Source organism: Budorcas taxicolor, chromosome 22 (assembly GCF_023091745.1).
Source record: "Budorcas taxicolor isolate Tak-1 chromosome 22, Takin1.1, whole genome shotgun sequence".
Classification (NCBI taxonomy): Eukaryota; Metazoa; Chordata; class Mammalia; order Artiodactyla; family Bovidae; genus Budorcas; species Budorcas taxicolor.
The window spans coordinates 56,457,685-57,034,400 of NC_068931.1; the positions used below are offsets into that span (position 1 = coordinate 56,457,685).

The 576,716-nt window shown below is 43.3% G+C and overlaps 1 protein-coding gene across 4 annotated transcripts; it reads left to right on the forward strand.

Moving 5' to 3' along the window:
* The first annotated feature begins 16,469 nt into the window (after positions 1-16,469).
* WDR7 (WD repeat domain 7) lies at positions 16,470-369,134 on the forward strand. 4 transcript variants are annotated; one of them, XM_052660291.1, is made up of 28 exons: positions 16,470-16,565; positions 38,934-39,105; positions 42,986-43,092; positions 44,838-44,916; positions 49,068-49,242; positions 51,900-51,976; positions 52,811-52,930; positions 57,168-57,313; positions 57,935-58,037; positions 61,259-61,391; positions 61,655-61,903; positions 62,817-63,037; positions 83,862-84,057; positions 89,594-89,808; positions 114,984-115,753; positions 117,324-117,412; positions 131,023-131,121; positions 133,411-133,529; positions 135,642-135,765; positions 166,996-167,109; positions 214,019-214,240; positions 257,001-257,187; positions 268,134-268,251; positions 270,252-270,401; positions 271,170-271,252; positions 298,465-298,564; positions 356,840-356,944; positions 366,005-369,134. In XM_052660291.1, exons 2-28 carry the CDS (start codon positions 38,947-38,949, stop codon positions 366,206-366,208), a joined length of 4,464 nt encoding a protein of 1,487 aa, XP_052516251.1. In that variant the 5' UTR covers positions 16,470-16,565; positions 38,934-38,946; the 3' UTR covers positions 366,209-369,134. The 4 variants fall into 4 exon arrangements, with proteins under 4 accessions (XP_052516251.1, XP_052516253.1, XP_052516252.1 ...); XM_052660293.1 differs by lacking the exon at positions 366,005-369,134 and adding an exon at positions 359,086-360,188; XM_052660292.1 differs by lacking the exon at positions 131,023-131,121.
* The last annotated feature ends 207,582 nt before the right edge of the window (positions 369,135-576,716 follow it).

A 576,716-nucleotide genomic window follows, 5' to 3' on the forward strand; every position in this document is an offset into this window, starting at 1 on the left:
CCAACTCTCACATCCATACGTGATCACTGGAAAAACCATAGCCTTGACTAGACGGACCTTAGTTGGCAAAGTAATGTCTCTGCTTTTAAATGTGCTGTCTAGGTTAGCTTATCAAAATCACACCTCAATATTTGCCTAATAGTTCATCGTCAGGTTGTACCAGTAGAGAACTTAAAAAAACAAAGCTTATTGACTGGGTAACTTTTTAAAAAAATAATTTCAGGTGAGAAACTTTGCTTTATTTTTAAAATTTTGAGGACAAATTATGTAATTTATCTAGTATAATGATTAACTGGAAAGGAAATCCTGCTTCATAATTTCTAAACCCTTTCTGGTTGGAAGCCATTGAATTTGAAAACAAAACATTTCCCGCAGTTGTCCCTAGGTGGTGCAATATCTTTTCAGTCTAAGGGGTGTGATCTCCCCTTAGACAGCAGATCCTTCTACTGACCAGATAGACAGCTTGTCCCACTGAATTCTTTAGTGTTGGAAATCAGGCGTTGTCTTGGAGGAGAGAGTTTCCCAGGATGTCGTTCAGTGATGTGTCACCGTCATAAATCTCCTCCTCTGTGAACATACTGGAGAAACTTGATGACAATTCTGAGTCAGTTTTGGGTGTTTCCCAGAAATGCAAAGTAGTTTTTTCTTGTGGAAGTTATATCTGAGGTTCAGAAGTCATTAAGCTATCTAGAGTTGCTATTAAGAAAGCCAGATATTTGGACAAATATTTTCATCACCTCAGCCTCTGAAATAAAAAATCCACATTTTAATGTTTAGGAAGAGTATGCTGGGGGTTGGTAACTCGTTGGAACTGAAAAATTAAACAGAAGTACACATAACTATGTTTTGACTTAGTTACTTATAAAGAGAGTTATTTTTCCTGTGGTAGTATAGTAGGTATTGTCCGGCTAGAATATACAAATAAAGAAGAAACTAAGGTTTTCACTGTATTCAAAGCCTTTTCTTTGGCATGTCCACAAACACACAAACATATGCATCCTCATCAGTTAGTCCGTTCTTGAGCAGCAATACCTGCATACTGTGAGTACATCTGAGAACCAAGCACTGAAGACATTCAATAAAAACAAAACGTTTGTTAGCGGCTTTCATACAATATGGAAGTGGTTATTTAAGGTTAAAAACAACACTTCTCACCAAAATTCAGAATATTAGAATCAGAAGGAAGGAGGATCAATGCTAGGCATCGTATAGTTTCACCTGTAAATATTTCGTCCTGCACATTTAGAAGACAAGGCTTCCTTTAAAACTTGTAACCAGAGCACCATTGTCACACCTAAAGTGCTAACAGTTCTTCCTTACTGTCATCAGATATCCACCCAGGGGTAAAATGTCCCATTTTTCTCCTAGTTTAGAACTTATCTGAATTACTATCAAAATCAGATATATACACTGCATTGCTCGGTGTGTCTGTTTCTTATCTCCTATTGCAACTTTAGGGATTTCAGTGGTTACAACTTTGTGCTTCCAACCCCAGAGGGTTTGATCTCTGGTCAGGGAACTAAGATCCCACATGTCCTGTGGTGCAGCCAAGGAAATAAAACAGCACAAAACTTTATTGAATCTTTACTTCTTTTTTCCAACTTTTTTTATCAGAAAATACTCAAGTGAAGAGAAAAGTTATAGAAGCAGGAGGAGGAGGAAGAGGGAAGGGAAGATGGTACAGTGAGAAGAGGGGTACCCCTTCTTGCTAGTCATTGATCGGAGGACTCCCCAAGAAGAGTGTGCTCTTGACTAACTTCAGCTTGCTCAAGCATTCACCAGGAGCTGCCCCAGGGATAGGTGAGCTCGGGTGGAAAGCTGAAGAGACCCTGGAGAAGCTAATAGCACAAGCAGTGAGCAAACCATTCTCCATGGGGCTGGGAAGTGGATTTTTCTGGAAAACGAATCTGGCACTATTTGTAGCACACAGATCCTCTTAATCACACAGGTTTGAGGAGCAACCCTTCCTGGGCTCTGATGGGCCCCTAATACTGAAGGGAAACAGAAGTGGGAGGCTGGCAGGACGAGCCTCAGCCCCTGTTGCTGCAGCTGGTGACAGAGCTCCACGTGGCATTAACTGCTTTCCCCCTCAGATCCTGGTTTCCCCCTGGAGCTCAATGAGGGGCCCTGAAATCCTCACTTGAAAGGAGCCTGAGCACCCCCAAATGTCATCACCTTCCCTCCTTCCAATTCAGAAGGCATGAGTCGGGGGCACATAGAGAGGTTTCTGGAAAAAGACAGCCAGTTACTTGGAAAGAAGTGGCTAGATTCAGTGGAAGTCATGAGATGGGTGGGGGGGAAAAAGAGAAGTCTCCCCAGTTGACTTTGGTGTCATGTGAGAAAGTGCAAAGGGAAACTCTTGAAGGGTTTTACAATCACACAAAACCACGCAAAGAACACTTAACCCACTAAGATGCGACAGAATGATGAGTGAGTTCTGTAAGTGCCCACGTAAAGACCCAAACATGATGTGACTTTCAGGGCAATGCGTCCATTAAGGAAAGGACAGAATTGGCAAAGTGCTAGGCACTGTGGGGAACACCAAACCACAGATTTACAACTGGATGAGGAAGAAGAGAACAGCATGCGTGAAACAGTTCAAAAATGATAGTAGGAATGGGGACAATGCTAGACCACTGGGCAGCACTTGACCATCTCTCTCTCTCTCCTGAAAATCATTAATTTGGAGGAACAAATCTTTTTGCTTTTTGGAGAACCTGGAACTTAGGAAGTCCAGGAAGTATTGGTGTGCTGTAGGGGAATAGCTACTAAATTCTAAAGACAGAATGATACGGGAGTTTTTTGTTTTGATATCTATAAGCAGTAAAATGTAGCATGTTGAAGTTCCTGACCCTTACCCCGTGGATTCCATGTGTAATTCCAGTGACAACTGTGTATTTTTGGTTAAAACATCAACAACAATGACAACTTCCCTGTTTGATTGTCTTTCTTTCCCATCCAGGTCACATGATGTGTTGCTGCTACATTAATGTGTGTGGCTGAAACACCCTACAGTGACTGCCTCATGACTCACGCTCTGTAGAATCCTCTCTCTTCGGGCGCAGATGAGACCTGTGGCTTGCTTCTAAACGAACAGAATATGGCAAAGGTGATGGGCTGCCACTCCCCTGGTATAGATAGGCTAGGCATCGGTTGCTGTCTATATCGTCTGTATCTACAGGTATGTGGCCCCACCCTTCTTGTGCTCAGTAGAGAGATGCTCTTTACTGACTTTGAAGAGGTAGGTTGCCATGCTGGGAGACAGTCTAGGCAGCAGGGAACTGTCTGTAGGACCTGAGGAACAGGATTCTTAGCCATATGAGTGCTGAGCTCAGTCGCTCAGTTGTGTCTGACTTTGCAATCCCATGGACTACAACCTGCCAGGCTCTTCTGTCCATGGAGTTCTCCAGGCAAGAATACTGGAGTGGGTTTCCATTTCCTCCTCCAGGGGAGCTTCTCGACCCAGGGCTCAAATCCACATCTCCTGAGTCTCCTGCATTGGCAGGTGGATTCTTTACCGCTGTGCCACCTGGGCGGCTCTAGCTGCACGGAAATGAATGAGCCTGAGTGGGCTTGGAATCAGATTCTTTCCTAGTCAAGCCTTCAGATGAGAATGCAGTCTGCCTGACACCTTAATAGCAGTCCTGTGAGATCATGAGCAGAGGACCCAGCTCATCTGTGCCTAAACACCATTCCCATGGAAACTGTGAGGCAATAAATGCATGTCATTTTAAGCCACTGAATCTACGGTAATTTTTAATACAAAAATACAAATACCATAGTGTATTGGTCAAAAAGTTTCCATGATGGACTTCCCTGGTGGTCTAGCAGGTAAGACTCCATACTCCCAATGCAGAGGGCATGGGTTCAATCCCTGGTCAGGGAACTGGATCCCACATGCCACAGCTAAAAGATCCTGCATACTGCAAGGGAGATTAAGCATCTCCTGTGCCACAGCGAAGGTCCAGTGCAGTTAAGTACATAAAAATATTTTAAAATTCAGTGGCTTTTTCTTGCCTTTAGAATAAAGTCCAGGGAATTCCTTGGTGGTCCAATGGTTCAGACTCCAGTCTTCCATTGCAGGAAGTCTGGGGTTGATCCCTGGTCAAGGAACTAAAATCCCACAAGCTCTGCAGTGTGGTGAAAAAACAATAGAATAAAGTCCAAAAAGCTTCTTAGGACAGTCAAGGCTTCCTGTTACCTGAATTTACTTGACTTTTCCCCGAGTTATTTTTCTATTACTGGGTCTAGGCCCATTCTCATAAAGACTACATCAAGCTAAGAGAGAGCTCTTTCAACAAAGAGAGAGTCTTTCAACAGAGACTGAAGGAGTCCCTCGTGGGGCAGAAGTAACTGAGTCCTTGTATCATAGTTTCTCGTTACATATGTCTACTTGATGGCCTCTGAATTAAGCCTCCTCTTTATTATATATATAGTCATGTCTTACATTTCAGTACCAGCGACAAAGTTGTTTTCCTTTCCAAGTTTTTCTTAGTCTAAATCCTGCCCATTTTTGTAGATCTCCATAAAATCAAATGTAATTATCCAGCATCGCGCCAACCCAGAAGTAATTCATCTCTTTCTCCATTATTTGCTATGGTGTTTATTTCTCACATTCCACTATATCACAGCCATATATCTTGATGGACGTGTGTCATTCAATTTAGTTGCCCATCATCCAAACACTTTTTAGGGAATTCTCTATTTTGTGAGTCTTGGTGGAAAGCAGAGACTGCCTTCTATAGAAATTAAATCTGCCAAATTCTTGCTTCCTCACTTTGCTTTTCAGTTAAGTTTCAATAACTATATATTGCAGCAAAAATTTATTATTTAAGTCTTTCAAGATTTTTATGGAGAAAGCAATGGCAACCCACTCCAGTACTCTTGCCTGGAAAATCCCATGGACGGAGGAGCCTGGTAGGCTGCAGTCCATGGGGTCATGAAGAGTCGGACACGACTGAGCGGCTTCACTTTCACTTTTCACTTTCATGCATTGAAGAAGGAAATGGTAACCCGCTCCAGTGTTCTTGCCTGGAGAATCCCAGGGATAGGGGAGACTGGTGGGCTGCTGTCTGTGGGGTCACACAGAGTCAGACACAACTGAAGTGATTTAGCAGTAGCAACAAGATTTTTATATAATTCCTCCAGGGTTATGGTTAGGATTCAGTTCAGTTCAGTTGCTCCATTGTGCCCCACTCTTTGCAACCCCACGGATTGCAGCACAGCAGGTCTCCCTGTCCATCATCAACTCCCAGAGTTTACCAAAACTCATGTCCATTGAGTCAGTGATGCCATCCAAACATCTCATCCTCTGTTGTTCCCTTCTCCTCCCACCTTCAGTCTTTCCCAGCATCAGGGTCTTTTCCAGTGAGTCAGCTCTTCACATCAGATGGCTAAAATATTGGAGTTTCAGCTTCAACATCAGTTCTTCCAATGAACACTCAGGACTGATCTCCTTTAGGATGGACTGGTTGGATCTCCTTGCAGTCTAAAGGACTCTCAACACCGTTCAAAAGCATCAATTCTTCGGCACTCAGCTTTCTTCACAGTCCAACTCTCATATCCATACATGCCCGCTGGAAAAACCATAGCCTTCACTAGGTGGACCTTTGTTGGCAAAGTAATGTCTCTGCTTTTTAATATGCTGTCTAGGTTGGTCATAGCTTTTCTTTCAAGGAGCAAGCGTCTTTTAATTTCACGGCTGCAATCACCATTGGCGTGGTTTTGGAGCCCCAAAATATAAAGTCTGCCACTGTTTCCACTGTTTCCCCATCTATTTGCCATGAAGTAATGGGTCCAGATGGCATGATCTTAGTTTTCTGAATGTTGAGTAAGCCAACTTTTTCACTCCTCTTTCACTTTCATCAAGAGGCTTTTAGTTCCTCTTCACTTTCTGCCATAAGGGTGGTATCACCTGCATATCTGAGGTTATTGATATTTCTCCCGGCAATCTTGATTCCAGCTTGTGTTTCTTCCAGCCCAGTGTTTCTCAGGATGTACTCTGCATATAAGTTAAATAAGCAGGGTGACAATATACAGCCTTGACGTACTTCTTTTCCTATTTGGAACCAGTCTGTTCCATGTCCAGTTCTAACTGTTGCTTCCTGACCTGCATATAGATTTCTCAAGAGGCAGGTCAGATGGTCTGATATTCCCATCTCTTGAAGAATATTCCACAGTTTGTTGTGGTCCACACAGTCAGAGGCTTTGGCATAGTCAATAAAGCAGAAATAGATGTTTTTCCTGAACTGTCTTGCTTTTTGATGATCCAGTGGATGTCGGCAGTTTGATCTCTGGTTCCTCTGCCTTTTCTAAAACCAGGTTGAACATCTGGAAGTTCATGGTTCACATATTGTTGAAGCCTGGCTTGGAGAATTTTGAGCATTGCGTTACTAGCGTGTGAGACGAGTGCAGTTGTGCATTAGTTTGAGCATTCTTTGGCATTGCCTTTCTTTGAGATTGGAATGAAAACTGACCTTTTCCAGTCCTGTGGAAAATGGTTAGCATTAGGGTATAATATTGGGGGTTTCTCAGTTGGCTCAGTGGTTAAGAATTCATCTGCCAAAGCAAGAGACTCAGGTTTGATCCCTGGGTTGGGAAGATCCGCTGCAGGAGGAGATGGAAACCCACTCCAGTATTCTTGCCTGGAAAATTCCATGAACGAAGGACCCTGGTGGGTTACAGTCCATGGGATCACAAAGAGTTAGACAAGGCTGAGGTCAGCACATATACTTATATAATATTGAAAGTATTAGAATGCTGAAGGCAAAAATCTTAATTTACAGCAAGATTATATGTGTAATATATATATGTGTGTGTATAAAAGTATGAATTTTTCTGAACTCAATATCTGAACATTTATTTTAGTCCTGTGGTTTAGGAGATTACACACATATACAGATATTGGCAATAAATTTTGTAAACTGGTTGGAGAGGGGCCAGAAAGTTAAAAGTTGGAAAGTTTCTCATTAATGTTCCAATTAACCTTTGTATTAATATTTCAAGTAATGTTAATATTACTTGAAACACAGTAAGTGTACAATTAATGTTTGTTGAATAAAAGGGTCAACTTTGTCTGGGAAAGATAACTTAACAGATTTTCTTTACAAAGCAAAGAAGCTTTCACGCAGCCTAACATTATCCTTTGGTAACACTCTGTCCTTCCTTTATTTCCAAAAAGTCCTTACAGAGTGTAAAGGGGATTATGGACTTAAAGGCTTAAATGTATTCATCATCACAACAGAGAGTAAGTGTATTTAACCCAGCTGGCCAAGGAATTAATTTCTTCTGTTTAACATCATTTTTCTGTTCTTCCTTCTTCTCCGATGTGATTGCCAGGCCATTAGTCAAAAGTAGAAAAAAATCATAGAAGTCCAGTTTGCAGTATAAGACAATTTCAGAATTATTGATTTCCAAGTGTTCTATTGACTCTCTAGGTCAGCATTATGATTTAGTTTTTCATTTAAGGTAGAAACAGACCTGGTCTCTACAAATCAACAGAAGCAGCATCTCAGAAACCACACCTGAGACCCAAAGGACGCTAAATGGCTTAGTGAAGGAAACCGGGGTATGCCATTTAGGACGCTGATGGATCTGTAATGTGTCTGTGGGAAGAGACTGTCCAAGATGGGAGGAGGAGAGTGAGAAGTTTGCCACAGCAGCTGTAAGCAAAAAGAACAAAGAGTCTCCCTCATTACTCAGTTCCAAAAAGCGTTAAGTTGCAACTCACTGCAGCTGCCCACAGTGTGCACTGAGGGGAATTCAGGATGAAGAATAGGATGAAGTATTCTTGTTTTGAATATATGGCCCCAAAGCAGTTAAATGCATATTTAAGAAAGAAATTCAGTGATGCCAGATTCTTGCATAGAAAAGCACTAAAATAATTTTTGAGATTCTCTGTTTGTGTTTGTCATTAGCAGTAATCTTTTTACCAAGATATATGTTTAACTGCAAGTATTTCTGAGGCAAAAAATTCATGTAGGCTCCTTCCCGGCATCCCTACTTCTTTGCAGCAGTCCCCTCAGAGTTACTTGCATGCTGTTTCCTGGGCTATAGTTCCCAGTAAGGTCCATGGATAAAGCTCAACTCACAACTTCTACATTGTTTTCCTTCCGGTCAACAGTTTTGGTGACCACGGAGTGTCCCACAGCTGACTGCTCTCCTTTGCCTAAACTCGGCAAGGATCCAAACACTTGCTACCAGCCAGGCCCCTTGTCCCTCTCCATCTCCTAAATGAGCCCAGATGATACGGTAAGTTTCTCCTAGTCTGGAGAAGTCTACGGTAAGTCTACGGTAAGTCTTCCTAGTCTGGAAATTTCTGTCTTGGATGATTGATCCTGATTTTTATTATGTGGTGTATAGACTCCACACTAGTAGAGTTTTCCTGAACTTAAGGTAATTCAGGAAGGAAGTACCTTGAATTCTAAGTTGAAAGATGCTGGGAAGACTTTGCTCAGTTGAAAGACACTGGAGAGGTTTGGACTGGGTGATTAGGTAGGAGACGGTCCTGTTCTTTTCCTTGAATGGGTTGCTCTCATAGAGTTTGTTGGAATAAAAGTGAACATACCATAGGTGAGCTTTCAGTTCTGAAGATAGGGGCAGAATTCCTCCTGGCCGGTTTACAGCTCTCTCAGGCAACCAGAAGCTTGCGGGAGTGGTGGAGGCGAGTCTGCCCATAGTACAGCAGGCCCTTGTGACACTCAGTTATTAAAGAAACTTGCTGGTCTGGGACTTCCCTAGTGGTTCAGTGGTTAAGGACCTGCCTGCCAGTGCAGGGGACGTGGGTTCAATCCCTGATCCAGGAAGATTCCACATGCTAAGCCCGAGCACCACAACCCTGGGGCCTGGAGTCCATGCTCTGAGACAAGAGGAGCTGCTGCAGTGAGTAGCCCCCGCTTGCCGCAACTAGAGAAAAGCCAGTGTAGCACAGCCAAGAAGGAATTTTAAAATTTTAAAAAAGAATATTTTTAAAGGGGAGGGAGAAGAGACCTTTTAAAATTCAAACTTGCTAGAAAGGCTCCCTCACCTACAGTCTGATTCACAGCCTCCTTCACATTCTGTCAAAGATGAATTGTTCAGTCACTGTCTTGTCTGACTCCTGTGAATACAAATCTCAAAAGTCTTTTCTGCAAATAGTAAAAATCCTTAGCCATTTGAGTGGATAAACTTAACTTATTCCACTTTTTTTTAATAAACTAGTAGGTTTTATATTGTAATACGTGTTTCTTGACTGAGTTTTAAAATGAAGCTGTGAGATCTCTGGTTGTATCTGTCTGTGTGTACATTATAGATATATGTCTCTACCTCCAGATGGTATTATCAAAATCAATTTGTTAAAGAGCTCTATTTAATTCACTTAAAAGTAAGTCTTCATAAATTAAATATTTATAAATGTTACAGTAACTAGCCCAAATGAATTTCAAGTTTACATGATCTGGGAGATGTTCAATATTAAATTAATATACAGTATTAAAGTTTAAGTTTATTGGTTTAATTAATACAGACATGTCTTTTATTGAACCTAGGTTTACTAAAAAGTTATCAAACATTATCTCTGTTATGAAATTTATTAGCAAGAAGAATAGCTTGGGATGATGGCTAACTTGGTCTAATGTTTCATGAAGGATTTCATGCATAATCTAAACATAATTGTTGGGAACAAGTAAATAAATGAGGTAAGAGCTTTTAGGGGAACTCTTCCTGTTTTATGGTGGTGTGCACAGGGAATGTTGCCTGCCGTTCTAGTAAGTTATGTTGCCTGCCATTGCAGTTAACAAGGGTCAAATCAGCCCCTGTAACCCCTCATATCCCCCACCCCAAATGGTGCACCTTGAGGGGAACTCAGGATAGAGGAAAACAAGAAGCATTATTTGCTTTGGATACTGGCCCTCAGTAGTTAAGATGCATATCTGGGGGATAATTTCAGTGAGTCCAGTTTCCCGCAACTTCCTATAGATAGACAAGACTAGAACCATGAACTCCAGGTGCCTGTCTGTGTGATTAGCAGTCATTTTGGGATGTTTGACTACCGTTCTTTTTCCCCGCCAAGCAAAATCTCTTATATATCCTGGCGCCTCCCTTACTTCTTTGGAGCAGTTTCTCAGCTATTGGAGAGGTTTTCCCCTGGGTTATAGTCTTCAATAAGATCCCCAAATAAAATTTAACTGAAAACTTTTAGATTGCTTTTTTCTTCAGTCAACTGTATGTCTGCTTAAAAATGGTAACTGAGCAACTTGAAACTTTAAAGTTTTGCTAAGTTAAGTTAAATGATAGAAATTTATTGAATATATAGATGATTGTCAAGTAAAAAAGATACTGAAATATTAATTACTGAACATAGGCTTCCTTTTACAGAGAAACTAAAGATATTCAGGACTATTATGGGGATGCATTCATAAATTTTCTATAAAACATTTTTAGAAATCACAAATAGTAAGTTTGCCGATTTATAGAGTGCTAATTGACTTTTCATGCATTAGCAAGGAAATGGCAACCCACTGGAGAAGGAAATGGCAACCCACTCCAGTATTCTTGCCTAGAGAATCCCAGGGATGGGGGAGCCTGGTGGGCTGCCGTCTGTGGGGTCGCACAGAGTCTGACATGACTGAAGCGACTTAGCAGCAGCAGCAGCAGCAATGTGAAAAGAATTCATAACTGCTTACTTCTTAATTTTCACTACAAAGGAAGGTTTTTAAAGCTTAAGAACTCTATTATGTGTAATCAATTTAATTAAATAAGGAAAACATCTTCAGAGGAAAGGAAAAATATAAAGACTGGAAATGCATTTCATTAAAGGAAAAGAAAGTGATTTTTGTCTTAAATCTGATTATTTCTAAATGGGGAGGAAAGGGACAGACAAATAAGGATATAAAAGATTTGTGAGAAAAAAAGGAATCTTTATAAAGGAATTCTATGTGGGGTCAGGATTATCCAAGAGTAGAATAAATTTAATTATGAAAATAAATTTTAATATTAAAGATAAGGTGGTGCAAAACTAGAAATTTATTTTCTTTCTTTGCTAAGAGGAAATTTTTTTGACATATTGATCTGCTTTTTGATAACAGAAAAAATTTTCTTTCCTTTTAAGTGGTCTGTTAACTTTCTGTAAGGGCTTCCCTGGTGGCTCAGTGATAAAGAATCCGCCTGCCAATGCAGGAGACATGGGTTCAATCCCTGGGTTGGGACAATACCCTGGAAAAGGAAATGGCAACCCACTCCAGTATTCTTGCGTGGGGAGTCCCATGGACAGAGGAGCCTGGTGGGCTACAGTTCACTGGGTCGCAAGAGTCAGGCACAACTGAGCGTGGGCACACATACATGTAACTTTCTGTATTTTGCCTTTAAAATCTTCTATTGTCACTCTGGTTAACTGAGTAAGTATTGTTTCACAGTGACCTATGATTCCACCTGACCAAGTGTTTTAAAACCTTTTTGATATCTTTGACAAGCTTCCCCAATCAAGTTCTAAATGTAATTTTTAAAAAATACACACTTTCATCCATCTATTTACTGGGCTGTGCCAGGTCCCAGTTGCACGAGAAATGGAATATTTCCTGCCACATCTGTAAACAAGGATGTCACCGTCATCAGCGACTGCAGCCCTCCACTGTGAGCTGGTGAGCCCTTAGAGAACTCAGCAAGGAGAAGAACACCTGTGATCTAGCAGCCATCAACTACAGCCACTCCCTATGGTGAGCCTTGAGGAAAGGAAGCCCAGAATGGGAAAAACGCAGGATCCTGGCCCCAGAGACCCGAGGTGCAATCAAAGAAATGATTTCAGTAAGCCTAGACTTTTGCATCTTTCCATACACAAAAAAGTGCTGAATTGCTTGATTTGAGATAGATGGTTTTCTTTAATTAACAATCATCTTTCAAAAAAAATTTATTTACTTATTTATTTTTGGTTGTGCTGGGTCTTTGTTGCTTGGGGCATGCTTTGTCTAGCTGTGGTGAGCACGGGCTTCTCACTACAGAGCTGGGCTCTAGGGTGTGTGGGCTTCAGAGGCTGCAGCACGCAGGCTCAACAGAGCAAGAACTTCTCGATGTTCAGACTCCCTGCCCTTTGTTGCAAAGCCTCTGTGTAACCCGGTCCTCTCTTCACCTCCTCGGAGCAGTGCTCTCAGGGCTACTTGAGATTCTGCCTCCCAGACTTTAGTTCTAAAAATTTCCACAGAATAAAACTGACCTCTCAACTTTCAGGTTGCGTGTACATTTTCAGTCGGCACTCAGAATCTTGAGTTGTGGCATGAGAACTCCTAGTTGCGGCGTATGGAATCCAGTTCCCCGACCAGGGATTGAACTCGGGCCTCCAGCCACTGGACCACCAGGGAAGTGCCCTAAATGAATTTCTTTTGATCTCTAGCAAACTTTGGGATGCTTCAGAGGGCTTCTGAAACATCTCAAAGAGAGATACTAAACTAATGAGGCTTATGTAGTATGTTAAACTACATGGGAAACATTGTCACTGATGATAAAGCTTCTTAGGTTTTATCATGTGGGTATATGTTACTAATACAAAATTACTAAAATTTGGATATATCCTAGTATATTATCAATCATAAATCTAATTCTTGTCTTAATATACTATGTGTCACAGACATAACCAAATTCCCTTGTCAGTTGTAATTAGGTCTTTAACCATCCCGTTTTCAGTCTTTTGTCGTTTATATAGACAGTTACTAGTTTGCTCTGATGCTTTTACAAAACTGAGGATCTTCAGAAAGATTCATAGAAAGGACTTTTTGACAATATAGGCTTCTGGTAACTTTCTTTTTTTTTTTTGGCTGTGCTGAGCCCTCATTGCTGCTCGGGCTTTCCTCTGGCTGCGGCAAGTGGGGGCTGCTCTTCATGGGGACACGGGCTTCGCACTGCGGCGGCTTCTCTTCTTGGGAAGAACAGGCTGTAGTGCATGTGGGCTTCAGTAGTCGCAGCTCCCAGGCACCAGAGCACAGACTCAGTATTGTGGTGCATGGGCTTAATTGCTCCGTGGCGTGGACCAGATCTGGGATCACACCCATGTCTCCTGTGTTGGCAGATGGATTCTTCACCACTGAGCCAGCCACCAGGGAAGCCTGGTTTCTGGTAACTTTGAGATCATACTACTGAACTGAGTAAGAAATACCAAAACTCAAGTGGAAAACCCCATGGCTTTGTAAAACTACTAACAAAACAATCTAAATCAACAAGAATTAATTGCATGGGGCTGGATGACCTGATAAATAAAATTTATAATTTTATGACTTTTTCTCTTAAATATTCATGGCTTTGACTATTTGTTTTCCAAAGAAGAGTAAACCTTTCCTTTAACGGTAACTACAACAAGCAGCAAGTTGTTAAAGTGTACCTTTGGAGATGAAGATAAGACATTTACTTTTTTCCCCTCTACTGAATCTCTCCAGAGTTTGCCTTCTACAGCAGGCTCCCCTCTGGACTCGTTGGCTTATCATGATCCTGGTTACAACTAGTTACACTAACAGCATTGTGAATTTTTCTCTTTGTTGTTTTCAGACTGTTCATGTTTTATGTCTCTTGATGCTATACTGTGCCTTTATTAATGCTATTAGCTATATTACTTATGGGCTTCCCAGATGCCGCTAGTGGTGAAGAGTCTGCCCCCTGATGTAAGAGAGGCAGGTGTGATCTCTGGATTGGGAAGACCCCCTGGAAGAGAGCATAGTAGCCCACTTCAGTATTGTTGCCTGGAGAATCCCATGGACAGAGGAGCCTGGTGGGCTACAGTGCATAGCATCGCAAAGAGCTGGACACGAGTGAAGTGACTTAGCACAGCATATCCATGCTAAATATGCCTTTTATAAGAATATTGTTCTTTATATTACTTGATGTATAACAAAACTAATGATGGATAATTGTCTTGAGGCAATTGATCACATATATAGCTCTATACAAAATTACTTATAATAGTACAATTCTAGATATAGGAAAAAGCAACAGGAGAGAAGCAATTCCTGGATCATAATAGACAAGTAAACACATAATCCAGAGAAGTTTAGGTTATTAACAGGACCTAATTCAGATATAGGGCTTCCCAGATGGATCGGTGGTAAAGGAACCCCCTGCAATGCAGGAGACCTGGGTTCAATTCTGGGGTTGGGAAGATCCCTTGGAGAAGGAAATGGAAACCCACTCTTTAATTCTTGCCTGGGAAATCCCATGGACAGAGGGGCTGGGTGGACTGTAGTCCATGGGGTCGCTAGCAATTAAACAACAAACCAGATACAGCATTTGAATGGCCTTTCAACAAAATCCTTGCCTGACCCAGGAATGAGCATTCCTAGCACTGTGGGACAAACTGATCATAAAATGCCTCCCAAAATGGTCAAATTTATGACCCAAAGGAGAGAAGATGTAAACAGAAAGAAGAGACTTGCTCATCCTCCAGTTATACTAAGGGTTAGGTTGCAACCCACTGCCCTGACGGGAATTTAGGGTGGAGAAAAATAGGAGGGGGAATTATGTGTTTTGGCTCCTAAATAATAAATCTACATAGCCAAGGAAGAATTTCAGTGCCAGATAATTTTTACATCTTCCCACACAGAGAAAGGGCTTTCCTGGTGGCTCAGGTGGTAAAGAATCTGCTTGCAATGCGGGAGACCTGAGTTCGATCTCTGGGTTGGAAAATCCCCTGGAGGAGGGCATGGCAACCCACTCCAGCATTCTTGCCTGGAGAAAAGCATTAATATCATTAGCTTGAGGGGTGTGTGTGTGTGTGTGTGTGTGTGTGTGTGTGTGTGTGTGTGTGTGTGTGTGTGATTAGCAGTAATCTTTAACCAAGATGTATGTTTGGCCTATGTATTTCTCAGTCAAGTTTCTTTTGCCACTAGCTGTGCTGCACGGCTGTGGGATCTTTAGACTTGTGGGAACTTGGTTCCCTGATGAGGGGTTGAACCTGGACCCCAACAATGAAGGTGCCAAGTCCTAATCACTGGACTGCCAGGGAATGCCCCCAATTTAGTTTTTATATACTAGCTCCTCACCAGCTTCCTAGAGGCTCTTCCTGCAGAGTGGCTAAGAGGCTATTTCCTGGGCTCTCGTTTCATTCGGTCCTCAGTAACCTCCCTGGATGAAACTTCTCTCACAACTTTAACACTCTGAGTCCAGGAATAGTGAATTGTTGACAGGAAGCCTTTTGACCAAACCAACACTTAGCTCTTTTCGGGCGCGGCGGGGGGGCGGGGAGAATTCACACAGAAACGATCCAGTCTGAAGCTGTTGTTTCTCTGCTCTGATTCCCTCACTGGCCACTTCAGGGTCCATCCAGTAGTGCTCTGCTAATCCAGGTGTGATCCGAAGACCAGCAGGAATGGGCATTACCTGGGAGCTTGTTAGAAGGGGAGAATCTCCAGACCTACTGAATCAGAAACTTCATTTTAACAATCTCCCCAGGTCAGCTGTAGAGGCTGCAACAGAATTCTTCCTTGTCCTTATAAACCCGTTAGTGAGATTACAAAGGAAAAACAAAGCTAGCGAATATACTGTGTATTTTTTTTAACACAACTGACTGTTGGCCACAAGCATGGCACCGGTTTTTTTCCTTGGCTACCCATTCATTCATTCAACAAATATTTGGGAGGAAAATAAGGGAGCATGGTAAGTAATGAACATCTACTGAACTCGTTTAACCTCCCAGACATCCCTGAGGCCGTTATGTCTACTTTCTATGTGGGGACGTTGAGGAGAATAAAGAGGAAAAAGCAAGACGCCCCAGGTTGACACCGACAGTGCGCAGAGGAGCTAGGATCCGAATCCACTGCCTTCCGAAAGCAGCTCTTGCGTCCCACACTGCCGCCCACACGGGTGTTCGTGCCTTCCCTCTCCTGGGCAGGAATGTCGTTGCACAAGGTCAGACTTCCGCTAGTCAAGCAGCCGGGTTCCTCCTCTGGCCCTCTGTGTCAAGGGCCCAGCAGCCTAGATCGGGGTCAGAGGTAAACAGTACCCAAGTTCCAGAGCTAACACCTTCCAGGAGTCTGGACCGAGTCTCGGGGCGGGGAGGGGGGTCGGTGGGCAGAAGAGTAAACGTGCAGCATCTCGGTCACAGAGCGCAAGCACCTAGACCTGCCATCTTCTCCATCCTTCCATCTTTGTCCTTCCAGGCGGGCGGTGTAAAGCGGGAATCCGAGGCGAGAAGAGCGCCTAGAGAGGCTTTCCCTTAGCCAAAATGCGGGCCGCGCACTCCCTGCCCTCAGCCGACATGGCGGCCTCCGGACGGTCTCCATGGTAACGCAGCCAGCCTCTCCGGTGCCGGCTTAGGCCGAGCGTGTGTGGAGACGAGCCTTTCCCGCCCCCTCGTTTTTTTGCGACAGTTGCAGGGGACGTCACGGCAGTTGGCGGGTGTCAGCTGATTTGCTGCAGCGGCGGCGGCAGCGGCGGTGGAGGCGGCAACGGGTGCCTCGCAGCCGCGCTAGCGAGGCGGAGGCTGGGCTGGGGTTCCAGTCCGAAGTTTCCGCGCCCGGGTTTGCCCACCCGGCGTCCCGCCCGGACACGTCCCCGCCTGGTCCTCTTGGCCGGAGGGACGGGAAATAGCCAGGCACATGATGAGGCTGTGACAGGTGAGGGAGCTCTCGGGCTTTCCCGGGGGGGTGTCCCAGCGCGGCTGCGCCCCCGCCGTGGGGCTCAGGGGCCGGGGCTCGGGGGGGTCCCCGCCCCGCTCCCTCTGGCGGCGGTGGCCGCCGTCCGATCGCCGCCGCTGGAAGCTCTGATCCGTGCCGGCGCCCGCAGGTTCGGGCCCGCAGCTCGGCGCCAGTGCCCGGAGCGTGGGTCCTGCCGGAGGTCGTCGGGGCCCCCCGGCCTAGTGAGTGACAGCGCTCCTGCCGACGCTGGCTCTCCTCTTGGGGTGGGACCACCTTGCCCCTCCACCCCCAATGGCAATCTAAACCGAGCGAGATGCTTGACGTTGACGGGTGGGTGGTTCTTGACAGGGCTTTTGGGAAATGTGTTTGCTTTGGGGGTCCACACAGCCCTTCCCGATGCTCTTTGGTTTGCCCTTGCCTAGGGTGCTGAGACATCTGTTAGTACACCTGCCCGCTCTCGTCTCCCTACCCTAGGACTTGATCTAAGCGGATACCTGCCCCCTGCACCCACTTACTTGGTTGGTCCCAGCGTTCTGAAGCTCTGTGCTTGGAGTTAGCCATACCTTGGATTCAAAAGCTGCCGTTTTGTGCTTTGATTCACTTGCTATGTCAGTTTCTCATGTCCTAGAATTTGTAATTATGACAGCTGCATCACAGGAAGCGTTGGAGTTGATGCATCTGATTTTAGGGTTCAGTGAGAGCTACAGTTTGCTTTCACAGTAGCATTTGACATGAGCCAAAAAAAGCAAGCTGTGACTCTTTGATATGTTTATCATTTAGGGCTTTACAGGCAGGATGTCAAGATCGCCTGTTATATGAGAGAAATTGAGTTTTGAAATATACACACTGTTTCTTTATAAGCAATTTGTGACAGTATGGAGGTGGAGGACCACTTAAAAGTGAAAATAGTGTTGAAATGCCTTTGGTATTACGAAGAATCAAAGCTTACCTTGATTTCATCCAAAATAACATCTTAGTTATTTCAAATTGGGCAAACAGAACAGTATAAACACGTATTAAATGCCTGGTTAATTTTCCTTTTTTTTTAAAAGTATTTTATTGAAACATAGTTGATTTACAATGTTGTGTTAGTTCCTGGTGTAGGTGTACGGCACGGTGATTCAGTGATACAAATATATACTAGTCTGCATTTGCTAACCTCAAACTCCCAATCCTTGCCCCCTGCACCCACCCTTCCCCTTGGCAGTCACAAGCCTGTTCTCTGTGTCTGTGAGTCTGTTGCAAGGATAAGTTCATTTGTGTCATATGTTAGATTCCACACATGCATTTTTTCTTTAATTTTGTTTGTATAACTTGGTTTTGGTTGTGCTGGGTCTTGCTTACGGTGCAAACTTTCTCTAGTTGCAGCGCACGGGGCTTATTCTCTAGTTGCAGCGCACGGGGCTTATTCTCTAGTTGCAGTGCGCGGGCTTCTCACCGCAGGAGCTTCTCCTGCTGTGGAGCAAAGGCTCTAGGGCACGAGGGCTTCAGAAGTTGTCCCTCGCGGGATGAGTTGTGGTGGCACATAGGTCTAGTTGCTCGGAGGCATATGGAGTCTTCCCGAACCTGGGATGGAACCCGTGTCCTCTGCATTGCAAAGTGGATTCTTAACCACTGCACCACTAGGAAAGCCCCCCTCCCCACCCCACCCTTTTCTTTTCTTTTTTAATAGAAGGGAATACCAACCTTTATTTATACTTGGATTCTACCTCAGAGCCATTTTAGACAGTATAGCAAAGTGGGAAAAGGCACAGATCCTGGGACCAAGACTCATATTCCGGCACGAGAATATTAACTGCCCGACAGCTCTCTAACGTTCCCGCAGTCTCTTCAGTCAAGTGGGGAGAGGACCACCCCTTCTAGTGGCTGTCACGGCTGCCTCTGCCCTAGTGGCCAGCCTGGGTACTCACCCCGCAGGCAGCTCAGCTGAGACTGAATTCTGTAGGTCTCAGATCACTGATTAGGGTGGTTCTCAGTGAGTTATTGAACATCTGAGGTAGCCCCTACCTCCAGACATTCTGAAGCAAGAAGTAGGAACATGGCCTGGCTCAAGGACAGCGTGTGATCTTACGATTTCCTTTAACAGATAGAAGCTCTGTTTTGAAACAGAGGAAGTGAGGTGGCTGGTTTATCTGCAGCAGACGAGCACGGCAGACTCTGCAGGTAGCGAGCGGGGTGTTGCGCCCTTGTCACCAGAAGGTGGGCTGACATTTAGCCTTGGTGGTGTCCTCTATGCGAGGTCGGTCCTAGGGTTTGTTTTGGATCTCAAATGCAGAGAGTTGGGTTAATTGTTTTCAATTCAGCGATCATCACTGGGATGTTCTACATATCTCCTGGTTTGTTTTTTCCCCCCATTCTTTGTCATTTACTTCCAGTTTCCACCCCCTTCCGTTGCCCACCAGCCCACAGGCAGCCGTTGCAGAATGTATGATATGCATCCTTCTGTTGGTATGTGTTCTTCAGTGTATGTTGTTTTGAGCACCCACATTTTAAGTTTATAGAGATGATATTGTGCATGATCTCATTAAATTTTTTTCTGTTCCTGCTCTCTACTATTTTTAATATTATTTATTCGTTTATTTTTGGCTGTGCTAAGTCTTGGTTTCCGCAGGTGGGCTTTTCTTTTTTCAAAAAAAATATTTATTTTTATTTCTTTATTTGGCTGTGCTGGAGTCTTAGTTGCGGCTAGTGGGATCTTCCTTGCCGGGAGCAAGATCTTTTAGTTTCAGTATGTGGGATCTAGTTCCCTGACCAGGAACGGAACCCAGGCCCCCTGCATTGGAAGCACGGAGTTTTAACCGCTGGACCACCAGGGAAGTCCCAGGCTTCTCCTTAGTTGTGGGGGGGCAGGGTAGGGGGAAGTGCTACTCTAGTTTCAGTGCTCGGGCCTCTGCGGTGGCTTCTGTAGTTGCAGAGCGTGGGTCCAGGGCTTGTGGGTCTCAGTAGTTGGAGCGTGTGGGATCCAGAGCACAAGCTTAGTAGTTGTGTTGCAGGGATTTAGTTGCTCTGCAGCATATGGGATCTTCCTGAATCAGGGATGGAACCAATGTCTCCTGCATTGGCAGGCAGATTCTTTTACCATTGAGCCACCAGGAAGCCCCACTATCTACTAAATAAGGATCTATTTATGTTGCCATCTATTGCTTCTAGTTGCTGCAGACTATTTCAGAATTTGCATCTCCTACAGTTAATACTAGGGCTTCCCTGGTGGCTCAGAGGTTAAAGCATCTGACTGCAATGCAGGTGACCTGGGTTCAATCCCTGGGTCGGGAAGATCCCCTGGAGAAGGAAATGGCAGCCCACTCCAGTTTATTGTTGGGAGAAATATCAATAACCTCAGATATGCAGATGAAACCACCCTTATGGCAGAAAGTGAAGAGGAACTAAAAAGCCTCTTGAGGAAAGTGAAAGAGGAGAGTGAAAAAGTTGGCTTAAAGCTCAACATTCAGAAAACGAAGATCATGGCATCTGGTCCTATCACTTCATGGGAAACAGATGGGGAAACAGTGGAAACAGTGTCAGACTTTATTTTTTTGGGCTCCAGAATTACTGCAGATGGTGACTGCAGCCATGAAATCAAAAGATGCTTACTCCTTGGAAGAAAAGTTATGACCACCTAGATAGCATATTGAAAAGCAGAGACATTACTTTGCCAACAAACGTCCGTCTAGTCAAGGCTATGATTTTTCCAGTGGTCATGTATGGATGTGAGAGTTGGACTGTGAAGAAGGCTGAGCACCGAAGAATTGATGCTTTTGAACTGCAGTGTTGGAGAAGACTCTTGAGAGTCCCTTGGACTGCAAGGAGATCCAGCCAGTCCATTCTGAAGGAGATCAGCCCTGGGATTTCTTGGAAGGAATGAGGCTAAAGCTGAAACTCCAGTACTTTGGCCACCTCATGCGAAGAGTTGACTCATTGGAAAAGACTCTGATGCTGGGAGGGATTGGGGGCAGGAAGAGAAGGGGACGACAGAGGATGAGATGGCTGGATGGCATCACAGACTCGATGGATGTGAGTTTGAGTGAACTCCGGGAGCTGGTGATGGACAGGGAGGCCTGGCGTGCTGCGATTCATGGGGTCGCAAAGAGTCAGACACGACTGAGTGACTGAACTGAACTGATAGTTAATACGTGGACTCCTCTCTTTGTGGACGCCCATCTAGGTTTCATTTTCCTGCCACTTCAGGCAATACTGTGATAAACGTACCTTTTAGACCTCTGTGATGCTTTCTTTGAGATATCTGTCTAGCAGTACGACTTCTGGATCATAGGGTGTTTGTGTATTTTATTGAAGGTTTGCCAGATTGTGTCCCCAGAGCTAGCTGCAGTGGCCTATCTTCCTGCAGGCAGTTCAGGAGAGTTTCTGTATCCTTGTATCCCTACTGATGCTCAGTGTTATCCGGCAGACCTCTGGGTACAAAGTGAATCTCATTTTGAATTGCTTTTCACTATTACTCATGAGTTTGAGTCTCTGTTTATGAGCATTTTATCTTTTGGGGTTTTTCCTTTTGTAAAATTATTCATTCCTTTACCGGTTTTTAAAAAAATTATTTATTCTTTAATTGAAGAATAATTGCTTTACGGAATTTTGTTGGTTTCTGCCATTCAACAGCATGAGTCAGCCTGAGGTATACCTATGTCCCGCCTTTCCTGAGCCTCCCTCCCATCTCCCTTCGCATCCTATGCCTCTAGGTTGTTCCAGGGTCCCTGTTTGGGTTCCCTGAGCCACACAGCAGACTCCCACTGCCTATGTATTTGGCATATGCTTTACCCATTTTCATTCTGAGGTTTCACACTTTTCCTTGTTGATCTTCAGAAGCTCCTTGTGTTTCCTAGATTGTTGTTTGTTGTTTCAGTTGCTAAATTGTGTCCTGCTCTTTTGCGATGTGCCCAGCAGACCTCTCTGGGCGTGGGATTTCCCAGACGAGAATCTTGGAGTGGGTTGCCATTTCCTTCTCCAGGGCGTCTTCCCGGACCAGGGATCAAACCTGTGTTTCCCTGCGTTGGCAGGTGAATTCTTTACCACTGAGCCACCTGGGGAGCCCACTTCCTCGATTCTAGTCCTTTAAATATTTTTTCTGTTCCTATTCTGTCATTTGTCTCCAACTTTATTTTATAATGTCCTTCATTGAACAGAAATTTTCAGTTTGACATAATAAAATAAAATTTTTTTTTGCCTATGCTTTGTGCTTTTTATTAAAGAAATCTTTCCACAACTCTGTGTCACAAAGTTATTCTCCTGTTTTATGTACTACTAACTATAGTTTTCCTTTAAATTTTTAGGTCTCGCATCCATCCGGATGTCACAAGATAGAGATCCAGTTTATTTTCCATATAGTGTGTCAGACTTCCTAGTGTCAGTCTCTCCTTTCCCCATAGAGAAGTCCTGCTACACTCGCTGTGTATTAAGCTCTTATACAAGCTCTCAACACTGTGTTCTGTTCCTTTTTCTCATTTCTTTGCTTTTGTTCTAATATCACACTGTTTCAGTACTGTGGCTTTGTGTGATGATTTTTTTCCTACATAAGTAAGTCTTTCCATTTATTTTGTTTTAGCTTTATGTTGAAATAATTATAGATTAAGGAAGTTGCAGAAGTGCTACAGAGAGGTCTGATTTCCCCCACTGGTTGCATTTCATGTAAATCCACCCAGTTTCCTTCCATGATTATATTTTATACAACTCTAGTAAAATAATAAAACCAAGAAATTGACATTGGTACAATGCCTTATGTAGTGCTTTGCCATTTTATCACCTGTGTAGATAGATACCTGTAACCACCACCGCGGTCAAGATACAGAACTGGAGACGTCCCTGGTGGACCAGTAGCTAAGACTCCACACTCCTAATGCAGGGAGCCCAGGTTTGATCCCTGATCAGGGAACATGCTGCAGCTAAGACCTGGCAGAGGCAAGTAAACAGATAATAATAAAAGCTACAGAACTATTCTGTCACCACCAAGACCTCTTTCAAACTGCTTCCATACGTTCCCACCAGCAATGTAGGAGAGACAGAGTTTCTTTGCATCCTAGCCGGCATTTGGTATTATCAGTATAGTTCATTGTGATCTTAATTTATATTTCCCAAATGGCTAGTGATGTTAAATTTCTGATAAGGCAAGTTTTCCATTCTTTTTTGATTTTCAAAGTTGGCTTGACTATTTATGCATTTTTATTCTTTTCTATGTATTTTGAAGCTGCTGCTGCTAAGTTGCTTCAGTCGTGTCCGACTCTGTGTGACCCCATAGACGGCAGCCTACCGGGCTCCCCCATCCCTGGGATTCTCTAGGCAAAAATACTGGAGTGGGTTGCCATCGAGTTTCTAAAAAACAATACACCTAGAATTTTGATTTACTGTGCATTGAATGTATGTCTATTATGGGGAAAATTGATGTCTATAACGTTAGATCACCTTATCCAAGAGCATGGCATAGTCTTCCATTTATGAACGAGCAGAAAGAAAAGTTTTGTAGTTTTAAAAAAAATTGTGAATATATACTAATTTAAAGTAGATTATTGCTGATAGAAGAAAACGCTACTGAATTTCATATATTGATATTTTACCTTTGTGTGTGTGTTCTACTTGACAGAGATCAAAATTCGTAGTACAAATCTTGAAATAATTTTGGTACTTGTAGAGTTAGGCCTGGAACTAGGTAGCATTTTTTTTTTCTTTTAATTTTTGGCTGTGCTGGGTCTTCCTTGCTTTGCATTGCAGAGTGCAGGCGCTGGGGCCTGAGGGCCTCCGTAGTTGCGGCATGTGGTTCATTCGTTGTGTCTCCGGGCCCTGAAGCAGAGGCTCAGTAGTTGCAGTGAAGGGGCTTAGTTGCTCCACAGTATGTGAAATCTCCCCAGACCAGTGATCATATCTGTACCCTGGGCATTGGCAGGAGGATTCTCATCCCCTGTACCACCAGGGAAGTCCTCGGTAGCATTTTTATTATCGGTTTATCTGTTACATTTTTCTGTGAAACTATTTTGTTTGTTGGAACAGATAAGCTCAATGATTAGAGTGTGGGGTCAGTGAGGTTTATAGATTCTCGTCCCATTTTGTCCATTTCATTGCTGCACTTTACACAGTGTCCTCAGCCTTACATGTATGGATGCCTGTGATCGTGGGCAGAGCCCTCTGAGAGCTTTTGTATGGATCTGTGTGCGCTCAGTTGTGTCTGACTCTTTTGCGACCCCATGGACTGCAGCCCACCAGGCTCCTCTGTCATTGAAATTTTCCAGGCACGAATACTGGAGTGGTTTGCCATTTCCTACTCCAGGGGATCTTCCCGACCCAGGGATCGAACCTGAATCTCTCTCATCTCTTGCATTGGCAAGCGGATTCTTTACCACTGTGCCACCTGGGAATCCTGGATCTGTATCTGATACTTGAAACTGCTTTGCTGATAAGAGCACAAAAGATAATGTTGGAAGAAGTCTTACACTATGACTGTATTCAGCAAGTTCTGTCCAAGTGAAATGTTTATTTCTTTTGTATTAAGTAACATAGACACTAAATTCATAAAATAGTAATTAATTTAAGTAAAATTAGCCATCTTTTCCAAAATGTGTTGGTGATGTTTAATGAAATTGTAGGTTCTTTGGCCTGATAGTTGCTTGCGTTAGTAGTCATCAAAAAATGTTGGAGCAATGAAATGTTAGAGCACTGGTCAGTTCAGGATGGAGAAACTTTCTGAAGTATTGCAAGTTATTCTGTAGGCTCTTGTAGAATGGAAAACTGCTGGAAAGACATGGTTGTTTAACCACTATCTCCCATCCAGTTAGCAGTTGTAACTTGTGACCCTTCAAGCTCCCTGAAGACATTTTACTAGTGTTTGGCACATACATATTTCTTTATGAATGTTGGTAGGTAGTATAGGTCAGTAATAACAGATTGATAGAATGTGCCAGTTACCTTCTGTTCTCACATTCAGGTTTTTCATTTGGCTGTCTTCCTTAAGGGCTCTTTTTTCTAAACATTTCAAATATGAACAAACAATAAACATCACCATTCATGAGGAAAACCTTACACTAATGAAGCACCAGTTTACTAAGTTTAAGAAACTTTACTTAAAGTTACTAAGTTTAATACCTTAGTGAGTGTGGTAAACCATGTTAGTTAATTTGCTGCATAGGTCCTACGACGTGTCTTATTGTGTATGTGTCCCAGATAAAATGAAAGAGGCTAGAATATAGGTGCAACCTGTAGCTGCCACTACAATTAGTATGCTAATGGGGATTTGATTAAGGGGATTCGTATTAATTGTTGACATTGTACAAAAATTCATTGATTAAAAAACTGAAATCCAAAGCATGTAAGATCAAGATGTATTTTAATTTGTTGATGGGTTCAACTTTTTTAAAGCCAGGCACACGTTTCATTCATTCAGTTCAGTTCAGTCACTCAGTCATGTCCGACTCTTTGCGGCCCCATAGACTGCAGCACGCCAGGCTTCCCTGTCCATCACCAGCTCCTGGAGCTTACTCAAACTCATGTCCTTTGAGTCGGTGATGCCATCCAACCATCTCATCCTCTGTCGTCCCCTTCTCCTCCTGCCTTCAGTCATTCTCAGTATCAGGGTCTTTTCTAATGAGTCAGTTCTTTGCATCAGGTGGCCAAAGTATTGGAGTTTCAGCTTCAGCATCAGTCCTTCCAGTGATTATTCAGGACTGATTTCCTTTAGGATGGACTGGTTGGATCTCCTTGCCCTACAAGGGACTCTCAAGAGTCTTCATTCGTTACTTTGTTCATTTATTCAGTAAATATTTGGGTACCTCCTATGTAGCTGAAATTCTAGGCACTGGGAATACAGTACAGAACAAAAGAAACATAAATAATCACCTTCATGGAATTTATGCTACAGCAGCAGATTCAGACAAGAAATAAGTAAGTGAAGCATTTGGTATGTTAAATGATTGTAAGGGCTCTGGAGCAGTATAGTAAAATACTGTTGGGGTGGTGGGTTTTTCAATTTATACTGGTTAGGAAAGGCCTCACTAAGCAGAGAACATTTTAGCAGAGATCTGAAGTGGGTGAAGGAGCTCCAAAGAATGACTTGCTGTCCGCTAAGCTGGGGAAGACTGTGGGAGGGGCAGGTTTGGAGAAGAAGACCAAAGACTCACTTTTGAACCCGTCAGAGTTGAGAAGCTTACTAGCCATCCAGATGGAAGTGCTGAATGGGAAGCTGTGTTTGTGAGTGTACAGTCAGAGGAGAGCCCCTCGCTGGGAATTGTCAATGCATAGCTGGTATTTGAAGTCTCGAGGCTGGGGCTTCCCAGGTGGCTCAAGGGTAACGAATCCACCTGCCAATGCAGGAGACACGGGTTCGAGCCCTGGTCTGGGAAGACCCTACATGCCGTGGACCAACTGAGCCCCTGAGCCACAACTCCTGAGCCTGTGCTCCGCAGCTCCCGAAGCCTGAGCACCCTGGGGCCCACACTGTAGCAAGAGAAGGCGCCGCAGTGAGAAGCCCTCCCCGCAACTGGAGAGCAGCCCCTGCTCACCACAGCTAGAGAAGGAAGTCTGTGCAGCCACGAAGACCCAGCACAGCCAAAAGTACATACGTACATCAATAAAGTTACATTAAAAATAAAACTGTGAGGCTTGGGGAGATCACTGAGGGAAGCGGGGAGGGCGTGTTGCCAGAGGAGAGAAGTCCAAGGACTCCGCTCTGAGTATTCCCACGTTTAAATGTCAGAAAATGAGGGAAAGTGGAGACTAGCGCCTCGGAGACTAACGGTAGCAGCAGCGTGTGAAGACGTGGACGCCAGGCGGAGAAGACTTTCGAGGGAGAAGTGTGAAGTGTTCGAGTGCTGCTGGTAGGGCAGGAAAGAGGATCAGGACTTGACTTGGGCTTAGCAAGGGGGCGGTTTGGGTGACCTTTCTAAGAACCTTTGTGTGGCAGGTGGAACGCTGTGCGGTTGTTGTCTGTGTATATGCACGAGGGTGATGTTACAAATGAGGACATTCCGATGTTTCCTCAGGGTTTGCAGTTAGTAAGAGGAGAAGGAAATGGCTACCCACTCCAGTATTCTTGCCCGGAGGATTTCACGGACAGAGGAGCCTGCTGGGCTGCGGTCCGTGGGGTCGCAGAGAGGCGGACGCGACTGAGCGACGGAGCATGCGCAGTTAGTCCGCGGGGGAGCTGGGGTCCGCCCTAGTCCGTGTGGCTCGCAAGTCTTCACGTGTACTCAGCAGACCTGACTGATGCCCAGGATACTGTGGCAGTTCATCTTCTGGTTGGGGAAGCACGTTTGTTTCTTCTTCTGGGTTATTTTACTTTATACACCATGAGAAGCTTCAGTGCTCAGGGTTTTGATGGCAGTTTCCTTTCTGAGGGGAACAAGTAGGAATGACTGGGGACGGTGGTGAGAGTCGAGTAGGTGAGGGAGCTGAGGTCAGTTTTACCAGATGAGCTCTGTTTTCCCCAAGATGTAGGGGCTTGGTGGGTGTTGCTTGCTTTTGCCTAATCGGTAACTCTTGAAACAGGCAGTTTGGCGATGGGTAGAGCATAAGTAGCTGCAGAAATTTAAAACGTGAATCATAGGCCTCGAAGTCTATGAATCATTTTTAAAATTGGGACGTATTTTTGACCAGATAGTCTACAGTTCTTCAAAGCCCAGCGCTCACATGCTCAGGGCCGTCTTTGCAATGAGAAACAAGTGGAGTCTTCTGTTACCATCTGCTCATTCCACATGTTCTTTTGAAACAGGATCCTGGAACTTCCTTTAGCAAAGCCTTCCTGAAGTGTCAAGTTCCCTGGAAGCAGATTTCTTTCCACTCAAATAAGAAAGTATAATCTTGGCAACTTAGCGACCAGCTTAGTGTTGAGAAGGTGAAGTCCCTCACTGACTCTAATTCTGAGGAGGCAGCTCAGTGATTCCTTCAGTGCATTTTACAACCTAGCTGTCTCATTGCATTATAATAAACAGTCTTCATCATCTGATTCAGGTTTTCCTAAGCCTTCAGTGAATTGACCACAAAAGCACAAAACAAGCACAAAGAAAATTCATAATCATAATGCCTACTACCTTCATCACACCGTGGATTTGAGTTGAACACATTTTTTTGACAAATGATGTAGGGATGTTCTGTGAATTTGAACAAACCTTTAAGGAATCTTTTCTTCAGTCATTGCCTTGGTGGCGAGTACGGTCAGTTACTTAGCCTGTAGTCTCTGCTTTTCATTATCCCTGTTGATAGGTGGCGGCCTGCCTGCTCTTGTTCATGTGTGTGTGCCCATTCTCAAGAGAGAGAATTTGAGTTTGTTTTTGTCTGCAGGCCTCAGAGGGCCTGCCTGGGGCACAGGAAGCAAACAGACTGAGGCAGCGTTAACTCTCCTATGAAGACGCCTGTGTTCCTGGGCTGGACGTGTGTCTCGCTCTAGCATTTGAGTATTAGCGAAGCAGTGTAGAGAGACGAACACTGCCCTGATACCAGAGTTTTCTATATAATCTTGACTCTAGTAGCTTTTAGAAGTCATCTGGAATACTAGTATCCCATGAGATTTTGCATAACAGGATGGTCTTACCAGAGTGTCACTCCCTAGGTTATTCATAGTTTTAAAGGGAGAAAAGAGTTATGGTGGAGCTAGCGGGGAGTCACTGCCTTAGTGAAGTGGTCACGGTGGCATCACCGACAATGGGACAGCGTGATGTCACGTGCCTCCCGTTGGTGACGCAGTGTGAAGGACACTTGCCCGAACGCTTCCCTTGAGCCTGCTGATGCCTTTAGATCCGACTTCCAGTTTATAGGAAAAGCAGGAGACAGATGAATGCATGATAAGTGACATCATAAGTACAGTTAGATCCGAAATGTGGAACATTCTTCAAGCAGTTGGTTTTGTTTTTTAAAGTTAGAATGAAGCATGAAAGTCAGTATGAAAAATGAAGTGACACTTGTTCTAGAATTAAAGAGCAAGGAGGCATCACAATCAAGTGCAGTGTGTCAAACTTGAGTAGCTTATTTGCTAATATTAGTAAATATTTATTTAGTGATCTTTATACTATTTTTGAACTTTCTGTATATTTAACATTTTTTTAATAAAAAATTGGGGAGAATCACAAGGGGGAAAGTAGATTACATGTTAAGCCTTTTATTAAAAGAACAGTCAAATTTGAAAATATTCCTTTGGGAGTTCCCTGGTGGCTTCGTCATTAGGATTCTAGGCTTTCATTGCCATGGCCTGGGTTCAATCCCTGATGAGGAACTGAGATCCTACAAACCGTTGAGTGAAAGGAAAAGAAAAAAAACAAACCCTCCAAATCTAGTGAAAAAGAGGGATGAAAGATTTTTCCCCTTTGTCTTGAGTTTTTCTTGGGGTTTGTTAGGCCTTTACAGAGCTAAGCAGGAGAAAGCTGAAGAAATAGGAAGAAGATAACTGGAGAATACACTGTACTGGAAACCCAAGAGAGGAGAGTCAAGGATTAGCAAGTGATCAGCTGTGTCAAGCGAGTAGCTATAGCAGACCAAATATCATGTAAGGGCTGAGTAAGACGGTTAGGAAAGTAGGAATCCACAGTCTAAGGATGTCCAAGCATCCAGTTTCCAAACTTCTCTCCTGGGACCTTGCTTCTCTCTGCAGTTCTGGAGAGTTATTCCCTGGAGGAAGAACATATCAAAACTGTTGACCTCTGTGTAGCGGGAGATCTTAAGTGTCCTTAGATTAAGTCTATTTGAAGATACAATCTATACTACATGAGGCAGTGGGTAGTAAGGAAATGGAAACTTGTGTTAAAGGCCAGGGGGTTTCAAAGTGTTGTCATTACAATGAGAGAAAGAGAAAATAGGAGAAAGAATGAATGTGAGAGGGAGGGAGAGAGAGATTACCAGATTTACATGCAGGGGCTGGTAACAAGTGAAGGTATTTTGGACAGAAGTGAGATAGAACATGTTTGAAGGACAAAGGCTAATTTAATTGAAAGACAGATAAAATGGTAGTCAGTGAGAGGGCAATTAAGGGAGTGAAGTGGAGTGAAGTTGCTCAGTCGTGTCCAACTCTTGGTGACCCCATGGTCCGTAAGCTACCAGGCTCCTCCGTCCATGGGGTTTTTCCAGGCAAGAATACTGGAGCGGGTTGCCATTTCCTTCTCCAAATTAAGAGAGTAAGATCCTTCAAAGAGTCCGGGAAGAATTTAAATCTAATTTAAATTTTCTTCTAATTTAATTTTTTGCTGATTTAGATTTAAATTTCTTCTAAATCTAAAAAGACGAGATATTTCTTCCTCAGAAATAGCTTGCTTGGCACACAGTGAAAGCTTAATAATAAATGCTAGTTATTGTGATTATCCGTTTGTTCCTTCAATAAATATGTATTCATTCAACAAGTAAATATATATCATTCAACAAATACATACTCCTCTGCCCATGGAACTGTCCAGGCAAGATGGAGTGGGGAGCCATTCCCTTCTCCAGGGCATCTTCCTGACCCAGGGATCGAACCTGGGTCTCCCACTGCAGGCAGATACTTTACTATCTGAGCCACCAGGGAAGCCCCAGTTGGGCAGTAGTGCTGGTGGTTTAGTCGCTAAATCCTGTCTGACTCTTGTGATCTGATGGACCGTTGTCTGCCAGACTCCTCTGTCCATGGAGTTTTCCAGGCAAAAATACTAGAGTGGTTTGCCATTTCCTTCTGTAGGGGTTGTCCTGAACCTGGGTCTCCTACACTGCTGGCAGATTCTTTACCAACTGAGCCACCAGGGAGTCACTAGTAAAAGTCTGTAACTATTCTGGGTGCTGGTAAACCACCTCATATCCTAGTGGAACGCAATTTGCTTGATAGTGATTGAATAACAAAGATGGTGGACTTAAGTGAATGATCTGGTTTTACTCTAGAAGGGCGCAGCTTTTAGTGGAATGGGTGCCTTTATAAACAAATAATTACACACAGTGGTGAGTGGTCTGCACCAGTGTATAGGAAATATTGTGAAAACATGATTGCAGGAGTCGTGAGCCATGGGTTTTGGGATAGGTCCCTCACAACAGAGAAGAACTAGTCCTGGAATGGGTTATAGGCTAAAGTCAAATGTTTATTATAGTTAAATGTTTTTGAAAACTCACGTTTGTGTGTGTATGTGCATCTTAAAGAACTTGGTGAATCAAGGCCGTATGTTTTATTTTATTTATTTATTCTTTTGGCTCTACCACATGGCTTGTGGTGGAGAAGGAAATGGCAACCCACTCCAGTATTTTTGCCTGAAAAATTCCATGGACAGAGGAGCCTGGCAGGCTACAGTCTGTGGGGTCGCAAGAGTCGGACACGACCGAGTGACTGAGCACACACACGGCACACAGCTTGTGGGACCCTGGTTCCCGGACCAGGGCTCGAGCCTGTGTCCCAACCACTGGACTACCAGGGAAGTCTGTGGGCCGTTTATTCATTTATTAACCTGTCTTTTGGAATACAGTGAAATACCCAAAGGTAGGGTTTATCTTGAGAATTAGGATTCCCACTCAGTCCAGCCTCTTATTTCTCTTCCTTTTTAGAGGTATAGTTATCATTACTATTTTTTTTTTAAATTGGTACCATTACAGAATTTTTGTAAATATTTGTGTATATGTATATATGTATAGATGTGTGTGTGTATATACATATATATAGCTCCCCTTTTAGAACCCAAAACAGGAGTGTCTTTTATATACTGTACTGCACCTTTTCCTCTTACTATATATTTTGGAGATTATTTCTTTTATCATGCAGCAGTGTTCCATTGTAAGACTCTAATAATTTGTTTAATCCCTGACTGATGGACACTAAAGTTCTTTCTATGAACCCATTAACAATTAGAGGAATTTTCAAATATGTAAAAATATTAATAGTAAGAACAATATGGTGAGAACTCTTGTACTAAAAATAGCTTCAACACTTATTTTTATGGTTGAAGTTTCCTAGTGAGCCGATTCTGGGGAAAGGAAGCAGGTTTGGTCAGAGGGAGGAGTTGAGCTGTAATGAGTCCCAGCAGAATATCAGGTGACCCTGGAAGGTAAAAAGAAGATGGAATGACCCCTCCAAACTATCCTGATGTGAGGGGGACTGGCCTTTACAGTTTATCTCCAAATTGAGCTTCCCTGACAGTTCAGCTGGTAAAGAATCTGGCTGCAATGCAGGAGACCCCGGGTCCATTCTTGGTTGGGAAGATCTGCTGGAGAAGGGATAGGCTACCCACTCCAGTATTCCTGGGTTTCCCTGGTGGCTTAGTCAGTAAAGAATCTGCTTGCGGTGGGGGAGACCTGGGTTCGATCCCTGGGTTGGGAAGATCCCTTGGAGAAGGGAAAAGCTACCCACTCCAGTATTCTGGCCTGGAGAATTCCATGGACTGCAAAGAGTTGGACATGACTGACTGACTTTCACTTTCACTGTCCACATTGATCCGTCATTGGATGTGGGTTGCAGGCAAGGTGTCTCCCTTTGGCTGGGGGCAGCCATTAGCCAACTGACTAATGCCAAGACAACCTCGTGGTCTTAGCAGCTGGGATAAGAAGTCCTTTGGTCCTCGAGGTAGATCTGGATGCATTTCACCCACCACACTGATGATCATATTTCATCTCCATCCTTTCCAATACCTCTTACCCTCTCTTCCTCTCCGCATGTCAGAGCCCAGACATCAGAACATTTTATCCATAAATACTACAGTTCTGCTTACCTTTAAGTAATGTGTTTTTGTAAAGTCTAGATTCACCAGATTGACTGGAGAATGAAGTTTTCTGATAAATGAAATTTCATGATAAATGAAGACACTGTAGAATACAGGAGGGCATTTATTTCCTTAGGAATCAGGTCTGTGTGCGCCTCTGAGCTCTGAGATCAGTTTGTCGTGTGATTTTGAGAGAGTTAGTGATGGACCTAAATGAGTCTAGCACCAGGCGTTACATTTAGACAAAACCTTGTAGTCTTCTTTCCCTTTTATGGCAGATTTTAATAAAAATGCAAAACAGTTTAATTTTCTTTCCTATCAACTTTGAATTTGGAAAATGTAAGCACCTCAGCTATTCTGTACCTATTTATTTATGTTTAAATTAAAAAAACTAATAATTTTTACTTATTTATGGCATTCAGGGTCTTAGTTCCCTGACCAGGGATTGAACCTGTGCCCCCCTTGCTGTGGAAGCCTGGAGTCTACCAGGGAAGTCGCTGCCTATTAAGGGAAGAGAGGTCCACCAAGGGGATTGCAGCTTGCAGAACCTGAGAATAAAACCTCTTCAAGTGAAATTTCAAGGTGTGGTCTGTGTCCCCTGGCAACTGTTTGAAAGGAGGATATTATTGTCCATCTTTTACAGATGGGGACGCTGAGACCAGCCTAGAGTGGTAACTTCTTCAAGACTACGTAGAAGAGTCAGGATTTGAATATAGTTTTTCTGAGCGTAAGTTCATTGTTGTTTCAACTGTTATTTTGTTGCTGTTGTTGACTGCAGTACAGTTTTATTTCTATTTAGAACTGAGAAATAGGTGCAATCAGGTGAAACAGAAAAATATATGAAATTTAGGTAGGCAGAAGCGATGACTTGGTTTTTATCTCTCAGACCCCTGCTCTTTATGATTTGATTTTTTTTTTTTGACTTAAAGATGATTCAAAATTCATTGTATAAATACTCTTGATGGGAAAGCTAATCCTCAGAAGTGAGATGCTGTGATCAAAGACTGCATGGTTAGTGGCAAGATGAGGGATAGAATCTAGGACTCTCATTATTTCACTCTAAAGCCTTTTCAGTAAAAAGATTATGTTTAATAGCCAGTGTCTAAATATGATTTTAAGTTAGATTTGATACAACTTTTCCTGGTGTCTCAGTTTGATACTCAGTCCCCTTCAGGCAGCAGATGAAGTTGCCAACGAAGAGAGCAGTGGAATGATGATGGCTGGAAAACCATCATCCAGCTTTGCATTGACATTGCCGTTTAATCAAAAAATTCAGACTTAGATTCCTGTGTCTTGCCAAACTGAATAGTTAGCTCCTGCCTTGTTTGTCTGCTTTTTCTTCTGATCAGTCCCTCGGGACTAGGTTTACTTGGTACGGATTCCGTGGTTGTCTCAGCCAGTCCTTCTCAGAGGTGTTTGCCTGTTCTGTCCTCATAAGCCACACTGACCTTCAGTTCACATTATTTCGTTAAGTACTTGTGGTGGCTATTCTACTTTCACTTTTATTTTATTGGATTTTTAAGATGCTGGGAAAAAAATGTTTTGAGAGATTTACATTTTTTCTGGACTGAGATATATATTTCTTTGTATTAAGAATGTTCACATCATTTGGTCATATAATGAACTAAACATTTCTCATCCTGTTCTTTCTTCCTTTTGATGTATCTAAGTCATATACTCACCTGACATATAGAGCCAAATAGATCCAGAAAACTTTGTTATACAAAAAGAAAATTGAAGAGAGGAAAAAAAATGTGTTGAAAGCCCACATGTCTGTGGCGTAATGACTGAGGATTATGTTGAATTTTAGGTAATTCACTGAACATCAATTGGTTTGGTTACAGCTGACAAGTACCATGGAAGACACAAGCTGTTTATCTTAGTTTTGAGTAAATGAATTAGTCTCTAAAAACAGGTCCAGGTTATTAAATAAATACCAGTGATTGAATTATAGAACATATTTACTTATAATGATTTTTTTTCTTAGTAGATGTTCAAGAAATTTCTGCTGCCTAATTATTACACTGTAACCAGATTTATAGTTTTTGAAGTATTCTTTCATATGCTAATTCTAAATGCATTGAAATACATTTAGGTCAAAACAAGTTCTGAAAGTAATGTATCTTTTCTCTGATTCAAAAATTCATGTTAGAATCTTGTAGTCTTCAGTTGTCATGAATGAATGTGTTTGTTGTATTTGCTAAAGGAAATTATATAAACTTTTAAGGAAAATTAATTTTATCTCTGATCTGAGAATAATTTGTTTCAATGGAGAACATGTTAATATACCTAGTAAAGTCAGAATACATGTAGTTTTACAAGAATAAAAATGTGTTCATACATTATTAGGTACGTGTCCAGTTTTGTATTTATGGCATCTAATTGTATGTACCTCACATTATTTCTTCCTTCTTGCTGGTGAGTAGATACGTTTGCATTTTTAAGGAGAGAATAAGTTTATGTTTTCCAGCAGAAAAGTGTTATTCTCTTAGAAAAGTCATAGAATGAATTAAGAATCTTGCAGGAAAGAGCCACAAAATTATTTGATTTCCTCTTTTTTAAGAAGATTAATTTTGTTTGGGAATGTGGGGTCTTAATTCCTCGACCAGGGATTGAACCTGTGCTCCCTGCATTGGAGGCACGGAGTCTTAACCACTGGACCCCCAGGGAAGTCCCTTGTACCAGTCATATTTAATCAACATTAGCAGAGTCGGTGCTCCCCAAATTGATATATGAATTTGATGCAGCACCAGTCATAATCTCAGCAAGCTTTTCTGCAGAAATTTACAATCTAATTTTGAAATATGTAGAGAAATTAAGAGGACCTAGGCTATCTAAAGGAATCTTGACTATAAGAGCTAACACATTTTAGAGCTGGAAGGAAGTATCACTGTGTTTTGTGGGGGTATAAATTTCTTGAATTCTCTTAGAAGTTAGGCAGGACTAACTTTTATAGATTGGGCTTGTATAAAAATTAAATATATAGACATTTTGCCGTGTCGCACCCCAAGCCAGCTAAGGCACATTCATCCTTCACATGTTGGCTGACTAGTGATGAATTTTCATTACCTTCTGCCAGTGTGTGGAGGGGCCTGGCCCCCAGTCTCAGGGTGACGGTGGTTATTTGTCTCCCTATTCTCTCTCACCCCTAACAAAGTCCCCCTCCCCTTGCTTGTAGAGACCTTAAGCTTTTTCCTCACAGTAATTTCTTGTCATTCTTCTTGCCTCTTCCTTTATGCCATGGGTTTTATTCTCACACACTCTGAAGATGCAGTGTATTTGAGTGTGCAGTGAGAGAGATCATATGTTTATGTGTAACTCAGAAAACCATGGCCTTATACGAGTAGGAAGTTTGTTTTTCCTAGCTAACTGAAAGTCTAGTCTAGAGTTAAAGGAGTTTTTGTAGAGGATGAGCTCCCCTATTTAAAAAATATCCTTGAGCTCTCCTGACACATAGCATCTTAGCAAGGCTGTCTCCTTGTCTGAGGAGAGACGGCAGAGCCAATACCCAAATGTAACTTGACGGTTTTCTCTGCCTCCAACTTTTGAATGTTCTCAAAACGCATTTCCCTACAGTCTGCCTCCAGCTCTGATTTAATACCTTCTTTATCTAGGAGGCTTTTCTATCAAGTCTGTTCTGAGACTCAGGAACACAAATCTATTTCTCCACTTGAGGCCTATAAATAAGACTTTCTGTCCCCCCACCCCCCCTCTAGACAAGATCTGGACTCTTATTCTCCTGTTTCTTTTAATACCATCTTCGAGTCTGACACCAGGGTCCTCTGATTGATTATTATTTGTGTGGAAATTATTTCTGTTTCTTCTGTATGTTGCTGGGACCACCCTAATCCCAGCAGTAAGACAGATTAGTATCAGTTAGTGATTGTGACCTCTCACTACAGCTTTATTTCAGGTATTCTTTTATGACTTTTCAACTTTTAAATATTTCACCCAGTAGACACTTGCTGTTTAGATCCAGGATTGTGTATAATTTAAGGTCCTTTGGCAGGGTATATATATCTGGGGGTCAGGACAGGTTAGTTTCTTCAGTCTCACTCATGTCCTTGGAAATACAACAGTGAATTTTGAATTCCAGTTCCCCCTCTCCCCCAGGTTGATTGGACAGGTCTTGCCTGATTCCTTGGATGAACAGTTATTGTAGCAGATAAGATGATGTACTAGGATTTTCTGGAAAGGATACAGTGATACCTTTGCCATGTTACGAGCAGTTGTTTTCTCTTATTTTAAGGGCTGTGAAATGCACTCTTCTTCCAGGTTTCTTTGAGCTCCTCGTCACTTGAACACCAGAACGTTCCTTCCTGTTGCACCAGAACAGATACAGCTCCCTGTCACACACATATTCCTTAGTCCTGAATCTGTGTATTTGCTTTCTCTTCAAGCTAGGTAGATGCATTGAATAGGAGTCCTCACCTATCGAGAGAAGTCGTGTTCTTTCTTTCTTTTTCACTTTTTGGCCACATCACATGGCATGTGGGATCTTTGTTCCCCAGCTGCGGACTGAACCTCTGTCCCCTGGAGTGTAAGTGTGAAGTCCTGACGATGGGCTGCCAAGCAAGTCCCCGGTGTTCTTTCTTGATCTTACCATGTTGTGTTACTTGCTGTGAGCTTATTTATTTGAGAGAAATCTTTGGTGATACATCTTAAAAATGAATGTTGTCACCATGGAGAAGTGAACTCCTTCCAGATTCTCTTTTTGAGAAAGTCACTAGTGGATATGTTATTCAGCCAGTAGCGTGCTGTACCCAATTTTTTAAAACTGGCTCAGTTCCTTGTTTCATTTACTAATGCTAAATAGGAATATGGAAATAATTGTTAATGTCATGGTAGTCTATGAACTGCTGGTACATAAAGGATTTTATAAATAAGAAAGGAAGTTGGGATTTTTCCCTCAAATGCGTACCTTTTACTTGTAGCAAACAGATGAAGTTTGGCGAGAAACAAATTGATGAAAGCCATTTTGTTGTTGAGTCGCTAAGTTGTGTCCGACTCTTTGTGACTTCATGGACTGCAGCACGTCAGGCTTCCTTGTCCTTAACGGTCTCCCAGAGTTTGCTCAAACTCATGTTCACTGAGTTGGTGATGCCATCCAACCATCTCATCCTTTGCCGTCCCCTTCTCTTCCTGCCTTCAATCTTTCCCAGCATCAGGGTCTTTTCTAATGAGTTGGCTCTTCACATCAGGGGGCCAAAGTATTGGAGTTTCAGCTTCAGCATCAGTCCTTCTAATGGATATTCAGGATTGATTTCCGTTAGGATTGAGTGGTTTGATTTCCTTGTAGTCCAAGGGCCTCTCGAGAGTCTTCTCCGGCACTATAGCATAAAACCCATTAATCAGAACAAGAAATAAAAGATGCAGTGTATATAGATTGCATTTGGTAAATGTCATTCATAATTTTTTACTTGCCTCATTTTCTTTCCAGGGAGTGGATTTTTGTTTTAGTTTTTATTAGTTTAAAGAGTGTAAGTAGTGGATTAAAGAAAAGACTTTTGCTAAAAGCAACCAGCAATGAGACCATAGATATTAAACTAGTTTCTTTCATAGAAAATGGCTATTCCTTGAAGTGTTTCTGAAAAGTTCCTAGGACAGTCTTAGATTCTACAGTGTCTAGATTATACACATATCTTTTGTTGCCACTTAAAAATCAAGTCAATCATGGGATTCCTCGATGGTCCAGTGGTTGTCAGTTCCCCACGCAGGCTTGATCCCTGGTCTGGGAAGGTTCCATATGCAGCGGGTCAGCTAAGCCTGTGTGACACAGCTGATCAACCTGTGCTGTGGAGCCCCCCAGCTGCACATAGAGAAAGTGAAAGGCGCTCAGTCGTGTCCAACCCTTTGTGACCCCATGGACTATACAGTCCATGGAATTCTCCAGGCCAGAATACTGGAGTGGACAGCCTTTCCCTTCTCCAGGGGATCTTCCCACCTCAGGGATTGAACCCGGGTCTCCTGCATTGCAGGCAGATTCTTTACCAGCTGAGCTAAAGAAGCTCCAACGAGAGAAAACTCGCACGCAATGAAAGACCCAGTGCCTCCAAAAACAATGAATAAATAAATGGAAAAGAACCAAACCAATCATCGCCTGGTTCTTGGGGACATTAGGTCAGCCCAGCTGGCAGGGCTCTCCTGAGGGTCTGTGAGGCACTGTTATCCCCACCGGAAAAGCAGTGAGGAAGGCAGTCAGATGGCTGATGACGGAGGCCCAGGCTCCCTGGCTGGCCAGCAGAGCAGCCCCTGGACCCCGGTTCTGTCAGCCCAGACCAACTGTGAGCTCCGACAGGCCAATCTGAGAGGAGGAATCTGAGAGCTACTGGTTTACAGGAAGCACCGTGACAAGGCAACCTGTGCGAGTGGATTAGAATACATTTCAACTAATAGCATGAAGCTTCCCTGGTGGCTCGACAGTGAAGAATCTGCCTGTAAGAGACCGGGGTTTGATCTCTGGGTCAGGAAGATCCCCTGGAGAAGGGAATGGCAACCCACTCCAGTACTCTTGCCTGGAGAATCCCATGGACAGAGCAGCTGGGCAGGCTACAGTCCGTGGGGTCACAAAGAGTCGGATACGACTGAAGTGACTTAGCATGCATGCATGATGTTTAGGGGAATTTTTGGCACTAAGGAAGTTCAAGTGGGCTTCAAAGTAAACGTGTGTGATGTGTTCTAGAGGGAAATACTGTTGCGTTTAACGTTGCTCTCGCCACATCCCCAGGTTTGCCGGCAGGATGGCAGGAAACAGCCTCGTGCTGCCCATCGTCCTGTGGGGCCGCAGAGCCCCGACACACTGCATCTCAGCCGTGCTGCTGACGGATGACGGGGCCACGGTCGCGACCGGCTGCCACGATGGGCAGATATGCCTCTGGGACCTCTCCGTGGACTTGGACGTGAGTGTTTGAAATGCCGATCGCACTTCTTGCATGCAAAAAGCTACTTAACAAAAAATAACACAGTTTCCAAATAATTTTACCTCTGTATTTTCTATGAGATACATTTTGTGTTCAGAATGATTATCAGCATTACTCATCAGAGCTGACTTCTGCTGGTTTTAGGCTTGATTTCCAATTATAATAGCTATCCTACCTGGCTTACTATGATATTTAAGATATTTTCAGAAAATTTCTAACCATATTGAAGGAGGTTTCCAAAAAGATACTAAAAAACAATTTTGAGCCTTCTGAGATCAGCGTCTTGAAGAGAGAAAAACTTTGTAAAAATGTATAAAATGTACAAGTTTTTGCCTTTATTTTAAAAATCAGTGTGTGTTTTTTTTTTGCCATTCTTTACTGCTGTGTGCTCTGCTCCTGGGCACTGTCTGTGGACAGATGCTCTTTTTCCATGTTGTAACCTCTAATCTCTGACAACTTCCCCAGGAATTTTTCTGTAAGGAGGAACAGAGAAGATGGAGTGATAGTTGTCATGGAATGTAGAGGCAAAAAAGTTGCTTTTTTAAGTAAAAAACTTTTTAACAGCTTTATTGAGATAAAGTTTGCATCATCCCTTCAGAGTGATGATGCACCCTTCAGAGTGTACAATTTAATGATTTTTTACTCTGTTCACAGAGTTGTGCAGCTCTTACCACAGTCAGTTTTAGAACATGTTCATCATCTCAACCGGCTAGGTAGTTCAGTGGTTAAGAATCTGTGCTTCCACTGCAGGGGGCTCGGAGTCAATCCCCGGTCACGGAACTGAGATACCACATACTATGTGGTGTGGCAAAAAATAAAAAATAAAATGTCAGAGAGAGATTGCAGAAGTAGTATTTCATGTGTACGTAGAGAGATGGAGATAAGAGTAAAGGAGGGAACCTGTTAATGAAGGTATTGTCTCCTGTATACAAAGTGTTATTGCTTCCACTACCTGTAGAGCTATAATTTTGGAGAATAAAACTATAAATGCAGGGAATTTTATAATACATGGCAATAATGAAAGAAGTGAAACATTATGGTAAAGGCTCAGCGTTGCAGGCAAACGAAGTTGGCTTGAATCTTGGCTACTCTAGTGTCTAGCTGTGTGACTTCGGGCAATTTACTTACCTGTCTCAGGCCTTCGTCTCATCATGTTTAAAATAGGGTCAACCACACAAGGTTTCGGTAAGGATTCTGTGAGGGAAGTTATATTAAGCGGTTATCACAGTGCTTGTACATGGTAAGGATTTATTTAATGAATAATTATAGCATCTCAGGTAATAGAAAGGAAAAAACAAAAAACTTAACTAAAAGAAAAAAGAAAGGTGTGTGGAATGATGTCTGACTATAGAACTAGTGGCCTCAAGGTCCCAGACTGGGGCCTTAGTGTTGGTGTTTAGTCTTAAGAACTGTCTCATCACGTCTTCTAATTCTAAACATCACTCCTTGTCGCTGATAACTTGATAACTGTCACTTTTGAACTGTGGTCTTTGAGGATGGATTGTTTTTTGATCAGTTGAACAGATTATCTTATATATCTCTGTACTAGTTGTATGTGAAATGTTTCTTAGTTAATAAATGTGACAAATTTTTATGGAATATGGTGAGATAAAAATAGAAATGCCACATTTTTACTTTTCCTCTAATTACCTTGGTGCTCATTGTGTGAAGCCTCCAAGTTTGCTTCTTCTCAAAACTGCTTTGGCCATTTGGTGTCTTCTATGGTTCTACACAAATTTCATCAAGGTTTTTTCTATTTCTGTGAAAAATACCATTGGAATTTTGATAGGATTGCATTGACTCTGCAGATTGCTTTGAGTAGTATGGACCTTTTAACAACATTAATTCTTCCAACCCAAGAATGTGGGGTATCTTTCCACTTATTTATTTTTCCATTTCTTTCATTAGTGTCTTATATAATTTTTGGAATTCAGGTGTTTCACCTCCTTGGTTAAATTTCTTTCTTTTTTTTTAAAATTTATTTCTAAGTAACTTATTCTTTTTGATGCCATGGTAAGTAGGATTGCATAATTTCTCTGTCTGATAACTTGCTGTTATAGAAACAACAGAGTTTTGGATGTTTATTTTGTATCCTTCAACTTTACTTAATTTCTTCATTAGTTTTAACAGTCTTCTGGTTGAGGCTTTAGGATTTTCTACATATAATATCATGTCATCTGCAGAGAAAACATTACTTCTTCCTTTTTACTTGGTTGCTTTATTTATTATTTGTTGCCCAGTTGCTCTGGCTGCTGCTGCTGCTAAGTCGCTTCAGTCGTGTCTGACTCTGTGCGACCCCATAGACGGCAGCCCACCAGGCTCCCCTGTCCCTGGGATTCTCCAGGCAAGAACACTGGAGTGGGCTGCCATTTCCTTCTCCAATGCATGAAAGTGAAAAGTGAAAGTGAAGTCGCTCAGTCGTGTCCGACTCATCGCGACCCCATGGACTGCAGCCCGCCAGGCTCCTCAATCCATGGGATTTTCCAGGCAAGAGTACTGGAGTGGGGTGCCATTGCCTTCTCCGAACTACTCTGGCCAAGACCTCCTATATTATGTTGAATTGAAATGCCAAGAGTAATCATCCTTGTCTTGTTCTTGATCTTAGGGAAAGGCTTTTAGTGTTTTCTACATGGGCTTGTTCCATACGGCCTTTATTATGTTGGGGTACATTCCTTCTACACCCAATTTGTTGAGAGTTTTTAATCAGGAAAGGAAATTGAATTTTGTCAAATGCTCTTATTGCCGCATGAGATGATTATGTGCTTTTTCTCATTCGGTTATTTTTGTTCATCTTTCTAGGTTTTGGTGAGAGTACAGTCAGTTCTAGTTACTCTATTATGACTGAAAATGGAATTTTCTAGCAAGGCCATGTACATTGAAAATGAAACTACCCGTTGGTAAATTCGATTTTCTAGGGAAAAATTAAAGAATTGACCAAAAGCATTTTTTTTTCCAGTGGAGGAATATGGAATGTCTCTTTGGAAATGGGGTTGGTTATATGAGAAAACATTCTAGGCGTGTTCTAACCATAGACAACGATGGTATTTTTCTTTCAATTATAATTATGCAAAATACGACTAAGGTGATTTTGATTCCAAAACTGATAGCATGAAAGGTATTAATCATTCTGTTTTCCTAAGCTGGGTATTGACTATGTGGTTAGATGTTTTTTCTATCTGGTACATATGTTATAAATATTGTATATGTATAAAATGTTAAGAAATATATCCTGAAATTACTTAAAGCCCTGACATCACCTAAAATAATAGCATGCTGTTTGGTACAAAGTAGATGAATTTGGAGGCTGATTGCCAGACTATTTTAGAATAGTGGGTATTAAGCCATCCTTTCAAAGGCTCTATGGCAGTAAATCATTAGTCTGTGCAGGTCGTTATTAGCTCCTGATAGTTACCGTTGATACCAGCTTTTGGTAGGGTACCTGTTCTCTATTTTTTGTGTTTGGGATGTCAGTCTAGAGGCTCTAAATGTTCTTTCAGATCATGGAAAGTATTATTTTTAAAAATAAGTGAGGGGAAATTATTTTATATGCTAATTCAGTCTTAACCTGATTTCTCTGTGCAGTAGAGCTCTGTGCTAAACACTGCCCGCTTTAAACCTTGGCAGTAAACCTCTCTGTATACTGGGCAAGTAATGTCACCTCTTGGTGTTCCACCTTCGACTTCAGAACCATTGGTTGGGGTGATGGTGAGCACTGAATTGATGGGAGTCACTGTTTTGCTGCTGTTGGATTTTGGTGTCCTGAGCAGTTCTTCTCAAATCGGTATCTGTACATTTATACTGAATATTTAACAAGATTCCTAAGAACGACTACTTTAGAAAACATATTGTGTATTTCTAGGTCAATCCTCGAGCACTGTTGTTTGGTCACACAGCATCAATCACCTGTTTGTCTAAAGCTTGTGCGTCTAGTGACAAACAGTATATTGTGAGCGCATCTGAGAGTGGGTAAGTATTTTCTTATTCGCTTTTCTCCTCTTAAGTCTTTAATGCAAATAATACCAGTGTATTAATAAGTAGGGAATTTTATTTTATTTTTTGGGTATCTTTTAAATAAATGTCTCAGTTGTCTCAACATAAAGCTATTTGAAATACGGTTTTCAAAATGAATTTTATCTTTATTAATGATTTTTATAGTACTTTTATTATAATTTATGGTTATGTCTCTGCCCTGCTTTTGAGAAACTCAGAATACCGTAAAAGTTAAAGTATGGTCGTTAATCCCCATGGCATTTTTACTGAGTTGGCAGACAACTTTGAGAGTTTTAAGAAACCTCAGTGATGCTAGGTTAGCATAAATTTGGAAGATGAAGCCATACAAAAGTTTGATCAGTTATATCGATGTATGCCAATACACTAACGTAGCTATATCCATTCCTAAGTCTCAGAGCTTGCTTTTGGAAAGGTATGTCATTGGACAGCAGGTGAAGGGCCTAGAATGGGGGGAATAAAAACTTTGGGGATGTTTAGAAAATTGTGTGTTTATGAAATACGTTACTGAAGAGAGTTGTGGAACGGGAAGAGAGTTTTTTAAGAAATTGTCCCTTCAACTCTCTATAATTTATGAATTTGAAAAGAACCTTGTGTAACGGAGAAGCAGTATCAGGTAAATTCATATTAGAATGCATATTCTAAACAGATAAGTGAGTTTCCTTTGAAAAATTTATACCACATGGGATATAGGAAAGTGAAAGTTGCTCAGTTGTGTCCGACTCTTTGCAACCCCATGGACTGTCCATGGAATTCTCCAGGCCAGAATACTGGAGTATTCTTCACCTTTTCCAGGGGATCTTCCCAACCCAGGGATCGAACCTAGGTCTCCTGCATTGCAGGTGGATTCTTTACCAACTGAGCTGTCAGGGAAGCCCTACGGCATCTTAAGGAATACCCTAATAATAAGCATCAGGATCACTGCATTTTATTAATGTTCGCCTCTGAGAAATAAATCTTCAGTTTATTTCTTTGAAGGACAAGGCATATTGACATTTCTAATTTTGAATGCTGTCTCTTTAGTTTGAGATAAAGCTTTTTTCTTTTGGTCAGTCAGTTCAGTTGCTCAGTCGTGTCTGACTCTTTGGGACCCCATGAACTACAGTAAAACTTCTGCAGCAAATGTGGAATCAAAACTGGAATATTGTTTTTAATTTGCAAAGATTTGGAAATCAGTTGACCTTAAGTTTTGTGTTTTGCAGTGCTAAATTTTCTAGCTATGTTGATAATCAATGGAAAATTGGAATGGTTTAAATTAAACATTTAGTTCTAGTTTTTGTCACCTGCCCTTTTATCTATCACTTAGGCCTGTGCTCTGCTGCATTATTATCCTCACTCTGAGCTTGAGGGTGAGAGAGCAGCCACTCTGGCACAGAGGTAGAGGAGGGGAGTTTGGGAGGGCCTCCTACCAGTTCTGGCCAGAACCGCTCCTAAGACTCCACCAACTGACAGGGAACCAGGAAGTGTAGTCCTCCCTTGCGTCCAGAAAGAACGTGGATCAGGGCAAGGGTGGATAGGCTGGAGGGGAATTTAAGGCGGTGGCTGGGAGGGTCAGAAGTTTTGGTGAACAGCGATAATGACTATATGCTGCTTTTTCTGAAATACGTACGTTTTAATGGAAGCTTAATTTTAAACTACCGTGACAAAGTTGAACCGTGCTTTTAAAACTCAGATTTAAAGTCAGCGATTATTTTGTTTTATAGGGAGATGTGCCTCTGGGACGTGAATGATGGCAGATGTATTGAATTTACAAAATTAGCTTGCACACATACTGGCATACAGGTTGGTATTGATTTCTGCAACCGGCCAACTCAGCACCCATGGTCAGTTTAAAACGTGTTTTTTTTTAAACACTGAGTCTCTATTTTTATGTGAAAAATGGGTGGGAATGGGTAATGGGACAGGAAGACTAGAATTGCAGCAGTTGAAATCTTCAGAAGACAGTGTAGTGGGGGAGGAAGACCAAGGAGCGGAGACGAGTGTTGAAAGGTGTCAGCCAGCCATCGTCACTGCTGTGTCTGCTCTTGCTAGGTGTCTTGGTTACCCAACTGGGAGCCCCTTTATTGGTTGGGTAAGCATTCTACATCCTAAATAATGGAATTCACTCTTGCTAAAGCCTTTATGATTCCATTCATGACTGACACAATCCATTAAAAAAATGTTTTCTTTTTCCTTTTTTTGGCTGCTCTGGGTCTTTTCTTGTCGTGGTGCACGGGCTCAGTGGTTGAGGCCTACAGGCTTAGTTGCTCCGAGACATGGGGGATCTTAGTTCCCTGGCCAGGGATTGAACCTCTGATCCCTGCTTTGGAAGGCAGATTCTTAGCCACTGGAGCATCAGAGAAGTCTGACACAATCCACTTTTTGGATGATACCCTTTTCCTTGCTTGTGCAGTTGGCCTTGGGTCTGTAAAAGACATGACCTTTTCACATACCTAACTTAACTCAGGAATTTACAGGAATTTATAGCCTCTCGCCTACATTCCTGGTGAAATTGAAGTCACTCAGTTGTGTCTGACTCTTTGTGACCCCATGGACTGTAGCTTACCACGCTCCTCTGTCCATGGGATTTTCTAGACAAGAGTACTGGAGTGGGGTGTCATTTCCTTCTCCAGAGGATCTTCCCAACCCAGGGATTGAACCTGGGTCTCCCACATTGTAGGCAGACGCTTTACTGTCTGAGCCACCAAGGAAGTAACATATTCCTGATATTTCCCCCTATTCTTCCATAATTGTCAAATTCTTTGTGCTTCAGATTACTCATCATTTACTGCATTGAGTGTTGGGAAAATTGCATTGTATATAGAAAATGTGATTTATAGTCTTAATGGGGAAGGAGAGGGAGAGGAGGGAACTCAGGTTTATAGCAGATATCTAGGCCTTTCTTGTGTGGTGTCTCATTTAGCCCCACCCATATTCTTACGCATCAGATAGGAGTATATCCTTTTACATGCAAGGAGGCTGATAGTCAGAGTGATTAAATAACTTGCCCCAGTCTCACAGTGAGTCATTCCCATCACTAGGATCTCAGAACAGCTTTACGTGACTCTGGGGACTCTGTTCTTTCAGTTACATCATACTGCTTCCCTTAAAACAAACAAAATAATTTGTTGAGAAAGAAAACCTTCTGTACTAGCACAAATTAGAAAAGCAATGGAAAATGTTTAGAGATGGTTAGTGTGATATAGGTCTTTAGTGACTGTTTCTTGCCCTGGCAGAGCCTTTTAAAAATTGCTTTTTCAATGCTATTAGGGCATATGCTATTTTTTTTTCTTTTTAAAAATTTTTTATTAAGACTGATTGATTTACATTGTTGTGTTAGTTTCAGGTGTCCAGCTTTTTTTCTTTTAATTGCTTGTTATCGTTATTGTTTTTCTGTTCATGTTTAGCTCTGTGATCCATTTTGGATTTTTTCTTTTTTGGCCCCACTTTATGGCTTGTGCCATCCCATGGACAGAGAAGCCGGGTGGGCTACAGTCCATGGGGTCGCGAAGAGTCAGACACGACTGGGCGGCTTCACTTTCACTTTCATGGCTTGTGGAATCTTAGTTCCCTGACCAGGGATTGAACCTGGGCCCTTGGCAGTGAGAGCATGCGGTCCTAACCACTGGACCGCCAGGGAATTCCTAGGACATACGCTTTTTATTTAAAGGGCCTATATTCTTTTTTTTCTTTAACCATATGAAGAGTCATTAAGTTTATAAAGAGAAAAAGGATAGTATATCATTTAGATGCGTTGACTTTATAGATAATTTAATTGAAAAATTACACATCAATGTCATTCAGACTCATTGGATATAAATATATTGACTGCTATAAAATTTTATGATTGAAAAACTTTTGGCTTACAGTTTAAGAAAAATTAATCAGTGTATCTTCAGTGCCTCCTCTTCACCAGATCTGGTATTTAGGCCTTCTGTATTCCGACTGGCAGTCATCCCTAAGGAGAAGATGCTTTTTGGCAGATTTACTAGTGTGTGGCCATTGTTTCCTTTGTGATACTCACCTTCTCAGGTCCAGAAGCAGGTTGTTCTTTTACATATGTAGAAATGGTGAACCTTGATCACACTGGCACTTACTGAAATCACAAGGAAGTGCCAAGTTATTAAAAAGCTTTTGGGGGCATCCATCTTTAATAATTGGAGAACCTTTTTCTCCATTAAAGTAACCTTTTTTTTTTGCCCATCTCAAAGTGTCTTGGAGTTAAATTAGTGTTTGGAAGATGGTTCAGTTCAGTTCAGTTCAGTCGCTCAAGTCGTGTCCTACGCTTTGAGACCCCATGAATTGCAGCACACCAGGCCTCCCTGTCCATCACCAACACCCGGAGTTCACCCAAACTCATGTCCATCTAGTCGTTGATGCTATCCAGCCATCTCATCCTCTGTCGTCCCCTTCTCCTCCTGCCCCTAATCCCTCCCAGCATTAGAGTCTTTTCCAATGAGTCAACTCTTCGCATGAGGTGGCCAAAGTATTGGAGTTTCAGCTTCAGCATCAGTCCTTCCAAAGAATACCCAGGACTGATCTCCTTTAGGATGGACTGGTGGGATCTCCTTGTAGTCCAAGGGACTCTCAAGAGTCTTCTCCAACACCACAGTTCAAAAGCATCTATTCTTGGCGCTCAGCTTTCTTCACAGTCCAACTTTCACATCCATACATGACTAGAAAAACCATAGCCTTGACTAGATGGACCTTTGTTGGCAAAGTAATATCTCTGCTTTTCAATATGCTACCTAGGTTGGTCATAACTTTCCTTCCAAGGAGTAAGCATCTTTTAATTTCATGGCTGCAATCACCATCTGCAGTGATGTTGGGGTCCAAAAAAATAAAGTCTGGCACTGTTTCCACTGTTTCCCCATCTATTTGGCTTGAAGTGATGGGACCAGATGCCATGATCTTCATTTTCTGAATGTTGAGCTTTAAGCCAACTTTTTCACTGTCCTCTTTCACTTTCATCAAGAGGCTGTTTAGTTCCTCTTCACTTTCTGCCATAAGGGTGGTGTCATCTGCATATGTGAGGTTATTGATATTTCTCCCAGCAATCTTGATTACAGCTTGTGCTTCTTCCAGCCCAGTGTTTCTCATGATGTACTCTGCATAGAAGTTAAATAAGCAGGGTGACAATATACAGCCTTGACGTACTCCTTTTCCTGTTTGGAACCAGTCTGTTGATCCATGTCCTGTTGCTTCCTGACCTGCATACAGGTTTCTCAAGAGGCAGGTCAGGTGGTCTGGTATTCCCATCCCTTGAAGAATTTTCCACAGTGTATTGGGATCCACAATAAAGCAGAAATAGGTGTTTTTCTGGAACTTTCTTCCTTTTTCCATGATCCAGCAGATATTGGCAATTTGATCTCTGGTTCCTCTGCCTTTTCTAAATCCAGCTTGAACATCCGCAAGTTCATGGTTCACATATTGCTGAAGCCTGGCTTGGAGAATTTTAAGCATTGCTTTACTAGCGTGTGAGATGAGTACAATTGTGCGGTAGTTTGAGCATTCTTTGGCATTGCCTGTCTTTGGGATCGGAATGAACACTGACCTTTTCCAGTCCTGTGGCCACTGCTGAGTTTTCCAAATTTGCTGGCATATTGAGTGCAGCACTTTCACACCATCATCTTTCAGGATTTGAAAGAGCTCAACTGGAATTCCATCACCTCCACTAGCTTTGTTTGTAGTGATGCTTTCTAAGGCCCACTTGACTTCACATTCCAGGATATCTGGCTCTAGCTGAGTGATCACACCATTGTGATTATCTTGGTCGTGAAGTATCCATAGACACATGTAATATGTACCATATAGTATGCATGTGGTATATGTATCGTAGTATGTACTATATATCTGGAGATATTGCTGGAGAAATTGAGCATCCTACTAAGCTTGGTGAATGTATGTGAATCAAGTATCTTAAGTAAACATTTAAAAAATTTTTTTCCTTCCAGTTCTATCAGTTCTCTGTTGGAAGTCAGAGAGAAGGAAGGCTTCTGTGCCACGGTCATTATCCTGAAATCCTTGTGGTGGATGCCACCAGCCTTGAAGTGTTGTACTCCTTAGTCTCAAAGATCTCTCCAGACTGGATCAGCTCCATGAGTATTATTCGATCCCACCGAACACAAGGTCAGTGTGCCCTTTAGGAATTTCTGCACTATGATGAGCTTACTAAAGGATTCTATAGTGTATCAAATATTAATATACTTGCTTATATTGTATTCTTCAATTTAAGAAATAGCGACTCTCATGATTTGTGGTCTGTCTCTACTTTCATAAAGGAGTCTTTGATTGACCTAAGATTTAACGTGTTAGATTGTCTCCATTCCAAGGAATAAATCACTAGTTTTTGGCAGTCTTAGAGCATGTCAGAAGGAACCATAGTTTGTGTATCTCTTGGGCCTGGTTTGGTTACTTGCTATGAAGAGGCGTAGGAAGTATTTCCATTTTATGTGAAGGGAACAAAAAGGGAGGGGATTATACACAATTCAATTGAATGACTGTTCCTGGTCTTAAGTGCCGGATGTGTAGTTAACATTCAACATATATGAGTGTGTTTTCTCCATTTCTGTTGAAACTGGCAAAAGTAATTGTTGGGGAAGAGGATAGTAATACTGAACATTGAATGTGTATTCGTATGTGCCTTTGGTGTACTCCTGTAAGCCCTCCTGATGACTGCGTGGTCACGTGCTCTGCTGTAAAGGCTGGTCTGTAACTACTGTCACCATCGACGTGAGACTTCATGTACAGAGTGCTCCCAGCATTGGCACATGCTTAGCATTTCCATACAGTAACCGCTTCTCACGGTGCTTGGTGTCACAGCTACTGCCGTCATAGGATGTGTGGATGAGGAGGCGGGTGAAGTTTAGCGTGATGGAGTCTCCGCTTACGGTCACAGAACAAGCCTGTGGCTTCCTGGCGCCCAGACGGACCCCGGAGCGGTTGCTTTTACCACTGGGTTACGTTGTGTCCATTGGTGAACTGCCTTCCCTGGGAGTTTTCCGTAGCTTTTTATTCAACAGCCATGCCACAAATATTTATTGAGTGCCTACTCTTTTCTAGGTGCAGAGGATTGAACTACTGGCAGGACTGGAATTCTAGGAAGGGAGGATGATATATAAACAATGGCAGTTCGGTGTAACATGTGAAAAGACAGAAAAATAGTACAGAGGCTAGAATTAGCAAAGGCAGTGAAGGGGCTTTGAGGGCAGCTAGGAAGGCTGCCCAGATTCAATGAAGTCTCATCTAAGCTTTCAGAGGTGAAGAGGAGTTTGTCAGACATGGGGTTGTGATGTTTCTGGCAGAAGTAGTTTGTACACAGGTACATAAAGCCTTGAGGGCTTCCCAGGTGGCGCTAGCGGTAAACACCCCTCTGCCAGTGCAGGAGACATAAGAGTTGTGGGTCTGATCCCTGGGTCGGGAAGATCCCCAGGAGGAGGAAACGGCAGCCCACCCTGGTATTCTTGCCTGGAGAATCCCATAGACAGCGGAGCCTAGTGGGCTATAGTCCACAGGGTCGCATGGAGTTGGACATGAATGAAGCAACTTAGCACGTGCACACATAAAGCCTTATGTAGGAATGCGTGGGAAATAGCCATCTGTGAAATATACATGCTTGTATTATGGTCTGAACAGGGTAGAATGCAACTTTAATGGAAAATGTTGTGCTGTACATACAATTCTAAATGTTGTCCATTTATAACGTCGCTACCATACATATTTTCAGTCTACTTTGCCATATTCTAGTGTGTGGAGATTTGAGGATTTTGAATTTATTGGTATATTGCACTTTTGCTGTAATTGACATTTATGAGCAGTTCTAGCTTCTTTATACAGTGATCATAGAATTGTAATCAATGCATTTCAGCACTTAAACTTGCCTAGGGAACCAGGCAGTACAAATAAAGTTTTTATTGAAAGATAGTAAGCAATTCTTTTCAATAACAGTGATGACTAATCTGTACTGATGGGCTGAGGGCTATACCTGTGGTGTCTTAATTCTCATTAACACCTTATTAAAGTAAGTGCTATCATTATGTTATTCATTTATATTTGCTTACAGATAAGCAAATTGAATTTAAGGTAGGTTAGTTCAGTTATCCACAGTTCAGTGGTTAATCAGTGAAGAAAATGTGATTTTTAACACATCCCTCCATTGCTCTGGAGCCTGCCTTAGACTGCTTTCTAAGGCCCCGCCTCTCAGAGTTCATGAATATCACTGTGGTGCTGTGACTTTTCCGTCACCCGAAGCTGATGGATTTAGATTTTACATCATGTCTTTCTCTTGATCATGGTCTATGGAGAGTGCAGTGTGCAATAACTTGTCTAGAAGGCAGGTGAGGTGGGTGGGAAGGAGGAAAGGTGTGCCCTGAAGACACAATATGAATGTGCTTCCCCAGGATAAATAAAAGTGAACGTTGAGGAATAAAAGTTGTTTTTTAATTTTTAAAATTTGTTCTTAAAAAGTTTTTTAAGGTTAATTGTTGACATGGTAATCAAGAATATTTGAAATTATTAAAGCCTACAAGTTAGAAATAAGAAATCACGCAGCTTAAAACAGGTTTTCTTTGAATTCCGTGTTTGATCATCTTATTAACCTGTGTCTCAAAATCTGGTTTCTGTTATTTCCTAAAACCTAGAATTAGGTTTTCATGCTGATTGTAAAACATGCTGTTATTTAGTTTCATTAAAGCAAACCATGGTCCACGTCACCGTTGTGGCCATGTCCCCATGTAGAAAGCAATTGTACTACGCTTGTAACCGGCTGCTTCTTCCTTCTCGGTTAGAGGACACCGTGGTGGCACTCTCAGTGACGGGCATCTTGAAGGTGTGGATTGTCACCTCGGAAATAAGTGACCTGCAGGTGAGACAAAGGAGGCCGGAAGTGAGTTCTCTGTTCTTGTTCTTGAGGAGTTTTACATGGTAATCATGATAGGCTGGAGGAAAGAAAAAGCTTTCCTTTTCCATACTTATTGACATAGTGCAGAAGATTCCCCTAGAATGCTATCTCTGTACATGAATTATTGTTTTCCCTTTTGATGGTAGACATCTGCTTTATCAAGGATACAAAACAGAGAAACATATCGTACAGAATATGGAGTAGAGAAGCATAGAAGAGGATTTTCCTCAGCTGCTTCTGTTTAAATTGAAAAGGTAGCTTGCTTGAGGCGGGCAGAAAAAAGCAAACCACTGCTAAAAGGGTATAAAGCCAGTTTTAGTCCTCTGAGTTCCTTAGACTTGAATTCCTTCTTACTTTTTATCAGTAAGAAAGGCAGATCAAGTATCTGGCAAGAGATACTAATCTCGTCTGTTAGGGAATTTTCAGACATTGAATCTGGGAGAAACTGGAGGAAATGATGTTTTCTTTTTTTTTTTTTTTAACCTACAAGCTTATGTCAAAAACTGACAGAAATTAAGATTAACTAACATTTTTAGCATCTGTCATTGCCAGTGATGACATTCTGACTCTCATTAGTCTGTTAATCTTGAGTAGCTTTGTAGCAAATACGCTGTGCCCACGTGACGTTAGAGTACATTTTGGCTGCCTTTTACTACCTTAGTCCTCAACATGAGGGGCTAAATTGATGAGCACATCAAGTGATGTCTTTATTTTGTTTTGTTTTCTTTATCATTGTGTGATAATTTAAATTGACAATCCTGCCAACCCTAAAGTTTTTACAAATGTTTCTCTTTTCAGGATACTGAGCCAATATTTGAGGAAGAATCCAAACCGATTTACTGTCAGAATTGCCAAAGCATCTCTTTCTGTGCGTTCACACAAAGGTCACTTTTGGTGGTGTGCTCCAAGTATTGGAGGGTAAGATAACTGTATATAAGTAACAAACTGCATTTTTGCCCTTCAAGATTTTGGTTTATCAGCCTTCTAAAGACAGTTGTAAGGAGAAACTTGGTTTAGAGTGCTTTAAATATTTGGTCTGTTTCTGATATACTCTGAGGTATGGGATCTGGCTGCATCGTTGCCTTTTTTGGGTTTGGTCCATAGAGTGGCTCGGTCAGTGTCAATAAGTTCTTAGTCTTCGTGTCTTGCTGCCATGCTCTTCGTTGTCTTGTCAGTGCGGCATGGGCAATGGCAGTGAGTTTTCTGAAAGTTGGGACGTATCTTTGTAGGTTTTCATCCCCAAGTGCCATCCTTTTCCGACGTCTTGGAGTCAGGAAGGTCTTCTTCTGTCACTTTAGAGCTAATGGTGAAAGGTGCATATTGCTTTTCACATCGCTAGACTTTAATGTTTCCATGATAGAAGAAGAGCCAGCAAGTTTTGATCACCTACCATAGTGCCTACCATATTTTCCAAAGCTTTCCATGTGTTATTTGGAAATAACAATCTGAGGGGTGATATATTGGTTACCTAAGGTCTGTCTAGTCAAGGCTATGGTTTTTCCAGTGGTCATGTATGGATGTCAGAGTTGGACTGTGAAGAAGGCTGAGTGCCGAAGAACTGATGCTTTTGAACTGTGGTGTTGGAGAAGACTCTTGAGAGTCCCTTGGACTGCAAGGAGATCCAACCAGTCCATTCTGAAGGAGATCAGCCCTGGGATTTCTCTGGAAGGAATGATGCTAAAGCTGAAACTCCAGTACTTTGGCCACCTCATGCAAAGAGTTGACTCATTGGAAAAGACTCTGATGCTGGGAGGGATTGGGGGCAGGAGGAGAAGGGGACGACAGAGGATGAGATGGCTGGATGGCATCACTGACTCGATGGACGTGAGTCTGAGTGAACTCCAGGAGTTGGTGATAGACAGGGAGGCCTGGCGTGCTGCAATTCATGGGGTCGCAAAGAGTCGGACACGACTGAGCGACTGAACTGAACTGAATCCTGCATAAAACATTACTTCAAAAGTTAGTCATTTAAAACAACAAATGTGAATCATCACCCAGTTCCTGTGATCGGGAATCCAGGCATGGTTTAGCTGGGCACCTCTGGCCCAGGATCTCTCACAGACTGTGATGAAGGGGTTTTGACTGGGACGACCACCCCGTCCCAGGGCTCACCTTGGCGGGGGCTCAGCTTCCAGATTTACTCATCTGCTGGTTGGCAGTCGTCAGGTCCTGCTGACTGTGGGCTGGAGACCTTAGTTCTCTGCCATGTGGGCCTCTCCATTAGGACAGCTCACAACACAGCAGCTGTCTTTCCTCCGAGTCGGTGAGCAAGAGGTGTGGCCGAGACCCCCCCAACCCTGGAGCTGAGATTGCATCCCCTCTGCCGTGTTCAGTTCTCTAGAAACGTCACAGGATGCAGCCTGCACTCAGGAGAGAGGCTTCCACAAGGATGGAAAACCAGGAGTTGGCCCTCGGTGGGGCCACTTTAGAGGCTGCTTTTCACTCTAGGAATGGTGGCTTTGCCCATTTTATAGATGAGGCAACGGAGGGATGAGGAGGGTGGCTGCTTTGGCTAAGGTTATAGAAGTGATGGTGGTTGTAAGTGACGGAGGTTACATGGCTCAGGCAGCCTGGCTGCGGCCGCCGCTCTCATCACTGCCATGTGGTCCTGCGTCACAGGGGAGCCTCACCACAGAAGGGCTGCATGGCTGCTGTTGGGAAAAAGCTTAGAGAAGAAGGCTAGCAACTGCTCAGCTGTGTTCACTATCTGGGATCCTTCCTCTGTCTTAAAGTTTAAAGCACATCCAAATAAAAGTGAAAACAGACTGCAGGAGGATACAGTGAAAAATAGGCACTCCTTCCCCCCCAGATATGTCCCTTCCCCTCCCCAGAGGCAATAGCTAACACCAGTTTCTCGTGTGCCCGTTGTAAGCCTTTTATATCCACGTGAGGGCAGCTTTCTCTTAAATGCACACACGAGAGTGAAAGGACAACCCACAGAATGAGAAGAGAGCCATGGTATGCAGCATGATGAGAGACTCTTCTGCTATCAACAAAAAAACACCTCCTACAGATCAAGAAGGAAAACGCAGGCAACCCAGTGTGAGACAGTTACGAGAGCAAAGCCGCGCCGACAGTAAATGTGCAGATGGGCGCTGAGTCTCACGAACCATCGGGGGCATGCATACACACACAGCGTGCGGACGTGCCGCCGCCCACCAGCGTGACTTGCTGAGATTTGTTGTTGCTTAGTCACTAAGTTGTGCCCCCATGGACTTTGCGATGCCAGTCTTCCCTGTCCTTCACTGTCTCCCAGAGTTTGCTCAGATTCATGTACGTTGAGTCGGTGATGCTCATCTGACCATCTCATCTTCTGCCAGCCTCTTCTTCTTTTGCCTTCAGTCTTTCCCATCTTGAAGTTTTTTTCCAATGAATCAACTCTTCACATCAGGTGGCGAAAGTATTGGAGCTTCAGCTTCAGCATTAGTCCTTCCATCAGTCCTTCCATCAGTCCTTCCAGGATTCAGGGTTGATTTCCTTTAGGATGGACTGGTTTGATCTCCTTGCTCTCCAAGGGACTCAAGACTATCTGACTTTCTCAGTTAGTTATTACCAGAAAGCAGTTTTCAATTTTTGTATGGTTAAATTGTCATATTTTATTGTATGGTTTTAAAAATGGTTGATGATATGTTCTCAGCAAAGCTGAGACTTTAAAAAATTTTTTCTTCCTAATCTTTGTATGGTTTTATTTTATATACCTTGGAATCTTTAATCTGAAATTTATTTTGTGTGAATTGTGAGCCATAGATCCAATTTTATCTTTATTCCAATGGATATCAGAATGTATCCTGCAGTTCCTAACGCCATTTGTTGAATAATTCAAATTTTACAATAATTCTTGTACCTTTATAATACACTGTATTCCTACATTTTTTCTAGGACCTGTTTATGGACTTGTTGATTTGTCAGGACTAATTCATGAACTGATATTGTTATTACTTTATTTTTGATGGTTTCGTAATTTGTTTTAATAGATCATAAGGCTGGAGGGCTGGTGTCCATAATTCTGTCTTGGACTTTTCTTGGCTATTCGTGTAGTACTAGTGTTGTGTTTCTGATACATATTATAGCAAATTATGGTGAATTCGGCTAGCGTTTGTTCTTGTCTCAAGAGTGTCTGCACAGCAACTTCATTGTTATTTCTTTAAAGAAAAATAAGATAAAAACTCAGCCATTTAATTACTCATTCCTCCTGGGGAAATTTTTTAGCAACACAGTAGGTACTTTTCTCAAACACTGAGTGTGATGGGAAATTCTGCTAGCTGTTATCAGATGAGGGTTTAGTCCTAGCTCTGTCGGCTTACTGGACGTGGGACCTTGAGCAGGTGCCGTAGCCCTCATCTGTGTCAGGGTTTGTTTTGTCTCCTGCCTGCACCTCACGGCTCTGGGCTCTTCGTTCCCTGCCCAGGGACTGAGAACTTACACCCCTAGCGGTGGAAGTGCGGCATCATCAGCCGCTAGACTGCCAGGGAGCTCCCTGGGTCCGCGTTTTGTCTCTAGCAATACCAGCCTGCCTACCTCCTGCAGCGACTCTAAGAGCAATGAGGAAATGATGGTAAAGGCATTTTGCAGACTTGGACGTGTCCTGTAAATGTAAGGTCACAGAAGGTCCGGAGTTTGTGTTGCTGATGAAATTATAGGATGTGGCTATTGTATGTGAGAGTTATTAATAATAAAACTGAGTCTGCTAATGTCCTGTTTACACTATTGTAAGATGTTAATGAAATAAGGTACAGTGAATTCCCTTCTAACACTCTGGTGTTAGAGGTTTTTGTTAGAAACATTGTTACTGGGTATAGGAAAAAACTGGGAGCCGTCAGCATGCATTCTGGAGGTTGGGTACTGGTCATGTGATGGAGCACCCTTCCCTTTAGATGAGAAGGGCTAAGGATTCCTGTCCCTGTGGAGCGAGCACCCCTGACCCCTGCTGGCACAGTCTCCTGCCTGCCCACTGGGGCCATGTCATAGTTGCCCTGTTGAAGGGAGCTGTGCCCCAGGGTTCACTGACAAAATGTCTTTAACTGAGGTAGTCAACTGTAAAGGCCTGAGGTTATTAAATGTGATTCTAGAAGTTTTCATTTCAGTTAAAATGTTGCTGTGTTTTCCTTAAATGACACCACCATGGACTTGAACGTGAATCTCTTACTCCTCGTAGGTGTTCGATGCTGGAGACTACTCCCTGTTGTGCTCGGGTCCGAGTGAAAACGGGCAGGCGTGGACGGGAGGCGACTTTGTCTCAGCTGATGAAGTCATCATCTGGACTGAAAACGGGCAGAGCTATATTTACAAGCTACCTGCCAGGTATTCAATGAATAATGAGTTAGGACTTTAATCAAAAGCAAGAGGCTGCATGATTTCAGTGAGCCCAGGCTCTTGCATGCAAAGAAGAGCGCTAAATTCCTTAACTTGAGATAACTGGTTTTCCTTAATTAACAGTAATTTTTGATGTTTAGACTACCTGCCCCTTGTTGCAAACTCTTTTATAACTTGGCTTCTCCCCCTCTGCCTCTTTGGAACAGTTCTTTCAAGGTTACTTAAGATGCTGTCTCCCGGGTTTGAAGTCCTAAAAACTCCCACCAAATAAAATATAACTCTTAAAAAAAAAAAAAAAAAAAGCAAGCGATTCCAAATTTGTGATGTAATCTGAAAGTATGGAAATATAGAAAGTATAAATATTTAATTTAGGTAAAAAAAAAAAACTTGAGAACTTAAGTTTGTAATTATAGTTTCATGTCTGAGCATAACAATTAGGTGGATTTTTATTTGAGTAAGATATTTTAATAACATTTAATTTAATATATATTAAATTAACTATAAAAAAATCTATATATTGTTCATTGTGAAAAAAACTCATCATATGGTATGATAAAATATTTAATGTCAGTATTTTTTTACTGAATGTTGCATTTTCCTCATTTTCAGTTGCCTTCCAGCTAGTGATTCATTCCGCAGTGATGTGGGGAAAGCAGTTGAAAATTTAATTCCTCCAGTACAACATAGCCTATTGGATCGGACAGATAAAGAGGTAAAATTCTTCAGGTATCATTTATAGTTGGTGGCTGTGCTGAAAATTTTCTGCAACTATAATTATTAGTGTCTTTCGGTAGCTAAGCATTTCAAAGATCGATTGCCATTCAAGGCACTCTATGAGATGTTGTAAAACATTTTGACATGGTCAGTTATTATAAGCATAATTTGTGCATTTGCTTATAATATGCGTATATGAAAGAGGAAATGGCAACCCACTCCAGTATTCTTGCCTGGAAAATTCCATGGACGGAGGAGCCTGGTCCGCTGCAGTCCATGGGGTCACAAAGAGTCAGACATGACTGAGCATGCATGCATGCATAATATGCCTATAATATAGGCATTCACTTTTCTCCAGGAGTAAAAGTGATCCTATACTGATTACAGAGTGGCAGTGACTTTTTGGTAAACTTCACATTGATGTTATAAATTGATTTTACACTGATGCAGTCCTAAATATAGTGACAGATGTACTTTTAGAATGACAGAGATAATTATGTAATAATGCTGACTGGTTATTGTTTGAAAAAGATATTGCGGTATTTCTCCCAAACCATGTAGTGATTTAAATCATTAGGCATTAGAAATAAAGAAGAAAAGAATTTTTTCTCTATGAAAAACAAACTTTACCATGACTTCTAGTGTTAGTTGCTCCGCCGTCTCTGGCTCTGTGATCCCACGGGCTGTAGTCTTTCAGGCTCCTCTGTCCTTAGGGTCTCGCAGGCAAGAATGCTGGAGTGCGCTGCCATGCTTCTCTCCAAGGAATCTTTCCAACCCAGGGATCGAACCCAGGCCTCCTGCATTGCTTCTAAAAACCTACTTAATATCAATTTAAAGTTGAAATGCTCTTAGTAATGGGTTTTCAACTCTGTGTTCTTTGAGCATGAAGAAAGAAGCTGTGGTTTTGGAAATAAAGTTTCCTTTACTTATGATCTGGGTTTCCATAGCTTTTTCATTCTGAGCATTTTGTTCTATCTTTATGTGGAGGGATGGGAAGGGGAATCCCTTGCCATTTTCCGTGAATATTTTGAATATATAGAATTTATCCATCCATGTATAATTAAGAGCCTTCATGACCTGTCTTTTATTCTCTTAACTTAAACTGCTACTTATTGCTAGACAAGTAAAGATAGCAAACTAGACAGTTACTTCGGCTTAAACTAAGGGATAATGACTCACAAAGAAAATATACATGATGGAGATTCTCTGTCTGTCCAGTGGTTAGGACTTGGTGTTTACTGCTGGGCCCAGGTTCAGCCCCTGGCCGGGGAAGTAAGATCCCACAAGCTACACTGTGCAGTAAAAAAAAAACAAACAAAACATGAAACAAAACGAATGCATATTATATTTCTTTAAGTATCAGCTCACCAATTCATTTTAAATTAAAATGTATGTATTATGTGGTGCGAGATACACATTGTAATATAGAATGCTGGTTATAACAACAAAAAGTTGTTATACTAGCAACTTTCCCTGGTTAATCTTGTTGTTTATCAGTCAAACTTTTAGTAATTTTCAGACTTTTTAAGTTAAATCAAATAATTGACTGTGCTTAATGCATATAATTTCTATAGGGTAATGCTTTTTAGCACTGATACTGAATGTAGATTATTTGTTAACTATAACTATGCACTGAAGCCTTTTGTTTTTTAACTGCTTTTCAAGATAAGCTTACATACTTTCATACTTAAGTTTTAGTGTATTAATCATCTAAAATTTAAATTTAGGAGTCCACCACTATTTAGTATTTTCAAACAAGTGGTCTCACTGAAGATAACAGGATCTTAAACGGAAAATAATGTGCTTTAAAAATGAAAGTATATGCAAGATCCTAATGAATTTTTTTTGTTCCCAGTAGTTTATAGCTAGCATATCAGGCTAGGTTCAAGTGGGTTATGAAAATGTGATCAAATGGAAAAAGTGAAAAGTATTAGTTGCTTATTCATGCCCGACACTTTGCAACCCCATGGGGTGTAGCCCACCACCCTCCTCTGTCCATGGAATTCTCCAGGCAAGAATAGTGAAGTGGGTAGCCATTCCCTTCTCCAGGGGATCTTCCTGACCCAGGGATTGAACCCAGGTCTCCTGCATTGCAGGCAAATTTTTTAGCACTGAACCACCAGGGATGTTTCGTGCTATTAGTTGAAATCATCTATCATGTATACTATCATGTAAGAATTGAATCGCTAGTCTATGTCTGACGCAGGATACAGCATGCTTGGGGCTGGTGCATGGGGATGACCCACAGAGATGTTATGGGGAGGGAGGTGGGAGGGGGGTTCATGTTTGGGAACATATGTAAGAATTAAAGATTTTAAAATTAAAAAAAATAATAAAAAAAATAAAATATATTGCAGTATAAAAAATAAATAAATAAACTACCCCCACCATGAAAAAAGAAAAAAAAAAAGAAAAATAATCTAATTAAAAAAAACAGAAGAGTCCTCTAGTGGTACAAGCATGGTAGTTTAGTTTTATAGCCATTCTTGGTGAGATCAGCCCTGGGATTTCTTTGGAAGGAATGATGCTGGAGCTGAAACTCCAGTACTTTGGCCACCTCATGCGAAGAGTTGACTCATTGGAAAAGACTCTGATGCTGGGAGGGATTGGGGGCAGGAGAAGGGGACGACAGAGGCTGAGATGTCTGGATGGCATCACCAACTCGATGGACATGAGTCTGAGTGAACTCCGGGAGTTGGTGATGGACAGGGAGGCCTGACGTGCTGCAGTTCATGGGGTCGCAATGAGTCGAACACGACTGAGCGACTGAACTGAACTGAACTGAACTGAATAAGGACTGGGAGAAGGTTTAGATTACCAGTTCTCTCCTTTTGAATTTTTAAGTGGAGAATTTTCTTTTTGGTATAGAGGGGTATATCTTTGGATTCATTGCTTAATAATAGACAAATAATTGCATTGTGGTTTTTATAAAGCAGAGAAAAAGAATAAAAATATTCTAGAGAAAGACTATATAAATATAGTTTTCGTTTCTTTGAATGTTTGTGTTATATGTACTGGATTTGAGTATTAGTTGACATATTTCTATCAATGCTACAAAATTAAGATATTATTGAATACTCATTCTATAGATACACTTTTTTTTTTTTTACTCTGGTACTGAGATGATTATATCCTAATCTGAAGAAACTTTTGTCTGTGAAATAGTTTGTTTTAAAAGATAGAGAAGGGAATTTGAACAATTTTTTTTTTTTTTTACAGTTGCTAATTTGTCCTCCTGTGACTCGATTCTTCTATGGATGCAAAGAATACTTCCACAAACTATTAATTCAGGGTGATTCTTCTGGAAGATTGAATATTTGGAACATATCAGACACACCTGATAAACCGGAAGGTAATGGAGGTTCTAGAAAATCATGTGCAGTTATTTCTGAATCTTTCTAATTGAATAACCTGAACAGTAACCACTGTATAGGAAGTTCATAACGTACATATGAACGTCCTTGTCTTCTTAGAATGATAGTTGATGACCATTATTCTTTGGTATTTCACTGAATCAACTATAAGCATGTTTATTTTTACATGTTGAATTTTTTTCTTTTTCTTTTTCTAACATGCTCAAATATGTTTCTTTTCTACCACACAAAACCTCCACAGGGCTGGAAATGACCACGTCTATTAGTTTGCAAGAAGCATTTGATAAACTGAGTCCATGTCCTGCTGGAATTATAGATCAGCTGAGCGTGATCCCCAATAGTAACGAACCTCTTAAGGTGACGGCAAGTGTGTACATACCAGCCCACGGACGACTCGTCTGTGGCCGTGAAGACGGAAGCATCGTTATCGTCCCCGCCACGCAGACGGCCATAGTGCAGCTGCTGCAAGGCGAGCACATGCTCCGCAGAGGTACCTGCAGACCTGCTCGCGTGCAGTGTTAGGAGAGCTCTGTGACTGTGAACTTGACGGTGTCTGCACTCTGCGCTTTTAGCAAACGCAGTGCATCAGGGTGGTTGTCAGTGTGCCCTGTAGCTGGTCGTGTAACGTGCAGTTAATAAAATACACCCTGGTTGACCCTTGAAAAACTCAGAGGGTCCGGGGTGCTGATCCTCTGCACAGTTGAAAGTCTGTGTATTACTTTACAGCCAGCCCTCTTTACCTATGGTTGTGCATTCTTGGATTCCATCAACTGCCCCTGTGTAGTGCTATAATATGTATTTATTGAAAAAAATCTGCATATACGTAGACCTGCACAGCACAGTTTAAACCCATGTTGCTCAAGGATCAACTGAAGTCAGTGTCTGTTTCTGGAATAAACACCACTTAATGACTGTAAATACAGGGCTTCCCAGGTGGCGCTAGTGGTAAAGAACCTGCCTGCCGGTGCAGGAGATGCAAGAGACATGGGTTCGATCCCTGGGTTGGGAAGATCCCCTGAAGAAGGAAAGGGCAACCTACTCCAGTATTCTTGTCTGGAGAATCCCATGGACAGAGGAGCCTGGTGGGCTGCAGTCCATGGGGTCTCTAAGAGTCGCATACAACTTAAGTGACTTAGCACAATGACTGTAAATAGAAAGATCCAGTTTTTCTCTTTGATATATGTTAATAGTTGCCATTTATTATTAGGTATTTCTGGTGTACTTAGTATCATATTTTCAGTAATACTGGTAATCTTTTAGAACAGTACTGTCCAATAGAAATATATGTGAAAGGGGCTTTTTAATGATAAAATGTAGAGCTAGTCTGAAGATTCTTGTCTACTTCTGTTGAAACTTTGGAAGACTCGAATTTTCCCACTTTAAACCCCAAACCTCGTTTGCAGGCTGGCCGCCTCACAGGACACTCCGTGGCCATCGGAACAAAGTCACGTGTTTGCTGTATGCTCATCAGGTCTCAGCCCGTTATGATCAAAGATATCTCATATCTGGAGGCGTGGATTTCTCAGTCATCATTTGGGACATATTTTCTGGAGAAATGAAACATATCTTCTGTGTCCATGGTGGCGAGATCACTCAGCTTCTAGTTCCACCTGAAAACTGTAGTGTAAGTTGAACCTGAAAGATTATTTCACTATGGTAGAGTCGAACTGTGTTGCTGCCAGACTTAATACAAATGAAATCCAGAGTAATCTAAAGTGTGACGGAAGAATTAATAAAAAAAATCCTTTTAATTATAAAACTAAATAGTGGTAACATATGATGTTTAGGCAAAGTTGTGATTATTACTATTGGGCATATAGAAATAGAAGATGGACACAGTGTTTTTTCCTGTTACTCCTGCCTAAATGGCATGGCTTATCCCTGAAACATAGTAGCAATTTAGAATATGTTTGTTGAAGTTTCAATTTTTTGCTCTGAAGTAGTTTTAAGTATCCCTAAAGTCATGCTCATCAAAGTAGTCTCATCATTCTCAACTCCATCTGAGCAAAAAGATATTGAACCTGTGCTTTTATAGCTGGAATGAAAATACTTCTCAATACTTAGAATACATTTAAATAAACAGTTATTGTGACAAGGGAAAGAATAATGGGCACTGATAATGGTTTTGGAAAATTTTTTTCATACTTTTATGAGAGCAGATTGCTTTTTCATGATGTGTGTGTAAGTTAGCTGATGATGTCAAATATAAAAAGTTTCATAATTTTAGAAATAGGAAATTTTAGGAGGACTTAGGACAGATAAATAACAGACCTGTAATTTCTTTTACTGTGTGTTTAGTTTGAACTTCCTCATTTGATTAGCTGCCTTTGTATGGAGAGTCACTATTCCCCAGCACACACACGTGTGTATGGACCCACGTACATAAACACGCAAGTACATTGTCGTTATCACACGTTTCATGCTTATCAAAACCCCTTCACCAGTTACTGTCTTACTGAAATGAAAAGCATTTTACTCGTGTATCTGATTCATTGTTCAGAAGTCTCATATCAAAGACCCAGGAAATTTTCCTTGGCCCTTTCTGCTTGCTCATGTGACCTTCACGATAGTGTATATTATCTGCCATGTTCTGCCAGTGCTAGATTTCATTTGATTTGACACATGTGGTGGTGTAGGAAGTTCTATGCCAGTGTGTGTGTGTCTTTCTTTTTCCCCTGCCAGATGTGAAAATTTAGGTACTTAATCTCTTCCTTCTTTGTACAAATTTTTGTCTTTTTCTTTCTTTCCAGTTTGTTGTTCATTTAAAAAAAATCTTCATCACTGTAAAAAATTGTTGTATATTTATTTAAATAGCCAGTTTAGTTCAGTTGCTCAAATATGTCCGACTTTTTGTGACCCAATGGACCACGGCTCGCCAGGCTTCCCTGTCCATCACCAACTCCCCAAGCTTGCTCAAACTCATGTGCATTGAGTCGGTGATGCCATCCAACCATCTCATCCTCTGTCATCCCTTTCTCCTCCCACCTTCAGTCTTTCCCAGCATCAGGCTTTTTTTCACATGAGTTAGTTCTTCGCATCAGGTGACCAAAGTATTGTCAGCTTCAGCATCAGTCCTTCCGATGAATATTCAGGACTGATTTCCTTTAGGATGGACTGGTTGGATCTCCTCGCCGTCCAAGGGACTCTCAAGAGTCTTCTCCAACACCACAGTTCAAAAGCATCAATTCTTTGGTGCTCAGCTTTCTTTATAGTCCAACTCTCACATCCATACATGACTACTGGAAAAACCATAGCCTTGACTAGACGGACCTTAGTCAGCAAAGTAATGTCTCTGCTTTTGAATATGCTGTCTCGGTTGGTCATAGCTTTTCTTCCAAGGAGTAAGCGTCTTCTAATTTAATGGCTACACTCACCATTTGCAGTGATTTTTGGAGCCCAAAAAAGTAAAGTCTCTCACTGTTTCCACTGTTTCCCATCTATTTGCCATGAAATGATGGGACCAGATGCCATGATCTTCGTTTTCTGAATGTTGAGTTTTAAGCCAACTTTTTCACGCTCCTCTTTCACTTTCATGAAGAGGCTCTTCAGTCCCTCTTTGCTTTCTGCCATAAGAATGGTGTCATCTGTGTATCTGAGGTTATTGATATTTCTCCTGGCAATCTTGATTCCAGCTTGTGCTTCATCCAGCCCAGCATTTCACATGATGTACTCTGCATATAAGTTAAATAAGCAAGGTGACAATATACAGCATTGACGTACTCCTTTTCCTATTTGGAACCAGTCTGTTGTTCCATGTCCAGTTCTAACTGTTGCTTCTTGACCTGCATACAGGTTTCTCAGAAGGCATGTCAGGTGGTCTGGTATTCCCATCTCTTTAAGAATTTTTCACAGTTTGTTGTGATCTACACAGTCAAAGGCTTTGGTGTAATCAGTGAAGCAGAAATAGATGTTTTTCTGGAATTCTCTTGCTTTTTTGATAATCCAACAGATGTTGGTCATTTGATCTCTGGTTCCTCTGCCTTTTCTAAGTCCATTAAATCCATTTTATTTAAATCTATTTAATAACCAATTTTATGTTTATTTTAGTGAAATAGATATCATTGTAATTCTACTAAGTTTAAGCAGTGTTAGAACGCTTGTCCTGAACCTCATTTTACAGTCCTTATGCCCCATAGTAAAATGTAGGTTTTTTTCACATCTGACTGTAAATTTGGTGAAAAATCTAATTTTATAATGCTGAAGTTGATAATGTAGATTATTTTATTCCTAAGTTTAAAGCAACCATTTTGATTTGGCTGGTTTTTGTTTTTATAAGAATACACTGAAAATACTAGAGTGTGTATGTACATATGCATATATATATATTACAAGTATTAAAAGGAAAGTGTTTTTTGAATAAATTACATAGGGTCATGTTTCCTTTTGAACTGCATTAATATATGCATATTTTTAGCCTATGTATATGAGCACATTTTCTGGTTTCTTTTTTAAAAATTTCAAGTATGTATTTAATAAAATGTTTTTGATCAATTGCATTTAGAAATATTTCATAGTGAGTAAAAGCTAAGATATGGACATACATGCAACTGAACAGAAAGGGGTCTTCTTACTAGACAAGGCGCCAGCCAGAGGAGTTGGTTGCTTGGACAGTGTGAGGAAGAGAGGCACCAACAAGGAAGTCTGGTTCTTGGGAAGTAATTTGCTTATAGGTTTAACAGTAGTTTCTTGTTTTTAATTAGCTTTCAAAAGTACTGGTTAAGATACATTTGCTTTGGTCTTTGTGATAATATAAGATGTAAGTAATAACTGCCTAGTTAATAATGACTAGGCATTAATAACTGCCTAGTTAATAACCTGTTCATTTAGCTGGACATTTTAGGCCTAGCAGCTAATGTGTTTGAAAATCAGAGAGCCCTAACTGGTTAATAAAAAGCTAAGGATTTGCTATTTGCTAAATGTTTAGCAAATGACTGTTCTGCTGAGATTATAGAGTTAGTGACATCAAATGCTATCTCTAATGCTTAAATTGTCCTTCTCATAAATTGATCCAATGTTACTCTCTTTTAGCAAAATATATTTTTTCTTTTTAAGTGATCTGGTACTTGGAAGATTGTAACTATTTACTACAGTACTAAAAAGTTTGTCATCTGCTTTTTGGATTGTAGTAGGAGTTTTGGTTTTTATCTTAGGTAGATTGAGAAAGAAGTTGAGTTTTGATTTCTAGTAAGTTTTTTTTTTTTTTTTTTTCCGAGAAAAGATGTTCTAAAACAGAAATGTTGGTTGTATTTTAGAAATGACTTAAATTATCATTAAGAATGTACAATTATGAGTTTTTCATTCTTAATGTCTAGTCATTTCTTGTTTACTAAAATGTAGAAAGTCGTTAAGAAAAAGTACTGAGCAGAATCATTTTTTCCTAGCCTCTGTAGAGAGTGAACAAAAAGTGAAATCCTGCGTGCTGGGTAGAAAAGACGCTGTGGCTGGAGATGAGCTCTGAGGACGGACTGTGTGCCCTTCCGCAGCCCCACAGATGCGCATCTTATTGGTCCGCATTCTAGGTGTTTGTCATCCTTTCTTTCCCCACTCCTTCATCTTTATATTGTTTTAGCATCTTTTTCCCCAAGATCTTTCCAGATTCTTGCTATACATTAGCATTAATTTAGTGCCAAACTCAGTGACCCTATATATTTATTTTTAATGAACTATTTATAGGAATTTTAATTATTTAAAAATTTCAACATTTTCCTAGACAGTAAACACTGCCTATAGCATTATGTAGAGTACCTACTTTGAATAGATTTTATGTTTATTGTTCATTAAAGGTTTTTAGTTTTTCAATTTTTAGAGCAATTTTGTATATATATATTTTTTTTCCAAAACTGTAAAACTCCTTTTAGGCAAAGTGCTTTGAAATTGAATTTGATTCACTGAATAAACTGGTTAGCTGAGATTTAACTTTTATATGATTCAGATTATTTTAAATAATTAAAGTACAGATCAATAACCTCAGATATGCAGATGACACCACCCTTATGGCAGAAAGTGAAGAAGAACTAAAAAGCCTCTTGATGAAAGTGAAAGAGGACAGTGAAAAAGTTGGCTTAAAGCTCAACATTCAGAAGACGAAGATCATGGCATCTGGTCCCATTACTTCATGGGCAATAGACGGGGAAACAATGGAAACAGTGTCAGACTTTATTTTTTGGGGCTCCAGAATCACTGCAGATGGTGACTGCAGCCATGAGATTAAAAGACGATTACTTCTTGGAAGAAAAGTTATGACCAACCTAGATAGCATATTCAAAAGCAGACACATAACTTTGCCAACAAAGGTCCGTCTAGTCAAGGCTATGGTTTTTTCTGTGGTCATGTATGAATGTGAGAGATGGACTGTGAAGAAAGCTGAGCGCTGAAGGATTGATGTGTTTGAACTGTGGTGTCGGAGAAGACTCTTGAGAGTCCCTTGGACTGCAAGGAGATCCAACTAGTCCATTCTGAAGGAGATCAGCCCTGGGATTTCTTTGGAAGGAATGATGCTAAAGCTGAAAGTCCAGTACTTCGGCCACCTCATGCGAAGAGTTGACTCATTGGAAAAGACTCTGATGCTGGGAGGGATTGGGGGCAGGAGGAGAAGGGGACGACTGAGGATGAGATGGCTGGATGGCATCACTGACTCGATGGAAGTGAGTCTGAGTGAACTGCGGGAGTTGGGGATGGACAGGGAGGCCTGGCGTGCCGCGATTCATGGGGTCGCAAAGAGTCGGATGTGACAACGACTGAACTGAACTGAACTGAAAGAAAATCTAGGATGAGATGGCTGGATGGCATCACCGACTCAATGGACATGAGTTTGGGTGAACTCCAGGAGTTGGTGATGGACAGGGAGGCCTGGCGTGCTGCAATTCATGGGGTTGCAAAGAGTTGGACATGATTGAGTGACTGAACTGAACTTAACTGAAAGGAAATCTAAAACTTTCCTGAAGATATGCTTTGAGACACAAAATATTGAAGTATTTCAAGATTGTGGCGTGCCAAAGGGTTATTGGAAAAAAATCAGAATGTTTTTGGGTAGAATTAGTGTCTGTTAAGTAATGCATTTCAGTGTTCCAAGAAATGTAAACATATTTTAGGAGCAGGATCAGGGGAATATTTAAGGAAGTCTGTTACAGTGTCAACTATAAATGACAAAGGAGAGATCCTAACGAAATGCTCTGGCGGGTGAGGGCAGGGGTGTCTCGTGGGTGCTCAGAGAAACCAGGGGCTTTGTTAAACTCTCAGAAAACCCATGAGATTTAACTAACTGTGTGTTGACTTTATGGAGGGTGCTGGAACTGGTTTTGAGATTGCTAATGTTAGGTTATTTAGGTTATTTAGGTTATCTTAAGATTATGGACTGTAGAGGAAAAAATTCAGTTTGAGGTGGTTTTTTAATTTTTTTGTGTGTGGTTTGGTTTCTTAAAAAAGCAAAATATACTGTCCATAATGTGAAAGGAATATGTACATGTATATATGTATGAGAGGTGGGTATACTATATATGCATGTGAAAATATACATGTATATTGGAGAAGGCAATGGCATCCCACTCCAGTGCTCTTGCCTGGAAAATCCCATGGACGGAAGAGCCTAGTGGGCTGCAGTCCATGGGGTTGCTAAGAGTCGTACATGACTGAGCGACTTCACTTTCACTTTTCACTTTCATGCATTGGAGAAGGAAATGGCAACCCACTCCAGTGTTCTTGCCTGGAGAATCCCAGGGACGGGGGAGCCTGGTGGGCTGCTGTCCTTGGGGTCGCACAGAGTCGGACATGACTGAAGCGACTTAGCAGCAGCAGCGTACACATATATGCGAAGAAACAGAAGTAAAACTATCTACTAAAATACTGTTTGAATTACATAACATAATATAAAATGAAGTTCTGTGCCATTTTTGTCATTTCAAGTTGTGTTTATTATTTTTAAGCGAGTGACTTTTGACCTTATATATTGCTATTCAGATATATAAGATTTTACAGGCAGTTTTAATAGGATTCAGATTTAAAGTGAAACCTTCATATTATTGTTAAATATTATTGCCACTTCAAATACTCATATAGGAGACTTTTTAGAAAAATCTTTTAAAAAGCAGGCTTGTTAACATTTTAGGTGCCTTACTGGTTTCAGTTGTCATCTGCACTTCGGATATTATTGACTGTAGTGTCTTTAAATATTTTATAAATAGGAATACTAAATGCAAAAAGCATTAAAGGATATTAATACATATCCTTTTGTTCTCCAGCTATGTCATTCCCTTCCTCCTGAAAGCAGTATTTCATAATTCTAGAGAGCCTTCTATACTGTTGTTTAATTGTTTATTTTTATACAGTTTTTAAAGGTTACCCTGCATTCACACTTACTGCACAGTACTGGCTCTCTTCCCTGTGTTGCAAGGTGCGTGCTCACGCCTGTCCCACACCCAGTGGTTCAAATCTTCCTCTCCCCTACCCCTCCCCACCCCTCCCCTCCTCCCCTAACCCACTGGTGACCACTGGTCTGGTCTCTGTGTCTTACACTATGTTTTGTACTTTATAAAGGTAGCATTTTTGTTTACTATTCTTCTAATAACTGAGACATTTAAGCAACACAGAGTGGTTAGAGGTAGAATGCTTTCCTGATTTGAACAGCTGTTGGGAGTAGGCTTGAGTGAATTTCCACAGTCTGAGCTCTAGGCTAGTGTAGACCAAGACTGCATCTGGTGCCGGGGAGCCTGAGGAGGGGGCAGCGCCGGAGAGGGCAGGCATTTTAAGACTTCTTTTGGTAAATTATGAAAACGGAATGGGAGGATACGCACCAAATTCAGATTGTTTGCTTTTGGGAGTGGGGGGAAGAAGGATCAAAGGGAACAAAAACTGACTTTTTAAACTGTCATGTTTTATTTACTTTTAGTAAATATATTTTATTCCCTTTCTCATTGGCATGGATGATTGGATTATCAGAGCTTTTTGCCAATGCTACAACTTTATTTAGAACATAAATTTTGAAAAATGTTTCAAAATACATTTTGAACCATATATATGTGTTTCCTAGTATGAACATGTAGGCTCAGGTCTTCAAAAGATTAGTTAAAAATGATTTTTTAACTGATGATTATCACTAACCTTTTTCTAAAATTAGTTCAAAAGGTTAGCAGAACTAACCTTTTTCTAAAGATTAGTTAAAAATGATTTTTTAACTTCCCTTGGCCTAGAAGTCCAAGAATACTGGAGCAGATAGCCTATCCCTTCTCCAGTGGATCTTCCCGGCCCAGGAATCAAACTGGGGCCTCCTGCATTGCAGGTGGATTCTTTACCAGCTGAGCTGTCAGGGAAGCACCTTAAAAAACTTGATTCAGTTCAGTTCAGTTCAGTTCATTTCAGTCGCTCAGTTGTGTCCGACTCTTTGCGACCCCATGAATCACAGCACGCCAGGCCTCCCTGTCCATCACTGACTCCCAGAGTTCACCCAAACTCCTGTCCATCGAGTCAGTGATGCCATCCAGCCATCTCATCCTCTGTCGTCCCCTTCTCCTCCTGCCCCCAATCCCTCCCAGCATCAGTCTTTTCCAATGAGTCAACTCTTTGCATGAGGTGGCCAAAGTACTGGAGTTTCAGCTTTAGCATCATTCCTTCCAAAGAACACCCAGCACTGATCTCCTTTAGAATGGACTGGTTGGATCTCCTTGCAGTCCAAGGGATTACTTCTCATTAAAATCTTATTAAACTTTTATTGTCACGTACCTCCAAAATTATCCAGAAGGGGGCAGCATGGATTTGTGAAGATGTGAATGTCAGGCATTTAACCTGTTTCTACTTTTATTGACAATGTTAAATCCCTAGCTCTTGGCAACAGATATGGTAAGTATGTTTGGTATATGTGACGATATGTTTGCTAGTGCGTGATATTCACTGCCGGCAAGAACAGTTGACAAATTAGGTTTTCTTTTTAATATGTTGTCCTTTCTTTCTGAACATGCTCCTAAAGCTTCTGCCTCAGTTAGCCTTTATCTTTACCTTTTTGAATTTGGATTCTTGTTATTGATTCAGTTTGGATGTTACATTTAAAAAGCAGTGTCTGTAATTTTAGCCTGGTCCCTGAAGCCAAGTAGAGTAAGCTTTGGTGATGCAAAGGAACCAAAAGCAGGCAGCAGAACCAGCCTTTTTCTAAAATAGGTCGCAAGGCACATAGTCTGTTGCCGTATTCTTTTCCATAACACTTCATCCTCTTAGGTTTTGAGACTGTTTTCCTGTGTTTTTATGGATTCAGCGTCATCTTTTTGAAATTAATTTTTATTTTTAAAATTACATAACATATCGTTATAGACAATATATTTTCTAAAGATGGTCTGGCCACTTTTGTGCCACTGAGTGTATTCCAGCATCATTTTTGATTATAGTCTATAATTTGTGTAATTTTATCAGAAATTTCAGAATGATGTTTTCCAACATTTTTTTCTGTTATCAGCAGTGGGGCTGAAAATTGGGATAACTAAATATTTTTGCACATCTTGAATGACTTCTGAGGATAAATTCTTAAATGTGGAATTGCTTTCTAAAAGGACATATTCATTTTTAACGTCTTTTGAATAGTTATTGCCAAATTGTCCATCAAAAGCTTAGGAATAGGTTTGTATCCCTATTTGCCCTCATAATTCTTCATTCTGTTTATAATCTTTTAAACCTTGTTAATTTTCTAGGCCTCTAAGTAGCTGTTTGTAGAGTATGTATGAATGGAGAGCACTCATTTTCATTTTGAAAGCACCAATGCTTTAATATATCAATACTGTACTGTGTTGGTTATCCATTCTGATTCCCGCATGTTTTTCAAATCTTCACTACTATCATTCCATTTTGTTCACTATAAAAGGTAAATTTTTCCTGTTATGGATAGTATCCATATACTCAAGTAGCATAGTACACCCTGTCTCTTTTGTAGGAAGCTGGGAGGATCAGTAATATATGAAGAGACTGTCAGGGAGGGACTCCTTCAACAGTAATGAGACAGATTATACTCCCAGTCCAGCTATGCGAATATTGTGTCAAGCATCATACAAATTAATTAATTCATCATTAACATACATGACAGTGTTGTATTATTTTCAGGTATATAACAAAGTAATTCCGTTTTATTTATATATATATAATATTGCTTTTCACATTCTTTTCCATTGTAGGTTATTACAAGAAACTCACAGTTCCCTGTGCTAGACAGTGGGTCATTGTTGTTGATTTTGTGTCTGCTGCCGCTGCTGCTGCTAAGTTGCTTCAGTCGTGTCCGACTCTGTGCGACCCCATAGACAGCAGTCCACCAGGCTCCCCCGTCCCTGGGATTCTCCAGGCAAGAACACTGGAGTGGGTTGCCATTTCCTTCTCCAATGATTTTGCGTATAGTAGTGTGCATATGTTAATCCGATTTATACCACCCCCCACCTCCTAATCTAGCAACTTAGATATTCTTCTTTTTGGAGAGGTTTCTTTACATCTTTAGTCATATTCTTAGTAGCAGAGAAGGTTACATTGGGCATGACGTTTATTTTTTTTTAATAGTCAGAAATGATTTGGTGCTAAACATTGTGATGAAGTGGTTGATTAAACTGACTCTTTTGGGTTGAAGAGAATTAGTATGTCACAGAGCAAAGACAATTTTTCTTGAATAGCTTAATCGTAAAGCAATTTTAAAATGAATTCATATTTATGTTAAGATGGCAGGAATTGTTAGAAAAATATGAGTTACTTTTTAACGTAACTCTTCAGTTAGGTAGGCTTCCCAGGTGGTGGAGTGGTAAAGAACTCACCTACCAATACTGGAGTTGCAAGAAACATGGGTTCAGTCCCTGAGTCTGGAAGATCCCCTGGAGAATGAAATGGCAACCCACTCCAGTATTCTTTCCTGGAAAATTCCATGGACGGAGAAGCTGGGAGGGCTACAGACCATGGGGTCACAAAGAGTCGGACACGGCTGAGTTACTGAGCGTGCCTTTCCAGGTGCTCTCAAGGGCCAGGTGTGTAACAGTGGGGGTTAGGTTTCTCTGTGTTCTTTGACACAGACTTAAAAAGCAAGCCAGGATCCTTTGTAAAACAAGAGGTATTTTTAGCATCCGTGTTCTAGTAATTTACCTCCAGGAATAAATAGGTTGAAGCCAAGCAGGCAGATTGAGAGCTACCAGGTCAGATGGATGGGGCCCTTCCAGTTCAAGGTAGGTTGCAGAAAGGAGGAGGACGAGCGGCCCCACACCTGTAACTCAGTGCAGTCTGAGAAGTGAGGTGCTTCGTGGTGGAGGAGGTTAGGGCTGCTCTGTGTCCTCCAGGTTTGGGTCCAGGTTGGACAGTAACTGGGGACAGCTGACTGCTGTAGGGCAGGGGAAGGGAGAAAACACTTTTGAGTTCCTTAAAAGAACCTTCGACTGTCTTCAGAGTCTTCAGATTTGACTGTCTCATCCTCTGAAACCCATAAATATAGAATTGAACTTAAACTATTTTTATGTTTTAAAGGGATGAAGTCAAAAATTACCAAGTAAATTCATTGGAAAAAAATGTGTGATGAGGAAATATACAGGAACAATGGAAGGTGGTCATTGAGCTGTTGTATGGAAAGCTTTTGTTGACTCAAAGTGTTAAACGTGCTGAAAACTTCATTAATGTTAAGATAATATGTGAGTGATGGTAATGATGATGTCAGTGGAACTATTCACACTAAATTAAAACAGAGCTATTAATATGAGAAGAAAATATAGAAAAGGGGAAACTCATGTAATAGAAAAATTATAGCTGTCTTCACATTTCCTGTTGAATATCTAAACATTGGCAATAGCCTCAGAAAGTAGATACAACTGCATTTTAAAAAGCAGAATTTGTGGTATATACTGATATAACACTAATAATGGTAAAGATAACATTAAGTACTGTCATCTTTTGCATGCATTATGTGTTAGTCTCTATGCTGATTTCTTTGTGTATATTTCATTTAATTCACAGTGATTCTGTGTGGTGTGGTTTTTGCTGTTAACCTCATTGTACGGAGAAGTGAGGCTCAGAGAGGTTCAATAACTTGCTCATGGTCACATGGCAAGTGGCAGAGCTGGTATTTGATCCTAACTAGTCCAACCTGGGCTTCCCTTGTGGTTCAGCTGGTAAAGAATCTGCCTGCAATGCGGGAGACCTGGGTTTGATCCCTGGGTTGGGAAGATTCCCTGGAGAAGGGAAAGGCTACCCACTCCAACGTTCTGGCCTGGAGAATTCCATGGACCGTATAGTCCATGGGGTCGCAAAGAGCCAGGCATGACTGAGTGACTTTCACCTTCTTTCAGTCCAACCTGAGGGCCTGAACTTGACCTTCATACATTCCACCCCCTACATCTAGTAGATGTAATTGTGTATTGAAAAATAGTTGCGTTTCTCCAACTTTGACTATATTTTTAATTACTGATTTACATAAGTGTGATTTTGATGCATGCTTAATTTTAAATGACTGATTTATTGAGTATCTTTCACTTTGTAGACCAAAACAGCCATTCTTTTCAATTCCCATGTTTGAGATTTTTCTTCAGAGAACTGTGCATGGCTCAGTTCTTTGTTAATTTGTTTTAGTTTTTCACTTGATCTTAGCCAAAAGGCCGAGAAGCGATTGTTTTAGTTTTTCATCTTTGATTACTTAGGTTTGGAGTTTCAGCCCCCTTTTACCTTCTTTTCCTTGTCACACATTACTTGCTTCTAAGAATATGATGTAAGCTTTAACTGCAATTTTATAAATTTCACATATACACAGTTAAAAGTTTTGAAAACAGGTAACTAAGAAGGTAAAGGTGTCCTGTTATCCTTCCAAATAAAGGAGAACCAACCACAGTTAACATTCTGGTATCTTTTCCTCTAGCCTTTTAGTTTTGTTTTTGGCCACTCTGTGGGGCATGCCGGATCTTAGTTCCCTGACCCAAGGATCCAGCCCACTCCCCCTGCAGTGGAAGCATAGAGTCCTAACCGCTAGCCAGCCAGGGAAGTCCTTCTGGCTGTTTAAAATCCATTTACTGTGCGCTTGTGATTATATTGTAGATATATAGGAGAAGGCAATGGCACCCCACTCCAGTATTCTTGCCTGGAAAATCCCACGGACGGAGGAGCCTGGTAGGCTGCAGTCCATGGGGTTGCGAAGAGTCGGACACGACTGAGCGACTTCACTTTCCCTTTTCACTTTCATGCATTGGAGAAGGAAATGGCAACGCACTCCAGTGTTCTTGCCTGGAGAATCCCAGGGATGGGGGAGCGTGGTGGGCTGCCGTCTATGGGGTCGCACAGAGTCGGACACGACTGGAGCGACTTAGCAGCAGCAGCAGCAGCAGCAGAGTTATCTGTGCACGTAGCGTCTTCATTTACTATTTTAACAAATACTTTCTCAAGTTACACTTGTTCATGAAAGTAATTTTTAATGATTGTATATCATTACATTATATGAGCATACAGCATTTACTTAGCAGTTTTCTTGCTTTGGATATGTAGGTTGTACCCAATTTGAACTATTGTAAATAATATTGAACATCTTTGTAAAACTTGTTCTCATTTATGATTATTTCCTTGGATTAATTCCAGGAATATTTTTTGGATTAGAACCTCAGAATTTTTGTGTAATACAGTATTGACATTTTTAAGAATACTGAGGTTAATTACCAAGTTGTTTCCTGCCCTCAATGCCCATTTCGTGGTTCCTTGCCGACACAAGATGTTTATATTTACTTCCATGCCTCAGTTTCCTTATCTGTAAGATGGAAATAATAATAGGATCTACTTCAAAGGGTTGTCGTGAGACCATGATGAGTTACTTGAGCATTTATAGTAGTAATACCTAGCACAAAGTGAGACCCCAGTAAATCTTGGTTGTTTATTATTATAATTTCTACAGTCTTTGGCTAAATTGATAGGTATAAAGAGTATTTTATTGTTGAAATTTGCATTTCTTTGATTACTAGAGATAATGAAATTTTTCTATAAGGATTTTAATGAATTTTTGTTTCTTTTTGAGACATAGTTTGTCCTTTGCTCATTTGTTTCTCTTGAGGATATTAGTGCTTAATATATTAAGCACTAATTAGTGCTTAGTTAATTAGTGATTAACTTAATTGAAATATTAAGCTTATGTGCTTTTTGTTATTGTTGTTGAAATTTTCCTCTGACTTATTACTTTTGATTTTTTTTTTAACCTGGGGATAATTTCCATTCCTATGTAATCTATTTTATCCTTATTTCTATTTAGTTTCTTTCATATTTTTAAATCCTAGAATCTTACCCCATTTAGAAATTTGATGACATTTTATTAAAAAGCAATGTCTGGATTAAAACAAGCATCAAGTACTTTAATCTCTCTGAAGTTTATTTATGTCTGTAGGGTGAGGAAAGGGTAAAAATCATCTGTCCTTCCCTAAAATAACAGGTTATCTCAATGTCATTTACTTAATACATTTTTCTGTGATAGGGGATATCTTTGTAATCATCCGTTGAATTCTTCGTATATTTGCTTCGTATTTATTAATCAGGAAGCAGTTGAAGAGAGATGGAATCTGGCTAGTCCTCTGTTTCTTCATTACTTTTTGTATGCAGTGAATGAAAAAAGATGTTAAAACTCTTCCCTAAGTCTTATTTTCATGTAGAACATAAGTATCCTGTTAGATTGTTGGTCAGTGCTTTAGTTGGACCACACGGTCTTACTTTCTAAAATACCTATGAAAGAACCAGCTTTCCACCCCCTACCCCCATGTTTTAAGAAGGATGAGCTCTGGATTTCTGAAAAAATTTATCTGGTTTTGTGAAAGTGTGGAAATGCGATTAACATTGGTAGGCTCTTTTTTTACCCTTCAGGTAGAATATTTAAAAGTGATAAGTAATGCATCTTAGCTGTGCATTTATGTTCCAGAGAAAGAGTTCTGGGAAGTCAAGAAATAATGAGGAAGAGAATAGTGGGATTGATTTATGAGTGAAAGAAGCTGGTCATTTATAGTTCGTTGAATGATGGGCATATTTAAAAGGAGAGACAATAGTTAGTGTTCATATATTTAGAGAATATTCAGAAAAATTTGTTTTGGGCAGCTAAGAGATTACTCCTGGAATGATAAGAAGAAAAGAACAGTTTAGTTTAGAAAACAAATTAGCAAAAGCAGAAAGAAATTTATATATATATATAATTTACATTAGGAATTGTTGGAAAGCAGAATAATCTCCCCAGAGAGCTGGTGGGTGGAATAAACTAGCTGTCTCTAGTTTCTGTAATTCATGGCAGATGCTTAGGAACGGGTTACATAAGAGGTTTCTGGGAACGGTTTAAAATGAAGTCTTGTCAAATGCGTGAGGTCAGGCTGGATGACCTAGGTGGTACTTTCTGACTCTCAGATCCAGTGATGGCTTGTGGCATTCTGCTGCTCAGCACTAATGTACCATGAGGGTTATTTACTGGCAAATTCACATAGTGCTTATTGGTTGAGGAACAGAATTATTTGAAAAATAATAATTGACCTTGGAATATATTTGTTTCAGTTCAGTATCATCCTCCTTTTCCTTGCTCCAATTATCTTAATTTTTTTCATTAAATCAAAGTAAGAGTTTTTACCTGTTGCTTTTCATTAGCCCCTGCTTTTAATTAACTTTTGATGTTGTTGGTGTCTTTTCCTTCTCGGAAAGAACTAATACATGGGTTGGAACATGATTTTGAATAATATTTACCTGTAGTAAATATTGACCAAGTTGATCAGATGCTCAGTCCATGCTGTACAAGTTCTGTTCCATAATAAAAAAAAATTTTTTTTTTAAATGATATGTGTTACACCCTATAAGTCAGTTGATAGTGGCAGGTGCTAAAGTGGAATCTGTGAGATAGTTGATGGGGGCAAGGGAATAAAATATTAAACCTCTTCTTTTTTTTTCCAACCTTAACAAATTGATCTTATGAACATTTACTGGATGAAAGGACATCGATGCCTCCCTTGGTTCATGCGTTAGACGGGCACGTGTCACGTGGGCTCTGCATGGGCCTGCTGCCTCCAGGAGGGGCCGCAGTGCTCTCATCAGCTGTGCTCCCGCTGACAGTGTGTTTGCCTAGGAGAGCTGGCGGATCGTGCTGTACAGGTCTTAACCCTGCCGTCGCAAAATGAGCAGGGCAAATAATGCTGGGAGATATTTCCAGTGACAATGAAATGCCCTTTTATTAGCCCCATTATCAGGTTGAAACAATGATCACTTGATCAGTCTGGCAGGAGGACAGCCATAAAATTCTTGATTACAGGTGGCGCTAGTGGTAAGGAATCTCCCTTCCAAGGCAGGAGATGCAAGAGACTCGGGTTTGATGCCTGGGTCGAAAAGATACGCTGGAGTAGAAAGATACGCCCTCCAGTATTCTTGCCTAGAAAATTCCATAGATGGAGAAGCCTGGCAGACTGCAGTCCATGGGACTGCAAAGAGTCAGACACACCTGAGCCACTCAGCATATAAAATATGTATTTACCTTCACTATCAGTAACAGTGAAACCTTCCTAAAGATAAATATTATGCTTTGAGGTATTGGCTACTGCTAACATAAAGTTCTTGCAAGACATTTAAGAAAATATTTCATCTTAAATTTATTTAAACTGAATCATCCTTTTAAACTGTATATTTTGAGCATGTTTTACAATATACATGATGTATTCTCACAAGTACACATTCAATTTATAAATATACATATAGTGAGGATGCATTGCAGAGTTCTAATGAAGGGGTGTTTGATCAAATAAGTTTGGAACATAAATGTTTTTCAAATAATTTAAAGATAAGAGGTTCATATTTTTTTAGTCCTTTGTAATATTACTTTACATGCACAATTTAACTGTCTTTTCCTTGTTAAAATATCCTTGGGGTTAAATCAGGTTTAGGTGACTTTTCCAGGTTGAAATGGAAGAAAGTAAAGTAGAATGTAATTAATCAAATTATAGAATGAGTCATTATAGGTGAAGTAAATATTGAATAACTGAGATCTCTAGAATTTAATAATTTAATAATAAAAATTGTACTAATTCAACTTATTTGTGAGGAAGCTAGGCCTAAATCAGAGTGATAGGAACTGTGAAATATTCTTTAAGAAGTGCTTCTTCAATAATTTTGAAAATAGATAAGAAACCAGGTTAATTGTGTTTTAGCAAATCTTTTAAATGCTTTCATTTAACAGGTAGTTGAGAATTATTTATCATTACTCTGTTCATTGTTTGAATTAAAATTAATAACAAACTGGTACTTGAGAATGGCCTTTTTTTTCCTTTTATGTTTAAATAGGCTAGACATTTGCTTTGTTTAGGCCATTAATTTGTTTTTACACAGCCTGTGAAGGTAACCATCGACTCAGAATTAATTAGTGGGATCAAAATTAATGGGATTTTAACTGTATCTGGGTCATTTCTACTCTAGGCGAGTTTTCTTCACACAAATTGGACTAGCATTTTCTTGAAAGAAGAAAAATTAAATTTATTTAAATCCATGTTTTAAAAGCAAAGAACTTCTTTTGTTGTGAGTTAAGTACCTCTAATAACTGTGCTTTCTTGGCCTAGTAATACTGATTGTGTTGTTGCTGCTTTCAGTCTTGATTATTTTGCTATTTCAAGGCTGTTGCTCATCACAATGAAACTAGAGCTAACTCTTCAGATGCTTATTTTCATTGGCATGGATGGTATAGCAAGGAGAGATGAGAAAGCCTTCATCAGCAATCAATGCAGAGAAATAGAGGAGAACAACAGAATGGGCAAGACTAGAGATCTCTTCAAGAAAATTAGAGATACCAAGGGAACATGTCGCGCAAAGATGGGCTCGATAAAGGACAGAAATGGTATGGACCTAACAGAAGCAGAAGATATTAAGAAGAGGTGGCAAGAATACACGGAAGAACTGTACAAAAAAGATCTTCACGACCCAGATGATCACAATGGAGTGATCACTCACCTAGAGCCAGACATCCTGGAATGTGAAGTCAAGTGGGCCTTAGAAAGCATCACTACAAACAAAGCTAGTGGAGGTGATGGAATTCCAGTTGAGCTGTTTCAAATCCTGAAAGATGATGCTGTGAAAGTGCTACACTCAATATGCCAGCAAATTTGGAAAACTCAGCAGTGGCCACAGGACTGGAAAAGGTCAGTTTTCATTCCCATCCCAGAGAAAGGCAATGCCAAAGAATGCTCAAACTACTGCACAGTTGCACTCATCTCACATGCTAGTAAAGTCATGCTCAAAATTCTCTAAGCCAGGCTTCAGCAATACATGAACTGTGAACTTCCAGATGTTCAAGCTGGTTTTAGAAAAGGCAGAGGAACCAGAGATCAAATTGCCATCATCCCTGGATCATGGAAAAAGCAAGAGAGTTCCAGAAAAACATCTATTTCTGCTTTCTTGACTGTGCCAAAGCCTTTGACTGTGTGGATCACAAGAAACTGTGGAAAATTCTGAAAGAGATGGGAACACCAGACCACCTGACCTGCCTCTTGAGAAACCTATATGCAGGTCAAGAAGCAACAGTTAGAACTGGACATGGAACAACAGACTGGTTCCAAACAGGAAAAGGAGTACGTGAAGGCTGTATATTGTCACCCTGCTTATTTAACTTATATGCAGAGTACATCATGAGAAACACTGGGCTGGAGGGAGCACAAGCTGGAGTCAAGATTGCCAGGAGAAATATCAACAACTTCAGATATGCAGATGATACCACCCTTAAATGGCAGAAAGTGAAGAACAACTAAAAAGCCTCTTGATGAAAGTGAAAGAGGAGAGTGAAAAAGTTGGCTTAAAGCTCAACATTCAGAAAACGAAGATCATGGCATCTGGTCCCATCACTTCATGGGAAATAGATGGGGAAACAGTGGAAACAGTGAAAGACTTTATTTTTGGGGATTCTCCAGGCAAGAATACTGGAGTGGGTTGCCATGCCCTCCTCCAGGGGGTCTTCCAAACCCAGGGATGGAACCCAAGTCTCTTACGTCTCCTGAATTGGCAGGTGGGTTCTTTACCACTAGCGCCACCTGGGAAGCCCCAAATGCAAAATAGCTAACCATTCATGCGGCAGTCATCTTTTTGTAAATTGAATGATGGATATATTTGATAAATGCAAAGTCAGTATTAATGATTATTTGTAGAAACGCAAACACTCCATTGTACTAAGCTCTTATTTTTTATTCCCCCTAAACTACTGTCTTCTGGTATCAGTATGCTGCTGCTGCTGCTAAGTCGCTTCAGTCGTGTCCAACTCTGTACAACCCCATCGACGGCAGCCCACCAGGCTCCGCCATCCCTGGGATTTATGTCTGGTGAAAGTCAGAACTACCTTATGTAGTGTGAAGTAATTGAAAATAAAGACATTATGTTATATTTCTGCCATGTTATATTCTAACATTGCCTGTATTTAAATGATATTTTTGTAGTTTGCCACTGTAGTTTGACTTACTATTTAATTACAAGGTGAAGTTTTACATGGCATAGTCAGCTACCCTTCAGTCCTTAATGTCTTTTTTAAAGAAAGAAATGTTTTATGCTTACGAGGAAGCATGAAATAAATAAGCTTAAAATATGTGTAAGAAAATTCTATGTGATGTTTTAATAACGGTTTATAACATGATCTTTCTGAACTTAGTTTTCTTAACTTTGAAAACTAGTAAATAGCTACTACGCTGGTTATAGTTTTTGTATCATTATAAAACAACAAAGCACAAATAAAGCTAACACAGTACCAAAGGCTGAAGCACCTGAATTAAAGAACAAAGTGACGAGTTAAATCTTTCTCTCTTTTTTTAATGTTCTGCTTCATTCAAAAAAATTGATTTTGGGTTGTTTACAAGAAATAAACAGTATTTAGTTAGATAAAAATAAAGCAAAATCACAGTGAAGAGAAAATGAGAGAGAAACTAGATGAGACCACCAGGAGTCCACATTCAGAAATGTATGCCCACACCCCGCTCTGTTATAGGTAGAAAATTCAGTCCTATGTTTCTTAGTAGCCAAAACATCGAAGGAATCAGTTGCAGCAGCCTTCCCCAAAGTGTGCTCCTTAAAAACTGCGTCTTATGGATTATGATGGTCAAATGAATGTGGATATTTGTAGGCCCTCTGTAGGTATAATTATCCTCATGTTACAGGTTAGAGGTTCTTAGAAGGTCTGTAGATAAAAACAACTGTAACTTGTGTTTCCCATGCACGTCTGGTCACCCATGCCCCTGCCTCTTGCTTTTTCTCATCTGATAACATGTCAACATTTCCTGATGAGGAAGATACTGTTCTTTAGCCAAAAAAGTCTGCTCAGGCAAAGCGCAGCAGAGTGAGCTTTGAGAAATTTCTCCTCTGGATCGCATAGAAGGGATGAAGTTGAAAGTGAAAGTCGCTCAGTCTTGTCCGACTCTTTGTGACCCCATGGACTATAGGGTTCGTGGAATTCTTCAGGCCAGAATACTGGAGTAGGTAGCCTTTCCCTTCTCCAGGGGATCTTCCCAACCCAGGGTTCGAACCCAGGTCTCACCTGCATTGCAGGCGGATTCTTTACCAGCTGAGCCACAAGGGAAGCCTATAGAAGGGATCACATGTCTTAATATATAGTGCCTTAGATCTCCTCCTCAATAAATAGCCACAATAATGAGTTTCAGATGGCTATTTTCATATGGGTTCACCTTGATGTGAACCGGAAGCATAATCTAATAATTCACTGCAAAGTTTTAAGTTGCTTATACATGGTCTTTCAGACATATAAAGACTCTAAGTTTTAATTTTATCCATTGTGGATTCAGTTCTCGGTAGCTATTGAAAATCTTTACCGTCTTTGATTGTTTATGTTATATTCCATCTTGTTCTTAAAAGGGATGGAAGGGAACAAAACCGGGATGAGCAGAAAATACAGAGCAGGCTGTCTACCGAGCTTTTGTGTGTTAGTTGAGGCCGTGTGCCTGCCGAGGTTCGAGGCGGAAGCTGTGAAGCACGCCTGCAGATAATACAAATGATCGGCGGTTCTTCAGAGGTGATTGTGGCAGAGGGACCGTGAGGATATTGTTTTTGAGCAAAGGAGCAGGGAAGAGCATGGGTCTGAAAGACAGAGTCACAGACAGAAGCACTGCAGACCACAGCTTCAGCTGCTCGCAAAGGGAAATTCAGACGGGGAAAGAGAACACGTCATAACAGGTCAATTTCTTTCCAGGTCTGTCTGTTCGTATATAGCAATCATTTTAGTAAGGTCATATTCACATTTGAACAGCAGCTTTCTCTAGCTATCTTTTCCTTTTTAAAACTAGTTTTAATGTAGTCTTTTTCAAAGTGTTGTGATGATTGAACTGGGCATTTTAGGTGTAATATAAAAGAAGAAAATTTTCGACATATCCTGGTGGTGTGGTTCGTGTTTTCGACAGCAGTGAATGTGTAACTAATTTTGATTTCACTGAGGACCAGATCCATGTTATTCCGAATTTAATCTAGATGTGATTGAGATTTATTTTTCCTTTCAGGCAAGAGTGCAGCACTGCATCTGTTCTGTAGCCAGTGACCACTCAGTCGGACTTCTAAGTTTGCGAGAGAAAAAATGCATTATGCTGGCGTCTCGTCATCTTTTCCCCATTCAAGTAATCAAGTGGAGGCCTTCTGACGATTACCTAGTAGTGGGATGTTCAGACGGCTCCGTGTATGTCTGGCAAATGGATACTGGTAAGAACAGATGAGACTAGAAAATTAAATGAGTATATTCAGCTTCCTAGAAGTGAAAAAGCTTTTGTATGAGGAAAAACCCCTGAAATGTCAAAAGGTTGCTACTTGTGTTTCTCATCACTGCTTTTTCTAAGGGTTCTTATAATTATCAACAAAGAAATATTTAGATGTCCTCTAAAATATTTGTTGTACTCTCTCAGATACTTGTAGAGTAGTTCATTGATCTTTAGAGAAACGTGAACAATATTCAACTTAGGACAGACATCAGACACCAGACAGCTAAGTGATTTCTATATAATTCTTGAGGCAAATTGTAAGATTAAAGAATCCTTTTTGCCCTTAGTTCAAAAACAGTGGAACAGCAGAAAAATAATACAGGGCCTTTAATTGGAGGAGATAATGGAAAGTTTTAAGTTCTCGAGAGAACATGTAAAATTTCAGGGTTCAGATATTTTATGTACGTGGCATAACATGCTGCAGATAATGTTTAGCTTAAAAATATAGGCCATGACATATAAAGTTTACATACAGAAACTTAAGGTTTCTCCTTGGAAATTTGTAAGTATGTAACTACATGTTTATTAGTTTGGGCTTTTAAAAACACACTCTATTCTACTTTTACTACCCTAAGTCATCTATCAGTGAGTTAAACCTTTCTTTATGTTCCTAAAGAACGTACGTGCTATGTAATATTTCTACTATTTTTTTCTTTTTCTCTCTGAAACTTTTTCTTGTTTTCTTAAATATTCCTGTTTGAAATTGGACTATGTGTATATTTCTGGCTTGGACGGTGGTATAAGAGGGAGAGCTCACAGGTCTTTTGGAGCAAGTAGCCATAATCTTCACCTATCCTTCATTTGCGGTCCTGGTTCTCTCTGATAGTACACAAGCAATTTTGACAAGAGGAAGCGTTCTTGAAGAGTGTCAGACTTCTTTACTTTGGCATTTAACTTTTTTTGAGGGGGCCTGATTGTAAAACAGGTTCTTAGTTTTTGTCAAATTTTGAGAGCGCAAAGTGAAAGTCGCTCAGTCATGTCCAACTCTTTGCCAGAATACTGGAGTGGGTAGCCTTTCCCTTCTCCAGGGGATCTGCCTGACCCAGGGGTCAGACCCAGGAATCAAACCCAGGTCTCCCGCATTGCAGGCGGGTTCTTTACCAGCTGAGCCACAAGGGAAGCTCAAGAGAGTACAAAGGCATTAGAGAAGAAAGATGAACTCAGATTCACCGCTGTTCAGAGGTGAATGTGGGCACGTTTCTCTCTAGTCTCATTTCTACGTTTTAAACAACAGGCCTGCTATCATATCACGTATGTAATTTTGTATCCTATCTTACGTTCCTTTCTGTTGCACCCTGTCTGCTGAGCAGCACTGCTTCATGTTCGCTGATTTGGTCCACGCTACAAACCAGATGCAGTTGACCCTTGAACAGCATGGGGGTTGAGGACCCCACCTTCTTCATAGTTGAAAATCTGCGTATAACTTAAAGTTGGCCCTCCGTTCCCGTGTCCTCTTCATATCCGTGGTTCTCCATTCTTGGATTCGAATGACCAAGGATTAGGTGGTGCTGTAGTATTTACTGCCGAGGAAAGAAACCCATGTGCATGTGGATCCACAAAGTGCAAACCTGTGTTGCTTAAGGTTAACTATATGCAGAGTTTGTCTTGGGCTCTGGGAATCCCTGGTGGCTGAGACAGTAAAGAATCTGCCTGCAATGCAGGAGACCCAGGTTCAACCCCTGGGTTGGGAGAATTCCCTGGAGTACAAAATAACTACCCACTCCAGTATTCTTGCCTGGAGAATCCCATGGACTGAGAAGCCTGGCAAGCTATAGTCCATGGGGTCCCAAAGAGTCAGGCATGGCTGAGCAACTAACACTTTCACTTTTTCGCTGGAGTCAGACTCCTTGGTGTGAATTTAAGATCAACCATTTGGCAGCACTGTGACCCATGGCAAGTCTCTCAATTTACTCATCTGTAAAATGAAGATAATAATAGTTCGTGTTTTATAGTATTCCTGAGAGAATAAAATGACATAATATTTACCTGGTAAGCAGTAGAAGTAAGTGCGTATCCATTATGTTTGTGTATTTTGTGTGTGTACTTGCATATGTGTATATTTCCTATTATTGTTATTTAACAAACATGCTTAACTTGTTGCTTTGTTGGCCTTGGGGATATGATCTTACTTTTATTTAGAATTTTTTTTTGAGAATTAATATTAAAGAAAGTTATAGTACTGATAATTATAAAACATTATTTTCAAATACTGCACATATAAACAATTGATATATTGTTAATACAAGAGTATGTTAAACTTGTCTAGAACTTTAAACATCAATATGATAAAGAATATAATTTTCCTGAATTTCTTAGATGCGGAAATATATAATACTTGAATACTTCAGATACTTGAAGGATATTTACAAAGAATATGAAAGTCTTTACAAATGAGGCCTTACTGGAAGATAGAATTACTTTTCCAGTAGTTTCCCTAGTAGGAAATGACAAATAGCTCCTGACTGTATGTGTACTGAGGATGTTATTTTTATAACCGGTTTACTATAATTAAGCCCAGTACATAATATTGCAGTTGACCAATTATCTTCTGACCTTCAGGAGGATTTTGATAAACAATCAGTCAATATGGCGTTCTTAAATCAAGATAAAGCTAGGGAAGCAGAATAAATTTTGGACTTCAACCATAATAGGGGGTGTACGCTCTTTTTCCCTCTTTGCTGTTCAGGTTTTAGCTAGTGATATAAAGGTCCCTGGGGAGCCAGGAAGGCACATCCTGAAGGTATTGACATTATTTATTAATTAAATAAATAAAAAATGAAGCAAAAATAAATCAGATTCGGCCCAGGCTTGATGTATGAAATGTGTTTAAACTCTGAGGAGATACTTTTTGCCTCTACTTCATGTTTTGGGAATGTATTTTTACAGATGAAATCATATTACATGAAAACTACTCAGGCATTTTGTGCAATTTTCTGTTTGCCGTTTTGAATTACACTGATGCTTCTAGCTTAACAGCACTTAAAAATGTCTTAACTTTATAATTTCAGGAGCATTTTGGTTATTTTTCTCTTCAAATGGGTAGTTTTTATTTTCAGTGTTCATTTCCTTATGAAATGAAGTTAAAGCTAGTAATACAAAACTTACAGAGATAGAGGTCCAGAATCTTTTGTTCTTTTATTTATCCTCTTAATTATATGCTGCTGCTGCTGCTAAGTCGCTTCAGTCGTGTCTGACTCTGTGCGACCCCATAGACGGCAGCCCATCAGCCTCCCCCATCCCTGGGATTCTCCAGGCAAGAACACTGGAGTGGGTTGCCATTTCCTTCTCCAATGCGTGAAGGTGAAAAGTAAAAGTGAAATCGCTCAGTCGTGTCCAACCCTTAGCGACCCCATGGACTGCAGCCTACGAGGCTCCTGCGTCCATGGGATTCTTCAGGCAAGAGTACTGGAGTGGGTTGCCATTGCCTTCTCCAGGTATTTTCTTCACATATTTGATCTTTTGCCTGCAGGATATAATACAATAGAGATTTGATTTTATGTTTCTGTTTCACAGGATATAACATAGTAGCATCATTGACTTTTCTGTATCTTCTATATTTTTGTTTTCATTCTATTACAAAAATAAGATAAGGACTTCCCTGATGGCCCGGTAGTTAAGAATTCAAACTCCCAATGTAGGGGGCATGGGTTTGATCCCTGGTCGAAGAACGGAACTATTATAAGATCCCACATCCTGCATGGCATGGCCAAAAATTAAAAACAAACAAATAAACAACCACTGTAAAATAGGAAAGGCAGAGACACAAAGGATGAAAGGGTTAAGAAAAAAGTAGTACTTTTCTAGTCAAGTGAAGTTTCTTATTTCCCTTTTGGAGTCACTCTGAAATTTTGAAGGAAGAGGTTATTCGAGTGAAAATATGACTCTCTTTTCAGCCTTCCTCCCTGTGAGTCCTCTGTGTAATTAATTACTAAGTCCTTCCCCTTAGGTAGCCATCACCTCCCTTTTTTCTTTACAGTGTACTATTTTTATATCAGGCTATATTTTTTAACACCATGCTATCTTTGGCTTCCCCGATAGTTCAGTTGGTAAAGAATCTGCCTGCAATGTAGGAGACCCCAGTTCGATTCCTGACCCAGGAAGGATAGGCTACCCGCTTCAGTATTCTTGTGCTTCCCTTGTGGCTCAGCTGGTGAAGAATCCACCTGCAGTGCCGGAGACCTGGGTTCGATTCTGGCCTGGGGAGTTCCATGGGGTCATAGTCCATGGGGTCACAGAGTCAGACACGCGTGAGCAGCTTTCGCTTTCACTTTAATGCTATCTTTATTGGTTTCTCTGTTTTCTGTTTCCACCTTCTAGTCCACCCTGTACTCTCCTGGCGAATTAATTATAGGAAATAAAACAATAACAACCACACGTGATTCATGCCACTGTCCTAAAGACAAAAACATAAACAGTTTTAGTTCACGTATCCTTTAAGACAAGACCCTCCACGGCGTGGTACGCGTCTACCTTTGTCTTATCTCCTACTGCTCTTTCATAGAGACTGGTTGCTCTGTGTGAGGAATAGTTCTAGCCAAGAATAACTGGGCCACTATGCACTACTTCTTGTCTTTTATATCATGCATATTGTTGCTCATGATTTTCATTCATTTGGAACATTATTTCTTTCTGTCTGCTTATTCATTTAGGCAGTATAAGGAATGGTGAAAGTGAAAGTTGCTCAGTTGTGTCCAGCCGTTTCCTTTTGCCTAATATTTTTCTTGCAGTGCCAGTCTATGAGTGATGCTTTCATCTTCTGTATATCTGAAAACCTTTTTATTTCACCATCATTTTGAAGATACTTCTTTCTGGATATAGAACTCTGTGTTGACAGTTTTTTGTTTATTCCTTTCAGAATTCCACTATCTTGCTTGTATTATTTCCAGTGAAAAATCTGCTATAACCCTTATCTTTGCTCCTCTATGTATATGCTATATCTATTTTTTTGTGACTTCTTAGATAATTTTCTCTTTATTATTGATTTTGAGCTGTTTAGTTGTAGTTTTCTATGTATTTCTTGTGCTGAGGGTTTGTTGTACTTGAATCTGTGGGTATATAGTTCTCAGCAAATTTGGTAGGTTTTGGCCATTATTTATTCAAATATGTTTTTGACCTTCCCCTCTCTTTTCTGTATTTGGAGACTCTGATATGTGCCTATTAGGATACTTGAAATTGCCCAGAGCTTGAAGATTGTCTTTTCATTTTTGCTATTATTTTTCCTGTGTTTAATTTTATAATTTCTATTCTGCATTTTCAAGTTTTCTGAGCTTTTCTTCTGTAGGGGTTTAAGGGAGAGGAGAGGAGGCAGGTAATGCTACATGGGAGATCATTAGAGGAAGGAAGGACAAGAAAATGTTTCTGGCAGGCACTGATAAAACATATCCCTCCATTAAAAGATGTCCATGCCTTTTTCCTTTCTGAAAGAATGGGCTTTAGCCGTCCAGAGTCGTGTAGTGACTGTGCGTGTGTGTGTCTCCCAGGAGCGCTGGACCGGTGTGTGATGGGGATCATGGCTGTGGAGATCCTGAACGCCTGCGATGAAGCAGCCCCTGCTGCTGTCGACTCGCTGAGCCACCCGGCGATCAACCTCAAGCAGGCCATGACACGCCGCAGCCTTGCTGCTCTGAAGAACATGGCCCATCACAAGCTGCAGACTCTCGCCACTAACCTCTTGGCTTCTGAGGCATCTGACAAAGTAAGTTTTATACGTGGGCTCACGTGTCCCCATTCAGCTTCATTTAATGACACAGCTTTGACTCATCTTAGGGAAGCGTTTTGGGGCGATGACACTGGTGAATACTAAGCTTCTGTTTCTAAGCAGGTTTATCCAACACAGTTTTGGAGTGTTTCAAGTATTTGGCATTTTGAAAAAGTAACTTGTTCTTACCATTCAAACTATTTTAAAATGATTCCTACAGACTTGAGTGACTTCAGTTTCTGAAATTAGAATGAACAGTTTGTGTATAATCCGTCTTCTTAACTTTCTGAGAGTCTTCCTGTTGGAAGGTTTAGCACTAGTGATATCTTCAGGAGAAAAAAGTAACAACTTAGGACCAATTGTGGCTTATCATTTGCTTTAAAAATAGGCTCCGATTTTACTAATGTTAGGCCATTTGCAAGATTTAAGAAAATATGTGAGAATCGGTATGGTGAGATTGCACAAGTGCTGGCAGTTTTCTGTGAGACCCAAACTCAGCCACACTTTCCTTCCTGATAGTTAAAAGCAACCCACCAGTTACTTCTCTAGTTACCAGAAAATGGTCTTACTGAAAGAAGAGGAGTCAGCCCGAGCTCATTAACTGGCTCCTCAGCATTAGTTTTCTAGACACCAGCCGCTCTCTCCTTTGTGGTCTTTGGTTCTGGGTTTTATTAAAACAGTTTGTCTCTGGTAGATGGATAAATGAAGCCTAGAGACCATCCCAGTGCTTCATCTGAATCACACTCAAAATTCCTAGTTCCATCTAAGAATTCATTAGAATTACGAATGAGTCACCAAATACTTTTATTTTCATTTTTTTTTATTCCTGATTCCTACTTTTTAAATGATTAGATGTGTGCATAAAAAGCAAAGGGGTTGAAAGGATTGTGTACGAATTTGAAAATTTGCCCATGAATTAGTGAGTGCTAATGACACAGGAAATATTTACTACAGGCAGCTCCACTGACCCATATCCTCTAATTGGCAGAAATAGTTGATCATTCTGTCTTTCCTCAAGATATTAATGTTTTATTGGCTTTGTTATATTGTATGTTTCATAGATTAGAAACATACAAAATTTCAAAAGGATTGTGAAATCCTTCTGTGATTTTTTTTTTTCATGCTTTCTGTCCCATGCTCTGTAGAATAGAAAACAGGCTGAAATGCACTTGCCATGCCTATAATTTATTTCAGGAGAGCATGTGGATATTCCCTAGGAATTCATTGTTCACGGCACATTGTCTGATGTTCTGTATAATTCTGATATTAAGCCAACTTATAAAACAACACATTCAATGGCAAGTATGTAAGTTTGGTAATTCCCAAATATATTCTTTTTCTTGTTGATAGCCCCTAGAAGTAAAACTTTGGAAAAATAATGATATGACTAGCAAATTGAAGGGAAATAAGTGGTACAGTAACATTTATGAATGGCTTTTGTAAGTGGTCATGGTCCATTATGTGATTTTTTACAGTCTTGTTTGTCCCTGTTTTAATAGCGCATTTTATAGGGCAATTAGTGATAAAAGCACCAGATATCAGAGACACTACACTTACGTATTGTAAAATATATTGCTCGTGAACCTCCTCAGCCTTGTAGCAGTGGTAATTGTTGCCTGGCCTACAAGGGAAACAATTATAGAAAGGGGGAAAGGCTTAGGGAGCCAAGGCTGCGGGAGGATAATCACTGTATGAAAAATGCATGTTGGCCAGACCATTAGGGATTTCTCTAGCTATCTTCTCATGTTGACTTAGAGGCTTCTCCTGAGGGGAATATTTAAAGAGCCATTTGCTGGATGGCTTTCAAACCTCTGGAGAAATAGAGCCCACCCAAAGTGAAGAAAGAAAAAATAACCGAAACGTAACTAAGAGCCGCTCAGTGCTGCATGACTTACTCTAGGAAACTGGATCTTTTTTTTTTATCATGGGTCTCAATGGAAAGTAAAACCTCAATGGGAATACTGTATAGAAAGTATCCAGTTTTCTCCTGGTTAGTGCTGGCAATTGGGCTATTTGAAAGTAACAAATATTTTATATTGTTAATTAGGTTAATTTTGCCTGACATATACAGCTTTACAAGCAAAGATAATTTACTGTCCTGTGATTTTTTTTTTTCCTTCTTTCACTGGAAGAGCAATAAGGTGATAAGTAGAATTATCCTTTATTACTGTATTGAATGCAGTATTTGGATACAATCTCAACAATGACAGAATGATCTCTGTTCATTTCCAAGGCAAACTATTCAATATGACAGTAATCCAAGTCTATTCCCCGACCAGTAATGCTGAAGAAGCTGAAGTTGAACTGTTCTATGAAGACCTACAAGACCTTCTAGAACTAACACCCCAAAAAGATGTCCTTTTCATTATAGGGGGCTGGAATGCAAAAGTAGGAAGTCAAGAAACACCTGGAGTAACAGGCAAATTTGGCCTTGGAGTACAAAATGAAGCAGGGCAAAGGCTAATAGAGTTTTCCAAGAGAACACACTGGTCATAGCAAACACCCTCTTCCAACAACACAAGAGATGACTCTACACATGACATCACCAAATGGTCAATACTGAAATCAGATTGATTATATTCTTTGCAGCCAAAGATGGAGAAGCTCTATACAGTCAGCAAAAGCAAGCCTGGGAGCTGACTGTAGCTTAGATCATGATCTCCTTATTGCCAAATTCAGACTTAAATTGCAGAAAGTAGGGAAAACCAACAGACCATTCAGATGTGACCTAAATCAAATCCCTTAGGAGTGGGATTTGATTATATAGCGGAAGTAACAAATAGATTCAAGGGATTATATCTGATAGACAGAGTGCCTGATGAAATATGGATGGAGGTTCGTGACATTGTACAGGAGACAGGGATCAAGACCATCCTCATGGAAAAGAAATGCAAAAAAGGCAGAATGGCTGTCTGAGGAGGCCTTACAAATAGCTAAGAAAAGAAGGGAAGCCAAAAGCAAAGGAGAAAAGGAAGGATATACCCATCTGAATGCAGAGTTCCAAAGAATAGCAAGGAGAGATAAGAAAGCCTTCCTCAGCAATCAATGCAAAGAAATAGAGAAAAACAACAGAATGGGAAAGACTAGAGATCTGTTCAAGAAAATTAGAGATACCAAGGGAACATTTCAGGCAAAGATGGGCACAGTAAAGGACAGAAATGGTATGGAACTACCAGAAGCAGCAGATATTAAGAAGAGGTGGCAAGAATACACAGAAGAACTGTACAAAAAAGATCTTCATGACCCAGATAATCACGATGGTGTGATCACTCAGCAAGAGCCAGACATCCTGGAATGCGAAGTCAAGTGGGCCTTAGGAAACATCACTACGAAGAAAGCCAGTGGAGGTGATGGAATTCCAGTTGGGCTCTTTCAACTCCTAAAAGATGGTGCTGTGAAAGTACTGCACTCAATATGCCAGCAAATTTGGAAAACGCAGCAGTGACCACAGGACTGGAAAAGGTGAGTTTTCATTCCAATTCCTAAGAAAGGCAATGCCAAAGAATGCTCAAATTATCGCATGATTGTACTTATTTCACACACTAGCAAAGTAATGCTCAAAATTCTCCAAGCCAGGCTTCAACAGTACGTGAACTGTGAACTTCCAGATGTTCAAGCTGGTTTTAGAAAAGGCAGAGGAACCAGAGATAAAATTGCCAACATCCATCTGCTGGATCATCGAAAAAGCAAGAGAGTTCCAGAAAAACATCTATTTCTGCTTTATTGACTATGCCAAAGCCTATGACTGTGTGGATCACAATCAACTGTGGAAAATTCTGAAAGAGATGGGAATACCAGACCACCTGACCTGTCTCTTGAGAAATCTGTATGCTGGTCAGGAAGCAACAGTTAAAACTGGACATGGAACAACAGACTGGTTCCAAAAAGGAAAAGGAATGTGTCAAGGCTGTATATTGTCACCTTGCTTGTTTAGCTTATATGCAGAGTACATCATGAGAAACGCTGGGCTGGATGAAGCAAAAGCTGGAATCAAGATTTCTGGGAGAAATATCAGTAACCTTAGATATGCAGATGACACCACCTTTATGGCAGAAAATGAAGAAGTACTAAAGAGTCTCTTGATGAAAGTGAAAGAGGAGAGTGAAAAAGTTGTCTTAAAACTCAACATTCAGAGAAGTAAGATCATGGCGTCTGGTCCCATCACTTCATGGCAAATAGATGGGGAAACAATGGAAATAGTGAGAGACTTTATTTTGGGGGGTTCCAAAATCACTGCAGATGGTGAAGGCAGCCTTGAAATTAACAGACACTTGCTCCTTGGAAGAAAAGCTATGATCAACATAGACAGCATATTAAAAAGCAGAGATATTACTTTACCAACAAAGGTCTGTCTAGTCAAAGCTATAGTTTTTCCAGTAGTCATGTTTGGAAGTGAGAGTTGGACTCTAAAGAAAGCTGAGCACCGAAGAACTGATGCTTTTGAACTGTGGTGTTGGAGAAGACTCTTGAGAGTCCCTTGGACTGCAAGGCGATCCAACCAGTCCATCCTAAAGGAAATCAGTCCTGAATATTCATTGGAAGGACTGATGCTGAAGCTGAAACTCCAATACTTTGGCCACCTGATGTGAAGAACTGAGCCCTTAGAAAAGAGCCTGATGCTTTCGTTATTATCCTCAGATTTTCAAATGATGAACCTAAAGTACATTTGGATAGAACATAGATTGGCAAATTTTTCTCTGCAAAGGGTTATATAGTGAAAAAAAAATTAGGCTTTGTGGTTCATATCACTTGTGTCACGGTGATTCAACTCTGCCATAATAGTGGTGTTAAAGAGCTATGCCTGTGTGCCTGCTTAGTCGCTCAGTTGTGTTGGACTCTTTGAAACCCTGTGAACTGTAGCCCACCAGGCTCCTCTGTCCATGGGATTCTCCAGACAAGAATACTGGAGTGGGTGACCATTCCTATCTCCCGGGGGTCTTCTTGACTCAGAAATCGAACCTGAGTCCCCTGCACTGCAGGCAGATCTTTTACCATCTTAGCCACCAGGGAAACCCCAAGAGGTATAGACCGTATGTAAATGGATGAATGTGACTGGCTCCCAATAAAATTTTATTAACAAAAATTGACAGTGGGCTGAATTTGGCCCTGGGTCCTAGTTTGCTGACCCTTGCATCTGAAGATGGCATTATTGTATCAAGGTTGTGGATATAGTTCCCCCGTTGAATGACCTTTGCTTCATTTTTGAAAAGCAGAACAGAGGAGCGGTTTAGAGGCCAAGTTCTGATGACAGATGTATCTGTGTTCCAGTTGCATCTCTGTAACTTCCTGCCTGTTGGTGACCTTGGACAAGTAACCTCCAGTGATCGAGGTTACACATGTAATTGAAAGCAAATTCTTATAAAGGAAGTAAAGGTTGACAGTATATTAGAGAAACGAAATAACACCAAGCCTGGGGAATAAAAAGAACATATGGAGTTAATAATTAATAAAGTCATTGCTCATCATTAATAGCTGTTTTGGTAGAAATAATTGGGTCAGAAGTCAGGATACAGTGAGTTAGGAAGGACCATGAGATCAAGTGGAGGTACAGTGCGTGGAAGAAGTTTGCTGTTAGAGGAAAAGAAGAGAGGAGTTAGTAGCTTCAGTGGTGGTTGCAGGGTTAAGAGCAGAGTTGATGCTTTGGGAGCTCACTGACCCTTTTGCTGGTGGAGGGAACTATCGGTGGGGCTGTGGAAGAGGACATGCTGCTGAGAAGAAAGCTGGAGGGTTCACCCTTATTGAAAACTCTTCCCTTACAATCTGTAATGATGAAAAGAGGGAGGTGAATATAACAGGTTATTTTCAGCAGCAGCATTTTCAGCGGAAGAAGAGTCATATTTGTTAAAAAAAAAAAAAAAGGAAGTGGTAATAATCCCTTGAAGGGAGAGTCATCTTTTTTTTTAATCCGTCATTCAACTCAGAACAGGCGCTGTGCTGGGTTAGGAGTTAGAGGACTTGTACGATATAAATAAATAGGAGGGTCGTAATTGGCATGTAGTGATATTTAAGGAATGCATAAATGAATATGTCAAGAAGCATGTCTGGGCATATCTGGTGATCTTTTTGACAAGTTTTCCCATAAAGCGTTTGTCAGACACTGGTTCTTGGTGAGGCGATCTTGACGGATGGCTTGGGCCAGTGGGATTTTATCAGTGAAGCTGGAAACCTTGTAGCCATGGAATTCATTTCATAGGCCTACTCTGTGTGACTTTTTATTGGGCCTCCTTTTATCTTAGGCTGGAGAAGGAAATGGCAACCCACTCCAGCTGGAAAATCTCATGGATGGAGGAGCAAGGTAGGCTACACCCTGTGGGGTTGCAAAGGGTCAGACACGACCGAGCGACTTCACTTTCAATTTTCACATCTTAGGCATTGTATCAATCAGAATCACCCTATTTATGTTGAAAAAGAATGAAGTTGAAGAAATTGAAAAGTGGCCAGAATGATTTATCTTTTACCTTGCATTTCTCTCTCTGTTGTCTAATTAGTCAAAACCCTGAAAAAATGAATGGGCTATATTTGCAAAGGTCAGTAGCTTTGTATTCTGTGTAACTAGGCGATAGAATGGGATTTAGAAGTCAAATATAACCTACTGAGAACATACTCTGTGTCTTTCGCTTGCAGAATTCATTCTGTAAAAAAAAAAAATTTGTACCGATCGAATTGACTTTATGATTCATTGTGAAAAGGGCACTTGTCCGGTACAGACAGGGACAAGTCAAATGACGTTATGTACAGATACCAGGCCTTTCTGGTGAAGTGTTTTCAGCCTTAGAAAAATTCTTATGATATGTCTGACCTTTGGAGAATCAATTAAACTTGCTTAACATTCTGTCCCCAAACTTTAATGAATATCTTAAAAGAAAAAATGAATATGTTAATTGTATATTTATTATATACTTATATATGAGTTCAGCTTTGGGTTCTTCTAACTGGTTATTAAAATAAAATTTTTAAATTACACTAATTACTGTTTAATTCTTAATAAGTAAAGTTAGGGAGACCTAGCTAAGCAGCCGAACCTTAAGGAAACAAGGGAGTGAATGTCTCACTGTAGGAGAAGAAGGATTTATTAAGTGCCTGTGTGACCAGTGATGCCCCTTAATGGAGGATAATAGTTAGAAACCGAATCTGGATGCTTTGCACGCTCCTGGCTCCTGCGATGACGTTGCGTCCAGTCCCTCTCAGAAGACAGAGCTGGACAGTATGTTTACAAGGCATATACAGTGACTCAAACAAATGTATTAAGTATTTCTGTCTTCCTAAATATATGAGATACCTTGGACTGACCCCATTACCTCCAGTTCTAAGCAGATACCACAGTGTTTGTTCTAGGCTCCCCTCTTGGCATATTATAACTCTCTGCTCACCTGTGAGAAACCTCACCCAGTATTTTCAATGTATTGATTTGTTCCGTTCCCCCTTTATGTAGACAATTTCCTTCCCACCCCACATCTCCTTTTAGGTGTGCCGACCAAAAGCTTACCTCCCACAAAGGAGAACCCTTTCCTTTTGATTCTCAATGTGTTTTTACCTTCCGCCGTCTGCTTCTCTTAGGCATGATCAGTTGTGTTTATTTATTCTCGTGTTTCTTTCTGTTTAGGTTTCTTTGTCAAAGTGATGTTTTAGTTTTAATTCTTTCTTGAGTTCAGTCATTTCATTTCTGATTTTTCTAATTCTTATTTGTGGTGTTCTTTCATAGTGAGTATCATTTTTAAAATGTTCTCTAGCTTGTTTTGAAAGAGCACATTCATTTCAGTCTGCTTCTTAAGCATGTCTGTTTTCTTGCTCTTGTTGTCTCTCTCCCTAATAGTAGCTTCATTTTATTATGCACGATCTTAGTCCCCTGACCAGGGATCAAACACGTGCCCCCTGCAGTGGAAGCATGGAATCCTAGCCACTGGATCACCAGGGAAGTCCTGGTCTTATTCTCTCTTGGCCTGCAGTAATTTGACCTCAGTACTTTTTGGAATATTACTTTGTGGGATAATTTTTGCTAGATTTTTTTAATGATTAATTCAGGCAGCATTTTTAGCTTCACAGGACTCCTTCTGTTGTTTCACGTGGTTCAGTAAGATGGTGACTTGCTTTCTGACCGTTTCTGGCACTGTTCTTCGCCTTACTTTTTTTTTGTTTTTTAATTACCTGTCCATTTGGATTACGTTCTTAGCACTTTCTCATTTCCAGGGCATCCTTTCCTAGAAGGGAGCCCTGAGGCATCAGTGTTGTAAGGGCCTCGGGACTCTGATGTACCAGCCTCACATTTCTCACAACTGTGGACTCTCGTGTGAACTTGCTGTTGAGGTAGGTGAGGCCCTCCCAGGTCTAGCTGCTCTTTCCAGATTTATTTTTCAGATGAGTATCTGTTGGCTCTTACAGAGTTTTCGTGGCAGAGCTCTCAAGTACATTCCTGCTTCCATCTTCCCTCCTTCCTACAGCATGCCTGACACCAGGTGGACTTTGTAGCTGTTGGTAGCCTTTCCCATCCACTTGAATTTTGGAATTTATGGGTGTACTTCATCACTTAGTTCTGTTGAAAATGTTCTCAGTGAGTTTCAGTTATGCCATCTAGTTGCTCTGTCCGTTTTTATGGGGGGATTTGGAAAAACCCAGTAACTATGCTGGCGTCACTGCTGTGATCTTCCCAGAATCCCCTTCAGTCTCTATATTCTTGATGTTAAGTATAAAATTCAGTGAGATGCATTCGTTAAAGACAAATCATATTAAACATTTAAAATCTTACCTGTGTATTATTTGAACTAGATGAAGCATATATGTGAATATATTTTTTCTGGATCACACTGGTACGATACCAGTGTGGTTTTGAATTTCAAGGACATATACTTTCTATTTGGGCTTCCCTCATGGCTCAGTGTTAAAGCGTCTGCCTGCAATGCAAGAGACCCAGGTTCAATCCCTGGGTTGGGAAGATCCCCTGGAGAAGGAAATGGCAACTCATTCCTGTATTCTTGCCTGGGACATCCCATGGACAGAAAAGCCTGGCGGGCTACAGTCTATGAGGTCGCAAAGAGTCAGATGCAACTGAGTGACTAAACAACAACAAAGGTATTTTGAAGTAATTTGATAGAAGTGTAAAGACTCATGACTAAAAATCAATGCATTAGTTCTTTGGGTAAGAAATAATTTCTTCCCGTCTAATATGATTGGGAAATCTGCTCTTTATTAGACCATACAACATATTTTCAAAGTTCTTGACTTTTGTATCCTCTGTTAGAAAACAATTGAATAGGTCTAGGTCAGGAACGGAGAAGGCAATGGCACCCCACTCCAGTACTCTTGCCTGGAAAATCCCATGGGCGGAGGAGCCTGGTAGGCTGCAGTCCATGGGGTCGCAAAGAGTCGGATACGACTGATCGACTTCACTTTCACTTTTCACTTTCTTGCATTGGAGAAGGAAGTGGCAACCCACTCCAGTGTTCTTGCCTGGAGAATCCCAGGGACGGGGAGTCTGGTGGGCTGCCGTCTATGGGGTCACACAGAGTCGGACACGACTGAAGCGACTTGGCAGCAGCAGCAGCAGGTCAGGAAACCTTTATTGACTCTTAGGTACTGTTTTAGGCCCTCGAGAGCCCAGATGAATAAGACATGATATTCACCCTCAGGAAATATAAACGGATAAATGCAATGCAATGCAGTAGTGGAGAAGGCAGTGGCACCCCACTCCAGTACTCTTGCCTGGAAAATCCCATGGACGGAGGAGCCTGGTGGGCTGCAGTCCATGGGGTCGCTAACAGTCGGACACGACTGAGCGACTTCACTTTCACTTCTCACTTTCATGCATTGGAGAAGGCAATGGCAACCCACTCCAGTGTTCTTGCCTGGAGAATCCCAGGGACGGGGGAGCCTGGTGGGCTGCCGTCTACGGGGTCACACAGAGCCGGACACGACTGAAGTGATGCAGCAGCAGTGAGATGGCTGAGGAGACCCAGAAAGTATTGCAGATACCTGGCCTAGACTGATGTGATCAGGACTGGCTTCTTGGAGGAGGGGGCGTTGAAGAATGAGTGGAGTATCGTCAGGTGGGTGGTGTGGGTGGGTGGTGTGTGTTCTGGGAGTAGCGGGTGGCAGGTGCAGGGAGGAGAGTGGGGACTGATCCGTGTGCTCAGTGGAGCCGGGGGCCCACTGAAGACACACGGGCGGTAGGGGGAAGCGAGCCATCCGTGTGTACCTGGCAAGCCCTAAAGCATTCTCTCTCACCTCAGTAGCTTTCAAACTTAAACAAGAAGTAGCGTTAGAATCCTTCCCTCAAAAAGAACTTTTTGTGAAAGCCAGTGTGGCCATCAGATCTGAGGATGCATTGGGAAGAGTATTAATTGAAGGATGGTTTGTGAGCTGTGTTTGGCAGGACCTAGTAATCTGTTGGGCTTCCCTGGTGGCTCGGCTGGTAAACAATCCACACGCAAGTGCCGGAGACCCCAGTTCAATTCCTGGGTCAGGAAGATCCCCTAGAGAAGGGAACGGCTACCCCCTTCCGTATTCTTGGGCTTCCCTGGTGGCTCAGCTGGTAAAGAATCCGCCTGCAATGTGGGAGACCTGGGTTCGATCCCTAGGCTGGGAATATCCCCTTGAGGAGGGCATGGCAACCCACTCCAGTATTCCTGCCTGGAGGACCCCAAGGACAGAGGAGCCTGGCGGGCTGCAGTCCATGGGGTCACAGAGAGTCGGACAGGACTGAGCGACTGAGCACAGCACACGTGGTTTGTCAGGCAGAGTGGGTGAGGGAGGTTAACTCGGCTTTCTGGCTGGTTGACTGACTAGACGTGGCTCTGCCCGGTGTGAGGGAGAACGTGGGGTCAGCTTTTGCGGGACTGACGCAGAGTTGCTTTGCGTATGATGCGGGCTGGGGAGAACTGGAGGGAGGGGTGTGGTGGCGAGTATCCAGGTGGAGGAATCGCCCAGGCCCACCGCGAAGCGGACGAGGTCCCTCAGAGAGAGCAGATGGGCTGAGAGAGACTCAAGATCTCGACCCGAAGGGGAGGAGAGGAAACGTGGAGAGCAGGGGTGAGGGGAGAACCCGGAGGATTGCGGACTGGCAGACAGGGAGTTGGGCGTTTCCGGAAGGGCGGAGCGATCAGCTGTGCCAAACGCAGGCAGTGATGACCGTAGAAGGACTGAACGTGTGTGTCCGTGAGGTCACTAGTGTTCTTTTCCAGACTGTTCTCCCAGGATGTGTGGGCCAGAAGCTGGACTGTGGTGGGTTCAGGAGTGAGTGGGCTTCCCTGGTGGCTCAGACGGTAAAGAATCTGCCTGTAATGTGGGAGACCCTGGTTCGATCCCTGGGTCAGGAAGATCCCCTGGAGAAGGGAACGGCTCCCCACTCCAGTATTCTGGCCTGGAGAATCCCATGGACAGAGGAGCCTGGAGGGCTATAGTCCAGGGGGTCGTACAGAGTTGGACACGACTGAGCGACTGTAAGTTCACTTCAAGGACTGAATGGGAAGTGTGGAAGTAGACATAGCAAGTACAGAACACTTTTGAAAAGTTTGCAGGAGAAGGGAGGAGAAAGAGGATAGCCAGAGGGGAATGCAGTCTTGGAAACAGGTTTGAGTGCGGATTAAGGGTACAGAGCCAGGGGAGAGAGGCAGGCTCACGATCAGGATCCGGAGGAGACAGCCGATGACGCTGGGTTCCACGTGGGATGGGAAGAAGGCAGAGGGAAGGCAGTTGGCTGTGACCTGGGGGAGGAAAACTTCATTTTCTGAAACTGAGTTTTAAGGGAAGACGCCATCTCTGTGACAAGAAAGTGCACGTGCTGATGGAGAAGCTGCGGAACTTCCCCGGAGACCCAGCCCCGATCTCTAGGGAAGGTGGCTACAGGGACCCGCGGATTTCCAGCACAGATGAAACAGCCTCCTGGAGGAAGATGCCACCTAGGACTTTCATAGCTGGAGAGAAGAACTCAGGGCCTGGCTACAAAAGTGCCGAAAGACAGACTGCCTCTCTTGATGGGGGGCCAGTACAGCCAGTGACTTGGAGTGGAAGCCAGTGCTATTTATCATTCTGAAAACCCTAGAGCCCTTAAGAAACAGGGAGAATCTCCTCTGCCTGTGCTCTGTGAATGGAACAACAAAGCACAGCCGTTTACAGCATGGTTTACTGAGTATTTTTAAGCCCAGCATTTGAGATGGTAGTTTGGCCACCTGATGTGAAGAGCTGACTCATTGGAAAAGACCCTGATGCTGGGAAAGATTGAAGGCAGGAGGAGAAAGGATGACAGAGGATGAGACAGCTGGATGGCATCGCTGACTCAATGGACGTGAGTTTGAGCAAGCTCCGAGAGATGGTGAAGGAAAGGGAAGCCTGGCCTGCTGCAGCCCATGGGGTCGCAGAGGGTTGGACACAACTGAGCGCCTGAACGACAGCAACTGAGACAACCTGAGACTGTTGCCCAGAGTAAAAGATGCCTTCCAAAATCCGGCTGCTGGTTGGCAGGGCGCCTGGCAGCTGCCTAAGAGCACTGCTGGAGATGCACTGTGGGAGTCACACGTTCATGCCTGTTACCACCACACCCATTCTGCAGCTCATGGACCAAGGGGGTAATTGCAACTTGTAAGTCTTCTTATTTAAGAAATGCATTTTGTGAGGCTGTAGCTGTTATATTTGGCATGTTTGGTGCTTCCTCTGGTGGATCTGGGCAGAGTAAATTGAAAACCTCTGAAAAGACTTCGCTTTCTAGATGGCCATAGGATGTTTGTGATTCACGAGAAGAGCTCAAAATATCAACCTTCATAGGAGCTTGGAAGAAGTCCACTCCAACCCTCAAGGATGCCTGTGAGGGGTTCTAGGCTTCAGTGGAGGAAGGAACTGCCCATGTGGTGGAAATGGCAGCAGAGCCAGAGATGGAAACGGAGCCTGAAGATGTGAGCGGGCCGCTGACCCCTCGTGATGAAGCTTGTGCGGACGAGGAGTGGTTTCTGCAGGTGAAATCTGCTGCGGGCGAAGATGTTGGAAGATCCCTGAAATGACCACAAAGGATTTAAACTGTGACATCCGCTAGGTTCATAAAGCAGCAGCAGAGTTTAGAGATTGCCTCCCAGTTTTGAAAGAAGTTCTGTGGGTAAAATGCTGTCAAACAGCGTTACCTGCTAGAGAGGGATCGTTAATGAGAAGAAGAGTCCATCAATGCAGCAAACTGTGTCACTGTCTCATTTTAAAAAATCGTCACAGTCACCCTGGCTTCAGCAGCCATCACCTTGGTAGGGTCAGCGACCATGAGCATCGAGGCAGACCCTCCACCGTCAAATAGATGACGACTTCCCGAGGGCTCAGGTGATGGTTAACAGGTTTTTGGTTTCTTTGTTTGTTTTTTCGATTTTGTTCAGCAATAAGGTGTTTTTAATTTGGTAGGTACAGTTTCTATGGCATAATGCTGTTATGCTTACAGTGTGGTTTAAACATAACGTGCCTGGGCACCAGGAAACTAAACAGTTCACGTGACCCACTTTATTGCGATGTCACTCGCTTGATTGCGGTGGTCTGGAAGGATCCCTGTACGTTCAGAGATTTGTCCATTCTTCTTCCACACATCTCTCTCTTCTTAGTTTGTCAAGACACCTGTTTTTCTTAATCACAGTCACACCTCAGTCCCATAGCAGCGATCAGCCTTGGTGAAAGTCACACTTTCTCTGGGAGTGGATGGGTTTAGAGGAAGGGGTGGGACAAAGACAAAGGAGGGAAGTCGCGGTCATAAAGCAGGATGCTAGGTTTTCACAGTCTGATGTAAACTGGCTCCCAATCTTTTCACCTATATTTCAGTAAATGTAGTACCGTTGACCCTTAACAACAGGGGTTTGAGCTGTGTGGGTCCACTTGGAACCTTTTTTTAACGGTGAACACCACAGCACTCCAGTCCAGGAGCGGTGGAATCTGTGGATAAGGGGAACCATGGTTATAGAGGGCTGACTGTAAATTACACGCGGAGCTTTGACTGCTCGGATGGGTGGACGCCCCCAGCCTCCGAGTTTTTCGGGGGTCAGCCGTCTCCGCTCTCCGCAGCGTGTGGAGCGGCCTTGTGCCATCACCCACCCCGCCCCAAGGCCCGCGCCCGGCTGCTGCCCCTCATCTCAGGAGCCTCGCTTTGACGACCACTACTTCCGCGAAGCTGCTGAAGGTTTTCAGGCGATGCCGCTGGGTCTGGCAGTCAGCTGAGCCTTCTCAGGCGCTCTGGCGCTTGGTTTGTGTGTCTGGCCTGGTGCTGGCTCTCGTGTGCCGGTACAGGGAAGCAGCAGATGCGCTCGCTTACGCGCGCTGCCTCTGTCGGGGCTGCTTCGCGTTAGCGCTGCTGACGCCTGGGCGTGTAGTGCTCTCTTCTCGGGACTGTCCTGTGCAGCGCAACGTGTTTCTTGGCGCCCCCGGCCTCCGCCCACCACACGCCACCAGCACCCTCTCCAGAGGTGACTCCCGAAGATGTCTGCAGACGTGGCCAGTGTCCTTTGGAGCTGTGGGGCGGGGGGCGGGGGGGAGACACCGCCCCTGGCTGAGATCCACCGCTTTCTATCTAAGCTCCTCAAAGGACCATTTGCTTTTTTTCGTGTTTCCAGCGCCCAGCAGTGCTCGCTGCGTTATAGTGAGCAAGCCACTACTTGAAGGTTGATTAATGTCGGGTGGGTTCACCTTGTCCCTCATCTCCCAGCCCTCCATCTCCGGAGCCTCTGCAGAAGGGACACTGAGAACCTCTTGATGCCTTGAATCAAAGGTCAAGTAGATACAGGAGGGCCTGAACTTCCTGCTCCATCCTGACTACTGACAAGCTGTGAAACCAGTGTGACTGACTAACCTCTTAGCTTCCATTTGTTTTTAGCTTTAAAGTGTGTGTGTATGTATGTATGTGTGTGTGTGTGGTGGTGGTGGTGTAATGTTGTAATGAAGTTAAATGAGCAGTGTGTTTGCAAACATTGATCTCAGTAGGTATAACACTTGTTTGATACTCCTGATTGATTGATTGATTGATTGCATTCATTCGGCCGGTATTGAGCACCGATGCTGAGAGGGCCCCAGACGAAATCAGTGGAAAGTGTGTTAGTTTTGCCTGCACCCCACAGACCCCGGGCCCAAGGAGTTCCTGCTCCAGTGTGGGGGGCACTGGGCCATTCCCTGGGCTGAGCTTTCATCTAGCCCGTGGGAGCCGGGTGCGACAGAGCCCAAGGAGACCAACCGCCCTGCAGGGTTGCTGGGAAGGCTTTTCTGAAGGGTCGCTTGCCTAGGGGCTTGACATCTGGAAGAAGCGTGGGCAGGAACATCCCAGGCATAGAAAGTGGAGCGTGCAGATGTGGGCAGGACAGTGATCAGGCCAGAGACCGCAGCGTGTGCTGAGACCAGTGGTGGGAGAAGAGGGTAGACGCCCAGGTGGCGCCGTGGTAAAGAATCCAACTGCCGATGCAGGAGACACAGGTTCGATCCCTGCATCGGGAAGATGCCCTGGAGGAGGGATGGCAACCCACTCCGGTGTTCTGCCTGTAGAATCCCATGGACAGAGGAACCTTATAGGCTGTAGTCCACGGGGTTGCAAAAAGCTGGACATGGCTGAGCACAGGCACGAGAGTCGACGTGTGTAAGTCTTTCTAAAATCAGATTCCTCGCCACAGTGACCCGGGAGCAATTGGAGAGGTTTTCTTTTTTCCTTTTCATTTCGTTAGCATTTAGTCCTGTCTTTTCTCTTACACATCAGTCACCCAGAATCTCATTGTATTTCCATTCTTTCACAAATATGTTGAGTTTTGTATACAAAATAGAAGCCCTTCAAACACAGTTTCTTTCCTTAAAACACAATTTCTTTCCTTAAAACAGTTTCTTTCCTTAAAACACAGTTTCTTTCCTTTAGTGATTTAAACTTTTCACATGTGTCTTTAACATATTTATTTGCAATATTGAATAAAATAAGCTGGATTTTATTATCTAGCAAGAGAAACACTGCTTGTTTTTATCTATTAGCTGTTGACACCAGCTCTCTGAAGTAAGTAGTCTTTCTTTTATTTGGGAGATGGAAGAAGTAATGCTGGAGGTGTCGAGTGGTTCATGTAAAGATCTGTCTAATAGAGAAGTGGGAGGAGTAAGGCCCCCGCCTCCAGGGCTCCAGGTCTTGTTACTCAGTCCCTTGGCCCTTTGGGAAGAGTCACAAGTCATTCCGCTCGTGCTAGTGTTGTGGAAAGTTAGCATATTGATCTAGGAATGTCTTAATATGTTAATGCCATTTGGCTGTTACTGTTATTCCAAATCATCCAGTGAGACCTGACCTGTAGAAATATCTTTAGAAGATAGTTTCTTTATAAAAAGTGTTTTTATTTAACACATAATTAACTTGTAATTTACATTTTATTTATGTCATATGAAATAAATTATAGTACAGTATAAACCTTAGTGCATCCCAGGTGGCTCAGTGGTAAAAGAATCCACCTGCCAATGCAGGAGACTCCAGTTTGACCCCTGGGTCAGGAAGATTCCCTGGAGGAGGAAATGGCAACCCACTCCAGTGTTCTTGCCTGGAGAATCTCATGGACAGAGGAGCCTGCCAGGCTGTGGTCCATGGGGGTCACAGAGTCCAACATAACTGAGCGCACATGTGTGCGTGCACACACACACACACACACACACACACAGACACATACATAAAACCTTAAAACTTTAGTAACTAAAATACCTCTCTTTTTGGCTTATGCTTATTAATATACTTGTTAATGAAAACACATGAAAGGAAGTGAAATAACATCATCTAATGCTAGACAGCATATTAAAAAGCAGAGACATTACTTTGCCAACAAAGGTCCGTCTGGTCAAGGCTATGGTTTTTCCAGTGGTCATGTATGGATGCGAGAGTTGGACTGTGAAGAAAGCTGAGCGCCGAAGAATTGATGCTTTTGAACTATGGTGTTGGAGAAGACTCTTGAGAATCCCTTGGACTGCAAGGAGATCCAACCGGTCCATTCTAAAGGAGATCAGTCCTGGGTGTTCTTTGGAAGGACTGATTGATGCTTCAGCTGAAACTCCAATACTTTGGCCACCTCATGCAAAGAGTTGACTCAGTGGAAAAGACTCTGATGCTGGGAGGGATTGGGAGCAGGAGGAGAAGGGGACGACAGAGGGTGAGGTGGCTGGATGGCATCGCCGACTTGATGGAAGTGAGTTTGGGTGAACTCCGGGAGTTTTTGATGGCGTGCTGCGATTCATGGGGTCCCAAAGAGTCGGACACGACTGAGCAACTGAACTGAACTGAACTGAATGAGTATCTTGTAATTCATACCTAATCACAAAATCCCATTCTATCCAAAATCAAGTATTTAGAGTACGTATATTGTCTAACTCCAACTTAAAACAGGATTCTCTGAGGGGAAGCTCATCTTACTGCTTTCCTAACTGTTAGTGTGCAGTAACAGCAATACGACAGCAGAGGGCACCAAATCTCCATCTCAGTCTTAACACTATTTTCTTGGTCGTTAATTTTTTGTGTTTCCTTCTTCCCTTCTTGTCTTCCTTATTCCCTGCCTGCCTCCCTTTTCCCAGTCCTTAAAATCATTGACATTAAAACCCTACTTTTTAAAATAGCAGATGGTGGCATTTTCCTCTTTACTGAATTTTAGAATGTTTTAAAAGTACATTAAGACATCATCGGGTTTTTATCTGTTGAAGCTATTGTATTCAATATTATGCATCAGATTTCAGAAGTTCTTTTAAAGGTCTTTATTCAATAAAATATTCTATCCATAGTCAAGAATAAAATTATTCATTTTTCTTACAAATTTATTCTTAAATAAGCTAGTACTCTATATTTAGTTCCTAAAAATTATTTAGAGCATACATTATAAATGATATCTACATAGTTATTTTATAAAATATATTAATATTTTTAAATATATATTTTTCTTATATTCTGTTTTAGAACTCTATATTTGTAGAGGCTTGTGTGTATGTGTGTGTTAAATAACATTTCCTAGTCTTATTAGTATCCTTCATCTCTGGTTTCAGAGGAGATTCAAAATTAAAAAAAAAAATCATCCATTTTTCTTCTTTCCACTTTATTATCAAAATCAGCTGATGTTTAATGCTAACTTCATAAATCAAGTTAATGTTTAGGTAGAAATCTGAACTGTTTGATATTATAATTATAGGCTGAACTCAGGACCCTTTCAGGAAAAACAATGAATTATTTTACCAGGTAACTTTAAAAATTGTCCCCAAAATCATGACATTAAAAAACAGTTCAGAAATAAGTAAGCTTTTAAACTGGGACCACTGAAGTAAATGGTACAAGAGTCAAATTATTGCCAGTGTTCCAGTTGTCTCTTAGTCATTGGATAAGATGCAATACGGCTGGAGTATCAATATGTCATCAGTTTTAGGGGACAGAGTTATCAGGTGTTTCAGCAGACATGACTTAACCTGGCATGTATTCATATCTATAATAACAGTAAATGCTGTAGAAAGGATAATAACATTTCCTTCTCTGCAGATTGTGAGATGACTGGTTGGGTTTTTCGTCTGTCGCTGTTGCTGGGGGCTGCTGCTTTATGCTGTGCGTGTGTGTGTGTGTGCGTGTGCTGAAGAATCCCTGAGGTTGAAGACAGGTTGATCCCGAGATCACAGTTCTGTCACTTGGCTTGGGTTTTCACTTGAGACAGACTTTTAGCCGCTGCTCTTCATGTGATTGCCACAGATTGACTGTCAGTGATGGCCACGCAACCCAATACTTTTTCCTTATTTTTGCATTTCTGTACTATTTTAAGTCGAGTTCCTTGTTTATCTGAAATGACTAAATCTGTATTTTCCCATGTACAGAAGACAAAGACTTACAGTAAAATATCAAATATGTCTGTCTAACTAGCTTCGTAGGGGTGTGTGTGAGTTGCATTTACCGTCGGGTGTTACTTACCGAGACCATTTCATTTGCATATTCCACATGGTTTAGCTTTTCTGTAGCCCTTTTTCAAGTAAGTTTTAACATGATCGCCTTAAGCACAGAGGCTTTTTTTTTTCTCTCAAGCATATTGTAGAAAATGGGCATTCTGCAAATATTTGCTGAGTTGAATTTAATCTTCCTCCATGATAATGCAAAAATGAGTTTGTGAGCACACATTTCAGACGTTCTTTAATAAAGGTGACAGAGCAAACATACTAACATTCCTGTTAAAGCATTTCCAGGATCAGGTGGCCTGTTCTTGAAACTGTTAAGAATATAAGATGATTGAAGGAGTTAGTTGGCCCTATACGTTGTATATCTTATGGTTAAGCCAAGAGGTCCCTTGGAGTTTGGTAGATGGTTTTATTTTTCTTTAGTTAATCTTAGTGTAATATACTGGATATCAGACATGCCAGTGATCAACTCTGCCATCTTCATGCATGTAGCTAATTTTCCTTTTTAAGAAATTTTTTATTTTGTATTAGACTATAGCCAGTCAACAATGTTGAGATAGTTTCAGGTGAACAGCAAAGGGATTCAGCCACAGATACACATGGATCCATTCTCCCCCAAACTCCAGTCTCATCCAGGCTGCAAGGCAACGTTGAGCTGAGTTCTCTGTGCTATATAGTAAGTCCTTGTTGGTTGTCTATTTTAAACATAGCACTGTGTGGTGGTGGTGCTTTAGTCACTAAGTTGTGTCCAACTCTTACAATCTGTGGACTGTAGCCTGCCAGCCTCCTCTGTCCATGGGATTCTCCAGGCAAGAATACTGGGGTGGGTTGCCATTTCCTTTTCCAGGGGATCTTCCCGACCCAGGAATTGAACCCGGGTCTCCTGCGTTGCAGGCAGATTCTTTACCAACTGAGCCATGAGGGATAGCAATGTGTACATGTGGCTAAAATCTTACCCTCACAACTTCGCTTGTGTCCATATTTTGTTGTAATGAGACTTTGCTAGTCAGTGAAATCCGTGGTCAGGCGTTACAGGTCATACGCGGGACTTGGTGATGTTAGAAGGTGCAGTTCATCTGCAGGACGCGGGCTTGAGCCTTTGTCTGCTCTCCTTTCCTTCTGTCTCCCTCTGTTCTCATCTGCTTTCATTGTTCCCTCTCTTTTTATGGCTGTGGATTGCCATTAGATACAGTTTTTGCCACAGTGATACAGTCAGTAGGACCGAGAGGTTGATGGCAGGAGTCGCACACAGTCAGGCCCAGATACCAGGGCGCCAGACCCCAGATAACCTCTCAGCTGTCCGAGCACACAGGCTGTCTGCGGGCACCCCGCCCAGAGAGAGGCGGCACCTGGGCAGGTCCGGGGTGCTGAGAGGGGTGCGTGTGGTTGGCATCAGAGGAGGGCGCTTCAAGGACGACCTTGGGTCCTCATTCTGGCAGCTCTTGCCCGCTTCGAGAATTAGCGAGCGTGCTTGGTTTTTTGTTTTTGTTTTTATTTACTCTTTGGTAGTAATGGTTTCTCTTTCTCCTAAAATAATTTTGTAGATTTTTTAACCTGAAAGACAGTATTTACTAAAGTACTGTGTTTTGCCTAATGTTGTTATTCCCTCAAACCTCGTGCCACATCTGTCTACCTAATATCGATATAAAATCCATTTTGCTGGGACATAACCGGCCCTAAGGTCCAGCACAGCGCCCAGGTTATAGCATCAGCTCAGAGTGTGTTAGCTCTCATCGTTAACAGCTTTGATGTTAGTGACACTTCAGGTATAATGTTATTATGAATATGTAATTTAATGTCTCACTCAGTCCAGTTAGTGTCAGAGGTGCACAGCCTTAAGCACAGTGTTTGACGTTACGCAGTCAGTGTTTGGAAAAGCAGATATGAGAGTGGTGTGAGAAGTAAGGCAGTAGGCAGCCAGCCCGGCCCAATTCCTGGTGCGGCTGATGCTTCTGTCTCCGCTCAGCTGGGGGCTTCTGTCTCCTTCAAGCTTGTATTCATGACCTGGATCTATTCTCTTCAGCCAACATTGCTGGAAGAGGAATAGTTGTGAAACTGAATTCGATCACGTTACTCCCCTTATTAAAGTCTGTAGGTAATAGTGCCCATACTTCTGGCTTCCCTGGTGGCTCACTTAGTAAAGTGTCTGCTTTCAGTGTGGGAGACCCGCATTTGATCCCTGGATCGGGAAGATCCCCTGGAGAAGGAAGTGGCAGCCGCACTCCAGTCGTCTTGCCTGGAGAATCCCATGGATGGAGGAGCCTGATGGGCTACCGTCCATGGGGTCGCAAAGAGTCAGACACGACTGAGCGACTTCACTTTCTCTTTCTGTATTTCTCGTGTTTAACAGTAGAAAGTCATCTCGGGTTTTCATTAGGCAGATTCTGATCCATTCCAAGAGACATGGATTCGGGTCTGATACCCGGCCCCAGAACCCATACTTCAGCAAGCATCCCTGATGTTCTCCGGGATGCACTGCGTTAGTGGCCCCTGAGCCTGCTCGAGAATGTTCCGAAGCCTCGGTGTGGGCCTCTGTGCTCTCAGCGAACGGCGCCTTGCGCTCTTTCCCTTGGTCACCGACACCAACGCCCATCCTGTGCTGTCTCCTGCCTTCCTCCCTTCTCACTCTTCTGCCCGTCGTAGTTCCAGTTAGCCCTTTGGTGAGGAGCCTCTGACACCCGAGGTGGACTCAGTACTTTGTTTTTCTTATCTTACCTTCCAATGTCCTTTATTTGTAACACCCTTCATACTGCATAGTCATGTCATTATTTGATAGTTTTGGGTTCCATAGCTAGAAAATCATCTTATTTATCTTTGTATCCTTAGTGCCTTGCACGAACACAGATGAATGCGGCATAAATGAATGAAATACCGGGATGGAATTCAGAAAGTCTTTTTTTTTTTTTTTTACTTCATATTTTGTGTAGTGGATCTTTATCATACTACTTATGCACCTTAGGTTCTTAAGCTATAGTATGGAATGATATTTATTTTCTACCTTTCTTTCAACACCATGTGTTCAGTTCAGAGCAGAGGTTCATACAAAGCAGAATTAGTGATGATTCTGGAAATAAGTTTTGAAAGAACAGCCACTTGAGCTGCGTCTTGAAGGGTGAGGAGAAGTGTGGCTTGAGTGGCAGCAGCGAGAATGAGAGAAGGGTGCCGTCCTGGCATGAGCCTCGCAGAGGCGCAAGTGCCTGGCAGCGTGGCTCTGGGGCACAGGTGGCTTAATTTGGTTTCAGTGGAAGATTGTAGGGTTGTAGTTAGAGACGAGGAGAAGGCAATGGCACCCCACTCCAGTATTCTTGCCTGGAAAATCCCATGGGCGGAGGAGCCTGGTGGGCTGCAGTCCACGGGGTCTTGAAGAGTCAGACACGACTGAGCGACTTCACTTTCCCTTTTCACTTTCATGCACTGGAGAAGGAAATGGCAACCCACTCCAGTGTTCTTGCCTGGAGAATCCCAGGGACGGGGGAGCCTGGTGGGCTGCCATCTATGGGGTCGCACAGAGTCGGACACGACTGAAGCGACTTAGCAGCAGCAGCAGTTAGAGATGAAATTGGAGGAGTAGGTGGCCATCTATTTTGGAGGCTGTTTTGTGCTTTGCAAAGATTTTATCCCTGGGTTATAAAATGCTGTTGAAGCCTCTTAAGCAGGAAAGGAACGTAGTCAGGTGGGAGGAGGACTGAGACAGAAGAGAGAGCATGTAAAGGGAGTCAGTGCAATGCTGTGATAGAAAGTGGATTAGCAACTTAAAATAGTTTTACAAAGATTTTTATAATGTTGTTTGTTTATTTTGCCAGGTACTCCGACAGGCATGGGATTGCACACGATGAGTAAGACATAGTTCCTACAGAGAACAGGAACATGTAAATACATGAAATAGCTAATTATGTAAATACAGCCAAGGCGTACAGGCTTGTGATGTGTATAAAAAATGTTATGGGAACTGGGTTCGCTGTGGATTAACTTTCCCTGGGAGAATTAGGATCTTGATGGACGAGAAGGGGTTGGAGTGGAGCCAAGAAGAGTATTTTGGGTAAAGAAAGAAGGGGACCAGTGGGTGAGGGAGTGTGGTTATGGCGCTGGAACCTGTCTGTTAAAGCGGGAAGGTACTTGGCATCGAGTTGTAATGGACCTTGAATGTTGTGCTTAAGGATTTAGCATTTTATCCAAGAACTGTATTTTCTATTTATGAAAATGCATGTTGATTATAGACCATGTAAGAAATATACAGAAATAGTAAGAAAATGTAGATCTGATAACAATTGCATCACAAAAAGTAATAGGAACATTTTCATGTATGTGTTTTCAGTGTTTCTCATCATGCTCAGATGCATACTTGGGCATTAAAGAAATGAAATCAGAATTTTAACTCTGTTGTATAGCGTGTGTGTGTACGTGTGTGCTCTTGTGTAATCTTATCTCACTTAAAATTGGAATACGGGCATTTTGCCATGTGGTTAAATGTGCCAAGGAAGCATGATTTGTCTTGATTTACAGTATTTATTGTATGATTAGCTTAAATTATTTATTTCCTTAGCGTTAGACTATTTAGGTTGCTTTCCATCTAAAGTAATGGGCACTGTTTCACCAAATATCTTTGCACATAAATCTTTGTATTTCTGACTATTTAGGATAGAGTTCTAGAAATAAATGTACTGGTCAAACAGTGTTAAGGGCTCATACACCCCTACTCTTCTGAAAGGGCTGCTATTGAAAGTCCTGCCTTCAGTGTGTGGGTTTGACTTTCATTATACTCCTGGCTAAGGAGTTTTTTGTGTGTGTTTACTGTTTGTTAATTTTATAAATGATTCCTTGTGGTTTTTTAACTGTTATTTCCTCAACAGCTAGTTCGAGTCAGTTTTCCCTTATATTCCTTGACTATTTGTCTCTTTTATTGTGAATTGTCCTTGACCTTTATGATATCTTTCCCTTTTATTTCGGCACTCGTGTTTTTATATAGATTGTAACTTTATCAGTCTTATTTGTGGTGCATTTTTATTCCTATTTCTTACTTGCCTTCAATTTTTCTAGTAGTGAATTTGAAATTTGGGTCTGTGTGGCAAGTCCTTTCTCATCTTGAGATCAGATATATTCACCTATATTTTGATATAGGTTTTTAATTTTGTACTTTTCATTTCTCTTAATAACCCATGATAACGGGGCAGTTTTTTGGCAGGAGACTGACATGATGAGATTTGCTTTTCAGAAGGAAGTGTTGTGGCTCGGCAGAGATTGGATGGGAGCGAGGAGAGACAAAGGGGGGGTGAATCCGTTTTGGAAGAGAGAAAAAAAGGGTCTGGACGTGGTGGTGTGACGGTGGTGACAGAGGAGAATGATTCTTAACCCATGACTTGGGAGGAGCAGCAGGTTTAGTGGGAGGGTGGAGGTTAGGACATATTAAATACAAGGTTCTGTGGGAAATCCAGGTAAAAGCAATGGTAAATACAGGGTTGAAACTCCTTCAGGAGCTGGTCTGGCTGGTGATGGAAATTAGGGAGCCATTACAAATAGGTGATAGTTCTATTGTGGGAGAAAGAATGAGTTTTCAGGGCATCTAACTGAGTGGTCAGAATTAGAAGTTTCAGCAAGAAGATATCCTCTGGGAATCTCTTTTTATACTTTCTCTTAGCAAAATCAGCAATGTCAGGAATAATGAATACAGTCAGAGATATGCAGAGAGGTTAATGAGGAGAGGGACCAGAGAGCTGCCATTGGGTCAATCTACAGCTTTCCTTCCATTTGGCTAAAAGGGGCAGTAGACTGGGAAAGCAATAGAAGAAGGAGCATGGTCAAACAGTAGCACCTTTGAAGAACGCAAGTAGGCTTGACCACGTTCTCTATTGAAGGAAAGAATCTACGAACCGGGAGGGATTGAAGGTAAAGTAAAAAAGGAATTTGGTGCAGCGACTCAAAGGATGACTAGTTGTGATGAATGGATTATTCTTTCAGGTGGAACAGTAGTAGCTTATTCTCAGATGTAGAATTTGCATTCAAGTTATTGAAACAATTTTTAACCTGCTTGATGAGTAGAAAGACTCCCTCCTTCAATAATACAATTTCATTTCTTTTAAAAACACTGACAGTTCTATAATTATTTCAGCTTGGCCTTCTTCTAATTTTAAGTTCATATCTCTTATGTGCTGCTGATTGACAAAGCTGCCTTGTTCCTTTTAATGATATAGGTACCTAAAAAAACCAGCTTAATAAGCATCTAAATTCCTTCGACTATGTATTGTTCATTAATGAAGGCATGACACGAAATACTTTGAATTGTAACCATCTTTTCGAAATGTCTGTTGCAGGGAAATTTACCTAAATATTCTCATAACTCCCTGATGGTTCAAGCAATAAAGACAAACCTAACAGACCCGGACATTCACGTGCTCTTCTTTGATGTGGAAGCGCTGATTATTCAGCTCTTGACTGAAGAAGCCTCTAGGCCGAACACGACGCTTATTTCCCCAGAGAATCTGCAGAAAGCATCTGGCAGTTCAGACAAAGGGGGCTCTTTTCTAACCGGAAAACGAGCAGCAGTCCTCTTCCAACAAGTGAAGGAAACCATCAAAGAGAACATAAAAGAGCACCTTCTGGACGACGAAGACGAGGATGACGAGGCGGTGCGGCAGAGGCGGGAGGACAGCGACCCTGAGTATCGGGCCAGCAAGTCCAAGCCGCTGACCCTGCTGGAGTATAACCTGACGATGGACACCGCCAAGTTGTTCATGTCCTGCCTCCACGCCTGGGGTTTGAATGAGGTCCTGGACGAAGTGTGTCTCGACCGCCTGGGGATGCTGAAACCCCACTGCACAGTGTCGTTTGGCCTCTTATCGCGAGGAGGTCACATGTCCCTGATGCTTCCGGGTTATAACCAGGCGGCTTGTAAACTGTCCCGCGGGAAAGCTGAAGTGGGAAGGAAGCTGGCGGCCGCTGAGGGCGTCGGCAAGGGGACCTACGGCTTGTCCCGGGCCGTCACCACACAGCATCTCCTGTCTGTCATATCTTTGGCAAACACCTTGATGAGTATGACCAACGCAACTTTTATTGGTGATCATATGAAGAAGGGCCCTACCAGGTGTGACCTTGATAGCTTGATTTTTATCCTTATGATGCAGAAAAAAAAGAAACCTGTTTTCTTTTTATCACTTCTTATTACCTTTTTCGTGGTGAGCGGGGACTCTACACGCCTTGGCAATTTTGTGTCATCTCAGTATTTCCCCTTTATATTTTAACTACAACACGCATGGCTTAAAATATAATCAAATTGTACAGTTTTATCTGTACTCAGACATACTTAGTAGCTATCTTAAAAAAATACTGGAATGAAAGAGTAGGTCAGAGTTCAGCTTTAACAAATAACTTATAGACTAGCTCTTCAGTAAATATAATCTTGGATTATATCTTCCTGTAGTTGGCACTGACATTTAATTCAAGATGTACATTTGGTTAAAATGCTTCTCTTTATTGTGACCCATGTGTAGTGAATGGTAAGTGTTCAGTGATTGGTTTCAGAAATTTTGTGAGAAGTATAGTCAGAATTTCTCAATGGGAAAAGAGAAAACAACTTTTTTAAATGCGGAAGAGTATTCTTTTAATATTTCTAGAATACTTAGCCTGAATTAGTATTTCTTATTTTCCAGAAGTCATGAAGACAACTTTTTAAACTCTGGTTTTATTATACTTTTTGAGAGTTGACCACAGTTAGAATTTTTTTTTTTAATTTAACAACTACTAAAGTGGCACTTCCCTAGTGTCTGGCTCTGTTGTAAGCACTTTACAAATATTATTTCCTTAATGCTCTTAACCCTATAAGGTGGGTACTTTTATTATCCTTTTGTTTTCAGATGATAGAGCTGAGACATGGAGGAGAAGTAACTTGTCCAAGGTCACACAAGTAGTAAGTGGTAGAACCAGAATTCGAAAGGGAACAGGTGGCCATGGAGACCACGATTTCTTAATGCCTTATTGCCTTTTTCAGACTTTAGGGCTGAATTATTTGAAATTTGTATGTATTTTAATTGATTTATTTTAAATTAAAGGATAGTTGCTTTACAGTGTTTAGTTTCTGCCAAGCATCTGCATGAGTCAGCCACGGGTACACACATGTCCCCTCCCTCCTGAACCTCCCTCTCCCCTCCCTCCCCACCCCACCCCTCTAGGTTGTTACAGAGCCCTGGTTTGAGTTCCCTGAGTCATACAGCAAATTCCCATTGATTGACTATTTTACATATGGTAATTATGGAACTCAATATATTGTTCCATAAATTCATTTGGACCAATGATACAGAGTGGGCTGAAATACCAGCATAATAATATTGAAAAATGAAGGGCTAATTATCATATTTATCTGTCAGTAGATTAAATATTAAACTAGTTTAAAGCATAAACTGTAGATATAAAAGTTTTACTTGCTATTTGCTAATCATTTAATTTCTGTATTAAAATCTGAAATGGAAAATGTTAATAGGTACAAAGCAAAAAGAAAAACCAAAACCCTATCTTTTTGGTACAGCAAATTGAAAAGGTTCTGTGTGTGTTTCTATTGTAATTCATTTGGAACTAGGAAGCTTAATATTTTAAATGGCTCTGGAATTATGAAACTATGAAGGTATATATATACATGTATTTTCTTCTTCTTTTTAAAGGCCACCTAGACCAAGCACCCCAGACCTTTCTAAGGCAAGGGGCTCCCCTGCAACTTCCAGTCTTATTGTGCAAGGACAGATTAAACAAGGTAAAATTAAATCTAATATAAGTAATTGACATGGCATTTCAGCTCTAGAAACTGAGGAGGCATAGCTAATGTATAATCATAACATTTTGTTTGTCTCAGATTGTTAAAGAAAGAAAAGTTGTTATATTCCAGATGTAAATATGGATAATTAAGATGTCAGTTAAAAATAAATCAGATTTATTTAGAAATTGATAAATGAGTGTATTTCACATAATTTTATTGTACTGTCTTTGGCCTAATTTTTATGCATTAGGGGCACCTTAACTTGACAATGCTAGTGCCTTAATTGTGTGTGTCTTGAGTCTATAAGTTATACACCTATTTTTTAACTACATTACAAACATTTACATTCATATTTCCTTACTATAGCTGTTCTTTTGTCATTTGCCGGTAGCTCATGCATTACAATCCACGGCGGAAATTCTTCCTCTTTTTATTTAATCATTATATACTTTAACTTTTGTCTGTAGCTTTATTTTTTATGGGTTAGAAGAAAGATTGAGTTTTTCTTCCTTTATTTTCTTTTATATTCATTTTAAGACTCACAAGTGAGCTAATCAGAGTTGGTGGGTGGGGGGAAGAATCAGTTCTGCTTAGAGAAATTTCCTTTAGGTTAAAGGTTAATGCCGTTCTCTCATAGAATGTGGTAGCAGTGAAAAAGTGAGCAAGAGATGGGACCGTGAAGTTTCTGCTTGTAACGGTGACTTTGTAGGATTTTTTTTTTCAAGGTTTTAGAGAGTCAGTGACCGTTCTGTAAGTTAGATGAACAGGCCTCCAACTTCACATCTGCAGTTTTCCTCTTTCCTAGAACAAGTCCTCTTACCTCTTAGCCAATCGCACTTAGTCTAATATCCTTAAATGGTGTGTTTGGTTCTTAGTTTGGGGCACTCTGTGTTGGCTTCTCATTATGGAACATAAGCTCCCCTGACTCTCTTTGCTACTGCAGCCCGTTATTTCCAGCCCCACGTGGTCACCCCTCTTATTTCCCTTTCCTCTCATCAAACCTTTATGCTCATTTCATAATACTTCATATTGTTCTGTAAGAGTTTTAATTAGACAGCTTTTTATACTTATGTATGTGTGAAATGCACACAGAAAAGTGCCCAGACATGAATATGCAGCTCAGTGAGTTTTACAAACCAGACACCCTTGTAACTCCATCCTTGGACAAGAAACAACATTGCCAGCACTCCGGAAGCTGCCGCATGCTCCCTCCCAATCAGTGTACCTTCCTCTTCCAGAGGTAACTACTGTCTTGACTTGTAACGGAATTACTTACTTGCGTTCCATTATGGTCGTACAACCTAAGTTCAAATCCCTAAACACTGTGATTTAGTTTTGCCTGTGTTTTGAATTTTATATGAATTCAGTCATCTGCTGCTGCTACTGCTGCTGCTAAGTCGCTTCAGTCATGTCCGACTCTGTGCGACCCCATAGACGGCAGCCCACCAGGCTCCGCCGTCCCTGGGATTCTCCAGGCAAGAACACTGGAGTGGGTTGCCATTGCCTTCTCCAATGCATGAAAGTGAAAAGTGAAAGTGAAGTCACTGAGTCATGTCCAACTCCTAGCGACCCCATGGACTGCAGCCTACCAGGCTCCTCCGTCCATGGGATTTTCCAGGCAAGAGTACTAGAGTGGGGTGCCATTGCCTTCTCCAAATTCAGTCATCATGGAGTATGTATTCTGTGTCTGGCTGCTTTTGTGAGATTTATCAGTGTTCTTGCCTGTGACTATGTTTTGTTTATTTTCATTGTTTTATTGCTGGATAGTATTCTGATGAATGAATAGAACACAACTCTTTCATCCCTTTTTTTGGTCAGTAGATATCTGGATTATACCCAGTGTTTGGTTTTGACAAACAATTCTGCTATGAACATTCTTGTATTCAGACCTTAGTAAGCTTGTCTGCTGCATGTGTAACTAGAAGTGGAGTTTCTGCATAGATTTATCTTCAGCTTTAGTTGTAGAGAATGCTAACATCTTTTCCTATGAAAGACAAATATACATCCATCAAACCAGCTCAGGGAGAAAAGCTGGAAAACATGGATCAATGAAATGAGACCCCTCATACATAGTGGGTGAGATATCCGAGCCAGTGCTTAATACTTGCCATGTTTTTCACGTTAGCTGTTTTGGTATGGCTAGTATATCTAATATATCACTATTTTTCATTCCTGGTTACTGTTTTTGTGTATTTTAAGAAATTGCCCTGATATTCCTTCTCTCATATGAGGATATTCTTCTCTGTTTTCTTTTAGAAACTGTCTTACTTTACCATTCTTGTTCAGATCTACAATCTGCCTAGACTTTAACTTTGTGTATTATATGAAGCAAGGGGTCCTGTTTGGTTTTACTTCCACGATGATCCCAAACTTGTACAGCATGATTTATTAAAGAGATGATTCTTCCCCCACTGCTTTGCAGTGCCATCTTTGTCATAAATAAAGTGTGTTTATATATGTGGTTTGTTTCTGAGCTGTTGGAGCACATTGATTTGTTTGTGTATCTTTGTGCCTTAATTACAGTGGCTCTGTAATAAGACAATATTTAGTAGATCAAGTCTTCCTTCCTGTTCTTAAATAATATCTTGGCTGTTCTTGTCCCTTTGAATTTCAGTATAAACTTTAGAACCTTTTTATTGTTCTCACAAAGACCTATTTTAACTTTAGTTTTATTGACTTTGTAGATCATTTTATAGGAGAATTATTATCTTAATGGGATTCACTCCTTTAATCCATCAACTCGGTATATCTCTACATTTATTTAGGTTTTATTCAGCTATCATAACTCTTGTATATAGTTTTCTATGTAGAGGTCTTATATTTCTTTTGTTAGATTTAATCCTAGTTATTAGATTTTAAAAATATTTTTGTAATTGATAATAAATATCTTTATTTTCTGTCCCTCTGATATAGAAATGCAGCTGATTTTTGTATATTGACTGTGTATCAAAGCATCTTGCAAAATTCAACCTATTAAGGTAGTACATTTCTGTAGGTTCTTTTGATCACATGGAAAATCATACGGAACAACTTCTTTATTCCCAGTATCAAAGGGAGAACTTTTAAGCTTCCATAATTATGATACTTCCTATATGCTTTTATAGATAGCTTAAAAATTAGCTCTACTATTCCTTTGCTAAGTGTTTATCACCAGTGTATGTTGGGTTCCTTTTTATCATTTATTTGCTTATTTCTGGATGTGTTGAGTCCTCACTGAGGCGTGAAGGCTCTTCTCTGCTCGGGGCGTGCGGGGGCTGCCCCCTAGTGGCGCTGCGTGGGTTTCTCCCTGCAGTGGCTGCTCTTGCTGGGAGCAGGAGCTGTAGGCGTGCGGGCTTCAGGAGTTGTGCGATGTGGGCCCGGTAGTTTTGGCTCCCAGGCTCTAGAGCGCAGGCTCAGCAGTTGTGTTGCACATGCTTAGTAGTTACTCCATGGCGCATGGGATCCTCCTGCACCAGGGACTGAACCAGTGTCCATTGCGTTGCAAGGCAGGTTTTTCACCACTGAGTCACCACGGATGCCCTGGTTATTACTAATTTTAAGAACTTTAAAAAAAATTGATGATTATTTACTGAATTTTCAGCCCTTATTCCTTTAGAATGTATGCCAAAAATCATGTCATCTGTAATAAAGACCATTTTATTTGTTTTTAATTGGTATGCATTTTATTTTTCTTACTTTATCGCACAGGTTAACATAAAGATGTCGAAGTAGAACTGACATCCTTGCTTCATTACCAGTCTTAGGGATAAAACATGTTAGCTGTAAGTTTTTCTTAGTTGAGCTGAATAGTTCCCTCCCATTCCTAGTTTGCAGAGATTTTAAAATTCTGAATGAATGTTAGATTTTGTCACATGATTTTTCTGCATTTGTTGAAATTATCAAATGAATTTTCTCTTTCATTTTCTTAATAATACAAAACATTGACTTCTGAGTTTTTAAAAAACCTTGCAATCCTGGGGAAGGTCACACTTGGTCATGATAAATTATGCTTTTAATAGATTATTGGATATAATTTGCTAAAATTTTGTTTAGAGTTTTTATGTTAACGGTCATGAGGGATTTGGGGGTCCAGAGTTTTCATTTCAATAATCATTTCTTCACTTTTGATAACAGTATAGTGCTGATCTCACAGAATGACAAAGGATATTACCCTCTTTGCTTTGCTATTTTTGGGGGGGAGGGGATGGGCATGTGTAAAATCAATACTGTTGTGTTTTTTGTTTTCTATTTTTTTACTTCTTTGATCTATTTTACCAGTGAAAGAATGGCATAGAGTTTTCTTTAGGAAAAGATTCTTAACTACAAATTTAAATGCTTAGAGCTATTTAGGATTTTTTTTTTTAATTCATCTTAGGTGAACTTTGATGATTGTTGTTGTTGTTCAACCACTAAGTCATGTCCGACTCTTTGCGACCCCGTGAACTAGAGCACGCCAGGCTTCCCTGTCCTTCATCATCTCCTGGAGTTTACTCAAATTCATGTCCATTAATTTGGTGATGCCATCCAACCATCTCAACCTCTGTCGCTTCCTTTTCCTCCTGCCCTCAATCTTTCCCAGCATCAGGGTTTTTCCAGTAAGTTGGCTCTTCACATCAGTTGGTCAAAGTATTGGAGCTTCAGTTTCAGCAGCACTCCTTCCAGTGAATATTCAAACTTGATTTGCTTTAGGATGGACTGGTTTCGTCTCCTTGCTGTCCAGGGGACTCTCAAGAGTTCTCCAGCACCACAATTTGAAAGCATCAATTCTTGAGCGCTCAGCCTTCTTTACGGTCCAACTCTCACGTCCATACAAGGCCACTGGAAACACCATAGCCTTGACTAGATGGACTTGGCAGCAAAGTGAGGTCTCTGCTTTTTAGTAGCTGTCTAGGTTTGTCATAGCTTTTCTTCCAAGGAGCAAGTGTCTTTTAATTTCATGGCTGCAGTCACTGTCCACGGTGATTTTGGAGCCCAAGAAATAGTCTTCCACTGTTTCCCCTTTTCCTCATCTATTTGCCGTCAAGTGATGGGACCAGATGCCATGATCTTAGTTTTTTGAATGTTGAGTTTTAAGCCAGCTTTTTCACTCTCCTCTTTCAACCTTCATCAAGAGGCTCTTTAGTTCCTCTTCACTTTCTGCCAGCACAGTGGTATTATCTGCAAATCTGAGATTGTTGATATTTTTCCTGTCAATCTTGATTCCAGCTTGTGAGTCATCCAGCCTGGCATCTTGCATGATGTACTCTGCATATAAGTTAAATAAGCAGGGTGACAATATATAACCTTGACATACTCCTTTCCTAGTTTTGAACCACATATTGTTCTTTGTCTGGTTCTAACATAGGAAGTTGGTGTCAAATTTATTGGCCAAAAGTTATTTAACATTCTCTTATTTTCCTTTCAATGTCATATCTGTAGGATTTGAAATGGCATCCTCTATTATTCATAATTTGTGTTTTTTTCTCCTTTTCTCCCTGATTAGTCTGTCTAATAACTTAGCAGTTTTATAGTTCTTAATCAGCTTTTGGTTCTTCAGTTTTTATTGTTTTTCTCTTTTTTATTTCATTTGTTTTTGCTTTGCTTGCTATGCTTTCATTTCTTTTGCTTTAAATTTGCTTGTAATTTTTAGTTTAAGTAGAGCCTGAGGTTGTTGTTACAGAGCTTTTCTTCTTTTCTGATGTAGGCGGTCAGCACTGTTCATTTACCCCCAAGCACAACTTTAGATGCGTCGCACATATTTTGGTATGTTTTCCTTTTAAGTTTTCTTTTTTTTTTTTTTCGCTTTTACCCATGGGTAATTTATTGTTCAAACGCATCAATTCTTTGGTGCTCAGCCTTCCTCAAAGTCCAACTCTCACATCCATACATGACTACTGGAAAAACCAGAGCCTTGACTAGACGAACCTTAGTGGGCAAAGCAATATCTCTGCTTTTGAATATGCTATCTAGGTTGGTCATAACTTTTCTTACAAGGAGTAAGCGTCTTTTAATTTCATGGCTGCAGTCACCATCTGCAGTGATTTTAGAGCCCCCAAAAATAAAGTCTGACACTGTTTCCACTGTTTCCCCATCTATTTCCCATGAAGTGATGGGACCGATGCCATGATTTTCGTTTTCTGAATGTTGAGCTTTAAGCCAACTTTTTCACTCTCCTCTTTCACTTTCACTGTGGTGTTGGAGAAGACTCTTGAGAGTCCGTTGGACTGCAAGGAGATCCAAAGAGCCCATTCTGAAGGAGATCAGCCCTGGGATTTCTTTGGAAGGAATGATGCTAAAGCTGAAACTCCAGTACTTTGGCCACCTCATGCAAAGAGTTGACTCATTGGAAAAGACTCTGATGCTGGGAGGGATTGGGGGCAGGAGGAGAAGGGGACGACCGAGGATGAGATGGCTGGATGGCATCACTGACTCCATGGACGTGAGTCTGAGTGAACTCCGGGAGTTGGTGATGGACAGGGAGGCCTGGCGTGCTGCGATTCATGGGGTCGCAAAGAGTCGGACATGATTGAGCGACTGAACTGAACTGAACTGAACTGAACTGAATTTATTGTTAAATTTATGAACACTCAGAAAACGAAGATCATGGCATCTGGTCCCATCACTTCATGGGAAATAGATGGGGAAACAGTGGAAACAGTGTCAGACTGTATTTTGGGGGGCTCCAAAATCACTGCAGATGGTGACTGCAGCCATGAAATTAAAAGACGCTTACTCCTTGTAAGAAAAGTTATGACCAACCTAGATAGCATATTGAAAAGCAGAGACGTTACTTTGCCAACAAAGGTCCATCTAGTCAAGGCTCTGGTTTTTCCAGTGGTTATGAATGGATGTGAGAGTCGGACTGTGAAGAAAGCTGAGCACCGAAGAATTGATGCTTTTGAACTGTGGTGTTGGAGAAGACTCTTGAGAGTCCTTTGGACTGCAAGGAGATCCAACCAACCCATTATGAAGGAGATCAGCCCTGGGATTTCTTTGGAAGGAATGATGCTAAAGCTGAAGTTCCAGTACTTTGGCCACCTCATGAGAAGAGTTGACTCATTGGAAAAGACCCTGATGCTGGGAGGAATTGGGGGCAGAAGGAGAAGGGGACGACAGAGGATGAGATGGCTGGATGGCATCATGGACTCAATGGACGTGAGTCTAAGTGAACTCTGGGAGTTGGTGATGGACAGGGAGGCCTGGCGTACTGCAATTCATGGGGTCGCAAAGAGTCGGACACGACTGAGCGACTGAACTGAACTGAACTGAACTGATGAACATTTGGGAACTTTCCAAAGATCTTTCTGCTCTTGACTGCTAATTTATGGTCAGATAACTTACTTTTGTATGGTTTGAATTCTTTGAATATTAAGGTTTGTTTCATGGCCCTAATTATGGTCTTTCTTGGTCAGTATACTGCATGTACTTCAGAGTACTGTGTGTTCTGCTCTGCTGGGTGGAGTGTTTCGTAAAAATGTCCGGTCACGTTGTTTGAGAGTGTTCGAGTGGAGCATACGTTAGCTGATGTTTCTGTCTGCTTGGCTCTGTTCTTCAGATGAGGTATTGAAGTCTGAGGCAGTTGTGCCTTTGTTTATTCCTCCTTGCATTTCTATCAGGTTTTGCTTGATATATTTTGAAGCTCTCTTTATTGGGTGCATAAACCTTTCGAATTGTTACTTCTTTTGATTAATGATGCATTTTATGTACTTCTCCACATTGTGGTATTGAATTTACCCACCCGGACAGAATGAGGATTTTAAAGTTGGAATGCTTTCATGTTGCTCCTCTCAGAAAAGTCTTGAGTTTTGAGAGAAGAACTAAAGTTTTGTGAAGATACTAAAAATTGTCTTTTTTACAGCATTTACTTACGATGATTGATTTAGAAATTTCCATTTGGAGTAGCACAGATGAGTTGTCTTATAAGGTGAATGGAGGTTAACAATCTGTACTGAAACTTGCATCGTAAAATACTTTAGGATGGCATTATAAAACTCACTTTCTATTTGAATATTGAAATGTAATATTTCTTTAATAAATATTTGTTAGGCACTTTTTTTCCCAAACAACTCTATTTGGTGTATAGAGAGATTAGTCTGATGTATCTTGTCTTGAATAGTTTGTGTCCCTCTGGAAGATAACCCACGAACATAAATAACCAATATATATTACAAAGTGGTGGTAGAGATAAAGGGCTTTGATTCTTTGACTGCTCTGCAGCAGAGTTTTATATAGTCTCATCATTCTACTCTGACTCCTTTCACTTTGGTTTTCTTTTAAACATGTTTCCTCTTTCCTTATGTCCCCCCACTACCCACCGACTCCTCCTGTAGCCACACTGACTGACACTCTTTTTTCAAGTTGGATTGCAAACAGGAATATGCTTCTTTTTTATAAAATGTTACTTTATGTTGCTTAATACTTGTTCAGCTCCAAAATAATCTATATGGAATAAAGGGAATTTGGGTCTGAGAATAAAGATGGTATAAAGAGTTTTGCTGACCTAATTTCTCATAAACAGTATCAGGGTATGCCATGGGCAAATAATTTCTTCACAAAAAGTTTATTTTGTCTAGCAGTTTGCTTGTTAATTCAGTGTTTTCCAATAATTAACATTTACTGACAGTCATGTACTTTTTGATGTAGTATTTATTAGATACTTGATTTTGCAGTTTATAAAACATCTCACTTGAGAAAGGGATCAGAGATGTCAAAACAACTGAATTTTTGTTCAGGGTCCCACCTTCCTGAATCTGCCCATGGCTTTAGGCTTCTCTGTGTTCTGACACATTGTACTTCTCTTTATCAACTCAGTAATCTCTGGGCAAAAGTCTGTGGTCTTCGTCTCTAGTGCTTATCTGGATTGTGACCCTTTCTTTATGTTAGTAGTTACATCTCTACTCAAGGGTAGGGGTAGAGGCAAGTCTAGGCAACGTAAAGGTTTAAAGTTATGCTCAGACTTCCCTGGTTGCTCAGTGTTAAAAGAATCTAACTTACAATTCAGGGATCAACATGGGGTTGATCCCTGGTCCAGGAAGATTCCAGATAAGCCTGCATGCTGCAACTAAGACCTGATGCAGCCAAATAAATTAAAAAGCTAAAACAAACAAAATGATTTAAAGTTATGGTACATTGTTTGCAATTTTATTTTTCAGAAGTGCATTCACTTTAGGTTTTCTAAACTTGGAACAGGTAGCTGTTGTTTAGTTATAATCAATAGTTACCATCCTTTTCTAGCACCTGCAGCAAAAACCTTGGAGTAAATATTGTATATTAGGCTAACGAACTGACCTGTGAAACCCTTAAAACTTGGTGTTTAAACGTATGTACCTTTAAAAAAAGTGCTGCAGCTACAGTTTAATTGCAGAAACTCTTAATTTGGGTCTGCTTTGGAAACTCAGAGGTCAGGGACATTTTTTCTTTTTTGTTCAATGATTTATGTATCATAAGTACCTCACATAGTGGCTGGTACATAAAAAGAGTTCAGTAAATATTTGTTGAATGAATGAATCTGTAGATACCTACTCCTTATGCTTCTAGAGTCAATGTGTCAGTCACTGGGAGCTGAGGCTATAAGGGTTGACACAAGATCCCCACCTTCGAGGAGTTTATATGTGGTGGAGGAGATCTACATATATGATTTTAGTTGACTGCTTATTTGCTTTTCCTCCAGACTCTGACTACTTTGAGAGCAACATCTTGGTCTAATCTTTCTAAGTTTTTTGTAAGCTTAGCCCAGTACCTGGCATGAGATAAGCGCTGATTACATTAATCCAATGAAAAGATTTTAATAGCCTTCATATATCTAATTCAAGTTAGTGTTTACGTTATAATTTTATCTTTCACTATAATGAACTCTCTCTGCTTGGTTTCTTTCTGTCTTGCTCATTTATTTATTTTGGATGTTAGTAATGGAGGAGACCTTTTACAGAAGGTTGTCTTGTTTTGTTTTTGACTCTGGTTGAAGCCATATGCCAACGTAAAAGTACCCCTCCGTCTGAACTTACTCCCATTCTGATGTAATCCAGTGGTGATCTAGAGGCTAAGCAGTGTCACTGTATGTTTCAGACATTATCAGCACTTCTGTATTTTGCCTTGATGCGTGTCTGTCTGAGTACCATCTTGGGTTAGTTACTCATTCCGCTTTAGGTCCTTATCCTTTCTACTGCCTGGAGCTTTGTGTTCCCTTGGAGCCTTCAGCTATTTGTGCTCTCGTACAGTGTTTTAAGGATATCCTTTTTTTTTTTCTTATGGTGTTTGATTAATGATTTATCCTAATGCTTCATGTTGATTTAAAAGATGACGGGAACTCCTGTCTGCGGAAGATAAAAGTGTAGACATCAGAGTTTATAAAAAGGCAGATGTTGGTCTAAGATCTCTATATTAGATAGCATACCCACTACGGAAGGCCTTTCTGTTAAGTACGTGGTAATTGACTCTATTTTCTCATTTCTAATTTTTTCATGTTTTCTTCTGGCTTCCCAGGTGGCTCAGTGGTAAAACATGGGTTCAGTCCCTGGGGTGGGAGGATCCCCTGGAGGAGGAAATGGCAACCCACTCCAGTATTCTTGCCTGGGAAATCCCATGGACAGAGGAGCCTGGTGGACTACAGTCCATGGGGTCGCGAAAGATCTGGACACGACTTAGTGACTAAGCACCAAGAGCAGAATGTTTTCTTCGCTTCTTCTCAAAGCTTCATGATTCTCAGGCAGCACTGCTTTAGATAAAGTGATTTACTGTTAAATAATTTTCTTTGTAATTTTAGTGTTTAGCTTTGGAAACTTTCTTTTTTCTCATTGCATGTGGTTTTCTGCACCTTCTCCATTTTCTTTTCATTCTCCTTCTGAAAATCGTCCTGAGAGGGCTGTTTATGCCCATCTGCTGGTGGGTAATGAGATTTGGAGCAACATACAGAGAGCACTCGCTGCCCAAAGCGTGTCCACTTTCTCTCCTACGTAGACTTTTAATACCACAATGGCGGTTGGGAAAGAGGGAGCTTAGATTTAGATTTCAAACAAAGACTCGAGTGGACCTGTTGAGAAACAGAAATCGTGGCTGTTGGCATAGTGAATACTTCCGTACACGCCGTGTAAAGGGCGCGCCCAGCCTGCGTGTGCGCATGCGTCTTGTCACGCGCTTCCCTTCATCTGTCCTTTCACGTGAGAGTAAGCGCTTGTGAAGAGGCTCTTAGCTGCAACAAGACTTAACTTTCCCAGGCAAAAAGAGAGAACTCGTGTCAGTTCTGTTGCCATTTTCAGGCTGTGCTGTGACTTTTCTCCTTGTGTTTTACTGGTCCTTAATAAGAGAAGCAAACTGGTAGTTGACAGGGCAGCTTTTCTAAGAAATTAATTGCTTGCTTATGTTTTATGGTGCAAAATTTTGATATTCAGTGCCATACATAACTTATTCAAGTTTATTATATGTCATTAAATCTTGAGCTTTTTATTGTGGTAATGGTACTTATTTATTCTAATTTCTGTTGCTGGTTTTTCTATATGTGAACAGTTTTTAAAGCCCTAATAGAGTTTAATTTCAATATTCTCAATGAATTGTGAAAACAGTTCTAGATTCTGTAGTTTCAGTTATGAGGTAGTCTGAATAGAGTATTTTTTGATGATGATGCAGAGATTTTTAAAGCATAGTAATTCTGATTCCTTGATTTCTATTACAGTTGCTTTTTAATTTTCAGTGTCCACAGAATTTATTAAAGGAAAGTGTAAATGGCTTTCTCTATATGCAGTATCACTTAAACAGGACTCCAAAATTATCATACTCAGAGCATTTGTTTATTTCTCTTATTAAAAGTAAAGTTATATACATTGAGCATTATTCTGTTAAGATATATTCTAGCAGTTTTGCCAGTAGCATTTCTAGTTTCCTTTAGACTTGTGATTTAGGGGAAACATTCTAGTTTAATCCCACTTCTTATTTGACCTAGCTAGGGGAATGATCACTCAGTCCTAAACTTTGGTTTATTTGTATTGAATTTTCTCACCTTCCCATTCCAGTGTCCTTTCAGAATTAATGATAAAGTCAGATAAAGTTAATACAGTCTTTTCAGGGATAACAATTATTTCTCCTTTATTTAAAGTGTGATTATTGAAAAGCCTCATCTATTGGAAACCACCAGAGGAACTTGCTCAACAATTTTGGTGGCATGAAAGCTAACACCTAGAAATTACTCCTTGCTGCCAAAGACTTACCAGCTTTTTGCATGGGGAAGTGAATAATTTGTAGGCCATAATTACTGAATTTGTAATTGCTTTTAAAAAAGAAAAACTATTCAATAGAATATATAGAAGTATTGGGGATTTCCTTCCAAGATTAAAATGGAATTCTTAGGTTTTATTGCAGGTGGATTCTTGACCAGCTGAGCCACAGGGAAGCCCTATGAAATATACAATTGAGAGTAATTCTAGTCCTTTCATAAGCATAAATGATAAGATACTTGGAATTTCATAAGGAATAGAAAACAGATCTATTATAATAAAAATAATTTCCCAGATAAAACTTTCGTGTATGCAACAGGGACTTCCTGGGGTGTGTAGAGTTGGATTTTCTGCTTTTATTTCTGCTCACATGCTTTGATTCTCCTGTTTACCTCACACGTGCCTGATTGACATTATGATGCATTCGTGTGGAAATTATGAAAAGTTGTTTTCATGCAGCTGTCCTGTAGTTACAAAAGAACTTCACTGCATGAAAAGCAAACATATCATTCAGCAGACAATGTGTAATCTGTTGAGGAGCCCAAACCTATTGCTGTTCAATGACAGAAGAAAGGAGAGGGATTAATTTGAAGATGCTTGTGCATGACATATGGTAATTTCTCCATAGGAAGGAAGTGTCAAATGGTGACCTCTAAATCTTAACATTGACCTCCAGTTGTAGAATGTGTGTGCCATACGGTCCTTTTGCTTTTCATGTGATAATTTAAGCTGAACCTTTTCCTGGTAGTATAACTTTTTTGGGGTGGGTAGGGGTTGTTTCATCTATTCTATAAAGATGAAAACATTTTAGAATAAAAAGCATTCATATAATATTTTTTAAACTCTGAAGAGTGGAGCTATGTTAGGAGTCTTCCAATAAGAGTTAGGCATATTTGACTTAAAATTGCTATAGTTTACAAGTTGGTATCATTTAAATTGAGTTTTTACATATTCAGTGTAGAAAATTGATATGATCTCAGTGAATGTTGGTTTGAGAGATTAAAAAATAGTTTAGACATAGCTTTAGAAAATAAATTATTAGAAAAAATATAATTGACAATATGTAAACCAAAATAAATTTTTCATTATGTGATACATTTTAAAAATTGAATTACATTTTTGACGATTCTTAATATGTCTGTCGTCATTTTCTCTTGTAGCCTTAGTTATTTTAGAACTGTTTTTTGTATTAGGTGGCACATCATTCAACTATAAATAGCTTTTGGTTTGAATTACGCTGTGATTGCTATTCAATAAAATATATGATTTTACTGCCATGATCTTTAATAATCATACCTTTCTGTTTAAAACATCATTTTTCAGTTCTACATTTATTATATTTTGCCCACTTTGTTTTTCATTCTTCACTAATACTGAGCTTTTTTCCAGAAACCGTTGTATCTCAATTCTCTCCTCTTTATTTCTTCTGTTTTCCTCTGCAAGTGGCTGCACCTGTCGTTTCCGCTCGGTCTGAGGCTGATCAGTCTGGCTCTGACCCTGCTTCCACTCCTGCTTTACATACCTGTTTCTTAGTAAATGAAGGTATTCTCTCTCAACTTTCTAACAACTTTCTTCCAATTCTATGCTTTATTCTAATATGACATGTCCTTTTTACCGAGTTTATACATTCATCTGCTTTGTCATGTATGAGATCCTAAGTTTCCATTTTTTAACTTGTTTCGCTAATGCCAATAAGGGTCTGTTATAGAAAGGTAATGTGATTCCTGGCTGGTAGAAGCTGTGTTTCTTGTAATCTAGAGTGCTGTTAAAGAAGTGCAAAGATGCTAGTCTTTGCTATGAAGTTAGGCATGAAGAAGGGGATTGGTCTCCATGATGGGGTTTGCCCTGTGGTGTCTGGTGTTAGAGCTAATTATTTTACTTTTCTTGTATTATTACTCAGTGCCAGACAGACTTTGTTCTCTGTACACAGCATGTGCCCTGGTTAGAGGGGAAAGAATTTTTGGAGCTCTGAGAATGTGAATGTAATCCACAAACATTTATTCCCCAAGAGCCATGGAGGATCGTATATACTAATTGGAAGCTTGGTGGCATTTGTGAGCTCTGAGTTATATCCTCTCTCTTCATTCTGGGCTCACTCTTCACCAGTTTGTATGATATAAAAATGAATAAATTTACAGAATCTCATATGTAACCCAGGATGATTCTGACTCTTCAGTAAAAGCAATAATACTAGTCTATTCAAACGGAAGGAAAGATACAGTATCTACAAGGTACAGAATCCGTGTTCTAAGTACCATTTCTTTGGGAAAAAAGCATGGAAACTTAAAAGTAGAACTCTTTTTTTGTTGTTGTTTGTTTTGTTTCCCCATCATAGACCTGTACTAAGGTTGCATGTGAAGGCTGGATTTTAGCAACAATAATTAGGGCCATATTTGTTAAGCTGTTGTAAAAGGTAGAGACTTATTAATTCAAAAATAAGCTACTGACTTTGGACCATGGTGAGAATCATCTTCATATTAAAGTTTGGTTCATCAATATACTTCATACCTTCATGAGATATTAAACTTAGAAGCTTAGGTAGTTATTTTTTTATATATATACCTATGTATGCATATGTGTGTATATATATTCCTCTGTTGAAAATAAATTGTAATCTAAAATGTATGTTTATCACCTTTAATTAATATAAGTATATATTCTCGGTTGTTGAGAATTTCCTTACTGAAAGGATTCATGTTTACATAGGTGCCTTCCCACCTCCCCCCAATCCTGTCTCTTTCTTGCATTTTTCACCCCCTTTTTAACAATCCCAATAATCATTTTGAATTTTATGGCTTTTGTTGTTGCAGTTTAAGAATACTATAGCTTAGATTATTTCAAAATGCTGATTTGCTAAAATTCTATATTTGCAGGTAACTCTCCTTGTAATATGGGCACCTTTAAAATTGGGTGGAAATGATTGTTTGAGAATGTCTGGATACTAGTACTTTTAAATACGGTAGTGGTTTCCATTGTTTCTTGTGTCAATTTCCATATTATAGAATAGAATTTTGGAAAAAATGACTTTTATTCCCATAGGTTAGTGTTGATGATACTTAAAATTTTATAAATTTTAGAGTACGTTTTTATCTTGGAGGATATAGGAATTCATTTTTTCCTCTCAAAATTGGTGTTACTTACTTCAGTTACCACTGTGGCTAAACTTCTGTTTCATTTTGTAAGAAAAGGGATCAGTAAGTACCTTAACTAAAGACCCTCTGACAGAGAAGGGAAGACATCTCTGTTGACTGAAAGGATGGTAGCACCAGATGGCCAGACCTTAAGTGACACGAACCTGTCTGTGGCTGTCTGTGTGAATGCCCTTTTAACTGTCTGTAGGTTCAGAACTAGAGCTCTAGCTCAGCTCTAAACCTGAACATAATGTCTTATTTTAGAGAGGCTGTTTACAAAGGTGTTTTCCTTGTGGAGTTTGTATACACTTTGGAGAAGGCAATGGCACCCCACTCCAGTACTCTTGCCTGGAAAATCCCATGGATGGAGGAGCCTGGTGGGCTACAGTCCATGGGCTCGCTAAGAGTCGGGCACGACTGAGCGACTTCACTTTCACTATTTACTTTACTTACCGTGGAAATTTATTTATTTATTTATTTTTAAACTTTGAGAGTTCTTAGAGCTGTAATTAGAGATGACATAGATTTAAAGGTGAGATGCATTTGTTATGTCTTTGCACAAAATATCTAATAATAAATTGAAATCATAACATAATTGAGCAGGTCTGCCCTTTTTGGTTTAGGTTTGGTATACTTGCATATAGAAAAATAAGTGAACTAGGAAATATGCAGGTGTTTGTAATTGGTTACATTTTAACAGGATGGAGTCAGTTGGCTGCCATGCATTGCGTTATGCTGCCAGATCTGCTGGGATTGGACAAGTTCAGGCCCCCGCTTCTAGAGATGCTGGCTCGGAGATGGCAAGATCGATGCTTGGAGGTAATGTTGCAGTGATATGGATAGAAAACGAAAACATTTAAAAGGCACTGGACAAGTATAAATTTGAAGCAAAAATGTTGTTTATCTAGCTTCTTGTCACCTGTTTGTTATGTGATAGAAAATATGGATCCAGTGATTCTAAAACGGAATGTTTCAGTTTGTCTATTTGTTTCCTTTTTTTTAATCCAGTGAATATTTGATAAAACTTTTATATACTTGTGGAACAATTTCTTAAGTGTTGATTTCTATATAGATCATACACATATATGCACAGAGACACTACATATAATCCACCTCTCCACAAATCACAGTTTTAGGTATTAATACAATCACATCCATCAAATTCTAAGTGAATAACCACAGTCCAGTGGAAGGTCCTGTGCTATAAGAGAAGGGGAAGGTCTCTGAAGTTAGAAGAGACCTGGGTTTAAGTATCAGTTCTGCCAATTATTAACTTTGTGACCCTGGGCGATTTACTTAACCTATTTGAAGCTCATTTGTAAAGTAGGGATAATAATCTATTCCTCACGGGATTGCTGTCAGGATCAAATAAGATAATGCAAGTAGAACAGTTAAGGACAGAGCTTGACACATGGGTAGGAGCTCAGTAAATGGTAGCTGTTATTTTGTATTAATAGACTTATATGATATTAGATATGGCTCAGAATATAATATCACCAGAGACTTGGAAATGTTTTCTGGGGATTTTGCTTCTTATAGCATTTGAGTATAGCTATAGCAGTTCATGCCAGTCAGGACTTTTGTCTCTTTCCTGATCTCCGTTCCCTCACCTCCAAGAAGAATTGCAGCATGCTGAAATTTTCAGTTTTGCATTTAAATGGTGTTTGAATTCACTTCTGAAGTTAGTTATAATGAAAACAAATTTTTATTTTAATTCTTAACAGACCCTACTGAGTTATCTTTTCAGTTGTGAATAGTTAATGAGTTGATTGGTACATAACCTGGCAGTTGCCTGGTGTCACTGAACCGATGCCTGTGACACTTTGGCCAAAATAAAGCAAAACTAAAGTCAAACTGTGAAGTAGAAATGTTTGCCACATTGAAAGAAAAATTGAGATAATACAACTTTGAAAAATAGTTTCCTTTTATAGAGCTAATGCCATTTCACAGGAATTTATTTCCTTGCTTTTTAAAAGCATATTATTTAAGCCTGTCTTAGGTATATGTGAATTGTGTGAAACATACATGTTTGTTTGTGTAAACAATACCTATTTAGCATTATAATAGAAATCCAATAGAGAGTTGTGTGAAACATACATGTTTGTTTGTGTAAATAGTACCTATTTAGCATGATAATAGAAAGAAATCCACTAGACAAGGTTACATTTCTTCAACAGTTAATATTTCTAACTGATTTTTTTAAACAATGTTTATATGAAAATTTAAAAAATTGAAAATGCCAAATTAAAAGTACAAGAATATTTTTGTGCAAGCTTCGGAAAATGAAGTTTTAAGACAAAACTAATTAAGTGTTCAAACATTGTTCTATTAATGTTAAGGTATTTCCCCACTCCAGTATTCTTGCCTGGAAAATCCCATGGACGGAGAAGCCTGGCAGGCTGCAGTCCATGGGGTCGCTAAGAGTCAGACACGACTGAGCGACTTCACTTTCACTTTTCACTTTCATGCATTAGAGAAGGAAATGGCAACCCACTCCAGTGTTCTTGACTGGAGAATTCTAGGGACGGGAGCTTGGTGGGCTGCCCTCTATGAGGTCGCACAGAGTCAGACACGACTGAAGTGACTTAGCAGTAGCCTTTTTTTTTTAACTTTTTATTTTTTGATGAGATATAGCCAGTTAACAATGTTGTGATAGTTTCATGTACAGCAAAGGGACTCAGCCTTACGTATACATATATCCTGTGTTAAAAGCGTATTTAAGTGAGATAATTAATTGAAATATCTTTGATTTGCTTGATTCCAATTTATTCTACTTTATTAGCACTACAACACACTTCAGTGTAGTGTTTCCCATGTAAATAAATGCGGTTTGTGTATTTTCTAGCTTTCGTTCATTATGAACTTGCTAATGTTGACACACCTCACCCACTGATCTGCTTCCTTTTTTTGCACTTGGGTCTGTGGTTTTAGGTCAGAGAAGCTGCACAAGCCCTGCTTCTAGCTGAACTGAGAAGAATTGAGCAGGCGGGACGGAAGGAGGCCATTGATACCTGGGCTCCTTACTTACCTCAGTACATGGACCACGTCATATCACGTAAGAGCTCACGCTTTGCTGCAGAGCTGTTCATGTATGTGTAGGGAAGTACCAAGACTCACAATTCTGCTTGCTACTACCTCAACAAAAGTGAATCATGGACCTTCAGGTGAAAACAGGGATCCTCAAGTTCTGCTCATTCATTTTCTGAATCCTTAAAGTTTGGAGTGTTTGTTTTTTTTTTTAAGCGAAAAATTATGTAAATACAGAAATATTCACCAACAGACTGACCCCTTATAAAGTTAATCCTTAATTGAAAATTCTACCCTGTTTAACACTGGCATCTATTTCTGCCCATTTTATTATAATAATTGTGGATACCAACTTGTTAGATATTGATCTGATAGTATGCAAGTGCAAATACGAGGCAGATCCTTTCTAAGTAGAAGCTGAAATTGTGAATGCTTAAGAATCATCTGGTAGATTTAGACCAGTGTTCTATGGGAAAAGAGAAAATTAGCAAGGATTTTGACTGAAAATTCTTTCAAAAGAGTATAATATTAATGGATTAGGAAAGGTCTTGGGAAAAATTGTTGAAATTCTAAAATAGTTTTTGTAAAATTTTTGCAGTCAGACTTCCCTGGTGGCCCCGTGGTAAGGACTCCACCTTGCAAAGCAGGGAATGCTGGTTCAATCCCTGGTACAAGAAGATTACACATGTCGTGAGGCAAATAAGCCAAGAGCCTCATTGTGTGGCTAACACCCGACAAACCAAATAAATAAATGAATATTTAAAAAAAAACAACATTGCAATCATGCTGCTAGGTCAGAAGTGCACTGAAGAAAAGTTATAGTGGGCTATGATAATTTTTTTCTTATTAGGAAAAGTATCCTTCATCCTCAGCTCATCATTTAATCCATTCTTTATTCTCCTAAAGAAGAATTCAGAATTAAAATGTTTAACCTGTTATATTGTATATAAGATAAAATAGATCAGTTTCACTTTTTTTTTTTTTTTTAATGACAAAGTCTCAATGAAATTTTGAAAAAAGCTTTTTTACTGTGAAAATTTGTCCTGGGCTTCAGGTGCTTTCCTTTTAAGTGGCCTTTTGTCAATACCAGTTATTGTTGATGAGATACTCATTGTACATGTCAGGACAGATAGTATATGATTGTATAAGACAGACAATAAAAACAGAATTTGAAAAGGATTGTAATTGTTATATCTGGTGTAACTCTACCAGATGTTTGCCAGTGGTGACTATACTGGTTGATTAAGTGTGTGAGCTTGGACACTTGACCCTTTTCTGCCTCAATTTTGTCACAGATTAAATGAAGATGATATAGTAAGACTTTATGGGATAATTTGAGTATGTAATGAGTGTATCTTGGATAAGCACAGGGAACTGTACCTAAGCCGTTATAAGCTCTATATTTTTGTTAAATACATTTATAATCTATAAAAGTACAAATATATACCTCATATATAACCAGAACGTCACACATGAACAACTCTTGTTAAATTCTTTAATCTTTTATTTTATTTACATAAATGATACAGACTTTTTACTGAGAGAATGTTGATTTTTATTGGCTTACTGGGAATTTTTCTGTTTTAATAAAAAGAAACTAAGTAAAAATCCCAGGGCCTTTAAGCAATGGACTCTATAATGTATTAGCTTTAAAGTTCTTATTTAAATATGTATAGGTTAAAAACCTGTAGAATATTTAAAAAATTGGGATGAAAGCAGTCTGGCACAGTGCTCTTTGTTCAGTAATTTATAGCTATTAACTTATAATATTCCAGAAAATAGAATTATCTCTTCAGCTCATCATAAACCGTATTGAATATAAGATCCTGAAATTTAAGGACAAACTATGAATATAGTACTGTAAAGTAGATTGAAGGTGAAACTAAATGGCAGATTGCTAGAGATTCTTTTAAAGGGAGAACAATATAGAAATTAGGAAATATTGAGAAACATTTTCAAGAAATCTATTTATAATAGACTAATATGGAATGGGAGATGGATTACAGAAGAATAACGAAATGGGAAGCTGTTATAGAAGGAGGTATGGGGCCCAGACCTAAATGCAGATAGGGTAGGAATAAAAGGCAATTCTAACCCTTAATTACAGACTGCATATAAGTCTAAGAAAAACATTAGAGGCTAGTACAGGCTCATGACCGTTTGGCTAGAGAAATGCCATTAGCAGTGGTGGTAGATGCTGTTTTATTTTATCTTTCCTGGAAAGAAGAGAGTGGTTCTAATCATTGTTTAATACACACAAGCTAGATTGTTCTTGTGTCAAATTTAAACCTTTCCATTTATGTAAATAAAAGACCTTGGTACTTAGTAACAGCATTTAGGAGTACTTTATAAATTAACTGAATGCTGACTTACTTAAAACTTTAATATTATCATGTACTATAAAATTGTATTTTTAGTGAAAGAATAAACAAATATGCATTCTACATGTAACTAAAGCATCTCACACTTACAACTCCTGCTATAGTAATCTATTCTGGAACTTTTACATTGACTGAGTGTAAAATTAGTTTCAGTTTGCTTTCCCGAGAGCTTTCTATTTTAATAAAAGGATTTCAAGCTAAAGGAGTGGGGATTCTGGACGTGTGAAAGGAGAAGAAAGCATACAACAAATGAGGAATGGCCACACAGGGCTGTTGAGCAGATTTGCTGTCCGAAGGGATCAAAAGGTTACGGAGCCAGCTGGTGGACAGCCCACACCTGCCATAAACGTGCTCGTGGTGAAATTGCTTCTGCCATTGTCATTAATGTGTGAGGAAATGATGGTTGTGGCAAGTTACAGCGGAAAGCAGTCTTTTCGAAACCTAAAACCTCTTTCCAGCATAGAAATCTATTTAATCACTAAAGTAGATAAAATGTTAAGCAATACATCTGGTAAATATACCACACATCAAATATTTTCTTATAATTGAATCAGCCAAGCATTCAAACATATGCAATAATGGCCTAAGCAATTTTGGCAGCTTCTAAGTTATGACTGAGCTTGGTCATAATTTGGAGTTATGATAGCTAAAGAGTCCCTCTCTGTTAGATATTTGTCTAAAACTCAGGCACTGCTTTTAGCTGAAGAGCAGAAGGTTGCCCCGGGCTGGTGGACACTGATGCCCTTCCTTTTAGAGATCTGGAGTCCAGGGCTAGTCACTGCAAGTGGGAAGGAACTTGTTCTCACTCCGCACTCAGTAGATGATTGAGCTGTGACTTAGATGACAGCTCAGCTCAACTGGTCATCACTGACTGGGGTCTTCTGGAGTTTTATTTAGGTACATTCGGCAATAAGAGCCTTTTGCAGGTTTGTCTGAGAGTCTGAGGAAAGCAGTGGGCCAGAAGCCAGTTTCTTAGAACTGCCGAGGGTGGTGAAGGAGGGACGTCTGCAAAGCGTACCGCGCACACGGCCTACCTGCGGTGAATGCGCGTTGCTGCCCCTTCCTTTCCTGGTATCGGTATCGTTTTGTTCTCCTCATTAGCACCACCTCAGAATTCACTCTAATTCATATTGCCCTGGGGTTCTGGATGGGAGACTGGGAGTCACTGGGGAGGAAAGAGGAAAAAAGTGCTCTGCCTTAACTGAAAATCCAGTTCACAAGTTTCTATAAAATCCAAGTCCTAATTGAGTGACAGGAGAATGTTGCTTCTGATAATGGAGCTGTGTTTTGAACCTATTAGGGAACATTTTATCCCATACAGCAATGCAAGCAGGGTATAACCTTCTAAAATGCTGTTTTTAAAAAATGATATTTACTTATTTGCTGTTTATTTATTTTTGACTGTCCTGGGTCTCCGTCACTGAGGGCTTTTTCTCTAGTTGTGGAGAGCGGGGGCTGCTCTCGTTGAGGTGGGCGAGCTTCTTGTCGCAGAGGCTTCTCATCGCAGAGGCTTCTCATCGCAGAAGCTTCTCGTCGCAGAGGCTTCTCATCGCAGAGGCTTCTCATCGCAGAGGCTGTTCGTTGCAGAGGCTTCTCGTTGTGGGGTGTGGGTCCTAGGCGCGTGGGCTTCGGTAGTTGTGGCTCCTGGGCTTGAGGTCCAGGCTCAGTAGTTGTGACCGGGCTTAGTTGCTTCTCCACCTGTGGAATGTTCCTGGACCAGGGATTGAACCCATGTCCCCTGCGTTGGCAGGTGGATTCTTTACCATTGCACCACCCGGGGAGCCCTGTGTGTAAACTTTTGATACCTACTTTCTGATGGAAAAATAGAGGATGAGTGCACTATGATTCTTACTTTGGTAACGGGACCAGAAATAGAAATACTGCATATATTTTTGTGATAGTAATGTAAATATTGCAAGTATTAATATTTTTGAGTTATCACTCTTCTTTCTTTTTTAAAGTGTTTCGAAACATCTAAAAAAATTCTGCTGATTATTCTTACTAAGGACAGATTTCTGTTATTTTGTGAAACTGTTATATTATGATGCAGGTGAAGATAAAATGGTATGAATTGTCTCAGATTTATTTTGAAGGGAAAATATCTTGTCGCATCTAATTTTATGTATTTCTTATTTGTGACATTCTACATGTAGCATTCTGATAACTGACTTTTATTTTTCATGAGGTCAAGCACCTGCTAGTTTATGAAATACACCCACACTTGCCCTTCGTTCGGGCAGTGACTACTCTGGGGTAAATGCTGATGGTTCCTGATCTCCTTTGGCCTGTGAAGCAGGCTGACCTTACAGGGTATAAGGTCACAAGTGTAATTATTTCTCGTCCGTTGTGTTCTGCTTACTCACCGTGGCTCATCACTTCTTTTAATTTCAGGAACATTAGACATAAAAGTTACGACCATTATATAAATCAAAATCTTTTCCAAAGAGGGTGCTATTGTAATTTTATGCAGTTATGGCCGGTGTAGTATTAATTTGCAAGTTTATCATCTCAGATATTGATAGAAGGATGTGTAACACATTGTGCTTAATATGTATTGATGTCATCAGAAAGAACAATCCTTTGTTCTTACTGAGTCCCTGCCTTTTTAGCTTCCTTTTGTGTTAAGGTTACCAGGGTTAGGCTCGTCTTTTTATCCCCCTTGGAAACAGAATAGGATTTCTTTGTTCAATGAAAGACACTCCTAGTAAATATTTGGGGTTTGACTGTCAACAAGCCACACTCTAGTACCTATTTTTACCTGGAATTGCAGTCATGTTTCTGATGATTATAAAGTAGTGGTCATTCTGAGCACAAATGTGGATGGACCATCAATATACAAGAAGGTAAGATGAAACCATATATTACAGAGGTACTGGAAAACTCTATTGTAGCTAGAAAAATAATTTAAATATTAGTGCATTCTCTGGTAGGCAGATATTTTCAGGGTTTGCTGGTGGGGAAAGAATGGGGAAAAGGATAGGGATGGGTTTGCTAAATATGATTTAAATGAGTCTCTCCACCCCTCCCCTGCCCCTGCCGCTGCTGCTAAGTCGCTTTAGTCGTGTCCGACTCTGTGTGACCCCATAGACAGCAGCCCACCAGGCTCCCCCATCCCTGGGATTCTCAAGGCAAGAACACTGGAGTGGGTTGCCATTTCCTTTGCTTCTGTTTGCTTTATGTCTCAGCTGTTTAGAATTCTCTAAGAGTTTTCTTAGGAATGATTTCTAGATAACTGAAGGTTTCAAAATCACTAGATGCTCAGATTCTAAAAAAAGAAAAAAATTAACTGTGATGAAATACTTAAAAATGTGTTTGGCTTAGTGAACATTTTCTTGGTAGCCAGGATTATTGTTTTGGCCCAGGTTGTAAAATGATCACCATTTGCTTATTGAAGAGAGTGGACTTACCTGAACATAAGCACCCAGACTGTTATGCCTTTTGCATTTTGTATTCTATTTTTAAAAATATTTTTCTTTCTCCTCTTTTGATTGTCTAGTAATTGGTACCCGGTTTTATTACTATTGTGCTGTTTTTATCTCACCCCTAGTAGCTTTACCATTTCCAGAGTTCTGAGGTGTACAGAATCCAGGTTACCAAACTTACTTCAGCTCAATTTAGAATAAGAGTAAACTGCCTGAGAATAAGGTCTCTCCAATGAGCCCCTCCCCCCAAGTTTTAGTGTGAGTACTTTGTGGGGTCTCCCACCCAGGGAGTGGGGTCTCACTTTCTGCCCACTAGACTGCTTTCTCAGGTCTTCTGTGCCATTCTCCATATACTGTCTTTTGGGGAAATATATTCTAATTAAAATTGGGGAAAGATAGGGGAAATCATTTGGTTGTTCATGAAGAAGTAATAATTCTAAAAAGACCCCTTTTGTAATTAATGTCTGTTTTGTAAATCAACTGAAACTGAAGCATGAGCTTTCCTGAGTTGGAAATGATTGCACGTTGTGATTAGAAAGGGAGAGTAGTAATTACGCCTAAGTGATGTACATGAAAAGTACTTCATGTTCGGTGGGAATTCCTGTATTGTGAGGCAGAGAGGGTTTGTCTTAAGACAAACTGTATTACGCACAGTGCCGTGTGGTTGTAACATGTCTATGTGCAGTGGTTTCAGTGAGACCTGAGGGATTTGTTTCTCTTTCTTCTTCCAGAGTGCCAGAGCTGTTGAGCTTAATTTTAAGTACTTTAGACTGATCATGTATTTAACAGCATTAAACTGTTCTCCTTATCTATATTTGGCTACTCACCAAAGAGAATAACAGAGAAATTTCTTCTTAATTGGTCACAGCTATACAGGATAATCCTTTCATTTCTTATGACTCGAGTTCTTTGACTTAATATTTAAATTTAAATATTACTATTTAATATTTTGGGTGATTTTCCTACATCATTTGAACACATTTTGGAAATTAGAGTAGTAAAGTGGTAAATTAAAAATGAAAGCATTGTTGGATCAACTGGTTGTTTAGACCTTACTGCTGAAGCAGTAAGCAATAAACAGAAAACTCTGTTACTGAGTAAGGCTGGGGTTAGGCGTGCCATGGGATGAAGCTTGGTCAAGTTCTCTGTAAAAGAGGCTCCTGCAGTGTAGCCAGCAGTCTGGGTTCAAGCTGTCAGTAGGAGCCTGGTGTTAAATGTAGAACGAAACAGGGAGTGGAGCAGACGGAAATTCAGTGATTTGTTCCTCGGTGGACAGTGAGAAAGTCAGGGGATTCCATCCAGCCTAGGGCTCCTTGCCTCCTTCCTTCTCAAATATTCCAGACAGGGAATCCTGGTTATCCACTGGCTTCTGTGGAAAAGCTTCCAGAGTGGAAAGGATCTGAAATAATTTTAGCCATTTTCTCATGCCCCTCCTTTTCCTCTTTGAGCAGTCTCCTGTTCTTCCTCCCTTCAGGACAGTTCTGCTGGAGTTGTAGTCAGTGGTAAGGCCCTTACGAGGTACAGCTGCCTTTCTTTGAGGAGTTTGTATACTTCCTACCTGTTTTAAGAAGTTGAAGGTCCTTAAGCCTGTGCAGATGACTTGTAAAAGAAAAACTCAGCCAACCAGTGACACACTGTTGTACCAAAGCAGTGTTGAAATGGAAATGCCTCCTATACCTTGAGCGGAGGTTCTAGTGGCCTTTGCTGTAATAAATGACCTAATCTTAGTTGTTCTGAAGAGTATAATATTGATTTGTGCCATTAGTCTCTTGCTGATTTGCTGAAGAACAAAATTGTGTAATGCTAATGGAAATAAAGTCCTTTACAAAACACTGCACATGAATCCTGGAGCATGTCTTTGTAATAGAACAAGTGTCTAGTAAGTTTTTGCGTATGAATTTTCTTTATTCTAGTACAGCTTTTTCAGTACAGATACTGAGTCCTGCTTAACTTGCTTCTGTGGGGCAAACAGCTGTATTGGTGATTTTGTGATGTTTTAAATCTTAAGATACTGAATACGCATGAACAGATCCAACCTGGATGGGATGTGAGATGTTTACACTTTTACAACATATTTCTAATTTTATTATCACTTTATATTGACTAGATATTATGTATAATTACATTATTTCTATTATTTTAGGTCAAAGCCTTCCTATGATCCTTATGAGACAGAGTAGATCTTATAGTTTGGAAGGAAAACAGTGAAGTTATTATAAGAAAATCATATGAACCTATTTTACCTGTAATATTTATATTGTAATGGCAAATGGTCGATTTTGTTCTAGTGTTGTTTGTAAATTCTGGGATTAAAATGATCAAATTATGCTAAAATATTTTTTGCCTAATTCTCTCTCCTTCCTGTTCTCTGCTTTTTTGGGGAAGAATGGTATTTTATTTTTCTTGGTAATATTGTCCCAATTAATACATATTACTGTCTTTTTATAAAGCAGATTTTGATACAATAAGTATATTAAATGTGTTTTAATATTTATAAACGGTTTCACTGTGCATGACATTTGCAGACTTGGTTAATATTTTAGCACCTCTAGTACATAGACATAAAGAAAAAAATTTGTTTTATTGGTTTGAGCACCCGAATTGACCCCAGCAAGATTGAGATTGATCTGGTTTCTTCCAGCCTGTTAAATGCCAATCCAGTCATCTGTAACAGTACTTAGTATTTTTGTAATTTTTCTATACATATTTTCTGTGTTTGTTCTGTGAAACTTACCCATCACTTGAAGAGATTGTCCTTGCTGGATTTAGAGATGAAAGCAACCACCTACTTTATTGCTTTTTGTTTTAAAAAATTGTTTTGCAGTTCTTGTCAGTGCTATAACCATTCTTATCAAAGGCCTTTGCATTTCACTAGGAAAGGATGATGAGACAGACTTATATTTGAAATGTGTACGTGTACTAAAGAACACTCCGCTTTGGGGAAGAAAATGGGATTTTAATGGATATAAGTCTGTCTCATCATCCTTTCCTAGTGAAATGCAAAGGCCTTTGATAAGAAAGGAAGGATGGGTCTCACTGAATATTCCCTGATTTTTTAAGAAATGTGTTTAAACTACATCCCTCTGATAATTAAACATCATCAAACAAGTATTAAACAAGTTCTGGCATAGTTTGTGGATACAGAGACAGAAATTGTGGCCCGTTTTTGAGGTATTTTTCCATCTCAGGCATGAAGTGAAGAAGGCTTTTTCTTTACTCTTTAATGGATGGCTGGCAGGTCTTACTCAGATCTTATTTGTTGTTTCATTTTGTTTTGATTTTCGCTTCCTTTTTTTCTCCTAAAGCAAGGGTGAGTCTTCAAAACAAAGAATACCAGAGTCAGAGGAGCTAAACTGGGAGTTAGTCTCTGAGGCTGGGTGATGGGTAGAAGAGTAGGCATTTATAGTCTTAATCTAAAGCGTCAGGGTGCTTTTCTTAAAGTGCTTGCATAAGGTTAAAAGTGACCACACAATCTTGGGTGTAACCTATTTTAAGGTATGATTGGGGTTCTGAGACCATCCCAAGCTCTCCCATATAGAATTTGGATGGACACTTGGAACCAGAAGCCTTTCCTGTCCCATTTCATCACTGTCCACTTCTCTGAAGAAGAGATTCAAGCGTAGTGTTCTCGAAGGGTAAAAGGAGAGGCAGTCGGGGTGAGTTTCAGAAGGTGATTCTCCGGGACATTATTCCCTTCTCAACTAAGAATCTGTATCCATTCACTGTGTACTTTCCAACCAGATGACACTAATTAGGGGCAAAAGATACTGGTTTTTTTTTTTTTCCAAAGGATCTTTCTTAATGAATAGTAACAAATTTACTGAACCCAGTTGTTGGTTGGGAAGGCCAATGGAAAGAGGGATGTCAGAAGGTCTGGCAACTCTTCCTGCTTCATCACATTAGCCATGACCCCAGAGAGACACTGCTAAGCTTCTGCACGTATTTATTTCACAGTTTCTCTTTATGTAAAAGAAGAGAAATGAACAAGTCTGGTTTTTTTTTAATACTTATATTTTAATACTTTTACTTATCTGTTCATTTGTGGCTGCCCTGGGTCTTTGTTGCTGCACGAGCTTTTCTCTATTTGTGGAGAGTGAGGGCTCCTCTCTGGTTGCGGTGCCTGGGCCTCTCATTGCAGTGGCTTCTCTTGTTGTGGAGCATAGGCTCTGGGTGTGCAGGCTTCAGCGCTTGCAGCGTAGGGCTCATTAGTTGCAGTTCCCAGGCTTTACGGCACAGGCTTAGTATTTGTGGAGCACGGGCTTAGTTGCTCCTGGACATGTGAGATCTTCTGGACCAGGGATTGAACCTGTGTCTCCTGCATTGGCAGGTGGATTCTTTACCACTGAGCCACCAAGGAAGCCCCCAAGTCTGTGCTTTTTAAACCTTTTTGGTAGTAAACTTATGTGTGAAATCTTAACCAGAGTCACAAAATATAAAACATTAAAAAAAATCAAATAGTTTCTTTATGCAGGTTTCAATCTGTGTGTGTGTGTGTGAAAAATTATTATGTGTGCACTGAAACTCTCATGCTCTTTTGTCTTATGAGATTCACAGTCAAAAATTGGTTAACTGTTCTCCACTGCCTCTTGCTCTAACCAGTGATTGCCTTCTCAGTTCAGTTCAGTCGCTCAGTCGTGTCCAACTCTTTGCGACCCCATGGACTGCAGCACGCCAGGCCTCCGTGTTCTTCATCAACTCCCAAAGTTTAGTCAAACTCATGTCCATTGAGTCGGTGGTGCCATCCAACCATCTCATCCTCTGTCATCCCCTTCTCCTCCTGCCCTCAATCTTTCCCAGCATCAGTCTTTTCAAATGAGTCAGCTCTTTGCATCAGGTGGCCAAAGTATTGGAGTTTAAGCTTCAACATCAGTCGTTCCAATCAATATCCAGGACTGATTTCCTTTAGGATGGACTGGTTGGATCTGCTTGCAGTCCAAGGGACTCTCAAGAGTCCCTCCTCACCCCTCCTCTATCCTATTTCCCACACGCAGTGATTCTGGGCAGAATTACAAACTTTCCTTTGACAAACAGAAATTCCAAAAATTTGTTATCATACATAACAACTTTTAGTTTCTGTATAACTCTTATGGTCCTGAATGGCAATCTGAAATATTCTGTACCTCTCCAGCAAATGCGTGTTCTTAATAGAGCTTCACAATAGCTAGAGTGCTGCGGAGTATGTGCTTTAAACATGTCTGAAATGCACGTCATTCTGTCCGCTCCTCCTTTTTTTAAATTGGCTGTGCAGTGTTCATTGTGTGGGTGGATGATGTTTTCTTCAGCAAGTTTCCTAGCAGTGGACACTTGGGTTTCCACTGTTTGATAGTATGGACAGGGCCGCAGTAAATAGACTTGTGCAGATGTCTTTTCATTCTTTGATAGTGTATCTCGGATACATTCCAGGACGTGAGATTGCTGAGTCCAAGGATAAATGTATGCTTACTCTTTTGTTAGATATTGCCAAGTTCTTGGCCATAGAGGTTGTACCATTTTGCATTCTCAACAGTGATTGTGTTTGATGGCTGGTTTCTCTCTATCATTTCCAAAAGAGTATTTTGTCATGCTTTTGGGATGTTTTGACTCTGATAAGTGAGAATGAAATGTCCTTATTGTCTTATTTTGTATTTTTATTTTTAAGAATGAGTTTAGCATCTTTTCATATAAATAAGTGTCTTGTATTTCTTTTAAAGTATTGATTCATATCTCTGGTTCACTTTTAAATGAGATTGCTTGATTAAACGTTTATGGTATATGGTTCAAGTATTTCCTGGTTTGTTATTTTTTCTTTTAACCTTTTTTTTAATGGTGTTTTTTTTTTTTTCCCCCTCACAACCCAATTTATTGACCGTTTCTCATATTGTTTCAGGATTTTGTGTCAAAATTATGGGAGTTTTCCTTGCTATTGGTATCCCCCATATCATTTCCAGCTTTTCCTATACAGGTTAATTGAAAGTGGTCCTCTGTAAGTATATGAGGGTTAGTCGCTCAGTGGTGTCCAACTCTTTGTGACCCCATGGACTGCAGCCCCTGAGGGGTTTCAATGGGAGAATATCTGTCTTTTCCATCTCCACTTAAAGATTTCTTTATTATCCCACCATCTCACTTTCCCTTCTCCCTGTTCAGGTGGTCTTGTAACTCTGGGAAAGTAAGTTTAGTTACGCTTCATTTAAAAATGAAGTACCACTGAATCACACATATGTATCTACTGATTATGTATGTTCATTCAAGACTATTGATTTTAAAGTCATCCTTTTTACAACAACTCAGCTAATTTAAAAAGATTTCTACATTGGTAATGTGGGGGTTTTACTTGAAATATGCTAATTTTTCTAAAATTGCAGTTTCTACCAAAAATACTTGCTAGTATTTTGCTTCTAAAAATGAGATACAATTATAACTTACTCTTTTCCTCCCTCGGGTTCGACAGCTGTTTATTTAGGGCTGAACATAACTGTGGGCTTCGCAGGTGGCTCAGTGGTAAAAAATCTGCCTGCCAACGCAGGAGATGTGAGTTCGATCCCTGGATCAGGAAGATCCCCTGGAAAAGGAAATGGCAACCCTCTCCAATATTCTTGCCTGGGAAATGCCATGAACAGAGAAGCCTGGTAGGCTGCAGTCCATGGGGTCTTGAAAGAGTCAGACATGGCTTAGTGACTACACAACAATAACAAATACAGCTGTGGGCCCTGGGGTGTGTGATGATGCATGGAGCTTGTTGTCTCTGTTAGGAAGGCAGGTAATCAAATGAACATTAATATAGTGTGGTAAGGGCTGTTATAGACAGAATTTAGAAGTATGGAAGTGCCCAGTCCCCCAGAGCAATGACATGTCAACAGCTGGAAGAGAATCACAGTAAGAGGAAATGACAGGGGCTTAATGTCAAAGACGTGTATTCAGAAGGTGATATTAAAGCTTTTTTAAAGGCTGGAGCAATTCAAACTATATAAATTCATTTTAATTTTATATCAATTTATGTTTCTCTTTATGCACTGTAAGTAAATAAGGATAAATGGAACAGAATGACAATGTCTTAATTAAATTTCATTGAGACCACATGTTTGTGGTCTTTATGTCAGGTATTTTGGTTCTACTTCCTTATTCAAGCTAGAATCAACATTACTGGGAGCAATATCAATAACCTCAGATATGCAGATGACACCACCCGTATGACAGAAAGTGAAAAGGAACTAAAAAGCTTCTTGATGAAAATGAAAGAGGAGAGTGAAAAAGTTGTCTTAAAACTCAACATTCAGAGAAGTAAGATCATGGCCTCTGGTCCCATCACTTCATGGCAAATAGATGGGGAAACAGTGGAAACAGTGAGAGGCTTTATTTTTATGGGCTCCAGAATCACTGCAGTTGGTGACTACAGCCAAGAAATTAAAACATGCATGCTCATTGGGAGAAAAGCTATGACCAACCTAGACAGCATATTAAAAAGCAGAGACATTATTTGCCAACAAAGATCTGTCTAGTCAAGGCTATGGTTTTTCCAGTAGTCATGTATGGATGTGAAAGTTGGACTATAAAGAAGGCTGAGCACCGAAGAATTGATGCTTTTTAACTGTGGAGTAAGACTCTTGAGAGTCCCTTAAACTGCAAGGAGATCCAACCAGTCTATCCTAAAGGAAATCAGTCCTGAATATTCATTGGAAGGACTGATGCTGAAGCTGAAATTCCAATACTTTGGCCACCTAATGCGAAGAACTGACTGATTGGAAAAGACCCTGATTCTGGGAAAGATTGAAGGCAGGAGGAGAAGGGGACGGCAGAGAATGAGATGGTTGGGTGGGATCACTGACTCGATGGACTTGAGTTTGAGCAAACTCCAGGAGTTGGTGATGGACAGGGAGGCCTGGCGTGCTGCAGTCCATGGGGTTGCAAAGAGTCGGACACGACTGAGTGATTGAACTGAACTCCTTATTCATCAGAACTGTGATTTTTGAATACTCATTGCAGATACTCAAAAAATTATTACAATACTCCTGGCACTATTGTAGGTGCTCTGAAAGTTATGAAAGAGTTTTAAACACACAAATATTTATAATACAGTTATATATATGTTTTATATAACATTTAATAAAACACTTTTTTGAAAAATGCATACCATACATTTTTAATTTTTATATATTCTATTTAACTTTTGTCACTATTATCATAAGTAGCATTTGAAAAGAATATGTGAGCTATCCTGGTAATGTGGGTATATACCTATTTATGTTGAAAGAATCGAACATGTACTAAAGATGTGCTGTGGAACACTGCAAGGCAAGTTAGTAGTGGGGGAGCAGGGGTTGCAAGATTAGATATCCCAGATTCTTGTGACACCAAGTGGGTTGGGATCATTCATTCAGCCTCTTAAAGCACAGTTCTTTATTGTCGGTATTCTCTGCAAGAGTAGTTGATGTACTTTTGTTGATCTTCACATCTTTCTTTATTATAGCTTATTTTCAGCGATTGTGTAATTCCTTTCCTGGTTCTTCCCCCACCTCTAGCAACCCTTGCTGCCAGATAAGGGGGAAAAAATGAGATTTCTAATTTAAGAATGGCTGCTTAATTCAAAGACATATTTAAATTTTTGTTTCTGGTGGGATTCATTAAAAAATGAAAGTTTATAGTCTCCACACATTGTAGTTTCTTTGCTATCTTAGCATTCATCTGACTCGTTTTTCATTCTTTTTATAACTTTGTTTGCAAGTTATTTCTTGAAAAGCCCTGCCAGAGGCAATGATTGGTGCTATCTTAGTTAATTCAACTTTCCGTCCTCCTCTAAATCACTGGCTAGATATGAATAGTCTTTAAAGTGAATTGTGAGATTTAATCAGTGTAATGTAGTAGAATAATGATGTACTTGTATAGAGGAATTATGCTCATTACGGTGCATGGATGTTTATGTCTTCAGCAGTTTGATGCCATTTTGTCACGTTTCCAGGCTAAAGGAAACATATTTCATGCACCTACTTACTTAGTTTTCTTTGAGGATTGGCATTTTACTGCTTTCTTTGTAGTCCATGAATGGAGATAAAATTACAATTTTGAGACATGATTTGTGTGTCATGATAATGAACTAACAGTGTTCATAAAAATAAATAAATATATGTGTTCAATAAAAATAAATACATGTAGTAAGTTCTACACTTTGATTTCCTTGGGGCTAAAAGTACAGGACCTTATTTTTTGTCCCCAAATGACCCAGCACCAAGCTCTTAGCAAGCACTTAGCTGAGGAATAGACCTTTTATAATGCCGATTTGTCGCTTGAATTATCCCAGTATTGACCATAGAGAACTCTTTTAAGTTGATCCCAGTGTAATTTTGATATGATCCCACTGGTTTATATAAGCACCATCTTATTTTCTGTCATAGAATTGCTCCTCACTCATCTTTTTTTCCCTACCCCAGTCTTAGAATTGGTCATTTCCCCTGGCAGCCTGGCTGCCTTTAATGGAGGTATTAGTAACTAAGATCTGGGTACCAGTTCTCTCTGACTGGGATTTCACTGCTTCTCGGTCCTCATTTTGGACAAAACTAGGAAGTACGTGTGTGCATACTCGCTCTTGCACACCCACATATCTATGATTATTGTTTCTGTATCTGCCTGTTTCTCTATATATTATTAAAATAGAGACGGGTTGATAATGACATATCCTTTTTAATCCACTACCACAGGATTCAGCCTAGTCTTCCTCTTTGCATATTCGTAATTTCTCTGAGTGTGAGAAATCTGATTCTTATTATCTGTGATAGATTTACTTGTTTTTTCCAACCCTAGTAGACATGAAAAAGTAGTTTAAAAATTGCTAACCCATCCCTCTGTGAAAAAACCAGTTTACCAACAAGGATACAGTATGTGTGTACAGTTCTTTCTGTCTTTAGCTTTACAGTAAGCAGGGTTGTGGCCTGTTTTGCAAAGTTGCTTAGTGTCAACTCCTTTTTTTTCTTTACACCCTTCTGTGTTGTTATGCCTACACTTACAGTGTAATTATATTCATTTGTCGCAGTCTGCAGTTTGTTTTGGGTCCCCTGACATTCTTGTAAATTTGTAATTATCATTTTTTAAATTTACAAGCAACAGAGTTTACTGTTTGGGTATATAGGTTTTTGAGTTTTAACCAATGAATAGGTTCAGATGTCTACCATCACAGTGCCATAAAAATATTTCAACCACCTTGAAAATTTCTTTTTCAGTTCCTTGGCAATCAGTCCCACCTCCACCAGTTCTTGGCAACCACCAGTTTTTTCTATCCTTGCAGTTTTGCCTTTACCAAAATTCAGTGTAAGTAGGAATTATACAACATGTAGCATTTTGGGTTTGATGTCTTTCACTCAGCAAATATATTTAAAGTTCACCCAAACTACTGCATGACTCAATATTTCATTTGTTTCTATTGCTAAATAGTGTTCCATTATATGGCTATACCAGAGTTCTTTTATCCTCTTACCTGTTTATGGACATATGGGTTGTTTCCAGGTTTGGGTGATTATGAATAAGCTGCATAACTATTCATGTTTAGGATTTTGTATAGACATAAGATTTCAGTTTACTTGGGTAAATATCTAGGATTGAAATTTCTAGATCATTTGATAAGTGTGAGTGTCATATAAAAGAAAACCCTGCCAAACTATTTTTCAAAGTAACTGCAGGATTTTGCATTCTTGCTAGCAGTAAATTGTATTACTATTTACTGTTGCTCGGTATCATTGCCAGCACACTATAGTTCAGTTCAGTTCAGTTCAGTCGCTCAGTTGTGTCCGAGTCTTTGCGACCCCATGAATTGCAGCACACCAGGCCTCCCTGGGAGAAGGCAATGGCAACCCACTCCAGTGTTCTTGCCTGGAGAATCCCAGGGACGGGAGAGCCTGGTGGGCTGCCGTCTACGGGGTCGCACAGAGTCAGATGCGACTGAAGCGACTTAGCAGCAGGCCTCCCTGTCCATCACCAACTCCCAGAGTTCATCCAAACTCATGTCCATCGAGTCAGTGATGCCATGCAGCCATCTCATCCTCTGTCGTCCCCTTCTCCTTCTGCCCCCAATCCCTCCCAGCATCAGGGTCTTTTCCAATGAGTCCCCTCTTTGCATGAGGTGGTCAAAGTATTGGAGTTTCAGCTTTAGCATCAGTCCTTCCAAAGAACACCCAGGACTGATCTCCTTCAGAATGGACGGGTTGGATCTCCTTGCAGTCCAAGGGACTCTCAAGAATCTTCTGCAACACCACAGTTCCTTTTTTAAAAAGAAATTAATTTTTTTTTTCATTTTAGGCATTCTAAAACATATGTAGTGATATCTCATTGTGACTTTAATTTGCACTTCCCTCATGACTGGTGAGTGGGTTTCCCTGGTGACTCAGATGGTAAAGGATCCACCTACGATGCAGGAGACCTGGGTTCGATCCCTGGATTGGGAAGTTCCCTTGGAGCAGGAATGGCTGCCCACTCCAGTATTCTTGCCTGGAGAATTCCATGGACAGAGGAGCCTGGTGGACTACAGTCTATAGAGTCCCAAAGACACGGACATGGCTGAGCAACTAAGCGAGTCGTGTCAATGACTATCGACATTGAACATGTTTTCACATGATTGCTCGCAATCCATAAATCCTCTTTGGTGAAATGCATGTTTGAGTCTTTTGCCCATTTATTTTTTTCTTTTAGGTTGATTGTTTTCTTATTGTTGGGTCTTAAGAGTTCCTTATATATACACACATCCTTTAGCAGATGTGTAATCTTTTCAAATATTTTTCTCCAATCTTTAAACTTGTATTTCATTTTCTGAACATCATTTACAGAAGTTTTGCATTTTGATAAAGCCCAATTATCAGTTATATATTTAATGGCTCATGTTTTTAGTCCTCTAGATACTCATTGGCAAACCCAAGGTCTTGCAGATATTTTCTTTGAGAAGTTTTACAGTTTCCCATTTGTATGATGACTTGGTCTTTCCATTTGTTTGTTTGTAAGTAGCATTCTTGCTTGCTTCATTCTTTTTAACATATAGCATATCTTCCACCTCATTAACTTACCATCCATACTTATATACCTCATGAGTTTTGCTTCTAGTCTCACAAACTCATTTATTTATTGTCTATACTTAACATTTCTCATGGCTTTCATCCATCCAAATGTTTTTGAGTTATCTATAGAAGAACCTAACATTCTCAAATAATGAAGTCAGAGCACATCATAGTATTTATCTAAGTTAATTACTGTGGGAAATTATTAGAATATCACAAATGCCTTTTGTGTGATCTTATATTACTGCCAATTGAATATGTCATCTACTAGAATAATATTAAAACAAGTTCAGTTCAGTTCAGTCGCTCAGTCATGTTCGACTCTTTGCGACCCCATGAATCGTAGCACGCCAGGCCTCCCTGTCCATCACCAACTCCCGGAGTTCACTCAGACTCACGTCCATCAAGTCCGTGATGCCATCCAGCCATCTCATCCTGGGTCGTCCTCGTCTCCTTCTGCCCCCAATCCCTCCCAGCATCAGAGTCTTTTCCAATGAGTCAACTCTTCACATGAGGTGGCCAAAGTACTGGAGCTTCAGCTTTAGCATCATTCCTCCAAAGAAATCCCAGGGTAGATCTCCTTCAGAATGGACTGGTTGGATCTCCTTGCAGTCCAGGGGACTCTCAAGAGTCTTCTCCAACACCACAGTTCAAATGCATCAATTCTTCAGTGCTCAGCCTTCTTCACAGTCCAACTCTCACATCCATACATGACCACAGGAAAAACCATAGCCTTGACTAGACGGACCTTAGTTGGCAAAGTAATGTCTCTGCTTTTGAATATACTATCTAGGTTGGTCATAACTTTTCTTCCAAGGAGTAAGCGTCTTTTAATTTCATGGCTGCAGTCACCATCTGCAGTGATTTTGGAGCCCAAAAAATAAAGTCTGACACTGTTTCTACTGTTTCCCCATCTATTTCCCATGAAGTGATGGGACCAGATGCCATGATCTTCGTTTTCTGAATGTTGAGCTTTAAGCCAACTTTTTCACTCTCCTCTTTCACTTTCATCAAGAGGCTTTTGAGTTCTTCTTCACTTTCTGCCATAAGGGTGGTGTCATCTGCATATCTGAGGTTCTTGATATCTCTCCCGGCAGTCTTGATTCCAGCTTGTGTTTCTTCCAGTCCAGCGTTTCTCATGATGTACTCTGCATACAAGTTAAATAAGCAGGGTGACAATATACAGCCTTGACGTACTCCTTTTCCTATTTGGAACCAGTCTGTTGTTCCATGTCCAGTTCTAAATGTTGCTTCCTGACCTGCATACAGATTTCTCAAGAGGCAGGTCAGGTGGTCTGGTATTCCCATCTCTTTCAGAGTTTTCCACAGTTTATTGTGATCCACACAGGCAAAGGCTTTGGCATAGTCAATAAAGCAGAAATAGATGTTTTTCTGGAACTCTCTTGTTTTTTCCATGATCCAGCGGATGTTGGCAACTTGATCTCTGGTTCCTCTGCCTTTTCTAAAACCAGCTTGAACATCAGGGAGTTCACGGTTCACGTATTGCTGAAGTCTGGCTTGGAGAATTTTGAGCATTTGTTTACTAGCATGTGAGATGAGTGCAATTGTGCGGTAGTTTGAGCATTCTTTGGTATTGCCTTTCTTTGGGATTGGAATGAAAACTGCCCTTTTCCAGTCCTGTGGCCACTGCTGAGTTTTCCCAATTTGCTGGCATATTGAGTGTAGCACTTTCACAGCATCATCTTTCAGGATTTGAAACAGCTCAACTGGAATCCCATCCCCTCCACTAGCTTTGTTCATAGTGATGCTTTCTAAGGCCCACTTGACTTCACATTCCAAGATGTCTGGCTCTAAATTAGTGATCACATCATCATGATTATCTGGGTCGTGAAGATCTTTTTTGTACAGTTCTTCCCTGTATTCTTGCCACATCTTCTTAATATCTTCTGCTTCTGTGAGGTCCATACCATTTCTGTCCTTTATCTAGCCCATCTTTGCATGAAATGTTCCCTTGGTATCTCTAATTTTCTTGAAGAGATCTCTAGTCTTTCCCATTCTGTTGTTTTCCTCTATTTCTCTGCATTGATCGCTGAAGAAGGCTTTCTTATCTCTTCTTGCTATTCTTTGGAACTCTGCATTCAGATGCTTGTATCTTTCCTTTTCTCCTTTGCTTTTCACCTCTATTCTTTTCACAGCTATTTGTAAGGCCTCCCCAGACAGCCATTTTGCTTTTTTGCATTTCTTTTCCACGGGGATGGTCTTGATCCCTGTCTCCTGTGCAGTGTCACGAACCTCATTCCATAGTTCATCAGGCACTCTATCTATCAGATCTAGACCCTTAAATCTATTTCTCACTTCCAGTGTATAATCATAAAGGATTTGATTTAGGTCATACCTGAATGGTCTAGCGGTTTTCCCTACTTTCTTCAATTTGAGTCTGAATTTGGCAATAAGGAGTTCATGATCTGAGCCACAGTCAGCTCCCGGTCTTGTTTTTGTTGACTATATAGAGCTTCTTCATCTTTGGCTGCAAAGAATATAATCAGTCTGATTTCTGTGTTGACCGTCTGGTGATGTCGATGTGTAGAGTCTTCTGTTGTGTTGTTGGAAGAGGGTGTTTGCTATGACCAGTGCATTTTCTTGGAAAAACTCTATTAGTCTTTGCTCTGCTTCATTCCGCATCCCAAGGCCAAATTTGCTTGTTACTCCAGGTGTTTCTTAACTTCCTACTTTTGCATTCCAGTCCCCTATAATGAAAAGGACATCTTTTGGGGGTGTTACCTCTAAAAGATCTTGTAGGTCTTGATAAATCTGTTCAACTTCGGTTTCTTCAGTGTTACTGGTTGGGGCATAGACTTGGATAACTGTGATACTGAATGGTTTGCCTTGGAGACAAACAGAGATCATTCTGTCATTTTTGAGATTGCATCCAAGTACTGCATTTTGAACTCTTTTGTTGACCATGATGGCTACTCCATTTCTTCTGAGGGATTCCTGCCCGCAGTAGTAGATGTAATGGTCATCTGAGTTAAATCCACCCATTCCAGTCCATTTTAGTTCACTGATTCCTAGAATGTCGACGTTCACCCTTACCATCTCTTGTTTGACCACTTCCAATTTGCCTTGATTCATGGACCTGACATTCCAGGTTCCTATGCAATATTGTTCTTTACAGCATCTTGCTTCTATCACCAGTCACATCCACAACTGGGTATTGTTTTTGCTTTGGCTTCATCCCTTTATTCTTTCTGGAGTTATTTCTCCACTGATCTCCAGTAGCATATTGGGCACCTAATGACCTGGGGAGTTCCTTTTTTGGTATCCTATCATTTTGCCTTTTCATACTCTTCATGGGGTTCTCAAGGCAAGAATACTGAAGTGGCTTGCCATTCCCTTCTCCAGTGGACCACATTGTGTCAGACCTCTCCATCATGACCTGCCCATCTTGGGTTGCCCTGCAGACATGGCTTGGTTTCATTGAGTTAGACAAGGCTGTGGTCCTAGTGTGATAAGATTGACTAGTTTTCTGTGAGTATGGTTTCAGTGTGTCTGCCCTCTGATGCCCTCTTGCAACACTTACCATCTTACTTGGGTTTCTCTTACCTTGGCGTGGGGTATCTCTTCATGGCTGTTCCAGCAAAGCACAGCCGGTGCTCTTTACCTTGGACGAGGGGTATCTCCTTACCGCCGCTGTTCCTGACCTTCATCGTGGGATAGCTCCTCTAGGCCCTCCTGTGCTGCGCAGCCACCACTCCTCGGGGTTGGAGCCCCATGTATTTCAAATCAGTTATTCATTGTGTGTTAAAAGAGATTAAGAAGTCAAAAGCTTTCCTATGTGTGTGTGTTTGTGTGTGTATGATTGGCAGTAATAGAACTAATCATGAGATAAATTGGTTCTTTGAAACGTAAATATTTATTCTGTTTCTGGCTTCAAGTGGCTTCTGTATATAAACAGATGTCCTAAGATGTCTGCAAACATTGTTCTAAAAAGAGGAAGGCAATGCTTAATAAATGTTTTTGAAAAGACAGATAAATGAATTCATCAAATAGAAAAAAAGTTGAGTGTTGGATACGAAGGTAGTAAAGTACTTCTAGAGAAGGAAATAGTTTAATAAAGTAAGCCAAAATTAGTAATAGTAAAAGCAATTGTAATGATGATAATGCTGCACTTTACTGAGCACGTGTCATGTCTCAGGTGCTGTGCTAAGGCTATACCACTCACATCCAACACTGAATTGAGTAGGTAATGTACCCCTCTCTCATGTCTTGTTTTCACTGAGTTGCATACCAGGATACACAGCAGCTTGGCTGGATTGCCAGAAGCTGTCGCTTTTCACTGGTTGCCATTTTGGAACTGCCGGCAAGTGTAGCTCAAACTCTCTGCCGTCATAATTGTCTTCAGACAGCTCCTTCTGGTCCCTCACAAACTGATCATCTACGCTGATGATGAGAAAGAGAAGTTGAAGGGTTACCCTTCCTACCCTAAAACCTCACGTCTTAAAGTTCTTGCTGACTGTCCTTGCATGCCCGCCAACCCCGGCAGTCTTGTGATTGTAGTTACCGCCTGTGGACCTGTTCTCTCCAAGTGCCATGCTGGAGCCTTAAAGAATAAAAACATGCTCCTCTCCTGTTCTGTGTTTCCTGTTAGCCCCCTGCTTCTCATCGTCTTTAGGACTCTGACCAGAACTGTTCTTTTAACCTCTTTTTTGCCTCCCCATTTGGAGAAGGAAATGGCAACCCACTCCAGTGTTCCTGCCCGGAAAATCCCCATGGACAGAGGAGCCTGGCAGACTATAGTCCGCGGGGTTGCAGAGTCAGACACAACTGAGCGATTATCACTCAGTAACTTGCCTCTCGACACACCTGTTCTTCTGCTGCCCACTTCTGTAGATACATAAGGGTCGTTTAGCATATTGTCCTGTTTACCTGGAATATTTTTTTCCACTTTTTGTCACTCCATGTAAATTCTCACGCATGCTCTAAGATGCAGCTCATCTATTTCCTTTCCGTGAGGCGCTATTTGACTTGACTCTCTTCTTCACCCCATCCCAAGCAGACTGTAATGGACTTTTTTCTTTCAGAAAGTGCTCACTGTATTTTCACTTGCAAATTTGTATTTTCCACACAGCTCTAAGTTTCTCTGAAGTCCTTGTGTCTTCTCCTTTTCATTTGTAGCCCCTTTACCTAGCATAGCGTGCTGCAGTCCACGGGATTGCAAAGAGTCAGACACGACTTAGCGACTGGACAGGACCACCGCCACCTAGCATAGCCATCATTCCAGAGCAGGCCAAAGACTCCCCCTGCTCGTCCTTCCCTGTGTCCAGTCCTCCTCCCGCCATAAAAACAGCTCTTGATTTTCTCCCCGTTTATACACTCTTTGTTTTTAAAATTAGAGATCAGTGCTTTTCAGACATGTGGGGCAAAGTGGTATCCTTTCTTCGAAGGAAAACTTGAACACACCCTCGCAGATAAAAGGTAAAGTCTGGGAGCTAGAAGGCCTCCGTTTTCCTCCTGGCAGTTCTAGGGAACTTGTAGGGCTCCAAGAAGTAAGGTTTGCTACCTTACAAAGGTTTGCCCTGGCCTTATTGCTGTATCTGTTTTTGAGTCCTTCCAAATCATTCTTCGCCTTGTTCCAGGAGAAAGCATTCTCTTCATTCACGCGTTCGTTTGTTTTGGCGATGCGGGGTTTGCGTTGCTGTGCGGGCTTTGCCCTCTTGGTGGCAAGCAGGAGCTGATTGCTAGTTGCAGCGGCTTCTCTTGTTGAGCACAGGCCCCAGGGCAGGTGGGCTCAGTAGTGGCGGCTCTCGGGCTCTAGAGCAGGCTCAGGAGTCGTGGCGCACAGGCTTAGTTGTCGCGCGGCACGTGGGAGCTTTCCGGATCAGGGATCGAACCCGTGTCTCCTGCGCTGGTAGGTGCATTCTTTACCGTCGAGCCACCAGAGGAGCCCTGGGAGAGAGCTTTCTAAACCACAAATTAAATTACGTGTCGGGCTTGTGTCTCGTTCGTGAGGCTCCATGGCCTTACCTCACACCTGAGCTCCTGGGAAGCGTAGGGTGTATCTTTCACCTTTGTGTCACTGGCATCTGGTGCAGCTAGTTCCTGGCAGGGGTTTGCTATGCAGCAGCCTGGGTGCTCTGTGACCGTCGAAGTTGATGGGAGAACTTGGCGTGGTTGCCCGTCTTCTTCACCCTTGTGGCTCTGCTTTTTGCCCAGCCGGGCAGTACCAGCCTCTTCCTTCCTTCCTCCGGTCTCAGTCGGCCTGTGTCTCCACTGCCTGTGTCCCAGCGATCTTCAGCTTCACCAGACTTCATCAGGTTGCCTCTCTTTAATCTCTAAAGCAGTTTGTTATGATTATAAAGAACAGCATGCTTAGCATACTGTATTTAGTGCACCTTTTTTGTTAGCACTTGCTGGTATAACTTCTGCCTGCATAATCCTAGCAACAGCAACAGCAAAAAAACAGCAAAAGTCACAAATGGTTTCAAAGGTACTTTCTGATCCAGGAAGATATATTTTGCCCAGTTCTGAGGTATATAATTTGGGTTATAGGTTGTTATTTTAAGTTTATGTTTGAGTACAGTTTTGCCTTTGTTTCTCAACATGTTATAGGCTAAAAAATAAATGTTCATTTTATGTGTCCTCTGAAACCAAAATTGGTGTTGAGTCAGCTCGTAGCCTGCAAATCAAACAGAAATCTTTGAAAAAGTGCATGCAATGAATTAAAAGTATTTGGTGTAATTTTTACCATGGATCATTTTTAGGTTTTTGTTGCTAAAGAGGAATAATAAAGCTTTATCCACTTAGGTTAATGTTCTGGTGATATAGTGTCCTTCCTAATTGTGTTTTCTATTCCTTGGGTATATTTCGATAAATGTCTCTGCTGCTTTCACAATTGTTTATAATCACATTTCATGTGAGAACAGTTTTCTAAAAGGAAAAAATGTATTTCATTTCATTGAAAACAACTATCAAAACCTATGTGACCAGATGATTATTACATCCTTATTCAGGCTTGAAGCCAGTTTTGTTTTTTTTTTTAACTGTACTTTTCTTTTCTCTAATTGCTTTGTGGCCTTTAATAAACTAACTTGTTTTGAAAAAATGATCTCTCTTTAGCATTAGGGGTAAATATCTCTACCATTTCTTATAGGAAGGCTTTCGTCTGAGACTTCTGTACTGCTATATTTTATATTTTTGGTGTTATTGGGGAAGGAAAAGTGGACACTGTGTCTTTAATGGAAAGCGAAAGGTTATCTTTCTCTGGCCTTTGTGTGTGTGTGCTGATGTGGGTGTAGGCAGCCAGACAGGCAGTGTGTGCGGAGAGACCAGGGAACCGGCTACGGATCGATAGACGTGGTGTGGAGTGAATTAATGCGAGGCCGGCCGTCTGTCTGTCATAAGGATCGTGGGGAATGCGGAGCCATGCGGTCACTCACTGCAGAGATCTGCTTCCAATAAATTCAAGCCTGCTGCCTGAAAATAAACTCGAGATACACACCTCCTCCCTTCCACACTGTGAAATTTTACTTTATTCAGAGTAAAGCTACGTATTAGATTCTTGCCTTGAGTACTTTAATTGGAGCACTGGGAAACCGCAGTTGGGAAAGGCTGATGAAAGAGAAAAAATACCTGCTGTTCTTTTAGATCCATTTTTCAGTCTCAGTGGAAATCTGTATTACAGTGGGAAAGAGAAATACACTGTTTGTTAATATTTGTAAATATTGTGGTATATAGTTTTCTTTCTGAGTCCAAGAATATTGTGTCTCACTTTCATCTAATCTTCAATAGAAAAATAATATTATAATGAACTTAAATGGTTTTATATTGCAACATTGGTTATAGCGCTGTGCTTTAAATTTTGTTCTATTAAAATTTAGTATTTAATCTTTGTTCATTTAATCACATGACACTGAAGTCTTCAGAGTTTACCTCGTTAGTCGTTACTCGGATATTAGGCAATAGAAAAAAAATGTTTATAAAGGTACTTTATAAGCTTTTGAAAGATAAATTTTATAATACTGTCCCTGATTTTGCTGGTGGGTAGAGGCAAGTGCAGTTTCATTTCGTTCATTTTGAAAACTGGATTTCCACATTTACACTGAAAATGTTTTTCTGAAGCGGTTACAAATATTGCATACAAACGAGAAAGTTGTCTGCGTGCATCTCTCACAATGAGCAGTGGTCTGAGTGTTCTTGTCCGGATGGTATGGCGATCTCACGTAGTCTTCCTTGCTCTCTGCTTTTTATTTTTGCTGGTGCCACAGCCTAGCCTCATGCTTTCCTCTGCTGTGTCCAAACTTATACCACTTTTCTGCTCCATTCCATGTTTTTCCTTATTTTCCTCCTGATTCACAGGGTAGAACCCATTTATAGATACCTATTTCCAGCATAATGTACATTCATTTTTTTAATTTTGTGAATCTGGATTTGGTTTTTTAAATGCCTCACATTTTCCCATTAATGTTTTCTCTTTTTTTAATTGTATCTCTTTATTATATCTTTTTCACCAAAGCACACTTACTATTATTTTATGGTATATTTAAATAACCTAATTTGTGTCATGGGATTGAAGGTATTGAGTTCTATTCTCAATGTATTTATTGAATCTTTATGAGATGTTCTTTCCTGCCAAATATTTTGAAGAGATTCAGAAAGTGAATGTCTTAGATTTTCTGGCATAGTTTGACAAATAAGATCACCTACATCAAGTACATAAAAAAATGGCAAAGTACCGCCGTATAATTAATTGACAGTACTTATAATGTTGCATAATATAAATATGCAAGAAGCTGAAGCTTCGATGTAGGTATCCTAGTATTTCTCAGGAATATTTTCATCATCTTACTGATAGTAGATAGTGATGAAATGACTTTTATGTTTCAAAAAGTTTAGCTTTTTAATACCAGGAAGAAAGGAATACATTTTTTTTCTTCTGGTCTTTGTGTTCCATTGAAAATAGCATTGTATTCTGATATAACCTCAATTCTCTTTAGTGACAGTGATGTAGTACCTTCTATTGTATTTTTTTTTATAGTTAGGTTTGTTGAGGTAAAATTTATGTATGGTAAAATTCACTCTTTCTAGTGTACAGTTCTGTGAATTTTAGGCAAATGTGGGTAGTCATATTTCTACTATCACAATTAAGATATTCATTATTTTCCTTATTCTGAATATTTGCTTAGACCATTTTATAGTCGGTCCTCCTACCGTACCCCTTGCCTCTGGCAATCACTGATTTGATTTCTGCCCTATAATTTTGCCTTATGAAGAATGTCTCCTATTATCATAAGATAGTCATGTAAAAAAGTGTCACTAAATACTATGGCGACTATAAATACCTAGGTTTTGGGAATTTTTTAAATTGTTATTATCCCCTCCTTTCTTTTTTTGTAGGCAATGATTACCATGCTTAAAAAGGTTCAGTAATAGGTTTTACTCATCTTTTATCATAACTCTATGGTCCAAAAGTTCAAAAGGAGAAACTTCTATCATTTCCTTAAAACAAACTTATTAAAATTAGTTTTAAATCATCTCTGCTGTTTGTATTTGAGAATTTATTTTAGCAATTTGGTCTTTGCATTATCAGTATCTCTTATTATATCTTCCAACAAAAGTTTGGACTCTCAGGTATTTTGTTATCATCCCATTACCCCCATTTGACTGCAGTTTAGATATTTAGCTGATCCTTAAAAAAAATGTAATATATAGAATTTTGAATTATCCAAATCAATCTTTTTTTTTTAATTGATTGGTAACAAAATAACCCAGAAAATTTGACTGTAAGAAATAATAGGATGAGTTACAAGCATGGTCAAAATGAGGAATATAGTTTAATTTTCTAAATTAAAAATGGAATATTAGCCTTCCTGACACAAGAAAAACGTTCATGGTGGAGTCTGTTTTCTTATTGCATAAATGTTCTGTATGGTTCTTTTCTCCCTGTTTTCTTCATGGCAGAGACCATACCAAAAGAGTACACAGAAAGGGGTGTGGGTTTCTTCATTGATCTGGAATAGTAGAAAAGCACATTTTTAAAAAACTTCTTTGAGATATAATTCACATCCCATCGACTTCGCACTTACAACTGTGCCATCCAATGTGTTTTTTTTTTTTAACCACATTCACAGAATTGTGTAACCGTCACTGTAATCAATTTCAGAACATCTTCATCACACGAAAAGAAACCAAAGACTCCTGAGTTTAACTACTCATTCGCCCCCATCCTCCCAGCCCTTTGTAGTTGTTGTTTAGCTGCTCAGTCACGTCTAACTCTTTGCCGCCCCATGGACTGTAGCCCGCCAGGCTCCTCTGCCCATGGGATTTCTCAGGCAGGAATACTGGAGTGGGTTGCCATTTCCTTCTCTAGGGCATCTTCCCAACCCAGGAATCTAACCTGGGAGCAAGGCTTACATCCCTTGCATTGGCAGGGGGATTCTTGACCGCTGAGCTACCAGGGAAGTTCTCTCCCAGTCCTAAGCAAGCACACGTGTCCGTTTCGCCTCCCTAGAGTTGCTTTCTCTAGTTGTGGTGAGCAGGGGCTGTTCTCTCGTTGTGGGGCACAGGCTTCCCTGCACTGGCTTCTCTTGCTGTGGAGCCCAGGTTCTAGCTGCAGGGGCTTTGGTAGTTTAGTGCGTGGGCTTAGTTGCTCTTGAGCATGTGGGATCTTCCCAGACCAGGGATCGAACCCGTGTCCCCCACATAAGGCAGATTCTTAACCACTGGACCACTAGGGAAATTCCAGACGTTTTTAATTTTAATCAGGTTCGTTTTGCCAGTTTTCCTTTTATGGGCTGTGCTTTTGGTGTCAGGTCTGGCCTCAGGTATCAAGGGTTTTCTCTTTTTTTTTTCCCTAAAATCTTTGTGGTCATATGTTCTATATATAAGTCCATGATTCACTGTGAGTTAATTCTTATAAAAGGTGTGAGCGTTAGGTCAGGGTTCATATTTTTGTCTCCGGTTATCCAGTTATAGCAGTCCATTTATAGAAGAGACTGTCTTTCCTCCACTGATTTGCTTTTGCGCCTCTGTCGAATATCACTGGGTGTATCTGTGATTGTCTTCTGGTTTTCTATTCTGGTCCATGAACCTAAAACCATGTAGTTTTAACAACTTGGTAAGTCTTGAAATGGGCAGATTTTTTTCCTACCTTGTTTTTTTCCCAATTTTTAAAAACTATTCTAGTTCCTTTGTCTTTCTAAATAATTTTAGAAGAATTTTGTCTATATATACCAATAAATCAGGCTGGGATTTTGATAGAAGTTAACAGTAAACCTATATATGGAGAATTTCACATCTTTACTATATAGACTCTTTCAGCTTATGAACATGGTATGTCTCTCCATTCATTTATTTAGGCCTCTTTGATGTTTCATCAGTGTTTTGTAGATATCAGCATGTAATTCCTGTATATGTTTTTTTCAATTGGCATCCAAGTATTTCAGTATTTTTGAGCCATTATTAATAGAATTTTTTTAAAAATTAGGTGTCCATGTGTTCATTGCTAGTGTATAGAAATATGATCTTTAAAATATTTTTTGTATTCTTTTTTAAAAAATTGTATTTCTTTATTGCCTGGACCTCGCATTGCGGTAGCTTCTCTTGTTGTGGAGCACGGACTCTGTGGCGTGCCAGCTTCAGTGGTTGTGGTGCGTAGGCTTAGGTGCTCCGTGGCAGGTGGGATCCTCCCAGATCAGGGATCAAATCTCTGTTTCCTGAACTGGCGGGTGGATTCTTTACTACTGAGCCACCAGGGAAGCCCTTTTTCTTGTATTCTGCAGCCTTGCTGTACTCACTTTGTTTGTTTTGTGGATTCCTTTAAATTTCCACGTAGACGGTTGTTTTTATCTTGAATGGGGTCACTTCATTCCAAACTATACATGTTTTATTTTCTTACTATATTGCACTGTCTAGAATTTCTAATGCTGTGTCAAATAAGAGCAACAATGTGGACATCTTTGCTTCATTCTTGATCATAGGAGGAAAGCATTCAGTCTTTCACCATTAAATATGTTAGATTTTTAATAGGTGCTCTTTATTAAGTTGCACAAGTTCCCCCTCTTCCTCTATTTCCGTTTTTCTGAGAGTTTTTAAAATCATGATGTCGAATTTTGTCAAATTATTGACATGATCATATGATTGTTTCTTCTTTAGTCTGTTAAAATTTTGGATAGCATTGACTTTTTGAATATAGAGCCAGGCTTGCTTCCCAACTGAATAAATCTCACTTTGTCACGGTATATAATTCTTTTTATGTGTTGTTGAATTCTACTTGCTTACATTTTGTTGAGGATTTTCGTATCTAGATTCATGAGAATTACTGATCTATAGTTTTATTTTCATTTATATGTTGACCCTTGAACAACCTTAGTTTGATCTGAGTGGATCCACTTACACGTGGTTCTTTTTCACTAGTAAGTACTACAGTATTACGTGAGCCAGCCAGCGTCGTTGGTTGAATATCCACAGATAAGGAGGAACCACAGATACATGGAGGACTTCGCAGTGGTTGTACTCAATATCATGTGATTCTGTGAACACGTATCCCTCTTTTGTTGTCATAGCAATCACTACTTCCAGATAGTGGGGGAAATCTGTGTTTTATCTAGAATGGGAAGATAGGTGAGTTAGGAAAAGACATTTGTAGGAAGTTCTCTCAAGTTCTCAGGTGTTTCAGAGAATGGAAGTTAAGGGTGCCCTCATCTAGTTCACCTGTCAGCTTTCAGTTAGTTGCTTTCAGTTCAGTAATTGTCAGACCTTCTATCTAATTCTTGCATGCGTGCTAAGTTGCTTCAGTCGTGTCCAGCTCTGTGCGACCGCATGGACCGTAGCCTGCCAGACTCCCCTGTCCATGGAATCCTCCAGGCAAGAATACTGGAGTGGGTTGCCATTTCCTCCTCTTGGGGATCTTCCCAATACAGGGGTTGAACCTGCATATTTTTTGTATCCTGCATCGACAGGCAGGTTCTTTACCATTAGTGCCACCTGTTATACCCTTGGAGCAATACATTTAAGGTCTCTTTCAAAGACCTGGAACCCAAATCCCTCTTCTGTCATCATCACTCTTCCCATCCCTCAAATTACAAGCAAACTGATATTAAAGAGAAGCAAACTTTTAGAATAGTCCTTCACTTTCTAGGTTTTCTCACTTTTTTTTTAGGCATAAGCGTGTCTAAATTTACTAAAATAACTAGTAAACATGTTGAAAGGAAGCAAGTGAAACTATACAACTTGAGTTTTTTGTTCCCAGATCTTGGTTAAAAGTAATATGGTTTGCATCCATGTATGTATGTACATAGAAAGCAGTAGAGAGCACACGTGAATGTTTGGTTCGTTACTTTCTGTCTCTTCCTAATTTGGATGAATATATGGTATTTTTTTTTTTAACATACTGCATTTTCATCCAGTAAGTAAATTAAACTACTTTAAGAGTTTTGGTCCACTTCTCTTTTAGTTTTTACAAACTAGCTTTTCTTCTCCTTTGTTTCAGCGGGGGTCTCAGCAGAAGCCATGCAGACGATCACCACTGCTCCTGATGCCTCCGGGCCAGAAGCCAAAGTTCAAGAGGAGGAGCACGACCTTGTGGATGATGACATCACGACTGGTAAGAAGAGACATCTTTAATGTCACCTGGATGAACTTTATCTGATATCGGAAAATGCTTATAGGTCATTTATAGCAGGACTAAATACATGGATGGAAACTTGCATTGATGGAATGCTTAGTTTTTTGAGACCCTTTAGTGCCCTTTCTGGTCTTGAAGTAGAAAGAAGCAGAACTGTTTATTTGGTCCAGGTTTGCTCATTGTTGCCTTAACAATGAGCCCGCTAGCTGTGTGTCCGATTTTCCGGCGACCTTCTAAATCAGAGGCTAGGAGCATTACTGAAGTCTCGGAACATGTAGAGGACGCCTCTTGTGTTATGACAGGTTTTGCAGCTACAGTAGTCTTGTTGTTCAGTCACCAAGTCACCTCCGACTCTTTGAGACCCCGTGGACTGCAGCACGCCCTAGGATAGACTGAAAATATTGAAGTTGTAATAGTGATACATGCAACATAGGCCACCTGAGGAAACTTACAGATGCTCTTTCTACCTGTACGGTAGAAATGAATGCTTTTTTAAAAGTTACTTCCATTGTTTGGGTGTTGAGCATTCTTCTCTCTATTATTTATCACATAATCACACGTGTGGTAAAATTTAGGAAAGCCACACACTGCGTTATGTTCAACCTCTTTTAATAGACTTTGAGCAGAGTCGATCACTGAATATGCAAATGCATTCAGCTCAATTTCTTTCAGTGCACAGAGGATAAAAACAACCTAGTATACTATTTATAGTGAAGTTGCTCAGTCATGTCCAACTCTTTGCGACCCCATGGACTGTAGCCTACCAGGTTCCTCCATCCATGGGATTTTCCAAGCAAGAATACTGGAGTGGGTTGCCATTTCCTTCTCCAGGAGATCTTCCCAACCCAGGGATTGAACCCGGGTCTCCCACGTTGTAGGCAGACGCTTTACCAGCTGAGCCATCAGGGAAGCCCAGTATACTATTTGTATTGGTATTAAGAATGATAAGCTCTTGTTTTTGGTGTGGATGGTTAAAAAATAAAATCTGACCAAATAAATCTATAACTATTGTGAAGCGAGATATATTAACTTAATAGTAATCAATAATTTGAAAAGAAGTAGGCTCACAAAGTGTCAGTAAAATTTTCAACAGTCATTAAAGGAAGAGGGGGTTAAAAAAAAAAAAAACTAAAGGGAAGTTGGCTTTTTTCCCCTCCCTTTTTCCCCTTAAAGCTGTGTGTGGCAGGTTCTTTACTGTTATCACCTGAGGGAGCCTACTGTTCTCTCCTGAAAATGATCAAAGCCTGTATTTAAAAACCTATGGACTGTGCCACTGCTGTTGTTGACTTTATCATGGAACATCTGGTTTTCAGCAAAAAATATGATGGTGGTGGTGGTGGCTCTTGCTTTTTAATGTATGGGTTCATTGATTTAAAAAATATCATCCATCTTAAATATATATGTAAATTATTTCTCAAACTTCCAGCTTTGCTAAAAGTCATTTATACTGTAAGTTATAGGGTTTGTTTCAGTAGCTACTAGAAGATAATCATTTGCAAATTTTTTATTTTTTTATTTCTTTTTTTTTAAACTTTGTATTATGTCTTGAAGTATAGCCAGTTAACAATATTGTGATAGTTTCAGGTCAACAGCGAAGGTACTCAGCCTTTCCTCTATATGTATCCATTCTCTCCTCCCATCTAGGCAATTTGTAGGTTTTTAAAAATGAGTTCTTGCTCTATTCAGTTTTTACTGCTTTTAAAAAAATAATATATAGATATGTTTTATTACCTCAAATTTTAAAGGTTTTCTTGCCTGCAAAAAGTCATGGTTTAAATAATAGAAGTTACCTTTGCAATAGTAGAATATCTCACTTTCCATTCCAGAAGAAAAGCTGAATTTTTGAGCACTCAAGTAACTATTATTAAATCAGTACATTGAAATTATGAACTATGCTCTGCCGAAGTCACGAGTCAGAGTTAGGGCACGTGACTCTGTGTTTATTTTACTGTAAAAAAAAAAAAAATCAGGAAGCTTAAAAATGAAAATCTAGTTTGGAGAGTCAATTAATGCTGCATAAACTATATTTGAATCTGTAAGAAGTTCAGTTAAGTGCATGCGATGCATGGATTTATCAGCTGACTTACTCACTTCCTGCCACGAGTACTCGAGGCAAGGACGCTCAGGAGCCGAGGAATTTAAATAGCTGGGAAAGACTTCCTTAACATGTTGTCAGAGCAACCAGCGCCCTGCAGTCTGTGGATCGTTCACGTTACCTTTAGATTGTGTGACTTGATTAAGATGTGGTATAGATTTTTGTGAGGGTTTAGAAGAAAACCATATTTCTTGTTATTGACTAGAATCCTATATAAATTGCATTATGAAAAATACGGTAGGTGCATTTGAGAGAAACCTGTTTCAAGCAGAATAATCTTATTTTAGGCCGACCAGCATTGTAGAGCGCGGGAGATACTGCAAAAGGGAAAACTGGCCAGTTCAGCTATTCACCCTGAAAACCCTGATTTTCCCCTGATTATTTAAAAGGAATTGCTCTCGTAATATCACCTCATAAAATAAAATAGAAATTATATCATGACAGATATTTGCCTATATTTTGAATGAAATCTTATTTGACTGCTGTAGCTAGGCTAATACGCGTGGCTGTATTAATTTTATTTTTGTGGTAATCTGAGGCTGAATTCTCCAATTAACTGAATTCAACAGCTGACCAAGATAACAATTCAAATATGCAGTATAATTTAGTGCTTTTGCTGTAGGCAGAATTTCAAAGCTGAAATTTTTCTTCTGGGTGAGAGCGAATGAAGTATGAATATTGTCTTGCGACCCTTGATCTGAGCTTGGCAGTCTTTGTTAGTGTTTGCTGTATAAAAGTAAAGAAGCATGGATAAAGCTGTGTAAGTGTTGGCTATGATCAATTGGAACTAATTAAATTTATTTGAAATGAAGAGTCTTAACTGGAAGAGAACAGCTGGAAAAACTGTGAAGAAAAAATTGAGCCTTGATTGAGACAATTTAAACCTTCACCCTGTCATTTCAAAAATATGCTGCCGCGTCTTTCTAAATCTCTCTTTTTAAAGCTAATATCTATTGATCGGCTCTACAAAGTAATGCCAGTAGTGCCGTGGTCAACACACGCCCTCAGTTTTACTTAGCATTCCAGTCTAAGGTTTATCAGGCTCTTTCCTTTAACCAAATGTCTTAAATGCATATCATAGCCATATTAGATTAATAATATCTAATATTAACAATATTAGATTAATATTGTTTTATTTAGAAAAAATATTAAAACCTATTTCTCATTTTAAAAAAATATTATGAAGTATGAATGGGGAATATACTCCCTGCCCCCACCAAAGGAATTCTTTCAGGTTTTGCAGTACTCTGTATATTTAAAATCTGTTTTAACAATAATAGTAGTATTTTCTTGAAAGTACAAAGAATGGCATTAAGATTGTTTCTGGATTATTTATAATTTTAGAGTCACACACATATTCTACACCTGTGCACTTGCTTTTGTATGTATACTTTTATTTTTGATATTCTAGTTTAAATGTTCATATATATATGAATTTATATATATATCAATATTTGTAAATAGTATGTTCTTATTTTCACTGTAATATTAATAGCCAATAATTATATTAATGGAGTACATCTCATTAAAAACTGATATATATATGTTTTTAGACAAATCATAATCTATTTTTTTTAAGGTAGACCTTTTAGGTGAGTTTTTTGGTTATTTTTATGTGGTTTTCATTGAGGTAAAGGATAGCATTCTGAGTGAGAATGAAGAGATATATCCCCTAAATGTTGTATTTTAAAACATCCTCCCTTATATCAGTTTTAAAAGAATTTTGGACGGGTTTTATCCACAGACCTGCAGGGATCCCTTTAAGAAATTGACTCTATTCTCCTGGGGGTCATACTGCAGCATCCTACCCTTTGTTCAATACCACAAGGACACAAACTGACCACATAACGGCAGTAAAGGGTCAGGAGCCACTGACATTGTCAGGAAGAGACCACTTCCTGTTAGCAGCACAGGGGACAGACTGAGCCGCTCACAGCAGGCGCAGAGCCGCTGCAGAGCCTCGGATGGGCGAGCTGACTCCATCTGTTGTACTTTCTTGTAAGATTCAATTTATATAAAAAAGATGAGAAATGCTATGGAATAAAGAAAAAATAGAGAAAGGTAAGAGAACTTGAAAGTAGTATCAAGTTGTTAACTTCGTACCAACTTCTTTATTCTTGATTCTAACAGCATTTCTTTGAAGTGTATTCTGGTTATTTGTCCAGATAGATGAGGAAATGTGCACAGGGGAGTTCATGTTCAAGGGACCAAGAATATGTCCTGCCTCATTCCAGAGCCCACGTGTGAACTTGAACACCACCCCAACCTGCCTCACAGTCTCAGACTCACTGAACTTTGGCATCGCTTCTTTTGAAATGGGAGATGATGTCACAGCCCACCTTTCCTACTTAGGTAGGATTGCAAGCCTGAGCCCGACGTTTGCCAGCTGTCCTGTCTTACTGCCTAGAAGGCAAACTTGTTATTCTAGAGTTAGAGCAAGAGATTATCTCCCATGAGGGAAAAAAATCAGCATGTATTCTTTAAATGTTCTTTTACAATTTGTTCCTTAAGTTATTTACAGCTAGTATGATGTTAAGACGAAATATAATTAGTGCTCATAATGGAAATAGTTATTATGTACTTGTAAAATGAAATTTTTGTGGTTCTGTCTAGCTTTTTGAAGTCACCAACATAAAACTGACACCTTAACATAGATTCACAGAGCAAAGTCAACATTTCTAGTATATTAAGATAGAGCTGAAAAGCACACCTTGTCTGAGACTAAATATTGATTTGTTAATTTTACCATTTACTGAGGCCCTGTTCATAAAATGTTTATACATTTGTTTTGACTGAAAGATAGGAAATTCATCTTGTTAAATTCCCAAAGGGCAAAATTTAGGGCATTATATATTCAGAAATCAGAAATACTTTCTTAGCAGAGAGATAGAAGCCATATAATTAGTAAACTAGAATAAGACTTTCTGCATTTTACCCTTTCCCTTTCTCATTCTTTAATTTATAACTGATAGTCTCAGAACAATGTGATTTTTAAATCATTTGTTCTAAACTGTTATCACTACTCTTCTGATTGACTTCAAAATGTTGGCTACTACAAAATATGAGTTTACTATTATGAATATTTTGGATAATTATACATCATGAGTGCTGTGGTTTATTTACCGTGTAGTTCCCTTTTTTAAGAAAAAGAAGTGTGGATTCTGTAGTTTTCTGAAAGATGTCATTTCAACTGATTTACCTTTGTATACTTTTTAAAAAAACTGGGACGTGAAAATGCAAAGGAAAATACTTTTTGCTGCTTAGTGTTTATAACTCAGTTTTAGTACACATTGATAGGATGTTCAGTTCACTTCAGTCGCTCAGTTGTGTCCGACTCTTTGCAACCCCATGAACTGCAGCACGCCAGGCCTCCCTGTCCATCACCACTCCTGGAGTCCACCCAAACCCATATCCATCAAGTCAGTGATGCCATCCAACCATCTCATCCTCTGTTGTGCCCTTCTCCTCCCACCCTCAATCTTTCCCAGCATCAGGGTCTTTTCAGATGAGTCAGCTCTTCACATGAGGTGGCCAAAGTACTAGAGTTTCAGCTTCAGCATCAGTCCTTCCAATGAACACCCAGGACTGATCTCCTTTAGGATGGACTGGTTGGATCTCCTTCCAGTCCAAGGGACTCTCAAGAGTCTTCTCCAACACCACAGTTCAAAAGCATCAATTCTTCTGCGCTCAGCTTTCTTTATAGTCCAACTCTCACATCCATAATGACCACTGGAAAAACCATAGCCTTGACTAGACGGACCTTTGTTGGCAAAGTAATGTCTCTGCTTTTAATATGCTGTCTAGTTCGGTCATAACTTTCCTTCCAAGGAGTAAGTGTCTTTTAATTTCATTGCTGCAATCACCATCTACAGTGATATTGGAGCCCAGAAAAATAAAGTCTTTCACTGTTTCCACTGTTTCCCCATCTATTTGTCATGAAGTGATGGGACTGGATGCCATGATCTTAGTTTTCTGAATATTGAGCTTTAAGCCAACTTTTTCACTCTCCTCTTTCACTTTAATCAAGAGGCTTTTGAGTTCTTCTTCACTTTCTGCCATAAGGGTGGTGCCATCTGCATATCTGATTACAATCAAATCACAATCTTGATTCCAGCTTGTGCTTCTTCCTGCCCAGCGTTTCTCATGATGCACTCCGCATATAAGTTAAATAAGCAGTGTGACAGTATACAGCCTTGACATATTCCTTTTCCTATTTGGAACCAGTCTGTTGTCCATGTCCAGTTCTAACTGTTGCTTTCTGACCTGCATACAGATTTCTCAAGAGACAGGTCAGGTGTTCTGGTATTCCCATCTCTTTCAGAATTTTCCACAGTTTATTGTGATCCACACAGTCAAAGGCTTTGGCATAGTCAATAAAGCAGAAATAGATGTTTTTCTGGAACTCTCTTGCTTTTTCCATGATCCAGTGGATGTTGGCAATTTGATCTCTGGTTCCTCTGCCTTTTCTAAAACCAGCTTGAACATCTGGAAGTTCACGGTTCACGTATTGCTGAAGCCTGGCTTGGAGAATTTTAAGCATTACTTTACTAGCGTGAGCTGCTGCTGCTACTGCTGCTAAGTCACTTCAGTCGTGTCCGACTCTGTGAGCCCACCAGCATGTGAGATGAGTGCAATTGTGCGGTAGTTTGAGCATTCTTTGGCATTGCCTTTCTTTGAGATTGGAATGAAAACGGACCTTTTCCAGTCCTGTGGCCACTGCTGAGTTTTCCAAATTTGCTGGCATATTGAGTGCAGCACGTTCACAGCATCATGTTTCAGAATTTGAAATAACTCAACTGGGATTCCATCACCTGTAGATTATTTCTAAATATGGCATTTGAGAGTTGACAGGAATATTAAAATATAGTCATGGCTTTTCTTCCTTCATTTTCTCTTTTCATATTTTCCGCTCTGGGTGATTGACTTTCCCTTTTCTTTGGTTTTAGCTGCTGCTTGTTTGTTAAAGACTATTGAATCTGTATCTCCAACCTAAGCTTGTTCTCTGAGTGTCAGATGAATGTGTCCCCTTGCCTGAATGTCCCACAGATCCCTAGATACTGAGTGCAAAATGAGCTCATATGTATTTCTAAAATTCATCCCCTGTTTGTATTGAGGTCTCATAAAAGACGTCACTGAGGGTGCCTTTAGCCACCTAACACCCCAAACCAGAAATCACTTAATAATCCCTGCTCTCCCACTTTGCAACATTGTCCACTGGTAGTTGCTACTATTTCTTGTAAAATACACCTCCTATACACCTCCAGTGATTTCCCCCTTGTCCATTTCCACAAAGAGTACCCCTGTCTAGACTTTAGATTCTGTGCTTTTCAGCAGTGGTCGCGTTGCCTCTTGAGCCGTACTGCCTCTCTGTGCTTCTGCCCTTACCTGGGAGTTGTGCCACATCATTACTAAGCTCAGCTCCGTCCCTGGAAACCAAAAAGCTTATGGTTTTTCTGGAACTAGAGGTACCAGGGTAGCCGTTATCCAAGAGACCACTCTGGGGCTTGGGGCCCCACCACTGGAGAAGCAGGGTGGCCTGTATGGGGGTGGGGGAGATGGGGACATGGGAAGGTGCTCACGGGAAAGAGAGAAATACAGGGTTTTTCCAGAGTTTTCCATGTTTAACACGTGCTGCTGAAGAGCCAGAGGGTAGAATCCTGGTGTGATGGTATGCATAGTGTATTTTTTGCCTTTCTGCTAGGGGTCTGCAGTCAGTCATTTAGCTCAATGAAAACTTGCTTTTTATTGTTCATTGAAAATTGCAAGTTAACCTATGCTGATTTATTCTGTTTAAGCTTATGTTTAAAAGGTTGAGCTGAGGTGACTTGCCTCCAAAAAAGCCCAGAAGGAGATAAGCCAGAGCACAGATGAAAAAAAGTGGCTTAGAAATACCTTTATAATCTTCAGCTTTGCTTTAAAGCAATTTTTGAACATTTATAGATAGAGAATCTGCATAGTATCAATGCATTTTGACCAAGAAAGTGTTTGTGTATTTGAATGAATTAAATATCCTGAAGAATCAGAAGGGCTATAATACACATTACTTCAATTAGCTGTTACACTGGCTCCGAATCTTTTATAATGATATTTTCTAATAATAGCACTTTTTTTTTTTTAATGTATATGTAATTGACTGTTATAATGCTCCAGCAAGGGGTTGGTCAGACAAACAATAATTGATATCATCTTAGCAAAGTGTTTGAAAACAACATTTAAAAATCAGGAGCTTTAATAACTATCACAACAGCTCACTAGTATTTAATAAGAACCTAATAAGTATCAGTCTATGCTCTGGGCTCTTCTTAATCCTTACAACTCAACTGTAATTATCCTTATTATCACCTCTGTTTTACAAAGGAGGAAAATGAGGCACAGGACGATTAAGTAACTTTTCGCATAAGGCCCACAGACGGGAAACGGCAGTCAAGTTCGAATCTAGGCCGTCTGCCTCTAGAGCTTGTGTGTGTGTGTGTTTTCATTTATTTATTTTTAACTGGAGGATAATTGCTTTACGAAGTTTTGTTGGTTTCTGCCGCACATCACTTGAATGCGCTGTAGCTATGCACGTGTGTCTCCTCCCTCTGGAGCCGCCTCTCCTGCCTGCTGTGTCCACGTCTGTTCTCGGCTCTCAGTCTGTACTTCTGGCCTGCACATAGGTTCCCCGGTGCTGTTTTTGTAGATTCCGTATATAGATGCATTAGGAGCTTGTGCTTTTAAATGGAATGGATTTTCAAAACCAGATACTTAAATAATCATATAAGAAAAAGGAAAAATATATTCATAGTGGCATATCATTTTCTCTCTGTGTGACATAGAAATGTCTTTTTAATGTTTAATATAGTACAAGGAAATATTCAAACTGTGACAAAAAGACATGCTGTTTTCTTAAAAATAAACTTGGATAATTAGTATAAGAGAATAGTTTTACATATTTTGTAGCTAAAATTGGGATTATTTTATGTTCATGTAAAGCCATATACATAGTTACACCAACATACATATACAATATGAGATCATAAAGGCTTAAAGTTTGGTTTTTAGATTTAATAGTATATGTGTTTTGTTTTGTTTTATAAACTTAGACTCAATAGGAACAAAGAAGAAATATTTAATTGGATAAGAATATAGGAGCTGTTAAAAGAAAAACCTTTCATGTGAGTGAGTAACCTTCAGGATGAACTTAAAGTTTGGCCTTTTGTGAGCTGTGTAGTAATACCTCACGGCTAAGAATAGATTGCATTAGATTGTGGCACACTATTATATATCTGTATATTACATGAATTGCCCTTATAATTGATATCAAACCCATATGACCAAAAGTTGTAATTCACAAAAGTAATGACAACAGTGTCTCATATTTCACAGAGTTTATGTCATACCTGTGAATGATTACTTTTACTGTGCAAACCATGTTAAAGGGGAAAAACAGGCTTTAAAACAGATGTGGAATTTGAAGAGTTCTTCTTCGTGATAGTTTCTAGTCACTTTTAATATACAAAAAGATAGGTTGACTAGTATCCTTAAATTCCCCCATGACTTTTTAGATTAAAATTAATTGTCAAGCATAAATACTTTTATTCTTAATTTGGAATCTTAAATCGCATAAGTTTATGTTTACTATATGAAATGAAGACAGTCAAGAATTTGAATATCTGAATGTATTTTCTCTCCATGATGTAATATACTAGAAAGGGAAGTTCTTCCCTCACAGTTAGGGCAAAATCAAGTGAGAATGTTTGCCCGTTCTTTTTGGATTATGGTATATCTTAATAATGTGTGAATTAAATGAAATCAACATGATTTAAAAGGATTCAGAAAAACTCAATTAGCTGTTCTCTCTTTGCTTGTTTTCACCAAAGTTTTTGTTTTTTTTTAATGTGGATCATTTTTAAAATCTTTATTGAGCTTGTTACAATATGACTCCTTTTTTGTGTTTTAATGTTTTGGTCTTTTGGCCATGACGCATGTGGGATCTTAGCTTCCCAACCAGGAATCGAAACCCACACCCCAGCATTGGAAGGCAAAATCTTAACCACTAGACCAGCAGGGAAGTCTTGCCCTTTTTGTATATACATATTTTTCTGTGTTGTTGGTATCCCCTAAAAGAATTATAAGGAATATCCCATTTGATTCAACAGAACTTTAATATATACCTTGTATTTTTCTATCTGCACATTCTGGGGAGGATTTAATAAAGCAAGAATCCTTGTTGAGAGGCTGAAGGTATAATTTTGGAGAGGTTTTATGTTCACATATATCTCTACACACACACACATACACAATATACATGTACCTTTGACAGACTTTAGGTAGGAAGATTCAGAGCTCTGGCAATTAGGCGAGGGTAGGAACTGCATTTCAGGTAAGCCTGCATTTGTGGCATACGTGGAGAGACACAAGAAGAAAAACTTGAGCTAAAGGTGTTGCTTTAGAACTTGGTTTGAGATGAAGCCTTATGGCTTCCAGCTCCTGGCTTGAGGTGACAGACGGGGAGGACCATCCAGGATCAAGGTTCTATTGTCAGGTCGAGTGTGTTCGTTTGGAGCGTGGCAGGTTTTATATCTGTGCTGTGTGTTACTTTAAAGCAGGGCTTATTAGTAAAGGGATTTATGATGTTGATGGTACATATTGGCTTCATGCCCATGTGCTTAATTCTGCTTCCATGGTTTTTCTTTTTACTCAACAGTTATTTTTGCTCACCTTCTAGATTTTGAATACTTACTAGTTGTTGAGTGTAGGGTGAAGTCTATACTCCAAAGGGCACGACTGATGGCTGGTTGTGTTTTATTATTTTGGGGGACATTTTCACCTGAAGAACTATTATTCATGAAGGTTTAATAAATAAACTCATGTTACCGTGAGGCAAAACTTACATTTCATATGTGTGTCCACGAGTGATTTCATGGAAATGGAAAGCAAAATGAAACACATTGAAATCAATTTGATGAAAAGCTGGTTTGTTGTAGCAGATATGTAATTTGAATATTTTAGAATGAATATGGTTATAGCATAGGCCCCTGATGTCTCATTCTCTGTTCACATCTCAGCTTCCTTGCTTATTCACTGTATGGCCTTGCGCAGGTTACATGACCATGCCAGACCTCAGTTTTCTCACCTGAAATTTGAGGATTGTGAGATTGTTAGAGGATTAAATGAGATGATGCATATAATCTTCTTAGCAGAGCAATTGGCACATAGTAAGTGCTCGAGAAGTGTTACAGCCTCTCCCATCTCCTCATTCCTGCTGTTACCCTGAAATGATTTGCCTTTAATAAATAGAATAACTGGCTTGTTACTAACTTATGAGTCATTTATAAATTAGTTCTTCCTGATGACTTGATGATCTCTTTTAGGTAGTTTATCACTCCCAGGAATATAAATTTATTACATCAATTTATGCTTTATAGACAGAGAAATAAGCTGCACCCAAACTTCTGTGCAAAATTTTAGAAATTCCTAAAAACTAGCTCATGAAATATAGATGAATTATTATATTCTCTTAAACACTTTTATAGGGCTTCTTTTTTTCTTTTTTGCCACATTTCTTGTCTGAATTGAATCTGACCAAGAAGTATGAATCACTTGTAAAATAGAAATAGTGACAGCTTTAAAAGATATTTATACTTAAGGTAGCTAAGGAAGATTTAATTTTGCATATTCAAACTCATGTTTGGCTAGTGGTGATCTGTAAGGGAGTGGTGGAAGGGAGTTGGTGATGCTGAAAACATTTCTGAAGAATCTTTTTTAATTTTATTTTATTTTCAATTGGAGGATAATTACTTTATAATATTGTGATGTCTCTGCCATACATAAACATGAATCAGCCACAGGTATACAGATGTCTCCTCCATCTTAAACCTCCCATCCCACCCCACCCCTTTGGAGTTGTCAAAGAGCACCAACTTTAGGTTCCCTGTGTCATACAGAAAATTCCCACTTGACTATCTACATATGATAATATATGTTTCACTGCTGCTCTCTCAAATCATCCCAGCTTCTCTCTGCCCAACTGTGTCCAAAAGTGTGTTCTCTATGTCTGTATCTCCATTGCTGCCCTGTAGATAGGTTCATCAGTACCATCTTTCTAGTTTCCATATATATGCAATAATGCATGATATTTGTCTTTATCTTTCTGACTTACTTCACATCGTATAATAGGCTCCAGGGTCATCCACCTCATTAGAACTGACTCAAATGCATTCCTTTTTATAGCTGAGTAATATTCCATTGTGTATATGTACCACAACTTCTTTATCTTTCCATCTGTTGATGGACATCTAGGTTGCCTCCATGTCCTGGCTATTGTAAGTAGTCTACAATAAACACTGGGTACATGTGCCTTTTTCAATTATGTTTTCCTCAGAGTACATGCCCAGTAGTGGGATAGTTAGGTCATATGGTAGTTTTATGCCTAGTGTTTTAAGGTATAGTCAAGTAGCAGCAAGGCAGTCTTAATAAAAAAGAACGGAGCTGGAAGAATCAACGTTCCTGACTTCAGACTTTACTACAAAGCTACAGTCATCAAGACAGTATGGTAGTGGCACAGAGATAGAAATATAGATGAATGGAGGAAAATAGAAACCCCAGAGATAAACCCATGTACCTATGGGCACCTTATCTTTGACAAAGGAAGCAAAAATACAATGGAGAAAAGACAGTCTCTTCAATAAGTGCTTTGGGGCAAGCTCAGTAGCTACATGTTGAAAGAATGAAATTAGAACACTTGTTAACACCATACACAAAAATAAACTCAAAATGGATTGAAGACCTAAGTGTAAGTCCAGAAATTACAAAACTGCAAAACTATGTTTATAACTGTAGTTAGAAAACTAGACATGTTTTTCTCTTAGAGGAAATCGTAGAGCACTCTTTGACATAAACCACAGCAAGATCCTCTATGACCCACCTCCTAGAGTATGGAAATAAGAACAAAGATAAACAAATGGGACCTAAATAAACTTAAAAGCTTTTACACAAGGAAGGAAACTGTAAGCAAGGTGAAAAGACAACCCTCAGAATGGGAGAAAATAATAGCAAATGAAACAACTGACAAGGAGCTAATCTCCAAAATATAGAAGCAACTCATGCAGCTCAATACCAGAAAAGTAAGCAACCTAATTAATTGAAAAGTGGGCAGGAGACTTAAAAACAGACATTTCTCTGAGAAGACATATGCAGATAGCTAATAGATGCATGAAAAGATGTCCAACATCCCTCATTATTGAAGAAACGCAGTGAGGTATCATCTCACACTGGTCAAAACGACCATTATCAAAAAGTCTACAGGCAATAAATGCTGGAGAGGGTGTGAAGAAAGGGGAACCCTCTTGCACTGTTAGTGGGAATGCAAATTGATATAGCCACTATGGAGAATAGTATGGAGATTCCTTTCTGAAGAATCTGACTCAGCCATTTAGCCGAAAGTCACTACTAGACTTAAGAAAGCATATTTAAAAGATGATAAAACTAACACAACAGTGTAAATCAGTGATGCTGCAATGCAGATTTTTAAAAAGATGATAAAATCTAAAGAATAAAAGAAAATCTTTATATACTGTCATTAACAGTCTTGCCAAGTTTAAAAAGGAGAAACTTTTAATGCAACTCTCATACTTGCAAAGAATGCTTACCTTTTAGCTCAGTTTTTTAAAAGGTATGTTCCAAATACTTGACAAGCTCATGTTTTACTTCCCAGGCTGGGCTTGATTTCTACTTGTTAGCCTTCTTCCCTGTATTCCAGATTTATATAACTGGGTGAGAATTTGGAGATAAATGATTGAAAGATACAGGAAATCAAGTTAACAGCAGCAACAAAAGAGAATTACTGACTTCATAGAAGCAAAAAAAAAAAAAGTAGTATTGAAAATGTTACCATGGTTGATCAACCACATGGTTAAGCTGTGAGTAGCATGCACATCTTCAAGAAAATGTCAACACTGAATATGATGTCATAGTTTTAAGAAGAACTATGATATAATAAATTGGGAGGCAGAGGAAGAAGGCAGAAGACAGACTGTGTGTGAATACAGGGCATGTATGTGTATGGGATAGGGCGGGATCAGGTCTGACAAGAGATGATGCTACCAGGAGGGAAGATGGTAAAAGGTAACAAACGCTAACTCTAACACTGTAAGTCATTTTTCTTAGAGTGGTATTTAAGTTTATTTTAAATGTTCTGCCTATTTAAAATCCTTTAGGTTTACAATTAAATATTCTATAAGACAAAGCATCCAATAAGATGAATGCTTATATTCATAAATGTCCATTGAAATGAAATAATTGATGTTGTTACATAAATGCTTTGTTATGAATTTAGTGTAGAGAATAGTAGTGTCATTCATGTGCCATACAAAATCTGCACACACACACACACCACCACCCCCAATTCTGCTAGATGATCATAGAGTTGGAAAGACCTAAATTGCAATCCAGTACCCAGATTCTGGACCAGTCTTTTCCCCATACAAGGAATTCCTCATACTGCATCTCTAAACATAAAGGTTTTATCCAGCTTCTTCTTTTATTCTGCATTATTCTTTTATTACTATGTAATAAGCTACCATAAATATTGCAGCTTAAAATCTCACAGTTTCTGAGGGTCAGGGTGTTGTTTTTAGTTGCAAGTTATGTCCAACTCTTTTGAGACCTCATGGACTGTAGCCCACCAGGCTCCTCTGTCCATGGAATTTTCCAGGCAAGAATACTGGAGTGAGTTGACACTTTCTTCTCCAGACCATATTCCCAATCCAGGGATCAAACCCATGTCTCCTGCATTTGGCAGGCAGATTCTTTACCACTAGGGAGCCACCAGGGAGGCCCCAAGGTCAGGGTGTCCAGGCAGAATTTAGTTATGCCCTCTGTTACAGTCTCACAAGGCTGTAGTCGGAATTGTGGCCAGAGTTAGGTCACTTTTTCCAATTTATCCTGCCAGTTGCCTGAATTCAGTTCCTCGCGGTTGTAGGACTGATGTCCTCAGCTCCCAGAAGTCATCCACTGCCCCCTGCTGTCCACGGTTCTGTGACATGTGGTCCTCTTTGTGGGCTTTTCCCATCAAAGCATCTTGCTTCTTCACAATCGGCAGGAGTCTCTTTACTGCATGCTTATGGTAATCTAATGATGAGTGCCCTACGATGCATCCTAATTATGGAAATGGCATCCGTTTACTTTGCTATATTCTATTGGTTAGGAGCAAGTCCCAGATCTCTGCCCATTCAAGGGTCTAACTCACTGGAGGTTACCTTGAGGTTTCTCACAGCATACACACTTCCTTGTGTGGGGGTTCATTGCTTGCACTATCGTTCTTTGCATATTTTGCTTGTTATGTGTATGCGCGTGTATGAGAGAATTTCCCCTCCGATGTCCTCTTTTTGTTCTTCAGCACCTTCTCCTGTGATGTGATTTCTAGACCCTTCCCTCTTCCAGCTGTCTACACTTCCTCCAGTCTGGCAGTAGCGTTCCTCGGAATCTAACATGCGGAACTGACTGTGCTGTCACCAGCAGACCAGTTCACCTTTTATGGGAGTTACTCTTGCTGATCTGGATTCTAGAATGCTGGTCTTCTGTAGATAGCATTCTGCATTTTTGACTGTTACTAAATATGAAATCACCTAACTTCCAGTTTTACATGAAGTGCTGTTAATAGGACTTGATATTTATCTTGTTTTGAATTCTGTCTTGTTGGCTTCAGCCCGTCATCCATACTAGGAGCCCTTCCTCTGCTGCTGAGTGGGTTAGTTCCTCCTCCAGCTCTGTGTCCTCCATGAATGTGATGAACACACATGCTGTGTGGCATATGCTAGCCAGTTAGTTGTGGACGAGGCCTCAACAAGGTTCCTCCAGCACATGGTTAGGGAGCTGCTTACCCGAATGACCAGATTTCACAGGACTATATAGGTTTGTTTTTTCGACTCCAAGGGATTTCTTTAGACGCCTTGCTGAAATCAGGATACGTTACATTTATGGACAGTATAGGCTTAAGATAATGAGTTTTAAATATGTGGCATTGAGTCTAACCTATAAGCATTCAAAGAGATTTTAAATCATTCTTGAAGTGCATTGAGTTGCAGTGATGTTGGAGATATAATTTTTAATTAGCAGCCTATGGCAGTAATCATCGTCAGGATTTTCAGAGGTCACGTTAGTCATTACTGATGGGATAATTGTCATGTGACAGAGCAGATATAACCCCCTGGCCATGAGTATCAGGAAGTTATGTTTATCTCAATAATATGTAAAAAATTATGTTTCTGACTTTGCATGTTTTGTGATTTTCATAACAAATACTTATTGATGGAGTGTTTATAAGAATGTGTAAATGCTTGATTTGTTGGATTTAAAATCTAGATCTTATGTTACTAAGTTTTAAAGTTAGCAAAAACGTATAGTAAACGAGATATGTATCAGATTACTTATGCACTATATTGTGGTAGAAAAATAATCTAGAGCCCTCTGTTGCTACTGTTTTGAATGAGCCTTGGATATTTGTGATTGAATGCATATGATACATGAAATAAGGAAAGGAGCTTACATATACCTTCTGAGAATAACTTCTAAAGATGAGATATTTTCTAAAACGTCATAATTTTAATTTAAAAAAAAAATGTGAAGACTGATGGAGAGCTTCGTGTCATTGGTGTATACACGGTAGTCAAAGCCAATCGTCACAGACATTTCCTTTTTCTCTTCCAACTGGAGTTGGTTCCTTTTGAAGTAAAAGTAACAGATGCAAGTAATAGTCCTTTCCTCTGGTCTCTGGCCAGGATTCACCTATATTTTGGTGGAGAGTGAAAGTATAGAACAAATGAAACCATCTGCCACTCCCAACCAGCCAGCGCCTGGCCCAGCGCTGGGGACAATGCTGGAGCCACGCGAGTCAGCTCCTGGGCAGGCTCCTGCTGGGGCTCAATCAGGGGTTAGGGCACGTCCTGTCAGCACAGATTTCAGGATGCGAATCCCTCACCGGCCCCTTAGAGATCAAAGAAGCTTTTAATTTGCGTTTAATTCCTCCTTGAAAAACCATCCACCGTATCCAGCAACAGTGATTGTATACAGAACAACCCCATAAGTAAATGCTTTTCTCGAAATCTGAAAGACTTAACCTCTTCAGATGCTAAATATGAATATGTTGATTCTTTCATGCATCCCTTAATATTTTTCTCACAAAACTATATGTAAAAGAAGATAAGTGTGAACAGAAAGGATTCCTTTGTTTTAGATAATTTGCAGTTTGTCATAATTTTCATTTCTTTGAAAGAGGCCTTTCAAATAAGACTTCTAAGATTATGGTTTAACTATTTCCTAATGGGAATTTTTATACCAAGATATACCTTCAAGTTACATAAATTAATGCTATTTTCTTGAGACTATTTTTATTAGAATTTTAGCAGGATTGTGGTTTTATTTATGTATTAATTCTTTCGTGAATGTTTACAGCCTACAGGAAAATCATAGGTGTCTTACAGGTAGTCGAAGGCAGCTGCTCAGAGCTGTGGCTGAACACCTGTCACACGGGGAGCTTGCGTAAGCCACTTTCCCTTGCCAGGTGTGTGAGTTGGCATCTGTGTGAATGACAAATGTCAGTGCAGTTAAGACATTTTAATCTGGAGTTGTTCGTCTAGAAGAGGCTCATACTTTTATTGTTTGCATTTTAAAACCAAGTGTAGCCGTGGCCACTGATGTGATTGGCTCCTTCTTTAGTGAAGAAGGATAACTCACAACACTAGTCACTCTTTCCATCAAGCATTTTATGGATAAGACCTGTAAAGAGATCTTCAAAACGAGTCATTGTGACCATTTCGTGAGCCAAAGAAGTCTATCGATCAGCAATGGCTGACATTTCAAAATGGCTGTGTAGAAAAATGTTATTGGATTTATTAATGTTTCTCATCAGCTGTAATCACCAACAAATTTAAGTAAAAATGTCACAAGCTGAATCTATTTAACAATTTGCTATTGTAAAATTTTAAACAAGTTTTATAACGTCTAATTTTGATTAGCATGTAAAAAATTCTTACTTTTGAAATCTCTTCGAGTGGACTTAAGAAAAAACATTGGGAAAATAAGTGGAAAGAATAGCTTGAGAATTTGATTTAGATATTGAAAGATTTTGATTTATTGAGATGAAATTTGTAACATAAAGTTAACCATTTTAAAGTGAACAATTTGATTTAAGAATAGAAAAACATATTACTATATGAAAAAAAGAGTAAGAAAGAGCTGACATACTAGCTGTTGCTTGACTGATATGTCTGTAGCTATGCTGTACTATGTCATGTCTGACTCTTCGCGACCTCATAGACTGTAGCCCGCCAGGCTCCTCTGTCCATGGGGTTATCCAAGCAAGAATACTGGGGTGGGTTGCCATTTCCTTCTCCAGGGGCTCTTCCCAACCCAGGGATTGAATCCAGGTCTCCCACATTGCAGGCGGTTCTTTACCATCTGAGTCACCAGGAAAGCCCAATATGTCTGTATATCAGTGTAAAATGAAGAAACTAGGACAGTTCCCTTTACGCAAAATTGTGAGAGATATTTAAGCTTGTAGCTCAACCAGTATTATAAACAAAGGTAAGGATATTTCAGAAAAGCACTATGTGTTGATGATGATGACTTCTGTTTGTTTTAGTGTCCATTTTGGAAATTTACATTTTAATATTCACCCAAATATCAAGAGGTTAGCATTCATTTTCATATTACCAGAATAATCCTTAAACTTTTTTAAGGCATTCTGGGGCACATTAATGTAAAGGCTTTAACAAGTATATTACAAGTATAAATGTAGTTCATATGTGTAAAAAAATTGTATACACATATATACATAAACATACTGGGCTTTGCTGGTAGCTGAGGGGTAAAGAATCTGCCCATCAATGCAGGAGATGCAGGTTCGATTCCTGAGTCAGGAAGATCCTGGAGAGAAGATGGCAACCCACTCCAGCATTCTCGCCTGGGAAATCCCATGGACAGGGAAACCTGGAGGGCTACAATCCATGAGGTTGCAAAGAGTCAGATATGACTTAGTGACTAAACAAGAACAGCGAGAGTAATACACACATGAATGGACATGTGGGCTAGAATATTTAGGTGGCTGAATGTCTGTAGATATTTTACATTCCTTCAAAATTTAAATGTAAACACTTTTCTGATAGACTCGAAGCTCCAACTAAAGAAGAACTTCAGCATGATTTTATAAAAAAAAATCCTGTCATTTGAATTATGTTGAAAATTGATGTTTGCAGGTTTAACATGAAGTTTCCATGGTCATACAATTTGTTTGTCCTATATAAAATATGCAAATAGATCAAAATTTATTGAATTATTAGTAAACTTATAATCATTAGTTTATTATTATTAGTTTATAGTGAAATAGAGCTCAGGTAAATTATGTAAATTACATAAAAGATTTTTTTTCCTTTATACTTGTGAACAATTTTAAATACTTTAAAAAATATAATTGTAATGTAAATTACCTTGTAGAAATTATAGGAAACAGAAAAAGAAAATAAATACCTCTGTTTTTAACAAAGTAACTGTTAACATAGTTTTAAATGTCTTCCATTCTTTACAATGCATTTTTTAAATTACTGTAGGGAATACACAATTTTGTATATTAATGTTTTAACCCCTACTTGACTTTATATCATAAGCATTATTCTTAAGCTTCATTTTAATAATGTAAAAGGCTGCATGCAGTATATACAAATAGTTTTACTTTTCATTACCCATTTTCTTTCAGGCCGTTTCCCCTATTTACCATAGACAATCAGACACACAAATAAAAACAGTCATCACTGATCCATTAAATTAGAGGATGTGTTTTATTTTACAGACCTAAGTTTAAATATATTTTATTGAATCAATTAACTGATTTTAATTACTGTATCGCACCTGAACCCACCACGCCTTCCCAACCAAGAACTAGAATATTGCTAATCATGTATGTCTAATTTCTGTCTACGCGTGTTTCACCCTGTAGCACCCTCCTGCCTGCTTTCTGAGGTCAGCGCTCCTGTGTCTGTTGTCTCCTTGGTTTCCGTTTGTTCTGCCTCATATACAGTAGGGCCTAAGCAACATATTGCTCTGTTTTACTTGTTCGAAACTCCATGACAAGCTCACAGTAGATAAACTCTTTTGTATCGGCTTTTTTCGCCTAACGTTGCAGTCCACAGTTCACCTTGTATGTGGCTCTAGTTCCCTTATTTTTACTGCTTACTGATAGTGAATAGGAAAAACAATTCTAATTTGTTTATTCGTTTTTCTACCAGTGGACCTTTGAGTTGTTAGGAATTTTTGTTTTGTTTTTACTGTTGCAAACAGTGCTGTTATGAAGGCATCCCTGTCTTCTATATATGTATATACAATTTTCTCTTGGGTATATAATATATCTAGGACTAGAATTGCTATATCTTAGAACATATTGATCAACTTCTTATCTAATGAATATGACAAATTTTATCAATCTATATCCTCTTCAACCTTTGACATTTACAGTTTTGCCAGTTGAAAGAGTAGCAAATGTTATCTTATTGTACCTTTGGCTCGCATTTTGTTTTTTACTAGTAAGTTTGTGCCTGGGTTTCCCTGGTGGCTCAGAAGGTGAAGAAGAATCTGCTTGTGATGCAGGCGGCTCTGGTTCAATCCCTGGGCCGGGAAGATCCCCTGGAGAAGGGAACGCCTACCCTCTCCAGGATTCTTGCCTGGAGAACCCCATGGACAGAGGAGCCTGCCCCTGCTGCAGTGCCTGCTTTCGGAAGGAGCCAGACACGGCTGAGCCTGTGTGTCTCCCTTTCTGTGAGATGCCTGTTCGAGTCTTTTGCCCGTTTCCCCCCATTGGGTCATTTGTCTTTCTAACTGAAGTTCTTCATGTGTTCGAATAGTAATAATTTGTCAGTTGTATTTATGACAAATATCTGCTCTTGGTTTGCATCTTATGTTTTCATTTCTATAAGGTGGTCTTGAAGAAAAGGAGTTCTTATTTTTTATGTAATTGAATTTATCCATCTTTTATACCTACTGAATTTAGGAACTTAGTAAATCCTCCCTATATCATCATTTATGTTTTCAAAAGTTGTAAGTTCTTGATCCACCCATAGTCAATTTTTATTTATGGTATAAGGTAGAATTGTGGTTTTGATTTTATTCATATAAATAACCTTTTTTTCATGATAATGTGTATGTATCTGGACCCTAGTTTTTTTGCTCCTTATTTTATTTGTAAATTTATCCCTACACCAAAGCCATGCTGTTTTAATTACTATAGTTTTATAAATAGTCTTTATATCCAGTAGGACATATTATCCCTCATTTTCGTCTTCAGAAGTGTCTTGGTTATTCTTGGCCCTTTCTTCTTCCATAATACATCTTACAGTCAAATTAATTATTCAGCACAAGCTGTGCTGGGAAATCTCTGCCTTTCCCCTTCATGCATCTGCTTCTTAAACGCTCATGACTTGGAGAGCAGAGCAGATTGTCCACTCTCTGCAAGTCATTGTATCCCAATGAGAGGGAAGGAGCTGATCCACTAATGAACAGTTCCATGTTCTAGAGGCGTCAGTCGGAAAAGTCGCTGCAGTCCTCCTGGGAAATGCTGAGTGCGAACAGGCCAGGCGGCCAGGGGGAGCTTACGGAAGATTTCTTCAGGAAACTGGAGGAGTGTGACTAAGCTCTCCCTCGACTTCCAACAGTCTTCTAAAGTTTCTAAGACTGACTGTGGAATAAATCAGTGTGTGTGGACGTTCTCCAAGCACTCTGACTCATAGCAGATGTGCCTTTGTGTACATGTATCTTACTAAAGAAAATCAGCTTCCATTTTTCTGAAGGTCCTGTAACTTCTAAAATCCTCTTCGATTTAAATAAGAATGATTGGTATTTTTTCTTAGGTAAGAGATTTATGGTTAGTTTATGTTTCTAAGTATTACCCTACAGTTACTAAGACTTTTCTGTATTGACACTTATGACGTTTAACAAACTATTGAATAGTCTTCTGTACCTCCTAAAATTTCTTCAAGGAAAAAGCAACACATTGAAGCAAGAGCTAAATGCCGTTTTACCGTTGTCCCTCACTCTTCCCCTGGTACATTTTTTAAAAGTACAGGCTATTAGCTGAGACCACAGCTATTCCAATATCTTTGCTTATGACCGCATGTCCCCCTTATATAATATGAAGGCGATGTCTGCCTTTATTCCTGCTGATTACTTCCTTGTCAGCTTTAAGCGAGCACTGAGCGCCCTATGCACGCCTGTGTGCATGCTCAGACGCGTCTGACTCTTTGAGATCCCTCGGACTGTAGCCCATGGCGTTATACCAGGCTCCGCCAGGCTTCCTGTGTCCCTGTGTGGGTAGTGTTGGTCCAGTGGGGTTCCCAGGTGGCGCGAGTGGTAAAGAACCCTCCTTCCAGTGCAGGAGACCCCTGGATGGGGAAGGAGTCCCTGGAGGAGGGCATGGCAACCCTCTCCAGTGTTCTTGCCTGGAGAATCCCCGGGACAGAGGAGCCTGGCGGGCTACAATCCAGAGGGTCGCAAAGAGTTGGGCACGACTGAAGCAACTTAGTACACACCCACACATTGGCCCTATAACACTAGAATCCTCTATTGGTTCATAACCAAACATTCCAGAGTAATTGCCTTCTTTTGAGGCAGTTATGTAGGGCTTTTGGGTTCTTTTGCCTATACTAGAGAGAAAGGAGGGTCTGTGATTTAGTACTTTCCCTCAGAGCGTGGAATTCTTTGTGGACCAGGAACGTATTGGCAGCATGACGTGACACACACACATACATACATGTTGGCGGCATGAAATATTATATACCTCTTCAGACGCACATATGTACATACATACCCATATGTTCATATGAACACACATGCACGTGTGTGTGCATGTGCGTGCACCCTGGGGCACCTGAGAATGCATTCTGAGGGTACAAGGGCAGAAAGTGGCATAAAGTGGCAAATCACACAAAAATAGCCTTTTAGTGTTACTGTGAGGCTCCGCCCAGGTGTGGGAGCGTGGAGGACAGGTCAGCCAACACCCACAGTGTCTGGGTGGACTTAAAAGGCCATGTTGAGATGCGTCAGAAGGAGGAGGTCCAAGGGGACTTGCCCTCTCCGAGTCTCTCGGGCTCCTTTTCTGCCCCCTGAGGTTGAGTAGGTTTTCCCTGGGTTCTCTGCACAGTCCTGTCTTCTGCCTCCATTTCCTTGATGAACTCAGTGGGTCCCACCGCATCACTTCCCACCTAACCGGGAATAGCGTCTAGCCTTCTCACTGCAGAACTCATCTCTCTGTTGAGCTCCAGGCTTTGATGTTCAGCCGCTTGCTAGACTTCACCTCAATATCCTTGAGACTTTAAACTCAGTTATGTTTAAGCTGAGCTGATTTTTATTAAGGGCACCCTTCACCCAGATTTGAAACCGTAAAATCATGGCTGGCTCTTCACCCCCGTTGCCTCTCCGCTCTGTGAAACACAGAGACACGACCACAAAGTCCTCGTTGCCCCTTTTCCCTCTCTTCCAAGCTCACGGCCACCACCCTAGCGTGCAGCTTTCAGGGTCTGGTGCCTCTCGTGTCTTAGATCTCTTGAGTGCACAGTCGATGGATTGCGTGTCCTAAGGATTACCATGTGGGGCTCATTTTTCCCACTGGTTTTTCACTGCTTTTAGATGTAATTGAATCTCCTTAGTTTGGTATTCAAGAGCTCTGTATTCTAAAACTATGTCACATTCTCGGCTCAGCCTCCATGTATTGCTTTCATGATCTCTCTCTGGGACCAAGGCAACCTGGTTCCTGGTTCCTGTACATACCAGAGCTGTTCTGCTTGTGTGCTCTATTCATTACTTTTTACTAAGCATTCGAAAATATTTATTAAGCATCGATGTGCCAGGCTTTGTTCTAGACTCTTCATCAACGTCTGTAAACAAAATGGCAGAAATCTCAACCCCCATCCTCATGCATCTTCCATTCCAGCAGGGAGAAGAGGTTGGGGAGGGGACAATAAATACAAGATACTGATATATTTTCTAGTATGTTAGCAGATGGTAGGTACTAGGGGAGAAAATAGAGCAGGATAGAGGGGAAATAAGAGACAGGCTGGAGGCAGGAGGGAGAGGGTAGCAGGGAGCTGTGTTTGGGGGCGTGAATGGGATGATGTTGAAATATACCTCTTTTGCTATAGTTTGCTATAGTTTCTCATTCTTTAGTTGCATCCCCGTTTCTTGTCAAATCCAAATGGATTTGGGGGCCTGTCTCCAGTGGCCCTTCTCTGCTCGCTCTGCCCTTCTCCCAGTTGAGGTCAGCTTCCCTACGTACCCATGACTTTCTTGTTGTTACCCTTGCTTCAGTTCAGTTCAGTTCAGTCACTCAGTCGTGTCCGACTCTTTGCGACCCCATGAATCGCAGCACGCCAGGCCTCCCTGTCCATCACCAACTCCCGGAGTTCACTCAGACTCACGTCCATGGAGTCAGTGATGCCATCCAGCCATCTCATCCTCTCGTCCCCTTCTCCTCCTGCCCCCAATCCCTCCCAGCATCAGAGTCTTTTCCAATGAGTCAACTCTTCGCATGAGGTGGCCAAAGTACTGGAGTTTCAGCTTTAGCATCATTCCTTCCAAAGAAATCCCAGGGTTGATCTCCTTCAGAATGGGCTGGTTGGATCTCCTTACAGTCCAAGGGACTCTCAAGAGTCTTCTCCAACACCACAGTTCAAAAGCATCAGTTCTTCGGCACTCAGCCTTCTTCACAGCCAATTCTCACATCCATACATGACCACTGGAAAAACCATAGCCTTGACTAGACGGACCTTAGTTGGCAAAGTAATGTCTCTGCTTTTCAATATGCTATCTAGGTTGGTCATAACTTTTCTTCCAAGGAGCAAGCGTCTTTTAATTTCATGGCTGCAGTCACCATCTGCAGTGATTTTGGAGCCCCCCAAAATAAAGTCTGACACGGTTTCCACTGTTTTTCCCCATCTATTTCCCATGAAGTGATGGGACCGGATCCCATGATCTTTGTTTTCTGAATGTTGAGCTTTAAGCCAACTTTTTCCACTCTCCTCTTTCACTTTCATCAAGAGGCTGTTTAGTTCTTCTTCACTTTCTGCCATAAGGGTGGTGTCATCTGCATATCTGAGGTTCTTGATATTTCTCTCGGCAATCTTGATTCCAGCTTGTGTTTCTTCCAGTCCAGCGTTTCTCATGATGTACTCTGCATACAAGTTAAATAAGCAGGGTGACAGTATACAGCCTTGACGTACTCCTTTTCCTATTTGGAACCAGTCTGTTGTTCCATGTCCAGTTCTAAATGTTGCTTCGTGACCTGCATACAGATTTCTCAAGAGGCAGGTCAGGTGGTCTGGTATTCCCATCTCTTTCAGAATTTTCCACAGTTTATTGTGATCCACACAGGCAAAGGCTTTGGCATAGTCAATAAAGCAGAAATAGATGTTTTTCTGGAACTCTCTTGCTTTCTCCATGATCCAGCGGATGTTGGCAATTTGATCTCTGGTTCCTCTGCCTTTTCTAAAACCAGCTTGAACATCAGGGAGTTCACGGTTCACGTATTGCTGAAGTCTGGCTTGGAGAATGTTGAGCATTTGTTTACTAGCATGTGAGATGAGTGCAATTGTGCGGTAGTTTGAGCATTCTTTGGCATTGCCTTTCTTTGGGATTGGAATGAAAACTGCCCTTTTCCAGTCCTGTGGCCACTGCTGAGTTTTCCAAATTTGCTGGGATATTGAGTGCAGCACTTTCACAGCATCATCTTTCAGGAGTTGAAATAGCTCTACTGGAAAGTGACAAGTATTAGTTTCTTCCTTGGGTTTCTCAGTTATTTGTTAATTTATCTTTGCTCCTCTGTTAAGAGCTGAGATCTTTGAAGAAGGGTGTGTTATACCAACTTAAACAAATATTTATTTTTGGCTGCACGGGGTCTTCGTTGCTGCTTGGCTCTTTGTAGCTGCGGCAAGCGGAGGCTACTCTCTGGCTGCGGCGGGTGGGCGTCTCCTTGCGGTGGCCTCTTTGGTCGTGGAGTATAGGCTGCAGGGCATGTGGGATTCCGTAGTTGTGGCTCACAGGCTCTAGAGCACAGGCTCAATAGTCGCAGCGCATGGGTTAGTTGCTCTGTGGCATGTGGGGTCCTCCCGGACCAGGGATCGAACCCACGTCTCCTGCGTTGGCAGGCGGATTCCTCACACGGGGCCACCACAGAAGCCTGGTTACACCGACTTTTATGGTTTCCTTAGGGTACTAGTTAAAAGCACTGGCCTTGGAGACCACCTGGGTTTGCATCCTGGCTCCATCACTAACTAGCTGTGAGCCCTGGGTGACTTGCTCCAGCTCTCTGCCCACGCTTCCCAGTCTCTGATCTCTCTGTCTCAAGTTCGTTGTTCCTGCCTGAGTTTCTGTGTCAGTCTCCTGTCTTTTGCATTGTCACACTTCTAGTTGTGGTTATTTGTGCGTCTTCCCTCCCTGAATGTCTGCTGCAGGAAGGTGGAGGACATTGTCTGTCTGGTTACCTGTTCTGCCCCCCTCCCACTTGAAATGAGTGGATGTTTGTATGAGTAACGTGAAGGTGTTTGGAATACCTCATGTCCTATATAAATATATGAAGTAAAAAGTTAGATTTGTATGTATATATATGTATATATAAAACGCAGAAGTTTAGCCGGAGATGCACAATGCCCCTTTGGGACCGTTGAACAAAAGTCCTTTGTTAATATTTCTTAATGATGACGCGACAAGAATGTCCACTTTTCACGTGGCTTCTACTGCGTTTTGTCTTAATCTGTTTCCTCCTTCTGTTTCCCTTAGAAATCACGTCGGCATTCTCTCCTTTAGCATCTTTATGTTTATGGTTTTAGTAGCATCGATTTTTTTGTAAGGCGTAACTAGTAAATGATTATACTTTGCAAATCTAAAGGCAAAGAAACAGAGTATTTTATAATAATGGATGGGAGAAGAGAGAAGGAGAAAGGGTTTTAACACTCTTTCATTGAATTTCAGCCCCTGAAAGTGTGGTAGTTCCTGGAATGATGGTAGTCAGTACTGCTTCCCAACCATCACCTCTGCTGACTGGAAATGGAGAGTGATGGGTCCAGTCTTCCAAGAAGATGTGACTGGCCTTGAGAGAATACTAAAATTAGCCCATATTCTATCCAAATTCTTATAAACCATGAATACTTTATAACCATTAATCTCCATATGATTTCCCTATGTAAATCAACCACGAGTGTATGTTTCAATACGTTTGCTATTGAGGGTCTGACATGTCAAAAAACTATAGCACATTTCAGCCAGAGCAAAATGGTTCCATTTTACCATCCCTAAAGTTGATCTGTGTTTACATGTTTATAAAATCTGAGCATCCCCCCCACCCCCCCATCGCCCTAATGCTTCAGTGCTCTTTTCTAATAAAAAAATCAATATACACATCCAGCACTCATGAGTAACCCTATAATAATAAACAGAATACATGCAATTGAAAAAAAATAATTTCAGGAAAAAACTGATTATGATTGTGGTCAGCCACAGTCTTTTTTAAAAAAATAGATGTTATGCAGTATTAGGAATATAATAATCCTTTTAATTTGATTATACCATCTTGAGAAATCCTCAGTATTAAAATGGTATGTTTTGGTGTTCTTCTCCTTCACACAGTTAATGATGCGGTGTAAGGAATTCTAAAAAAGATGTTTTAAACCTTTGACCTAATTCAATTTTAAATTCTTTTTCTGTCTCTTTTTTGATGAACATTTATAATGTGAACATTTATAAGGGAGTATTTGTTTTCTAAATAGTACATTTGATATCAAATAATACATGAAAATATTTCATGGTAGCAAGTATACCTTTTAAAATGGTATATCTTTATTTTCCTAGAAAAACAGTTATTCCATCTTCATGTTAGGTTGTCTTGCTGATTTCCATTTCACAGATTTTTTACATTAAAAGATAAAATATGCTTTAAAAATATGACTGCTTCAGACCTTTGCAGACATATCCCTTCTTATGCAAAACAGGGAATGTACAATTCAGATTATTCACTCTTTTACTAATCTTTGATGGTTGCACTTTGATAAATAAATAGATCATCTAAGATTCAATAGGCCAATTGCAGCATATAATAGCTATTCAGAGGCAATTAAACTGCTTTTTTTCATGCCGGCGTGTGAGCCGCCCTTTCACAACCTTCAACTTGATTCGTGGTGATTCAAAATTAACTTAAAAGTCTTGTTTGCTGACAGCTTAAAGCTTAATTGACTGAAAGCCAAATAGAGTGTGTTCTGTATTCAGCACTAAGGCTATTGATAAAGCCCTGTGTAAATTGCGCTTGGTCAAAGACAGCGATTGGACCTCCGGTTCTCGTACTAGCCCACAGCTTAGCATTGCTGCACAGTCAGAATTGCTCCGTCAAGCCTTTTATCACACCAGGTGAACTCTCTGGAGCTCCTCCAGCAGCCGAGCAGTCCAGTATCGAGCTTCTCCGATACAGTGGGGCCCGTGCTAATTCTGTTACTTATTTGTGGTTTCATTTTTTTTCTTTAATACAGTATTGGCCTTTCATTTCTGAACAGGACTGTCGGTAGCATATTTCAAGAGCCTAGTGATCTTCTGTGTTTGTCTCTGTAAGAAAGAGCAGGGTGTTTAGGGGTTTGGAAAAATATTTTTTAAAAAACAAGTATCATAATATTGATTTGTCTCTGTTATGACAATCAAATCTAGCCATTTTGAACATTTAATTAGGATAAGGAATCCATGCTTAATAGCTTTGAGTGGAATGTGACTTGCCTGACACTAACAATTACGCTGTTGAATTCTTTCAATACTTTTACACAAAAAAAGATTTCAGTGCTTAGAGGTACCTTATAGGTATGTCTTTCTTTTTTTTTTACATTTATGCTCAAAGAGTAAATAGGATGGATTATTAATATATATTAGTATATTCTATAATATTTTATAGTTATACCTTTTCCAAATAAGCCTAAGTAGATCCAGTGGTAATTAACAAAGAATGAAAACTTCAAAAGCAAAGCTAAAACAGTTTTCAGAAGCCCTATACTGTTGTCAGCTATTATGCTTATATATCTTAAAACTCTGTAAGCTTTATTTTTGAATGTGAAGATTTTGATCTGTTATTGATTTTAAAACTTAAAATTATAAATTTATCATGTAATGTGCTTTGAAAATATCCCGTAATGAACAGTTATGTTTTAAGTTTGGCTTTTTGAATTAATTCTGTGTACAGTGACATTTAAATATGTTTGTCATGAACTCGTCCCTCTGTTTTCTATTTCTTGTCTTAATTTTATACAGTCAACTCTGAGATTGAATATAGCAGATTCACTGTCCTTTTTGAATTTTGTTATTTACCTTTTATTACCTACATTAATTAAATATTTGAATTGTGATAAAGCTTAAATTGCCTATTTTATGTCCTTATATTTTAGTGTAGTTATTTTAGTGTTTAGGACATTCAAATGAAAAACATAAAATAAAATCCAGTTTTGATAATGATTTTGATGGAAATAATGAAAATGTTTTTTCATTATTGTATATTTCAGATTCTATATGATTGGAAATACACTTTGCATCTCAAACATTTGCTTGCAAAAAAATTTATATCTTTTCTTTTTACTTCACCATAAGACTTAGAATTGTATATTGCTCTCTCTTATTGATATTCTGGTAACCATGGCTATCTAATTTTACCTACCTTCCAATTGATTTCCAATAAGAACCTAGTCTATTCATAAGGAATCAGTATAAGTTGCAACTTAGTTTCAGAATGACTGTAATTTAAAATAGTGTTGTTACTCCTGTATACTTTTCAATAAAATAGTAATCATGCTTCAAAATGTAAAATCCAAAGAGTACTGGTTTTATTGAAGTTTCACCTATACCCAGTGAGATTTGAGAGTCAAGAATGAATTGCTTTTATTGATCATGTTTCTGTATTAACAGTTAATCTAACATATTTTTAAAGGCATGAATTATTTGAAAACAGCATTTTGTTTCTTTTTCACAATGTAGTTGTTTAGTATATACAAAACAATTGTATTGTTAGGAAAGGCAAATAAAATCCCTTTTCTTATTTTTAACCTTTAAAAAAAAGGCTAAATTTAATTGTATAGATAATAAGTCCGTTTTGTTTTACACTAATTAAACAATTGTAATGATTAAAAATAAAACTTATTACTTAAAATGTAGTGTAGCATAAATGTTGATTGGTACAAATAGATGGTGTAAATATTGATTCTGCAGTCAGTAAGGGATTAGCAGTGAGAGATTCGTGGTACAGATTCTGAAAGGGATGAAAGTGCTTTGTCAATCTTCGCTGACTTTGCTAGCAGTGTTTTGTAGATTGAAAAAAATGAGAATTTGCCTGAGGTTCTCTTTTAAAAAAACTTTTAATTTTATATTGGAGTATAGCCAACTAACAAAGTTGTGGTAGTTTCAGGTGGACTGCAAAGGTGCTTAGCCATACATATACAGGGAACTTACTTGAGATTCTGAAAGAGTTTACCTGTTTCAAGGAGGGTGAGGTCAAAGTCAAGTCCAGTGGTACGACTTTTATAGATTAGACATTTTTTAAAAAATAGTACATTTTCTGGCAAATTGTTATAATTGCAGAACTTCCTGTTTTTATTATTTATTGCAAAACTTTTCAGCTTTTTTTTGAGAGTCAAAGTTCTTCTATGAAAGTATAATTTATATAGATAATATTGATGCTGATTTTGAATATTACCCTTTTCGCTTATTATCTGCACACTCTACTTTTATACTTTTACATAAGCTGATAAGTTTTAGTTTTACTACTTTTTAACAAATTTTTCCAAAGAAGTGTCTCCTTTTTATAATGACTAGACTGCTACCGGTTTTTAGTTAACTCTTTAGTTGCTCAATGTAGCTCTCAATGTACCTTAACAAGTGAAAAGGAATGGTGAGTTTTATATTCCATGGTATATTGAAAGTATATTTCAGTGCTACCTGTAAGGGAAAATTTGACCATGAAAAATCATCTGTGATGGATTTGGTTTCTATAACCTTCTTTCGTTTCTGAGCCTTGAATTGTTTTATACATTGAAATATAATATTATGATATTACATTTACCAACCTATCCAAGCAGTGTTATACTTGCTTGTATCTTAGCAGCTGAAACTTCATTTTGGGATATTGATAGAAAAATGAAGACGTCATAGGTCAAATGGGCTGATAATTAGAAGATTAGAAAGTGTCTATTACTGTTTGTATTTCTATTATGTGTATTTGACATTTTAAAGTACCTTAAGTGAGCTATTAAGCTAAAAGAATTAGTTATCTAAATATTCCTGGAAAGATATCAGATGTCATCCAGTTAAATAAAGTGTTCATATAGTAATCATGACTCTCATTTAGGTTGAAATCTATATTGAAAGTGATAAGTTGTAAAACTGTAAATGAGATCCTAAGTGTCTGGCCATATATTTTTATTTGAGCTTTTAAAAAAGAAAAATGAATTAATGTCTTTCAGAAATGACATTTTCATTAATATTAGCTTGAAATTGAGAGGATTAGTATAATAGTGTACAAGAATTAACTTAATGTAAGTACAGAGAAAATTACCTTGACCATCAAATTTACACATACAGTCCAAAAACATTACTAAATATAGATCATTCTATATTATTTATTCAGTCGTTCAGGTAATAGAAAGAGGATGAATACATCCTAATTTTCTCTATACCTCATGATACCTAAAATAATGCAGGACCCATTATATTTGATACTCAGTGACTGAGATGATTATATATTGAAAAAGATATGAATAGCATTGATAAAAGAAGTAGTATTTTAAAAGACATTCAAGATCAAAGCCAAGATTACCTCCCGATGAATTCTCTGTTGTAATTAGCTTAATTTTGTTCAGCTTATGTGTGATGCTGAATTATATATAATACTGAATGCTTGGAAAGACATCAGAGTTTACTTGGCTAAATCAGACAGAAAACAGTCGATTGTAACCCTGCGGGTTATGCCATGCTGTCCAAGAGGCTGGTCACTATCTTGATGTCCTTTTTACCAACCATTTGAATAAATCATCCTCTAAGCTAGTGGTAAGTATGTATTAATATTTGGGGGTATTTTTGAATAAGATGGTACATGGTTAAACAGAGTGGTTGAAAAACATCCCTAAGTGCTAATGAGTACTTACTTGGTAGTCTATCCTAATGCTTTAGTGGATGCTGAACAAGTTTAGGTGTTAAGCTTTTTAGGAAGAGTGAATGATGGCTAATGATTATTTAATGACAGATCTCTGGACTGAAAGGCATTTAGCACTCAAAGTATACTGCAAAGCCTATTCCTCAAAGCTTCAGACAGGTTTATTTGGTCTCACCTTGAATAGAACAGTGCTCTATTGATTTCATTGGTGTGGATTTAAACACACTATTGGCTTAGAATAGCACTAGTATGCAGTAGAAAGTGATTGTCTTAACCCTTATGGAGACTGTAAGCTGTTCTCTGATATTACGACATGAACTTTGGAAATGATCATAAATTTATCTGCAATATTTGGCATTCAGTATGTGAGTTAGGAAAATATTTGTGCATGTTGGCTTATAGTAGACATTAACTTACATGGAGGCTATGTAGAGATAACTAAAACTTAAAGTTATATTTTTAATTAGTGTTTTCTTCCATATACTGAGCATAAACAGTATTACTTTTCAAAGACAAAATATTAAAATAATGTATTATTCAGTAGTGTAACAATTGCTTGGGACTTTGTATTTTTTCAGTATGTTTCAATATGCCATATATATATATTCCATGTAAAGTCCAGTTTACTCTAGTTACTTTATATGCTTGATAGAATAACTTCCCCCAAATTTCTACATTTGTTATGGACAACCCCAGTAGAAAATAAATATAACATTATTGTTAATAGATACTATAGGCCAAAACTTATTTTGACTTTTTTCTAATTATGAATTTAATTTTCTCATTAAATTTTTAAGAAATGTTTTATATTATATAGCATTTGAAGATACTTAGTATAGATATATCTTGGAGCAAGTGTCAAATATTAACTAGTTTCTATGCAACAAAACATTGACTTACAACCAAGGAAGAGTCTAGATAATCTGGAGTGGTGCCATGAGCGCCCACTCTCTTTGTGCCCTTCAGCTTGTCACTCCAACACTTAACCTACCTGACCTTCCTTATCTATAAAACGTGGGTCTGTTTGGTTTGAAGAACTCTGTGATCCCCCTTTTCTCTAAAATTCTGAAATTTCCCACTGACAGTCATCTAATCTTGGACCTAGGAGATGTTTTCACCCATGCTACTTCTGGTGTGTTTCCTTTTCCCTTAAATTCTTAATGGTTTATCTGCTTTTGTAAAAGAAAAGTGATTATATAGCGTATAATTATGTCATTATAGCAGTATTTTGTAGAAATCAAAAACATTGTGTAAACTATTAGAAAAATATTCCTTTTTTATTTTGCTACACTGGGAGAAACAGTTTTATTTAAGACAAATCGTAAGCATGAAGCATCAGTATATATGTATTTTCTAGGTTTTTACATATGGAACTTTCTGTCTTAATAAAAAATGAATTAAGAGGTTATAAAGCTGTCTCTTCACAACTGCTGAGTAACCTAATGATCTGAGTGAGTCAGGCAGAATTTTGAGGAAATTATTATGTGTTGTTATGCAGCAAGAGCAGGTTTTTTTGTTTGTTTGTTTGTTTAAAGTCTTTAAAATAGCATGGCATCTTAAAACTCTGTCTGAACACATGCATGCATAGGTTGACATTGAATTTTGTTCTCAGTGTTCACTTAAGGAGTGGTAGCTTCTCGCAATCCATAGTTATAACTAATCAATGACTTCGATATCCAGGTTGTCTAAGTGTATATGCTTAACTTTTCAGTTAAACATTGGAAGGATTTTGCCAAAACTCAAGACTCAAAGGCTGTTTTAGTTTGATATGTGCAAGATAGGCAACTCAGAGCCAAATTACAAATGGAATTAACTAATTGATAGGAAATCACATACCACAATTGCGTGAAAGAACATCTCTGGTGTCTCAGATGGTAAAGAATCTACCTGCAATGCAAGAGACCCAGGTTCTATCCCTGGGTCTGGAAGACCCCCTGGAGAAGGGAATGGCTATCCACTCCAGTATTCTTGCCTGGGGAATTTGATGGACAGAGGAGCCTGGTGGGCTGCAAGAGTCAGATATGACTGAGCAGCTAACACTTTTACTTTCATGCTTATTTGAGAAGGTACATAATAAAAGAAAAAAAGGTCTGTGACAAAAGCATTCAGCAAATAACAACTAAAGCCAATTGATAGACTAGTTATCCCTGTCATAAAATGAGAAAATGTAAAATAATTTAAATATTATCTGTAATGATTTAAAGGGCACATAATTCTTCTCTCTATGTATAGCTTTAAAAATGATGAAAGCATAAATATATAGAGATCAGAAATTAAAGTCCTTTGTAGTGATTTAAGCAATTCAGGTTTTCTTTTTCTTAAAGCTCTCTGAAACTAGTTAGAAGTCTCTTTGGAAAAAAAATGTGCTAATATGTCACTTACACACATGTGTATTCCTTAGGCTATAGGGGGTCTCCTTTTTCTATAGGTTCGGGCTAATAATGAGTGTATTCTTAACAGTTTGGGGCTGTGGTTTATTTTGTCAGTGGATTTTAGACTGTTAGTACTAATGCTTAGTTAATTTGTGCTTATTTCCTTTTTCCTTTTTCAAAGCTTTGCTTTTTTGACCATTTATTAATAGGATTAGTAAGTTAAAAGTCGAAGATATATTTGACCTTTTTATTTCTCCTTTTAATTTCTTTACTTATCTCTTTCCCGTTTTATTTCTCCTTTAAGTTTCTATATTTAGTTGTTAAGAATTGTATGTTAATCTATATCAAATTTTAATAACTCATCTGATGCTTTTAAAAAGATAAAATCATATGTATTTCTGCTAATTGTGCACTAGGTAATTAAAGTCTTTATTATAAAACTTTACTTGCAGCTTCACTATCACCCATTTGCCCAGATCTGCTATTATTTCAAAGGTGTGGTCATTAATTCCCAAGATGCTCTGTTGCACCTGACTGTGCTTTATTACTTCTGCTTAACACTTAGAGTGAAGAAAGCAGAAGAAAAAAGATAGCATGTGAATAAGTAATTTCTCAAAATTAGAGAAAACATTGTAATCTACTGAGAAAAATAATAGCAAGAAATCCCTTAGAAGTTCTAATTTATTTTAAAGAAACATTTTAAATGGTAACTTTTAGTGACGTGTCATTGTTAAATTATTGTGACCAAATGTATATTAATTCAAAAATATGAATACTGCAAATACTTCTTATAAATGAACAGATATACTTGTTAAACTCTCCTAGGTAGAACAAGGCAGTTATTCCTTTTGATCTGGTTTTATCTCACAGAGTTGATAGACATTACCTAGGTGAAAACGTGTTTCAAGTGAGTCCGATAAATAACTTGTCACTTTATGAATAAGAATGCCCTCAGGGGTAACAGTTTGTTTCTCTGTGTGCTGTAATGCACACATATGAAATCTTCATAGAATGTGTTCTAACAGTCCACCAAATGTTGGCTTATCCATTCCATCTGATCTTTCAGAGAAACACATCATCGTGTCTATACCAGTATTTTTACAAGTAAATCTCATTGCAGAAATTGCCTTTTTCTGAACGTTAATTGTTATTAATGAAACAGTTTTTCAAACACCTGAAAAAATTAAGAATTATTTGCTGTATTTTCAGATTTATGTAATTTTACAAGCCACAAACCACTATTTCTGAAATATTTCTTTCCTTCTGAAAAAGCTAATAATGGTCTTCTTAATGTTACAATCTGTGGTTTTTAAAACTTGACCTGTATCTCAGATTCACCCTTGAAAGGTAAAGTGAATCAAGGATTGAACATTATTCTGATAATTTTTAGCTGCAAGATTCCTGATTACATACATGCCTTAGATAGATATTTGGAGTTTTTAAAATCCGATTTTCTCCCCAAATTAGAATGTTTGCACTAAAAGTATAAGGAAATAAATGGATTTTTGATGATCAGGTAGACAGTAAAGAGAAAAATAAGATAATGCTGTTTGTGGAAATTAAGAGTAGAACTTGTCTGTGTCAGGGATAAGAAATTGTTACAAGAATTGCTCTAAAAAACATACAAGTTGCTCTCAAAGCTTAAGGTTTCTTATTATCAAAATAATTGATGTACCCCTAAGATAGTGATGATATTAAATTTCCTTTGAAAAAGAAGACCATTTTGGAGTGTTCTTTCCTTTGGCTTCTATCTTATTTTGTAGAAAATAGACTTGAAGTGTTTTGTTAAATGCTCACACACAGTACATCTATGTGCGAGGGGAGGCACTATTTTAAAATGGCTTAATCAGCAGCCACAGAAAGATGTGTGCGTTTGCAGAACCTATTATGGTCCAGCAGGGGGCTATCGAGCATGCATACAAATTAACAGCATGTTTGTTTACTTCAGCGTTCAAGTGAGGGGGGGATTGGAGCAGCGGCAACAAAAACAGCCAAGGCCCCATACGTGTGAGAGCAGCGTCCGTACGCTCCATCGGTAGGTGTGAGGGAGACACTGGCAGGCGTGCCGCAGAGCAACTAGAACACGTTCTTAATGCAGTGGTGGGAATGACTGCGCTGATACGGAGAGTTTTCTCCACACACGCCGGCAACACTAGCTTTGGTAATAATGTGAGAGTTTGGAAATAAATTATGAAGTTCCCCACGTTTGCATTTTTAATCAATACATCTTTTCTCCCCACCCCCCCAAGGGGAGAGGAAGATTCAAAACCTTATGTTTTATTTTATTTACTTCAGAAGCACAGGTAGAAATTTACACGTTGGCCAAAGAGCCATTTGCCATTTTGTTTTTCCTTATCATCAAAATTTATTTGCCACGTTTTGTAAAAGTTGAAAGATGTTGCTGTGCTCTAAACTGTGCCAACAAAAGTGAAAATAATACACAACATTCATATAAAAGCTTATGGCTTAAGGAACTTAATTACATATGTTATCAGTGGCATGGACTCATAGATTCTCCTTATGAGCTTATGAAACCTGGATTCACCACCAAAGAGAGTGAGATCTTTGAATTCTTTTTTACATGCTAGAATGTTACCAGTCTATTTCTTTTCCTGTTCCCACTTAACAAATGCATCTTTGAAGTATTCAACTAAGAGCTATAGTATATTGGATAGCTGAAATCTAGTTTTTGGAATACCATACCTTTTTAAAACCAACTTGTCTTAAAAATAAATATCAAAAGATTTTTGCTTATTTAAAGATACTGCTTATTAAGCTTATTTAGACGATTACATATGGAGTAAAATTTGGCATTTTTATTGTGCTGTGCTTTATCCAGTCTTAACCCTAAAAGTAGCAGCCAGCAGCTATGAAAAATATTTCTGCTAACCGTGTGGGAACAATTTATTTACAATTGTAAAAATTCCACTGAGGGCCAATATTTTTCTCAGTATGACTTAAAACATAGATTACTCATTTTAAAATCTCAAAAATACAGTTTTAGCTGAGGGTATCAAGACATTAAAGCTAAAAATGTTCTATACTTCTGTGTGTCCATATAATTATGTACTCCAGTGTGTATATGTATTGTAAAATTAACATTTTTGATTAGCATTGTATAATGATTATTGAAAAAGCATATCTTAAAAATAAATTAATATTCCATTATGCAAGTAGATATATCAATTTAGATAGTAGTCAGAAGTAAGTTGAAATTATTTTGATTGAAGTCCCTCTCAGAAACAGTTAGAACTCAACACACATTTGAAAATATAGTTTATTTTAGGTTCTTCTGTTTATGTTCAGAAATGTATTAAGATATATTTTCATTTGACATATTTTATTGTCCTGTACTGTTTTAAGCTGTACTTAATATACAATTTACGTTTTTCATAGTATCAGTTAATAATACGACATCACGTTTAATATGTCATTGGGACTGAGAAAAGAGAAACAGATAAAAATGAAAATTCAGAAGAATATTTTACTTGTCTGAAAAAAGAAAAAATTTTTATGGTTTTATTGGGTAATATTTGCAGAGCTGCACACTGTAAATAGTAAATCATATGTCTCAATTCTGAAAGTTTTCTTCTCTTTAAGATTGCCAATATTAACAAAGTTCACTTTGCTAAAATTACTGTTGTTCTTTAATAATCAATCATAACCTAATATTAGCAAATACACTTTATTGCAAATAAAAGAGTTGTAAAGAGCTACAACAGAAACTACATTCTAGCTTAATCCAAATTAGTATTTTGCATAGTCTTTACCTGCTGTCCTTTAAATAGTTTTCTGCTGTGAGATCTTGCAGTTTACTTTTTCCCAGTCATTCCCATAAAGGCTTACAAAGCCATTATTAATATATGACACTTATACCTTAATAACTACAAGTTGTATTTTTTGCTTTGCTAGGCAAGTGCATAGTAAAAGCAGTTTGTTTTTCTATGATGTAGTTCCAAAACATATTAGTAAATAATGAAAGAGTGAAGAAAAAAAAATTTAATTGTATTTTTATTTTATTATAATAGACATTTCTGAATTTTGAGAGTGATGTTTTAGAGTATATGAAAATTTATATTGAATTCAGAATATATATGTATCATTATGAGTGTTACTTGGACTCTGTTATTGCCAGGAATTTCTGACATAACATCGGTATACTAAAATTAATCTGGATGTACTATTTTGGTTTGAAAAAACCCTACTGATATGCTTGTGATACAGTTTTAAATATAGTTATAATCTTGACATGAATTCTGATTGAATTTAACTGCACCATTTCATTAATTTTTACTAAAATTATAGATATTGTAACATAGATAAGTTTGCTATAATAAGCATCTGATACTGAACCCTAAACAAAGAATCAAATTTTTGATGACAGGTTTTCCGGGTCAAATCACCCAATTCTTAAAGTATATTCTCAGAGTGGTAATTGGTGGTATCTTCTTCTCAAAGGTTTTAATACCTAATACAATAATAGCGCCCCATCAATATATGGCTAATAGCAGTTATAAAGTGTCTGCTGGTAGGCCATCTCTCATAAAACCGCCGTTAGCCTTAATTCAAATCCATTGATTCCTATTCCAGTTAAAACTGAAGAACTTAATATGTCTTTTAATCCTTTTATTGTAAGCTAGGATAAAATTAATTTTACCCTGAAACTGCACAAAGCCAATTAACATGATCTTTAGAGTTATTTAGTAAAGTGCTTCAAACTCTTAAATTTATCTTGACCTCTCGGTTGCACTCTCTGACTGCTTTTTAAATGAAGCAATCAATATCTCACAGCCCTTTAAATAGCTTAAACTCCTCAAATATTTTACCTGTGTTCTAGTTAAGCTGTAAGTAAAGGGTTTACTCCTGTTCCTGAAAATCTAGAGTCAATTATGCTAAATCTAAAAACAGTTATTTCCTTTTAGGAACACTGTATGAATTAAACGGTTGTTTTAATAAAATCAAAGGCTTATATTTTGTTTAAAGCCACCCAATAATGAGGAAACATTATTTTCACACAGAACAAGTATTCTGTTTGCAGCTTCAAATATAGAACATTGATGTCCTTTCCCATTGCATGTAGCTTCTGTTCTCCACACAGGGCTAGTTGAAGGTATTAATTTTCTTACTGTGATAGGGTGATCAACCGTCCTGTCAAGAAAATGGATCTCCATGTCACCCTTTAGCATGATTAAATGGAGCCATGTCTCTGTGAAAAAACACCAAATTTTCATGAGACAAATGAAACTGTAGAAAGATCTGCTTTTCCAGAATTATTTTATTTTTTAACATCTCAGAATGTCCCATTTGGTTGTCTGTTTATTTGTAGGAAAACATTGCAGTTAATTGTGTATATCTTGTATTATTTAGGAGAAAACACAGGCAAAGCTAGTGATTTTCAGTGTTTCCAAATATGAAAAAAAATTAAAGAATCAGAAATTGTTAGGTGGTTGTTAGAATAGTAGCGGGGATGGGCCTCTATCACCTTAGACATTTACTAATCAGTCAGTGTCTCTTTTAGGGGATCCTTTTCTTGTCCTGACTTCTGTCAGTGTTAACAAAGAGCTATCACCTTTTCAGATCTGAGTGCTGATAAAAATTAAATACCATGGAATTTCAGCATCAGTAGTGTTCACAGCCAGTTGGACAGCATTCTTATGAGCCTGTGCGGATGCCAAACTTTAAATTACACCAAGTAGGGTACTTGACAGCTAATTAAGATTTCCTATTTTGGCCACTTAGCAGAGGGCACCTGTTACGATTCTTGCTGCTAGCTAAAGAATAAAATCTACCCAGGGCAGTTTGAAAGAACATTAGTAAAACTTCCCCAAACTATCAATTCCTTCTTGGACGAGTGAGAGTTAGGACAAGATTGAGGTAATTAAACAAAAGGAACCTAGCGAAGGTGGGGGCCCGGGGTGGAGGTGGAGCTCTCCAAATGCCCCTGTTGTTTCATTTCCTATGGAAGCCGTCCATGTGTGCCCCGCGCCCCCGCCCCCTCGGAGCCGCGGCCGCTGCGGAGGCTGACCGGCTGGGGTCAATGCCTTGCCTATTGATCAGTATCCCCGCAGCCCCCTGCTCCGGCAGCTGCTTCATTGGCTTCTTTCAGGCCCTGCTTCAGTACATTAGAATAGAAATCCATAACCAGAGCTGTGCTCATCCAGGCAGGGGAAGAAACTAAATTAAATGGTATAAAACAATCTTGGATCAGGAGTTTGTGCCAATTCATCTTGATCTAAGATGTCACACCGGGCTCTCTGTCTGAGCACCTGGGCTAGAGGCAGCCATAGTGAAAATAGATGGAGCCGCGGTCATTCATTCGTCAGCTGAGGAGCCAGGCAGCGGGTAGCAGTTCCCTTCTGCAGAGGTCAGCTGACAGAACAATCAGTGCAACTGCAGAATAGAGCTTTCCTTTGAACTATTGTTACGGAGCAGGCTCTTGCCGAGACACGGGGGGAGGGGAGCTTGGCTGGCTTCCTGTTTGCAGAAGACTATGCAAAGAATAAAATGCGTGCTCCTGGAATCTAGAGGCCCTGGCACCCAGCTCTTACTCCTCCTGTCTGTTCTTCCCCAGAAATAAAGTTGGCTTTAATTGCATGTACTGAGGTATAGATGATCAAACTATTACATATCACTTTGTCTGGAATTAGGGTCCATTTTCATCCTTCTAAACAGCAGAGGCTGGGATTATTGATTTCTCTTCCTGTTTAGTGTGGTTGAGCTTTTAGGGTGTCTTCCCCCTTTGGTTAGTATAAACTATCACAGATCAGTCATACCTTGAATCTGTACTCACATGCACATGCTAATACTTTTACTAACATTTCCTCTTTGTCTTAAAAAAAAAATCAAAAAACACCCATGAAGAAACATAAGTGCGTACTACGGTATCTGATTAGAAGACGTAGCTATGTTATGAAAATATTTCTAAACCTTTTAATTCAGACTTTTTATAAAAAATGTTAACTCATGAAATATGACTTAACATGACTTTAGAAGTTATAAGTTTGTAACATTGGGGAATGTTATAAAGCAGCCTGTGTGTGATTTGAAATACACCAAACAAAATAAAGCAAATTAGGGAAATAATAACTAAAATTTTATGTGAAAGAATTAGAATAGTTTTAAAGATAAATCTGTTCTCTGTTGTCCATGTAGAAGACAGAGATATATAAGATTGGCAGATTTCCTAAATTAACTTTTTTTTTGAAAAAAAAAAAAAAAAGCAAACAGTAAAATGTATGTAACGTGCAGAAGCTAAGAAACGATAACAATGACAGGAACAAATCTTTTGTGTTCTCATATGCACCAAACTTTTCTTGGACTCCAAATAAACAATAACTATTCTTTGATGTTACCCCTTAATAACTAATCCCCCTTTTTTCCTTAAGTACTTTAATGCTACTTTCTTACTCAATGATTCCTGTTGGACTCTTAAATTCTTTATACTGTCTTGCCATTTCCATTTCTTAGATTCAGCCCACATCCTATTCTGCCTTCAGCAGAGCTAAATAAATGAAATTTAAGTTTTCTAAGAAGCTTTGTGTTCTAGGTGTTGTGTTGTTGTTGTTGTTTAATTTAATTTCTAGAAAGAGCAGACCTATCTCTCTTGCAAGGGCTTTAAAAATTTTGGTTTACTTTTGTTTCAGTTAATTTGGATTTTTAAAAGAATTCAGAGCATGATATCTGATATCTTTCTGCAGTGTTTTCTATCAGCTACCCAGAGCTCACCATGGATCTAGAAGCCATCCACTTCTCTGCATCTCCTATTTGACATCTCAACAGCAAACCAACCTTAACCTGTGGCTTTCATTTCTGCAATACCCTCTTTATTGATCACCTCATATCCAGCATTCTTCATACACACTCAGAATGGTTTTCTAAAACCCTAAGTTCCATTGTTCAAAGGACTGAACAATGGGAATATGACTAGTAGAGTCATCTGTGATTTGCCCTCATTTTTCACCTTTCCCTTCGCAACTTCCAGCGTTCCAGCCCAGTTACCTATCCTTGCAGTAGAAATCAGCAAATTCCTGTATGCTTTAGGTTCTTACACGTACTGTTCTCTTAGACCATGAAGTTGCTACTGGTTTTGTCACCGTTAACGTTTCTAATTCTGTTTAGTCGCCTTTAAGTTCAGTGGGGATGGGGACTTTGCTTTTCTTATGCCTATTCATTTATATTAGTTCTTCCCATATGAATTCATTAGTTCATATTTGCATAATGCCATGCATACACTAAATCCCCATTCTTATATGATGAATGATTAACTGAAGGGATGAATTGTGAATTCCGCTGCTCACTGGCCTCCACTTGATCATTGCATCAGCCATCTTTTGGTTCTACTTGACACCAATCTTCTTTTACCTCCCAATCTACTTTCCCATTCCGGGGCTTCCCTGCTGGCTCCGTCGGTAGAGTCCATTTGCAATACAGGAGACCGCCTGTAATGCAAGAGAGACCTGGGTTTGGTCCCTGGGTCAGGAAATTCCTGAGGAGAAGGAAACAGCAACCCACTCGGACAGAGGAGCCTGGCAGGCTGCAGCCCACGGGGTCACAGTGATTCGGATACAACTTAGCGACTCAGCCACCACTATCACCTCCATGCTACCGTTATCATGATCTCTCTGACCGTGAATCTCATACTGGTCAACAGCTTTCCGTTAGCCTAACATTAAAGTTCTTCAGGTTGCTGTATGAAGACCTCTGGTGTTTGGTGCCCCTTAAACCCTCCCTGTTCTCACCCCCTTGCCTTTCCTGCGGTAGTATAGAATAACGAAGAAATTTTTTTGTCTCCACAAAGACAAAATAAATATCTAAAAGTATTCTGAAGTCCCTGTTGCTAATTTCTTAGTTGCCATACTGCTCTGTGGGCCCTTCATTATATTGACTTAATGTATAGAACAATCGGCTGAAAGAGACAAGAAAAACTGGATGGGTTAAAATTAGAAAGACAGAAAGCTGACCTCCAACCAGTCAAGATGGCTCCAGAAGTTTGCCTTTGAAATCCCTCTGTACCCCATGTATAGCTATGATGGATAAAATATTCAAATAGAAAACCAACAAGGCATAATTAGGCTCAAGAAAGATAGATATCTTTGTGGACAAGTAACGGAATAGAAATGCAGTAATTGCGACTGAAATGATTAGCTGCTTTTCAGAAGCAGGCTTTGGCTCCTATGAGCAAAGAGAACTTAAAATATCTAACGCCAGCCTTTCTCGGTTCCTGCAAGAATATTGAAAGAATATGAATACATTGTTAGTCAGTCAAAATCAAGGTTGTATTATTAAAGGAGAAGAGGAAAGTGGATGCCACCATATGACTTGCTCCGTTAAACATAATAGAAAATAATGAAATGAGTTGTGTTCAATCTGGGACCCTAGAAACAAAGAGAAAGAGAGAATAGAGAGAAAACCTAAAGAAAGTGGGAGGAAGGAGAGAGAGTAAAAGTAATAGCAGAAATGAGTGAAATAGAAAGCAATGAAACAGTAAGATCAAAACCAGGGTATTTTTGGAAATCTGATAGAAAGTGTATTTCTAGAAAAACTTATCAAGAGGGCAGGGAAAATAATATTAGAGAAAGTGTAAGTAAACAACAAGCTTCCCAGGTGGCACTAGTGGTTAAAAAAAAAAAAAAAAAAAATCCACCTGCCAATGTAGGAGATACAAGAAACGTGAGTTCAGGCTGTGGGTCAGGAAAGTCCCCTTCCCCTGGGGTAGAAAGTGGCAACCCACTTCAGTATTCTTGCCCGGAAAATTCTATGCATAGAGGAGCCCGGCGGGTTACAGTCCAGGGGTTGCAAAGAGTCAGACACGACTGAGTAACTGGGCACAAGTAAACAATGCTTATAAGAATTCATAGCAACTGATACAAGTGAGATTTTTTAAATCATAGAGAACAGTCTAAATGACTTCAGACCAACGCATTTAAAAACTTGGATGAAATGGATAATTCTAAAACTGTAAGCTATCTGAAATGATTCAAGAATTTAGTAGAAAATCAAGCCAAATAATTATTACAGAAAATGAATTCATAGCAACAACAACAAAAGTATTCTTTCCTCCACCCCTACGCCTTCCCTACCCATGTGTCTGCTACTTCCTGACTCCAGAAGAGGGTCATCCTGAGACACAGGTGCTGTCAGTGGTAGTCACTAGTCATGTCTGACTCTTTGTGACCCCCTGGGTTGATGCCAACCAGGCTCCTCTGTCCATGAGATTTTCCAGGCAAGAATACTGGAGTGAGTAGCCATTCCTTTCTCCAGGGGATCTTCCTGACCCATGGACTGAACCCCAAGTCTCCTGTATTGCAGGCAAATTCTTTACCATCTGCGCTACCAGGGAAGCTCACAGGCCCTGATAATTGTAAATAATTTCATCTAACTTCAATGATTCTTTAACTGTTTTCAGAGGACTGGGGAGTAAAAGTTAACCCAGTTTTAGAGATTTGTATTATATTGCTACCAAGAGCCAACAGGAATAGTACATGGAAAGAAAATAATAGTTCAATCTTACCCATGGACATACTCTCAAAAACCTCTGTGAGGAAATTTAGTTCAAAGTTTGTCTATTGGCCTGTTTACCTACCTATCTACCTACTGGTTTTCATTCATCCATATACCCAGAGTTTATGGATGGAATGCAAGCATGGTTCAAGGCAAGAAAATGTATATTTCAGGTAACATTGATATGATTATATAATAGATAAAAATATTTGCCAAGGTCATAATCATGGTGACCTCTCGGGTAAGAGAGAGGTGGAGTAAAGTCAAGACACAAACCATAGTAGACTTTAGCTGTATCCACATTAGTTACTTATTTTTAAAAATCTGAAACACTTTTGGAAAATATTAGGATTTTATAAAGTTGGTTGTGTACATATATTTACATCCATATTGCACCATGTATTAATGTTTCATCCGTTTCTATTGCTGAATAATATTTTATTGAATGAATGTAGCACATTTTGTGTAGCTGTTTAACAATTGATGGACTTTTGTTGTTCCTGCTCTTTGGCTCTTATGGGTGATGCTGTTGTAGACAGTCATTGTGCACGCTCAGTTGTGTCCGACTCTTTGCAACCCCATAGACTGCACCCCACAGGCTTCTCTGTTCATGGAATTTTCCAGGCAAGAATACTGGGGTCGGTTGCCATTTCCTGCTTCAGGGGATCATCCCAACCTAGGAATCGAACCCACGTCTTCTGCATCTCCTGAACTGGCAGGCAGATTCTTTACCACTGGGCCACCAGGGAACCCTGGATGTTCATGTACACGTCTTTATATGGACATTTGTTTTCACTCCCCTTGGGCAGATACCTAGGAGTGGGATTGCTGGGCCATATGTTATAACTCTAACTACCAAACCATTTTCTAAAGTAGTTGTATCATTTTACATCCCCACCAGGAATGCATGAGAGTTTCAATTTCTGTACAGGCTCAACAATACATGTTATGGGCTGTCCTTGTAATTATGGCCATTCTAATGGATGTAAAATGGTATCTCACTGAGGTTTTCATTTGCATTTTCCCAATGGCATCACTGACTCGATGGACGTGAGTCTGAGTGAACTCTGGGAGTTGGTGATGGACAGGGAGGCCTGGCGTGCTGCAATTCATGGGGTCGCAAAGAGTTGGACACGACTGAGCAACTGAACTGAGCTGAATGACCAATGACATTGAGTAGCTTTAATGTGCATATTGGCCATTCATATATCTTTGGGGAAATGCCTATTTAAATTAGTTGCTCATTTTAAATGTTGGGTTTTCTTAATATAGAGTTGTCAGAAGAGGTCCTTAGGTATTCTGGATACAATCTCTTATTAGATACACAATTTGACAATGTTTTCTCTCAGTCTGTGTGTTCTTTTTACTTTCCTGATTATGTTATTGGAAGCTCAAAAGTGTTTAATATTGAAGTTCAATTTGAAAACATTTAAAAAGTTCCTCTTGTTTTGCTATAATATCTAAGAAATCATTACCTAACCCCAAATCATGAAAATATTCATCTATATTTTTTCTGCAAGTTGCTTAGTTTTATTGTATATTTAGGGCTGTGATCGATTTTGAGTTCATCTTCTTATATCATGAGAGGCAGAAATCCAAAGTCATTCTTTTGCACAAGGATAACAGTCGTTTCAGTGCCATTTACTGAAAAGGCAGTCCCTTCGTGACCGAGCAGTCTTGAATGTTTCATCATATGTGTTGATAGTCTTTTAATCTCTGTTCTTATGGTTTGGTTTTCAGGTTGCTTATCAAGTGTCCCACAAATGAAGAAAATTTCCACATCTTATGAGGAAAGACGGAAGCAAGCTACTGCTATTGTTTTACTAGGAGTAATAGGAGCTGAATTTGGTGCTGAAATTGAACCTCCTAAACTGTTGACCAGACCTCGAAGCTCTAGTCAGATTCCTGAAGGATTTGGTTTGACTAGCGGTGGATCCAACTACTCACTGGCCAGGCACACATGTAAGTTAAAAAATTCCTAACGTTGCTCTATTGCTTCTCAATACATATTATATATTGAAAATATCTTAAGAGTAACAAACATATCCTGAGTTTTAGCACAAATATAATGCTTAAATTAAATTGGAAAGCAGTATAATCTATTTGGCACATTACCCTGTAGTTAATAGTTCTGGGACTTTTTAAAAGTTAAAACATGGGCTTTAAAATGCTTTTCTTAAAATAACACATTTCTGAGCTTTGTGTTTCTACATTTTGGTCAAGACTTTAACCAAAACTTCTAAGATAATTTCTGAAAAACTATGCATCTTGTCATGAACAAATTTTGAAAAGTCAGGGGTAGGTGTGGAAGACCAGCTTTGTCTTCTATATACATACGTATGTATATGAATATATATGTCTGCATTTATATATAAATACATGTATGTATTTTATATATTAATATGTATGTATATTGGAGAAGGAAATGGCAACCCACTCCAGTACTCTTGCCTGGAAAATTCCATGGACAGAGGAACCTTGTAAACTACAGTCCACAGGGTCGCAAAGAGTCGGGTACGACTGAGTGACGTCACTTCACTTTATGTATGTATATATGTAAAAAATATATTTTAAAGATCATGAATGAGGAACTATGAATTACTTCTATAATTTAAAAAATATTCCAGTAACAGTTTTCAAAAGACTAAAAACATCAGCGCTTAAAGGGTTTGTCTCATATTGCTGCTTTTGGTTCTGTGCTTGGTATGTTAGTAATAGGTCAGGATATTTTATAATGAGGGCTTTGGTACCCTAGGGTCAGAACGCCCTTAGGTGAAGGTCAGAATGTTCCTACCACAATGCAGAATCCAATACATCAAGATATTCTTTGTAGCATAAATTGCGATGTGTTCTTTTGGAGTTTTAACATTTAAGCAAGGGGGAAAAAAATATATGCTACTTTGTTAGCCAAGAAGTTCGTTGGATCATTGTCACATACTCTTTCTGAGGAACCAAGGAGTCATGTTGGTAGCTTTATTACTAAAGCCCTGTTCTAGACTGGGTTGCCTGCCTGCTCCCTCCCATCCGGGCTGAGATTGTCCCTCCAGGAATTGGCAGCTTTTGTCCCGACACAATCTACTGGTTCCAGAGCCCATGCTTTCTGCCATGGTGTAAACTGCTACTGCTCATGGTTTCTGGTTGAAAAGGGCTTAATGACTAACAAGTGCTGTTAGTTTATAATTTAAAAAGCACTTTCTTTTCTATCTATCTATTTGATCTTCAAAATAGAAATGAAGATTTCTTCAAACTGGTTCAGCCCAAATGTAGTAAAACCTGAATTTGAACCCAAATTTCTTGCGACCTGAAAGCTCCTGGTCTTCCCATTTTTCCGCCCAGCCACATCTGCTTCCCCTCTCCTGCAGGGGCCTCTTCATCATTTCCAGGTTCTTCAAGTTTACTGTTTTCCATTCATAAAACCCTGCTCACACCTCACCTACACTCCCAAGGGCTCTTTAATAGGCCCAACCTTTCTGTGTCACTCTAGACAGAGTAGGACTTATATATAGAGCACCTTGTTTAGAATTTTGATATTAGAATATTAGAGGTTAGTGAAACCTTGACATGATTTAGTCTGGTGGCTTTCAAACTTTTTTGCTCACCATCTCTCTAGTGGATATCAATAAATGTCTAATCTCTTGTACAGTTCTGTATTGACAGCTAAAACCTTTTGATAATAAGTTTGAATGTTTTCAAAAGATAAAATTTTGAGGATATTGTGATATTGAGATTTAAAAATGAAATACATTCTTTTAAATTAATTCCACGGAATATTTGGCATAACTATTTGATACCTGCCATCATTATCCATTAAAAAGAATTTCATGGCAAATTTTCAGCGTCAAAAATTTTACATCCTTGATTATTTTCGAGAGAAAATTTCCACCCTCAATGTTGTAGGGAAGCTGTTAATTTGCATATTTAGCATCCCAAAATCAATTCCTTTAAACTAACTATGTCTTAAGACTATGTGTGCTTAAAAAACTATATTTTCCTTGAAAAGACTTAAGATACTCCCTTTTGGAAGGGGTTACCTGTTTTGAAGACTGCTGATTGAGTCCAACATGTTTTATGTGATACCTCCACAGCGTTCATTTGTATATTTTCCTGCAAGGAAAATGAACATAAATGTTATTTCCCTGGAATTTCCATGCAGCTTTATATCTTAGCTGTTGTTGTTGTTCAGTCGCTTAGTCATGTCTCATTCTTTGCGACCCCGTGGACTGCAGCATGCCAGGCTTCCCCATCCTTCACTATTTCCCAGAGCTTGCTCAAACTCATGTCCCTTGAGTTGGTGAAGCCAGATATCTTAGTATCTCTGTTTAAATGTAGGAGCATTATAAATCGATGAGTCACTGACTAATTTCACCCAGGCCAGTAGTTGGTTGTTACGCAGATTAGTTTGGCTTCCCAGGTGGCTCAGTGTTAAAGAATCCCCCTGCCAACGCAGGAGACCTGCGTTGGATCCCTGGGTTGGAAAAGATCCCCTGGAGAAGGAAATGATAACCCTCTTCAGTATTCTTGCCTGGAAATCCCACGGACAGAGGAGCGTGGTGGGCTACAGTCCATGGGGTCGCAGAAGAGTGGGATACTACTTAGCGACTGAGCACACCCAGGCAGATTGGTTTACACCACATTATCTTAGCTATCTAGACTAGTATTGTTACCATCTGTTTACTAATCACAGTTTATCTTTATTCAAAATTCTGATATTCATGAATTTGCTTCTGTGTGTCTTTTCTCTTGACTTATAGTTTCATCTGCAAATTGTTACTAATGTAACTAGAAAAAGACAGAATAGATTAGGTGAAGTAGATAATTTTTAAAAAGCAATAGCACAGTAGAAATGGAGATTTTTCAAAGAAGCCCTGGGAATTGATAAAGGAATGGAAGGGTCTTAGTACTGCTCTTTGGTTTGTTAAAATTCAGGGAGCTGAACTTTAAGTCTCTGCAAAGGGGTCCCAAAGCCTAACTCTGACATGAGGGAAACTGGGCTGAGCTGTGCTTCAGAGGGACTTTTGCCGCCTCCTCTTTTCCAAGCAAGGGACATAAAATTTACCCAAACATTTAAAACAATGAAGTCTTTAAAAACCAAACTTGTTCTTTGAGCACTTTGGCTAAAGAATGCAGATGTGGAAAGGACAGAAGGTAGTGATTCTTAGCAATTACTTCATTGTAACAAAGGACAGAGAGATTCTCAGAGGTTTCTAGAAAGCAGAAATCATATATAAAAATGAATGATATAGTACTTACTGGGAAAAATTCAAAATCTATAAAATGTCTGTGGTATTTCCTTACATATTATGGTTGCCCTATTCTATTTTAATAATTTAAAAGTACTTTAAAGATAATCATGAGTTTCTTTTAACTTCTATCCCATTCCCCTATTTTTTCCCCAAAAGTCTTAGATTTCTTGGTGGTAGATTTGCCTAACACAGGGATTTCTAAGAATTGGGATGTCTTGATTAAAGTAGGTGTATCAGTTTAAATCTTGCTCTCTTGATTGGAAATAGTCAGGTGTCTAAATGTTCCTTTGTCTTGGGCTCTTTTCAGTTCTGCGTAATATTAACATGCTAGAAGTTGCTATGTGTATCACTATGGTATTTGTTTATGTGACATTTAAAACGTGTTGCTACCATTAAATATTTAGTCTTTATGGCATCCTATTGAATGAGATAGTAATTATTGTCTTCATTCTGAGATAAGGGCATTAAGATACAATATTTGATGAACTTTAATTGCTGGAGTTCTAACCTTCCTTGTAAAGACATTCTGTGAAAACCCATAATATAGGCAAGTTCCAATCATCCACATTGATGGGGAGGGCGGGGAGAGACACTGATGCCTAATTCAAAAGTTATACGTAGTTTTATAATACATTTTATTTTTTTGTTTTTATATTTAAAAAATTTTCCATTTCTGTCTTAGATTGACTGGTTAATTTTTAAAAATATTTGTTTTTTACTTGGCTGCACCAGGTCTTAGTTGTAGCACAGTTCAGTTCAGTTCAGTTCAGTCGCTCAGTTGTGTCCGACTCTTTGCGACCCCATGAATCGCAGCACGCCAGGCCCCCCTGTCCATCACCAACTCCCGGAGTTCACTCAGACTCACGTCCATTGAGTCAGTGATGCCATCCAGCCATCTCATCCTCTGTCGTCCCCTTCTCCTCCTGCCCCCAATCCCTCCCAGCATCAGTGCACACGAGGTGTTTCATCTTCGTTCTGGCACGCAGGATTGTCAGTTTTGGCATGTGGGCTCCAGTTCCCTGACCAGGGATCGAACTGGGGCCCCTTGCATTGGACATGTGGAGTCTTAGCCATTGGACCACCAGGGAAGTTCCTGTGATACATATTATACTTACGCTGGCATTTATATGAATTTTTTGGTGGGTGTTACTCTTTACATAAAGTATCAGAATCACGTGTTGAAGACAAAGCTGGAAGACTGGAGACTGAGTCCTAGACCAGGCTACTCTGTGCCCTTGTGCCCTTGGGGAGCAAAGTGACCCTCTAGGGTGCAGTTTCCGCTTGTATAAAATAAAAGGCAGAAGCTGTCTATCTTTGAAGCCCCTTTTGATCCAGTTGGTCTCTGCTTCCGAAGTGAAATGGAAAGCATCCCAGGAAATTCCCCTCTTCCTTCACCTTGCTGTTTTCTGCTCTAAGTAGGAATGATTGCTTTCTTGTGTCTCATCAGCTCAACTTCAATAGGGATCTTCCCTCATTTTTATTCTGCTCCACATATGAGACGTGGTTAGAATATTTTATGGAATCATTTATGTTACCTTATAGGGCTTTTGGTTCCTCCTTTCACTTGATCTCTTCTGCCTTTTTTTTTTTTTGCCTGAGTTAAGAAGGTTAGGGAGATGTATTGATATTCATATTTCTTACACAAATTAGAATAAATACAAATAAGTCACATTTAAAGTCATCTAATTTGGTTAAGGTGATATATTGTTTCTCCATTTATAAATCAAAGCACAACAGTTTTTATAAAAGAGTTCTTTAAAACAGCTCTGTTTATAATGTCAGCTATTTTGTTCGAAGCATTTTTTTTTGAGACTTTATTTTTTTTAATTGAAGGATATTTGCTTTACGGAATTTTGTGGTTTTCTGTCAACAAGAATCAGCCACAGGTGTACCCACGCCCCCTCCCTCCCGAGCCTCCCTCCCGCTCCCTCCCCACCCCACCCTTCTGGATCGTTCTTTGTGGAATGATGCTGGCAGATGTGTTGTGGAATGGTCTGCTGTCTGTAACAGACCCCATTTTGGTCTCTCATTAGCTTTCTGACTTTGGGCAGGTGTCATAAAACATTTCCCGAGGCAGCCGACTCTGAGACACACTTGTGTGTGGAACTCTCCTAGGGACTCAATACCTTTAAGGAGAGACAGAAGCTGGGCAGAGGGAGAAGGCGAATTGCATTTCAATTGCCTAGAAAGCTTCAGTTGATCTTGGGAACTCTGGAGCTGGGATAGACTTCAGACTTGTCCTAAAGTGGGTCTAAGGGCTCAGCCTTTGCATCTCCAGGTCATTCAGTCATTGAATCAGGGGTGCCCTGAAGAAGGGGTGTGACTTTGGGTGAGCTACTCTCTTCATCCTGGGGCAAATCCCACAGAGGGAATCAGCTGATACTTCTGAGCCATGAGCACCCCCAAGAGCCTGGGGAGTGCACCATCGCCGAGGGGAGGAGGGGCCGCCTCTCCTGGCTGGCGCTCAGCACGCCACTCACTCCTGTGTCCCTGCTCCCCCTTCTGTCCACAGGCACCGCCATTTAGTTAACAGTGTTTATTCCAAGTCCACATGCCTCTCTTGTTACCCTGCAAGACAGATATTTTATATAATATGAGATATATTAATAAGAGTCGATTCCTGAGCATTTACTCTGTGCCAGGGTATTTTGCTATGTTCTTTATATGTATTATCTTATTTAATTTTCTAAACATGTCAGTTACATGCTGTTACCATTTATCAGATGAGGACCCTGAAGCTCTGCTCAGTACTCACTCAAGATTGCTGAAGTTGAATTTAACTTTTTTCTTACAAACATTGAAGGCATAGGTCAAATGTTTTAACCTCGTACTGCTAAAAAAGCATCAAGCCTGGACTTTGAACACCTGTCTTCCAAATCTGAACCTGTATGTTCACCATTTCACGCGGTTGTCTTGTCTCATAAGCACGTGCGATTCAGAAATGGGGCCGTACAGAGAAGGGGCGTGCACATCAGTGAGCCACAGCTTACCTGGAAGCAGGTGCCCTGTTGAATCGTTTATTTAGGGATGTGCTGGTGCTGTAGAGAGATAAGCATGTACAAAATCCACATCTCCATACTTATGAACAGTTCACATCTAAGGTGTGAAAAACTTAGAGAAGGAAAGTGAACGTTTCCCCGTAGTGGGGTCTTTAGGAAATCTACAAATCCAGGGCTCTTCTGCTGGCCAAGGTGAGGGGCATCATGATAGTAGTTTGTCGCTCAGTCGTGTCTGACTCTTTGCGACCCCATGGACTATAGCCTACCAGGCTCCTCCCTCCATGGGATTCTCCAGGCAAGAGTACTGGAGTGGGTTGCCATTTCCTTCTCCAGGGAATCTTCCCGACCCAAGGATCGAACCCGGGTCTCCCACATTGCAGGCAGACTCTTTAACCTCTGAGCCACCAGGGAAGCCACCAGGAAGCGTCTTGATGTTACCTGGAAAATGCTGCTTATGTGCACTTGCGTTTCTGTTCTGCAAAAAAGATCCAGATTCCATTCGATTCTCAAGAGAAAGTCATTAAAATAAACAGTAAAGAACCCCCTGAGTGTGTTGGAATAAATGGCTCCTATGTTACTATGATTTTTAAATCATAGTAGACAAGAACAGACTTGTGTCCCTCTTGATTAGTTCAGCTGTGATACCACAAATTGGAAGCCTCAATCTGATGCTGTCTCAGCAATGTCTTAATCCTATGAAACCTATATTTAGAGTTTTATATTAATAATCTTCTGGTGCTATCCTTGATTGTAGTTGGTTGTGGTCTACTGTTGTGAAAATGATTCCCTGATTACTTTGTGTGCTTTCTAACCATGCACATTTTATATAATGACTACATTAATCTTTGTTGGAGTTGTTATAATCAATTTTATTTCTGATCTTATGGTGAGAAAGTTAAGCCAAATCTCAGATGTTTTATCAGCAAAATTGGGACAAAGTCACTGAATTGCAGTTAATAACAAAGCTAACAATAGTGGCAAGTTGTGAAAAAAAAAAAGCAGCGATAATGATGAGGAAAGCATTGTGTCATTTGCAAGGATAAGCAATGACCAAAAACAATGGGCCTTTTCCCTGGTCACAGTAAGTCCTCAGACCATGTTGCTGAGCTGCTGTTGTGGCTGTAGAGACTGCATTTCCGTCCGCTTTTCCGCGTGTGTAACTCGCCTTCCTGGCATCTGAAAGTGAACCTGCCTCCCTGTCTGGCTTCTTATCCCGCTGTCCGCCTTACTCACTCTTCTCGTTGTCCTCAGTCAGCAGTTCCTGTTCTTTACTGCTCCTTCTCGTTGGTAATTTTCGCTTGGAACATCATCCTGGTTCCAGACGCTCCTGGGCTTGCGTTGCCATCGTCATCTTTGGTGTCCAGAGCTCTAGGTCTCACTCGAGCTGTGCACCAAAATCATGCCTGGAGTGTTTTGAGATGCATGTGTCTGAGGCCTACCCTGGAGTTCCTATTTAAAAAGTCAGGGGTGAGATTTGGATATCTATGTTATTTTTTTTAAGCTTCACGTGTAATTTTCATCTGTAGCCAGAGTAGACACACCCAGTAGACGTCAGAGTCCTTTATAGTTATTTGACATTGAGTGTTCTATGGTGGTTTTGGTCACTAAACTACCTTAATGCACAGACTGTAATTTTCTTTATAGTTTAAAATGGAAGAGGTAATGGGAACTAATCAGAGTGAATAAATAACATTTCTATTACTCTCAGACCTAATTCTTCAGGTAGTTCGGCCTTTTTATTGGAGTTCCAGTATTCTGCATTGCTTGGGTTTAAATTCTGACTCAGTGCTCAGTGGCTTTGTGGCCTTAAATGCTTTAGCCTCTGTTTCTTTAACTGAAAAATAGAAACAATAATGTCATGCACCTCATGAGGAGTATTGTGAAGATAAATAAAGTAGTGAATGTAAAGCCCTTTAAAAAGTGCCTGACTTATAAGTGTTAGTTGAACGTTAGTTATTATGATTGTTACTAGAAATGTGTCTAAAGAATAAAAAAAAGAAATACATCTGCTATGTATTAGAACATTTATATGTAAATGACATATATATGTATATAGACTACTTGAAAAAAATCTTCCTAAAATCTTATAAGGTAGGTATTACCATCAACATTTTATATATGAGTGAGCAGATACTCTTAAAAATTAGATTTCTTCCTTAAGGTTATCTGTCTTATAAAGGATTTGAATCCAAATGCAATTTTTCTTCCAAAGCCCATGATATTATTTGCTACAATACATACTGATTCATACTGTTTGTGGTAAACTATGTTGGTTCCCTGAGGATTTGCATAAAAATGTACTTTTCTTCAGCCATATTATTATATATGTGTTGAAATAAAACACTTACGTATTTTTATAATTATTTATTTGTATTCTTGTATATTTGTATATTATTAATTTGGATGAATCTCTACCTACTTATTGCCTGTTTCACGTTTTAACCACATCAACATACTAGGCTCAGATCAAATGGAAAATTTCGCTACTCTTCTGCTTTTACTTATAAATAATTTATGTTGTATAACAGCTTTATCGTTTTAACTGTGATCTGACACTTGCATTAAAACCCTTGTTTGGTGATGTAATCCCATGCTTGTTCTCCAAAAATACCTTTAGTTTGCAGCTCTTTTTGTTAATTTACGGCACTATGCATTTTCGGTTCCTCTTCCATAAAACAAGTAAGTTAGACAAGATTATTTCTCAGGCCACTTCCATCCAAAATTACACAGTTCTATGAAATTATTTATGTGACTTACTATTGTCCTAACTGTGCGGTTTCTGTTTATTACTACCACTTGAACTTGCCTGTCTTACTTTCATTGTTCTTTATCAGTTGTTAATCTGCTTTTAAAGGTTCTAGTATTCCAGTGCCATGCCATATTTGAAGCTGAGCATCTTTAAAGTGTTCTTCTGCGATCCCTCCTATGGGTACCTCTTACCAGCTTATCAGGCTACAATTATTTTCGCAAAACTCATCCCCCACACATGTCCCGCTTTGTGGACCTGTGTTGCATTGATGTGATTGTACTGTAGGCCACAGATCAGCAAACCAAAGCTGTGAATCAACCCTGGCCCCCTGCCCATTTTTTTCGAATAAAATGTTATTGGAACAGAGCCATGCCTACTTGTTTATGTACTAGTTGGCTGTTTCATGCTATAGCAGTAGTTGCTGTAGAGGTTGTATGGCCTACAAAGCCCCAATTTTTTATTATCTGGCTATTTACAGAAAAAAAAAATCTGTCGACCTGCCTGTACATTGTTTGAATCCTTTGTTAGTGGTCCTTTCTTGCCATTTAATATATGAAAGGGCTTTAAAGTGACTTGGTTAAAAATATTTCAGTAGCTAAATATAGCATCTATGGTACTCTGAGGTTTGTATCCTTTAAGAATGTAATACAAAGACATTATACCAATTTTGGGGGAGGGGTCTAGAATGTAATACAGTATTAGTATAAATCTCTGCCAACCATCTAATGTACATACTAGTTACCTTGACTGAGCTGCAAATTTAGAGGCAGGTTTGAGCTTTGTATTGCTAGTGGCAGCCCCACTCCCCCTTTTATTTTGAATAGGACTTTCTTATATCTGATACTAAATAACCTTGGTCTGAAGTTTTCTGACAGCTCTGAAGAAGCATTCCTTCACATTTGTCTGTCCTAATGTATGTACTCCAGGGTCACTGTAATTAACATATTTAACTCTGTAAGCTCAAGCAGTTTCATAGCCGAAAGGGACAAAGGCGAGCATCTAGTCTAACCTTTTCAAACGCTGTGAAACTTTTGATGGTACCCTTAGAAAGCTTTTTGTAAGAAGTGAACAGAAACATTTTGTAAGCTTGTTCGTAGATTCCCTGCTGCTGCTGATTCCCTGCAGTGTCCTTCAAAAACACAATTCCCAAGGATGTGGAATGTTGGGAGCCTCAGACTGTTGGAATGTTTTATACTCTGGCTTCCATGATCACACAGTAAGTGCTGGTGAACTTGTTGGTATGAACCAGTTCAACTGGGAGCTTCCAGATGGAGGCCCACTAGAGAACCTGAGTGAAATCAGTAAATACAGAGCTCCTTCCTTATACCTTTGCTTTACAGATTATGATCTTAGGGTCCTGGGGCTCCATAGAGGTGGCCCAGTAACCGCCTGCGCTCGTAACACTCCTTCAAGCACAGTGGCACTGGTGTGACATTGTTTCCACAGAAAGAAACTGCCAAAACAGAGTTAGATTCTTAAAAGGAAAACAAAACACCACACAACTGAAAACTAGGAATTATCCATCCTTCAAAAACATGATGAAAATAAAAATTCTTGATTTGCCCACTCAAACCTGCTCTGCTTGCAGCCTTCCCCAGCTCAGGTGATAATTATTTTCTTTCCACTTTCTTAGTGATAAGATACGATAGTGAAGTCACTCAGTCATGTCAGCTGTTTGTGACCCGATAGACTGTAGCCTTCCAGGCTCTTCCATCCGTGGGATTTTCCAGACGAGTACTGGAGTAGGTTGTCATTTCCTCCTCCAAGGGATCTTCCTGACCCAGGGATCAAACCCAGTATCCCGCATTGCAGGCAGACACTTCACCGTCTGAGCCACCAGGGAAGCCCACCCCTAATGCCTTCCTCTCTCAGACAACATCTTATCCATCAGGAAATCTTATTGGCTCTGCCTTCAAAATATACCCAAAATCCAGCTACTGTTTGCCACCTTTACTGTTGCCACCCTGGTTAGAAACCTTCATTTCTCACTAGTACTACTGCCAGGTCTTCCAGCTTCTCCTCTTATCCCTTTACTAGCCATCGTGGTAGTAATATTTTTAAGGCATAAGGTAGATCTTATCACTCAAGGATATCCAGATGACTAACCAGCCACACAAATACTCAAAAATCAGTAGGGTTCCTTTATATGATACTAAACAAAAGAGAAAATGTAGAGAATCATCATTTTTTGAAAGATCCTTCAAACTAGACCTTAAACCAGGAAGAAAAAGACAGTCCAGTTAAAAAAAAGATTTAATTTATAGCCAGGTGTTTTATCATAGAAGGAATGAAGATGCCAAAATATGCAACTTATCCAATAATTATAGGATTTGGGATTAGGAAGATTTACTAGAAACACTTGTTTGTTTAAAACCTTTTTTTTCTTTACAGTAAGTGGATATTAGTGTAATTAAAATAAAATAATAAATAGATGCTCATATTTTGCAAATATTTTTAAGATCTCAATAATTATGGCAACCAAAAGAAGCCCCACAGCTCATAGCTAAGAATAAACTTAAGAAATATGGAAAAACTGCAACATGTCACTGAGAGAAATAAAGTAATATTTGAGTAAACAAAGAGGCATGTAGTTCTTGGATGGATAAGATAATTCCATATGGTAAATATCTCAGTTTCCAAATTAATATATAAATCTCACACAAACACTAAAATCTCAACAGTGCTAATTTTAATAGTCAAAATGATTCTAAAATTAACACACTAGAGATAAATGGAATATGTGATTTATTTTGTTTTATTCAGTAGACATATATTAGCATTAACAATATACCAGTTACTACGTTAGGCACTTTACAAATATTATTTAATTCTAATTATAACCCCTTGAAATACATATTTATTAAGAAATCAACCTATACAGTACTGTGGAAATAGAAAATATTTCTAGGCATTAACTTAATGAAGAATGTACAATATTTTTAGAAAAATAATTTTAATTTTATTGAAAAAGTTTTTAAAGACCTAAATAAATAGGAAGATATACACTGTTATGGATAAGTATACCCAGTATCATAAGAATGCAGTTTTCATAAATTTAATCCCATTTCAAATAAAATATCAATAGGGTCTTTGTTATTGTTTATTGTTATTCAGCTTGACAAGCTGATTCTAAAATGTATATGAGAAGACAATGAGCTAAGAAAAGCTATGACATTTCTAAAGTAGAATAACAAGGTGGAGGTTTTTCCCTTACTTGTATCAAATGTTACTGTAAATTTATAGCAATTCATATCATGTTATCTTGGTGCAGATTAAACCAGTAGACCTGCGGAGCAGAATAGACGGCACAGAAGTGATTCTATACATACAGAGGAATTTAATTCTTTATACGTCTAACATTGGAGATCAGTAAAATAAAGGGTAGAATTTTTGATATATGGTCTACTTGCCATTGGCTATTCATAAGGAATAATAATGAAACTGGATTCCTCATGCCCATGATAGCCAAAAAAAACCCACATCAATTTCATATGGATTTAAAGACTTAAATGTGAAAGCTCAAAACCATAATACTTTAAAAAGATGATACAGGAAAACATGACCTTGTAATGGGGAACCAGTTTTGCAAACAGGTGAGAGAAAGCCCAACCAAATAATAAGGGCGATGAATAAATTCAACTATGTTAAAATTAGAAACCTCTGTAATTAACAGTCCCTTTTAAAAACAAAAAGTAAAGCACAAAGAGGAAAGAGGTGTTTATGACACAGGTAACTGACAGAGACTGTTAAACACACACACACACACGCGCACACACACATAACTGAGTAAGAAAAAGACAAATGCAGAGCAGAAAAATGGGTAAAGACTGAAAAAACGCTTCACAAAAGGAAATGAGAATGGCTAAGAAATCTCTGGAAAGATGATAAACTCTATTCTAAGGGAAATGCAAATTAAGAACCAAATGAACTATCATTTCTCATCTACCAAGTGAAAGACTGAAGTGTGACATTATCACATTTTGGTGACGATTAGCAGCAAGTAGGACTCTACACTCTACGCTGTGGAGTGTAAATTGGTTTAAGCACTTTGGAAAGCAACTGGGTATACTCTCCTGTGAGTGTACTCTGTCTTTGCATTGTCTAGAAAAACTTAAATGTGTGAAGTGAATTTTTTTTTCCATTCTATGATTGCCTTTTGAGTGCCTTAACAGTTTGTTTCAAAGAACACAATTTTCTGATTTCAGTGAAGTACAAGTTATGAATTACTTTGTCTTATACTTCATGCTTTTTATATTGTAAGAAATGTTTACCTACACCAAAGTCTCAAAGATTCCCCCCACCACCACCACCACGTTTTATTCTGGGAGTTTTAGCTTTTGCATGTAGCTTTGTGCTCTAGTTTGAATTAACTTTTGAGTATGATATGAGGGAGGGTTAATTTTTAAAAATACATATACAGAAATTTAATTCTAGCAACATTTGTTGAAAACATTTTTTCTTTAATGCCCCCAGTCAGTTACCGTTTGTAAAGTTTATTTTCACTTGGAGGCTCATTGCTTTGCAGTGTTGTGTTGGTTTCTGCCAGACAGCAGCATGAGTCAGCCATAAGTATGCACATGTCCCCTCCCTCTTGACAGTTTCCTTGTTTGAAAATCAGATCAGTTGGGTCTGTTTCTAGACCCTCTCTTCTCTTTCATTAATCTGTTAATTTATGTCTCTTGACTAATACTATACTGTCTTGATGACTTCAGCTTTCAAGTAAGTTTTGAGATTAGGTAGAAGTCTTCCAAACCCACTCCAGTACTCTTGCCTGGAAAACCCCATGGATGGAGGAGCCTGGTAGGCTGCAGTCCGTGGGGTCGCGAAGAGTCGGACAGGACTGAGCGACTTCACTTTCACTTTTCACTTTCATGCATTGGAGACAAAAATGGCAGCCCACTCCAGTGTTCTTGCCTGGAGAATCCCAGGGACGGGGGAGCCTGATGGGCTGCCGTCTATGAGGTTGCACAGAGTCGGACATGACTGAAGCGACTTAGCAGCAGCAGTAGCAGCAGCAGAAGTCTTCCAGCTTATTGTTTTACTGTTATAAAATTGTTTTGGTTATTCTAATTCATCTGTGGTTTGATAAAATTTTAGAATCTCTTTGCCTTTTTTTTTTTAAGCCTGATAGAGTTTTGATTGGAATTCCTCTGAATCTGTAGTTAAATTTTGGGAAATTTGACATCTTAACAATTAGTGAACCTTGTGATCTGTGAAGGTGACGTATAGAAGAAATGAGGAAAATAATGAAATCTCCATCAGGCAGAGTCAACAGTGCTGACTGCCACTGACAGAACGCACTGGTGGATGCTAAAATCAGTATATTAACACGGCCTTAAAGGATCTTCTCCCAAGAAATTTATCATCAATTACAGTGGGAAATTGGCTTTCTCCACTATAATTGGTTACGATGACCAAGAGATCAAGGTGAACCTTGTCAGTAATAAGACATATCGACAGCACTCTCTCCCTGATATGATACACAGAGAAGGACGCAACATCACTTTGGTGGTATTTCAGCCAGAAATGTATAGCCATAGTCTAATTGTTAGGGGACGACAGAGGATGAGATGGCTGGATGGCATCACCAACTCAATGGACATAAGTTTGAGTAAACTCTGGGAGTTAGTGATGGACAGGGAGGCCTGGCATGCTGCGATTCATGGGGTCGCAAAGAGTCGGACACGACTGAGTGACTGTAATTGTTAGAAAACAGACTGAGAGAGTCTACAAAATGACTGATGAGTATTCATCAAATGTGTCATGAAAAGCAAGGTTAAGTATATGAAATTGCTCATCACAGATTGGAGGAGGCTAAAGAGACACAGGGGCTTCCCAGATGGCACAGTGGTAAAGAATCTACCTGCCAATGCAGGAGGTACAAGAGATGCAGTTTCCGTCCCTGGGTTGGAAATATCCCCTGGAGGAAGGAATGGGAACTGACTCCTGTATCCTTGCCTGGAAAATCCCATGGACAGTGGAGCCTTGCGGGCTACAGTCCAAGGAGTTACAAAGAGTCGGACACAACTGAGCACACACACACAAAGAGACACGACAACTAAATACAGTGTGACAGATACTCTGGAGTGGATATTGGAAGAAGAAAAGGACACTGGAAAATTCAAATAAAGTCTGTAGTTTAGGCAGTAATAGTTCACCAAGATTAATTTCTTAGCTTTGGTAATCATAAGGTGGTTTAAGTTCTTCACATCAGAGAAAGCTGGGTGAAATGTATCTGTGAATTCCCTTTCTATTTATGCAACTTATCTGTAAGCCTTAAATTATTTCAAAATAAAAACTTTTTGAAAAGGCAGTTCCCCATAGGTGGTAGTATAAAGACAGACTTGTATTTTTTATAGTAATGTAAGCAATATTATATTTTGAAGTAGCTGAGAATGTTCAGAATTTAAAATTGCAGTTTTATTTTTCTATGGTTTCCATCCGTAATATCCTGCCCTCCCTGGGTTCCAAGTGTATTATATAATCTGTGGATAGAAAGTCTAGCACCGTTTTATTCATAGATTTAAAAATAAAAGCATAATAATTAGCAATTCTTAGCACATATCTTGTATTGGTAGGTAGGTTTTGGAAGACAAAGCAAATTTTTTCAATTTAGTTTTAGTATATGTCCATTAAATTCCAGTGCTTCTTACTTTCAAGTCAGCATTTAATTAGGTGTGTCCTTCCCTGAGATATTACATGAAATAAAGTTGAGAAAAAATAGCAAAGTAAATATTTCCATACTCTGAATTTTATTTATTGCTAGTCATAGGGAAAAAGGAAAAAATCTTTTTTAAGCTCTGGTATTAGAGATGCAATAATGTTTTTCTAAGGCATTGCCCAACATTTCTGAAACTTTTAAGGCATCTTTTATTTTACATTTACAGTTTTTCCTCTGCTAATGGCTGAACAATTTATTGTTGTGTTCCTTGGACCTACATTAAGGGAAGCTGCCCATGGAAATTAGATCCCAGTATAGCATGCCTCTCATTTATTAACTTCCTTTTTCTGTTTTACTGTTAAAAATGTCATGCTGAATTGTGCAAGTTAGAAAGTGATCTTGAACCATGTCCAGTGGGTTATAAACACATGCTGTGCCTGCTGTGTTAACATTTTCTGATCATCATATAACATTTAAAAATAAATGAGTGTTTCTTATACATTGGAAAGGTGTTGACATGTTGATAAACGCATATTTTGAAGAATAATTATCAGAATTCAATATAAGCTCTAGGTTTTGAATTGTGTATATGCCTAAGTGATGTTTATCTGACTTATTCCCCCTAATCTCTAGATTTTCTCCTTTTAAGCAAATAGGGTTAACATCATGATTAATAAATGATCTCAGAATTGAACTCACTGAACATATACATATATATATATAACACCATCCTTATGGCAGAAAGTGAAGAGAAACTAAAAAGCCTCTTGAAGAAAGTGAGAGGAGAGTGAAAAAGTTGGCTTAAAGCTCAACATTCAGAAAACTAACATCATGGCATCTGGTCCCATCACTTCATGGCAAATAGATGGGGAAACAGTGTCGGACTTTATTTTTAGGGGCTCCAAAATCACTGCAGATGGTGATTGCAGCCATGAAATTAAAAGACGCTTACTCCTTGGAAGGAAAGTTATGGCTAACCTAGATAGCATATTCAAAAGCAGAGACATTACTTTGCCAACAAAGGTCTGTCTAGTCAAGGCTCTGGTTTTTCCAGTAGTCATGTATGGATGTGAGAGTTGGACTGTGAATAAAGCTGAGCACCAAAGAACTGTTGCTTTTGAAGTGTGGTGTTGAGAGTCCCTTGGACTGCAAGGAAATCTAACCAGTCCATTCTAAAGGAAATCAGTCCTGGGTGTTTTTTGGAAGGAATGATGCTAAAGCTGAAACTCCAGTACTTTGGCCACTTCATGTGAAGAGTTGACTCATTGGAAAAGACTCTGATGCTGGGAGCGATTAGGGGCAGGAGGAGAAGGGGACAACAGAGGATGAGATGGCTGGATGGCATCACCGACTCGATGGACGTGAGTCTGATTGAACTCCGGGAGTTGGTGATGGACAGGGAGGCCTGGCATGCTGCGATTCATGGGGTTGCAAAGAGTAAGACACGACTGAGCGACTGAACTGAACTGAACTGATATATATATATATAAATATAAAGTAAACATTATTTAGTTTTGTGAATGGCATTTTGATTTAGTCATTTTAGCATATATTTACTGTGATAAGACTTTCATCTTGTCATCCATAGATTAAATTGGGCTGGACATTGGAGAGCTCTCATAGTTTCTGAAATGTGCTACTTCCAGTTATGTGAAGGAAGGAGGAAGTAGAATCTTCTGGAAGACTGTAAGAGCGGCACAGTATCTCCATCCCCAAAACTAAATGCTGTTACTTCGGGACAGTGTGATGCTGGCTCCTGATAATTCTTGAAGGGAGATGAGAAGGAAGGGAAGTGTGTTACAACAGAACCCAGAACAGTTCTGAGCAGAACTGATATTCTGTTTTTTTCTGAACAGAAAAAATGATGAAGGGTTGCTTATTCGTAGGAAGTGATTAACTATTAAGAAAGGTAGAAGAAACTCTTAGGGTCCAGGAGCACATGCAAAATGTCAGCTTTCACCTCTTCTAGGGTGGGGTAAAATGGGTAATAAAGGAGTTGAAGACCAGGAGACGCCCTCCGCCGAGGTGATTGCACGGAAACACCCCGCCTGTGCATGGTGAAGAACCCTCCCAGAGGGCGTGGGCACAAGTGGCCCGCTGCTGCCTGAGAGTGCGGGCAGGTGGAGCCGGGCCTGAGGTCCCTGGAGGCCGCCGGCCGGCCGTCCTGGGGAGCCTGCCCCCGTCTCCTGGGGGCTGCGCAGGGCCGCTCAGGAGGGCGGGCCGTCCTCTTGCTCCTCGCTCGGTGGACCTCTGCTGACAAGGCTTAGCGTCCTGCCCCCAGCAAAGGGGACGTTTACAGAGTCTAAGGCCAGGATTACAAGGTGGGGCTTACGTAGGGGGTGGCAGCCATGCATTTGGAGCTGGGATATTTGGAGCTACATACACACACACACGCACACCACACAGACACACACACACACACACACACACACACACACACACACATGTATATATAGACTTCCTGGATGGCACTAGTGATAAAGAACCCATCTGCCAGTGCAGGAGACATGGGTTCAATCCCTGGGTCAGGAAGATCCTCTGGAGGAGGGCGTGGCAACCCACTCTAGTATGCTTGCCTGGAGAATCCCACATATCGAGGAGCCTGGCAGGCTACCATCCATAGGGTCACGAAGAGTTGGACACAACTGAAGCGACTTAGTGTGTGATGTGTGTGTTTACACACACACACACCCCAAATATATGTAATATATACAAATTGAAAACTGGCCCAGAAGGATTAATTTATTGTTATAATACTATGATGTAGTATCATAAGTCAGAACTTTCAAATAACTACAGTTTCATTCTCTGCTTGGTGCTTTATAATGAGCTAATTATGTTTTCCATGAGCTTCCCTTGTGGCTCAGCTGGTGAAGAATCTGCCCGCAGTGTGGGAGACCTGGGTTCAGTCGCTGGGTTGGGAAGATCCCCTGGAGAAGGGATAGGCTACTCTTTCCAGTGTTCTGTCCTGGAGAATTCCACAGGCTGTATAGTCCATGGGGTCGCAAAGAGCTGGACAAGACTGAGTGACTTTCACTTTCACGTTTTCCATAACTATTTTTAGTGGACTTACAGTAGTAGTATTCTGGGGGGCTTCCCTAGGGAGATCCCCTGGAGTAGGAAATGGCAACCCACTCTAGTATTCTTCCCTGGAAAATTCCATGTGCAGTCCACAGGGTCTCTGAGAGTCAGACACCACCGAGCAGCTAGTACAAGCACAAATATTATTTTATAAGTTTTCAGAGACTGACCCAGAAATTGTTCTCTGCTTTGTCTCCTCTTTCTGAGAAGTCCCCTTGCCATGGCTGTGAAGACCTCTAGGCAACATAGTCACGCAGCTGCTGACAAGCGGAGGTGGAAGACTGCACTAGACGAGGCCTTGCAAAACTGAGCTCTACCTGTGTATGATCAGTGCAACTAACCCCATGTTGCATTTCTGCATAAATAAATGATGCTTGCAACTATCACCCCCAAATTTGCATTTCAATGGCCTAGTAATGTCCTCTCACTTATCCGCTGTTCCCAGGGTTGTTCGTGATAAGGAATAATTAATGATTTGTTAGCAAGATCAGATCTTTGATGATAATGTACAACAGATGTACAGATTCTGTATTTAACTTTTATTTGCCTTTTAATTGCTATGGATTTCTGGGCCTGCTACTGGCTACTTTATCAGCATGAAGAAATGGCTCCTATCATCTCTTATCCTGGGTCCCAGTGGACATTACAATGTATTTTCTCCAAAATAGAAAAGGCAGTCCAGTTCCATCATGTGTTGTAAAATTGTAGCAGTGCCATCCATTTTAGCCGCAGTTGTCATTTCACTGGGACAGCGTTCTTGGGATTTAAGAAAGAATAAAAATGGCAAGCAGAGAATTTACTGGTGTTTTCGTATCAAATGGTTTCAAGGAGGAATGTTCCTGGCAAGTAGAGGGTTCTTCGGACTCCTAAGCACTTGAAAAGAATTTCAGGCGGAGAGAAGGTAATGTATAATGCTAAGCCCAAGCTCATTTAAAATTCTACTTTGACTGTCTGTCACGTTACAGAGCAGTCTGCTCTGAAGGTCTCCACTGTCGGTTCTGTGACCTCCGGAGCTTCATCAGGCCGCTGACTGGAGTGGAACAGGCTGCTCTGCTTCTGGGAAGTGAAGAGAATCTGGGCAGTAGCGCAGGTCCTAAAATATTGATGCGGCCACTGCTAAAGCACAGCAGTGTTATATGATTATACACATTATGTCACTCATGCTCTTTCCATTCCCCAGAAAGCATTATGCTGAAACTGTAGGCTGTCAGTCAAGTTAGTTTTGGTAAATGCAAAGCAGACTTTGCCTTTGTGGACATTTGTATAACACACGTATGTATAATCATAGAATATTTTTTTCAATGAATATAAAAGATTGAAAAGTTGCTGTTCTCCCCCTCTACTGCCTCCCTTAATCTTGTGTCCGAAGTCACCCAGGTGCGCAAAGATGGAAGCCTGTATGACTCTTCTCTTTAAAAGCATATAAGGGAGAGTGATAGTAGGGACTACCGAATGTAAATTGTTACCTTGTATCTCTTGAGTTGCCATTCTGGAAAGTCAGAGATGATTAAATATTGGCCATTTCATATGGTTCAGCCTGACACCAAAGTCTTAGATCTGCTGTGATGTAGAAGAGCATCAGGTCAGCAAAGCAAATTGATATGATCTTGGGTGGCCTCGGCCTGCAACGGCTTGGAGCGGGCCTTGGGTTCCCAGCCAGGGACTGGGCTGGGAGGTGGTGGGGAAAGCGTCAGATCCGAGCCACTAGACCAGTGGTCAGTGACAAGGGCCCTGGCCCTTCGGCTTTGCAGAAAGGAATTTCTACAAAGACAGGAAGTAGTGAAGCAAGTCACGTGTTTATTAAGAGAGAAAAAAGTACAGCCCGTGTGGATAGACACATAGGCAAACTCAGGTAGAGAGAGGAGGAGATGCTGAGACATACCTTTGTGGCAGCTTGAATTACTTTTATGGGGTATTTCTTCTGACAGTCACTTTGGTTTGCCGGGTTCACAGGCCATATTTGGTATATCTCAGGATCCTCCCATGTGTGCACACACATCTCTTAGCGAAGATGGATCCTACTGAAGAGGTGTCTGGAGTGCCTAGCATTAGTTAGCACCACTCTCCGTTGACCTCCAAGGAGGCTTTCTGTGCATGTGTGGTTGGAGAGATCTCCAGACTTTAGGAAAAACACATGGTCTGGACAGGGCCCAGCCTCCTCTCTTAATTGTCCTGCTTTTCTCATCTTGGATTTTTGATCCTCAGGCAATGAATCTCCAATCACTTTACTCTGGGGGGACCCATCTACCTCCTGCTTCAGTGTAAGCCAGAACCCAGATTAACAACCACTTGTTATTGTAAGCTGATGAGATACAGAGACGAAATGATGTCTAGGAAAGTAATGAGTGATGTATGACTCATCTGTACAACAACAGCAGAAGTGAGGTGTCATCCTCATCACCGTACTAGTGGAAAATATCATGGTCACCAGATTTTTCACTTTCTGAGCAACGTATGTTAGGCCTGCTGCTGCTGCTGAGTTGCTTCAGTCGTGTCTGACTCTGTGCAACCCCATAGACGGCAGCCCACCAGGCTCCCCCGTCCCTGGGATTCTCCAGGCAAGAACACTGGAGTGGGTTGCCATTTCCTTCTCCAGTGCATAAAAGTGAAAAGTGAAAGTGAAGTCGCTCAGTCGTGTCCAACTCTTCGCAACCCCATGGACTGCAGCCTACCAGGCTTCTCCGTCCATGGGATTTTCCAGGCAAGAGTACTGGAGTGGATTGCCATTGTTTTAGGCCTAGGATTATGTAAATCTTTGCGGATAAATCGTTTGCTTCCATGGTTAGCTTCCTGACATGCCTAACATGACAGATTTTTCTTTCTAAATTCTTTACTGCCTTTGTGACCTTTAAATATCTAGATAATTGCCCCTTGGTGACATCATACATTAGTACCTAGGGTGATGCTTTTGTTTCATACTTAAGGACAGCCTTGCCCAAAAAGATATCAGAAAATACCTCATCAATCCACCTCTACTCAACATTCAGAAAACTAAGATCATGGCATTCAGTCCATCACTTCATGGCAAATAGGTGGGGAAACAGTGGAAACAGTGAGAGACTTTATTTTTGGGGGGCTCCAAAATCACTGCAGAAGGTGACTGCAGCCATGAAATTAAAAGACACTTACTCCTTGGAAGGAAAGTTATGACCAACCTAGATAGCATATTAAAAAGCAGAGACATTACTTTGCTGACAAAGGTCCATCAAATCAAAGCGATGGTTTTTCCAGTAGTCATGTATGGATGTGAGAGTTGAACTATAAAGAAAGTTGAGCTCCGAAGAACGGATGCTTTCAAACTGTGGTGTTGGAGAAGACTCTTGAGAGTCTCTTGGTCTTCAGGGAGATCCAACCAGTCCATCCTAAAGGAAATCATTCCTGAATATTCATTGGAAGGACTGATATTGAAGCTGAAACTCCAGTACTTTGGCTACCTGATGTGAAGAACTAACTTATTTGAAAAGACCCTAATGCTGGGAAAGATTGGAGGTGGGAGGAGAAGGAGAGACAGGATAAGACAGTTGGATGGCATCACTGACTCAATGGGCATGAGTTTGAGTAAGCTCCAGGAGTTGGTGATGGACAGGGAGGCCTGAAATGCTGCAGTCCATGGGGTCACAAAGAGTTGGATATGACTGAGTGACTCAACTGAACTGAACTGATCCACCTCTGCAGTTCTGCATTTTCTATTGGTCTACTTTGATATCTTGCTGCTGCTGCTGCTAAGTCGCTTCAGTCATGTCCAACTCTGTGCGACCCTATTGACAGCAGCCCACCAGGCTCCCCTGTCCCTGGGCTTCTCCAGGCAAGAACACTGGAGTGGGTTGCCATGTCCTTCTCCACGGCATGGAAGTGAAAAGGGAAAGTGAAGCCGCTCAGTCGTGTCCGACTCTTAGCGACCCCGTGGACGGCGGCCCGCCAGGCTCCCCCGTGGGATTTTCCAGGCAGGAGTGCGTGAGTGGGCTGCCCGATCCTTTCTAAAAATGAAAGTCACTGCGGCCTTTTGGCTCTGTGAATGAAATGGTAATATTTTGATAACATTTTTAATAATCTTTATTCTTGTGGTAAGATGTTTTTGTCCTTTTGGAAGTTGAGCTGGATAGTGAGTATCCATTAGTAGAACAGTAGGCGACTGACATGTTTGTTTTTCCATTATTAATGAAAGTTGGATTTTGGGTTGTTCAGTGAACCTCAAGAAAATTTCTCCAGACAGTGGTTATACCCCAGTGCCATCTCACCAGTGAGAAGCAGTCTCATTTTCCAGCTGTCTAGGTAGGACTTTATTTAAACATTTTGGTTGGGACCTAGTCAGCTTCAACTTTACCATAGTTGACAGTATATTTAAATTACAGTGAGCCATCCAGAGCACTCCTTAGTAACGATTCACAGCTTTCCATTTAAAGAGCAATAATGTAGTGTTTGTAAGTTAAATGGTTGATACATTTATAGAACTTTTATCTTGAATATGGAAATGCAATGACTAGTTTTTAATGCAGTGGTATTTTTCAAAACTTCAGCTATTAATGAAACTATTTGTTAGAAGTATTTTGCACTTAATCACTTAAGTGCAAATTAAGTGCAAAGTGAGAATTAGTCTCACTTTCTAGGCAATGATGTGTTTTTTGTGGCATTTTGATTCCTAGATACTCAGATGCTTTTGCGTGGAGCATTATCATGTTTTTACAAAATATGCCATGTAGAAAGTAAAGATTGACAATTATTCTCATCTCCCACCTGTGGAAACCAGCATAAGTTCATTCCTGGGAGAAAGGAATACTCTAGTATGCAGAGACTTTTGTTGTCAATTATGGTGATTACGTTGACTATGTGAATGTTCATGTTTAAATGCATTATCTTACTGAGGAAATTTCACTTTCAGATACCTTTTCTTTATCTTCTTCTCTCATAGTGCCAGAATCTTGTTATGGTTGTCTCTAAATAAAATGTTTAAACTTTTTTAACTGTTTCATAGAACAGTGGGAAAATTGGGAGGGACAGAGCAGGTTGAAGTGGATATTAGGGTAAAGATACAGAAGACTGACATGAAGCTGTTTATAAGTAGAATAAGAAAGCATGTGGATAGCATCACAGACACTGAAGGAAAGCATGGCTGGGAGAGTATGTAAAGGCAGAACTTTGATGACAAAAAGACTGAAAGTTAAATTAAGCCTAAAATGTACAAGATATCTCATCTATAACAATTGAGAAACTTTTACATTGTATTAGTTCCCTGTCTGATTATTGTTCATTTTTAGGAGGTATTGTTAAAGACTTTTGTTTCATTTCTAACTACTTTTATTCTAATAGATTTAGATATACCAGTATTGGTACTTTATAAACTTACAGTTGAGCACATATAATCTGTTTTATATTTAGTGGTAATGATAATTACCTGAGGTTTTATTTATGTCTATTATGTAATCATATAAGTGCTAAAAGAAAACTAATCTGATGTAGAAATACATCTGTATATAGTGACTCAAAATCCAAAAGCAATTTTTATATTTATATAAGGTCCTGTAAACAAGATTAAAAGGCAATAAAAGTAACAGCACAAAATTGAAAGAGAGATGTAACAATTTACTTTGATCCAAGAGTTCCCAGTTATGCAGGGGGAAATTGTACAAAATCTCAGCGTCACTGTAGAATGATGCTAGAGAATTAGCTTCTTATTTTGAAACTTGTAAAGAATTGGAAATAAGCATATGTTTTTTGTTTTTTTATACAAGTGCACCTCAGCATAATGGTTGATGAGAGAAAATGCTTCTTTATAACAGTATTATAGCCAGTAAATGAAGGAGGAATAATAGAATATCACCATTTTGCCACCCTAAGTGATTAATGGACCTGGACAATAACTCCTAATATCACCAAAAAGAGAGACAGCTAGACTTTATATACTTGATGGAAATACATAGTAACATCTCAGTTCAGTTCAGTCACTCAGTCATATCTGACTCTTTGAGACCCCATGGACTGCAGCACACCAGGCTTCCCTGTCCATCACTGATTCCCAGAGCTTGCTCAAACTCATGTCCATTGAGTCAGTGATGCCATCCAACCATCTCATCCTCTGTCGTCCCCTGCTCCTCCTGCCTTCAGTCTTTCCCAGCATCAGGGTCTTTTCTAAGGAGTCAGTTCGTCGCATCAGGTAGCCAAAGTATTGGAGTTTCAGCATCAGTCCTTCAATGAATATTCAGGACTGATTTCCTATAGGATGGACTGGTTGGATCTCCTTGCAGTCCAAGAGACTCTCAAGAGTCTTCTCCAACACTACGGTTCAAAAGCATCCATTCTTTGGCTCTCAGCAACTTTCTTTATAGTACAACTCTCACATCCATACATGACCACTGGAAAAACCACAGCTTCGACTAGATGGACCTTTGTCAGCAAAGTAATGTCTCTGCTTTTTAATATGCTGTCTAGGTTGGTCATAGCTTTTCTTCCAAGAAGCAAGCATCTTTTAATTTCATGGCTGTACTGATTTTGGAGCCCAGGAAAATAAAGTCTGTCACTGTTTCCATTGTTTCCCCATCTATTTGCCATGAAGTGATGGGACCAGATGCCATGATCTTAGTTTTCTGAATGTTGAGCTTTAAAACAGCTTTTTCACTCTCCTCTTTTACTTTCATCAAGAGGCTCTTCAGTTCGTCTTCACTTTCTGCCATAAGGGTGGTGTCATCTGCATATCTGAGGTTATTGATATTTCTCCCAACAGTCTTGATTCCAGCTTGTGTTTCATCCTGCCTGGCATTTTGCATGATGTGCTCTGCAAATAAGTTAAATAAGCAGGATGACAATGTATAGCCTTGACGTACTCTTTTCCCAATTTAGAACCAGTCGGTTGTTCCATGTCCAGTTATAACTGTTGCTTCTTGACCTGCATGCAGGTTTCTCAGGAGGCAGGTAAGGTGGTCTGGTGTTCCCATGTCTTAAATAAGTTTCCACAGTTTGTTGTGATCTACACAGTCGAAGGCTTTCACATAATCAATAAAGCAGAAATGGATGTTTTTCTGGAATTCTCTTGCTTTTTCTATGATCCAACGGATGTTGGCAACTTGATCTCTGGTTTTTCTGCCTTTCCTAAATCCAGCTTGAACATCTGGAAGTTCACGGTTCACGTACTGCTGAAGCCTGGCTTGGAGAATTTTGAGCATTACTTTGCTAGCGTGTGAGATGAGTGCAATTGTGCAGTAGTTTTAACACTCTTTGTGATTGCCCTTCTTTGGGATTGTAATGAACACTGACCTTTTCCAGTCCTGTGGCCACTGCTGAGTTTTCCAAATTTGCTAGGATATTGAGTGCAGCACTTTCACAGCATCATCTTTTAGAATTTGAAATAGTTTAACTGGACTTCTATCACCTCCACTATCTTTGTTCATAGTGATGGTTCCTAAGGTCCACTTGACTTCACATTCCAGGATGTCTGGCTCTAGGTGAGTGATCACACCTTCGTGGTTATCTGGGGCATGAAGATCTTTTTGTACAGTTCTTCTGTGTATTCTTGCCACCTCTTCTTAATATCTTCTGCTTCTGTTATGTCCATACCATTTCTGTCCTTTATTGTGCCAATCTTTGCCTGAAATGTTCCCTTGGTATCTCTGATTTTCTTGAAGAGATCTCTAGTCTTTTCCATTCTGTTATTTTCCTCTATTTCTTTGCATTGATCACTGAGGAAGGCTTTCTTATATCTCCTTGCAATTCTTTGGAGCTCTGCTAAGAACTAGTAAAAATGAAAAAAAATTCAGACCTGAATCTGTTCATCCAGTTTGTAAGAAATACAGAAATAAGAACAGTTTATATATCATCATAGAGATATAATCAGCAGACTCCTGATTTTAGAAAATTCTAAGTACCAAGGAACTGATTTTTTCCAAGAAAGGGGAAAGAGACAACCTGTAGATTATGAGATTTAAGATTTAATCATACATGGATTATGATTGGAAGAGACAGACATAAATGAAGAAAAGAGAGAGAGGGTAAAAGAGCAGGACAGAAAGAGAATCAATAAAATGTGATAGCCATCTGGTTGTTTAATGATATTAAGGAATTTTTAATAATTTTGTTTAAGTGTGATAATAGCATGTGATTATGTTTTTTATACATCCCAATGTTTCAGACTTAGGTACTGAAATTTTTATAGGTGAAGTTTGCTACAGAGTAATTCAAGGCGTTCAGGACTGTGAGGATGTGGCTGAAACAAGACTGTCCAGGAGTTCAAAACTGTTGAAGCTGCATGATGGTTGCTATAAGATTTATTGTACTTTTTCTTTATACTTTTGTCTAAGTTTGAAATTTTCCGTAAGGAAAAAGATACCTGACGGTGGAACCAGTTGTCCCGCAGAGTAGTGAATGCCAAGCCAGGGGACTCTGTTCTGAATCTGTAGTCTGCAGTGTGGCCCAAATGTGTGTTTTCATTAAGCTCTTCTAAATTGTTGTTGTTGTTGTTCAGTTGCTAAGCTGTGTCTGAGTCTTTGCAACCACACGGACTGCAGGACGCCAGGTTTCCCTGTCCTTCACTATCTCCCAGAGTTTGCTTAAACTCATGTCCATTGAGTTGATGATCCATCCATCTCATCCTCTTTTGCCCCGTTCTCCTCCTGCCCTGAATCTTTCCCAGCATCAGGGTCTTTTCCAGTAAGTCAGCTCTTCACATCAGATGGCCATAATATTGGAGCTTCACCTTCAGCATCAGTCCTTCCAGTGAGTATTTGGGATTGATTTCCTTTAGGATTGACTGGTTTGATCTCCTTGTTGCCTAAGGGACTCTCAAGAATCTTCTCCAGCACCAAAATTCTAAGGCATCAGTTCTTCTGTGCTCAGCCTTCTTTATGGTCCAGCTATCACATCCATACATGACTGCTGGAAAAACCATAGCTTTGACTATATGGACCTTTGTTGGCAAAGTGATGTCTCTGCTTTTTAATACACTGTCTGAAAGTGAAGTTGCTCAGTCATGTCTGACTCTTTGTGACCCTATGGACTGTAGCCTACCAGGTTCCTCTATCCACGGGATTTTCCAGGCAAGAGTCCTGGAGTGGGTTGCCATTTCCTTCTCCAGGAGATCTTCCCGACCCAGGGATTGAACCCGGGTCTCCTGCATTGGAGGCAGACGCTTTACCGTCTGAGCCACCAGGGAAGTCATAGCTCTTCTTCCGAGGAGCAAGCATGAATTTCTGGAGCACATCCTGTTCATCAAGTGTCTTGATTCTAAATATCAACCAGGATTAGAAATCTGCAGGCCAGATCATCTCTGAAGTTTCTTCTAATTCTGAGCTTTCTAAGTCTGTATTTCTTTGAATAATATAAACAGGATGTACTCCAGAAATTTAGGGATAAAATAGTTGGAGTGACCATCAAAACCTGGGTAAATATAGTGAAACTTACCCAAGACCTCAAAATATAGTTAAAATATGGACAGTGGAGTGTGAATCAAGTCCATTCATTCATTCCAAAAATATTTTTAATGCTTCGCAGTTCCAGACAGTGTGCCAACAACTGGAAAATGGTTGTGGTCAAAAGAGTTATGATGATGATAATTTTGAACTTCATTTATTATGGAAGCTTTGTGTTACCATAGAGAGAATGCTGATTTTTGAGACTGGAGCTATGACTTCTGGCCCTGCCATCACACTTGTTCTCTAATCTAGAGTAAGCCACGTAACCTTTCTGAGCCTCTGTTTTCTGATCTGTCGTCATGAGAAGGTTAGACCCTTAACGGCAGAAAGTGAAGAGGAACTATAGAACCTCTTGATGAAAGTGAAGGAGAAGAGGGGAAAAGCTGGCTTAAAACTCAACATTCAAAAAACTAAGATCATGGCATCTGATCGCATCACTTCATGACAGATAGGTGGTGAAACAATGGAAACAGTGACAGGTTTTATTTTCTTGGGCTCCAAAAGCACTGCAGACATGGCTGCAGCCATGGAATTAAAAGACACTTGCTCCTTGGAAGAAGAGCTATGACAAACCTAGAGACAGTGTATTAAAAAGCAGACACATCACTTCACTTACAAAGGTCCATATAGTCAAAGTTATGGTTTTTCCACTAGTCTTGTACGGATGTGAGAGTTGGACTGTAAAGGAGGCTGAGTGCCAAAGAGTTGAAGCTTCCAAACTGTGATGCTGGAGAAGGCTCTTGAGAGTCCCTTGGACTGCAAGGAGCACAAACTAGTCAATCCTAAAGGAAATCAACCCTGAGTATTCATTGGAAGATCTGATGCTGAAGCTGGAACTCCTGTACTTTGGCCACCTGATGCAAAGAACTAACTTATTGGAAAAGACCCTGATGCTGGGAAAGACTGAGAGAAGAGGAGAGGGTGACAAAGGATGAGATGGTTGGATGGCATCACTGACTCAATAGACATGAGTTTGAGCAAGCTCCAGGAGATGGTGAAGAACAGGGAAGCATGGTGTGCTGCAATCGACAGGGTCTCAAAGAGTCAGATACAACTGAGCAACTGAGCAAGCTCTTAGCTGTTACAAAATATGAAGCATGGAAATATTTTTCTCTATATGTGGGTGGTGTGAATATGGGATCAAATTTTTTTTCTTACCCTTTCAGTAGCCATGAATTTTGCTTGTCATTCGAGTTGGGTTGGGGGTATCTTCCCTTTTTCCTGCCTCTGTAATATGGTTCTATAAACATACATTTAAGATGGCATAATTAGATTCTCTTTGTAACCTGAAATAGGTCTGATCCTAAGCTCATTTACTGTCTTAGAACAGAATTGATCTTGCTTTCACATTTAATTCACTTTCTACAGATTTTGAGAGGAAGAAAAATCACAATGCCAGCTCTGCGTAACTAGGCCAGAGTTAATAGGGGCAGGTTTGGAAATCCAGCATTATCATATTTGTTTGCCTTTCTCTGTCTACTTTTTAAGTGTTAATATATGCAGATCATTCAGATAAACAGTTCTGGCCAGCTTGAGGCTCCTGCCAGTTTGGCTTTACTTATCATACATATTCAAATGATTCTGCTCTTACTCAATTGTCATGAACCCCATTTACGGTATCTGGGGTTACCAGGAGAAAAACAACAGGATGTATTTCATTTGCAATATTAAACATAAAATCCCTTTGCAGATGTCATCTTACGTGTGGAGTATGACATAGCCTTTTCCTTTTAAATAAATATTATGCACAGTATAATGGATGGGACAGAAGATTTCAAGTCAAGGAAACCGTATTGTGGCATTACTAACAGTATGATCTAGAGTAAGTTAGTTAAGGTTTGCGAGAAGCAGTTTTCCTCATCTTTGAAATTGAAACTAGCGTCATATTCCTCCCTGGGTTCTTTTCAGAATGAAGTACCTTACACATAAACCGCCCAGCACAGTACCCGCCACCTACCAGGCAGTCAGCAAATAGAATTGCCCCTTCTTCCTTCTTTTTTTTTTCCCCTTTTTCTTCATTTATGTATTTTACTGATTTTTCCTACTGTTTTGTAGAAAGCTCTTTTAATATATCTTTTTCCCCATTGTGTCCCCCTTGGCCTGACAAAGCAATAAATTTCTCCTTCACCACCCCCCCCCCCACACAAATAATTCCAAAAATATAATATATTTTTAGAAGGACTGGAGTCTGAGTATTAATGGTTTTCCTCCTTTAAAAAAGTCTTTTTTTGAAGTCTTAGTTCAGTATACAAATAAATATCTGCGATTGAAGGAAATAATTAGGGAACAATGTCTGTGCCATTATATACACAGAGATTGTATATGGGAGATGGAAGGAGAGGAGTATATCAAAGGCTCCTCTGTGGCAGGCCTGATATGTTGTATCATTCCGTACTCCAGTCAGGGAGGTCCTAGTGGTCCGGTGGCTGAGACTCTGCTGCCAGTGCAGGGGGCCCGGGTTCGATCCCTGGCCAGGGAACGAAATCTCACATGCTGCAACTAAAAGATTCTGCATGCCATACCAAAGACTGAAGAGTCTACATGTCAGATAAATAAATAAAAGTACTCTTGTCAGCTCCAGAAACAGGTCTCCCTGCACCTCATCTGACCTCATTAGATGAGGAGGCTGACGCCCAGCTCGTGTCATGTAGCGTCAGACTGTTGGCAAGTGCAGTTTGGGGACTGGAGTCTCGGTCTCACTTCACGGCTGTCCGCTGGCGTCCATGCATCAGTCACCGCAGAGAGGAGGGTGGCTGTGCCTGCTAACAGGAAGGGAGCAGGGTCATGGTGTGGACGAGCAGACCGGACCGAGGGCTTTCTCATGTTAGACTCGTGGTGCTCTGCTCACCCTCCATTCTGAAACCCACTTCTTGAAAAGGAAATGGCAGCCCACTCCAGTACTCTTGCCTGGAGAATCCTGTGGACAGGGGAGCCTCGTGGGCTACAGTCCATGGGGTCACAGAGTCAGACACGACTGGGCAACTTCCCTTTCTTCTAAGACATGGTTTAGCCATAAGTCATATTCTTCAGGTAGGTTGGGATAGACAGATTGAGCACAATTATTCTATGGTATACTGCCTGGATAAGAAATTATCATATAATCATACCAAATTAAATCTATATATGTCTGTAAAGTTTTTAAAATGTTTTGACAGTCTTATTTATTTTTCTTTATTGCTCCCAGTCAATTCAGAAGTATTTGGGCATTTTTATATGTGCTGTGCATAATATTAGAAATAAATACTGTAGTATATTTCTTCCAGGTTCTACTTGGCTGCCAGTGATAGTAGAATCGCAGAAAAAAAAAATGTATTTCTTATTGTGGTTTACAGCATTACTTCTTTCATCTTTCATTGAAGATGAAGACTGGTTTATAGTGCTTTTCAATCTATAGTTTATTATAAAAAAGAATTAACTAATGAAACTATAGCCATATATAGCTGTTTTGCAAATTCATTAAGAAAGAAACTACATTTGAGGGGAAAAATAAAAATTAAAACCATGCAGTAGCCAGTAAGATGTGAGGCAGCTAATTGCTTCCTGTCCCTTTTGAAATTACTCAGCCTGAAAAAAGATAGCACATATTGATTTACTGTATAGTAAATGTCCCACGTCTGTGCTCCTCTCACACCCAGATGCACACACACTGCACATTCACACACAGCAGGAACATCACGAAACTGGGTACCCACCCCTTTCTTTCATCAAACTTACGTAATAAAATCAGGATGGAACATTTTCTTCCTTTGCAGAGGGAGATAGCATAAAATCATGAAAACCCGCAAATGAGTGGCAGTGTGATATTATCTTGAATGCGTGATATGTTTGTTTGCTTTAAATCTTTTAAAAAGCAAGTTTTCCAAGGAAAAAGAAATATTTCCTGATGATGTAGTAGCATCAGTTAATCCACATGCAAATTGATATATCTATATGCGTTTGTAGTATTAGAAGCGATGTCAGAACTTAGGCTTGGTTGATCATTTTTTTGAAGTTAATATGAAGATTATGCAAATTCAACCTGTGCTTGTCAATATGGTCTTTTGCTTTATTTCAGGAACGATCCACTCATCTAGAGAACGGGGGTTTTATTCATGTATGTTGTAACTCCTGTTTGTGATTTTTCTATAAATGTTCGATTTTTTTTTCAGCATGGACTTTGAAAGTGCTAGTTTTGGTCGTCCTAAAGCCAAATCATTAAAATGAGTGAGAAGTTTAAAAATAATAATAATAATAGATCTTATAGAGGAAACTAAAATCTGCAATTACTCATGTAAGCATATATTTCTGGACTGTAACAGCATGTGTATGTTTCTCTTTTGCTTTAAGTGAACATAAATTGTTATCTATGATTTTTAGGTGTGATCCTGGTTGCTTCTTTAGCTCAGATAGTTCAGGAATTCATTGTATTACAGTATATTGCACTTTACAGTATATTGCACTTTATCTTGAAAGGATCAGAGCATCCTTATTTGCAGAAGAGATGGGATTTTGTGATTGGAATGACTTCTCCTTTATTAGATTGTGTGTTAATATATTTCTGTGTGTCCTTTATGTCAAAAAAATGTGTGTCACTCCCCCACCCCACCAAGTTTTTCTTGGAAATATATTTGTCCTTGTTTGACATTAGCATCTATTCCCAAAGAGCCCTGTTTCAGATTTTCATGGAGCTTCGTTGATGGCTCTTCTGTAAACACACCAGCACCCCTTTCATCCCAGGATTCTGAATACAGGCTTGGCTGCTCCTGCAAGGCTGCTGTTTACTGGCAAGTTCCCATTAACACAGCCACAACTCCTGGGTTAGATAATGGACTCAAAGGTTAAGAGCAGAGGATCTCAACAGCTCCAATCAGCAGGGCTTTTCCAGGGCTAATTACCTCTTTGCTGCGCTGACTCTAATGTGACATGTTTATTGCCTTAACTAACAACTCATTAGCTTAGTTGATGTTTTTGTCAATATTAATTCGTTCATTTAAGCCAAGTCAAAGCTTAAACAAAGATGTCCAGACTGAGAAACGGGCAGCAGAGTGACTTTTGTTTGTTCATCTTTTTTTTTTTCCTCCCTTACTCAACCTCAATAAAATAAATGTGTAGAAAGGAAACATTTAGAGTGCTTATATTGAGAATGTTGGTATTCCTTTGCCTGCATGTAGAACAGTTCTGACTTTATTTCCACTGTAATTATTCTACATCCCATGTCACAGCTCACTTAATATGTAGTATCTACTAAGGGCCACTATATTTCCCTGATGGCTTAGTGGTAAAGAATTTGCCTGCAATGCTGAAGATGCAGAAGACATGGGTTCAGTCCGCGGGTCAGGAAGATCCCCTGGAGGATGGCGTGGCAACCCACACCAGTATTCTTGCCTGGAGAATCCCATGGACTTAGGAGCCTGGCAGGCTAGAGTCCATTAGGTTGCAAAGAGTAGGACAAGACTGAAGCAACTGGGCAAGCACACCAGGGCTGCCCTCTTCACTCTTTGACTGGGTATCTGTAAAGGGTTAATGTTCAGCAGCTCCTCATTCCAGTTGAATGTTTTACTGTGGTTATTAGAAAAAAGATAAGTAATTTTTCATATTATTTTACTCTCCACTGGACTACCTATAAAATTACTTGAGATTTATCTTTATAATGATCACAGACTTCCTTAATTAGCCTGTGTGAATTATTTTAAAAGTAGAAGCAGTTATGAAGTTATATCAGGTGTTTTTTTGCCATACTTTTGGTTTTCATTAATAGTATTTATTAAAGAATATCATTGTTTTGATTTTATGTGTTTTTGTAAATAATAGTTAAATTCTAGAAGCCTGAGAGGCGTACACTACCCCCTGAGAGGGTAGAGTAGCTGAGCATGAGCCCTTGCTTGAGTAGGGGGTCGATTTCTTTGGAGAGACACATCAGCGTCTTGTGAATCCTGTCATACATTGGCCCAGTCCGTCTCACGTGCAGTTAAGGGGGTACAGATGACCAGAAATGGTTAAGGTCAAATGCTAGTGGAACTGCAGTGTTAGGGAAGTTTCATCTTTGAAAAAGGGCCAGTCTCTGCTTAGAAGGCCAGAGACTCACACTGGTTGGTTGGTTCCTGGAGGTGATCAGGCCTAGAGAAGGCTGATAGAAGCTATGCATAGAACATGGTAAGAAATACATGTTTTATAAACCGGAAAAACTCCTGTTTCCTCCATCTTTCTGTACCTAGAGAGCATTCCACAAACTCCAAATCATTTTCAGTAGTCATGAGAGTTCACTGTCCCGGAAGATGAACATGCTTTAGTTTGTGCAGTTGCCTGTCACCTTTTGCAGAGTGCTTCCCTCTCTCTCGCTTTCTGGGCTCTTGGTCTGCTTATTTTTCTTTCCAGGACTTAGTACTACTTGACATACCTATGTGTTCATTTGGTTGTTTTGTCCCAGCTAGAATGTAAGTTTCATGAGAGCTTCGTAAGCTTCAACTTGGTTGACCTGTGCTTTAGAACCATGCCTGGTCCCCAGCAGGCCTAGGAAATAATGGATCAGTGAAAGGATCCCCCAGCTATTAGGTGCCAGAGCTAGAACTTGAACCCCTGTTTTCTTGCTTTGCTTTCCTCCCCTGCCCCTAACCATTCATGACATTCAACAACCACACACCTTTGGGGAAAAGGACATAGACATATTTAGATCATTCAACTAAAGATTCCATAGGAAAAAAAAAAAGATTCCATAGATCCATGGATTATTTTTTGTTTTTACTTCTTTGACATCATAAACATCTACTTCTACAATTTTACTTCTTTATTGCTGTTCCGCAAATTGTCAGCACTTTTTACCTTCCTTAAGGAGGAAAAGAGCCTTCTGCAGTAAGTAATATCCTTTTGTTTATGTGGAGGTAAAACACTTATTTTGGTCTTCCACCCAAAATACATGAAATGTCAAAAACAAAATGAGATTAAATTTCACTGTATGACACAATTAGGAACTCAAAAAGGAAAAAAAAATGTCCTTTCAGTCAAGCAGCATTGGATTTTATACTCTTCTGATTGTAGGACAAGAAACAGCTACTTTATTTGAATCAGAACTGTTTTGACTAAGCTGATATCACATTAATAAGTTTTTAATAAGTTACTTAATAAGTATTTGATAAGTTATTAATAAGTTTTAAAATAACTTCCTAATTTAACAGAAAAATTTTATGCCTTTTAGTAAATGAAATGATGACTTGATTTCTATGTAAAACAGGATGTAAAAAGTTCAAAAGTAGTTTTTTATAGCTATTAATACAAAGCCTCTCATCATAGAAGTGTTTATTATTCTATGTCCATGAATAATGCGCACTGTATTGGGATTATTTTTAATCAAATCATGTACCTGTGTAAAGCCAAAGAATAGAATTCTAGATGGCACTCTGCCATCCTGGTTCTTTGATGGACATTAGCAAGTGGGAAAAGGCTTCATTCAGTTGGTTATACTTTGAAATAAGTGGCCAATCATTATTAATTCATTTTGCACTCATTGTAATGGCACAAATCATCATAAATTCATTTGGTTTAAAGTGCATATAATATGTTCTCCCACAGGAAGTTCTTGTAATTGAGCTATTAATTAGTACATTTTTTAAATATGACGTTTATTTTTTTTCCCCCTTCTGTACTCTCCAGAGCTGAGGAGGTTAGTGGCCATTTCTTTATTAATGATTTTCTTTTAAGTGTGATGAACCAATTTATCTAAACTAGGCCTGTTAACTAGCCAGGTGCTCAGTCACTCCGTCGTGTCCGACTCTGCGACCCCAAGGACAGTAGCCCACCAGGCTCCTCTGTCCATGGGATTCTCCGAGCAAGAATGCTTCAGTGGGTTGCCATTTCCTTTTCCAGTTAACTAGCCGAAGAGGGACCCAAACCGAAGAAAATGGTTCCATATACTGCCTGCCAGCAGGACAATAGCAGTAATTGTCAGTCATCTCCAAGGGCTCTTAGGGAATTCTCTGAAATGCTTTAGTTTTATAATAATTCCAGTAGGAAAATCTCATTCTCTCTTGGTAAGCATAGTTTGACTGTGGCTTCTATTTTAGTTGCTAATTCTTAGAACGTCTCCCTGTAGCCCCTGGTTTCCTATAAACATCTCCTGCCATAACATCCAGGTTCCCTTGACTCCAGCAGGCAGGCACTCCGTGACTGAGGGCCCCGCTGGAGAACGGGCCCTGCCCCATTCTCACTCCGGAACGGGGCCCTGCCCCGTTCTTCTGCGTTGTCCTGCCCCTTTTCCTGCTTCATTATTCAGCACCTTCTTCATTGGGTTGTACCAGTTGCTAGAGGGCTTATGACAGCTGGTTGCAGAACAACGAGGCCTTCATACTTCAAGAGGAGCATGTAAGGGAAAACTTAATCCAAAAAAAAAAGAAAAGAAAAATTGCAATTGCAAAGCTGGGAAAAAATATCATTGATTTTAAAGCTTTTTAAATGATCCTTTCTTATTTAGTGTGGTTTCAGCACAAATAGAAACTGGGTTAAAAAAAATACTACACATTCACATTTGTGTCATGAACGTGTCATGTTAGTAGAATCTGTGGTTATATGAAAATAAAGATTTGAGCTAGTGTTAAAAATGTTTTGTTAGTGTGTTTAACTGCCAGTTAACTGTGTGCCTGTGTGTTTTAAGTGAATAAAATAAGTCATTTTTTTTCATTATGTTTTGAACAGTGTGCTAACGTTGTTCTTTGTGCTATGGAGAGCTCAGGGTACCATCAAGTTTAGTTTCTATACTTGCATTAGAAATGCAAAAGGGGAAAAAGTGGAATAGAATCAATAATATAAAAGTATTATTTATTATCAAATGATGCTGAAAACGATACCCGATGCTTATAGAAATATATAACTATAGTTCTTTATAATTAATAGGGTTGTCTTATGGTAGTTATTCATTAAATGTAGAGTACATTAATAAAGTGAGTCTACACTTTGTGATAAGGATAGAAAAATAATCCATAAAGCAAATTCATTATTTCCTAAGTAACGGCCTCAGAGTGTGTGTGTGTGTGTGTGTGTGTGTGTGTGTGTGTGTGTGTATTATGACTTGTATTGTTAATCTTTTGAAAGAGCTGGTCATCACAACCAGCCAGAGAGGGTAAAAATGTTTTAAGTTGGCATTTTTCCTTGGTCAATTCATGACAGGACAGCAGTCATCTGGCCAGAGCAACAAGTTAGCCATAGTATATGGCTGTGCCCACAGCTTACATAGGCTTTATCTTGCTATCTCTGTGTCAATCCTTTTCTCATTTTTAGCGTGGTGCTGTTACACCAGCTAATGGTTATGTTAAATATTTTCCTGCAGCGTTGTGCCTCTGTAGCACTTTAAAAAAAAAAAAAAGGTAAGATTAAAGTAGGAGCGCTTTTTAAAAAAACAGCTTGAGATAAAGCAGCACTAAAATATGGGCTATTGTTGTTACTCTTGACTGCGTGACAACGGAAGTCCTTTCTCAACAGCTGGAGGGTCTAAGTTACTTGTGGTTTATCCAGCGCTGGATTTTCAGTGCTTTCTGCTCTTTAAGGGGCTCTGTCTCGATGTGATTTCTTGCCAGGGTTCTGAGCCAGTCTGCATTCTGTAGCTCATTTGGCTAGACATACAGAGTGGCGATGGGGTGGGGCACAGGGTGCTGCTTGGTTAATGCCCACCATAAAGCTGCCAGTGTCTGTACTGTGTACCCATCTTACTGGTGAGAAAGACTAGTCATCTGATAACCCTGCCGTGAATATGGTCACAGGTCGACTTGAATAATGCTGAATTCCATTCTGTAACAAGTTGAGTTAGGAACCTCTTGGCATTCTCAGTGAAAAGCCAGTGGCCAGTAATGGGACTTCTCGGGTGTGATTCTTAGAATGGGGAAGGACCATGCAGTTCCTCGGGACAGTACAAACAGCAGTTATAACAAACAGCAGCTTTTTTCAAAACTTTCTGAGATCATCCTTTCGGGCATGCTCAGTTGTATCTGACTTTTTGCAACCACGTGGACTGTAGCCTGCCAGGCTCCTCTGTCCATGGAATGTTCCAGGCAAGAATACTGGAGTGGGTTGCCATTTCCTACTCCAGGGGATCTTACCAACCCAGAGATCGAAACTGCATCTCTTGCTTCTCCTGCATTGGCAAACAGATTTTTTTACAACTGAGCCATCTGGAAAGCCCTCTGATATCATGGGTCAGTAAAATTTGAGAGTATTTAGCAGAACTTTGTTTTATTTTGTTGAGTGCAAACATTAAGAAAATACCACTATCTTTATCATTTTATATAAAAAAAAATTTATTCACCAAAAAAGTAGTAAGTACATAACCTTAGAATAAGGACTGTTTTAAACTGAATAAATTTAGCTTCATGAAAAAAACACTCATTACATTATTTATATTTTACCATTTCACCAGAGAGTCATGGAAACTTGGACATAGACCAGCACAAGTTTGTAGCAGATTCTTGGAAATTTGTGTTCTGTGCATAATTTTACTGAGCATGCTGCGTGCACACTGTATAAAGTCATTTTCAGTATTTGCCAAAGCAAGAATTATGTATTAAGTACTTACTGAATTTATAAATCACAGTGATAAGCCTCATGTGAAAAAATAAGTCTTTTAATGAAAATTTCATATGACCCAGGGAATTTGCTCATTTAGCAGACATGAAAAAGTAATAAAATTAGCTTTGGACTAATTTGGGAATTAATTAGCTTTGGAATAAATACCAAAGATGCCATATTGTTGTTTGTTAAACGTATAGATAATAATTGCTCTCATAAAAAGAAGAATTTCATTCTAAGGGAAGCAGAGAGGACCTGGCGGAAATTGCCAGCTGCCAAGCACAGCCCATTGCAGCATCCCTGCCTGGAAGATTCCATGGGCAGAGGACTCTGGCAGGCTAGAGTCCATGGAGTCGCAGAGTCAGAAATGAACAACTGAGCGCGTGCGCGCGCACACACACAACTGCATACCATTCTCCTTTCACATGAGAACAAAGCCTCAGAATTGTTGAAGATGGCATTGTGGTTGGATAACAAACTACATTTCCCATCCTTCCCTTCCTTTCTTAAACTGGGGGGATTATGATGTAATTTTGGTCCATGAAATGTAGTTAGATTTTACTGGGGGCTTGGCTTACCTGACACGTGTCTTTCTGCGCTGCAGCCTTCTGCCTCTTCCTGCTGCGAGGTGGGTGCAGTACTGGGTATGCCATCAACCGTCTAGTGGGCGTGATACAGCAAAGATAGAGTCGAGACAGTGATAACTGGGTATCGCTGTATTTAGCCATTGAACCAGCAATAGCAACCTTCTCACTGTGTGAGAAAAGATAAAACATATCATTTGTTTAATCTTCTGTTTTGGTAGAATCTCATGAATAAAACATGGTTGCAAAGACGAAAGTTGTGTTCAGAGATGTATACTGGTCACATTGCCCGTGGCCTGAGCCACAGGGGCCTGCAGCTAACCGCTTGCCATCCACAGTTCTCAGTTATCTCATCTGAAACATAGGAATAGATCATTGTTTTCTAAGGTCTTTTCACTTGAAAATGCTATGATTCTAATTCATCCAATTGGCTGGGGATAAGTAGATCAGAATTTAAGAGGCAGTAGGTCTTGCCCCTTTCTGAAAATCTAATCAAACCTCTCCTTCACTTAGAACTTTCTGGTGGTTCCCCATTGTTACCAGAATACAAACTCTTGGCATGGCAGGTAAGGCCCTTTGTGATTGGGCTCTAATAGCGTGTCCTGCCTCGTGTCTCTCTGTTACATTTCATCCACTTTCTCCTCTTTTCCCTCTTGCCCATCACCCCAACCCTTTCCCTTTCCTCTGACAAATTTTCCAGCCCTGTTGAACTGTGTGTAACCGCTTGGTCTGGCCGTGTTCCCTCTCATCTCCTGGTCTTTAGACTTGCTATTCTCTTTTCCTATAATATTTTTTTTTTCATACTCCTCTCCCATGAGTGACAAAGTCCTACTTAGTCTTTAGGTTTGGATATTCAGCTCACCTTTCCCTTCTTATATCCCTAAGATCAGATTAAGTGCCCCTGTTAAGTTCTGTCTTGATACCTTGAGCTTATAAATATTTTAACACTCGTCATAATATATTCAGATTGCCTGTTTGCTCACCTGTATCCTGAGCTAGAATGAATTTCCTTGAAAAAAACTGAGTCTTGTTCTCTTTTTTCTCCCCAGGGCTTAGTACACTGTAGCAATACTCTGTAAATAGTTCTCACAGGAATCTTGGGATGGAAGGGTTGGGACCAAATTGTGAAAAGTCTTGAACGAATATCAGGCTGGTTTGTTAAACTTCTTAATGCTGCCGCAGATGGTGGCATCCTCCACCTTGCTTACTCAGTGAGGAAATGTTCCTTGACTGTAGAACAGTGGGGCACTTACGTAAAATAAGTTAATGTATACTTTTGTACAAAATTAGATTCCATCTTGTATGGATTAAAATACAACCTTTATTGGGTACCAGAGATTTTAGAAAAGTTCTGAGAGATAAACTTAAAATTCATAAAGTTCTGTCACAAGCTTTTTTTTTTTTTCTGTCAATAGAGAAAGTACTATCATTGTCTTAATTTTAGCTTTTTTATCACCTTGGTCCATATTGCATAGCACCTAAATCATATGGAGTCATAAGTTAGATAAACTTTAAATTTCAGAATACAAGTTGAAAAGGAATAAATGTACCTTTCCCTCATTATTATTATCATATAAACCATTAAAAAAATCTGGTTCTTTAGTATCAACAGAAAGAATATATGATACAGAAATTTGAATCCTAAGATGTCTTCAGAACATAAGTATCAGTATTGCTGGTAACATTCAAGTTGTAAGCATGTTATTAATCAACAAGGCTAGAAATCAGAAGGTTTAACTTAGAAATCCTCTTATCTTCTCATATTTACATGTTTTGTTGGGAATAACTTGTCAGAGACAGATGTGGAATTTTAACATCTGCACGTCTTTAGAACTCCGAAAGAGATTATTGGGAAAAAAAAAAAAAAAACAGACACTTATTAGTAGATTTAGAATTTTTGTGTTAAATAGGTCATTTTCCTCTCTGCTTTTCTTGATGCTTCCCCGAATGGTAGAGACTGCCCTGCCAGAGCTGCTGGGGGTCTTTGCTTTGTGTTGTTAGTCACTAAGTTGTGTCTGACTCTTTGCAACCCCATGGACTATAGCCCGCCACGCTCTTCTGGCCGTGGGATGTCCCAGGCAAGAATACTTGAGTAGGTTGCCATTTCCTTCTCCAGGGGATCTTCCCGACCCAGGAATCGAACCTGTGTCTCCTGCATTGGCAAGTGGACTCTTTACCATGAAGCCAAAAGGGAAACCATCCTTCTATTTACCCCCATTTCAATTCATTCTCCTTTAACAATTGGCTGTAACATAAAAGTGAGCAAATGCTTTTACTTGTTGAGTGCAGTAAATTAAATTTCATATGCTATGTTCTTAATTTTGGAAACAGACAAGTTCAACCTGTTATTCAGAATGAGCCCCGATTGCCCTTCATGGAACACATGCCGATATAGCCCTTGGCAGTACACTGTGTATGGTTTTAATTCATTTAACACTCTGGCCCTTTGCAATAGCTATTATCATCCCCATTTTACAGATAAGGAAACTGAGGTTCACTGAGTATCTTCCTAAGCCTAACCCCCTAGTAAGTTATAAACTGATTAATACTCTGTTGAATCTGAAAACTCTGTTCCCTTTAACCGGTACGCTATACAGTGATATGATTTACAGACTGTTTTGTTTCTTCCCCTCAAAAACAAATACAAAAGCTTCTTCTAAGTTGCAGTTTGTTCTTTGCAGTCCCTGGTGCTTTTTTTGTTTTTCATGTCAAAATGCCTTTGGAAGTAGATGAGCTTTTGCAGCTTAAACACTATCAGGTTTTTATATACAAATGGTTAGCTTGATCTTCAACATAAAGGAGTGCATACTGACTAAAATCCAAATATGTCTTCAGATTTTGAACTAATATTAAGCTATTTTTAAAAGATGTGTAACAAACTTATGTAAAGAATTGACCATGTGCTTGACATCATCTGCTGTCAGTACATGGGAATGTAGAGGCACATACGTGCTTGGCCTCTGTTAGGGAGAGACTTTTAAAAGCTAAACATTCTACTGTCTCCATTTCTGAGTCCTGGTGATAATCATTGCCTGTGATGAGGCATGTTACTGATGAAGCATCATATATAAACTCTGTTAGATGTAGAAGAAAGATGAAGAAATACCATCTTACATTATTTGAAACCATCTCCATTTCACAGAACATTGAGTAGGGAGAAAACTGTTTGGAAGTTTAGACTCACTGATATGTTTTGAAATTATATGTACTTATTTATATATAGTTATTATATAATTACACTTTAGAATTTAGTAGAAAATGTTGTCACTTAACATCTCTTTAAAGAGATAAAGATACTCTCTTTAAAGTACATGGCTAAACAAACTGTAAACTTGAGATCTTTTATAGTCTTACTGTTAAAAACCCCTTTTCAGTTAAAAAAGATAAATCCAAAGTGGTTTATATTTTGAAAATATACTTCAAAGAAAACATCACAAAGAAAATTACTTTATAGCTGTGTCTTTTGTTTTGTAATTTTAGGTAAGGCCCTGACGTTTCTTCTGCTGCAGCCACCAAGCCCTAAGCTTCCTCCACATAGTACCATCCGCAGAACAGCCATTGATCTGATTGGACGTGGTTTCACAGTCTGGGAACCTTACATGGATGTGTCTGCTGTCCTTATGGGGCTTCTCGAACTTTGTGCTGATGCCGAGAAACAACTTGCCAAGTACGTGCTCCGTTTTCAATTCATTTGGCTTCTGTTGATTTTGTTTGGTTTTAGCAGAGGTCATTGATTATAATTTTTTTTATAATTTTTAAATTTATAAAAATAATTTGGGGGGCATTTTTTAAGTGCCAGAAAATAGACCAGTATCTCAATATATGAAATTTTGGAAGTAGACAATGAAAGGGAGATATGTTTGTCATTTTAATACAATTGAGATTTAGCTGTAAGCCAATGAATGATTTATCTGTGACTAGTTTTAAATTTATTTTTATTGCACTTTGACATATTATCAGCTAATAATAGTATAAACATATCATATGTGGAAAATAATACATATATGGTTGCTCAAAATGTTGTACTGATACAATACATGGCCCAGTTGTTGGGGGAATTACTCCTTTGCCCTCACGTTAATTTTTAAACCTACTTTACTGAGGTTTCACCTGCACCCAGTTGACGATCAGCCCTCAGGGGGCTGCAGGGGTCCAGGGAAGCAGGGACGAGAGCAGTGGAAAAGGAATAGGAGCCGAGGCAGTTCCTAAAATAAAACTGAGGCCGGTGTTAGAAGTTAGTATTGACTTGAGAACCCAGCCTCCTGACTCCTGGAGGAAGTCTTTTTTGTTTTGTTTTGATGGTGTAAACCACATAGAATATGAGCTTGACCACTGAGTCCCTCTTAAAGGATACCATTCGGTGGCATTGACCGCACTGACAGTTAAGCCATCATGAGCACTCCCTGGTTCCCAGGTGTGGCCACCCCGATGGAGACTCCAGGTCCATTGAGAAGTCACTTCCCGTTCTCTCCTCCCAGCGGCCCTGACGGTCTTCCGTCTCTGTGAAGCTGCCTGTTGTGGCCGTTTCACATGGACGGAGTTATGTAGTATGTGGGCTTTTGCGTCTGACTCCTTTCACTTAGCATGATGATTCCAAGGTCCGTTCACGTTGCAGCCTCTTTTCAGTACTTCGTTTCTTTGTACGGTCGAGCAACATGCCATTCTGTTGATTTACTGCATTTTACTTCTCTGTCCACTGATGGCCATCTGGGTTGTTTCTACTCTAGTCCACTGTTGTGAATAGAGCTGCTATGAGAATTCACATTCATGTAGATGTATTTGTGTGAACAGCTTCTTTCATTTCTAAGTAGATAACCCGAAAGTGGCATTGCTGGGTCACATGATAGTTCTGTGTATAACCTATTAAGATGAATCACCAAACTGTTCTCCACAGCAGCTACATAGTTTTCTGTGTGTTCCAGCAGCGTGCAAGAGGCCATTTTCTCTCCATCCTCGCCACCACCTGTCTCCCGTTTTTGTTTTGAGTATAGTCATCCTAGTGAGCGGGAAGTCCTAGTGGCGGGAATCTCGCACCCCTGTCTGTCTTGCGACGCCTTTCTCAGTGTACAGGCAGATCTTGTTTTATTGTGCATAGTTTTATTGTGTTCTGCAGATACTGGGTTATTTTGTTGTTGTTTTTTTTCTTTTTACAACTCAAATGTTTGTGCTGACCCTGCATCAAGGAAGTCTTTTGGCACCATTTTTCTAACAGCATTGATCATTCATGACACTTTGTCTTGTTTTGGTAATTCTAGCAGTATTTCAGACTTTTTTTTATTATTGTATTTGTTATGGTTATCTGAAGTCAGTAATCTTTGATGTTATTTTTGTAACTTGTGATCTTTTTAGCAACAATGTGTTTTTAAATTAAGGGATATACATGTTAAGAAATACTTAACAATATTGTGTCCTTAGTAGTCTACAGTGTAGTATAAACATCCTTTTTATGTGATTGCTGAGAAGCTAAAAAATTCACGTGATTCAGTTTATTGTGACGCTCGCTTTACTGCAATGCTCTGAAACGGAACCTACAGTATCTTCTGGGCCTGCTTGTAACTGTTAGCACCTCTTTTGATTTTTTTTTCAGTGAACGACATTTCATTCTTATCATTATTAACCTTTAAAAAAAAAGCTAGAGTTCTCTGCCCTTTTCTCCATGGCTGCCTCTCTCATATCCATGCTTTGGGCCTGTCTCTCTGCTGGCTGCTCTGTGCTCAGAAGCAGACACCAGAGCAGCAGCTGAAGGCTTGACTGGGATGCCGTGACTTTGTCCTCAGGCTGGGCATGCCCATTTCAAAGTCCCGAGATTGCTGAGTCGGGGAAGGGAATTCATTTCAAACCCAAGCAGCCGCCCTCCCCCGTCACATCCTGTCCTACCGCCATGCTTCCTAAGCCTCACCTCTGAGTCTCCTCGCTCAGCGCCCTTCAGCAACTGCTTTCACCTCTCACCTCCGTTCCATCTACAAGCTGGGGCTAATTAAACACCTGCATCGTAAGACTGATGGTAGGTGAGTTCGTATTTGTCAAGTGCTTAGGAGAGCACTTAGCACATATTGAGAGACTGGATGGATGTTGCCATCTGATGTTGGGTGGGGGGTGTGGATGGCGATGCCCTTGTCATTGTCCTGGTGTTCAACAGCTGAAGAGACACTCATTTCTAGAATGATCACTTCCACATAATGGCAACCACGATAATTTCTGAACACAGGAAGCCTGAAGGTTCTTGATTGACTTTAAGGGGAAGGAGGGACAATGAACCCATGAGTTAGCAGTAGTCGTTAAGAGGCAGCTGGTCTTTGTGCAAAGCCTGACACGTATTTTCAATCTTTTACCCTCCCCTTGGCCGCAGCTGTGGTTGACACCTTCATGGAGTCAACACAGTGGCTGCTGTTACCTCAGCTCTCCTGGTTACCTTGCTGCTGCTGCTGCTAAGTCGCTTCAGTCGTGTCCGACTCTGTGCGACCCCATAGACGGCAGCCCATCAGGCTCCCCCGTCCCTGGGATTCTCCAGGCAAGAACACTGGAGTGGGTTGCCATTTCCTTCTCCAATACATTAAAGTGAAAAGTGAAAGTGAAGTCGCTCAGTCGTGTCTGACTCTTCACGACCGCACGGACTACAGCCTACCAGGCTCCTGCGTCCATGGGATTTTCCAGGCAAGAGTACTGGAGTGGGGTGCCATTGCCTTCTCCGCCTGATTACCTTGAGAAGCCTTTAATATTTTTGATTGTCCAAAATTCGCTTCGACAGAATTTTATAGCCTATTTTCAAATCTGGTCCAAACACAATTGCAATGATTATGCAGTCTTGTTTTGTTGCCTGGGAGAAGTGATAGGTTTTTATTTTAGGCTAACGATTTAATATTTTATTTTGTGTTTAAATAAGTTCACACCAAGCTTATATCAGCAAACATAAAGATGTGCTGTGCTTTATCTACATGGAGCATGTCCACAGACACCAATGCTTGGGTTCTCAGCAGGTAATTTAAATCTTGCTTTTACATCGTTTTCTGTCATGAAGGTTAGTATAACTCTCTGCACACTGCTCTGAATAAATGAACGTATCAGCATGTAGCCTTGAGGAGTCCAGCGTAATTTTCATCATGATAAATTGCATAATAAGCAAGAAAATGTTTGTTTATTAATCTATAACAAGATTTAGATTGAAAATGGCCTGTTCCATCCCTGACACCCTTTACAGGCTGCAGAAGGACTGAGATGCAGCGAAGCAGAGCAGTGGGGGTGACTGGGCATCTTCCCCTCCTGGTGCCCACGGGCCGCCCCTCCTGTGCGTGGTTAACTGCACGCATGGTAACAGTGCCTGGCCACTTCGCTCCTGACTGTGATCTTAAGCTTGCTTTATGAAGAAGCCTTTATATTAGTGTTCTCTTTTTAAAAAGAAAAAAAAAAATACAAGAGTGCTTCCCTCTTTATTCCAATTCTTGTGAGTGTATGGAGGGGCTTCCGGGCAGGGCAGCTCACTCAGGCTGCTACCAACATCTGAAGGACACCCGTGACGGGAGAGTTTCTGTCCTTCCCTTGGTCCCCTGCATCAACATCCTCTGTCAGGGAGGACTCCTCTGAGAAGGCTCCTGAAAAGCCACATATGGCTCAAGACGAGTAGAGCATTCTCCCAGAGTTAAGGTGTTTAATTTTGAAGTAGGACTTTAAAATCTTACCTCTTTGGAATCAAAATGAAGCTAGCTGTTTTCGAAGATTTTGCCAAATTGTGCTTATTAACTACGCAAGCGTCTATGGAAGGGACAGTGTTAGGTGCCATGTGTAGTGGAAGGTGTCATGAGACCAAGGCCCTGAGGGCCCTTGTAGTCTTCAAGAAAGAGAGGACCCTACAGGAAGGAGGGGAGTGAACGGTATGGACATTCGGAGCGTGGCTGAGAAATTGTAGCGGGGCACCCAGACAGCACCCAAAGAAGAGTGTCCGCTAAATCTTCATTTCAGTGATTGTGAAAAGAGGAGGGGACAGACGGGAAAGCACGGGTGTGCTCCAGAGAGGCTGACAAGCAGCTCCACAGCAGGAAAGCGAAAGGACACATTCTTTTTTAGCCAATTTTATTCATTAATTTCTCACAGAACTTAAACCCTGGGATGCTCCCATCAAAAACTTGGACATAATTGCCCTCCGCGTCATCTCTAGGGAACAGAATTGGGGTCAAAGAGAGGATTGCTTTTACCTTTTTCTATATTAAAAGACTGTAAAAATGATTACGAAAGATAATGAAACGACTCTCAGAGAGGTGCTTTCTCTTGGCCTCAGTAACACTGTGGTCAGTGGAAAAGGTGAGGTTTCAAACCCAGGTCTCACTGATACCAAAAGCCATGCTCCCACCGCTGTGTCATCTTACATTCGAAACTGTACACCCGGAGAAGTAAAGACCAATGCAGTACTCACCTTAAAACCACCTTAAAACTACCTATGAAAAGGAACTTGGGCTTCCCTGGTGGCGCAGCAGGAAAGAAGCTGCGTGCCAGTGCAGAAGACGTGGGTTGGATCCCTGGGTTGGGAAGATCCCCTGGAGAAGGAAATGGCATTTAATGAAGTCCTAGAATTTTAGGAACAAAACTCTTCTTCAGCAGCATGCAATCTATTGCCCTTAATATTTATTAAGTAAAAGTTAAGTTGTAGAAATTAAACAACTTATCTGAGGTTACACCAGTCCTCTGAGGGCTAAGACCATCACTTACGTCTCCTAGTTCTCATTTTACTGCCCCCGCACCACATGATTATGTCACCCTTGGTTTAATGAGTGATCCGCAGGTCGAATCTTATGAGAGGAATTTCTAAGATTAATAATTACTGGCTTCTTATTCATGACGAACTGTTTAACTGAACGTGGAAGCTGCACCTCATTTAAATCATACGTTGCCCCATCCCTTGCTAACTCTGAAAAAATAGAAACACAGTATTATCTTTTTTATAATCCATGATTATTTAGATCAGCATGGTCATGAACATATGGATAAAATGTTAGAAACAGTAGAAAATCCTACCTTTTTAGATAATAAAGTACAGTGCTGAACTCTGTGATTCTGATTTCAGTTGTTGTAATTCACGTTGCCGACCTTTACTCTGAAGGAGACCAGCAGACCGGGGCCAACCCTGCAGCTGAAAGTGCCAGACTCTCACCTCATACTGCTGTGATGGAGGGGTGTGGATGAACTCCACCAAGCCTGTTGCTTTTCTGTAACATTTACAGTTGCCAGACTTTGAGAAAGAAACATAGAATCACTGGAAACCACACATGCTTTGATAGCATAGATAAGTGCTTTATGTTAGAATGATTCTTTTTGAATGATATGAAATAGAGTTGGAGAAAAAGAACTGACATTTTAACTCAAATCTTGAGCACGTTTTTTAGATTTGAGAGCCGGAGAGTAAAGAACGCACCATACAAACCCTGAGGTGCTTAAGCTTCCATATTTGAATTATTTTTCCTATTCACATGACATTTATTTTTAGTAGAAAGTTTGTAATTAGAGGAAACCACTTATCTAAATCTGCCTGCAATGCGTGAGACCTGGGTTCAAACCCTGGGTTGGAAAGATCTCCTGGAGAAGGGAATGGCAACTCACTCCAGTACTCTTGCCTGGAGAATCCCATGGACAGAGGAGCCTGGCGGGCTACAGTCCATATGGTCACAAAGAGTTGGACATGACTGAGTGACTGTCTCTCTCTCTCACACACGCACATATACACACTTATCTAAATCATGTTGGCATAGATTTTAATCATTGTAAATGTATATATCATATAGGAAGTATGTCTAAAATATAAGTACTTGTTGGAGGAATTACTGCCTTTGAGTTTAGGAAATTAGTGCCACCTGTGACTTATCAGATTCAGGTCCCACATGACAAAGAGGAGTTGCTGACTTCTTACTACATTTAGAACAATTGTTAATACACCTGTTTTACCAGGAAGGGGTAGGAAGGAATTCCCAGATGATACATAATTATGCCTTTACAAAATAATTTTAGTCTTTGTTTTAGAGAGAGAGCATTTTCAGCCCTTGCTGCTGTTTGTCTTAGGTCACTGCCATAACAAAGCGTGTAGATTGGGTTGCTTAAAGAGCAGACATGTAGTTTTCGCAGTCCTGGAGGCTGGGAGATTCAAGAGCAGGATGCTGTAAAGACCTCTGTCCAAGGTCCCTTCTCTTGGCTTCTAGGCGATGCCATCTTGCTGTGTCCTAACATGACTTCTTTGTGGCCAAGATTGGAAGAGAGACAGAGCAAGCGCTCCTGTGTCTCTCCTAAGGGCACTAATCTCATCACAAGGGCCCCACCCTCATGGCCTTATCTGATTATCTCCTTTGAGGCCCAGCTCCATACACTATCATCTTGAGTCCTGAGGCGTCAACATATGAATTTTAGGGAAACACAAGCTTTCGGTCCATAACCAGCGTGACTACGATTTGCAGGTTATTCTATGAAAGTTTAAGTGTTTTTCTCCCTGGAACATTCCCCTACAGCATTCCTTAATTTGATAGATGGGGAAGTCTAACGACTGTAGAAGTGCCATTTAACTGAAGTGGTCTTACATGTAACTTTTAAAAAGTGTTTACCTCCATGGAGTAAGGATTAGAACAGGATTAATGAGCAGTCAGGTAAGGAATGTGCTTGGCCTGAGTGGACTCTTTTTCTATTCATGGTTTTTATCTATAATATCTATCATCTCTGGTATTTCGTATTGGATATATATTCTGAAATGCTGAGTAAAACAGGGAGTGTGGCGTATCATATTTTTCAGAATAAAAACTGAAACCAAGACCCATCCTATAAACCTATATAACAAATGATCTGCATAACAGCCAGACGAGCTGGATCAGGCGAAAAGATGGAGCTCTGTGTTTATACAGATTCCACAATAAGACAGACACCCCCTTTCATTTCAAGCCTCTGATACTATGATCCTTCCTTGTTCAGTTAGAATCTCACATTATAATATATCACACACCCAGCACACTTTTGACTTTCAAGATAACTACATGCAGAATTAGACTGTGTCTGTTGGGACTACCAGATCAATTACTTTGACTTCATTGCCTGGTCAATTCAGTCAAATAACTGGCTTAAGTGATTTTTTTTTTTTTCCTGCTGAATTTACCAGGTAACTTCATTTAGTGCATAGCTATTGAACTACTACTATGACCAAGGGCTGTACTAGGCACATCGGTGGGGAGAAAAGGGGATACACAGGGTTAGAAGGCACGGTCCCAGTCTGTGTATCGGTTCACAATACAAAACTAACTCAGAATGAGAGTCAGTGCTCAGGACCTGGAATAAACAGGTTTTGTCGTTGGTTGTTTTTATTTCTGTAGAGGGTCACTGAGCGCTCTAGCAATTGCAGAATACCACACGGGCTTCCACAGAGTTGAACAGAGCGGACGGAGGAGAGCATGCCAGTGGGGAAAGGGGGTAGTGGAGAAGCGTTAGCAAAGTACTGCGATTGAAAAGGAGTGAGTTTTAGGGACCAGCTTTGAAATTAGTCTGGCCGCGGGAGCATGGGCGTGTGGGTGACAGTGATAAATTAGCGAAACTAGATTATGGAGGGTCTGGAATCTCCAACCGAGGAGTTTAAGATTTTTCTAAGCACCCAGACCCACTGAAGTTTTTAAGCAGGTTAACCATGAAATAAAGCTGGTGCTCTGGGAAGATTACTCCAGCAGTGGTGCACTGGAGACTGTCGATGGAAAAGGCAAGGTTTCTCTTCTTCCCCTGTTGCCTGGGTGACTCCTTTCTGTTATCACGCTCACAACCCGCCCGCTTGTGCTCAGTGGATACCCTGAGGGTCACTGCAGAGCCCTGACCTCAGAGCAATAGCTGCGTTCCCATTCTGAGGTCCTGGCCTCAGACCGCCAAGCACTTAGAACAGGCATCCCTCAAATGCACACACCGTCTCTACCAACTGTTGGGTGGTCCATGGAGGGCAGCGGATGGCACTGTGCTATGTCTCTGGTTAGCTTCGTTCCCTGTTACTCTATAGCTTCTCTTCTTAACTTCATACGTTACCACTTCGCTTCCTGTAAGAAGTTTTCCAGTTTCCCCAAATTCACAAGGTCATTTGCTGAGCAGGAGGAAGGGTGGTGTATGACTAAGCCTTTCACTTGAAACCAGGGACCAGCAGGTTGATCTCGTTCTCTTTGTTTCTATTTCCCTGGTGACAAGAAGCATCTGTTGCAACTGTAATATGTCAGATGCAGGACTAGATGTTTTTGCATCTTGTTAGCTGATTCATTCTTCTCATCAGCCTGGTGAAATCAATATTCTAATATACCCACTTTATAGACACTGTTCTACGATTTGTAGACATTGTTCTGCTGTTTAGTACAGCCGCGCTCTGTTACAACTTTATCTGCACACCAGTGGATATCCATGCATCCCATGTCTTCATTCAGGCTACTGTTGATACAGAATAACACAGAGCGAAGGTCCATGACTTGTATCACTAGAAACCTCTCTCGGGGATGCAGTCTAGCCAGTTATCCTAAACTGCTGAATTTAGCCGTGTTACCAGTCCATTCATACAATTAAGCGCAGTGTTGTCCAGCTGCCCCTCATCTATTTTCTCCAGGGGTTGGCTGTCCTAAAAGATGTTACGCTGTTACCTCGACTCCTCACTGAACTTCCCTGGACCTAAGTTCTGCTTTGTAAACTGCGGGTATCACCACCTTACAGGGATGTGCTGGGCAGGTGCAGAAGGACCTGAGGTAGCACAGGGCAGCTCCGCCTCCACCTTCGGTCCACGGCCAGTTCTTCCTCCTCCTCGCATGCCTCGCCAGCAGGGCCAGGCCACCCTGGAAACAGACACCCCTTCTCCCTGGCTGACTGCTAGGGGGTCTTTCCAGCTTCAACATCCTGTGATTTCATTCAGTTCGGGAAAGCTGATTTAGGTGTGATTAGAATTAGTCCGTTAACATACCACTGTGTCATCAGCACCCACTCATCCACAGTGACGAAACATCCTAGAGTATCTGAAATCAGTTTGGCGTTTGAAGTTTTTTAAACAGCCTGATCGTGATCTGAACTTTGCAATAATTTTGCAAGCAGTCTAGCCCAACACTACTTACATAGTGAACGTTCCTTTTCCTGAATTCTCAATGGCAACGTTCAGTCGGGAAGAGAAACTGCCTTCCTGCGGAGCCCCTCCCTCTGTGCAGCCCCCGTGGGGTCCCCAGGGCCTCAGGGTCGTCTGTGGGGGTGATGCGCCCCCCAGCGGGTCTCTTCTGGTTACTGTTCAGTATATGTGTCTGTTCTCAGCTCACATCTGTCTTTTTTGTGGTAAACATCAAAGGACAGCTCTCCATCGTCCTCTGCTCTGAGTTTCTACTCTGTGTCTGCCCTCAGTTTGGAAAAAGTAAAGACACGTACAATACCAGTCAAAGATTAAAGCGGTGTAACAGCTGCAACAAAATACGCAGAACTTTCTATAATCAATTTGCGTTCTTTTAACAGTGATGGGAATGCCTATGTGATGCCTCTTTATTTTCAACCAAAATTTAATATAATGATTCATTGATTAATTTCAGAGATACTTATAAAGTTCTTACAGATTTTATAGTAACTGTAAGTCAGTTGACACGTGAAGCACAAAAACTTATTTAATTGGAGCAGGACAGATCTTAATATAATTTCGTACATATGTTTAAATATCAATGTTATTTAACTAGAGAGAGAAGCCATTAACAGATCTCTTAATGAGTAACAAAATACACCCTCTGTACAGTTGATGTGTGGAGCATATACCACGTTTTAATGAAAAGTCTTAATACTTTCCACAGTAGTCTATATAAAGTATAATGGAAGCTTTCAAACAGAAAAATATTATTTTTTATGCTTTAGGAGTGGCAAAGAAATACATGGCACTACTATCCTATAAGGAGATAGATTTATTTCATCATGTGCATATTCTTGTATATAGCCTGGACTATATCCCTGTGTCTGTGTATAATGCCATGGGTATGTTCTTTATACAGAGAGAATAAGTGTCTGTCAACGCAGTTTTTTGCAACGATACTGAATAACTATTCGCAGAACACGCTAATTAGTAACTTGATTCTGAGAGTGTTGAATGTGGGGTATACTAGCACAACGGAGGATATATTAATACAAACTAAAAAATAATTTTGTCATTTTCAGTTCTTCTGATAATTTAATGGACAGGAGTGAGTTTTGCTTCCTCTCAGATATAGCCTTAAATACAACCTTTTAACTTGGCCTTATAAGCCAATTATATTTCCTTCAACTTTTTCAAGGAAAAAAAATTAAAAATGCCCTTCGCAATATTCTTTCTTCCCTGACTCTGAGCTCAGTGATATGCATGCGGTGCTGGTTCCCGATAATTTGTTAACAAGGCCTCTTTAACATTTTGGACAGATGCACATACTGCTTTCAATCTTCACGGTTAATTATTCGATTTGGTATTTGATGCCAGAACACCCTGACTTCTAATCGCCGCTCACTGTTGCAAGCCCATTATATTCTAGCTGTTTGAGTGCTCCCATTGACCTTGAGCTGACATTATAAGCTGTGTCTAATCTTTTCAGTCTATATTTCTAATGCTGCTTTTCTCTTTTCTCTTTTTTTCTGATCCCTGTTTAGCATCACAATGGGGCTGCCTTTGAGCCCTGCCGCCGACTCCGCCCGCTCCGCCCGGCATGCCCTCTCCCTCATTGCCACGGCCAGACCACCCGCCTTCATCACCACCATCGCCAAAGAGGTGAGAGCAACTTCTCAGTGGGCTCCGTCTTCTCATTTAGAGGAGTGAGTTCACATTGTCAGCCGAGGCTCCGCGTGCATAGATAATGCTTCCGGTTTGTTCTGGAACAATGCAGATTAGTAATCTAGCACTGGGATGAATGTGTACGTACCTGTGTGCACACACGCTGAATTCCATGGCGGTGCATTTGTTACTTGGGCTTCTGCAGTCATTTCTGTGGTCAAAGTTAATTCGCTTGTAAATATTTGCCAGCAGTTTCTCAATCTGAAATACAGCAGACCTGTTCAAATTAAAATCTATCAAAGGTATCCACGGTATCTACCTGTAATCAAAACTGAACTTATTTAACACTGGCTCTGCAACTGTAAACAAAAATGTAAGTCATAAACTTGCTAATTGTTTTTCCTATGGCATGTCGCAGATAAAGACTTGAATGCCAATTGATTCCCACATTCTTAGTGTTCTAACTAATTGGCTCCATCTAACTGAAAAACTAGTGAAGAACAATGAACCAATTGTAGAGTCTTTCCTGTAGGTCTTAGTAGTAGGAGAGAAGGCAAGGGAGATAGGCTCCTAAATTTTCTTTAAAGGTTTCTTCCATTTCAGCATGAGTAATGTGCAGACTCGGTGTCCGTGGGGCATGGCCTCTGCCTGAGTTCTTTTTCCTGTAGCTATGATGAATTTTTAAAATGCTGAATAAATACCTCTGAGCCTGCCCTGATAACCTACAACCTGTTGGGCCTGTGTCTGCCCCAGAGCCATCCTTAATAGGCGTGCAGCAAAAATTTCTGATGTGAATATAGCTAGAAGGAAATGGCAGCCCACTCCAGTATTCTTGCCGGGAGAATTTCGTGAACAGAGGAGCCTGGCGGGCTACAGTCCATGGGGTTGGAAAGAGTCAGACACGACTGAGCCGCTAACACACACACATAGCTAGAAGGGAGGAAGGTAGGGCCTAGTAGCAGATTGAGTTTCTCTGAGGCAGTGGGACTTTGAATTCACATCTAAAATGGATTTGCAGACTGAGGGGCTGTGTTTTCTAATAGTGTGTAGTGTTACAGTGAGAGTGTATTATGCAGAGATAATAATATTGAATATACTAAATAAGCCTTACATCAGTCCCACCTAGATACAAGTCCTATAAATACCAGCCCTTAAACTGCCTCTTTAAAGAGAATAAGCAAGTATTCTATATTGTGTTTTTGAACTTAATTTTCGCCATTCTCATATGAGTATTTTTAGTTTTTTAAATGTTTTATTTTATACTGGAGTGTAGCCAATTAACAATGTTGTGATACTGCCCTATTATGGACATGGTATCCAGACTGAGGGAGTGTTAGTCAGGAGCGTGTGCTCAGATACTCAGTCACACCTGACTCTTCTGTGACCCCGTGGACGGTAGCCCTCCGGGCTCCTCTGTCCCTGGGATTTTCCCAGCAAGAATACTGGAGTGGGCTGCCATTCCCTCATCGATAAAGAATTCATCTGCCACTGCTGAAGACACAGGTTCCATCCCTGGGTTTGGACGATCCCTGGATAAGGCGTTGGCAACCCACTCCAGTACTCTGGCCTGGGAAATCCCAGGGACAGAGGACCCTGGCAGGTACAGTTCATGGGGCTGCAAAGAGTCGGACACGACTTAGCGACTAAACATCAACAACAATCCCCTAATTGCTAATCAACAACAATCCCCTAATTGCTACCCACCTCAATGCCAAATATACAAAATTCGCAAAACTTCAGTTTGTGTCTTTTTAAAAATGTCGCGATCGGTTAAAGTCTCATATAATACCCAGAAAGTAAAATTCCATTAGGAAATACATACTGAGTACTTACTGTACTAAGTACTTGCTTTTGCAGTTGGAAGTGTTTCCTGACCCACCCGCAAGACGTCTGTTCTTGTTGACATTTCTTTCTACCTAAGTGAAAATAACCCAGCCGCTAGAAATGTGAAGTCTGTGAGGCATCGACCTTACCTACAGCCTGGAAATGTTTTCTAGGTGCACAGACACACTGCTCTCGCCGCAAACACCCAGTCTCAACAGAATATGCACACCACCACTCTTGCCCGAGCGAAAGGGGAGATTCTGAGAGTCATTGAAATTCTTATCGAAAAGATGCCCACAGATGTCGTGGACCTTCTTGTGGAGGTGAGAATACTCTGTTGTGTTTTTTTTCTTCTTTTTAAATATTTATTTAATTGCGCCAGCTCTTAGTTACAGCACATGCGTTCTTTAGTTGCAGCACATGGAATCTGGTCCCCCAACCAGGGATGGGACCCGGACTCCCTGCATTGGGAGCATGGGGTCCTCCTAACCACTGGACGACCAGGGAAGTCCTAAGAGTATTCTGTTTTATATGATACATTCATAGCCTAAATTAAGCATTCTAGGGTAGTAATATAAATCAGCATCTTTATTTCCAGCGCCTCTAAAAGAAAGGTAACTAAAGTGAATGAACTTTTATATAATTTCCGAAGACTTTATTTAAATTTCCTCAAACCTCAAAATGATTGTCCTGTCTGTTTATCATTCACATGAAATTGGTCTGTATTAGAGTAGTTTTTAAAGGTTATAATCTCTTTGGTATCTTTCATTATAAATAGAACATAGAGCGTGCTTGAATAAAAGCTATCTATCCTATATATAAAAATATGAAATGCCTTTCAAGTAAACAAGTCTGGTTTCTTTATTTTACTGTGTGCTCTTTTTAAAAAATGATTTTCACAGATAAGAGAAACGAGAGCCTATTGTATAAAGTAAGTATACTATAATTTTAGTAAATGTACTATAATTTTAAAGTAAATATGAAAATAAAATTATGAGAATTTTCATGCAAATGAGGCCTACGTTAATAATTTAAATTATGGAAAATTATGTATTTGAAACTAATTTTAAATTTGTATCTTTTCTCTAAAGGTTATGGACATCATTATGTACTGCCTCGAAGGATCTTTAGTTAAAAAGAAAGGTCTTCAGGAATGTTTTCCAGCCATCTGCAGGTAAAGAAGCCTTCTATAGCATGCAAAGTAAAAAAAGTTTTAGTAACAAATAATTTTAAACTGTTTTTTGAGCAGGATGAGTTAGTATTTGTGGCCAGTTAGAAACCCTGTTATGAATTAATATCTGCTTACTTTCTAAAACAATTTAATTGGCTTATACTAAGAAAACACAACTATAACAGAACCACTACTTGAAACTGGGTTGTGAAGAGGTTTTTCTCAAAACTGAAAAAAAGGAGTAAGAGATAGCATCTATTAAATATGTCTATTCGTATATCCATTACCCAAATTAGCTTTTATATTACAAAGAGAAGAGTCAGGAAGCTTGAAGAAGATACACTTTTCAGCAACAGAAATCTTCATGCCACCTTTTTCATAGCATATTTTATTTTTAATATAAAAGCAGTATTTGCATGTTCCCCTACTACGCATAGGTGATTTCCCTATGAGAACGAGAGCAGTTAACACTTTTAAAACGGCGTTGCATAGGCGACATATAATTCTAGTCATTTGTGTGTGTGTGCGTGCCGCGTTGTCGCTTTAGGCGTGTCCGACTCTTCCCAACCCTGTGGACCATAGCCTGCCAGGCTCCTCTGTCCGTGGAGTTCTCCAGGCAGGGATACGGAGTGGGTTGCCATGCCCTCCTGCAAGGGATCTTCCCGACCCAGGGACAGAACCCGCATCTCTCACGTCTCCTGCACTGGTAGGCAGGTGCTTTACCATAACGCCCCCTGGGAAGGCCCTTGTCTGTGTGTAGCACTTATCATTAGGAAATGATTTTTTTTTAATGTCAAAATGTAATAGCATGTTTATTTTTCTTTTAAAGTAGTTTTTGGTTCTCAAAATGTTTATAGCTTGAGATACACTTTTGTTAAAATTCTTTTTTAACCTCCATGTGTTCAGTAGAAATAGTGTTAATGTCTGTTGAAGTTGTTTTAGCAGTTGTTTTTGTGGAAAACAGAACAACCAGTTAGGCATAGTTACGTTACATTTTCCTTTTTAAGATAAGCGCAGTGATATCCTTACTGAACGTTTGTTCAGTTCAGTGAGTGTATCGCACTGGAAAGCCTTGACTTTGCAGTGGCGTTATGCAGTGCACCGTTATGCCTTTTGTATTTCCTGGCATTTCAGCAAATGTTTGCTGAATTAATTGTACTCTGCATCCTCCCATATCTTCCCTCGTATTTACAATAGATTTTATATCCTAGTCTCTTCATTTTGCTGTTTGTGATATATGCCACCAGAGGGTAAGTCACGAACACACGGAAAAAGTGTACCTAATATGCATGTTGTCCAGAGGCATATTTTCTTGGGATATAGATCAGGCATGTTAGAATACAGTAATTTTGTAACATCATGCCACATTTAATTCTGGTTTTTGTTCTTTTTATTGAAAGTTATATATATTAAATCTTTTTTGTATAATTAATTGATGTTAAAAATACGTGTAGCTGTTACGTTCCCAGTCAACTGTTCTCTAAGGAAACGTCTAAGCTAAAAATGGACATTTATCTGTCACTTAGTGGAAGCAAGGAAGCAGTTTTATTGGGAATTATCTTATTGAAGGTTAGCAAAGCGTTCCTTATAGCACCAGTGTCTGCTGTGAAAATAAGCCTCCTGGAGCTAAGTCAAGGAAATCCTTCAGCGTTTAAAGGGCCTGTCTCTTCCCTTGCGGGAAGTCTGCCTCCTCCGGCATCCTCAGTTGCTCAAGTCCCTTTCGTTTCTGCCAGTCCGCTTTTCTTTGCAGTTGTTTAATCACTGGAGAGGAAGGTTTCTGCCTGAATGCTAAAGAAATGTATATAAGCTGAACGTTAATTTTTTTTTTCTGATTTGGCTGAAAGCAATTGTATTTTATTAATTTGATACCATTTATTGAACACCTACTGTGTATCAGGTGCTAACTAGGCCCTGGGAATACAATGAGGAATGAGATGTTGTCCTCAAGGAGCACAGGGTCTAATAGGGCAGGTAGTTAAAAGAGTAATAAGGCCAGGGGTGGGTGCTGTGTTGTATGCTGGAGGAGAATTCCATACCGGGGCAGGGTCAGGCAGCAAAGGCAGTGCTTAACTCTGGATATGGGGGTCTTTCAAAGTTCACAAAGAAGAGGCAGAGTAAGAACAATAACCATAAGGGAGTCTTACAAAGTTCCACAAAGGAGAAGACAGACTAATAATATCCATTTCCTCGTGGAAGTGAAAGTCGCTCAACCGGGTACTACTCTTTGCAACCCCATGGATACAGGCCATGGAATTCTCCAGGCCGGAATACTGGAGTGAGTAGCCTTTCCCTTCTCCAGGGGATCTTCCCAACCCAGGGATCAAACCCAGGTTTCCCACATTGCAGGTGGATTCTTTACCAGCTGAGCCACAAGGGAAGCCCTGGAGTGGGTAGCCTATCCCTTCTTCAAGGGATCTTCCTGACTCAGGAATGGAACCATGGCCTCCTGCATTGCAGGCGGATTCTTTACCAACTGAACTGTCAGGGAAGCCCCAATTTCCTTTTACTGACAGAGAAAAATATTTTAATAAGAATAGCTGCCAGCAGAGACACAGATGTAAAGAACAGACTTTTGGATTCAGTGGGAGAAGTAGAGGGTGGGATGATTTGAGAGAATAGCACTGAAATATATAGATGACAGATAACCAGTAAAACAGATAACCAGTGCGAGTTTGATATATGAAGCGGAACACCCAAAGCCCATGCCCTGTGACAACTGGGAGGGATTTGGTGGGGAGGGAGGTGGGAGGGGGTTCCGAATGGAGGGGACACATGCATGCCTTCGGCCAGTTCATACTGACGTATGGCGGAAACCATCACAGTGTTGCAAACTAATTATCCTCCAATTAAAATAAATAATTTTTTAAAAAGTGACTGCCAAGCAGAGAAAAGGATTTGTCCTCCGCAGGGGCTTAGGGTGGTGGTATTGGTAGGAGTAGTGGCAGGTTTTGGAAAAGCTTCACCAAAGAGTTGATGGGGTGAACTTTGCAGAATAAATTGCTGTGTGTCATCTGGAATTACAGAAAGGATCATACCAGCAAATGTTTGGAGGCACAAAAGTGTAAGAGAGAATTTGGTGAAGGCTGTGTGGTAGTGACCAGAATGTAGGTTGAGAGTGGAATTCTCGCAGCATGCCACAGGATAGGGCTTTGAATTCTGTATGAAGGAATTTGGTCATTATTCTGCAAGCATTGGAGAGTCAGCAGAGTTTAAGCAAACTCTTGCCAGAATATAGGTAATAAGGCATAATGTTATGAAACAGGATTTTTTAAAAATTGTTTTCATTTTGGAAAATTTCAAACATACACTAAAGTAGAAGTAGTAATGTAATAAATCCCCATGAATCCATCCGTTAGCTTCAAGAATTATCAACACATGGCCAGTCTCATCTCTTCTGTAACATTCTCTGGTCCCCCTCCATTTTTTAATACAGTAGGTCCTTGTTGGTTTTTTATTTTAAATACAACAGGGTGTATATGAAAGATGGGGCTTCCCTGGTGGCTTAGCAGTAAAGAATCTGCCTGCCAGTGCAGGAGATGAAGGTCCCTGGGTTGGGAAGCTCCCCTGGAGAAGGCAATGGCAACCCACTCCAGTGTTCTTGCCTGGAGAATCCCATGGACAGAGGATCCTGGTGGGCTACAGTCCATGTGGTCTCAAAAGAGGCAGACACGACTTCTGCGACTCAACAACATGTGAAACATAGGATTTATAACAAATAGTTATAAATTGAAGTAATTGACTACCTCTTATTATGTTAGATTATTATTGTTTATTAGAGTTGTGAAGATATAAGCCCCAAAGGGTCAGTGCATAAACATAGGAAGATGAGTAACAAGGTTGTAACTTGTACTAAAACTGTTAGTTGGAACAGATAATAAATCATGGAGGACTTCAGAGAACACTAAGCTTAGACAGGACCTCCTTACAGGTCGACACCATGCCACCTACTTAGGCTGATTTGTACTTGATCGATAAATTAACAACAACAAACATGTTAACATATCAACAGAAGTAAAAATTATTTTATTGAATATCTGCCATGTTTGTACCATTGTACTAGGTTCCTTACAGCACTTACATGCCCTCTGCTTATAAGTAAATTCCTTTCACTAAATGCGAAACCCTAGTTAAAGTCAGTGATGTGAATATCTGGTTCAGTCAGGTGAAATTTGTTTTTAAGATCTTTAATAATGTACTCTTGTATTCTTGTTTTGTTGGCTTTTTTCCTCTTCTTTTACCCTTTCTTAAAAATGCTGTGCGTCCATGCTTAGTCACTAAGCCATGTCAGACTCTTGGCGACCTTAGAGTCTATAGCCCACCAGGCCCCTCTGCCGGGGGCCAGCGTGAGGAATCCCGCCCGTGACAAGGTCATGTGGAAGGAAGCCTGACAAAACGCACGGTTGTGATCAGGCTTCAGGGGTTCCCCCTGGAATTTCCTGAGCATCCACCCCCAAGACCAGAGTCTGCCTGCTTTACTGTGTTATGCTTTCCACCTACTCTTCTGTCATTAACAGGGGGCTGGCCCCCCACCACCTTTTTCTGGAAAAAATTAGAGCTTTTAGGTAATAAATCTCCTGGGCATAATACGAGTGTTTCAATCCAAAAACCCCTCTGACGGCTTTCTCGCCTGCCTGCAGGACTCCTACAGCTGCACATGTGACTGTTTGAGGCCTCCTGACCGCAGGAGGCACGGGAAGCTTAGAACATCCTAGGAATGTAGGGGCTTCCGAGGAGTCAAAACCATTAGAATAGGACTGATTATAGGTTTCATTTGTTGAGCCAATACTTGCTGCCAGATTTTCACATCTTTTATTCGTAGATATAGATGGATAGAAAAACAGGCAGTAGCCCTGGCATTAGCAACGTTAGATCTTTGAGTTCAGTACTTTCTTTGTTATAACCCACTGCACCTTTGTTCTACAGGAATGTAACTTTATTTAGTACTTTGAGGGTGATGCAGAGTAAAGAAAAAACACTTCTAAGGAAAAGGAGTTTCCTGGTTGATAGACAGTTATCCAGGAAGAGAGCCATAAAAATGTTAACAGGCCTCTTGGCCAGAAGCTAATGTAAACCACGTGAGACCTTTTGTGTACGGGAGGGTATGCAAAAAGAAAGCCTTGTTTGTCTCAATGAGGATCAGGACTGCTGCCCCTGCATAACTCTGCATATTCCATTATTTCTTTATATACAACGTGGGGTATATAAGCTGATTTTGAAAAATAGTTTTTGGAGTCTTGCACCAATGCTGGGCTTCCCCATGTCATTCTTTTCTTTTTCTGGCTGAATTCCCATCTGGGGCACGGAGGCTCGCCATGTCTACTTACTTGTCCCGGCTTCTAAGATCTGTAAGAGAGAGAGCCCAAGGGGGGGCACTCTCCGATATTCAAACGGACGCTGGTGGCCTAACGGAGATGGTGCAGGTTCCTTGTCTGGAACTTTGTTGGCTTTCCACGTAAACCAAGTTATTCACCCTCCTTTTCTCCGCCTAAATTTCCTACTATACCATTTCTTCCTAATCTAATTTTATATTTCTATATTAATAAATAAATAAGTTTCTCCTCGCCAACGCCGTCCCCGCTTCGAATTTCCCTGGATCCACTGGGGCTGAACCCCGGCACTCCTCTGTCCATGGGGTTTTTCCCAGGCAAAAAATACTGGAGGGGTTGCCATTTCCTTCTCCGGGAGATCTTCTGACCCAGGGATCAAACCTGGGTCTTCAACATTGGAAGGCAGATTCTTTACCACTGAGCCACCTGGGAAGCCCAAAGATGCTATGTATTTCAGCTTAGGCAAACCTCTATAATGTTGCTACATTACCAATATTTAGTTGTTACAGTTGGTAGATCATAAAAAGCTATAAACTTCATTTAGTGTGTGTATATATATATATATTTTAGTGAGATGACATTTGTCAAAGCACCTAGCAGAGTGCTTGTGATTTTGGTATTCAGAGAATATTAATTTCCTGGGGGAGTATTTTCTCTAGCCAAACAATAATACAAAAACCCAAAATGTGTGTAAGAAATTAGTTAATATTTGAGAGGATTTTATATGCCTAAAAAGTATAGGATGGCATTATCATTTTCATATAGGTAAAAAATTGATTTATTTCTCAAAATATTAAATAATTTTAATATTTTATTAAATATTAAATATTTATAAAGATCAGTGTTATAAAGATGCTTTTCATATCTTAAGTTGTATTAATTTCATAGGTATCCTGGTATACCTATATCTGGTATCCTGAAGTCATTGACTGTTTTTAAATCAAAAGTACTCTCATTTGGGTTATACATAAAATTTACTCTTTTCTGAGTACCAAGATGGATTAGCATCAACAAATGTGAAATGATCCTAAGATTGGTTTTCCTGTTTTTCAGTTTTGTTTTTTAACCTTGACCAGTAGGCTTTGATTCTGATATGCATCTGGATTTTGAGTTTTCAGTTTAGAATTTTAAAACTTGAATGTTGTAATTTCTCTAATATTTTCTTCATTGTTAGTAACTTGTTAGTGTTTTTTAGATTGCATATAAAATTTCCATTGGGTTGCTGTCTTGAAAGTCTTGGGCTTAAGCTTAGGCTGACCTCTGTATTGTATGTTGCTATATACCAGTAGTCAGTTTATTCAGATTTGCTTGTTTATTCATTTATTTACTCAGGTTTATTAATGATTATATGAGTTGATATATAATTTAATGAATAGTGACTCCATCCAATGAACTATGTTTTAATTAATTTTTGTCCTGTGACATATATACTCAAACAAGTTTAAGCTACAAATTGTAAATCTAATGAAAGAAAGTAGGACAGATGGAGAAAGTTTGATTTTTTTTTTCTAATTCTGTTCATATAATTTTCTATCAGTTGTTAAAATTTCTTGTAATGTCTTCTGCTTGAAAACAGAAATGGATTAGAACATATGCCCAGTAAAATTTAATAGAATTTTTCCTGTCACTGACCCAAAATCATGTGTTGATATTAAAACATGAGGTTGTAGCACTGTATTAATGTATAATTTGCCAGAGTCGAAAGTGTGTCAATCATTCAGTCGTGTCTGACTCTTTGCGATACCCTGGAGTGTAGCCCGTCAGACTCCTGCCCGTTGGCTTGTCCAGGCAGGAATACTGGAGTGGGTAGCCATTCCCTTCCAAAGGGGATCTTCCTGACCCAGGGATTGAATCCAGGTCCCCCACATTGCAGGCAGATTCTTTACCATCTGAGCCGCCAGGGAAGCCCAAATTGTTGAGGTATAGGTTTATATCTCAACTTCTTGGCATCGTGTGTATAAAGAGGGGCCAACCATCAATGCCTACGTGACAATCTTCAGATGCCAGAAATAGAGCAGTTGTTCAAGAGGAACACGCCTGTTTGTAGGGCTGAGATCAACATGGAGGTGAGAGTCCTCAGAAGAAGTCCCACCCACGGTGGCTGAATCTGTGGATGTGGGCCCCATGAAAACAGAGGCAACTGTCGTAAAACATGTTATGTAAGAGTTAGGGCACTCGCAGATACCCAAGGACAGCCATTTGTGGTTCATAGGCCCAACTGTTTTAGTGATTTTGGAACTCGGGAATGTGTTGGGAAAGAGCTCTCACGAGTCAATATTAAAATACATTCCGTGCCTATTAGCTGAGAGAACTGAAGACACTAGTAATACATGCTCACTCTCTGTTTGGTCCTCTGAGGAATAATGAGCTCTTCAGTGTCGTTCCTGGATGATCTTCAAGAGAATTACCTGATTTCGAGGCTCTGCCTGAGACCCACTGCCTCCGACTATCCTGAAGCCTGATGGTTCCTATGCACAGTGAAGTTCAGAAGCAAGTCCTCTGATAATCCTCTATCAGGAAAACAAAACCCGACTCATTCTCCTTTGTGGCATGTTCAGTGATCTAAGAGCTCGGATCCTAGAATGCCTTTTTGTTTACATATTGAGTAAACTCAGAATTTCCAAGGAAATGTTTGAAGACATCCCTTCAGCTCCTTCATTCCTGCAGTGACACACCATTAGTTTTGAAAGACATGTCCTTAGACAGTAGCACACAATGCCGGCAGAGACTTTTAACTCCAGACTGTTCGTTAATCGACTTTTATCTAAAGCTCCATTGGACAAAACTGGAACACTTAGAAGCTAGTTTAAAAAAAGCATGGTCCATTTATCCCTCTGCATAGTCTAGTTTATATCCCTGCTGCTGCCGCCGCCGCTGCTGCTGCTGCTGCTGCTGCTAAGACACTTCAGTTGTGTCCGACTCTGTGCGACTCCATAGATAGAACCTCACCAGATTGTTCTGTCCCTGGGACTCTCCAGGCAAGAACACTGAAGTGGGCTACCATTTCCTTCTCCAATGCATGAAAGTGAAAAGTGAAAGTGAAGTCGCTCAGTTGTGTCCGACTCTTCGCGACCCCATGGACTGCAGCCTACCAGGCTCCTCCGTCCATGGAATTTTCCAGGCAAGAGTACTGGAGTGGGGTGCCATTGCCTTCTCCGAGTTTATATCCCTGCTGCTGCTAAGTCGCTTCAGTTGTGTCCAACTCTGTGCGACTCCATAGACGGCAGCCCACCAGGCTCCCCCGTCCCTGGGATTCTCCAGGCAAGAACACTGGAGTGGGTTGCCATTTCCTTCTCCAATGCAGGAAAGTGAAAAGTCAAAGTGAAGTCGCTCAGTCCAGATTAAGCTAAACTGTCAGAGAGCTGCCTGTTAGGACCATGTTGCCTGACCTTCTTCAGCACTGACTTCCCCAGTTTCTTGTCAGTCCTTTGCCTACAGTTTGCACTGAGGAACCTGCCCCTGAGTGTCTCTGGAAGCTTACAGTCCAGTTGGGATCATGCTGATGTCCATTGTACAGGGTCCCTCCTGAGAGTGCTCAGTCACTTCGGTTTTGTCCGACTCTTTGCGACCCCACAGACTGTAGCCCACCAGGCTCCTCTGTCCGTGGGATTCTCCAGGCAAGAATACTGGGGCGGGTTGCCATGCCCGCCTCCAGGGGATCTTTCCAGCCCAGGGATTAAAAAAAAAACATTTCTTTCAAATCCAGATGACAGGCGTTTTTTGTTTGCTTTGCCCTAAGGAATGAGAATGTGTTTTTTGTTTTTAATTCCACTTAACCAGAGTTAATTAAAACATTTTGCTTTAGTCATTGGGCAGCTCAACACCACATTCCCTGCCTAACTTAGATAGTTAGGGCTTACATCTCCCTTTCTCTTTTTCTCATCATCACATCTCAAACTTGTCTTCCTCTTCTATCTTTTACTGAGTTAGGTTTTATCGAAGTCCCTGTGTGTATGCTCAGTTGCCAAGTCGCGTTTGATTCTTTTAGGCTCCCCTGTCCATGAGATTTTCCAGGCAAGAATACTGGAGCGGATTTCCTCCTCCAGAAGATCTTCCTGACCTGGGGATCAAAAGTGGGTCTCCTCTGTCTCCTGTATTGGGAGGTGGATTCTTTACCACTGAGCCCCCTATTAAGTCCTTTCTGTAGTACGTGCGTGTATGTGTGTGTGTGTGTGTGTGTGTGTGTGTGTGTGTGTTTAAGTAGATGTGTATGTGAAATTTAACACATTTATAATTTCACTTCAGAAGGCATAGAAACAAAGATGACCATTTTACATATAATACTCACTGTGATTATTCTCTAAAAATTAAAAAGAGGTTGTCTTTGTATTAATTGAAATATCCTAGATCTACCTAGGGTAGTTTATGTATATGTAGATATTTTTCTAAAAGATACAAAAAATATCTTTTTAAAATTGAAATGTAGCTGATTTATAATATTGTATTAATTTCAGGTGTGTAACAAGGTTGTGTTTTTTTTCGGATTACATTTCATTTTAGATTATTACAAGGTATTGCATACACTTCCCAGTACTATACAGTAAATCCTTGTTGCTTACCTATTTTTATGTATAGTATTATGTATCTGTTAATTGCATACTCTTAATTTGTCTCTCCTTCCCTCCCTTCCTGCTTTGGTAACCGTAAGTTTGTTTTCTGTGTCTGTGAATCTGTTTCTGTTGTGTATATAAATTCATTGGTATTATTTTTAAGATTCCACATGTAAGTGATGTTTGTCTTTCTCTGTATGACTTGCTTCACTGAGTGTATATTCTCAAGGTCCATCCATGTTGCTGCAAATGGCGCTGCGTAATATTCCATTATATAAAAATGTGTTTATACACTTTTATCTTCTTATGGCAGGCTTCTCTTGGTTGGCACTTGGTTGTTTCCATGTCTTGGCTTTTGTAATCAGTACAGCTATGAACATTGGTATGCATGTATGTTTTCAAATTTGAGTTTTTGTTTTTCCAGATTTTTGTCTAGGAGTAGAATTGCTGGATTATACAGTAGCTTTATTTGTAGATTTTTAAGGAACCTCCATACTGTTTTCCATAGTAGCTGTACCAATTTACATTCCCACCAACAGTGTAGGAGGGTTCCTTTTCTCCACACTCTCCCCAGCATTTATTCTTTGTAGATATTATTTATTATTTTGTGATAGCCATTCTGACCATTGCGAGGTAATACCTCATTGTGGTTTTGATTTGTACTGTTGGCCATCTGTATACCTTCTTTAAAAAATTGTCTTTTTAGGTCTTCTGCCCATTTTTTAACTGGGTTATTTATTTTTTTGATTTTGAGTTATATGAGCTGTTTGTATATTTCAGATATTAACTTTTCATTCATATTATTTTATCCCATTCTGTAGGTTGTCTTCTCATTTTGTTAATAGTTTTCTTTGCAGTGTAGAATCTTTAAATTTTAATTATGTTCCATTTGTTTATTTTTGCTTTTTATTTCTTGACCTTGGGTGACTAATCTCAGAAAATACTGTTCCATTTTATGCCAAAGAATATTTTACCTGTGTTTTCTTCTAGAAGTGTTAGTGTCGTGTTTTATAATCAAGTCTCTAAACCATTTGGAGTTTATTTTTGTATGTGGTGTGAGGAAGTGTTCTGATTTCATTTATTTACATGTAGCTGTCCAGCTTTCCCAGTACCACTTGTTGAAGAGGCTGCCTTTTCTCCATTGTAGAGTCTTACTTCCTTTGTCATAAATTGATTAATCCTTCGTGTATGGGTTTATTTCTAGGCTATCCATTCTGTTCCACTGATCCGTGTGCCTGTTTTTGTCCAATACCATACTGTTTTGATTACTATAGTTTCATAGTATGGCATGAAGTCTGAAAGGGTTATGCCTCCAGCTTTGTTCTTTTCCCTCCAAATTGCTTTGGCAATTTTGAATCACTTATGGTTCCATATTTTAAAAATTACAATTTTGATTGCTGTGTAAAGTTCATAGTCATAGATTTAAATATTTTCTAATAATTCACATTTTAGTGCCAGGGATATTGTTAGTACAATGGTATCCATTAGTAATACAAGAAAATTACTAAGATTTCACTGCCCTTGAGAGGCTGTAGCATACACATCCTTCAAAACATAGTCATTCAAAGAAGTTCTACTACCAGATTTTTCATCACTGTAATAAATAAAACTATTTTATTATATAGATACTAAACCATGTTCTTTCTACAACTTAGATATATTAGCAGCAATAAGGCTGTTGCAACACTGAACTAATTTCATATTCATATTTATTCATAAGCAGAGTGAGAATTACAGTAAGGTAACACTTAAGGAACGAGCTCCTCTACGTTCCCTCCTGTTTTCACTGGACTTCGCTTTACCTATTTCATTTTCCTAGATGATCTTCCCAAAGACGTCACCCAGCACTCTAGATCATGCCTGTAGAAGCACAGAGCGTTCTGAGTAATTTACAGGTAATTACCTAGACCATCAATAATGCAGCGTCCTCAGTTAAAAATACTGTAGACACTAAGAAAGTGGAACTAACCTTTTTTTGAGTCTTGGGAGGATAAACGTCACTGAGGTTTCCTTAGGGGACTTCCCAGGTGGCTCAAGTGAAGAATCCATCTGCCAGTGCAGGAGCTACAGGAGACGCAGGCTCGATCCCTGGGTTGGGAAGATCCCCTGAAGCAGGAGATGGCAACCCAATCCAGTATTCTTGCTGGGATAACACGATGGCAGAGGAGCCTGGCGGGCTACAGTCCATGGGGTTAGACATGACTGAACGTGAACTGAGCATGCATGAATGCATGGGATCCCTTAGAATTCACACCAACGGCTGTGTTACTAACCTTGAATTCCTTGTGCAGACTCTAATATAGCGGACGAGTCAGCATGGAGTATGCCATGCCTGACTCAGTGTGGTCACTGTCTCATTTCACTCTGCTTTCTTTGATGCAGTAGCCTAAAATATGGGAGTGTAGGGACGCACAGATGCTACTCAACTAAGAGAGAAGCGGTCGAGCACACAAGTGTGACATGAATAATTTTAAGGGTTTGTTATTCATTTTGCAAAAGTATCCTTTTTAAAAAAATGTTAATTTCTGCTGTGCAAAAGATATTATTTACTAATCTCAGAATATGAAAAATTTAAGCCCCTATAAGCTACTGACTAGCAAAGCTCAATTAGAAAGGAAGATAAAATACAGAAACGTAATCAAATTAAAATATAGCTTTTAAATTAAGGCAGTTAAGTTCTTGAGGGCCAGTAGTGATACAATGCATAACAAATGATTAGGGATTTTTTTTTATGAATTGTTTTTGCACATTGTGAGTAGCTTGAATAAAAGGATTTTTGCATCTCTTTCTTTTATTGTGTCCTTAGCAAGTAGTAGAGGGCTTCATCTGGTTAAATGCCACAATATACCCCAGAATTCCCACATAGATCCTATTCCATGCATTTTTATTCTTTTAAGTGAAGGAAATTTATTTAATGTGTAACTAAGACTGGCAATTTTTGTTCCTTTCAAAGACTTACTAAATAAATTCACAGATTCGAACGGAGTCCCTTTTTGAACTCTGTCCCAATTTTGAGTTTAGAAAATTTGAATTCTGAGATAGGCCCTCAGGAACTGTAGTTGAATAATGATACTTCATGTGTTTTGTCCTTAATTTAGTCATCATAAATGGCACCAGTTATTTCACGTAAACCATGACCTTGTTGCATTATTTTTATAGAAATACAAGTTGTAGAATTTGGACTCTGCAGTGGACTTCAGATTATAAATTACCTATTTCTCACCTTTATTTGACAGATGGATAGACTGAAGAGCATGCTTTTTTAAAAAATAAAAATTACTGGAATATAGTTGCTTTACAGTGCTGTGTCAGTTTCTACTGTACAGCAAGGTGAATCATCTGTACATACTCATGTTACATGCTAAGTCGCTTCCGTCGTGTCCAACTCTTTGCGAGCCTATGGTAGCCCTCCAGGTTCCTCTCTGCTTGGGATTCTCTGGGCACTGGAGTGAGTTGCCATGCCTTCCTCCAGGGGATCTTCTCAACCCAGGAATCGAATTGGCATCTCTTGTGTCTCCTGCCTTGGCAGGTGGGCACTTTACCGCTAGCGCTGCCTGGGAAGCCCACACATACATACACGTATGCCCTCTCTTTTGGATTCTCTTCCCCTTAGGTCACCACCGAGCCCTGAGTAGAGTTGCCTGTGCTGTGCAGTCGGTTCTCCTTGGTTACCTGTGTTTCCGTAGTATCAGTAGTATACACGTCAGTCCCTCCTTGAGCGGACGATCGGGTGAAAGGGAAGGCCCGCTTGGCTGAAAGGATCCCACACCTGCTGGGTATCCTGCGCGGGGGGATGTGCGCACGCTGCTCGTGCATCACGTGGCACAGAGTTGCGGCATCTCAGTAGAGGACGAGATGGCTCTCGCTGTGGTCCAGGCCCAGGCCTCCTCCTCACTGCATCCTTCCTTCCTCATCATCTTTTTTATCCTCAACTTCTCTTCCTCGGTCTGAACACACGCACCGTTATCTCTCATTTGAAATCCGTCCTCCGCTCCGCAGCCCCTCTCTCCACTGCCCAGACTCTCATCTCTCCTCCTCCAGGAAGGAGTCTGCGCTCTGTCCGCTTTGTCAGCTCTCACACCCTGTGAATCTGCTGTCGTCTGCTCTTTATCCCCGCTGTCTTGTCTATCTGTCTTGTCTATCTGTCTCCTCCAGATACAACTTTTCGATTGCCAAGTGTTTTTTTCAGTCTTGAGTGTAGTGGTTCTCAAACTTTTGGTCTCAGAACCCCTTCAAAATTGAAGATTCCAAAGAATTTTTTATTTATGAAAGTTGTCTAATATATTAGAAATGAAAACTTGTATATTTAAAAAATATTTATTGGTGTATTTAATAATAGCTCAATTCATGTTGATGTAAAAACTTTTATGAAAAATAACTACTTGCCAAAACAAAACAAACAAAACCTGACAGATGAAGCACTGCTTAACATATTTGCAGATTTCTCTGTCTGGCTTAATAGGAGCCAGGTGGATTTTTATATCTGCACATGTCTAATCTGTTGCCTTATGTTGTTTTATTTAAAGTTTATAGTGAAAATCTGGCCTCAAATAGATATATAGTTTAAAAAGAGAGTCATATTTCAGTAGCCTTTTAAAATAATTTTGCATATTTTTTAGTAGTTCATCAAAACTCAGCAGGTGGTCATTTTTTAAAGGTTAGCTGCAATGAAGAATCCGTAATTTTAAGGAATTTTTCATACTGTTACCTTCAATACATTGGGTGGGTCTTTGAGTGGTTTTTTGAGTGGGTCTTTTACTATGCATGACTTTATAACATTATGCACTTGTCTTTGGAAGATCTTGGTTACTGGATTATTTGTAAATTCTCCATATATTGTCACATTACAATCCACATTGTCAAAACCTCATATTTGCTAATATCACTGCTGATCTCATTTAAAAAAAAAAAGGCAGAGAGTATTAGAAAGCCAGATATTATTTTGCAAAACACTAATTTTTACTTGAAAGCTTGAATTTTATCATTGGCAACAAATTCTGGCTGTTTTCCTGTACAGGACAAAAAGCAGTTCATTTTCCAGAAAACGTCTGGCAAATACCCAAGTCCAAATAATCATAGTTTCTCTCTCAGTGATACTTTCAGTGAAAGTGGAAAAGACAGCTAGTTTAGCTTACACCTCAGTCTTCCAACTGTTTTCCCCTGAGACACCAGTCATATTTCAGTTAATATTAGAAATACTTTATGTATACTTCCCATTCTGTCACGCTGAATAGTAAAGCAACTCAAGGGTCAAAATTTAAATTAATCATTTTTACAGCTTCATCAAGGATATTCTTAAGTGAAAACGCTTCCTTGTTTTAGTTACTACCGTGGCAGTGAAGGTTATTGTGACGACCGGTAGAATCTGGTGCCACTGCCTTGATTCGGGCCAAAGGATCCGCAGTGTTACCCATCTCTGTGCACCATCAGTGCCAGTTCAATACAGCGAAAAGCTCATTGACGCCTCAGGAGTTTTACAAAAGTAGTTTTGATCTCACAAACTTCCTAGTAGGAGCATAAAGTCCTGAAGGCATCCGCAGACCCCACTTGGTGATGAACCTTTGACTTAGTGGAGCATTTTGTGGCACCAAAATGTGAAACTTACTTCTTCTTTCCTAAAACTCTGACAGAATTTTCTTCACCCTCTATATCCTGAAGTCACAACCTTTCCTAGGATCCAGTATTTGGGGAGAGGGTAAGGGAGATCTCAGGAAGACCTGGAATGAGTTTTCCTGACGCTCAGTATCAATCCTGAAATTTATTCTACTTACTTTAAAGGACCCTTCACTTTTCTAGGGATTCTTGGCTCTCCTTGAATTCCAGTGCTGTTGGTCCCAGAAGGGGGCCACCTTGAAGAGTCCTAGATGTTTGATGTTACCCAAAGCACCATGATGCCTAATGAAAAGTGAAAGTGAAAGTCACTCAGTTGTGTCTGACTCTTTGTGACCCCATGGACTATACAGTCCATGGAATTCTCCAGGCCAGAATACTGGAGTGGGTAGCCTTTCCCTTCTCCAGGGGATCTTCCCAACCCAGAGATGGAACCCAGGTCTCCCGCATTGCAGGCGGCTCCTTTACCAGCTGAGCCTCAGGGGAAGCCCATGATGCATATTACCTGGAGGCAAATCTGCCTCTCATTAGGGCCCATGTTATGGATGATATCCTGTTATATGTGTCAGACCTGCATGCCTCAAGTCCTAGTCTCAGCTCAGGATGCTCAGGGCATGGAAGTCTTCTTTCTGTTCCTTGAGTAAAGCCATGCTTATTTCTGTCTCTGTGTGCTGTCGTAGGCTGGGCCACTGTGGGCAGCCCAGCTCCAGCCTGTCAGTCAGGTGCTGTCCCCACCCCCAAAGGTCTTAAATTGACTTGGCGGAGACAGGGTGGTAAATCAGATAAATGGCATCCAGCACACACAGACGCTCCCAGGTGCTGTGATGGGAGGAACACAGAGGAAGGACCTGTCTGTCGTGCACAGGCATTAAGAGGAGAATTGGTGATGTTTTAGTGTAACCACCTATATGGCGAAAGAATCCAAACAGGAGTGGATATATGTATGTGTGTAACTGATTCACTTTGCTCTGTACCTGAAACTAACACAGTGTTGTATATCAGCTATACGCCAATAAAAAAATTTTTAAGTAAAAAAATAGAAATAAAATGAAAAAGAGAAAAACAGAAAGATGAGTACATGTTTATCAGGCAGAGAAATCCTTCTGACTCCAAACTTGAAGGTATTTCCATATGCAAAATTGGCTGTCACTGAATGAAATGTATTAAACATGATTGTAAATCTCTGACCGATGAATCGATGATCCCATGATCCCTTTGCAGAAATCATAGTGTGTATTATAGTGTGTATTCTTTTCCATTGTGTATTTAGAGCCAAGAATGAAGAAATGCTCCATCATAGACCCGAGCAATATAGTTAGTGGCTCAACTATTTGGGCTGCTTCTTTTTTTTTTTTTTTTTTTTTTGAGTGAAAGTTGCTCAGTCGTCTCCAACTCTTTGTGATCCCATAGACTGTATAGTTCATGGAATTCTCCAGGCCAGAATACTGGAGTGGGTAGCCTTTCCCTTCTCCAGGGGATCTTCCCAACCCAGGGATCGAACCCAGGTCTCCCGCATTGCAGGCAGATTCTTTACCAGCTGAGCCCCCAGGGAAGCCCTTGTATTTAGAGCCAAGAATGAAGAAATGCTCCATCAAGACCCGAGCAATATAGTTATTAGCTCAACTACTTGGGCTTCTTAGTGGGTATTAAAAAGACAGCAGTAGAAGTAGGGATGAAACTAACTTTAAATAACACTCAGTATAAATTTCTCTAATTTATTGTAAATGGATAATTCACTTAAGTCTTTAGCAGTATAGACATTGAAATTTAAAGTATTTAGTATGTTTTCCTGGATTTAACTGATTATCTCTCAACTGGCCTCTTAATATGCTATTACATAGAAAATGTACTTTATATTAGAACACTTTTATTCACGTGTGTCCTCTACATATCATTATTACTTACCAACAGTTTCTTCCTTTGAAATATGTTATGTTGGCCTAGCGGCCTACCATACAGGCATTAAAAAGCTTGTTCAGTTCAGTTCAGTCGCTCAGTCGTGTCTTACTCTTTGCAACCCCATGAATCACAGCACGCCAGGCCTTCCTGTCTATCACCAACTCCCGTAGTTCACTCAAACTCACGTCCACGAGTCAGTGATGCCATCCAGCCATCTCATCCTCTGTCATCCCCTTTTCCTCCTGCCCCCAATCCCTCCCAGCATCAGAGTCTTTTCCAGTGAGTCAACTCTTCGCATGAGGTAGCCAAAGTACTGGAGTTTCAGCTTTAGCATCAGTCCTTCCAATGAACACCCAGGGCTGATCTCCTTTAGAATGGACTGGTTGGATCTCCTTGCAGTCCAAGGGACTCTCAAGAGTCTTCTCCAACACCACAATTCAAAAGCATCAGTTCTTCAGTGCTTATCTTTCTTCACAATCCAACTCTCACATCCATACATGACCGCTGGAAAAACCACAGCCTTGACTAGATGGACCTTTGTTGGCAAAGTACTGTCTCTGCTTTTGAATATGCTATCTAGGTTGGTCATAACTTTCCTTCCAAGGAGCAAGCGTCTTTTAATTTCATGGCTACAATCACCATCTGCAGTGATTTTGGAGCCCCCCAAAATGAAGTCTGACACTGTTTTGAGAGCAGTCCATTTCTACTATGGATGGAAAGATGTCAGCAAAAGATAAATTTAAAGAGAAACTAGTAGAGTTTCAGAAAAGTGTGTAAAATCATTTTAAAAGAAAACTATATATAAAGATTGATATTCAGGCATGTACTTGCATGTAAACATGTGGAGGGGGCAGAGTTGGAAAAGACACACCCCAAAGTCTTTCTCATGGTTACCTGTGGTGGTGGAGGGGATTGTGGTAAAAGGTAACTTTCTCTTTTTTTCCGTTCATTACTCTGTTTGTTCCGGCTGCACTGCATCTCCGTTGCCGCTCTCGGGCTTTCTCTAGTTGCAGCAAGCATAGACGCCTCTCCAGTCGTGGTGCTCAGGTTTCTCTCTGCGGCGGCTTCTCAGGTTTCTCTCTGCGGTGGCTTCTCAGGTTGTGGAGCGTGGACTCCAGGCACGCAGTTCTCAGCAGCTGTGGCACACAAGCTTAGTCACCCCGAGACATGCGGGATTGAACCCGCGTTCCTGCACTGGCAGGCGGATTCTTAACCGCTGGACCACCAGGGAAGCCCCAAGGATAACTTTCTTCTGTTTATTTTTCTATACGCTGGGTTTCTTTTTTTTTACAGTGAGTGTGCATTCCTTTAAATTGGATATATGTACTAGAACAATTCAAAGAAAAGAAAATCATTGGGACAGTGTTAAAACTGTAACATAGGTAAGGTACAAAATTCAGAGTAAAGTAAGTGTTTAAACTTTTGAACTGAATGGCAGGGAAAAATCCAGACAGAAGAGTTAAAAGTCTATATTTTCAGACATCGTTTACCTTTTCTTAAACTTTGTTATTATGTAGCCAGACTGATTGATTCTGCTCTTCAGGTGAAGAGCTGAATCAGCTCTGTGCACCCTAAATGGACACTTAAAATCCGGCTAAGAAAGTGAACACTGTCTACTTGAGAACAGTCCATGAGCTCATTTTAAAAAAGAACTCCAAATCTGTGGTTTGTGTTTATCTAGATGGTGTTAATAATAACAGGATATGGCATAGCTTCTATCCTGACTTCCAGTAAAATTCTTAAATCTGTTACAATTTTATAGGATACCCTTTATAATAAATATAGATGTCTGTCCTATACTCACATGAGTAGAAATCCTTCTGAAACCATTTCAGTCATGTCCCTACTCCTGAAAATGCACCAGCAGGTCACTGTCCTTCAGTGGTAAAGTTCTTGATGAAAAAACAAATCTCTAAAGCTTCCGAAAGTATTCCATTTCACTGTATAACAGAAGGAACATTAAATTTTTCGACTGTTTGAAATGATAGAGAAGAGTTTCAAACCAAAGTCGTCCATATCATTTGTATTAGCAACTTTAAGCTGAAACTGAGATAATTTGCTGTTTTCAGATTATATCTGAAAATCATAAGTGTTTAAGAAACAAACAAGTTTATGATATTTGGGGAACTCATTTCCCTTATTTATTAACAGGTTATTAGCACTTATTTGCCCTAGGAAAATAGCAAAATAACTGTACCTTTTATATCCTTTCTGTATATATATTCAGAGATGCAAATGGTGATGATGATGATAATTAGGTAGCTACTAAAGTGTGTACTTACTACAGAAAGTCCTTATTATATGCCAGGAACACATCTAAGTAATTTACATGTACTAACTAATTCAGTCTTCATGATAATCATATCAGGTACTATTATTGTTCCCATTTTACAGATGAGGAAGCTGAGGCATAGATCACAAATTAGTGCATGAGTCACATAATAAGAGAGGTATCTCTCAGCCATCATTTACAATACACCTCAAGAGGCATGTTTTTTACTTGCAGAAACCCTGTTTTCAGTTATCCTTTTAAAACCCCAGCTGCAGCGTTCCTCTAGCCAGTTTTTTCAGAAGTGAAGTAGTTTACCTATTAAATACTTGGTGGTATTTAGGAAACATCTATTGAGGATTTGGGCTTCCCTGATAGTTCAGTTGGTAAAGAATCCACCTGCAGTGCAGGAGACCCCTGTTCAATTCCTGGGTCGGGAAGGTCCGCTGGAGAAGAGATAGGCTACCCACTCCAGTATTCTTGGGCTTCTGCCGTGGCTCAGCTGATAAAAGAATCTGCCTGCAATGCGGGAGACCTGGGTTCAATCCCTGGGTTGGGAAGATCCCCTGGAGAAGGGAAAGGCTACCCACTCCAGTATTCTGGCCTGGAGAATTCCATGGGCTGTATAGTCCATGGGGTCGCAAAGAGTTGGACACGACTAAGCAACTTTCACTTCATTTCATTGAAGATTTACAGTGTATAAAGTGCTGAGTGGGAAATCATGACTCTCAGATGGAATTTTCCAGTTGTCAGTCACCATCTCAGAATGAAGGGTCCTTTCCATTTTGTCCTTTGAACTGGTGCCTGTCACTAGGGGAATGAAGTGCTTCTAGAAAACATTCCCTCATCCTCCACTGTTCACCCCCCACCACCACTAAACTAGCACAGCTCCCCTTGAGCTGATGCCTTCATCAAAGCTACTTTTGTGTCTCTGAATTGTTCAAACATGTTAGTGGCATGGAGACCCAGAGTTCTGGGAGCAGCTGGTGGAAGGGGAGAGGGTGCGAAGACATCTGGAAGGAGCCTCCTCCTCTACAAAGTGCCCCCCTTGGTTGCAGCCCTGACATCCCTGAGGTTATTGACCGATGCTCAGAGAACCAAGTCCTGAGCTCCTCACATGGCAGTCCTTACAAGAGCTCTTTGCCATCTCGTCCAGGTCACCAAGGTGTTATCGCTGATACCTTCTGTGGTCATACTGACCTGTATGTTGCTCCACTACAGAAGGCTGGCCATTCTTTCCTGCATTCATAGCTTTACTTATGTTTAGGGGTCAGGTCTTGTCTCTGGGCTATTGGGAGCACATCATGGATACTGAGAAGTCTCTCTCCTCATCTAGTATACATGATGGATAAAGGGATGGTGTACTGATTCCATTTTAAATAGCTTTTGTTTTCATTAATAAAAAAAAATCTGCATGCATATCCTGCAATCAGATGAACAAATCTAAAAAGTTAATTTCATGCAAGTTAAAACGAAAATGTGATAGCATTTTTTTCCTCATTGGCAAAAATGTAGAAAATTTGATCATATTAAGTAGGCGAACTCTTTTATGGGGAGCTGAGGATAATTTGGCATTGCCTGAAGAAGGGAACGGCTACCCACTCCAGTATTCTTGCCTGGAGAGTTCTATAGACAGAGGAGCCTGGCGGGCTACAGTCCATGGGGTCGCAAAGAGTCAGACATGACTAAATGACTTTCACTTCACAGGTGGTATAATGGTAAAGAAGCCTCCTGCCAATGCAGGAGATGTGGGTCCGATCGCTGGGTCAGAGAGATCCCCTGGAGTAGGAAATGGCAACCCACTCCACTATGCTTGCCTGGAAGATTCCATGAGAGAAGCCTGGCAGGCCCCAGTCCATGGGGTCACAAAGAGCCAGACACAACTGAGTGACTGAGCATGCGTGCATGTACTCATATAAAAATTTACAATTTGTGTATGCTTTAATCTAGAACCTGGCTTTGGGGAATCTTTCCTACATAAATACTCATCTATGTGTACAAGGATCTGTGTATAACTTAAATGTCAGAAAGGGGCAATTTCAATAATGGAGTATAAATATGCAGGAGAATAAAGCAGGTGTGAGAAAGGATGACATGGATTCATGTATGTGGGAGGATGCTCCATGAACTACTGAGGGAAGAAAAGAAAGTTGCAGAATAATAGGTGCAATCTGCCACCACTTTTGTAATAAAAATTAGGCAAAGCTGAGAATGTCCACTGAATTGTTAACAGCATTAACCCTTGAAGGAAGCGGCATGAGAGGAAAGACTTTCCCTTTGCTACATTCATGTTAGTGGTGGTTCTTTACAGTTACCTACTGCCTTAATACTCTTTAGACCAAGAGTTTAAAGTTTTGGGATCATTTGTAATCAACATCGAGAATTTGTAAAAGCAGCTAGATAAAAATCCCTCTAATAGCTCAGCTACTCCTGGGAATGCAGACACACGTTCTCAGCACAGTGCCCGATGCACAGTTTGCCCTCAGTAGTAGTTGGTGACTGTAAATAGTTGTAAATCACATTTATAGCCCAGACGTTCTAGTTCTTACATCGTTAGATTTTCAGATGGGTTCATTTTAGCTGGAGATTCACTTTGCATTACTGAAGAGTGTTCTTGTTGCATTTTAATGCTCACAGACACTATATACAGTATTACCATCCTGAGATCATGCCACATTATCAGAGTCATGATTAAGAAAGTGATATTACAGGCTTTTGTCTTTCTCCTAAATCCTATCTCTGCTGGGAGTTGCATGTTTCCTCTCCCCCCCCTTTTTTTTTTTGAAGTATCACACAAACTTCTCTTATTTGAGGACCATTTTTTTAATTAATTTATTTTTTACTGAAGGATAATTGCTTTAAGAATTTTGATGTTTTCTGTCAAACCTCAGTGTGAATCAGCCATAGGTGTACATATATCCCCTATTTGAGGGCCATTTTTAATAAAAAGTAGAAAGGTCATCAGTTCAAGGGAGACTGTAAGTAAAGGGTACCACAGCTCCTTAGACTCAGGCATTGGGTGCTTGGTAAACTCTTGGGCAACATGATTGTCTCCAGGATCCTGCCCCAGAGTGGACCCAATTCACATATTTATTTCACATCGTAAACCACCCTTGGTGAGGTAGGTGGCCCCCTGTTGTCAGTGGCTCCTGAGGAGTTGTTGTCACAAATATGCTTTGGAGAAATAGAATAACCTATTCTGGTAGTTTGTAATGACCAATAAGTGATTATTTCTTTTAATTATGTTTTGTGTGATAATACTATATTCAATGAAATTTAAATGTGCCTATTAAATATCTGGCTAATTCGCAGAATAATTTTTATCCTCAGACCATTTATACCAAATATATATACTGTATTGTATATATCATTCTTTAGACTGTATTTGCCTTAAGTTTTAGACCAAATAATCTCTTCTAGTTCCCTGAAACATAATGAAATAATTTCCATTATGCACCTATCAGTCTCATGATAATGTACTCAGACTTTAAGAATCTTTACATATAACTTCTTGTAAATCTGCAGTTGTTTGTCTCAATGGAAAATACATTTTTTAGAAAGGTCAGGGGGTTGCTTTCTGATTCATGATTTCTGCCTAACTTTTTTAGACAGTTTTTATTTCCTTTGTTGTTTTACACAGATTATTATTTTAGACATTAGAAAATATTCATTAGTCTTAAAAATGGAAATTTTGAGCCTGGTTTAGATACTAGTCCCTGAAGGATAAGCATAGTGATTGGGACTTCTTACAGCATTAACCTGTGTACTGCTATATCCTGCAGTACATAGGTTAATGTAGGACCCTGTTCAGTAGGTTGCTTGGACCCTGTTAGTGTATGCATATGTTCAACAAAAGATAAAATCTCTGATGGTGGGAAACAAGAAACAAAAAATTATTGTATAATCTCAAAGAGATGACAAGTACAGTAAAGCAAACTAGGGTCCTGGACTGAAGAGTAGTGAAGGAACGGCTGCTGTATTAAGTAAGATGATGGCTCATAGAGGCCTTCCTTATCTAGACAGCCCTGGTACAGAGACCTGCATGAAGTGAGCACGCAACCCCTGGGAGGATGAGATTTTCAAGCAGAAGGAGCAGCAAATGTTAGGCTCCAAAATGGATATACTCCTGGAATATTCACGAAAGTATAAGGAGATCAGTATGACCAGAGTAGGCCAAGCAAAAAGGAGAAGAGATAAAGTCCGAGAGGTGTTAGGGCCAGGGTCTTAAAGGAGGGTTGTGAATGTTCTAGAGAGGTGATTTGATTTATGGCTGAAAAGGACCACTCTGGCTGCCTGTGGACAGTGATGGAAGCATGGAGATCAGGGACTTTAAATGTTTTAGATGATGACCACCCTAGCCCCAGCAAGAAATACAGTTTGCAGCCTTACATTGGAGAACTGGTTCCAGGAGAAGACTGGTCTGGGGGCAAGGTGGGCTCTGGAAACCCTCAGCAGAGAGACAGTCACTGCAGCCAGTCCCCAGAGTGAATGCTTGGGAAGTGAATGCACACGTACCTTGGATTTCTTCTGTTAAAAAGAGAGACCATTAAAGAAAGAAAAAGTTTAACAAGAAATCCAAAGATTAAAAACATACCATGAGACCTCCACTGTCCAGAATTCTTTCAGATATTTCAGAAGTATTAGTCTGGTAGTAAATTGCAAAGAATGAAAAATGCAGACCTGTAATATATGGTCCTTTCAGGGAGACTAAAGATTTGATACCAAGAATAGATTTGGTCTTTTTTTCTCCCATAAATAATGGTGTCTGTAGGTGATATAGAAAGATGAGGTTGATACCCAGAGCATAGAAAATGGTCAGTGTATTAAAAAACTTTTTAGATTCGGGTTTAACTAAGTAAAATTTTGTCAACATAAATGTATTTTACCAACGGATTGTTTTCAAGAGGGTTATTTTGAGGGACAGTTATGTTTACATTTCGCAGAAGTGTTGGGGCAATACAACTCTTGCATCTGTGCAAAGTTTAATAACAGATAACAAAATACCTCTGGAAATGCTATTTTCCTGTGGCTGTTAACCTGCACAGAATAGATATTTGTTAAAACATTTGTTAAATATTATATTCTATGTTACTCTAATAGGATTTAAATTGTGTGGGCTTAGATGTGTTTACAGAGAAGGCAGTGGCAACCCACTCCAGTACTCTTGCCTGGAAAACCCCATGGACAGAAGAGCCTGGTAGGCTGCAGTCCATGGGGTCACTAAGAGATGGACACGACTGCGCAACTTCACTTTGACTTTTCACTTTCCTGCATTGGAGAAGGAAATGGCAACCCACTCCAGTGTTCTTGCCTGGAGAATCCCAGGCACGGGGGAGCCTGGTGGGCTGCCGTCTATGGGGTCGCACAGAGTCAGACACGACTGAAGCGACTTAGCAGCAGCAGCAGCAGGAGTGTTTAGATGTGGTGTAGATATAGGCATACATATAGATATGTAGTGATGCTCCTTCTTCAGTTCAGTTCAGTTCAGTCACTCAGTTGTGTCTGACTCTTTGCAACCCCATGAATTGCAGCACGCCAGGCCTCCCTGTCCATCACCAACTCCCGGAGTTCACTCAACTCATGTCCATGAAGTCGGTGATGCCATCCAGCCATCTCATCCTCCGTCATCCCCTTCTCATCCTGCCCCCAATCCCTCCCAGCATCAGAGTCTTTTCCAATGAGTCAACTCTTCGCATGAGGTGGCCAAAGTACTGGAGTTTCAGCTTTAGCATCATTCCTTCCAAAGAACACCCAGGACTGATCTCCTTTAGAATGGACTGGTTGGATCTCCAGAGATCCTTCTTAGACCACAGTAATTACTGAATAATAAAATAGTAAACATTTTAAAGCTCTTCTAAATATCTTTTCTTTTGTAGTGTGGAAACCTTCAATTTTGAATGCAGATTGTTGGTGCTTCCCTTCTCTACTGAGGGACCGTAGTAGAATGCTTTAGACAAGAAAGACATTTAAGAAAGTTTTTATTCACCTCTCAGTAGAGGGAAGCCACACACGTCAAGGGCCTCTAGTCCCCTTCCTTCCCTCAAACCTGTATGCACCAGAGAACCTCGCATACCAGAGCCCCGCACAGCCGCACAGGACACCCTAGAGTAGTGTCTTTCACATGACTAGAAATGAAGCATTTATCTTCCACTAAAGAAGAAAAAAGTTGCCTTGCTGGGTAGGACTTAGAGATCGGACAGAAGTACTGCTGGATAAATTTCAGACAAGAAGTTTAAACACTTTAATGGCCTGTTTTCCAGATTTATAAAATATGTATGAATGTCATAAAGTCTGATAACGCTGAAGTGGCTTTGTCAGACTCTCCCTGGTGTCTGAATGCTCACAGATATCTCCCCTCTCCTCTCTCAGCCTCTTATCAGAATTTCAGAAATGGAGTCCAATGCCCTCCTAGTTTGTTTGCTTTTTTATCTCTGTATCAATCTCAAGAAAGAATTAGAGAAATGCTACTTCTTTTCTGTCATCTGTTTTTCCTCCCCCTCCTATGTTTTAAAAAAATAACAGAAAATTTAGATTGGTAGCAGAGAATCAAAGAGAAAAAAGGAAAGGCATATATAGTAAAATTGATGTAATGTCCTCAGAAATATTGAGAGTAGGTGACTAATTTATCTGGGTAATTCTCACTGAGACAGCAGGACTGGATAATGGGAAGGCATATTCAAAACTCTTTGGGGACATCAAAGCATACCTTATTTACACTTCTAATAATTTTTATTCTTGCCTTCCCAGGCTCTAGCCGTATGGCTATTAAATCATGACAAAGCAAAGATCAGGAATTCAAATACTTAATCAAATCACGAAAATTAATCCAGAAAAATAAACAAACAAAAGTAAATCAACCTTTTACAACCTTCAAAGCATCCTCCCTAAATCCTATTTTCATGCAATGCCAAATCACCAAATATGCTTATTTATGTTACAAATAGGCACAGTTATCTTTCGGATAAACTGATAAACATGGAAACTCTAGAAAATTTGCCAACTTTTTTTGGTGAATAACTTTCTAATTTCATTTCAAATTACTGATATGAACATTTAAGCATAACATGTTTAATAAGCTGGTTTTTTATTATTGTTCTGCTAAAAAATATTTTTCAGTCCTTAATACCATAATAAACCATGAAAGCATAATTAGATTGAATATGTAAGCCTTTTCATCTTTTCTATTTCTGTTTGAATAGAAATATTTGCATAATAGTCACTGTAGCAAAACTGAGTTTTCATGTTTAATCTTTTTTGGTTTTGACCCTTACTTCTTATTTCAAAATTCAAGGATGTTTGTAATTATAAAGTTGTTTTCTATTGAAAATAATCATTAACAGGCCTAAGTGGTATTCTGCATCATTTTTCTTTCAGTTGATTTTAAGAATTACCACAATGAAACATTTTTGAAAAAGCTGCATCTATTAATTATGGGTATACTTATTTAACAGTATTTATCGGAACTGGCTTTAATCTTCAGAGTGTGTTGCTATCTACTTCGACGTGCAGGTCATCTCACCTGTTTTTTCATTTTCGCTGTTGTTTAAATGTTCAATCCAGGTTCTACATGGTCAGCTATTATGAGCGGAATCACAGAATAGCCGTTGGAGCTCGCCACGGTTCAGTGGCCCTGTACGACATTCGGACTGGAAAATGTCAGGTAAATAAATCATTGTGACTTCCTCTCCATAAAGTCTGCAGGTTATTGAAAGGAGTGAGAGACCAGCACTTCACCAGTTGACGTGCTGAGCTGCGGGAACATTATGGATAATGCTAAAGGGATCAATAGTTTAATGAAGGACTCAGAGAATATAGAGCCCTACTGTCTTTATTCTCTGGGAATGAAGGGCTGCCGCAGACTTGCTCGTCACAGGGCCCTGAGTAAAGTGGTACTACTCACAAAGCCCTTTGCAATAAATCTTTTCTTCCTTTAAACAAAGTTTTCTGATTTTCTTATTCTTATCATGTGTTTTGTGGGGAAAAAAATGTGATGATACATTATCATGATTAATGGCTAAACGAAAATTCACTTTCTAAGTAAAATGAGAACTTTAGCAATTTAAAGACAGTATTCTCCTCAGTTCAAGACAGGCAGAAGCCCCAGTGGCATTTGCTGTGGTTCTGGAAGAAGGAAGCCAAGGCTCTATTTGAAATAATGTATTCCTTTTTATGCTTTGATAACTTCCTGTGCGTTTATACAACTTTATTATTGATGAGAAGTTCGTCTGGGTCTTCATCTTGACCGCTCAGTCCTCCAAATGTGCCACTTGGGTAGATGGAGCGCGTCTAGCCCACTCGATGTCGGAGTGGTCAGTCTCTTTATCCCAGAGCCACCTTGTTGATTAATGGCAAAAACAAAGCTAGTAGGCTGACCTAGCTAACAAAGCTACCTGATCATGGTAGTTTTATCCCTTGTCTCCCACTGTGGCAATTATCAATGCTGATATATTCAATCATATTAGAAATTGTATTCAACCATAATAGATTGATATATTCAACTGTGTTAGGAATTTTCAGAAGGAATATGAATACATCATGTAGCTGAATTTTAAATTGCCTCTTGTGTTTAATAAACTATTAATTAGTTCCCCAAAAGCTTCTCTGGCAGCTTTCCATAAAATAGATCTAAGAGATGGTAGCAGATTGGCGGTAAAAGTTTCAGAGGTCAGACCAGTTTAGGGGGTATCATTGAGTGTAACAAGTTTCTTCATGCAGCCCTTCTCAGAGGCCCTGAGGCATGAGTGTCCATTGTGCGTTTCCTGTGAGTGTGCACCATTTGCCACACTGATTAACTATTGAGTTTCTTTTGTGTGATTTTTTTTTTAAGACATTAACTCTTTGTTGGTGACTGTATTGCTTTACTCTGAGCTCTCACTTTAAGCAATGAAACCAGTCTGAATACTTGCTTTAAAAATCAAGTTACACGTTGCCTGTAATGGTCTCCTCTTGAGAGCGCGAGTCTCCAAGCATCGTTTTCAGAATCAGTTGTTAAACGTTGGAGTTCAGTTGACCCTGAACGTCGCCAGGGTTAGCGATGCAGTGATGCAGTGGCAGTTGTAGAGTCAGTCATGTCCGACTCTTTGCGACCACATGGATTATCTGTCCAGGCTCCTCTGTCCATGGGATTCTCCAGGCAAGAATACTGGGGTGGATAGTGTTGCCTTCCCCATGGAATCTTCTCAACCCAGGGATCAAACCCGGGTCTCCTATACTGCAGGCAGATTCTTTACCATCTGCGCCACCAGGGAAGCCCTACATGTAACTTACAGTTGACCTTCCATATCCCTGGTTCTGCATCTGGGGATTCAGACAATGCTGGATGGTACAGAGCTGTGATAAGGACTAGAAATCCAAGTATGAGTGGACCCACGCAGTTGAAGTTCCTGTTGTTCAGGGGCCAACTGTATATTATTATTAGCCAGCTTGAGAGAAATAAGCCACAAGCATCAACAAGATGAAGACAAAAAAAAAAAAAAAAATCAAGGTGATCTTTTCAAGCTTCCTTAAAATTAAAGTGAGGAAACCATAGAGAGGACACCATTGCCATGAACAGAGGGAGGAGCAAGGCCTTGATGTAACACCCAGAGGAGTGAAGGAAGAACCACGATAAAGAGCTGATGAGGAAGGAGCAGGCTGCCCTGAGCACACACCTCCTGACCCTTCCCCTCCTGCGTGGTCTCAGTGATGACCTTAATCAACATGCAGAAAGCATGAATACTTTGAATGTCTTATTCCTTTTAATAAAATTATTTGAGAAACACTCATCAATCAATGACATTCTTTCCTAACAGAAATCTGTAACGTCACACATATTTCATTTTATTTTCGTGCCTTATTTTACTGCATTTCGGCATTTCAGTGTCCCTATGATATTTTTCTACCTCAGCTTCTCGATTTTGATGTCCCAGTTGTCATTAGTGTTGTACGATGGAATAACCTTTACCTTCCAGTGCACTGTGAAAGGGAAGGTTACCCTTTCCTCTCATCTTTCAGAGCATGAAAACAAAGCTAAATCTCTAAAATCAATCTTAACTGCTTTTGCCAGTTACCAGTTTTATCCAGTGACAATGAGCTCTTAAGGGATTCTCTTAATTCCTTCATGGTATTAGTGTTGTAGTGTTTGAAATAAGTGAGTCAACAGTTGAAACAGAATACATGAGTATAGTTGGCATGTTTAGAAACGGTGTTTTAGAGGTGAATCAGAGGACTTGGAATTTTGCACTAGAAATGCAATAACATACTTTTTGAATTAGCTGTTGAAATCAGTGAACAGAGAGTGGGACAGGTTTACTAATGTTGAGCAAAGACATAAGATATGACACGGAAGACGTAGAAGGGATAGTCAGTGTATTCACTGGGCTCGAGGGGTAGGTTCCAGTTAGGTGGGAATATAAGGGGCAGCCACCTAAGTGAGAGCCCCCACTATGGGAAGACGCACCGTGGCCTGTCCAGGATGCCAGAGGCGAGGCAGTGTCCTTGGGCCCAGTGGGAGCATAAGAACGGGAAAAGGGGCACAGCGCATACAGGGTCCCTGTCGTCCCTAGATGGGCTAGCAAGGGATAGACTCAGAAAGTCAAATGTGTGTCCCTTATCTTTTGGCATTAGCGTCTATCTTTCTTAAAGATCAGTTTTCTTACGACTTCTTCTCAGTCTAGTACAGGCGATTATACAAAACTGCATCTGAATATGCATTCAGTCTGGAATATGAACTTTACTCATATTGAGTTTGCAAGCTGTTGCCCAAATCTGCCTGCCACCTGTTGGAGTAAGTAAAATTTTACTGGGACACAGCCAAGTCATTTGTTTAAGGATCGCGTGTGGCTGCTGTCACACTGCAGTGGCAGAACGAGGTGTTTGCAGCCAGCAAAGACTGTATGGTCCACAAAGCCTAAAACATTTATTGTGTGGCCCTTTCCAGAAAAAACTTGCTGACCTCTGTCTTAGGTAGTTAGAGGAGGAAGAGTTAACTCATTCAACCGAAAAGTGATCTGAAGCAGCATACGGGCGTCTCTGGTGGTCCAGTGGCTAAGACTCCACTTGCCAGTGCAGGAGACATGGGTTTGACCCATGCTCTGGGAAGATCCCACGTGCCGTGGGGCAACAAAGCCTGTCACCACAGCTCCTGAAGCCCGCGTGCCCTGGAGCCCGTGCTCTGCAACAAGAGAAGCCACAGCAGTAAGACCACGCACCGCAGCTGGAGAGAGTGGCCCCACTCGCTGCGGCTAGAGCAAGCCACGCACAGCAGTGAAGACGCGGTGCTGCCAAAAACTTAAAACTAAATAAAAGTATTTTAAAATGTACAGTGTCATACATTGGGGAAGAACGAAAAGAACCTTGTGTGACTTAAAGCTGATCTTCATTTCATAAGCTTGGGAATGTATCTTAACTTTGCTGAACTGAAGCTTCCTCACTATATAGTGGTAATAGAAGTAATGCCTGTATTTGTGAGAAGGAAGGTAATTTATGTAAAATTCTCAACGAGTAGTATTCAGTAAGTGTTGATTATATTATAGTGAAATAAACTTGGAAATGCATTACATTGCAATGAAATTACATTAACTGGAGAATTTTAAAGATAAACCTTGAGACCTCAGAATGTTTGTAGATATATATATATGTATATAAAGCAAACATCAGTAAGTGCTTAAAAAATGTTAGTCATCATAATTATTCTTTAGTTACTAATTAAATAAGACAAAATCAACCCCAGACTTCTCTTCTCTCTTACTTAGCTGTACGTGATTTCATCCTAGCTATATCTGTTACAAGTTCTTTTTTAAGATTTTGTTGTAGTTGTTGCTCTTTATTCCAAACAATTTGATTAATCTTAAACGTAGAATGAGTAGAATATCAAACCAAGTATTTAACAAAGTTAAGATTATACTTACTGGTCTGTCCTCAACCAACCACATTTAATGATTATTCTTCATCTATCCTGATTTTTGCGTAGCATTATTGTGTTGTCCTACTGATATATTTTTTAAGTAATTTTTTGAAATCATTACAAATACTACTTTTCATGTTACTGCTATACTAAAATTTTTCTGAGTAAAGCTGATATTTAAATATGGTATTCCCGACTGCCAGCATATCTCAGTTTTTGGCCTATTTTGCATATATTTAAAGTCTTATATTAATTAGCCCCCACTGAATTTTTTCCAAGGATTTTATTACTGTGTAATTGTCCATATCTGTTTTCTTCAGCATCGTTTTTAAGGTATAAAAGATGGGGTTAGTGAGTCCGTCATCCTATGCGTCTTGTTTAGTTTCTAATTTGTTAGCATGATTTTCTTTGTAGTTTCTCTTGCTTTCAACAGACAGGGCTGTGAATGTTCTCATTCTCTTATTTGCATGTCATTTATTCTTTGTCCTTTCATTACTTATCTCTGTTGAAATTCAGTCCAGTTTTCTTCTAAGCTTACTTCTTTATCATAAATTACAAGCCTTTTAATGCTGCTTAGATGGCTACTTTTTTAACTCAGAACTGTAGTTAGGATCTTAAGGGTTGTTGTTTCCTGGTTTTATTGGGTGTGGAGCTGGCTGAACATTTTTAAATCCTGCTTCATCTCTGGATCTGGTGAGCTGTGGCAGTTCCCCGGTGTTAGTTCCTTCCTTCATCGCTTTCTCTTTCTTCTCTCTCTTTAAGCTCTGAAGCTTCCTGTAACAATTATTTTCTTAGAGGAATTATTTTGTTTCCATTGACAATAATGACCTACTGATGCCTGGCCAGTCAAAATTGAGTAATTTCTGTAATTTTCTTGTGCACCCCCCCCCCCCGAAAAGTCCAAATATAATGCTTGAATGATTAGCCTTTACATGAGAACTAGGGAAAAGGAAGATACATATGTAGCTGGTGAAGGAGCAAATCAACCTCCCTTTTTCTCTGGAAAGTGAAAGAAATTTATTGATTGTCTCTTCAGATTATAAATGTAATTCACACTCATTATAAAATAACCTCAAGCAATAACAAAATATTTAAAGTGGAAAGTTAAAGTCCACTGTAACTGTCCCTTGGCATTGATTCCTGTTTAGCTATTTATTGTAAACACTTTTGAGTCTTGTGTCTGAGATATACAAGTAATAGTATTCTGTCCCTCTTCCCCAATAATTTAAGGGTTTCCTGCAACCTGTTTTTACCTACTCAGTATGAGTCCATGTATCTCATTCAATAATAGCAAGTAGTGCCTACTATCAGTGGCAAATAAAGCAAGTGTGGCTCCTGCCCTCAGGGAGCTTCTATTCAGTGAAAGGAGACAAACAAGAAGCTGCAGAAGAAAGTATCCGGGAGGTATGATAATAAGAGGAGTGACTGGCTGCCTGCTGTGGGCGCTTGGGGCAAGCACGCAGAGGGGGCTCATTTAACCCAAGACTATGTGACTACCTCCAAGAAGAGCATTATAAGGACAAGGAGCAGTTAGGACAATGCCTAAGGTGGGAACACCACTGGAAATTTGGAGGAGCAGAAAAAAGACAACTGTAAAGCGCATTCATTTTGTTAGCAAGCGCAAGAGAGATCTGAGGCGGAGTTTGCTAGGAGGGCAGGACCGATCACGAAGGCCAGGGTGGGGATCTCAGATTTTACTTCAGTGTGATGGGCTGCCATTAGAGAATTTCATGCCAGGAAATTATATGATGTTATATGATTTTTTTTGCATTTTTCTTCTTGTAATTGATTTCTAGTTTCATAACTTCATGGTCAGAAATATAGGATGTTTTTAGCAATTATTTTTTTCTTGCTTTGCTTTTGGAAGGCATTTGTTCTTTATTTCAAAACTTTGGAATCACAATAGACGCAGTATTCTGCAGCCTAAAAAAAAAAAATCTTAATAGTACATCATAGCTAAACTTCCTGGTCAAACACCATTGTTCTAACATGTTCTTTACACAATATAAAATACATTATAAAGCTATTATTCTGTTGATGAACTCTTCAGATTAAGTCCCACTCTGGGCTCATACAAACACAGCTGCAATGAGCATCCTTATACACTGGTGCTTTTCTCTGTGTAGAAAGTTAGTGAAAGTTAAGTCGCTCAGTCGTGTCCGACTCTTTGCAACCCCATGGACTGTAGCCCACCAGGCTTCTCCGTCTGTGGGATTCCCAAGGCAAGAATACTGGAGTGGGTTGCCATTTCCTTCTCCAGGGGATCTTCCTGACCCAGGGATCGAACCCAGGTCTCCCACATTAGAGGCAGACGCTTTAACCTCTGAGCCACCAGGGAAGCCCTCTCTCTGTAGGCTAGATCCTAAAAAGAGGAACTGGTTTGATCCGTTTTTATTTGAAAAGATTAATGGCCACTAAGCTGAAACTAGGGTTGTTGCAATAGCAATGGAGAAATGCAGGCACGCGCAGGGTATGATTTGGAAGTAGAGCCAACAGGTCTTAATGATTGTTCAGATGTCGGGTGCAGGGTTGGGGGATTCAGGGCGAGGCAATGGTGAGAGAAAGGAAGGGCTCAAGGGTGACTCATAGATTTGAGTCTTGAGCAACCAGATGGATTATGGTTCCCTTAATAGCTGAGAGGAAAAACGGGCTATGTATGGGATGAAGGTCAGGATTTTAGGTTCTGGGCATGTGAAGTTTGCAGGGCTGTTTTAGTCTGTTTGAATGACTACATCCTATTCCAGTACACCGGTGGAGGATTCATTAGCCGATCCTCTGTCAGAGAACATTTAAGCCCCCTCCCCCCTCAATTTTCACCATTGTCAGCAGTGCTGTATTACATAGTCTTACTTCCATAACTTTTTATGTCTGTCTGATTTTCTTAGGGCTGTTCCTAAATGCATAGTGCTAAAGATTTGTGTGTGTGATCACCGAAATGCTTTGAAACTACTTTCTCATAGTTCATGGGCATTAGCTTTTCCATCCTGTCCCTAATATTCCTATGAATAAAAGAATTACTCTTTTTTAAACACTGATCTGTTTATGGCTGCACGGGGTCTTCACTGCTGCGCGTGGCCTGTCTCTAGTTGCGGCAAGCAGGGACTGCACGCTAGGTGTGCTGTGTGGGCTTCCCATCGCTGTGGCGGCTCTTCCCGCCCAGCACAGGCTCCAGAGCACAGGTTCAGCGGTTGTGGCAGGCAGGCTTTAGATGCTCCATGGCAAGTGGAATCTTCCCAGACCAGGGGTCGAACCTGCGTCCCCATCATTGGCAGGTGGATTCTTATGTACTGTACCACCAGGGATGTCCACAGAAGGACTCTTGAACTGCAGTCATTCTCATAAAGAAATGAAGTTCCACAGCTGGCCTTGTTTTATTTATAAAAAATAAAAATAATTTTATGATAACTCTTCTCTGATCAGATACTGAATTATGTGTGAGGGATAAAGATAAATAAATATAAACTGTTGCTTATAAAATCCCTCTAAGGAATTTATACTCTGGACTAGAAGACAGAGAGGGCTTCCCAGGTGGCACTAGTGGTAAAGAGCCAGCCCGCCAGTGCAGGAGGTGCAAGAGATGCAGGTTTGATCCCTGGGCTGGGAAGATCCCTGGAGAAGGAAATGGCAGCCCACTCCAGTGTTCTTGCCTTGAGAATCCCATGGACAGAGGAGCCTCATGGGCTACAGTCCACAGGGTCACAAAGAGTCAGATACAACTGAAGTGATTTAGCACGCAGACACTATCAGACAGATACAAACCCAGAGCTGAAATACTGTGCTTGTCCCTTCCAGGAGGACGAGCTGGAGCATGGTGGGGAACACAGGAGGAGCACAGGCCCAGATTCGTTTAGGTGACTAGAGAGAATGGTCTGGTAGGGCTCTCTAGAGGAGAAGTCGTCAGAGCTGAACCATATAGGAGTTAGGCGAGAAGGGGAGGAAAGGACCGTGATTCCAGGCAGATGACACAGCATCCGCAAAGCCAAGAGGGAGAAGAAATATGGCGGAAGCAGGTTCATCAAAACCTGAGAGACGTGCTCCCCACTGTATGTATGTGAGTGGTTCATGTTATAGCAAAAGCGTTACGCTTGGAACTGCACAAATCTCAGGCGAAGAACAGTCATTCCAATAGAAAAGTAGAGACACCGCTTCTCTGTGCCTTTTTTTCCCTCTTTTGGGAGCTGTGTAGCTTGTGGGATCTGAGTTCCCTGACCAAGGATCGAACCTGTGCCCCTGCAGTGGCAGCAGAGAGTCCTAACCGCTGCACCACTAGGGAATTCCCTGTATGTCTTATTGAATGCTAATTCAGTAATGTAGATTTTATAAATCAAGTTTACATGGTGTTGGCAAAATGTAAAGCAAGACCTGAATGCTGGCTTTTTCCATAAACAGTCATTTTAGGAAAAGGAGGCTTGGCAAGATCTGAAAATGTTTTCAGCATGGGCTTCAAAGCATTCTGATGAAAGTGAAAGTGTTAAGTCGCTCAGTTGTGTCTGACTCTTTGCAGCCCCCAAGGACTGTAGACTCTTCTGTCCATGGGATTCTCCAGCCAAGAATACTGGAGTGGGTTGCCATGCCCTTCTCCAGGGGATCTTCCCAACCCAGGGACTGAACCCTGGTCTCCCGCTTTGCAGGCAGATTCTTTACTGCCTGAGCTGCTAGGGAAGCCCTAATTTTCCCTAATGCATTGAATTCTGGCGAGCACTCTAAGGTTGCTACATATTGCAAGGAAGCTAATGTTCAGGCTCCACAGCAGTATCAGCAAACACACTTATATGAATAGAAGTTTGGAGAACAATGTCTTTTTCTCTCTAAAAATAACAAAGATTTTACCTCTCGTTAGGAGGAGCAATGGCCCTTAGGGGTTTGGTGGACAGTAAGACTGATGTTTCTTTATGGCAGAGTTTTGAAGCTTCAGGCACAGTTTTCACTAAGCAGAAGTCTATAAAGCTTATACATCAAGGGCACTTATGTGATGATTGCAAAAATTGCAGTGAGAATTAACTACAGTGCTTAGTCAGGCCGACATTTTAGGCATTTTCTTCCTGTTCTTTCCAGCAGCTGGTTTTATGGCAGGTGTTTCCTATGACATTCAGGAGCAACAACCAGAAACACGGCATCGGGGATGATAATAGGATGAATGGTTGAGGAAGACAATGGTTTTCCGACACCCTGTTGAAGAATTACCCAACAAGCTTCCCGTTTTAAAAATGAAGTGCTATTTAGAGAAGAACCTCTAGGAAGAGAAATAGATATACAGAACAATGCTTGCAATTAGACCATCATTTACCCTGAAAGTTTAAAAATTTTTTAAGAATTATTTTAATGGAGCACATACAGGTGTATTTTTCTGTCGTCTCTCTGCCTCATCACTCACTGGGTATTTCTGAAGTCCATGTTGTACTTTGAATGGTAATATTTAAGATTTTTACACCAAGGAAAAAAAATTAATTCTTGGTAATATCTGTAGTTGGAAATATGTGAAACAGTTTGTTTTCAAACACAACAGTTATTACAAGCATTTCAACATCTTTGTAAAAGCATTGATTCCCAAAATTCACATTTTATCTACATTTCTTAATGTTATTTAATTTCCTTTCTAGCCTTTTTATTTTTCCTATCAGTATATGAAAAATGAGAATATTGACATGTGTCTATAGATAGGTATATTTATAGATTCTGTATATACTTAGTCCAGAAAATTCAAAAACACAAAGAAGAAGAATCACAGTGCACTGAATCTATTCTGGATTCAGTGCCTTGTATTCTTTATTTCCACTCTTGATATATAAAATACTTAAAATCTGGTATATTTGCTCAGTCATGTCTGACACTTTGTGACCCCATGGACTGTAGCCCACCAGGTTCCTCTGTCCATGGGATTCTCCAGGCAAGAATACTGGAGTGGGTGGCCATTCCCTTCTCCAGAAGATCTTCCCCACCTAGGGATTGAACCTGGGTCTGCTACACTGCAGGTGGCTTCTTTACTGTCTGAGCCACCAGGGAAGCCCAGTTTAGGCATAGAGGGGAGTTTTTAAATAAAGGAACTATGGAACTTTGGAAAAGATTTGATACTTAGGATATTTTATTTGCAAAGTAGTAGAAGGCACGAACGAGACTTTCAGTTAAAGGATCTAGTATTTCATGTGATAGAACATCTAGAGGCAGCTGGTGAAGTGAGCAGTCAGCGGTGTCGGGAAGGACCTCCCTTCTTCACCGTGTTCAGAGCATCGGTCTCTTTGGCTGGACCACTCCAGGGTACAAGGTGTTGCCACAGCACCAGCAACCTATGCAGAGGATACCACCCAGAGGCAAAAAGGCCACCTGAGAAAGCCTGTTCTCACGCCTCAGCTGACCAAGATTGCATCACATACCCATTTTTAAACCTGTTACTGGCAAAGAGAATGAAATTACGATGGGCTAGTGGCAGTTCACTCCTGAGATGAAGGCTCTCACCTTTATTGAACACAGGACCTTGGCTTGAGGAAGGCAACCAACATTTCCTCCCCAAGGGAATTTGGTGATCTGGCTCTTGGAGTGATGTAAGATGTGATAAACAGGAAGGAAGGTTGATGAGATCTGGGTTTGGGGCCTGCCCTTCCACCTACTATCTTTGACGCCTGGAAATTATGGGCGTAATGTTAGGCCCTTATAAAGATTAATTAAACTAACATAAGACATTTAGTTTCATGACTGTTACAGTCTCAGTAAATGGTAGTGGTGGGTTGATTCACGGTCATCTTTAATATCCAATTGTGAGCTTCTGAATTTGAAAGAGTCTTTTTGATGTAAGAACAAAACTCTTAATGGGAACTCTGTTCCAGCAAAGGAGGCTAATAGTAGCACTACTTTAGAAGAATCCGCTTTCCCTTTTCTTGGAACAGAAACAGTGAACTGGAATGCTGAAGTACTGGACAAGGCTCACAAGATCCGGCTGTGGCCCCTTGCCACGTTCCGTTTGAGGCCAAGGGCCCCTTCCCTTCATCACCCAAGACGGAGAGGCCTGCCCTTGATTACTCTCACTGTCCCTGTTCCCTCCCAGCCTGATTGAGCTTGTGCTGCAGCCTCAGGGCTGTTAAGCCTCAGAGCTGTTAAGCAGACGCACTTGAAGACAAAGTAGACCCTTAGAAGTAATGTGCACTTACTCCTCTGAATGTTTTGACTGTTTAATTCTGCTCTTCCCTAAAGTTACATCTTAATTGAGACTATTCATTAATGCAGTGAGAGGCACTGGAAGCATAGTTTACTTTCAGACAAATGTCAAGAGTAAGAAAACATCTGTATAATGTGCACAATACCAAATTCAGTGCTTTTTTCTCATATATATGAGGGCAGCCCTTTGTAGCCATAAAAAAGCCAGCTGCTGTAAGCCTCTTGAATTTCTCTGGGTGAACATTCCGGCATATGGCATCATTACTCTATTACTGTAATTTATGTAAATATGTTGCCAGACATGAATTAAAACTTACCATTGTAAATCTACAAAGATACAGCTATAACTCACTCAGATTTATTACCTGTAGCCATGTATATCCGGCCTCTGGAATTACAGCTTCTACTGTAGACAGAGGTTGAAGAAGGCAACAACGTACATGCCTTTATACACTTCCAGCAGTTTGTCATTCATCGGCAGTGGTGCGAATACAAAATACAGCAGGTGGGCCATCTTTCACACAGCACAGTCTAATTGGCAAATTTCAGCAGAAAGCTAAACAGAAGATCACCAAACGAGGAGTCAGAAACTTAGTCTGAGACCCAGTTACTAAGTTCATTACTTAAATTCTGTGACACTAAGTTTACTAGGTATAAGACGGGTTTTTCAAAAATCTGTTAATTCTACCCCAAAACAGTTTGCATGTTTTTTGTCAGGTAGCCATTCTTTCATTCATTCACTGAATAAACATTTACTGAGTGCCTGCTGTATATCAGTTCAGTTCAGTCACTCAGTCGTGTCCAACTCTCTGCAACCCCATAGAAACCAGTACGCCAGGCCTCCCTGTCCATCACCAGCTCCTGGAGCTTGCTCAGACTCATGTCCATCGAGTTGTTGATACCATCCAACCATCTCATCCTCTGTCATCCGATTCTCCTGCCTTCAATTTTTCCCATCATCAGGGTCTGTTCCAATGAGTCAGTTCTTCACATGAGGTGGCCAAAATATTGGGGTTTAAGCATCAGTTCTTCCAATAAATATTCAGGACTGCTTTCCTTTAGGATTGACTGGTTGGATCTCCTTGCAGTCCCAGGGACTCTCAAGAGTCTTCTCCAACACCACAGTTCAAACGCATCAATTCTTCGGCACTCAGCTTTCTTTATAGTCCAACTGTCACATCCATACATGACTACTGGAAAAACCATAGCTTTGACTAGACAGACCTTTGTTGGCAAAGTAGTGTCTCTGCTTTTTAATATGCAGTCTAGGTAGGTCATAGCATTTCTTCTAAGGAGCAAGTGTCTTTTAATTTCATGGCTGCAGTCACCATCTGTCATGATTTTGGAGCCCAAGAAAATAAAGTCTGTCACTGTTTCCATTGTTTCCCCATCTATTTGCCATGAAGTGATGGGACTGGATGCCGTGATCTTAGTTTTCTGAATGTTGAGTTTTAAGCCAGTTTTTTCACTATCCTCTTTCACTTTCATCAAGAGGCTCTTTAGTTCTTCTTCACTTTCTGCCATAAGAGTGGTATCATCTGCATATCAGAGGTTATTGATATTTCTCCTGGCAATCTTGATTCCAGCTTGTACTTTGTCTGGCCTGGCATTTTGCATGATGTACTCTGCATCTAAGTTAAATAAGCAGGGTGACAGTATACAGCCTTGATGTACTCCTTTACCTATTTGGAACCAGTCTGTTGTTCCATGTCCATTCTAACTGTTGCTTGTTGACCTGCATACAGATTTCTCAGGAGTCAGGTCAGGTGGTCTGGTATTCCCATCTCTTCCGGAATTTTCCACAGTTTATTGTGATTCACGCAGTCAAAGGCTTTGGAGAAGTCAGTGGAGCAAAAGTAGATGTTTTTCTGGAACTCTCTTTTTTGATGATCCAGTGGATGTTGGCAGTTGATCTCTGGTGCCTCTGCCTTTTCTAAATCCAGCTTGAACATCTGGACGTTTATGGTTCACATACTGTTGAAGCCTGACTTGGAGAATGTTGAGCATTACTTTGTTAGCATGTGAGATGAGTGCAATTGTGTGGTAGTTTGAACATTCTTTGGCATTGCCTTTCTTTGGTATTGGAATGAAAACTGACCTTTTCCAGTCCTGTGGCCACTGCTGAGTTTTCCAAATTTGCTGGCATATTGAGTGCAACACTTTCACAGCATCATCTTTTAGGATTTGAAATAGTTCAACTGGACTTCCATCACCTCCACTAACTTTGTTCGTAGTGATGCTTTCTAAGGCCCACTTGACTTCACATTCCAGGATGTCTGGCTCTAGGTGAGTGATCACAACATCATGATTATCTGGGTCATGAAAATCTTTTTTGTGTAGTTCTTCTGTGTATTCTTGCCACCTCTTCTTAATATCTTCTGCTGCTGTTAGATCCGTACCATTTCTGTCCTTTTTTGTGCCCATCTTTGCATGAAATATTCCCTTGGTATCTCTAATTTTCTTGAAGAGATTTTTAGTGTTTCCTGTTCTCTTGTTTTCCTCTATTTCTTTGCATTGATCATTGAGAAAGGCTTTCTTATCTCTCCATGCTGTTCTTTAGAACTATGCATTCAAATGGGTATATCTTTCCTTGTCTCCTTTGCCTTTAGCTTCTCTTCTTTTCTCAGCTATTTGTAAGGCTTTCTCAGACAAGTATTTTGCCTTTTTGTATTTCTTTTTCTTGGAGATGGTCTTGATCCCTGTCTCTTTGTACAATGTCATGAACCTCCATCCATAGTTCTTCAGGTATTCTGTCTATCAGATCTAGTCCCTTGAATCTATTTCTCACTTCCACTGTATAATCATAAGGGATTTGATTTAGGTCATACCTGAATGGTCTAGTGGTTTTCCCCACTTTCTTCCATTTCAGTCTGAATTTGGCAGTAAATAAGGAGTTCGTGATCTGAGCCACAGTCCGCTCCTGGTCTTGTTTTTGCTGACTGTATAGAGCTTGCCCATCTTTGGCTGCAAAGAATATAATCAATCTGATTTTGGTGTTGACCATCTGGTGATGTCCACGTGTAGAGTCTTCTCTTTTGTTGTTGGAAGAGGGTATTTGCTACAACCAGTGCGTTCTCTTGGCAAAACTCTTGTTAGCCTTTGACCTGCTTCATTTTGTACTCCAAAACCAAATTTGCCTGTTACTCTAGGTGTTTCCTGACTACCTACTTTTGCATTCTAGTCCCCTATAAAGAAAAGGACATCTTTTTTGGGTGTTAGTTCTAAAAGGTCTTGTAGGTCTTCATAGAACCATTCAACTTCAGCTTCTTCAGCACTACTGGTCAGGGCATAGACTTGGATTACCGTGATATTGAATGGTTTGCCTTGGAAATGAACAGAGATCATTCCGTTGAGATTGCATCCAAGTACTGCATTTTGGACTCTTGTTGACCATGGTGGCTACTCCATTTCTTCTGAAGGATTCTTGCCCACCGTAGTAGATATAACAGTCATCTGAGTTAAATTCACCCATTCCAGTCCATTTTAGTTCACGGATTCCTAGAATGTCGATGTTCACTCTTGCCATCTTGTTTGACCACTTTTAATTTGCCTGAATCATGGACCTAACATTCCAAGTTCCTATGCAATATTGCTCTTTATAGCATCGGACTTTACTTCCATCAGCAGACACATCCACAACTGGGTATGTTTTTGCTTTTGTTTTACTGTATATCAGGTACACGTTATTTTTTTAGGCTGAAAGAAATCTATTTCTAAGGCTAGAAAGATGAGGTATTTTACAGAAGGATATTAAAGGGCTTTGAAAATTGCAAATTTCATACAAGGGGAAAGAATTATTACTTGTAATACTAAACCAGTATTCTTTGCAGGATAATGTATTAATATTTGTGTGTAGTTCTCCATGGATGGTTCTATCTGTCTACAAGTTCCTTTTATAGAAGATCACTGGGCATTTAGGGCTTCCCTGGTGACTCAGTGGAAAGAATCCACCTTCCAGTGCAGGAGGTGCGGGTTTGAGCCCTAATCCAGGAAGATCCCCTGGAGGAGGAAATGGCAACCCACTCCAGTGCTCTTGCCTGGGAAATGCCATGCACAAAGGAGCCTGGCGGGCTACAGTCCTGGGGTCGCAAAGAGTTGGACACAATGACTGAACAACGACAACAAACTGGGCATCGAGTGTTGTTCTTCCCAAATGAGGTTACACGTCAGAACTGTGTAGAAAATTTCAGAAGAGGTTGCTCCTGCCTCAGCCCTTCTGAATTAGAATCTCTGAGAAAATGACCCAGACTTTAATAAGGTACTTCCAGGTAATTCTCAGGCAAATTGGAGTTGAGAAACAAACAACAGATTATGTGAGAGATAAACAGTTTGAATTTAAGTCCCCATGGTTTAGAAAATCAAATGATTTTTAAATAAGGAAAAATAGTTTGCGTTAGATCTAGAATCATATAGACTAAAATGGAGCCTTAAGATGAGTGGAACTTGATCAGGGGTGGGGGTGTGGGGTATTACCATTGAGAAAGCAGTACAGAAATGTGGAGGAAAGGTTTAGGGGAGAAAACCCATTGTAACCCCCCACTGCCAACAGAGTTCTTACCTTTATACACTACTTACTCACATGTATAACTATTTGTAGGTATTTGTAATCATAGTCTATACAATACTAGATTTGCTTTGAAATATTGCATAAAATCATAAAATTTTAGTTTACGAGGTCTTAGTTATTCCTTTCCATGCAGAAATTTCTCTGACTGTGCTGAGCTGAGTTGAGGCCAAAATACCTAGATTTTCATACTGCATTTGAGAATTTTCCTGGTATGTTAACCCATCCTGACAGAGCTTTAAGAAACTACTGTTGAGTATACATTCAGCCTCCTTTTCTCTCCAGAGTCCCCTTTCTGATGACTTTTCTTCAAATTACAACAGGAAGGGGGTATCTCTGCCAGATAAAGTCATTAACAGAAAAGTTGCTTATGGAAGTCACCTGTGTCTTGTTAACCCATTCTAGCTTTGTCCCCAATCAGGAGTTTTCTCCAACTACTCAGATCCAGTGAACAATTCAAGACTTCCCTCTCTCTGGATCTCTCTCACAATACGGGAGGGTCTTTTCTCTTGCTACAGCATCTGTTCAGATTATTTATTAAGTTAATAAATTTCAAGTATTTGCTGTGTATCAGCTCCTACATTAGTACTGAGTTCAGTTCAGTCACTCAGTTGTGTCCAACTCTTTGTGACCCCATGGGCTGTAGCACAGCAGGCCTCCCTGTCCCATCACCAACTCCTAGAGTTTACTCAAACTCAGGTCCATCATGTCAGTGACACCATCCAACCATCTCATCCTCTGTTGTCCCCTTCTTCTCCCACCTTCAATCTTTCCCAGCATCAATGTCTTTTCAAATGAGTCAGTTCTTTGCATTAGGTAGCCAAAGTATTGGAGTTTCAGCTTCAACATCAGTCCTTCCAATGAATATTCAGGACTTCTTTCCTTTAGGATTGACTGGTTGGATCTCCTTGCAGTCCAAGGGACTCTCAAGAGTCTTCTCCAACACCACAGTTCAAAAGCATCAACTCTTCAGCAACTTTCTTATTCTTTGGCAGCTTTCGTTATAGTCCAACTGTCACATCCATACATGACTACTGGAAAAACCATAGCTTTGACTAGAAGGACCTTTGTTGGCAAAGTAATGTCTCTGCTTTTTGATATGCAATCTAGACTGGTCATAGCATTTCTTCCAAGAAGCAAGTGTCTTTTAATTTCATGGCTGCAAGATTTTAAAATTAAAAAAAATAATAATTTCATGGCTGCAATCACCATCTGCTGTGATGTTGGAGCCCAAAAATGTAATCTCTAACTGTTTCCATTGTTTCCCCATCTATTTGCCATGAAGTGATGGGACTGGATGCCATGATCTTAGTTTTCTGAATGTTGAGTTTTAAGCCAATTTTTTCACTCTCCACTTTCACTTTCATCAAGAGGCTCTTTAGTTCCTCTTCGCTTTCTACCATAATGGTGATGTCATCTGCATATTGGAGGTTATTGATATTTTTCCGGGCAATCTTGATTCCAGCTTGTGCTTCATCCAGCCCGGCATTTCGCATGATGTACTCTGTATATAAGTTAAATAAGAAGGGTGACAATATACAGCCTTGACGTACTCATTTCTCGATTTGGAATCAGTCTGTTGTTCCATGTCCAGTTCTAACTGTTGCTTCTTGACCTGAATACAGATTTCTCAGGAGGCAGGTCAGGTATTCCCATCTCTTCTGGAATTTTCCACAGTTTGTCGTGATTCATGCAGTCAAAGGCTTTGGAGTAGTCAGTGGAGCAAAAGTAGATGTTTTTCTGGAACTCTCTTTCTTTTTCGATGATCCAGTGGGTATTGGCAATTGATCTCTGGTTCCTCTGCCTTTTTTAAATACAGTTTGAACATCTGGACATTCACAATTCACATACTGTTGAAGCCTGGCCTGGAGAATTTTCAGTGTTACTTTACTAGCATTTGAGATGAGTGCAGTTGTGCAGCAGTTTGAGCATTCTTTGGCATTGCCCTTCTTTGGGATTGGAATGAAAACTGACCTTTTGAGTCCTGTGGCCACTGCTGAGTTTTCCAAATGTACTGGCGTATTGAGTGCAGCACTTTCACAGCATCATCTTTTAGGATTTGAAATAGTTCAACTGGAATTCCATCACCTCCACTAGCTTTGTTTATAGTGATACTTCATAAAGCCCACTTGACTTTGCATTCCAGAATGTTAATGCTACTCACTGCTGAAATAATATATTTCTGTTTAATGCCTATGAGGAAATTTATGCTTCCTCCAGAGACATACTAGAGCTGCTTTTCTTTTCCAAGTTGTGAGTCCAGTGATAGTCCCAGAATGTGAGACACTTACATATTTAAGGAAAATCCTAAGCATTTAGTTTGTCAACGTGTCCTTAATAATACACTAGAAGTTAAGCACCGAAGAGAGACTTTATAGCAAAGCAGCAAGAGACACGACTGGAGAGGTGGGCTGTGGCTAGGCCACACAGGCCCCTGAGTTATGATGAGGAATTTTGACATTATCCTTAATGCAGTGGAAAACTATTCAGGGTTCTAAATTAGAGGCTTGATCAGATTGACCTGTTGTATGGAGAATGGATTGAAGGAAGACAAAAGTGGAAATAGGAAGACCAGTTAGTGACAATGCTCTTCCAAAAGTATTCCAGGTGAGAGAGAAATGGACTGATTTGAGGTGAATTTGAAGATGAAACTGAACTTGCGATGAATCCAGCATGGTTATTGAAAGAATGAGATGCTCAGGATAATTCTCAAGTTTTTGACGTGAGCAACTGAATAGATGGGAAGTACTGAAAGTGGAACAGATTTCCTGAATAAGTGTGGTGGAGAATCAATCACTTAGTTTTTGATGTTAACTTTGAGATGCCTGTGAACATTCGTATGGTGCTGTCAAATAGGAAACTGCGTGCTTGTCTTTGGAGATGATCATTTAGGCATCACTGGCCTGTTTGTGTATTCAGAGCCATAACAGTGGATGAGTGTATGTAAGAAGAGAAAGGGGCGGGGACAGAGCCCTTAGAACGTTCCACATTTAGAGATGAGATGAGAGATACGTTCACAGAAATAAGAGACTGCATGGTTTGGAGACATGAAGAAAATCAGAAGACTGCGGTAACAAAGAGGAGAATGTCTCATGAAAGAAATGCTGCCAAAAGGTCAAGAAAGATAAAAATTAAGAGAAGGCCATCAGATCTGGCAGCTGCAGAGCAGGCAGACTTGTGTATACCATTCCTTAATGAGAGAGAAAGGAGAGGCGACTAGGTATAAATGCGGTATCAAGAGAGGTGCTTTTTCAAAATACGTATTTTAAAATAATCTGTAGGATATTTGATCCTCACAGGGTGAACACCTGACTCAAGAGTTTACCCAAGTAGAACATTCAGCAGTACAAAGGGATTTAAAATGAATATGAAGGATGCTGTTTGGGATTGGCCGTGAATAAAAGACTCCTACGTTTTATCTGTGTACTGAGATGTGGTGACACTATCATTCTGAGCCATTATAATATCAATCCAATGCCAACTCAGAGAATTCCAGCAGCATTCCATCTGTGCTAATTAGAGTAATGCAGGGGTCATCAAGAGAGATCTTTGAAATCACAGCCGAAGACGAAGAGCAGTGCCTTCATACCTGACTTTAATAAGTCACTTGTCCAGGGATTTCAAAAATATGTATTACTTGCAAATCTGTTGGATTTCAGAAGCACTCAGCTTCTGAATATTCTTAAATGAAATTATTCAATAATCTAGTACTTCCAGGATTAAAGGGCATATCCCAGAGCACTATTTGGCTATCTATGCATCATATATATTTGACTCATCAACTATATTTATATTGGGTACAAATATATCCTGGCCAAAGCATTCTTTTCATGTTACCAAGAAGGAAGTATCAGTTTCGATGGGCACTGTTTTTAGAAGCTTTCTCTTTATTTTCTCAGAACAAGACAGAAGTTTGCATTCGGTTTGCATATCTGAATTTCCATTAAGGAAATGCAACTGGCCTCATGGCTTGAAACTATATTCCTATCATTTAGCCCTTTCACTGAAGAAAGCATTACTCTGGTCTTTCACTTTTTCCATAAAGCAAATAGAGAGCTGCTTACAACAGCCTTTGTCTGGCTTTGGCATTGATTTTAAATCACCTGGATTGATCATGTGGTTATGGGACGTTAAAAAATCCCACCAAACATCAAAGCCTCTAAACACAATTAGAATCGAGGGGTTTTTAATCTGTGAGCTGTGTGTCCATAGGAGTACATTTTAAATTATCCTTAACTTCTGCTCATGTTTGGTGGGAAAAAGCACTACCCTGATGTATAGCGTCTGGGGTTGTAGGGATGCTCTCTGAGCACATAAGAAATGTTCCTAATTTTCAAAACGAGGGAGCATCTGAAATCTTTGTCTCTGAGTGTCTCACTGCCTCCACAGTTGCCTCAGCCAATAGGAGAGGGATATGCAAAGCAGCCAGCTGTCATGTCACACACCGGGCAGTCACTGGACAACAGCAGGACTTAGGCAAGCTGATCCCAACCGGATTTGACAAAGAGGTGGAAGGTCTAAAATTAAATAGGTCAACACAAATTCTCTAATAATAGGTATATGAGAAGGGACAACGAAGGATCCCATAGGAAAACCGCTTTTTAAAGACCGCTGATATTATTGCCTTTCATTTCAGATCTCCTGTTATCGGTGGCATCTAAGTCTGAACCATCTTATTTGGTGACGAAAGACAGTTTCTATTTTCACCAGTTACTCTTTAGATTATTTCCATAAGGTTAACGTTTTCATGAAATAAGTATTTATAAAGAGTCTTAACTATTTGCAGAAGCAGACTTCTTTTTTAAAGGCAGATGTTTTTCTGAGGCTTGCTGTGGTGCTTCAATTTTGTTGTCATGGTGACCAGATAATATAACTTTTCAAAAATGGAAATCTGCTTTTAACCATGTTGTACCAACCTACTAGTCTTAAATGCTTAGTTCATAGCAGACAGTTTCTACTCAATTTCTTCCCTAGCTAACCTTAGAGTTCAATTTAAAGACATCAGGTTTCAATAATTACACACACACAGAAAACTCCCTTAGGTCTCCCAATCATACGACATAGTAAGCACCAACAAAGGAATTGTGGTTTTTGAATTCATGTTCTTTCTAGTTAAACAACTTGTGTTGCCAGAATAATGTTAATTTTGGAGCATTCTTGCTAAACAATATAGTAGTATTTTCCTTAGTACCTGTAACTAATTGTCAGTGAATAAAAGAAAAAAGAAACAAGGAAATGTCTTATGAATAGGCTGAACAAATAGGTAACATTCTTTTAAAATTCCATAAAGAGCAGGGCTTTGTTTGCTAAATTCACCCACAAGCCATTTTACGCAATTGTCGTTTGTTTTCTTTTTTAATGTGCTTTTAATATTCATTTGAAATTGTAACAGTAGGAACATACTATAGTCCTTCCTATAATATTATGTTGAGAGGTGTTTACATATTTCATGCTTGATCTTCTGTACATTTTGATCCTTAAAGATGTTATTTTATCTGCTTGGGGAAAAAAAAGAAACTTTAATTTTGAAAAATAAGAAATAAACCTTAAGATGTTTTCCACTGTTCTTTTTCTTCCAGCACATTTTCTTCACATTTCAAGAGAGATGGCTTTACATAGTAACTTAGAAGTAACACCTAATGATTAACAGAATGATGGATGTGATGAATCACCTTTTTCTTTAGAAATAATAAATCAAGATATTCCTACCCATAAATTTTTACTGGAAAATGTGAAATATTAGCATCATATATTTAACAAGGTGTCAGGTACAAAAACTGTCGTCAAAATGTTGCCCTCATAACCAGTAAGATGCATTAAAATGTTATGTTCCATTTGGGGGAACAATTCAAGTAATTCAAATATAGTTTACAATTTCCTAAATTTAGTATAGTTTTACTTTTTGTCTACTCTTCGAATCGATAATACTGCTTGAGCATTATCAATATTGGGCCCCAAAGTTAAGGAACAAAAGCCTCCTGATGTAGAATTCTTCATTCACAAAAATCCTGATTAAGCTTTCATTTTAGGATTATAAACTGAAATAATTCATAAGCTCAGGTTTGCCCTTTTCATAAATAAGTGATTCTATCCTGGCCCTCGTTTAGGTAGCGTTTTCTTTCCAGGCTGCGGTTTCATTTTTAGGCAGACTGTTCGGTTTGGATTTTTTTTGGAATCCTATTGGAAGGGTGAATTTGTGATTACATGAAAGGTTAGTTGGTTGTTCAGTTGCCCAGCAAGTTCGCTCTATTTCCACTTGGGGGTGTTGTTCCTAGAGTAGCCGCAGTGCATCGTGGGAAGTGGAGCTGGGCAGTCGCCCCCGCCCCCGCCCCCTCCACCCCGGGCTGTATTGATTTGCCCTTCAGCTGTGTGCGCTGCGCAGAGAACCTCGGGCCTTGTTGTTGATTATCTGCACAGTGTCTCTGGGAGCACCATTGACCCACTGTTGCTGCCTGCCTGTGGCTCTTGATTTTTCACACCGTCTCCATGACACTCATAATAAAACATACTACCTTATTGCCTCTCAGCCCTGAGAGCTGACTGACTCAGCCCAAGAACGCCGTGATATTTCTGGAGAACGTTTATTGTATATGGGATAAAGCGTGGCGATTTTAGGATTCTGCCTTGTGTAGTTTAATAGGTATCTCTACAGCAAGATTTCACACACACTATTATATTTTTATTGTCTTGCAACCAACACTAGCTTTACGTATATTGTTAACATGAAACTTTGCATTATGAGTACAAAACCATAGTTTTAAAATATTGTGCTAATGAAAAGCATATTCTGTGTTCACATTAGGCTTGATATGTTGCTGTGATACCCAGTTTCAAAAGTGAGTTTTGAAATATGTTGCCAAGAGTGCACCATGATTTATTACTACAGTGCATGATGGTTTTTTGAAGCATCTGGTTGTATTTAATTTCCATATTTCTAATTTGCTGTTGTCAAAATCTCCATTATACATTTCAACTTCCGATGGGGTCACAAGTTAGAAGAAATCATGTACAATCTTTCTTCTTAGTTATCTTGGAAGACTTAATGATCTACACAAAACCCGGGCAACAGAATTGTCTCTCGTTGGAGTCTGGTGGTTTCTCAGCTAATTTATTTCTGATTTATGTCTAGGTGGTGTAAATTGAACCCAAGGACAGAAACATCAGAGGAAAGGCATTTCACGTCTCATTCCATCAAATTAATGTTTTCTTTTAAATTAAAAAATGAGTTCTTCTTTGTGATTCTCCATGCCACACTCCATGGACTTCTAGGGCAGGAGATGCCAATCGCCATCCTGAAACCTCTTGAACTCTAGGTACCAAGGCTTGACAACATTCATTCACCTCTGGGATAATTAACGGGTACATTTGGCCCATTCTTATGCAAGCATTGTTCTTTCAAAGCCGACTTTTATGTACATGGATTTCAGAGCCACAGTCTGTCAGGTTTGAGTTCTCTGTGTGGGAGGCAAGTATCTAGTTTCCAACTCTGGTCACTATGGTTTTGAGCCCTCCCGCCTGATGGTTTTCCACAGCACAAGGTTTGTGCCCCGCTTAAGTATCTGTGTGTCTTTGGACCTTCAGAACCACTTTAAAATGTACGTAAAGCTTCCTCTAACGGAGTCATAGTCATCAGGTATTGCAAAGGTTAAGCTTTATCATCAGCATCCAAAAAAAAAAAAACAAGAAAGTGAGGTTTCATCAAAAACTTCCATCCTCACAACCTTTCGACCACAATTTGATGATTATTATTGATTATTTCACAGCCTTTCACTCACGCTCTGCCACTGTGGCCAGCCCTGATATACAGATAGGGCTTCAGTCCAGCTAAAATAAGACTCCATCTTGATAATGGACTGAGATGAGATGCTGTTATTTGATAAAGATAATTGATGTTTCACAGCGAATTGGAAAGCAGCTTCAAGAGCACTGTATTTGGAGCTGTATTCTGTCCAAAAATATGGCAGTTGTTTACAAAAATAGAACAAAAGAACTAAAGTTAAATGTTTGGACACGGTTTTTTAGAGCATTTGGTGTTGTGATTTTGTTTGTTTGTTTGTTTGTTTGGTCATGTCCAATTATTTTAAGCTGTAGTAGGGGAAAAAATAGGAAGGGGCATATCACATTATTTTTCCTCTTTGGTTTGAGGTTAGTATGTTAAAATCTTAACACAGCATGGGTGTTATTGATCAGTGTCCTTGCAGACTTCATACCTAAATTCTGTATTTGGAATATGATGCATCACTGTCATCCATAAACTGGGTATCTTAGGTTAAAGTTAAATTTCATGTTGTCGTTCGTCTCTTGAACATTTTACATACTGCATGGAAACACAATTTAAATTATTGATCATAAACGTCCTGTCTCTTGGCAAATGCAGTCCAAGTAATCTGTGGACGCAGGTTAGGTTTCTCCTCATTTATTATTAACAAATTTCTCTAAAAATAACATGTAACTCGCTGTTTGTGTTTGTTCATCATGCTTCCTTCAGCCACCAGGTTTAAGTTGATTAAGGTATCATTCATCTTAGGTAATGTTCATCCGATTTCTTTCAGTCTTATCACCTTTGTAACCTCTAATTAAGCAATAAGGCTTGACAGGGAGTATGGTTATCATGAGATAATGACACCCCAAGTGTGTTGAGCGGCACAAGGTTCAGCTGAGTGCTTCTAAACCTCTAGGGGTGTGATTATCTCACAATAAACATGCCAGGTTGCTGCTCATTGATACCAGTGTTGCGTGTGTGCATGCATGCATGTGTGTGCACACACACGCTCACACACACAAACTACGGTAGTTGTGGGGAGATGGACTTGTCCTCACCCACTTTCTCAGCCCTCCAAATTGCTGATTTTATAAAAATTATTGCTTCATATCTCAGACTTATAAAGTGTAAATCCATAAGCTTCTATTTTATTGTCTCAGTAGCATCAGTTAACTTACCAAGTACATCTTTCAACAAAATACAGATTTACTATTCTTAAGAGAGAAAGTTTCCTCAGAAAAAGATCTCGTGGAAAGCAAGCGTTATCTTTTGTTGTTACCATTTTACAGCAGTTAGTGGACCCCACTCCAATGAATGGTAAAAAATGAGGCATTCTTGTAAACGGAGAAGCAGCAGGTGTGTGCTATCATGCAGATGAAGTTATTAAATAGTTGAGAATGCTGCTGCTGCTGCTGCTGCTAAGTCGCTTCAGTCGTGTCCGACTCTGCGCGACCCCATAGACGGCAGCCCATCAGGCTTCTCCGTCCCTGGGATTCTCCAGGCAAGAACACTGGAGTGAGTTGCCATTTCCTTCTCCAATGCATGAAAGTTGAGAATAATACAGGAAATATTCATTGGGCTTTTTTGGTTTGGAAAATCTTTTTAGCTTCTCACAAGTAACCGTCACAGTTAAAAATAGACCAGAGCAGGGGAGGAGATATATAACTAAGTATATATAATATAACTGTATTATAGTTATTATATTATGTTATAGCTACATACTACAGCTGTATAGTTAGATTTTCTCCCTCATACACCCAGACCTTTGTACATGCTATTTCTTCATCTAAGATTTCTCTTTATTTCCACCCCACATATACCATAGGGCCTCCCAGGTGGCTCAGTAGTGAAAAATCCACCTGCCAAGCAGGAGGCCCAGATTCCATTCCTGGGTCAGGAAGACCCCCTGGAGAAGGAAATGGCAACCCACTCCAGTGTTCTTGCCTGGAGAATCCCATGGACAGAGGAGCCTGGTGGCCTACAATGCATGGGGCGCAAGGAGTCGGACACAACTAGCATGCGTCACAGATACAGTCTCCCTCCTTCATTAAATTAACCGTGGTCCTCACTCATTCCTAATTACAACAACCACTTACTTCCTCTCTGGGACACCAAACTGTATTTTGGGGGACTCTCTGGTTGCTCGCCTCCTTGTTCTCCTGAGATTGAAATCATGGCACGTGCGTTTCTTAGCTTTGATTACAACATGTGAAAATCATGTTTTATAAATAGTGGGAGAAAAACTAGTTGAATGAAATTTGAATTCATCTCAAGGGAGGTAAGTGATCTACCTCATTGGGAGAAGGGGAAGGAGAACTCGATAAAATTTTTACACATCATGAAAGAAGAGAAAGTGAAGTTGCTTAGTCGTGTCTGACTCTTTGCAACCCCCGTGGACTGTAACCTACCAGGCTCCTCAGTCCATGGAAATTTTCCAGGCAAGAAGACTGGAGTGGATTGCCATTTCCTTCTCCAGGGTGTCTTCCCGACCCAGGGATCAAACCTGGGTCTCGCGCATTGCAGGCAGATGCTTCACCGTCTGCGCCACCAGCAAAGCCCATCATGCAGACCAAGCAGAGCCAGTTTGTGGACCACACTGAGCCTGTGGGCGGCTATAGACTCGGAGAGAAGGATGAGTTGTTACAGGCTGAGGAAGAAAAAGGAATCTGTGTCTGCTGAATTCTCACAGTCTTACACCTCTGTTTTAAATGTAGTTTATTACAGCGGCTCAAGATGTTATTTAAATTGTGAATACCAATACCCTGTTTTATAATGCGATTCCAGAGATCTCTAAGGGAACAAAATATTAGTGGAAAGAGAGGATCTACATCTTTCAGTTCAGTTTCTCATTATGATTTCATGTATAATTTAATACAACGTTCAGACAACTCATGCCTTTCAAAATATATTATTATTTACGTTATAAATATATTTTGCCAGATTTTTAACATTCTCCATTTCTTCTCTAATTAATTATATTAATACTGAAGACATGAGGCCTGCTCAGTGTAAAGTAACCTCAAGCTTTTGCTGTTTAATTTTATAAAGCAGTCATAATGAAAAAGGATAATTCAGCTGATCAAATAACAACTTCTCTTTTCCTTACCTATCTTGATTAAGACAGCTGGTCTTCACTCCTGGAGCCTAAGAATTCATCCCAGGCCAGATAGGTGTCAGTAGCAAAATGCATTACTGTGAGTGCTTTAGAGCTGGGTAGACGGGGTGCCCATTTTCTCTGTGGAATTAACAACAGCACACAGTAGCCCAGCATTTTGTGAATTAGTTTGTCTACGAGAAGAAACTCTGATATCTGTATAAAGATGAAGTCTCTGGAGTGTTTTTTAACGAGATATCTCAAAAATGATAGAACTAGTATCAAAATAAGTATGGGATTTTGTGGGGGCCTTTATTTTTTTTTTCTTTATTTTTTTTTATTTTTACTTTATTTTATTTTACAATACTGTATTGGTTTTGCCATACATTGACATGAATCCACCACGGGTGTACATGCGTTCCCAAACATGAACCCCCTTCCCACCTCCCTCCCCATAACATCTCTCTGGGTCATCCCCGTGCACCAGCCCCAAGCATGCTGTATCCTGCGTCGGATATAGACTGGCGATTCGATTCTTACATGATAGTATACATGTTACAATGCCATTCTCCCAAATCATCCCACCCTCTCCCTCTCCCTCTGAGTCCAAAAGTCCGTTATACACATCTGTGTCTTTTTTGCTGTCTTGCATACAGGGTCGTCATTGCCGTCTTTCTAAATTCCATATATATGTGTTAGTATACTGTATTGGTGTTTTTCTTTCTGGCTTACTTCACTCTGTATAATCGGCTCTAGTTTCATCCATCTCATCAGAACTGATGCAAATGTATTCTTTTTAATGGCTGAGTAATACTGCATTGTGTATATGTACCACAGCTTTCTTATGCATTCACCTGCTGATGGACATCTAGGTTGTTTCCATGTCCTGGCTATTACAAACAGTGCTGCGATGAACATTGGGGTACATGTGTCTCTTTCAATTCTGGTTTCCTCGGTGTGTATTGTGGGGGCCTTTATTCACAGAGATTATTCCCAAAGTTGTGAGTTTTCTTATGCTATCTTTAAAATTTAAATCAAAGCTTTAATTTTGTCTAAAAGTAGAAAATAATACACTTGTAGCAATAGTGAGCATACTCATCAATAGTTAGCTATGTAAAGGTCTTCCTAGATGAGGAGTGTGAACTTAAAGTTCTATGATTAACACCATATAGAACATACAGTGCTGATGGAGAGCTATTCCAAGCAATGTGCTGTGCTGCGCTCACTCGCTCGGTCGTGCCCGACTCTTTGCGACCGCTTGGGCTGTAGCCCACCAGGCTCCTCTGTCCATGGGGATTCTCCAGGCAAGAATACGGGAGTGGGTTGCCATGCCCTCCTCCAGGGAATCTTCCAAACCCAGGGATCGAACCCAGATCTACCGCGTTGCAGGTGGATTCTTTACCGTCTGAGCTACCAGGGAAGCCCAAGTAATAGGTAATAATTATTTTGAAAAAAACAATGTAATTAATGTAAACATAGCCAGTGAAGCCTGGTAGATCGCACTTTCCCTCTTTGCCTTGTCTTCCCAGCCCTGCCTGTGACTTCCGAAGGCCCATGTAGCCTGTCCCCAAATATCCCACTAAAGTAGGAGCTCAGGGATAGCATGGTCAAGGAAACATGTAGCATGCTTTTGTGTAAGTTTTTCATTAAGGGCCATGGCCCAACTCTGGATAGTTATTTGCCTTTTTTTTTTGGATCTTGAATGAGAGAAATGGATATACCATAAGCTGGTGTTATGACAGTTATGAGTCACGTGTTCTTCAAGCTGGTCCATACCAGGTTGAAGCTGGTTAGCTTCAAGCTAACTCACTACTGTAGTATCCTAGTATTTCATAAAATTATATACCTCCCAAACTGAAATCTATATTGTAGTGACCATGTGTCCCGTCTGTTTTTACAGATACAATTTTGCTGTAATGAGATGGAGCTGCCTGGGAAAATAGTAAACTTGCTGACCACTCTGTGACAAATAGGTTGAGTGAAATAGAGTCATTTGGGAAAACAAAGGAAGCACATAGTGGCCCAGTAAACTGGCTTCCCTGAGAAGGAAAGTAGGGCTTCCCTGGGCTCAAATGCTAAAGAATCCACCTGCAGTGCAGGAGATGTGGGTTTGATCCCTGGATCAGGAAGATGCCCTGGAGACAGGAATGGCAACCTACTCCACTATTCTTGCCTGGAGAATCCCATGGAGAGAGAAGCCTGGTGGGGTACAGTCCATGGGGTCGCAGAGGGTCAGCCACAGCTGAGTAACAAGAAGGAAAGTAGAAAAGCCTCTTTGAGTTATTTTGGAAATACTCAGATCATTTAGATATATATCTGTGAACTTAAGAAATGATATCTGATAGCAAGAATTTGGAATTCAGAAAAGAACACAGTTTTTCTCAAGTTTCTACCCAATACTTAAGGTCTTATCAAAGAACAGTTTGGCATATGGATGCCAAGGTTGACATAGTAATCAATTTAACTGTTTCCTTCTGGAAAGATGCCATGTGCTGTAATGAGATGGGGCTGCCTGGAAAAACAGTAAACTTGCTGACCGCTCTGTGAAGCCACATACTATGATTTTAAATTTTTATTATCGTAAAAAGTGTGACATCATGTCTAGGGTAAAGGCTCTTTAAAAATTGAATTCATCTCAAAAGAAATGCAGAAACATATTTGATCTACCCCTGTCTCCCTGGATAGACCTTTTCAGGTTTAATTGTGTAAATGCTGCATTTTAAGTGTGTTAGCAGAGCCCTTTTGTTCAGGCTGTCGAAAGGAGCGTCTGTCTAGGGAACATGTGGGGATGTGGGGGGGTTGTGTATTTTTCCTTTTCACCCTAATTTGTAAGAAACCCTTTTGTAGGAATGGTCCTCTCCTGTAAAGTGATCAGTCACCTCCCAGAATGATCCTCAGATTACTGAACACTACTGGTAGTGATCAGGCAAATAAATTGCTATTAGTCAGTTCTATAGCAATTGCTTGGGGTAACAGACTTTCTTGCTAGCCTGTCACTTGGTTTTACATTTTTGTTGATTACAATGGGACTAGCGTGGGACTGCTCTGGCTGTCCAATGGTTAAGACTCCTCACTGCCTACGCAGGGAGTGTGGGCTTGATCCCTGGTCTGGGAACCAATATCCGTCATGCCTCTCAGCACGATTAAAAAAAAAAATAGAACCAATATGATTGCTCATTCATTACTATTTAAAGGCATTTTTGCTACACTCTACAGGTGTTTGTGGGGCTTCCCTTAGCTACTGTGTAGCTCAGTCGGTAAAGAATCTGCCTATAATGCAGGAGACTCAGGTTTGATCCCTTGGTTGGGAAGATCCCCTGGAGAAGGAATGGCAACCCACTCCAGTATTCTTGCCTGGAGAATCCCATGGACAGAGGAGCCTGGCGGGCTACAGTCCAAGGGTCGCAAGAGTTGGATACAACTTAGCGACTACACCACCACCACCACCACGTGTGATTGTAGGCTTTGTTGATGTAAATGGAAATGCTTGGAAATTCATGACTTCTGCTATGCTTGTAGCATTCCTGAGTTTCATATTTTCCAACTGTTCCGTAATTTTTGACTACTGATGATGGCTTTACATTTTCTTATGAGCAGGAATAATGTCCTGGGACTCTTTTTCTTTGTGTGTGTGTTTTCCTTCCTAAACTTCTCCCTGAATAATTGTAAATTCTCATGACACTGCCTGAGTATGTTTACATTTGCAAGTGCATTATTTAATAGATTCTGTGGTTTAAAATAAAATGTAGCAAGATTTTCACATCCTCTGTTGGTAGACTGTCCATGGGCCATACCCCATATATTGTGTTGTTCGCTCAGTTGTGTCCAACTCTTTGTGACCCCATGGACTTTTTAGCCTTCCAGACTTCTCTGTCCATGGAGTTCTACAGGCAAGAACACTGGCGTGGGTTTCCAGCTCCGTTCTCCAGGTATACCCCATAGTGACCACTATTAAAAAATAAAATCCAATTGCACACTACTCTGGCACACATTAAATCTTTCATATCTCATAGTAACATAGCCTTTCTTCATTCTAGCGTGAAGTTGTAGGCTTCAGGACTGGAAGAGAGGACTTTACTAAAATGAACCATGTGCTGTTAAGGGCTTCCCTGGTGACTTAGGTGGTGAAGAATGTGCTAGACAGTGTTAAATGCCCAGGAGACAGCTAGTGACTTACTCACTCACCGAGCAAATGCGTCAGGGGCAATGGCACATTGCTTAGATGAGCTAAATTCTCAAAGTATTAGAACGTGAACCAGTAAGGCGATTTAGGGGGTGTGTGTGTGTGTGTGTGTTTAAGTTATTCATCACATGCTCTGTTGTAGTAATTTAAGCTAGAGTATGAGGGATAAAAGCAATTCCTTTTGAAATTCAGACTTCTGGATTTTTGGAGTCTGGTATAATGCTAAGGACAGTAAATTCTGAAGGCAGTGACTCATGTCCTTAGTATCTGTGTATAATTCTAGCTATAGGATAAGTGAAGATAGAGGAAGACCTTGAGAAAGCTGCCTTCGGTGAAATCCTGCCAGTTACCTCAGAAACACTCATTTTACTTGGATTCAGAGTTCAAGTTTTTGAGTTCCTCTTCAAAATGATTATTTCCTGACAAAAAAAAAAGAAAAACAAGTTGAAGGGTATAAAATCAGTGACTTTTTCTTTTAAGCACAGTGTAAATGATTAAATGTTCATTTCTTTGGGGAAAAAAATCTGACTGATAGCCAGAGCTGAATCTTCCTGGGACTTGGTCTACCATAGACTCAAAGAATGTTCCAGCATAAGTCATCCTATGAAATTCCAGCTTCCCTCTAAATGAGGCATGTAATTGTCTATCCCGAATCACACCTAGTTCTTCCTGAACTCAGGGACTTACTCTTCTGTCATCCCTCACCTCCAGTAATTCTCTCCAAACCCTGCAAATGGAGTCTTTTTATCCCAGAAAGCATTATAGAGTTCTTTCCCTTGAGAGTTCATGAGAACTACTAGAACCGTTGAATGCCTCCGATTTCTGACACCTCCCCACCACCCCATCTCCTCTCTGTACTGACACCCCACATTCAGTCAGAGCATCCGCTGCCTGAGTGCGTGTAATATCTACACACTTCTGGGTCCCCTCCCCACTGTCATCAAGGGCATGATCATGGAGGTAGAACCTAGTCTGCCCGTGAAAGGATACTTTGTTCAGTAAGCCATCCACGGAGAGAGTCGGATCCATAAGACAGGCATCTGGAATTAATGCCTCTTCGGTAGCTGGACTGCTTGCCACTTTTTGAAGCTTAATGATTTCTTTTCTTATATATGTAATTTTATTTGTTTTTGGCTCCGCTTTCTCTTCGTGCCTGAGCTGGCTTTTTTCTAACTGGTGAGCGGGGGCTTCTCTCTCCTTGCAGTGCTTGGGCCTCTCTCATTGTGGAGCATGGGCTCCAGGGTCCGCGGGCTCCCGTAGTTGCAGCTCCCGGCTCTAAAGCTCAGGCTCAAAAGTTGTGGCTGCACCGGACCAGGGGTCAAACCCATGTCTCCTTCCCTGGCAGGAGGATTTTTACCACTGAGCCACCAAGGGAAGCCTGAGGCTTAATGGTTTCAAATCAAAGAATAGAGCAATGAATTGAGAGGACTGTCCAAGGGATGGGAGCATCAGTGTGTCCACTAACTTAAAGTGAGTCCAGAAGTATTTAATAAACAGCTGACTGTGATCCCTTCCCCTCCTCGTTCACTCATCTGAGGATCCTTTTTTTTTCTTTTTTCTTTTTGGTAATACAAGTTGACTGAGACTCTGTTTCTGCTCTTGCAGAGCCAGTAGCCAGGCATCTATGGTTACTACTTTTTTTCTTCTTTTTTTAAGGTGAACCTAAATAAAAGAAGAGTTAGATTTTTCTTTTGTTAGATTCTTCTTTCTTAGGGAAGAAACTGGGCTTTTCCTCTTGGATTCTTGGGCTTGGAAAGAGACTTTTTTAAAAATAGTTCACTAATTACTGAAAATACTTAAAACTTCAGTTGTCAAAAGAAAAGTAAAAAGGTTTTAAGGCCAAATTTGCCAGGTAGATTAAATTTCTTAATTCAGGAATATAAAATGTATAGTTGTTGTGAAAAATAGATGCACCCAATAAAATATAAGCTAGGATATATATAAATGCAGGCTACTTAGTAGATTGGGAAATCAAGCAGAATTAGATATTGCTTGGTAAAGATTTTATTTTCCCTTCAATTTTGAGGCAGTTGGTCCAATAGGGAAGAGAGCCTCCCAAGGAAGTTAGAAATGCCCAGAACTATTCAGAAGTGAAACTTCCCTGGTGGCTCAGTGGTAAAGAATCTGCCTGCAGTGCAGGAGACACGGGTTCAGTCCCTGGGTCAGGAAGATCCCCTGGAGGAGAAAATTGGCAACCCGCCCCAGCGTTCTTGCCTGGAGAATCCCATGGACAGAGAAGCCTGGCGGGCTGCAGTCCACGGGGTCACCAAGAATCAGACACGACTGAGCACCTAAGCACACACACATTCAGAAGGGCACAGAGAAAGCTACCTCATCTCTCCCTTCTCTTTTGTCCACCACTACAAAGTGGGACTTAAATTCTGAGGCCTCACAGCAAGCAGCAGGGTGTTCTTTAGATATAATATTCTTTATTCTTTCTAGCCTGCCGTATCATGTAAGCATTTACATTTATTTTTTGTTTGTTTCTTTAATATTTCACTTGAGAGGTAGAAAAGAGCCTGTGATATTCAATAAAAAAGTACCTGCAAAGAGCCTTTAAAATGGCACTTTTCCAAACCTAAAATAGAAAGGATCACATTTCAGTGATGCAGTGTAATACTAGTGCAAATTATGTTATGTAAATCCAGATTTGCTTGAGTGTTTTGTAAGAAATTGTGACTTGAATGAGATCGCAACAGAAATCAGATTTAAAACAAACCTGGATTAAACAATGAATCGTTCAGAAGGAAGGAAGCAATTACTTTTCAGAAACAGCGTATATCCTTCTCCATGGTCTCTGGCAGAGTGTTTTCAAGAATGATTTGATCAATAACCTCACAGCAGTGGCAGATATAGAAAAGAATAAATGTTTATCACACTTGTAAACATCTGAGGCAAAGCCGAAGTATTTGCTGAAAAGACAACATCCATTTTTGAATTTCCCCATGGGTTGGGGCAAGGCAGAGGTGGGGGTGGCATTTACTATTAAATCTGTAAGGTCTGCAAGGTCGGGTATTAATGACTGGAACCAGGAGTTAAATTTAACAATGCAGTTTTATTATAGATATATCTGTGTGTTTCCTGGCAGAATGAAATAAGTTGTACTGAATTGTCCAAAGCGTGTTTCATTTCCATGCGGACAGCTTACACACATCTTGGCAACCAGGAGGAGCTTATTTGTGCGTTCTGAAAAACAAAAAAATGCAATCAAGCCTTTGAAAAGCATTCCACTTGTATTGTTTCTTAGTTGATTCATATTTCTTAATGTTTTTAATATTCTTAATTCTTAATATACTTAATTCTTAATATTTCTTACTTAATTCATCTTGGGATATTTTTTGACACTTGGGCTGATATCTAGATTCCAGCTTTTTCAGAAGAAAGGTGAATCCATGGCTTAGATTATAAGCAGAGGAGGGCAGAGCTGCTGAGACTCGCAGGATGTGCAGTGCTTACAGCAAGAACCAATCAACCTTCCCCATCTTCAGCTGTCCTTTTGTGCAGTCTGTGGCCTCAAATGAAATAGTGATTATGTGTATGGCCTGTGTTTGGAAACACAGCTTTAACACTAGCTTCAGAGAAGCCTTTTTTTTTTCCCCTGATAATCTTTATAGTAAGGATGAGGGACAGAGGAGAAAGTAAACTCTTCTTGTCTTCGTGTTGCTTTAGAACGCCGGAGTGAAGACAAAGCAGGTCTATACCGGGCAGAGCGAATCTGCACACGGTGGACGGAAGCGTGCCCCCACCCCGAGGGCACGGGGCTCCTCTGAAAGGGACAGCGCGGCATCCAGAGCCCCCAGTGCACAAACAGCGAGGGCCCAAGGATCGCGGGGTTCCGTGTGTCTCCCCACCCTCGGGCCTGTGAGAGATCGGGTTTAAACTGCAGGTCTCCCGGGAGCCATGTGTGTTCCCGGGACTCTTGCCTCATGGAGCAAAGGTCAAGTGCTGACATCTTTTGACACATATATTTGACACTGCAATTGGAGGCATAACTTGAGGTTTTTATGCATTCTATTTAATAAAATCAGGTTGGAGGAGACGCTTTTGAAACACGGAGGTGGGGCATACTTTGTGTGGGACAAAACAGTCTACAGGGAAAGAATTGAATTCTCTTGTACTTGAAACCAGTGTGGCCTTTAGTGGCTTTGGATTAATCATAACTTCATCCTCCTTTTACCAGGCAGTTTGATTTTGTAACCACGCCCCCCCCCCCCCCCATATAGAATTCTATTAAGGAATGATGAGTTGACGCTTGGATGTCCATGTCAATGAGTTAATTATCAAATGATACAATAGCTGTGAGAAATCTGCAAAATGTCATCAAAGTCACTAAAAAATAAAATTGACCAGATGGTACATATCAAAAGTAAATCGCCTTTTTAAATCCAATTAATAGTATTTTTTGTAGGACTTGAATGTGATTTAAATGATGTTTACACACACAAAAAAAATTAAGGACATTATTCTACTTATAAGAAAATACTTTTTAAAAATATAGTAATATGGACTATTTGAGAAACTGCAGGTCTTATTCCTGATTATTCCAAGTTCTTGGTAGTATATTACAGCACTTAATAGCTAAGGAAAACAAGCTTTTAGCAGCAATATCCCAAGCTAGTGCCAGTATGAATAATGTGTCATATAGAAGGGATAGTAATTTGTCCCATGATTTCAAATATGTGGGAATGGCTCCTGCCTGAAGAAGTCACAGTTATGAGATTGTTTATGGAGTCTTATATTTAAAAATACAATATGATAAACTTTACAGAGAATGTCAGTGAAAAAGTCCTGACAGTACAATCCTTTAGTTTAATGTGAGTTCATAGGCAGTAGCAGAGTTCACAATCGCTCTATATTCTGCGACATCCATCCTTGTATTGAGCGTATTAGAAAGAAACCTGGTAAAGAATTTAGGATTGGAAGAAAGTTTTTGAATACAGAACTTTAGAAAAGTTAAATTCATGGAATAGATTGAGATAATAGATATAAATATTTTAGGAATAAATACTAGGAAATAATATCTATAAAATGATGATAATGGATTGTACATTAAACCTCAGTTGGGAAGAAAGAGTTGACCACAGAACTCTTTTAAATCACTGTTCTGAGATGGCTAAAATAATGGGAAAGGAAAGTGGGAACTCTTTTCAACCTTTCTCCATGAGGTTAGCCCCTGTGTTAGTCTGAAGCATCTAAGTCCTTGAAAAATATCTAGAAAAAAGGATTAGGAAAAACGAAAAGTGTTCCAAAAAATGTAGGCCAGGGGAAAAAACACTCAGCAATAAAGGTTTTCTTTGTGTTGAGAACCAAGGAGAGAGAGAGATACATTATGGTAGAGAAAACAACCAATGAAAAATAGCCAAGACTAATGGGAGTTTAATGCTTTTGCATTATCTTCTTATATAATAAATTCAACAACACAGAGAGATAGAATGGAAGATGGCAAGAAAAATAGAAAACTACAGAGAACTCCTGAGTAGGGCAGAAGTAGGGCTCCGGAAACCCTCCCAGGGCACTTTCTGGACAGCGAGTAGGCTCCGTCCGCTGGCCACTGCAGGCTTCTCTCCCATCGGCACCCACTGCAGCTCACCGGGCTCAGAATTTGCTGTGCCGCATTGCTGCACCCTGGACCTGCTGTGCCACTGGCTTGAAGATCACCGTTCCTTAGGAACAGTCTCCACATGAAGAATTTGGAGTATCAAAATATTTATGGAGTCCTCGGTGGCTCAGCAGGTAAAGAATCCGCCTGCATTGCAGGAGACACAGGGTATGCGGGTTCAATCCCTGGGTCAGGCAGATCCCCTGGAGAAGGAAATGACAACCCACTCCAGTATTCTTGCCTGGGAAATCCCATGGACAGAGGAGCCTGGCGGGCTGCAGTCCATGGGGTCACAAAGAGTCGGACACTACTGAGCACTACTAGCAGATAGAGATGGGAATGTTTAAAGAGACTCAGCAAGTGAAAGTCCTGACAGTGTAATCCTTCAGTTTATAAAGTTGTTTTAAAGAGATTTATTAGTATTTGTATATAATTAACTAGAATTACATTCATATTTTTAAAAGCGTATCATAAATCAGACTTTATTCAGTGGCCAAGAAGAGAAATCTTAATGAATAGTACTCCAATCTAATTTCACTGACCCTGTGTTATTTAATGTCTTATTTTTCTTAATGGAGAAGGTATGTATTAAGGTTGATACTAAATTATTTATGTCATTCTCCCTTCGTTGAATGTTATTCTTGTTTTCCATGCCCCTTTATTGGGTGTTATTTTAGGTGCCATATTCTGTAGACAAATTCAGTTGTTCTAATAGGTCTTAACCATTTTGGTTTTCAGTAGTTTTGTAATCTTCCTTTCTGAAAAAGAATTAGTATGTTGAAAATCAGTTAGCTTAAATAGCAGCTCCTTAATTGTGTCACTCTTACAAGTTTGCAGAGAAGTGGAAAGCCCTTTTAGACAAACACATGTGAAGTATGTGGCTTATTATTTTCTTATAGCTTGATTGCTCTTCTGGAAAATGTTCAGAAGTTTTCCTCATGTAAAAGCTGGATTGTCCATTTCAGTACTAATGCCATCTATTACATATGAGTCTTAACATCTTGCTAGTATATAATCTTTAATGTATGGAATTTTCTATTTGCAGATTCTAGAATTTCAAAAATACTTTACTAAATCCTGTACCTTTTGCATTTATGGACAGTATTTATGGACAGTGATAGATATAAATTTAGGTTTAGGGCTTTAAAACAATGAAGTTAAGACGGTTTGGTACAGCAGTCCTGAATCAATAGCCAGTATTATAAATTGAGCAAAAATGTAGGACTATATTTAAAAGGAAGAAATGTTTCTCGTGGCATGCGCAAAGCTACTATAGAGTGGTGAACAAGAGTTCAAGGAAAAGAACACTCCCGCCGGATTTACAGGAAGGGTATCCCGACTGAGAAACAGTTTAGTTCAGTTCAGTGGCTCAGTCGTGTCCACCTCTTTGTGACCCCATGGACCACAGCACGCCAGGCTTCCCTGTCCATCACCAACTCCCAGAGCTTACTCAAACTCATGTCTGTTGAGTCGGTGATGCCATCCAGTCATCTCATCCTCTGTCGTCCCCTTCTCCTCCTGCCCCCAATCCCTCCCACATCAGGGTCTTTTCTAAGGGCTCAGTTCTTCGCATCAGGTGGCCAAAGTATTGGAGTTTCAGTTTCAGCATCAGTCCTTCCAATAAATATTCAGGACTGATTTCCTTTAGGATGGACTGGTAGGATTTCCTTGCAGTCCAAGGGACTCTCAAGAGCCTTCTCCAACACCACAGTTCAAAAGCATCAATTCTTCGGTGCTCAGCTTTCTTTATAATCCAACTCTCACATCCGTACATGACTACTGAAAAAAACCATGGTTTTGACTAAATGGACCTTTGTTGGCAAAGTAATGTCTCTGCTTTTTAATACAGTGTCTAGGTTGGTCATAGCTTTTCTTCCAAAGAGCAAGGGTCTTTTAAATTTCATGGCTGCAGTCACCATCTGCCATGATTTTGGAGGGCCCCCCCGCCCCCCGCCAAAATAAAGTCTCTCATTGTTTCCCCATCTATTTGCCATGAATTGATGGGACCGGATGCCATGATCTTAGTTTTCTGAACATTGAGTTTTAAGCTGACTTTTTCCACTCTCCTCCTTCACTTTCATCAAGAGGCTCTTTAGTTCCTCTTCACTTTCTGCCATAAGGGTGGTGTCATCTGCATATCGGAGGTTATTGATATTTCTTCCAGCAATCTTGATTCCAGCTTGTGTTTCATCCAGTCCAGCATTTCGCATGATGTACTCTGCATCTAAGTTAAATAAGCAGGGTGACAGTATACAGCCTTGATGTACTCCTTTCCCAATTTGGAACCAGTCTGTTGTTCCATGTCGAGTTCTAACTGTTGCTTCTTGATCTGCATACAGATTTCTCAGGAGGCAGGTCAGGTGGTCTGGTATTCCCATCTCTTTCAGAATTTTCTACAGTTTATTGTGATCCACACAGTCAAAGGCTTTGGCATAGTCAATAAAACAGAAGTAGATGTTTTCCTGGAACTCTCTTGCTTTTTCCATGATCCAACTGATGGCAATTTGATCTCTGGTTCCTCTGCCTTTTCTAAATCCAGCTTGAACATCTGGACGTTTATGGTTCACGTACTGCTGAAGCCTGGCTTGGAGAATTTTAAGCATTACTTTGCTAGTGTGTGAGATGAGTGCAATTGTGCAGTAGTTTGAGCATTCTTTGGCATTGCCTTTCTTTGGTATTGGAATGAAAACTGACCTTTTCCAGTCCTGTGGCCAGTGCTGAGTTTTCCAAATTTGCTGGCATGTTGAGTGCAACACTTTCACAGCATCATCACTCGGGATTTGAAATAGCTCCACTGGAATTCCATCACCTCCACTAGCTTTGTTCATAGTGATGGTTCCTAAGGTTCACTTGACTTCACAATCCAGGATGTCTGGCTCTAGGTGAGTGATCACACTATCGTGGTTATCTGGGTTGTGAAGATTTTTTTTTTGTATAGTTCTTCTGTGTATTCTTGCCACCTCTTCTTAATATCTTCTGCTTCTGTTAGGTCCACACCACTTCTGTCCTTAGTTGTAGTTAAGTTTCCCGAGGAGGAACGGTGGCTGTGCCGTCCTTTGAGACCATTGAGGAATTGGAGGATGGGTTCTGGGGAGCAGCCAGGCCCCATACGCTCAGGAATTAGCCTCGTGCATTTCTCAGTGCTTCCAGGCAATAGTGACAAAAGCATCAGTTCTTACGCCACCCCCTCTTTCCTACTGTATCTGTTTTTCTCTGTGTCCTTTTTGGTACCTGATTTAACAAGGTGTAATTTACACGTAGTAAATTCACCCAGTGTCAGTGCATAGTTGGATGGGTGTTAGCCAGTGTGAACAGTCTTATCACCCTCCAAAACTTCCTTATACCCCTTTGCAGTCAGTCCTCACACCCTGGCGACCCCTGATTCTTCGTGTCACTGTAGTTTTGCCTCATCGAGAATTTCATGTAAGTGGAATTATTCAATATGTGGTTTTTAGTGTGTGTGTCTGAATGATTTCACTTAGCACCACGTTCTTATTCATCCACCTACCTATATTTTTAGTCTGTTGCTTTACTAATCTCTGATTTTAAACTTCTCAACAGAGTCCCAAATGCATACTCCAACCAGAAAACTGGGCCCGTCTACACCAGAACAGAAATTGTTTGGCCGCACTAAGTAAAGGAAAACTAAAACCAAACAAGTAATTATTTCAAGTCTTTTTTTTTTTTTTAGTTTATTCTTTATACCTTATTACTAGTCATTGGAGTTTTTATTTCCTTTGTCTTCCCCTTCCTAGGGTGCTTTCTAGCATCTGTGCTTTTTAATTTAAAGGAAAGATTGTTTTTGTTTTCAGCATCTTGTGGTAATTCCACATCTCTTGTAATAAGGAACTGTGCCCTGAGGTGCCTCAAAACGTGACTAGAAATCAGTGGATCAGAAAATCCGTATATGAAAAAATAAATTAAACATAACTTAAACCTATATGTGACTGTATTATAATTTTATTCACACATATATTTCTAGTACAAGTAAGTTATCTAAGTGAATCTACCCTTTTTTGCTTCCTAGAAAAATGTAAGCTGTGCACTGAGCCTATTGTAGAAACATAAGACAGGCGTTAGTTACTCCCTTCAGCTGACAACTGTAGCTGCATAATTCTCCTCAGAGTATCTTAGAATGTTTTCTCCAGCCTGTCTCTAAATTGAGTGTTTATCTGCATTCTGCACCTCAGATTATTTGATTAGAAAAAGATTGGATGGGATACAAGAAATTACTTCATAAGTAAAAAGTATCTGTTTCTGAAACCCTTCTTTCCGCAAACGAAGTCGACTAGGAGAGTGAGATAACGTGCTGGCTGTCACACCCAGTGATGTAATATTTAGAATATATAATCGGGCCTTCTACAAACACGTGTAAAATGTGCTGTAACACTTGAGTGGCTGCAGCTGTCATCTCATTTTTTCTGGATTAAGTTTGGTCAAGAAAGAAGCTGCCTCATTTTCTAGTTGTCATTTGCCCAGGAAGTAAAAGCAAATTGTAATGAGGGAATCACAGCAGGAGAACCTCCTAACAAATGAGAGGCATATATTGACTGGCAACCAGCATGCCATTTCAGTGATAAATGTATTTTTATACACTGCTGTTCAAGGTCATTCTCTGTTGTCCTTGAGTGTGCAGCCATGAAAAATCATGCACTTCACATTCTAAGCAGTTCTAATAATCAGTGAAAAGATGCTTTACTTAAAAAAAAATCAGTCATTAATTTTATACAGCAGTTAGATCAATTCGACGTCTTTACACTTCTGTGGTGGTTTTATCTTACTTTTGTTGAAAACTGAAATCAAAGCGATCAAGGGAAATATAAATTCATGACATGGTGAGGTATATTTGTATAGATTTATTATAAAAGGAAATGGCAACCCACTCCAGTGTTCTTGCCTGGAGAATCCCAGGGATGCGGGAGCCTGGTGGGCTGCTGTCTATGGGGTTGCACAGAGTCGGACACGACTGAAGCGACCTAGCAGCAGCAGCAGCATTACAGTGTTCACAGAGGCTAAACTTGAATGTGGACAAATCTCAGTAATTAAATATTCTTTGTTTTATGGTCCTGCAGTGTTTTTTTTTTAATTTTAAAGAGTTTATGGGCTAGGAAGTCCAAAACACAACAGCTTTTATCTTAAGACCTGTACCATTTGTTTGAGATAGATTTAATGTTACAAATAATGAAAAGTTTACTTTTAGATTCACCCAAACCCCAAGAAAATGTTTTCACTAACTTTTTGAACATGTTAGTTACACTTAAATAAGTATTCTGATATTATTCTGGGAGAAAATGATCAAGTTATTTACCATTTTTTCCCCAAAACTAAACCATACTTATCTAAATATTGTGACTAAAACCATGGTCATTTTAGTTATGAATCTTATATCATATGAATCTAAGTTTAGAGATTAATTGTTTAGATACGAATCTAGTATCTAAAGGTTTATTCAGTTCAGTTCAGTCACTCAGTCGTGTCCGACTCTTTGCAAACCCATGGACTGCAGCACGCCAGGCCTCCTTGTCAATCACCAACTCCCGGAGCTTTCTCAAACTCATGTCCATCGAGTCGGTGATGCCATCCAACCATCTCATCCTCTGTCATCCCCTTCTCCTCCCTCCTTCAATCTTTCCCAGCATCAGTGTCTTTTCCAATGAGTCAGTTCTTTGCATCAGGTGGCCAAAGTATTGGAGTTTCAGCTTCAGCGTCAGTCCTTCCAATGAATATTCAGGACTGATTTCCTTTAGGGTGGACTGGTTGGATCTCCTTGCAGTCCAAGGGACTCTCAAGAGTCTTCTCCAGCACCACAGTTCAAAAGCATCAATTATTCGGTGCTCAGCTTTCTTTATAGTCCAACTCTCACATCCCTACATGACCACTGTTAAAAGGTTTATATATGAATCCAGAAACAGCTATATTTGTGAAAGTCAATTGTATGTAAACAGTGATGGTTTAGATCTCACAATGTCTTTTAGTAAATATTTTTTTAAATGTTATTGCTGGGTTTAAACGTCCCTGTTACAGTATGTGTTCACAGTTTGTATATATTCACTGAAAATCCCAGGGCTCTTCGTGGTCTGTCTTCAGCCTTATTCTCCATCCATGTTTATCTTTCTCCATGCCATCCCTTCTACCGTAAGTCCTAATCATTCTGAAGACTTTTTAGTTTTTCTTACAACGTACACTCTCTCTTTCTTTCAGTCTTGTGATTATATTACACTCTGCATGGAGCACTTGCTGTCCCCTACTTCACCCCAGCATACACATAAACACACACAGACACACTGACCCCCCACATCACCACCACCACACCACATAATCACTCGTGATCATTGCCCAGAAAATCTCCACAGTTTCTTAATATAATCTCATAGCTTAAGTTCTACTGGAATGTGACTCCCAACCAAGCCCCTCGACTCTTAGAGGGCACAGACAAAGCCTTTGTGCCCACTGGGAACCAGGGGGGAAGGAGCATTGACCTCCCAGGACGCTGAGTCAGCCCCGCCTTTGAGTGTTTGAGGGTCTCCTGTGGAGGCGTGGGCTGGCAGTGGCCTGCAGTGGGAACAGTGGTCCTGGCAGCAGCAGTCCTGGGAGGCACGTGTTGGCATTAGTCCCTTGAAGGTCGTCATTAGCAATACCACAGAGCCTGCATATAGAGGGGCAGGAAAAGGAGTGTCAACTCTGGGGGAGTCCAGTGTCCAGGGGTTTAAGACAGGTAACCGCATACTTTGCCCTGACATCCCACATATATTCCTGCTGGGCTTTACATACATATGCCCTCTATATATGTAAAGATATTAGAACTTACAAGCGTCTGGTATCTACAGTAGATAATTAGGTTCATAGTGTCTGACTTGGACCTTGAAATGCTTTTCTCAGAAAAATTGTTATAAATAGTGCTTAGGAGATTGAGCTGGCCCTGCAAATTCTGCAACAGTAAGAATTCTATAGACTTTTGGAAGCTGGCCTGGAAATCTGTTTTTTGTTGCATTGTTTCTGTAGATAATTGTGTTCTGAGTTCTAAACAACAGAATTCCAAACCTGTTATTTAATGACTACCTTTCTGGAAATACTGCAACAGCCTGCATGTGAAAGTTTCTCCCAGCGTGTGATCATTTAAAATTTTAAAAGTGTCTAGATTGCATGTGGAATAACATGGAATGACACAGCCTGTCTTGAATGTACAAACTACAAATAGAATGATTTATTATTTCTTATATTTTAATGCAAAATTAATCTCAGGAATTTAAAACGCAAAGAAGTTCTCACAGTATTAATTTATTTTCACCTTGCGTGTACCGTTGACTGACTTAGAACTCTGACTTTTTCATATGTAAAACTGGAAGTATGAATCCGAATTCTCATGAAATTTTAAACTTGCCAAAGATCCAGAAACGGACTTTTCTATTCTCTATTAACTCAAACCTTCACTGTGAAGGTGGTTTTAAGAGTGTTCTCAGGCTGACTGGTTGTTTGCTCTGTAGTGTAAGTTAGTGTTAAAGCAGTTTTAAACTCTGACTCCTGAATAATGAGAAGTTTAAAACCTATGATTTTTAGTGCAGTCTTATTCTACAGTGCCGTATCTAAATATCTGTCTCAATTGACTGTTAAATGAAACATTCACCATAAAAGTGTTGTTGTTCATTCGCTAAGTCAAGTCTGACTCTTTGTGACCCCATGGACTGCTGCACGCCAGGCCTCCCTGTCCTTCACCACCTCCTGGAGTTTGCTCAAACTCATTTCCATTGGGTCAGTGATGCCATCCAAGCATCTCATCCTCTGTCGTCCCCTTCTCCTCCAGCCCTCAATCCTTCACAGCAGTAGAGTCTCTTCCAGGGTGGCTCTTTGCATCAGGAGGCCAAAGTACTGAGCTTCAGCTTCAGAATCAGTCCATCCAATGAATATTCAGGGTTGATTTCCTTTAAGATTGATGGTTTGATCTCCTTACTGTCCAAGGGACTTTCAGGAGTCTTCTCCAGCACCACAATTCAAAACCATCAATACTTTGACACTCAGCCTTCTTTATGGTCCAACTCTCAAAATGCTATTTTTTTAAATGTTTCTTCAGCCATATTATTGCCTTTTGAAAGAAGCTTCCCCTTTGAAAGAGCACACCTGCCTTTTATTTATTTTATTGTTTTACAAAAATGATTGGTGAGTCTCTGTCTTTTCCAAGCTATAGAAGGAACTAAATGTGTTAAATAGCATTTCTCTCTTTTTTAAAAAGCAGAAGTAAGTTGGGGGGTGGGCATACACTTGTCACATGGGGCACTATTTAAGCATTTAAAATGATCCAACAAGTCTCATCTCTGAACAAATATCTTTATAAAAAAATAATGTAGAGGGATAGCAGATGTTTCATACTAAGAAAAGAAAAGCTGATAACTTTATGATTTCAAAGACAAGCTAATAGAAAGTCTGGAAGGATGCATCCCAAAGGGCTCATGGTAGTTCTTCTGAGGCATGGCACCTGATTAGTGAAAAATAGTTGGGTAGGGTTTCAGTTTTATAACAGGTACTTAAAAAAGAGTGGTGAAGTTATAGGTAGTTCTTAATTTCCTTTTTTTGTGTGTTACTCTTTAAAAAAAAAATCCAAAATAAAAATCATACACCTGTTAAAAACCATTTTTGCAGAGTTCATATATATAATCTATTAAGCCTTCAGACATGTGTCCAAACTGCCTTCTTTATATATTTACTCCTAAAAAGAAAGTATCGTATTAAATGGAAGACTTGAAGGCTTTTGCTTGAGGTTTATACGCTTTTGCTCAGTTTTGCTCAGTGGATAAAATTAGTGTGTATACCATTAAGTATGCTTTTAATAGTATCTGTTATAAGGCATAGAATATTATTTTAAGGCACACATCTGTGCATTACATACATAATAGCAGTTATAAGCAGATTAGTAACAAAGCACATTCTGAGTTAGAAACAGAGCTTCATATAATTCATGTTTGCTTGTAAAGAGAATAAATTAAACCATCAAAACAGTTGTTTCCCTTAAGGACTGTAGTGATCTGGGTAGCTCGTCAGTGCTGGAGAGGGCAACAAGTGGGCTAGTGGTATTGATTTTCACCTTGTGTTACCAAAACATTTTTTCATTGACAATTATTAATTGCTTATTAAGTGCTAAAGAGTTTGATGGTCCAAATATTGGATTTTATAATGAATTGGCCTTTAGTTTGCCTTATCATTAGGCAGTGTTATTGCATTAAAGATACAAAAGGTTTCAAGCAGCATATCTCCCACTCTGGGGGTATCAAATGAATATTCCTGTAGAGCTTATTCTCAGCAAGAGGATATTTAATTCATTTTCCTTTTCATATAAGTGAATTCGCTTTGACCTAACTGTAGGGAATGCTTGCCTATGTATGCATTGTATGACTATGTGCTCAGTAGCATCCAACTCTCTGTGACCCCACAGATCTTTGCAACCCCATGGACTGTAGCCCACCAGGCTCCTCTTGTCCGTGATATTTTCAGGCAAGAATCCTGGAGTGGGTCACCATTTTCTTCCTGCAGGAGATCTTCCCAACCCAGGGATCAAACCCGTGACTCTTGCATTGGCAGGCAGGTTCTTTACCACTAGCATCACCTGGGAAGCCCTATAATCAGTGGTAAATTGTCTGATGTATCTTGTATTGATTCTAGTTTATGAATCGAGTAAATCAGTGAAAGTTCTATCAGAACAAAATTGGTGGTGACTATGATCATTAATATGAGTCTTTATAAATCATTAGCTTGATTAAAATATTTCTCCTTTCATTTTTGAAAAGGATCTGTATATCAAAGTGAGTAACCAAATATATATGTGTGTATATTTGCATACACTCACATATGCAAAGACGTAACAAGTTCCATTTTAAAATCCCTTTTGTCTTTCCCTTTAATAGTATATCTTTTTTATATAATTATATTCAAAGAAGTCTATTAGCCCTATTATATAATGACCTTTCTAAAATATCAATATTTATGGATAACTGATGAAATTTAAACAAAGTTAAAATTACAGAAATGGGACTGTCAGTGTTATCAGTTAATTAGTACTGGTCATTTGGAATTAGAAGTTCAATTCTAATTCAAATATATGCTTTTGATCCTAGCAACTTGCCTTTTTAATAAATTATTTCCTGATCTGAGTTAAATAATTACTACTTGATAAAGGGTGATTATTTAAAAGATATTATCAAACTTCAAAGCAATTTTTTTAAGTATTAACTGCAGTGAATCATCACAAAATTCTCTACCTAAAAAGTGACTTGTATGCTGGGGACAACTTTGAAGGCTTTCATTTTAAAATGTTAGCTAAAAACTTTGAGATTTCAAGTCTACAAATTGTAAAATAAACCAGCCCTTTCTTTTCTGCCCACCCCTTAAGTGGTAGTGTCCTCTGTCATTTCAACCACATCTTTTCACTCTGCCTGCTTTTCATGGGTTATCTCAGCCCCTTACACTGAAGCATTTAACAGATGTTCATGGAGAGACTGGCATGTATCAGGAACAGTGCCAAGTGCAGGATGTATGCCTTCAACGTGTGTCTGTGTGCTAACAACTCCCAAATCTGTCTCTCCTTTCCGTATATCTTGCTTGTCCCGAGTTCCACATTTTTCTTTCTAATTTTCTGACGTATTTCTAACTACTTACTCAAGTCCTCCACAGTCATACCTACATGTCCCAAACTCAGCTCGTTATTTCCCCCAGATGACATCCCACGGACCCTTTCCCTCCCCGCTAAGTGCTTTTAGAGCACTTTCTTTCTGTTATGCTTCCCTGTCCAGGAAACAGCATCACCACCTGTCCAGTTGGATGCTTCTTCCTGCCCGCATCCCGATCTTCATTCAACTCCTAACTTACCTGCTGTATTTGCCTGCCACCCATTCCTTTTTTCCTAATTTCTCTCCCTTCTCTCTGCCAGAGATTTCCTAAAACTGGTCTCATCTGACTATCCCCTTATTTAAAAACTTTGGGAAACTCCCTGTGGAGTTTGGAGCTATAAACCAAGTCCAAGTTCTTAGCACAACCAACAGGTGGTTTATCACCTGGCCACAGCTGGCTTCTCTCCTTATCTCCAAAGCTCTCTCCTCATGTCCCTCCAGCCTCTCACGGTTCCGCTGGCAGAGGGACAGAGGGTGCTCAGCGTTTCCTGGCCCTCGCCCGCGTCTGCACTCTCCCAGGTCTGTCCACAGTCACCTGCTGGCGTTGAGTCTTGCCCTGCAGGCCGGCTGCTGCGTTAAAGACCTCTCCACCACCTTGTCTCCGCACCTTGTTCTGACACCTCCTGCCCCTGAACGGAAACTGCTGCTTATTCCTCTGTCTCCATGCCACTGTACTCACATTCTGGCATGCCAGTTCTTGTATTACATACTGGTTGTTTACTGGCAACCTGTCCTCCTCTCCGCCTCAATTCATGGACAGGGGTCATATCTCATCTTTCTACTGATATCTAACACAGGTCCTAGAACATAATAAGCTCTTGATAAACATTTTAAACTTGTTGTTGTACATTTCTCCTAAGAATATTAAGTCCCGTGAGTTAGGAAAAACAGATATCATCCTTATTTTTACAAATAAGCAAATTGTGTCTCAGAAGATTTTGCCCACTTCTAAAACCAACAAGGATCAACTTTAATCCATTAGGTAAACATGAGGTAGTCTGAGAATAAGTCAGGACTAACAAGTAGTATCAGTGTTATTTGGCCTTAGTAACTACTAGGGAATATTTTCAAATGCAGTTGCTCTGTGAAAAAAAAAATCCTACATATATTATTGTATTGTTTTATTACTATTTTAATATTGCAAATATGGAATGATACATCAAAGATAGGATGATTTTATAGTGTTCTGATTTTGCATCTCTTGACTTAACAAAGAAATAGACCTTGTAATTAATAACCTAATTAATTAGGTTATGTTCCAGACTAATCTGATTTTCTGTTTTAATAAGTTAAAAACCACCCATAAAAGTATAAAATTCTGGAATCTGTATTGTGTATTAGTGTATATCCTCTCAATCTGGGAAGCAAGTATGAGCCAGAAGATACAATAACATATTGGTTGATACATGTGTGAATTTTAGAAATGTATATAATGCTTTAGGTTTCTTTAACACTTTCAAGTCATTTCTCTTTTTGGAAGGATGAAAATATTAGGTTCTTTTGAAATGTGATTTTAAAAAATAAATTCCATATTAGTGCATTCTGTGTAAGGCAGTTTTGTGTCAGCGTGCCCTGTACCAGGCCAGAGAAAGCCAGGAGGGCAGGTATGTGAAGGCCTTATCGTGAAGCTGTAGCCAAAACCATCTGTGTTCACCTTGACCCGAATCAGAACCCACAGAAATGCTGAGGTCCATCTGGATGGACGTTTCCTCTGTGATGCGATTGCTGTCCCCACCGGCTCCTGTGTGTCTACTGAAGGCTGCTGTGGAAGGGCTTGGAGTCTTGCAAGGAACTCTAAGTGGAAGCTATTCGAATTTAGTTTTGTGGCATAGTATTAGCTTTAACAATATACTCTCCTCTGTCTTCTTTGAAAATTTACATAACCGTTTTATGCTGGCCTAATTTCTCAGGAATCCTTTTAATATTTAACAACAGAATTTCTTTTTTTTTAACAGAATTTTCATAGTCTGAGAATAAAAAGGCAAAAGTTTGTTCATTTTAAGACTTCTAGTGTATATTTGAATAGAAGTATATTTAAAGTATGATCAAAAATATTTAGCTTTGGGTGTGAGATCTATAGAAAATCTTAGTGTATTTTAAAAGCTACAGAAAGTTATACTTTAATAAATGTCTTAGATTTATTTCATACCAGCAATGTGAATAGTTGATAAAATTAATTCATCCACGATCCCTTTTATTTGAACCTGAAGCACATTTATCTAAATCATATAGGCACTCAGTGTTTGAGGATCCATAAATAATCTTTAAATGTGACTATTTAAAATGTTAACATGTAAGAAAAAATGTTATGGTTGGAATTATGTGTGTACCTTTTCTTTATTCTGTTGTTGTAGCTTGAGAGTCTCACACACACAGTCCAAACATACTACCTTCATTTTATTAGCCAAGAAATGGTGGCGATCATGTTAAAAAATAATCGCAAGTTTGTGATGTTTGGGATTTTTGGCAAACATAATTTTCAAAGGATATTTCTATAAAATTGATCATTTTAGCACATAAAGAAAGGACATATCCTTTCTTAGAAAGGACATATCTTTCTAAGTTGGTGTTTTTAAATGACTTTATCCTGAAAATACTTGCTCTATTAAACCAGAAGAGGGGTGTGCGTTTGTGTGCAGGTGCGCATGTGGTCACCTCCTCATTATCTGTAACAAAAAAGAGGAAGAAAGAGTCAGACAGAAACGATGAGGCTTACAGAAGATTTATTTGAATCTGAAAAAGTTCCTCAGTTGAATAGAAGGGAATAGCCCCCCAAAACCAGTACATAATTCTTTTCATAGAAATTGCTGTTATGATGACTACAATATTTTAAGATTGGAAAACAACTGTTGATGTTAATGGTCACTTTATTTGTTCGTTTGTAGATCTGCCTTTTTAAATTTAATTTTGATAATGTACAGCTGATATGAGTGAAAACATCAGCCTCAGTATCCTAAAATTCTGAAATTCTTACTAATGCCTAAATTACAGTAGTGAAGCAATCTTGAGTGTTTATTGAGTCTCACTATTCCTGGAAAAGTGTGTTATACACATACATGTTGGTTATAATCATCCACAAAGAAGTTTCAAAAACTATTGCCCATGTCTTAAGGATTGCCAATATGTAAATATCAAAAACACCTTTAATTCGTCAGTGTCTGTCAGTTTATCCCCAAGTGACACTGAAGTAGCTCTCAGTAACTGAAAATGTGCAGTAAATGCTGCAGCTGTTTTTAGGGAACAGAGTCTGTTTACTTGAGGCATTTCATCTTATAAGAAAACTTAAGATAGCAGACTTTTATTATATTTCTCCTTAGATCTGTTTTCCATTAAGATGTTAAAATGATACCAAATCTGCTTTTCTTTTGCCCTAAATGTATATTCTTTCCAATTAGATAGAGACAGAAAATAATTCATTGAATCATTTCAGTACCTGTTGGATTGAAAAACGCCACAGTGGCTTGACTCTCTTAATATACAGTTGGCATAATGTGAAAGAAAAAAAAAAATACAGCATCGGCTCAGCCCTCCATCAAGAAAACAAATTATAGAGATAAACAACCCATTTTCAACCCTCAAATCTCTGTTCAAAATCACTGTAGAACCGCCAAGGGCCGCATCTAGGTGAACGCGCTTACACCGCAGCAGAGCAGACAGCCAGCAAGAGACGCTGGGCTGTCTCCAGCGCCAGCACGCGTTCGGCGTGCATTTCCCATCCACTCATTCTGGTCAGTTCTTCTGGTTTCTGTATTTTGTGTCCCCAGTGAGAGCGAGCCAGGCCCCTCATTTTCCTTCGTCTGCCACGGTTGCCATGGGCTCGGGGACTCTGCCTCTCCCCACACGTGTGAGGGCTCTGGGCATCAGGCACCTGCGTGCCAACAACTTTACCAGCTTTTGGAGCCAGCTGCAGTTTTGTGGTAAAATTAAGCATAGTCCTGGCCTCCTGGGTGGTGTGATGAGCAACTCTGATGACAGCCAGTTGCCCGGTTCTAGCACTCAGTCCGGTTTTGTAGTCCCACGTTTTGAGGACGTGGCTGACCTTTACAATACTATCCAGTTTGATGAGGTCACGATTTGAAAGCTTGGAGAAAGTTTAAGGAAAATCTACAGAAATTATTCTAAGAGTTGGAAGATGAGCTCTGAAAGGCAAAGGTTATATTATAGTCACTAAATTTTTTTTTAATCCTAAAAATAATAAATAAGGAAAAAAGAAGCAAGTTGCAATAACAGCATTCAAGTCTATGAAAAGTTACCATGCCAAGACTGGTGATCACAGGCTTCCCTGGTGGTCCAGTGGTTAAGACTCCAGGCTTCCATTGCAGCAGGTGTGGGTTTGATCCCTGGTCAGGGAGCTAGGACCCCGCATGCCTTGCTGCCAAGAAAAAAGAAAAAAAAAAAAACATAAGCTTGGTGACCAGCTGTTCTTCATCTCTTCTGAGGCTGGAACCGAGGAATCAGGCTCACACTACAGCATTCTGGATTTAGATTTGAAAAAGGAAAACTTTTCTGATGGTACACACCATTAAACACAGAAAAGGGCCCTCAGGGGAAGCTTTGGAATCTTCTCAAGAGGGAGATTTGTACACGTGTACACCCGTGGCGGATTCATGTTGATGTATGGCCAAACCAATGCAATATTGTAAAGTAATTAAATTAAATAATTAAAGTAATTAAATAAATTTATATTTTAAAAAATAAAAATAAAGTTTTTTTAAGGAAAAAAAAAAAGAAAGTGAATTTTCATCCAACCTGCTTTAAGGCAGCCCTGTCCACCTACAGAAAAGAATGGGTGGCCTCTCAGTGTCGTTGGCCACGTCTTTCGGCCGTAAGATCCCACCCACAAAAAGACAGCAGAAGGCTCAGTTCACAGTGGAGTTTAAATTTTACTCCAGCCTTCTAAATGGCTGTAGATGAGACTTTCTGAAAATATATTATCGTCTGCCTAAATCGTTTGTCTCCTCGAGCTGGTGAATGTTGAGTACCTAACATGGTTTTCACAAATCGGTTGCTTCAGAGAGAAGAAAGAGGGAGCTTTATTTCTTGAACATAATTAATTCTTAACTTGTCAACTCTTTGGAAATGGCCCTGTTTTTGACGAGCCATTCGCTGGCCTAACAAACGAAGCCGTCCATCAGCGCGGTGTCTCTGTGTCCCCGGACCCTGTCTCTCCCTGCCAATCAGCCCGGAAGTCAGCAGCCTGTGCTGGGGTGTCAGAAAGGCACGCAGAGCAAGCCCTGCTCCAGCTTCCTCACCCACCCTTTCCTGACTGTGCCTGCAGCCGGGAAGAGATGCCAAATGTTTGGTGGGTGTGTCAGGCACAAGCGCGCCCTGAACCTCACTTAGCATTGTTTGGTTTTTGGTGGTTGTATGTTTATTTGTTTTTTTTTTTTTGGCCAAGCCTCACAGCACACGGGGATCTTGGTTCCCCAACCGGGGATGGAACCCTTGCCTCCTCTGGCAGGAGTGTGGTGTCTTCATCACCAGAACCCCCAGGGAAGTGCCTGTTGTTTGTTAGCACTAAGGGATCAGCAGGGCTTCCCCTCCACCTGCAGTGCGGGAGACCTGGGTTCCATCCCTGGGTCGGGAAGATCCCCTGGAGGAGGGCATGGCAACCTACTCCAATATTCTTGCCTGGAGAATCCCACAGACAGAGGCGCCTGGCGGGCTGCAGTCCATGGGGTCCCAAAGAGCCAGACACGACCCAGCAACTAAGCACACGTGCTGCGAAAATGTGTGCATTTGTAGGTCTTTGCTGTTACCTCTCCTTCTTGGAGCTGATCCTCACTTCCTCAGCACCCACTTCCCTGTATATCTGGCCCGTCTCCAGCTGCTTCCTGCCTCTGTACACAGAGGGATGCGTCATCCATTCTCACCCTGAGCACAAGGCCTCTGCCATGCTTGTACCGGTACCTCATGAGAGCAAGTTGGGTGCAGTCAAGTCCTCTGTTTTGGTCTCGGTTCTCCAATTTGTCATTTGGAAGCTGAATAACAAGAAGTCCAGGAAGAGACAACAGTTTTCAAGAGAATATTCTAGACCGTACTAGTTTGTATCGATGCTGACCAAATCATTTTGGAAGTCCGTGTCTCTCCTGCCCTGTATGACAGGGTTAACTATACTCCTTTGCTGAGCACACTGAACGTGCCTGTTAAAAACCGTTGGGCATGTGTGAGTGTTGTTCCTTATTAATCCTGCTTCTCAGCTCCTTTTCTTTATAAGCAAAAGCAGGGGAGAATGTTTAACAATTCAACATTCTTGTCTCCTGCTAGGGATAATTGCTTGATTTATTTTATTGTTCATAGAACCTCTTGAATTAGATTAATTTCTTTATATTCCATTTCTGTCTTTTTAAGACAGCAATTTCTCTGACAAAACCTATCGCAAGGGCTATGATACTCACCCACATCTAAAAAGCAGGCCCGACCTCCTTTTGTTTGAAAACCTGTTGTTTGGGGAGAAGGTTCTTTCTACTCAAGCATTTACGATCCCAAACCCTTGAGTGTGCGGAATCACAAAGTGCTCTCGCAGTCACTGCCGTCTGCACACAGCTGCATCGTGCTGGAGGGGAGGTTCCAGTCAGCTCAGAGGGCACCTGCACCGGTCCGGGAGAGGTTCAGAGACCCCCAGCAAAAGACATTGGAGACTAAAGTCAGCTCAGGGGGTGCCCACACTGGTCCAGGAGAGGTTCAGAGACCCCCAGCAAAAGACATCATAGGCTAAAGTCAGCTCAGGGGGTGCCCGCACCGATCCAGGAGAGGTTCAGAGACCCCCAGCAAAAGACATCATAGGCTAAAGTCAGCTCAGGGGGTGCCCGCACCGATCCAGGAGAGGTTCAGAGACCCCCAGCAAAAGACCTCAGAGGCTAAAGTCAGCTCCAGGGGCGCCTGCACCGGTCCAGGAGAATTGTCCAGAGACCCCCAGCAAAAGATATCAGAGGCTAAAGTCAGTTCAGGGGGTGCCTGCACCAGTCTGGAAGAAGTTCAGAGACCCCGGACAAAAGACAGTGGCAGCATTTCCATTGCACTGGGGGCTGGAGGTCTCAGGCTGAGATTGTAATGAACTCACCAGATGTACCAGACCATGTAAAAACAGTGAGCTTCCCTGAGCTGCCGTGAGTGGTTCTTGCTTTCTTGTACAACTACAGGTCTGTCCATCCACTGATGCTGCCATCAGTACCCGGTGGGTTTCTCTATGTTGCTTTGAAAGACAGCCTGAGGGGCACCTAGCTGGATGGGGGTTGCGGGTGTGTGTGTGTTGATGTGCTCCGATCTAAAATGTAGTCCGCCTTTGTTCAAAACAGCCTTTAAAGAAACTAACCCATTAAGCTTAGCACCTAACCTTGACAAGAACAACAATAAAGGAAAACAGGGCTGTGGTTAGTGAAATGAGGAGGAAAGTATTTATTACTGGACAGCTAGAATGAGCACAAATTTAGTTCTGAGTTTCCTGGCAGGAAAGCAGGTACTTGTGACATTATGTACTTATCGTTGCATGATAAAAGAAAACAACAAAATTTATCTGAAAAGGTAAATATCTTCCTAGCAGACAATTCCAAGATGAATTTAATGCATAGGATCTTCTGTTAGAGACACTAGATAACATAATGAAGGGTGTCTTCAACTGACATAGACGTATTCAAGTAGATACTTTAAATACTATAAAGGATGAAGATGTAATAGCCTTCCCCAGAGGGCTGAGTGGTGAAGAATCCGCCTGCAGTGCAGGAGACACAGGAGACGCAGGTTCGATCCCTGAGTCAGGAAGATCCCCTGGAGAAGGAAATGGCCACCCACTCCAGTGTTCTTGCCTGGGAAACCCCGTGGACAGAGGAGCCTGGCGGCCTACAGTCCAAAGGGTCACAGAGTCAGACGTGACTGAGCAACTCAACACACACGTGAAGATACGATGTAAAGCAGGAGGAGCCCGCGTGTCTGGCTTTCTGCAGAGCCGTCTTAGCCAGCCTCACAGCGAGGTGCCAGGCTGGCACATCCTCTGAAGCACATGCTGGTTGCTGATTAAGGAAGGATGCTCATGGGAACGAGGCAGGCTTGACATTCTGTGTTGAGATTTAGGGGCCCAGACTCCCAGAGGAGGGGTGACTCCACCTCTGCACGGAGTTGGGCTTTTGGGGAGGGGGTATTTGCCAGCAGGGCAAGCTTTCATCTGAGCTTCCAGTGTGCTCACACTTTATATGCATACCAGGACCCCAGAGCATCGGAGAAGCTATGTTGAATCAAGTGTTTTTAATAGGAAGGTGGCATTACATGCCGTGAGGGACCAGGCAGGAAATAAGGGGGCCAGGCAGTAGGTGTTGCGTACCCAGACCCGCTTGAGTCAGGGCTGAGACTGGTGACATCAGAGCGAATGCCAACAGGGCCCCAAGGCCACAGGGCCCCCTCAGCTCAGCCTGGCCCAGGGTATCAGGGGCAAACACTGGCCCAGGGTGGCCAGAGTGAAGGCAATCTGGGCTGTTTCAAGAGAGGCTGGAAATCTTGATTTTAAATGATGTTTGATGAATTAGAGTATAGGCTCAGAAAATACATTTTACAATCATTTTGCAGACCAAACCCAATATATCTATAATCTAGTTTCATATATGATTAGGGCTTTATTTATTTTATTTTTTCATTAAATGGAGTACTCAAGTAATTGATTTATGGGATTGCTTACATTTGTCTAGTCTCTTTTTGGCATTCCTGAGATATAATTGACATGTAACCCGTGAGGTTAAGGTGTAGGTGTACAACATGATGATTTGACACACTTCTATATTGCAATATGGTTACCCCCCTGGTGTTATCTAATACCTCCCTCCCATCACACAAGCACCATTTCTTTTTCTGTGGTGAGAACATTTAAGATCTACTCTCTTAGCAACTTTCAAGTGTATACATCTGGTCATCTTTAAAAGAGGAGCAGCACAAATATTAAGAGTATTCACTGAATTATTATGTGCCATGCGTTACTTCGCCAACAAAGGTCCGTCTAGTCAAGGCTATGGTTTTTCCAGTGGTCACGTATGGATGTGAGAGTTGGACTGTGAAGAAAGCTGAGCGCCGAAGAATTGATGCTTTTGAACTGTGGTGTTGGAGAAGACCGTTGAGAGTCCCTTGAACTCCAAGGAGATCCAACCAGTCCATTCCTAAAGGAAATCAGTCCCAAATATTCATTGAAAGGACTGATGCTGAAGCTGAAACTCCAGTACTTTGGCCACCTCATGCGAAGAGTTGACTCATTAGAAAAGACTCTGATGCTGGGAGGGATTGGGGGCAGGAGGAGAAAGGGACAACAGAGGATGAGATGGCTGGATGGCGTCACTGACTCGATGGACATGAGTCTGAGTGAACTCTGGGAGTTGGTGATGGACAGGGAGGCCTGGCGTGCTGCAATTCATGGGGTCGCAAAGAGTCGGACACGACTGAGTGACTGAACTAACTAATGCATCGTGCAGAGGGCTGTGCATGTGCGAACTCGTTTAATCTTCACAAAGCTCTTCAAGGTAGGAACCATCAGCCATTGTCGCCACCACCATCATCGTCATTGTCTCTGCTTTGTTGGCGTGGGTGCGCTCAAGGTTAAGGAACATAAATAACTTGTCCCAGGGCCCACAGTGAGCAGTGGAGCCCAAACGCAGGGCAGGCAGTCTGACTCAGAGAGTGTCCTCTGCCAGCCCAAAACCCAGTGCTACCAGTGCAACATTTTTTTCCTGAGTGGAAAGCAGGCATCATTTTGGATCCCCGCAGCACCTTGTCTAATGACAGAAAAGAGCGAAAGCTGAAAGCACAGAGGGACACGTTTGTCCCCCCATCCCCGTCCCCTTTCTCCCTTCCTCATTGTCATCACTCAGATGTGAACTGTGAGGAGAGTCCTACTGAAATTTACAGTCTAGGTGTGGAAGGCAGGGCGGGAGGGGGCCGCTGAATTGCCCAGTGAACTTGCTCCCACCGAGACTCAAGATGAAAGTGGAAACAAACCTTCCTGGTTTGCCTTAGTTTAAGGGAACATATTTCCCCATCCTTTCTAGACCAAGAGAGGTAATCAGCCTCCAGTTGTAACCAGTCTGAATATTGGTTCATGTAATGAAGATACAGCCTTTAATAGTTTGTGCAGATACATTAATACAATATTATGCTAATTTGTTTAGTATCCCAGTATTTTCGGTAACTATTAATATCATTAGACATGAGTGTAATTTTTTGTTAGTAAAGACCTTTACTCAGAGACCGAGTCTAAAATACCACATCATTCTTTTTTTTTTTTTAATTTGTGATTAAATCAATGATAGCTATTTGGCAGAGGCTCAAAATGGTCCCTGTTAACTTGTTTTTAATGGCATTTGATTTATATGTGTGTTCAAACCTCCAACACATGCGTGCATGGATGTGTACTAATTGTGGCCATATGCATTTAAACATAGTATAATTGGGGGGAAATGAAGCATAAAATGTGAAAAATGTATAATTATTAAAGGGTTGAAATGATTGTTTTTGACTCCTTCCAGAGCAGAGATGTTATGTGATAGAGCTTTGGTTGTTTTTCATTACAGATGAAGTTCCTGGATAGATTTGGTGATCAGTTTTTTTTTAACTTTCCTAATTAATTGTAAAATTCTTCCCTCAAATAGACATAAGTGGATGAACACATTGGTTTGCCTGTTAATAACTGCTCTTCCTTTGAACTCATGCTATATCCTCCCAAGTAGGAAGCAGGTGGACTCCCCAGAACAAGGTCAAAGCCCCTGGATGAATCAGGGAGAGAACTTCAGCTGCTTTTCCTCTTTTTCTAAGCTAAGTTTGACTCAGTGGACATGAGTTTGAGCAAACTCAGGGAGAAAGTGAAGGGCAGGGAAGCATAGCCTGCTGCACTTCTTGGGGTCACAAAGAGCCGGACATGACTTAGCAACCGAACAACAGCAAGTTTATAAATAAAGAACATACCAGTTTCTAGTATCCATGGCATGACTTGTTCAACTTTGAATGTATTTGCATGTTTAGGTGCAATAGTTCTGTGCAGTGCATACAGTGAACGACTCATAATTTTATTTCAGACAATCCATGGACACAAGGGACCAATCACTGCAGTGGCCTTTGCCCCGGATGGACGGTATCTTGCCACCTACTCGAACACGGATAGCCACATTTCTTTCTGGCAGGTAAGCGTAGGTGCTGCAGGGTCTTGATGTCTGCTGCATGGTCCACTTTTGCTCGGGGAGGCTCCCTGCTGACCTGCCCAGCAAGGCCTCCTCGTGCCGGCCCTCCCTTCAACAAATATCGAGTGTTTATTGCTTGCTGATGATGGGCCAACTGCCGGCACGCGGGCTTTACTGAGCACACAGTTGGCAGCCCAGAAAGAGGTGGGGTCTGCTCTCACACAGCTTTCAGTCTAAGGGAAGGGAAGGGAAGGGAAGGGAAGTGAAGTGAAGTCGCTCAGTCATGTCCGACTCTTTGCCACCCCATAGACTGCAGCCTGCCAGGCTCCTCTGTCCGTGGGATTTTCCAGGCAACAGTACTGGAGTGGATTGCCATTTCCTTCTCCAGTCAGTCTAAGGGAGACACAAGTAAATAAGCAACTACAATCCTGGGGGAACCTGGGAGTGAGGTTGCGGGCTGGCTTCACAGAGGCAGTACCGCCTGAGCCGAGGCACGGTGATGCTGAGGAAGGGCCAGGTATTCAGGCAGGGACGGGTGGGTGTTTGGGGAGAAGGAGGCGCCTTTAAAGCTAAGTAACGGGCCTGGAAGGATTCGGGGTGGAGCAGTGGAGACCTCTGCTCAGGCTGTTAATTTACACAAGGCATTCAGACAACAGGGCGCAGGGTTTAAGGCAGAAGCAGCCTCGTATGAACTTCATGCTCTGCTTGTATTATCCCATTTTCATTTGTGTTCTGAATTTCACACATGCTCCTCATTCCCAAGCTATTAAAACATTTTCAAAAATCTGAGTACCATTGACTGGCAGTACATGAAGATACCTCTGTTTAATGATGATTAAAATGAATATTAATTAATTCAAGGAACTGAGCTTTATAATAGAACTTGTTTCATCCTCAGTGATTAATCTCCATCCCATCTTCTTTTTAAATACCTTACTCCTGATAATTACAAAAAAATTAAACATTACCAACCCCGCCCCCAAGTTAACTTAAAATTTTGTTGCCTATCCTAGGATGCAAGTATGTTTTATGAGATGCAGTGCATCACTTTAAACGCTTAAAAAAGAATTAAACAAATAAAAGTTTAAACAAGACTTCACAACTTGAGGATGGTTTTTAAAAAATCAATAGCTAATAAAATGTAAAACAGATACAATAAATTGCTTAATTAACAGCATGCCATTAAAGCATGACAACTACCAAACCTGTCCTGAGCTTTTCCTCCTCTTCATCTAATTTAGTTTTCCAGTTTATTTTCTCATTATCCTTTCCTCCAGAATATATCTCCAGCATATTAATTGGCTCCTGTTAAACTCTTCCTTAGAGATGTCACCCAGTCTTCGTTTTTCGCACTGGGTAACCGCAGGACTCATATTTATTTTAGTGAAATCCCACAGCGAGTCCATAAACTGAACTCTTGTAACAGTGGTTCTTCAGACAGTGTCCCTGCCAATTGTTCCTTTCTGCTAACACTGGTTTCTGTGACACCAACTGTACTTTGACGCCCTTGATAGACATTTCCCCTTGTTTCCCGTTCTCTTGAATTCCAGAGGCGCATTCTTGTGAAACTCCCTCCATCCGGTACATAGCTGGTGTGGAAGTACTGGGTGCTGGGCTAAGCCTTGGGGGCCTGGAACCAAGCAGTCGCGGGTCCCTGCTTCCTCAGGGCTTTGTGTTTGCTCTGTGCTTTCTTCCTGGGAATAAACAAAAACAGATCTCCATTTTGTTGTTCAATTTTTCTTCCTGCTAAGAAAATATAATTCCTTATATACATGCATACACGCTGTTGCTTCAGTTGTGTCTAACTCTTTAGAACCCCATGGACTATAGCCCTTTAGGCTCCTCTGTCCATGGAATTTTCCAGGCAAGAATACTAGAATGGGTTGCCATGCACTTTTCCAAGGAATCTTCCTGACCCAGGGATCGAACTTGCCTCTCTTGCATTGGCAGGCAGGTTCTTCGTGGCTAGCACCGCCTGGAAGCCCAATTCCTCATATAATACCTCCTAAATTTACCAGATGTGAAACTTTCCCCAGTATTTTCCTGAATGTCTAAGTGGTAAACCTTTTCCCCCTTATCTAGATCTTCAGGGTTCTGTCTGGATATATTCATGCCTTTCTTAAATATTTTTCTGTTTTTATCAGAGTTGCTGCCTAGCTCATTGATGGAATTACGGTCAGCATGTACCTCACGCCTGGAGATCAAGATCATTCCGTAGATGCTATCTCTTTGAAATAACCTCTTTGCTCTATCCAGTTCAGCTTGTGCTGTTGCCCCTGGACTTCACCAGATGCACTTCACCCTGGGAGTCTGTGTGGCTCTGCCCTCAGGGGGCCCGGCTCCTTGCCTTTGTCCAGACGTCTTCTCCCTAGGCCACCCTGTGTTACTTGCAGGGGTGGGTGTTCAGCAGACAGAGCGCCCAGGCAACTCAGGCAACACCACATGTTTCTTACCTCCAGTCCCAATGTCAGAATTTAAAACGCAGACCATTTCTTCCCTACTTAAATCATACCCAGCCTGGTCCTAAAACTTAGGAGAAGACACAGAAGCGTCATTTCACCTTTCTCAAGAAAATACAATAAAACCTCTTCCAGGAGCATAGCAGGGCTTTTATTTGAATAAAAGAGAGTCAAGAAAGCAGTGTTGGATCTACCGCGCTGTACCCAAATGGACTTGGCTGATTTATTTAGATGCATATTGTTTAGGTCTAGTGATGTATGATAATACTTCTATATTATTCCAGTAAATGTACTGCAATATATTTTGAAAACTTAATGAAGCCTTATTAATACAGTGCCTTACAAAAGCCATCAGCTATTAAAATCTTTGCTGAGAAATGAGTGTTAATGAGAAATACTAGTTGGGTAATTGCTCAAGTGAGACTTAGTAAGAGGTTTGGATGCAGCATTACTTACACTGAGAGTAGCATTAAAGCCCTTCCTGTTTTGATGAATTACATCTGTTTCTGTGTCTATGTGTTCAGAAAACAATCTTCTCAGAACTGGTTTTGTGAAGCATTATTTTTAAAGGGAAAGGAAACGCCACAGTTGCCATTTAGTTACTTTACATACTCAGCTGCTGAATGATGTAATTTGGCAATCTTTCAAACCCTTCGATTCTCCAACAACATATTCCTACTATTTGAATATTGCACTTCAGTGTACCCATTGATATTTGAGCCAGGAGAGCTTTGTAATGAACTACAACCACAAATCTCTCACCTAAATTTTACCACCACCCTCCAACAAGTAAGTATCCTTTTCCAGAAATGCTAATAATAAATGAGATGTGTAGAACTTTCACTTGTTCTTCATTTATTCCATCCTACATCCGTTCCAAACTACTATTCAGCCATTTGAAATGGATGATGTAAATCTATAGTCACTAACATAAAAAGATTGCCCTCAACATTTTGTTGAATGAAAAAAGCCGATTGTCCAACTGCCTTTTATTTATTATTATTTAAAAAAAATTTTGGCTGCACGGTATATGGGATCCTAGTTCCCTGACTAGGGATCGAACCCACACCCGGAGAGAAATCTTAACCACTGGACTACCAGGAAATCCCTCCAACTGCCTTTTAATATGAGCCGGTTTATGTAAAATTCCTGAAACCTATTTCTCCTTCTGTGGACATACACTTCAAGATCTAGAAAGAGGTTTACCAAAATGTTAATGATTGTCTCTGGAAAGTGACATTTCAGGAGACCTTTGCTTTCTTTTTTATACTTCTCTTTATGATTTGAATTGTTCATGGTGAGGATTTATTTTCTTGGAAGTGAAGAAAAAAGCTAAGGTGACCAAATATAATTCCATGGAGTTTTCATTCATTCAAGACTCAGGTTGCCTTCACTTTAGCATAATTTGTAGGCAGTCTCTGGCCAAGAAAATGTTAGTATTGAATAACAAAGCGACTGTTTGTTTTGGTGACGGTTCTTTTATGGAACTTATTGGGAAAATTCATACCCACCCTCACTACTCCAGGTTCCTCTCTTATTTGAAGAGATCGTAGGGAAAGGATGGGCTGAAGAGCAACAAATCACAGTTAACACGAGAATATTTATCTTTCCAGCTGTTTCCTACCGTCACCATTATGTACCCTGCAGAGATTCATGGAGCCCTGTTCTGAGGCAGGAAGGCTGTTCAGTTCAGTTCAGTCACTCAGTCATGTCCGACTCTTTTTGACCCCATGAATCGCAGCACGCCAGGCCTCCCTGTCTATCACCAACTCCCGGAGTTCACTCAGACTCACATCCATCAAGTCAGTGATGCCGTCCAGCCATCTCATCCTCTGTCGTCCCCTTCTCCTCCTGCCCCCAATCCCTCCCAGCATCAGAGTCTTTTCCAGTGAGTCAACTCTTCATATAAGGTGGCCAAAGTATTGGAGTTTCAGCTTTAGCATCGTTCCTTCCAAAGAAAACCCAGGACTGATCTCCTTCAGAATGGACTCGTTGGATCTCCTTGCAGTCCAAGGGACTCTCAAGAGTCTTCTCCAACACCACAGTTCAAAAGCATCAGTTCTTCACCACTCAGCTTTCTTCACTGCCCAACTCTCACATCCATACATGACCACTGGAAAAATCATAGCCTTGACTAGACGGACCTTTGTTGACAAAGTAATGTCTCTGCTTTTGAATATGCTATCTAGGTTGGTCATAACTTTCCTTCCAAGGAGTAAGCGTCTTTTAATTTCATGGCTGCAGTCACCATCTGCAGTGATTTTGGAGCCCCCCAAAAAACAAATCTGACACTGTTTCCACTGTTTCCCCATCTATTTCCCATGAAGTGATGGGACCAGATGCCATGATCTTCATTTTCTGAATGTTGAGCTTTAAGCCAACTTTTTCACTCTCTTCTTTCACTTTCATCAAGACGCTTTTTAGTTCTTCTTCACTTTCTGCCATAAGGGTGGTGTCATCTGCATATCTGAGGTGATTGATATTTCTCCCACCAATCTTGATTCCAGCCTGTGCTTCCTCCAGCCCAGCGTTTCTCATGATGTACTCTGCATATAAGTTACATAAGCAGGGTGACAATATACAGCCTTGTACTTCTTTTCCTATTTGGAACCAGTCTGTTGTTCCATGTCCAGTACTAACTGTTGCTTCCTGACCTGCATACAGGTTTCTCAAGAGGCAGGTCAGGTGGTCTGGTATTCCCATCTCTTTCAGCCACAGTTAATTATTGTGATCCACACAGTCAAAGGCTTTGGCATAGTCAATAAAGCAGAAATAGATGTTTTTCTGGAACTCTTTTGCTTTTTCCATGATCCAGTGGATGTTGGCAATTTGATCTCTGGTTCCTCTGCCTTTTCTAAAACCAGCTTGAACATTAGGAAGTTCACGGTTCATGTATTGCTAAAGCCTGGCTTGGAGAATTTTGAGCATTACTTTACTAGCATGTGAGATGAGTGCAATTGTGCAGTAGTTTGAGCATTCTTTGGCATTGCCTTTCTTTGGAATTGGAATGAACACTGACCTTTTCCAGTCCTGTGGCCCGTGCCGAGTTTTCCAAATTTGCTGGCATATTGAGTGCAGCACTTTCACAGCATCATCTTTCAGGATGTGAAATAGCTCAACTGGAATGCCATCACCTCCACTAGCTTTGTTCGTAGTGATGCTTTCTAAGGCCCACTTGACTTCACATTCCAGGATGTCTGGATCTAGGTGAGTGATCACACCATCATGATTATCTGGGTCATGAAGATCTTTTTTGTACAGTTCTTCTGTGTATTCTCGCCACCTCTTCTTAATATCTTCTGCTTCTGTTAGGTCCATACCATTTCTGTCCTTTATTGAGCCCATCTTTGCATGAAATGTTCCCTGGTATCTCTAATTTTCTTGAAGAGATCTCTAGTCTTGCCCATTCTGTTGTTTTCCTCTATTTCTCTGCATTGATCACTGAGGAAGGCTTTCTTATCTCTTCTTGCTATTCTTTGGAATTCTGCATTCAGATGCTTATATCTTTCCTTTTCTCCTTTGGTTTTTGCTGCTTTTCTTTTCACAGCTATTTGTAAGGCCTCCCCAGACAGCCATTTTGCTTTTTTGCATTTCTTTTCCATGAGGATGGTCTTGCTCTCTGTCTCCCGTACAATGTCACGAACCTCAGTCCATAGTTCATCAGGCACTCTGTCTATCAGATCTAGGCCCTTTAATCTATTTGTCACTTCCACTGTATAATCAAGGGATTTGATTTAGGTCATACCTGAATGGTCTAGTGGTTTTCCCTACTTTCTTCAATTTAAGTCTGAATTTGGCAATAAGGAGTTCATGATCTGAGCCACAGTCAGCTCCCGGTCTTGTTTTTGCTGACTGTATAGAGCTTCTCCATCTTTGGCTGCAAAGAATATAATCAGTCTGATTTCGGTGTTGACCATCTGGTGATGTCCATGTGTACAGTTTTCTCTTGTGTTGTTGGAAGAGGGTGTTTGCTATGAGCAGTGCGTTCTCTTGGCAAAACTCTATTAGCCTTTGCGCTGCTTCATTCTGTACTCCAAGGCCAAATTTGCCTGTTACTCCAGGTGTTTGCTGACTACCTACTTTTGCATTCCAGTCCCCTATAATGAAAAGGACATCTTTTTTGGGTGTTAGTTCTAAAAGGTCTTATAGATCTTCACAGAACCATTCAACTTCAGCTTCTTCAGCGTTACTGGTTGGGGCATAGGCTTGGATTACCATGATATTGAATGGTTTGCCTTGGAAACTAACAAAGATCATTCTGTTGTTTTTGAGATTGCATCCAAGTACTGCATTTCGGACTCTTTTGTTGACCTTTGGGAAGGCTGTTAGACTCTACCAAAGGCATCCATCAATCATTTGAAGGACAGCTCAACTTTTAAAAAGGAGAACCCCGATATAATCATGGGATTTTGGGGGGAAATCTTTCCATCTGTCACATTCCAATAAGATATTCTCTTCTTGTCCCCTTTTGCCTTCAACCTATTTCTTGTCCATGGCTAAAGCTAAAGGAAGGAATTAAAAAATAAGGCTGTGTCTGAGCCTATTAGATGCCCCTAGCATTTTGAGCCACAAGCAGAAATCAAGCCTCCTACACATTTTCATAGAAAATCCATAAAGAATGAAAAATACTTTGTAGTTATTTATCAACTGAGAAATTATATTTTTTTTTTTAAAAAAAAAGCACAGTATGCCTGTTGATGCCAGTTCATTTTAACTGGCAGTTTTGGGGATAATTTGAATCTGTTCTGTAAGAGAAGTAAATGATGATGGTCTGTTACTCTTTGTACCTGTGAGAACTAGCAAATCAAGCTCACCATCATTATTTATATTTAAACTATTTGGGAATCTCCAGAAAGCAATCAAGCCCTGGTTTTTATCTTTAATGGCGTTTCTAGGAAAGGGAGAGAAGAACCCAAGGAGAGAGCCCCTTAGAAGATGGCCAGAAGGTACTGCCTGGCTTGAAATGTTAACTGTCCTTTAACAGAAAGAGTTAATGATAATCATACATTTGGTTTTAAAATGTGACCTCGTACACTAGTGATTTTTTTTCACCTCTGTGTTGTGTTTGGCACTATTATTAATGCAGGAAAATCAGTAACATTAGTCATCTTAAAAGGGTTATTACTCAAGATGATTTAAATTGTGAAAATGTCAGCGGAGCCTGCACGCGTCCTGCCAGAGATGGTGTGATTTACACCCCCTGACACCATCCTGCTGCTGAGAAGGGCTGGGGCGAGGAACGGCTTCTGTTCGGCAGTGACCCAAACACAGGGCAACAGCCCACCTTCCGTGTCCCAGGAGCTGCCCAGGTTCCCGGGCCAGCCCTCCATCCACACTGGGGCATCGTCTGCATGCTCCCCACAAAGCCGAGCACCACCCAGGTGGAGATGCTGCTGGAGAGAAGAACTAGGCACACAAGTCAGTGCAAAGAAAAATATTATTTCCAAAACCACTTTCCTGACCTGACCGTCACTGTGCTTGCCACGTGACTCATATATCAGTAGCACAAAAGCTGAATACCGAAAAAATGTTAAGTAATATTTAGAAGCTAAAGGTTTCATCAGATTCAGTCACTCAGATGTCAGTTCACTTAGATAACTGCCATTCAGCATTCAGCACTTTGACCTGAATGCACAGTTGTTCATGAGCCTTAATTTCCACATTATTTTCCATTTATGTGAATGGATGAAGAGAACCTCAAATTCCAGTTAGAGCCAGAAAAGGCACCCCAAAAAAGGCAGAAATCACCAACTGATGGAACACACCCTGCAAATGAGGTATTAAGAGTGCTCTTTTTTAGCAGCAGAGCAGTGGGCCCCACATGCAGTGTTGAGAGGTGGTTGATTCTTGCTTTTTCCTTCAAAATAAACTAGAGCTTTCCAGAAACTGAACGTGCTTAAAGCAGGTGAGGAGGGAAGGTGTGGTGGGAGCGGAGCTGGGAAAGGGGCTGAGTTTTGAGTTTCCTGCTGGCTCACCTATTACTCTGCTGCTTAAGTTTACTTCATTTTCCCCAACTAAGTCCCCAGACTTGTCTTCAGGGCTCGTTCTTCAGGGGGTGCAGGGAGCACTGTTTAGCCTGCCATTTGAAATACCCGCAGTTTCCAAGTACTGTCTGATTGAACCATTTTATTAAAATGTATCGCTTAGCTCCTTTCATAAACGTGGTTGGTGGGTAGGGGGAAGTCTTCCCTGGAGGTCCAGTGGTTAAGACTCGGCACTTCCAGTGCAAGCCAAACGGGTTCCATCCCTGGAGGGGGAACTAAGATCATACATGCTGCGCAGCCAAAAAAAATGGGGACAACCCTGCCACAGCAGGTAGTGACATTAAAAAAGAAAAAAAAGGTGGACGGCTTTCCTGCTGCCCAATTCTACCCAGCAGGTAAAATTTCTCTGGATTTATGCATTTTCTGTAACAGCATCAGAACAATTTCAAATAACACTGGAAGGAGCCCTTCAGAGGTTGAGAATCAACCCTTACGTGAACCTGAATCCGGTGATGGAGAAGGTGACCGCAGGGCTGTGTCCCTTGGACCCCTCTCCATGGCGGGGAAGGGGAACCGGCTCCTTCGGTGACTTGCTTTCCCCCGTCCCTGTGTCCCCCCAGATGAACACGTCCCTGCTGGGGAGCATCGGCATGCTGAACTCGGCACCCCAGCTGCGCTGCATCAAGACCTACCAGGTGCCCCCGGTGCAGCCCGCCTCCCCCGGCTCGCACAACGCCCTGCGGCTGGCCCGGCTCATCTGGACCTCGAACCGCAACGTCATCCTCATGGCGCACGACGGCAAGGAGCACCGCTTCATGGTCTAGCGCTGCGGCCCTCGAGCTCCGTCTCCCAGGTCTCCAAGCCCAGAGCCCCCCTCCCTCGGCGCCCGCCCCACCCCGCGCCAGGGTCACTGGGGGCAGCGGGGTCTGTGTCCTCCCGCCCCCGCCCCCGTGGGCTGGGGCAGCCCGCGCTGCGCAGGACCGGCCACCCTGTCCCCAGGTTGTCCCCCCACCCCTGCACCGGGAGGGGCGGCTGGCAGTCCTGTTGCTCGGTGCGCCGGGAGCCCGAAAATCAATAACCGCTGTGATTGCACTGCCAGCGCAGATCAGCAGTTTCCGAGCGCTGAACCCCACCTCCGAACGTGGTGGGGACCTGGTTGTTCCGACATTGGGTTTTATGGTTGCGTGGCAGTCCTAATCATTGACACTATTTTCCTTTGGATTTCCTAAAAGATGCTATCGTTTACCAGAAGGATTCTGTGTTTACACGATCTCTCTCTTTTTTTTTCTTTCTGGGAGATTGCTCTGAAATTACTCAATCCATTTCCTAGGGTTTAGCCACTACCTTGTTTAGTAACAACTAACCAATTGGAGATTCATGAGAAAATACACACACACACACACACACACAGATTTTCATGGAGAATAGTTTCCTGGACACCCAGCCTTCCAAAATGCTCATATCCTGCTCAAATGATGCTATATTTAGTAGTTAAAAATCAAAATCATCGCTACTGAAGATCTAGTTAATCATCCAGTCACTAGAACTAATCTCTGAAATGGACTTTTGTAATAAAGATCCAAGTTTGGAAGCATAGCATACGCCTGAAAAGAAGGTTCTTGTGTCTATAGCTACAGATCTTTTTAAGAAGGAGCTTACCCCTTCCTTCTAGAAACTTCACAGACCTGCAGTTCCCATATGTCAGCTATCATTTAATAGTTACAGTTCAGCCTTCAAACCACTACTGACCAGTTAAAGGAAAGCCAAGAACAAGTGTCCTAGAAAATCATTAACTATGGCACAGGCATTCGGGAGTATACAGTCACCCTCAGTGTCTGCAGGGCATCAGTTCTAGGACCACCGAGGATACCAAAGCCCACATGTACTCAAGTCCCTGGTATAAAATGGCAGAGTACACGAAGGGCCGGCTGTATATACACCTGTCGGGGGCTCAGTCAATCTGAACAAGCACTGCCGTGAGGGTGTTCATCACACTTCTAAGTAAACTTTAACTAGGGCACTGTCTTCTCCTTCTGTCAGATTATGCTGGTTCTTTGCTCATAGTCATGGGGAAAAAAATCCATAAAATAATATTTTGGATGACTTGCTCCTAACAACCTTGATCTGTATATAGTTGGGAATTTGGCTGGTTGGTTGTTGATTCATTGGTTAATCAGGCAAAATGGTTTATTAAATACAAAAATAGAAAATGATTTATTAAATTCAGAAAAAAAATATGAAGTTTACAAAGAAACCAAAAGTGGTAAAGGGAGCATCTAATTTAAAAAAACCTAGGTTGACAGAGTTCTTATAATATGCAAAAGAGTATGATCACAGTCCAGGAACAAATACAGCTGTTACTTTATTGAAACAGATTTCTAAAGAACATGTTAGGAAATCAAGTCCACTAGAACAGCTCTTTCATAGTGATAAGAAGTATGTCATGTCTATTGATGGCAAACCCACTCTATACCTTGGTTTTAGACTTTAGGTGTTCTTCAAAAATGAATTCCTGCCACATGCATGTACATTGTATTTATAAAGATCATATATGTAGCTTCCCGGGAAGAAGCTAAGAACTATACACCGTAGACTTGGTTTGGTGAGCGAGCTGTTGTGTCCGATATAGACAGAAAACCTGAGGAGAACACAGAGGGGCTCTCATCTTTCCAGTGGTTTCCCGAGTCTTCAGTGCAAGTACCCAGCACATGTTTACCTTATGAACTGAAATGAAGATTAATTTATTCTAGACTACAAAGCTGCTTTGGAATGATGAAGTACAGGTATACTTTAGAGATTTTTTTTTTTTTTTTGAAAAAACAAAATGTTCACTGCGTCAAGAGGAAGGTGTGAGACTTGTGGGCAGGCCACCCCCAAAGAACAGACCGCACACCCCACGGAAGTTTAGAAGAAAGCTGTGAGGACCTGGGCAGTGGGGCTCGGCCAGCCACACATCCCGGCTGCAGAGACAGCCGTGATCGTTGGCGAGCAGAACATGACCGTCGTAGGACGCCGAGGTGGACAGTATCCGCTGGTTAGACGGTCACCTCTAACTGCTACACTAACATTTGCATTCTTGTTCCCACAAATCTCGCCTTGACTCTTTGAACAACCACAGCTACAAACTTCATCACAGCTCAGACGTCTCAGCACTGAGGTCAACTTTCTGTTGTCATCACAGCGTACGCTTTTGGTGTCTTACTGATTTTGTTGGCTCTGTACTTGGACCTGTCCTTGTAAACGTAGAGACGTCTGTGTGGCTTCATTGGTAAGTCCAAGCTCAGGATGCCGTGTCGTGACAGCTGTATGAAAATGTGATGATCGAACTCACTGCGTCCAGCACGTGAAGTAAAACGTCTGCCTCTCGAGATGCCTCTTGATGACGCCACTTAACAGATTCTAAATGTGCTGACTGTCCCTGTGTACATATGTGTGTTCAAATAAAACTGAACTGTACTGAAGGTTGTTTTTCTCATTAAAAACGTGCATTCTTTTTAAGCATTCTCCATTGAGATCTCCCCCCACCCCCACCTTTGGTATTAAAGTAAGCCTTCTATTTCTGTTTGGCTATTCATTTCCCTGGAAAACCAGCTTCCAGAAAGGTGAACCTGTCCACAGAGGAGGCCAGAGCACGGAGGAGTCCTCAAGGACTGTGGAAGTGACAACCAAACCCTCCTACCAAGACTGCATGGCGCCCTCTGTGGCTTGGGCAAGGGAATTGCATGTGTGTTGCTTTATCTCCACCCTAAATTGCTCCTAAATAGACTGTTAATTGTACCAAATTATATCTCGTCAGATTTGATGACATGGGTTGGCTGCCCTGCGGTGGGGGGCTGGACTGAGATCATTAAATCCATTTCACTTAATATTCCATTTGGCGTTGAATTTGAATCCCTGAGGTAAAGGGTGAAATTGGTTTTCAGGAAAAAGCGAGAGAAACAGAATAGGTCCTCATTGCTCACAGAGGGTTAGACGTGTCTAGTGACTGTAGCTCTTTTCTGATTTTCAGATAAGAATTTGAGTCAATCATCATGTAACAATACAATTTTCTTTAAGAAACAGGCGGGCTTTAAAGGAGTTGACTTTACCATCACTGGCCCTATTCAAATGCCCGGCGTCCATCCCAGGAAGCGTTTGAATTTCTGCCGACATCTTGAACATTTCCTTATAGGGAAAACAGGGGCAGTAACAGTCCTGTGTGATTGGTGATCACATAAACTGAAAGGGCATGACATTAATAGGAAGGTAAAGCTGAGCAGTGCTGGGTGAACTTTCACCTTTCACCCCTTTTGGCTGACTGACAGAGCTGAGTGTTGAAGAAAATCAATACTTTGGAGCCAGAAGGGGAATATTTCCAGCCTCTAACTAGCGAATGTATTTTGACAAGGCCAAGATAATCCAAGCTACACAGGAGAAAGAGAAAAGAAGACTCATTTTTAAAGCTTGACACTTCAAGGTGTTTTTGTACAATGGTTTAGTGATCGTCAATACATACAAATACCAAAGGTCGAAAAGAAAAGCTAGAAGAATTTCAAAAATTAGATGTTCAGAGCTTTCTGCCGTTTACAAACTAAAAAAAAAAAAAGACCACAGAGAGGTTTGCGCTTGGAACCATTTACATGAACAGAGCTCACAACTGAGTGCTCTAAGTCCACCTTTAACCAAACCTTACATTTACAGAGGCAGCACTGTGAAATGTGGAGTGCCTGAAAAGGGACCTAGATTTCTGGGTTTTGCACATTTTTTCTTAGATGAGGATTGTCCTTTGAGTGGTTACATTGTCCTCTGAGATGTGTTAACACATCGTTAACGTCTCAGAATCTCATTTTTTTAATTCCTACTGCGGACCTCTGTGGTGGTCCAGTGGCTAAGAATTCTCCATGCAGTGCGTGGGACCGGGATGTGATTTTGATCCCTGGTAGGGTACTAAGATCCTGCAAGCCAAAAAAATTTTTTAATGCTTCTAATTCCAGATCCCTGTTGCTCCTGCCCTGCAGACATGTAAATCTTAGTCCCTCCTTCACATCTTAGTCCCGCCTTCACGTTTGGTTCAATTATTTACATGAGAAAAGAGCCCCTTTGGAACTTCAGTTGTTTCCAGTTTTTCAAATCCCTTTTAAGCAAATTGTTTTTACAAGTATTCTAGTTAGTGCTCTTCTAAGCAAGAGGCGTGTGCATCTCAAGGAAGAAGGTGAGCAATTCACTCCCTTACTAGCAAGATTAGATCCATTTGTTCTGTGGACAGGTACGTCCATCAAATGGATATAGATTTGTTTCTTTCCTATAGATAAGAAAGAAGTCGAATCGTGCCCTACCTTCCAGCCAAGTGCAGAAAGACAAAGGAATCCTGAATACGTGAAGTAGCTAAAGTAACAGTCGGGTTCCTCAAGGACAAGCAACACTAGGCCGTTGTAAACATATGCTGATTGTATAAATGATTAAAGCAACAGTGAAAATATACCCTTAACTTGTATACCTCATTTCCCACTAAAAAAAAAGAAATCTTTCAGGTGGCACTAATGGTAAAGAACCTGCCTACCAATGCAAGAAACATTAGAGATATGGGTTATACCCCTGGGTCTGGGGAGGATCCCCTGGAGGAGGGCATGGCAACCCGCTCCAGTATTCTTGCCTGGGAAATCCTATGGACAGAGGATCCTGGTGGGCTACAGTCCACGGGGTCACAAAGAGTTAGCCATGACTGAAGCGACTTAGCGCACACACACACTATTCTGAATAGATCTGGCTGGAAATTTTTGTTCTCTTTATTTCAAAAGGAGAACACAGCCAGCCAAGACTCCTCAGTATTCTGAGATTTCCCAGAGAAGGCCAGGAATCCAACTCGCGCCTGATTTGCATGTGTGTTCTCCGTCACTAAGTCTCACCCAACTCTCTGCGACCCCATGGACTGTAGGCCACCAGGCTCCTCTCTCTGTGGGACTTCCCAGACAAGAATACTGGAGCAGGTTGCCATTTCTTCCTCCAAGGCATCTTCCCAACCCAGGGATCAAACTCACGTCTCCTGTGTCTCCTAAATTGGCATGCAGATTCTTTACCACTGAGCCAGCTGGAATTTGCAGTAAGTATCATGTAAATATGTATTGCATTTGTTAAATCCATAAGAGTATGCCTGTAAACTGCTTATAAGAACAGCACATAAGCACCCAAGAAATGTGAGCTAATACTTTTAGTAGACATTAGAAGTCCTTGTGAAGCATGGATAAGTAAGATCGTAAATTACGTGCATTCTTTGGAAAATGCTGTTGGGTTTTTGCGTTCTATTTTATCTCTATGTGGACTCCAGTAATATGTCTGAACATCTTTCAGAGGAGTGTCTGTGGTTCCAGCTTTGTTTACCAGGCTCCTTACCGTGTTGCTATGTTGCCATCTTGCTCCTCACCAAGACTTGTAGACACTTGAGGAAATACCAAAAATCTATACCAGTGAGTGGATGGGACTGGTTGATTATGGCTGTTGAAGTTATGACTGATTCCTGAAAAAAGAAGTAGTTTGCCACATTAAATTTAGGGTTTATCTTAGCATCAAGGATGACTTCAAGTTACTTATATGAGCAGCTTTGAAATATGCATCATCAAGATTGAACAGGATTCTGGATAAAGTATTATTGAGTAGATTTCACAAAATCACTGAAACAAAGGAAACTGAATGTGTCGTTTCTGTTGCCAGTATCTTCTTTTTTTGACTAGTGTCAGAATGACTTAGTATTTCATTTACCTAGATGTGAAAGAGAGTATCTAAAACTTGAGCTACCCAGTAACACTTTTAAGTTTCAGTGAAAATTTATGAGAATTTTAAAGAAACGGCAGTGAAACATCATTCAGTCTGAACATTTACTGAATCTTAGTATATGCCAAGCATATGTTCTGTTTTTCCTCTCATAGGTAGGCTCACAATCTATCAAATAATTATGAACACAATGGAATAAATGTGGAAAACCGAGATGGGAAAAGAGCTATGCAAATACAGAGATGATTGATTCTGGTAGGAGAGTGTCAAGTTAGGCTTCTAAGAGAGGAAACATTTAGGCTGGGCCTTGGAAAGTAAGTGGACTTCCCTGGTGGCTCAGATAGTAAAGAATCTGCCTACAGTGCAGGAAATGCTTGTTTGATCCCTGGGTCAGGAAGATCCCCTGGAAAAAGGAATGGCTACCCACTCCAGTATTCTTGCCTGGAGAACCCCATGGACAGAGAAGCCTGGTGGGCTCCATGGGGTTGAAAAGAGTTGGATACGACTGAGTGACTAACACTTTCACTTTGAAGAATAAATGGAAATTAATTAAGAAGATGGGGGATGTTGTAAGGTAGGAATTTATGAGTGTTCAAATTATTATGTGATTTGGGTGTGTATAAACTACTTCATACGATAACCTGTGGGGGATCAGTGGGTGGTAGTGACAATCCAGGCAGCTGTCCAACTGTAGTTAGTAATACAGCTACAGAAAACAAGACTCCTGGCCTCAAGAACACCTGACATCTGAGGGACTGCCATGGTGGTCCAGTGGCTAAGACTCCACGCTCCCAATGCAGGGGCCTGGGGTTCGACCCCTGGTCAGGGAACTAGACCCTACAAACCACAACTAAGAGTTCGCATGTGGCAATGAAGACCCGGCACGGTCAAATAAATAATCACAAAATGAAAAAACACCTGACGTCTGAAAGTCAAACCCCCTTCTCCCAAAAGGTTAGAGCAAAAGCCTTGATAAAAAATGTCTCTTTTCCTAGTTCTCCAGATTTCGTTTTCTTTTTTGTTTTTTAAGTTATTCTTGTTTTTGTTTTTGTTTTTTAGTAAATCTATTTTAATTGGAGGCTAATTACTTTACAATATTGTAGTGGTTTTTGCCATACATTCACATGAATCAGCCGTGTTATGCATTCTCCTTATCCTGTCTTCTAATGGGTAGCAAGCATAGTGTGTTGGCTGCCTGCCCTGAACACCGCCCAGATTCTTGCCTCCCTCCACTCTCACCGCAGGACTGAAGCATTTATCTCCCCAGCTACTGGAGTGTTGGTGTCCAACAACTCTGCGGAGTCCTTGGCTGCAGCTGCTTCACAGTCGGAGAGCTGTCTGACTCAAGGTCCTGTTCATTCTCCTGGGGATTAACCACATCCAGGGATGGTTCAGGGAGGAGGTGTAAAGGCCCAGCCCCTGGCTATTTCAGGACAGCGCTGAAGGGCCATCCCAGCTCCAGGACTTGGCGGGGCAGTGGCTGAAGCTTTCACCGAGCTACGTCACAGTTCAGCTTTCCCTCCACTCTGTCCTGCTTCCTTCACTCCCCTGTGGCACTGACCTCGAGAACACGGCTCCATAGGCTTCCTACGTGCAGGTCTCTCACAGTCTGCATCCCAGAGAACCCAGCTTTATGACAGTTGGTACCAGGGGTGGTCCAAGGAAACAGGTCCTAAAACACAACTTGGGAGCTGGGTCACTGGCAGTGAGGATGGCATCCCTGGTGGCAGGTGAGCACAGGTAGCCTCTGGCACGCTGGGGCCATGTGATTGTGAAACTTACTCCGATGGTGAGTCAGGACAGATAGCATTCTAATGGAAGGGGATGCGCTGGAGGGTGTAACATGGCAAGTGTTGGAGAAATAAAAGCAAAGAGATAGTATGAGAACAAGGGATGGCTGTCTGCTGGCCACACGGAACAAAAGAATGGAAAGCTGAGGGTGTCATCAGTTAAAGTCTAGATGTGACAGCCAGAGCCACTGCTGGGCCGTATCTCAGGGGAGCTTCACTGCCTACAGCTGATCGTAAGCTGACGGTGAGACCTGGGGCTTGTTTTTGTGAAGCAGAGCTCCAGAGGAGGCGGAAGTCCTAGCCTCCCAAGGTCTGCAACCCCGAGGTCAGGGCCCTGAGTGAGATGGACAGCGCTCCCTAGGTTGATGCCCCTGAATGATCTTGAAACCCCGGGTTCCGGGGAACCCTCCCAGGCCTGCCCGAGTGGCCTGCTCCTTCACTTGAGGCTGTGGGGAGGCCTCTCGTTGAGAACGATACATGTCCTTCACATCCTCTCCCAGACAGCAGACCAGTTGTTTAGCTGCTACGTTGTTTTCCGACTTGTGCCCCCAGGGACTGTAGCCCACCAGTCCTCTGTCCGTGGGATTTCCCAGGCAAGAAAACCGGAGTAGGGTGCCATTCCCTCCTCCAGGGAACCTTCCTGACCCAGGGACTGCGCCTGCGTCTCCTGCTCTGCAGGCAGATTCCTTACATGGAACCACCGGGAAGCCCACCAGGCGTTCGCAAGGGTCCAGTCACAATAGCATTTCGCTGCTGAGGTACAGGCCCTGCTAAGAGGGAAAGAATGAGATTTCAAAGCAGCACCATCCAGCATGACCCTGCAGGAACTGGGAGAGTAAGGGGCTGGATTCTGAGGGTGCTGGACAAGGGGAGCCAGAATAAGAAATGAGACCAAAGAGAGTTAAATGATAAGGTACCAACCTGCTGCTCAGTTTGGAGAAAACAGTGGCTGACATGAGGTCAAGAAGAAACAGCCTAGGACTTCCCTGGAGGTCCAATGCTGGAGGTGTGGGTTCAGCCCCTGGTCTGGGGGCTAAGATCCCACATGCCTTGAGGTCAAAAGACCAAAAGATTTTTTAAAAAGCAACATTGTAACAAATTCGATAAAGCCTTTTAAAATGATCCATATCAAAAAGTCTTGAAAAAAGGGGGATGGCAGATGGTGGAGGAAAGAACCAAAAAGCTGAGCGACGGGACTGCTGGGGGAGAGAGGCTGGGAAGAAGCCCCGCAGATGACTGGTCCGCAAGAACGGCCAGGGAGCATCCTGCTTGCCAAGCAACACAGATGAGAAGGTCCCCCCATCACCGTCAGGCTGAGGGCAGAAGAGGCTGCTACAGACCTGGGCCCCTGATCACAATGGGACGGTAAGCTCCTGAAGGAGGAGAGACCCAAGGGGGCAGGCGTCCTGGGCAGCAGGACTGGAGTGGGAGACGAAGGGACCCACACTGCGGAGATCTTTGGGGATGGTTAATGAGACGTGCCTCCCTCAGGGCAGGACGCTAGCGTTCACTCTCTCCACCCCGGATCAACCGAGAATGGATGCCAGGAGGCTGAGGCAGCCACCACCCCCGAAAGCAAAATTTTCTGCCTGGTCTGTAGACCTGAAGGGTGTGATGATCAGGAGCTCAGATCCTCACGGATGAGGCTCTGGGTTGGCAGGTAGTAAGCACCCAAGATTCTTGCCGGGGAGGAGGAGGACTCAGAGGGGATGGCAGAGGAGACAGCGGCTGTGAGTTGTGGTCTCGGGGCCAGCTGCTGCGTCAAGGGCTGTCGTTTGTCCCACTCATGTTTCTCAGTTCCTCCCAGAATCCCAGACGATTCAAAGCAGGCGAGGCCAAGAGTAACCGTAGGCGGTGCCGGGGAGCCAGGTACCGAATCGCTGACAGCTGACATCTCTTGGTGACAGTTCTAGCTACCTAAAGTTCAACTAACAGGAACTGCCTGGACTAAAGAGAGCCACTTTCCCCAAGCCCCCCACCCACCTTCCCAAGACAGCTGCATCAGGCTCATCAGGTCATGGGAGGGCAGAGACCCCACTCTAATGGCTTCTGTTTGGGACAGCTTCAAGGGGTGACAAAACAGCCTCAGAGCTGAAGGCTTTGGCTGAAACCTCTGTTGCAAGTGAATCTCAGCCCAGTATTTCCCTCTGCCCATTTTTGTTTGCCTCACTTAGGTGTTGATCCGGAGAACACGTCTTGATACACTGCCTTCCAGCAAATCTTAGTCTTTCGGTCTCCTTCCCAGAAAACAGAACTGCCCAGGTTCAAATCTGGCTCGGCCACTCATTAGCTAAACAACCCTGCTTGTGCCTCTGTTTCCTTGTCTGCAAAATAGGAATAATAATCATCCCTACCTCACAGTCTTGTTGTAAGGCTTTAAAAAAAGTTGATACCAATTCTCCAATTAAAAAATAAAAAATTTTTTTAAGAAGAGTTACTATATGGAGAGCACTTAGTGTCGGGCACATAGTATATTCAATAAATGCTAACTCTGCTAACTATTATTATCTTTACACTATAATTATGAGATTTCAGGTTTTCTACTTCATTTCCTGTTACCATGTTACAGAAAAGTATGCATTTCGATTAATTTTTTCCCCGTGTTTTATTCCTTTCTTCAACCCAGATCAAAGTACTGACTTTTAAAAAGCAAGGGCGGGGGTACCGTGAAAGGGGACTCACATCTCCGAGTATTCCTTTTGTGCCAGATACTGTATTAGCTGCATTCATTATTCTGTTTAATTCTTAATCCAAAAAGCCATGAATTATTATCTCCCTTTCACAGATGAAAAAATTGCAGGTCACATAAGATAAATGAGCAAGATCACATAGCTAATAAAAGCCATATCCAGTATTTGAGTCCCAGCCTCTGTCGCCAAGACCGCCTTCTCTGCTTTTCCCAGGTCCCTCCTGTGACAGGAGCGGGGAGCCAGCCGTCGGGGGCCTCGGACGCCACCCTCCTTAAGAGGCAGAGGGAAGGTGGTGGTGGAACAGAAATGAATGTTGGTTCATTTAGGCCATTAAAGCCCATTATTTTCCTTCCTTTGGGTTTGTGGCCATTGTGCCAAATTATAAAAGGACAAGAATTAGCTTCCTTCTCAGTGTTGAATAATATGACTATTTTACCAGGAAATGGTGGAGTTAAAATGCATGAGTTTTCAATGTGCTACATTCCACGGAGGGATTTTTGTCGTAACTCAGGAACCAGTTTTGTTCTCTTATGAAATGGATGTCTCGGGGAAAGTGGAACTTGATTTGCAGAAATGGGTCCGCATTTTCACTGATGACTCAGCAGCTTCGGTGCCACGGGCCAGTCTGTCTCCTCACCTTCCCAGGGTATCACCTCTCCGATCTCTTCTCCCGGTTCCTTTTGCTGGCCTCTCTTCTTCCTTAGGATATATAAAAGGCACTTCTGATACCTAGAATTTTAAAAATGGAATCAAGAATCAGATGTTCAGGGCGCAGCTCACAGGAGACTTGATCTCCCATCTAGGAGCACAGGACTGACTGACTGCAAAGAGGAGACTGTCGGGACAGAGGCCGCTGCAGGGTCTACTGTCACATGCTGGGGTTTCATACTCCAGGCTTTCCTGTCCCTGATGCTCTCATTCCAGGAAACACTGGAATCTATCAGAATTTTCTGGAGTAAACTGGAACACAGCACCATACTTACATCTATTAGCCTCAGATTTGCCCCTAGAGCACGAGCCGGGCCCTGATTCATTATACACGAATCTTACGTCTCTTTCCTAACAAGTCCCAAGCTCCTCTGGGGGTGGGGGGTCCTGGCGCGTTTTGTCTGCCCCTTTATTGCCAAAACATCTCCTGGTCCCTCCCTACCCTTTCACACTGAGCTTTCTTCTTGTTGTTTCCAAACCTTTTAGAGGAGGAGGGGGGATGAGATATCCAGAAAGCAATTTACCATTCAGTTTGGCTCTAAATTTCTTAGCAGCTGGGGTAGAGGTGAGTTAGATGGTTCTAATTATCTCATAAAGGAAGACCCATACTGACCAACTTCTTATTCTTCCTATATTCTAAGTGCAATGTATTGCCTACATCCGTAAGTAAAAGAATTTGAAGGGATAAGTAACATTTATTGGGATGATGTTAGGTGTTTGATACATATATATATGATATCAAAAGAGTCTCTCAAAAATCCTGTGAGTTAGTCTTTGTTTTTCTGTAAGTTAGAAAGCTGATACGCTGACAGGTTAAGTAACTGACCTAATTAGAAGTGGGGCTAAGATTCAAATCCAAAGTGCTCTTTCCTCTCCATCAGTGGACAGTGTCTTCCAGGCCACTTTTGTAGTAGCTTTAGAGACATGCTCCATTCTGATGTTGACCTCAGTAAAACACCAAGGACCTCAAAATTCAATCTTCATTTATTTATCCCACAATGACTCATTGAATACCTATTATTTTCCTCACTTGTAGAGAAGGCAAATTAATACAGCCCAGGCATTCCCATTGCTCATGCATCTCAAAAGCTGTCTGGCTAATGCAGTACATTTCGTGAAGTCCATCATGCACATTGCTCACACACAGCCCCTTCCTTCTAACTTACTTAAGTTAGATGCACTAACTTAGCAAAATTTTCTGTGCTTGTGTTCAGCTAGGGTCCCCCACAGTGGACACAGGCACTGGCTCTGGGTGGCCTCCCCTGGGCGATCGGGACTCTGCTTTCTCACATGTTTGATGCCGTGCTTCCAGGGATCACCCCTGCCTGAACCCCACCGGTCCCTGACCTCTTTCTGCTTTCTTTTCTTTTCCTCTTCCAGCCCTTGTCTTTAGAGTCTCCTTCACTGGATACAGTGATACAGCACAGAGAAAGAAGGAGGGAGAAAGGAAACCCGTTTCTGCCTCCCAAAACATGCCCCCTGACTGTGGAGTAAGGAGCCTGGCTGGCTATTCAGGCAAATGTTCCTTTGAATATACACTTTCTGGTAGATTCGACTGAACATTCAAGTCATTCATTCATTTGGGGAATATTCATTGAACATCCCCCATGTGCCAGGCAGTGGACTAAGTGTTAAGAGTGAGTGGTGAATGAAACACTCATCACACCTGCCCTCACAGGGCTTATGTTCTGGTGGGGTGAGGTGGGGCCTGGGGATGGAGCAACAACCTCGAGTTGTAACACAGTCTGTGAAGAGGAAGGAGAGAGGAAGGCCGGACAACCCCGGCTGGGGCTGTGAAGTTGACGAAGTTGACGGCAGGTCTCTGGAGAGAGAGAAGGAGTCGGATGCCTGAGGAGCAGGCAGGAGAAGGAAGGCCTTCCAGGGGAGGGAGAGGCATGTGCAGGACGTTCTCGAGACAGAGAGGAACGGGGATGCAGGTGCTGAACCTGGCGTGCTGCCGGAGGAGGAGGGAGTGCAGATCACGTCGGCCCTCCCTGGTCAAGGGCGTCTTGAGGTGTGATGCGAGGGAGCTGGGAAACACTCGGCCGCCACGTGGAGAGTGGGATGAAGGTAGGTTAGGGGGAAGGGCACAATGAAAACAGGGAATACTGTTATACTTTGTGTAACAGCATCGCCACATTTATGGCATGAACAGCACGAGCTATTTTTGTTTTTTAAATATTTATTCATTTATCTGACTGCACCGCATCTTAGTTGCGGCAGGCAGGTTCTCTAGTTGCAGCCTGTGGGATCTAGTTCCCCGATCAGGGTTCGAACCTGAACCCTCTTCACTGGGAGCACAGAGTCTTAGCCAACAGGACCACCAGGGAAACCCCTAATACACCTTCACTATCTCACCGTTCCTGTGGGTCAGAAATCCCCAGGCGCCGCTTCGCTGGGAGTCTCTGCCTTTCACAGGCTGTGACCAAGATGTTAGCTGGGCTGCGCTCTCACCTGAGCCTCAGACAGGAAAAGATTCACTTCCGAGCGAGCCTCTGACAGGAAAGGATTCACTTCCGAGCGAGCCTCTGACAGGAAAGGATTCACTTCCGAGCGAGACTCTGACAGGATTCAGTTCCGAGCGAGCCTCACACAGGAAAGGATTCACTTCCACGTTCATGTAGTTGATGGCGGGATCCAGTCCCTTCTGGTTGTAGACTGAGGGTCTCACCTTCTTGCTAGTTTGCTGGAGCCCGCTCTCAGCTCTCACAGGCTTCTCACGGGCCATTGCCATGTGGGGTTTCCCAACACAACCACGTCCCACAGAGGGTGGCTGTATAGCTGGGTCTCGAAGGATGAATAGGAGTTGCCTAGAGTAGAACTCTTCCAGCAAATGGAATCTGTCATCAGTCCTGGGGACTGAATCTTGATAGATTTAAGCCAACAACACTAATTCAGTTCCTGATAGTGCTTAGGAAAGACTCTTAATGCCATTCTGGGCCAGTGAGATGTGAGTGGGCAGTTTGGGAGGGGAGTCCTTTGGGAAAAGGCTTTCTTCCCTGATCAGAAGACATTCAAGTGGAAATTTCTGTCTGTGGACATAGCTGGGTGAGTATGTGACATCAAAGAACCTTACAAGCCATCTTGGGCCCACCTTGGTACTGACCTAAGGCCCAAGGCAACCCGCTGGAAACTGCAGAGCACAGAGATGGAGGACACTGGAGCCTTTGGCAACACCCCTGGGTTTCTAGAGCAGCCAGCCCTCCAGTTGCCCACCTCCAACTCCCTGCTAGATGATGAGAGCAGTTTCCCCTGGGTTAAGTCACTTGCACCCAAAGCTTGAAAACAGCTGGTATGTTGTCCAGTGAGCTGGCATGAAGTAGTGCCAGGCTCAGGAGGGTCACAAAGAGTCGAACGTGACCGAGTGACTGACCAACAGGAGGTGAGGCCAGCAGGCAGACCTTCATGGCCAAGGCCACAGGAGGGCTTGGCTTTCTTCTGTGAGATCCGGGGAGAACTCAGCAATTTCAGTCCTGTTTCTTTGCTGATCCTGGGTGAAGAAGAGATAAGAAAATGAAGAGCATTGTTGCAGAAAGACCAGGTAGGAGACAGCTGCGACTCTAACCAAGAGTCTGAGAACCGCAGCTATAGAAGGCGCTCTGTTGTTTAGCCGCTCAGTCGTGTCTGACTCTTTGCAGCCCCAGGGACTGTAGCCCACCAGGCCCCTCTGTTCATGGGGTTCTCCAGGCAAGAATACTGGGGTGGGTAGCCATTTCCTTCTCCAAGGGATCTTCCTGACCCAGGGATCAAGCCCATGTCTCCTGCACTGCAGGCAGATTCTTTACCACTGAGCCACCAGGGAAGCCCAGCTACAGGAAATATTTTATGTATTGCTTCAATCTTTACAGAACTCCTCCTATTCCTTCTAATTCATATAATTTGCATAGTCTGTTGAGCATATATTGTTGTTTGTTGTTGTTTAGTCGCTAGGATATGTCTGATTCTTTGTGACCCCATGGACTGTAACCCACCAGGCTCCTCTGCCCACGGCATTTCCCAGGCAAGAATACTGGAGTGGGTTGCCATTTCCTTCTCCAGGGGACCTTCCCAACTCAGGGATCGAACCCGTGTCTCCTGCATCTCCTGTACTGCAGGTGGGTTCTTTACTGCTGAGCCACCAGGGAAGCAGCGAACGCCATAAGAAAGAGCTAACGGACTTATAAAGCCAAACTTCGGGGATATGATGAGCTTAAATGTCACTTTTCCCCGATGGGAGGGGCAGGTATCTAACTGTGTCTGCTGGCCCAGACAACTCACCATTCCTGGAAAATACCACCCACGTACAGGCCTCAATGCCTTTATTCCTAAGTTCTCTCTCCCGTGGGAGTAAATTGCCACTCACATAATCCGACATAATAACATCGCTGATTTCGGGAAATCAGATTCAATTTACACCATTTGGACTTACAGTGCCTCGATCAGGAGCACCGCCCCCAGGAGTGAGATCCACCTGTACAAACTGCTTCCCTGTGACCCCCAAATCCCACCATAACCCACTGCCACTCTCTGAGGGGAGTGGTGCTCAGAATTGCTTCCAACAGATTGATTAAAACCTTGGCCAAAGAATATAAAGCTGCAGTTTCACATTGGATCTATTTTCTTGAAGAAAATGCAAAGCTTCATTGCCGGCTCAGAAATGCGCTTTAAACAATGCTTGTTGTGTTTCCCTTCCAAGCACTTATATTTCGTGCTTTTTGTAAAATACAGAATTCAATAATGAAGAGGAACAGGTATACAGAGGGAGCAACTACATTCTTCACGCTGAAAACCTGCATAGAATGATTTTCTTGCTTGATGGCACCTTTCATAAATGTGATTTCATGTGGGGCAACACCTTGAATTAAGCTGGATTGTCCCTGCTTGATAATGGGGAGAGGGGCTCTGGCTGGTTGTCACGCATCCCCAGGATCCCGTGACACGCTCGGTTCTCGGTGAGCTCTTCTGAGTATTGGAAAAGAGAAAGGAACGAAGGAATGGACAGCTCATTTTGCGGAACTGGTGCTCCGGCGGAGAATGGCTGCTTTTTACAGACGAACATTGGCAATAGACTTGATGACGGGGCGTGCTGAACCCCAGGGAAGTGAAATGTAGCCCTCCCCAAAAGAGATTCCTAGACTTTTCACAAGTAGACCTGTATTACCAAAAGATCGTTTTCATTTATTTTCATGATATTTTGAATTTTGTTAATTAAAATACGTTAGAAGTTTGTTTGTTCTTGTTATAGAAGGAGAAAATTCTCCATTTTGCCTCTTGACCCACCAAGCCTAAAGTATTTGCTCTCTGATCCTTTACACTGTAAAGGAAAAGGTGTAAAGTTTACAGGACAAGGTGGCTGACCCCTGGGATAGAGCTCCCACTCCAAACGTAGCCCAACCTCCAGCAGCGTCAGCGCCCTTCCGGGGGGTGGGGGGTCGTGTTAGAGGTGCAGAGTCTCAGGCCCCCCGCAGGCCTCCTGGGCCAGAATCTGCATTTTGACAAGTTCCTCAGGGGACTACTCATATTTGAGAAGCCCCACGTTGGAGTCCTGTAGGAATCTCACTGGAGTTGTTGATGGTTTCATTAGGTTAAAGGCTTGGGGTGAGGGCGGGTGGGAATGGGCCCGACCACCCAGGGTGCCCCAGGGTGGAGGCCAGGCCTCTCATCGGGGGTGCCGCTCCTCCAGGAAATGTCCCAACGCCGGGCAGCAAGCCTGGCAGGCAGGAAGCCTGGAGCCCAGACCCTGAGTCTAAAAGGCAGTCTTATACCCTCCCTGGGGCCTCAGTTTTCCCTTCTGCATCATGAAGGGGTTTGGAGAGCTGACGTCAGAAATCCAGCGTGGTTTCATCATACGCCTTGGTTTTTGTTTCTGTCTCTTTTGTTTTCCTTTGGGAAGGTTGACAGGGCATCACCTCCCATAAACCCGGCAGGTGATGGGAAAGACAGGACAAGAGGTAAAGCAGCCTCAAGGGGCGGGTGGTGCAGTGAGACGCTGGGCTCGCGATGTTTCATTTCATATAGAACAGTTTCTGTAAGGTTATTCTTTCTAGTTATGGTTTTCTTCTCATAATAGGACAAAGTGCTGAGGAGTCAGATTTAAGGACACCCTGTACCACAGGGCCCCGGGTGACTTGATGGCTTTCTGACCAACCCCATCCAATCAGAATGCTGGGACAGCAATGGGTTCACTAGTCATCTCAGTCACCTTTTGGTACCCGGCATTTATGAGGCAGCAGGGATGTGACTGTGAAACGAATTAGACCCAGTTCCTGCCCTCACGGGGCTTACATTCCAGGGGGGGAGACAGATGCTGAGTAGCGCTAGACTGTGCGTGTGCTCGGTTGTATCTGACTCTTTGTGAACCCACGGGCTGTAGCCCACCAAGTCCTGTCCACGGAATTCTCCAGGCAAGAAATACTGGAGTGGGTTGCCACTCTCTACTCCAGGGGATCGTTCCAGCCCAGGGATGGAAACTTGGTCTCCAGCATCTCCTGCATTGGCAGGCAGATTCTGTAGTGCTGAGCCAGCGAGGAAGCCCCATATTTAGTAGTAGTTATAAGCAAACAGAGAAAAGGTGGATGAACATTCCAGGCTAAGAAGAAGCAGGTGCAAGGAGGGAGCCTGGCCTTTTTGAGAAATAGCAGCCAGGATGGCTGAGGATGGAGTGTGTGTGGGGTGGGGGCGGGAGGCAGGAGAGGAAGACGAGGCTTGGGGCAGTTTGGCAGAAGGGTCAGGTCACACAGGGCCTCCTGGGCTTGCTGGCGGCTCCAGTCCTTGGAGCCTCCAAGGATTGCTGTGGACGGGGTATCCAGCAGGAGCAGGACATCACTGGAAAGGCAGGAAAGAGGCCATTGGCTGTCCCATGAGATTCAGTTCAGCTCAGTTCAGTGGCTCCGTCACGTCCAACCCTTTGCAACTCCATGAACTGCAGCACACCAGGCCTCCCTGTCCATCACCAGCTCCCGGGGTTTACTCAAACTCATGTCCATTGAGTCGGTAATGCCATCCAACCATCTCATCCTCTGTCCCATCCCCTTCTCCTCCCGCCTTCAATCTTTCCCAGTATCAGGGTCTTTTTCAACGAGTCAGTTCTTCACATCAGGTGGCCAAAGTATTGGAGTTTCAGCTTCAGCATCAGTCCTTCCAATGAAAATTCAGGACTGATTTCCTTTAGGACACATGAGATTGAAGAGGAATAATCTTTAATCATTACGTGACTTTGGCACTTTTGAAGAGTGCAGGCTAGTTAGTTTATAGACTGTTTCAAATTTGGATTTGTCTGATGTTTCCCCATGCCTCGATTTGATGACACATTTTTGCAAAAAAACTGTGGCAGTGATGTTCATCCTTCGTGGCACGTGGTGTCGGGGGCACACTCATGGTGATGTCCACTCGTCCACCCCTTGCTTGAAGGGCTGTCTGCAATAAACTGTGGAACTATTATTTCCTCCTTTCAGTTAACAGGGGTCTTGTGGGGAGACACTTTGAGATTGTGCAGACATCCTGTGTTCCTTCTTGAGGTCCTAGGGGAGGGTCTCTTTCTGCTTCTTGCCAGCTTCTAGGGGCTGCCCATGTTCCTTGGCTCATGACCCACTTCCTCCACCTTCTGAACTGGTGACGCGGCATCTTCTCTCTCTGACTCTGCTCTCCTGCTCTTCCATTGGCACATCACGTTTTTGGATACATGGCCCTTCTATCTCCTTGCTCTAAGGACTCTTGGGATTATATCCAGCCCACTGGGATAGCCCAAGATAAACTTGCCATCTCAAGACCTTTAAATTAGTCACATCTGCAAAGTCCCTTCAACTGTGTAAGGTAACGAATTCACAGGTTCCAGAGATTAGGATTTGAACACCTTTGAACGTGCTTAGTCGCTAAGTTGTGTCCAACTCTTTGCAACCCCAGAGACTGTAGCCCTCTAGTCTCCTCTGTCCATGGAATGCTCCAGGCAAGGATACTGGAGTGGGTTACCATTTCCTTCTCCAGAAGATGCTTCCAACCCAGGGACTGAAGCCACATCTCCTGTAGCCCCTACGTTGCAGGCAGATTCTTTGCCGCTAAGCATCATCTGGGAAGCCGCTTGGACACCTTTGGGAGTTCATTATTCAGTCTACCACACCTATCGACACTATCATGGGGAGCTACACTCTTTAGGATGAAGGTTTGCTACTCTAACAGAGGACTAAAGCCCAAAGCGGCTTACACAAAAGAGAGCTATTTATGCCAGACAAGTCCAGGCATGCAATTCAGGGCTCGGATGGTGCCCCCGTAGCACAAGGGACCCGGGCTCCTTCTGTCACGCTGCTCTGTTGCCCTCGCCACAGGGCTTGTGTCTCATGGTCGGAGATGGCTGCTGCGGCTCCTGCCATCAAGTCTGAGTTCCAGACAGCAGGAAAGAGAAAGAAGATGGGAAGAAGCACTTTTTCTTCCTTTAAAGGTAAAACCCTTATTTGGCACACATCAAATTCATTCACGTCCTGGTAGTCACAAGGCTGTGCAAGGACCTCTGGGAAAGTTTAGTTGGAGCCATGTGTCCAGGTAAAATATTACTGAGAAATAAGAAGGGACTGTAGTAGTCTTGTCAAGAGAGAAAAGAGGGCTCAGTGATGCCTTTTGACTGACTTGATGGCCAGGAGAGAACAGACAAGGTAGGGGGTGGGAGGTGCACGCTGTGAGTTGCATTCCTTTGGCCGGAAAGCTCAAGGTTGATGCTGAGTCTTACAGACAGGCAGAACCAGTGATCAAGGTCCCTGGAGGGAATGTGCGGCAGCCTCGCTGGTACCAGCTCCGCGTGGAGAGTGGCCAGGTGGGAAGCAGGCGCAGCGTAGAGACAAGTGGGCCTGGACTTGCACTGGCCTCTTCCTCTCACTGCTCTGTGGGTCTCAGTTTCTCCATAAAGCAAGTGGGAATCACCAAATGGACCTAGGGACTGCTGGCCGAGTCAATGAAACGACCTAACCCAGGGCTAGTACACAGCAGTGCTCAAACAGCGTAGCTAGCTGTGATGTCCACACACGCTCTGTGACTCTGTGCTGTTAGCAGCTACATCTCAGCTCTTAGAGACAGATACCCATGATGGGGCCCTTTAAGCGGAAGGCCTTTGAGAAATGCTCTGATGATTTGGTTCTAGCTGTTATCCAGCTATAATTTTTGTGTTTGGAAATTCGTTAAGAATTCATTTTGATGAATCCCGAATGCATGCACCATGAAAAACAATTAGCATTAATAGTGTAAAGGAAGGAGATCAATAAATAGATTCATTTTTAAACTGTAATAATTTATTTGCTTCCTGACTTTTGGGAAATACTGCATCTTCGGGTGACATGTCGACCGTTAAATAGCCGAACCGCAGTGATTTATGAAAGGAGGCTGATCTGCAGCACACAGACCCTGCCCAGAGTTGGCAGCACCCGCGAGCAGCCGGCAACCACGGGAAAGGAAGGGGGAGGCCTCCCTTTTTAGGAGCTGCTGTAACTGGACCAAGTGTCCATCGGGCGTCTCTCATCCTTACGTGCTTCCTGAATGCAACACAGCAGACGGAAAAAATTATGGAGACGGGCGCACCAAAGGCAGGAAGAGGAAATCTGGCTTCCGTCAGACAGTGAGCGAGGGAGGGAGAAAGGGGTATTTGAAGACGCGTGGCAAGGCTCTGAAACACAATGTGCCGCTGCAGCGTCGGCCCTGGAGCAGGGAGGCACGGGCAGGAACGTCAGGGTGCAGAAATGGGAAGTGGTTCTAGGCTGAGCAGGAAGGAAGGGGCAGAGAAAGCAGGGTCCCTCAGCATGGGAAAGGGCGACATCATCACTCATCACGGCTGCTCCATCCTTTCTCATGATCACAAGGGGACCACAGAGACCTCTCACTCCTCCTAAGATGCTAGAGCAGGCTCTCAGAGCCACAGGAGGCGAAGGTTTGCTTAGCATTAAAGGGTAACGGGGTTGAAAGCAAAACCACAGCCCCGCTATTTTGTAGCTTCCTATGGGACGTCATGGGGCTTCCCGGGTGGCTCAGTGGTCAAGAATCCACCCGCCAATGCAGGAGACGCGGGTTTGATCTCTGGGTTGGGAAGGTCGCCTGGAGAAGGAAACAGCAACCCAATCCAAAGTTCTTGCCAGGGAAATCCTATGGACAGAGGAGCCTGGCGGGCTACAGTCCATGGGGTTGCAAACAGTCAGACACGACTTAGGGACTAAACAATGACAGCAGGACATCATGGGGGCAGCGGCGGGTAGAGAAGCATGTGGGTTCCGCCTCGGGGGGACAGTCGGGCTTGGGAGTAGGGACAGCTTGATGGCCCCGCCCTTGAGGCCCAAAGGCTGCCCGCCAGGCTCCTGGGTGAGCGGCTAGAAGGGCTGAGAGCTGCCTGGTTTGGCAGGTGGGTGCAGATGGCCAGGCCCATGGGGGGACCGGCACAGATTACATTTTAAGGTGATAGTCACCTTTGACCTTCGGGACCTCCGGGGCCTCTGGTCATCCATCTTAGAGCCGCTGACCAGCAAGCTCTGGGCTATTTTTATGGCCAGCAAACATTGCACATTGATTGAATTGATTGAAATCTGCATCTGGTTCACGGAGGAGGCAGAGTGCCTCAGCCCGAACGTGCAGCTCGGATTTCTGCTTTTGTCTCCGACCCTCTCCCAGCACTGAAGGGAGACAGAGACACACACGTGCCAACCACACACACACACACACCCACACACACATACACATAACCACAAACGGGGATAAACCTGACCACATTTACTTTCCCCCAGAAGATTTCCTGGTGCAGTGCTCATTTCCTGTAAAAAGTTAAAAGGAGCCTCGGAGGAATTTAGTTGAGAAAAAGCAGAGGTGTGTTTAATTCAGGGAGAATCCACACAAACACACACACACAGAGCTACCAGAATGCTCTATCAGGAGCTTGAAAGGTTAGGAGAAAAAGCAAGCAAACAAAATCTATCTGGGATTAAAAACATCTGGTGAATTTGCCACGTGGCAACTGGGCTAACGTGCTAAGTCACTTCAGTCCTGTCTAACTCAGTGACCCCATGGACTGTAGCCCACCAGCTTCCTCTGTCCACGGGGTTCTCCAGACAAGAAGGGTGGAGTGGGTTGCCATTTCCTTGTCCAGCGGATCTTCTCGGCCCAGGGATCGAACCTGCATCTCCCGCATTGGCAGGCGGCTTCTTTACCACTGAGCCACTGGGGATGCCCTCCGTCACGCCTAGTGCTTTCAGTTTTTTGACTGAGCCCTGACCCAAGAACATGACCTAAAGGGAAGATTTCATACCCAGTCCCAAGGCCTTTATCCCAGGAAGTGACCACAGCCATCACATTTATGTTTCAGAACACTGGCTTTGCTGACCTTCTGGGCACCTGGGCTGGGGTCCTCGAGGTCCAGCCTGTGCCAGGCGTGTGCGAACCTCAGCCCCATCCTGGACTGATGAGCCCTGGCTCTGAGCATCCCAACCAACCGCTGGACCATTTTAGTACCTCCCCTCCCTCCCCTAGCACGGGAAGAACTCAGTTCTGGAATGTTCCCCCTTCCGAGGCTCTTTTTTTGGGGAGAACAGGGAGTCGTGAGAACGGCACCTCTTTTTTGGCTCAGCGCCCACGTAGGGTGACCAGACCAGGTGAGGAAAGGAAGGCACTCGAGTGGAGGAGGGGAACCCTCCCCCCCGCAAGCCTCTGAGCAGAAGCCAGGACAGTCTGCATGTTCCTGGGCATCTGTCCTCTCCTCTCCTCCCCTTCTCTGTTCCCTGATGTGTATGTGCAAAGTTCCAACCATGTCCAGATCCACCTCCCCGTGGCTACACAGCTCTCAGAAACGGGTCCCCACAAGTCCCAGTGGACGCTACCCTGTGGTCCCCGGGAGTGACTTCTCTGTGCGTGCTAAGTCACTCAGTCATGTCTGACTCTTTGTGACGCTATGGACTGTCCGCCAGGCTCCTCTATCCAGAGGATTCTCCAGGCAAGAGTACTGGAGTGGGTTGCCATTATTTCTGGTTTGGAAGGAAAAAAAAACCCTGGTCCCCACTTTCTCCTTTTTCCAGTCCATTCCAGCTCGGGTCAGAAAAGAGGGGGTCCCCCCAAGTGGGGAGGGGCCCCCAGGGAGTCCTCTCTCAGGAGCGGTCAGGTTGGGCAGCGGGGGGCTCATGCACCTGGTGGCAGGGCTCGGTGGTGACTGCAGGGTGAGCTCCAGGGTGCTCACAGGATGCTGTGGACCCAGCCCAGGTTGGTGAGACATGCTGGCGGCTTAAGACTTTGATCTAATGCCAGGTTGAAGACAGGTTCCTGGGGATCGGCTCCTGCAAAAAAAAAAATAGAAGAAAACCTAAAAAGAAAATCAAAAGAGAGTTTCAAGGGAATTTCCTTAGTGGGTAATGAGGCAACTTGGCAGCCAGGAGCTGGGGCCACCCGGCAAGGTGGGCTTAGTAAGGAGAGGCCCCCAAGTCTGTGGGGGACGGAGGGTATGGCGCTTCTCGAGGGGCTCCACCACAGGGCCCCACCGGCTGACCACATAGGCCACCCTGTGCTCACCGCCATCCTGTTCTCAGACTCGCAGGTGACCAGGAGGCTTAGGAGCAAAACCACATATCCCTGGAGCTGGGCTCCAAGTGCGAACCCTCATTCAAGTCCCAGCCCTCCTCTTTTCAGTCGTTGTAATCTTGGGCACTAGTTACCGCTGCTGCCCTCAGTGTTCCTTTCTGTAAAATGGGCAGTATAATTTTACCTCCATGATGCTGACAAGGAACAGCCAAGCTGAAGTGTTAAGTACCCGCCTCGCCCCTGGTGCAGGGCTCTCCACTGCTGACAGTTTGGGTGGATGGCCCGTTGCTCTGCGGGGCTGTCTTGGGCAATATCAGGTGTTTAGCAGCAGCCCTGGCCTCTACTCAAGGGATGTCAGGAGCCTTCCCTAGTGGTGATGACCAAAATGTGTGCAGACCTTGCCACGTGTCCCCTGGGGGACAGAACTGTCCAGCTGAGAGCCAGGGCCCTGCAGAGATGCGGGTCTGCAAGTGTCCACTGGGTGGATGGGGGTGGAAGAGAGCACTGCCCTCAGCGACCACTTCCCATTACAAGTGGAGGCTTTGGACAAGCCCTCTGGTCTCTCTGGCGCTGTTCTTTCACCTGTTCAGTTCAGTTCAATTCAGGGGTTCAGTCGTGTCCAGCTCTTTGTGACCCCATGGACTGCAGCATGCCAGGCCTCCCTGTCTATCACCAACTCCCAGAGTTTACCCACTGAGTCCCTCACCTGTAAAAAGGGGGTGATAACATACCCACCCACCTTAAAAAGCTCCTGAGTTCACAGGCTGATCTCAGTATAACTGTGTTTGTAAGTCAAGTGTTACCTGAACATAAAGCGGCCTCGCCTCTAGAAGGGGGACCCCAGAGGACATGGATTTTGTCCGCCTGGCCCACTCACTGTCGAGGTGCTCGGGAAATGGGCCCCACCCGAGGGAGCAAAGACTCCACAGGCTGCCGCAGGTTGCAGGGGGCAAAGCTAGGCTGGGCCCAGCGGGGCTCCTCCCAGCCATGAAAGTCGATAAAATCGATTCATCCTGACCCTTTGACCCCTGCAGCAGGGCTGTCACTGGGAGGTTGGTCTCCAACTGGAGTGTGCATGAATATCGGGGGGCCTTGTCAGCAGTGGGGAGCACCAGGTGGGGGAGCCTGGGGGCCCGGGAGGCTGCCTTCAGACAGGGCCCCCCTCCTGGGCAGACTGGGCTGCCCTGACGCTGCACGGCACTCCTGGGGGGCGGTGGTTCCCTGGGCCCCAGAGCAGAGGTCCTCAGCCCGGGGCGCCTCATGAGAACAGCAAGCGGCTCTCTGGCTCTGCTTCTGGCTGTGGCTGGGGGGCGGCGGTTAATGCTCCCTAGGGCATCTCCAAGAGCAGGGAGCAGGGAGCAGGGAGCAGGGACCCTGGCGGCTCAGCAGAACCCCCAGCAGGCTCAGCGGCGCTCCCCTCACCCCTGCCTCTCCAGGGGCTGATGGTCACCCCTGTGGAGCCGGCCCATCCCCGCCCCCAGGAGACCAGGGCCCGGCCCCCAACGCTATTCATGATCTGGGGAGTGGTGAGGGGGCTTCCTGCACCCAGGATTTGCTTTCTGATTAGCTTCATTTTATTGTCGTGATTTGGGCGGGGGGTGGGGAAGCCGAAGAGGGTTATAGACAGGATGTTGGGCCTGCAAGCAGGAACCTCTCAGTCATGCCCGAAGAGAGAATTTTTAAAAACGGGTGGCGTGGAGAAAGGCAGGAATATTTTTGTTCAGAAGCGTGCCCGGTGCTGTACTGCGGAAAAGGGAGGCAAGCGACTGGGCCCAGCCCCTCGGTCTGTTCGGGCAAAAGACAGCCTGCCAGTCCTCTGAGACAGCCATCAGCAGGAAAATGCATCAGCTGGGGAGAGGAGACACTGGCGGGCTACTTGGAGAATCCCAGATCGTCCATCCCTGGAACAAAAGTAATCTTCGCTGACATTCAGGAGGGAGAAAGGGGAGGCTTGACTTCTTACTTCAAAACAGCTACTAATGAGTAATTGTTGGCCACTGCCTTACCTATCACAGAACAAAAGTCTCATGACTCTTTGTGTGCACCATATTTGAACTGATCTCTTACTCTAAAATTCAGATCATGAATGGCTGACGGACTATTTCTTTTCTACAGTCCTGATTTAAATAAGATTGGCTTGTGGCTAAATGGAAAAAAAAAGAAAAAGCTGAAGGGGGCCTCAGGGTTCAGGAGCATGGGCTCCGCTCCAGGAGGCCACAAGAGAGAGGGCCATGAGTCTGAGACCCTCGGCCCTGATCATCTTTGCAGAACGGGCTTTCCTTGGGCGTAGTAGGTCCTCAATAAATTCTGCTTTAATAAAGCAGAATTCTGGAAATTTATCAGCAATATCTAAGCTTCGCCCAAGCCCCCAGTGGTATGTAAATTGTCCTGTGGCTTTAAACTTGCCTGGAAGCTTCCTCTGACAGACTCTAAAGCACCCTCGAGACCCAGAAAGTTCCTGAAGCTCCCAGGAGCCTCCTTGGTTCTGCTTCTTGGGCAGAAACTCACAAGCTCCATGAAAACATAGCAGGAGACCCTCAATTAAGAAACGTCCTTTTTTGTGTGAGCTATTCAAAAGCCATAGTTAAGCTAATTAGAGCTCTTAATAGCTTCCTTGGTTACTGTTTGGCTGTAAGACTTAGGGCTTGAGAACAGCTGGCCATGCCTGCCCCCCAGTCTCCTTTACCCTCTCACCCCCACCCCTCACCCCCCACCGCCCCACATGGCTCTGGGCAAGCCCCTCCCCTCCTTGACCCAAAAACCAAGCTGCCTCTGGGCTCTGAAGGGGTTGGGTGCTTCAGGCTTCACACTGACTGTTTTCCAGGCACCAAAGGTTCCCAGCTGGGCCCTCCCCAGCACCCTTTTCCTGCAGGAAACCATTTCCTTTACAGAGACGAACCTCTTCTGTTTCGTCCTAACTTTCTACTCTGTCATGCTCTTTGCTCATCAACAACATTTCCAGGCGTTCCTGAAGCTTCGCAAAACACAGAGGGTAGAAGAGAGGGCTCTTGGATGGGGTGGGCGATTGTCCCAGCCACTAGCTGATTCCTGTCATCTGCACGGTACAGTGGACGGGGTTAACAATGCGGGTTTGGTCCTGAAACCTGAGGGGTCAGGGTGGGGGCTGGGGTTTGGCAAGAAAGTTCTTCCTCCTTCTGAACCACACTCAGTCCCCTCTGTGCCCACCCAGAAAAGTGAACGGGCAGCGGCCTGGCTCGAAACCTCCAGCCCTGCAATGAGGACTTGTACCTGCATGCCACGCACTTGGCCTTGGTGCTGTGGTTGGACCAGGGAGTGGGATCTGGTGGGACAGAGAGGCAAAGGCAGCCGCCAGCCCCAGAGGCTGCACCCAGGGGGCAGGGCCAGCGTGGGGACCCAGGCTGGGATAGACACGGAGCTTTTACAGGCCAGCCGACTTTGAGATCACAGTCAGATGTCCTCCGCCGGGGCAGGTGGCCGGTGAGCTGGGATGGCTGCCATCTGGGTGCTATGGTCTGAACGTGATTTTGGAGTCAAAGCTGACTCTGGGGAGCATCCACCCACTTCCTGCCCTTCTCAGAAGGGAAGGCCATCCAGCTCCTTATGTGTGAGGGCAGGGCTGAATTTAGCTTCTGACAACTGGTGAAGCACCTCGGCGGAAACCCGGAAAAACTAAAGCAGCGGTTGTTGTTGTTTCAGTTGCTCCGTCATGTCTGAATGTTTTGTGATAGGAGCCCGCCAGGCTCCTCTGTCCATGGGATGTCCCAGGCAAGAAGACTGGAGTGGGTTGCCATTTCCTTCTCCAGGGGGTCTTCCCGACTCAGGGATGGAACCCACGTCTCCTGCACTGGCAGGCGGGTTCTTTACTGAGCCACCTGGGAAGCCCAAAGCAGGTGACATCTCCTAAATTAAACCTCAGATGACACGGCTATAAAAGCCTCTAGGAATCATCTCATTCAGCCTCAGAAAACCAAAGCCCATGGGGACCAATGTCTTCCCCGTCAGGACATAGCTGACTAGAGGCCTTGGAGCTCTTTCTTCTTCATCATAGGTGCTCAGCTCTACCAACCCCAGTGCCCACTTTATAGGACAAATATCTTGTGATGATCTCTTATCTATCTTAATATTACATTTATAGATAATATAACTGCCCCATATATATATAATAGAAATCGATATAATGCCCTACATGTACTATAAGGGAGAAATATAAGGGAAGTCATTCATAGAGAAATAGTTCAATAAACAGATACACAGGAACAACTATACGCAGAGCCCATCACCATGAATGCCGCGGCCACAAATGTAGACTGATGGAAATATACTGTGCTGGCGGCTTAAATACCTTTAGTGTTGTCATTATCGATTATGCGATTTCCTAAAACGGTAAACAACTCTCAGTGAAGTTACCACCAAGATGAAATACGACCTCCTGTTTTTTAGGAAAATTTTAGTCCAGGTTCCCCAGAAAACAGTCTGAGGCAGGAAGAAAATGACACTTTCTCTAGAGGTGCCATCCCCAGGCAGCAAGAGTGAGGGATGGAAAAGCTACACGGGATGATATGATGTTGGGTAAGCCGCTTCTTCAGACACACTGCTGGCGGGCTAAGCCCAGTTCCGCAGGAAGTTGGATCAGATGTAGAGATTACACTTAAGAATGTTGTTTAGTTGCTAAGTCATGTCTGACTCTTTGTGATCCCGTGGTCTATAGCCTGCCAGCTTCCTTTGTCCATGAGATTTTCCAGCCAGCTATACTGGAGCGGGTTGCCATTTCTTTCTCCAGGGGATCTTCCCAACCCATGGATCTGAACCCCTGTCTCCTGCATTGGCAGGTGAATTCTTTACCCCGGAACCACCCAGAAGCCCACACTCAAGAATAGACCACCCGAAAAAGGAAAGGAAGGAGAATCTTCATGCCCCTTGGCTCAAGTTGATTCCATGAGGAGTTAATTCTCCGGCCCCGCTGGGTTGTGTTATCTGGTTCTCCAGGCAACTGCACCTTTGTTCTGACTCCACAAACAGCAGAAATATCTGGACACGAGGGCACAGGGCTGGCTGGCCTCAGTTGTGGCACACAACGCCCTGCAGAGTCAGGTGGACCAGGACGCTGAAGATCTGGGTCTGGGAGTCTGGCACAGCCCAGAGGATCTGAGGAGGTGAACATGCTGAGTCGGATACAACAGGGTGACTGCATTCCTGGCAGAGTCGGTGCATCTCAAAAACTGTTTTGTGTTCGTGTCTTTTTCTTTTCCCTTAAAGAGTCACGTTTCAGGCTCAGATTATTTGAACGGCTGGTGGAATGTTTGAGAATTAATGTAGAGCACAGGATGAGTGTGTGTGGCTGGGACTGTTTGGTAGATTACAGGGAAGTGACAGCTGATGTTTGTAAGTTCCAGGCATCGTTCTGGGGGCTTGGTCCAGATGAGTTCACCGGATGTGCGTAATAACCTTAGGGAATCGGGACAGTTGTTGATGGGGAAACTGAGGCGATACTCTCAGCTCCAAAAGTCCCAGCCTCATCAACTAAGCACCAGTCACGTCCCCTCACCAGTCACGTGCCAATCAAAGCATCCCCTATGTCAGCCCCTCCCCTCCCCCGCCATTGAAGCAGCAGGCTGTGTTCTCCACGGACCTATTCTCTTCACAAACACACAGCCTGATCAGGTCCCCACTCTGGGCCCAGGTTTGCTGATCTCGGGCAGGATCAGGGCTGAGATGTGGTGAGAGGTGCCCTGGGCCAAAGGCTGGCTGAAGGAAGAGGAGTTCGGACCATGTGCAGAGTCCGCTTCAATACCCTTCTAGACAGCAAGGAAAGCTGGCCCTCTGGCCAGAGTTGTTTCCGAAGATTTTCAGGAGTTATCATTGCTGTCGCCCAGATTCTAGTGGGGCACCAGAAAAAGTTTTTTTAAAAATAGAGATACCCAAACCCCAAAGCAAACCAACCTTCTGTGTCTGTCTTCTGACAGCTCAGGCATTGCTATTTGTGGCCAAAAGCCAGCTGGGGGGTCACCAGGCCCATGGAGCCGCTGGTGGGCCAGTTGGAGCCCATCTGAATCCCCGTTCCCAGGGCGGCTTTGAAACGCAGCTGCCCCAGAAGTGCCTGGTGATCGTGGCCTCCCAGAGCCTTGAGGGGTGGTTTCTCCCCACAGAGCTTCTGGCAAGCATCTGCCCTGGGAACTCTAGCCCCCAGCCTCCTGGTGGGTGGTCTCAGATCTGCCAAGCTGCCAGGTGTGGGGTGCCCGGGGCAGTGGGGGTGAGGAGAGGAGGGGAGGCGGGTGGCGTCCACCTGTATTCTGGAGGCAAAACTGTCTCCTGTTTTCTCCACCAGCCGAGGTGACATCTGAGACTGTCAGCCTCTCACTCACTCCTGGGATAAGTAAAACAGTAACGATAATAATGGCTCGCCTCACCTGGCACTTACTATGTCCCCGATACTGTTCTCAGCACATTATGGATGTTAACCCTGGCAACAACCCTGTGAGGTTATGTGTATTCATAAACTGCCCCCATTTTACAGATGGGAAAACTAAGGCATGATGAGTTTAAGTGATCTGTCCAGGGTCATGCCATCCATTGGCTACCAGGCTTCCCTGGTAGCTCAGATGGTAACGGATCTGCCTATACTGCAGGAGACCCAGATTCAAATCCCTGGGTCAGGACGATCCCCTGGAGAAGAGAATGACAATCCATTCCAGTAGTCTTGCCTGGAGAATTCCATGGACAGGGGAGCCTGGCAGGCTACTGTCCATGGGGTCGCCAACAGTCGGACACAGCTACATGACTAACACTTTCCCTTTCATGCCATTCAGGAAATGGCTCACCAACGTGCTCACCACCCCTGGTGCCCCCCGCCCCTGGTGCCCCCCGCTGCAATCCAGAGCAGCACACAGCCCCCGGCTCTGCTCCGAGCAGGGGACAAAGGGCTTCAGCAGCCCAGGATCGTCTGAGCGCTCTCTCTTTCTCTCCTGCTCAAGCCAGCCTGGGTCTCTGTCTCAGGGGGGTCCACAGGAGGCCTGCAGCCTGCTTCCTCGCCGTCATCACCTCGCTGCCCAGGCTGACTCATCCTTCTGCTCCGCTCCTCTCAGCCTCCTGCTCTGCTTTCTCCACCTCCCCTCCCTGGCCCTTCACCCCTCACCCCGGGAGCCTACTCCTCTTCATCCCCTGGGCTCCACCCACAATCCCCCGACCCTCTGCGATCCTGGCCCCTGGAATAACAGACCTCCTGCCCGCAACGTCCTGGGCCCTGGATGTTCAGGGTCAAAGATGAGATGGTTGACATAACTAAAAAAACAAAAAAGCCCGTGTGGTTCTCTTATTAAAATAGGCAGCTATTTCGTTTCATGCCGACTTATGATGGTGTCCATACTCTAGGAAAAAAGCAAAAAGAGAAGAAAAAACAAAACCAGTGTAAAGATAGTTTTCTGTTTGGAATCAGATAGATCCCTGTTTCTTTGCACTGGAAATTCTGGAATTTCAGGCCTGGCTGCCGGGCCCTGGGCCCCCCTCTCCCCTGACAGGGCCCTGGGCGTCCCAGGGTTTCAAGGGCGCCTCCCCCGCGCCGGCTCACGCCCAGGCAGAGCTGAGCGTCGGCGCAGGTGGGGTCCACCCCGAGCGGCTCCCAGACCCCCGGGCGCCCGCTGCCCAGGAGCGGGGCGCCCAGCGGCCCCTGTCCTCCGCCGTCCGACGCGCGTTCTCCCGGGGGCACAGCGGGGCCCTGCGGCGGGGCCTCTGCCCGGGGAGCCAGGGATTACGGCGGGCGGGGCCTGAGCGGCAGATGGTAGCGCTTAGCGCCCAACTGCTCTCCGGCGCTTTGAACATCTTGAAAAGATTTCTTTAGAAGTTAAACTTGGCTTGGGAGCGACAATATGGTTCAGCCTGTGGCTTTGAGAAGGCCTCGGGGTGGGGTGGTGGCGGGGGGAGGCCGTTTCATGCCCCCCCCCCCCCGCCTAACTCGGGCCCTTGTTTGCGGAGCCCCGGTTTTTTTTTTCCCCGTGTCTTGTTGCCCACAGTGGCTCCTGAGTTTCGACTCCATTGTCTGGGAGTCGTGGCTGCCCGGTCGCCTGTGCCCCGCCCCCCCGGAAAGGCCAGGCAGGTCTCCGGGCCATCCTCCAGGGCACATATAGATGCCTGGGGCAGCTGGGCAGATTCCCGTCCTGGGGTACCCCGCACAGCCAGTGTTTTGCTGATGCCCTGAGTTCAGCCCAGGCGGGGCTTTTGGAGCATCCAAACAGGGCTTTGGGTCCCAAATCTTTTGGCACCAGCCAGGACCAATTTGCAGCTTCTTGAATCCTGGAGCTCATGGCTAATTGCAGCGGAATAATACCCTCCAAATCCCCATCCTAGGCTTGTCCTATTTAACGAATCCTTTGAGGGACAAAGGGTTTGATCATCTCTACGCTCCGATAATACCTCTCCTCCCCATCCCACAGTTTTCCTGTCCTCAATTTGGTCCCTCTGAACTCTTTCTGGAAAGAGCCAAGCTTCTCCCCAAGGGAGTCACCCAGGAGCGTCTTCGGGGCAGGGAGAGAGGACTTTAAATTGGCAGAAAAGAAACGTGATTCCCGGCTGGCCTGGCCACTGCCGCTCACAGCAGCTTCAGCAGCTAGAAGCAGGCTCCATTGACCATTCATGAGATGTCAGGTGGGCTACAGATGGGAACACGGCATTATTGATTTTTACTAGCCTGCTAAAATTGAAAGGGGGAAAAAATGCCCTCCTTAAAAGCTCCCGGTTAAGCTTTGTTTCCTAAATGATGATTCCAGGGCTCCGACTTTGTCAAAGGCAAATTTAAAATATCAGGGCTGTTGGAGATATAATAAAATGAAATCTTCTTACAGCCCTTAACTTCAGAGAGGAGGGGATCTCTGCTCAGGCTCCGGGGGTAGGGGCGAGGGAGGAGAGAAAAGGGAGGCCGAATCCCAAGGAACAAAACCAGGAGCCCCTCCCTGCCTCCAAGGCAGCCGCTTTGATAAGATGCTGCTGCTGCTGCTGCTAAGTCGCTTCAGTCATGTCCGACTCTGTGCAAGCCCATAGACGGCAGCCCACCAGGCTCCCCCGTCCCTGGGATTCTCCAGGCAAGAACACTGGAGTGGGTTGCCATTTCCTTCTCCAATGCATGAAAGTGAAAAGTGAAAGTGAAGTCGATCAGTTGTGCCCGACTCTTAGCAACCCCATGGACTGCAGCCTACCAGGCTCCTTCGTCCATGGGATTTTCCAGGCAAGAGTACTGGAGTGGGGTGCCTTTGCCTTCTGGAGGTGAATCTAAAGTAATGAATTCCAGCCACTCTAAACTGACACCAGTTCCCTGGTGAAGGGATGACAGAGGACAGGGTCCGGGCGCCTCATGTGCCCCGTTGAGGGCACTGACTCGGAAAATGGGGAAAATTTGGGGTTAGAGGAATGTGCTCTCAGGGGAGGAAGTTGAGCCCGCCCCCACCCACCCACCCCCACCCCTGCCCTGCAATACTTATTTAGAGGTTGTTTTCTCTGTAGCTCATCTTTTTGAGAGGTTGCCTCTTTCCAATGATGGGGAGCCCCTTGCCAGCACACTCATGGTGGTTGATGGGTTAGTCACTAAATCATGTCCAACTCTTGTGACTCCGTGGACTGTAGCTTGCCAGGCTCCTCTGTCCATGGGATTCTCCAGGCAAGAAGACTGGAGCAGGTTGCCATTTCCTTCTCCAGGGTATCTTCCTGACCCAGGGATCGAACCCGGGTCTCCTGCATTGTGAAGTGAAAGTCGTTCAGTCGTGTCTGACTCTTTGTGACCCCATGCATTGTAGGCAGATTCTGAGCCCCGAGGGAAGCCCACTCAGGGCACAGACAAGTCCGTGGAGGGATCCGCGCCTTGGTCAGCTTGCTGGGTTGCTGCGGTCCTTGGCGCCCTCTTTCTGATTGCGTGCTGCGGTTGGGTCATTTTCCTCCAAATCTTTGAAGCTGGCGAAGCCTCTCAGGAGAAATATCTGTGAGTCCACCAAAAGCTGTGTGCTCGCATGATGGTTTCCTTGGAGGGAAGACCTGGGTCCCTATAGCCTCCCGAGTGTGAGTGTGCAGGTGTGGACATGCATGTGGGCGCACGCCCGTGTATGCGTGTGTGTGCACGCACGTGCCTGTGTTTGTGCCCAGGCAGGTCTTCGTCTGCCTGTCGGACTGAGTCGGGAATGCAACTTGGCTGGTGCCCACTTCCTCCGAAGCTGCCCAGTGGCGCTGCAGCGCTGTGGAAATATACGGGCTGTTGACTGATTGACCTTTCTCTAATTAAAAGAGCACAGAGCTGGGAGTCAGGAACCAGGGGATTTGGCTGATGCACTGACCGGCAGGTATGCCCCTGAGCTCCGGACAGCATTATGCTGGGGGCCACGGGGGGGGGGTGGGGTCGGGGAAGCAAAGGATGCCCTCCTGCCCGGGGATGACAGAATATGTCATCGGTTTCTCTCACATCCTGAAGCCGCAGAATTTCAGAGCTGGAAGGGGCTCTGGGAGCCTGCACCTGCCTTCTTACCTTGTGGACGAGGCAGCAGAGGCTCTGGGGGCCCATATGACCCCGTCAGGCCCCTGGACTCCAGTCTCTGATGTCCAGCAGCTGGATGGCCCTCCTCAAGCACGTGGGCTTGGCACTCAAGGCGCAGATGGGAGGGCATAAGTCTGGGCTGTCCACCTTCTCTCTCAGATGGGAGGGCCATTCACCAGCGCTGGGAAGCTCAGCACGAAGGCCTTGGGAACCTCTTTCAACCCGTCACAGAATGGCAGAGACTCAGTTCAGTTCAGCTCAGTTCAGTTCAGTTCAGTCGCTCAGTCGTGTCCGACTCTTTGGGACCCCATGAATCGCAGCACGCCAGGCCTCCCTGTCCATCACCAACTCCCGGAGTTCACTCAGATTCACGTCCATTGAGTCAGTGATGCCATCCAGCCATCTCATCCTTGGTCGTCCCCTTCTCCTCCTGCCCCTAATCCCTCCCAGCATCAGAGTCTTTTCCAATGAATCAACTCTTCGCATGAGGTGGCCAAAGTACTGGAGTTTCAGCTTTAGCATCATTCCTTCCAAAGAAATCCCAGGGTTGATCTCCTTCAGAGTGGCCTGGTTGGATCTCCAGCAACTCAGGTCCTCCCTTATTACTGCGTTTACCCAACAGTTCCCTTTGCTTCCACAGTAACTATTAACAGATCCCAGGGGCTTTGTGGAGTGCTCTTCACTCTCCGCCTATTGTCTTAAGTTTACAAACTTGCTTTTAATTAATTAATCAGTATTTTGGTCATGCCGTACAGCTCGCAGGATCTCAGTTCCCCACCCAGAGACCGAGCCCTGGGGCCACGGCGCTGAATGTGCCGAATTGTAGCCACTGGGCCACCAGGGAACTGCCCTCACCATCACTTTTAATTCTTAGAAGAGCATCACGAAGTGAGTCCATGTGAGGACCCACAGAGAAGGGGTGAGACACCAAGACGGCGTGTGCTGCTAGGATTTCCGTGCAGATGGATGCCGATTCTGCTGGTCAGAGCGAGGCAAAGTGGTGTTTGTTCTTGCTTCCCACTGGCTGGGTAGCATTTATTTGTTTATTGCTAAGAGCACTGGCTATGTCGAGGTTAATGGTGACAACGTATGTTCCAGCACCCCTTCAGAGAGCCGAGGTCGGGTGATTGGATCCATTCATTCCCAGTGCCTAACCCTATTTCAGGAAGGGATGGCATCATCTTTTCAAGGCTTGTGGGCACGTGAGCAGAGAAGCTATGATAAAGTCTGTGCCATAACACACAAAACAGGACGCTCCGTGGAGTCATGTGGTTTGGAGAAATCTTTCCTCCCCACCCCCAAGAAAGACGAATGGCTTTTGAAGTAAGTTATTTTTTTCCATTTTAGAAATTTAAAAAATAAATTAAGATTGTAATTGCCTCTCGTACGCCTTGCACACAGTTTCAAGGTGCTATCAAATTCCTTTCTTTTCTGGTCATGAAATCTCTTCTTGGTCAAAGGTGGTCACCTTACAGGTATCGTGGTGATTAGTCGGAAAGATGCAGTCAGTACCGTGCACTGCCCTCTTGTCTGTTGTTATATCGTTTATCTCCCCCAGTGTTTACACTGGCATTGCCCCCAGTTACAGCGTTTGAACTCTTGGTTTGATGTTGGGGGAGCTGTTTAGCAATGTCTTCAGGAGTATTGGCAATGGCGACCTAAAAAATATCCATGGAGAGAGAAGGGAACGGTTAGTTAGTCTCTAGCAAGCTCAGGAGTTCCACCCAGACTCCATTTTGTGGACAGAATTATGAAAGGGCTAGAAATTTCCAGATCAACCTCTTGTATACCATCCTCCCACCTGCCTCCACCCCCGCCCCCTTTCATTAGGGTGACTGGTGTGTCCCTGACCGTAACCAAGGTAACCAGGGCCCTCCTGGAATCTGTCTCCAAGTGAGAGGACGGGCGCCCAGTGAGGATTTAACTCAGAGGGGACCCTGGTGACCAGGGACGCTCGGAGGCTCCCTTCCCGGAGTCGCTGGGGCCGAGTGACAGCTGAAAGGCTGCAAGTGTCCCCGGGAGACAGAGGAGGACCTGGCGCTATGGATAGATTTTTATCACCCTCCTGAATACTTCCAATTACAGGCATTAGTTCCCAGGCTTTGTTCAGCAATTGGTGCCACAGCAATTGGTTTTTGTTCATTGATTTACATGAGTGCATATTGTGGCTGGCTTCTCAGGATACATAACTTGTGTCATTGCTTTTGTTCTGTGAAGCTCTTTGGGGGAATGTGGGAGAATGGGAATATCACAGGAGGGGTGCTCTCCCCTCTCCTGGTGACCATGGTTAGTGGTGGGGGGGCAACAAGCTTCTTCTGGGGGGGTGGGGAGGCAGGATCCCGGTCCTGGCTCTCTCTGTCTGTGGCCCCATGCTCAGAGCAGGCTTCCTCGATCTCTGCAGGACTGGGCCATCCTGTGCCTTGTAGAATGCTGAGTGGCATCCCTGGGCTCTGCCTTCTGGATGCCAGTAGCACCCCTCTGCCCACATGTGACACCCCAAAGTGGCTCTAGACATCTTCGCATGTCCCCAGAGGGCAGAGTCCCCTCTGGTTGAGAACCTCTGGCTCAGGATAACCAGGGACTCAAGCAGACCTGGGAGCCTCCCATGTGGCTCAGTGGTAAAGAATCCACCTGCCAATGTAGGAGACACAGAGACTGGGCTTTGATCCCTGGGAGAAGGGCATGGCAACCCACTCCAGTATTCTTGCCTGGGAAATCCCATGGACAGAGGAGCCTGGCGGGCTACATCCATGGGGTTGCAAAAGAGTTGGGTACAACTCAGAGACTAAACAGCGTACAACAGGCAGACTCAGACTTGCTACAGGCCCTGGTTTAGGACCTAGAATTTAGGTCTCCTGGGGACCCCAAGGTGCGAGGAGATTGGGGAGGAGGATGAAGCTGGACCAGAGTTCACCCACCAGAAGGAAGAAGCTCCCACTAGAAAAAAGATAAAATTAGCCAACCCTTCTATACACCTCACAGCAACCCAACATTTTGCCTACGTGGTCTAACTTAATTTTTACAATCAACCTATGCAATCAGTTGATTTCACTGCAAGGAGATCCCAGCAGTCCATCCTAAAGGAGATCAGTCCTGAATATTCATTGGAAGGACTGGTGTTGAGGCTGAAACTCCAGTACTTTGGCCACCTGATGTGAAGAACTGACGCATTGGAAAAGACCCTGATGCTGGGAAAGATTGAAGGCGGGAGGAGAAGGGGACGACAGAGGATGAGATGGCTGGATGGCATCACAGACTCGATGGATGTGAGTCTGAGTGAACTCTGGGAGCTGGTGATGGACAGGGAGGCATGGTGTGCTGCAGTCCATGGGGTCGCAAAGAGTCAGACACGACTGAGCCACTGAACTGAGCTGTGCAATCGGTGCTCTGACTCATCTCCTCTTAAGGATGAGGAAACTGAAGCAAGGGGGAGTTCCTTACGCTCGAGGTCACAAATGCTAACTGGGAGCAAAGCTGGGATTTGAACCCAGACCCCATCGGCACCCTCCATTTCGACCCTGGATTGTTTATGGCCCTGGAGAAGGCCAGCAGGGGCTGGCGCTCGGAGCCCCGTGTCTGCAAGTAGACCCTGCTGGCTCCCTGGTGGATCCTGTGATTTCATCTGTGGCAGCTGTTCCCGCTGCCAGGGGGTGGCTGGCCAACCTCACCACATGACAATGCTCGGGGGAAAAAGCTAGAATGACCCTGCTTCGTCATGTGGTGACATGACGTGCTCACCCTCCAGGGGAGCGCCAAGAGCCTCCTGGGTTCACAGGGCAGAATCCCACGAGCACTGGTTGGCAGTGACCCCTCCCAGGCCCGCTTCCTTTCTCCTGGGCTCATCCGCTCGCCCTGTGAAAAGCGTGGCTTTGTCAAAAGATACATCAACCTCCCCCACGTGGGAGCCTTGTTTACCAAGCAAAGATGCTGCAGAGTTGGGACCGGGGTGGGGACAGTAGGAGGGACTCTGGGGAACACGCTAGGTGGAAGGGCAGGGGTCAAGAAGTGGGGTCAAAGGGCTGAGACCCTGGGGAAAACGGGAGATTAAATATCCTCCTTTTCAAATCGAGAGGTTGGGATAATTAATTGGTCCCCAAACATGAAAGCGTCTGATAACTGTTCTGGGCAGTGGCCATTCAGGGTCTCCTTTTCTGCAGTCAGACCAGCCTGATGACGTGGTTTGGCCTGAGGGAGGCCTTTGCCAGCCTCTGTGCCAGCTTCTGGGTCCCCTCCCCTGGAGGGACGGGGCCACCCAGGGCAAGGACAGGGGGGCCAACCCTAGAATGACACCTCCTTTGCAGGCATTCATCTATCTGAAGCTTGGGGAGGGAGGGAAAGCCAAGGGATCACTTCCTTTACACTCACTGGGCGGATCTGTGGGTGACTAGGTCCCACTTTCAGACCCGGAAACATCCCCATGAGACTTCTGTCCTTGGGGTGCTTGGTGAGAGTTGGGTGACTGGTTCCCCACAGCATGTCTGTGGTGGGCTTCCCTGGTGGCTTGGATGGTAAAGAATTCCCCCGCAGCAGGAGATCTGGGTTCAATCCCTGGGTCAGGAAGATGCCCTGGAGAAGGGAATGGCCCTCCACCCTGGTACTCTTGCCTGGGAAATTCCATGGACAGAGGAGCCTGGCAGGCTACAGTCTTGGAGGTCGCAAAAGAGTCAGACATGACTGAGGGACTAACCCCCACCCTACTCCTGATAACACAGCAAAGCCAGGATGGTCCCCACAGACCCTCACTAGCTGTCCCTAGAGGTCGGGCTCAACACTATGAAGCCATTTTATGGATGAGAAGATCAAATCTCCCTGCGAACATGCTAGCCGAGCTGAGACAGTCTGAGGCTCCTGACTGCACAGTCGTCTCTGTCTTCACCCTGGAGCACAGGTGCCTGCAGGACAGGCGGGCGGCGACTGTGGGGACGAGGGCAGGCTGGCAGGGCAGAGGGCGCGGCATTCTGAGGGCCGGTCTGTGTAGCCCCAGCTCGGCTGGGGTGGAGGGGCCAGGCTGGAAGTGGCAGGACTGCTTAGAGCAAGAGCCAATTCCAGCGAGTCAGGAGGCTAGGGGGTGGGGACAGAGCTGAGCTGCCAGGGTTGAGGGAGAAGGCCTGGGGGCCAGAAGCCCTGGGGGGCTTCACGTCCTCCTGGGGGGGGGCAGCCCCCCGCCCCTCCCCCCAGCTTGCAGAGGGATTCCTTGGTTACTGCTGGAGCAGGGGCTGAGGGCCGAGGACCCAGGCGGGGTGGGTCTGCGCTGAGTGCCCTGGAAACGGAGTACCCTAGAGGGCTCTCTGGTTTCCCTTGCTTCTTCATGGAGCCAATCCCTGGCCTCCGCCTCTGCGTGTGTGACGGTCCTATGCGAATTACACTTAAGGACTCGAGTTTTTCTAAAATTCTATAAGTCGTTATCCTGGCCTTCTCCCACCCCCTCCAAAAACATTCACCTGCTGAAACATTTAGCGATGCGGGTGTTTCAGGGAGGGGGCACCTGCCCCGTGGCAGCAGGGGTCTGAGGGGGCGCAGTGTGTGGATCGGGGTCTGGCCTGTTGGCTGGGAGCCGGGCAGGGGCCGGAGGAAGCCTGGGCTCTTTGGTGGACTCAGTTCTTGCACGATGCAAGTTCCAGCTCAATTCCAATGCCCTCGCCGGGGCTGGAAACTCTGGCACTTTCCAGAATTTTCCACCCTCACCCCTCCCCCCGCCCACATACTAGCACATGCCGTGTCCCCCGGCAAGACCTGATTGATTTGCGGCTGTTGATCTGTTTAATGTCCCTTCTCCCCAGGCGCCCATCTCCGCGGGCAGAGGTGCTCTATTACCTTGCAGGCCTGGCTGCTGGTCGCTGACGCCCCACACCCCCGAGGATTCCTGGGGAGGTTACAGGTGCAACCAGCAAAATGAAAATCCATAGTTTTTAAACCTTCATGAATTGAGAACATAAACCTGGAAGATGGATCTGGAGTCACTAATGGGCCCTTGCTCTGACGGGCCCGTCAATCCTCCAGGTGCATGGCTGAGGGTCCTCTTCCTACGGTGCCCCTGATGGACCCGGGAGTCCTCCCCTGCCATCCTCCCCAGCCATGGGGCAGGGGTGGGACGCAGAGGCAGACGACCTGCCCGAGGAACGGCCGGGTGCCCAGTGGAGGCTAGAGGAAGCAGGGGGCTTGGAGGGGGGCCTGGGGCCTCGAGGGCAGGGCCAGGACTTTGACCTGCAAGTGGCCACATTTTCTGGGGGAACCAGGGGGTCCTGTCCCCACAGCTGGCTCCAGGCTGGACCCAGCCCCAAGCTTGAATATGCTGCCACTGATACAATGGGGGCCTGTCCCAAGCCAATCCAGGCTCTGGATGAACAGCTGTGCCACTGGCTGAGGGTGCAGGTGGAGAAGGGACCAGCTCTGGGGTCCCGACTGGTTCTGCCATCGGTCCGCAGGTTCGGGTGCTGACCCCTCAGAGCCCGCGAGCTTGCCGGGACCCCTGCCATCCACACAAGTCAGTGCCTCTTCTGTCCACTCTGTTTCATGCAGTCACTGCCCCAACCTTACTGGCCTCCTTTCCTTCACAGCGTTGCTCCCAGTCAGACCTCTCCTGTGCTTTACTTATTCGCTGCTTTAACAACTGACTCCCTACTAGGATAAAACTCCAAGAGGGCAGGGGTTATGGGCTCTTCTGTTCACTAATTTTTTTTCCCAGACCAACTGGAAAAGGGCCTGGGATGTAGTCAGTGAATAATACGTTATTTGCTTATTCAGTGAATATCTCGGGGGAGTGAGGCTCACCCGAAGTTTAACGCAGCACTTCCGCTTGCTGCTTCTGACCTGAGCCTGCCAGGACTGTCCTGCTCAGCTGACCCGGCGTTTGTGCTTGGCCACACAATAGGTGTCTGCCCATCAGGGCTGTATTTGAAGACGACATTCTCGAGTCCAGGCCAGACTCAGAAGATTAGAGACGTGGAGAAGAGAGATTTACTGATGAAGTGGCTGCTCTGGAACTGTGGCTCAGCATGGTCCTTGTGCTTGATTGCAATAATGGCAATCAAGTTCTTCACACCCTTTGAGTCTTTTCCCTGACATTGCAGGGAGGGTGACCTGCTCCGCTGTTTAACACCAGGGCAAGTTACGGGTTCAGCCATGTAACTTGCTTTGGCCAATGGGATGTCAGCAAACACAGAAGCAAGCCAGCTGAACTGCCTGGAGGAGCCTGGCCAAGATCAGCCAGCGACCAGCCTCCTCTGATGCATGAGCTCTCAGCAGCTCAGTAGAGCCCCAGAGTTGACCCTCAGCTGACTCCAGACACTTGGATGCGAGCAAGTGTTACCGTTGTACGTTGTTGAAACCTTGGGTTGCTTGTTACTGGCATGAGATAGCAATTGATAACTGATATAGGACCTTCACAAAATCATTCTTAAATTCACCGATTAGCTCCTGTATTCACTAGTGAATATTAACATCACTTCCACACTCTCCTGGCCTCATGCTTCTCATCCCCAGGCTTCTGACAGTTCTCAGACCTCATCCAACACTCTAGTTCCTCCCATGTTCCCTCTCCATAACCTTTCCCTGCCCTTCCCTCCCTCTTCTACACCAGCGGTTCGTCACACTAATTGTCTCTCGCCGTCTCTCGTTCCTCCATTACACAGCGTGAACAAGACAGCAAGAAGATGAAAACACGGAATGTCGGTGAATTGACTGTTCACCTGGAAGACTGAGATACAGAATGAATGAATGAACCAGAAAATGGAAAACATTGATTGTTTTACATTTTCATCCACCCCACGTTCATCATAGATGCCCTCACATTGTGGCAGGACAATTATCAACCTGTCTTAACTATACCAGGAGAACTTTTCAGTGGCTGCTTTCGTTAAAGGGTATTAATGTGAGCTGCACAGGGCTAGAGCAGGAACAAAGAAGGAGAGGAAGAGGGACAAGGTGGCTTTTTTCTTTTTGCAAATGAAACAGGAAATACCGGATATATGCACTCATGTATGGACTGTCGTAAGCTGTGATGGTTGCCTTGAATGAGATCAACAGTTTCTAGGTAAACTTGTGCCCTGTGTTCTGAAAAGGACAGGAGCAAGAAGAGCTTGAGTCCATAAACAGAAAACAAAAGATGGGGAAGGAAGTGGTTGTGACCGAGACACGAGAAAAGGGAAAACTGAGAAAAGCCATCTGAGTCCTTGGCTGTGAAGGACGGGAAAATTCACCTTTGGTCATCCGGTCAGGCGCACTCTACCTCCCTGAGATGTCTTGGCTGGTCGTGACTGGTAAACTAGGACAATTGAGAGATTTAGAATTTGGGCTCAGGAGTGTCGGTTGGCCTCGGGACTGTGCACACGGGTAATGGCAAGAGTTGTGAAGTTTCTTGTGTGCTCCATCCAGGCAGGGAGGCGGAGACAACTGGGAAAGAGACAGAGAGAAGGAGAAGGAAGGTGTATGTGGGGCAGAAGGGAGACAGCATGGGTGCTGGGGGTTCCTGCCTGCGTTCTTTCTTTCGTTCTTTCTTTTTTTTTGCATTCTGCATTTTGTTGTTGTTTAGTTGCTAAGTCATGTCCGACTTTTCTGCGACCCCACGGACTGTAGCTTGCCAGGCTTTTTAAATTTTTATTTTTAAAATGTTTTATACAATTTTTAAAGGTTGCACTCCATTTAGAGTTATTACAAAATATTGGTTACGCTCCCTGTGGTGTACAAGACATCCTTGTGGTCTATCTTACGCCCAGTAGCTTGTACCTCCCATACCTCCAGTCCTGTGAGCCCCTCCCTGCCAATGGTGACCGCTGGTTTGCTCTCCGTGCCTGTGAATCCACTGCTTTTTTGTTAATATGCACTAGCTTATTGTATTTGTTAGGTCCCCGCATAAGTCATACCATACAGTATTGGTCTTTCTCCATCTGACTTACTTCACTTAGCATAATGCTCTTCAAGTCCATTCCTGTTTTTTACTTACACTGTAAAATTATTTCTTAGGCTTTTCCTGCATCACGAGGAGCTCTGCCTCGTGGCCAAGTGTGAGAATCCCTGCAGCAAAGCTATAAGAAATGCAAGATGAAATCCAGTTGCCACCCAGGGCATCGACTTGGAGAGAGAATCAGAAAGCTTGCAGAAATGCTCATTGAACAGGGGGCAGAAGGCTTTCAATAGATTTCTCTGAGGAGTCCTCTAAATGGTTTCTTCAAACCACCTTAGCTGCACCTTTTCTCATTGAACCAGTATAACTTCATATTGTTGGAACTGATCCTTTGATGCTCTGGGTGTCGTTGGGGAGCCCTGCCAGTAAGTCCTAACCATCACCTGACAGTCAAACCTCCTTCTTCCCTTGGCACCTGAATACATTCTTTTCCTTATCCCTGCCTCCATATCCGCCAAGCCACAGGGCAGGGGGACAGAGGCAGAAGGCAAACCTCACATTTGCTTAATAATAGTTAACTGGGACTTCCCGGGTGGGCCGATGCTGACTCCATACCTCTAATGCAGGGGGCCCAGGTTTGACCCCGGGTCAGAGCGCTAGATCCCACATGCCCCAACTACGAGTTCACCTGGCACAACCAGAGCTCCCCCTGCTGCAAATAAGATCTGGTGCAGTCAAGTTACTAAAGAAATATTTAAAAATGATAATAGTTAACTGTGCGTGTGTGCTAAGTTGCTTCCGCCATGTCAGACTCTTTGTGACCCTGTGGACTATAGCCCACCAGGCTCCTCTGTCCATGGGATTCTCCAGGCAAGAATACTGGAGTGGGTTGCCATGCCTGCCTCCAGGGGATCTTCCCAACCCAGGGATCGAACCCATGTTTCCTGTGGCTCCTGCACTGCAGGCAGGTTCTTTGCTACTGAGCTACCGGGGAAGCCCCTGTAGTTAACTCTACACCTTGTTAAAAAAAAAAGAGAGGAAGAAAGAGTTCTAAGAGTCAGGCAATTAAAGGAATCCAAAGTCATGTGGGCTGCACTGGAGTCCTTCACTCCGTGGTCACCTAGAGAGCCGGCCCCAGGGGAGGGAGAGAGGGCAGGAAGGCAGCCTTCAGGGGGCACGCGGTGAGAAGCTGGGGCCCTGCCTCCCACCACAGGGCACAGAGAAGCAGCCAAACCCTGCAGACCTCCTTTACCCTCGGTTGCTAGGGGTGGTGGGTGGGGTGCAGCGAGAAGAGGCGGTCAGACCCCCTCCACGTCCACATGGCTGTGGGGTGAGGTGGGGGTGATGGGATGTTTTTCTCAGAGCTGGAACCACAAGCTTCAGAGAAAAACAGACCCCAAGTGTCCCCCAGGGCCCTTTGGCTCTGATGCCCTTGGTCCCGAGGGCTCACGAGTCCTTCCTTGCTGCTCCGAGTGCGGTCTGGAACCCACGGCACCATCTCCCTGGGAGTGTGACCGCAGAACAGAACCTCAGTGGACTCAGCTTCAGACCCACTGTCTGAGAATCTGCGTTTTGGGGAGAGCCGCAGGGGACTAGCCTGCATGGGCGAATTGAAGAAGCACTTTCAAAGGTGGTTGGTGATCCCAGGGCTGGATGACAATCCCAGTGTGAAGGAAACAGAGTTTCACAGACAGTTTATCCCTCACACAGCACGCACGACAGAGTCCCCAGTCCACCAGGGACCTCTGGATCATCTGCCTCTGACCTCCCCACCTGCGCCCACCCATCACCAGGGTCCCTGAAGCCCCCAGCCAGCCCTCCGTCCCTGGAGACCAGTTCCAGCGTTGTTCCTCAGGCTTTGGCTACATCGTCTCCTAATTTGTCTTCCCATCAAGTTGATCATATTTGCCTTTCCAGAAATGTAGCTATGATACAAAATTATTAAATGGCAGGAAGTAATGATACAGAATTTTTAAATGGTAGGAAGGGGTCAAAGGAAGAGAAAGTAACCCAGATTGATGACCCACTCTGTCATCTTTTTTTCTTAAGACTATTTTTAAAAAATATCTATTTATTTGGATTCACTGGGTCTTAGCTGCAAAGCTTAGTTGTGACATGTGGGATCTAGTTCCCTGACCAGGGATCAAACCTGGGCCCCCTGCACTGGGAGTGTGGCGTCTTAGCCACTGGGCCACCAGGGAAGTCCTTCTGCCACTGTTTTAGCCACGTTACCTTGGGTCCTCTCTGACGATGTCAGATGCAGATCAAGAGAAAGAAACCAGAAAGAGTTTTGTGCTTTGGCTACTTCCAGCCCCCTGGCAGGGAATGGGGGCACAGAGCCCGCCCTGTGGGATCCTAGGGGAAGCCCCAGGGTCTCTTGAGGGCAGAGGAAGGGAGGGCAGAGGTGGGCAGGAGCCTTCATTGTAGGAACAGGCGAGGCAGGGTGAACCGGGTTAGGGCTGGCTAGTGTGTATAATTCCAGCAGGCTCTGGGCACAGGGGCTGTCCCTGGATGTCTGACCTTGGGGTGGTTAGAGCAGGTGCAGGTAGTGGCCTGGACTCTAAGACCTCAATGAGGGCGGTGGCAGGGGGTGGATTTAACTGGCCATTCAAGAAGGGAAACTGACCTGCCTCCAATCAGGGCCTCCAAACTTGGTCAAGACAGTATTTTAAAAATCTACATTATAGTTAGTCCCCAAATTAGGTATAATTCCAGGTTATTTCACCCGATCTTAACACATGGGTGATGTTGTTCCTGTATGTCCTGCTTATCCATCTCCAAACTTGGCATAAACAACAACCATTTATTATGCTCCAAGATAACAGCCCTTGGGGCATAAAACTGTGAGGACAGGAAGCTGTGAGGGCATTTGTTCTCTGCGCCATCATATTGGATTCTCTTAAATGGCCGGAAACGACTCAAACAGCTGGGACTGAAAGAGCTGGGGCTGGAGGCTCCATTGACAAGCTGGCCGGTGGCCGGGCTGAAGGACAGTCTTAGTTGAGACGGTCAGCCAGTGTGCTGACGTGGGGCCCCCCAGCACAGTGGTCTCACGGCAGTCAACCTTCCGGCATGGAGGCTGATGGCTCCAAGAATGCGTGCTCCTGGTAATAACCGAGGTGGAAGCTCTATGTCATTACCATCTAGCCTCAAAGTCACCCATCGCCTTTTCATCCCAGGGCTTAGCTCAGAGCAGTCACAGGCCTCCTCCCCCAACTAGAGACGCAGACCAAGGACCTAGACTCCACCCCTCCACAGGCTTTATGACGGTGATTTAAAACCACCACAGCATCTTAGAGAAAAATGGAGGTCCGAGGAGGTCAGGGAACCTGCCCAAGGTCAGAGCTGTGCAGTGAGTCAGAGAATATCAGACCTGATGGACTAGGAGTGTCCTGGCCTCCACGACAGGCCCTGGAAGGGTCCAAGAGAAACATTCAGTTGCAGAGACTGCTCTCCTGTTTTCTAAAAACTTTACGTCTGATTTCCTCCTCCTGAACTCCTTTCCTGATGTTCGTATCTCCTGAACAGCGAGATGCCAGGGAACACCAGGAAACCATGAACGTCTGCTGTTAATACCTGTTGTGAGCATCTCCTCTGTCCGCGTTTTTAATTAATTAATTTTTATGCTGGGAGTTCCTTGCTGCATGGGGGCCTTCTCTCGTTACGATGCCTGGGCCTCTCTGCGGCGGCTTCTCCTGTTGCCACTCTCGGACCCGAGGGCGCTTGGGCTTCAGGAGTTCCTGCTCACAGGCGCCAGAGTGTGGGCTTAGTAGGTGTGGCACTCGGGCTTAGTCGCCCCTCTGCGTGTGAGACCTTCCCAGACCAGGGATCGAACCTGTGTCTCCTGCATTGGCAGGTGGATTCTTTACCACTGAGCCACCAGAGAAGCTCCTCCTCTGTTCCCTTTAATCTAACCCCGCACACACGTGCATTGTCTACAGATGGATGTGGTAGCCCTGGGGTCAAGAGCCGGAAGCCACGAATCCAACTTCCTGTTTGAAATCCTCTCTCTGTCCCTTTCTATACATGTGAAGGTCACAGCCAAGTTATTTAAACTTTAGTTGTCTCTGTTTTCTCAACTGTAAAATGGACATAGTAATCTTCTAAGACTGTGGTGAGAATTAAATATAGATAAAGTGCCCAGGGTACCCCACTCCAGTACTCTTGCCTGGAAAATCCCATGGACGGGGGAGCCTGGTAGGCTGCCGTCTATGGGGTGGCACAGAGTCGGACACGACTGAAGTGACTGAGCAGCAGCAAAGTGCCCATAACGTTGCCTGGTGCAAAGTAAGCACCTGGTCAGTGTTTGCGGCGTCACTTGTGTGTCAGGGAACGTCCGGCCCTTCCCTCTCTCAAGGTCAGTACAGGTGGACAGGCACACAGGTCCCAGTCACGCCTGATGAGTCAGGATGTGTGCTGACATAGAGATACTGATGGTTCTGAGAGGAAACCAGAGGGAGCCAGAAAAATTGAATATTGACCAAACTGTAAAACTGCAAACCCGTAGTTATTAAGTTTCTGGAGCTCTGCCTAGACCGCCAGTCTTTGAGAAGTGAAAGTGGAAGTCTCTCAGTCGTGTCTGAGTCATGGGATTCTGGATTCTCCAGGGATACTGGAGATCCAGAATACTGGAGATCTCTGGATCTCCAGAATACTGGAGCGGGTAGCCTATTCCTTCTCCAGGGGCTCTTCCCAACCCAGGGACTGAATTGAGGTCTCCCACGTTGCGGGTGGATTCTTTACCAGCTGAGTCACGAGGGAAGCCCAAGAATACTGGAGTGGGTAGCCTATTCCTTCTCCGGGGGATCTTCCCCACCCAGGAATCGAACTGAGGTCTCCTGCATTGCGGGTGGATTCTTTACCAGCTGAGCTTCTACTCCCAATAGCCATGACCCCAGTGTTAGTGTTTTATAGTCATATTTGGGCTTCAGTGATTGCTAAAGACCATCCCACACGACAAGGGAGGTTTGCTGAGAAAGCCACCTGAGGACTGGAAGCTTCTTCACTCCCTTCCTAGACCTCAGGGCTCAGCACACGAGTTGGTGTGTAAGTGGGTTGATTCGCACAGCTTTGCCTAGCCTTTGAAATTGTTGCTGAGGGCTACCTCTTGCCTTCCCAAATCCATGCAAGCTTACTCAAGAAGGGAAGGTGGGCTCCTCTCTGCCTCCCGCTAAAGTTCTCGACTCCTTGGGGGTTTTGAGAACCTCAGGCAAAAGTTCCACAGCATACAATGTGCCTTTGTAACCTCAAAGAAACACTCCCATGGAGGAATTCACAGAGGAAACACTCCTGACGTGAATAAGTTGCAGGCAGTGTCAAGACACCATCTAGGGACAGAGTTCTTGCTTTCTTTCCTATTCCCAATGCCCACTCCAGGGCCTGGCACACAATGGAGATTTCATAAAGATTTTTTGAGTGAATAAATGAGGGAAGTATGTGGTTGATGTTACCAAGCTGGAGATCAGAATCCAAGACCTAGTTTTGGGTAAAAGAGCTCAGCCAATAGGCTGTGGAACCAAGAGCGCAGGTGTGAGGTAGGTTACTCTTCTCAGCTAAGAGACTCAGATACCTGAGCCAAAAGTGTAGCGGAAGCATCAGTGTTCAGAATCACATGGAAGAGGATGTTTTTGGTTGCAAATAACAGAAACTTTCATTTGAATTGAAGAGGGAATGGCAGCCCACTCCAGAATTCTTGCCTGGAGAATCGCACGGACAGAGGAGCCTGGTGGGCTACAGTTCATAGGGTCGCAGTCAGACACAACTGAAGCAACCAAGCGCGCGCGCACACACACACACACACACACACACACACACACACAATTAGTGAACGTGTAGACACTCCTAGCTAAAATTTCCAGAGGTGGGCGGATTCAGGAATCATTGATCCAGAAGCTCAGAAGGATCTAGATCCCTGCTCTCCCAGGGACCCGGCTTCTCTGTTCTCCTTCTCTGCCACTGGAGTTGATGCCACCGAAAGGCTGACTTCCTGCCTAGTAGCTAGTGGCAGCTAGGGCTACCTGTGTGTTTGTGCAGGTCTGGCAACTGGCTGTCCACAACTGCAGAGCAGGAAGCGTGGGGTTTGGTGTGATAGACCACCCTGAACCAACCCCCGTGGCCAAGGTAATGTCAGACAGCAGATGGATGAAACTGCATTAACTAAATCAGTAACCAAGGGAAGGGGAAGGGCACCTGGCTGGACTCCAAGGTTGCTATGCCATGATGGGGCTCAGCCTGGATGCTGGGAGGCAGCTGCAAACCAGTGGAGGAGGAGCTGGGTGAGAGCCCTCTCCTCCAGCCCTCCACCGAGGATCAGCAGCCCCGTGGCTGCTTCCTGGCGTCATTGGTACAGCCTTGAACAAGAACATGGGGATTAGCTGATTATGCTTCCTATGCTATTCATAAAAATTCCATTTTCAGTTTCTGAAGCCCTACTACACTCTTAGTAGTTGAGATGATACTTTTGTGCATCTATAACGTGGCTGATTTATGGAGAAGCGGGACCTCAAGACACAGATGCTAGTCCTGTCCGACTCTGCGGCTCTGTGGATTGCAGCACACCAGGCTTCCCTGTCCTTCACTGTCTCCCAGAGACCAGACACAGGTGGGGGTTCTTTCTTTTTTAAAGATCTTTCCCCCAGCAGTTTGGGGAGTAGGTGTCATCCCTCTTTTCCATATGAAAATGGTGGCTTGGTTACCCCAGTGGGCAAGGCTGAGATTAGATGCCAACTGTGTTTCATTCCCGAGTCCAAGCTCATCCTACTTCAGAACGATATTTCTTCTTGCTGGGTTCAGTTCAGTTCAGTTGCTCAGTCATATCTGACTATTTGCGACCCCATGGACTGCAGCATGCCAGGCTTCCCTGTCCATCACCAACTCCCAGAGCTTACTCAAACTCATGTCCATCGAGTCAGTGATGCCATCCAACCATCTCATCCTCTGTTGTCCCCTTCTCCCGCCTTCAATCTTTCCCAGCATCAGGGTCTTTTCCAATGAGTCAGTTCTTCACATCAGGTGGCCAGAGTAATGGAGTTTCAGCCTCAGCCTCAGCTTCTTGCTGCGTAGGAGTGATTTGAACTTTGTAGAGCTGGAGTTATAACCATCTGCCCACAATGCACAGCAGAAGGAGAAAAGTGCTCCGAGGTATTATCAGCAAAGGAAGTCGTGATTCATTTTAAAAGAGAGAAAAGAGAATGGATACAGATGGAGACATGTTCATGTTTTAGGGGAGGTACCAGGAACAGGCTGGTGGTCCTAGGCATTGGAACAACGTGTACAAATGTTTCTTTACCATTTTCTGTCCGGATTCACCCACGGTATTAAGCATGTGCTCCCAGGGACCACCTAGTATCTCTCTGTCCTCTGCCAGCTTCAGGGACCCCACTGTGTCCTTAGGCAGATTTCTCCTTTTTGAAGCTTAAGCCACAGGTCTTAAGGACCTTGGTGGGGCCTAAAGCTAACAACTTGGTCAAGGTAAGTGCTGAAAGGCTGGAAGGACAGTCCGGGATCATGTGTTCGCATTTTGCAAGGAGAGCAGAAGGGTTGACCACACAGGTGCCAGGAGAGATGCTGGCACAAAACCAGTGCAAGTGCTCTCACGCTTCAACCTTGAGTTTTTCCTTCACGCTTTACAATCCTGCAGGTCCGGGAGGGGGCGGGGGCGGGGGCGGGGCTGGAGGAGCGGGGAGCCGAGGAGTAGGCTGGAGAGGAAAGCTGTCCCGGGAAAGGAATGTTCGTCTAGAGGAGGGCCGGGAGGAGAAAGGAAAGGAAAAGTAAGCCTTCCAGGGGCTAAACCAGCAACAATATTCAAACCAGCACGGCCACGCTTCCCCACTGCGCACACACGGACACACACACACACACAGACACACACACACACAGACACACACACGCTGCAAATTGCTAGCAGCCATTGTCTGGAGCAGCCTCGTGCAGAAAGGTGTCACGGAGATGGTCCCCAGGAAAGAAGGGCTTCCCGCGCCCCTTTTACACCTGGGTCAGGCAGTAAGACCGCTTGCACGGGGAGGAGGTGCAGCTAAAACCTTGAGAGAGAAAATTCGAGATAACAAAATAAAACGCGCCTGCCACGGGGTGTAATCAGCCTTAGAAGAAGGTGCGGGGGGGGGGGGGCCGGGCGGGCGAGGGCGAAGAGAGAGGGAAGGAGGAAGGAGGGACGGGGGAGAGAGGGAAGCAGATGTTCCCCACGGAGCGATGCTCTCTGCTCTCAAATGCCCTCCAGAAGCGGGGAAGAAAAGGCGAGCCTGGCCGGCTGTCTTCGGGAAGCCTGCCTCTCTCTGCTCCCACTCCGACCTTTCTCTCCGCGCAGCATTATGCTCTGTTGGTGGCTCTGGGCTTTGCAAAATGTCGCGGTATTCCCGCCCCCGGCCCCGACCTGACCCCCGCGCCCCCATCCACCCTGGGTCTGGCTCCCCTTCACCTCAGCAGGAATGGGCTCCCGACCCACTCAGGCCGAGGCAGGGGCCCTGAGGCTCAGCCCGGCGCCCAGGCTGGGTTTCGCTTTGCCCCCTTGCTTGGCGGGGCCGCCTGCACATCCCCGCCCCGTCTGTGTCCCGAGCATCCCGTCGGCTCCCTCCACCCTCCGCCGCGCCGCCCCCGTGTCCCCCGGTGTCCCCCTGCCGGATGCCCCGCCCTCCACCACGCGGGCCTGGCCCTCCTGTCGAGGGGCAGACCTCCGGGTCTCATCTCTCATCCCCGCACCATGGACATCCGGTAGGTAGGGCCACCCCCACGGGGAGATCTGTTGGAGAGATGGCTCCTGGAGGAGGCCCTTCTCCAGGGGCTCTTTCCTCTGTAAGCCGAGGGCGAATGGCTTCCACGAAGGGGTCCTCGTGTTCCTGGTTTTCAAAAATAAGAAATTCCGACTTGTGGTTGGAAGGGTATTCGCCAGGGTGTCAGAGACCCCGGCTCTAAGAGGAGCTCTGCCACTAACTGGCTGGGTGGCTCCGGGCAGCCTTTTTGTTACATGAAGGGACCATGTGAACCCCTTCCTGCTTAACACCCATGACTAGGGAGAGCAGAGGTCCCAACATCCTAGCTCAGTAAGGTCCAGTTTTGATGTTTACTGACCTGCTGCATTTCGGGGATGGGCGGGAGGGAGGTATGTGAGGGAGGGAGGTGGGGGGGAGGGGGGAGGGAGGTGTGTGGGGGAGGGAGGTGTGTGGGGGGGAGGGAGGTGTGTGTGGGGGAAGGAGGTGTGTGTGGGGGAGGGAGGTGTGTGTGGGGGAGGGAGGTGTGGGGGGGAAGCGTTTAACCCTTCTCTTAAATTCTTCTCCCATCTTTAAACTTTGGCACAGGGAGCATTCAACGTTGAGACATTCAGTTACAAGCCCGTCTTTTTTTTAATGTTTAGCTGTATGAAGTCATTTATCTTGAGCTGTGCTGGGTCTTCCTTGCTGCCTGGGTTTTCTCTGGTTGTGGCAAGCGGGGGCCACTCTCTAGTTGTGGTACACAGGCTTCTCATTGCAGTGGCGCCTGTCGTGGAGCACAGGACCTGGGACACGCAGGCCTGGGTAGCTGCAGTCCCTGGGCTCTGGAGCACAGGCTCCGTAGCTGTGGTGCATGGGTTTAGCTGCTGCAAAGCATGTGGGATCTTCCCAGGTCAGGGACTGAAGAAACCGCTGGGCCACGAGCGAAGTCCATGGGCACCTCTTTTTAAAAGTGCAAAAGAGGCATTTTCTTTATAAATTGGGCGTGTTGGGTCAACGGAGCAGGGCTGAGTGGTGACCTCCCACTTGATTGGACTCCAAAGCCCTCAGGTGGGTGTAAACCCTGCAGGAACACAGGTAAACGTGCGCCCCGTGAACGCAGCCCACATGAGGGACTGCTCTGAATACTTTCCGAGTGTTGCCCCGAGCTGGATGCCCTTCACAATGGCTGCTGACAAGCACATGTGCGGGAGCAAACTAGAGCCTGAAGAATTCCTGGACGCTCTGATAGGTGCTGAAAAGTTGTCAGGCTTCAGCAGAGGTGAAATCTGAGATTTCGGTTTCCTGCAGAGAGCAAAAGGAGAAGGCAGGAATATTGAGGTGAAGAAGTCAGACAGTGGGAACCAGACAGTGATACATGGGGGATGTGGGGATGGGGGGTGGGGAGATGGCCTGGGAGCAGCGACAAGAGAAAGAACAGAATCAGACGCATCAGCTTGTAAGAAAAGTGATTTTGTAAGGTGGGGACATCTAGGGTGAACATGTTCTTCGACCTTCTGGGCGACTGTGGGACCTGGTTTGTTCTGAAGGAAGATGCTTGCTTCTCATGGAGAGAGCCTACAATATGCATGAACTGCTTGGAAAAGGATAAACTCACGTAAAGTACATTCTGGAGGAGTTGCTTCTTCGCAGAAGTTCTATTCTTAGCAGGGCTTCTAGCTTTGTGCCTGTGGTCAGAGAAATTTCCTGTGATAAATGACAAGACCTGTGTGGCCCAGAGCAAATTGTAAACTCAATGAAGCTGGTCTTGGCTCTCCTGCTCTTTCTAAAGGTGACCTACCCCACCTCTGATGTTTTCAGAGAGCTGACTCCTCCCCAGTCATTAACTTTCACCACACCTGCTGTCAGCCAAGAGTTCTCATGACCACCTTCCTTTGACAGTGGGGATGTCTGGCAATGTCATTCATACTGTGAAGTCTTGGGAACTTACTCTGTTGTTTCCTCCAAATACTAACACTAATAGTAACACTTTTGACACCACCTGGCAAATATTTGGCCAGTGGGCCTCCTCCAACACCCTACACCTTCCAATATAGAACAGACTTCTCCATGTGTGCGTAGACCTGTTGAGTGCAAGTTCTGAGAGAAAAGGTGTTTTCATGCTTGAAACAAATGAACCTGAACCATGTCTTCAAGGTTCAGGAAAGGCTTCATGGAGGAGACAATGCCCAAGGAGGGTTTTGAGGTATAAATAGGAGGTCCCCAAGGAAACAGAAGGCATTAAAATGGCATCTTTGGGAGGCAGCTTCAATTCCACCTTGGCTGTTTTCTAGCTTTGTGACATGGGGCACATTTCTGAACCTTTTAAAGTCTCAGTCTCAGTGTTTGAAAAATGAGGATAAGAATGGTACTCATAGAGTTATTGTAGAAATAAGATGAGGCCTGGCACAAAATAAGTGCTCAATAAATATTTTTGATTATGCTTTCTTGAATTTGAAATAGACTTCCACAGAAACCTGTTGAAATTCTCGTTGGCCCCTATTATTGGAGATCTATAGAATACCTTTGTCCCCTATAATTTCAACCTCAGAGGAGACCTCAGATTAATCTTAGAGATATTTATTGAGCATCTACTATATATCCCAGGCTCTTTCTGTGGCACTGGGGTATAGAGACAAAAAGCTCTCCTTGCCCTCAAAAGGACGGAAAGTAAATAAATTAATCTAATATACCATTTTCAGGGAAGTAATTGAGGTTTGACAGTGAAGAGAAAGGGTACTGCAGAGCGAGGCACTAGCACTTTGCAGGATTGGGTGGGAAGTATCAGGAAAGGCTTCATGGAAGAGACAATCCCCAAGGAGGGTTTTGAGGTATAAATAGGAGGTTCCCAGGGAAACAAGAAGGGAAGAGGACATCTGAGGAGTAAAGAGGAACATATGCAAAGTCATACTGACATAAGACAAGAAGATAAAGTTACGAGAGGATAAGTGAGACAGGACTCCAGGAGAGGAGCGAAGGTCATGAGCGGTCCTGCTAAGCAGTGTGAAGTAGGGTGGGTGGATTCTTGGCCCGCTAGTGGGTAAGTCTAAGGAGGAATGGTCTTGAGCCATTCTGCTGGCAGAGTGGAGGATGAGGTAGAGGGAAACATGAGTGGAGGGGGTGAAATATGGGCCAGCTTCTCTTAGGAACTGCTTTTGGCTATTTTGGTGTTAACTTTCTCTAATCCCACTCCAGTGTTCTTGTCTGGAGAATCCCATGGATGGCGGAGCCTGGTGGGCTGCAGTCCATGGGGTTGCGAAGAGTCGGACACGACTGAGCGACTTCACTTTCACTTTCCACTTTCATGCATTGGAGAAGGAAATGGCAACCCACTCCAGTGTTCTTGCCTGGAGAATCCCAGGGACAGGGGAGCCTGGTGGGCTGCTGTCTCTGGGGCTGCACAGAGCCAGACATGACTGAAACAACTTAGCAGCAGCAGCAGCAGCGATCCTTTTCAAATCTGGTTGTACTGACTTAAAAATAAGTCCCTAAATAGTACAATTTGGAAATGAAAAGAGCTTTGAAAGTTGTCTTTCTCCCTTCCTTTCTTCTTTGACAAATCAATGCTGCCTATATTTATGGCATGCAATATGATACATACATGTATATATGTGTCCATGTCTGTCTGTGCCAGTACTACGCTTTTTGATGACAATAGCTCAATACTACAAAGTATATTTTGAGGTCAGGAAGAGTGATGCCTCCAGCTTGGAAGTGTTCTCATAACTCATTTGGTGCCAGTGACTTGACTTGAAGCAATTCAGTAGCTAAATCTGAATGGAACTGATGGAGGGCTATGGGTAATATTTTATTTATCCTATTTGGTGTAAATATTAATACATTTTGCTGCAGAAATATCAAAGTTTGATCATAGGGTGCTACCACAGATTCTCTGAGGGTATTAGGTAATATATGGCATATGTAACTGTGTACTCCTTCTAATATTCAAAAAATTCTGACGTATGAAACACATCTGCCCAGAAGGGTTTTGGCTAAGGAAAGGTATGCCTAAATGAGATCTGCCTGCCATGTGAAGGAGTAATTATTTTCCCTGATATAAACTTCCATACATCCCCTCTCCTACTTCTGTTCTTTTTTTTTTTTTAATCCCTTGTTTCTCCTGAGATCCTGATTCATGTACACACTCAGAGTCCGGAGAGTGGATTTTGTATGTTGGTCAATAGATAACCAGAAGATTGACTTCACCAGAACCCCCAGGGAGCTTATAAAACACATTTCTGGGCCCACATTCAAAGATTTTGAGTGAGTGAGTGAAAGTTGCTCATGTGACCCCATGGACTCTACAGTCCATGGAATTCTCCAGGCCAGCATACTGGAGTGGGTGGCCTTTCCCTTCTCCAGGAGATCTTCTCAACCCAGGTCTCCCTCATTGCAGGTGGGTTCTTTACAGGCTGAACCACAAGGGAAGCCCTCAAAGGTTTTAATTAAGTTTAAGTGGAGTGAGCTAGAGATTTCTGGACATTTTTAAAGCCTTTCACATGAATCTTATTCCCAAATAGGTTTGGTTATTTTCAAAGTAGCAGGGGTGGCTTCCCTGGTAGCTCAGTGGTAAAGAATCTGCCTGCCAGTGCAGGATATGCGAGTTCGATCCCTGGGTTGGGAAGATCCCCTGGAGAAGGAAATGCAACCCACTCCAGGATTCTTGTCTGGGAGATCCTACGGACAGAGGAGCCTGATGGGGCTACAGTCCATGGGGTCACAAAGAGTCGGACACGACTTAGCGATTAAACAACAACTCAATAGCAGCGCTTTAAAAATCAGTGGGTTGCTCTGAGTATTTGGCATTATGAGAACTTTTATTCGGTGTTTTTTTTCCCCCTGTGGCTATAAGTTGCAAAGTCAGAATGAAGCTCTGTTCTCTGCTATGTGGAGAAACGAGGTCTATAAAAAGAGGGAAGAAGGAAGCCGATACTCAAGTGAAGCAGAGATAAGAGACAGACAGCAGTCCTGATATTGTCATATTCTTGGTACCAACTGTTTCTGAATCCCAGATGGATCCTTGCTCTTCTGAAGTCTTGGTTGTTCTGTGAAGTGTCCCCAATTTTTTTCTCTCTTAATATCTCATTTTTTTACACTGAGCTGGTTTCTGTCATATGTAACCAAAATATAGTCCTGACCATTATTGTTGCCAAAATATTAAGTAGCTTTTTAATTTAAAAAACTAGAACGAAAAATAATCATTAAAAAGTAAATTTTTATCTGTGATTGCCGGATGAACCTCAACACATCTCCTGAAACTTGAATACCACTCTTCTGATGTACAGTTGAGAAAACCTTGTCACAGGAGACACTAAAGGAGTTTATCTTGGCCACGTACCTCTAAGTCAACGCAATGCGCTACACTCTAGCCATGCACAGATTGTGAGGACAGGACTCCAACTTTTTTTTTGGAGTAGTAAGATTATGTTTATCCTAATTCATTCCTGTTTTTAAAATACTCCTGATAATGTCCATCAATTTTTAGGAGCTTGCCTGCCTTGTTGCACTTGAGATTTTATATATAGATATATTTTACTATATATAATATATAATAAAATAATATATGATATATATAATTATATAAATATAATAATATAGTATATATACTATTATATATATATAGTTCTCTAGGCTTTACATGAGAGTCTCACAAAAGAGCTTTAACTCAGACATTTCCTTCTAGATATTCTTGCTCCACATCCTGGATAACTTGAGATGCAATATTGGGCTGTGGCGAGTGGTGTGATGGAGCCAGTTTGCACTAGCTCACAAGAACTGACTGTATGAATATGTATCTCCTCCCACCGTCATATTCAATAACATCTTTGCGTAGCTTGAAGTCAGCCCTTGTGGGAGTACTGTTTACATTGTGGAAATTAGAAAATATTACAAATCATGTTCCCTCCCCTGGAGAAAAATACTTGAAATTTGTTAAACCTTTGCCAGCGCATCACTAGCTACCACCCACATGATTTGACAGCCCTTCTCTGGGGAGTCACCAAAATGGGGAACAGATTTTGATATGTCTGTTTTAAGTATATATGAAGATTTATAATTTCTAATTACTGTTTCACTAAATTTCATTTGCCCAAATAGCCCACCAAGTAATGAGATCTGTTACAGAGGATTTTTAACTGCACTTCCCACTCAGGATGTACAGTTGGGGCTCTTGCTAATACCAGCACCATGGACAGCACCAGCAAATCCATAATATGCCAAGATTAGAAGAGCCCAAAATATTTCAAAGTTCAGGGTCTGGACTTGGCAGTGGGTTGAACATTAGAAGAAAGTGAGGAATCTAAGATGAAGGAAACCTTAACTGAGTATTTGCTAATATCCAGGTCCTCTGCTAGATGACGTTCCCAGGATTCAAGTGTCAGGGTAAAAGCAGAGCCTAGAAACCAGGGATATCAGCAGAACATGAGAGCCCCAACTTTATTCAATAATTCTCAAGGGCAATTAGTAAGAAATAAAGTAAAGATTAATATTCCACGGTACAGTTCAGTTCAGTTCAGTTCAGTCGCTCAGTCGTGTCCAACTCTGCGACCCCACAAATCGCAGCACGCCAGGCCTCCCTGTCCATCACCAACTCCCGGAGTTCACTCAGATTCACGTCCATCGAGTCAGTGATGCCATCCAGCCATCTCATCCTCTGTCGTCCCCTTCTCCTCCTGCCCCCAATCCCTCCCAGCATCAGGGTCTTTTCCAATGAGTCAACTCTTTGCATGAGATGGCCAACGTATTGGAATTTCTGCTTTAGCATCATTCCTTCCAAAGAAATCCCAGGGCTGATCTCCTTCAGAATGGACTGGTTGCATCTCCTTGCAGTCCAAGGGACTCTCAAGAGTCTTCTCCAACACCACAGTTCAAAAGCATCAATTCTTCGGCGCTCAGCCTTCTTCACAGTCCAACTCTCACATCCATACCACTGGAAAAACCATAGCCTTGACTAGACGGACCTTAGTCAGCAAAGTAATGTCTCTGCTTTTGAATATACTGTCTAGGTTGGTCATAACTTTCCTTCTAAGGAGTAAGAGTCTTTTAATTTCATGGCTGCAGTCACCATCTGCAGTGATTTTGGAGCCCCCCAAAATAAAGTCTGACACTGTTTCTGCTGTTTCCCCATCTATTTCCCATGAAGTGATGGGACCAGATGCCATGATCTTCGTTTTCTGAATGTTGAGCTTTAAGCCAACTTTCTCACCATGGTACGATAGAAAGGCAAAATATGAAATGGGTGGCCAGGTAGTAACTGACTCGTGGGAGGTAGGAAGATGAGCGTAAGCAAGTATAATAAGGAGATGGCAGCAGCCAGGTGGCTTATACTCTAGGCAGAGATAGCTGTGGTGAACAGAGCACTGGATGGGTCTTGCCCTGGCTCTGCAGCTAATGTGCTAAGTGACCTTGGTCAGGTTACTTGACCTGTCTGAACTCTGGTCTCATCTGTGTAATAGAGACTGAATTTTATGATGTCTAAAGTTCCCACTGTCTCTGTATCTTTGTGGAGGGTTTTGTCCCAGCCAGGAAATGTCTTACGTGCCTTCTTAGGAACTGGAGTACAATCTGTAAAATGGAATCCTCCAACTAGAGTAGAAATTGAAATGAGGTTCACTGAGATTTGAGATTTCACATTTCATCGAGATGATAAACTGGAGGTAGGCTTTCGGGGCTTCCCTGGTAGCTCAGTTGGTAAAGAATCCTCCTGAAATGCAGAAGACCCCAGGCTGATTCCTGGTTTGAGAAGATCTGCTGGAGAAAGGATAGGTTATCCACTCCAGTATTCTTGGGCTTCCCTTGTGGCTCAGCTGGTAAAGAATCTGCTTGCAATGCGGGAGACCTGGGTTTGATCCCTGATTTGGGAAGATCCCCTGGAGAAGAGAAAGGCTACCCGCTCCAGTATTCTGGCTCAGAGAATTCCATGGATTGTATAGTCCATGGGGTTGCAAAGAGTCGGACATGACTGAATGACTTTCACTTTCAGACTTTTGAGGAGAAGAAAAAATGCCAACATCCTGAAGAGACTCAAACCCTAACCCATAGCTATCCCCAACTGATGATTCATTAAATGAATTAAAACGGAAAGATACTTGTAATTTTCCTGTCTAGTCCTTAGTACAGAGTTATCACCCAGAAATCAGCTCTGCATTTACAGTTATTTGAGATCAAGCGTCACTTACGCACCAGTTTTTAAAGTCTAAGTGTAATCCAGATACACAGAGGAAAGAAGGGAATTCTTAAATACAACACAAACACCCTAGTGAGAAGTTCAGAAGCTATGTCTACAGAGAAATAGCCTCAGAACCAACAATAGAGATCAATGAACATGAGTCAAGAAAATCGGTCAATTATTTATCAGGATTAATGAAAAAATGAAACTGAATTTCAGAAAACTTCGCCTGAGTTTGTATTGTTGATGTTCATAAAAAGCAGTTAGGCAAGAAGGGAACTGTATAGAGTTCAACTGCTTAAGAGTTGTCACCCTGTCTATGAATGATAGGTTAGAATCAAGCACCACATTTTGTCAAATTTGGAATACAGGGGCAGGCGATCTGTTATGAGAAGATCACGCATTGAAATGTGATCTAAACACTGTCCTGAAATGCAAGCAGATATTTAAGGAGCCTCTGTGACGGCACCGAGGACCCATTTACAGCACAACCCATCACAGAAAAGAATTACTCCAGGCCCTGATAAATGAGCCCAACTGTGCCGAAAGAGAGGGACTCATGTCTGGAGAATATCACCCAGCCCCCCTGTTGTGAACTATGGGTTTATCGAAATACGATCTTATATGAAATGTACAGTTTCTTCCTCAAATGCTTACATGACTTAAAGCTGACTGCCTCGGGCGTGCAGAAACCCAAGCATAAGATGGAAATCAGTGTCGTTGCCCATATCAGGAACCATCTGTTCTTCATTCTCCCCTTCAGAGACTGCATCAACTAGGCATTGTGAGGTTATGTTGGACTCAACTCTATAGAATCACAATAAGAAGTGTTCCTGTTTCAAAGATTTTTGTTTTTTAAATAATATCCTAGATTGTCCTTTCTTTATTTATTGGCTGTGCTAGGTCTTTCTTGCTGCGCAGGCTTTCCTCTGGCTGCGGTGAGTGAGGGCTACCCTTCACTGCAGGCTGCAGGCTTCTCGCTGCAGGCTTCTCTTGCTCCTGAGCACAGGCTTCAGGACCAGCAGGCCTCGGTAGTTGCGGCTCCCCGGCTCTAGGGCACAGGCTCAGCAGTTGCAGAGCACAGTCTTATTTGCTCTGCACATGTGGGATGTTCCCAGGTCAGGGATCAAACCCGTGGCTCCTGCATTGCAGGCGGATTCTTTACCACTGAGCCACCAGGGAAACCTGCAAAGACTTTTGTTTGTTTGTTTGTTTTTGCCTTACATAGTCTGAAACTTAAATCATCATAAAAACTTTAAACCCTTAGGGAATGAAGGAACCTAGAAAGGACATGTGCTCTGGTCGATGGTCGCCTTAGTTCAGTTCAGTCGCTCAGGCGTGTCCGACTCTTGGCAACCCCGTGAATCACAGCACGCCAGGCCTCCCTGTCCATGACCAACTCCTGGAGTCTACCCAAACCCTTGTCCATTGAGTCACTGATGCCATCCAGCCATCTCATCCTCTGTCATCCCCTTCTCCTCCTGCCCGCAATCCTTCCCAGCATTAGGGTCTTTTCCAGTGAGTCAACTCTTCACATGAGGTGGCCAAAGTATTGGAGTTTCAGCTTCAACATCAGCCCTTCCAATGAACACCCAGGACTGATTTTCTTTAGGATGGACTGGTTGGATCTCCTTGCAGTCCAAGGGACTCTCAAGAGTCTTCTCCAACACCACAGTTTAAAAGCACAATTCTTCGGCGCTCAGCTTTCTTCACCATCCAACTCTCACAGCCATATATGACCACAGGAAAAACCACAGCCTTGACTAGTTGGACCTCTGTTGGCAAAGTAATGTCTCTGCTTTTTAATATGCTGTCTAGGTTGGTCATAACTTTCCTTCCAAGGAGTAAGCGTCTTTTAATTTCATGGCTGCAGTCACCATCTGCAGTGATTTTGGAGCCCCCAAAAACAAATCTGACACTGTTTCCACTGTTTCCCCATCTATTTCCCATGAAGTGATGGGACCAGATGCCATGATCTTCATTTTCTGAATGTTGAGCTTTAAGCCAGCTTTTTTACTCTCCTCCTTCACTTTCATCAAGAGGCTTTTGAGTTCCTCTTCACTTTCTGCCATAAGGGTGTTGTCATCTGCATATCTGAAGTTATTGATGTTTCTCCCGGCAATCTTGATTCCAGCTTGTGCTTCTTCCAGTCCAGCATTTCTCATGATGTACTCTGCATAGAAGTTAAATAAGCAGGGTGACAATATACAGCCTTGACGTACTCCTTTTCCTGTTTGGAACCAGTCTGTTGTTCCATGTCCAGTTCTAACTGTTGCTTCCTAACCTGCATATAGGTTTCTCAAGAGGCAGGTCAGGTGGTCTGGTATTCCCATCTCTTTCAGAATTTCCCACAGTTTCTTGTGATCCACACAGTCAAAGGCTTTGGCATAGTCAATAAAGCAGAAATAGATGTTTTTCTGGAACTCTCTTACTTTTTCCACGATCCAGCGGATGTTGGCAATTTGATCTCTGGTTCCTCTGCCTTTTCTAAAACCAGCGTGAACATCTGGAAGTTCACAGTTCATGTATTGCTGAAGCCTGGCTTGGAGAATTTTGAGCATTACTTTACTAGCATGTGAGATGAGTACAATTGTGCAGTAGTTGGAGCATTCTTTGGCATTGCCTTTCTTTGGGAATGAACACTGACCTTTTCCAGTCCTGTGGCCACTGCTGAGTTTTCCAAATTTGCTGGCATATTGAGTGCAGCACTTTCACAGCATCATCTTTCAAGATGTGAAATAGCTCAACTGGAATGCTATCACCTCCACTAGCTTTGTTTGTAGTGACGCTTCCTAAGGCCCACTTGACTTCACATTCCAGGATGTCTGGCTCTAGGTGAGTGATCACACTATCGTGATTATCTGGGTCATGAAGATCTTTTCTGTACAGTTCTTCTGTGTATTCTTGCCACCTCTTCTTAATATCTTCTGCTTCTGTTAGGTCCATACCATTTCTGTCCTTTATCGAGCCTAGCTTTGCATGAAATGTTCCCTTGGTATCTCTAATTTCCTTTATCTCTAGTCTTTCCCATTCTGTTGTTTTCCTCTATTTCTTTGCATTGATCGCTGAGGAAGCCTTTTTTTTTTTTATCTTTCCTTGGTATTCTTTGGAACTCTGCATTCAGATGGGTATATCTTTCCTTTTCTTCTTTGCTTTTTGCTTCTCTTCTTTCCACAGCTATTTGTAAGGCCTCATCAGACAGCCATTTTACTTGTTTGCATTTCTTTTCCATGGGGGTGGTCTTAATCCCTGTCTCCTGTACAATGTCACAAACCTCCGTCCATAGTTCATCAGGCACTCTATCTATCAGATCTAATCCCTTAAATCTATTTCTCACTTCCACTGTATAATCATAAGGGATTTGATTTAGGTCATACCTGAATGGTCTAGTGGTTTTCCCTACTTTCTTCAATTTAAGTCTGAATTTGGCAATAAGGAGTTCATGATCTGAGCCACAGTCAGCTCCCAGTCTTGTTTTTGCTGACTGTATAGAGCTTCTCCATCTTTGACTGCAAAGTATATAATCAGTCTGATTTCAGTGTTGACCATCTGGTGATGTCCATGTGTAGAGTCTTCTCTTGTGTTGTTGGAAGAGGGTGTTTGCTATGAGCAGTGCGTTCTGTTGGCAAAACTCTATTAGCCTTTGCCCTGCTTCATTCCGTACTCCAAGGCCAAATTTGCCTGTTACTCCAGGTGTTTCATGACTTCCTACTTTTGCATTCCAGTGCCCTATAAAGAAAAGGACATCTTTTTTGGTGTTAGTGTTAAAAGGTCTTGTAGGTCTTCAGCTTCTTCAGCATTACTGGTTGGGGCATAGGCTTGGATTACCGTGATATTGAATGGTTTGCCTTGGAAATGAACAGAGATCATTCTGTCATTTTTGAGATTTCATCCAAGTACTGCAAGGTGGCCTCAGAAGCAGATAAATGTCTCCTGGGAGAACTTGAGGTTGCCCAAGGGAGGCTAGGATTCTCACATGGTAAAAATAACTACTGCTGACCCCAGTGATCCCAGTGTCAAGATGACCATCATCCAAGCCTTCAACCAAGTCTGAGGCTGGCCCACCATTCCTGTACGAGGCACTGGTCACACAATACCTGCAGAGCCTGGCATGGTGCCCACACTTACCAAGCTCACAGGCTGGTAGGAAGGGCTGGTGAGCAAAACTAGCCCAGTGGAAAGGTAGCTGCTTCCCTAGTGCTTACACCATCAGCTATTCTAAATCTTCCTCCAAGGTCCTAAACACATTGAAATTTTGAGAAAACTTTGGAGTAGCAGAATTATCATTGAGGAAAAAAAAAGATCAAAGATTTATAGGGAGCATTCTGGAATAACCAGAATTGAACTAAAGATAAATATGCTTTTCTCATTTCTAGGACTTCATAATTTTTGGTTCACTTTTAGCTCTCGAAATTACCCGCACCACCCCCTGCCCCCCGGCCCCATAGCTGCCAGTGGAATACATTTAAGAGCTGTGATCAAAAGCCCTCCTCCAGAAGATAGCCCTAATTAACCCAATCCAGCCGCGAGCGCTACATTAATTCTGTGTCCCTTCGTCACCGTGGTAAGTCAAGGATTGCCCTTTTGGTTTGTCTTCTCTCTCCCATTCACTAGCCCCTCAATATGCCCTCTGCCTCCATACAGTCTGTTTTGCAAGTTTATATAGGCAAAGAACATGTGTCCTAACTTTTCTGAATTATCCCGTGCCACTAAACTGAGTACTCTGCAACCAGGATACGCTTGGTCAATGCAGACATAGCTCCTCTTTCATCCTCGAAGCCTACATGTTTGTGCTAAGTCGCTTCAGTCGTGTCCGACTCTTTGGGACCCCATGAACGGTAGCCTGCCAGGCTCCTCTGTCCATGGGATTCTCCAGGCAAGAATACTGGAGTGAGCTGCTATACCCTCCTCCCGGGAATCTTTCCGACTCAGGCATGAGTGATGCCTGAGAATCAAACCCATGTCTCTTATATCTAACCTGCGTTGGCCGGTGGATTCTTCACCAGCAGCACCACCTGGGAAGCCCTCGAAGCCCACACACACACGGTTATTCTGAAATCGGCGCTGACGACCATTGCTGCCACTCTTTTTCCTTCAGTACCTTGCGTTCCATGATCAGACCAGGATTTCCTCCACCTTCAATTCTTTCGCTGACCCTTTGGAATTTAGCTGACTCACTAACCAAGCACTGAAGGGCAGGTACCAGCAAGTTACTTTAAAAATCTCTTTTCACCTTGGTTATAGCTTATGGGAATTTGCTGTATGGCTCAGGAAACTCAAGCAGGGGCTCTGTATCAACCTAGAGGGAGGGGCTGGGGAGGGAGATGGGACGGAGGTTCAAAAGGGAGGGGATGTATGTATACCTATGGCTGATTCATGCTGAAGTTTGACAGAAAGCAACAAAATTCTGTAAAGCAATTATCCTTCAATAAAAAACAATTAAATTTAAAAAAAAAAAGCCTCTTAAGACTTTGAGGAGTTTGTCGTATGCTTGCCATGGTTAAAAGGGAGCTGGCAATAAACAGCGTGTGGCAGGAAGTAATGAGTTGTCCGTGACCATGAAATGGTTTTTGTGAAGGGCTCTACGGAGGTGCTGCAGGAGGACGGTGTGCATCGAGGGATGTGCATGGTGTTGTTGGTGGTGCCGAAGAGTAAGCCACTGTTTAGAGCGACACCCGTGTCTCAGTGTCAACAGGGGTGGGGGTTTTCAGTGACTCGTATGATGAAGAAAGAGGCATGATTCAAAGGCTGTCACTGTGGGAAGACTTGATGCTGTATCAATGGCACACCAGTGACCTGCTTTAATAGGATGCAAATAACCTTGTCAGGTGGCAAATGTGATGCAAGCTGTCATATTCTGAGACAAATGGTTCGATTTGTTTGTGTTCTCAGTTCGTTTCATTCTATATGTGTGGAAAACAAGAGATGCTTGCTCCTTCCTCTGTTCAGCAAGCAGCCTCCTCATTCCACAGTTTTCTCATTCCTGTTTGGTTGTTGTGGGTCCATCGCTCAGTCATGTCCGACTGTCTGGGACCCCATGGACTGCAGCATGTTAAGCTTCTGTGTCTTTCACTATCTTCCAGAGCTTGCTCAAACTCATGTCCATGGAGTCGATGATGCCATCCAACCATCTCATCCTCTGTTGCCCTCGTCTCCTCCTGCCCTCAATCTTTTCCAGCATCAGGATCTTTGGTACTTTGTGTACAATGTGGCTGTGACCTTTGGCTGGGGGCTAAGGGTGGACCTGTCTGATCACACAGTCCCATAAGATGGTTTCCACTCTGGCTTCACTGATTCCAGCAATCCCTGGCATGCTGCTGAATCTTTAAAACCAGCTTCCTGGGTGTGGGGGCAGGAAGTGGGGAAAGAAGCTCAGCTTAGTAGCATTTCCTGATTTCCACAGTATAAATATTCCCATCTGTGCTGATCTCAAGCTGCTAGATGACATCATTGAACGTGGTGTTGGAAAGATGAGCCATTTGGCTCTAGCTCAGCACTGCCAGCAATCCTAACACGTACCTGTGGCTGGGCATCCTTATAAAGAGGGCACAGAATCAACATCCTGATTTCCTGCTCATTGTGAGGTGAGGAGGGCAGCTGTGTACCCCAGAGTCTTGTATAGGTATTCCGTACATCTTAGGTGGTGAGGAGACCAGCATGGCCCCTTTTAGTAGGATGACAGTATTCTTTATAATCTTAACAGGGACACTTTCATGATAAAAGGGGATGTTGTTAATGTTTATACTAGGACCATGGGCACAACTAGGGCTGTGCCTGGAAAAGCCAGGACTATATGATTCAGTTCAGTTCAGTTCAGTTCAGTCACTCAGTTGTGTCCGACTCTTTGCGACCCCATGAATTGCAGCACGCCAGGCCTCCCTGTCCAGCACCAACTCCTGGAGTTCACTCAGACTCACGTGCATCGAGTCAGTGATGCCATCCAGCCATCTCATCCTCTGTCGTCCCCTTCTCCTCCTGCCCCCAATCCCTCCCAGCATCAGAGTCTTTTCCAATGAGTCAACTCTTCACCTCCTTTAAAGCAAAATGTGAACTTAGTAGCGAGCAAGGCTGTATCCATTCGAGACCTCCCCTGTCTTCCCCATCTCTGGGCTTGGTTCTCTGTCCAAGGGTCCTGGAGTCCCCACCCAGCCTGGCGCTGCAGTCAGTCTGGCAGGGCCAGAGTCCACACAGCTCCGAGAACCGTGTGTGTGTTCAGACTAATAGCTTCCCTCAAAGCATATTTTCAGCCACAGCAAATGCCCCTTTCTGTCCCAGCAACTGTGTCAGCAGCTCAATGCTACTCTTGTTGGTCTAAGGCCAAACTTCCTGTCCTTCTCATAAAAAAATAAAAAACATATAAGATCTTACGGGAGGAAAAAAAGAGTCCAGTAAATAATTCTCTCTTTAAAGGACTCTAAATTTGCTTTTAGTCCTTGCTTAGGAGTGTGTGGACATATTTATTGATGGAGTTGTAATCAGTGCGTGCAAACTATTGGGGGTTCTTCTTGTTTCCATTGAGCATTATTTCACACACTCATTTCCATATATTGACTCAGCCCACATGCCTATCATTTTTTATGGCGACATAGCATTCCATCATGTTGACATGCTCTAGTTTCACTCCCTGTTTTCCCAAGAAAATGTCCTGGCTTCAAGCTGGCTGGCTGTCATGACTGCAGGCCGGCAGGGAGAACTCTGGCTGGTTCCTGTTGTGGGAGGAGCTGAAAACATTGGGCAGGGGATCAAGTTGATCAGTAACGTGTTTCAGTTTGGGGACTGAGTCTCTAACCAGCCCCTGTGACATATGCAAATGAGGCTCACTGAGAGACAGTGGTAAACATTTGGGGTTTCTTTCTTTTTGGAGATAACATGTCTCACCTGAGCAAAATAATTGTAATTAAATTTTTTTTTTTAATTAAAGTAGAGCTGACTTACAGTGCTGTTAGTTTTAGGTGTATAGTGTACAGCAAAGTGACTCAGTGATATATATATATTTATATATTTTATATGTATAAAGAAATGTATGTGTATTCTTTTATGGGTTCTTTCCCGTTATAAGTTATTAATATTGAGTAGAATTCCCGGTGTAATACAGTAGTTCTTCGTTGTATGTCTGTTAATTCCAAGCTTCTTGTTTATCTCTCCTTTGCCCCTGTTCCCCTTTGGTAATTGTAAGTTTGTTTTCTCTGTTTGTGGGGTCTATTTTGCAATAGTGCACATTTTTACATGTTAAAGTTCAATGTCAGCACTCCCCTGTCTTCTGCTTTCATAACTTCAGCTCCTCTGCGGTCCCCGACTTGACCAAGAGAGGCCACACATCAATAAGCACATTTACCAGAGAGCCAACCAGCATTAACGTAGGCATGGGGTGACTTTTAAGTTATGCCTGAGAAGACAGACATTTTAATAGAGCAGCATGCGGGTAAAGTCTGCCGACTCTTCCAGAGAAACCCTGGGCTGCCCAGTGGCTCCTCCAAGACCACAGAGGCTGAAAGTAGAGAATTCTGCTGTGCATGGTGAAGTCCTTGGGCCTCACAGTTCACTTCCCCTGCACTCCGAGTCCAGGCCCAGCTTGGGATTTGCTTTGGGTGAGTGCTGCTTTGGCGCCTAGGGAAGATCAATAAACAGCGTGAGGGAAGAAGATGATACTTGAGCGCAACCTTTGGCCTTGAACCTAAGGCTGAGTTCATTAAATTTGATTATCTTCTTGCTGGGGTTAAAGTCTCGTCTTTGTACAGTGAACTCGCTGATTTCGTGGGGGTGAGTAATCTAGAGAGGAAGTTTGACTTACCTCCCACAGCACTTACTACTTGGCAGTCTCTGTTTTAAGCACCTTAGGCATGTGTGCGTGTATGCTAAGTCGTTTCAGTTATATCTGACTCTTTTTAGATCTATGGACTGTAGCCTGCCAGGCTCCTCTGTCCATGGGATTCTCCAGGCAAGAATGGAGTGGGTAGCCATTCCCTTCTACAGGAGATCTTCCCAACCCAGGGATTGAACCTGGGTCTCCTGAAGTGCAGGCAGATTCTTTACCATCTGAGCCACCAGGGAAGGCCACTTTAGGCGTATTAATTCCCTAAATCCCCACAACTGTCTGAGGTATATACTATTACTCTCTCCATTTTATCAATGAAGGAAGGAGCCAAAACCTGGAAAGATTAAGCAACTTGCCAAAGTCACGAAGTTGGCACAGGGCAGATCTGGGATTAGAACTGGGATTAGAACCCTGGGTTTGCTGCCAGGGTCTATGCCTTAAGCTACCACACTGTTTGGATGAAATTCCAGTCTTTTCATCCAGAAGTGGGTCTGTCCTTGCTCTGTCCTTGCTCTGCTCCAGGCCAGACGACACCATCTTCAGCCTCCGAGGAAGAAGCACATTCAGGATGGGCTGATTCTGTCCATCTGAGCCTTGCGGGCTGAATGAACAATTGCAAACACGCCCAAAAGGATTAGCCCCACTTTTGTCTTTAATTTCCTTCCTGAATAGATTTTTCCTCTGCTGGTGAAATCTGTCTCAATTTGGGGATGGGTGGGGAGGTAGGGGAGCCTATAAGGGTTTGGTTTCAGAAGGTCTCATATATCTTCCAGGAAAAATATGGGGAGAGATTTTATTCCTCAAATGTGGTGAGAGACTGTATTCTTTCATGGCTTATCCATCCATCCATCCTTCCATCCTTCCCTATTTTTCCGCCCACCTCCATACATTCATCTGTATCTGCCTGTTCATCTACCTGTCTAACCTATCTATCTAATCTGTCTCTATCAACTACCTATCACCTATCTGTGTATCTATCTAGCCATCATTTTTGCAGGTTCATGATAGCAATGTTGAGGCCACCAATCTGCATGCTTCCTGGTATCCCACCCCGCCGCAGCCCTGTTTATGGCCATCGTAAAATGTCTGTGGAGAGTCCAACGGCTGATTTCCCAGGGTCTTTTTCTCCTGTCTGAGGGATCAGGAAAAAAAATCTATCAGCTGGAGAAATTAAGCCATTTTTCTTCGGGGGAGAGAAATGGAGGAGCCAGCGCTCCACATTAAAATGCTGCAGTGGATTCCAGATGAATGAAAAATCGGTGTGCATAGTGATGAGTCTTGAGGAGCGATTTGGAGGGTTTGTGGCTGGCTCCTGGCAAAGGCGCGTGGGGTGTGTTGGGCGGGGGACAAGACATCAAGGCGGGATGAGTCAGGCAAGCGGGTCTCTGGGACTTTCACTCATGGGGAGCCAGCGCCAAGGCATCACCCTCCTTAGTCTCCCTGCCATTTATTTTTCCAAAAAGCTGGTTGTCCAGGTGGTTTTATCAGAGAGGGGCAATTGCTGGGCTCCTCTTCCAGTTATCTCTCTTTATGCCCTCCAGATGCCTGACCACAACCTCACTGCCCCTCACAACTCACACAGGCCAAGTCTGCACGAAAGAGGGGTTCAGCCTTCGGAGGGGGCGGGGTCTGTCACAGAGGAAGGACACTAGCCCAGCTTCAGACAATTAACCCAAATATGATCCAGGTATAATGCTATGACCGGCCGGAAACCTAATCAGGGCCCATCTGTGGTCCTTAACAAATATGAGCAGCCGCTCTGGTGACAGTAAGCAGGTTACCGGGAAGCCACAAAAGCAGAATTCATTTAAGGATGTTGGCCCTGACTGCGCCCTTGCTGGGGATTAGCTTCCTGTGGGCTCTCTGACGCCCAGTCTTCCTGATCTGTCCTGGCTCTAACGGGCCATTTCTCACCTAGGAGGCTCTTGGGAGCAGAGGCTGCTCTGTCTTGTCACTCCCTTTTCAGGGTGAGTCTCCTGCCTACAGCCTTTGCTCACTTCCTCCAGAGGCATCCCATCATGGGAGGGGAGAACGGGGCCCTGGAGAACTTGAATGCAAATCTGCTAGGGGGGTGGTTACAGCATCACTGATAAGGTAGGAATGGCGATACCTACCCTGCAGGGCTGCTGTATCCACCTGGCAGGCGTTCCAGCAACGGGAGCTGATGGGTCATTATTCTTTGCTGCCTGGCGTGAGTGGAGGGGTGGCGAACTCCTGCTGTTCCCAAGTGCTGCCTGACCTACAATGTCTACATCTCACCATCACTTTCATTTATGTCTAATTTCATTCCAGAGAAGTCTCTGTGCTCTACTCCCTGAGGTCCTCTGAAAAGACACATATTCATGGGAGAGGTAACATATCAGACCTGCCCTTTTCACTTTTTCCCATGAAGTCCGCTAGTAACAGAGGGGTGTGAATGTGTAAATTCTAGGTGGGTGTGTCGTTTGAGCCATAAGGCAAAGCAAGTGTGGGATTTCTGTGAGTTTTTTTTTCCTTAAAAGTGTATGCCAATTTTGAAATCTACCTATAACATAAGGATCCTCCAAATGATTTATTTAGAAAAAGTAATCCTAAAGGAAAGTCTTCCCGAGTGACTCGATGATAAAGAACCCATCTGCAATGCAGGAGATCCAGGTTCAGTTCCTGGATTGGGAAGATCCCCTGGAGAAGGAAATGGCAACCCACTCCAGTATTCTCGCCTGGGAAATCCCATGGATGAAGGAGCCTGGAGAGCTACAATCCATGGGTTCACAAAGAGTCAGACACGACTGAGCTACTAAACCACCACCACCATCAATCCAAAAAAAAATCAATCATGAATATTCATTGGAAGGACTGACGCTAAAGCCGAAGCTCCAATACTTTTGCCACCTGTTGCCAACAGCAGACTCATTGGAAAAGAATCTGATCCTGGCAGAGACTGAAGGCAAAACGAGAAAAGGGTGGCAGGGAATGAGACGGTTGGATGGCATCACCGACTCAATGGACGTAAGTTTGATCAAACTCTGGGGTATGGTGAAGGACAGGGAAGCCTGAAGTGCTGCAATCCGTGGGGTTGCAGAGAGTCAGACACGACTTAGCAGCTGAACAGCAACAAACATTAGATGATGCAGGAAGAGGCGTGATGATTGCCCATTGGTCCAGGGATTCCTAACACTGTTTTCTAAACCTGCTGCATCAGAATCACTGGGAGAACTTGAAACCACCCAGGTACCCAGACACCATGCCTGAAAGCTTGACCCATGTTTCAGAGTTGGACCCTGGCAATCTGGGTTTTAGGAAGTGTCCCTAATTCCCTACATGATTCTGACTTGAGGTCAGGCTTGGGACCCACTTCAGAGTAAATGCCCCCAGCCTCTGCCAGGTAATCTGCAGAGAGATGTGTGTCTTTAAATGGAGGAGGAGGGTGCATGGGAGCAGAAGCCAGGTGTTGCACTCAGAAGGGAGGTAAGGAAGGCTCACAGGAGGTGAGGACATAATGTAACCAGAAGTTCAGGGGCTGGAGGAGGAGGGCAGAAACCTGTCTGAAGGCTGACTTCTCCCCACCGTGACAGCCAAGTGGGCAAGAGCTTTTTTGACAGAGGGCAGAGGTGGCGTGCAGAAACAGCACAGTCAGCTCTGACAGTCATCCTGAGACTGGTTATCGGTGGTCTGACCTGCATTATCTTGATTGTTTTAGGTACAGCTATTCTTCAGCACTGGTTATTTCCATTTCTTGAGGCCAGTTCTCAGAACTGTGGCAGACTATGTCGTGGGGAAACAGTGGCTGACTTTATGTTTGGGGACTCCAGAATCACTGCAGATGGTGACTACAGCCATGAAATTAAAAGACGCTTGCTCCTTGGAAGAAAAGCTGTGACCAACCTAGACAGCATATTAAAAAGCAGAGACATTACTTTGCCAACAAAGGTCCACCTAGTCAAAGCTATGGTTTTTCCAGTGGTTCTGTATGGGTGTGAGAGTTGGACTATGAAGAAAGCTGAGCACCAAAGAGTTGATGCTTTTGAACTATGGTGTTGGATAAGACTCTTGAGAGTCCCTTGGACTACAAGGAAATCCAACCAGTTCATCCTAAGGGAAATCAGTCCTGAATATTCTTTGGAAGAAGTGGTAGTGAAGCTGAAACCCAATACTTTGGCCACCTGATGTGAAGAACTGACTCATTAGAAAAGACCCTGATGCTGGGAAAGACTGAAGGCGGGAGGAGAAGGGGATGACGGAGGATGAGATGGTTGGATGGCATCACCGACTCGATGGACATGAGTTTGAGCAAGCTCCAGGAGTTGGTGATGGACAGGGAGGCCTGGCGTGCTGTGGTCCATAGGGTCGCAGAGTCGGACGCGGCTGAGCGACTGAGCTGAGCTGATGTCACGGCTCCAGTCTGGCCATCGTGTAGCTCACTTCTCCACCTGGCGTTTCAGTGTCTGTACTTCAGCTCATAGGACATGGCTCAGAGTATTGCCTATAGCCGTTGAGAAGGAACTAAAGATCCTTGGCTATGCTTAATGAGCATAGTATTATTTGGTCTCCTCTGATTGGGCTTCCCAGGTGGCTCAGGGGTAAAGAACCCACCTGCCCATGCAGGAGACTCAGGAGACACAGGCTTGATCCCTGAGTCGAGAAGATCCCCCTGGAAGAGGGCATGGTAGCCCACTCCAGTATTCTCACCTAGAAAACTGCCACGGACGGAGGAGCCTGGTGGACTGCGAGCCACGGGGTCACAGAGAGTCGGACGCGGCTGAGCGCACGTGCACCCCTTTGACTGTGTCCCTTCGTTTCCATGTTCTCGCTTCTCTGATTAAACTCATTCTTAGACCAAAACCTTTCCACAGACAAAAGGCGGTCTTAGGATGGGGCTGGGCGGACAAGGGGGGACCATAGGGTACTGCTCCATTTCAGTAAGACAGACGAAGAACTGGGGCTGAGAAGTCGGTGAGATGGGCCTTTTATAGGCAGATTCCATGTTTGTGAGTTCTGCCTCGGCAGGATCAGCACCGAGGTCAACTCTGTCTGAGCCTGTGGCTTCTTGTGGATTGGTGGCCTGAAACGTGACCAGCCCTCAGGAAGGTAGAGGGCACCTGAGCTGGACTCTGACCAAGCGGCTGGCCCTGCCCCGCCGGGGCCTGGTCCGAATTTGGGTTCTGAGTCAGGCCCAGGTGGGGAGGTCCCCAAGCTGCTGCTGGCCACACGGGCACTGCAGAGGTCACGTGGCACTCTTTCTCTGATGGTAGGGGAGAGGTGGAGGGGGGTGCCTGGACACTCTGGAAGCTTCCCTAGGCTCCAGGTGCAGACGGGACTTCCTGGTTAAGCCTGGCCGGGGCCTCCCCCTGCACTGCTGGGACCTTCCCTCTGCCCCTGTGTGGACGCTTCCCATACCCCACGCCCCCCGACCCGGGCAGGACCCCATGCGTTTGCTGTCCCGAGCACAGGGGCCAGCCAGGAGCACCCCACTTCAGGTTTTCCAGTTTGCCGACCAGGCGGGCCCCAAGCCTGGGTTTCTGTGGAGGCAGGTGACCCCCGGGACTTGACTTCTGACCCTCATCCCTCGGCAGGGCCAGTTGTCAAGGAGATGACAGGATTGAATTCCGAGTTAAGGGACCCAATCCTGTCTAATTTTATCTTCACTCTCTTTCCCTTCCCTGCCCTTCCTCCCTCTCTTCCTTCCTTTTGTTTTTTAAATCCCATGCAGCCTTTAAAAGAATGGTGGTCATTTTTGAGGTGGTGGCCAAATCATTACCTGATTAAAGTAAGACCTTTTGTTGGCTTGTAGGAAGTCCCTGATGTAGAATTATTTTGCATATTATCCACACAGGATTGTCTTACATTATTGATTGCTTCCAAGCACTTGGCTGGACTCACTCACCTGTAATCCTCACAACATCCTAGGAAGACTTTGTTACCTCTAACTGTCTGTTACAAAACATAGAGATTAAAAGGCAAAGCCCACAGCTAACCAGTAACTAAGCTGGGTCTGCATCTCAGGTATCCAGACCCGCAGTTTGGAGCCAGCCAGGACTTTGGACAGGATGTCTAACCATCTCTGGGCTCCTGGAGGCATTACACCTCTGGGGCCGGGTCAGCACATTCAGTCAGCTGTGCACAAAGAGGTTTGAGCTCATTTTGGTGCCTAACTGTTGACACTGGTCTGCTAATACTCAGCTTATGGGATACAACGTCGTCCATATCCTTTGTTAAAAGCTGTCCACTTTCCAAGACAAAACTGGAAATGGTGCCTCTTGCTTCTCCTTTCAACACCTATTTCCTTCTGCTCATTTTGAGATAATAAAAATGCATATTTCTAAAACACGACTTATCAGGCTTCTTAGACATTCACCTAGAAACTTGCAAACATATGAAATAAAATGATGACCAATGGGGGAAGAGTCACCTTGTCCTCTTGGAGGGTGGTGAAAGAGTCAAGCCCACATAAACAGTCCTTTTCTGTTCACCTGGTACCTATGAAAAATCTAGGATGAACCCTCTCTACCCGTTACTGTTCCACAACCCAGAAGCATTTTTGTTTGTTCTTATTTCAATTTTTAGTAAAGAACAATCCACTGGAAAGGGCGTGGCTATACCACATAGATGAAAGTGAAAGTTGCTCAGTCCGACTCTTGCGACACCATGGACTGTCCGTGGAATTCTCCAGGTCAGAATACTGGAGTGGGTAGCCTTTCCCTTCTCCAGGGGATCTTCCCAACTGAGGGGTCAGACCCAGGTCTCCCGCACTGTAGGTGGATTCTTTACCAGCTGAGCCACAAGGGAAGCCCAAGAATACTGGAGTGGGTAGCCTATCCTTCTCCAGGGGATCTTCCCCACCCAGGAGCAGAACCGGGGTCTCCTGCATTGCAGGTGGATTCTTCACCAACTGAGCCATCAGGGAAGCCCACGCCTGACCCGAGGATCCAGGCCCAGCTAAGGTGATGCCCTGCTTCCTTCCTCCCTCTGCTGCAGCTCTCTGATCGGAACTTCCCCCTCAGGGCCTCCTCTCGGCTGCCCGTCCCTTTAGCCTCACTCCCACTCCAGATGTGCCCAGAATGAGCTCCCACACACACGGAGCCGCCGGGTTTCTTCCTCCCATGGAGACTTCCTCAACCTGGGTCTCCAGTTATTTTCAAGAAGACAAATTAGACTTTTCTCTAGGGTGACCACATGTCCTGACTTGCCCATGACTGTCGGTATGATTATGACAACATAATCATGAATTGTGTGTTCCTTTTTTTAATTGGAGTGTAATTACTTTACAGTGTTGTTAGTGTCTGCTGTACAACAACGTGAATCAGCTAATGTATACATATATCCCTTCCTCCTTGGACCTCCCCCTCACTTCCCCCATCCCACCATCCAGGTCATGACAAAGCCCTGAGCTGAGCTTCCTGTGCTTTATAGCAGCTTCCCAGGAGTTGTCTGTTTCACACATGGTGGTGTATATATGTCAGTCTTAATCTCTCGCCTTGTCCCACCCTCCCCTTCTCCCCTCTGTCTGCATATCTGTTCTCTATGTCTGCATCCGATTCCTGCCCTGGAAATATGTTCATCTGTATTATTTGTCTAGATTCCACGTCTATGTGTTAATGTACGGTATTTGTCATCAGAGAATTGTGGTTCCTTTTGACTCAAATTGGGATCTTCCCTGGTGGCTCAGATGGTAAAACGTCTGCCTACAATGTGGGTAGACCTGGGTTCAATCATTGGATTGGGAAGATCCCCTGGAGAAGGAAATGGCAACCCACTCCAGTACTCTTGCCTGGAAAATCCCATGGATGGAGGAGCCTGGTGGGCTGCAGTCCACGGGGTCGCAAAGAGTCGGACACGACTGAGAGACTTCACTTTCTCTTTCTTTTGACTCAAATAAGATATCCTATTTTGGACACTAGATTAACTTTGTCTCCCAGTTTTTGGGCTCAGGGGCAGGGCACCTTCATTGACATTACCTAAGTGTGATGCTCCCATCTGAAGTCACAGCAGGCTATCGAGAGAGACCTCAGGAGGTGGGCATTTCATATGGCTTGCCCCACTGAGTTATAAGTTCTTTTATCTTGCACTCCTCAGAGCTTGGGCTTCCCTGATAGCTCAGTCGGTAAAGAATCCACCTGCAATGCAGGAGACCCCGGTTCTGTTCCTGGGTCGGGAAGATCCACTGGAGAAGGGATAGGCTACCCACTCCAGTATTCTTGGACTTTCCTTGTGGCTCAGCTGGTAAAGAATCTGCCTGCAATGCGGGAGACCTCGGTTTGATCCCTGGGTTGGGAAGATCCCCTGGAGAAGGGATAGGCTACCCACTCCAGTATTCTGGCCTGGAGAATTCCATGGACTGTACAGTCTATGGGGTTGCAAAGAGTCAGACACAACTGATCGACTTTCACTTTCACTTTTCACTTTCCTCAGCTCTTAAACCAGGGCCTGGAACACACTAGAGTGATATGTGTGTGCTCAGTTGCTCGGTCGTGTCCAGCTCTTTTTTGAGACCTCGTAGACTGTAGCCCACCAGGCTCCTCTGTCCATGAGATTTTCCAGGCAAGAGCACTGGAGGAGGCTGCTATTTCTTCCTCCAAGGGATCTTTCTGACCCAGTGATCAAACCCTCCTCTCATCGCTCCCGCTTTGGCAGGTGGATTCCTACCACTGAGCCACCGGGGAAGCACACCCTACAGTAGTGATTCTCAAACTTTTTGGTCTCAGAACTCTTTTGCATTCTTAAAAAATATTGAAGACTCTAAAGGGCTTTGTTTATGAATATTATATCTAACATTTAGGAATTAAAACGAAGAAAAACTTAAAATATGTATTGGCATTGATTTACATTATTGCAGGTCTGTTTAGTATGTTACTTAATAGTTTGTTCTTGCAGAAACTCCAACACATAGTCTCTGAAAAACTCCCTGGAGAGAGAAGGAAAAAGGCAAATAAGCTCTAGAATTATTATTAAAAAAAATAATTTTGCCCCCATGGATCCCTGAAAGCATCTCAGAGACTCCTGGGGGTCCCAGACCATGCTTTGAAAACTGCTTCACTGCCTAGAGATCATCACACTGAGTGAAGTAAGTTAGACAAAGACAAATATCACATGGGATCGCTATAAGTGGAATGCAAAAAAAATCGGTGCAAATGAACCTATTTAGAAAATGGAAATAGAGTCCCAGATGTAGAAAACAAACTTACAGTTACCAAGGGGGCTGTAGGGGTGGGAGGGATAAACTGGGAGATTGGGGTTGACACATACTGCTGTAGGTAAGACAGAGAACTGATACAAGCGCTCTGATAGCGCATGCTGTTCATGGGGCTCTCAAGGCAAGAACACTGAACTGGTTTGCAATTCCCTTCTCCAGTGGACCACATTCTGTCAGACCTCTCCACCATGACACATCCGTCTTGGGTGGCCCCACATGGCATGGCTTTGTTTCATTGAGTTTCACCCTGCTTATTTAACTTATATGCAGAGTACATCATGTGAAACGCTGGGCTGCAGGAAGCACAAGCTGGAATCAAGATTGCCGGGAGAAATATCAATAACCTTAGATATACAGATGACACCACTTTTATGGCAGAAAGTGACGAAGAACTAAAGAGCCTCTTGATGAAAGTGAAAGAAGAGAGTGAAAAAGTTGGCTTAAAGCTCAACATTCAGAAACGAAGATCATGGCATCCAGTCCCATCACTTCATGGGAAATAGATGAGGGAACAGTGGCTGACTTTATTTTTCTGGGCTCCAAAATCACTGCAGATGGTGATTGCAGCCATGAATTTAAAAGATTCTTACTCCTTGGAAAGTTATGTCCAACCTAGATAGCATATTCAAAAGCAGAGACATTACTTTGTCAACAAAGGTCCATCTAGTCAAGGCTATGGTTTTTCCAGTGGTTATGTATGGATGTGAGAGTTGGACTATAAAGAAAGCTGAGCACTGAAGAATTGATGCTTTTGAACTATGGCGTTGGATAAGACACTTGAGAGTCCCTTGGACTGCAAGGAAATCCAACCAATCCATCCTAAGGGAAATCAGTCCTGAATATTCTTTGGAAGGAGTGATAGTGAAGCTGAAACCCAATACTTTGGCCACCTGATGCGAAGAGCTGACTCATTTGAAAAGATCCTGATGCTGGGAAAGATTGAGGGCAGGAGGAGAAGGGGTCGACAGAGGATGAGATGGTTGGATGGCATCACTGACTCAATGGACATGGGTTTGGGTGGACTCTGGGAGTTGGTGATGGACACGGAGGCCTGTCATGCTGTGGTTCATGGGGTCGCAAAGAGTCGGACACAACTGAGCAACTGAACTGAACTGAACTGATAGCACAGGGTTCAGTTCAGTTCATTCGCTTAGTCATGTCCGACTCTTTGCGACCCCATGGACTGCAGCATGCCCAGGTCCCTGTCCACCACCAACTCCCGGAGCTTGCTCAGACTCACGTCCATAGAGTAGATGATGCCATCCAACTATCTCATCCTCTGTCATCCCCTTCAATCCTCCTGCCTTCAATCTTTCACAGCGTTAGGGTCTTTTCAAATGAGTCAGTTCTTTAAATCAGGTGGCCAAGGTACTGGAGCACAGCAATTCTCTGTAATGACCTATATGGGAAAAGAATCTTTAAAAAAGTGAATATACGTAGATGTGTAACTGAATCACTTTGCTGTACAGCAGAAACTAACATGGCTTCCCCGGTGGTTCAGATGGTAAAGAATCAGCCCATAATGCGAGAGAGCTGGGTTCGATCCCTGCATTGGGAAGATCTCCTGGAGGCAAAAATGGGAACCCACTCCAGTATTCTTACCTGGAATCCCATGGACAGAGGAGCCTGGCGGGCTACAGCACATGGGGTCGCGGAGTTGGACACGACCAAACGACTACGCACAGCACAGCACAGCATGCTAAGTGAAATGTCAGGAAAAGGCAAATATAGTGTGATATCACGTACACGTGGAATCTAAAAGCTAAAGCAAATGACTGAATCTCACAAAGAAGAAGCAGACTCACAGACACAGTGAGCGAACTAGTGGATACCAGTGGGGAGAAGGGAAGCGGGAAGAGCAATATAGGGGCGGGGAGTAGGAGGCACAAAGACTTAGGTATAAAGTAAGCTACAAGGACATGTTGTATAATGTGGGGAATAAAGCCAATTATTTTATAACTGTAAATGGCATATAACCTTTCAAAACTGTGAATCACTATATTGTATACCTGTAACTTACATTGTACAACTATACTTCAATTTTAAAAAGAAGATTAAAAAACCCAACACATTTGAGGATGCTAAAGAAAAATTAAGCAGGTCGGGGGTACCTCCCAGGGTCCCGTCTGCTGCCCTCCCGGCCTGGATCCTGTCCTCTTACTGTCTTAGGTTTCAACTTCTTTGCAGTGGAAGTTAGTTTTTTCCAGTAGGCGTCCCAATGGCCTGGGTCATGGAAGAGCAGAGAAACGGGTTCTGTGTTTCCGTCTGCAACCTGTGAATGGTTTTCTATGAATTCCACAGCTTGGGGTCCTGGCACCCTGAGGGGAGTTCACATTCAGACTTCTTCTGTGGGAACCTCAGTCGTGAGATTTCAGTGTCACTTGGGAGAACTTTTTCTTTCCCTCTGGTGCTCCAGGCAGATGATGCCTCTTTGCCATTCTCTGAGCCACTGGGAGAGACTTTTTCCCCCCAAGTGTCTCTTCGTGGAAGAGGCAGTTCTTCCACAGGTCTGCTTAGCGTCGGGGTCCCGGGTCTGCTCCCTGTGTGATGAAAGCTGGATCCCACTTTGTGTGTGCCAGGGGGACCTCTATCTGCCTGGCTCTCCAGCCTCAGTCGGTTCCATTTTATAGCTTCTTTTTGCCTCCTATTTTCTTTCTTTCTTTTCAGTCTGGCTCGAAATTTAAAACATACCTTGGTTATATTTTATCCAGGACTTCTGTGTGTCTGGAACAGGAGAGAATAGACAGTAACTCTGATTGCTGCGCTGCCAAGATTTTAGAACATCTTTTTATTGGTTTGTCTCAGCCCCTGAAATGTTCCCTCTGGCCTCCTGAATTGTGGTTAAGAGCACGATTCTAGAGTCAGGCTCTCTGGGTTCAAATTCTGGCTCCACCACTTATAAAATGTGCACCTAGGAAAAGTTAACTAAGCTCAGTCTCCTCATCTCTACAGTGGGACCCTCATAACACTGACCTCCTTGGATTGCTAGGAAGATTAAATAAGTTAGCATTGATAAGGTGCTCAAACGGGAGTCTGGAACCAGCTGTGATAGGTACTCTGTCTATGGGATTCTCCAGGCAAGAATACTGGAGTGGACTGCCATTTCCTTCTCCAAGGGATCTTCCCAACTCAGGGATCAAACCCAGGTCTACTGCCTTGCAGGCAGGTTCTCTACCACCTGATCCACCAGAGAAGCCCATATTAATAGGTACTAGTTGCTATTTATTTTGGTTTAGGGACTTTCCCTGTTAGTCTGCTTCTAATAAAAGATTCAGTTCTTGGAAAGTATATCCATCAGGTTGCTGCTAAGCTGCTGTTAAGTCTCTTCAGTCGTGTCCGACTCTGTGCTACCCCATAGACGGCAGCCCACCAGGCTCCTCCGTCGCTGGGATTTTCAGGCAAGAACACTGGAGTGGGTTGCCATTTCCTTCTCCAGTGCATGAAAGTGAGAAGTGAAAGTGAAGTTGCTCAGTTGTGTCCGACTCTCAGCAACCCCATGGACTGCAGCCTACCACGCTCCTCTGTCCATGGGATTTTCCAGGCAAGAGTACTGGAGTGGGGTGCCATTGCCTTCTCCATCCATCAGGTTACTACTCTGTATTCACCGCTAGTATGTTTAGCTTATTCAATTCTCAACTAGTTGTCATTTTGCAGAGGAGAGATGAGGAACCCGAGGAACTGGAGTCTAGTGGCTGAGCTTCGATGCAGACAGGTGGTTCCAGAGAAGGGTGGTCAGGGAGGCTGGTCTGTCCAGGTGTGGAGCCAGAGGGAGTGATCTTTGAGAAAAATTGAGAAACTGGGACTTCTGTGATGGACCAGTGGTTAAGACTCTGAGCTTCCACTGCAGGGGGCAAGGGTTTGATCCCTGGTTGGGGAACTAAGAACCTGTATGCATTGCAATGCAACCAAAAATTAAAAAAAATAAAAAAAAATTAGAAATTAACAAAGAAAAGAAGCTATTTCCGATGTTGGCTCTTTCCTATGGTTTCGAGGAAGGAGTCTGTCTTTTTACTGCAGTCTTTGTCTGGGCCACTTTTGCATTTATTTTTTACTGACGAGAATATTACTTCCTGGTAGACATGTCTAGGAAACATTTTTAAATATTCCTGTGGGACGCTAAGCGTCTGATGAGTTTCTCTTCCTGACATTGTAAAGTAAGCCTCAGAGTCTGGACTTCCTGTGCCTTCCTGAAAAACTCTTGGATGGGTCAGGCTGCTGAGAGATTTGCTACAGATGGATAATCACTCTATAAGGGCTAGGAATCTTGGTGTGGACCCTGGGGTCAACTTTGGGGGAATAAGAATACTTGGATGTGCTTCTATTTCATGTTTTGTAGAAAATGAATATATTGGCCAGAGTGAACTTTGTCCCTTCAATAACAGGTATCCATTGAGTACCTACTATGTTCCAAACATCACCATCCAGGAGGCAACCATTATACCAAATTTCCTAGACATTCTCTCAAATTATTCTCTACAGGCCAAGACACACACACATGCATTTTGCAAAAGGTACTTTTGTGTACCTTGCCTTTTCACTTAACATTGTATCTTATAGGTCATTCTGTATCAGTGCATTCTTTTTAATAACTGCATAGCATTCCACCACGTGGATATACCATCATATATATGAATAACGCCTTGTTGATGGAGAGTTAGGTTGTTTCCAGTCATTTAAAAATGCTTCAGAGTATGATCTTATACACACATGGTTCACAGAGGTGAGCATATATCAGCAGGACAACTTCCTAGAAGTAGAATTTTTAAAAAATCCATGTACATCTTCTCTAAAAGTGGCAAGAGGGAAAAGTTCAGGCTTTTAAATGAATCAATGGGCTGTGGGAAAGTGGTGCCGCAGGGTGCACTGGCCCGGGAGTGCTTTATTGCAGATCATCAGCCAGTGAACTTGGGCAAGTCCTTTTACTTCTTGGAAGCTTGGTTTCTTCATTTGTAAAATGGAGCGCTGGGTCATTCAAGGCTGAGGGAGAAAGGCCCGTGAACTCATGCATCTTTTCAAAGCATTTACCTTCCTAACAGTAGATTTCCTCTCGATTCCCAGGCTTCTCCGAGCTGGGTGCGTGCATGCTAAGTTGCTTCAGTCGTGTCTGACTCTTTGCGACCCCATGGACTGTAACCCACCAGGCTCCTCCATCCATGGGATTCTCCAGGCAAGAATACTGGAGTGGGCTGCCATGCCCTCCTCCAGGGGATCTTCCTGAACCAGGGATCAAACCCAGGTCTCCTATGTTTCCTGTGTTGGCAGGCGGTTTCTTTACCACTAGCACCACCTGGGAAGCCCAAAGCTAGGTGAGGTGGTGGTTTTGTTTTTTATTTTAATATTTGTTTATTTATATGGCTGTATCAGGTCATAGCTGTGGCAGATGGGATCTTTCATTTTGGCACATGGACTCTCCTACCATGTGGAAACTTGAGGGAGCCAGAGATAAAGGTTCCCCCACCTCTCACAGGTGTGTTACAGAACAGGGCTGGGCCCTCTGACAGGTCAAAGCCCATGTGAGAAGAACCCAGCTATAAAGCTGAGGTGAAGTGAAGTCACTCAGTCATGTCCTACTCTTTGCAACCCCATGGACTATAGCCTATCAGGCTTCTCCATCCATGGGATTTAGGAGCATGGGCTTAGGTGCTCTGAGGCAGGTGAGATATTAGTTCCTCCACCAGGGGCTGAACCCAGGTCCCCTGTATTGCAAGGCAGATTCTTAGCCTGTGGACCACTAGTAAAGTCCTGAGGTGGTGGTGTTAGGTTCTATTACTTCCTAAGGAGAAGGCACCCTCCACTGCCAGCTTCCATTTTGCAGGAACATGCGGTTCAATGAAAACAGCCTTGAAGAACTGGGGAGTCTAACCTTATCCCAGCTGGGTGACATTGGGAAGTCCTCTTTTCTTGCATGGCCTTATTCTGTTGTTGAGTGGATGAACCAGGGGGAGGTTCGGGGTTCCAAAGAAGGTTAAAGCCCATTTCCCATTCCCCCCCGCCCCCCACCGCTTTTTTTTTTTTAACACAAGGGACCCTTCACAGGACAAACATGACTTCACTGTGTCCAACTTCCAAACAGGACTGAGTCCCTATAAGCATCCTTCCTTCCTGGGGCCAATGTTTGCTCAGAAGGGTGGGCCAGTCAGGGAGCCCCAGGTAGAGAGAGGAGAGATAATTGCTGGTGGGAAAGATTAGACTAATCCCCATAAGCCTGCAAGGCCGCTGATGAAGCCTTTTCTTCGGGTTCTGTCTTGTGACAGATAATCATTCATTACCTGAAGTAAGCCCTGAGGTTTCCCAAGAGTCGGGTTGTTCAGAAAACCCTGACCCAAGTGTGGGCACCGGTCACAATGGCACAAGTCCAGGACCCAGAGGGTCCCAGTCCTTCACCGATAGGCATCAGTCACCAGCAGCCAAATGCAGAGCTCTTGGTTAATGAAAGACTACTGTTGGTTGGTAACGGAAATGTCCACATGACCTCAAATAATGACCTTTGCTTATAGATTTTCTTTATAAATATTTTTGTTCAAGCTCAGGCTTGAGCCTTAAGGGCTGATTAGTGGAGGGGCGGGAGGTGTGTACACAAAGAAAAAGGCTGGGTCTTTGCAAGGAGATTTGACTGACTGCGATGGTATGAAGTTGAGAAACATGAATGAATAGGATTTGCTGTTGTGTGGAACTTTCCTACCTCCCTCAGGAAGAGTCTCACCTTTCACGTGAATCTTATCAATCCTCGAGCCTCTCTGTCAAAATAATTTCCCAGTTTTCCTGAAACTTCAGACTAAAGTGAATCTCCACACTTATGAAATTCCAGAATGGGGAAACAGCTCTGGGGCATCTTAAATTGAGGTCTCCTTCTGCCCCAGACCACCAGAAGTAGAGCGTGTCCCTGGCACCCAACACTTGCAGGCTGCAAGCAGGATGGCGGCCATCTTGGTCAGATCTTGTCCAACCCAAGCCCTATCACTTTACTTGGTGTCAAACCTACCTGTTAGCGCGTACTTGGGATTTCTTGGAAGACTTTGTCAGACTCTTCCCAAGCATTGCCTGGAGCTCAACTTTTCTCACTTCTAGAGTTTTCTCACCTGGCCCAGCCCCGTTCTTTACAGAGTGATCCCAAAACACCTTCCCACCTCTCTCCTTGTTGTCTGGGACCTTCTTTGCTTACAGACTCACAGCCACAGCTGCCTCAGGCCGGGCTTCTGTTCTGGGGTCCCTGTATGTGCACCTGCTCTGTGTCCAGATGCCTGGCTTGGAGACCGAGTCTTTTGGAAAAAGAACCAGCAAGGCCGTTCTGAGGGGACAAGCTGTGAGCTTCCAGAAGAAGGCTCTGAAGGGTCTTTGTGCTCCCATGGCCATGGCTTCTCCCTGTCTTCTGCAGCTTTCCCCTCCTTGGGTTTCTTCTGGCTCCCAACACCCCAGTTCTCACAGCTCCACAGCCTGGCAGTGTCACTCTGTTGGTTGGCTTCACTCATCAGCAGGTGGCATGAAGGACTGGTCCACTGACCCTGTTCAGTTTAGCTGGTGTCTAACTTTATGGCTTCCCTGGTGGCTTAGAGGATAAAGCATCTGCCCACAATGCAAGAGACCCAGGTTCAATCCTTGGGTAGGGAAGATCCCCTGGAGAAGGAAATGGCAACCCACTCCAGTACTCTTGCCTGGAAAATCCCATGGATGGAGAAGCCTGATAGGCTATAGTCCATGGGGTCGCAAAGAGTCGGACACAGCTGAGCGACTTCACTTCACTTCAGCTTTATAGCTGGGTTCTTCTCACATTGGCTTTGACCTGTCAGAGGGCCCAACCTTGTTCTGTAATATGCCTGTGAGAGATGGGGGAACCTTTATCTCTGGCTGCCTCAAGTTTCCACATGGTAGGGCAGTATTAGGGGGAACTCTTTGGTCTTATCTCTCTCTCTCCTCAGCGGTGTATCTGTCAGGCCATGTTTTCCACTGAAATCCAGGCAATTTGGGCCCATCTTTTTGGGATGGGCAGGCTGTCCCAAACCTGCCCCCTGCCCTGCCCCAAGTGGAGGGAGCTTACTTTTCTTACTTCCCAGCAATGCTGCCCAGGCCTGGGACTGTCACTCCGAACTTGGGAGGCAGGCAGGACATGGGTGGAGACAAGCAGAGTGCTTATAGCGCTCTTCAAACCAGCCTCTCGGAGCCTCCACTTTGGGCAAAGGGGCTGATACTTTGGCGCTAGTAGTAAGGAACCCACCTGTCAATGCAGGAAACATAAGAGACGTGGGTTCGATCTCTGGGTTAGGAAGATCCCCTGGAAGAGGGAATGGTAACCCACTCCAGTATTCTTGTCTGGAGAATTCCATGGACAGAGGAGCCTGGTGGGCTACAATCCATAGGGTCACATAGAGTCAGACATGACTGAGCAACACACACACACACACACACACACACACACACACAGGTAAATTGAAACTGGTTATCCACTGGCCAGCCCCAGGAAGGAGGAAGCATGGAGAACAGGTCTCCTCACTTCTAGTCAGTAGTGGGAATTAAAATGCCATGGGTCTCTCAACTGCTCAGTTGCAAATTCCAGAGCTTCCTCTGTGTAATTCCTCATTCTGATAGCTTCCTGGCTGAAGCCACCAGGAAAATGGTTCTTCCTCTGATTTATCAGTCCTTGTTGCTGTTGTTTTTGTTGCTAAGTCGTGTCCAACTCTTTTGCAACCCCATGCACTGTAGCCTGCCAGGTTCTTTCTGCCCATGGGATTCTCCAGGCAAGAATACTGGAGTGGGTTGTCATTTCCTTCTCCAGGGGATCTTCCTGACCCAGGGATTGAACCCAAGTCTCCTGCATTGGCAGGCAGTTTCTTTGCCACTAACCCATGTGGGAAGCCCTCCCTCCTGAAGAAGACTTCCCCTCCCCTGCAGGCCAGGGTCATCTCCCCAAGCTCATTAACATGGGGTCACCTTTTGCAACAGCACAACAGTGACTTTTCTCCTTACCACGTGCCTGTCCTTCCAGACCAAGAAGTGTCAGCAAACATACATATGGCAGTCACGAGGAGCACGCCTTCAGAAGCCTGCTGGCCAATTTCATCATGCTCCTGCTGGAGTATGAAGGTGCCTGGAGTCTTCTGTGCACCTCAGGCACTTATAGGAATAGGTGAATCCAGCTGAGAAATCTTTGGCTGCCAGTGTCATCGGGCCACTGGCCACCCTGCATGACCTTTCCCTCTGCCTTCCTGCAGACACAAAAGTCCCCAGAGGTGCGTTCACCCACAGAAGCCGTGACATAAAACTAGGTTCTGGTTTTCCTAAAGGGGTTCACCTTTCCTCAGCGCTGTGGCCCTGGGGAAGGTTTGCAGGGACCAGACAAGGCTTTCGTCTCTATCTTTCTCTCCAGCTCTATCTTTCTGCCTTTTCCAGACTTGTTCTTTGTTTTAGGGGGAAAAAAAAAAAGGTCTGGAGGGGAGGAGCCACGGTGGCTGTTGTCCAAGGGATGTAATTTTAACCCCCTCTGCTCCTAAAAAATCAATATTCCTTTGAGTCTCTGTGAAGAGTGTTTTATAGACTCCCTTCTGAGCAGCCCCAATCTGTAAAGGCTGATACTATCTGATGACCCTTCACTTACTTACACATTTTTTTTTTTAAACAAAATATTTCCTGAACCTCACCTTTCTCTAGAACTGAGACCTTATTGCACATATCTGCCTTGTGACAGTATGTCTTATCTGTCCAGTTTGGAAAGAAAAGCGCCTCATTTACATACCTGGAGGCACCGGTGGGGAGGGGGGGTGATGACAAAGGTCATCAGCTGACGTGGTAGCCTCCAGCTGGACCGGGAGCAGGAGGGAGGGCAGCCGTGTTGTCCAAGAACAGAGGAGGGAGGGCAGCCATGTTGTCCGTGAAGGGAGGAGGGAGACTCCAGGCTCTCAGCCAAGGTCAGACAAAAAGCCATCAGCTGGAGAACGTGTGTCTCCTGTGATCAGGTCCAGGCTTCACCAGTGTTGCCTCAGACCGAAGGCACCCAGGTTTATTCTTATTGTACGTGTCACTTCACAGCAGAAACAAGCCACCTCCACTTACCTGCCAAATTCCAGAGCTAGAAGAGACTTCAAATGTCATGTCATCAGACGTTATAAACTGATGGCTGGACAGGTCGCCACAGTGCACGTGTCTTTTTTGACCTGAGTAGCTTCTGTGGGTTGTGTCCTTGTTTCTTTCCCCCCGCCCCTGCTGGTTTTTAATTAAACCTTATATTTTATATTGGAGTATAGCCAATTAACAATGTTGTGATGGCTGGTGGCTCAGACAGTAAAGAACGCGGGAGACCTGGGTTCAATTCCTGGGTTGGGAAGATCCCCTGGAGAAGAGAATGACAACCCCTCTCCAGTATTCTTGCCTGGAGAAATCCCACGGACAGAGGAGCCTAGCAGGCGATAGTCCACGGGGTCACTGAAGAATCAGAGAGGACTTAGTGACGGAACAGCAACAACGAGCACTTTATAGGCACTTTGAGTGACTGTTGAACGCCTCTAGCAGAGCTGGCTATGATTGTTAATAACTAGCACAGAGGAATGAATGCATCCTCATCTGTTCCACCCAACCATCATGTTAGCAGTCCAGTGAGACTACTGTTGCTCAAAACTGGCCCAGAACTTGACCTTTGACCTTGCTTTAGGGGCCATCTGAACCACTCAAGAAAACCTGCCCCTTTTCTTTGTTATCATGTCAAGGTTTCCACACAAACAATACTTACCACCTTATTCAGTTGTGAGTCTCAAATCTGACTCTGTCAACATCGAGGATATCCTATGTCTCTGAACTTGTAAAATGTTCCATACATTCAATTGTTATTATTATCTGGCTAAATAGCCATGGCCAAATCCACTTTCAGGGTTGAAAAATTGCCGCCATTGAGAATCACCCAAAAGATATTTGAGCAATGAAAGAAATGTCAAGAGAGATATATCAATACATTTTGAACAATGGGGATGTCATTGGAATAAGAAAGTACTTTAAAGGAAAGTCTTTTCATTTAAATGAATGAAAAAAAAATCAATCCCATTGCTATATAGTTACTCTGTGCCTCAAGGAACAAGAGAGAGGGAGGAGAGAGCTAAAGAAGTAACAACACAGCATTCAGAAATAATAAGACCGAAGGTGGATCTCACTTGGTACATTTCTCTGTGTGACCTGATTCCTGGTTGTCTCCATTTATCACTAGGAAGAAGAGTAACCCCTGGGGTAAACCTTCTTTTTGCTCCAAAATAATGGATGCAAAAACTTCCTCTAACTAGACTTTTCCCAGGGATGGTGGAAGTGTTTAGACAGGCAAGGTTGAGTGCTGCAAGGAGGACCCAGATATGGAGCTGACATTATAGTCGAGGAGATAAAGCAGAACAGAGAAGCATGACCAGCATTAGGGAGGCACGCGAAGGGTGGGAGGAGGTCAGCTTCCACAGGTGCATCCCAGAAAGGTCCCGTGGAAGAAACAGCGCTTCTGTTGAGCTGTGAAGTCCTGCGGGCACAGGGAAGGTGTGGAAAGGACAGAAGGGGGAGGGGAGGGAGCCACACCAAGCTAAGAGAGCAGGCTGATTACTTATTAATAAATGACTCAGCTAAAAAGTTACACAATAGAGACACAGTCTGTGGATTAATCACCAACTTTCCTTTGCATCTTTCCTTGCAGGGTGGAAAGAGCAGCGTCAGTTTCTAATGCCCTGAAACTCATTTTCCATGCAACCCAGGAAGGTCATTGGGTCCCCTGGCACCTCAGGTTGCACATCTGTTAAAAAAGGGAGGAATACCTGACAGTCCTATCTCACCAGTGGTTCTAAGGATGGAATGACCTAGTGCATGGAAAAAATTATTCATGTATTCACACATCCATCTGTCGGGCCCTCTGGGCTCCCATCAGAAGCAGAGGGGGCAAGGCGTGGACATGGAATTCCAATTAGCTCAAGAACTAGAACCAGCTCTATCAGGAGGGAGAAGGGGATCGTAATGACTAGGGACATTTGTGCACTGGCTTTGGAAATGCTCTCTTGGCCCCTTAACTGCTGGTAACTGTGTCTTTTCTGTCTTTTCATTAACTGTGAAAAGAAAAGCTCAATACCAGCAGAGAAGCTTCTCTTGAGAGGAAGTCGGCCAGGATTGGGAGTGAGCACCCTGAAGCTGGCCTGGTTCCCAAAAAGAACCAGGTGCCACGATCCTCACCCCTCACCCACAGATGTCTTGCCTAGGGACTTCCCTGGTGGTCTCATGGCTAAGACTCCATGTTCCCCGTGCAGGGGTGCCCTGGTTCAATCCCTGCTCAGGGAAAGGGATCCCCCATGCTGCAACTAAGAATTCACACGCCCCAACAAATGATCCACAGAAGAACTGTACAAAAAAGATCTTCACGACCCAGATAATCACGATGGTGTGATCACTCATCTAGAGCCAGACATCCTGGAATGTGAAGTCAAGTGGGCCTTAGAAAGCATCACTACAAACAAAGCTAGTGGAGGTGATGGCATTCCAGTGGAGCTGTTTCAAATCCTGAAAGATGATGCTGTGAAAGTGCTGCACTCAATATGCCAGCAAATTGGGAAAACTCAGCAGTGGCCACAGGACTGGAAAAGGTCAGTGTTCATTCCAACCCCAAAGAAAGGCAATGCCAAAGAATGCTCAAACTACCGCACAATTGTACTCATCTCACATGCTAGTAAAGTCATGCTCAAAATTCTCCAAGCCAGGCTTCAGCAATACGTGAACCGTGAACTTCCAGATGTTCACGCTGGTTTTAGAAAAGGCAGAGGAACCAAAGATCAAATTGCCAACATCCGCTGGATCATGGAAAAGCAAGAGAGTTCCACAAAAACATCTATTTCTGCTTTATTGACTATGCCAAAGCCTTTGACTGTGTGGATCACAATAAACTGTGGAAAATTCTGAAAGAGATGGGAATACCAGACCACCTAACCTGCCTCTTGAGAAACCTGTATGCAGGTCAGGAAGCAACAGTTAGAACTAGACATGGAACAACAGACTGGTTTCAAACAGGAAAAGGAGTACGTCAAGGCTGTATATTGTCACCCTGCTTATTTAACTTCTATGCAGAGTACATCATGAGAAACGCTGGACTGGAAGAAACACAAGCTGGAATCAAGATTGCCGGGAGAAATATCAATCACCTCAGATATGCAGATGACACCGCCCTTATGGCAGAAAGTGAAGAGGAACTCAAAAGCCTCTTGATGAAAGTGAAAGAGGAGAGTGAAAAAGTTGGCTTAAAGCTCAACATTCAGAAAACAAAGATCATGACACCCGGTCCCATCACTTCATGGGAAATAGATGGGGAAACAGTGTCAGGCTTTATTTTCTGGGGCTCCAAAATCACTGCAGATGGTGACTGCAGCCATGAAATTAAAAGACGCTTACTCCTTGGAAGAAAAGTTATGACCAACCTAGATAGTATATTCAAAAGCAGAGACATCACTTTGCTGACTAAGGTCCGTCTAGTCAAGGCTATGGTTTTTCCTGTGGTCATGTATGGATGTGAGAGTTGGACTGTGAAGAAGGCTGAGCGCCGAAGAATTAATGCTTTTGAACTGTGGTGTTGGAGAAGACTCTTGAGAGTCCCTTGGACTGCAAGGAGATCCAACCAGTCCATTCTGAAGGAGATCAGCCCTGGGATTTCTTTGGAAGGAATGATGCTAAAGCTGAAACTCCAGTATTTTGGCCACCTCATGCGAAGAGTTGACTCCTTGAAAAAGACTCTGATGCTGGGAGGGAATGGGGGCAGGAGGAGAAGGGGACGACCGAGGATGAGATGGCTGGATGGCATCAGTGACTGGATGGATGCGAGTCTGGGTGAACTCCAGGAGTTGGTGATGGACAGGGAGGCCTGGCGTGCTGCGATTCATGGGGTCGCAAAGAGTCGGACAGGACTGAGCGACTGAACTGAACTGAACTGAACTGAACAAATGATCCCACATCTTGCGATGAAGATCAAAGATCCTTTGTCCTGCAACTAAGACCTGGTACAGCCAAATAAACACATACATATTTAAAATACACACATATATTCCCTAACTGAAACAAAACAGATATCTTGCCTAGGACTGTCAGATAATCCTCTCTTTTTTAACAGGTGTGTAAACAGAGGCACCGAGGGAGCCAATGACCTCCGAAGGTTACAGGGAAAACGTGTTACAGGGCATTAGTTATCTGTCTCTTCCCTTTTGGTAAACCCCCTAATGTGAAGAGCCAACTCATTGGAAAATACTCTGATGGTGGGAAAGATTGAGGGCAGGAGAAGGGAACGACAAAGGCTGAGATGGTTGGATGGCATCACTGACTCAATGGACATGAGTTTGGGCAAACACCGGGAGAGAGTGAGGGACAGGGAAGCCTGGCGTGCTGCAGCCCTTGGAGTCGCAAAGAGTCGGACACGACTGAGCGACTGAACAACGATCAATGGAACACTCTCCTTGCAGACGGGAGTGTTTTGCTTTTTGTTTCTCTGGACAAAAGGGAAGAACCAAGGGGCTTCTGGGGGAGAGGCAGACACACTGGTAAGAGTGAGCTTACCTTCTTTGAGGAAGACCCCAGAATGGAGCCTGTCGGCTGCCCTCCCCTGGCTTGATACCGGTGGAAAGACTTCCTGCTTTGTCTGAGTTTCTACCCTTCCACATTTCATCTGGGTTCTCAGGGCAGGGCAGTTGCTAGGAGTCCCTGAAGGAAGATTAGGAAGAGGTGAAAAGGTAAGGTCTGGGGCAATATTTACTCTCCCACGGCAGTCTGTGTGACCAAGAGGATGAATGAGGAAGAGTACAGATAAGGTTAATCAACACAACAAGCTCATGGCTTCACTGGGACACTGGTTACAGTTTTCCTAAACCCTGAGAATGCATTTTGATAAAGGGGAGACTCATGTGGGGTTTTTCACTCTTGAATTCCCTCAGAAAACCTGGCTTTTCCAGACGCTAGTTTGACACTCTCTGTAAACACAATTAGTCTGGGGTCCTTGCCACACGGTAGTAAAGATGCCTTCAGAAAGGCAGGAGGGAGATTAAATGATTACATTAGTAGAGCAAATATATGTATGATAAAGTTTTATGAGCTCTTCTTCCAAGAAAGGGGCTCTGCAAAAGCAGTATTTTATTATCCTTGTTTCAAGGCTCAGGGAAATGTAACCTCCCTTATTCAGCTTGACCGTTGGTGATCATATTTATCTGTTCATGACTTAGCCTTTTTGTTTTTTAAGAAAGAAAATTCAGACCAAGCATCATATTGGTATTACTAACATTATTTAGTAAAGCGTTAAACATCTTGTTTTATACCATTTATATTCTCTTCTAGAGAGGAGCTCAAAATTTCTCTGGCAAGATAGCAAAAGTTAACTGTGGCAAGCAAAGATTAAAATATTATATGAAGGGATTTCTGGCCGACACGATGAGATTTCCTTCTTTGTAGAATGCTTACAGTCATTTCACTGACTCCTGGAGAAGCGGATGGGAGCTGACGAGTGAGCTAAAATCAGCAGTCCCCTTTCAAGCACCAGAATCCGATTTAGGGAAAGACATCATTTCCATAGACAGGGGGTAGGGGGGATGGTTTGGGGATGATTCAAACACATGGCATTTATTGTGAACTTTATTTCTAATCTAATGCCTCTGCCAATCTGACAGCAGGTACCCATCCACGGCCCTGAGGTTGGGCACCCCCTGGGCTAAATGATGCTTAGGGCCTTATTGTTGCCTTTTCCACAACAACCCTCAGGTAAAATAAAAGCTTCTGTTCAGGGTTTCCCTGGTGGCTCAGAGGGTAAAGAATCTGTCTGCAAGTCAGGAGACCCAGGTTCGATCCCTGAGTCAGGAAGATCCCCTGGAGGAGGGCATGGCAGCGCACTCCAGTACAGTATTCTTGGCTGGAGAATCCCATGGACAGAGGAGCCTGGTGGGCTACAGTCCATGGGGTCGCAAAGAGTCGGACACGACTGAGCGACCAACACACACATTCTTGCCTTTGCAGCCAGGGACTTACAGTCCGAGACAGCCAGCTGTTGCAACAACAACATGCTGCTCTCGTGTATAGCTAAATGAACGTAACACAACTAACTTTTTGCATTAAGGGAAAAAATGTATCTACACCCAGCAGGTGAAAATGAAACTATGGGAGCCGTCCAGTAGGGCCAATCACTTGTGGTTACCTAGTGAGTTGAAGGAAAAGTTCTGTTGTTATATTTTGTTGTATGACAAGATGTCACAATAATTGGTTGTTAGAATGGATCTTTCCAAGGAAGCGATTAGAGCCTCAAAGTAATCAGAAGACAAGGAATCCTGGTTCTAGGTATTGTTTTCATGATGTTAGGTTTTTTCTTAAATCAACCTTGTAGAGGCATAATTTAAATTTTACAGTTAAAATGCAAATTTTAACTGTAAAATGCAGATTTTAATGGGCATAGAAAAATGTATCCAACCACGTAACAACTGCTTCAGTCAAGAATTAGAACCTATCACCCCAGAAATTTACCCAGGTGCCTTTGCAGTTAATAACTGCCCCTCTATCACATATGAAAGTGTTAGTCACTCAATCGTGTCCGACTCTTCAAAACCACATGGACTGTAGCCGGCCAGGTTCCTCTGTCCATGGAATACTCTAAGCAAGAATGCTGGAAGGGATGGCATTCCCTTCTCCAGAGGATCTATCCCACATAAGTGCTTCCAAACAAACATGGATCTGACTTGACCTTCAGGTTTTAGCCAACTGAAGTTGGAATAATTCTGACTCGGTGCCTAGCAATGCCCTGGTATATAATGTCAATATAAATAAGGATGCACTGATAATAATTAAACTGGTCCAAACAGGGTACAGAGGGTGGGGCTCTGTAACTCCCGGATTTGCTCAGAGCCAGACCAGGAAAATGGCTCCTATGCAGCGGCCCCTCCTGTGTCAGCCAGGGACAGAGTGACAACAGGGTGAGGTGACTTTGTGAGCCCGGAGAGGACTGCAGGGTGGCCGAGTCAGGGCATCTTGCGGGTCCAGGAGGGTCAGTGGAGGGTGGTGGGTATGGGGGATTGGTGTGAGAAGGGAGGTCCTCAGAGAAGTAGGCAGCCCAGCAGGGGTCAGGGCGGGGGGTGGGGATGGGGATGGGGGGAGCTGAGCCCCTGGACCCAAGGAGCAGGCTGTGAGACCCTGGCCGAGCGGCTCCGGAAGACCCCTGAAGCCTGGATGGCAGGCGCAGGTCGTTTCCATAATTATTACATCATACAGCTTATGTTGCATTAACATACATTATTTACTAAATAAATGCATGTTTCAAAAAAGTCCGACTGTGCTCCTGTTGCCCTTTGGCTTTTGAAAATGGCCTTGGTGCCTCTCAGCCCTTGGCCAGCTCTCTGGGGCTTTGGGGAGCCCTGGCGTGTGAGTGCATGCCAAGCTTCTAATGACAGGGGCCCATTAGCACACGGGGCTGGGTTCCTGGAACCACCAGGAAGCTTAGGAAATGGATCTGAGAATGAGCTGGCTGCAGGCTCTGCCCGGGGAGGCACCAGTGTGCCTAGCGGCGGCTCCCTGGAGGATGGAGTAGGTGTAGACGGCAAGGGTGTCCCCAGGTCATTCGGGCAGTGGTGCCGCTGCAGGCCAGCTCTGGGCTCCCCTCCTCTCTACCCTTTCTGGGCAGCTCAGGAATCCTTGTGGCCAGCAGGCCATGCTGTCACAATGAGGGGCAGTGCAGCATGGAGGAGGCTTGCCGAGGGGATGTGAATAAGCGCCCGCGGATGGCAGGCAGAAACTCAAACTGAAACAGTCTAAGACACAGTCCCTGCCTCAGTGAGAGGGATGGCAGAGGGGTGGGGCCAGTTATCATCTTAGACTAAGAGCCGTCTTTTGAGCGGGCTTCCCAGGTGGCTCAGATGGTACACTGTCTGCCCGCAATGTGGGAGACCCGGGTTCGATCCCTGGGTTGGGAAGATGCCCTGGAGAAGGCAATGGCAACCCATTCCAGTACTCTTGCCTGGAAAATTCCATGGACAGAGGAGCCTGGCGGGCTACAGTGCATGGGGTCGCAGAGTCGGACACGACTGAGCGACTGAACAATGACAGATTTGCATGTTGCAGTCTTGACCCTCCCCTCACCTCCGAAAGTGACCTCACTTAGAGACAATCTTTCCAGAGGTAACCCTAACCCAGTGTGACTGTCCTCATCAGAAGGGGACACGTGGACACAGATACTCAGAGAGACGAGGACATGCAGACTGGGAGAAGACGGCTGTCTACAACTCAGGGGAGAGGCTGGGAATGGCCCTCACAAGGAATCGATCCTGCCCACACTTAGATTTTGGTTTTCTGGCCTCTAGGACCAGGCGAAAACAAACTGTCATTTAAATCACCCAGCCGTGCAGCCCTAGGAAAGCTAATAGAGGTCCTGTGGCACCAAAGAATGTCTAGGCTGGTACCCGCGGGGAGAGGAGGGAGGAGAAACGGAAGGTCCTGTGGGCAGCCAGAGGGGGACTTTGGGGCTGAGGGTGTGGGCGGAGGGTGGGCACAGAGAAAGAAGCCTGAAGGAGCATCAGATGCCGAGCCCAGGAACCAGGTCTGAGGGCCAACAGAAGCCAGTCTCACAGCACGAGTCTCTGGAAATCATACTCTCAGAAATGTTTCCAATTCCACTGGCAACGTTGAAAACGCAAGCCACTGACACATTGACCCTGGGAGATCAAGAACTTTTTAAAAATTTTGATTGCAGTGATTGATTTATGTGAGTTTCTTGGATCATGTTCATTGTCAACAATAATATGAGCTTCCGCGGCTGGTGCAGGGATGGGTTTACTGGCATTTGGGGCTGCTCGCAGTTCTCTGGACCAACAGCTGTGAGTGATGCATCCTGCCTGGTCTTGCAGGGCGGCTGGACTCCCCTGCCCGCAGACGAGGTGTGAAGACTGATTGCCTGCTTTCGATAACCAGCTTAACACGGAACTAGCAAACTTCCAAAGTCAAGTGAAAATGAAAGAGAAAGTCCGCTCAGTCGTGTCCGACTCTTTGCGACCCCATGGACTATACAGTCCATGGAATTCTCCAGGCCAGAATACTGGAGTGGGCAGCCTTTCCCTTCTCCGAGGCATCTTCCCAACCCAGGGATAGAACCCAAGTCTCCCACACTGCAGGCGGATTGTTTACCAGCTGAGCCACCAGGGAAGCCCCAAGTCAAGTTAGGGGGTAAGGAAATAGGCTGAGGACTTGGATTTTAGTTCATTAATGTCCAAACAACATGGAAACTTTCTGAATGGGAACAAGACAAGCCAGAATATTTGGTCTTAAAAATCCTTCCTGGGATCACGATGGGGGTCCAGTGAAGAAGGATGGGCACTGGGTAACAAAGCTGGCAGGTAAGATTTTCCTTCGTTAGAATGCACAAAAAGTAAAGCATCTTGGGATGCTGGAAGGACAATACTTGCTTTGCAAATGAGTGGAAGGATAAAACTTAAAATGAAGAGTTTGGGCTGGCAGTTCTTGGTTCTCAGGAAGGTCACATGAAGATGAATAATGAACTTTCTCAGGGCCAATTCCTGGACAGCGGATCCTGTTTTATTATCCAAAGAAAGGTAGGGTCTATTCTCCAATGTTCTGTAGGCTGTCGAGATGGGGGATAAATCTGAGACCACCTTTAAATACTGGGTTTCAATTGCCTTCTTTCTTTCCTGGGCAGATATATGGGCTGGTGGTATGATTTAGTGCGTGAGCCCCAAGGAGCTGGAGTGCTCTGTAGGACCAAGACAGGGCTTTCCAATTATTTTTGTGCTTTCTGCCGAGGACAAGATTCAGTTCCCAGGAAAAAGACGCTCAAGCCTGATGATTCTTCTCGGGAGGAAAAGTGAGAGGCCATAGCTAGGGCCGGCCTGGCTCCCCTACTGCTTCGGGGTTTGGGAAGACTGCCTATATAACGGTAATAGTAATAGTTACAGTAACAGTAATAGTAATAATAATAGTTGCGCTTCCCAGGTGGCACTAGTAGTAAAGAACCCGCCTGCAATGCGGGAGGCGCTAGAGACACAGGTTCAATCCCCAGGTCAGGAAGAGCCCCTGGAGAAGGAAAGAGCAACCCTCTCCAGTATTCTTGACTGGAGAATCCCATGGACAGAGGGAGCCTGGTGGGCTACAGTCCATGGGGTCGCAAAGAATCAAATGACTGGGGGACTGAGCACATATAATCATAGTTGCTGTTTTGCGCTTCAAGTGGGAGAGGTGTTCATTGCTTAAACTTTCTCCCCTCTTGGTTCTCTTTAACCAATTAAAGAGCTAAACAAGATCGAAGAGTCACCCGAAGCCTAGGAATCCCTCATAAAACTGGACAGCAGCTCTCCTTTCTGAAATTACACATTCCGTGATCGGCTCTCTCAAGAGAGGCTCTGCTCCCGAGAGGATGGTGGTGGGCAGGGCCGGAGGGCAGCAAACTCCAGAACGTGCCCATATCCACTCAGGGACCCGGCTCCTGGCAGCTGTGACCTACTGGATTCGCCCAGTTCTCCTTTATCTCCCCGAGCAGACAAGTCACTCCTTCTCTCCCTGGAGCACAGGTGAGAGGTGGGGAAAGAAACCAGAAGTGTTTATTACAACATTTCTCTCTTCTAATTCTGGAGTAAGGAGCTAAAATATAAGGTGTAGGATCATCGCTGTATACATTTAATAACTGTAATTGTTGAGGACTTCCCCTGGTGCCAGGTATTCTGATGAGGATATTACATGCATCATTAATTTTTAAGGTGGTTTTGATTTCTTGACAAGGGACCAGAAATCACAGGCTTGCAAGTTCCTCTAAATAGTCACTGGCTCCACAAGCCAAGCTTTGGGTTAGCAAAGTGCTTTTACCCCTAGACAGTCACCAGGGACCACGGTTGGCCATAGCCTTGGTCTGCTGTGGGTCTTAGGGATTGGGAGCTCAGGAGGAGAAGGGATTGTCCGAATTTTCACGTTCCAAGTACCCAATCAGTATAATTGGTTCAAGGATGAAGTCTGACTCAGGTTAGTTCAGGGTTCAGTTCAGTTGCTCAGTCAAGTCCGACTCTTTGCAACCCCATGGACTGCAGCACGCCAGGCTTCCCTGTCCATCACCAGCTCCTGGAGCTTACTCAAACTCGTGTCTTTCGAGTTGGAGATGTCATCCAACCATCTCATCCTCTGTGATCCCTTTCTCCTCCTGCCTTCAATCTTTCCCAGCATCAGGGTTTTTTCCAATAAATCAGTTCTTTGCATCAGGTGGCCAAAGTATTGGAGTTTTGGCTTCAGCAACAGTCCTTCCAGTGAATATTCAGGACTGATCTCCTTTAGGATGGACTGGTTTGATCTCCTTGCAATCCAAGGGACTCTCAAGAGTCTTCTCCAACACCACAATTTAAAAGCATCAATTCTTTGGTGCTCAGTTTTCTTTATGGTCCAACTCTCACATCCGTACATGACTACTGGAAAAACCATAGCCTTGTCTAGACTCAGGTTAGACCAGGGGACAAAATACAGGGACTTTCTTTGGACATTTTCTTTCTCAGAAACCAGCTTTTTTGTTCATGGAGGTTGCTGATGACGTGGGTAATGGAGGGCTTCCCTGGTGGCTCAGATGATAAAGAATCCACCTGCAATGTGGGAGACCTGGGTTCGATTCCTGGGTTGGGAAGATCCCCTGGAGGAGGGCATGGCAAACCACTCCAGTATTCTTGCCTGGAGAATCCCCATGGACAGAGAAGCCTGGTGGGCTACAGTCCTTGGGGTCGCAAAGTGTCAGATAGGATTGAGTGACTAAGCATACCAATGTTAAGAGCAGGCATTTGGGGGAACCCTAGTAGAGAGACCCAGCTTGGGAGGAAAGCTAAACCAGAAATCAAGTCTTAGTGATCTTGTTCAAAAACTTGGGCCCCATGTGAGAGGCTGAGCTAGACATACTTCTGGCTTTCTAGTCCACTAAGGCTGCATGTTTTCTCCCCTATTTTGTGTTGGGTTTCTGTTGCACACAACCAGAAAAAGTGTTGGTTAATGTATTTGTGGATCTTCCCAACGGGATGAATGATCTTCAGAGAGTTTATTGTGGAAATGAAGTAGAAAAATGCATACCTAATGTTCTCAGAGCTTCTATGACCACACGTAGCCCGCTCCCACCTCCAGGCTGAACCAGAGCCTCTGAAGATGTCACCACACTCACCCTTTTAAATTTGGGATGAAATGCTATAGTCATTCACAGGAGGGGTACCTGGAGATGTCGGCCCGCAGCCTTGAGAATCTTAGCTGGGATTGATCAGTCCAGCCTTGGTCACTAATTAGGGATGGGGAAAGGGGTCCTGAAAAAGTGGATGTGCTGAAGGCACTTTATTATACGGGGAGGAGAGGTGGACATTATGTCGTCAGGCTGACCGGGGAGGATGCAGAGCAGTCAGGGTGGGGTGGAGGGAGCCTGGAAGATGCAGGGAGAGGTGAAGGGGTCAAATACCAAGTTTTCCTCGGTAGAGGTGTGACCAGAAGTGCAGAGAAGACAAATCTCCTGAGGTCCCAACTTGGCAATGAGCCGCCCCTACCCTCAGACAGTCGTGGAAGAGGAGCCACGTCGTCCATCAGGGAAATGGAGTGTGATCTGGGTCAGACTCTAGAGCAATTGTGGGTGGGGGTGTGGGCAGCCTCGGTGGGGGAACGGACGCAATCCCAAGTGTGTCCCGGGTGTTCACACGTGTGTGCCCATGGGTGTACGTGGTGTTTCAGAGTCATCAGAGGGGGGCTCAGCCGACAGGCAGCTGTCAGCCAAGGGGCCCTTCCACTTGTAATTGAGAAACGGCAGCGTGCTCTCTCTCCCAGAGCAGGATGATAGTAATTAATTGTTCATTGATCCCCACAGGTCAGCTGGGGGTCAGGGAAGTTGCTCCAGTGGCCTCCAAGTTTGCCAGGCAGCCAGGGAGCAGTGGTTTGAGACCTCCATGGGAACTGTCCTGTGCCCTAAACCCTGACAAAAGGTGACGGGATAATTATGGTAACCTCGGTGTCTGTTATTACTAATGATACACGAGCAAGCCGTTCAGGAACACCATGCCAGCACACCATCGAAAACGGGAAGGAGGAGCAGGAAGCGTGAGTGACAGAGGACACTTGTCAGAGTGGGATGCAGCAGCAGGACTGTTCAGGTCACTATCAGAAGCTTAAGTAAGTGTCCATCTGGGTGCGGAGGAGCACCTGGAAAGCCATGGAGGGCTCACTGCCGATCCATACAGGGGTCTACAGTCTAAGGTGGAGAACTCTTACACCGTCCGAAGGGCACACAGAGTGGATGGATTCAATAAGATTCAGGTCAGGTCAGCAAAGCCTTCTCCTATCCACCGTGTTCTTCTAGATTCCAATGATCCCCGACTTGATCTCCCAGGGATGGGGGGCCTGGTGCTAGGGCCTCAGGTTACATCTATGTTCCCGTGGAGTTTATACAGGTCCTGGGTTACCCTGCTTGTCTGCATCTCTCCCCTCCAACCAGACTGTAAGCTTTGAGAAGGCTAGAACCATCTCGGATGCCTTAAACCACAGCCACCGCCAACACTGAGTGTTGCGTTGTGCCAGGCACATAGTAAGCTCCATAATGCTTGGCACAGCGTGACACACGTACTAGTTCTTAATAAATATTGATTGATTAAAAATATGGAACCTAATTACTGCATTGATCATGAGGATGGTGAGGGGCGGGGGTAGGGTGCTGCTGTGGTGAAATCTTGGTGGGTTCACTATTTCCCAGAGGAGAAGAGGTTCAAGGCATTAACCTTCTGGTTATCTGCACTTGTATCTTAAAGGCTATGGGGTGAGATTACTGATGGAGTCTGTAATTGTGTGAATTTTTTCAGTGATGTATACTATCTCGGAGTTAGGGCAGAACTAATCTAGCCAACGCTAGAACAAATTAGTGTCTACATTTCAGAGGCAAAACCATTTTGACTCGGGGTAGAGAGAGTGTTTCGATGAAACCAAGGATCTGCTTTTCTTCTGAAACACGGGTGCTATCTGCACATCTGCCTTTTCCTACCGGGCGGAGCTGGACATGGTTGCCTTTTGCAGCTCTTAGAGGCCGGACAGTTCTCTCATTGAAGAACCTTCCATCTGTACGATGCCTCCCCCCAGAGCCATCAGCCACCACGAAATCCAAAGGACCCCACCTAAAGGATGCCTTTTGGAACCTTCTTGAAACTCAGTCTTTTGCAGGCTGTGATCTCTGGTTCTCATGGTGTTCCCCCCACCTCTCTGCCTGTTTGTCTCAGCCCCCTTCATGGGGTCCCCAAGCGTCTCTCCATCTCATCCAAGCTCACCACTGCAACTGCCACCTGTCGCTCTCTGCCTTCAGAGGGATGTCTCTCCCACACCCAGGTCTCTGTGTCTCTGGAGTTCTCAGGCACCAATCTCCACCTGAACGTCCCAGAAGCTCTTGGAACTCAGTAAATAAACACGGGTAGCATCATGTACACGTCTCTACCTCTGTGTCCTCATCTCCAAAGCTGTTCTGCACTTAGCAAACGCCACCCTCAGGCACGTTCCCCACGTCAGAAACCAGGAGTCACGCTGAGCTCCTCCAGCCCTTGCTCCTCACGCCCAGGCGGTGCCGGAGCTCGGGGATGAGACTGGCTGCTGAGTCACTGTGTTCTCTCTGTTGCTTTGTCACCTGCTGGGCCACCCACATAATTCAGTCCTCACCGTCTCCTCTGTAGGTCATTGGAAAGGCTGCTTAACTTTTCCCCCTTCCTTCCCTCTTATCCACATCCCATTCATTTTCCACCCCACTGTTAAAGATCTTTTAAGTATTTAGTGGGCTTCCCTGGTGGCTCAGTGGTAGAGAATCTGCCTGTCAATGCAGGAGATGCTGGTTCCATCTCTGGATCAGGAACATCCCCTGGAGAAGGAAACAGCAATCCACTCCAATATTCTTGCCTGGAAAAATCCCATGGACAGAGGAGCCTGGCGGGCTACATGTCCCTGCCTCTTTAAACTCCACCAGAGCTTTCCAACACTTCTAGAAGGTCAAACACCTGGCCTGGTTTATAGGGACTGTGATACTCAGGCTCTTGATCAGGGTTCCCTAGTAGCTCAGCTGGTAAAGAATCCGCCTGCAATGCAGGAGACCCTGGTTCAATTCCTGGTTGGGAAGATCTACTGGAGAAGGAAGAGGCTACCCACTCCAGTATGCTTGGACTTCCCTGGTGGCTCAGCTGGTAAAGAGTCTGCTTGCAATGTGGGAGACCTGGGTTCAGTCCCTGGGTTGGGAAGATCCCCTGGAGAAGGGAAAGGCTGCCCACTCCAATATTCTGGCCTGGAGAATTCCATGGACTGTATAGTCCATGGGGTTGCAAAGGGTCAGACATGACTGAGTGACTTTCACTTTCACTGGTTACTTCTGTGGCCCCCAAAACTGTCCTGCCACATGACTGTCACTATCCTGTATAGACTGATGCTCCCTCCATGGCCCATGAAAGGAACGCCCTCAACCACAGCACAACAGTCCTACTCTGCTTTAAGTCTCAACCTCTGAGCAGCTGCCATCATCCTGCTGATCCTCACCTCTGCCACCAGGCAGAGTGGCAGTGTGCTTTCCCTGTACTCCCATAAATGCCCCCCAATATGCCAACACTTAGAATAACAGCTGACGTTTAGGAAGCACGTGCTGTGCCTGGGCTGGATCTAGCCCAGAGCCCACCCTTTGATTCCCGGCTTCACGCTGCCTCTCCTCCAATCTGTCTTTGCTTGAAGATCTGTCCTCCCTACTTAAGTGTGAGTTTCCTCCAGGGTCTGGATTTGCTTTGTTCACTTTTTTTTTTTTTTCTTAACCCCAGTGCCTGTCATATCACAGGGGTCAGCAATTTGTAGAAAGAAAGTAGTTCTGGATCTGTCTACTCCAGAGTATATTCGATTTCACAGATTGTGCCTTTTATCATCTAAAATATGAGGGAAAAGTGTATATCTGGCATCCTCATGGCCAAGCAAGAGAAAGCATTCTTATCCCAGTATTTATCTTTTATCTACAATATTTACCTATGAGCTATTGAAAATGATTTTCCAAAATGTGTCATGAAGGCAGAAGGGCAGGACAGAAATTATGTCCTCCTGGAAAAATGTCCCTTTTTCTTCCAGGTATCAGGCTCCTTTTTAAAATTAGCTTCTGAATATGAACGACCCAGCTCTTTAAACTTTAATGTCCCAGCCATTTTAATTGTTTCTTTCAAAGTACAAAAGAGCAGCTGGGCCACATCGGCACTAATCACTTGCCAACTTTCCTTTTTACAAAAAAAAAAAAAAAACAGCTAAGCTCTTTCTGAGATTTAAAATCACTCCATCTGAGACCCCTGCTTGGCACCTACGTTTGCACTCACATAAAAGGAGCCTAACTTCTGCTTTTAAGAAATGTGTCGTGAAAGCAACTTTCAGTTTTGTTCTTTTCTTTGAAAAGTATAATAATAAAGTGTACAAATTTTAAAGTTTTTCTCTCCTTTTCCTTGGCCAGTATTCCTCTGCCCTTCTCTCCTTGGATTGTCCTGAGATAGTGTTGCCAAATAAAATACAGGAGATTCAGTAGATTTGAATTTCAGATAAACAACAGATACTGTCTTACTATACGACTGTCGAATGCAATATTTGAGATATATTTATATGAAAAATGTATTTGTTGTATATTTGAAATTCAAAATTTATTGGTGCCCTGTGCTTTTATTTGTGAAACCTGACAGTCCTAACCTGGGAGCTTCCTATTTCTACTAAATGGAAAACACTATGAAGAACAATATTCTGAAAACAAACAAGTGAATAAACCTAACAGCATGTCTTGGGATATCTCATCTCACATACATCCCCGCATACTCTCGGGTCCCTGATAAATAATTTCTTTCTTGCGATCCAGAAGGATAAGTGGATATAATTTCTGGACCCCTAAACAACCCCTGTCAATGATCTACAAGCACTTACTGAAAATGAGTATGTTTTTAGGGAACTCGTGACCCAAAGGGGAAGGTGGTGCTGTCCCTATTAGGGGTCGCATTCTAGGTTTTATGAAGCCAGAAAGAAAACGCTTTATTTAGGGTGGCCCCGATGAGGAGTGACGATGATTTCCAAGAAGGAACAGAGAAAGCAGCCAGAAAGGAGAGCAAGGTGCATCCCTTTGTAAACGGCAGGAGGCTCCCCCCAACCGCCCCTCCCTCCTCCTCTGGATCCAGGGCAGGGGTGGGTCTGGGGGGCTTTGGGCCGGGTCTCCGACTGCCACAGGCACGCCCCCTGGGGCCCTGTTTGGCCCTGGGTCTGAAATTGATTCTTTCTGGGTTTCAGGGCAGAGGCAGCAGCTCCTGCTGTCACTTCCAAGACTTTTATAGACTCTGACAGCGGCAGAGGCGCCCTGTCTTTTGTCTTTTGTATTCTGTTTGTGTTCAGCCTCTAATCCACGTGGGGCCTAACATGCAGGGGCCTGAAGGGGAGGGTCTGCTCCAGGGGCTGTGGGCTGGGAGGACAGTCCTGGGAGGCAGTGGGGAGGTCCCCTTGCCCCCAGGCCATCCTTTTAGATTTACACACTCACGCTGGGATCTCCTTGGGGGAGAGGCTTTGCTGGGCCCGTCACCTGGGATGACCCAGGATGTGCAGGGCATCCTGAGATGGGAGACGCAGGGAATTCCAGATGAGGGTGCTGCTCCCCAAGGCACTTCCAGCCTGCGTGGGGACACCAGTATTAAAACAGACAGGCAAGAGCAGAATGAGGTGGAGGTGGTGGTGCCTGCAGCTTCGTAGCAGGGAGCAGTTCCCGGGCCTGAAATAGTGCAGCGGCCTTTAGAGGAAAGACACAGGGCTAAACCTTTGAAAGAAAGCTGGGAACCAGACCAGAGCTGGTGGGCAAGGGAGGGAAAGGTCCACGGGGCCGGCGCGGTGGGGGGGTGGGGGGGGCCGCGGGGGAGGGGACGGCCAGGAGCAGCTGGGGGCGGGGAGTGTGTGTTTAGAGCCTTCCGCTCTGATCTGGTTTTCCCCTTTTTTAATTTTAATTTTTACTTTTGTTTTGGCTGCACTGAGTCTTCGCTGCTGCACACGGGGTCTCTCCTCACTGCAGCACGTGGCCGTCCGGTCGCCGTGGGAGCGCGGGCTCCAAGGTGCGCTGGTTTCAGTAGTTGCAACACGTGGGCCCGGCTGCCGCGGGGCATGTCGGATCTTCCTGGACATGGGATCAAACTCACGTCCCCTGCATTGGCAGGCAGATTCTTAACCTCTGGACCACCAGGGAAATCCTTCCACTCCAGTTTAAATGGCCCCCGATGCAGGAAAATGTGGTGTAGGTGTGGTTGAGAGGGTCTCACACTCGAGCGAACATCAGCATCACCTGGACGCCAGGGACTGTTGAAATAGACGTGAGTGGGCCCACCCCCAGAGTTTCTGACGCAGGGGCTCTGGGCGGGGCCTGAGCATCTGCATTTCTGACAAGTCCCCAGGGCTGCTGGTCTGCGGAGCTTACTGTGAGACCCACTGGTCCTGCCCAGGAGGACCAGAACTTCTTCCCTTCCTAGCTCACTGTGTCACCCCTTCCTAGAAGTGGCTATTCTGTAAACAATCAATCATAAAAGGTGATGCTGGCCAGGAGTGGGACTGCTGAGGCACATGGGAGGAAGTCCAAAAGGGAGGGGATGTAATGCATACATGTGACTGGCTCACTTTGCTGTGCAGTAGAAACTAACAACATTGTAAAGCAACTATACTCCAATAAAGCGCTTCCCTGGTGGCTCAGATCGTAAAGAATCCGTCTTCAGTGTAGGAGACCCAGGGTTCAGTCCTTGGATTGGGAAGATCCCCTGGAGAACAGAATGGCAACCTATTCCAATATTCTTGCCTGGAGACTCCCCTGGACAGAGAAACCTGGTGAGCATATAGTCCATGGAGTCGCAAAGAGCTGAATGCAACTAAGAACACATGCACTCATACGCCAATAAAAAGTAAATTTTTAAAAGGTGATCCTGGTATCTGCCTGTATTTTATTAAGATTGGCAGGAGGGGTGGAGGAGGAAGAAATTTTTCCCTAGTTTCTTTTTTCCATCTACTCAATCTTTGGAACTTCAGCTTTCATTTTTGGATGCTATTCCCAGCCCCATACCAATCCACCCGTCATTCTAATTCACAGATCATTACAAATAGCCAGCAGGTCTAAAGTATCCAGCCTGGTCTTTCCTCATCTCTGTCTTTGCGGTGAAGGTGCCACTGGCAGGAGGGGATGCCAGATTCAGGCAGTGTTCTTTATGAAGCCTGAGGGTTAAACACATTCTTGCTGCCCTCTACCATTTACAGCACTAAAACCACCACATTCCAGATAGAAAGAGCAAGAAAGCGGTTAAGGAGGTTGGGCATTTTAGACCTGTCATCAGTTGTCACAGTGTAATGGGCAAGCTCTGTGACAGAAAACGAAACCTGTCCAATGAAGATTTTTTTTAATATTTATTGATCTGGCTGTGCTGGGTCTTAGTTGTGGCATGTGGGATTTAGTTCCCTGACCAGGAATTGAACCCAGGCCTTCTGCCCTGGGAGCACAGAGTCTTAGCCAGTGAACTGGACCACCAGGAAAGTTCCATCCAGTGGGGATCTTAACAGATAGACAGTGGTCCAGCTCTAAGCCTTGGGAAGAGCTTGCGTCACTGACTGGTGAGCACACAGTGCAGGGGGCTTCTCACTGATATTTCCGTTGCCTGTTTCTTGCTGCTTCCACTAACGTGTTTGCTTCATTTTTTCCGTCTATCCTCGTTGTTAAAACTATCACGTCAACTGAGTACCGTGAAAATCATGAAAAGGAGTCACGAGTTGGGGAAGAGATGCCGAATGGTCACATCTACCTTGTTCTGGACAACAGGGAAGAGGGAGGGATTTCCTCGCCTTCCAAAGCAGAGCTTTCGAGGTGGAGCATCCTTACACGGTTTGGAAACTGCCTGCTGGGATCGCAGATGGCGCCGGCTGCTCTGCAGTCAGGAAAAAGAGACACAAGCGAGGGAAGCGGCGTTCTGAAAGAAGCAGCAGAACTAGAGGAGAGAAGGAGCCCTGAGAGGCGGCAGGAGGGCCATCAGACAAGGCAGCCCAGGCCACTTGGAAGGATTGGCAACCTGTGGAGTCCAGACCTGGGGGTCAGCCAACCCGTTCTCTGTACAATCAGGCTGTTCACAGCCCTCCCCCAGGAAGACAGGTCAGTTGATCCCAGGCCCTTGACCCCAGCTGCTGGGGGTGGGGGGGAGAATCTCCTCCCACGAAGAGGTCCCGTGCAGCTAGCTCTCTTCACCCCCAGCTTCCCCCAAAATTTTTCCCTTCCTCGACCCCTCCTCTGCCTTGTTCTTCCCTTGCCCTTGAAGCCCAAAGGCAGGCAGCCTCCTGTCTTCCAGCAGAATTAGTAGCAGGGCTACAAGGGGGTTGATGAGGGCCCTATTTGCTTTAGGACAAAAACTGACTGTTTCCAGGTCTGCTACTGCAGACTCCCTGTTTGTATTCCCTTCACGGGTTGGAGATGAAGCAGACTGAATGCAAATGCCAGGGGGCACTGCCTTTCTCCTAGTGGGAAGGGCCTTGTGTGGGGGCTTGGAGACCTGAGCTCAGTCCAGACAGCCGCACGACCCCCTGCGTGACCTCAGGCCGCCCCTGTGGCCTCCCCGGGCCCAGTTCCCTGACATGCCCACCTGTGACTCCGCAGCAAACATGGAAACTCCATCAGGAAGGCCACTTCTGAAAGCCTCCTGTGTGATCTGGAACAGGGAGATCAGACTCTGACTCGGGAGCACAGGTTGATTTTTCAAGTCGGTTCATTGTGTCCCAGCGCTGGAGAGATGAGATCACTGAAACCAGCAGTTAGTTTTGAGCGGCTGAGTTTTAAATCCAGGACTTCAGGGGATGGGTTTGAATGGCTGGACATCCTTCTGGGAGATCTTAGGGTCAAGACCTGGGACTGGGGGCGGAGGCGGGGGCTGGCGGGGCCAGGAAGCCCCGAGGCCGGGTTGGGGAAGCCCGTGCTGAATGGTCAGTAGACTCGATGCCCCTGTCTCCCCAAGGCTCTCCCCCTGCACCCCGCATGTGAAGTACATGGTCTCCTCCACGAAATGCACTGATTCGGAAATACTTTAGGCTGCTGGTTTCTGTCAGCCAGCACACGTCACTGATAACTGAGTGTCTAATCTAGACAACATAAGGAGAAAACAAACAAGTCCAGGCAAAATTAAAAAGTAGTAAAAATCACAAATATGTTTATACAACACACACACACACACACCTATACAGCTTATTGTGAATACGTGCGTGCACGGTCTCTTTGTCTCTCTTCAACAACTGAAAACAGGTCCTGAGCACTTACAGGATCTGGGAGGTTCAGGTTGGGAGACTGAGTTTCCAGACTAGATCTGGAAGAGGGTCCTGGCAGACCCCTGTCTGAGCTGCGTGGAGCCGAGGGCCAGTGGCCCCTGGAGACCCTCCCGGGCTTGGAGCCCCTGACCCACTGTCAGCACGGGGCCCGGCCCGACCTCCTGGGCAGGGTCCTCTCGGCCTGCTCCCAGGCCGCTCTCCCGCTCCTCCCAGCCCTGTCTGGCTGCAGCTCGTCTCCCCAGGTCCCTGACACAGGCTAATTGCTTGTAACCAAACTTGGCCTTAGAAATGTCAGGCGTCATGGGAAGCGGGAGGGGGAGGAAGGGGATCAAAAAAAACAAGAGGAGTTGGGCAGAAGCCACCACAGAGCGGGCAGCCCCCGGGGCCCCCGGGGCCAGCCGGGTTCATTAACTGATCCGGATCCAGAAGGTCACCACCTTGCACGGCGGCTGCTCCGGCCCCGCGGTCTCCAGGTAGCAGCTGTCAGGAGAACACCTTGGAAAGGGCAGGGAAGCGTCAGCAGGCCCTCAGCCCTGCAGAGTGCCCGGGGGCCCGCCCGGGTCAGCCCGCCTCCAAATGCCAAAGTGAAAGCATTTATTAAGCCAGCTCCTTTCAGTCCGCTGGGCCCTCCGCTGACAGGAGGCTGGCTCCTTCGAAGGCCCAGCCTTGACTCTTGGGGGCCGCGGGGTCCCCTTCTTGACCTCCTCCCGCCCCACCACACCTGCTACTGCTGCTCTGGCTGGGGCGGGGCTGCAAGCTAAGAAATGGCAAGCATGGCCTTGGAGCTTGCCCTCAAGAAACCCTGTTTTCAGTGCGCTAGTGGTCTCTGGTTTTAGAACTCTTGATATCACAGTCATTCAGAAACTGGAACAGTGAGGTGTGTTTTCTGGGGCATTGCAGTTCTCTGCAGAAAGGTCTGGCCAAGGGCAGTACCCCAGGCAGAGAGGTGGGGCTTCCCCTGGCGGGGTGGGGGGGGGGTTGCAGGGGGCTTCCCCTCGGGGTGTGGGCTTCCTTGGCTTTTCTGCCCCAATCCCCTCCACTCCAGACCAGCACCACTCATGCACTGCATGGGTCCCCAAGTGCCCGAGTGTCAGCAGTCTCTGGTCCCTCGCATCCAAATATGAAAATTGAACGCTCTTGAGATCACCTCCTTGCCTCTCTGGTGAGGTCCCATTGCGTGTTCAGAGGCAGCCCCGAGCACACAACTCTGCTTGTATTATGACGTCCTCAGCACACAGTGTGGGGGTTACGAGCCAGACTCCCTGGGTTCCGTTTCTCCGCGCCTTCTAGCTGTGTGACCTTGAACAAGTCACGTCACTGCTGTATATCTCAACTTCCCCACCAGCAAAACAGAGTGTAGTGTCTATGTCCATGGGGTTATTGTAAGAATTAAATGAGTTAATACAGGTAAAGCGTTGAGAAACATGCCTGGCCTGTGGTAAATAGGATATAAGTTTATTTGGTGCTATGTTTTTTTCATTTTCTGCTTGAAACCTTTGCAAGCCTGCTTTTAAGGGTAGCTCCTCTTCCCCAAACCCACTGCTAAGAGAGGATTCAATGGAATAGCGTCATCCAGCAGGGACTGACCACCTAGTACAAAGTGTCAGGCGCTGTGCAGACAGAGACTAGTCAGACCCCGGCAGACGCCTGTCAATTGCATCTCCCCCATGGACGCGGTCTCTCGCACTGAGGTTGTCAGCAAACCTAGGTGGAAAGTCTGTGGCTGGCAGATGATGTCAAGGGTCGCAGGGCAAGAGTGGTGAAGGGCTGCCAGGGGCTGGAGCCAAGCCCTCTTGACCACACATGTGGTTTTTTGGTTGTTTATTTAATAAGAGTGAAAGAGACTTTTAACAGGTACCTCAATTGAATCCTATATGTGGACCTGGTTTGGATCTTGCTTTGAACAAACCAACTGTAAAACCACAGTTTTGAGACCACTGGGAAAACCTGATCATGGACTGGTTGTTAGGCATGATCATGGTATCATGGTTATGTTTCAAAAAGTCTTTCTTAACTAGAAATATACACTTGACTGTTTATAGATGAAGTGATGCAATGTCCAGAGTTTGTTTTTTTTCCCTAGCTTTGTTGATATATGATTTACAAATAAAAATTAAATATATTTAGGCTGTAAGGCAATGGCACCCCACTCCAGTACTCTTGCCTGGAAAATCCCATGGATGGAGGAGCCTGGTGGGCTGCAGTCCATGAGGTCTCGAAGAGTTGGACACAACTGCGCAACTTCACTTTCACTTTTCACTTTCATGCATTGGAGAAGGCAATGGCACCCTACTCCAGTGTTCTTGCCTGGAGAATCCCAGGGACGGGGGAGCCTGGTGGGCTGCCATCTATGGGGTCGCACAGGGTCAGACGCATCTGATGCGACTTAGCAGCAGCAGCAGGCTGTACGACATGGTTTTTCAACAGTGAACAATGCAATGATCTGTGCGTTGCTGAGAAGTGATTTTTGGTGGTTGTTGTTTAGTCACTAAGTCGTGTCCTGCTCTTTGCGACCCCATGGACTCTAGCCCATCAGGCTTCTCTCTCCATGGAATTTTCCAGGCAAGAATGCTGGAGTAGGTTGCCATTTCCTTCTCCAGGAATCTTCCCGACCCAGGGATTGAACATATGACTCCTATTTGGCAGCCATCTTCTGCTTGTTAGGCAGATTCCTTGCCATTGAGTCACCTAGGAAGCTGAAATGACGTCCACTGTCAAATTAATGAACACATCAATTGCCTCAGCTTTTGTGAATTGAGGTCATTAGTGTGCTTGTGTGTGAGAGTATGGTGAGAATACTCCAGATCTATTGTTTTAGCAACTTACAATGCAATATTATTAACTATAATCATCACCTTGTTGTACATTAGATCCCCAGAATTTATTCATCTTGTAACTGGAAGTTTGATCTCCTTGCAGTCCAAGGGACTCTCAAGAGTCTTCTCCCAACACCACAGTTCAAAAGCATCAATTCTTCAGCACTTAGCCTTCTTCTTTATGGCCCAACTCTCACATCCATACATGACTACTACCAGTCAATCCTAAAGGAAATCAGTCCTGAATAGTCACTGGAAGGACTGATGCTAAAGCTGAAGCTCTAATACTTTGGCTACCTGATGCAAAGAACAGACTCCTTGGGAAAGACCCTGAGGCTGGGAAAGATTGAAGGCAGGAGGAGAAGGGGACGACAGAGGATGAGATGGTTGAATGGCATCACTGACTCAATGGACATGAGTTTGAGTAAGCTCCAGGAGTTGGTGATGGACAGGGAAGCCTCATGTACTGTAGTCCATGGGGTCGCAAAGAGTTGAACACGTCTGAGTGACAACAGAAATGATAACTGGAAGTTTGTCCCCTTTGGCCAACATCTCCCATTTTCCCCACCCACCTCCTGGTAGCCACCATTATACTCTCTGTCTTTATGAGTTTGACTTTTTCAGATTCCACATAGAAGTGAGATGATACAGCTTTTGTCCTTCTGTATCTGCTTGCTTTAGTTAGCATAATGTCCCCGGGGTTCATCCATATTATTGCAAATGACAGAATTTCTGCTTTTATATGCTCCAAATACTATTCCATTGTATATATACGCCGCCTTTTCTCTGTCCAGTCGTCCTTGGACTGGAGAGACACTTAGGCTGTTTCTGTGTCTTTGTTGTTGTTCAGACTCTAAGTCATGTTGGACTTTTTGCGACTCCATGGAGGGTAGCCCGCCAGGCTCCTGTGCCCATGGGGTTTCCCAGGCAGGAATACTGGAGTGGGTTGCCGCTTCCTTCACCATTCCACATCTTGGCTACTGTGAATAATACATCATGTGAACAGCTACCGGTGTGTCATCAGGAATGTGCTGTATGTGCGGGAATGGAGGTATCTTCCAAGACACTGATTTCATTTCTTTTGCATATACAGCCAGAAGTAGGATTCTTGGATCATGGTAGTTTTCTTTGTAATTTTTAGGAGAACCTCATACTGTTTTCACAGTGGCTCCCCCAGTTTGCATTCCCACCGACAGTGCACAAAGGTTCCCTTTTCTCCACATCCTCAACTACACTTGTCCTCTCTCGTCTTTTTGATGAGAGCTAGTCTCACATTCTAACAGGTGTGAAGTGGTATCTCATGAGATTGTTTTTTCTTTTTGTCTTCACACTGGTTTTTATTTATTTATTTTTAATTGGAGGATAATTGCTTTACAGCGTTGTGTTAGTCTCTGTTGTACAACATGAATCAGCTATCAGTTCAGTTCAGTTCAGTCGCTCAGTCGTGTCCGACTCTTTGCGGCCCCATGAATCACAGCACGCCAGGCCTCCCTGTCCATCACCAACTCCCGGAGTTCACTCAGATTCATGTCCATTGAGTCAGTGATGACATCCAGCCATCTCATCCTCGGTCGTCCCCTTCTCCTCCTGCCCCCAATCCCTCCCAGCATCAGAGTCTTTTCCAATGAGTCAACACTTCGCATGAGGTGGCCAAAGTACTGGAACTTCAGCTTTAGCATCATTCCTTCCAAAGAAATCCCAGGGCTGATCTCCTTCAGAATGGACTGGTTGGATCTCCTTGCAGTCCAAGGGACTCTCAAGAGTCTTCTCCAACACCACAGTTCAAAGGCATCAATTCTTCGGCACTCAGCCTTCTTCACAGTCCAACTCTCACATCCATACATGACCACTGGAAAAACCATAGCCTTGACTAGACGGACCTTAGTCAGCAAAGTAATAAGTACATGTGTATCCCCTCTCTTGAGTCTCCCTCCCTCCCCAGCCCCATCCTACCACTCTGGGTCACCGCAGAACCCCGAGCTGAGCTCCCTGTGTGACACAGCCGCTTCCTGCTTCCTATCTGTTTCACACACGGCAGTGTGTATATGTCGGTACATACACAAACTCTCAATTTGTCCCGCCCTCTCCTTCTTCTGCTATGTCCACAGCCCATTCTCAACGTCTACATCTCTATTCCTGCCCTGCAAATAGGTTCATCAGTACCATTTTCCTGGATTCTGTATATATGCATTAATACACAATATTCATTTCAATGTAGCTTTGATTTGCATTTCTTTGATGATTAGTGATGAGCACCTTTTGGTTCACGAAGAGTTGGACACAACTGAGCAACAAACACACACCTTTTTGTTAATCTGTTGGCCATTTGTGTGTCTTCTTTGGAGAAGTGCCTATTCAGGTAGTTTGCCCATATTTCAATCAGATTATTTGTTTGCTACTGAGTTGTAGATGTTTCATCAGGAATCTGTTATACAGTGTGGGGTGACAGGGAAAAGAATGAGGATAAAACAAGACTGACCAAACTGGATAATTGTTGAAGCTGGGTGACAGCTACAGGGGAATTTGTGTGTGTGTTGGAGAATTTCTGTAATAAAAAATTGAAATGAAACACAGTGGACGCTGTAAATAGTCAACTAACCTTTGACAAAGGAGCAAAGGCAATACAATTAAACAAACATAATGTCTTTGACAAACGGTGCCGGATCAACTGAACATCCACATGCAAAATAAATTAACCTAGACAGACCTCCACAGAAATTAACTCAAAATGGATCAGAGACCTAAATAGAAAATGTAAAAGTATAAAACTCCTTGACGATAATATAAGAGAACACCTAGAGAACCTTGGGTATGATGGTGCTTTTTTAGATATAACATCAAAGACATGATCCATGAAAGAAATAATTGATAAGCTAGACTTCATTAAAATTAAAAACCTCTGCTCAGTGAAAGACAATGTCAAGAGAATTAGAAGGCAAACCATGGACTGGGAAAAAATATTTGTAAAAGACACATCTGATAAAGGAAGGTTATCCAAAACATACCAAGAACTTTGAAAACTTTATAAGAAGAAAATAATCTGGTTTTAAAAACAGACCAAAGACCTTAATAGACACCTCACTGAAGAAGATATACAGAGGACAGATAAGTTTTTGAAAAGATACTCCACATCCTCTGTCAACAGGGAAATGCAAATTAAAACAACGAGAAACCACTACACACCTATTAAAAAGGACAAAATCCAGAACACGGACAACACCAAATGCTAAAGAGAACAGGGAGCAACAGGAACTTTGTTACACTGTTGCCAAGAATGCAAAATGGTACTGCCATTTTGGAAGACTGCTGGTTTCTTACAAAACTAAACTTACTCTTACCATACGACCCAGCAATCATGTCCTGCAGTCTTTGCCCAGAGAAGTTGAAAACTCATGTCCATACATATAACTGTAGCCACTTTAACTATAACTGCCACAGCTTGGAAGTAACCAAGATGTCCTTCAGTAAGTCAATGGAGACAGCTTCATCCTTTGTGATTCTAACTGTACGACATCTGAAAGGGCAAAACAACAAAGACAGTGAAAAAGATCAGTGGTTACAAAGGGTGGATAGAGGGGAGAGATGCGTAAGGAGAGCATGGAGCATTTTTAGGGCAGTGAAGATACTTGATCCCATAATAATGGACACCTGCCATTATATATTAATATTCACCCAAACCCATAGAACACACACCAAGAGTGATCCCTAAGGCAAACTATAGATTGTGGTGACTATAATGTGTTAACATAGGTTCATCCTCGGTAACAACTGTGCCAATCCAGTGAGTGATGTTGGTTAACAGGGGAGGCTATTCATGTGTTTTGGAGCAGGGGGTATGTGGGAAATCTCTACCTCCCTCTCAGTTTTGTTGTAAATCTAAACTGCTCCAAAAAAAGAAGAAAACCGCACACAGTGGTGAAGCAGCTGCTTTGGCTGGGACATAACTGCCCACACCTTGCTCTTCAGACCTCGGCATGGCCATCTGTTTCTTACCCCAGGGGCGCCTGTCTGACCACAGGCCCTGTGTCCTTATCACGAAGTGAGCATACTCTGACGGTTAACCCGGGGGCTATGTGGACCAAGAATTCATGGTTTTGAAGAAGCCCTACAGGTAAAACATGGAAAGTGCGCTCCTGGGATTGCAGTGCACGTGCTAACCAGCCTCTTCCTACTCTGATCCAGGTGCCGCCAAGGAATTGCCTTTCCCCCCTCACGCATGCACAAGGAAGAGGTTTCCATTGCCTTAAAAGGCCCCGGTGTCCCTGGGCTCCTATGCTGTGCTGTTCCCAGAAGATCCTTCTGGTGCCAGAAAGCCGGATGGTTGTACCCTTGTCAGTGTCTCCGCCTCGTGCTTGAAGTATCCGTCCCTGAACGTCTGGGGGAATGGCTGTCACTTCCCGATTGTTTACACGCAGTTTGCAATTCTCTCTCTCAGAGAGCCCCATCACTCTCCCAAAACACCTCCAGAAAAGTCACCGGAGGTTCCTTTTTTCTCCCTCCCTCTTTGCTGAGTCCACTCCACAGCCCTGTTTTGGAGCTTGGGCAAGTGGTGGGGAGGTGACAGGGTTGTTCACCATCGTAGAAAAGCTACACAGCCCTACTGGGTTGTGGGGAAGGTGCTGGATTAGAGGTCAGGGGCCCTGGGATTCAGAGATCTCTTTTCTGTTATCTGTCAATCCTAAAGGAAATCAGTCCTGAATATTTGTTGAAAGGACTGATGCTGAAGCTGAAACTCCAATACTTTGGCCACCTGACTAGAAGAACTGACTATTTGAAAAGACCCTGATGCTGGGAAAGATTGAAGGCAGGAGGAGAAGGGGACGAGAGGACGAGATGGTTGGATGGCATCACCAATTCAACGGACGTGAGTCTGAATAAGCTCCAGGAGTTGGTGATGGACAGGGCGGCCTGGAATGCTGCAGTCCATGGGGTCGCAAAGAGTCAGACACGACTGAGCGACTGAACTGAACTTTCTGTCATCTGGTTTGGGTCATAAAAGGCAATTCTTTTTATCTTCTCCCATTTCACCTGTTCTCGTTTGGAGGACTGGATTGTAAGGTTGTGCCCCACTCTGAAAGTCAACTGTGCCCTCCTTTTAAAGACTGCCTGGCTCATTTCCACTTGAGGGAGAGCCCTCACGGACCCCATCTCTCCACACAGTGCCCCAGTGATGGTGGAAACGGCCTCCATGCCTCCCAGTGGGGCCGGTGCAGGCTCAGGCAGGACGCTGCCCAGCTGCTGTGAGCTCTCACCACTGCAGTCCTCGAGGAGGAGAGCTGAGTGGTCCCCAGATCAAAACCGACCTTTGAGCCCCCAGTGGGAGGGGACGCGGCTTTGTCAGATAAGCCTGGGGCTGCTTGCAAGACTTTCTGGGCAATCCTGGGGATGTCAGCACACCAATTAACAAGTTTCTGTTAAGCCTGCCCCTTCGTAGTCAACTAGCTAGGGTTCTTGCCATTTGGGAATCCTTTCCCACCTACCTGAAATTCTGGTCTCTTGGCTCCCCCAGCCCCACCTGGAGGAGGGGGTGGGATAGAAGGCAACCAAATGTTGTCTGCTTGGAGTCCTTCTTAAGAACCTGCTGGCACTCTGCCCCAGGTCCCCCTGGCCTTGGCAGTGGGGTCCCCCGAGGGAACAGCACTCAGAGCCAGTTCAGGGTGCCGGTGAAGAGGAAGAGGCAGGACCCTCTGGCGTCAGACGCCTGAGATCCATCACCAGCCCAGCCACTTACCGGTCCTAGGTGCTGTGCTGTGCTTCCTTGCTCACTCACGTCCAACTCTCTGTGACCCCGTGGACTGTAGCCTTCCAGGCTCCTCTGTCCATGGGATTCTCCAGGCAAGAATACTGGAGTGGGTTGCCATGCCCTCCTCCAGGGGATCTTCCCAACCCAGGGATGGAACTCAGGTCTCCCACATTGCCATTGTCAAAGAATCTCCTGGATTCTTTACCATCTGAGCCACCAGGGAAGCCCCCTAGGAACTAGGGCCAGCTATTTAACTTTTCTAGGCTTTTGTTTCCCCATTTGTGAAGTGGGGCTCATGATGCTCTCTACCTCAGAAAGTTTTCCGATGAGAATTAAATGAGTCAAGCTGTCAGAAAAGAGGGCTCAGGGACCATTAGTTACAGGATGACTATTCCACGCGCAGCTGCCCGTCACTGTGTGATCTTCAAAGAGCCCACAGTTGGCAGGCAGTGGAGTTACTGCGCAGCGGTAGGGGATGGTGGGGCGGCAAGAGTATCCGTTGTTTTATTAGCTCACAACTGGGGGAAAAGGAGTCTGTGTCCTCAGCTCTATGCAGACCCTGGGAAGCCGCTCAGACCTCGTTTACACTCTTTGGGGCTCACCCTGCAGCTCCCCTGGGCCAGGAGTGCTGGGGCTGAGTGATGGAAGGTTCGCTTTTCCTGGACTCAGGTGCCACAGCCAGGGTCAGCGACCAGACTTTGCCTGGGAAGTAATTCCAGCTTCACCTGGGAGGTGAATTAGTTCCCTTGGATGCCTTATTTGTTGAGTGCCTACTATGTGCTCCCACTTGACCAGGAGCTGGGGACCCAGACTGTGGCTCAAATTTTCTCTGTGCCTCAAGGCTCCTTCTCAGCACCCCCGTTTAACGAGCTCCACCCCAGTTCTGAGCCCAGCGCCTTCCTGCCTCTGAGCCTTCACCCTGCTGCCCCCCTTAGCTCAGATTCCTCTCTTCATAAGATACACTCATATGACTCTCCCGGGCTTCCTGCAGGACCATGCTTGAATGTCACCTCCTTAGGGAAGACTTCTTTGATTTCACTGTTTAAATCAACCCACCGGGCTCTATGCCTTTCCCCAGCATTTTGGTCTTCACTGAGCTTATCACTCAGTTCAATCACTCAGTCGTGTCTGACTCTTTGAGACCCCGTGGACTGCAGCACGCCAGGCCTCCCTGTCCATCACCAACTCTCGGAGCTTACTCAAACTCATGCCCATCGAGCTTATCAGTACCTGACATTATTCATGTAGTTTGTATTTTGCCCATCTCTCCCAGACTTGGATATATACCAGGTGTTCTTAAGATTTTTTTTTTTTAATGTCGCATGACCCTATTAGCAATCTGATGAAGCCTACAGATCTCATCTCAGAATAAAGTGCTGGAAATGCATCCAATCCAGTACAGTCTGGATTGGTTGAATCCATAGATGGGAAAACCTGTGGATACTGAGGGTCGCCTGTCTAGTTTTACAAAGGAAACCAACAATATTGAAATATGGCTATGGAAATACAGAAAAGCCCACAGATGTATGACACTGGAATATATGTGCTTCTTTAATAGCACATACAATAATGGTATCTAAATGGTCTGCCAAATCCCTAATTTTGAAGTAATGCTATTTCTAATAATTATTCCCAGGTATCTGCAATAGCTGCAGTGTGACATGAAAAAAAAAAAATATATATATATATATATATATATATATTTTTTTTTTTTTGGTGACAGACTGGTATTGCTAATACTGCTGTTTGTTGCCTACATTCATAATTGAAGGAATGTTAAAGTTTTATTTTTTTTTTGTAAAGTCGCTCAGTCATGTCCGACTCTTTGCGACCCCATGGACTGTAGCCTACCAAGCTTCTCCATCCATGGGATTTTCCAGGCAAGAGTGCTGGAGTGGATTGCCATTTCCTTCTCCAGGGGATCTTCGCAACCCAGGAATCAAACCCAGGTCTCCCGCATTGCAGGCAGACGCTTTACCATCTGAGCCACCAGGGAAGCCCATACTTCAGTGAAAATAAAGATACATTTTTCCCCAAAAGGAGTTAACAGATTCCTTTCATTCTTAACTTCTGCTTAAGCTCTTCAGGCCTGCTAGCACGCAAAGCCACGCCTGGCATATCACAGGCACTTGATTAATATCTCTTGAATAAACAAAAGCTTATGTTACAATCTAGTAGTTAGAGGGTTAAAGTTTTTCCCTATTCTTTCACATCCATTTTAATAATACTATGATGGCAATAGCTGGTGTTCAATCATATGCTGTGTGCCAGGCATGATTTTATAAATATTACGTCATTTATTTCTTCCAACAACTCTGAGGAAGGTGTTATTAATACTCCTTTTCTGCTGTTATGGAAACTGAGCCAAACAGAGATTAAGCAGTCTGTTCAAGGCTGCACAACAGGTGTTAGAACTCAGCTTTGTCTGATGTAAAGAGCTGACTCATTGGAAAGGACCTTGATGCTGGGAAAGACTGAGGGCAGGAGGAAAAAGGGACGGCAGAGGATGAGATGGTTAGATGGCATCATCGACTCAAAGGACATGAATCTGAGCAAATTCCAGGAGAGGGTGAAGGACAGGGAAGCCTGGCGTGCTGCAGTCCATGGGGTCACAAAGAGATGGATATGACTTAGTGACTGAACAAAAAGAATTCTCTGAGTCCCGAGCTGTGTTCTTGGACTCTCAAAGGAAGCTTCCTCAAGTGTCTTGGCCTGAGGAACTGCCCTCAGTTCCAAAGGCCCTGCCCTGGTCTCCTCCACTGGCTAAGGCTCAGACCAGCTCTCATTCACCCTCATCTTCTGAGGCGCTATCTGCAAGATCTCAGCTGCACCTCAGCTTAACAGAACCACCTCAAAGCTAAGGACCACCACCATTGAAATCTCCAAGTAACATGCTGAAGAGGGTGTGGAGAAAAGGGAACCCTCCTACACTGTTGGTGTGAATGTAAATCTCTGCGGCCACTATAAAAAACAGTATGAAGTTTCTTCAGAAAACAGCTACCGTTTGATCCAGCAAGCCCACTCTCCTGAGCATATACCTTGCCAATACTATAATTAAAGAAATGCATGCGCCCCTGTGTTTATAGCAGCACTGTTCACAGCAGCCAAGACATGGGAACAACCTGAATGCCCGCTGACGGATGAACAGATAGAGAAGATGGGGTGCGTATCTTCAGTGGAGTACTGCTGCTGCTGCTAAGTCGCTTCAGTCGTATCCAACTCTGTGTAACCCCATAGACAGCAGCCCACCAGGCTTCCCCGTTCCTGGGATTCTCCAGGCGAGAACACTGGAGTGGATTGCCATTGCCTTCTCCAATGCATGAAAGCCAAAAGTGAAAGTGAAGTCGCTCAGTTGTGTCCGACTCCTAGCAGCCATAAAAGAGAACAAAATAATGCCATTGCAGCAACACGGATGCGACTAGAGATTATCACACAAAGTGAAGTCTGAAAGAGAAGGACAAATTCCATAGGATATCGCTTGTATGTGGAATCTAAAATATGACACCTATCCATGAAACAGAAACAAATTCATGGGCATAGAGAGTGGACTTGTGGTTGCCAGTGGGGAGGCAGTTGGGATTAGCAGATGATGTAATTAATAGATTGCATTAATAGATGTAAGCTATTACACAGAGGATGGATACACAACAAGGTCTATAGCCCAGGGAACTATATTCAATATCTTATAATAACCTGTAATGAAAAAGAGTGTGAAAAATGATACATACATATAGCATTCACAATGGCTTTGTTTTGGTTTATTATATATGTATATTGTAACCGAATCACTTTTCTGTACACCAGAAACACAGCATTGTAAATCAACTATACTTCAATTAAAAAAAAAAAAAAGCTAATGACCGTTGGGTCAGTATCTCCAGGACAGACTTTTCTTCTGCTCTCCAAATCTCAACATCCATCCGCACACTGGGCATCTCCCCCTGATGTTCTTTAAACCCCACCATGCCAGTGTAAGGCTCACCTCTGCAAGAGCTTTCCTGACGCTTCCCCGATAGACCTGCCAGCCTGGTGTCTCCACTGTTCTCTACTCACCAGCATCCCAGTGGCACAGCACTACGGGATTTGCTCATATGCCTGCCGGCCCTCCCCATTCTGGCAGTTCCTTGGGGACAAGGGCTATTTTGAGGGTGTCTCTAAATCTCTAGGACTTAGAGTGATGTCTGATCCAGTTAGGTGCCCTGTGGATGTTTACTGAAAGGATGAACAGAAGAATGAATGGATAAATGAGTAACTGTATGGTCCAGCTCTAGCTCCCGCTTTGGCTATTGTGTTTATTATTGTTGTTGTTGTTTAGTCACTTGCTTGGGATCCACTCCTTTGTGACCCCACGGACTGTAGCCCACCAGGCTCCTCTGTCCATGGGATTTCCCAGACAAGAGTACTGGAGTGGGGTGCCATTTCCTTCTCCAAGGGATCTTCCCCACCCAGGGACTGAACCCAAGTCTCTCTCCTGCATTGGCAGGTGAGTTCATTGCCACTGAGCTACCAGGGAAGCCCTGTGTTTATGATAATTTACATGCAATCAAGCATCTGGTACCATTACATGACCCCAGGGAAAGGGATTCTGAAGGTGTGAGGTCTGAGTTCCTCTTTATTCCCAAGCTTGCAGTCAGTCTGAGCAGTAAAAATACAAAGAACTAGATCACATTAGGGTATTCTAGCTATTCGTTTCAGTTCCTTTAATCAATTCAAACCCCGTTAATACTTAATTTAATTCCTTGTTTTTTTCCCCCCTAGAACATTAACAGATATGTTATTAAGCTGTGGGGTCATCCATAATTGGTCATCTCTCTGTGAATTAAATTTTAAAAAGGAAAAGTAAGATCAAAGGATAATCAGATTTCCTATTTATGCAGGACAACTGAGTTAAATTATATTTTCTTGCTAAAAATAGATTATTTTCTTAAGAATTAAACATTTATTTTTATCTCAAACAATCTCCATACATCTTCTGTAGAGTTAACAAATAAATTCCAGGTAATAGTATTACATATTTAATAAATGTAGGGTTATTTGGATGGTATTAGAGTGCAAAGCATCAAGCAACTTCTGGAGGCAAGTAAAAATGGATTGAATGGTTTTGTCCCCAAAAAAGGAGTTTGTGAACCAAAGAAGGGTGTGAGCCTTGAGGGAAAGGCTGAGCAAAGCTGACCACAGAACTTATATTTCAAAAAACCAAGTTGAAGCTTTGAGACATTTTGAAGTGTTGGCCTAGTGACATGGTTCCTGGAGGAGAGATTTGTTGGGTCTGAAGAGAAAGAAACATGCGGTATAACAGAAGTGTTACCGTGAAAGTGTTAGTTGCCCAGTCGTGTCTGACTCTCTGAGACCCCATGTACTGTAGCCCACAGGCTCCTCTGTCCCTGGAATTTTCCAGGCAAGAATGCTGGAGTGGGTAGCCATTCCCTTCTACAGGGCATCTTCTTAACCCAGGGATCGAACCTGGGTCTCCTGCATTGCAAGCAGATTCTTTACCATCTGTGCCACCAGGAAGCCCATGTGGTGTGAAAGGCTTCCTTAAGTCACACTCACCTTATTAACTCCCCACAGTGATGAGTACCTCGAGCGTGTTCCAATGGCCACAACACTGCCGAGCACCTTTGCAGCTGACACTCCATGTGACACCTCTGGCATATGTGCCCAGGACTGCTGGTCACTAGGCACTATCCAGTCTGATAGCACAAAAGGTATGATATAGGCCAATGGTTCTCAGCTGGGCACAGTTTTGCGCCCCAGGGGACATATGAATATCAGAAGACATTCTGATTGTCTTGTCCGGCACATGGTGAGTAGGCGTTAAAGATGCTGCTAAACATTTTGCAATGCACACGACAGCCCCCACAGCAAAGAGTTATCCAGCCTAAAATGTCGATATGCTGAGGCTGAGAAACCCTAATCTAGGTATCTTAATTTTTTGGTCCATATTCCTTTTTGATGACCTACTGATGGAATTGAGTGATTCTATGAGCCTCCTGCAAATGTATGTCGAACTTTATGTGTGTGTGTTTATGAAATATGAGATGACGTCAAGAGCATCCTCCACGTGCCATTAATTCATGCACACCCAGAACCTCAGAACGTAATCTTGTTGAGAACCCAGGTCTTTACAGATATAATTAGTTGAGGATCTCAAGGTAAATCCTTCCTGAGTTTAGGGTGGGTCCTAAATCCAGTGACCTTAAAAATCAGAAGATAGGGAAGATACACGGAGATAAACAAGGAAGACCACGTGAAAGTGGAGACATACAGAGACTGGCGTTAATGCTGCTGCAATCGAACCCACGCCTCTTGAGCCTACTGCATTGGCAGGCAGATTCTTGACCACTGTGCCCCCAGGGAAGCCCTCAAGGAATGCCAGGAACCGCCAAAAGCTGGAAGAGGCTAGGAAGGCTTCTCGTCTAGAGTCTTCGGAGGGCGTGGAACCCTGCCAGCCACGTGATTTCAGGTTTGTGGCTGCCAGAACTGTGAGAGAATAAGCTTCTATCATTTCAAGGCACGAAGTTTGCAGCAGGCAGTGCTAGGACACGAATACGAGGAACGTGCATCCTTTTGGGGGCAAAGAGTTTGTTTTTTGCCTGCCCAACATTCTTTTCCTTTCATTTTATCTCGGCATCCCCATTTCCCTCCTACTTGTTTCATCCATCCGAGTGGTCCAGAGTGGGGTTGGCCCCACCCCCAGTCACGTGACCCAGGCCCAACCAGTCTCCCAAGTGATTTTTCAGTCGGACATGTGGCTCGAGTCATGTCCTTCTATGGAATCCTTTCAGGTCAGGTTGTCGGGTGGATACATAAGACTGCCTTTGCTGGTGGCCCTCTTTGCCACCGTGTAGAGACAGCCTGTTGAGGATAAAGTCAACACAGAGGACAATATAGCCACCAGAGAGGGGCTATCTGAGGATTCCACTGAAGACTCAGGACCAGTCTATCCTTGACGATTCATCTCTTACACTTTCCTGTAACCACCCTTAGTCTCACACGTTTTTAAATTCAGGATAAGTTGGGTGTTGGTCAACTGAAACTAACTAAAAGAGTTCTGACAAATAGAATCTCCAGTTTTCATTGACACTGCAATAGAATGACTCCCCTTAAATGTTTATGAATCGCAAACCTTTTTTAATTGTTAGAAAGGCTTGTAGTTCTGTGCTTAAAAGCTCATTGTATAATTGTAAGAGTAAGAGGGCTGTCTCAAATCCAGGAATAGGGCCTCTTTGGTTTGTTGAATTTCAGATTCTGTAAAGTTTTCACAAGTTCCTAGGGTCATGGAATATTAGAACTGAAAATGATATCAAAGAATATCTTGATTTTTTTAAGATAAAAGCATGGAAGAAGAGGATATTATGCATTGACAATTCAGATCATTAGAAATATAATTCATCTTGAGTCCTTTGAATAAGCACCTTTCATTGCACATGTAAAATAAAATGTGTTTAGAAAGATATTTCTCCATTGGCCTTCATTGGAATGCATCTATTATGTAAAAAAAGTGAAAGTAAAAGTCGCTCAGTCATGTCTGACTCTTTGCGACCCCATGGACTATACAGTCCTTGGAATTCTCCAGGCCAGAATACTGGAGTGGGTAGCCTTTCCCTTCTCCAGGGGATCTTCCCAACCCAGGGATCGAACTCAGGTCTCCCACATTGCAGGCTGATTCTTTACCAGCTGAGCCACAAGGAAAGCCCAAGAATACTGGAGTGGGTAGCCTATCCCTTCTCCAGGGGATCTTCCCAACCCAGGAATGGAACTGGGGTCTCCTGCACTGCAGGCGGATTCTTTACCAACTGAGCTATCAGGGTAGCCCTCTGTAAAGAAAGATGGGCTTATAAATGATGCAATCATATATTCAAATGATAAGTGAAGAGGAATATTAAAAGCTTGCTTGTTCTGATCAACATTCGTTTTCTGAGATGTCTGTCTGACCTCCCTGTGGTTTGTGATGCCACCAGTGAGCTCAGAAGTTCCTTAATGAACAAGATCAACACATCTCCACTGCCTGCCCTTCCTCTCCCCTAATCACCCCTCTCTGGAGGGATGCCTGGCAAACACTCACTGGAAAAAAAAATGAATATGAGGGTACCTGGGTCTTTATCATAGTTACACGTAGAGTCAGTTGTGTGGGTTTGGGGACCACATCTCCAAGCTGATCGACTTGTTCTTGGTGGTTTAGAAAGTGCATCATTGCACACCCCACACTTTGCACACCTACATGAGGTCTTAGTAAGAGTCCTGCCTCCTGGGTTCTGGGTTCTGGCATGATGGAGTGACCTCATTGGTCCCCTGGGCCCCTTTAGCAGTGGGAGGTGGTAGCAGCAGCATCTTTCTCTTCTGCTGGAACGAGGAAATAAGATGCACTTGCCAAATCCCTCTGTCCCTTCTCCCCTACCTTTCCTTAACTTGGGGGACGTTTGATGCTCTCTCGAGCAGATCTCAGAGAATACACCAAAGCAATACTGAAGCAGCGATGCTTTTTTCTGCATTTTTTTTCTGAAGCATGACCTTTAGATTCTGAGCAAGCTGCTATGTGGTTGTGTCCTCGTGTCGGGCAGGCCCGAGGGAGGGAAAGGCAGTGTAACCAGGCCTGTATCCCGGTAGTTGAGTTCACCTCCACAGCCTTCTCAGGAGCTCAGGGGGATTTCTGAGATTGACCTAAAACTGCCGTCAAGCTAAATAAGCCCCGCAAGGACATGAATTTCAGGCATGCGTGAAGGAATTTCAATACAATGTTAACCACTGAAGAGCTAAGACAGACCTTACAGAGGAGTTTTCTTGTACCCATGATCTCTACCTCTCCTATTGCTGATGTGCAGACATAGAATTGGGCTTCCCTGATAGCTCAGTTGGTGAAGAATCCACCTGCAGTGCAGGAGACCCTGGTTCCATTCCTGGGTCAGGAGGATATGCTGGAGAAGGGAGAGCCTACACACTCCAGTGTTCTTAGGCTTCCCTGGTGGCTCACATGGTAAAGAATCTGCCTGCAATGCGGGAGACCTGGGTTCGATCCCTGGGTTGGGAAGATCCCCTGGAGAAGGGAAAAGCTACCCACTCCAGTATTCTGGCCTGGAGAATTCCATGGACTGTATAGTCCATGGAGTCGCAAAGAGTCGGACATGGCTGAGTGACCTTCACAACTTCCACTTCAGACATAGAGTCAGAGGTCCTCAGACAGCAAGAGCACCTAACCTACTCATCTTGATTAAGATATGACAGATAAAGGATCCTCTGATAAGACAAAACTAATTGCAAAGGTGGGTTCATGCCAGGTATCCTGATTGTGGTTGTTTCAAAACATGCTTCCCAAATTCTTTGACATTCCTACCATGGATAGAGCATCCAGGTCCCCTCTCCTTGAATCTGGGCCCCGTGAAGGACTGACTAGCAGAACAATGGCAGGAGTCGGTGATCCTGCAGTTTCCCAGCAACAGACTTGATCTTCTGTCTCTTGGAACCAGCATTCTTGGAATCACACTGTGGAGAAGCCTGAGCAGCCTGTGGAGAGAACTGTGTGGAGAGGAATGAGGTCCCTGGCTGTTAGTCCCAGCTGAGCTCCCAGCCAACAACAGTGTCAGCTCACCAGCAGGCTTCCCCGGAGGCTCAGTGGTGAAGAATCCGCCTGCAAATGCAGGAGACGTGGGTGTGATCCCTGATCCGGAAAAACCCCACATGCTGCAGAGCAACCAGGCCCAGGAGCCACTACTGTTCAGCCTGTGCTTTAGAGCCGGAGAACTGCAACTACTGTGCCCACGTGCCACAGCTACTGAAGTCTGAGCGCCCTAGAGCCACGCTCTGCAACGAGAGAAGCCACTAAGGAGCCCCTGCACGGCACCTGGAGAAAGCCCTCGGGCAGCAACAAAGACCCAGCACAGCCGAAATAAATAAAATCAAAACAACAACTCACCAGCCCTGTGAGTACATCATCCAGAGAGTAGATTCTTCAGCCCCACCCACCTCCTGCCCCAGGTGGTGCCACAAGGAGCAGAGAAGGACCTTCCCTGCGGATTCACGGGCTAAACGGAGGTTTGTTTTCAGCATTTAGTGGTTTTAAGCTACTGTGTTTTGGGTGGTTTGTCATACAGCAATAAACGACTCGCACCCTCCCTGTCTGATACAGTCTTATTTCATCACCATCAGCCAGCATCTCAGGCGGGGGAGGTGGAGCAAATCAGAAGGTGCTATGCTGGTGGCTGTCACACTTAACCAGACAGAGTTGTGAAGTGGGGAGCTTGCTAAAAATGCAAGCCAGCTGACTTGGTCTGGGAGCCAAGTGGAACACTCTGGCCCCTTTCCGCCTGAACATGCTGATTACCTTGTACATTGCAATAACCTGCAAGAGGCTGTCCCTTCCAGCACATTTGCAAGCATTCTATGCATCCCCCCTGCAAGAACGTGGCTGCCCTGCTCCTTAATCAACTTGAGTGACACAGTCATCCCTCTGAGGACCAGTCCTGTTTCTCTCCTCCGAAGAGGCCGGGGCTCCAGCATGCCTCAGGGTGAGAGATGACCCAGACATCACTGGCTCCCTAACCTTCCTGAAGTTCGCAGTGGCCACCTGCACACCTGACCTGGCTCTTCACACACAGAATGGAAGTAAATGTCACTCCTGGAGATTTTAATTAATCGCCTTTCTATTTTTTTTTTTCCTTTTGGGTCAGACTCTTAAGTGTCGATCAAGTTGATGGAGCTCCAGGGAGTCTTCTGTTCTGAATAGGTGAAAAATTGTACCCACAAAAAGAGTTCCCCATCCGATCAATTCTCTCTAACAACTTTATTGATTAGCTGCAGGAACATTTTTCATTTATTAATTATGAAGAAGATGTCTCAGAGACTTCTTAAAGTTAACTATTGTAATTTTTTTTTAATCCTGAGTTAACATTGACTTGCCTCACACTGCTTCCCAGGGCACAGAGTCCTACAGCAGGTGTGGGGTGCCCAGGAAAGGAGGCTATCAAAGTGCCCACGAGCAGACGCTGCAGACTGAGTCTTCATTTGGGACTGATTAATTGATTCCTTGAAAAAAAAAAACAACAACAACAGTTTGTCCTTTTCAGTAATGTGTTAGCATCAAAATATCATCTCATTATGATGTCTAGGCTAGTGATGGTTAATTAATTAATTGCCGCCAGTTAAAAACACTGCTCAACCCAGGTAAATCTTTCATCTATTAAAATCGATTCTGATAATGGCTTTGCAAAGGGATTCGGGGCGGTGGCGGGGGGTGGGGGTAGAATCAGGAGTCTTGACTGGCTCCTCCTTCCCTCCCTGCACCATCCCTTCCTTTCCCCTCCTCCTCTGACCCACCAATCTCTTTTTTCCCTCCCTCCTCCCCTCCCCCTTCTTCTTCCCATCGCTGATATCCTGTCAGAGGCAGGGGTCTGTTACAGCCTCATTCAGCAGTGCCATTTGGGGGCTGCCTGGGCTCTGGATACTCTGAAGGTTATAAACTGGCTCCCTCCCTCTGAGTTGTTCAACAGAAAGCCTCTGATAGTGGACCACCTTGTCAGCTCGATTGCTCAGGCTTCCTGAGAAGGCAGGCTGGGCTGCTAGGAACCTGTGCCTGGAAATCGAACTCTGGCTCCCCAGCGGCCTTTCCCTTATCACACCAACCCTGGACAAGGTTCCTGTAAGTAACTCTCAGTCTGGACACAAGAAGGAAGGCATCCAGTTATCCAGCTCCATTTCACAAATATCCTGCGTCCATTGGGCTGGATGGACCAAGGTCTGTGGTGGCACAGACGTGAATATGGACTCATCCCTGCTCTCAGGGTGACTGCAGTCTACAGAAGGAGCCTGAAACCTTCTTACACTTCCAGGGCCATCAGAGAGTCCTCAGAGAATATATGCATATATATGAAACCGAATCACTTTGCTGGACATCTGAAACTAACACAACATTGTAAATCAAATATGTATGTGTGCTTGCTTAGTCATGTCTGACTCTACGACCCCATGGATTATAGCCTGCCAGGTTCCTCTGTCCATGGAATATTCCAGGCAAAAATACTGGAGTTGGGTTGCCATTTTCTACTCTGGAGGATCTTCCCAGATCCTCCCAGGGATAAAACCCACATCTCTTGCATCTCCTGCGTTGCAGGGGGATTCTTTACTACTGCCCCACCTGGTGCTGTGCTGCGCTTAGTCACTCAGTTGTGTCCAACCCTTCACAACCCCATGAACTGTAGCCCACCAGGTGCCTCCACGTCCATAGGAATTCTCCAGGCAAGAATACTAGAGTGGGTTGCCATGCCCTCCTCCAGGGGAGCTTCCCAACCCAGGGATCGAACCCAAGTCTCCTGCATTGCTGGCAGATTCTTTACCATCTGAGCCACCAGGGAAGCCCCATAAATCAACTGTATTTCAATAAAAAAATAAATAAATAAATGAAGAACCCTGAAGAAGAAAGCTAGTGGTGGGTGGGTAAAATCAAAGACAGGAGAAGATGCCCACCTCACCTCAAGTACTTCAGAGGAAAAATGGGTTTGATTCCAAAGTAAAAGTTTATAAAAGGGAATATTTCTCATGGGGATAGGAGAGGGCAAAAATGAATTGGATTACTGAATGTGAATGATCCCAGTGAAAATGAAAAGAGGGTGAGAGACAAAAATCAAACAAAACAAAAAGCAAAACCCTGGTGCTGCTCAGGGAGCTCAGAGCGGAGTGTGAGGTTGGGGAGTGCTGGTGAGGGTGGGCTGGCCCACCGCAGGGTGGAGTGGGCACTGAGTCAGGAGGAGCCCAGGTTCCCAAAGGGCTACATCGATTCACAAAAGTGCTAAACTATGTGTTGGTGTAATAAGAAAAAATGGGGTGGGGAGGGATCCAGGTTTGAGAAGGTTGATGGGGGAATCTCGGGGCCATGGAGCCCACCTGGGTTCTCAGGCGTGACACTCAGCAGTAGGGGGACAGTGAGGGACACAGGGGTGTGTGGCCGCTTGAAATGGGCTGATGTCGCCAGAGACATCTCATGTGACCTCAGTACTACTTTCTGTTGCTAACAAATTAAGGAAGGAGGATAGGAAAATAGGTATTGGTTAAAAGCCCTCATTTTCAGGTAAAAAAAAGAAAGGGTAGGTTCTAGAAACCTTAAATTCAAACCCCAGTAAAATTCCAGAACAGGTTATTAAAAGGAAGATTGAGGGCTTTTGGAAGTGAATCCAGAGGGTCTCAGTAGTTAACACAGATTTGTGAATCACCAGTCAAACTAACTAGATGCCCTTTATGATAGGGTTCTAGACTTGTGTATCACAAATACAGCAGAATCAAGGATCGTCTTGATTCTGGCGAAACAACTAAGCTGACCTTGTTCGACATTCTTATGGGTTAATTTGTAAGTTCTGGGTTCAATTTGTGCTGTTACTTTAAGTCACTATCAACAAAAATTCTTAGCAGAAAGACCTTGATTATTGAACCCAAGGAGGAGTTTAGTTTAGAATTCTGTTCCTGACCCAACCTTGTTCAACACTTTTCTAAAAGAAGTCAATGAAAGCACAAAAGACATGCTTATCGGAGTTACAAATATGACTCATGTCTGGAAGGAATAGGTAACACAGCAAAAGAACAAATCAATATTCAAAGTTATTCCGTTAGGTTAGAATATGGAAATAAACCAAGAGTATAACAGGAATGAACACAAAGTCTGAATTTAGGTTAAAAAAAATCAATAGGAAAGGCATAGCATCAGGTAAGTATGACTTGGCAGCAGTTGATATGAATAGAAGGTTGGAGATTTATCTGACTGTAAAATCAGGGTAAAGCAACAGCATAATGTCATGGCTGAGAAAGTCGATCCAGTGTTAGGCTCTGTGTTGGTTAGGGTACCCCAAGAAGCAGAATCCAAAGCAAGGATTCCAGTACAAGCAATTAACTGGGGAAGTGATCCCACAACGTCTCATCCTATAGGGAGTGGGTGAAATGGGATGGAAGTAGCGAGCAGAGAGTGAGAATCAAGCCAGTGGCTATGCGCGAGACAGGAGCTGATGCTGTGGGACTCTCTGAGAAGCGCGGAGAGAGTGAGGCTCAGGGCCACCTGGGTGAGGCGGGGAGAGAGCTGGGGCATTTATGCTCCAACTACCGTTGGTCGTTGATCGAAGACCGTCATGGCGAGCGTTCATTCCTTGACACTTCCAACTGGGCACAGTCCAGTGGGCTCTGGCAGCCAGAGAGAGCCCTCAGGTGAAGCCATACAGGTGCTGGCGGTTAGAAGTCAGCCTGGCAGGCGCTGAAATGGAAGGGCTCAACAGGACATGAGCTGCACACCAGTAATATCCGCCACAGTCTCTCAGACTCAGGTAACATACAAGTATCCTTCCTGTTGGTCAACTGTTACTTGGATCACTGTATGTAGTTCTGGTGTCACACGAAAGAAGAACCTTGAAAAATGGAGTATTTCTTAGAGCAGGGACCCAAGATAGTAAGTATTTTGAGGACCATGTCATCTGAAAATGGAACTCAGGAACCCCAGTTTGGACTTGGGGACAGAGAATGTATGCTTGACATCTCCTGACTGTCTAGTGAACATCTCCAGTCTGACATATCCATGTGGGAATTCAGTTCCTCCCCTGCCTCCCAAAAAACTACAGCACCTGTGTTTGAAATATTCGTGCACAAATACAGAAATATAATACAAGGGGGTCCCTGTGTGCATGCTCAGTCAATCAGTCCTGTCTGTTTCTCTGTGACCCCATGAACTGTAGCTCACCAGACTCTTCTGTCCCTGGGCCTTTCAGGTGAGAATACTAGAGTGGATTGCCGTTTCCTCCTCCAGGGGATCTTCCCAACCCAGGGATCAAACCCGGGTCTCCAGCACTGGCAGGTGGATTCTTTACCACCGAGCCACCTGGAAGTCCAACAGGGCTCCTACCTCCCACTAAAAACATGTGATGATATTTTTCTTCTACAAGAGTAGTGAGGAAGCAGGGATGAATAGATATGGAAGACCCATATCCAAATGCCAAAACCATACATGCATATAGTTTTAAAGAGGCACTAAAAGTTTATATTGAAGCAACTGGTTCAAAGAATATATAAAACTTCAAAAAATTTTTAATCCGAATCTTTAAAAGAATTAGGGAACTCATGTTTTAAAAAATCTAAAACGACATCATGGATGAACAAATATTTGCTACTCACTGTGAGCAGATATTATATGAATAAATATCCTTGCATACAAATACATATACACATATATAGTTATAGTTAACTGGTAACTATTCCGCTCACACATGTATGCACATATAGCAAATTAAGTGAAGAAGAGCTAAAAAGCCTCTTGATGAAAGTGAAAGAGGAGAGCGAAAAAGCTGTCCTAAAGCTCAACATTCAGAAAACGAAGATCATGGCATCTGGTCCCATCACTTCATGGGAAATAGATGGGGAAACAGTGGAAACAGTGTCAGACTTTATTTTTGGGGGCTCCAAAATCACAGCAGATGGTGATTGCAGCCATGAAATTAACAGACGCTTACTCCTTGGAAGAAAAGTTATGACCAACCTAGACAGTATATTCAAAAGCAGAGACATTACTTTGCCAACTAAGGTCCTTCTAGTCAAGCCTATGGTTTTTCCAGTAGTCATGTATGGATGTGAGAGTTGGACTGTGAAGAAGGCTGAGTGCCGAAGAATTGATGCATTTGAACTGTGGTGTTGGAGAAGACTCTTGAGAGTCCCTTGGACTGCAAGCAGATCCAACCAGTCCATTCTGAAGGAGATCAGCCCTGGGATTTCTTTGGAAGGAATGATGCTAAAGCTGAAACTCCAGTACTTTGGCCACCTCATACGAAGAGTTGACTCATTGGAAAAGACTGATGCTGGGAGGGATTGGGGGCAGGAGGAGAAGGGGACGACCGAGGATGAGATCGCTGGATGGCATCACTTGACTCGATGGACGTGAGTCTGAGTGAACTCCAGGAGATGGTGATGAACAGGGAGGCCTGGTGAGCTGCGATTCATGGGGTCTCAAAGAGTTGGACACGACTGAGCGACTGAACTGAACTGATGATACTGTGGGTGTGAAGCTGAGGCTCCAATACTTTGGCCATCTGATGTGAAGAACCAGCTAATTAGAAGAAACCCTGATGCTGGGAAAGATTGAAGGCAGGAGGAGAAGGGATGAGGATGAGATGGTTGGATGGCATCAACGACTCCATGGACATGAGTTTGAGCAAGCACCAGGAGATGATGAGGACAGGGAGGCCTGGCATGCTGCTGTCCATGGGGTCGCAAAGAGTCGGACACAACTGAGCAATTGAACAACAATGATACTATTAATACTAATTCCCCCTGATTGGATAAAATAGACTATGACACACCCATAAATAGAATATGAAGTCTCCATGTGTCTGTTGAGAATAACATTCAAGATACAGTTTTCTTCAAACACGCAGAGTCTCCCCGGCCATGGACATGGGCCCGTGTTTTACTTGGATTCAGTGCTGACAGGTCCCTCCCTTTCTTTCACTGCTCCTGGGTCCTGGTCAGGCTACTTACTAAGCATGAGCCCTTGAAAAAACTCCTCTAACTTCCCAGGATCAGTATTTTCCCCAAAACATTTTTGTCACAGGCTTGTTGCGGAGAACACTGGGAATAAGAACGAGCTTTTGGAATTGAGAATTTGTTTTTTTGTTGTTGTTTTGAGTTGACCAGAGCCGGTATGGCTCACATGGTAAAGAATGTTCTGCAGTGCGGGAGACCCAGGTTCGATCCCTGGGTCAGGAAGATCCCCTGGAGGAGGAAATGGCAACCCACTCCAGTACTCTTGCCTGGAGAATCCCATGCATGGAAGAGCCTTGGTGGGCTACAGTCTGTGGAGTCAGACATGACTAAGCGACAAACTCTTTCACTTTCAAAGACTAAAGAAATCGAAGCTGCCCCTGAAGCTTTTGTAGAAAGAAGCATTTTTTCCTCTCTTCATCCACTGTTGCTCTAGGCACGAGATAAGATGCTTGCTCCTGGAATCTGCTTCCCCCGAGGAGGCCGTCAGAGATGCTGCGATCTGGACTGCGATAGGGACACGCACAAATCAGAACAAAAGCAGCAGAACAATGCAGAGGAACAGAGAGAGCATCGGAATGCAAGTCACCTGGGCAGGTGCAGTGGAGGTCAGAAGCTGTGCAGGAGCACTCCGGGAATCCGAAGGCAGCGAAGGGCGGGGAAGCTGTCAGTTCTCATCTAAGCCATCCCAAGACCTCCAGTGACAGTCAGGATGTCACTGCAAATTGAATGAGCAGAAAGACACTGTGTGAGTACCAGACCCAGGAAACGTCTTCCAAAAATGAGAGCGAACTGAGCTGATGCAACTAAATGGACACTTGAATGTCTAGCTTTCATGAGAACAAATTCAAGGAGCAGCTACCTATAACGAAGAATTTGTTACTGTACAAAGCTAAGAAATTAAGGTCAGTATTTGAGGCCAGATGAAATAATTAGAGTTGACCCCGATGATGGAAAGATGTTCAGAAGGCTTTCATTGTTTAATCTGTTGCTGTCAGTACTTTCAAGAGAATAAGGTGGAATTTTGTCTTTCTTTCTTGCCAAGTGGCTGCCTTGCCAGGGACTGGCATTCTTGACAACTCAGCACTCTAGGCTTTGGAGGGCTGATGGTGGAAGAATAACAGTGCCTTGTACTTTACAAAGTACTTCTGCATCAGTTATCTTTGTTGACCTCAGCACCATTCAGAGAAATGCAATATGAGGAAATGTTCAGCTCAGTTCGGTTCAGTTCAGTCGCTCAGTCGTGTCCGACTCTTTGGGACCCCATGAATCGCAGCACACCAGGCCTCCCTGTTCATCACCATCTCCCGGAGTTCAGTCAGACTCACGTCCATTGAGTTGGTGATGCCATCCAGCGATCTCATCCTCGGTCGTCCCCTTCTCCTCCTGCCCCCAATCCCTCCCAGCATCAGAGTCTTTTCCAAGGAGTCAACTCTTCGCATGAGGTGGCCAAAGTACTGGAGTTTCAGCTTTAGCATCATTCCTTCCAAAGAAATCCCAGGGCTGATCTCCTTCAGAATGGACTGGTTGGATCTGCTTGCAGTCCAAGGGACTCTCAAGAGTCTTCTCCAACACCACAGTTCAAATGCATCAATTCTTCGGCACTCAGCCTTCTTCACAGTCCAACTCTCACATCCATACATGACCACAGGAAAAACCATAGCCTTGACTAGATGGACCTTAGTTGGCAAAGTAATGTCTCTGCTTTTGAATATACTGTCTAGGTTGGTCATAACTTTTCTTCCAAGGAGTAAGCGTCTGTTAATTTCATGGCTGCAATCACCATCTGCAGTGATTTTGGAGCCCTCCAAAATAAAGTCTGACACTGTTTCCACTGTTTCCCCATCTATTTCCCATGAAGTGTTGGGACCAGATACCATGATCTTCGTTTTCTGAATGCTGAGCTTTAAGCCAACTTTTTCACTCTCCTCTTTCACTTTCATCAAGAGGCTTTTTAGCTCCTCTTCACTTTCTGCCATAAGGGTGGTGTCATCTGCATATCTGAGGTGATTGATATTTCTCCCGGCAATCTTGATTCCAGCTTGTGTTTCTTCCAGTCCAGCGTTTCTCATGATGTACTCTGCATAAAAGTTAAATAAGCAGGGTGACAATATACAGCCTTGACGTACTCCTTTTCCTATTTGGAACCAGTCTGTTGTTCCATGTCTAGTTCTAACTGTTGCTTCCTGACCTGCATACAGATTTCTCAAGAGGCAGGTCAGGTGATCTGGTATTCCCATCTCTTTCAGAATTTTCCACATCTTACTGTGATCCACACAGTCAAAGGCTTTGGCATAGTCAATAAAGCAGAAATAGATGTTTTTCTGGAACTCTCTTGCTTTTTCCATGATCCACTGGATGTTGGCAATTTGATTTCTGGTTCCTCTGCCTTTTCTAAAACCAGCTTGAACATCAGGAAGTTCACGGTTCACGTATTGCTGAAGCCTGGCTTGGAAAATTTTGAGCATGACTTTACTAGCATGTGAGATGAGTGCAATTGAGCGGTAGTTTGAGCATTCTCTGGCATTGCCTTTCTTTGGGATTGGAATGAAAACTGACCTTTTCCAGTCCTGTGGCCACTGCTGAGTTTTCCAAATTTGCTGGCATGTTGAGTGCAGCACTTTCACAGCATCATCTTTCAGGATTTGAAATAGCTCAACTGAAATGCCATTACCTCCACTAGCTTTGTTCGTAGTGAGAGATCATTCTGTCGTTTTTGAGACTGCATCCAAGTCCTGCATTTCGGACTCTTTTGCTGACCATGATGGCTACTCCATTTCTTCTGAGGGATTGCTGCCCGCAGTAGTAGATATAATGGTCATCTGAGTTAAATTCACCCATTCCAGTCCATTTTAGTTCACTGATTCCTAGAATGTCGACATTCACCCTTGCCATCTCTTGCTTGACCACTTCCAATTTGCCTTGATTCATGGACCTGACATTCCAGGTTCCTATGCAATATTGCTCTTTACAGCATCGGACCTTGCTTCTATCACCAGTCACATCCACAGCTGGGTGTTGTTTTTGCTTTGGCTCCATCCCTTCATTCTTTCTGGAGTTACTTCTCCACTGATCTCCACTAGCGTGTTGGGCACCTACTGACCTGGGGAGTTCCTTTTTCAGCATCCTATCATTTTGCTTTTCATACTGTTCATGGGGTTCTCAAAGCAAGAATACTGAAGTGGCTTGCCGTTCCCTTCTCCACCTCTCCACATGACCCACCCGTCTTGGGTTGCCCTGCAGGCATGGCTTGGTTTCGTTGAGTTAGACAAGGCTGTGGTCCTAGTGTGATTAGATTGACTAGTTTTCTGTGAGTATGGTTTCAGTGTGTCTGCCCTCTGATGCCCTCTTGCAACACCTACCATCTTACTTGGGTTTCTCTTACCTTGGGCGTGGGGTATCTCTTCATGGCTGCTCCAGCAAAGCACAGCCGCTGCTCCTTACCTTGGACGAGGGGTATCTCCTTACCGCTGCTGTTCCTGACCTTCATCATGGGATAGATCCTATGAGGAAACACAGACTCTGCAAATTGAGGGGTGTCACATGTCAACACACCAGGTTTCTAGATGTGTTTCTCCTGGCATACCATGGACCACCCTACTTCTACAGGCCACCCCTCCACTTCTCAAATCTTGATTGATCTATTTCCAGCCCTGAAGTAGCATTCATTCAACAAACATATCTCAGGAATGCCCATACCAGGATGAAAATACCTCTAGGAGGATTATCACATGGATGACATTATCTGCCAATGAGTTTATCCAATGGGATCCTTAGGAGAGGAAAGACAAGACAGACACATTCTGAGATCAGGATGGAGAGAGCATAAGAAATCTGGAGCACACAACTCTGCTAGATACAGTTAGCGAATCCAGGCAAGGGGCGCAGAGGAACCTCTGAGTAGCCGGAGAGCACTTAGAGGGTATAGAGGGACCCAGAGGAAATGGACAGAAAGACCCCAAGACAAGTGTCACCTACATTGTGGTTTTATCTAGAGCTGGTCCAGATCACGAGACTAGGGGGAGGTCCTCCATTTCCATGCAGTTGGCCAGCTCAATGGGATGAGGAATCGGGTTTCGTTGAGGTAGACCAAAGGAAACTGGATACACAAGGACGACTATGGTGGAGGCTCGTTAGCACTGGGAAGGGTGGTCAGGAACTTTAAATCTAGACAGAGGCCATAATCCCAGGGTCAAGTCCATGCAGAGAGGAAAGGTCTACAACCTCCTGTGACGTGCTAGCCTAAGTCTCAGAGGCTGAGATCGGGGTCTGATGGGGAGCACATGGCAGGTGAGAGTGAGTGGCTGCCCAGACCCACCAAAGTGCCCCTGAAGTCACCAGTCCCCAGGGAACCAGGGGCCCAGCTTACAGACTTGGAATGTAAGTGATCAGAGGCCCAGGCTCTGTTACCCAAGGCCCTAGAGATTAGACAGGTAACTCAAAGAAGATGGGAAACTAGAGTTACGAAGAGCAACGCACACGTAGACCTACAATTCCACTTCCGTGAACTTTTTTCTACAGATACCATCATAGGAGTGTGGCGTGCCGAGATCTCGTAGTGGCTAGTGCTCTCCGTTGTGACCGCAGCAACCTCGGTTCGAATCTGAGTCGTGGCAGTAGTGTTACCCCTGGCATCTGCTTGCCCTGGGCTTCCCAGGGGACACCAGTGGTAAAGAACCTGCCTGTCCATGCAGGAGATGTGAGACGGGTTTCCATCCCTGGGTCGGGAAGATCCCCTGGAGAAGGACATGGCAACCCATTCCAGTATTCTTGCCTGGAGAATCCTATGGACAGAGAAGCCTGGCAAGCTGCAGTCTATAGGGTCTCAAAGAGTCAGACACAGGTGAAGTGACTTGGCGCACACACACATAATGTACGTACTCTAATCTATGTTATATATCCTTATACACGTGAGAAGTGGCGTACATACAAGAATACTCACTGTGGCGTGGTTAGGAATAGCCAGAGATGAGAGGCGATCTAAGTGTTCATCCATAAGGATGGCTAGAACAAACTACGGCCTACTCGTGCAAAGACATTAGGGTCCAGAGCTCTCTGTGCGTGGATCTGGGATACTCTTCAAACTATATTTCCCTCAAAATAAGCAGAGCAGAGGACTGTGTACAGCGAGCTACCATTAAAAAAAAAAAAACACATGACTGGGGGTCCCTCTAAGGCATGACACCTGGGCTCCTGTGCTATAGGATAGGAAGGAGAGCCTTTTGTTTTTGAACTCTTTTATTTTGTACTGGGGTATAGCCCATCAACAATGCTGTGATGGTTTCAGGTGAACAGCGAAGGGACTCAGCCATATGTATACATGTACCCATTCTCCCCCAAATTCCCCCTCATCCAGGCTGCGACATGATATTGAGCGGAGTTCCATGTGCTATACAATAGGTCCTTGTTGGTTATCCATCTTAAATATAGCCGTGTATACATGTCCATCCCAAACTCGTTAACTATCCCTTCCCCTTGGCAACCTTGAGACTCATTTTGTGAGTCTCTTTCTGTTTTTTACGTAAACTCATTTGCATCATTTCCTTAGGAAGGAGATATTTATCAATATGCCCCCTTGTCATGTTGGAGATTTGTACCCTGTGTATGTGTTGCCTATTAAGAAAATACAGGCTCGAAAGCATTAGACGACAGGGAACAGGAAACCCAGAGCAAAGTGTCACCCTATGCAGGGGCAGGATGGTGGGATGCAAGCTCACCGTCGGACCTGTGTGTTCCTAGCGGTGTCCAGAGGTGGCCAGAGAGGGCGGGGGTGGGGCAGCATGCCCCAGGAAAGGGACACCTGACCGCGAGGAGAGGGACAGATGACCAGGCAGCTCTCCCAGTGCCCTCCTGCCTTGGGGACTTTGTTCTGGAAGGGAATTTTCAGATCGCTTAGTCTGGTAAGATTAGTTAGTCTGAGATTTGACTGTGTTTCTACTAACCAGAGCCCTTGTCAATAAAATTCAGATGGATGGTCCCATCCTGGACCCCTAAAGTTTGAAAGTTTTGGGGGTGGGGTGGGACTCGACATTCCTGCAGTTTCTATGCACAGCCAGGTCGGGAACCACTGACTTTGACCATCCACCTCTCTCATAGCTGAAAGGGACTTTCAAGAAAGATGATGCTGGCGCAGGGCAGGCAGTGACCACAGATCAGTCAGGAGGCTGTGGGTGAGGGACAGAGCCCGCGAGCAGTGTGCTTAAGCAGCCACCGCAAGAAACACAGGCTCACGGCCGCACAGACTGTGGCGGAATCCCAGGCCTGATGCTTGATAGCTGCGTCCTCGAAGACGACTTAATTTTGTTATGCTTCAATCTCTTCATCTCTCACAAGAATTTAATAATGCCTACCCCATAGGTTTAAAATTGAAATGATTTTATATATATCTGCTCCATACTATGTAAAAGCCTAAATGGGAAAAGAACTTGAAAAAGAATAGTAAACGCATACGTGGGCTTCCCAGGTGGCGCCAGTGGTAAAGATCCCACCTGCCAATGCAGGAGACCTGAGACTCAGGCCGGAGAACTGATGCTTCTGAACTGTGGTGCTGGAGGAGACTCCTGAGAGTCCCCTGGACTGCAAGGAGATCCAACCAGTCCATTCTGAAGGAGATCAGCCCTGGGATTTCTTTGGAAGGAATGATGCTAAAGCTGAAGCTCCAGTACTTTGGCCACTTCATGCGAAGAGTTGACTCATTGGAAAAGACGCTGATGCTGGGAGGGACTGGGGGCAGGAGGAGAAGGGGACGACCGAGAATGAGATGGCTGGATGGCATCATGGACTCGATGGACGTGAGTCTGAGTGAACTCTGAGAGTTGGTGATGGACAGGGAGGCCTGGCGTGCTGCGATTCATGGGGTTGCAGAGTCGGACACGACTGAGCGACTGAACTGAACTGAACTGAAGAGACTCAGGTTTGATCCCTGGGTCAGGAAGATCCCCTGGAGGAGAGCATGGCAACCCACCCCAGTATTCTTGCCTGGAGAATCCCATGGACAGAGGAGCCCGGTGGGCTCGAGTCCACAGGGTCAGAAAGAGTGGGACACAACTGACGCCAGTTAGCCCTGCACATATATATGCATGACTGAATCGCTTTGCTGTACACCTGAAGCTAACACAACATTGTCAGCCACCCGTAGTTCAATAGAAAATAAGAAGTTAAAATCCATTTTATACATGTGTATATATACTACTCAGTTGTTATTGCCATCGGCTCTTCTGTTACTGCTGTTGCAACCTCACAGGAAGATAACAACCTTGCCAAGAGACAAAGGACTGTCATCACAGGAAGAGTCAGAAACCAGACGACCAACGTCTGCAGCGTCACTGAAGCCCAGGATCAAACCCTCAGAGGAACCACAGCAAACAGTGGGAGGGGCGTGGCGTCAGTTTTCTGTGAGGCTCATAATCCCACGGCCACCTGAGCCCCTCCCATGTCTATCCTGGCCGACATTTCATGCTTAATCACCCCCAAAACATCCCATTTTATGCTGGTGGTGGGACTGCCTTGGGCTTACGCTGTGAGCCGCACTAGAGGGAAAAATAGACTGGCTCCGGGTCTCTAGAGGACTTGGAGCACTCTGCAGTTTTTGTCCTGTTTAACTGAGCTCGTGATCGGATCACTTTCCTAGGATTACAGAATGGAAGCCCGAGGTATTCATCTGATCTCTTTTCCTCCAAGCGCCTAATTCCGTTAATGACTTCAGAAGCACCTTCCCCACAAGGTTTAATGGGTTTGGGCTCAAAGTCACTGCAATTTCGCATGAAGCCGGGTTGGTAGAGGCCCCAGAGTGCAGAGAACTTGCAGCGTGGAGCTTTAAGAAGCTCAGCCTGGCCCCTCTTTCTCAGGCAGAGCTAAATTTTACCCAGAGGCCAAGCTCCAAACAAATCTTTCTTCAGATTTGGAACTTTCAGGAGAGCCTGTACGTGGAGTGTGGTAGCTTGGTTGCAGTTGGGTTTTTAAAACTTTTCCTGCTTGGCTGTGCTGGGTCCAAGTTGCGGTATGTGGGGTCTAGTTCCCTGACCAGTGATCGAACCTGAGCCCCCTGCATTTGGAGCGTGGAGTCTGAGCCTCGGGACCACCAGGGAAGTCCCTTATTCTTTTTGTAGAGGCTGAAGAGAGTGGAGAAATGAAGAGGGGCTCCCTGGATCTGGTGCTGAGTCTAACTGGTGTATCAGGATTCCTTGTCATGCTTCTCCTCGGGCCTGCTGCATTTCATTTATTTCCTCCAGAATCTGGACTTCGCCAATATCGGAGCCTCTGCATCTGAAATGAGAGGGGAGAGAAAACTGGAAGAATAAATTGCAAGCAGATGAGGGGAAGGACTCACCCCTGAGAGATGGTCCCTGTGGACTGGACCCCACCCTGACTTCACAAAGAGGAGGCGACGGAGGCCTGGAGAGGTGGGGGGGTCTGTGGCCAAGCAGGGACCAGAACCCACAGGTCAGAGTCTGGTGAGTTTGGCAAAGTCAGGAAGAAAGCGCTGGGCAGGGGAAAGGAGGACCGAAGCTGAGGAGTCTGAACTAAGTAGGTGGGCGAACCTGTTCCTAGAGGTTTAAAAAATCATTTCTAAAATATTACATAAGTATCTCACTTTCTATTGCTGTGTAACAAATGAACAAAAGCTAAACAGCTAAAAATAACAAACAGTTATTATCTCTCAGTTTTTGTGGGTCAGGAATCCGGACACACATGATCCAGAGGCCTCAGGCTTAACGTTTCCCACATGACTGCAGCCACGATCACGGCAAAGGGGAGGACGCACTTCCAAGGTCACTCATTGGTTCCCGACAACGTTCAGTTTCCTGAGGGCTGCTGGCCAGAGGTCCCCACGGTTCCTGGCCATGGAGACCCTGTTGGTCATCAGTCAGCTCATAACACGACAGCTGGCGTCCCTCAAAGCAACAGAGACTGCCCAAGACAGAACCCCATCCTCCTTATTGTAATTTTGCAAATGTTATCCCATCAGCACATCCATGTTGTGTTAGTCACTCAGTCGTGTCTGACTCTTTGCAAGCCCATCAGGTTCCTCTGTCCATGGAATTCTCTAGGCAAGACTCCAGGAGTGGGTAGCTATTCCCTTCTCCAGGAGATCTCCCCTGGAGTCTTCTCGGATCAAAGCCGGGTCTCCTGCATCGCAGGCAGATTCTTTACCATCTGAGTCCCCAGGGAAGTCCTATGTTGGCTTGGCTAGGCTCAGCCCAGGGCAGGTGTCACTTGCCTAGGGTCTGCAGGAAGAAATTAAAGGAGGAAAAGGGGGACAGTGTATGTGTGAAGAGGAGTGCAGAAGGGAGAAGATTGGAAAGAAAGAAAACTGGAAGATTTTAGGCTGTGGTTGGAGTTTCTCGGCTTCTTCATGGGGAGAGAGGGAAACCATTTTCTCTAACAAGTGCAATTTTTGAAAGCATTTTATTTAGTTACTACTTCGCTGTGCTGGGTCTTCACTGCGACACAGGCTTCTCTTTAGTTGCAGGGCATGAGCTTCTCACTGCGGCGGCTTCTCTTGTTGTGGAGCATGGGCTCCAGGACTTGAAGGCATCAGTAGGTGGGCAGGCGGGCTCAGCAGGTGGGCTCAGCACCTGCAGCTCTCTGGCTGGGACGTGTGGGCTTAGTTGCTCTGCCGCATGTGGGATCTTCACAGATCAGGGATTGAACACCCATCTCATGCGCTGGCAGGCAGATTCTTTACCGCTGAGCCACTAGGGAAGCCCATGAATGATAATTATATAATTGATGCACAAATCTAGGGGCTGCTGTGGGAAATGAGATCTGCAAAGCAATGCCAGGTTGGCGTCTTGGGTGATGGTGTGAACCTGTGTGATGAAGCAGAATATCTTCTCTACACTGAAATATTTGCAGAATAAATCAGGACTAGAATCTCCAAATTGTAATCGTACATTAGGAGCAATGTACTTTATCTTTTCTTTTTTAAAATTTTATTTGGCCACGCAGGGTCTTAAGTGTGGCCTGTGGGATCTGTTTCCCCTGACCAGGAACTGAACCCAGTCCCCCTGCATTGAGATTGCAGCCTTAACCATTGGACCACCAGGGAAGTCCCACAATTTACTTTATCTTGATTCATCTCTTTGGAGGAAAATAATTAGGTATTTGGGGCTGAGCGCAAAAATCTATGATCCTTAGGAGGAGTTGTTCATGAAGACGAAAGGAGATACCAGAGAGAGGCTTTGAAAAGCAGATTCCTATACCTGAAGGAATTTATAAGAAGTTTCTTACTGCCTCATGGAGGAAAAGGCTCAAGTAGGTAAAGAGATATGACAGAAAACAAGTGCCCTTTAAATAATTGGCTCAGGGGACTCAGGAAAAACGCTGGAACGTAGAAAAGACAGGAAGCATCGCAAGATGGAGCTGCATTCTGGGATCTAGAAAGGGGCAGATGGGAGCAGACAGCGTAGGGAGGGGAGAGGGAGACCCTAAGAGGGAAGAACGAGTTACCGAGGAACAAAGAAACGAAGGTACGCGCGCACAGAAATGCTAAGACTGGCTTTTGTGAAAGTTTACCAGAAGTCGTCCTCATTTACATTACAGAAAAGAAAAACCCAGGAAAATACCTTTCCAGAGGGTCCGAGAGGACAAGCGGGTAACAGGATTCAAAAGAGCCAGGTTTGGTGGGTAGTTTTACTTCTGTCTTTAGCAAAAGATGCTCCAGTTGGATGTAAGGTCTGTGGGCTACGGTCAGAAGGTGACCACCAGACACTTTGTGGAAGCCGGCGCTCCCGGTCCTTCTTGAGATTTCGGAGCTCCTTTCGGCCCGCCCGCCGTGGCTCGTGAGACCAGCAGGTCGCTTCTTTGACCCTCCCTCTGCCTTTCACCCCAGACTGGTTCTCTAGGCTTGGAGTCCCACTCCCGTGACACGGCGGGGCCCAGGGTACCGGGAATAGAGTGGAGTGGCCTTTGCAAAGGGCTGTCTGAGACTAAACCCACGGGGACTCGCAACACTCAGTGGAATGGACGAGGGGAATTGACAGGGACCGCTGGGGAGGGACCAGCCATTATTCTGCGCATTTCCCAGACTCAGGCTTTACCTGGGGAGCTTCACAAAGAACAAACACGACGCCCATCTTTTAGGAAGCAGAAAAAGCTTCCTTACAGCCTGATCAGCTTAACCTGGTTTCCAGGGAAGATGCTAGAACAAATCATCAAGCAATCAATGTGCAGTCAGCCAGAAGGGGGCAAGGCCTGGGGAGCTCACGGTCACAGCCCTGTAAGGAGTAAATCAAGTCGGACCAATTTAATTTCCTCCTATGATAGACTGACAGGCCATGTAGATAAGGTGGAAGCAATAGATGCAATCGACCTGAGACCTCAGCAAGGCTTTTGCCTCTGCGCCACGTGACGGGCTCAGTGGCGAGCCCGCTTGCTGCGGTTCGGGCCAGGGGTCAAGAACCCCAGGGCTCTCACACTGGACGGGGAGCCAGCTCCCGCCTCGCTCCCCTTCTCTCCGCTCCGTCGCTGTTCGTTGTCACAAGACTTTATTTGATGAGCATTTGGGTTGTGCCGCCTGGGTTTGTGCCGTGAGGTGGTTTAGTCACTAAGTCGTGTCTAACTCTTGACGATTCCATGGACTGTAGCCTGCCAGGCTCCTCTGTCCGTGGAATTTTCCAGGCTAGAATACTGGAGTGGATAGCCATTCCCTTCTCCAGGGGATCTTCCCAACCCAGGGATCGAACCCACATCTCCTGCATTGCAGGCAGAATCTTTACTGCTGAGCCACCAGGGAAAATGCACTGAGGCCCTTCATAAATGTTTGTTGAATAGATGAATGGATTCTTGGGCATGTGAGCTGTAACCTTAGGAGGCTGGCACCAGGGAGCTTGACCACAGTCCACCTCCTCCATGCAAACAGACCAGCACCAAATACTCAGCTAATTACTCCTCCATCCATTCAAAATGTCAGAATCCAGTGTTATATTTATACCACGTTGATGTTGGATGTGTGCAGAGTAGAAACAGGGGTCTTTTCTGCTCTCAATGGTTGCCATGTTTTTCAGAACTGACTGAGAGAGAGACAGTAGAGTCAGTTCCAGAATGGATTTCAGATTACCCACTTTGTCTATAGCCTAGAGGACAGAATTTTAATAATACAAACTATCCATGAAAGAAAAAGTGTAAGTCAATCAGTCGTGTCTGACTCTTTGCGACCCCAGGGACCATAGTGCCCAAGGCTCCTCCATCCATGGGATTCTCCAGGCAAGAATACTGCAGGACATAGCCATTTCCTTCTCCAGGGGATCTTGCCAACCCAGGGATCGAACCTGCAAAACTTATCCATGAGTCATAACAAAATGGACTAAGTTGAAATGTTGAACCAGACCCAGAAAACAGCCCATGGCCTACCTACGGTACAGCCTACGGTACCCATAATACAAAACTCGGAAAAGAAACTGAGCAGGATTGTTTTTTGTCAAGTTTGCAGGTCAGGCTTGAGCTAACTGGGAACTAAATGTAGTTTTCAACAGACTCCCAGATGGTAGGAGTAGCCATACAGCTTCAACAAATGGCATAAGGTAAATGCCATCCAGCCAGGAATCAAATGTTCTTCAGGGTCCCACAGAGCAGGCCTCGTGTGCTTGTTTCTTCAGAGTGAGTGCAGGAGAAAAATGGCTGAAATAACTAAATGGTTGGGGAAATACCTGAGATATGAGAGAAATGGCTAAAGCAGTTAACTAATGAAAAGGCTATCAGACTGTCAAGGGTCTAAAAGTGGTGAGTGAGGCCCAAATAATTATTCTTCCCCTCCTTTTTGGGTCAGTAAAAAGGAAAAATGGAAGATTTTATTAAAAAAAATTTTTTTTAATGTTTGGCTGCACTGTGCAGCCCATGGGATCTTAGTTCCCCAACCAGGGATCAAACCCCTGTCCTCCAGCCCCCCTTTTATCTTCCCAGATTGTCCAAGCACTTCTTATTGGTGGAACCAAATCTCTTTTCTGACCTGGCTGCAAAGGAGTCTGGGAAATACAGACTTTGACTTGGTGGATTCCAGAGAGCAAGAAGCAGAGATCGAGTTGAGTGCTGCTCATCCAAGATTCTTCCTTTCTCAGGAGGAGCCTCCAATCTCGGGCCTGGAGTCATAAGTCAGTTCTCAGCGCCCTGGGAGCTAGAGGTGCTGATGCTTGGTGTGCCTCTCTCTACCTGAAGGTCCATAAGTTCAGAGTTTTCATTTTCATCCTAAAAATCCAAATGGATTTTGCAATCCACTGTATAATAAATCTTAGTTGGTTATAATATAAAAATATTCTCTGCTGAATCTTTGGGTGAAACAATGCTGCAGACAGCTGCTCCAAACTTGATTTGTATTTTAAAAAACTGCATCTTGATACTTGGTCATGTATCCCCCAGTGATGCATATCGTTTAGTTTGAGAAATACAGGTCTCAATTATTTCTCTTATATGTTAAGATTCAGTGACTATTTTCCTCTTCTTAGTAGGTAGGAAAAAATGAAAAACAACAAAAGAAGGGAAGCTTGAGAAGCAGTGACCTGCCCCCTGTTTTACAAATAAATCATAGCAGGACAAAACTGGAATGGAAAATTCAGAACAGTGATCAATACCTGGAGAAAAGAAACCAGAAGGCCATGTTTTATTGCATGATCCATGCACTACGTGCAAGAAAGCAGCTCACTGTGAACACAGGTTTCCAGGGCTGGGAGGAGGTAGAGACAAATCCTTTTTTCAATGAAAGGAGCCAGTGAGAGCCTGCTGGGAGTAAATTCAGCGCTTCTGGAAAATGCCACAGTCCTGCTTTACGAAGCTTATGCCAGCATGTCTTCGTTTTGTTTTTTACTGCAGGGGCACAAGACAAAGCAAATCATATATGGCTTCCACCCAACCCTTGAACTGGCTGTTGGTGACATGTCCAAGACACCACTCACCACTACGTTCAGAGGCCAAGCTGGGCAAAATTAGTATTAGGCAAAAGAAAATGAAAATTGGAGGAGCATGAAGTAAAGCAAAAAGAGAAAGATGTACAGTAACTCCCTAGATAGAGTGGGAGAGAAAAGGATGGAAGGGTGACTGAGGATGCTTGGGTTTGTGGTACCCTCTGGGGGTAGAGCATTTGGACAGACATGGACTCACCCAAGGGCTTCCCAGGTGGCACCAGTGGGAAAGAGCCTGCCTGCCAGTGCAGGAGATATAACAGACTCAGATTTGATTCCTGAGTTGGGAAGATCCCCTGGAGGCAGCCCACTCCAGTATTCTTGCCTGGAGAATCCCATGGACAGAGGAGCCTGGCGGGCCACACAGAGTCGGACACGACTGAAGTGACTTGACACGCATGCACGGACCCATCCAGTCCTTTCAGTGCTGACAGCCCCGTTTTATAGATGAGTAAGTGAAATCTGGGCAAGCTTCAGAGATTTGCTCAACATTACAACATTACAAAGTAAATATTCATACCAGATCCTGGATTCTAACCCGGGGCTATGGGCTTCCTTGAAAGATGATCATTCAACTACCCTCTTATGTCTGAAAGGGATGGGCTGGCAGGCTGGGATACCATCCCAGGTCTACCACTAATAGGCTGTACACCACTGGGCATGTTACTTAAGTGGTTAGCTTCTTCATCTGCACAACAGAGATAATAATAGCATCTGCTTCACTGGATAGTCAAGGGAATTAGACAAGATAATACAGGTAAAATACTTAGCACAGGGCTTGGTGCATAGTAAGTGCTCAGGAAATGCTAGTTGCTGGGCAAACACCTGGGAGCTGTAGGAAAAAGGAGCATTCTGGGAAAACATCAAGCAGAAGAATTCTGAATGTCACTCCCGCTAAGAGACCATGCTAATTGCAATTCCCTGCTTTTCACGGAATCAAAGTGGTGGCATTTCTCAGCTGACTTCCATGTAGTTTGGGTCAAAGGCATCAGTCATAGTTCTCTAGAAAAATGGACCCAATCAGAGGTATATAGGTAGAAGACAGATAGATAAATAGATGATTGATAGATTTACTTTAAGAAAGTGGTTCACACAATTGTGGGGGCTGGGCAGGAGGGTCTAAAACTTGTCAGGCAGACTCAACAAGGCTGGCAGCTCAGACTGGAGTTGATGCTGCAGTCTTAAGGCAAAATTTCTTTTTCTCCAAGAAATCTCTGGTTTTGCTTTTAAGGCCTTCTACTGATTGGATCAGGCCCACCCAACTGGTGAAAGATAATCTCCTTCACTTAAAGTCAGCTGATTGCAAGCCAGATTACATAGATGCTAGCCATGTCTACACAGTGTCATCACTGCAACACCTAGATCAGTGTTCGAGTCAATGCCTGAGTCCTCCTGCCTAGCCAGGTTGACGTAACATTTACTGTCACAGAGGCACAGCCAGTGCGGGAGGCAGTGGGGATGGGGGGTAGGGGGCGGGTAGAGAAACCAGCATGTGCCTCCCACGTCTCCCCATCGCCTCAGGACCACCTGCACCAGTGAGAGGGGGCCCACCAGGCAGCCCTTCCCTCTTGGCCCCAGGTCCTCTAAGCAGCCCCAGACAATGGCTCTAGCTCCCATCAGATGGCCCAGCTTCTGCTGACGAGCCTTCCTCCACTGCCTCCTGAGCCCACAGTGGCAACGGCTTCCTGCTCTTACCAACCTTGGGGCTGTCTCCCTGTCACTGTTCAGCTTGCTCAGCATTCCTGTATCACCGATGCCATGCGTGTGTGGTCTCAGGTGGCTTCTGCCTTGACCCTGACCACATCAGAGGCCCTTTCTGTTACATGGGATGCTTGCCCAGGCTCTCTCAAACGGCACCGTGGCCTTAGGACCTTGTGGATGAGCTGTGGGGATGAATTTAGAGAAGCGAAGAAGACAGAGGCAAAATAACCTATCCTACGATGCCAGTCATAGCTGCTCAGTCCGGGCAACACCAGAAGGGGAGAGAGTATAAAATCCTGAGGCCAACCTCCTGAGGGCAGAAGCCGGGGAGACAGCCCTGGGCCCAGGGATTCCACTTACTCCTGAGTGTTGGCATCTGCTTCTCTCTAAAAGGGGTCATCTCCAAAACCCTGCACGTCCCAGAGGGGAGCCCCATATTGCACGTGCAGTTCCCCTCCATGCTCAAGACCAGGGCCATTTTGTAGTTTCTGAATGGCTGGGGCATGAAAACAGCTGGTTATCATGCCATCTCTGGGCACTTCGGTGTTTCATTGTAGAAGCATCTGTTTGAAGACAGGGGGGCTGCCAGTGAGGAGAGTTCAAGACATCAGGAGTCAATTCCTTGCACACACCCTCACCCCTTTCCCTGCTCAAATGTTTTCCCAAACACTTGGCAAAATCTGATGTATCATACATTTTGATTATTTATTTGCTACATTTATATATTATAATAGGCTTCTCTGGTGCCTCAGATAGTAAAGAATTTGCCTGCCATGCAGGAGACCCAGGTTAGATCCCTGGGTTGGGAAGATCTCCTGGAGAAGGAAATGGTTATGCACTCCAGTATTCTTGCCTGGAGAATCTCATGGACAGAGGAGCCTGGTGGGTCACAAAGAGTCAGACACACCTGAGTGACTAACTCTTTCACTATGTTGTAATATGACCATCAGTGCATTAATAGCAGCTCTGTCACTTCACATAATTATCATTTCTTTGTTCTGGTGGTAACGAATAAGATCTAGTCTCTCAGCAAGTTTGATGATTATAATACAATATTGTATTCACTTTGCATTTATTGTCCCTGGGCATTAGATCTCCAGGACTTACTTCTCTTGGGCTTCCCAGGTGGGGCTAGTGGTAAAGAACCCACCTCTCAAAGCAGGAGACATAAGAGACGTGCATCGATCCCTGGGTCGGGAAGGAGGGCATGGCAACCCACTCTAGCGTTCTTGCCTGGAGAATCCCATGGACAGAGGAGCTGATGGGCTACAGTCTGCAGGGTTGCAGAGAGTCGGGCACGACTGAAGTGACTTAGCATGCACACACTTACTTGCCTATTAGCTGCAGGTTTGTACCTTAAACAACATCCATTCCCCTTCCTGCAACCCCTGGTAAGCACCAGTCTACTCTCTTTTGACCAGTTGAGTCTGTTCGATTACATAGATAAGTGAGACTTCATAGTCCTTGACCTTCTCTCCCTGATTTACCCCACTTAGTGTATTATCTTGGAGGTCCAGCCGAGTCACCATAAACGGCAGGATTTCCTTTTTTCTCACGACTGAAGCTTTCTTTTTTTCTTGGCTGCTTCTTCCTCTCTCCCACCAGACTCTGAGGCCCTTTGCACACTGCCCGTCTCCCCCACCCCTCCACCTCGCCCAGAGGAGGAGATATAGTGGGGGCTCAAACACACCCCAGCTTCGAGAACCTCTCCTCGGGGCGGGGGTGTGGGAGGGGAACCATTTCCCCCCAGTTCGCAGGCAGAAAGACAACAGAATGAAAGGCACGATAGCACCAATAATTTCGCCAAGGCTACCAGCCATCTGTACTCCTTTTAATCATCATAAGAGTAACACATGTTTGTTTTAGAAAATTTGGACCATACAGAAAATAATTTTTAAAAGCCACATCTATCCTGGTGCATTTCCTGCCAGCAAATATGCACATGTTTTCAAGGAAATTGGAATCATAACAGAGCTTTTTTAAAACTGGAGTATGAATATATTTCTTCACTCGGATGTTCACAAGCATAACATCGTTTTTGATCCTTCTTTCCTTATTTTATGGAGAGATTTTTCATGTTGTTAAATAGTTATGTTAAGTATCTTTCAAAAATGTGATATTTCACAGCTGCGAAATATACCACCATATGGATGCACCCTGCTGGATCGCCCTATTGTGGGGGATTCCAAACATTTCCTGTCCCCTGTCGCCTCTGGGCCTGTGCTCCACCGATTAGCTCCATGGTGTGTCCACACAGAACATTCTCAGACCCTGCCTGACACTGCTGAGCCCTCCACCAAGCTCCCAAGCTCTCTCTCTTCTTCCTTTATTCTGTCTTGCAGAAGAAGCTTTTGAATTGTAGTGCTGGAGAAGACTCTTGAGAGTCCCTTGGACTGCAACAAGATCAAACCAGTCAATTCTAAAGGGAATCAACCCTGGCCGAAAGATATATGACCAGTGTAGAGCATGGACTTCCCTGGTGGCTCAGACCGCAAAGCATCTACTTACAGTGTGGGAGACCTGGGTTCAATCCCTGGGTAGGGAAGATCTCCTAGAGAAGGAAATGGCAACCCACTCCAGTATTCTTGCCTGGAAAATTCCACGGACAGAGGAGCCTGGTGAGGAGGAGCTACAGTCCGTGGGGCCGTGAAGAGTCAGACATGACTGAGCGACTGAGGTATTAGCCCAGGAGCATTCACGTTTTAAGTCTCATTTAACTGGATAGCGACTGACTTAAACTCAGTGGAATGAATCTCAGCTGGCGGGGTTTCCAGTGGTGTGGTGGGCCAGGAGGATCTTTAGGTACAGATCCTTTCCAAGTTCATCATAAATGACCCCATGAAACCAAGACTCCCAAGCAAGTAGGTGTGAATCCTATTGAAGGTGGTAAAAAGCTAATGGACACTAACATTCCAGTCTCCCAAGTCATTGACTCATGTTTGCTTTAGATGAAAGTTTAATTTCAAAGCAGAGCAATTAAGGAAATATGTAGAAAATTGTACTAAAAATGGTTAGAATGATGTTAGGCAAGAAATCTGCTCTGTGATCTGCAAATATTGTCTGATCTGTTTTCAAAGCATTGAGGGGTAAGGAATGAATACAAATGCAATCCAAAGCAGAGAATCACCTCTATCTATGAAGTATTCTTTCGAAAAGAATTACCCCTGACTCCGATCAAACCTTCAGATCTAACTATGAATTACATCAATTATAGAGAAGAGGGGACCATATTCAGGGACACTGAAAGAATGTTATCAGCAATGCTGTTTCAACCTTGAAAGTGAAAGTTGCTTAGTCGTGTCCAACTATTTACAACCCCAGGGACTATAGGCCAGAATACCGAAGTGGGTAGCCTATCCCTTCTGCAATGGATCTTCCCTACCCAGGAATCGAACCAGGGTCTCCCGCATTGCAGGCAGATTCTTTACCAGCTGAGCCACCAGGGCAGCCCAAGAACACTGGAGTGGGTTGCCTATCCCTTCTGCAGTGGATCTTCCTGACCCAGGAATAGAACCGGGATCTCCTACATTGCAGGCAGCTTCTTTACCAGCTAAACTACCAGGCATGAAAATCAGCTAGAGAGCTCTGGGGGGCTGGACAATTCTGATTCAGAAGGTTGGGGATGGAGAATTTCCCCGGTGGCTCCAGTGATAAAGAATCCACCTTCCAATGCAGAAACACCGGCTCAATCCCTGGGTTGGAAGATCCCCTGGAATAGGAAATGGCAACCCACTCCAGTGTTCTTGCCTGGGAAATGCCGTGGGCAGAGGAGCCTGGAGGGCCACAATTCACAGGGTCACAAAGAGTCGGACACGACTGAAAGACTGAGCCAGACAGGTTTGGGGGGGTGCCTGAGATTTTGTGTTTCTAACAAACTCCCGCATGATTGAGACAACTCTCTGAGAACTATTGCTGTGAAGGTAGTTTTTCCCTTTATTTCTTGAGATATAATTGACATATAATATTGTTTATTAGTTTTAGGTATACAACATAATGATGTACAAATATATTGCATAGTGGTCACCATGAAGTTTAGTTAAAATCCATTACCACACAGAGTCTACAATTTTTTGTGTATGATGAGAACCTTTAATACCTACTCTCTTAACATCTTTCAAATATATTAATACCATATATTATTATTAACCATAATCACCATGCTGTATATTACATCCTAAGGACTTATTTACCACAGAACTGGAAATGTGTACCCTTTGACCTCCTCTGCCCATTTCACACACACACACACACACACACACACATGCACACACACATGCACACACACACACACACGCACCACATGCCCCCTGTCTCTGGCAACCACCAACCTGTTTTCTGAGTCTGTGAGTTTGGTGTTTTGCCTAGATTCCGCATATAAGTTACATCATATAGTGTTTGATATCTCTTCCTTTTTTCTCTCTGTTTTAAAGAATCTTTATCTTTTACAGACACTGCAATATTTTCAAGTTTATTTTTGATTGGAGAATAACTGCTTTATAATGCTGCGTTGGTCTCTGCCCTACAACCCAGTGAATCGACCATACGCATATGCATGTCCCCTCCCTCTTGGACCTCCCTCCCAACCCCCTATCCCATCCCTCTAGGTTGTCACAGAGCACTGGGTTGAATTCTGCAATACTTATGGACAAATAATAAGATGTCTGGGATTTCTTTTAAAAAAACTCAGGGAGGGGGAAGGTAGGAAGTATAGGCATCACAAAACTGGCCAAGAGCTGATCATTACTGATCGTGAGTAAGTAACGGGGGCATGGGAATTTCTTACGCTATACTCTCTACTTTTGTGTATTTTGAAACCTTGCATAATAAAAGGTGAAAACTGAATAAATCAAGCAGAGGGTCATCTTTAGATTCATCTATACGTATGTAGTGGAGAAGGAAATGGCAACCCACTCCAGTATTCTTGCCTGGAGAATCCTGTGGACAGAGGAGCCTGGTGGGCTGCTGTCCATGGGGTTGCACAGTCGGACACGACTAAAGTGACTTAGCATGCATGCGTGCATTGGAGAAGGAAATAGCAACCCACTCCAGCGTTCTTGCCTGGAGAGTCCCAGGGACGGCGGAGCCTGGTGGGCTGCCGTCTATGGGGTCGCACAGAGTTGGACACGACTGAAGCGACTCGGCAGCAGCAGCAGCATATGTATGTAGGGCCCATCCTGTGCAGCAGTTTTATGTGTGTTTTCTTTAACTGTCACAACACTATGGGGCTCAAGTGGATGAAATAATTTGCATTTCATTCATCAGGGTTTCCACTCAAGTACGATGCTCCTTCTAGTCTATCAGTGGTCACCACCAGAGCAGGTTAAAGAAGCACCTTGAGAGCTATTTAAAATGCAGATTCCAACACCCCCTGAAGGTGTCTCTGATATGGAGGATTTGGAGTGGGGCTCAGACATCTGTGTTTTCACCAGTCCCCCAGGTGACCGTAATGCAGGTGACTTGGAGGCTGCACGCTGAGAACAGGGTCTTAGAGGGTTGAGCGAACTGGAATGAAGGATGCCAGGAGATCCACCTTCCCCAGAAAGACAGCAGAGTTCAGAAGCCCCAAGAGAGGATTCACCCCATCCGTGCCTCCTTCTGTAGGTATTGGGGTCATGAATCCCACTTTGGCTGGGTTTCTAGACCCTTCCATAGGGGCTAAATGATGAAGGCTGTCCTAAGGTATGAAAGGCAGGATTTGAGTCACCTAGAACAGCCTCCTTGAGGACAGAGAGCAGAAAGGCACACTCAGAAACAAGCGCCGTGTACATCCTTCTCTTAAAGGAGCAGCTTCCCAAGGCTGTAAATATCAGCCGTGTTCCTTCTGTGCCACAAAGGGGAATGAGCTCTTGTCTGATTCTAACCATGTCTGCTGCTGCCTGCCAAAGCCTTTAAGGAACATTCTGGAGCTCTCTGTCTTCCCTTGGCAATGCGGATAGAGCAGCCGTTGGGGCGTGCTGGGGGAGGATGTCATGAAGTTGCTTTTGAGACCTGGGGAGGCAAAGCCCTTCCGACACTCCACCTCCCAGTCAGAGAAGGCTCCTGGAACCCAGTCTCGCTTTTGCAAATGAGCGGGGTTTAGGAGGCCGGATGATACCATCTACCTTTGTGGTTCTGCCCCCTCAGCTACATATTAGAAAGATCTGGGGAAATCTGCAAAGCTCTGAATGCCTAGACCCCCTTCCCTGACTCCAGACCATCATATCAGGATGGTGACATTGGGACCCAGGGGTCTGTATTTCTTAGGACTTCCCAGGTGATTCCCTTGAGCAGCCAAGGTTGAAAGCCACTCCCAGTGGTTTTAACACTGAAAGCTGCTTAAGATCTGGTTTCCAGACTCTGGTACCTGAGTTCCTTGGGGACAAGGACTGGACCTCCCTCCTTGCCTGTATCTTCCTCAGCATCCAGAACGACTGGGGGTAGAAGCTATCCTCAGCAAATACTTTACCAATTCAACAAACGTTCATTGAACCTACTGTGTCCCAGACGTAGGGAATATAAAATCACTCATAATGCATAGTCCTGGCTGTGCAGAAACTGGCAAAAAAGAAAAAAGTGAGGGAAATAAGACACACCAACATAAAAGTTAAAATAATACAAAAGAATTAAATAGCAATTCAAGATAATTTGTCACAGTTGTTTGTCCCCTGTGCACCGACTGAGGGGTTTCAGGAAAGAGGGCAGTTATCGGGGTGGTCCTAGGAGGTTTTGCCTATGAGTTAGGTCTCGGGGATATGGAAGATTTGGGCATCAGAAGGAGAGAAGGCTGGGAGATGAGACTTCTCTGGTAGGTGGAGAAACCCACACTCAGGACTCCATGCCCAGCTTCATGTGGCCAAGTCCTCCACTTCTAGAACATGATGGCCTTGTAGGGAATCTCGTCTTGACTTTCTGACTGAGAATCTAGGCATGTATTTGAAGGATGACTGGACTGCAAGTCAGGAAACCAAAGGAGGATGGGCGCGTCTCAGGATCTCTGGTCCTGAGTCTCGATCACACAAGAGGTGGGGGCTAAGAGAAGTTTCAGTTCAGTCGCTCAGTCGTGTCTGACTCTGCGACCCCATGAATCGCAGCACGCCAGGCCTGGTATAGGCTTTGGTATAGTAAATAAAGCAGAAATAGATGTTTTTCTGGAACTCTCTTGCTTTTTCCATGATCCAGCGAATGTTGGCAATTTGATCTCTGGTTCCTCTGCCTTTTCTAAAACCAGCTTGAACATCTGGAAGTTCACGGTTCATGTATTGCTGAAGCCTGGCTTGGAGAATTTTGAGCATTACTTTACTAGTATGTGAGATGAGTGCAATTGTGCAGTAATTTAAGCATTCTTTGGCATTGCGTTTCTTAGGGATTGGAATGAAAACTGACCTTTTCCAGTCCTGTGCCCACTGCTGAGTTTTCCAAATTTGCTGGCATACTGAGTGCAGCACTTTCACAGCATCATCTTTCAGAATTTGAAATAGCTCAGCTGGAATGCCATCACCTCCACTAGCTTTGTTCATAGTGATACTTTCTAAGGCCCACTTGACTCACATTCCAGGATGTCTGGATCTAGGTGAGTGATCACACCATCGTGATTATCTGGGTCATGAAGATCTTTTTCGTACAGTTCTTCTATGTATTCTTGCCACCTCTTCTTAATATCTTCTGCTTCTGTTAGGTCCATACCACTTCTGTCCTTTATCAAGCCCATGTTTGCATGAAATATTCCCTTGGTATCTCTAATTTTCTTGAAGAGATCTCTAGTCTTTCCCATTCTGTTGTTTTCCTCTATTTCTCTGCATTGATCACTGAGGAAGGCTTTCTTATCTCTCCTTGTTATTCTTTGGAATTCTGCATTCAGATGCTTATATCTTTCCTTTTCTCCTTTGTTTTTTGCTTCTCTTCTTTTCACAGCTATTTGTAAGGCCTCCCCAGACAGCCATTTTGCTTTTTTGCATTTCTTTTTCTTGAGGATGGTCTTGATCCCTGTCTCCTGTACAATGTCACGAACCTCTGTCCATAGTTCATCAGGCACTCTATCTATCGGATCTAGGCCCTTAAATCTATTTCTCACTTCCATTGTATAATCATAAGGGATTTGATTTAGGTCATACCTGAATGGTCTGGTGGTTTTCCCTACTTTCTTCAATTTGAGTCTGAATTTGGCAATAAGGAGTTCATGATCTGAGCCACAGTCAGCTCCTGGTCTTGTTTTTGCTGACTGTATAGAGCTTCTCCATCTTTGGCTGCAAAGAATATAATCAATCTGATTTCGATGTTGACCATCTGGTGATGTACATGTGTAGAGTCGTCTCTTGTGTTGTTGGAAGAGGGTGTTTGCTATGACCAGTGTGTTCTCTTGGCAAAACTCTATTAGCCTTTGCCCTGCTTCATTCCGTACTCCAAGGCCAAATGTGCCTGTTGCTCCAGGTGTTTCCTGACTTCCTACTTTTGCATCCCAGTCCCATGCTCACTTTCCACCGGAGACTGTAATTCAGGCCCCAAGACCACGAGGCACAGATTCTGTGTTTATAATAAGCCTTATTAAGTTATAACTTACAGTAATTTGAGTGTATATTTTGATGAGTTTTCAAATATATAGACCCATCAGCCACCACCATAATCAAGACAGAGGACTTTTCCATCAACCCCATTAGTTCCTCTATATTCTCTCCCTGTCAATTGCCCCCCCTCCCCCCCCCCCCGCCCCCCGCCAACTCCAGCCCCAAGTAACCATTGATCCACTTTCTGTCACTATTATTAGACTTGTGTTTTCCAAAGTTAAATGCAAGTGTATACCTAACTTTATAAGAAATTGCCAAACTTGTTCCAAAGGCATTGTACAATTTTGCATTCCCACCATTAATGTCTGAGTGACCCATACGTTCTGCATTGTTGCTGAAACTTGGTATTGTCAGTCTTTTTAATTTAGCCACACAGGATATGCTTTGATATTAGATTTTAGGTTATCCCTACACAGCAAGGGATAGAAAGGCATTTCAGCAGGAACCCTGTATTATGCTGCTTGGTCCTAGGACTGGTTTATCCTTGTGAAATGCAGTGCCTCCCTGTTATTCTGGGGTCAGAGACACTGGTCAGTTTCACTGGAAGTTAAGATCAGGGTGAACCTGTTGAGGGAACTCAATCTTCATCATCCATCATGGATAATGCTTTAGGTTCCTCTGTAGTCTGATTTCGGAGGCCCACACCCCAGCCAGGACCTCCCAGAGGGCCCCTGACTCAATGCAAAGGAAGAGAGACCACCTTTGGGTACCGTGATGCTTTTCTCCCCATTTGTGCCAACCCCTTCCTTTTATGACATATTTTAATGAGGGAGGATAAAGAGAGAAAATGAGTGCCAGGTGCATTTGAGATGGGTCTGGACAATAATCACATTCCACAGTGAAGTGACAGAAATCCTCCACTCAATATGCTTCAGAAAGGGTTGGCAGGAAAGCAATATGTGTTCTTGAAAGCACAACTGAACAAGCACATTTCCAAGTTCTAGCACAGAAAAGATGTCCAAAACACCCAAAGAAAATCGAAATGGAACACCCTGCTTCTACTTTATGAAAGGAATAAATATGAATTGAACCTCAGTGAAGATGGAGAAGGATCAGCCCTGCCTAGCAGTGGACACCTCCCACGCTAGATTCTAGAACAGTGAGGGAAGATGCTGTGATCCTTCCAACCTCCCCAACCCTGGGGAATTTGACTGGGGGGCTGTTGGTCAGACACGGTGGTTTGCAGATGGAAGTGCCCCATGGGGCAGCTCACTCCCCCTTGGCCCAGCCCAAACCAGTCTGCAACTAAAGGCAAAGAGCTGGAGTTAGTACGAGCTGTATCTCTGGTCTTGGAGGGTGGCCCCCCAGAGGGACAGTGCCCTTGACACTCAGGGAGACCTACCGCACCCACTCAGGAGTCCAGATGCGCCACTCGCATTAAAAGTCCAGGCTTCTCTTAAAGCCCAGTATTTGCATCCCCACCCGTCATTCAAGTCCTGAGACCAACTTGGAGTCAGAACCTAGAAAGCCCAGCCACCCACACAGCCCGCCTCACCTTGCTAACAATGGCCATTTTCCCTTCACTTAGGTATTTACCACCCTCCCCCACCCCCCGGGGAGCCTGGTGGGCTGCCGTCTATGGGGTCACACAGAGTCGGACACGACTGAGGTGACTTAGCAGCAGTAGCAGCCCACCCCAGTAAAGTGAGGTAGCACATAGAAAACAATCTTCTAAAATCAAAATTTACAGTCCCTCTTCTAGGCGTGTATCTGGAGGAAAACATGATCTGAAAGGATACACATACCCTAATGTTCATCGCAGAGCTGTTTACAACAGCCAAGATATGGAAGCAACATAAATGCCCATCAACAGAGGAATGGGCCAAGAAGATGTGGTACATAGATACAGTGGAATACTGCTGCTGCTACTGCTGCTGCTGCTAAGTCGCTTCAGTCGCGTCCGACTCTGTGCAACCCCAGAGACGGCAGCCCACCAGGCTCCCCCGTCCCTGGGATTCTCCAGGCAAGAACGCTGGAGTGGGTTGCCATTTCCTTCTCCAATGCAGGAAAGTGAAAAGTGAAAGTGAAGTTGCTCAGTCTTGTCTGACTCTTTGTGACCCCGTGGACTGCAGCCCACCAGGCTCCTCCATCCATGGGATTTTCCGGGCAAGAGTAGTGGACTACTCAGCCATTAAAAAGAAACAAACTAATGCCATTTGCAGCAACATGGATGGACCTATAGACTGTCATACTGAGTGAAGTCAGTCAGACAGAGAAGGAGAAATATCATATGACATCCGTTATACATGGAATCTAAAAAGAAACGGTACAAATGAAATTGCTTATAAACCACAAAGAGACTCACAGACTTAGGGAACGAACTGATGGTTGTTGAGGGAGGGGAAGGATGGGGGAAAGGGATAATTAAGGACTTTGGGATGGACATGCATACACGGCTATATTTAAAACGGATAGCCAACAAGGACCTCCTGTAGAGCACAGGAAACTCTGCTCAACGTCATGTTGCAGCCTGGATGGGAGGGGAGTTTGGGGGAGGGTGGATACGTGTGTATGTATGGCTGAGACCCTTCGCTGTCCACCTGAAACAACATTGTTTGTTGATCAGCTATACCACTAACACAAAATAAAAAGTTTAAAAATACTTAGATAAAAGTTTAAAAATAATAAATAAATAAATAACTGTAGCTGTGCTACAGCTTTGTGAGATAGTATCATTGAGGGAAAGTGGGCAAAGGGTACAGGCAATGCCTCTGTAATATTTTTTACAATTGTATCGAAATCGGTAATTCTCTTAAAAATCCAAAGTATAATTAAAAAAATAAAAACAAATGGAAAGGGTAAGATCCTAAAGAGATTAGGTAATGTATGGGTTTGGCCTGAGATGCAGGAATGCCAAAGTGAAGAAAACGGGATTATTTTCAAGGGTTGGCTCATGAACTGTGGAGTCCAAGAAATCCCAAGAACTGAGAACCAGGAGAGTTGATGGTGTAGTTCCAGGCTGAGTTCTGAGGCAGAAGAAGGCTCTATATGAGACACGGTCAGGCAGAGAGCAAACTCTCTCTTGCTCAGCCTTTTGATAAACTCAAGCCTGCAACCCACTGGATGAGATCCGCTCACATTGGGAAGGGCCATCTGCTTTATTCAACTATTAACTCAAATGTTCATCTCATCCAGAAAGACCCTCACAGACACACCCAGAAGGATGCTCCACCAGATATCTGGGCACCCGATGGCCCGGTCAAGCCAACACTGGTCACGACCTCAGGCAAAGACCTCAGACCTTCACATCTCTGTGCCTCCCTTTGTTCATCTGTAAAATGTACACAATGAGAGCCCCTTCCTCATCCGGTTGAAGTTCAAGAAAAACAGAAAATTCACCATCCTTTGTAGTATCCTTAATGGAATATAGCAAGTGCCCCAGCTGCTGCAAGGAGTGGTGAGAAACTGCTCAAGGGTTTCCCGAGCAGGCATCCACTCTCAGTCGCTCAGTCGTGTTCCACTTTTTGCAACCCTGGACTGTCGCCCACCAGGCTCCTCTGTGCATGGGATTCTCCAGGCAAGAGTACTGGAGTGGGCTGCCATTTCCTCCTCCAGGGAATCTTCCCGACCTAGGGATCGAACCCTCGTCTCCTGCATTGCAGGCGGAGTCTTCACCACTGAGCCACCAAGAAGGCGCTCCCTGAGCAGGCTGGCCTCTGACTTGCCCCCAGGGTCTCTTCTCTCCTTCCTTGTCCTCTTTCAGCAGCGGTTCTAACACTGGCGTTTGAAAAGGTTCTGCTTCCTCAGAGTGACGTTTCCTTTTCATCCCTTTACCAGCAGCCTCTCTTTATGGAGAGTCTAATTGTCCCACCCAGGACTTCTGATCAAGACCCCGGCAGCAAGAGGGCTGAGTGGGTCTCCGGGATTTTATCGTCCTGACATTTGATACTGTGGGAACGGAATGGCTGCCTCCTTCACCATAATTGTTGTTGACAAAACACAAGAAGCCCAAAGGCATTCCCCAGTGCTGACCCAGCTCCCCCAGCTCTGGGCTTATTCAGATGACCACGGCAGTCCCGTGACAAGGGTTGGGGTGGAGAATTACACCTAACTGCAGGCGCAGGAGGCAGAGGCAACGGTTTATGTGAAGGAAGTCACCCCTTTACACACAAATATCTAAAAGCTATTCATTTGAGGGCAGCAGCAAAGAAGAAATACATGAAAGGAAAATTGATTTCTATTTAAATGGTATGTTTTCATCACCTTTCTTCAGAGCCTGAGCATCCATCTTTTGAGTACCTGTGCTAATTGATTTCAAATGCGATTCACCGTAGTCGCTGTAGAATAATAAATCTCAGGGCACAGAGGCTACGGGGGGCACCTGAGCAGAGCAGAAGCGGATGCAACCCATGGCCTCTAACAGGTGTGCCTGTGTCCTGGGGTGAGCTGGGAACAGCCCCCGATGGATGCTGGTGGCAGGGCGGCTCAGTTGCTGGTATCGTGGACAATCCCTTGCCCTTGAAATCTTCCTACGGATCCAGCGAGCGTCCATTTCTGGGCTCCTGCCTGGGGCTTGAGGGGTCATGCCCAGCTGTATACCGTCCCTCTTCTGAAGGATGAAGGCATTCTTGTGACCTCTCTTCCACTCCTCCTGGAAATGCCTGTTGCCTTCTGTCTCAGGAGCTTCTCACAGGCCTGGTCTTCCTGGGAAGCCTCTTTCTCATGACCCTCTTCTTCCTAAGCTTGTGCCCATTTCCCTGTCCCAGAGGGCTTTCAATTTGGGAGTCAAGCAGTTGAGTGGGTCCCTGGAAGGAATGACAGAGACCACCCAGTCATCTACCCCGGGGGAGGGCTGAACCTCTGAGTGAGATGAATCCTGGCTGGTCACAGAGGGCAAGTGGAGCATCTGGGCCTCATCCTGGTGATTCCCTACCCACTTCCCCACCGCCGCCCCCAGTACCATGCCGAAGTCTTGTCCTTGCTCATCCCTGGGAAGGATGAGGGCTGAGACCAGGATAGGAAGGATCAAGGAGGGCTCAGGCTTACTCAGTGGTCATGTGGCAGCTTTAATGTTTCCCTGAGTAAGAATCTAGCTGATAAGAAGGAGAACCACTAATCTGTCAAAATGCCCTGTGAAAAAGAAGCTAGCTGAACAATCACAAAAAATTGATGTGTCCACTCCAGAAAATAATTCCTGGGAGACAAGCCACTCCCAAAGCCTTGGGTCAGCAGGTAGCCATGCTAGGAAGGAAGGAAGTGGGAGTCTCATGAATCTGGGGGGCCCAGAGAGGTGCTGGGCCTGGCGACCTGTGCCCACCTGCACAGGCATTGTGTCCTGGCGGGTTGTACAGGGGGTAACTGTTAGATTTGTGCAGAGCCCTGTCCCCCCTCCACTGGCATCAAATCCTTATAACTCTCCACTTTATATTCCTGGAACTCTGCTGGGGCAGAGCTACTCCCAAGAGGAACTGAACTCTCTCCATGGGTTTTTCTCCAAATGATTGCGATCAGTTTATTTCTGAGAATGAACTGCCCTACCGAGGATCTATCCACGTAAGCCAGAAGCAACATCTATATAACATCAAGATACAGAGTCATTTCATTCAGTTTGGGCACAAAGTCAATTAAATCCAAATTTCCAATGCGTAGACAAATTATCCCAAGACAGACTAAATTATTGATGGACTTAATGGTCTCTTTTTTGGTACGGATATGACTTCATTCTTTAAGATATGCATTTCAGTAGTTACATAAGTACATTTAATCTGCCATGCTTTCCTCCCACTGAATTCTCAGCCCACATAAATCATTTTTTTAATTAAAAATTTTTTCCTCCAGTTTTATTGAGATGTAATTGACACACCACATGGTAAAAATGTAAGGGGTATAGCATAATGATTTGACTTGCCTACATCATGAAATGATTATCACAATCAGTTTAGTGAACATCTATCATCCCATGCTGCTGCTAAGTCACTTCAGTCATGTCCGACTCTGTGCAACCCAAGAGACGGCAGCCCACCAGGCTCCCCCGTCCCTGGGATTCTCCAGGCAAGAACACTGGAGTGGGTTGCCATTTCCTTCTCCAATGCATGAAAGTGAAAAGTGAAAGTGAAGTCGCTCAGTCCTGTCCAACTCTTAGCAACCCCATGGACTGCAGCCCACCAGGCTCCTCCGTCCACGGGATTTTCCAGGCAAGAGTACTGGAGTTGGGTGCCATTGCCTTCTCCAATCATCCCATAGAGATACAAAATAAAAGAAGTGGAAAAAATTTTTCCTGGTGATGAGAACTCAGATATTTCCCTCTGGACAGCTTTCATATATAACAGCTGCTGCTGCTAAGTCACTTCAGTCGTGTCTGACTCTGTGCAACCCCATAGATGGCAGCCCACCAGGTTCCGCCGTCCCTGGGATTCTCCAGGCAAGAACACTGGAGTGGGTTGCCATTTCCTTCTCCAGTGCATGAAGACGGCAATGTTAATTATATTTATCAGGTTATACATGACATCCCTAGTATTGTCCGTATTTATCTCAAAAGTAGAGGCTTGTATCTTTTGACAGCTTTCATCTGATTCCCCTCCTGCCACGCTTGCTGATGTTCACAGCATCAGATGAGCTGGATCCTCGTGTCCCACATCCCCGCCCGTTGCTTGAAAGCAAATATTCACCCATTCATTCATTCGTTCACTCACAGACTCAGCCCTCACATAGCCCACCGTTTGGTGGGGGAAGCAGGACATCGAACAGATGAGCATTTCTTCCTGTGTTGCGAGGATATGATAAGGGGGATTTAAAGCAAAAAGCCCTGACGCCTGGCTAAGCCGAGTCAAGCTTTCATTCCCCTCCACCCCCCAATTTCCCCATCTCCCACCTGCCAACCCCCCATGGGGCCTATTGATTCCTGACACGCCTTGATGTAAAATTACACGTCGTGATATCATTCAGAATAATGCTGACAAAGGCAAGGGGGGCCCCTGCGGTGCCCGCTGAGACCTCCTTCCCTCACTCCCACCACCCACCGGAGCCCAATCTTGAATTCCATTTACAGCTGGGAGGATGCAGACGGCAGCGAAGACACCCCACGGAGAGGGGAAGATAAATACAATTTCAATCGGACCCATTGATCTCTCCTCTGATCAATTTAACAGTCAGGGAGGTGGAGAAACAGGTAGGAAAAGCCCTGTTGGGCGTGCCGCCCGTTTAATTCGCTTCTGAGGGGCAGGGGACACGCCGGCTCACAGTCCCTGGGTAAGAAACCCTGGACTCTGCAGTCCCAAAATGGAGGGAAGGAGGCGGGAAGTAATTTGGAAGAGGAAAGAACAGGCATTAACAAGCCGGACTTAAAATACCCATTAGGTGATTAAGGGGATTAGGCTGGTATTATTTGTGATCGTTGTCTCTGAAAGCTATGAGGGAGGCTGAGACTCCGCCAGGCACGCTCCCTCCAGCCCGAGAGAGTGCAGGGTGACTCATCTTTCTCCCAGCAAAGACCCAGCGGCACCAGGGTGCTGGCTGCCTGCCTCTGCCCTGCACTGGGCATAGCACAGCTTCTCGTCACGAAGAAAATCAACCTTTTCCACTGGAGCGTGAACCCGGGTGCCTCTTTCTTTTGCTCAGGGTTCTGTGCTGTGAGGGGGTGGGCCGGAACTCAGGGTCTGTCTCAGGGGTCCCCCAGTTCCCAACTCTAGAATGCTGCTGCCCAAGCCTCCCCCTTGGGGTAGGCATCCCTTAAGTAAACCCCACAGCAAGTCTGCAGGTTCTCCAGGATGAACTGAGGGCAGCGGGGACCTTGGACCCACTGTCACTGAGCCCACAGGGGCAGCTCTCGGTCACCACCCAGGGCCACTCAGAGGAAGAGGCCAGGGGTGTCTCCCGATGGAGCAGAGTCCATGAGTGGATGCAACTGGACCTCACAGAGGGAAGGAGGGAGCTTTGCCCTTGCTTCTTAGGGCCTGCTGCCCCCCTGCCTGGGAACCCTGCCCTCCTCACCCCCCTGCCCCTGGCCCAGGCCCCTCAGGTCTTTCTGTGGTTTTCCACCATGTGCTCCTAGACCCCCACCATGGGTCTCTCTCTGGTCCTCCACCAGGCGTCCATGGAGGGAGAAGTCAGCTTCGCTCCTGCAGTCCAAGCCTCGAGCTAAAAGGAGGGAGCACTAACCAGGGTGGGCAGGCTGGAGCTTTCAGACAGAAGAGGACCGTTTTGGAGACCTGTGTCTTCTGGGGCTGCCAGAAGCACACCGCAGAGCCGATCACCCGTGCGTGGCCTCCCTGGAGGGCCCTGACGCACGCTGGGCATCGCTGTTGTTGAACCCTGCTGAGCCCCTTACCCGTCACCCCCCCCCCCACCGTGTGGCAAGATGGCACTGGCAGGGCTGGCAGCCGGTGGACACAGAGCTCCAGAATGGTGCCAGCTCCTTACAGGAGGGCCCCAGCCTGGGCCCTGGCAGCTCCACGCTGAATGTCCTCGGTAGGTGAAACGGCCGATGTCTGCACCCAGCTCTCCTGCCGCCTCCCAGACGGCCCTTTCCTGGCCCAGTCCCTCAGTCCGTCCACAGCCTCCAGCGGCTCCAGACTCCTTCACTCTGGCCCTCAGCTGTGTTCCAGATTGCCACATTCAGAGCCAAGTGTCCCTGGCCTGCTGGAGAGAGAGAGTTCTTTCATAGGAGAGGTTAAGTCCTGGAGCGGGTCTCTGCAAATTATCACACTGTAGAGGAGAGGGTCCTACCTGAGGGGTGGACCGACATCCAGGTGGCGGTTTCTTTCTGTATCTTCAATGTCTTCCCACTCACTCATATCAACAGGTATTCACTGGGCATTTGTTCGATGCTGGCCCTGGGATGACGGTAATAGACAAGCTGAATTAGTCTCTGCCCTCATGGAATGAATAGTCTAGAGTATGGGCCTCCCAGGTAGCGCACTGGTAAAAGAATCCACGTGCCAGTGCAAGAGACACAAGAGGAGCCGATTCAATCCCTGCATCGGGAAGATTCCCTGGCGTCGTAAATGGCAACCCACTTGAGTATCTTTGCCTGGGAAATCCCATGGACAGAGAAGCCTGCAGGACTACAGTTCATGGGGTTGGGAAGAATCAGACATGAGCATGAAGAGGGCATACAGAGGATGAGAGGGGATACAGAGTAACAGTGTTCCGCTGCAGCGTGGTAAGGACCTTAGCAAGAAAAGCGGAGGCCGCAGTCCAGCTCCTGAGCTCTTGGCGGAGGTCAGGACTGGAGATCAGCGGGAAAGAAGCAATGTCAGAGCTAAAACCTGACGATGAGCTGGAGTTAGCAGGTTAGAGGGTGGGAGGGGAGGGAGGCGGGGGCCGCGGGACGGAGGAAGAACGCGTGCAGAAGGTTGAGGCAGGATGTTGCTGGGCATAGTTCAGCATCTGTTAGAAGTTCAGCTGGAACTCAGACAATGGATGATGGGGAAAATGGGAGAGATGAGGCTGGAGAAATCGTGAAAGTATGATTCATAAGAGGCTTAGCAGACTGACTAGGGGGTTGGGCCTCATCTCTCCTAAGAGCACTGAGATGCCAGTCTAGGTATATTTGCTCAGTCATGTCCAACTCTTTGTGACCCCATGAACTACCCAGTCCATGGAAATCTCCAGGCCAGAATACTGGAGCGGGTAGCCTTTCCCTTCTCCAGGGGATCTTCCCAACTCAGGGATCGAACCCAGGTCTCCCGCATTGCGGGCAGATTCTTTACCAGTTGAGCCACAAGGGAAGCCCAAGAACACTGGAGTGGGTAGCCTACCCCTTCCCCCCCGGGGATCTTCCTGACCTAGGAATCGAACCAGGGTCTCCTGCATTGCAGGCGGATTCTTTACCAGCTAAGCTATCAGGGAAGCCCAAGAGGCCAGTGGGGAGTTTTAAAATGAGGCAGTGATGGATTCAGATCTGCGTTTGAGAAAGATCTTTCTGTCTGTGCTGAGGAAAGGAACTGGGGGCAGGAGATCGGGCTGACAGCAGTGGCAGGGCCCAGGCAAGGAGCATCACTGGGCGCAGAGATGCGGAGGGACAACCGACGCTGTAACTGAGACCTGGGATGCCATTTGCTGGAAGAGGGGTTGCAAGAGGAGAGATTCTGGAGTGAGCAGTCTCTCCCCATGAGCCCAGATGCGTGTGGACCCACACCAGGCACCAAGGGGAGAGAGTACACAGACCCTGAGCTTCTTGTCATTAGTCGACACGTTATACGCTTGTATCTCCAACACCTGGCACTTAATCGGTGGTGAAAAGTATTTATTAAATGCATGTATGAATGAATGCATGAATATACAGATATAAGATGGAATCTCTAATTTCAAAGTTCTTTGAGTTTTATTGTAAGACAAGGTGATCCTACATCAAACAATTAGAGAACAGAACAAGGTGGAACATAATTAAGTTCTAAATCATCTGGTTCAGGCTGTAAGCGCTGGCGTTTCAGAGAAGGGAAAGATCAATGTGGGCTGGAGGAGTTAAGGATGGCTTAAATATAATTCCCTGACATTACTGCACCCTGGAAACAACAGTGCCGGTCTTAAAACTGGAGAGAGATGAAAGCCAACACAGAGAGCCGTATTTACCCAGTGCTGTGCCACGGACCACCGTGATACTGGGGGACTGAATTAATGTCACTGGCCTTGGGAGGTTAACACTGCTCAAGTGGATTTATTCCTGTACAATTTATAGTGGGCCCTGACATAATCCATTCTCACTGTATTCTAAGGATGCTTTTTTATTGAGGTGAAATTCGTGTGACCTAAAATCTTAAAGCGTACCAGTCAGTGGCCCTTAGTACATTCACATCATTGTGCAACGACCTCCTTTCTCTAGATCCAAAACATACTCATCACCCCCTAGAAACTCTGCTCAATCTATGCTTGAGCCAGAAGAGCAATACGGTGGACCAGAAGGAGCCCTGAAATACGGGGCCCCGAGTTGTCATCTGGGGTCTATGACTAAGTTGCTCAAATCTGACCCAGGGCAAGTCACCAGTGTGATTTCCAGACCTCAGTTCCATCATCTCTAAAATGGGTGTATTTGATTAAGACGACAATCAAGGCCTCGTCTAACTTTACAACACTGAGGTTTTAAGTACAGTTGTCTTTCACATTTGAAGATGGTTGGCATGAAAATAGATTCGTTGGTGTTTCAAATTCGTTGGTGATTCGAGCTATGTTTGCATCCTGAATAATTTATTATCTAATCCCAAGCCTTAACACGTCTTTCTCTTTCTTCCTGCCCCAAATCTTTAATTACCATTTGTTGTTGTTGTTGTTTTTTAACCAGCCTCTCTGTGCACACCTCATGGAAAGAATGTGTTTCCAGTTTTCCTAGCAATTTCAAACTGTGCAGAGTTCAGCCAAACTCACAGAATATAAAAAAGAATGGAGCAAGACAGGGATGACTATATGCTGAGTCTCCTGGGTTCTTGGGGTGTCTCCTAAAATTCAGTAGCTATTTGGAAGTACCAGTGCATTGTCAAAATTTGAAATTGAAGACTGGAGGGTTTGTCTGAGCATGGGATTGCTTCCACATGCTGCACTGGATGAAGAAGCTAAATGTAAGTCTCATTAACTGAGCCTAGAAGTCTAGTTGTTAATGAGAAAGTTGAAGTGTTAGCTGCTTTAGTTGTGACCAACTTTGCAAGCGCATGGACTGTAGCCCACGAGGCTCCTCTGTCCATGGGATCCTGCAGGCGTGAATACTAGAGCAGGTTGCCATTCCCTTATCTGGGGGATCTTCCTGACCCAGGAATCAAACCCAGATCTCCAGCATTGCTGGTGGATTCTTTACCTTCTGAGCCACCAGGGAAGCCCCTGACTGTTCGCTAATGAAGTGCTAACCCAGTGTTCTGATTCCGCATAGGCTTAGACCAGAAATGCATGAGGCTCACAGATGCCACTGGAACAGAAACAAGGGCTAGAGCCACCCCTGGAGATGGTGCTACCTGAATCAGCACTTTTGACTTGTGATGAGACCAGACGTGTTAGGCAGCTTAGTGCCAAGTACTCAGAACTAGGGGAGAAAAACCTTAACTGACTGTATTTTTTCACATTACGAAGGGCTTCTTTAGGCTGGCACTGCATGAGGTCTTTTGATGTTCTCATAGGTGGATTTTTGCATGCAGAAAAGATCAGTTCAGGTTTTGTTTAGGATATAAGATTCTTCCATTTGTTTCTAGTGAGTGCTAACGTTTAATGAGTGATTATACATCAGGGATTATTCTAAGAGCTTACCTCTACTATCTTATTTAATGCGCTATTAGTATTCTGCTATTAATGTTAACATGTCCATTTTACAGGTGAGAATACTGAGGCACAGCCAGGTGAATCTACCTGTCCAGGATCACACAGCAATTCAATAGCAGTGCCAATTTCAAACGCTGGCAGTTTGGCTTCAGCAACCAAGCTCCTAACCACCATGTTCTACTGTTTCTCCTTAAAGAGCCAAATTTAAAAACCTGCTTCTAACTTAGACTTCTACATTTAGTTTATAAATCTCATTATTCTATCTGCGAGTCTAACACATTTTAACAACCACTTTAAGGGAGACTTTGATTCATGGTTGATTCCATTTATAACCTTAGTTAATTAAATTCCTTTAAACATTTTAAACTGCAGTTATAAATTTACTATGTTCTCTTTCCTTTTTAAGCACTTCATTTGACTGATTTAATAAACAAAAACCTCCCAACTGCTTACATTCTTATAAATCTAATAAATTAAACTTCTGAGTATGGGGAACCCTAAGTGCTCCTAAATGTTTTAACTCTGTATGTTAATTTTATAAAATTTCCATTTAAGATCACAAGCTTCATGAATCACTCTGTTCCCATTTTAAACTAAGCTTACAAGACTGAACTGTTCCTACAGAAGCCAAATGCTCTTCAACATTACAAAATTAAGATGCCAAATATGCAGAGAATTCCCTGCTGTGAAAAAAAAAAAAAAAAACCCAGTGCTACTAGTTTGATTCTTTTAAACATTCCTAAGTTTAATTTTAAAGATTTCTGAGTTAAAACATGCTTGTGCTTTAAAAAAACAATTTTTCCCTAAGCAAATGTGGGAGTTACTTTCCTAGATTTTTTTTTTTCCTTGCCTCTACTGGAGAGATTTCTTAAGTGACAAAGAGCTTTAACCAGACTTTGATCAGACTTTTGTCTGCAAATCCAGCGTCCAGGCTAAAGCTATGTTTGCAGTCACTGCTCCTGGTTTTCAAAACTCCAAGAATGGAGTAGTCATGGGGTCCTGGGTTATGATCTTAGCTAATTTTTAAGTCAGGCAGTATCTGCAGCCTCTCCTCAGGTAACCTCATGTTTGAGTGGGTTCAATAGTCTATTTGCCACTCCATCCCATTCTGATTTATTTTTCATTCTCTCTCTCTGTTAGGGTTATGCAACTTGTATGGATATTAACATAATAACGGATTGAATCCTGCATGTCTCCGACAGCCATGTCTGACCTGAATTAAAACTTCTACCAGCAACATTCATGTGTATATAGGCAACCTTCACCCATAGGCCCCAAGCTATTTTTAGGCTCACTTCGTGTCCCGGACAAGCTAGTGACCAGTTTTGAATATCCAATGGCATCATACATCAAAATATTTGTTTAGGTGGGTTCTAAGTGGAATGGATAAGAACATTTGCATAGATTAAATGCCAAGATGCTCGCTAAGGAAATATGGGTTTGATTGGAGATCTGAAATATAATTTCTCACGTAGCTTGGGAAATGCAAATCAGTTGGTGGCATACCAACCCCCACTGGACCAGGAAAATAGTTTCCTTTTGCTTTCAGACTTTTAAAAATCAGGTGTATGATTACGAAGTTCATTTTCTCTCCCCCAGACCCGACACATAAGCCCCCTGCCCGTGCATCATCAGAAAGCCGTGGTAATTGCTAGGACATGTTCATTTACCCTGCAAAGAGCTGGTTTTGTCTGCCTGTATTTAAAGGATTTGAAGGGGTCACAGGGAACAGCTGGAGAGAGGGGTTTGGCCTGTGAAGGCGGAGAGCCTGGGCTCAGAGAGGATGTGTTAGGACTCGGTTAGCTTGAAATGCAGCAGCTCACGGCCCTCGCCCCCCGCCTCCGGGGGCTCCTCGCACCGTCAGCTCTCACACTCTCTGCCGCCCCCAGCCCCGGCTCTCTGCGCTCTCCCCTGCCCTCCCTCGGTCCAGAGACTGGAGCCTTGCAGAGAGAGCAGTAGATCCGCCACGCCCGTCCTCCCACCAAAAAAAATCTCATTACTGTTGCTACAACCAGAATCAGGAGTGGTTTGAATGCTCCTATTGATGATCACAGCTGGGACTGCATAAGCCAAAGAAAGCCAGCAAAATCAGGGCTAGTGGACAGTCAGAGACCACGGAAAACCCATCGATTGTCGCTGCAGCTTCTCTCCATAGCACAGAAGGAGCACGGAAGAGCTGGACTCCGGGTAATTTTGAGCAAACAATGTGCTGTGGAGCATCATTTGTAGGTCCTGAAAATCGAAGTGGAACCCCCAGCTCCCCGTAGAACATGCTTCGTTAGTGTGGAACAGAGGGCCACTGCCGGCTGGGGATGGCGGCGTGGGGGAGCAAGGAGGCAGAGGGTCCTGTGGAAGCTCCGGGAGGCTGTGTGGACCAGTCCCTGCATCCCAGGGAGCTCCAGAGGAGAGCCACCGCCCTTCCCAGGGCGGGGACCGCCCTGCGTGAGGTCACAGATGCCAGCCCCGAGGCTTGCTAGTTGGGGGAGCTTCTCCCACCTGTCATTTTCCTCCGGTCTCCAGCGCAGGGTTCTGTGAGGACTCAGCAATGTTAAAGCACCTATTTCAGAGGCACTAATACGATTTGAGAGATCTCCTAGAACCAAGATGAGGCCCAAGGGTGTGTCAGGGAGCAGAATGTTCAGTTCACAGAAGAAACAGATGGCACCCATCAGGGTACCCCGGGGAGAGCGTGGGAAGGGACTCTCACAAAGCATAGACAGGGCTAAGGGAAAACAGCAAAGGAGGGTGGATCCCTCCCTGGGTCCAGAGAAGGAGACGGGCTCCAGAATTTGGTGAAAGCTTGCCTTTGTTAGGTGAACTCAGCTACTCCAAAGGATGACACACCCAAGGAGGGAAGGAGCACCCTGGCTCCACTCCTGTCCCTGCCTCTGATCTCCCGGCAGAGACTAGAACTGGTTCAGCCCTGTTAGAAGCCAGAGGACAAGAAGGCACATCGAGAATTCCCGGGTCTACCTCCCAGGACTAGCACAGATGAAGAAGGGCGGAAAGTTCTGGAAATGTCCAGTACAGTGACCCAGACCGTCCTGTGTCCCTAGCCCACCCTAAACATTATTCTTTGACACTTATCCGCTCACAGGGCTTCCCAGGTGGCACTTATGGTGAAGAACCCGCTTGCCAGTGCAGGAGACATAAGAGATGCAGGTTCAATCCCTGGGTCGGGAGGGTCCCCTGGAGGAGGGCATGGCAACCCACCCCAGCACTCTTGCCTGGAGAATCCCATGGACAGAGGAGCCTGGCGGGCTACAGTCCATGGGGTCTAGAAGAGTCGGACACGACTAAAGCAACAGAAAACGCCACACATGTCATCTGTTTGCATGAGACCCCTCGGAAACAGGCCTGGACTGACTGCAGTGGATTCAACAAATAAGAAGCAGCTGGGAGTCTGGGGGCTGCTGGAACTGGTCCCACAGCAACAGTGTCAGGGCTGGCTTCTCTGGGACCCTCTGGGCCTCTCTTTTATACTCGTCGCCTCCTGGTCACATGACCCAAGCATCCCAACATTCTAACCCCGGGGCCTCTCGTGATCCCTGGAACACAGAGGATGCTCAGGATATTAGGAGTGAATGTAGGAACGATGGGCCGACCAGAAGCTGGGGATGGTTCAGGGGCAGGTTTCCTTGGCCTGTGACTGCAGTCCTCTCAGGAGGCCCTCTGAGCAGAGTCCACACACCAGCCGAGTGCGGGGACCTCCCCTCTCCTCTGCTGCACCCCTCCTACCCTGAGCACATCAGCACCAGGACCACTGAACCCTGACTCTGCTCTCCCAGGTCTCCCCAGCTGCCACCCTGAGCTCCTGAGAGCAGACCCCATGCGTACCCATCCTTGTCACCCTCATGCTCAGCAGAGGGTCAGTAGTCCAATCCCCCTTTTGCAGATGAGACACTGTCTCAAGATCCTTGCTCTCTAGGGCAGCAGCATCTTCACGACCCTCCTACATAGAAAACAAAAGACAAACACAATCTGCTGCCATGGTCTCGCCACACCCAACCTTTCCCACCAGCCCACAGCCAGCTGCTCAGAAACAGGCCTTTCCACGGGATCTTGGTTCTTATGAAACAGAAGAAGGGATGGGGAGGAGGAAGAGAAGAACTAGAAGAAATCGTGCTCCAAACTCCTGGGTTGATTTAGAGGAGCCCAGATAGGTGTCTAACACATGAATTCCTTCAGCCCCCTGCCGCACTAACCACAGACCACTGTGTGGGGTAGGAGGCAGGGTCAGAGGGGGACCAAAGCCCCTCCCCTCTTCCAGGTTTTGCCAGGAAAACATTAATTCCAAAGAGTGGATACTGGGCCTTCCCTTCAAAGCACCAATTCATAGAATTCTTCCAGAGGGGAGGGCAACAGAGTTGAGCCAAATACAACAAGATGACATTTGTCTTGAAAAATAAACTTAATTTAACCTGCCATGTATTTTAAACAATGGACTAGGTTACTACATTAATTAGCTACAATACCACCCATAAGGAACAAGCCCAAGATAGACCCATATTTCTATATCACTTCAGATTTAAGCTGCTGTAAGTCCCCTGTCTCCTCCTGTCCAGTTGGTTTGCATTCCCAGGGTGTTTATTTTGTCCATGTACTTCTGAGAGGTCATCAGCATGTCCGCACAGCTGCCAGGAGGACTGCTGGGGAGAGGAAGGCAAGGGCACACTCCTCACCCCGAGGGCAAGACTTCATTTCCACCTTTCATTCTATTGGCCTCATTGGAGTCACCTGGCAACTCTTGGCTGCAAGGGAGGCTGGGAAATATAGTCTCTATTCTTAGTGGCCTTGTTTCCCAACTAAAAATTATTTCACTCTGTATTAAGGGAAGAAAACATTTTTAGGGACAATCACAGTCACTACTGTAGTTGTAAACATATGAAAACAGGTGTGTTTTATGTACAAGTTACAGAGTTTAAATTTCCCTTTAAAAGGTTGAAGGAACTGACAACCTTGGGAGCTACTGCTCTGGAATAAGAATCAGCAGGACCAAGTAGAAGCTGGGCTCATCCCCAATGGGGCAGGTTTTCCCCAGTTCCTACCTGGAACTGAGAAGAGCCTGGAGCTGAAGGATGCCCTTAGAGGCAGGGTAAAGTAATAGTTCAGATTAATCCAGCTCCAAGAGAGTAACCCTTTCCTAGTGGAAGGTTCTAATACACACCCACCCTCACCGCCAACTCTGCATCAGTGCCGTAAGAGCCGGAGTCCTTATTCAGTTGTTCATTTGCTTCAGCAGACATCACCTGCACACCCTAATGTACCAGTCCTTGTACTTGGCCCAGAGAGACAAAGAAAAGGACACAGACTTTGTCTTCCAAGAGCTTTTTTTTGGAAACATTTATTTTGGGGCCCCTCAAAGCATTTTAATATTAAATTAGCTCCTATATTAATATGTGTGTATCAATCCTCCACTGTGAACTCATCATAATAGGAGGTATCAGGGAGGTTTTCATGTAGCTTAAGATAAGACCCAGGACCTGCTGACCAACTAGAGAATAAATAAATAGTCCTGAAGAGTTTTACTCTGGGGAGTTTGGAGGCATTTCCTCCTTCTGGCCTTCTTCCCACTTCCCCAGGTGTGTGTACTCAGTATGGAGGGTGACATGTTGTTTTACGTGTTACGAAGCCACGTAGCACATTTCTTCTAGATCATCTGCTTCAAGACAAAAGACATTTCTCTGGCACTTCCACTGGTTCCCACTGGTGGAAATCACTGGCACTGGGCTTGGGATGGCCATAGCACATCGTTCTGTCGTCACATAACCAGTCTTTTGGGCTAGAACTTTAATTTTGACTCTTATCATCAGGTTAATCTACTTCTGACCCATACATGTACTTGGACCAAGTATAAGAGTAAGGACAAGCTTCCCTGGTGGCTCAGGGGTAAAGAATCCACCTGTCAATGCAGGAGACTCAAGTTTCACCCCTGGGTCAGGAAGATCCCCTGGTAGAGGCAATGGCAACCCACTCTAGTATTCTTGTCCAGAAAATCCTATGGACAGAGGAGCCTGGTGGCTACAGTCCAGGGTTGTAAACAGCTGGACATGACTGAGCAAGTCAACAACAACAATAAAGAGTGAGGACACAGGAGCAGATTTGTTTTGGTCCCCTTGGCACGGACTTGGTGCAGCCTCCCTAATCTCACCCCCACCCTCACGTGGAGATTCTCTGTGAGTTCCCTACTGTTAAGCCACTCTGAGGACTTGTAGTTATGAACACTGCTTTGGGACCATGTAGCACTGAATTTAAATCTCAGCTTTACATCAAGCATGCTGGGAGATTTTGAAACCATGACTTAAACTTTTGAGGCGGCAAGAATACACAGAAGAACTGTACAAAAAAGATCTTCATGACCAAGATAATCACGGTGGTGTGATCACTCACCTAGAGCCAGACATCCTGGAATGTGAAGTCAAGTGGGCCTTAGAAAGCATCACTACGAACAAAGCTAGAATTCCAGTGATGGCATTCCAGTTGAGCTCTTTCAAATCCTGAGAGATGATGCTGTGAAAGTGCTGCACTCAATATGCCAGCAAATTGGGAAAACTCAGCAGTGGCCACAGGACTGGAAAAGGTCAGTTTTCATTCCAATCCCAAAGAAAGGCAATGCCAAAGAATGCTCAAACTACCGCACAATTGCACTCATCTCACACACTAGCAAAGCCATGCTCAAAATTCTCCAGGCCAGACTTCAGCAATATGTGAACCGTGAACTTCCAGATGTTCAAGCTGGTTTTAGAAAAGGCAGAGAAACCAGAGATCAAATTGCCAACATTCGCTGGATCATGGAAAAAGCAAGAGAGTTCCAGAAAAACATCTATTTCTGCTTTATTGACTATGCCAAAGCCTTTGACTGTGTGGATCACAATAAGATGTGGAAAATTCTTCAAGAGATGGGAATACCAGACCACCTGACCTGCCTCTTGAGAAACCTATATGCAGGTCAGGAAGCAACAGTTAGAACTGGACATGAAACAACAGACTGGTTCCAAATAGGAAAAGGAGTACATCAAGGCTGTATATTGTCACCCTGCTTATTTAACTTCTATGCAGAGTCCATCATGAGAAACACTGGGCTAGAAGAAGCACAAGCTGGAATCAAGATTGCCGGGAGAAATATCAATCACCTCAGAAATGCAGATGACACCACTCTTATGGCAGAAAGTGAAGAGGAACTCAAAAGCCTCTTGATGAAAGTGAAGGAGGAGAGTGAAAAAGTTGGCTTAAAACTCAACATTCAGAAAACGAAGATCATAGCATCCAGTCCCATCACTTCATGGCAAATAGATGGGGAAACAATGGAAACAGTGACAGATTTTATTTTTGGGGGGCTCCAAAATTACTGCAGATGGTGACTGCAGCCATGAAATTAAAAGATGCTTGCTCCTTGCAAGAAAAGCTATGACCCTAGACAGCATATTAAAAAGCAGAGACATTACTTTACCAACAAAGGTCTGTCTAGTCAAAGCTATGGCTTTTCCAGTAGTTATATATGGATCTGAGAGTTGGACTATAAAGAAAACTGAGCACTGAAGAATTGATGCTTTTGAACTGTGGTGTTGGAGAAGACCCTTGGGAGTCCCCTGGACTACAAGGAGATTGAACCAGTCCACCCTAAAGGAAATCAGTCCTGAATATTCATTGGAAGGGCTGACGCTAAAGCTGAAACTCCAATACTTTGGCCACCTGATGCGAAGAGTTGACTCACTGGAAAAGACTGATGCTGGGAGGGATTGGGGGCAGGAGGAGAAGGGGACGACCAAGGATGAGATGGCTGGATGGCATCATCGTCTTGATGGACATGAGTTTGGGTGAACTCCGGGAGTTGGTGATGGACAGGGAGGCCTGGCGTGCTGCAGTTCAAGGGGTCACAAAGAGTCGGACACGACTGAGCGACTGAACTGAACTGAACTGAAAGTAGAGCTGGCTTCTCTCTAAAATGAAGGTAATCATGGTAACAATATAAGATTGTTCAGAGGAATTACCCCTTCATTCAACATATTCTGAGTTCTTACTATGTTCTAGAGGTTTTATTCCAGCACTGACAAATTCCCACTTTCATGTAACATGGACTAGGGGAATAAATGAGTCAGTTAGTGTCTGAGGGGACTGAGCCTGCTGGTGCTTGAAATATGGTTAGAACACTATTTGAAGGGAAGCTAGGAGAAGTGTCCATGGTGTCCCAGGAGCCTTGAATACCCCCAGGGTCCAGGGAAGAGACTAAAGAGGAAGTTCTAGCACCCTGGTCCTCAAAGGAGAAAGCTTCTACCCACTCATTCATCTTTAGAGTCTACAGACTCATTGTTGCCCACAAGAGGTCTTAGATCTTACAAGAAGATGCTTAGAAAGTCTCAAAAACAGAGACATCAAGATACGTATATATATATATACACACACCCACACATTAAAGCAAGCAAGCAATGCTTAACCTTATGCATAAACACCATGGTGAAGCTTCAGGTGCTGAGACATTTTGCTAAGATATTTGGAGGCAGTAAGCTTTCTAGTGCCCTCAGGTCACAGCCACAAAGGAGACAATCTGTGTGTGTGTGAAAGTCGCTGAGTCATGTCTGACTCTTTGCAACCCCACAGACAATAGCCCGCCAGGCTCCTCTGTCCTTGGAATTTCCCAGGCAAGAATACTAGAGTGTGTAGCCGTTCCCTTCTCCAGGGGATCTTCCAGACCCAGGGATCGAACGTGGGTCTCCTGCATTGCAGGCAGTCTTTATCGCCTGAGCCACTAGAGAAGCCCCAACAACCCCTCTGCTCCCACATAACAGCCCACATAAAACTAAGCCTTTCTTGATGCCTTCTTATTCCAAACAGGACACAAGGCAGCTTCCCTCCCTGGGTCTTCAGGAAACTTAGCCCCCAAATAAGAAGGCAAACCTACTGGCACTGTAGCTTTTCATTGCACCGGGGCAGGGCAGGGGGGGGGCGGGGGCATCTGCAGGCCAAACTGGGTCACAAACTACTGAAAATGGAAAAGGATGGGAAGCAACCCTCCTGATTGACTCTGTGTGGTGCGGCTTCCCCTGCAGGCTGTGGGTGCAGCGGGGAGAGGGAAGGCTCGTTGCCAGCCTCCTCTGTGCCAGGGGAGTCAGGAAAACGTGAAGAAACAACACAGGCCTTGAACAGTGATGCAGGGGAAGGGTGAACTTGCTTTTGCCTGAGGCCCCATGTTCTACCATTCAAGGATTTCCAGGGAAATCAAACCTGCCTAGCTGGCTTCCCTGGAAAACAAAAGAGCCCAGAGACCTGGGCAGAGGTGTCGTGGCCCCCAATCCCTCAGCAATAATCAAGGTGAGTCCCAAGCACAGGGTGTCAAGTCGGTGCCGTGGTATTTATGACAGTACCAGCTGGGGAAGAGCCGTGAGCAATTGGCCCTGTGGTTTATTAGTGATCAGCCGCCTTGGCCGTTGATTCTAAAGGAAACCGACATTAAAGGAAATCAACCCTGAATATTTATTAGAAGGACTGATGCTGAAGCTGGAGCTCCAATATTTTGGCCACCCGATGCGAAGAGCTGACTCATTGGAAAAGACCCTGATGCTGGGAAAGACTGAGGGCAGGAGGAGAAGGGGCAGCAGAGAATGAGATGGTTGAATGGCATCATCAACTCAATGGACATGAGTTAGAGCAAACTCTGGGCAATAGTGAAGGACAGGGAAGCCTGGCGTGCTCCAGCCCATGAGGTCACAAAGAGCTGGATGCGACTGAGCAACTGAACAATAACCACAACAAGCTTCCTTGGATGGCAGAAAAGAGGGTCCAGATTAAACGACCAACACAACAGACCTCAGAAAGGGGAATCAAGGAGACCACGAAGCCTCCCCTCAGAGCCTCGGGGTTCCTACAACGACCTCTCACATTTTTGCTTGGTTTGAACTTAAATGTTTTCTTTAATATATTAGTTTATGAGGGTTTCATTGATTATCATAAGATAAATGATGTCACTTTGAAAAACATTTTCTCTCTTTCATCATTTTAAATAAAGGGGGCGATACATCAAGTGGCAAAAACTCTCCTAGGTTTGGGTTCTTTCTGGGCCCATATATTTTGCAAAATAGATTTTTCAGCTCACTGGAAAGAGACCCAGAATGGGAAAGAAAAATGTAAGGGTTCCCTCTGCTCTTCTTGCCAATTTCCTTGAAGTTGAAAATCCATCTTGCCTGGCCTGATTCAGGCTAATTGCCAAATTGGGTTGCTGTCTCCTCACTTTCCTACTTATTTAGCTTCTTGGATGGTCTCCAGGCCTGGCTCAAAAAGGGCCACAGAGGGGTTGAAATGGGCCTTTGCCTGGGTCGATTCAGTGGGGCCCTGAGGCTACCTAGCCAGCTGTATCCATGGCAACCGTTTGCTCCCAGCAATAAACCCCCATCTCTGCCATCAGGCCCACTGGACAGGGGGCTCCGTTCGGGGGTCCAGTGGCCAACTGATTGCTTGGCTGCTGCACACTGGTCACCAGTCCCATACTGAGGCTCACAGCCAAACCCCAGCCTCTTGGGGTCAGGGAGGAGTTGAAGGCAACTTTTTCTTGAATGCCTTGGCCATCATCTCATTTCTGAGTCGTGTCCTAAATGCCTGTCAGCTATTCTGAAGACAAAATTGGGGCGATGGCTCCTATTCTGAAGATGTAAGATCGGCTTCCTTGCTGGCTCAGTGGTAAAGAATCTGCCTGCCAATGTCAGAGATGCAGGTTCAATCCCTGGGTCAGGAAGATCCCCTGGAGAAGGAAATGGCAATCCACGCCAGTATTCTTGCCTGGGAAACCCCATGGATAGAGGAGCCTGGCAGGCTACAGTCCATGGGGTCGCAAAGGGTCAGACTTAGCAACCGAACAACAACGAAGATGCTCTTAAAGGCATAGGTTTCAGCTTATACCAAATTTTTGTATCCAACCAGGTGTGACTCCCAGAACCACTGTGCAGTAGGGTTCAGTGCCCTGAACCTGACTCAGGAAACTTGGATGTGAGTCCAGGAAGCCCCCAGACCTGCGACTAACTTAACCCTGCTCTACCCTCTGCAAGGAGCTGTTGCAAAGACCAGATGAAACTGTGATTCTTTCTAGCAACGAAAGAGTTAAGAAAACAGCCTAAGGAAACAGGACTTGGGACCGAGGGAGCAGCAGCCAGGCCCTGATGGTTTTGGAGGTGCAGGAAGAGCCTCCAGGTGGGGACACCCCATTTCCTCCCAGGGTGGGTCTTACACTCACAGGACAGGTGTGAGCACTCAGGGGAGTCTTCAGTAGAAGTACTAGAAACATCACCCATGTGGCATCGCTCCCTGCTCAAAAGTTACCTCTAGTTCCAAATACATTTCCCAGCTCTCAGCTTTGGCCTTGAGGGCCTGCCCGCCCAGGCTTCTGGCCTTCTTGCCATACAGACCTGTCTCCCCAGCGACTGCAGAAGACAATTTCCATGTCCCCACGGCTCCCCCAGAACACTCTCCTTGGAGCCCAGGTTCCATCACGGCCTCATCGTGGCCATCTCAGAGGCCCACTCTGCCTGGCTCCCTCCTTTGGAGCTGAGAGCTCACCAAACTGCTCACTAGGCACAAGTCATGTGCTGCCCTCGTGGGAGGAATGTTTTGAGCTGTGATTCAACTCTTGGATTAAGACTTAACTTTTTCTGAGTTTTTACCTTGTTTCTGCAAGTAGGTTGGGAACTCCTCGGGGGTGAACGGGAACTGAATCTAATTCATCTTTGTATCCCCTGGCAGTGCAGTAGGTGTGCAATCGATGTGCTGGGAGTGATCAATACGGAAACGATTCCGTCTCTGGAACTTTGTTCAGACCCAAAAAATAGAAGACAGCAGACAACAACCTCCCTTGGTGACCTGGTTGAGTGCTCCCGTGGGCTGTGGCTACGGGCCTGGAAGAGAACCCTGCACCTCAGATCACACCCCCTCCCAAAGCCGGAGAAGACTCCAAGTGATGCCCCCGAGTCACAGAGCGTGTTTTGGTGGACCAGGGAGGTACCGCCTGCCGGGTCTTAGCTGTCTCCTCCTCCCTCCCAACCTCTCTCCTTCCTTGTCTCCCTCCACACTCCCAGCACCACCACTGCCTTCAGCTGCCATTCATTCGCACCCTGATGTAACTAAGGAGTATTTCCAACATGTATGGAGCACCAACTGTATGCCTGGCTCTGCGCTGTTTCACATGTGCTGTTCACCAGATCCTGGCCTCAGCCCTTGGATATGGGTCTATTCCCACCTAAAAGGAAACAGCGGTGAAGTCATTGCTCAGCGTTACTTAGGGAGGAGATGGTGTGACTTGCTCCCCTCCCGATCTTGTTCCGAAAGCCCCTGCTTTAAAACTACTGTCGACGGCAAGGTCGAGTCTTCCTCCTGGTGGGGGAGGGAAGGCATGCAGACGGCATGGACCTGTCTCCATTTTTGTAGAGTCCAGGCCACAGAATGCAACGCTCCATCGTGGCTATCCCAGAGACGATAAGGAGACCAAAGCCACCCCCTGACACTCGGGGACAGGTCCAGCGATTCATTTAGGGAGCACAGCATATCCGTACCTGAGTCACGCCAGAAGGTGTGAGTGACTCAAGCTCGTGGCATCACAGAAACTCTCTACTGACCACAGAGCACGCATCATATCCAATCACTCATCCACACAGCAAGTGTTCATGGAGCATCTGCCAAAATCCAGGCGCTGTGCTGGGGTTGAGGGGTAAAAAAGCATCAGTACTGGACCCGAAGACCCCCACTATCTGGTGAGAAGTTGTTCAGTTTAGTCGCTCAGTCATGTCCAACTCTCTGCGACTCCGTGGACTGTAGCACACCAGGCCTCCCTGTCCATCACCAACTCCTGGAGTTGACCCAAACTCATGTCCACTGAGTTGGTGATGCCATCTGACCATCTCATCCTCTGTTATCCCCTTCTCCTTCCGCCTGCAATCTTTCCCAGCATCAGGATCTTTTCCAGTGAGTCAGTTCTTTGCAACAGGTGGCCAAAGTATTGGAGTTTCAGCTTCAGCGTCAATCCTTCCAATGATTATTCAGGACTGATTTTCTTTAGGACGGACTGGTTGGATCTCCTTGCAGTCCAAGGGACTCTCAAGAGTCTTCTCCAACACCGCAGTTCAAAAGCAACAATTCTTCGGCGCTCAGCTTTCTTTATAGTCCAGCTCTCATATCCGTACATGACTACTGGAAAAACCATAGTTTTGACTAGACAGACCTGTGTCCACACAATTACAGAGACGAATCCGGGAGTGAGCAGTGTCCATGGAAGCCCCGGGGAGGAAGAAATCAGCTGTGTCGGGAGGTCCAGGGGCCTCTCCTGCAGCGCCTAGAGTACTGCTCCCCGTCCTCACAGATTTCCACACACGTTCACATCTAACCCCCTTGCCCACTTCCCCACCCTCTTTCCTGACCCTGAAAGGTTCCACCTCAATCTCCAAAGAAGGGCAGAGTGACTGACAGCTCAGTTTAGAAGATCTGGGCTCTCCCATGGAGATGGGGTGGGTGGCAGCTTGAGTCTCCTGGAGAGAGCACAGGTGGGGAGGGAGGTGAAAGGGAGAAGGGAGGAGGGGCATGAGAGAGAGGACTTGAAGCTGGCCACATTCCTAGGTGCACCTTAAGCTCGCTCCCTCCTTTTTTCCTCTCTCTCTGGATCTCCAGAGTGTGTAATCTCTGGCCACTGCTGGAAACAACCCCAAAATCCTGAATGCATTAAATACGTGCAAATACACACACACATATATGTATATATACACACACACATATGTGTATATATATACACACATGTACACATTTATCAGAGCCTCCTGCTTCCCCACTAAGTTCAGTGCCCCTCATCCTGTCCTCTCTATGAACACCCCTAAATGGTCCAAACCCCACCTGGAGGTGGTTTGGGATCTTAGCTGGCTTTAAGCCATCTGGAACCCATCATCAGGCTTGCCCAGCCCCTTGCCCATGAAGCCATTATGGGCGAGGTTAATTTAGCACAGCCAAGCTGGTGATGATGTAGACAGAATGAATCAATCAAAATATTCATTTTTATTTGATGAAGAAGAACCTTAAATGAATGAGCAAATGAACCTTTACTGAGGCCCTCCTAGATACCAGGGGCCATGCCAGGAATGTTGAAGAGTATTCGTTATTTTAATCCTCACACTCACTTTATGATGTAGGATTATTATCTTCATTTCGATGGTAAAGATTCTGAGGGTCAGAGTGAGTAAGTTTCTTTTCCAGGATAACAACAACAAAAAAATGCTCTTCAGTGGTCACAATGGAATTTAGTGGATTCTCCATTGTTCCACACGTGCACACGTATACTAAGTCGCTTCTGTTGTGTCCGACTCTTTGTGACCCTGTGGACTGTAGCCCGCCAGGCTCCTCTGCCCATGGGATTCTCCAGGCAAGAATATACTGGAGTGGGTTGCCATGCCCTCCTCCAGGGAATCTTTCTGACCCAGGGGTTGAGCCCACATCCCTTATGTCTCCTGCGCTGGTAGGTGGGTTCTTTACCACTAGCACCAACTGGGAAGCCTGTCCATTGTTCCACAGCAGGCACCAAAACTGTGTGCTCTGTCAGATGGTAGGTGCATGGTGGAAGTGTAAAAAATAAAAGATACAGATTTATATTTGGAGAGCTCACGGATTAGTGGAATGGGATAAAATGCCCCTCAGATACCACGGGAGTCAGAGGCCAAGCACTCCCATCCCCAGCAGAGCATATCAGACTGCATGTGATGGGAATTCAGGAGAGCTGAGGTCTTGCCCAGGGTCCAGAAAATGCCACATGGAAGCATAGAGCTCTGAGCTCAGAACACGGTAGCTTATTAAGAAGCACTGGGTTGGTCTAGTGCAGGTCTAGGTGGATCAATGGAGAAGCAAAAGAAAAAGTTCTCAAACGAGGCCATGTGTCAAAATATTGGGTTGGCCAAAATGTTCATTTGGGCTTTTCCATAAGATGTTTCCAAACAAATGTGTTGGTTAACCCAATCGTTCAGATTATGATAAAAGCAGCATCTCAAAGTTAGTGGACATAACATGCCTTCACTAGTTTGGGGACAACTGACAATTTGCTGAAAAGAAAGGCTTTATTCTGGCTTTGTACAGTACATAAAAATAAATTCCCAAAGAATTAAGGATTCACATGAAAATAAACCCTAAAAGAACTAGGAGAAAGTGTAGGTGAACATCTCATCTTAGAGGAGGGATTTTTCTAATTATATTTGTAAAGGAAGTTTTACAAATAATAGAACAGATAGATTCAACTCCATAAAAAATTTTAAATGCCAATATATCAAATCAAATACAATTAAAGTTTAAATAATACATAACAAGCCAGGAAAAACAGATGGAACAAATGTGAGAGACAGAGGTTAGTATTCTTAAGCTAGAAGATGCACTTACAATCAATAAGAAAAGAAAACCAATTTTAAAAAACATTGTCAAAGGATATCAGTGGCATAATTCCTAGTTGAGAAATGCAAATGGCCAGCAAGCTTATGAAAAAAATGGTCAAATTCAGTGAAAATGATCAATTGTAAGAGTGAGGGGCTTTTGAAATTTTTCATTTTATTTTTTGTTAAAAAAAGGAAGCATATTTACATGGTCCCCAAATCAAACAGCAAAGAATGCAATCAACAGTCTTCTTCCCACTCTGTCCCCCGTCGCCCTAGGGCTCACCACACCCTAAACAGGCAACCACTGCTACAAATATCTGTGTACCCTTCCAGAGTTTAAATACATATACACAAATATGCATAATTACTTATGTTCCTCTACATTAAACAAAATGTAACATTATATATAATATATTGATATGTACAGTTTCACACCCACCATCTCCCTTTTAATGATTTACGCTAGACAACGTCTTATATGGGTATTTCATATATTAAAGACTTCTTTACACAGCATTAAGTGGTTTTTATTGTATAGATGTACAATAGTTTACCTAGGTGGTTTCCAGTCTTTTACCCTTGCAAACAATGCTGTAATGAATAGCCTTGAACACACGTCATTTCCCAAATATGCCAGGGTACCTGCAGAATGAATTCCAAGAAGTGAAATTACAGGGACCAAGGATATATGCATTTTTAATTCAGAAAATGTTGCCAAATGGCCTTCTGTGAGGGTTTTTATCAGTTTACACACCCACGCCAAATATCCAAGTGTGCCTGTTTCCCCACAACCTTGCCAATGGGATGTGATATCAAGCTTCTGGAACTTGCTAAATGGATGAGTAAAAAGTGGCATCTCAGGATAGTTTCCATTTGCATTTCTCCTGTTGTGAGTCTGGGCATCATTCCATATAATAAATAAACATTTTATCTCCTTTCCTATGAAAGGTATGTTTATGTTCCTCAAATCATTTCCATTTTATTCTTTATAGGATAATAGATATCTAGGGAGTATCAGAGCACAAAGACTCAGACACACACTATAGATGGGGGGGGATTGATAAGTCCTTTTTAGGGGTCATTAGGCACATATGGGGCTTCCCTGACAGCTCAGTTGGTAAAGAATCCTCCTGCAATGCAGGAGACCTGGGTTTGATCTCTGGGTTGGGAAGACCCTCTGGAGGAGGGAAAGGCTACCCACTCCAGTATTCTGGCCTGGAGAATTCTGTGGACTGTATAGTCCAAGGAATCGCAAAGAGTCAGACACAACTGAGCGACTTTCACTCACTCAGTACATGTACCAAAATCCGTAAAAGGGAAATATTTTTTGACTCAGCAACTCCATTTGCAGAAATTCACCATAAAGAAATAATCATAAGTGTGGAAAGATGTGCATGTGAAAGGATGTCCCTCCAGGCATTGTTTGTGCTAGAAAACTAGAATCTGCCCCCCTCTGGATTCTCTTGGGTGCTCACTTACCTTCCTCTCAGTGTCTTTTTGCTTTTTTCTTTAACCTGGCTTTTCTGATGCCTGTTAATGTCAATCACTGATTGCTGCAGAATGGCTGCCCCAATGTGGATCTTCCCCACCCAGGGATTGCAGGCGGATTCTTTACCCTCTGAGCCACCAGGGAAGCCCTAATGTTTATCAAACTGAGCCACAATGCCTGTGATTTCTGTGGTTGAACCAGTAGCCGCTTCTTGTGAAGAAGGAAGAAGACACCTCAGTCGCCGTATACATGCTTGGGTGCTCAGTAGCTGCCATGCCCGACTCTCTGCAACCCCATGGACCCTAGGACACCAGGCTCCTCTGTCCATGGGATTCTCTAGGCTAGAACACTTGAGTGGGTTGCCATGCCCTCCTCCAGGGGATCTTCCCAACCCAGGGATCGAACCCAGGTCTCCCGCATTGCAGGCGGACTCTTCACCATCTGAGCCTCCAGGGAAGCCCAGGGATACTGGAATAGCTTATCCCTTCTCCAGGGGACCTTCTCGATCCAGGAATTGAACCAAGGTATCCTGCATTGCAGGTTTTTACCAGCTGAGCTACTAGGGAAGCCCCATCATATACAAACTTATAGAGAAAACATCCTCTTTCCAGTGTGCTGAGAGCATTTTGCACCTGCGAAGCCTTCTTGCCACTTTCATTTCCTGAATGCCAGGAAGAGGTTTGCTTAATTTCTTTTCTGGAGGAGAAAGGGCTTCTGGTGAATGGAGGATTTTCCATCAACTTCTCCTCAACCCAGGGGACAAATTTGAGAGGTATTTCAAAGCTATAAGACTTGGTGAGTAATCTGTTAGATGAAATAAAAGAGAAAGCTATGCTCTGGGATTTCTATCTTTGGAACTTGAGTGGAACGTGCTAACATGGAATAATCTGGAGTGTAGAGAGTATCAGAGGCAGAAATGCAGGGATACTAACCATGAAACAAACCTGCCTCCCCTGATACCTGGCACATGGAAGCCAGTAGTTGACAGTGTTGTCTCTTCCACAAGGACAGAAAGCAGGGCTTGGGAAGCGCTCACAGGTGGTCTGACAAGGGTGTTCCATTAGAGATGAATGAAAGAACTGCCACAGAGTTCTCACAAGCGAGGTCAGAAATCACTAACTAGTCAGGGCGCCAGTGAGCACAGTCCATGAATGCTTGCCAAACTGAATGAGGAGCTGGCTTCTCTCCCACGAGTCAGGACTGACCGAGGTGCTAGAGGGATCAGAGGACAGTGAGATTAGAAGGTGGGGAGACCCAAAGAGGCGTGACTGACCAGCAGGACGAGGAGAGGAAATCCAGCAGGTGCGGCCTAACAGTGATTTCAGCAGTCAGGATGAAGCAGACCCCCACAGCCACGTCAAGGCAGCTGAAGTGAGTATTTCCAAAGCCCAGTGGTCTTGGCGCCTTTCCCCCAAAGTTTGGGATGGAAAAAGAAAGGCAATTCCTTGGGTGTTCTGGAAACTGGAAGAGAGGACACTAACCCTAAATGGCTGTCACCTGGCACCAGAGAGAGAACGATGGTGGCTGGGTTCTGTTTGTCTCGAAGCAGACACACACCCTGGTAACCTGACCAGCTGGCCACTCTGGGCAGCTTCTCAAAAGGCTTGAAGGTAACGGAGATCCACAGCACAGGGTGTCCGGCCTACTCTGTGCTTCTTTGAGAAGCTTTCTGTTTCTGACCTGAGAAGACAGGAGGGGACTCAGAAAGCCACCTGGTTTTCTGGGTGGATAGTGCGAAGTGTGCAGTTCTATTTACTGCTCAGATATCTGGTAAACCAAGGCCAGCATTTCACCTATGACCAGCCATGAGGATGAAACATCAACAGGCCACAGCGCTGCCTCCTGAGAACAAAACTCTTTGCTGGCCCGTCGTCCATGAGGAGAGGCTCAGTAGACTCTCCAGCTCACGGGGCTCTGAGTGGTAGGGGTCACCTCTCACGTCCTGTAACAAAGAGGTGGCAGGCAGGCCCGGCGGTTGTGAGCATGACAAACTGTCTCATATTTTTTAATGAAAAAATGATACTTCATCTTTCTAATGACAGAACGTGGAAGAGGTTTACAGTAATATATGCCTTTTTTAATACATGGCTCGTCATCTCAGGGCAATGACAGCATGAAGGATGGAGCGGCAGACAAAAGGTTAATAGAGCACTGGGCCTTTTTTAATTGAAAAAATGACTGAGGGACCCCACCGCAGGCCGAGCGGTAATGGTATTACAGACGGTAAGTACCATTCCCGAGACTTACTGTTCATCTGGGGGTCCGCAACGGACATCACCCACATGTCACCAAGGCTCAACACGAGTGCGAGTCCATTCCCAAGGACGTTATTAAGCAACACGGTGTTTCTCAGAGAGATATTTTTTTAAATGCATATTTTTTAAATTGCATCTCTCCCTTTTTTATGTTCTTAATTTACTATTAGTTATTAATTTACCATTATGTCTAAGAAATAAACACACCATGTGTTGGCACAATTTGCATCAATTCTTTACCAACGTATCTGACCCAAATATAGTCAGATTTTCCAAGGCTAGTCTCACTCTGGGCAAAGTTTTATTTTGTCAAATATTTTAACTTTAAACAGTGCTTTCTAAGAAGGATCCAGTGTGAAATAGATAGTGAGTCAGTCATTCGTGATGGGCTAAGGAGGTGTAGATGAAACAATGGGGAGAAAATGCTGTGAAGACGTAAATACGCAAACAGGAACTTCTCTTTTCAGCCTTATCTTCATGTCACTGCATTTGTTCACATTAAGATTTTCAAAATCTCCCAGGGTGACTGGAAATCAGTGGCCTTTTAAGTCACATGGTACATGGGTCTGAGTCCAGGAATGGGTTAACATGTGAAGGACTCAGCCCAAAATAAACAAGGGGCTTCCACTGAACCCTGAGATTCTCAGCCAGATATGCTGAGGAGGACGAGGGAGGTGACCAGGCAGTGGAAGGGTCAGTCATGGAGCTGCCGATGGAACACAAAGTGGCCCGTCACAAAACTCGCAACTGAGAAGGGACGGATCCCTGCAAGCCCACCATGCTTCTACACCCCTCCTGGCTGACACCCTGCTACCCTTTACCCCTGTGAAGAGGAATGAAGTGATTAGATAAGCAAACATCAGGGCTCTTCCCCCTACAGGAGGTCCAACCCAAACGGTCACTGTAGCCAGTGTACCGTGAGACAGGTCTTCCCAACAGCTTCCAATCCAGACGCAAGCATGTGTCTTGTGTCACAAGTCACAAGGTGACTCTTACGGGTCTCTGCAAGCCTGAAAGAAGCAGCTCTCTGCCCTGAGTAACCAGAACATGTGCTCTCGACAATTCTCTTGATTGCAAACAGAAGCACTTCTAAAGGACAATCCTGCTTCTTAGAAGCTGAAAGAATTCATTTACACCCATGATAACTCAAAACATATCTGCTAAATACCAGTCTAGAAAGGTGACTTTGTTAAAGGTCTTTGCCATTTCTGAAAGTGACATGGGACATCTAGTGAAGATCATTGCCATCAAGCATAACCTTGCACAAGGCTCCTTTGCAATGGACCAGCAGCTGTCGTAGGACACATAGCCGCTCGTGGCCGTTTCGACTGTTTAACAGACAAGCAAAGTAAAATCAGCTTGCCTTTCTTCTCTCAAACAATGGTGCGTTTTTAGATTCTAGTCTTCTCTGGTTCCTGCGTATCTCCAAAAGATAAAGGGGTGTGGGAGACAGGCATTTTAGTTCTCTGAGAAATTAAAGCATCACATGTTGCCCCTGAAGTCCCCCACTGTCTGGAGCAGACAGAAATGGGGAGCAGAAGGCTTGACAACATCTGCATGGACATTTTGGGGCCGGCTGATGAGGGGTTAATTGGGGCTAATTCAAAATGCACAAGCCAGAAACGTTTTTCCCTGGAGAACCCATGACAGCATCATAGCTTCCCTGGCTGAGAGATGACGGCTCCCAGCTCACTGTCAGTTGCTCCAGGGAACTCAGAGAAATGATATGTACATGGGCCCAACAGAAAACATAAAAATAATAAATGAAACTAATAATGCAAAAAGGGTTGGGGAAATAAGTAGTCCCTTCTGACACGAGCTGCGCTGGAAGCTTTGGGGAAAGGAGGCTGGAATATTAAATGAAAGATGTAAATTGTAGAAATTGGAGCTGTAAATTTTCCTTTGGAAGAAGAGGAAGCCAACAGTTTTGTTCAGAGTTGACTGAGCTCACAGGAGCTGGTTACCAGTGCAAGTTGAATCCAAGGAGGGCAGTGCCCATGCCCCCCCACCAAAGGAGGGGGTGCTCAGGAGCAGGAAGTTGTGGGGAAGGGAACAGGGGGCATCTGAACAGGGTTCTGCCGCCCTCCACGTTAAACAGGGTGTGTTCTTTCTGTGGGGGCTGCAGGAGCAGCAGCTCCTTGCTAAACCCTTCCTTTCGCAGCAGAGACCTCCTTGCCACGGCCCTTCCTCCCCTGAGATGGCCAACCAAGGAAATAATGCCGCAGTGGCCAAGCGGGAGATCTTGACAAGGATGAACAGAAAAACCTAATGAGGTGAACCGGCTTGGATCTGATTGAAATGTATTTCCGAGGGAGTGTGGGGCCACAGGACATATCCATGAAGACGCTGGGTCTGTTTCGCTCTAAAAAGAAGGAATGAACAGAAGGAGGGTGGAAGGACCCACTGGTAAAAAAGAGGAGACTTTTGTTCATTTGTCTGTGTTACAACTGCCTGGTCCAAGTCACAGGGCTGACAGTTTCACTGGTGGGTCGTTTGCAGCTCAAAGCTCATTGGGAATGCTCAGACATTCTCCACGCTGCAGCAACCCAGAGACGTCAAATCTTATCTCATCCCCTCCTTTCCCTTTACCACACCACTCGCTTCTGAGCTCAGCCTGGACTCACCTCCTCCCTACACACCAGCCATTCCCTTACTGGGAGTGGGTGGAAAATGGGGGCCTTGGAGCTGTGGGGTCAATGACAGAGACCCTTGGTCTCCTGGAGGCCTGGCACCTCAGTCCTGCCCCCCTCTGTCAATCCAAGATGCAAAGGATGAGAGCAATCCAGAACCGACAATCCTCTGTGATACATTACTCCTTCCTGCGCCTCCCAAGTGAGCCTCGGTGCCACGCGAGGGACAGACCTGAGTGCGCCCCGCGGCTCACCAACTCAGCGCAGGGTCTTCGTTTATGAGTGTCTTCCGCACTCAGTAAATCTCTACTGAGTCCCAGGCCCTGGGTCTGCAGCAGCGAGTGGAGTAGACATGACCGATCTCGGGCCGCTTGTGTGGTCGGTACCCAGTACCCCCGGCTCCCTGAAGCAGGGGAGTGGATATGATCCCTGCCCTCCAAAGGCCTCCATCCAGGAGGGGAAATTATGCCAGGGCCACACAAGTGAGGGCAAAATTCCAAGACGATGCACCCCCGTCTCACAGAGGAGAGAAGCAGGGCTTGACCGAGGTCAGTGGTGGTGCAGGGGCCAGAGCTGTCTCTGCTCCACGCCCACCACCCCAGGAGTTGCAAATGGGAGAAAGAGCCTGGCTTTCTCCAGGGCCTGGGGCTGCAGTGACGTCACCTTGGCCTGCGCCTCCTTCGTGCGCCCCCTGCCGCCCTCCGGCCACAGTGCAGCCCAGTGAAGCCTCGCTGACCCACCAGTGGAGTCTGTATCACTGCCATCTCAGACTTCTCAGCTAAACCAGCGGTCTTCGTGTCTGTGGGCTGCTACAGAGAAGTATGGCAAACCGGGTGGGCCACAACACAGAAGGGTATTCTCTTATAGTTATGGAGGCTGGACGTTCAAAACCAAACAGTCAGCAGGGCCGTGTTGGCGAAGGACTCCTTCCTGGCCTCTTCCTGGCTCCTGGTGGTGGCTGTCAGCCCTGGGCCTTGCTTGGCTTGTGGACACAGCATTCCCACCTCTGACTCGTGGCGGTTTCCCTACGTGTCTCTGCCTCTGTCCATTTCCCTCTTCTTAGGACACCAGTCCAACTGGAATGCTTAAGGGTGGATTAACGGGCCACCCTACTCCAATGCAACCTCATCTTAACTGATTACATTTGCAATAACCATACTTCCAAATTACTACGTTCTGAGGTACTGGGAGCTAGGACTTCAACTTTGGGGGGGTGTGTGTGTGTTAAGTCGCTTCAGTTGTGTCCGGCTCTTTGCAACCCTATGCAGTGTAGCCTGCCAGACTCCTCTGTCCATGGGATTCTCCAGGCAAGAATACTGGAGTGGGTTGCTGTGCCCTCCTCCAGGGGATCTTCCAAACCCAGGGATTTAACCTGCATCTCTTGTCTCCTGCATTGGCAGGCGAGTTCTTTATCGCTAGCACCACCTGGGAAGCCCCAGCTTTGGGGGAGGGGGACCCAGTTCAAGCCATAACTGTGGACCATACCACTAAGCTCGCCAGAGTTCCCTCAAGGAAGCTTCCAGAACTGATGTGCTATAAGGGAGAAAAGAAATAACCCACATGTCCCCTTTCTACCATGATCGCTGGGTACCAGAAGATGCCTTCAATCAATACTTATTGAATGATTTTTTTTTTTTTTTTTAGTCTCCTAATCCCCTCACCCTAGACATCACTGTATCTGTTTTTAAAAGCAGAGAATCACGGTGACTTCAGGTCTTTCAAAAGCATGAGGTCCCCATTCATTTCCCCTCCAATATTTATTATACACACACCCCTTGAAAAGCACTGTGTGGGCTGCAGAAAACTGTGGAGTGTGCTTCCCCTAAGTCATGATGGTAGAGAGAAAATGCTCTGGCATGCTAAGTCTTTTAACTGTAGCCTGGTGGGCTACAGTCCATGGGGTTGCAAAATAGTTAAACGTGACTGAGCGACTGAACAACAACGATCTCCTCCCTGAGAGGTCAGCAGAAATTCGGCATGTATTTGAATCATGCCGTCTTCAAGGTCATGAGTGCAAAAGCGAGTTAGTTCCTTCACCAGCAATGGAGCCGGACCACCTACCCGTGTGAGTCTCTTCTTATCAGGGTTGGGGCTCGCCCTGTCCCGGATGGGAACAAGGAGTGACATGTTTAATGTGGCGATTTAAATTTAGCATTAAATTAATTTAAATGAAATAAAATTATAAATTCAGTTCTTCAGTTGCATTAGCCACATTTCAAGCGCTCGATAACATAGGTCGCTACCCTATTGGACGGCACCGATATAGATCTCCATCACCGCAGAAAGTTCTATTGAACAGAACGAGTCAATGCAGTCGCTGGAGTGAAGGGGTAAAAACATTGATGCTTCGTAAAAACAAAACGGCTCCCATAAGAAAGTAAACGCTTGAACAGATGGGGAAAGTGAAAAGGAAGTGAGAACAGCTCTTGAATAAAACATTCAAGTTCTCTGGATGCAACGATCCACAGTGATGAGCGGACGTCACGATCTAGGCGAAGGATGGGCACCTCCTCTGTGAGCATCGCAGCCGGCGACATATCCCCTGGGCCTTCCGCGAGAGAGGGGACCTCCTGCTGCGGCGGGCAGGCCACGCCAGGAGACACCCTCTGACTGCAGGATCAGGGGGAAATTTACAGAGAAGTGGCAACCGAGATGGACCTGGAAGGTTCGGTGGGGTTCAGACTGGCAGAGGCCGGGGAGAGCATTACAAGCAGAAGGGACTTGTGATGGGAGAGACCCTTGCTGTGCTCCCTAGACTCAGAGCAGCAAGGAGAATGGTGCTTCCTTCCTTGGGCTTCCAGAAACTTGAGCAGGTATGAACTAAAAAAGAAACTCTTAATGCAAATGACTGATACTGATACTCATGTAAGACACAAAGTGGAAGTCATAGTCGCTCGGTCAAGTCTGACTCTTTGCAACCCCATGGACTGTAGCCCACCAGGCTCTTCTGTCCATGGGGATTCTCCAGGTGAGAATACTGGAGCGGGTTGCCACTCCCTTCTCCAGGAGATCTTCCCAACCCAGGAATCAAACCCAGGTCTCCTGCATTGCAGGCAGATTGTTTACCAGCTGAGCCACCAGGGAAGCCCAAACTCAGGTCTCCTGGTCCCAAAGCCCTAGCTGGCCTCTCTCACCCGTGCAGAACCTTATCTCTCAGCTGCCTCAAGGGGAATGGAGACGCACCAATAAAGAGACAATGGGGTTTACAAAAGTTCTTTCCAAGCCATGGAAAATGACTGGGAAAACAACTGTCTGGAAGACACATAAGATGCCGATTGGCAAGAATTCTAATGAGCCTACAGGCTCCGCCGTGCATATGTGGACAGTATCCACTGCGCATCAGGAATGAGGGATTTATTCTGTGCATGAGTCAGAGAATAACTATTGTTATTATTTAGCATTGATTAATTGTTCCTCCAGCCCTCCAGTCCTCTCCGTACGGTTCTCAGAAAATCATTAAGCTTCCTGGGTTGCCCAGGCCTTGACATTCTAGGGAAAGAGCTGCACCGGGAGCACTGTGGGATGAGGCGGGCCTCTGAGCAGCCCGCAGCGGGCCCTGGGGAAGGAGACCCGGCGGCCCGCTCACCACCCCTCACCCCTCTGGGCAGGCGGCCTCGCAGAAGCTCCGGGGGTCACGGCGGTGACTCCAGCACCAGGGCGGAAATTACAGGCCTCCACTTCCTTACAGAAAAAACCAAGTAGGCCCGGCGAGCTCTCCACATGGAGAACTTCGGGAGCTGCATACACACTGCGTAACTGCTACTAAGGAAGGGCTTGCTCTTCCGGGGAAATACAGCAGCCAACGCTGCAGCCTCATTCGCGAGGGCCTGATTAAATGTAGCGTTGTAAAAGGCTCCAAGCAGTGAATTTTCATCCTGACATCCAATAACACTCCCTGACCCTTTGGATATTGTCCTTCCCAGAGGTCAAAAATATGAATAAATAATGGCTCTGACAACCTTGACATTGAGTAGAGGTGGGATGAAAAGCTCTCTGGGAGGAAAAAAAATCTGACATTACATTTGTGATCACAGAGAATAAAGGAAAATCCATACCCTAATTTTGCTAAATGCAGGCTTGACGGGAAGACCTGAGACTAAGCTCTGACAACCTTTGTGATGTTTATTCAGGAGGCAAGGGGCTCTCCAAGCTCCAGGCCACGCTCCATTCTCCATCATTCAACGCGAGGTGGGAGTGACTTCTTCCCACAGACAGCTTTTATTGATGAGAAATGATCAACCCAGGGAGAACGCCATCCGGAGGAGTTAGCTCCGAAACAATCTTGTTAAATAGTTAGCGGTGATGCTTCCTATCAGGTCAAAGGTAAGTCCACAGCTCAGGGCCATCTGTCACGTGTGAGGAGCCCCATTTACAGACAGACGGCGGAGCCAAGGCAATCAGCCTGAGATCCGCTCAGACGGGAATTTATAACAGTTGGGCAAAGGAAGGTTGTCTCTTGTTTTAGGTTCTGTCAGTGGGCGGGGGAGGAGCGGAAATCAAGGAACAGAGTGAATTACTCAGGTGGCCTTGGGGAGACCGTCTTTCGGATGAAGGCTAGAGGTCAATGTACAGACACCATCCATCCATCCCTCCATGCCTGGAGCCCATGTGCCATGAGTTCAAAGACCCAGAACACGGGACATAAAACCTACCAGATCTGTCATTAAACCCGTGGGGAACGTGCCAGGCAGGAGCCCTGCATCTCTCCAAATGCTGGATGGATGGTGGGCGAGAAACGAGCAAATGTCCAAGTCCTTGCACACCACTAGACTGTGTCAGCGGTGGGGGAGCCGACATGGACTCCCTTCTCTACTGAGCCCAGAAGGGTGCTCGTAGATAGGGGGCCCAGAGCACCATAACCCAGCTGTTCGTGGCCTGCTGGCATCTCCATTTCACAGAACAATGAGTTGATTTGATTTTGCAACACAACAGACTTTATGACTTTACAGCTTTCATCATTGCTTTCCCTCCATAGTCTGCCTCTAGATGCTTCCAAGCAGTAGAGGGCAGTGGTTAAGCATCCAGGCCACCTAGGTCCTAAACCTGGCTTTATTTCTTCCTGGGCACAGTGGGCATTGTGGTTTGCCACCCTGATGTCCCTTTCAGGACCAAGGCACTCCCTTCTGTAGCTGCAGGGAGCAGTGCCACGCCAAACAATTCTGCATTCCTCTTGTCTACATTCACGACAAGAGGAAAAAAATCCATGCTACCAATTTAAAATTTAAATTTTTGAGAGGTGTTTGTTCATCATGCATGGTTTCACTCATTGTAATTGTTTCATAATTATGTGTTAAAATATTGTTTATCTTAGCTGCTGACGTTTGACACCCCCTGAGATTTTGCACCCTGGGTGAAGATACCTCTCTTCTCTCACCCTCGCCCTGGCTTTGGCAGGAGTGCTTTCCGCTGGTGGCTCAGAGCTGAGCACCTCTGCAGGAATAACCCTTCCCTGGTGGCTCAGACGGTACAGCATCTGTCTACAATGCTGGAGACCCGGGTTCGATCCCTGGGTTGGGAAGATTCCCCTGGAGAAGGAAATGGCAATCCACTCTAGGACTATTGCCTGGAAAATCGCATGGACAGAGGAGCCCAGTAGTCTACAGCCCATGGGGTCGCAAAGAGTCGACACGACTGAGCGACTTCACTTCAGAGGGAACATGAGCCATGAGCTTCCCAGGTGGTGCTGGCGGTCAAGAATCCGCCTGCCAGTGCAGGAGATATAATAGATTCGAGTTTGATCCCTGGGTCAGGAAGATCCCCTGGAGGAGGTCATAGCAACCCACTCCAGTGCTCTTGCCTGGAGAATCCCATGGACAGAGGAGCCTGGTGGGCTGCAGTCCATGAGGTCGTGAAAGGATCAGATATTACTTAGTGACTAAACGACAACAACCAGGTCATCTCCAGTTTGAATGTGGGGGGCCATACTCAATGACTGGTTGATGAGCAGGTTCAAAGGCATGATACCCAGAACCAGCTAGACACCCACAAATGGCCATGGGATCCACTCCAGTAGCTTCTAAGAGCTGCCCTAACAAAGCACCACAAGCTGTGCAGCTTACTGTCTCACAGGTCTGGAGAGCAGAAATCGAAAGTCAGGATGTGAGAAGGATCAGCTCCCTCTTCAGGTCACAGAGGAGGCGCTGTTCCAGGACCTTCTCCTTGCTTCTGGTCATTCCCTGACCCGTGGCAGCATAACTCCAATCTTCACGTGGTTTTTCTAAGGGCACCGTGCACATGGTCACCCCAGGGCAGGCAGCAAGCCGCCTGTAGGGTCTCTCGAGTGTCAGAGCATGCGAGGAGGCCTGGTGAAGGGTGCTGTTCGGATGTGAGGGCTGTTTTGTCATACAGTAAATTTGGAGGCACCACTTGGATGCACATACCTACTAACTCTCACCTTTCATGAACCTGAAAGAAGGAAGAGAAAACCAGAGGCTGGATGAACATTTTATGTCATTTATTCCTTAGGGGTACCCTCCATAGGGATCAGGTAAATGAAGCTGCCCTGGAAACCCTTCCCATCGGATGGGTCCCAAAGTTTCCACCCTCCTCCGTCATGGCTTAACTCCTGATGCTTGTTCTGGGTTTGACCTGGGTTTTGTTGTACCTTCTCCCCCACGGCTTATCCCTCTGCATCGACTTCAAGCTAAGTTCTTGATGAGTGGCTTTCTCTCCTTGGCACCTGCTCTGACAGCCCAAGATGAGAAATGCTGGGTTTTGCAGGAATTTAGTCCTGGAACCGATCTCTGAAGAAAACATAGCTCCCTAGAGTTTTTTACGGCTTCCCTGGTGGCAAAGAGATGGGGAAACAGTGCCTGACTTTATTTTGAGGGGGCTCCAGAAAACTACAGATGGTAATTGCAGCCATGAAATTAAAAGACACTTGCTCCTTGGAAGGAAATTTATGACCAACCTAGACAGCATATTAAAAAGCAGAGATATTGCTTTGTCAATCTAGTCAAGGCTATGGTTTTTCCAGTAGTCATGTATGGATGAGAGTTGAACTATAAAGAAAGCTGAGCGCTGAAGAATTGATGCTTTTGAACTGTGGTGTTGGAGAAGACTCTTAAGAGGCCCTTGGACTGCAAGGAGATCCAACCAGTCCATCCTAAAGATCAGTCCTGGGTGTTCACTGAAAGGACTGCTGTTGAAGCTGAAACTCCAATACTTTGGCCACCTGATACGAAGAGCTGACTCATTTAAAAAGACCCTGATGCTGGGAAAGATTGAGGGCAGGAGGAGAAGGGGATGACAGAGAATGAGATGGTCGGATGGCATCACGACTTGATGGACATGAGTTTGGATAGACTCCAGGAGTTGGTGGTGGACAGGGAGGCCTGGCTTGCTGCGGTTCATGAGGTTGCAAAGAGTTGGACACGACTGAGCGACTGAACTAAACTGAACTGAACAGGTGGCTTAGCAGTAAGTAATCCACTTGCAATGCAGGAAACCCGGGTTCAAGCCCTGGGTCAGGAAGATCCCCCTGAGAAGGAAATGGCAACCTACTCCAGTATTGTTGCCAGAGAAATCCCACAGTTAGAGGAGCCTGGCAGGCTACAGTCCACATGGTTACAAAGAGTCAGACACAACTGAATGATTAATCCACCATCACAGAGACTTTCACAAAAGTGTCTCTGCCTGTGGGGAAGGAGGGGTCTGTCTGTCTTTCCTGACTACTCTAAACCCCAAGACAGAAAGAAGGCAAGGGTCAGTCCCAGGCTGAGCTTCTAGACAACCAGTTCTCTCCAGGAACAAAGCAAGATTGAATAAAGAACAAACATTCCCGGGCTTCCCTGGGGGCTCAGGGGTAAAGAACCCACCTGCCAATGCAAGAGACACAGGTTTGATCCCTGGTCTAGGAGGATTCCACCTGCTGCAGAGCAACTAATCCCGCATGCCACGACCACTGAGCCAGTGCTGTGCAGCCTGGGAGCCACAACAAGAGATACCCGCCGCAATGAGAAGCCTGCACATCGCAAGCAGAGAGCAGTCCCTGCTCTCTGCAACTAGAGAAAAGCCCACATGCATCAGTGAAGACCCAGCACAGCCAAAAATCAATAATAAATAAATAAAATGTAAAAATATGTACATATGTTATATATATGCATAGAATATATATATATACACACACATAGATCATTTGCTCTGTGTGTATGGAACAAGCATTCTCCCTTCCAAGGGAAATGGATTCCTCCAAAGTCCACCTGGGCCTCAACCCAGACACCAGGGCTCAGCCCTCGAGTTTGGGGTCGGAGGCGACATGCAGTCACTTCCGTGTCCAGCTGTTCTAGCTGGATGATCTCAACGAAGGGACTTAATCGCTCTGAGTTTCTGGGATGCCGTTGTTACCATGGAGACAACGCAGGCGCGCCTGCAACTGTGTCAGAGCTGGATTCTAAAGTCAGTTCCTACAGACGGACTCCATATTCGTCAGAGCTTCCCTTGCAAACCCCTTAGGTAGGCCACAGCCCGGCAGTGTCCTTTCTCCTACAGAGGAACAAGGCATGGCTCACTGCGCGGACCGGGCCTCTCCAGGTCATCAAGAGGCTCAAGCAGGTTTGTCTCCAGAAGCCAGGTTGTGTGAAAAGTGACTGTCCTGAAATAGTATAAGCACATTCTTGGCAGTGAGAGGCTCGCACTTTGAAAGGCGCTTAGGAACTGAATCTGATGCGGGAGAGAAGGAGGTTTACGAGGCCTGTCTCACCTCCTTCCACAGCTGTCTTCTGGTGGAAATATGACAGAACTGTCCCCCACTAGCGCATCTCCCTCCCTTCTTCTAATTTGTTATGGGCTAAATCCTATCCCTCCACAAAGGTACACTGAAGCCCTAAACCTTCAGCACCTCACAGTGTGGCCTGACTTTGTCCCAGAATCTCTATGAGGCAATCCGTGACAACAGGGTCATGAGATGGGCCCTGACTCAGTGTGACTGCTGCCCTTATCAAAAGGCGAACTCTGAGGGCAGAGCCACACACACTGGGCAGGGGACGTGAGGACACCTGGAGAAGAGGGCCGTCTGCAAGCCCAGGGATGCCAGGGCTTACCGGAGGTCAGGAGAGAGACCAGTCAGAGCTCTCAGGGGAAGCCAGTCTCGCCAACACCTTGGCTTCAGACGGGCAGCCTCCAGACTGCGAGACAACAAATGCCTGCTGTTTAAGTCACCCGCTTCGTGGTGCTTTACTATGGAAACTGCCATGAAACTAGCACACAGTTGGATTGCCCGAGTTATGTGTGCCTTTGGTGAGACTCGCCTGAAATACCTATCTCAGAGGGTTTTTGTGAGAATCAGTGAGCCAAGTTCTGAGTTCAGGGATTAGCTCTCTCCCTGGGGCGTATTAAATCGGCAGGGTTAGTGCTAACTGTGGCATGCATGCTCACACAGTCGTGTCCAGCTCTTTGCAACCCCATGGACTGTCGCCCACCAGATTCCTCTCTCCACGGGACTTTCCAGGCAACATACCCTTCTCCAGGGGATCTTCTTAACCCAGGGATTAAACCCATGTCTCTAGCATCTCCTACATTGTAGGCAGATTCTTTACCGCTGAGCCACCAGGGAAGCCTTCTAGTTATCACCCCTTTAATTCAGGTAAAGATATTGGGTGAGGAGCCATGATATCTCTGGTCTTAGTCCTAAGTAAGTGAGGAAGAAAGGCGCGTCTCCCTGGGATTTAGTTCTTGGCAAAATGAGGATTTGAATATATGTGTTTTCTTCCAGCCCTGACACTCTAGAGTTCTGTGATACCACAAGACACCAGTCAAGGGACCACATTAGGACGTCAGGTTCTGCCTTGACCCTGATTGGGACAGCAGGCAAGCAGGCCAGTAAATATTTCAGGGTCATTCCATGCTGGCCCAGAGGCTGACAGATGTTGACCTCCTTGGGTTTATTGTGCAGAAACCAAAAAATCAAAAGGACACAATTTTGTGTCTTGAAATTGAAACATAATATGTCTCCCTTTCCCATCTGCTAACTGCAATTGCTTTTCCTCTCAGGTCTGTGATGTTCGTAGGGAAACTGTTGCTTTTTCTACTGACTTATGTCTTTTTCTAAATAGAAAATGGAGAGCCTATTATATTCCCAAAAGTGTTCAGCTGGGTGGGGCCAAGGTATTGGAACATTTGCTCCCAGGAGGCCCTCACCCTACAGCCTCAAATCACCGTCATGTTCTCTTTTTAATGCTGCTGTTTCCATGCACCTCAGGACCTCAGCCGCCAGGCTCCCGCGTCCATGGGATTCTCCAGGCAAGAACACTTGAGTGGGTTGCCTGGCCCTCCTCCAGGGGATCTTGCTGACCCAGGGATTGAACCCTGGTCTCCTGCATTGCAGGCAGATTCTTTACCATCTGAGCCACCAAGGAAGCTCAAGGCAAGAGGAAAACGCAGCACCCTGGCCAGGGCCAAGGCAGGCTGCCTCCCCACCCCACAGGCAGAGGGCCGCCCAGACAGTTCTGCTACTTCTGTTACCAAGAGCACAACCGGCTGAGATGAGGAGCCCGAGAATCCCGCAGAGTAATGTCTCAAAATAACCACCTTACCAGGGTCTGGATGCCAATTTCTTTTATAGAACAGAGATGGGGGAGAGGCGAAGAAGCAAAGCAAAAAGCCCATTAATCTTGCAAATATCTCCTAGGGAATGTGTTCATCTCTTCCTTCCTGTGGCCACCCACAGGTGGACAGGGCCCCCAAACAAAAGTACTTTGGTTCACTCTTCAGACAGAGGGGCGGGGTTCCCCGGGGCAGACCCTTATGGATAAAGAGTATCAACTTAGTGAACAAAAGCAACTGAGAAGCAAAAGAAAGGATGGAACGTGGAGTCAGAATTAGTTCTTCTGGGCAGCAACTCCGGACATGCTCAGGACAGAAGGACCCAGACTAGGGGTGAGTGAGAGGCCCTGGCAGCCCAGCCCAGCATGGGGCAGCCACCACCAAGCCCAGTGCGGAAGAGCACACACCCTCCCCGAGTCCACACTCAGGCCCTGCCCGAGGGCAGCAGGAAGACCTGCGCCTCCCCTGTCAACGCCCAGGCTGAAGGTGGCAGTGGTGGAGAGGAAGAGAGGGGAATGGGGGCAGGACCTGGGGTGCCAGGGTACCAGGAAACAGGGAGTTGAGAACTTTTCTGGGGGTGCAGCGAGGCCCCAGAAGTGGCACTGTGCTTCACCGAGGCTCCATGGCCCCAGTACAAGTGCTGCCGTCCCATCGGACTTCCCTTACACAGCACAAATTCAAAGAAAGGAGTAGTAAGAATTTTCAGACTCACATCCACAGATCATCAAGCCCCAGGCACAAGGCCTTTGTGGGCATGGAGCCCTGGGTGGGTATATGGCTGCATGCCCATAAAGTCAGCCTGTTGTTTAAAAAAAAAAAAAGCCGTTCAAGCTCATCCCTTGGGAGCTTTGGAGCAGCAACAGCAGCAGCAGAGAGAGGGGCGGGCTTTTGAGGTGGGCCAACTCCGACTCTCCCACTGGTCCTCTCAGGCCCAGGGGATCTGTAGATGGAGATCTAATGCACTGCACGATGGCTGGTCCTCAGTGACGGCTGAATGAGTAGGAGCTGGTGGCTCAGCTGGTAAAGAACCCACCTGCCGATGTAGGAGACACAAGAGACAAGAATTCCATCCCTGGGTTGGGAAGATACCCTGGAGAAGGAAACAGCAACCCACTCCAGTACTCTTGCCTGGGAAGCCCCATGGACAGAGCTTGGAGGGGTACAGTCCGTGCGGATGCAAAGAGTAAGACACGACTGAGGGCCCACGCAGGTCGTGGTCACGTCCCTCCATGACGGAGTGGTGAGTTTCCAACAATAATGCCTTAAAGGAGGGGAGAGTCTGTCTAAGAAGGTGCCCCTGAGAACCCAGTAGGAATCCAAGAAAAGGAGAGGGGAGGAATCTAGACAGACCCAAAGGAGAGACTGCCTGAGGTCAGCTTATAAGGGATTGGGGTGGAACGAGGAAATGCTGTGTTTCTATTTGGGGAGTTGTTGCTTAGTCACTACGCTTGTGTTGGACTCTTCAGCAACCCATGGATTGTAGTCCTCCAGGATCCTCTGTCCATGGGGTTTCCCTGGCAAGAATACTGGAGTGGGTTGCCTTTTCCTTCTCCAGGGGATCTTCCTGACCCAGGGACGGAACCCTAGTATCCTGCACTGGCAGGTGGATTCTTTAGCAGTGAGCCACCAGAGAAGCCTGAAGCCTTAAAGCTGGGCTTATCACATGGCTCTGTTCTCTAAAAATGAAAACAGCAGACATCCTGATGGGGGTGGAGGTGTGCCTCATGGGGGGACTGGGACAATGACCAAAATCCATCAGCCACTGGGGGAGAATTAAGCTTACTGTCTGTGAGTTTAAATATCTATTTGAATACAGCCAAAATGCTTTGGAATCTAGTGCTTGGAAGTAATTATGGTGATGGATTTTGCATTTTGCCCTACAGTGCAATTAAGGGGTAGGGTTTTGCCAACATCTTAAGCCTATTAAGAGCTCCGTGTGGAAGCTGGCCACGACCTCCAGGACTCTGATGAACCTCCAGCCGTGACTCGCCTGCAGCCAGCACACCAGCTCTGGCCGTGCCCTGCAGGACGCAGGTCAGGGCCGAGGGGCCGGAGGACCTGGCCTGCCCGCTCCCCCGAGACCCAGCAGCACGTCTACACGTCACCACTGCGGCCCCTGTCACTTCTGACAGCAGATATGATTTTAGCTGTCAGGCAGCTGGCAGAAAAGAAAACGTAATTCACAGCCAAATGCAGCCTGCAGAAGCTCACGCCTGGCTCCTGGGGGCTGGAGCTCAGCACACACAGCCAGGGCAGGTTTTCTCAGGACTAGCTGTGCGGGTGAGACCCCTCTCGGGCCAGTCAGGGTTACTGTGAGAGGAAGCGGCATACGGAAATGCAGTTACTATTTCTGACAACTCCATGTCCTAAAACACGCTTTGAAAATTATATTACTAATAACCATTCGGCCATAATTACACTGTGAGCTGTAAATTCCCTATTGAAACTGGACTCACCCTTCCTTGGTTTTTGTTGTTGTTGTTTTGCTAATTCCAAAGGGAAATGATCCTTTACTTCTTTACCGCCAGTTCTGCAGACTGAGGCCTCTAAAAAGACCCTGGGGAATGAATCGTGCCCTTGAAGGAGGACACAATTTCAAAGCCCAGATTCTCAGGCTGGCTGCTTGGGGTTGGAGGGATGGAGACAAGACTTGGGAGAGGAGAGAAACTCGGAAATGTTGAGCTCTCGACTTCCCCTGCTTTCAGCGGTTAGTACTCAGTGGTCCCAATAGAGGGGGTGTAGGTTTGATCCCTGGGTGGGGAATGAAGACCCCGCAGGCCGCACAGCGTGACCTTAAAAAAAAGAAAAGGAAAAGAAATGCCGAGGTCTGTTTTCAGGCTTGGCAATGAGCTCTCAGAGTTGAACAGAGTCACGTGTGTGTGTAGGAGCATGTGTGTGTCCTGAAGGAGGCACATTTAATCAGAAATACGCAGAATGAGCCAGACCAAGATGAGACAACGGGAAATGTAAGCTGCCTGTGAAAATGGAAAATGTCGCCCTGTGGACCATTTGAAATGATGCTCACCAGCTGCACTGGGGCTCTGGGTACCTGCTCCTTGAGAAAGGAGACCCAGATTCTAGCCTGGAAGGTTCTTAACCCCTTGTGTACCATGCAGTGCAAAACAGAGGTAAAACCCAGCAGCTGGACCCGTCAGGCGCACCCAGGTTCAAATCCCGATTCTGCCACGTACTAGCTCCGTGAACTCGGCCAAATCATCTAAGCTTGCTAACCTCAGCCTTCCCTTCTGTTCAATGGGGATGAAAAGGATACCTACTGCAGAGGGCTACAGAATTAAACGAGACAGAGTATATGGAGGTGCAAAGCACAGTGGCCAGGACATAGCAGCTGTTCAAGAGATGGTACTATGGATGCGCCGTCACAAGTACTGATTGAGCACCGACTGTGTGCAGGCGCATGGACTCACACAGGGGTTAAATGTTTGAGCCCCGCTTTCAGGAAGCTTGACGGGGAGCAGAAAATACAAGGTGAGAAGAGGTTAAGATCCGTGGGGGCGACATCTGGACAAGTCACCCAGGAGCTGGGCAGGAAGGAAAACTCCAAGTCAGGGAAGTTGTGCGCATCACATAACTGATCTGTCCATTCCTCTCCCCGTTGAGAAAAGGGACGCGTGATCCTTTCCTCTCTTACCTCTCAGAGTTGGTATGAGGCCCCAAAGAAATTAGACTCACACCAGTGTTGGAAAGTACAACACACTCCAAACACTAAGGGAGCCTGAGAAGCAAGGACTTGGTAAGAGTGAGAGGGATTCTTGGAGATGCTGTGGCTTTGTGCTTTATGCTTTATGAAAATTCTGATCAGGGGCTCCACAGACACAGAAGACTGCCTGGGGCATGAGGCCTGCACCAGGATTTCAAATCCCAGCTCCAGTCCAGCAGACGCGCATGCCACTGCTTACACAGTTACACAAAGGGGGAGTCGAAAAGTCATGCCGACAAAAGTGGTGCAAAGCCGGAACTTGGCTTTCCGTGGGATCTTCTGCTGCAGGGCCTCCCAGGAACTCAGGAAGGTAGGAAGACAAAAGGCCTCAAAACTGTCTGTAGCCACCAGACCGTGTGATGTTTCAGGTCTGATCACAAGTGTCTGATCATCTTTTTTTAATTTTATTTTAAAAAAAAAAAGAATCTATCCTCCTGTTCATTTATCATCCAATAAAGCTTCCATGCTTTTTACGTGTGTCTGGAAGAGGTAAGGAGGAGACTGTCCATTTGTAAAGAGAGCTTAGTGCAGACGGCCGTCTTCCTAGTTCATTCATTTGCCCCCTGACTCTTATTGAAGGTGTTACGGGCTTGTATCCCCCCAAATTCATACATTCAAGTCTTAATTCCGAGTCCTGCATTTGGAGTCTGGATGTTTAAAGAGCTGATTAAGTTGAATGAGGCCCTAATCCAGGACTCTGTCCTAATAAGGGGAACTGTTAATTCCTAGAACTGCATTTGGAGTCAGGGTATTTATCTGCAAGTCAAGGCCATCTGCAAGACAAGGAAGGGCCTCGGGAGAAATCAAACCTGGATCCCAGACTTCAGGTCTTTAGAACTGAGAGAGAGTAAATGACTGTTAAGTCACCCAACCTGGGCTCCCTTTGTAGCCGCAGCAGATACAAAGGGCTACTCTGCGCCAGGAACACTGCTGGGCCTTGGGAATCCAAGGAAGAAGACCATGCCCACCTTGGAGAGCTCACCACCTTAGCAGGGAAGCACAGGCTCACAAACACAGCTTGACGGAGGCTGGGCTGCAAGAGAAGAACACGACTGCTCGGTCCTGGGGGCGGGCGTGCACAGGGGAGGACTCGCGCAGGCCCTGCTAAGATGACGCAGACTGGAAACCGCAGTGGGACCTGGCTCACCCCTCAGCCCCCGTCCTGTGTTGGCGGTCAGTCTGTAATTACTGAATCACGTCCCTTGGTGTGCAGGTAGGTGATTAACTTGCTGGACTTGTCCTTTGGGGAAGTAAAGAGGCACAAATTCTTGGGGCTGCAAGGTCTCTGGGGGTGTTCTAGTTCCACCGGACACCCTGGTGAGAGGTCACGTCAGCTGCTGCCATTCTAGACAGCCTGTCAAGGAGATCCGGGGTGTCCATATGGGGACAAGGCAGATGGAAGAAGGGAGGGAGCGAGGGAGAGACGGAAGGAGAGGAAAGGGGAGGGAGGAAGGAGAGAGAGAAAAAAGAATCTGTCCAAATTTCACACCGCTCTGGAAATAAAGGTTACATCCGCAGCTGCCTCATGTGGCTAAAGGTGACTGTCAGACCATCTTGGTCTACAAGGAGCAGACAAAACACGGAGAGGGTTGCCCACCGTCTCTGCACTCCGCCTAGACAGCAGCCTCACCCAGACTCACCCAGCAGGAGAAGGTGGTGTGCCTCAGGGAAGTGCAAGGGGGCTCAATCAGAACTTCGGATCCCCTCTCCAATCACAGGCCAGAAGACTGTCCCCTCTCTCCTGAAACTAACGCTTTGTCAAGCTGTCTGCCGAGGTCAGCCCCAGCTACCATATAGACACCTGTGTGAGCCGCCCTTACCTGTCCCTGCCAGCAGCGTGGACTGCAAGCTTGCGAGGAGCCCCAGCGCCCGGCTAGCCAGTGGTCCTCAGCTTGAGGACGTGAGCAGCACCCGTGGGCGGGTGAAGCACGCAGACTCTCAGGCCCACCCCAGCCATCAGCGGTCGAGGCGCGGGCCAGAAGCCACGTGTTCAGTGAGCACTGGGTGATGCTAACGGACCACACCTGGGGCAAGACTCACTCAGCAGAACCCACAGAGACGCAGAGGAGAAAACTAAGGCTCCAGGAGGCGCCAGGGGTTACCCAGGACCGCAGAGCCCACCGGCGGCAGAGCCCATCAGAACCCTCATTCTGGCCCTAAAACAGGAGCATCAAGTCAGCACGGTCAGTACAGTGGTCCCAGGGGCTCTGCCTCTTCCCCACGCTCATTGCCTCTCCTCACCTCCCGAAGTCCTCCCCTCCTCACCTCCCAAAGTCCTCCTCCCCTCACCTCCCAAAGTCCTCCCCTCCTCACCTCCCAAAGTCCTCCTCCCTTAACCTCCCAAAGTCCTCCCCTCCTCACCTCCCAAAGTCCTCCTCCCTTAACCTCCCAAAGTCTTCCCCTCCTCACCTCCCAAAGTCCTCCTCCCCTCACCTCCCAAAATCCTCCTCCCCTCACCTCCCAAAGTCCTCCCCTCCTCACCTCCCAAAGTCCTCCTCCCTTAACCTCCCAAAGTCTTCCCCTCCTCACCTCCCAAAGTCCTCCTCTCCTCACCTCCCAAAGTCTTCCCCTCCTCACCTCCCAAAGTTCTCTTTACAGAGACAGAACAAAATCAGAGGGAGATCAGAACTCAGGGCAAGAATCCTCTGGGTGAATGTTGGGAACCCTCTAAACACTTAAAATATCTGTGTCCATTTCTATTCTCTGGCCCTGTCACTTTCTATTTCCTCTCTGAGACAGTGAAATACACTGTACAAGTGATTGTCTGAATGAGCAAAAAGCTCGTTCAAGACAAATAGTTAAACAAACTTCAAAATTCAAATGGATACTTTGAGCTCAAATTAACCCACCATGTAATTAATATTTGTGCTTCTATCAACCTCTATTTATGACCAGGTAGTGCCGTTAAGACTTATTCACAAAAAAACCACTTTATACACATCCGTTCAGGGCTGAAAAAAAATAATCTTTCAAGATTATCAGAGGAATCCAAGGTGGAGGTGATTTCTCCCTTGGTGTGCTTGAACTTGGGAAGACTTTCGACATAATGGTTGACATATAAAAGACATTTATAATAATTACTTAGGCACTAATGACAGTTTGGACAATAAGAAGCCTGGTTCCAAAGTTCCCTGACCAGCAGTGTTTGCTGTGACTAAGGGCCATGTAGACAGCAGGCATCAACTTTGCCTAACCTTTGCACTTGTAATAAAAATGCAATAAAGTAATTGGTTAAAATCAAGACACCCCTGATAAAGAATATTTGCTTTTTAAAATAACTGGCTAAAATAGGAACATATCTGATAAATGAGTTTATGGAGGTGGGGGGCGGAAGGCCAGGCCTTGCTAATTAATTGAGATTCTGTTTCCTACGTGGATTCCTTCTTTACCTTTTTGGAGAGAAATGGAGCCGTGAAACAATGAACACAGCCTGCAATACTGACCAGAAGCATGCGTACTCCTCAGTTAATAGAGAGGTGTTTACACGCTGTTAACACTTGTTTAAAATTCCCAAGCTTCACAGCACTGGAGAACGCAGGCTTTGACGGCATATTTAATCACAAAACTGTGGTTCTCATCGGATCACCAATATACTTTGACCTTCTCTGCCATAAAGCAGAAGACATGGAGACGCAGGAAGAGACGTTCTGTTTCCTCTGGTCTCTTAATTCGTTGCCATCTGTACTTCAGTTGAAAATCCATGAATGTCTTGATCTTATTTCCCTTGAGAGTTTGCTCTATATTAGGTCCCTATTTAAAAGCTCCAATTTTTAATTAAATCTTATTTTTTAACAATTAAATATATAAAGGATGACACTTGGTATAATTATGAGCAGACCAGAATACATTACACATAGCAATAGTAATAGGAATGACAAGAACAAGGGTACCGTAAAAAAGCATGCATCGATTTCACACCTTTACGGGACCCCTAATAGCAATCAATGAGCCTGGGGGCAGTCATATTGCCTCTGGACCCTGTATACTGTGGAGGTCCCATTCCTAGGAACTGATGCTCCCTGAGCTGCTC

What these genes read in the sequence shown, in the direction of transcription:
- WDR7 (XM_052660291.1), top strand. Translation starts at nt 38,947, where the DNA reads ATGGCAGGAAACAGCCTCGTGCTGCCCATCGTCCTGTGGGGCCGCAGA. An exon ending in CACACCTGATAAACCGGAAG is followed by an intron (nt 61,392 to 61,654) that starts GTAATGGAGGTT and finishes AAACCTCCACAG; the next exon opens with GGCTGGAAATGACCACGTCT. An exon ending in GGATGATGACATCACGACTG is followed by an intron (nt 167,110 to 214,018) that starts GTAAGAAGAGAC and finishes TTTGGTTTTCAG; the next exon opens with GTTGCTTATCAAGTGTCCCA.